This window comes from Vanacampus margaritifer, chromosome 3 (assembly GCF_051991255.1).
Source record: "Vanacampus margaritifer isolate UIUO_Vmar chromosome 3, RoL_Vmar_1.0, whole genome shotgun sequence".
In the NCBI taxonomy this organism is placed as follows: Eukaryota; Metazoa; Chordata; class Actinopteri; order Syngnathiformes; family Syngnathidae; genus Vanacampus; species Vanacampus margaritifer.
This window is the reverse complement of record NC_135434.1, coordinates 20,709,099-21,285,814: the sequence shown is the minus strand read 5'-3', so window position 1 is coordinate 21,285,814 and position 576,716 is coordinate 20,709,099. Positions and strand designations below refer to the sequence as shown.

The 576,716-nt window shown below is 39.5% G+C and overlaps 2 protein-coding genes and 3 long non-coding RNA genes across 15 annotated transcripts; 3 read left to right on the top strand and 2 right to left on the bottom strand.

Moving 5' to 3' along the window:
• Positions 1–49,197: 49,197 nt before the first annotated feature.
• Positions 49,198–121,228, bottom strand: galnt9 (polypeptide N-acetylgalactosaminyltransferase 9). 2 transcript variants are annotated; one of them, XM_077562300.1, is made up of 11 exons: positions 120,093–121,228; positions 109,071–109,251; positions 100,954–101,120; positions 94,362–94,536; positions 83,827–84,024; positions 76,367–76,484; positions 59,887–60,072; positions 58,358–58,495; positions 55,803–55,898; positions 51,390–51,557; positions 49,198–50,043 (listed from the first exon to the last, which is right to left on the bottom strand). In XM_077562300.1, the coding sequence occupies exons 1-11, from the start codon at positions 120,331–120,333 to the stop codon at positions 49,897–49,899; spliced, it is 1,815 nt and encodes a 604-aa protein (XP_077418426.1). In that variant the 5' UTR covers positions 120,334–121,228; the 3' UTR covers positions 49,198–49,896. The 2 variants fall into 2 exon arrangements, with proteins under 2 accessions (XP_077418426.1, XP_077418427.1); XM_077562301.1 differs by lacking the exons at positions 94,362–94,536; positions 100,954–101,120; positions 109,071–109,251; positions 120,093–121,228 and adding an exon at positions 88,155–88,235.
• LOC144049398 (uncharacterized) lies at positions 120,907–121,909 on the top strand. Its single transcript, XR_013293550.1, has 3 exons — positions 120,907–121,179; positions 121,702–121,764; positions 121,834–121,909. It is a non-coding gene; the product is annotated as an uncharacterized LOC144049398 (long non-coding RNA).
• Positions 121,910–127,039: 5,130 nt separating this feature from the next.
• Positions 127,040–132,683, top strand: LOC144049397 (uncharacterized). 2 transcript variants are annotated; one of them, XR_013293549.1, is made up of 4 exons: positions 127,040–127,125; positions 129,747–129,844; positions 129,929–130,390; positions 132,395–132,683. It is a non-coding gene; the product is annotated as an uncharacterized LOC144049397 (long non-coding RNA). The 2 variants fall into 2 exon arrangements; XR_013293548.1 differs by lacking the exon at positions 132,395–132,683 and having other exon boundaries at positions 129,929–131,437.
• A 101,208-nt stretch (positions 132,684–233,891) lies between these two features.
• Positions 233,892–564,822, top strand: fbrsl1 (fibrosin-like 1). Of its 9 annotated transcripts, none has more exons than XM_077560536.1 (20): positions 233,892–235,098; positions 325,154–325,369; positions 373,450–373,551; positions 380,240–380,275; positions 443,318–443,347; positions 466,365–466,394; positions 521,408–521,456; positions 544,404–544,815; positions 545,416–545,672; positions 548,536–548,765; positions 551,875–551,928; positions 552,061–552,156; positions 555,751–555,822; positions 556,108–556,137; positions 556,425–556,496; positions 556,850–556,982; positions 557,898–557,981; positions 559,659–559,742; positions 560,425–560,653; positions 561,998–564,822. In XM_077560536.1, the coding sequence occupies exons 1-20, from the start codon at positions 234,811–234,813 to the stop codon at positions 563,298–563,300; spliced, it is 3,807 nt and encodes a 1,268-aa protein (XP_077416662.1). In that variant the 5' UTR covers positions 233,892–234,810; the 3' UTR covers positions 563,301–564,822. The 9 variants fall into 9 exon arrangements, with proteins under 9 accessions (XP_077416662.1, XP_077416661.1, XP_077416660.1 ...); XM_077560535.1 differs by having other exon boundaries at positions 233,893–235,098; positions 548,536–548,786; positions 557,898–557,975; XM_077560534.1 differs by having other exon boundaries at positions 233,893–235,098; positions 548,536–548,786.
• On the bottom strand, positions 266,723–272,140 carry LOC144048495 (uncharacterized). Its single transcript, XR_013293360.1, has 2 exons — positions 271,884–272,140; positions 266,723–267,605 (listed from the first exon to the last, which is right to left on the bottom strand). It is a non-coding gene; the product is annotated as an uncharacterized LOC144048495 (long non-coding RNA).
• Positions 564,823–576,716: the final 11,894 nt, after the last annotated feature.

Here is a 576,716-nt window from a genome sequence, read left to right as displayed (position 1 = left end):
TTAAATTTTCTACAGTCCTTTGTGTCTTGACTACTTCCAAGACCTAAATAAAAGGACAGGCTAAATTTTCTTGATCCTTCACATCTTGGTCACCGCCTCTTCGAGTCTCTCGTTACTGATGTGTTACGTCCTGAAAGTACAGGACCTAAATGTTGTTTTTTTTTTTTAAATGCAGCTGCTTGTTGCTGTAATACTTGAGTGACTTAAACTACCAGAGACACATTCCTTGTGTGTTTACATACTTGGCCCATAAAGATAAATCTGGGTCTGATAAACATGCTTTGACTTGACACGTTTCTCCTTCTTTCTCACCAGTACACTGTATCACAGCCTATCCAGCAACATTTCTTTCCTCCATGATGTGATAGCTTTCAAAAGCCCCGAACTTGAGTGTTTGATCCAGAGGCTCAATAGTTTAACAGGAATGGTGCTGCCCAGCCCGAGGGAGCCCATATCATCTAGTGCTTACTGATGAAAGCCAAACATTTTCTGCTTCCAACACTGGCCAAACCAATGCTCCAGCACACTGACAAACACATTGCATATGCAATGTCGAGAAAAACAAAGGAATTTCAATGAGACTGAGAATGCAACCTGGATTAGTCAATCAAATTAATGTTTTCTTTTTATGAAAAATACATTTACTACTTTGGCATTCACAGTTACATGTGGCGTTGTCTTTAAACATTTACTTACTTATGATTTGATTAGGCAAGGCAAAGCAGTTTTATTTGTATAGCACATTTCATACATAAGGCAACTCAATGTGCTTCACACAAGCAAAGACACAACACCAACTCACATCAACAAACACATGACATTCAGAAACAAAGCGGAGAAAACAAAAATAGCTTACAAAAATTACTAAGAGAACATACATTGACAACTTTTAAAAACATTTAAAAGTATTGCAAAGCAATAAGAGTAGTTTTCTAAAAAATAATTAAAAGGAAAAAAACATTACTATATTTAAAAATGTTTAAAAAGAGTTAAATCAAAGGTATGGGGAAAAAGCTTTTAGTTTTTAACCTGGATTTAAAAGCATTTACACTCAGGGCTGACTTCACTTCTGTTATTTCATTTGTGTGCAGCATAACAGCTAAATGCAGCTTCGCCGTGTTTACTTTGAACTCTGGGCTCTACTAATTGACCCAAGTCTGCAGATCTCAGAGCCCTATTAGGTTTATATTCATTCAGCATTTCTTTAATGTATTCAGGACCCATTCAGTTATTATACACCAGTAGCATAATTTAGAAATCGATTCTGCAGCTTTCTGGGAGCCTCTTTGTTTTTGTCAGAACCCGAGCTGCAGCGTTCTGAATGAGCTTCAATTGTCTAATGCTCTTTTGAGAGAGTCCAGTCAGAAGACCGTTACAATAATTGAGTCTACTGGAAATAAAAGCATGGATAAGCTTCCCCTTCAGTCTTTCTTTCAGCCTGGATATGTTCAGCTGGTAAAAATCTATTTTAATGATTGATTTGATATCATTGCTGAAAGTCAGGTCTGGCCTTTGGTTTCTAAAGACAGTGACTAGAGGTGTTTTCTAACAGCAATCCTCTTCTCTTTATTGATGAAAACAATTACTTCAATCTTATATAATTTAGTACTTTAATAAGAGCTGTTTCTGTACTGTGATGAGGTCGGAAACCTGACTGGAGTTTATCAAAAAGTCAATTTGAGTTCAATAATTTGCGGAGTTCATTAAAAAACACTTTTTCGGACAATCTTTGTGAAGAAGGGAAGATTTGAGAAGGGTCTATAATTTGAGACATCCAGCAATTTCTTTTTTTAGGTTTAGGCTTCCCAAAAAGTACCACTGTAGTACTATTTGATGATGGTGAAATGCAAACAATGTTACAGATGCGAGGTGCCGCTTATATTTAGTCTCCCAAAATTTGCTTTATGAAAAGGCCAAAATCGTATCATGAGGTACAATGGACCCCTGTAATTGCAAGGGATAGAGATTGGGCTGTCTTGCAGATAAGGAGAATCCATGGATAATTGACAGAAATTATAACTGCTTTAACAGCCCCCACCCCCCACCCCCCATTGTGTAAATTTAGTGTAATTTCCCCTGATTGTGGACACCTGCGGCTTATAGTCAAGTGCGGCCTATATATGTACAAATTTTTCTTTTCTTTTCTTTTTTAAATATAGTCGGTGTGGCTTAATTTCTCAGGAAATACAGTTATTCTACCCCAGTAAAAACTTCACAAACAATAATGTTGTTAAGTGCAGTGTTAATTAAAACTGAGCCTCTGAGCATTATTTTCTTTGTTAAGGCAGTAGTTTGATAATGCTTTTTTTTGGTGGATCTTATTACATTGAGCATGTGTACAATGCTGGGTACATTCAGAAGTGACCTTTACCATTCCATATATTACTCAAATCTTTGTAATTCAATTTGTCAAAGTTATGGATTGATGATGATTCACAGACACCATGCAATTGAATTAACATACCAGTACTTTTCACGAACACCAGTGGTATAAATAATGAATATAAGTATCTAAAGAAGACACTTAGACATTCATTCATGGCAAAATCTGTGCATGATGGTACTCAATCTGTGCATGAGTATACTCATTATCATTAATAGAGTGTACTGAAATGAACTGAAACTTTCTGCTATACTTGTCATACATTTGATTTATATGACAAAATACGCAATAAAATAAACCGCAAATAACCATTAAACCTAATAAGCAACGCTTAAAAAAAGAATCATCTGTCACTATATATAACTGAAGATTCATGAAGCGTGTCCATAGCAAGCATACACTGGAGTAAGGAGTGACTTAGAGTACAGAGTACGCATGGAGCAGTTACCCACAATGGCAAATCCTGTTCGTACCACCACTCATCTACAGCTTTGAAGAAATGATTTAATGGTGTGAGCGGAGTCAGTATTTCTGATATATTTGGGAGTACGCAGGGGAAGCAGAGCTGCTGAAAGATTCAAAGGTGAACAGAGGGAGCAGCAAGTTGAATGACAAAGTCGAAGAGCATCCAAGTGTGCTGCTGGGTGAGTTGATGTGAATCACTTCCAAGATGTATGAAAGAGGAAGATTGTAGATGGCTTTGAAAATGATGAGTCGACTCTTTAAAGCAAAGCAAAAGTGGCTCTGGTTCCAAAGTGGATATTGAAGACAATGTGAGTGAGGGGACGATTGTCTATAGGTGATGCAAGCAACTGCATTTTTTACTGCCTAAGGTTTAGAGAGGGAGTTTTCTGGAAGACCAATGTAAAAGGTGTTAAAAGAATTTATAGGCACGGTGACAAGAAAGTGATTGAAAATAATGGAGGTGTTAGGAGCAAAGGTTAGGCTGAGTCAAGTAATTTGGGAAACATAATAAGGATTATCTTTATTGGCCAAGTATGTAAAAACAGATCAGGAATTTGCCTCCAGTAATTTGAGCTACTCTAATATTAGAGTAACCCTAACCCTAACCCAGCAACAAGCAACTACTGTATACCAAAAAGAACATTTAGGATTTAACACGAGTGTCTTTACGTAATGTAAGGATATCATTAGTGTGAACAATGACAGGAGTGCAAATATTTGGAGAGTCATCAAGCAAAATAAAATGACCAGTGGTTTAGTAGTTATGATACTATGACAATTCACTTGACGAATGGGCCACATGAAAAACGGGAAGTAAACTAGTCAAGGGCCAACATGTTAACCACATCTTTGTCTATATTATTATTTAATGTACCATAATTTCTGGACTACTGTATAAGCCTGTACCTTTTCCCCTCAAGAAGTGGCTAATTATGGCTTTTTACTAATGAGCTTCTTGTCATCAATACATTTACCGATAGTCTCGTCATACCAATGAAATTGCCAAACACGTCCCAGTGGACCAATGAAACTGCCTCGAGTTTTCATACTGAATCATCATATCAGCCATTTTGCGCCTATATCCCATCCATCCATCAATCAATCAATCCATCCATTGTCCGAACTGCTTACTCATCATGGAAAACTCAAAAAGAAAAGCATAGAGGCTGCTTTACATTTAAAGCAATTGATATTGCTGTTGAGGAATACAATGGAGTTGTTGCCCATAAATTAGGTGAAAACGAGTCAATGGTGAGAACCAACAGTGTGGAAAAACTCACTAAATGCCAAAAGACTACAAAAGCTTTCAGGGGTAAGAAAAAGAGATGGCCAAAACTTGAAAACGTTGTGATCTACTGAGCAGACCAGACTAAAAGCCAAAACAATTGCTACAGAAAAGAACATTTTGGAGGCGGACCATTGTGGTGTTTCAGATTTATGAGATGAAAAAGGGTTATCAATCAGGGCACGCGCAACTCTGTCAGCAACTAACTTCAGCCTATGAGGAAAAGTTGCAAACCTCTGCCACTAAACTGAAACAAACATATTTGATGGGACCAGATGACATCATAAACATGGATGCAGTACCTGTGACATTTGACCTGCCTCTCACAGGAAAACACAAGAAAGGGGAATCACAAGGAAACAACTGGCCATGAGAGAACATATTCACTTGTGTGTTGAGCTGCACAGCATCCAGACGAAAGCTTCCGCCTATGTGATTTTTAAACAGATAACGATGTCAAAAGAAACACAACTAAAAGGCATTGCTGTGAAAGTCAAGAAAAAAGGGTGGATGATAGAAAGCCTAATGAAGGTTTTGGCTGACAGTGCCGCGGGACTATTTAACACACAAAAAAAGCATTGCTTGTTTTGGACAGCATGAAGGCCCATTTAAGAGAATCTGTGAAAGAAGCCATCAAGAGAACAAACTCAGTTCCTGCTGTGATTGTTTGGAGCACAACAAATTATTTGACATCAGTGTGGATCATGCATTTAAAGTGGAACCCTGAGGTCAGCGTAAGGACTGGATGACTAGCGGCGAGAAATCCATTACCAAAACTGGTCACATTCAAAGTGCAACTTATGCTGAAATTTGCCAGTCGATTCTTACAGCGTATAAAACAAATCACAATTACCAACGGGTTTAAAAAAGCTGGACTGCTGAGTGATTGCACAAGTTCATCGGCGAACCAATCTCGTGACATTGACAGCGAGGACAAGAGATAGACGGAAGTCAAATATTATCAACAGTAATAATGGATACAATGATGACTTATTCACCTAATATGTACAGTATATGAAACTGTAGATTTACATTTTCAGGACAAATCCTCTTGGCCCTTAAGAATGTTGCTGATGTTTCAGTTTTTGTCCTTCTTTTCTTTGTTTAACATGTCTTACATTCTGAACCATAATATACAGTATTTGTGCTAAAGGAGGCCGATTAAAGAAGAACATCAGGAAGGTCATGTTTCATGTTCAGACTGTTGGAATTGAGTATGACCTTTATAACCTATGTTCTTTTGATATTAAAGCGCAAATGCATGGAAATGTAGAGAGAAGGCTTGAAAGCAAGCTGTGGCTTTGAGAATTCTCTTGTAAAGATTACACAAGTGTCCCTGAGGACCTCTCATTAAAAGGCAGAGCATTACCTCTCACCCTGACAGAATTTATCTAGTTCAAAGCTATACTTACAGTGGAACTCATAAAGTCGATCACAAGCTGTTCTGTGACACTGGTAGACTTCCACTTTGTTGTTTTGCCAAAACAAGTTTTTCCATTGATTTCACTCACATACACTGATATAATTCAATTGATTCATCCTACCTTCAAACAGTCTCCACCATAAAAGACTTATTAATTGGGTTGGCAATCTTCTCCTATCATACAAGTGAGCAAAAATGAAGAAAAAATAAATAAAAAAGGGGCGGGGGGGTTATATACCGGTCTAGATTTTTTCCCCCTTTTTTTCTTGGATGCAGACTCACTACGACGGCGTATTATATTATATTTTATTTAGGGGGCGGGGGCAACATTCATAGAAAAAAACTCATAAATTTGCAACTTTATAAAGTGGCAGATTTGCGGGAAAAAAAACGAGAACTACACATAGCGTACTACTCGACTGTTTTTGCCAATACTTTTCGGTCGGGTTTCCAAATAAGGAGATAGTAATTGGTTTAACCATATGATGTTAAGCATTCGATCTTTGAAGCGTTGTGTACGGCCACTGGCAAAGACAAAGACGCCTCACTTTGCAAAGGTCCACACTCGGACGATCAAACATTTAAGTTAATTTGTTAAAATGTATATTTATTTGGGGGCGCTCCTGTGTTTGCTCTCCACCCGGGGATTGTGCCTTGGCGCTGCCGTGGGCTGGGGGGGCCTGGGGGGTTGTGCTTGCTCTGTTCTGGCCGGGGTCGACGGCTCCCCTCTTTGGTGGAGGTTTTCATGCATGCCAGATCCACCACACCAGCATCTATCAAAATTCAAACACAATCTGCTTCTTCCTCTGGTCGCTGAATCGGTGGAAGCTGATGTCTGTGGATCTCACTCTGCTTAATCTATCCTTCCTTCCTTTCCTCAGTCTCTCCTTTGGTCTCTTGAGGTCTCCCTAATTTGTTGGAATTTAGATGTTTCTGTGGTTTGTTGAAAGACTCTGGTTGGTAACCCGGTGGGTAGTAGATGATGTCTAGTCTGTGCTGGATTTCACTTTCCTTTCTTTTCTTTGATCCTTCCTCGGGTCTCCTGACAACCTCACGTCTCTAGCTGGATTCTGAAGTATTCGGTTTAGGTGAACGGTATGGGATTTTTAATAGGTTTTAGGTGAATTAATGAGTACACACTCACACACATGCACACACACACACACATGCACATACTCACGCACATACAAAATAAAAATGTTTAAAAAAAAGAGAGAAAGAGCAATGATGATGACATGTCGAATCGGTAAAATTACTGAGTTAAAAATACTGAGCTCTCTCCAAAATAAAAAATAAAATAAAATTATATTCACTTGTACATTTATGTTACTTGTACATTTATGTTTCTAGAATTATTATTTACACGTTCATACATTATGGTATTTTTTTTGTACAATTATCTAAGTTGATGTGTCGAATCTGCTGCTCTCCATCATTCACTAGCATTTACCTTAATTATGCTAGTATCTGATTGGTTAGTGTTAGTCAGCTGATAGGGGATCAGGAAGTGATGTCACTGTAGCTGCGATGAATGACCAGTAAAGTTTAAATTTAAGAATTAATTAATCTCCATTCTGCCTTTTCATTTTATTAGCAGTGTCCCATTAACCACCAAGGAATCCTCACATGATTAGACTATAGCTATAGCTACACTACGTGTATTTCTCGTAAGTTTCTGAGTTTTTTTTCTTGCAAACCTGCCACTTTATAAAGTGGCAAATTCATATGTTTTTTTCTCATAATATTGTCCCCGCCCTCTAAACAAATAATATATATATATATATATATATATATATATATATATATATATATATATATATATATATATATATATATATATATATATGTGGCCCTAATACGCCATCGTAGACTCACAACCTAGGACATATTGATGTATTCATTCAAAGCAGTCCAAGTACAGGAGGTGGTCAGAAGATGAATAAGGTAGTTGATAATGGAGGAAGGCTTGAGGACAAAAGGTCTTGAAAGGTTGCTGGCTTTGTTGAAGTCAGTGGATGTGATCATTCTGAAATAAAATGCAGGAAATGGAGCATATTTGTTTCTCAATCTGGGAATGAGACCAGTTGTGTGGACTGCAGTGGAGATGTGGATGGCAATTAGGAATGTCTGCAGCAGGGAAGGAAGTGCATGGAGATGTCTTCAGCCCCGTCCAACACAGACACAAAACACAAAGGGGAGAAAACAAAAGTCTTACCGGTACTTTACTTTACAAATTTTACTGTAAAATGTGGCCAATTGCCCATTCAAATATTCACACTATTGGTTTAATTGCTGTAACTCTAGCTTGAGTAGTATCCCATAGCTAAATCTATTGTACTTATAGTTTAACAAGCCAATAATAATTAATATACATTTTACAACATGACTATTACAATAAAATTTACCAAAATATTATAGGCTATATAAATCTGCCTGTAGGGGTGAACATAATGGCGAACAGACTAACAATTCAGTAAAGAAACCAAGCTACTACGTAACAAGCTTAATGTTAAAAAAAAATAAAAACCCTAATGAATTTATTAATGAACTAAAATCAAACTTTACCACAGCAAAATAGAGAGGCACTAAAATAATTGAGAAATAATAGAAATTTAATAAACAACAATGCTTTAGAAATGTCTAAAAAATATATAAATGTGATTCATTATTATTATTATCTATATATCTTTATTTTGACTTTACAGGCCATTTCTGTAGCTGTAGTCCATTTACTTTTTAAGTAAAAAAAAAAAAATATGTCACCGGCTTTCCTACTAGGATTGGATTCCTTGTTTCTAAATACTGCAAAAGTTTTAAAGGCTTCCGTGGTTAGCCCAGAAAAGCCAAAGAAATGCATCAGTCTCTCTCCACTGCTTTTTGCAAGCTCCGTTAAAGCCCCAGGTGTAGTGTGGGTTGAATGGCTTGACTTCCCTATTCTCTGTTTATTTATGCAGAACTGTGACCAGGAAATAGACAGCTAACTTGCAGCATGAACAGGCTACATATAGTACTTTAGATCAGGGGTGTTAAACATAAAGCGAGACATTTTTGTAAAGTAAAAATAAATTTGTAATGTCGGACCAATTAATCAGCCGGCCACAATCAAAACATATAAATTCATAATTTCACAAGCAGTCCTCAGATGAGCAATACAACAGAATCATATATGTCATTATTTTACACACAACCTAAAGTTATGGTTTGTTTAAAAAACTTAAATCATAGAGCGACACGTAAACGTGTTAAATATGACTGGTTACACAATTACTGGTAACACAAATACATATGACAAGGATTAACATCCTTATAACTTTATTAACTGCACCACACAATGCATTCTTTGCACAATATATATACATTTAACACTTCCGAAACTCATACAGGCAAAGTGTTGCCGCGTTCCATTTGCATTTGTGTTATTTTTTGGAACAAAATTATTACAGTTGAGCTTAGTAATTTAGGGCTGGCCCACAAATAGCGAAAATCTGCGTATAATTGACGGTAATTGTTTTTAACATGCGGCCCCTGCGCTAATTTGAGTTTGACACCTCTGCTTTCGACTAAGCAGAATTCTGATGAGATTTGCATCTTTTGCATGACATGTCTTGCAATTGGAGATTCGCCGTTTTCTTAACATTCTTGGTTTTAACTTTGGCGGTTCCACTATTGAAACACTGTTCTTTTCACATAAAATACTATCCACTTCACTCAATACATTTGCACTGGCTTTCCTCACTGGTGATGTGCCGCGAGGTCAAACGAGCAGAACTTCATCCACAACACTGCTGACTCAGTCCTACTTCAAAAATATTTTTAAGAACACCTAAAGGGTAGGAGGAAAAAAGAGCAACAAGGAAAATACTCTATACTTTCTGTGAGTCATGGGGCCTTTTGGGACAGCACAGCATCTTTACAGCTGAATAAATTATGAAGTGTCTCTCACCAGAGAACGCGCTTTCAAAAAGAATGACTGGAGTGTGCTTGTCTCAGTTCTCCATCAATCAAGCGTGTACTCCCTCTTTACAGGATGCTTGGGGTTATTTGGTGTACAGGGCTCAGCTCAGACAGGCACATTGCCAAGACAGGATGAAGATGATGCTGGACACAATCCTAAATCTTGCCTCACTTGGCAAGAAGGAGAAAGTAGGTTTGCCATGAAAAAACATGACACCATCCTTGTGGGTGTGCCCCCCCTTTGTTGATATTGCTCTTTTCTTTTGGCTTTGAAGCCCTCCCTAAGTTCTCAAGTGTAGTTTTATTTCCAAATCCAAAAATGAAATATAAACGTTGAACCGATGAACACACAAAGTCTAATCATTTTGGTACATGGCATTCATTTAGAACAGTACCACTTTCAAAGTGGTCACAATGGCAACAAAAGCCACTATGCACTGCTCAATATACAGTGCTGCTCAAAAGTTTGTGAACCCTGCAGGCATGGTCAGGCTATTTGTATAAAACATTAAAATAACCGTATTAAATGTTTAGTCATACCCAAATCTACAATGCTGACATTGAAAATAATGGACTTGAACAAAAAGAATATTAATATTGTCATTCATTCTTGAACAAAAGTTGTTGATTTAAGAAAAACTTTTCATGAGTGCAACACCTCTCACTTAATCGGACATTGCTCCTCCTTTTGGAATAAGAACTTGACCCAAACACTTTCTTCAGTGATTTATCAGTCTTTCACATCTACTTTGGGGGATTTTTGCCACTCTTCCTTGCAAAATGCAGCCAGTTGAGAGAGGTTGGACAGGTGTCTAGCATAAACTGCTCGCTTCAGGTCCCGCCACAGTATTTTGAAATAATTTAAATCAGGATTTTGACTGGGCATATCCAGAACATGAATCTTATTGTTCTTCAAACATTCCTCGGTTGTATTGCTGGAATGCTTTGGATTATTGTCCTGTTGCATGATCCATCTTCTACCAGGCTGTAACTTCACAAACAACGGCTTCAGGTTATGATCCAGGATTTCGCAATATTCCTCTGAATTCATGATGCCCTGGATTATGTGGAGTTGTCCAGGTCCTGAGGATGAAAAATTTAGAAGAATTTAAAATAATTTAAGATTCTCACCCCCATGCTTCACTCTAGGGTGAAGGTTCTTTTGCTGGTATGCAGTGTTGACTTTTCACCAAACATAACTGTGACCAAACCACTGTTTCACTGTCCACAGTAGGAACTTCCAAAAAGCTTCAGTGTTGTCCAGGTACTCTCTGGCAAAGTTGAGATGGGCAGCTTTGATCTTTTTTTGCGAGCAGAGACTTCTACCTAGCAAGCCTTCCATGAAAGCCTTGTCGATTGACTTTTCTTCTGATTGTTGAAACATGCACAGGTTGGCTTTCACCTAAATTATAATTTGTCTTGCGGGTCTTGCTGATATTTTTAGAAAGTCGTCCACTTTTAGGCAGGATTGTAGTAATGTTTAGTGTTCTCTAGTTGCAGATCTGCCTCACAGTGGAATGATGAAGCAATTTTTTTTTTTAGATGACTCTAGCTTTCCCCAGACAGATGTGCTGTCACTACCCACTTCCTGAGATCCTCTTCCTCTGAGCATGACTGACCTGTATGGGTTCACCTGGGTAAGACTAAAGTGATGTGGTTTTGTCTCTGTTTCAGTCAGTGATGCACAATTTCTTTGCTAAACCTCTCATTTCATTGGTCCATTTCAGTGGTTAGTTTAGCTACCAATTTGTCCTACCTGATCCTACTTGACTGCTTGTTTTAAGCAATGCAGCTCAGGGTTCACGTACTTTTGCACCTACATGAATTGACCAAAAACTCTTTGTAATTAAGTTTTGACGACAAAATTTATATTATTATTATTATTATTATTATGATATTATATATATTGATTGAATGATATTACAATGTTTTGAAGATATTGCAACATATCATCATAGTGCCTGTACCAAAAGCTGTTGCAATCTTCCTGTCATTTCCAAACTGTGACCCATTGACTCAGCTTCTTCCACATATTCACACTCTACAACAGCTCAAACAGGCATGATTGGGAACACAAGTCATGGCAAGTCCAGTGGCAGTATTTGTGCCCAGAGATTGGCTGTATCATATTCTCCTGCAAATCTGTGGAGGACAGCACATAGGGTTCATAAGTCCTAAAATGATTTTGCCTTTTTGGCCTGTTTCAAGATGTTACTCCAAATGTTTGCTCCAAATAATGGCAGGGCTTGCTTTTGTCTAATACCTTCTTGATGTTTGGCATGCCAAATTTTTTATATGTTGGATCCACCTTATCTAATTGACAAGTTTGAAATCCTTCTTTTTTTTTTTTAATCTCTATAACAAATGTGTTAATGTAGTTTTATACTGAATCATCAGTCTAACTAGGGTAATCTATGTCTGAAATAATGATTAATGGGAACAACAAGTCACTGTTAACTTGTTTTTTTTAAGATGAGCTGTGATTGGTCCTTACCTGAGCCCTGAGCAACTGTGATGTTATTTTCAGTCAATGTTTCAGTCAAAATTTGCCCCCAGTGGTCCTGGCAGTACCCTGCGTGGCAGCAGTCGACCATTGGCGTGTGTGTGAATGGGTGAATGTGATGCATTAGGGGCTTTCAAACCGTAGGATCCAATGATGGAACTTCTTTATGTACCCTGAGAGTTTATCCAAAGTTTGCGTTCACACACGAAGCTGGTTCTGGGTCTGGGGGGGGGGGGGGGGGCAGAACGGTACTACCTAAGCTCCTAAGCCTGAGGAGGGTATTTTGACTTGACTTGGTGTGTACCCTGAATTGCACAGGGGAGCGTGCTGTGCAGTCAAACGATGATTGGTTGTTTGAATTTGGGAGTGTGTTGCACAGCCGCCATTACCATTAGCCTAACTGCGAGCATACCGTTGTTTTTTTTCCTGCGAGCAGTACTACAGTATTTACTATATTTACTAGTTATGATGTCCTCATTTGTCGCAATATTTTAAAATGGAGGAAAAGCGAATGGAAAGGTGGACAGAGGTACAGGCTCTTCTAAGCATTTGGGAGACGAAGGCATGCAGCACAACTTTGAATCGGCATCATCAAAGCCACCACGTTATTACTGCCAAGCTTGGTGAGGTAAACAACTAAAATGCTCACACGACCCCCACAAAGTCTTTAGAAGCTGCAAAGTTACACCAAAGACTATTAATGCTCATGGATTACTACAGCAGCAGCTGGAGAGGAAATGACTGCCAAGTGAATGGGACGGCCAATTCGACGCCACGGCTCACGGACACCAGAGTCAGCTCGCCACGACGAAGGCGAAGGTAAATAGGACAACAATCTTACAGGAATACTTGTAATATTGTCATTTAGTTCGTTACCTTGTGTGGCGCTTGCCAGCATCTTACAAGTGTGAGCTCGTCATCATGCTACCAAGCAGCAGCCCTCATTCAGTGTTAACCTGTATCGGTAAGACATTTTACTTACAGTAGTACTTGTCTTGCCAACTGTTATTAATTTTGCGTTTCTTTGTCAACAGGAAAGCGCACAAGAGTCTAGGACTGAAAGTAGAGACTTTGAATGTTGGAACTATGACGGGAAAAGGTAGAGAGCTGGTTGACATGATGCAGAGGAGGAAGGTGGACATATTGTGTGTTCAGGAGACCAGGTGTAAAGAGAGCAAAGCTAGAAGTTTAGGAGCAGGGTTCAAGGTATTCTATCATGGTGTAGATAGGAAGAGAACTGGAGTAGGAGTTATTGTGAAGGAGGAGTTTGTTAGGAATGTCCCGGAGGTAAAAAGAGTGTCAGATAGAGTGATGAGCCTGAAGCTAGGAATCGAAGGTGTGATGATCAATGTTGTTAGTGGGTATGCGCCAGAGGTAGGATGTGAGCTGGAGGAGAAGGAGAACTTTTGGTTGGACCTTGATGAAATGACGCAGAGCATCCCTAGAAGTGAGAGAGTTGTCATTGGTGCAGACTTCAATGGACACGTTGGTGCAGGAAACAGAAGTGATGCGGAGGTGATGGGCAAGTTTGGTATGCAGGAGAGGAACGCAGAAGGACAGATGGTGGTTGACTTTGCAAAAAGAATGGAAATGGCTGTCGTGAATACTTTATTCCAGAAGAGGCAGGAACATAGGGTGACCTACAAGGGTGGAACAAGGAGTACACAGGTAGACTACATCTTGTGTCGACGGTGTAATCTGAAGGAGATCAGCGACTGCAAAGTAGTAGTAGGTGAGAGTGTAGCCAGACAGCAAAGAATGGTAGTGTGTAGGATGACTCTGGTGGTGAGGAAGACAAAGACGGCAAAGGCAGCGCAGAGGACGAAATGGTAGAAGCTGAAAAAGGAAGAGTGTTGTAGGACTTTCAGGAAGGAGTTGAGACAGGTTCTGGATGGTCAGGAGGTGCTTCCAAATGACTGGACAACTACAGCAAATGTGATCAAGGAAACAGGTAGGACAGTGCTTGGTGTGTCATCTGGAAGGAAAGGGGATAAGGAGACTTGGTGGTGGAATGAGGAGGTGCAGAAGTGGATCCAGAGAAAGAGGTTAGCTAAGAAGAAATGAGACGCTGAGAGGACTGAAGAAAGTAGACAGGAGTACAGGGAAATGCAGTGAAGGGTGGAAATATAAGTGGCAAAGGCCAAATAAGGGGCTTACGGTTACTTCTATGCTAGGTTACATAGTAAGGAGGGAGAGATTGATCTATATAGGTTGGTAAGGCAAGTAGACAGAGATGAAAAGGATATGCAACAGGTTAGGGTAATAAAAGGAATGGGATGGAAGTGTGTTGACAGATGCCAGTAGTGTGATGGGAAGATAAGAAGAGTACTTTGAAGAGTTGATGAATGAGGAAAATGAGAGCGAACGAAGAGTAGAAGAGGTGACTGTTGTGGACCAGGAAGTAGCATGTGTGTGGAAAGGCACTTGGTACTGATGATATACCTGTGGAGGTATGGAAGTGTGTAGGAGAGGTAGCAGTAGAATTTCTGACTGGGTTGTTCAACAGGATCTTAGACAGTGAGAAGATGCCTGAGGAATGGAGGAGAAATGTGCTGGTACCCATTTTTAAGAACAAGGGAGACGTGCAGAGTTGTGGCAAATACAGAGGAATAAAGCTGATGAGCCACACAACGAAGTTATGGGAAAGAGTAGTTGAAGCTAGACTGAGGGCATAGGTGAACATTTGTGAGCAGCAGTATGGTTTCATGCCCCAACGTTTTTTATTTAATCTTTATTTATTGAGTTTAGGTAGGGTATTTGCAATGCCAGTCAGGTTGCAGACAGCAGAGTAATATAGCACATGGTGAATTAAAGCTCCATGGCAGGCTACAAACAGGTGTATTATGTGTATAATGTAAAAACTTTTTTTTAATTGACATTAGTATACAGTATATCACTGCCTCAAAATACTGTCTGCAGCATGAACGGCATTGCACATTAAAATCAGTTTTCAACTGCCTTACCAAGACCGATTATACTATACATTAAACTTTTGCCAGGTGGCAAATACATGCTCAACTGTACGTGATTCTGCAACTGAATACATTTAACATTTTCAATTTATATTTTTACTGTTTATGAATTTACTTATAAATATAACTTGCCATATAACTGTGTATTGGAATGAATAGAACTGTGATAATGTGTTGTGAAGTATATTGGAACTTTTCACTCCCTTCCAGCTGGTGAGATAGGAATGTACATGGGAGTCAAGTTCTCAAGTTCTCATGGAGATAAGAACGTATGTCTTAAAAGGGAGTCAAGGTCTCATGGCATTACCTGTCTAATCATATATTTCCGGTCTGGACGGGGAGTTGTAGTAAACATGTCGGTATATCACTTGTCTGCCAATTATAATTACTAACCCTTTGTCCAGCCTCAGAGGAGGAGTATGCTTTTTCATCTATAAAGCGACTGTGTGTTTTCATATTGGGACACACTCGGGGCTTAACATTACCTTTTGAATGTAAGCAAATTCTCCTGTGTCTTTTAACTCTTTTACTGCCAAAGACGTTAAATGACATTCTGCAAAAACCTACGGAGGAGCGCCAAAGACGTTAAAAGACGTCCTCCCATATTAATTTTTTTGAAACGGGTGCTGGGAAGGCTTGCGGAGCTGTCCTGAAAGTTTCAAGCAGGTCTCGTGAGCCTAATGACTATTTTTGGCCCCTAGAGGGCAGCGATGACTCTCTTTTGACAAGATCGGGTGGGCGTCAGTAGAGGCGGAGCTAGAGCGTCGAGCAGGAGATCAGAATGGAAAACAAAGGAAAAATGGCGGCCGGTCGCGAGGAGCTCACGCCCGAGCCGTTTTTTTCAAAGACCAAAAGCATCGCTAAAAGAGCACATTGTTGACGACGATGATCATCATCGATGATGAAGATGAGGGTGGTGACTCCGTGGTTGGGAAGCATTGACGCGGCAGTAGAAGACGTTCGATGGAGCTAGATGGAGGAGGGAACGGGCAATGGCGAGCGTTTGCAAGCAGCTCTACACTTACAAGACAAAAGGCATCGACCAACGCTAAAAGAGTACATTGATGACGACGATGGTCATCATCGATGATGATGAAGGTGAATCCGAGCTTGGCGGCGAAATTGGAACCGCTGACGCGGCGGCTATGACAATGTCGTAACGCGGAGCACAATCGAGCACGCACAGGCGGACGTTCGATCGGACGACGGAGAGTGCCCTGAGTCCAATGCATATTCATCGGAGGAAGTGTGTACAGTCTGCTACTTGCTATTTATTCCCCGGAAAAAAAGGCCGTCAAGAAAGTGTAACGTTTGCACGCAAAACGGACCAATGCGAAAGTGAAAGTAAACTGTGTGCGAGCACGCAGGAGAGCGTTACAAAAAGAAAAACTGTATTTGAAACATCCACATAATTGTAAATAGTACCACAGTTGCACACATTTGTAAATAGTTTGCGAAATTGTTTTGTCAAATTGTTACACTGTTGAATGGAAATAAACGTATTTTGCAATCAAAAAACACTTTTTCATTGTTGGTGATAGCGTTTTACAGAAGTAAAGCACTATTTAGGTGTTTGTGGCATCATTCATGAACAAAAAGAAGTGTACAATTCACTAGAGTGCATGAAATAACATCATTTCACAAAAAGCTCTTTTTCTCCGTTTTTTGTTTCAAAACAGAGAATTTCGGTGAAAGTAACCATTTTCTATTGTTGATTACTGAAGAACGGAATAAGGTAGAAACAAACTTTTTTTTCTGATGAAAGATGAGAGTCCAATCTTTCATTTGGTAGTATGTGTGTTTCCATTGTCCAAACACAACATTTTCTGTGGACCTTGAAAGATCACTCAAAATGCTTAAATCGGCTGGCACTGGCGACAACCCGTTTTTGAAAACGTCTGGCAGTCAAAGAGTTAAGAGCTCTTAAAATAAATTCTTTGCAAAGAAAACTTCTTCATCAGATCTCATTTGCAATTATTTTGAACACGCAAAGATTACACTTAATATAGTAATCAACTAATACCTTCACAACCTAGCTTCATTTGTTGGAACTACCTGTTAGACAGAAGGGGTAGTGTAGCTTGTTTCTTCACTACATCATGCTGGGCAATCTAGTTCATTCAAATGATGGGTCATCAGTCTCATTTGAATGAACTACCTTGCCCACTGTTGCCGTGTATGAACGCAAACAAGTGGGCCAAACACAACCTCTTAACTCTTTCACTGCCAGACGTTTTCAGAAACGGGTTGTCCCCACTGCCAGCCGATTTAAGCATTTTGAGTGATATTTCAAGGTCCACAGAAAATGTTGTGTTTGGACTATGGAAACACACATACTACCAAATGAAAGATTGGACTCTCAGCTTTCATCAGAAAAAAAAGTTTGTTTCTACCTTATTCTGTTCTTCAGTAATCAACAATAGAAAATGGTTACTTTCACCGAAATTCTCTCTTTTGAAACAAAAAACGGAGAAAAAGAGCTTTTTGTGAAACGATGTTATTTCATGCACTCTAGTGAATTGTACACTTCTTTTTGTCCATGAATGATGCCACAAACACCTAAATAGTGCTTTACTTATGTAAAATGCTTTCACCAACAATGAAAAAGTGGTTTTTGATTGCAAAATACGTTTATTTCCATTCAACAGTGTAACAATTTGACAAAACAATTTCGCAAACTATTTACAAATGTGTGCAACTGTGGTACTACTTACAATTATGTGGATGTTTCAAATACAGTTTTTCCTTTTGAAACGCTCTCCTGCGTGACTCGCACAACAGTTTACTTTCACTTTCACATTGGTCCGTTTTGCGTGCAAACGTTACACTTTCTTGACGGCCTTTTTTTCCGGGGAATAAAAAGCAAGTAGCAGACTGTACACACTCCTCCGATGAATATGCATTGGACTCGGGGCACTCTCCGTCGTCCGATCGAACGTCCGCCTGTGCGTGCTCGGTTGCGCTCCGCGTTACGACACCGTAATAGCCGCCGCGTCAGCGGTTCCAATTTCGCCGTCAAGCTCGGATTCACCTTCATCATCATCGAGGATAATCACCGTCGTCATCAATGCACTATTTTAGCGTTGGTCGATGCCTTTCGTCTTGTAAGTGTAGAGCTGCTTGCAAACGCTCGCCATTGCCCGTTCCCTTCTCCATCTACCTCCATCTAACGTCTTCTACTGCCGCGTCAATGCTTTCCAACCACGGAGTCACCCTCATCTTCATCATCTATGATGATCATCGTCAACAATGTGCTTTTTCAGTGATGCTTTTGGTCTTTGAAAAAAACGTCTCGGGTGTGAGCTCCTCGCGACCGGCCGCCATTTTTCCTTTGTCTTCCATTCTCATCTCCTGCTCGACGCTCTAGCTCCGCCTCTACTGACGCCCACCCGATCTTGTCAAAAGAGAGTCATCGCTGCCCTCTAGGGGCCAAAAATAGTCATTAGGCACAACAGACAGACTTGAAACTTTCATCAGACATGCGGAAGGGTTTCCTCTACCCGTTTCAAAAAAAAATAAATAAATCATTGGATGACGTCTTTTGACGTCATTGGCAGTGAAGCGTAGGTTTTTACTTGACGTCTTTAAACGTCAGTGGCAGTGAAAGAGTTAAGACCAGGAACTGTCTGTACCAGGAATTCTAAGTTCTTTTTGGTGTGAATGCGCCAACTGTAAAGAGCTTTGGGCACCATCTAATGTAGTTAAAGCGCTATATAAAAAGCAGTCTATTTACCATTTAAGTCTCATTAGAGTTATTCTATGACATCACAAACAATGTCTTTCTGGATTAAATTTTCAAATATGGTGGTCTGTGTCAAATTATGTGACAACTAAGTGAATCAAGACAATAATGAAATGATTGTTAAATTCAAAAGCATTTGCTTTTAATTTACATAATATTGGAATATTTGGAAGTTCATTTTTTCCTCCATTTTTCCTCATCAAGGTCATCGGTGAGCTGGAGCCTACTCAGCTGACTTTGGGTGGGAGGCAGGGTACTGAACTGGTAACCAGACTGTTCCAACATAAGGACAGCCATTCACACTCATATTCACCAATGGGCAATTTATCTTCCACTTCGGTAAAGTGCATATATTTGGAATATGAGAGGACACCGGAATACTGCCCTTGTTTGGAAATTGACAAACAATATTAGCAATGTAGAATCCTTACTCTGTTGCTGCTGTGATTCAAATTTAAATTGAACTCTAAGGTTGAGCAAGTGCGTTTCCCCGACTAGACAAATAAGAGAATCAATTTGAGTCAAGAGCACCTGGCGCCACAATTGTTTGAGCGTATCAAAGGCTAACCTTCTCGCTCTCGCACAAACAAACAAACCATAAATCACTACTGATGCAGTGAGGCCACCACAGGCTTCATCACAAAGCTCCTATGAGTCAATGCCTTTCATGAAGCCCTTTACCTTTGAATACAAGATTCAATGTTCTATCTATCTATCTATCTATCTATCTATCTATCTATCTATCTATCTATCTATCTATCTATCTATCTATCTATCTATCTATCTATCTATCTATCCGTCCGTCCGTCCGTCCGTCCGTCCGTCTGTTTGTTCGTCTGTCCGTCCATCCATCACAGTGCGTTTCAGATTTCCCATGCTTAAAAACCATTCTGGATGTCACAGTGGCACATGCATCTAATGTTCACTGTCCTTAGGTTTGAATGTGTGAATCGCTCTATATATAGTATGTACCATACGATTGGCTGGTGAGTACTCCAGGCTTGGGCTGGGTTTCAAAACAATTGTGGTATTGTGAGGATGAAAGCAGATGTAGAAGGGCCCCACTTAGAGTGATTTGCTTTGATAGTCCTTAACTCATTTACTGCCATTGAAAACTATAGACGTCAAAGATTTTTCTCGGCTAACTCGGTGGTGAATGAGTTAATATTTCATTACTTTGCAGTATAAGCCTTTCTTGCTATAGTTTGTCCTTGGCATATTTGTAATATATATTAGTGCTTGGTTGCTTTTTGGGTGGCAATGTACAGCAAATGATGATAATAATCAGAAGCAAAATGTGTTTTACCCATCAGAGAACCAAACAATAAAATAGTTTACCACTGTGGTTGCAAAAACAATTCACCAGCTGACAGTTAAGCTTGTCTTGAAAGGAAATGAAAACATATGGCCGCAATCTTGGACAAATTAAATCCCAATTTGCCAGACACTTCCTGAAAATTTATGCGAGAGGCTTGAAACTGCTTTTTCCTCCTTGGAGGAGATTAGGACGAGCAGTGTCAGTCACGCATGTTTGTTGTCCCTCCCCAACACACAATGACATCAAGGGCATCAGCTGCTGCATGCTTTTGAGCAGACGCCTGATTATTTGATGGATAAAAGAAGACTCATTTGTATTCAGGCCTGCGTGAAGAGGCCCAAGTGAGTCTATCACTCTCAAGCAGGACTGATAATTGCAAATGAGAACAACCCGGAGGTCAAATCAATGCCCTGTCTACAATATTACAGTAAAGTAGTGAAGCAAAAGCATTTATATTCTTAATAACACTTTCCTCTTCAACAGTTCAATGAACGACAACAGTGTCAAGGCTCCAAATATTGAAGAAAAGCAAATGTAATTGCTTAAAGTATTTCCATGACAATTCTGAGATGAGAAATCTGCTCAGTTTTCATTTTTACCAGCATACAATTGCTGTTTAAATACAGAAAATAAGATAACTGACATTTGGATTGATAACCATATAACCCCTCGCCCAATTCACACTGACTGCGGAACCGACGCGGTGTATTTTCCGTACGGCATCCGCACGGACTGCAATTCGCACCGCGTGCATTGCGTGAGCTGTCCGTGTCCGGAAATCTGCATCCGCCAGACCACAAGATCACAGGGGTTCACGCTGGAGAGTTGAGTTCTCGCGATAACAACCGTGTTTACTGTATATAGTCCTATTGCTAAACAATAGCCACACTTGCCTGTTGTCACATTGATATGCTTTAGAAAATTATTTCTGGGACTTATACCATGGCTGTACTACCATGGTAAGTATGTTTTGTGTTTAAATAGTGTTATTTTGTCATGTTTAATTTATTCTGAGCTTGTTTTTTGCGTTAAATGTCCGAGTTTTGTCATGCTATGTAGTTAGCTAGCTTCCCTCCCCCAAAAAATGAATTTACAAACTATTTTATTTTGAAATATACCGGATTTACCTTGATGCCAATGCTTGAAATCCTGTCCGGTGCGTGCAATTTCTTCAGCTCCATAAAAATCTGCATGCGGCGTACGGAAAAATTAGAACCCTTGCGAAAACCCTTCCGCACCTTATTCGCACCGCACTGCAGCTGGTGTGAATTGACACGCAGACTCGTATGCTTCCTATTCTTTGCGGCAGCCGTACGGAAAACGCAACGTGTCTGTTCCGCAGTCAGTGTAAATTGGACGTTATGTGCATATTTGCAAAGTTGGCAATTAAAGAATTACAGCATTCGCTCAGCTTTTTGCCTTTTTTTGCATCTCTGTTTGGAGAAATGTATGTCAAATGCTTTTACCTTCCATTTACTTTTGTTTTTCTTTAATATGCTCTCGAGCCGTGTCTAAATTTTAAACTGACATTAGCTGTTTAATAAATTTAATCAAAGTGGAAGTCAAGTCAAACATGTTTTAGTTTTTTTACACTGATATGTTGTGTTATTCCCCCAATAGTTGAAAGACGGCATTCTGATTAATATTGTGTTTGTACACCTGTTTTTATCCATCTTGGGGGCGGCCATTTTGCCATTTGCTGTCGACTGAAAATGACATCACAGTGCCTATGGCATGGGTGTCCAAGCTCGGTTCTGGAGGGCCTGTGCCCTGCAGATTTGGAATGTTTCCCTGCTCCATGCAAATGTTCCAATCAAAAGGATCGTTATCAGGCTTATGCAGAGCTGTGTTGGAGAAGAGAAACATATAAAAACCTGCATGATTACTGACCCTCGAGGACTGAGTATGGACACTACTGGCCTAAGGGCTAAGGGCTCAGTCAACGTCCAATCACGACTTACCTGTTTTACGAGTTTTGTCATTTGACATTCCTAAACTGAGCCCTTATGCACTGTGATGTCATTTTGAGTCTTCAGCAAGTGGCAAAATGGCCACCCCCTGAGATGGATAAATGTGTGTGGATTTGGCTGTTAATTCATATTCTACAAATGCAATATTAATCAGAATGCCATAGACTAGTGAGGTTGCATAGATCATCCATCCACCCATCCATCCTCCCATCCATCATCCATCCATCCATTATCTGAACCGCTTGTCCTCACGAGGGTCGCAGGCATGCTGGAGCCTGTCCCAGCTGTCTTCAGGCTGTGGTCAAATTATTGTAAAGAATTTGTTTTGACTTAACTTTCCTTTAATAGACACATTTTTAACAAAGTGTTACTTTACTTTTTGTTTGCTGGAATGTGAATCGTGGACCTGTGTGTCTGTATGTATGAATGTAGAGATTCCCTCTAAATACAGTATGATTCTAACCAAGAATCTGAATTTCATCTAACATGTGAAAACGGATAAGTACATAAAAGCTCACAACTCCTTGTTATATAAACTAAAAGCGAAAGTGACTTGGCTTGTCTTTGCTAAAACATGCCTGTTAAACAACTAACTGCAATTCCAATTTGTTAACATTAGCTGCTAAATGGCATTTAGTACTGAGCAAGCCGCATTGATTAAATTACTAATCTTAGCAGTTGAAGTCTGTGACTCCTCATTGAGTATACTACGCCTCTTTCACTTGCCTCATGAAAATGATACATGATGACTATCGTTGATGTAAAACATCCAACAAAGATTTACTGTATGTAGAACCAGTCAGATTATTTGTTCTGTCGATACCAAAAGCCTGCAACAAAATGGTGTAAAGAACAAAGAATGGAAAAGGAAATAAATCCAAAGCATACCACACCATGTGTAAAACATGGGGTAGGTAGTGTAACGACGGCTCACTGGTTTTAATTGATGATGTTGCAAATGACAGCAGTAACAAGATGAATTCTGAGGTGAACAGGATGATACTCTGAGTTCACTTTCAGCCAAATGTTACTGAAAAGACAGCGGGGATGGATAAGCACCTCGAGAGAGGAAAATCTCCAGAATTCCACCAAGTACAAACATATCATATTGTAGGTACAATAATTGTGTTTACCCACACAAGCGTAAACAAAATAAACATAAGGTAAAAAAAAAAAAAACATATACAAAGCTAAATCTTGCTGACAATGTGTGCGATTAGTAGAGACAATGAGCTGCCCAGACTGATTGCTCACATTCAAAAGCAGGTAGCACTTTTTTTGTTTTGTTTTTATTATTCTGCACTTGGGTGAAAAATGGGTGCAGGTGATTGGTTGAGAGGGTTCCTTGCATCATCAACCGCTCAGCACAGATTGGTGGGTCAATTCAAAGAATTGAGCCATCATCGACGAAAAGCTGTAAGTGGCATCCAACCCGAGATGAGTACCAGAACATACACATTTGCATGCATATACCCAGACAGTGTATAAATGCAAAGTTGAACATTTTACTGGATGTTAAATCAAAATCTAAGTATAAATCAAATGTCTACTTATAGATTCCAGACCAGGCAAAGTTTTGGATCAATCGACTGCCCTTCTTTTCTTTTTACTTGCTTGTTCGGCCCACAAGATGAGAGTCATCAGAACATTTGTGACGGTGCTTTGACCTTGAGATGAGTCAATGTTCTGTGAGCCTTCTCCGCAGAGACTGGAAGGACTGAAGGAAACACAGTCACTACCTCAGATCGAAAGAGTGTTCCCTGTTGGCAGGTGATGCATGTGATGGTATAACTCTGCCTGAGTGGGCACATACACTCACTGGCCACATTAAGTATACTCTACCTGTACAATTAATTCCAATACAACAGATGACATGATCATACCACTACAATGATAACAATTCTCAATTTTGATTCACTGTTTTCATCAGAAATGTAATAATGGAAGTTTGCAGTGGTGTAGAACTGTTGTACAATAGTATGTGTTTATTGTAGTGTGTGTGCAATCTTGACTACTGCAGCTAACAAGCAACACAAAACACATATTGCTTAAACCAGAGGTGCCTTTGAAGGTCACATACAGACAAATTGAAGAATGCAAGAGCCACTTTGATTTCTTTTTAACTTTAATTTATCACAAACACTAAAATCAATGAAGCAATTGTGTATTGTTTACGTAATGTTTTTTTTTTTAATGCTACTTGAGTTTTCTCAAGGCAAATTTTCAAGGCAAAGTAATATAACTAAGGCAAAATATTTTTCCCACAATCGAGTGGTGAGCCCCTGCACTGAACAGCGGCAGAATCCCAACTCAGGAGCAATCTGTCATAAGTATTATACAATCATTCATGTGATATTTACACAGAGCAGAAGTCTCATAAAAAATATATTAAAGGTATCTTTATTCACCACAGCATATAAAATAAATTGATTAGTAGCAGATGTCATTTTTAGGAAATGCCGCAGCTCGCTTAAAAATGGATGTGGCCACAAATGGCCCCTGGGCCACAGTTAAGTCTAATAATGTAAACATGATGACCACAATAATTTTCCCCGCCTTACTGTATTCATGCTTTAAACTTGTTGTTCTGCTGTCTGCTCACATAATTGGCCCACAAGGATAAATATAGTTGCATTTTCGGAATTTAAATTTAATTTGGTGCAGGTGCACCTAATTTTGTGCCTGGTAAGTATCTTTCAAGTTAGTCCAGGAGGGCCATCCATTTTGTATAACACTTGTTTTAAATATATTTTGGGCTGAGGGAACTGTGGTGTATGGCTTTAAGCCAAAGTTTATGGTCGCAGGGTTGTGACGTCACGGCGACCGGGACCAACATACACTCTCATACACAGTGTGTATGAGAGTGTATGAGACACTTAACTTTCATTGTGTATGAGACACAATAAAAGTTAAGCGAGCACAAGCCGTTGTCCGCTCGTTATTGGGGCATAACATTGGCGACGAGGATGGAGCCTCCGCTTGCACCCCTGCCTCCCTTTCTTTCTTTCTTCTTTTCTTCGGTTCCGTGGCCCCGCTGGTACGAGTCATTTATGACGTTTATCGAGGCCATAGGCTTAGCCGACGCTAGCAATGCTTGGCTAAGGTCTATGCTAATCCAAAGCCTGGGCAGCAATGGACAACAGATTTTCCAAACTCTTGGTCCCGCACCGAAGTTTGATGACTGTGATGACTTGCTGTCCGGACATTTTGCTGCTCCACAGAGCGTTATATTACGCCGCACAGCGGCCAGGTGAGTCTGTCCACCACTACGTTGCCAACCTCCGGGGCCTGGCTAGCCTGTGCAAATTTGTATTTTTGTAGGAGGGAATCATTCGGGATCAACTGGCAGAACACACGACCAGCCTCTGGCTGCGGGAAAAACTGTTTAGTGAACCGGACGACACGACACTGTCGAAGGCAGTGGATTTAGCTTTCCAGCTCAAGTCGGCTGCTCAATTGACATCGCAGCTAGCTCCCCGCTGTGCTGGCACAGACAGCAGCTCCGACTGCCCCACTCTCCGAGTCGGAGCTGGTCCTCATGCTGCACGAACACCTCCCGACTGCTGTATCCATGCAGGTTCTCCAGACGGCGTCTGCGCAGGACCCAATGTTCTCCCATCTTTGTACCTTCATCCAGGAGGGATGGCCACCTAAGGTGCCGGAGGAGCTGACAGCCTACCACTGTGTCAGAAACGACCTTTCCTGCTGGAATGACATCTGCGTAGCAAGGGGTCTGTGTGCAGTGATTTCCAGTGCCCTGTGTGGGCGCATCCTTGCCATGCGTCACCTGGGAGTCGCAAAACAGCGCTGCAGGCGCTTGGTTTGGTTTTCTAGGTATCGACAGGGACATCGAGACCATGGTGAGAGACTGTGCAGCCTGCCTCACCAGCGGCAAGACGGGCCCGACACCAGGCCAGCTGCTCCGTGGTCCCACATCCATATGGACATCTGTGGGGACCTTCATGACATTCATGGCAGCACCAACGATTCCTTCTGGTGGCCTACGACCTGCACTCCAAATGGCCTGAAGTGCGTCCTGTTGGGTCTGTAATCACCCAGGTGGTCACTGACTTCCTCTCCTCCCTCTTCGCCCGCTGGTGTGTGCCTGACACCATCACTACCAACAATGGCCACCAGTTCATCTGGATTTCACCTCCTTCATGGAAAGGAGGGGGATCAGGACTGCCCTGTACCACCGACAAGCCAACGGGAGCGTAGAAAGGTTTAACCACACCCTTAAGAATGGCCTGAGAGCACACCTCGCTGAAAATTTCCAGTTTTTAGTAGCACTGCAGAACACCCTGCTGCACTACAGAGCGATGCCTCATGCCACCACCGGCTGCTCCCCAGCTCTCCCCATGCTGGGATGTGAACTCCAACTTCCTTTGGATCGTCTATGGTCTCCTCTACAACACACTCCAGGGGTTGCAACACCACCAAGCAACAGAGTGGCAGAGCAGCAGCGTCTCATGGAGCAGCGCTACGACAGGGTGCGTTGGGTGAGATGTCCCGCATTCGCAGTGTCAGACTGGGTCCAAACCCGTAGACCCAGCCGACCTCACAAACTGCTTTAGTTTTGGTCTGCACCACAGCAGATTAAATAGCAGCTGGGACCGACCACGTTCCGTCTAGCTGATAGCTCACGATAGCACGCAGCCGCCTTAGACGAGTCTCTTCACCACCGGCCTCTGACTGGAAGGCTGCAGCTGAACCGGATCAAATGGATGTGGACTAGGACTTTTCCCCTGCACAACCAGGGGCCCTGGCAGCAGACCCACCAGAGCTGAATGCACCAGCTGCACCTGCGCGTTTTGAGCCGCGCCCGGGTAGACTGGTAGTAGGGGGTAAATGTGGTGTATGGCTTTAAGCCACAGTTTAGGGTCGCAGGGTTGTGAGAGTGTATGAGACACAATAAAAGTTAAGCGAGCACAGGCCGTTGTCCGCTCGTTATTGGGGCATAACAGGAACCTATCGTAGATTCGTAGCTGACTGTGGGCAAGAGATATGGAATGGAATGGACTGGTCACAAACCAATCACAGGCCACATAAAAACAAACAACCATTCTCCCTCACATTTATACTGTAGCTAAGGACAGTTTACAGTATAGATTCTTCAACTAACCTAATGTGCACTTTTTTTTAAGGGCTCATTAAACTAGCGGAGGACCCAAACACGCAGTTCAGAAAGCTCTTCTTTCAAAGAGTATTTCTGGATCAAGTGTACCTTTTAATTTGGCTTGTTCACTAAAATACACAAATGTCTGTCTATCCTATTACAACCTCACTATATGGTTTGATAGATCCCATTCATCCGTGTTATTAAAGGCCTGGAGGGCAGCCAATGAACACATTGTATTGTATGGCAAAGCAGAGCTCGTCTGACAATTCAATTAGCCTCCTCCACTTTCTCACCACCTTCACATGACCTGCATCAGCACTTTTTTGCTGATGGAACACCAATGCAAAGAGATGATGATATCTTTGAGTTAGGCTGCAACTGCAACCTGCAGCATCCTGATTGTTACAAAGAATTCAGCTTCATAAGATACAGGATGTGGAGGTTGTTACTTTCAGCTCTGCTCAGAGATGGACTTCTGTGTAATGTCTGCACAAAATTAGGTTCAATCTCAAGATACATGAAAACTGTCACATCTGATCACTCTTTTTCCAAGCATGTGATGGGTATAGCTAAAATTACACTATTTCAATTGCATATGCATTAATGCACTGTAATGCAGGTGGTGCGTCAAAGGTGCTATTATTGCAAGTAGCAAATTTCAAATGAACATTACCATGATTTTATCTCCTCATTGAAAAATACAATACACTGTATAAAGATAACCATCCAGATTCCCTACAATGCTCAACCTATAGGGAAACTGGGGCTAGTTGTATCACGGGTAAGTTGTCACACTGAGATTTTCTTCTCCACCAGAGGGCGCCACGAAAAAGTGGAATGCTAGTTTTCTTCACATAAATAGTCAGGGGTTGTGTACTGTCTGAGAAGATAATAGCACATCTGTTTTGCATAACCCAAAGTAAAATTTTTAAACTTCATATATTTTAAAACAGGCGTCGTACAGAGACAAATTCTAGCAGAAAAATCATGTAGACTCGTTTGAGGAACAATTCAGGTATCGTCATGCCTCAGTCATTCCTCTGTTCTAAGATAACTAAGTGGTGGCCATGGCTCAGGGTGTAGAGACGGTCGTTCAGTAACCAGAAGGTCGGCTGATCGATCCCCGCACTCCCCAAGTTTGGATTGTTGTCACATATGCAAAAAATGGGCTAATAAAAAATGCACCTCTGGCAACTCAGTTTAGTATGCCAGAATTGTTTTTCAGATGATGATTATTAAGAGTGAGGAAATTAGTTTGCCAGGTTTTGTTTAATTTAAAAAATATATATTTTCAAGTTGTTGGAGCTACAGTAGCCAATGTCCACATGTCGGGACTGGTTTAAGTTTCATGATGAACAATTAGGGGGTAGGCCGAGTGCCGATTTTGTGCATTTGAACGATCCCCAACGAGGGAGGACTTCATTTTTTTGTTAACATCAGCTTAATTTATCAACAAATGAAACAAAAATTGTTGGCACTCTTATCTCTTGCACATTTTGTATTGATCGGTAACCTTTTGTGGGTTACCGGCTCCGGCGAACTGAGCGGGCAGCTATGCTCGGGGTTCGTCATACATGACGTAGTTGTGGTTATTGTCTGATGGCACGCTTCAAAATGCGCCCTCTTGGTTTGTTTTTCCGGGTTTAGATAGCGCCTTAACAATCTGTAATGTTTAAGCGCTGTCGTAGTTTATACCTTATGTCTAAACATTTCTACCACACATTGACACATTTATTGTTAAAATAACACTTTTGTACATCAGTCACTTTCAGAAAGGTAAAATGCGTCAACGTCGTTGACGTTCGTCTTTAAACTTGACTGGGAATAGTCCTTATTGTCACTTCTTTTGAAAAGTCATGCCTTCTTAAAATTTAAGGCTTCTCTAACATTAATGTCTCAATGTCATTGCGAACTTTGTTCATAATAAATATGACAGACTTCCCACATTTGATCTCCAAAGTGTTGTTTTTTCCGCTTGAACAAACAAGAAAAAAAAATATTCCTAATAGTCTGCATAATATCACAAAAATCAGTTACACAATTACACGCCCACATTTGTTGAAACGGTTTTCTAGCTAATGAAGGCTTAATTTATAAATTATAAACTTTCGCGTGTTCAAATAAATCAAAGATGAGATTCTTGTGAAGAGGGTCCTTGCAAGGATTGATTTATTACAGAGATCTCTGGTCACACAATTGAATATCACCAAAGCAGTGTCATCCAAGAATGTGTGTGTTCCTCCCCCCAGGAGACACAGCCCTTTATTACAATCAGAGTTTGTACAGAAAAACGCCTCTTCTCCTCCCATCAAATACGAAAATCAGATTACATTCTCACAGTATGCTACGTTGATCTTTCACATTTAGACAAAATAGGTTTTCAGTATGCCAGCTTGCACTTTCTTCCCAAAACAGAATCTTAATATGTCAGATTGAACTTTCTTCCCAAAACAGAATCTCAATATGCCAGCTTGCACTTTCTCAAGCAGGACAAGGGAAAGGGAATTTAGACGAAACAAGATAACAGATAGGTTAAGGTCGAGTTATATTAAGTTTAACATTATTTCACCTGCTCTACACATCTATAACTAAATTCAACATGGTTAAAATATAAAATAAAGAATTAAAAATGTTAACAATGTTAACACTAACAACACAGAAATGGACTGCTGTATAAAGTCGGTGTTTCTGTGGTCAGACCAATTGGTACAAGTAGCATAACCTTAAAAACAAAGTTTGTTACATGTTATGTGGATAGCTTATGTTTGCCTAGAGACTGAAAATGAAAATAAGCTTTGACTAATATGTACTGTATGTTCAAGCATTGTCCCATTATAAGTTATATTTAGAAGTGAAATTTCAGAAAATCTGCTGCATTTCCAGCCAACAGCAGCTATCACAGAGACTGCTGCATGCACTTTGCCAGCATCCAAACATAAAAAGAGCTCAGAGAAGAAGGAAAAAAAGCACTTATTTCAGATAGACTGCTTGCATACGCACATTTAGTTTACCAACTATCAGGCTGCAGTCCACAGAAGCACCTTTGAATGTAAGCCTGTTCCTGCCCAAGAAGTTGGACACACAGTATGGAATAAATAATAGTATATACAGATTAAAAGGGTAGATTAAAAAAATTACACATTGTGATAATAAAGTACCCAGTAGTGTAAAGTGCATAATAAAAATGTGTCATTTAAATGATCAGGATGAGTTGAACAGCTCTTTGATAAAAACTGTTTCTGAATCTGTTTGTTCTTGATTTTAATGACCTGTAACCCCTGCCCGAGGGTAACAGGTCAAAGAGATGGTGACCTGGGTGAAAAGAGTCCTTAATAATGTTCTGAGCTCTACTGGGGCAGTGGGAGTGGCAGATGTTCAGAAGAAAGGGCAGAGAGCAGCCGATGATCTTCTCTGCTGTCCATTTATCTTTTTTGCAACATCTTCCTCTCCGCCTCAGTACAGCTGGGGTACCACATTGTGATGGCGTAGGTCACGCAAGAGCGGTAGAAGAGATGTTGAGGTGCTCCCTCCTGAGAACCCTCAGGAAGTGGAGCCGCTGCTGGGCCTTCTTCACCATTGCCACAGTGTTCGTAGTCCGGTACAGGTCTGCTGCTATGTGGAATGAATGGATTGGATGATCACTCCTTCCAGCTCCAGAGCCAATATTTGCTGGTGCATTGCGTTTGTTATAAAACAAACTATGTTAAGGGGAGATGCACCTGCAAACTGAATCAGCTGCCATGTACAAACTTGTGCCAATGCACCATCTGTGGCAGTAGGTCATTTGAAGATGACGAAGTCAAGTTGTTGTTGTTCATTTAATATAATTAATAGTTAGTTCATTGATATGCTACTAAGATGGATAAAATACAAACCCTAGAGTGTGTAATTGCAATGGACAATTATTTATGTCCAATAAAGTTCCATGGTAGTTTTTTTTTCCTTCATTTTGCTGAGCAACCACAAAGCATCAAATTTTTAGATCATATACGTTCCTCCTGAAGGATGAATATTCTTACCATTTGCGTGTTCATGCCGTTGATTAATAAAACATACAATGAGATTAGTGAATTCAGGCATTTTCTGTGGATTTATTCACGAACTCGTGGACAGGAGAATATGAGCCTACTCGCTCCCATTGTCTCTCAAACTGTGAAGCCCCCACCCCCATCTGTGGGTAATATTCCTTTGTTCCTCCCAGAGTCACATGACTACGCCCCCATTTGTCATAATGATGTCTCAATACAGTTGGCCAACCATGCCCCTCCTCTCTTTGTCCCAGGAATGGAAAAACACAGGTAGTCAGCCTTTAAGAGCCACAGGCAGACTTAGTATAAACAAAGGGTCTAATTAACACAGTCGCCTTCCCCCATCTCATGCTAATAGGAATGTAATGTGAAAAGAGTATTATCACACAAAACTATACTGAGTAAATCAAAGCAATTTTGTCCAATTCTAAATAGTTATAACTAAATCAAAACAGTTATAATTAAATTGAAACAGAATATTTCCTTCACTCCCTTGATATCTCCCTCTATGGCCATTGACATTTTTGTAAGATCAATAAAATACCCTTAATAAACTAAACCGTAACGTCAACTTGTCACCATGGGTGCGCGGCTTATCAAGCCCTTCACTGTCTGCCACTTAAACCCACATAACTTCCACCAACTTTTGTTTTCCCTCCCACACCAGGTGTGATGAATAACGTAATAGTAATTCGAGATGAATATTCAGCGACAGAGAAATATAGCTTCACAAGTGCTTGAGCAAGACTTGTAAAAAACACATATGCTAGGATATATGCTAACAGTTGATGCATTTACTCGTCCTTTACATCGCCAAACTTTATACAACATATAAATAGCATCACTCGTGGTTTCCAAAAATATGTATACTGTTAGATATTATTAACATTTAAATTCTTTATTTTCATATATTAACAATTGTTATACATTATTAACATCTTAATTCTTTATATTAACCATGTTGAAAGGTTTTATAGACGTGTAAAGCAAGTAGTGTTGAACTCAGTATAATTTGACCTTAAGCTGGGACATATTATTTGGTCTAGAAGTTCCTTCTCTGTGGGAAAACACATTTGGTCCTTGAGAACAGAATCTGTTTCAAACACCCTGACTCTGTTTTCGCCATCGCTCATGGAAAAGTACCCAGAGAGTATGTTTTGTCTACAAATGAAAGAGAGGCGGTCGGTTTTAACTATAAGAAGCCATTTTACACGTGGAAGAGACACATTCGGCGCTCTGAATTCCACCTGTTAAGTGATGAATTGGAGTCTGTTACGATGTCCAGAGATCTCTGTTAGATTAAAATCATTTTTGCAAAGGTGTTTTTTCTTACATTAAATCTGTCTTCAAGTTTTGGAACACGCAAAGAGGACAAATAATTTTATTCCTCTTCAATACTCACCTGCAAACGTAGAAACTGCGCCTTTCGCACATATTTTGTGTAATGTTTCGTCGTGTAGCGTGACCACGCACATCTCAGCTGTTGTTGGGACCAACAGCTGTTGCATATCGACATCTGAGATTGGCTGAATAACATCACGTGATTTGTAGCGTTGCGTGCTATTGGTTAAACTGACATAGTAGTCTGCAGCGTTGCCTGCACGTTTAATGAAATTTAAAGGTTAAAGTTTGCTCAATGGCTATGGCAAATTTTCAATATCAATGATAAAAAAATTATCTGGCTGTAAAAACTGAAGAAGGTTGTGTTAAAAATACAAACTTTTGCGTGTCCAATAAATCAAATGATGAGATTTCCGTGAACAGGGTTCCTTGCAAGGACATTTATTCCGGAGGCCTCCAGTCACATCATTGAATAGAACTTAAAGCAGTTTCAGTCAATAATGCCCCCCCTCCTTCGAAGAGCGAGCTTTTTATTACAATCAAGTTTGAAAGAACAATGCCTCTTTCTCCTCCCCTCATGAATAAGTAAATATGTTATATAACAGAAAAAACTGATTGAAAAACAGAATTCTCAGTACACAGTTGCAGCTGTATTCATCTCTAGACAAAATATACTTTCAGGGTACTTTTTGTACTTTTTCCCAAAACAAGATCTCACAAACAAGTTGAACTGGACAGCTCCTAATGTAGTATAGCTGTGCGAGCTGTGTGTGCGTTCTCTCTCACGAACAGAATATGTTTTCACGCAGGACACTGAGAAGGAATTTTAGACAAAACAAGGTACCAGTTAGGTTAAGGTCAAGTTATACTGAGTTAAACACTATTTTACCTACTGACACATCCATAAAACATTTCAACATGGTTAATATATGAAATAAAGAATTAAAAATGTTAATAACGTATAACAAAACAAACAAACATAAAAACAGAAGAACAAGGATAATTTTGTCCTTGTTTTATTAGTTGCAAAATCCAGTGTGACATCTTACCCCATACAGTGTGACAACTTACCCATTGACGGGGCAACATGTCACATGTTCACTCCCTATATTTGATGGCTTATAACTTTGCACTGACACAAGTATGAAAATGACATGAATACAAAAAACATACCTAAAACTTTGGTCTTTCATCTGGTATACATTTTGTTTATATATGATGCATTGATTCCAACACATATATAAAAGTATAAAAAGTGATACAACTAGCCCCGTTCTCCCCTATTATATGTATTTTATATGTAGTTGAACACTACATCCAACTATAATATACTGGCCATAGCATTATGTGCAGCCTTCTCGGACAATATCACTCGCAATTATTTGTACAGATTTGGGTGGAGTTGTACAGCTTTGTTACTTTGCTATTAGAGGTAATAGTTTTACCCACAAACACCTCTTACCATCTTTACAACCAAGGTAATTGCTGATGGTTTGTCCACTATGTTGGTTTGACATTTGTAGCTTTGAGTCAATTGTCTGGACAAATATTGGCTCTACTGTAATGTAATATGTTTGAATATTGAATTCTAATCCCTGTGGTGACCTTCTTGCCCTTTTGTGGCAAAAAAAGGTCAAAATGTAAGAAGTCCCAATTTTGTATGCATAATTCACATCTGCCTCTGATCTGCTTTTGTTGTCAACAGTTATTAGCTGTATTTAATGTATTTAATACCATAAAAGAGTAGTACAAATGTTGAATCTCTCTGACAGTCACACCCAGGTTAGTTACTTTGAAAGTAATATGATTGCCGTACTTGTTTTTTCACCTGAGATGATCTCAAAGCCATTCGGCATTAATCGTCTTCTACACAGTTTACTTGTTAAAAGCACAACATATCACTCTGACTCACACAAGGGGCCTTTGACAGTGACACAAACGGCAATGCGAATAATCCTTGACACTAAAATTGGACTGCATTTCATTACCGACTCTTGCAGTGCTTCTCCTCCCTCATGTGGGAGCACTTCACAGCAACTAGTCTGCTCTCAACATGTATTTATGGGCCTGTGTGAAACATTCCTTAGTGAGCTTGTCTCTGGTTTGCTTTTAGGCTTAAAAACTAGTCTCTTTTTTTTTTTTGTAAGTTCAAAGCTTTTATCCATTGCTATGTATATTTCAGGCTATTTTGTAGTGGCAGTGTTGTTGATAAAGTATATAGTGGGATGAAGAAGAGGAGTGCACTGGTTGAAGGAACATGGCTGGAGCAAATAATCTGAAGCATTGCAATGAGTAATGCGTTTCCATTAATGGTGTCAGTGAAGTCAGGGAACACTAAGAGAATAAAGGAAAGAAATTGACCTTTACGCAACAAATTACCATATGACAGCCCTTTGGGACTGCACATGCATCTATGAGCGATGATGCGAACATGAAATTATAGTAGAACCTCAAAGATTGAACACAATTTGACTGTATTTCAAAACGTATTTTCTTGTGGGATATAATGTATATTATTGATGTACAGTTGTACTTTGACAAGAACCCCAACTTGGAGTTGCTCAATTCTTTGCTTTATTTTGCGAGCAATGTTACTTTAAAAAGTAATTAGTTATAGTAATAAATTATTTCTTCCAAAAAGTAATTAGTTACTCAGCAAAGTCAATGGTAAAATGTTTATATTATGTTCTATAGTGTTGAATATCTCTATAATAGCTGAATGAAGGATAAACACAATGTATTATAGAATGTTTTGTATTATTTGATCTCAACAGATTGCTACTTACCTCACATGGATAAAAATAAAAATGGAATAAAAAATATCGAAAATAAATAATATTCACACACTTTATACAAAACTGAAACTAAGACACACAAATGTAAACTTAAATGTAGAAAGAAGCAAAAGATAACATAGTCGTTACATAGTGCAATTCTCTGTATTTGTACATTATTGCACAGTAAACTGAATTGTTTTTCAACTCTAAAACATTCCGTAAAAACAAACATATTAATCTATACTCATAAACCGGGGCGAACGGCTGTTTATCATGCAACCAGGACTGGACTGGCACTAGAAAGAAGCACTGGCATTTTTGCCAGCCCACACAAATGAAACATGTTGATGGAAGCAATCGTGCTTAAATATGTGCTGAGTCATTTCACATGCACCTGTCAGCGCGCACGCTGTTGGGAAGTAATTGTTCACCACGCCATGAAGAGTCATGGTTCCATAAAACAAAATTCACACATAGCCAGGATGGATTTTGCCATTGCTGAACTTGTACCTCATGCACTGATTTGCATTTGCTGACTGATTGTTGGTTCATCCATTCAAATCATATCTAAAAAAATCACCAAGACACAAAAATCTCTTATCTTATCTTCACAATTCTAGACTTTTTACTTTTTACATCAGCTTTGTTCCCGCCTGCACCAGCATGAATATGCTGAGCAAGATTCTGTACACGTGTGCATTGCATTTGATGAAACCATGGCTGTGGACCACACAACAAACAATGACTCACCAAATCAAATTTCATAACCGGTATCGTTAGGAATAAAAATATCCCCTAAAAATAATGAAATTAATAATAATAATAATAATTAAAGAAATATCACTTCAATTTGCTAGGTTTCTGGGGTCATACCAGGATAGTTTGATGACATTAAAACACTCCCAAAATGTCAAGCACACAAATATCAACAATAGCAGTCATTTGTATTATTATTAGAGCTGTCAAACGATAACATTTCCAATCAGATTAATCACATCTTAGAATTTTGATTAATCACGATTAATCACTTAATAAAAAAGTATTTTTTATCAATATTTTTTCCCCGCCAAAATTGAAGAGCACCGGTTATGTGTTAATTCTTTTGACATTTAATGTTATGAGGACATCTTCAACATTTTTTGATCCACTGCACACGCTCATCCTCCTCTTTTTCTAATCAATGAATTATTGCATAATTTAAAATGGGAAAAAAATTATCCCAATATTTTGACATGAACAAATATTTTAAATGTCATACGCAAACATTTATTAAATGCTTTACTTTAATGCATTTAATTATGTTTATTACTCAAACAACCTGTGCTACCTTAAATGTAGCCATTCGCTGTCACGCTAAAGGATAATCTATGGTCAAAATTAACAGTGTGATTAATCTGCGTTGGTTCATGATTAATGCGATATTTTTTGTGATTAATTCATCAGTTAATGCTTTAACTTTGACAGCACTAATTATTAGTAGTAATAGAATGTTTCTTTGTGTGGTAACTTAAATAAACACTACTGCATGGGGGGGAAAAAGTGTAATGAAAAAGATAAATCAAAGAAGCACACTCAATATTTGACACAAACACCACTGTGTATCGTTCCGGTTTAATTTACAGAAAACAGTATCACTTTTGGTTAATTTGTTTTATATCTGTGATTCTTTGGATACTTTAAAGCGCATGTGGCTTAGCTATGAATAGAAATCGAAACAGACTTCATGTGCGAGAATATGAGCTATTAAACAGACAAGTACTATTAACACTTTAAATCTCTTGGCCTACGCGCTTCTCTGTGCATGTTGCTGTTTCCGGATAAACAATACATGCTTTATTCTGTCAATAATGCTCGGTGATGGGAAAAGGAGAGTACTGACAGTTGTACAAGACGATGCGATGCGAGAGATAGTAGAGCTGCGATGTGCCTGAACAGCTTGTGGATCTTATAATGAGATCTCCAGAGATGCGAGCACACTAGCTCCAAGACACAATTAGGCACAGTGTTGCTTTTACTCCCGATCATACTGTACAGTCAGCAACAAGGTGATAATATATGTGCGCATTTGCTATTGTTGTGCTGCATATTTGAGGAACGCAATCAACAGTTTATACTAAACAATGCACTGATTGACATTTATCATGTTTTATTTCAAGCTTGACTATTTATATCCATGCCAAAATATTGAAGCCAGTCACAACTTGTGCAGCTCTGCCCCCGACTCTGTGCACGGTAGCTCATCAGATCACCTTCTTCTTCCGCACGGAGCTTCAGGCTGATTTGGAAACTCAGAGGAACTGGCCTCTCAGCAAGGTCTCTGCACCATTTGTTTGGACTGCAGCTGTCCCACACACGCAAAGTAGCCCAAATGAGGAAAAGACAGCTCCAGTGTAGGAAAAAAACCCTGCTGTAAAGCAGTGAGGTGTGAACATGGCTTGAGGCTAGGATGAATACAGAATCAGCATCCGTCTGCTTGCTAGGCTTGCATCTAAAAAGATAAGAGCAAAGGCTTGTCAGTGGAAACAGTGAGCTGTCAACATGATGAATGCCTTCTAATAACTTACTGTATGTATGGCAACGCCAAGATGGTCTGATGAAAATTTGAACGGAAAAAGTGCTGACAGAAGAAAATGTGCATGTGACCTGTCAGATGTTCAAATGTGCCGGGACAAGCTGTCTCCACAATGCGGCATTTAAATGAATGAGCTGGTTTATCTCCAAATATCAATAGAATTTGCATTTATGACATAGAGGGTACATTTACATGCAGTCAACAACTTTTTTAATTAAAACTCCAATATTGGCAATATTTGGGTTTTAAAAGGCCATGTAAACAATGCGCAATAACCCAAATATGCTCTTATTTGCGTTTTTAAAAACCCGAATAAGACCCTGTGTTACCACTTTTCTAAGGCCATGTGCACACATAGCAGGGTATTTTTTTTTAACGGATATTTCCCTCCTCTGGGTGTAGAAAAAAATAGTGTCCACACTACCACGTTTGTAGAAAAGAAAACATCCACAGCTAACCGCATTAATGCGTTTTTAAGTAAGTTCATAACAATACCAGACTTTAAGGTGGCAACAGTTCTCCAAATCCTATCCAATCAGAGTACGCCTACGTCTGGTGACGTCACTTCCACAAATTGGGCCTACAATGAGATGCATGCCAAGCCTCTAGGTGGCAGTGGTTAACCAAATACTGCTCATCTCTTGACGTCACTTCACCATACGTCACACAAGCACTGACTGTTAGCCGCTGATCTGTATATATGCGGATTAGTGCTGTCAGCGCACACACACGACTTTTTTATTTATTTATTTATTGTTAATTAAAAATAAATACTTGTAAACAGTCAATGAGTACATCATAAACAGTGCATAGAGGACCACAAAGAGGATAAATACAAAATCTTAAAAAGCTCTACTTCTTTTTTTAATAGCTTTTTTCCCACTCACTCACCACACACACATACAAACATGGGTCTCCCCCGGAGGGGAAGCGAATCCACGTCGCCTTTTTTTTTTCAACAACTTGAGGTATGTAATTGAGTGACGTGTGTAGAGAACAACGTAAAACTTCGTTTACTGACGGACACACGCGACCGCGGAGCCGGAGAAATACGCAAATCTTCACTTTGGCCGGAGTTTTTAGAAAACTTCGTTTGTAAGGAAAAAAAATCCCCGCGGACGTGTGGATGACAGGTCAAGCCACAGAAAAATATCTCCCATTTGCAAAAAACCCGACTACGTGTATACATGGCCTTAAGATGAATTTTTGATCAGAATATTCAGAATACTTTGATTGAACGGGGCATTGTTTTGTGTTGTGCGCATGCTGTATTTCCGAGGCATCTTGGCCTTTGGGGTACATGAACAACAGCCCACTCGCTAATTTATGTTGTTTAAAAGCAATTATTGAAGTACCTCACAGCTCTTGTGTTATAACTGGTTTAAAGTATCAAAATGCCAAGCAGGTTTTCAATTAGTCAAGTCAGGTTATATCATCTTTATTTCTATAGTTACTGCTAATAGTAATTCTTCATCAGAACTGGTTATCAATTATTGATTTTAGACAAAATGTTGAAAACAGAGGTTTTGTTGTTTATTTTGCAAATTGTAGTATTTCTAACAAATCTTGTGATGAGAATCCCTCAAAAAGCCTTTTTTTTTTTACCAACGACTTGCACAAAAAGCAGTACAGAAAATGTTAGTGGACAAAAACTCGCATACAAGGTAGACAATTCAAAAACAAGAAACAATCAGCAGACTGGTACATCAGAGAGAGAAGAACACAGTCTGCTTTGTTATGCCAAAACAAAAAATCACATAAGCTGAAATGACAGTGAATACATTTTAAAAGCGCAAAGGTGTTTTTTTTTAAAACATACTCACAGATTGACTGTCTATTACAAACCCATATTTATGAGTTATATTCCTCCCATCTTTCCACAAAGCTCACTGTTGTCAAACTAATTTGCATTGAAAAAGTGTATTTCATACTCTAATCATGAATTGAGCCTGCAATTTTGACTTTCAATCAGAGTTGAAAATACAGTACACTTTTCATCGTCTAACAGCTGCTCATTAGAAGTCCAAAGTTGTTGGCAACTGATTTATTCAAATACAGCGATGGAAAACAGCATCTTCTTTAGCATTTTGTGGACGTTTGTTTGTGCGGAAGGGCGTGCAAAGGCCCATTCTGGAAGCGAATGGAGACATGTGCTATCAACTTAAAGCCATCAAGCACGTTTTCAATTAGTCTTTAGCTACTTATTGTTAACAGGGCTTTCAGGAGAATGTATTTAAAAATCATTATACAAGTGGATACAGTCTTTAAATCGATCACTGATGAGATGAAGAATTTCTTCAATATTGATTGTATTTACTTTATTTTTACAAAAGAATCCCTTTATAAACAACCTTTTTTTAAACCACAAACTATAAACATGGTTTTTGTTCCATGGATGTGGTGGATATCATAGACTTATAAACATACTTTGCACACATTGACCTGATGCAGGGACTCCAGCATGTCAGTTTCTTCTTCCACGATGTCAAGGACTGTGTCCCTCGCACGGCAATTTTAAAGGGAATGAGGGGAGCAACTTTTATTGGCCACAAAGCAAGTCAGCTAGTTCACGCCCAAAATGGCGCAGTATACCGTTTTTTAACTGTTTTTTAACCGGGCACAAAAACAGAGCCCTGATTTGTATTTCTTGGCCTTTGCCCTGTTACAGCAACCAGTTTGAAACTGAAAGCTATTTCTTGGGTTCTGATCATGAAGGGCTACCAGTAGTTCTAAAATAATAAATTATCTCAAATCACCTTTAAATATATTGTATTCATTAGAGATGGGCGAGTACTGATATCAGTTATCGGTATCGGACCGATACCAGCGTATATTTCACGGTATCGGTACTCGCGACATCGATACTGGTATCGGCCCCAGCTCTTGTGGCCATTTTATCGGTCAGAAACTAAAGGCTGAAATGGCTATTTTGCATTTATTGACCGCCACAGCGCCTCCTGTAAGAGAGCACATACGTCTTCAGTTGTACTCAACAATTTAATTAGCTCTGAAGTGCAGACAGATCTTTGTATATTATATAGTATATCGTCATTGTCATTGACTACTGCAATGTTATGAGATGAATGATGAATGGAGAATGTGAAACAGGAAATGGATATACAGAGCAGCCTTCCAAAATAAAAGCATGGATTTCAAAACAAGATATAATTAAACATCATACACTAAACAGCTTGGAGAATTCTTAACATGGTGATCTTACTAAATCATTTCATACACTATTGTATTCAATTTAATTATTTGCACTTCACTGTATTCCTTAAAGGGAAGTTGTGAAAAACACATATTTTGATTGGGACTTCTTTTTTATTTATTTTTTATTTTACCCCTGGCCAATGTATTATTTGTTTAATTTTATTTATTTATTTTTTGAAATTCATTTTATTGCAAAATGACTTTAATGAGCAAATTGAAAAAAATATAATTGCCATTAATTTTATAAAATTTTAGAAAGAAATTTGCTATAATTGGGATACATAGGTCTTTAAAAAAAAGTATCTGTCATTGTTTTTTGGGAAATTTTATGTATCATGAGTTAATGGTATCGGCACTTGGTATGGGTATTGGTGAGTACTGAAAATTTGGGTATCATAACGGTCTAAAAAAAGTGGTATCAAACATCCCTAGTATTAATTATTATTAATAATTTAAATACATCTACATTCAGATCTTTTGTAAGTTAATGTTTTGTGTATTAATAAGGTATACATATTTTTTTCACATGCACAATTGATATTATGTATTCAATATGCAACATCATGCATACATACAAAGCAAATAAACAATTTCCCTGCATGCTAAATACAAAGCAGGTGTATTTAATTCATCAACATGTCATAATTATATTCATTGTCACAACAATATGTGCCCTTCTCACTGTTACTTCCCACAGCCAAACAGACAACATTTTATAATCTGTTTTTTTTCTTCCTGTTTGAATTACATGTTATCCTAGGTGTCCCTCAGAGCTATTGTTTTGTATTTTTTATTTTTACTTTGTTGCTTGCCCCTATTTTTTTCTGCTCTGACAATCTAATTTCCCTGGTTGGATGAATCGGTAAAAGACAAATATCAATATGCAACTAATCTTTATATTTTCAAATAATGGCTAGTATATCATGTGCAGGAATTCATAATGTCCGGTCACTGTTGAACTATTTTCAGAACAGGCCACAGGCTACTCAGACAGCTTGGACACAGGCACAACATTGGTGGCCCCTGCTGTACAGCATACTGAGGTAGTAATCAATCAGTCACCTACTTTTCAAATGTTCTGATGGTGTCATACAATATGTACAATATATTTTCAGTGTGGTGCCGCGAATTAGATTTAGTGTGGTCTCACGCTAGATTCTGTCCCTTTTGAAACACTTCTACCAGATGCTACCCAGCCAGTCACCCCCAGCAGCCTTCTGAATAATGAAGTCACCTCTAACTCTTGGCAGTGGCCCAGGCGTAAAAAGAGTATTGTCAGCATCACAATGAGCGCTAACGTGGCTCCGCTGCTCATGAGACGGATGCGTTGTCCTTGTCCACGCGACCCCTTCTCCAACCTCAACAATATTCCCCACCCCCAGTCGCTCATTTTTGTCCCGGCCCATCACTCACTGTCACTTTGTCATCCACTCAGAGGGAAATAAAAGCGCGGACCACTTGTCTTTTGGGCTCTCAGAAGAACAGTGTGCTCCTCAAGCTTACGACTGCATATGTGCACGCATTCAGTATGAGACATGAGCATGATGCTTCAATTTCCTTTTTGTATAACGAGCACACTCTGTGGGAATGGAATTATGGTGGTTGCCCTCACTGCGTCACCTGTGCCCACCTTGGAATAGTAAATGGATAACGGATGTCAGCAGTTAAAAAAAAGACCAGCAGAGGAGAACAGCTGATGCTGTTGGCATAGCCTCTGGACAGCAAGCTGTTGAATTGTGGGCAATAAACCTTCTAATAAGCATCAGTGTATCAGTGCAAACAGATGCTAGATTTAAATAGTATGATTGAAATAATACTTTTTTGGGATTTGGCTGCGTGGATTAGATAATGGATTATTTTCTCTGTGCATATTATTGCTGGGACTTGAGTGAGGCACGGTCATATCCAGTCACTTACTGAAAGGTTCTCCTAAATTTCTACACCTAGACAATGAAATGAGAAACATCTGGTCCTCGTTGTGGGGGCATTATTTTTTAAGTGCTGCAAAAACGTAGTTGTTATTATGGAAGTGTCAAGGTTTTGCATGGATGGGACCAAAGTGCAGTCAAGCAGGAAGGCAGGGCAGCAGGCTCTCAAAGTGCTTTTCCAAAAAAGGAAAACAATGTAAGTGGATTTATCAATAATACTCAATTTGAAAAAGGAAATATTAGGAATAAAGTGAATACAACTGGAGACATGACTAGGGTACATAATAACGGACAGGAAAGGATGCAATAACAACAAACTGAATCAATAAACCAACAGAAAGAAACCAGAGAACTAAATAGAAGCAAACTGACAAGACAACGAAGGAGCTGATTGGAAGACACAAGGGACGAGAACAGGTGGACAAAAAAAAAAGAAAAAAGAGCCAACCGGTTTCAATCTGTTTGGGCTAAAAATAGAATTTGGCTGGCAGTCTGAACAAGGCCAAAACGCATACTAAAATATTGCACCAAAATATTTCCTGCAGCTGTTTTTTCTATGTTGTTTTTTTTCACTCTGCCAAGTGAGTTAGTACTAATGCTGTATTTGTTTAGAACTTTCTAAATGAACTTGAGAGGCTTGTCTTACTAAGGTCATTAAATGACCAAGTAGGCCAAACAAACAAAACACAGGCAATATAATTGTGTTGTAGGTCACAGCTTGTTCAAAGAGTTTTGTCAGTAAGTAATGTAAACGCTTCTATAGCCTTTGCATGCACTCTGCACTACACTTCCTGTGACTCAGTGGCACAGATACACTCAATCTGTTCAGCATGGAGTAAATGTCTTTGGGGGTTAAGTCAGGAGAAACCAATGGAAGAAGAACACTATAGATTTCTGGTTCAGGGTACATCTTGACACAGGTGTTAGAACTCACCACACTCACAGTGTTTGTAAACCAGACATCTCTGGGAAGGCTGGAGCGGTCTTCACCTAAAGGATACCAAGATGATGGATTGCTTAGATGACATGATTCGAGGCAATAAGACAAAGAAGCTGCAAATTAAAAAAGGTCCATTCAAATTGGATGTCCTGACAATCGGCATTGGAGAAGACAGCCATCTCATTGCTTCCTAGAATGAAGAGCATTCCTGTGATTGGAGTGGACTGGGGAAATTGATTGAACGGAACAAACATGATAGACAAGATAGAGAAACACTGAGGAGAGGGGTTGCTTCTGTTTTATAAACATGGAAGAGATAAATGTTGCATGCCTCAAACGCGGGTTTGTCATGTTTTCATGTCTTTGAATTCCGGTGATTATTTTGAAATGTGTCGTTAAGAAGATAACAATAACCACATCTTTTAATTTGAAGTAATGAGCCATAACTTAAATAAACAAGGTTGAGCATTTTCACATATGTTGCTTCTCCTGTCTTTTTAGATCACTGATTTTCACCGATCACTGAAGTTTCACAAAGGCTTGATCATTAGTTTCCCATTTCAATCATATTAAGGGCAATTTCTTGTGTTTATATTGTTTTATATACACTTAAAAAAACTTTTAAAAAAAAATGCTGCAAAAACATGCATATGGTATTTAAATAGGGTATTTTTATATATTGCAGATTTTCACTTATTATATCTGTGTGGGTGGAGGGGGGGAACAAACAGCCTCTAACAATGACTTCTCCAGCACTGTCTATGTTTCATCTGTAAAAGGCCATCTGATCACAACGTGACGGACGGGAGGGAACTGGCATCCGTGGTAAACTGCACTCAAAATTTATTGCACCGATGACTCAGCAGCCTTGTCCCAACAAGGCCCATCATGGACACAGTGATAGACTGTGAGAAAACTCTGCAAGACTTGAGTGCAGAGAAAAGATAGGCCAAATTCACACAATGCACTAGATTTTGGGCATACGGGGATGCCGTGGCCGTTGGGAACATAAACGGACTCAGTGAAATTGTTGTACTTTTTAAATATTTGTGTCATTCATTGAGCAAAAGAGTTTCTTCCGATCAAGGTGACCTTTTTTTGTGAGGCAAATGCTGTACTTAGATTGTACTCACTCAGAGAGCTGCTGTTAAAAAGCCATTGATGAAACAGCAAAGTGGTCGGTGTCTCTGGAGACCCTTTCATTGCAAAACATTGAATTGCCGCCACATTTAACCAATCAAACAGGAAGAGACGTTTGCATTGGACTCAGAAATGCAGGCAAAAAAAATGTTCCTCAATTTCCAAAACAAATGGGTGGTCTGAATGTATCCATTTGCTTATCCTTAGCTTATCCGTTGCTGACATTTGGCGAGAGGTGGGGTACACAACCAATTTGTGGTCTTCAATTATCCTGCATTTTTGGGATGTGAGAGGAATCCGATGTATCTAAAGAAAACCGATGCAAACCCCAATCAGTAAGGACAGATCTGAGATTGGAACCCCAGAAAGTATATGTATGTGTGAACATTGACTTGAAAAAACAACAACTTTGAGACAACAGTATTGTCTATTTATTGAAAAAAGTTGACCATACGGAATCACACTGTATTATAGTCTGAGTTGAATTGTCTGAGCTATAGTACACATTTACAAGGGCTTAGGAGCATATTGTAAGCCAACACCATTTAAGCAAATATATTACCTGTGGAGTAAAGAAACATTAATCATTATTTTGAATGCAGACCCATTTTGATGTGAGCTGCGCTAAGATTTCAAACAGACTAGCAGACCCATTGCAGTACCGTGGAATTCCCGTCATTCATTTGTTGTCTATCACTCAAATGCAGCAGACGGAGAGCAAATGTACACACTGTAACTGTTTCGGAAAATATTTTGTAAATAAAGTTAGTGGCTTACTGAAGTACTATCTTGGCAGGGCACTCCATCCCAGACATGATGCGTCTCACATTTTGATAAAGTGTCCAAGAAAACACATCACTCTTCCCCATCAGTGCATTCTGAGACTTTAAGCCAACACAGATAGTTCAAGTCAAGTCCAAATTGGGACTACTGGCTGAAGTAGTGCCACTTCTCAGATGAGCTTTCCGAGGTTGTCATTGCCAACCTTTTGAAAATAGGATAAAGATTCAGAAATATCTGAATGTTTTGAGGACAACTCTCACGACTTTAAGCCTCAGTGCATTGGCTGAGAAGCCGACAAACGGATGCCCTTATAAAGGGAAACAGGGGTGGGGCTTATTAAAGAAAATGGGCCGATAGCCATGTGTCAGAAATCCTAGTATGATTGTGGGTATACGCTCAACTCTACTCACCTGACCTGGCTCTGTGTGGTTCCCCCCTCTTTCCTAAGCTCAAGAGGAGGGGGGCAGTTTTAAAGACGTGGTTGACATCAAAGTCGCTGTGACGACAGAGCTGCAGAGGATCCTGGAAAATTATTCCAGGAGGCAGGCATGGCAGAGAACGCTGGAAAAGTGTGTTACACTCCAGGATGACTAAAAAGTACAAAAATAAATTTACATGAAGCCCCTTTGTCAATAATTATTACTTCCCTGAAAAACAAGAGACATGACCACGCCATTCTCACCCATGCCATTCGCACCCATGGCATTAACTGACTAGGACCCCTGAGCTGTCTACACCCGCTTGCACGGATTCCCAAGTGTTTAATGACCAAACTGTTTATATCAATTTAGGTCCAACATAGGTTTGAGAACATGTACTAATTACTAAAATAAACCACCGCTACCAGAGTGTGAGTGCAGGAAAAATGAAGCGTCTTTCTTTGAGTGTCCAGAAAAGTGCTATATAAATCTGATGCCTTATTATTATTACTATTATCATTATTATACCTTGAAAAGACTGAACTAATTTGCAATAGCGAAGAGCCAAATCCAACCCACATCAGGTCCAAAACTGATCAGGATATAATTTTGGGGCTAACGAATGTGGGCCAGATCTGGGTCGTTTATCAAGTTGTCTTGTGTTTCTATGGAACAGTTCTGGCCTGGAGCCGTAGCAGATCTAGGAAACTAATCTACACCACATCAGGTCCACTGCTTAAAAAGACACTGGACCAGATCGGTTTTGAGACTGTGGGCCGGACGTTGTGGCACATCTGGTCTGTGTCCGGCCCAGGTAGAGTTTGCTATCTGGGTAAGGTAGGATGCCGTTGTTATGACGTGTGTCTTCTGTCCACTTCGTGCTCGAGGGTCACATTGTGGTGTATTTCGACTTTTATTGGTTGCTTTGACCATTTATATGAATCATTTGAGGCCAGTACCGCTGCTACCCCTTTGGGTGCCCTAAGCTTAAAAGTGTGATGGTGCCCCCAAATTTTATTATTATTATTTGTGCAGGGTGGGGGCATTTCTCATGCAACGATAATAGTTTACATGGCTTAAAGAACCAACCCCAAAACCTTTTGTTGCGCCACTGACTGGATCAAACAAGTTTTCGCAGACCAGCAACCATTCGCAATTCACACGTGTTGGGGTGATTAAAAGATGACACGATTGATTGCTGCTTTGGTCTGGTGGCTGCACGGCTACTTAGTAGCGGCTAAACTGCTAATGGTACGTCGGCAGCCTGTGCATGCTTTCCACATGTTGCTTCACTAGCTTGTCTTAATGAGTCAACAAGATTGTTGTCTTAACTGTTTTTGAGTACTTACCTCGCACGGCGCCTTCATTTACTCCACGAGATATCAAAAGCGACAGGGAAGAACAATCTTGTCGAAACTGTTTCACCTTGGGAAGATGACGCCAAGTCATGGCTTGTTTAGCTGCGCATTCGGACATTGTTTATTTCTTGTTTCTTTTTCTTTCTGTTTACGTCTTCAACTTGCAAACCGCAGAAGAGAAGGAAAACCTGCATTCTGATTGGCTGATTGTCACGTACATTCCCATCGCATCTGATCACTCGCTGCTCCCAGCTCCATGTCATTGTGATATCGCAATTCTTAATCATGTAGCACGGAGCCCTATTTATATTGCCCTTTGGAAAGTAATCGATAGAGTGTGGGATATTTTTAGGCTGATGTGTATACTTAGAAAAAAAAATCTGAGCTTTATGAGAGATTTATTTTGCCATGCGGCTGTTCTGATATTGTTGCGTCTATGACAGAATTTTTTGATCTGTGAATGATCATGACATAAGTTTAAGTTTGAATTAGCTCCGCTCTGCCGTCCGTCAGCAATGAATGTCCGTGCGGAAACACCAAATATTGGTTCCGTCTCTTCCCGGTCATGCAAATATGTTTTTGAAAATTACTGTACAAATTATTTGATGTAAATATCGACTTTAACGGGGAAATTCGATTTAAGTCGAAATTCGGGTTGCATCGCCAGCGTAGGAACGGAACTCCGCCGTAACTTGAGGACTCCCTGTACTCGAAAGTGGGCTCATCATGTCTTTAAATGAAAACAAACGTAGTAATGTTGCATCCAATGCATGAGCGACGAGTGATGCCCCCAACTACCCGCCCCACCTTCCCCTTGCCCGGCATGGGTGCTCACGGATGTTTCAGTAACGTGTCAAGTGCATGTCAGAAGCTCACCAATGTGACGTGTGCACTCGATATCACAATGCTCCAATGCATATGGGGCCCCACACGCACGATGGTGCCCTATGCACTACTGTATGCCTACTCTGCATATAGAGCGCAGAGGCCCTGTTTGAGGCGAGAAACTTCGGTTTATTTTGAGGCAGGTTTCGGAGATGCGCTGCTAGCTAAAGTCGGCTAAACACGTTGGCTAAAGATGCACTTGTTCTAAATAGTGTAATTGCTTATTTGCTTACACTTCTATTACAGTTTTAACTTTTGTGTTGCTGGGGAATGAAAATGTAGAGCTCAAGGAGGCTATTATTTGAGAAATCTCAAAATCGCCATTTTTGTCCGAAGGATCTATTTTTGTCACTAACACAAAACTAATTCGCTGACATTCGGACTCTGTTGTCGAAGTGGGTCACACACACACACGCACACACACACACACACGCACACACGCACACGCACACACACACACACACACACACACACGCACACACACACACGCACACACACACACACACACACACACACACACACACACACACACACTCTCAAAGTCATATTTGTGGCACCGTTGTCTTTTTGGGTAGGAGTCTACAGTATTTACATTTTTCATAGATAAATATAATGAAAGAAAAGAAAAAAAGCTGTAACAAAAAGTAACTCAGCTTGAGTAAAGTGAAAGTGAGACACATGATCATAAAAGTGATTTTAATATCCTATCAGTTTAAATCTTTCACTCTTACAGTATATTACTATATTTTTTATTGTTTTATACAATGCTTCAGATATTAACTTACAAATAGTTTGTACATGCTTTAGGGACTCACATTCCCTGGTCAGTTAAAGAAAATAATGATAAAAAGGCACACAATTGCTCTTTCCCACAGTGAGCAATACTGCTGAAACAAAACAAGGTATTGTTGAGGTTTGTGTCACTGCAGATGTCCCCTGATGAGACAATAACAACCTCCTTTGAAGCCTACTATATAGTAACCAGGGTAGCGCAATGTCAGAAGCAATTTTCAGAACGTCAGAATAATCATTTCATGTGGTAAATTACAATTTACAACTGTGATATGATTTGAATTACTCAGATGCTCTCATCAAAACAATATGCACTTGCACACACTCACATTCCTCTACAAAAATTAAATGGATAGCTTTACAATAGAAATAAAATAATTTTAAGTCGTGTCATTTTACACCTCTTTATACAGGTCAGAAAAGTGGGCTTTCTCAAAGTGCAGTCAGAGCAAAGTGTCGGAGTTGGAAAGCTCTGTGGCTTGAGGAAAGCCCAAACAGCGTAGTGGCGTCACACCGCATCTTCCGATTCTCAACTGTGACTTGAAAAACGAACCCCCCAAAAAGTCTTAGAGGTTTTCCCATGGCTTTAGTGTCTGGGATGCTTAATCCAGTTTCGTATGATCCACTTCTGACCTGAGCATCTCTGCACCACTAGACGAAGGCCAAAGTTAGCATCTTTAGACATTTCCACTTCTAAGCAGCGGCCCGTGTCCCTGCTGATGATTGGACCGTTCTGTGGGGGGGATAGTAAAATGAGACATCTGGTGGACTCAAAAACACATTAAAAGACTGGCAAGTCGTTATGTCTTACAGAGAAGATCATTGTATGAAAAGCCAGCATTTGCTTGTCATTTGGTATTTTCCATAGGAATTGTAGAACAAAACAATGACGGCTCAAACAATTCCCTTTATTCTGTAATGATGTCACCTAGTTAGCAAATCTAGATATCAGAAATCAATTGTGTAAGATCATAACAAATACATTTTACTGTTGTAGTGAAATTTATGGGTCCATACCTGCATAACAGGATAGTTGCTTATCACATTGACACAAGTTTTATTTATTATTATTTATTTTTTTGCATGACTGCACAGAGAGAGTTAAGGCATCCAAACTATCCTTCCTCAGACCACAGCTTGTAAAATGTGGGCAAATTCTTTCCACAGTTATGTAGAAAACACATTCAAAAGCATTTTTTAAATTCTTCAGTAAAACTAACATTGCAAATTCAAATGTTTGTGTAGAAACGTCTGAGGTTGTTATGTTTACACTTGTCAGGCATGGTTTTGTAAAACGCTGGTGCACATGCGCTGATGTTGTGTTTCGTTTAGTTGACTGAACACTGATGTCTAGTGAACAAGCGGAATGAGACCACCTGTTCATACAGTTGCAAATGAAATCTCCAGATTCCTTCAGCTCAAATATAAACTCTGCATGGACCAATGACATGGAACAATGGTAAAACTACAGCAGAGAGTATAGGGAATCAACATCGGCAGTTTTTTTTTTTTTGATAGCTCAGCAGATAAAAATAAAGCCATATAAAATAACAAGCCTAGACTTCAGCATTTTTATTTTGAAAGTTTGAGATTCATGAAATGAGACCATATGTACATGATTTTACTGGCCAACTTGATGATATGCTGACTCAAGACCTAATGTGGTTCAAAATAGCCCAAGTGCGTTTGGTCCAAAATATAGTACTACAAGTGTTAACACACTTTAATGTTTATTTATAGTTTTATTTGTATATTTTTAGGTCATGTTTATCCTGCTCATGGTTATAGTAAGAGAAGAGCAGGATCCTATCTCAGCTGAAATGGATGAGGTGAATCCTGGCCAGGGTTCACCCTGAAAGGAAGACCAATCAATAAATCACTGTGCAATTGTGGTTAGGACACTGATAGGGAACACTACCAATACCTTTTAATTGTATTTGATTTGAACTGATTTTTTTTTTTTTAGAAAACCAAAGTTTACTTAAGACAGCCAACTTATCTTCAAAGTCTTTTTCAGACGCCACCAGCAACACATTCACTAATCACACAACATAGCTTTTTTTTCTTTTTCTTTTTTACCTGTGTGAAATCCCAAAGCCGCTGGGAAATCCTGGCAACAGCTTCACATTTTTTCAAACTGGCAACGCGTCCTCTGCCGTCATCAACAAGGCATTTAGTGTCAGGCAGGAAGGTGGTCGACCCCAGGGGTCCGAGCTGTAGAACTCCATCAGTAGAGTAGCGGGCAAGCTGCAACCAAAAGATAAGAAGTGTGTTTCATTTCAAGTTCAAGGATGGTTTTAGCAGACACTGCTGTGGCAAAAAACAATTGTGAGTAGTAAAACGTTGGTTGGAAAAGAGGGTTGAAGAGATGCAAGAGACATTGACAAACTGTAGGAAATTAAATCAGTTGCTGGCGGGTTCAAACATCCATTTTCTTTGTTTATGGTGTGTTGGTGGTCATAATATACACTGCATGATTATAGCGCTGAGTCGTTCATCTTAGTTCATGATTATCATCGTACAACACAATAGTGAAGAAGGAAGATTCTAAATCACTTTATTTACTTCAACATGCTAAACCTAATACATGTTTATGTACAGTGGTTAAATTCAATGCTGTAACGAACAATATTTAACATTACTCTCTCAAACAGGGACACACAGTACTTTGGTTACAAGGAATCTGTAAAACACGTACTGTATCGTCTTCACCTAACTAACTTGCACTCATTTGAACTCCTTCAACTTTATTGCATTGAATAGTAGTGATACCAGTGGTCTCTGACTATTGTGAAACATTGAGGGGGTGTTGGTCCTCACTTGAATGCTACTTTAGATAAGATCAACCGGTGATACAATAATCTGCAACACGGCCAAACTGCTCTAAAATACTGGGCTGTATGATCTAAAACAAGGATGGGGCACTTAAATGCTGGAGGGGGCCACCATTTTTTATTTTTTCTATCAGCACTACTCAGGGGACACATACAACCACGCACTTCCTAACCAGATGAGATGTATGACAAAAATGTAGGTATGGACAAAATATTGGTGCATGTGGAAAATACATGCTTTTAATATTTTTCATTCTTCATAATACATTTCTCAATGCATGTGTAAAACATTCACTATCCTAACCTGACAACGAAGAGTCTGAAGCAAATAACAAAATAACTACATACTGTGATCTTTTTTTCTCAGAGTGCAAAAGGCTCTCTTGCATTGAAAAAACAAAACAAACAAAACAAACACAATGAAGGACATTACAAAACAGCTGAACAGCAAGAAAACATATAGTGCAAGAATACATGTTGTACATTTTTTCACAAAGATCAACTCAGTCAAAATGTTTACATTATAATATTCTTATGGTACTATGGTTTGGTTTGGTGTAAGCACAACTAAGCAATGTCTGCCATCTAATGATGCCATCTAATGATGAGTGGTGATATATATATATATTATATTACATTTCATATATATATATCATTCGGTGGGCCACCAGTTGCCCATCCTTATTATTATTATTATCCTTGATCTGCAACATGTTGGCTACATCACTGGAAAAACATGATCCCTCAGTAATTAGTACATCCTATAACAGGCTCATTGATAATGCAAGGTTTCTATTATGCAAGGATGCAGTAGACATTGTGTTTATTATTTAGAGGAGCGATCCTTCATGAAAAATGATATGCCAACAATACAAAAGCAGGCATCTCTCTCTCCAATTTGAAAGTTAATGCAGCTGTAGTAGAAGATTCACAGGGCTGTTATTTGGAGTCTCCTTGGAAAAAGGAGAGATGCAGTCCTGAATGGCCTGTGTGGGTGTTGCAGCATGTAAGGACGAGATATTTACTGCTATTTAATCCAATCAAATGTTCTTCCCTGAAGGGCCAAACAGAACATTTAGGGCATTTGTAAAGTACAACTTTAATGTCACTCCAGGTTCATTGTAGGCGGTTATGGGCTATTCACAAGGATGATGATGATGAGTCAATCATCTTGGGACACGTAACGCTATGAACCAGTGTCAATTTGTCTGTGGGTGGTAGCCTAAAGGTCTGTATTACAGATGGCTTGCTTCTATACAAATTCCTGTTGGAATGGTAAATTGTTAGTGTATAAATAACGCCATATAATTCCCTGAATACCGCTTTACATTTCAATCTGGTAAACATTTATACACTAATGAATTCAAAATGAGACGATAATAAATAATTAATGTGAGCCAATTAACCTGTGTCTCTGCAATGTGCAATGCTTTGTTGCCTTTCTGAGATCATGAAAGGTTTCAAGCTGTTTGGGGGGTCAACCTAATCCATTTCTTAGTTAGCTCATTAACAGCACAACTGTTGTTGTTGTAAGATGAAGTGTAGGTCCATACCTGTACTGTACATGTATGCTATCTTGATGCACCAAGCTGTTGCAAACATTTTAACAGGGTTTGACATTCAACAAGAGCCGTGAATCGGGAATTTGGCTTGTCCAAGTGGAACTTTAAGGTCTCTGAGCATGAACAATCTATTTAAGAGGATGTCATTAGGAGGGCCAAAGGAAGAAAAAGCCTTTTTTATTTGAACTGACTATTGCTTTGGGTGAAAATAAATGTTCTACAGTGTATATTACTGAAAAAAAATCTTTCAAAGGGATGTTGGAAATTTATGCAGGACAATTATTGTTTCATAAGTAAAAGTAGTAAAGTTAAGAGAAATACAATAGAAAACTAAAAAATAAAGGTCACTATGCTCCACTAAATTGAATTGTCCCACACTGCTCATCATTGTAATCTAATGACACTAAGACAAGGTCTCCTTTCTATTTCTCCAGGGGTTTGGGATTAAGACATGAATAACATTTGCATGGTTTGCAAGGGTTGGGCTTTTGTTTGCCTGCACTAAAGGCAGAAACGCAACAAGCACTCAAGTGATATCAACATTTTACAAATAGGTTGCATGTTCATGAAAATGTTTTTGTTCCACTTAAACATGCATGTTCGTCACATTCATGATTGTATTCGTTTCATGGAAGTATCATCTCAAATCTGAGAATGAGAATGCAATGTATGTTTGTGAAAATATGAGAAGAAAAAACACACACACACACAATGTAGAATGTCTCCAAAATATCGCTTTTTGTCAGTACCAATGGTTGGGAGTGAGTCATTGTAGAGCTTTGCACACTGTTGTTGCTGGAATATTTTTGAAATATTGTGCACCACGGCTGCATGCCAGCCTCAGGCATGACTATAAGAAGTGATGTGTCAATGTTGAGTCTGGCGGTTGAAAGAGATTCTACCCAATGCTCCTGCACTGGACAAACGGTCTATGCATATGCTACCATTAAAATTCATTCTGCATATTTGAATTGCAATTTGTGTATTTTGGATATTCTACTCACCTATGATTCTGCTGGAGTTGATGTGTTTGCACACAATAGCTCAGTGAATTACATGTTTATTTACAACTAAATGATGAACTTTGGGATTTACATTAAACATTTAAATTCAGTTAGTTTAAATGGAATCAGAGACATGCTAAGACTATTTTATAGAAACTAAAGCCTGTGTCTCATCGAGGGGCGAACATTTGCGACGCATGCGAATGTTGATTTCATGTCGGGGTTTGTTCAAGTTCACAAACGTTCGCCTAGAGTTTAATTGGACATTTTTGAAGATCGTTTGCGAACCTTGAACGAATCCTGATGAAGACTGAGAGGAACATGCATTTACTACCTTTGCCAACACTCGCGAATGTTTGCCCCTCAGCGGAAAGACTGGGTGGAGGGTGAACACTAAACTCAATCAATTAAACAATTTTTTTTTTTCAAGACATTAAATAAAGCGCAATGCATCAGCATGTTGGTTTTGCAGGATGGACACTATCACCGCATTGTAATGGGGGTGCACTGATGTGCCAATAATTACTTTTTGCTTTAAGAAAACAGTTACGTCTACAGGACCAAAATGCAAAACAATAAACTGTATTTTTGCTTGTTAAAGAGGAATATATAAATAAATAAACCTGTCAAAAGTAAATTAAAACAACACTACATTACATATAATAATGCAAAATGAAATAACTATCAAATACCATATATAACAGCTTAAAGATTTTCTTTTGAGTAAAGTGCAACATTATCACAAACAACTGTATTACAAAAAAATGTTGTTCTTTACATTGCGGCCACAGCAGGATACTGTAAGTAACTCTAATCTGTTATTGTTGTAAATCTTCGTTAGCTGTGCTTCAGTATGTCCGTCTACTGTAGCAAATGTGCCGCATCGAAAAATGCAAATACCCAAACCACTTATTTCTATTCATTGAACATCAGTCACTGACAATTTAAAATTAAAGATCAACTGGTTCCCAAAATTAAACAGAAGACTTATAATATACAAATGCATACACCGGTAATGTTGAGCAGTGTAACTGTTATAGCATCATGACAAAACATGGCAATGAATACACCATTGTTAGATGTGGAACTGACCTGTGAGGACATGCCATGGCACGGATAGAGGATTGCTTTGTCATCGTCCTCAGAGCCCTGGTCCAGACAGTAGCCACTTGCTTTGCTGTTCCTCACCTGACAGACACAACACGAGGTAATACGCTTCATTCATTTGAAAGATAAACTGAAAAAAAAGCATGAATATATAATTCAATCTCCTTTGAATGCCTGTAGAAAAACTGGCAAAACATGAATAACATTCTGAAATTTAGCTTGCCCTGATGAAGGCCCACCGAGGCCGAAACGCGTTGGCAATTTTTTAATCAACTGGCCATGTGGCAATAAAGGCCTTTTACTTCGAACACCTTTGAGTGCCTCAGTGTTTTCTCTCTTTTTTGGAAATTCCGAAATTCTTGTATGGCAACTTCTCAGTGGGCTTTGAATGTTTTACCAATTTCAACAGGAATTAAGAATCCATATGAACTCATCCTTTTATACAAAACTGAGCTCACTTAGTGGGCTCTGTGAAGTCAGAAATTAATGAAGCATAGCATTCAATTACCAAACAGTTTTTTTGATCCAGGAAAACAAGTAGCCCAATGACTCTAATTAGACATAGAAATGTGCTTTACTTTTTATTATTATTATTATTATTATTATTATTATTATTATTATTTTAAAGAGATGAATATGTGAAATGAAACCAATACATCAACTTTTATTTCCAGGTACATTACTTATAGAAATGATAAATAATAAACACCATATTTTTGGGTGAGCAGAAGTAGCGGAACAGATGGACTTAATACATTAAGTGAACAAGTCTTAATATTCTGTTGCCAATAATTTATAATAAATGCATCTAGCCTGTGACTCATTTTGTGATTCTTTCGCCTCAGCCTCTTTCAGTTGTTGTTTGAGTTTCCTCTTTAGTAGGGAAAGTCTGTGAAGACTTTAAATTGGCAGACAAATGATTTTGTAGATGTTTGAGTCCATTTTATTATTTGTGGTGCACCTTTCTATTTCCTGTCCGTGTCTGATTGCAATATTCATACCACTAAAAAAATAAAGCAAATTAATTGCCTGTGATTATCAGCATGTCCTGCCAACAAAACCCATTGTGTAGTTTTCATCCCAAAGCAATAATTCATTCTCCACCATGATGGGATATTATCATGCAGTGACCACTCCCTGTCTCTGCCTGTTAGTCATGATCCCAGATGGTGCCGTGTATCCAGCATGAGCTTTTGTTGCGTGTGATGTGAATGAATATGGCTTAATTTCCTGGTTGTGACATGCCTATCATGCGCAGTAGTCGGGAAGGTTCCAGCCCGATGGTTTGGTTAGCATCGCAGAACACGGCACTGACAGATGAGACTTAATTCTACTGCGGCAGCTTTGTGAGAACACAAGGTAACTCAGAATGTCAACAAATGTGAAATAGACATATTTGGCTGATTTTTGAGTCCAGCAGCTAAAACCATTGACAAGAATGACAATGAACTCATTTGCTCCCAAAAATGTATGAATACGTTCTATTTTAAATATTACCATGGTCCCAAAAACATATTTATACGTTTTTGTTTGGTAGTTTTTTTTAATACTAGAGCATACATAAGGCTTTGATGCAGCCTCTTCACTGAAGAGGGACACTTGAAAAATGGTACTTATTACAAAAACTGCCAGAAGGTGGCAGCAGAGTATAAGAGATCAACCAGGGCCATGTTGCAACAAGGGGTCCATTTCACAAACCATGTTCAACAAACACAGAGAGTAACCCTGAACAGCGAGTTGACATGCCCTGTGATAGGAAACTCTGCGTTTTTGGTTCCAGGATAGCTGATTTGAGCTAGTTATATCAACGCAGAGTAGTTTAATCTGGCTGTTTTATAGCAATAGAACACAATATTCTGTGGGCCTTGACAAATCGTTAAAAATCCGGTAAAACAGCCAGGAGCGAAGGGGGTTGCTTCAGTGAAAATGGCTGGAGTGAATGAGTTATGTATTTTATTTTTAATTGTCTTGGGACATGCACATTTGTAGAAATATTTTGTTTTATTATTATACACTCAATTATGTACTGTGGGTTTGCTTTAGCAAATAGCATCAGATGAAAGGGTTACATTTTCCAACCAGTCAGTGCAACTGACGCCATGACAATCTAATTGCAATAGAAGATTAATACGAGTTTGATTACAATTCATTGGGAAAATATTACATATAATCCTGCTAGGTACGTGTACTTTAAATTGTATGGTGCATTACACAAGCTTTAATCCATGTACTGTCAGAGTCTTCCATATGTAGTTTTTAATGAGTGGGGAAAGCCTTGAACTGCAATGGTGTCTGCTTATCTGTACTCGTCAGAATGTGTTTCAACACTTTCTAAAGACTGCGATATTAATTATGTCCGTGGAGGTTTGCTGTGGACAAATGTTTATCAGTAATGAGCGCTCCGCACATAGTTTTCCACCAATTAATTTGCTGCCGTGTTAGCCAAAGGTCTTTCTGTCTGTTGAAAGCACGCTAGTTAGAATTACGGATGATAAAAGTTGTATTATTTGATTATCTGAGTTTAACACTTATCTTCTCACCTCGCCATATGTGATGGTATTGTTGTAGATCCGCATCTCAGGGTAGACGTGTTCAAGGTACCAGCGAAAACTTCGACACTGCAATCTTTTCCTCAGGGCCAAGCGCTCGGAGACGTCTCCAAAATCAACCCCTGGGTTCTGTCAACAGATGTTATTCGCGTTTGCATTCAGATCAATTTATTCTTTAAATATACAGTTAACAAAAAAAGCTTGTGGCAAAGTATCAAGGGGCTAAGAATACTTTGTCCATGTGAAAATGGCAGCAACATCACAGATATCAAACTTCTCCCCTCGGTGTGGGGGTGGCCAGAGAGTGACAAGGCCACCACATATCTCTACCCCTGTGACTACTGCCAAAATGCACTTGAGCAAGGTGCCAAATCCTCCTGAAAATCAGCTCAGGGTTACGATTGACATGACTGTGGCATCTCTCCTTGCATGGTAAATGGTACTTCATTTTATATAGCGCTTTTCCACCTTACAAGGCCCTGAAAGCGCTTTACATTCAACTACTCATGACGCAGCATCAGGAGAAACTGGGGATTGAACCTACAACCTTTGGGTTGGGTGACGACACCTATACCAGTGAGCCACGCCGCCCCCTGCATGGCTATACAGTCTGTGCGTGGTCTGCTTCTCATTGTAGTGTGCAAAATACTGTACATGCTCTAGTTGTTCACGATGCATCTTTAAGCCACAGCCACAGTATTGCTGTGTTGTCTGCCTTGGTTTGTTATTAAAATCAGTGGACAAATCTCCGTGTTGAGTAAAATCATCTGTCGGAAGCAACTGCAATCACATAGTAGAGCTTTTTTTTTTGTAGCCATGCAGCGACTATAACAAATGCATTCCATTTCAGGCAAGCCATAGTTGTGATTCATAAAGCCCTCCTTCACCAGCGCAGTCGTGCTCACAGCGGGTAACTTAGTCGATAACGGCAATGTAAGATTGTGTGTGTGGAGGTTTTGAGGAGAATGGAAGATGGGGTAGTCACAGTACTATTAAGTCTTTGTAGTGCACATACAATGAGTAGTAACATTTAATGTCACCGTGTTTGTAATGCCATCACAGAAGAGAAGTTGCATATAGCCCCATTCTCCTTTGTCTTGCTTTATTATAATTGGTCTGTTCTGAACAGCTGTTTAGGCCAGTGCTCAGAGGTGTTTGCTGATGTCCTTCACTGACTATCATCCCATTGTGCACGGTTGAATGGCGCCAATTAGGTTTCAATATAAACCTTTTTAATTGATGGTAGCAGTTTGTTTTTCCGCAACCAATCTCAAAAGACTATTGAAAGCAATTGAGCTAATTGATGTGTTTGAAAATAGACTGATTAGACTTGAGGCCTCCCTCATTTGTCTGTTTGGGAAGACAGTCTTTGCACTGCCTTCATCCTGCCACCATTGTGAAGGTCAACTTGAATGAATACATAACTTTGGAATTGTATTGCTTTGCCTGCAGGAACCAGCACTGCGTGTGTGGATGTGACAAGGGAAATGGAGCCAAGATATGGAGACACTAACGCTTACATTCATGGGAATGCTCCAAGCCATGTAGACGTGAGATTTGTATTCGTCCATCCACACCTCAGCTGCTCGCAGGGCATTGCGTTTGGCGTAGTAATCAATGTCATTGTTGTAGGGCTTTTTGGTGCGCTCGATGTGGGCCACTCTTGCACACGGCAGGACTTCCATACTGCCACCACATTGCCACACCTAAAAAATAACAAAATGACAGTTGAAATAATATACATAACAAGAATGTATTGCATACTGGATGCTTTACCGTCAGGACAGTTCTAATCAAGTCATTTATAACTTCCATTTGTTTCATGTGAATCCTGGATGTCTAAACTAAGGCCCGGGGGCCATTTGCGGCCCGCCGCCCATTTTTGTAGCGGACCTCAGCACATACTAAAAATAACTTTTGACACGGAGCGCAATGCTATTTTTATTTATTTTTTGTTAGAAGTGTGGCTGTCAAAAAAAAGAAAGGGGATGTGAGTAATTTGAGAAAGGCAAAGACACAAATACTTTTACAGCTAAAACAATAACAGAATGTCTCTTTATAGTAAAGATAATTCAGTTTGACAAACAAAAATGTTATCCGCCACTTTCTGCTTAGTGTCAAGGTCCAATTTGTAAAAAAAAAATATATATATATATATATATATATATTTTTTTTAAATAACTACAATATATAAACAATGCATAATTGTTTGTTTGGTTTTACTATTTAATAAGTTAAAGTAAAAATAAATAAAGAAATCAAAGCGGCCCTTGCATTTTTTAATTTTTCTGTACGTGGCCCTCGGAGGAAAAAGTTTGGACACCCCTGCTGTAATGGATGTATTGTATGTGAAAAATCAGCAAAACATAATAACAATTTAAATGATGGTTGTAAAACATTAGTCAGAAGTTATTGAACCATAAATCAACTATCACAGGTCTAAAGTAAACTTGTTTTCATACAGTCTTTTTGGGGCCTTTTAGCCTTAGCAATAATGTTTCTAAGACTGACAGTAAAATAGTAGTGTATCTTCAATTTGCAGCATTGATGTAGAAACAAGTGCTGCTCCACATGGGACGTTGCCCTTCCTCCTGTTCTTGCCCCCATTCCCCCCAAAAGCCTATTTAACAATCGTCCATGTTATATCAGGGCTAAGAACGCAAAATGATTCCATCAACAAATGAACTGAAATGTGTATCTTCTCCTGTTAAATAGATGCTAAAATTATTACTTTATGCAGAACTGAGTCAACAATTACACTCGGGGCTTTCATATGATAGAAAACCTCTAATCTCCTCCAGAACAGAATTTACTAATATCAGAATACTGTTTGCTTGGCACGGGAGCTGATAAAGTGCATAAATCTTGGCAATAATATGTCATCTTGGAAAGTATCTATCACACAGAGAGCACTGATGGATAGGAAAATGAAGGATGTTGTGACACCCGGGTCAAAACACTCAAGGTGACAATACTGAGGCAGGCGGCCATGAGGATATAAAACAATCTCTTCTCAGGAGTGCAGCATGAGATAAGAATTGTAAAAGTGCAAAAGCAAATCGTCCATTCATGAACATGATGGAAATGTGTCTCATTTCGATCCATTCCTGCAGTGGTATCAGAATTGAATACCATACAGTACATTTGAAACTTTTCCTCATACAAACTGCATATTCTCCACCACCCAGAGTCACTACATAATGATCGTCACATTGTGCACCAGATGCTATGAGCCATTAATTTCTCACTGAACTCAAAATGAAACCCCCTGCATGACAGAATATATGAATTCTGCTGCAAGACTCTTTTTGGAGTTGCACAGCAAGACTGCAGCTTGTGCTCAGTTAACCATCATAAGCTTAAATTTGTCACAAATGTGATTTTAGGAGCTTTACCGCACATTCATGCCTGATGGTTTATTCATACTCAGTAGCTCTTTTTAGTCATTAGTTGAAATGTGAAATAGAGTTTGGATAGTAGTCACTGATGGTGTATTGGTACATTAACATGACTTCTGAGCAAGTCGAGTGGGTTTAGTTCCTGCTCCGTGAATGTTGGTGTGAATGGTTGTCTATCTCAATGTTCTCTGTGATTGGTGACCAATCCTTCTGAATGCTCTAGCACAAATAAAACATAAATAATAATACATCTTTGGGACACTTGAAACATTTAAAATAGAATGTATTTAGACATATTGGGGAGCGAATGAGTTAACAATTTTACAATAAATGGCAACGTTTTCCCTCACGGTTCACCGCTGCCCCCCTCTGGAGGCAAGCCTGGAGGTAGGGCTCGAAGGCGAGTATTTTGTGGCCGGGCCTGCACCCATGGGCTCACCACCTGTGAGAGGGACCAAAGAGGTCAGGTGCGCCAAAAACTGGGCGGCGGCCAAGGGTGGGGACCGTAGTGGACCGATCTCTGGCTACAGAAACTAGTTCTTGCTCTCCCTTAGAGATACGGTGAGAAACTCTGTCATCTGGAAGGGACTCAGAGTGGAGATGCTGCTCCTCCACATGCAAAGCCACTTGAGGTGGCTCGGACCACATGGTTCGGATGCCGACTGGACGCCTCCCTGGACAGGTGTTCTGGGCATGTCCCACTGGTAGGAGGCCCCGGGGACGACCCAGAACACGCTGGAGAGACTGTCTCTCGGCTGGCCTGGGAACGCCTTAGGTTCCACTGGAGGTGCTAGATGAAGTGGCTGGGGAGAGGAAAGTCTGTTCTTTCTTGCTAAAGCTGCTGCCCCCGCGACCCAACCTTGGATAAGCGGCAGAAAATGGATGGATGTTAAGTCACTGTGGATAGTTTGACTGCTGACACTGCTGAAATAGAAGATCAATAGTTCTTAATTGCCCATGGACTGGTTGCCCCAGCCAAGTAAATAAAATCATTTTCTATGGTCAGTTCTCCGTTTTGGCATTTTATAGTGTGGAATACCATAAGTGATTGTTATGGCCAAAGAGTTAACAAAATATGTCTCACTGCAGTGTGTAATTGTTTGCTTCTGGTTCTAGCGAGCAGTGGTAATAAAACCCTGAAAGTCAAGGTAGCATATCATTTTATCCAAAGGGCTATTAAATGAACCAAACACTGCAAAGCTTTTCATAATACTACAATAACTGAGTTAACTCAGTGCCCTGTTGGACACTATATTATTCGCTTGCCGCCAAAGATGGAAGGGAATAAAATCATCTTTCAACAGTATTTGGAATCAAGTCAAAAGTACTTGTATTCGAAGGGTAGCAAGAAGTTTAGCAAACCAAATATTAATTTCATGATATACTTAACAGTTTTTATTGGCTATACACATCTCAGATGTTTGGTTTAACATCATAACAAGATATGTGTATAGTGAGTATAAAGAAATATCTTCTACATGGCACATGCGCTTGGTGTAAAAAATGTTGCATCTTCATTTCCGAACCGGAGCAAGTCTGGTTTAGCATGTTTGACGACTCGCTGGGCATTCTGGCGAACCGAGGGCATTTTCTATTACACACCCCAGGCCAACCTGACAATTTGGGACAGAAAGTAGAATACAGTAGACTTAGAACAGGTGAAACCAGGTCAAAGTTGTGGCGCAGGTGGTGAAACACAATTTGGGTGGAATTGATTGAGGCACAGGCAGACAGATTCTGCACTCAGGTTAAATGTATTCATGTGTATCTACTGTATTTACATATTTTGTTTACCTAATGTACTCCAACAACAGTCCTGACAAAGTATGAATGAATTGTTGAAATTCCAGAAGTAGTAGAAAGAGGAAAAAATCATAAGTCCACATCAATCAATAAGTCATCTTTGGGGGATATGTGTAAAACATGACTTTGTTCTGGATTTCTGTAGGTGAAAAAAAGTAAGAAATTTCCCCGCCTGTTGACATCCCACACACAGGTTCTCCGTTGGAGTCCATTCAGCTTTGACCCCTCATAAAATTGCAGACTGTGTCATTAAAACTAAGCGCCTAACACATGGGATTTTTATCTTGTGTAATGTAATTGCTAATTTAATTTGATCGTCACTATACTTGTGGTTGGTTGATTGCATCTAGGCCATTTGAGTGATCAGCTCCTTGGGGCTGCCGAACGCACAAGCTATAAAAAGCATCAACGGCATTCACAACAGTAAACATATGAGATTTCCACCAGCAACAGCCGTAGGACAGGAAACAGGAGTGCGGCACATTTGATCTTCTGTGACACCTACTTTTTTTTGTTTTATTCATTAAGACCCACCCTAGTGTAATATGTGATATTCAGTCAAATGCTGTACATAAGCATATGTCAACAAAAATAAGTTGCCTGAACAAGTGATAGAAATAATAATTTTCTGACCTGACAGTAATCAAGTCATGCTCTCTCAAACATTGGTTATTTTATATGTAGAGTCCACCTCTCAAACCCACTGGTGTCCTGAAACTGCAAGAGTGGGACTTTCAAATACTGCTCCAAGATGAAACGAGGGCAGAAGAGTCTTTCAGGAGCTTCAAACCCAGATTTAAATGATGAAAGAGTGGGCTGAGGTCATGCAAAGTTAATATTTTACATCATCCCACCAGACAAACACATCCAACAGATATGCATAAGAAATCTTCCCTGCAGCAACAAATAGAGGCCTCAGGCTTGCTGGAAGTTTAATACAGTAGTTGCATAGGTCAAGCAGAGTTCACTGTCACTTTCATCAACTACTCGATGGGCTTAATTCTCCTGTTTGTGTGTAAGCCCTTTTTTTATGCTTGCGCACTTTTTATCTTCACATATTCTCTCATCCAGACTTCTGACACACCCACTATATGTAACCGGGGTATGAGCGAGGGCCGTGTGAGTCAATGAATTCTCAAACTGTCTTTAAGACATGGAGCATGGCCTTTTCCTGAGATCACTGAAGGAAATCCATAATGAGAACAATAACGGACCCTTTAAATATGAAAACACATTACAGTTTTTTTCTTTCTGCTTGTTGCCATGTCATCTGGCTAGGGCCTTAAGTTGTGCTGGCCGATTTAAATTGAACACAACATTAAATGGAAGACGTTTGTTTTTGCTCCCATTTTTCATGAGGTGAGCTCAAACATCCAAGACTTTTTCCATGTACACAAAAAGCCTATTTCTCTCACATACTACAAATACAAATACTGTATGTCTAAATCTGCATTAGTGAGCACTTCTTCTTTGTGAGATAATTCATCCACCTCACAGGTGTGGAAAATCAACATGCTGCACTGTCAGCATGATTATTGCACAGGTGTACAGTCCATAATAAAATGTCACTCTAATCCCAGATGTGGCAAGTTTTAAGAGAGCGTGCCATTGGCATGCTGACTCTATAATGTTCACCACAGCTCTTGCCCATGAATTAAATGTAAATTTCTCTACTCGGCTCAAATGTATTTATAATAGCATTTTAACAACAACCGCTGAAAAGTGCTGTACATAAAACATAAAAGACAATAATTAAAATAATAATTCAGGGGCCTGAAGCAATAATTTTATAAAATAAAAAATACAACAATATAATGGGCAAGTTGAAAACAGGGCTGCAGCTAAGAAATAATGTTGTATTGGAGTATCTTACTAAAAATTCTATTGAATAATTGAGTACTGTATTATGCATAATTTTGCTTGGTTAATGAACTTTTACAAATACAAAAGGGGAAATAAGACATTTAACTTAATGAATTTCCATATTTCTATCAATTTCACATCTAAATACTTCCAGCCTCTCAAAAGTAAAAAAGTGTTCCTCCATGAAGGCAGTCTGATTATCATTTGCTTAATTTATTTGGTTTTAAATGCAAACATCTGCTTTAACTTTGGAAAACGATCAACATTTCTCAGTTTCAATAATAATAATAATAATAATAATAATGCATCAGATTTATATAGCGCTTTCCTAGACACTCAAAGACGCTTTACAATGGAACGAATACATTATTCATGCACTCACACATTCCCACTGTGGTGGCGGTAAACTACTTGAGTAGCCACAGCTGCCCTGGGGCAGGCTGACGGAAGCGTGGCTGCCAGTGTGCGCCCACGGCACCGCCTACCACCACCAAACATTCACACTTTGCATACACCAGTGTGAGTAGCACTGGAGGCAATGTGTGTTAAGTGCCTTGCCCAAGGGCACAACACACATGACAACCGACCTTCTGGTTACTGAACGACCGTCTCTACACCCTGAGCCACGGCCGCCACAGTTTTGTTTAATCATTAAACGTTCCCAAAATAAACAACAATAATTGATCTAAAAACAACAACAAACTTGCTTCCCTTTCATAGTCGAGTATGTTGAATTTAAAATTGTTTCAGCAGATTTTGTGCTAACATTCATTCATAACATTTATAACAGCAGTAGTACTAGTCCCTCTACTGTTCTCTTCATCTTGTGACATTATGAATGAAAGCAACAACATAACACAAGCTGTTTTAAATCACATCATCATTAAATCATTGCTTTAATATTTAACTTTCTACAATCAGTGTGATTCATAATTTAATGAGTAAGCTGTATCCTTTGGATTCATGGGAACCTTTACTGTCAGTCGTTAGTTTAAAAATTGTGTTTGAGATCCAGTGGATAAGTACTGAAAACACTATAACAAAGTAATATGGATGTTCTTTTTATCATATGATGTTGTTATTATTTCTATACTTGATTGCAAACAAATGGAGACGAGGTGATGACATCTGGGATAAAAGTATGCATTTAAAGGACTCTTCTGCGGGCCAATTACATCATTTAGTCATGTAATAGTAAGGAGTCCAAATTGTCATCAAGTGGACTTAGCCAGGTTGTCGAAGGACAAGATGATAAAATGAGGCTGAATTTGACTGACTTGTCCCTGGTTGAATGTCCATTAATAGATATTTTGGCTTATGTTTGTGTTCCTCCTTTTCTCATTTTAACATTCGCTATACATGACGTCCTCTTATATCCCATCCAATCCAACTTTATATAAGAACTTTAAAAGCAAGTACAGTGCACCAAGGTGCTCGACAAAGTGATAGTCGATTCGGGGTGGGGGGTGGGGGGTGGGGGTCGGTGAGAGGGGGGTCTTAGTCCTGTTACTTGCGTCTCCTCTAACCTTATAATCCACAAGTGAGTGACGGTGAACTAATGTTAAAATGCTTGATGCTTAAAGTGTGAACCCTAAGTAGGACATTTTGTTGAATATTTCCATCAAGAATTGATGTTTAAACATCGATTCGGTTGCATATTGAATCGATTCGAGAATTGCGCACTGTAATATCGCAATATATTGCCGAATAGATTTTTTTAAACATTCCTATCGTACAAGGAAAACCCTCTTTAAATAAACACAGTAGGAGTGCATTATTGGCAGAACCAGAGGGCTTCTAATGACCCACAATCTCCTGTAAACGGGATAGCACCACAGACTCAAACTACTCCATCCTTTTCGGTTCATTTGCACTAAAAAACGTATAAATGCGTTCTATTTTAAATATTACCATGGTCCTAAAAACGTGTTTATCTGTTTGTTTGTTTTTTATGTTTTTTTATGCTAGAGCATACAGAAAGCTTTGATGCAGCCTCTGAACCGAAGAGAACATTTGAAGCAATGGTAGCAGATGGCAGCAGAGTATAAGAGATCAACCAGGGCCAACAACGTTGCAAAAAACTGATTTGTGAATAATAATGAAACTTATATTCTAATCCTAATTGCTGTAAAACGGAAAAAGACAAAAACATACTATTTTTTCCTGATGAAAGAGGAGACTCTAATCTTTCTTTTGGTAGGTGTCATGCTTATAGAGCAATCAAACACAATATTCTATGGGCCTTGGAAAATCAGTCAAAATCCAGTAAAACAGTCAGGAGCAAAGGGGGTTGCTTCAGTGAAAATGCCTGGGAGTGAATGAGTTATGTATTCCCATAAGAAATAGCTTATTATATCATGAATTCAGATGATGTATGAGGCATGTTGATGAAAATATACTGAGAGGCTCTGTGCTTGTCCGAAGATAATTCCGTTCACTTGCTGCCCTTGACTTTCATATGATTGTTAATTTGCTGCAGGAGCAAAATCAGTATCTACAAGTACCCTTCACATACCTTCTTCCTGGTGAGGTCGTTCTACATTTTCAGCCCGAGTCACAGACATCTGACAGAGGTAATTATATGATCTAATTAAGCGATGCTTGGAGGGAATACATCGAGTAATAAGAAGACAGTATAGGGTGTACCAATCTAGCTTCTTAAAAGTAAATCTATTGATGGTGACGATAATGCCTGCAGAGAGGACGTCCCCTTGCACAGCACATTTAAGTGGGGGGATCTTGGCAGAAGTTATAATGAGGTGGGTAATAAAAGGGGAGCTGACGCGGTCGCTCTAATTACCTCTGGCCTTGAACCTTAATCAGTAACAGTGATGTAGAGTATGGGGACATCAAAATACTTTTCAAAAACTATGTCAAACGCCTCATCATTATTTTATTGTTTACATAAAATATAGATATAAAAGCAATATATGGGCACAGGATATCTGCAATTGGGTGCTTGAGTTTGAGCCTAGCTCAAACACGACTAGCTCTTTGTCATTGATGATGGAAAAAAACGGGTGCATCTTCACTTTCGTGCCAGGGCAAGTCTGGTTTAGTGTTTGTTTTTAGGCAATGGTGCTGCCGGCCCAGCACATTTGGCAATTTGGTTACAAAAAGTAGACTAGATTTCAGAATCTGTAAAATCAGGGTTGACTTGTAGTGCAGATGGTGTAAAGTGATATTGGTGGATTAGATATAGATTTTTTCCCACTGTATAAATGTCCTAATATGACATTTTGGCTACTAAAATCTGGGAATATTTACATTCATCTGGAGCCATACCTACATCATGCATACATCACACAAAAAAAAATTGTGTAAGAAAATTAAATACTGTATCGAAAGAAAGAAAAAGAGAAATTGACCAGCTATATTACTATGTACAGCTGCACAATGTTACAATTTACAGGACAAGACATGAAAAGAAACTCTTACTTCACAAACTAGGTATTCATTTAAAGGTCCTATGCCAGAGTTCACCAAATCCAGTCCTCGAGGTCCAGAGTCCTGCAAGTTTTAGATGTTTCCGCCCACAAGCACACCTGATTCATATTATCAGCTAATCAGCATGCCTGAAAATGCTCCTGATCTTTAGTATTAGATGTGTTGGTAGGCGGAAACATCTAAAACCTGCAGGACTCCAGACCTCGAGGACCAGAATTGGTGAACCCTGTCCTATGCTATAATTTAAATGTTGTTTTTTTTTTTTAATCATCTTTCATATTCTTTTATTGGGTTTACAAAATAATTTGGGTTGGTATGCCCTTATTCAAGCTATTTTCATTGGTCAGAAAAGGATGTGATTTTGAATTGTCTGTTGTTGTTTTTTAAGCCATTAATATTAAACAAATATTCATGTAAATAAGCTTTTCTCTGATTGCATCTCTGTTCTCCTTAATTTGATAAAAACAAAAAACCCAGAATTCCTCTGATTGCTTGTTTCCCAAATTGTTGGCATAAGTGAGTGTCTTGTGGCCACCATCTCTTCATTGTTGGCTCCCTTGAAATTCCACAGGCCGCTGATGGAAATTGTGGCAGGCCACAACATATTATGCGGCAGTCATGACAAGGAGATGGCCTGGTTCCCCTGGTGATGCCCAGCAACCTCGCGGCTGTCCACCAAGCACTCTGAGTGGGACTGAGCAGTGAGAACGAAGCCACGTTCCCCGCCTGATTCCCACTGTACACTGATTTTTCTTTTTAATTATTATTATTTAAATCCACCCTATAGTGATGCTGCTTACAGCTGCCAGAGGGGACTGACCATTGTTTATGTGTGTGTAGTCATGTTGCCAGAGGCGGATTTACAATTAAGGCAGTTTCCTAGGGCCTCACGTTACTAGGGGGCCCCATAAAATTCCTCATACACTAATACACTATATAGTTTTTATTTATTTACGCACAATTATGTTTTTAATCCAAATAATTTTGCTAAAATGCCAGTAGAAGGCTTATTGTATCGTATGTCTCTTGGGCCCCCCCGACAGTTTCCATTAATGGATCAATCCATCTTACTGCGCATGTGCATGCAAAAACAGAGCGGAAGAGACAAAAGGAGAACATAAAAAATGTAACGGAGTTAACCCAGTGGGGCGAAAAGGAGGAAAGCAAAAAGTTTATTGCCAAGTTACCAAAAATGACAAGTATTTTCACTGCGTCTATGGCGACTCACGGCCTGCAGCAACAACACAATCTACGCCTATCGGGGACGCAAAAGTAGTGCTGTATTGATAAGTATTTCATCATCTCATTGAACTTGGGAGGGCCCGTTATCTTTGCAGCTTACCACCTGCATGACGGTAGCTATTTTTTAGAACATTTAGGACTTGTACGTCACTACGCTAGCTACGTGACATTTTTAAGCTCATTTTAAATGAATTAATGTGCTGTTGGACAGTTTAAACAATGTTCATATACATCACTTGTTTCTGCTGTGAGTTGCAGCCAGTTTTTAAGCTTGTCATGATGCATTTTTCAAACTGGCCCAGAGTGATTTCTTTTTTTTCTTTTTCTTTTTTTTTTAATGATCCTTCTTTTTTGGGAGGGCGTTTTTAGTGGTATCTCTATTGGGTATTAGTATCTGTGACTACTGAACAGTTGAGTATCAGTATCGGTCTGGAAAAAAAGTGGTATTGAACCTCCTTATTTAAAATATATGTATCTGTCTTCTCATTCGAAAGGGCCCCATGCCTAGCTTTGCCTGGGGCCTCAAATTTCTTTCATCCGCCCCTGCATGTTGCTTAAAACCTGGAAATGTATTTATGGCGTTTGTGAAATAATACCGTGATTAAGCCAACCTCCACAAAATGTGCCAAACAGCTCAAATCTGAAATGCTTGTGGGCAAAAAATACATCTCTGTACAGTGTAGAGCCGTTTGTTAGGACTGGGTATTACAATATGAACATATTGTAAAATTAAAACTCTACAGCGTTGATCTGACCATTGACTTCTTCATAATCTTTGCATTGAATTTTATGTAGTTCTCACACAACAATCACATTGTCTCGGCGTACCTAATTAAGTGCCCAATGATTGTTGGAATGAAGCTGTTCAAACAGCTTCATTAAACACTGAGGAAACAATATCTTGTGATTCTTGCATGGGCAACTTTTACAAGTATATCTATTATCACTGGCATGACTTCCCCGATACAGATGTGAGCTCAAACATACAATAATGAACATTGGTGTAACTAAAACTGAGTCCATTACGCTTGAAAAGATTGATCTGGCCTCTAAATAATGCAGGCTTTGAAAAAGACAAAGGCCCGATCAATATCTAACGCTACTGCCTCTGCCTCAGTGGAGGGAGGACGGTTCCAACCATGTTGCTGCTCAAACTGCATGGTAAGAAAAAGAATCAATTGAGGATAATGAATAAGATACTTGAAAGAAGATCCGAGACCTCAACTGGATATAATTAAGGCCTCTGTCCAGATAAAGCCTGAAATAATAAAACCATTAACGGGTCTTTTAATTCTCAATGTCTTGGGACCATATTCAATAAGAGACTTGACAATATGCGAGTACAGTACTGCAGCAGAGGAATTTCCCATGAAAATGTCCATTAACGATACAATATACTCAAGATTTCTCCCACAAACAATTTCAGGATAAATATACAACATGCATCCAATAATTGCTTGTGTCTCTGAGTCTCATGCCTCTTAATTAAATGTAATGGAAGAATTTGTCCATAGCCACAGATTTGTTATCGTCTTTTTTAATTCGCCCCTTGTTGGAAGTGACTCGCATATGGTCAGTGCCCACTATCATTTGCTTCTTGATGTGCTCAGGCATGCTGGTGATTTAGAAGCTGCCAGAAAGGCTGGTGTCCACAGATGGCCGGGGTTTATTGCCGCCTCAGAGCAACATTCTTGTCCTTCACAAGGTCGCCGCTCTTGCTGCAGGAAGCCATGCAGACTGTACGAGTTCAAAGCCAGAGCTTTAACATGGATTGAGCACAACTAAATTATTGAATTGCATTATTCAAATGTTCTTGACTTAACCTAATATCGTCCCTTCGGTCATAAATCTAACTGCAACAAAAATAACATCAAATATATTTTAATTAAAACTAGTGTATTTTTTGGAGTCCTAATTTGGCAAAAATCAACAGAACTATAAAACACCTGAATTGTCCACTACACAAGACTTCCCAATTGTACAATTGAAATGCAAATGGTGAAAACTCAAATAATACAGTACATAATATATACAAATATAGATGATCACCTATTATGTGATGTCAATAACTGTAAGATATCAACACTGAAAAAATTGATGAGTTGAATTTACTCAATTTTATTTCATCAAGGATCCACAAACATATTTGTAGAGTGTATTAAAAAATAAAAAAAAAATAAAAAGAATCTGGAGCCAGATGATTTTATTTCATGCAACCACTTGAAATAAAACTGAGTGCGATATTTTTTCAGTGAATTATTGTTTGCAGGGTTAATCAAAGGGACTGAATGAGTTTCATATGCTTATCAGTGGTGCAAATGTTCTCAGTTGGAACTACTATAAAGACACACTTGACTAACAACTGCTTCAAAGCAGCACCTATTGTGTATTACCTGAAGAAATGTTCACCGACTCATAGCGAACAGATATTTATTTTTAACCATCTGGTGAAAAAAAAAAAAAAATAGAATAAAATAACATAGCAACTGAGCGCAGAGGAAGACGCAGAATACAGCAATGCGATATCTTATACAATAGTTTCCACCCCAAAGGAAAACAATTAACATTATGTTAACATTCATTATTAATAAATATGAAACGTAATGAATATAGTCCAAACTCTTCTGAAATTGCACGGTGAGCAGAGATTATAATTTGAAGATAAAAAAGATAAATGATCAAAGAGATTGGTAAATCCTCCATCACTAGGGTGATAATCATGATAGTAGAATGTTATTTTTTGTAATATTTAAAAACCACTAAATAGTTAACTGTACACCCAACAAACAAGTTAATCATCTCATTGGCTCTCAAAATAGAAAATTAAATATGATGTGGACACTCAACGTTCCAAACTGCACTCATTCGTTCCAAATGTAAAAGCGGTGCCAAGGATGCAGGGGATCAAAGTGAAGTGTACGGTAGTTATGCCTCTCTTCTCTCTTGCTGGTAGAACTGTTAGACTTTAATTATATCCATTCGCCACACTAACCACATAGACCGACCAGACATCTCAAGGCCAGTCCAGGTAGTTGAAAAGGGGGCATTGTGAATAATAATTGGGTTCATTGCTTATGATGAATCTGCATGGTTACTGAGGCAAGCAGACCACCTCATATCACAATGCTGTTCATTTGTAGGACTTGGAAGTGCCATATATATATATCGGGCTTTTATGAAAATAAAACAGATTTCACAGCACAGCTTGAATTGTTTCCCGATGACTCCTGTGTGAAGCAAACCCAAAAAGATTAAAATTAGCCTTTGTTTTGGCAGCGGAGGTTTGGCTGGCAGACACATTCAGACACTGACTTACTTCACATCAAAGAGAAAAAAAACCCAAAGCTGTAAAATATCACTTTTAGAGGTATTGTTAAAATAATCTCATGGGAGTCTTTATATTAGGTTCACAAACAGTCTATCATAGTCAATGCTATTGTGATATATATATATATATATATTTATATATTATATATAATGTAATGAATGCATTATAATACATACCATTTCTTGACAATAAAACGGAAATCTGTCTGTGTCTAAGACAACCGCTAGTTAAGATACAATTGACCGTTCGCAAAAGCTACGTCTGAGATAAACAACAACGGCATCTGTCTCTCACCATGGAAATTATAATCCCATAAAATAATCCCCATTTTGACTATACCTGTAAATTGATTACATGTTATTTTCTGTACTGTTTGTAACAGAGCAGTTATGTACTCTTAGGTAACAAAATGCTACGTGAAAGATGAAGACAAAATAAATTCAGCGTGCCTGTTACGATGCTATGTTCACTTTGTGTAAATCAATGAAACATCACAGAGCTCATAGTATGAGACCCAGCGTAAGATATTTAGAACGTCATGTTACACAGGTAACATTAATAACAATGATCAAGTTAAACTTAGCGAGTTATTTTTGGTGCAAAATACACAAAATCTACAGGTAGCCTGGAGTACTACACCAATAATGCAATGGGAAATTATGGATACAAAAGGTGTTGATCTTGTGAGATGCTACAGCAGCCAGATTCATTAACAGGTAAAATCACATTAAACTGTTTGTAAATTGGGCCTTGCCTTTAGAAAAGTGTTCCTGCTGCGCTAGAATAGAAGAGAAGAGAATCCAGTAATGTTTAAAATCTAATTGATGGTTTTTTTTCTGCTGTTGTACACTCCACTACAGTATATATGATTCCATGTCTGATTAATTTGTGCAGTGCTTCCATTTTTTTTTTAAAGTGCATTTATTTATAGTCTAGGTTTTTGCTATTATTGTATATGAATTAGCTTGTGCTTACTATTTAAGTAATTAAGTTTATTACTAGAAACACTGCATTTTACACATCAGTGCTAAACATTGGACAATTCTATTTACTCGCAAAGAGGCCAGTGGCTTAATTTCTGGAGCCATTAAAAAAAAAAGCAACAGAGGCAGCGTCTCGCAATGAATTACGAATACCTTGCGACCTTTCTGTACAAACCCCATCTTTCATCATCCCTTTGTAGTCACATAGTGTTTGTGCAGACTTGGTTACTGTGAGCTACTCAGGCTAATTGCTTAACTTGTTCTTGTCAATCAAACTTATCCTAAATGCCAAGTCATGACTCACTAGAAGCCCATGCATGTATACTCCATTAGCTGCCATACAAACAGCTAAATAAAAAAGTGATGCCTGTACAGCTGCTCAACATTGTACATGCGCTTACATGCACAATTTCAGCAGCGTGTTTCATTTTCTCAGGACACACAAGAGGAAAAATAAATTGTATGTTGTTGGCTACATGAATCAAATGTAGCCAACAAATGTGCATATTCATATGTAATAAATTGCAGAATTGCTTGTGTTCACACACACACAAAAACAGTAGCACATAACACAGTTTAATAAGGTTAGTCTATCTAATGTAGCAGGTGTAGCTGAATTGATCACCCACCTAATTTATATGCATAGTTAGTCAGGTACATAAAAGTGTTTTTACTGAATGAGAAAATATGGTAACCTTGGGGGTAATCAACCACCATCACTGGTTTCACCCAAGCTGACTTAAGACACGACTATAATCAGCAAAGCATAAACTAGCCCTCATTCAAGTGATTTTTAAAAGGCATCTGGTGCTTCAGAGGACATATTGATGGCATTTTAAGATTTAGATTTAGATTGAAGAGATGGTAAAGGTGAGTATTATCTTTGCCACATATGACAAGCTTAGGTGAGTGTTTAGAGACAAAATGGTTCCACTTGGCTTGAGAGATTTTTTATGATTTTAATCAGCAAAGCAGCAAATGGATTCTTGTGGTCTCTGGCTCACATGAAGCGTTAAATTCAACTCAAAGCAGCAGCAAAAGAGCCTTTGGGTTGGCTGTAAATTTGCATAAAAGGGATTTTCCACGTACACTTCAATTTCAGAAAAATCTAGCTCTGCATATTTTAATCTGGTTTCTGTTGATGCCTTTGGGTTTTTGTATCTTATGCTGTTGCCCAAAGCTCAGAAACATGGAAAATGTCTTTAGAAAGCTGTGGCAAATATGTGCTGCATATGTCAAAAACTATACTTTAAATATTATATTCATAGTTATGGATTTAAAAAACGTATTTGACACAGTAAAAACCTTTCACCAAATGGGTTTTAATTGATTTAGGTTTAACCAATGTCCTTGCTACTGTTTATTTTTTATTTTTGGGATAAATTATTAACATCTATTTTAAAGATGCATTGTGCAGTTCAAATAAGTAATATTAAAGCCTTTTTTACATCATGCATGCTCCAGCAATGCCCACATGAGTACAAAGAGCCCACAAAGAGTTTATTCGAGCGCATGTACTCACACTCGCAAGATGCACAAGCTTGACATAGAGGTTGCAGTTACGCTTTAGGCCAGAAGTGGCAGTCGTGAGTAAAAAAGTGACAAACTCCACAAAATCTCTTTAAATGATGGTTCAGTAAGAAGACATCCTTCTTAAAATTTTAGGGTAATTCACATATTATTGTCATCATGAAAAAAGGAGAGAACAGATAAAATTGGAAGTAAATGTCCTGGATGTTTAAAAAAAACAACAACTAAATGTCTATACAGCAGCTGTGCTTTTTAAAAGTACAATTTGTGTTGACTGAGATTCTTTTACAAACTCGGGACGTTGTACAAAACGTTATAAATCCTTTTCAACCTATAAGTGGATATTCTTCAAAACATCCAAAAGTGAATTCATTTAAAGTAAACTTTGGTGCGAAGCAGACCTTACCCTCATGCCTAGTTCGATGTTCTCCCCTCCATAGACTTCCATACCAGGATCCAGCAGACCAATCTCTCCAAAGTATTCACGATCTACCACAAAAGAGCAGCCAATCATTGCTGGGGTTCTGGAAGAGAGAGATGACAGAATAATTTTAGTAAAATGATCAGATACATACTTTTGGGACAGTATTGGAACAATGAGGTTGATTCCTTTTGATTTTGCTGTAGACTTTAAAAGAGATTAAAAAATAAAACTTTTGTTTGAATCCACCCATTTTTTATTTGAACAACGCCATTAGAACATGTCCCATTACACAGATTATTCAATCAATGAATAGCACTTTGCATTCTCAGTTCTAGTTTCAGTTTCAAAAGAATGACCATAATAGCATGGATTATTCAATCAATACAATTTTCAGTTTCAAAAAAGAGAGTTTACTGTATGTAAAAACAAGCAATTGTGAAGCTAAAATAAGATTTGAAGATGATTTGAGAAAAACCCTGACAAGATGGTAAATTAGCCAGAGCTCGAACCAAATATTGGCCGTAACCAATACTGTACAACCATTTAGAACGGTGACTCCAACCTTTTTGAATCTGAATCTTTAGTAGCCTACTGATTATGCGATTAGTCTATCAGTTTGTTAAACACTTCTGAAAAACAAATGAGCTCAAATTAGCATAAAGTTATTATTACAAGCTATTATTAAAGGATAACTCAACAGGAAGTCAGACTCTTGCTCTACCCGTCACTAAGATTTGAAATTGGCGCTCACGGTCAACGGCTCAACGGTGTTGCCTGGAGGACCGTTGGGCTGCGAATGGGGAGAGGGTTGGGCGTGGTCTGGCTGTGATTGACAAAAGCAACTTGCTAAGAAGTCATTTAAGGAGGCGCGTACGAGAATGAGCCGTTGGGTGGCGGGGGCGACTACGTCGTGTGGAACAAGTGACGTAGTATGTATTGTCACGTGTAATGAGAGGACAAACAGCCAAATTGAGTTGATCCAAGTGCTACCTGAAGATGGCGCCAAATACACGATTTTTGCCGCAAATTCAAGCTTTCAACAAGCATGCACTAAAATGTCAAAGTAATGACAGCATTTGGAGACACCAGTTTATACAGCTAATCAGCAAAAAAAAAAAGTTGATTTGGTGTTGAGTTATCCTTTAATAATAAAGGATATTCATTTGTCAGACACTGATTATTTTTATGATTTTTCACAGTAAGTAGGAAACATCATACAAATATGCATATATTATAAATCTCTACCAGTGTTCACATTTTCAAATGATTACTTCAACATTCCTAGAAAATCACAATGTCTCATCAATGGTAAGCTATTTTTAGAACAGAACAGAACTTATGTGGTTCATGGGGGCTGCATGGGCACCATATTGGTGACCCCTGGAAGAAAGACACCAGCAATGTACAAGAGGTAGAACAGGTCTTTCTTCCAAATAGGGTTCTCTGTATTGAAACAGATTTTTTTTTCCCACAGGAAGCTTTAGTTTTACAGTTCTAGAGGGGTTTTCAGAGTTTTTCAGAGGCATATGGTTCTGGTTAGAACTTCAAAAAGAACCCTTTTGGACTCTTACTTCTAAGAACGTATGCCTACTATATTCTTGAACAAACGGAGATGGGCAAGCATATAGGTCAAGGAACTTTTTTTTATTTTTTATTTCACTTCAGAAGGAGTATTTAATCAGTGGAGCCAACTGAAAAAACATCTTGTGACATCTCTGTCCCATTCTGGTGTTCACGTGCATGATTGCACTTTTAAATGTAGCTCAATCTGAAAACGACCTCAGGTCGGCATGCACAACAAATATTGGAGAGTATTCTTCGCAAAAGTGGGGTAACCCACTCCAGCAACAGTCCCTAGGCTTCTTTTATACCACTATTATCTGCCAGGTCCCATCTCAAGTGCTTTGGGACAAAGACCCATAAAAAGCACTCTATTCATCCAGGGTACTCAACAGTTTTTTTTTTCTTTTCTAAAGTGGCTTGCTGTATTTTTCTTTCTGGAAAGATGCCCTGAAGTTTGTCATATAGAGTAGCACATACCCACACACGCACACGCGCACACACTAATTTTAGAGGACTAACTTGACTGCTAATTCAGTCATGAACCAGAAGAAGCCCCATTGGTCATGCTTTATGATTAATTGACTGCACATTAAGCAGGTTCAGTGAAGCATGTGCTGTGAATCACAAAGAGAAAGGTGCTTGTACTTTTGAATATTCATTAAGATTCTGGCAGCACAAGGTTTGGGCATCGGGAATCGAGTGGAACATTCCAGTTCTCTCGAAATAAATCAGATTTTAAAATGTGGGTGCAAAATTTTGATGTTGAGTTTGCCGTGCGGAAGAAACCGCCAAACACGAACAAAGAACGGCCAATAGGATACTACTCAGCGGTGATCAAGAGTCTGACTGAATTTTATGAAATAAATAAAATAAATACATGTATCAGAAAGGCCGGTTTTCTGCTTGGTACAGCAGGTTATTAAATAATATCAAAGGAGGTTGTACTTCAATAATGATGAAACATCTCCCCATACACAGCATATAGTTAATAGTGTGCTCTCGCTCTTTCTGTGCTACCTCGAACATTCACTGTTAGAGTTTTAAGTACAATTGCTCTCAGATGGCTGACAAGTCTTCCTTTACTTGATTTGTTCAACAGTTGGCTATAGTTTGAAATGCCCAAGACAGCCATCTACCAATCTCAAGTCAAACAACATGGACACAAACTTGGTAGTCAAGTTGAGGCTTCCAATTAATCTATGCAATGTGAGAACTTGATCCTAAACTTTAAATTTACGCAGATGTAGCGGGGTGCAGAATGCAGTTTGGCGCTACACATTTAATTTTTATGGGTTTTTATTTTATTCTCAGCAACAGGGTTAGCTTTCACTAGGTACGCTGGCATGACGACCGGGACCTTTCCCCGCTGGGCCTGGGGTTTGGGGGTGCCGTCCGTCTCCCAGTGCTCCCCTTCCGCCCCCAGTGTTCCGCCCCACCATGCGGCTGGAGGTGGGGAGGACGCGGGTGCCCTTGCCGCTCTGCTGTCTGGTCCCCGGGGTTTGGGGGGCTGGCGGGGGTGGGGGGATCTGGGTGGCTTTGGGGGTCTGGGGGTTTAGGAGCCTGGGGGCGGGTGCGGGATTGGGGACCAGGGGCTGTGGGCCGGTGAGGTGCCTGGTGGGCCTGCCGTGCCCCGTTCTGCTGCGTTGGGCTTGGGGCGTGGGCCGTGTTGGGGTGGGGGACGCTCCTGGCTCCTGGGTTTGCTCTTCGGCCGGTGGCCCCTGCCGGGCCCGCGGGTTTCCACAGCACGGCTCAACCCAATGGCTGTTTGCGCCAACCATTCTTGCCTCCAAAAGATTCAACCGGAAAAAGTGAGTATGGATTTGTAAACCTCCTCCACGCTGCTCTTGATGTGGCTGTCCCTGCTAGAGGTTTGTGTCCATCAGCTAGAGAAGAATAGTTTGATAAGCGTAAATGTGACAGCCACACCTAATAGCATAAGTTATAGTCAAGCGGCCTGCTAGCAACAAAGCCTGTTTAGATGAATAACAGATTCACCACTTCAGCTAGTTCCATGAAAGCTCAGTCTTAAGGCTCCCCACACCTTAGCCATAGGTGACTCCAAAACTTTCAACTATTGTACTGCGTATGCATGGGCCAAACCACATTATTTCTCACACACATACAGGGTTTATGGGTGGGCTGCATGTTTGTGGCGGATTGGAATTTACTCATCTGCGCTGATTCCAGGCCCAGATAGATCACCAAATGATCCCCGAGCACAAGCTCCTGCTGCTGCTCACCGCTCCGTCAGTGGATGGGTCAAATGCGGACAAGGAATTTAACCCCACTTAATTAAGGTTTTAATGCATCACACCCTTACTTCATTTAATTTACTTAATGCATACATTGACGTTCTGGTAAGTTGGAAGCTATGTGGACCAGATCGCGGGGTTGAAGAAGACAAAATAACATGCTCTCATGCTAGCCAAAACTAATTATTCATTTGTAATGAAAGTAAGACTAAATAGTTAGTTGACAGAGTAGTGATGCTCACCAATAGCAGCTTACTTCCAGCAGCTCCCCATTTTCAGCTAATGATGTTAGGCAATTTTTCACTTCAAAAATATAACTTATTAAGGAAGAGATTTAAGGCGCTTTGCCTCAGGTCTGGTTAAACCCTTCCAATAGTGGGACTAATACAGGCACTGAGTGATATCCCCAAGTGTGTTACACTCTCACACCTTGAGGACGTATCCCTTAACCCTTGAAGACTCACACAATTTGTAAGTATGGCAAAATAGATAACATTCTTGCTCGACCCAAGAGCTGTTTTATTTGAATGTTACAGTTGACGTGCATATGGCTCGCAAAATGTTACCACAACATTCACTTATTTCATCCACTGGCACCAATGAAATCTTAAATACTGTTAAATATTGCTGTAAAACACAAATATTGTGTGCTTTATATACTGTATTTTTATTACTTGGCACCGGCCAGCTTTCTTTCCCTCACCAAAACCAGAAAACGGGCATGTGCAGTGGAGTATATTCACGTCATAGACGCTTATGGCGAACATCTGTGTATTGATTAAGATACAAAAACAATTCAAACACTTTCTATCCATTCACATGGACATTTATCTTAGTTTGCTCCAGGTTGTTGTTGACCAAAGGATATGTCTTAGACATAATCATCAGAATAATTCTGAGCATGCAGTTTTATACTTCTTTGTAATCTCTTTCTGTCTTTGGTGTGAAAACGGCCAGAAAGGGCGCTGATAACGATCTTAGACTGGCCACCCAGCTTCTAGTGTTGATGGGAAGAAACCTTGTGGAACAAGTGGGTGAATGATTTCCAATAGAAATCCACACAGCTGAAACACTTTCCCCTTGAGGCAATCTGGCCATGAGCGCAAACTGCCAATTGAGAAACATGGACCAGCCTTGCTATGCCCCCAGCTCTTGTCTTATCTGACTCAGGTACAAATGTTGAAGTAAAATAGCATTGCCATAAACAACCCCCACGCTTCCATGCAATAGGTCAGGTATGGAACAACCAATGAATTATATAACAATAACCATGAATCGATTATTTTAATATCTCCTTTTCCCATAAATTCGTAAGAAAATAGAATTTTAAAGACATTTTATATTTATTTATAATCTTATTTACTGATACACATGAATTTAAAAGTATTTTTCATACATTTATGAAAGACCTGACTTTAAGTCAATTCAGAATTGTTTTAATTTATATTTATAATTATCTAATTTGAATTATGAAAATATTTTCATCTCATCCTTGCTGATGTCAATGTTTGTGTAACACTTAAGTGATTATAACACAATTATAACACATGATATTTTCATTAATAAACTTTTAAACAGTTACTGCCTCTGCAAAATTTAATTTGGAATTTAATATTTGTGGAGTTTTTATCATGTCCTTGACATTAAGAAGAATTGATGTTCCATTATTAATCGATATCAGATTGAAGTAAAGTGAATCGAAAAAACTATTGAATCGAATTGAACTCTAGTAAATTGAAATCTAATCGATTGAAGAAATTAGAATTGATACCCAGCCCTAGTATTGACAGGTTTCTTTTGGTCACTTTATTTAGCTGCATGAGCGTGGGAGTGCACAAAAGTCATAAACACAATAATTGAAAACACTTCTTCGGTGCCAAGTAAAGGTGTTGATCAAACCAGATGATTACCTTATTTTTTGCACAGACATTAATCTTAACAGTTTGTAGTGCATATCATTAGATCTTGCAGGTTTGTATTTAATCTCCTCATGAGCAGCACTATTAGAGGACACCGTGGCATTAAGCATCAGCCTTTTTGCATGTTTATACCTAAGCAAGAGAGCCTCAGCCAACAATAGAAGGAATACAATCAAAATGACCTTATTTCTACGCCCCCTGTACCAATGAGTTCAGAATTAACTCTGAACCTAAAAAGAAATTAGAACCTAACAGCTTTGACCTTCTATTCTGCAGAACATTGAGCACCAAATTGTGACTGACAGATTCATTGTACTGTATAAACTTAACAATCAACCGTTGACTGTAACTCCACAGCATACACACAACATATGGTTCATATTTTTTCCAAGTAAATGTGTCTATCAATAAAGTTTTGAACTTCTAATGTAGTCTTGTAAGATTTATTTGTACTGTATTTGCTCCAACTGTCCCAAAACGGTGATGCTGTTATCAAAATTCCAAGTAATCCTTAAATAAAGGATATCAGTAATTAAGTTAAACAGGACTTTACAAACTAGGTCTCTGCGTTTGTCAGGAAAGGTTCACCCAGGTTCGTGTGGTCAGGGGAGGTATGGGAGGTACCTTTACCGCGCTTGTTTCATTTGTACACGGTGACATTTAATGATTGAAAGCATCATGTGTATTCTAGTTGTGCATCTCTGGGTTCGAGGATACTTATACCTCTGCTGGGCCTCCACGTCGATAATGGTTCTGCCATGCTGCCATGGTAACCAAGGCATGTCATATTGTTATGGGAGTGAGTGGCGGGGCGCATGTGCATAAATCACAAGATTGACCTAGATTATCTTGATACTGTTCATAAAATGTCGATCTTCACCTCTATCTTTTATCTTGACAAAATTATGGCACCAATGTTTTGTTTTTTTAAGGAAATTGTACTTAAAAAGAATAGATATTAACTTCTGTGAGGGAGGTTTTAATCTAATTATGAGCAAGATTAAACAAAAGCTACTTTATTGATTTCCAGAAGACATTGTGCCAAGGAGAAAAAACACACACGCACACACTGTGGTGCAAATTCAGACATTGTGAATCCCCCACCCCCCCCCCCCCCCCCGATTGCTCAATAAATAATGAATGAATCGTTACAACAAACTACAGACATATTCTTCAATTATAGAAAAAAATATACATAATAAAATACTTGATACTCTGAATGCAGCTGACTTTTTATATAACTTTACAAATTAGTTTTATTTCCATTCATCTCTTTACACTCAGAAAGTCATGAGAGCTTTTTTATGTAATGTGTTTGACTATTATTGCAGATTCAATTTTATTGCAATTAAAAGCATAGGTGCTGTTTTTGAGTCTATCAAATTCAATCAATTATTTTTTTTTTTTACAAAGAAGACATGAGCAATTAAAAGATTATACCTCAATGTGATCCCAACTGGCTCTTGGATGCCACCTAAGTGCATGAATGATGCAGCATCGCTGCGACCGTGTGATTTTGCATACAAAAATATTTATCATGGTAATGAGACAGCTTTCAATGATGTTATTTATTTGTGCGTTTGGGTGGCACATCATTCCAAAGAGGACCTTAGTTTGATGACATGAAAAAGTCCCCAACTGCAGTTATCCATATTTCATCAAACATCCTCATGCATTATGGATGCTGTTCACTTGCGGAAGTGCTCACCTGATAGGGGCCGTTTCATCGCCCTTGTCCAGCCACTCCTGTGGAGGGATGATGTACATACACCACAGACCCCAATTGTAGCCGTGGGCGGCGTTGGCATACTGCTGCACCTCAAAGGTGTTGTATTTGATGTTGTCTATAGCAGGCAGAATGATGCGGGTGTGATCCTCTTTCATTCGGGTTAGAATAGGTTCAGCCCTTTGGAGAAAGAAAAGGAAAGACAAGAATCACAGATTAATTCATAAATCAATGCTGCTTTTGTCAACAATAATGAGACTTCTCAATTACATTTTTTTTTTTTTAAAGATGTTCATTGTGTCAAGGCTGTGGCCTTCACACGTCATTCCTATACTTTAAACGTATTAATATTCCGTCCATTTTTTGGCATCTCTCTACTTCCACATAATTCATCCCATTCTTGTCATTCAAATTTTAACATATTCCAAGTATTAATGCCATACTAGGTTCCATTTTTTGTATTCCAAATATCCACGCCTTACCCACAATTCCCAGTTTTGTACCCTAATTTCCCCTATTCATTCCTTATGGCAGATTCAACATTTCACATTTTTATCATTTCAAAGTGACATTCAAAACATTCAACTGTTTCATTTCACTTAAGGGATGATTATTAGTCCATTCCTTACTTGACACTTCACACTTCACACTCTACCTCTTTTTGTTTTTTCTGCTATAAATAATTTCTTCATTTATTCACCGATTCAAACTGTTTCAACTTTCAACTGTTCAGATCTTGCCAGGCCATCCTGCAGCATTCCATGCTATTCAATATCATTCCAAATCATTACAGTTTTTATTCAGCCTCACAGCCTTCACACGCAATTTCTACAGAAATGGCATTTTCTACAGAAATGGCATTTTCTAGTTCACTGTAAAGTACTAGGCAAAACACAGAATGTTTCTTGCTTCAGTTGAATGAGAACATTTATCTAAACATTTGCTATTTACACATCCGATCAGAAATTATATGTAACTAACTAGCGATTAGCTACATAACATTTCTGATTGGATGCGTATTTAGCACTCCCAAACAAACTCTTCACTCAAAACTAGGGAGGGACAAGTACCGATATCAGGTATCAGCATCGGTGCCGATACCAGCCTTATTTTAAGGTATCGGTACTCATGACGGTGGCCGATATCAGTATCAGCCGCCCTCTAGTGGTTGTTTTACAATCAGGAACTAGAAAATTAGAGGAATAGAATATTGCCATTAATTTCATGCAATTTTAAGGAAAAATACTATATTGACATTTATAGGTCTTTCTTTAAAATTTTTTTTTTTTTTTTTTTTTTTACTGGTATCACTATCGATGTCTTCTCAAGAGTTGAGTATCGGTATCAATATCAGTCAGTGGTATCCAACGTCCCTACTCAAAACCATATATTTTGCCATTTATGTTATACTTTGCCATTATCTTAAAGCTTTAGTAAGATGGTAGAATTATTATTTTTTCTTCAATAGCATTTATTATACATCTTTTATATTACCCAAAACAATGTCAAACTTTTGTATTTTCTCACACATTTCACTTTATTATGTAAGAAGAGGTGGGCCCATTTTATTCTTGTACATCTGTGAATGAAATAACTGATATGCGTGATAAATTAAAGTTTATATCAAGAAGGGATCAGCAGTGATGCTGAATCCACAAAATGATGCTGAGAGCATTTCCACACAGATGTCATCTCGTATTTCATTCTTTGCTGGCATTAATTCTGCTCAGTTCACCGCCGTGATACAGACTGTCAACCTGGTGTCATTTAACATCCAAAACAACTGCCAGATTCATTTCTCTTGACTGTTGATAATGCGAAGGTCTTGCAAAATGGATTTTCCGCAGTTCAACAAATAAAATCAGGCTTTGAATGGCTTGCACATGAAAATAAATGCCAAGATTATCCCAGCTTGAGACCTGATGAGAGGCAAGAGCAAGTTCTCCTCAAGAAAAACGAGAAGCTTACTTTGCTTCCAGGAAAACAAGTTGCACTTTTTCTTTTCCTAGAAAAGACCTTCTTCAAATCTCATCACACTATTCACCTGAATGGTTTTGCTCCTACTTGACGCAATTATTGTTAAAGAAATAAAGATATGGTGATCGTTTTAAAACAGGTTTGAAGAACTGCAAAAATGTAGAAAATGAACGAAGGATGTTTTCACCTGCTAACTTCTGAGGCATTTCAAATGTCAATAGATTTTGTTAAAGTTTGTCACTGAGTCATACGTCACAAATAGCGGCCCTATAAGTTACAAAGAAGGCTGAAATGTGGCCCGATGAATGAACATTTAAGTGAATCAATCTGTTTGCTTCCGCAAAACTTAAATGAGATGATGACTGTCCGTCCGTCCATATACTGGATGTTGCCCTCATTTACGCATGTTTTGCAGCAATTAAGCTAATGAAAAAAAAATCATTGATTGTTGACGGATTTCTATTGATGAGGCAAAGGGCTCATCTTCCTCGGTATTTGTGCTAAATACCAAATCAGAGCCTTGGCTGAAAAAGAATCACAGTGAAATCACTGCCAATGTTACATTTAGGACACTCTTTCTCATGTTCAGAGATAATATCCAGCATATCTTCAAAGCCAGTCCTAATACACTCAGCTTGTCATGTGATATACTTCTAAATTTATAAAAGGAGGCTGCAATTATACCGTGATAAATGTGTCTCTGAAGGATACTCCCACACTTCTAGTTTCTCTGGATCTTTCCGCCCACTGCCTCTGTTCACCCTGATTCTTGTGCGCTCTCGCCTCATCTGCTTCTCTTCAGTGGGACCCATTTGTCTACCCCACTACTTTTATCTTGAGGCTAGTGCTCTTAGAGTATCAATGGAGCAGACAGTAGAACACAATCACATATGCTATGATGCTATGAAAAAGCTATTCCAAATAGACAGTTTAATTGAAATGGTAAAAAAACGATATTGTTATCAAAACTGCCTCATCTCCCCTTCGACAAACGATAGCAATCATTTTTCAACCAATAGGTTCCACTGTGACATTAATACAATTTATTTTATGATTTGAAATTGTACACATTGTAAAATGTAAAAATGACTATGAAGACAACAGGCTAGACACAAAGTGTCCTTTTACAAGTTGCTGAAGATACAAGAAGACCCTGTGCCAAATGAAGAATACCTTTCAAACTTTAATCCATCTCACATTGCTGACGGGTCAGATGTGTACACTTGTATTCATCTTCCACCCTGCTTGAGAACCTAAAACAGTCCCTGAGCCAAGAAGCAACTTCCCGACCACTAGAAGAACCCATGAGGATGTAACGTAAGATGCGCTGTGGAAATGAGGACAGGCATGCTTTGAATAGAGGAGTCTGCATGTGTCATTCCACTCCTTTATCTGCTGTCTCATCTGTACAGCAATGAGAGGCTTATTCATCCACGTCAGGCAAAATCACACTGAGAGCCATATTACAAAAGAATTGAATCCCTTTCAGCAATGAATAATCAGACATTGTGAAAACACGCCAACACCTGTGGTTGCTTCTCCTCTCACCATTCAATTCCATTTCATGTGCCGCTTCAAACTAATGGACAAGTCCTACTGTACATATTGTCTCCTCAAGGAAAATAGATATAGGTCTATTTGTAGTGGTAGAATGATAATATCTTGTCAGCAAAGATCTCCGACCTACATATAAAACACAGATTATGCAAACTCCACACAGGAAGTGCCAAAATCCAAACCCAGAACCTCTTGACTGTGACGCAGATGTTTTATAACCACATACATCACATAGTACAACATATTGGCTCACTCTGAAATCAAGAATTAGCAGATAGCTACAGTAGACAAACGAAGACATGAATTTAAATGAGGTCACAAATACTCCGCTCTTTCCCTCCCCAAAGAAATTGTGGAGTGTGAGGTTCCGCACATTCTACTATAAAGGGAAAATAGGTGCAGTCAGAGTAAAAGAGTCAGGGCTCTTCGTACTCATCTGGGCATTCATTTTTTAAACAGCACAATGCACATTTAAAAGCAAAAAAATGTAATAAAAACAAAACAAAACAAAACACATTTAAAGTGCAATGTAGGGAGAATTTTATCTTATTTTTGTATTGTAGTTTCGGAACAGTACCTGTGAAAAAAAAAAGTGTGTATTCAAGGAGAGGAAAAATCCAGACATAACAATGTATGGGCAAAAAATGTTTTGTTATTTAAGTATTTTCTATCTACCGATGAAGTCCAATGTCCTGGATTTTAACTATTGAATAATAAATAAAAAAGGAAACATAAAAGCACTAAGTTATAGATCATGAAAATTAATTGAGAATTACCATTTTGATGATGTCAATGCAGGGAACCAGGCATGTAGGCCTAAATGAAAAATGTAATTTAATTAAGAACAAAAAAGCAAGGTACTTCATTCAAAACTGATAATCCAAAAGTTCCATACAAATAAGGGGATATATGACTTGACTTGAGACAGCAAAAAAACACTGCTGACAAGGACATGACATGTATAATGAACCAATATAGTCTGAAAGAAAGCAGAGCATTTATGCTGCATTCGAGTATGGTCGTTTTTTTCCCAGTTCCGACCTAAAAGCATTCAGGGCAAAAGTAAACAACCAAAATGGCGGATAGTAAACGGACTGCTTTTTTATAGTGATAAATTATTTTTTATTTTGGTCCTCGAAACACATTTTGACCTCCAGAAAACTTGCCTTCTCACAATTTTGCTTCATGTATTGTTTTAATGTTACTTCATAAGCATTCCATACAGTTCAGTCGTTCACTGTATGATTTCATGCAGAGAGATAGCGGCATACTGTCACGTACATTGTGCTACATGAAGTCATGTTGAATATTTATGAATGAAGAAAGCTATCTATTTTTATATTCGAGTAAGTTGTGTTTTACCATTCACGGTCTGTGTTTCCAAAGGGGTCGCCATTGTAGAGTAATGTCACATTTTAGTCTGTCTTTCGACTTCGCAAGTGGATTTTCCAAGTTTCCCGTACACACTTCCTGGTTTGAACTCGGAAAAGTCCGACCGTCCTCGAATGCAACATAAATACAGACAAACAGACGAGACGAGAGACACCTGGACAGACACTTGTGGCTGAGGGAGCTGAATGGATGACACAAGGAACCGAGTTGACAAGCACTGGTGGAAACAATAAAACTTGACGACAGACACCAAGGACACAAGGAAAACATTTCAACTAAGGCCCCGTCCACACGAAAGCCAGTTTCAATGTATCCTCACAAGTTTCTTACCGTTTAGGCCGTTCGTCCACACGATGGTGCGGTTTTGGAGCTTGAAACCGAGCTCCAGAGTGGAAAGATTTCAAAACGAGCCCCACACGCGTCCGTCTGGACACCATATGCAGGATTCTCCTCCAGTGATGATGTAATGGTCGCAGCTCGATGACGACGCATTGTCGCAGATTTTTGACGTATGCAACAATTCTCGCATGACTGCGCGCGAACTGTCAGTCTGTTAACAACAATGGTTGGATAGCCGTGTCGTAGTCGTTTTGCACAGCATCCTTAGCTTGCTTATGCTTTTGCAGCAAAATATTTTGCTTCTTTATTCCCACGTTCAACAAGCGGTGTTGTACTTGAATCATTGTCACGTCTCCTGTGTTTGTCTTTTTCATGTTGTTGTGATACATGCAAAGCCATTTTTGTTCTGTAGATTGCAATGAATTTAGAAAAAAAAGTGTTCGCCCGTCTTCTTCAATGATTCTTCTTCTACGCTTTCCGTTAACTCCCTGTGACTGCGCTACAGCGCCACTCCAGACTTGGCATATACATTACAGCCGTTAAACGTCCTCAGCGTCTTCTTTTGGACACACACAAGTCTTGAAATGCTTCTGTGTGTATGAGATTTGTTTGAGGAACGAAGCCGGCTTTGCTTCCGTCTGGACGGGGCCAAACCCAAATCAACAAAACAGATCATGACACCAAAATATGAGGTTTTGCACATCATTAATCCTTATAATTTTCTTCTGCCTGGCAGGTTCATCAGTATCAGACTGCATATTCACTGTGGCTCTCCTGGCAACACAAAGACCATGATTCAAAGAACTTTAAAGTATGAAAGCAGAATATTAATGAAGTGTCCGTTTTTTTTCTATTGTAGGTTGGTGACACATGAAAGACTCTTTCAGCAGTGTTACGTTCCATTCCATTAGGTTTCTATATTCGCTGAAGATGTGGCTGATAAAATCAAGAATCTCAATGTTTTTGTTTTACATCTTCGCAAAATGTATAAACACTGATATAGTGTGTGTGCTTGGCAATTTTATAGGATACTACAGCACTACATGTGCTTGCCTTTTGCACAGACAGTGCAGGTTCAATTCCATGCCAGTGCCACAATACCCAGCCACTGCCCAGTTCAAAGCATGGATTATTTCATTTCTTTGTTTTTAATGGGTGGGTTGCATCAGGAAAGCTGTTCGGTGCAAAGACAAAGAAATCAACGGGGTGACGCTTTGTGGCATCCCCCTGATCTGACGAGCAGAAATTGCAACAACTACAACACTACACGGGATATAAGTACAGTCGAGAGTTTCGTACGTGTACAAGAGACATACTGTAATAATTCAAGTATGCATTTGCTAAATATATATCTATAACATAGTGGAGGCATGTTTACTTTTTACAATAAAGATTTCCACCAATACCAGAGCACACAATGCAGTATTGAAGATTTATAGGTAAATGTAGGGAAAAAAGAAAAGAAAGATAGATAGAAAATAAACTATTGCATCCACAGCACAACAACATTCACCCAGCAGGGAATGGATGCCACGTTGCTAATGATTAATCATTAATAACCTGAAATTGCAACTGTGCAGAGGTTTGAATAAACGATAAATAACAATTTCCCGGGGTCTCTTCTGCAGTAATGGGGTTCAGGAGTGACAGACACAAGGTCCAAATCACAACACACTCCTATTTCCTCCCATTAATGTGGTTTATTTGACAAATAAAGCAAATAAGGAAGTTCACTTCTGTCAAGAGGGGCAGATTGATACAATTTCAGTGTTTACTTTAACTAATACACAACTGAATCATGGCAGACTGTGGTAAACTATACCCACATATTTACAATATACTCACCCAAGAACACATTTTAAATATTTATTGTGAAGAAAAAAAATAAAATTAGAACCTCACATATATACAGTACAGTGAACTGCAAATGCAATGCAATGGTTTTTCCTTCCATTTTTCATGAGCTGTACTCAAAGATTGAACACTTTTCTTTTGGTGGAAGGTCATTTCTTTTAAAATATGGATAAAAGTCAGATGTGGTCCTTTTTCTTTTCTTTTTTATTCCCATTGGAAGCCTATTAAGAGTTTAAACTCATGACTCCATGTATATTTTAGTTATATTTCATTTGCGTTGAAATGACTACTGACGTCCAGTCTACTGGTGTTTCAATGTTTGTCTCTTTCTCCTTTGCAAATGTCAAAAGAGTCATAAAGAGTCCTCATGTTACAGTTATACGCTAACAGTATCAAATAATATTCATTTCAATTCATGATGTTATAAATAAACATTCCCGGATGCACGTTTAGCCACTAACTGTATTCACAGCAAGTAAAAACAACTTTTCTTATTTCTGAAATGTGTGCAGTGGAAAATAAGCCATATTTAGTAACCTGGTGAAACCTGTCACTTCTCATAGACCAAGAAGGCAAAAGGGTCTTTAAAAACAAACAGGTGCCCAAATGTATTACATACCCAATGCAGTTATGTCATCTCAACCAGTAATGTAAACAACAGGCAGCATTTCAACTGCAAATACACAGCAAATCACAGGGAACACCATACCAATGAATCAAAACAGTGCAGCTGCAAGTTGGCAGCATTTTTGCTGGCTCAATATGCACAGACAACGTGCACAAGGTCATTGATGGAGACTCACAACATAGAGGAACCATCCATCTTACTAATCACTGGATGTGTCATGGTGAATAATCATATTATGATAAATAGTTGACGCCTTCCAATGTAACAAATAGGTTGTGGAGATAGAGGGTGAAATAAAGGAGATGCAAAAAATGCTTGCGCTTAGATGGCAGATTATGTAAATTCAGACATTTACATGAGCACACAAAGCGGCACAAGTTCATGTCTTGAAAAAACATCTCCTGCTTTGGTGTATCCTCTCACCCTTTACCCATTTACTTAAGCTAAAATAACAAGAATTTTGCATAGACTTCAACAAATATTACATTTTAAAGAGCTACCTTGTAAAAAAAAAAAAAAAAAAAGCCTACGCAGCCTGGCGTGTAAAACAAAAGCTGCGCGAGGGCCCAGCACGAGATGACAAGTAGGGAACATGTACAAGGTGAATGGCACATCTATTTTAGAAACAACAGCAGATGGTGAACAGATGAAGGCCACAGGGGAATCAATTCATTTAGGTAATACTCTCATGTACTGATACAAATTTTATACTGAGTCCTGTTTGATTGATGGGCAACTGGCTGGATCCCTCTCAATGACCTTCATGCATTGCGTTATGTTCAAGCTATGAAAATATAGAGACTTCCAAAGTCTGAGAGGCCCGACACATGATGAGGGGGAAAAAAACTATCACAGGAATAACAGTTGTGAACGTACCGTGCATAGTGTGCAGTCACACAGTACATTCAACACGTCACACATGAACCGATTTCAGTCATGAAAATTTCCAGGCTAGATGGGAAGTCTCGCTAGACCTCTCAAGATTAAACGTGACTTCAGTGTAAACAAACGTGGCGGACCAGTGGCGATAGTTTGTGCTTTGTTTTCAGTAGGAAGAAAACAACATAAAAACAAAAGCCGTTGGTCAAAGGAGTGGGGACAGCGCAAACCATGACTGTTTTGACTTTGTAATTCCCACCATTTTTTCTTGCCGCCTCTCTTTCTGATTGGCTGCGCTTCACTTTCAATTCGCTGCGTGCTTATTTGATGTGAGCTAATGGTGCTTACGGGATTAGCTTTTGATAACATTCATTCCTCCGTGTTATAATAGTTGGATAATAATACACCAACTACTTGACTGCTCCATCATTATAGCTGGAACAGGCTGGATGGTGTTTCTCAGCACCCAGAGATGAACAAAATACCAAATATGACACTTAATGCATAGTATAAAGATTTAACCCTTAAATACAATGTATCTGACATCAAGATCCCAAGCTCTACAAGGCCATTTCCATCATCTGTTAAAACAAAATTGCATCTCATGAACTTTTCAACTGTAGGGCACGAGATGTCTACACTGATTGGAAAATCAATACTCACTTTTTCAGGGCTCAAGTTTGAACTAATTCTTGTCATCTTGGTTGGCTTTGAACTGAAATGAAATACAGTATATTCATCCTCATTTTGAGGATGATGCATGCAGTTGTTATTAAAAACTAAACTCCCCATGATAATGATCATTTCAATATTTATAATTTTATATTGTTGTGTAACATATTGTTTAGGAGCTATGCAGACTATATGAAGATTAAAATTCATTTAATTTGATGTCAATTCAAAATACAGTTTTTCCAGTACAGGCGAGAAGCCAGCACTGCTGAAAATATCATATTGTGACTCTACAAAATGATATGCACGAACCGCAATGAATACTTTATGAGTCATTCAATGGAGAAGAAAGGATATAAATTCAGAGGCAAATTGTGTCTGTCGGGTTATAAGAGGTTAGCATTGGGGGGGATTGCAGGTAATGAGAGGACTTCTGAACAAAAAGAGTGCATCAACTTACAAATACCTGTTTCAAATTGAGGTTGTACATTCAATAAATAAAGGTTTCCAGGTTCATGTAGACTATCTACAATATGTCAAGTAAGCTTGAAAAGCCACCACACACACCACTGAGACTTACCTTTACATTATTCTAGTCTGTCAAGCAAAATGCTTCAGTTCACGTTCAGATATTTCAGTGAAACTTACACCTGTATGACAAAAGCTTCATCTTCCTAAAATAAATATATATTGAAAAGTTTGACTTTGTCAAAATGTCTGATCTTGAAACAATCCATAAACAAGTGCTGTCTATTTTATACACACTATTGCTTGGACAAATGTTTTGCTGGTTAACGTATGCAGCAGTTCGACATTGGACTGAGAGTCCCATATGCAATTTCACAGCTCAAAAATATCCCCACAGCTTTGAGCAAAATAATGTAAAAAGGATACATGTGAGTGCCATCCTTAATTACATCCGCTGCCACCTTTCAGTATTTGGCCCTCTTCCTTCTCCTGTGCATTCCTTGGTGAGTTTCATTTAATGTGCCTTTTCAGCCTATATTCTAACTAAACTTGCTGCAGAAAGGAAACATGTATTTGATAGCATTGAATCATTACTGATAAGGTCAGGCAGTCGACTAAAGTGCATATTTCCGTGATACTACTAATTTTAGATGACATATTTCTCTACGGAAAAGATAAAAAAGGAGACACAGGTCAGAGAAGACACAGGTCGACCTTTGCCCGGTTTGTGTTAAACATGACCTTCTCTTACCAGCCAATGTTGAACTCGACGTGGGCATCAAAGAAGCCAACAACAGGAGCTGTGGCTGCGTTCCAGCCGTGTATCCTCGCTCGGATCAGACCCTCCCGTTTGCTGTTCCTCACTATCTTGACCAGGCCAGGGTAACGTTTGTTCACATACTGATCCAAGTTGAATTTCAGCTCCACTGTAAAAGGGCACATTAGACAGTTCATTAAAGTGACATGCAAAGACAGTTGTAAGCAATCGAGTGCATCCGACATACAAAGGTTAGGTTGTCAAGCATTTAAAATATCCTAATAATCCTATTTATTGCTGAGCCTGAGTACAGTAAATGATTTTATTGTTGAACGCTTTCCTTTTTTACCTTCATGAAAAAATGGAAGTTAGGTCTCACACTGCATGTTTCGTTAAAGGTAGTCAAATAACCAAAGAAAACACGTTTACTGCGGTAGTCTGGAAGTAAAGGCGTGTTTGCGTGAGTTCTTTATTCTGTCACAATCTGACGTTAAAGAGGAGTGTTCAAATATTTTCACGCGCAGTTCATGAAAGACTTACAAGGAAATTAAAACAATGCAGCAATGTAATTATACTGTATACTGGTAGCTGCATAAAATCTGTATTTACTGCTTTGCTCTCTGTACAGAAATGTCGATTCAAGTCCCCAGTTAGTATGACTCAGAAATGTGTTTCAATCAGTGAAACTTTTGAGTGAAAATACTTATCGGAATCAAATTCATGAGGTGATTTGTTGCCTTCACTTGTTGTCCGGGTGCTGCATTGCAAGTATGTGAGGGTCCACTGTATAAAATACATTATGTAATAATTACTGCAAGAAAAGGTACCGTGTGTAACGCAAGCAAATATAGCACTGGCCTTCTTCCACAAAGGGAGAATTATGGAGCTTAGAATATGATTTGGAAACATAGTGAATATAAAAAATAAAAATAAACATTCATCAACACATGAATACATAGTACAAATGTTCATGGAGCATTATCTTTTTTTTTGTTTATGACAAGAGAATTATGGTAGAACTTGTAGCAAGAATCGATGGTGATTATTTGGTATACTATGTTTTGGACTATTTATAATCTCACTTGCACACCACCCACCGTAAAGAACATCAGATTGCATTCAGTTTTTTAACATGTTTACATCCCTCATATTTCTGCAGATTTTTAATATATATATTAATATATATATATATAATATTTTTTCATGGTACAAAGCCGAAGAAGTGACATTTTAACAGAATGAAAGGTAGTCATTGTGCATCTTAAATAACAGTATAAATGTACTGTTCCCTCAAAATATAGCCATTAATAGCTACTTGACCCCTGTCAACAAAAGTGAGTACACCCCTAAGTGAAAATGCCCAAAGTGTTAATATTTCATGGCCACCATTATTTCCCAGCATTTATAGGTAGTAATTGATATAATGATTTTGTGCAGAACATTTGGATAAGATTGTCATAGTATGTTTTAGACATTAAACTTTTTGTCACAATGTAAAAAAAAAAAAAAACTTTAAAAAAAACTCTTCTCGTCATAAAAGCTTCAGTTTTTTGCTGCATTCTAGTGTGTTTTTCAGATTGAAGGAGACATAACTTTAACTATTCCAATTCACTGTGTAAAGAAGTGTGCACTTTTTGAAACTGTTCAATTTAAATGGTTGACAGAAGCAGAAAAAATACTTTTGACTGACGCAATGCAAATTTTTAGAAGGACTGGAATGATTCCGACATTTAACAGCACATGCTAATCAGATTTTCACTTTATGAATAGCCTTTAATTTGTTAGTTTGTTAAGGAATGTAAGTTTGCGGGCCTCATTAAGTTTTTGCTGTAATGGTGAGTCACATTAATTGGAGTCATTCTACCGCACACACTCACACACAAGCGCGCACACACGCACACGTTCAGCCAAAGTGCAACTCATCAATAGATGAGGATAATGTCACATGCTGTCCAAACTAACTAATGTGTTGTGTAGACATGCTAGGAAAACATGTCTTGTGTGTGATTTATTATACACTTTTCAATTCAATATGAGGAGAGGAATATGTCATTCAGAAATGGTGACGAGGCCGAGCTTGCTTATTTGTCTTGCTTCAGGTCAGACAGTCACTGAAAAATATCAATAACTGCGAGTCAAACATGACAACAGCAATAAACTTTACATACATGAGAAGATCGAAAGGCTTGTTTGATTTATAAATTCCTTATTTTATTATTTTTTTTTAACTAAGGGACAGTGTGTGTTAAAATATGACTACAGTTTCAGCATTTGAGTGCTTTCCGTGTGGTTCAAACAACTGCATATGCTGATCACATCCTAAAGAAGCTGTTTTCCTTTGATCATTTCATATACACTTTAGATTAATGCTGTGGTTTAAAATACGGTAATAAAATAAATAAATAAAAATTATGTGTGATTGTTTAATTAATTCTGGACAAGCAAATTGTTAACTTCATTAAATACTTTAAAAATTTTAAAGTCCTATTTTTTTTTCTTGTTCCTCATTTATGAGTAACAATAATTGTGATTGTTTTAGTAAATAAACATCATCCTCTAAAATGGGTTGTTAAGAGGTTTGTCTCATTTCACAAATGTCATTGAATGAGTGTTAAATACATTTGCAGTTTTATTGACATCTTCAATCGCATATTCAAGTAGATTTTCTGTCAGGGAAGGACTGTACCTAAGGACTTTGACTATGACTATGCCTAACCGACTTCCACAGTGGGCAAACAAGATGAATAATCTTCCTTCTGGCACAGTTAAATGTATTAACTTTTTGTCCAAAGACACCAGTCAGAAAGAAAACAAAATTTGACACTTGGCTTCAAACCATCACGTCATCAATTCGTTGTTTTACTAGTTATTGTGGCATAACCAGGAAGCTCGCTTAACCTGTTTTTCAGAATTGGTCACATGATATTCTGCATGTGGATAACGGATAAAAAAAATAAGTGGTTTCTTGTGAAATTTGGCTTAGTTGAAAAAGGCAGCTTCAAAACGTGAAATAGTAGTAAACAATACTTTAATTATAGACTTCACAGTAGAATGAAAAGAATGAGTCTAGTTTGGACTATTTAAAATTGTAAAGTGTAAACAAAAGCAAAGATTACATTAAAGTATTGTGAGGATTTAATGAGGACATGTGTGTACTTCTGTTGCTTATATATATTTTTGAGACCCACAGATTGGAGGATGTTCTACGTGTGCCTTTTAGTTGAACTTATATTTTTAGGTTTCTCTTTACTCTGCCAACCTGAAAGAGGTTGACCGTGTTGAGTGAAGAGTGCCCTGGTGCCGTGTTCCTCCCACTCTCAACACTAAAGCCTTTGTGATGTGGAGTTGAGCATCATGACCTGATGTATCACACAACATAAGACTTTGTTCTCATCACCATGGAAACAGTAGAAAATAGATTGCAAAGGGATGAGACTTGTCCGATCATTTTTACATTCTGTTTTCGTACCCGTAGACTGAATTCAGTCCCAGGGGTTCACACACAGGATAATGGTCAGAGCTCATAATTCTATTTACAGGTATACATACACGGTCTGTAAGTGTTACATGTTAATGTATTACTGGTCAAAGGGTAAAGGATTTTTTTTTTTTTTTTATGTCACATGTGGTTCATTTTTGGAAATCTGGTATTCTGAGGTCTGAATCTGGCCTCGATGACATGCTTATTGTTTATTTGTATCCCCAATAGCTGCCACATTGACAACAGCTGCTCTTGCTGTGTCACAGGTTGGTGAGTGGTGGAGTGGGGGGAAAGCCAGGGGGTCCCAAGGGCAGGGAAGGCTTCAAACAATAACAGAGAAACCACATGGCAAAAACTCCAAAACTCAAAAATACTATGGAGACTTGTAGGGGCAAGAGCACAAGAGCATGGGGATTGATGCAATACAATAGTTGATGACCAGAGAAAGACTGAACGGACCGCGGGGAACTAAATACTCACAGACTAACAATAGAGATTTAATGAGTAACAAGACAAGTGAGCAGATAAGAGGAAGTAACTCACAAACACAGGTGAACCAAAAGGGAACCGAAACAACCTATGAATAAAAATTGGATATCTTGAGTGTAAGCAAGCAGATCAGGGGTCCAACACCGAGGGTCCAACATCGAGACTAACACTGAACAGTGAGTTGACATACACTGAGAGGGGAAACTCTGTGTTTTCGGTCCCAGGATTTGAGGTAGTTATATCAATGCAGAGTAGTTTTCACCTGGCGTTGCCACTACACTAAAAAGACCACATCGATGGAGCCCTGATTCGTCGAGTCACGATGGCAACGGGGAAGCGCAGAGCGTGGCGCCGCCCTCTGCTTACGTGTTTTTTTTTTTTCCCCTCTCAACAGAAAATCTTAATGCGATCATATGGCGACATAACATGTTTTAGAAAAAAAGTGCAACAGCGCAGAGGCTCCCCATAGAGGAAGGCAGAGTAGGAGAACGTTGCTGCTTGGGTCAATGCGTAAATTTAAATGTAGTCCTTTGCAATCACAATAATATTACAGGGGAAACCTGTGGAATGGTAACTCATTAATTCATTTTGTTTAGGTGCAATCCTACGGGGGAGAAGCACACTTGACTTAAGATGAAATATCCATCCATCCATTTTCTTATGAATTCATTTTCCATAGTCAACCTCATCCTGTTTTTATTTAGTCAGCTTTTAGTCGACTGTAAATCTAGCATTTTAGTCGTAATTTTAGTCCAAGAAAACAATTGTATTCATCTAGTTTTAGTCAACAAAAACTGCCAACATTTTAGTCTCGTTTTAGTCAGGACAATCATTTTACCCCTGTATTTTTTGTTGTTGTCAGCAGATAATGTTGAACATTTCGGATCTAAAACTATTCCACGTAAAATTTTCTCCGATTTTTAATGAAAAACAACTTCACACACAATTACAGTCGCTTCTATGGCTCAATGCTACGAGCTATAACTATAATTTACTTCTCACGTGAATTCACCTCCTGTCTGTCCAATTTTTTTGTGCATGTTGCACTCTCTAGCTGCAGATTTCAAAGGGGGCTTGTCACTGTGTGTCACATGACAGTATCATTGTGACAGATTAGCAGGATTTTACTAAATACAATTTTGTCTCGTCTTTGTTCATGAACTAAAATGTCCATATATTTTAGTCCATTTTTTATTATTTGAAGTACATTTTTGTCTCGCCAAAAATGAATACTGATTTTGTCCCAGTTATTTACTCTAGTCTAGTCTAGTTTTCTTTCCGGTGAAAAATGTGTGTAGATGAAAATATTTTGTTTAGTTTTCGTTAATGAAATTAACACTACAGATCTGTTACAGTCTTTCATTACAAACTGGGTGTCATTGAATGCTGCAATTACGAGGCCAGAAGTATTTGATCGAAACAAAAGTGTAGATGCATTTATGGCACAATATGGCATTCATCACTCATCAGGTAGAGATTACTGGCATTTTGTATAGACTCTGAAGGCCTCTATTTGGAAGGCGGGCCCACCCTCTGATTGGCTGTGGTCCAGATATTTGCTTGCGTGCGCTGTGGTCAGATAAGGCTCAGACCAGAAATACTATTGGAGATTGACACAGGAGCAAAGCGGGAGGAGCTAGAGCAGCGGTTGTTAACCTGGGTTTGATGCAACCTCAGAGGTTCGGTGAGTCAGGCCCCGTCCAGACGGAAGCAAAGCCGGCTTCGTTCCTCAAACAAATCTCGTACACACAGAAGCATGTCATGACTTGCCTGTGTCCAAAAGAAGACGCTGAGGACTTTTAACGGCTGTAATGTATATGCCAAGTCTGGATTGGCGCTGTAGCGCAGCCACAGGGAGTTAACGGAAAGCGTAGAAGAAGAATCAGCAAAGAAGACGAACCCTTTTTTTTTTTTACTTTATTACAATCTACAGAACAAACATGGCTTTGCATGTATCACAACAACATGAAAAAGACGAACAGAAGAAGTGACAATGGCGGGTGATTCAAGTACAACAACACTTGTTGAACGTGGGAATAAAGAAGCAAAATATTTTGCTGTAAAAGCATAAGCAAGCTAAAGAGGCTGCGCAAAACGACTACGGCACGGCTATCCGCCATTGTTGTTGACAGACTGACGGTTCGCGCACAGACACGCGAGAATTGCCGCACACGTCATCACTGGAGGAGTATCCTGCATATGGTGTCCAGACGGACGCGTACAGGGCACGTATTGAAATCGTCCCACTCTGGAGCCCGGTTTCAAAAGTGATCGGTTTCAAGCTCCGAAACTGCGCCGTCATGTGGACGAACAGCTTAAATGGTAAGAAACTTGCGAGGATACATTGAAACTGGCTTTCGTGTGGACGGGCCTCAGTCTCAGTGTTTCAGTGGAGGTCAAGACACACACCCGAGTGGCCATCATTGGCTGCAGGTGATCACCAAGATTCAATCCCACATTACAACCTGGACTTGCTGTTGTGAGACCTCCAAAATTATTATATTCATTTATTCTATTAATTTCTTTAAAAAGTCTTAGTTTACATTCAAACTTGAAAAATAAATAAATGAAACTGAGTTTGCCCAGCATTAAGGGTGTTGCTGTGCTGTTACTTACCGCTGTCGCTGTTGTCATCCACCAGGATGATCTCCTTGAGCAGGTGAGCTGGCGTGTGGTTGACCACACTGTGGACGGAGCGCAGGATCACTGACAGAGCTTCGTTCACAAAGATAAAGACCACAGAGATCTGAGGCAGGTCCTCTGGATATGTCAGCTGCTTGCATCTGGAAAGATAATTTCAACATTATTACAATTTCATAATAATGATATAATTGTTGAAACAGATCTGGTATTTGATATAATTTGACCTAAAGTGCCTAATTTAGATGCAGCCTCAGTTTTTATGTAAGCCCTGACGATTATCACATTTAGTTCTGTGCAGGCAATTAACCCTGCTGTTATAGTTGCCTGGAGTTTGACCCATGCTGGGCCAATTACTAAAATTAACAGCATTCACATGTATTGAATTTTTTCCTTCAAACAACAAAGTCTTGCATCCTTGCTCATTTAAGTCAAAGCCCCCTTTCACTTCCAGCTGAGTACAATGTTTTCTTCACACATACACTTTGAAGTCAGAAATACGACCGTTGACAGGCAAGAAGCCTTTCGGTGAGTTTCATACATACTGTGAACACACACAACTTTACTACAAAGCTGCACTGCTCCAATTAGGTTTCTCACATAACAGCTGACAAATCCATTTTACTGCTTCAGACTCCTTTTCCCGTGTTTTCAGCAATACTGAGTGTTTACTGAGATAATGAAGTTGCAGTGTTGAGACACAGTTATATATTTAAAAAATGGAACACTTGTACTCTATATTAGAACATCAAATTTAGATGAGGAAACTAGTGTAAACAAACCCATAGTTGAATGTGACCCTAAGATCTCTAGAAGTACAGTATTTATCAACTTCCAGGCAGATTACTGGTATAAGATGAAGTGACGTTTTGCATTTAGCAATTGGAACCATTGATGCAAGAGCAGTTAACATATTGATTTGTCAGAATGAATCAATCTCACTCCTCAGTCTCTGTCTCATAGCATATCTGATATGACAGAGACGTTGAACCTTAAGAATCATCACTTGGCAGGTGAATCGTAAATTAGAAACGTTACACGCAAGAACATTTTAAATTTTATCGCATGAAAACAAAGTTGACACTGAATTAAATTGCTTGTGAAGGATATTTGTGTGATCACAGTTCAGCATATAAAAGTTGGCTGTTTTGATCAAAATCGAAATTTACTTCAACACTGGTGTGATTGTGTTCTTTTCAAAGACAGCATGTTTGCCATTTCAACTCTGCAGGTGCTCTGTTGAACGGGGACATCAAACAACTGATGGACGGGGGAGGAAAGGCGACCCAGTAGGTGGATCCCAGCATGATGCTAAGGTTACATCCATCTCTTCTTTGCCAGTGTGTCTGTTGTCAACATATAATGATGCAAACATTCATATTTCATACATGACACCAAACCAGTGATTTGAGGTTATGGGGATTCACAATAGCTTATTTACTTTCCCTCGCCAGCGGCTTAAGCAGCGTACACACCAGCCACTTCTTTAACTACAAGTCAGCGAAGCCCAATTCTCAGATATCTCTGAAAGATTATCCTGACACAGTATCCTGTTCCTGTACTCGCAAAACGGTCATGGCCGGCAACTGTGAATATTATACCTGTTCAATATTTCCTTGTCAATCCCTATTTGTAACACTGAGTTAGTTCTTTGTAGTTTCTGTCACTCTGGATGCTTCCTCTCACAAGTCAGTAACTACATCGTCAGTACAGACGCATTATTTGTGTGGTGTGCTGTGTGAGTTGATCATTTTGAGTACATCGCAGACTATAAGAGCAGCAAGAAAACATGGTGGTTTCTTCCATGTGTAGGGTCACTTGCATTCCAAAATGCGAATTCCAAAATTCCCAGATCCCACTGAGGGGTGAATGTTTGTGAAGGTAGCGAATGTTGATTTCTTGTCAGCGTTTGCCAGGGCCTGTTCAAGGTCACAAACGTTCGCCAAATGTTTGCCAGACATTCCTCAACAGTTTAAAGTTTTTTCTTGTTGCAAAGAAATTTTATGTTCTTAATTTCTTTGCAACACAAAAATCTGTCGGCAACCCTAAAAACTGTTGGCGAAAGTCAGGTCAACAGCATTGCAACCTTGACGAAAAATCAGTATGTGCTACCCTCGCAAGCACTCACACATGGCATTCCCCACTCAATGGGATACGGGCTGATTGGAATGTGCGCTTTCATGATTTGGATTCAGAACCCAATGTTGCCATTTATATGACAAACAAAGTATTTCTCAGAGATTTGGTTTATAAGGTCAAACGTCTATCCAAGCAATAATTGTTTTGCTAAAATAATTCATCCACCCGACAGCTGAGAGATGAATCTGATTACTGTATATGATTATAGCAATACTACGTGCCTTGGACGAGTCATTTTATCTTAATCCTGAAGCATATGTGTCAATTTGTTGCAAAAAAAAAAAAGACCCCAGAAGCAGGGTTATTATAGTTTGGGAATTTTTATTTTTGTTTTTATTTCATTGATTTTATTTTTTAATCAGTGCAGCTCTTAGTTTTTAATTAGTAGTTTTAGTTATTTCAAGAATGTTTAGTGTTAGTTAGTTTTAGTATTAGTTTTCTTTTCTTTTTACCTAGCATTGCGTTTCGTCTGAACTAAATTAAAAAGCTGGCAAGGCGATCCATTGGAGCCAAAAGTCAAACACGCAAAATTGTCACCTCGGAGTGGTGTCATCTGAAGGTGCTTTTCTATTGTTTGCTGCTTGAAAGATGAAAACTAAGGACATTTTCACTATAATTATAGTGAGTTTTAATTAGTTTTGTAAACGTAAAATGTAGTTTCAGCATTTCCATTTTTAGTTTATTCAATTAACAAAAATGTTTTTTTGAATTTTTGTTTTAGTCATTTCGTTATCTAAAATAACCTTGCCCAGAATCATTTAAATTGGCATTTACCTGTATTTGCCTGTTCACACCATCGTTACATTCACGTTACCTTTGCCCACAAAAAAGACCGGCCTTTTTTTATAAGCAGGCCAGGAATTTTATTTTAATACATTCATAAAATTGGTACAAAACATTCATTGACTTTACATGTCTTATATTAATCAGTCCACATCTACAGTAGCTAGCAAAATAAGCATGGTGAGTTTGATGCAGCATGTCTCCACTTTAAAACATGGCTTCAACCTCTCATCTTAAGAATAAACATGATTGATGCTCCAACCAATGTATTATTTCAGTCATATTTTTATGCACGTATGCTCTCCCACTGCAACTTTATTTGTTCCTTCTCACAGCTTTCTCTTTTGTCGCCACTCTTTCACTATGGCCTCCCTCAATCAGCCCTGCCAAGTGTATAAATACAATGACAAATCTGCCAGTGAGTTTGTCTTGGGATCGTTTTGCATCACAGTTTGACTTTACAGCGTCAGGCACCACATTGCAGAAGCGCAAGCCAAAAATACACTGTAGACATATTTGGTCTCTTTAACATTACTTAGGTAGAGGTATTAGTTAAGGAATTTATTAAAATGTCACACTGGCCACATATAAAGCTCTTCTGGTTGAAGTGAGGAAGTGAGGCTAGATTTCACTTGTGAACCCATATTTTGACAATGTTCCATTTCCCTAGTCATTGGATCCAAATGTAGGACATCGGTCAACCTTTTCATTTGTACCTGTCTGCACTGGTGGGGAAGTCTTGTAAAGCTTTATCAGAGTGAGTGATTGACTCATCTGCTTGAAATGGGCCTGAACTCAATGGCCAGCACTCACAATTTGACCAAGAACAAGCTTTGACAGAAACAGAACGCCAAATTAAGATGAATTTTCAAGACACAGCCCCCATCTCCACCTGCGCTCTCTTGCAGTCCCAGCTGCTGGCTTTGGCTATTTTCCCCACAGCCAGTGATTGTCCATGCTGTGATTTCAATATTCAACTAAACCAGTGCATTACCATGGTTACATTCCAATCCATAAATATGTCCTGAGAGAAAGACACTTCAGCCTCTATAAAATCCACTCAGGAGATACCTACTATCACTGAAAAGTGCAGCCTTGGAGAGTATGGAATAAATGTACTGGCATTACAAACAGTATATAGAATTTTTTTTTTTTAACTGTAGTCAGTTACAGTCACAGAAAAACACGATGAGATTACAGGGTTTAAAAAAAAATTTGACAATTTTGCAGGATTGTAATTTCCACGTGGACAATGACACAATGTTGTTTATTTGAACCCTCGGCAGAACAAGTGAAAAAATGGTCAAAACTCTCATGTAGCGCCATGGGCTGGCTGACATCCACACTCCCACTCTGCCTGTGAGCAAACGGGTCTGATATCCAAGGGGAGGCGGAAGAACCAGTTGTGTCCTACAAACGCGCCAGTTTAAAAGCTTCATGGAGGAAAGGAAGAAGTAGTGACCGGCATTTAGACTAATTGGAACATACATAGAAAAGTTGGAGATGTCTAGAGTCCTACGCTGTCCTGCTACGGCGGAGTTAACTGCTAACACCGCTACACCGCTAATCTGAATATATAAAAAAAATTATTAAAGCGTTATTTATTTGTTATCGATGTCTCCTGCCTCCAACCCAGGTGTTTCAAATCATCAGCTCATAATTACGTTCTGCAGGAGACTGTCAGCTTTGTTCGAGGAGGGAGACATCAGAAATATGCAGGACTACGGCTCTCTAGGACCAAACTTGCCTACCCCTGGGTTAGCCTGTTTCCTTACTATCCTCTATTGCCTTGACTGGTGGTCAGCCTCCTCCTACACAAAGACAACTTCATGTCCAAGAACCTTGGGGGCGGCAGACCAGCTGTGTATTGCATTTATTGAATGTTTTCACAAACTGGATAGTAAATCAAGTCACAAATGTGTAAATGTGTAACAGTATCTTGGAAGGGGAGAACTTCAAAATTAATGAAAATGATCAAATTATAGAAATGTATTTTCCAATTTGTGAGTTATTTTTGTTCCATGAACAGTAGTGTTACCGACATTTCAGCCATTATTGTTTTTTCCTCCCATTGCCCCAAAATCCATTATCATACCAAGGCCACGGGCCCAAGGACAGCAAATACAGCCTACTTAAGTCCCTGTTGGTGTCTGGCACGGACGTGAAGGGCAAAAGAGAAAAACAGGCATGCGGGCAGCGATTTGGGGATTATATGCTTTCCTGAAAAGGGCTCCATCAACTCCTCTATTAAAAGACTAAGACAGAAGACGCTTTGTGATCACCTGTCTTCGATGAGGCACAATCACAGATCAGAACTGAAAATAGAATATTCAGCTCTGTAGACAATTTACAGTCTTTATTGAACACATCATGTATGTTTTTGAAATGTGGTAGGAAGCTGGAGTACCCACAGATGAACACATGGTAAAAAAAAAAAAAAAAAACGATTTTGGAGAGAGGTAAATATAATCCACAAAAATCATCTAAAATTTACCTGATTACTTTAGACAGCAAAGGAATTATCAAATACGGGGTAAATTTAACTTACACGATCTATTATGTAACAGTAAAAAGTGTTACCAATAAAAACTGAATAAAACCAACATTTAGTAAAATATAACTAACTGGCACCGGTCTGCACCGCAATATGCGCATGCGTCATCATTTCCGTAGCGTGACGTCATCAGCCAGTGGAGGAATGATTTGCATTTTCTAGCTAAACAGCCAACCAGAGTGATCCCCATTTTGTACACTGCAATTAATGGCACAAACCATGTCTAAAAAGTACAATGGCTCTTACTTATCTACAATTATAAACACTGCTTTTTATTTTGATTTGTTCCTGCTTGTATTTTTAACCCTGACATTTTATTTTAGGAAACCATGACAGTAGTTGGTCTCACCAACAATGACTTACGATACAACACGTAGTAGTTGTAGGGAGGTTCTTCCTGTAACATACTGTCAGATCAGCGGGCACGTTACGTAGTGTACGTTATACGCACACACGTGAAAAATTTGAGTAGGTAAGTTTATAATACTAATGTACTAAGTATTTTAGTGCGGATTTAACGCGCTGCAAACTTACTGCGCGTACACACGCTGTAGGGTTTCTCACTGTCTCACTCATGAAAACTCTATAAACTAAATTTGTATATGACTAAATCATTTCATTCTCCTTTGTTAATGTGATAATTTAATTTAATTCATACTCGTTACGTCCAACATGGTAATTAATTTGGAGTAGTAGTATGCTAAGAAATTGTGAGTAGATTTGACCCAATTTAGTATTTCATAACTACAGAATTAATGTAATATGAAATCACGCTGTATGATTTATATTTATCCAAATATAGTGGCTGCAAATTGTTACTCTACATTTATTGGGTCCATTCTATAGATTGTTTTGTTCAGTGAACACGCAACCTTCACAAAGAGAATCAAACCCTGAACCTCAGAACAGTGAGACAGATGTTCTAAACCCTGGTACATTGTTGTTAGATCAGAATTAGATCAGGTTAAACACACTTGACTGGACTGACTGACTTACTGTGACTGACTTCTAGACAGCCAGTACAGACAAAGAAAATCATCATTTGTAGACATCCAGAAAATGTCTGTGAAGGAAATAAAGTTTCATATCCACCATTATTGGTTTTGTTTTTCCTCTTGATTACCTATACAGAATTGCGTGTTTTGTTTGGACCTGCTTTGAGTCTCATTGTTTCTGAATTAGTACAATTACAAATTTCTGCATAACAGCTTGAAAGGAAAGAAGTACACTATATGAGGAAGAGTAGCTTGCAGAATGTAATCCCAGCAGTACAACTACCATTAAACAGAACAAAGTAGACGCCATTTAATAGTGGAAGCAGCCACTTCAACAAATCCCAAACCCTTACTTCCCTTGTGTCGGAACCCCTTTTTTTTTGTAAAGTCAATTAAAAAGAATTTCCTAAAACCCCTTCTACTCCAGAGGTACTCCCTGCTGAGTTTATTAATTAACAAGCTTTTTTTTTTTAAATTGCCCTTCTCCTGCCTCCAGCCTTGACTCGTTTCCCGTTAAAAATAATAATAATAATAATAAAAATAAATAATAAAGCAGTATGAATGAAATTGTTGCCCCTCGTATTACAGCCCTCATAAGTCCCTGTTGGCTGTTCGATTCCTTACCATTCTCACATCCCACACTCACATAGTGATAATGCCAAGCTCTCACCCAAAGCATCTCAAGCAGGACACATTGTTCATTTAAAAATGACCTGTTGCCAAGAGACCATTGAGTCTCGTATATGAGTAATACCATTGTCTGGTCGTTTCATTTATGATGGGCTTACGTGCGCTTAAAGTAATTTTCTTTTTTGCTCTGTCACTGGGTTGCTAACCTTGCCAACTAAGCTATTCAAATCACAAACTAGGGCTAGTGCTGTCCCCCTAGAAAGAAATAGGCTGTGTGTGTATATAATACATACTTTACTTTGCTGACTGTAGGGCTACAAATGGCTAGGTCGGTGTCCACCTGCTTTTCATTGTCAGCATGACCTTTTACTTTAATTTGTCTTCTTAAAGGACAAACTAATCTTTCCACAGAGCCTACTCATGATTGTTTCCAATCATTACCCGTGCTTGACACTTAACTTAACAAAAATGCTGACCAATGTAGAACTAAACTATTTTTGTGGTAAACAAGTGACTTCCAGCATAATTTGCAATTCAGGCAGATTTGTAATACACACAATTCCACTGAGAAGCTGAGGGCAGCCTGCACGTAATTATCGCCATAAACCACCCGCTGTGCAAGAATGTCCCAAGGGAGCCATTTTACATTTTACATTTACAAGGGTCAATTTGAATTTTGTGTTTTATTCATGCAACATTCCATCCGCAACTCTCCCGCAGCATGAGGGGACATCTTGTTTTTGGCAATAAGATAAATGAGATGGATATATAGATAGAGTTGCAGAACTCATTAAGCAAAGTATTATAAAGAATAGAGAAAGAGAACTGTACTTTGTAGTAACTTTTTTTCAATGTGTTTTCACAAAAATGAAGCCCATTAACTGCTGCTAGAGTCATGCTGGTCTCCAATTATAATCCTATCGGATCAGCAGTTGTTGATGGAGGGACAACGTACATTCCAGAAAACGGCAACAGACTGACAATGTGCATACTTTTTCGGCCGGTAGTCTGGGATGCTCCTGTCCAAGGAGATCCTGTCACTGAGCTGAGCGTTGTAGCCGTACTCTTCGTACTTCCCCTCGGCATCACGGCTGTCCTCCCCAAGTGAGGCGGCAGCTCCCCCCTGACCGAGTCCTCCTGGACCCTCCACCAACCCCATGGGTTTTGCTAAGCCTGCCAAAAAAAGGAACGGAGTATCAGAGGTGGATGCAAACAGAGTGGGCAGATTTCGGTGAGCAGAGCGGGCATGTAGAATGGCGGCTGATTGACATTTGATGGCAGCATGCAGCTCCGATACAGCAAGGCCCCATCCGGAGGGCATCATTATGCTGTCTGTCAATGACAGAGCTGTAAAACACTCACTTGGACAAGGACATGACTGAGCCCTACAGCAGGGGAGAAGCTGAGAGAGACAGTGGTATAAACGCCAACAGGGATACTGGAAAGAAAAACTGACGAATGAATGATGACTGACAGACAAAAACTTTTAACTATGTGGCAGCTGGATTATTCAGATTATCACTGATTGCCTGGGATATTTACACAGTGCGGATGACACAAAAATAATGATGCATAGTATTGGAATGTCATATAGAAAAGAGCTTTTTCTGATGTCATCATCATCAGTAAACCATATATAGCAGTGCTATAAGGAGGCGAGGGGGCTGGGGGGAGTAAATGGTGCAATGCCAGGGGGAGCGTTTGTGAGCATTTTCAAATTGTTCCTCAGGCAGTAACAAGTTTGAACAGGTAGATACTTGCTGAAGTTCAAAATTCACTACAAAAGTTGAAAACCTCAAAAATGTAGACGTATCTGATGATGTCAGCATATCACAATTGCATATACATGGCACATTCAGAGTCAAAATAAGTCATTATTATGGATGTTTATCCTATGCATCTACTAGAGCGTTAGTGAAAAATGAAATTCTCATAATTTGTCTTATTTTGTTAGTATTATATATAAATACATAAACTAATAAATAAATAAATAAGGTGGAGGGATATCATCAATCCACAAAAATGTTTTTAAGCCTAAACTATCATGTAGTGATTTAAAATAATAATAATAATAATAAAAACTTTAAATCAGGCGCCAGATGTTACATTATGTTTTCGGAATGTACTGTAGAGGCATTGTGCAGCGTAGTGAATGGGAAATTCTGTAAGTCTGGACTTGATCCATGCAGGTTCTCTAAAATCACTATGAGTCCGCAGGTCTTTTTCTCTATAATTCAGAGTCCTTGGTCATCCACCGCCCCCAACACAATACTGTATGCTTCTTCAGTCTGGCAGAATTAATTGTGGGATTTCATGTCAGACTTAAAATACAGCTTTACACCGATTAAGGTGACTCATCATGACATTAACTTTCAAAGGGGATAGGTAAGAATAGATTTTGTCCCACCGTCCAGCAAGCCTATCATCAACAAGGATCTCTTACTTCTTAATGTTTTTGTTTTTAAATCTTCATTTAAACTTTATGTGCAAATACACAAGCCAGTAACAACATTCTAATTACTTGCAAAGTATGATGTGAATACAAGAGCCATACAAGACTCTCCATAAACAGGGATAATAATGTGATTTTGCTGACACTGAGAAGTATTGCTTTGGTTGATCCTAATATTTTTGACTGAGGGTTATTGTAACTAAAAGACACAGCTACCGTTATAATGGCGTGCAGTCCTAGGCCATGTGTTGCACAATACCCTACTGACTTATTTCTCCATAAAAACTACATGGACAAACAGTTAAGTAAATTGGTTGATCACACTTTTGCTGGCATTTTGCTGGTGAATGATGAATGACAGGAGTTTCTGGCAGCTACTGACAGACTAAGCACTGACGGAAGAGGGTTCTCGACTTCCACCGGAATCATCACTAGCGGGGTCAGTACCGATGGACTGACGGACTCTCGTTTTGCTGACAACTGACGAAAACACACACCGAGTGTTGTCCCATTCTGCGGAAGCGTGGTTAAAATAATGATGGACTCGTGAGCCGGCTGCTGGCCAATAACAGACCGGTGAAATTTACCGATGCCCACCACTGCTGTTACCCTTGTAAACAGTTCTTTACTGCCGGTCCTAAAATACTGGTTACGAACTGTAATTTAGAGGTGACGGAAGCACGGTTAAAATAACACTGACAGACAGACTAAAGATGACAGTTTTGGTTTGGCTTGAAATAATGATGGACTGACTATGATGAACGTGTGACCCGGCTGCTAGAAAATGATGGACCGGAAAAATTTACCCATGTCTGGTACAGCACATAGCCTACCAGTTCCCCACTCACTGCAGTGCAACCGCCATATTTGGATGGGCTTGAAACACTGAGTTCCACTGAAGATTTCTAATTGAGTTGAATGGAAAACAGGCTTCTCCCGTGAGAGGTGCCCTGCTCCAGTCACAGTGGTGGCATTTTGACAATTATGGGCGGGACTCACGTCACAGTGCAGCCATCTGGCTTCACTGCCACGTCACTAAACAACACAGATATCCTCCAGAGCCGGAGACATGAGAAGGGAGGGCCTCTCTTTCTCTGCATGAGACTTGGAAGCTGAGCAATGCATGCCAGCTTTGTTTTTCATTCGCTCTGTTATTTGGCTTAACCCCTGCCCTCCACTTCTGCTATATGACTGAAAGAAATTCCATTGTGGGATGAGAGCCACAATAAAAGGTTGAAAAGTCACTTACAGTGTTCTAGAAAGGCAAGGCAATGAAACAATCAGGACTGTGTCCAGAAACAACCTGACAGCAAATGAATTCTGTTTGCAGGACATGGCATGGAGCATCTCTAGGGAAAAAAAAGAAGACTTGTGTAAAGCATATAGAGCTTCATCCCCTCGCCTTTCTGCTTCAGTTTAAAATGTATCAGCTGAGACTGAGAGGCACATGCTATGAAAATGTTAAGATGTGTTGTTGTCTCCTCATATTAAACACTTTTCGTTTGGACCGAATATTGCATATTCGACAGTGATGCCTGTAACATATTACGCAAAAAACAAAATCTGTTTTTCTGAATAACGACTAATGTCATGTGGTACTTTTCCCATTTGAGTAATCTGACTACTCCTCTAACAGCATTAAAAGTTGCTTTGGAGACCATATTCGCTCAAACATGCAGATAACAGCTGAGAGAGATCGTAAGAGGAAAAGAGAAACTAATGTAAGTATGTTGAGTACAAAAGATTGCCTTTTTTATTTATATATATGTCCATCCATCCATCCATTTTCTTGACCGCTTTTCCTCACAAGGGTCGCGGTATATATATTTTTTAAATTATTTTTAAGTGAAGTCTAAAGACTGTATTTTATTTCTTTCTTTCTTTCTTTATTTATTTATTTTAAATAAATACCACATTTACCTTATGTGAAATCCTGAAAAGACTAAGATTTTTTAATTAAAATAATTGTGGTAAGTCAAAAAGGTTGCCTTTATTTTATTTTTAATAAAAATACTACTTTGTGGATATCACTCTCAAAAACACATGATCAATTTGGTGGAATGAAAAGGCGGCATTTTTTTATATTGAGCAGGGTTGTTGTTATCTGCTGAATGTAACAATTCAAGTAACTTTTAATCAAACTTAGTTCCTCTTCAAAACATGTAATCAGCAAATTAACTATTTTACTTTTTAAAACAAGTAGTCAGTATAATAACTGAGTTATTTTTTCAAGATAGCTGCGGCAACAGAGCTCAGGACGTCACATTACCATTCCAAAATAAGCTGCCACATTGGCAGAATAGTAGCGGCACTACACCAAGGACTAACAATGGAGAGCAGCGATAAAACTAGCATTTGTCCGTTAACATTGCGTGCAAGTGAATTCACATCTCAATTTGATGAAAAAGACGCAATGGGATGGGCAAGATAATCAGAGAAGAGAGAAGGATCTCACTTCTCTGATTTGTTGTTGGCATTGTTTATGGATGCTATCATCCATTGGCTACACCTTGGTATCCTTTTTTGGTATCCTGTAGAATGTTCCCCCCTTCTTTTGCCTTCTCTTGTTGCGGTACCCTGGTGCGCGATTGTTTTTTACAATTGCAAAAGTGTGGCATTTGTGTTTAAGTAGCGACACATTCTCAATCTTGCCAAAGTGATGTTGGTTACGTTTGGCCCACTGCATTGTGTGATGCATGACGTCAATGCCCAGCGCTGTATTGGCACACCTTATATATCATTTATTGTACCATGTGCAATTAACACCTCACTACTATTGTTTTACCACCTAAGCTCAACACCAACTTTTGCTACACAATCTTCATGTACTGTTCCAAGTTCTAAACACGCTATGTATTAGGCCCTTGTAAGATCGAGACTCAAATTCAACAATGACCTTAGCATAATTAATGACAGGAGTGATTTGTGTGTTTGTGCACGTGTAGCTAAACACACATAATCCGCTTTGTCAAACATGTCATTCTGCACAGGCTGTCATGATGAAACATTTGACACGACTTCGGGCAAACAGTGCCACTAAGGGCAACTCTCTCCCCTTCTGAATATATTCCATTACTGTGAGTGGCTGACTGCTGATTTTCAGGTGAGCCACTGAATTCATTATCCCCATTCCTCAAGGCTGAGGAGAATTGATTCTTATCTGCTTGGGACACTGGTTTGTCAAGCAGAGCCTCATCTACATATCTTTATTGGAATATATATGATTCCATCTAGCTTCCGCCAGCCTTCTTTGTGCTATAATGTGATGCCCTGCTGTCGCGATTTATACATACTGCACTGCTACACACAGTGATTTCGATCATTAAGTTACAGTCAGAGCATTGAGTGTGCATCGATGTGCAGGAGAAGCAAGTGTGACATTTCACATCATGCAATGGCCTTCTTGGAATAGTAATACTGCAGCATGGGTTTCTTTGCTATAATTGGGCATTATAGATAAGAAGCGTATCGGGTTCTGCAGCTGGGCCCATCCTATCCGCACCTTCAGACTGGAAGAAGGCCGTAGAGTGACTTGCATGGCTGATGAAAACAAAACGGTTGACAAAATGTTTGGAGTATTGTAGTTGAGGTCGTAGTTTAGTTTGCACATTGCCCACATGTTCATCTGGGTTTTGATTCCAAATTCCAATCCACATTCCAAAGACTTCAAATTGTCCATAGATATGAATGGTTGTTGTTTGTTTGTTATGTGCTCTGTGATTGGCTGGCGACCAGTTCAGGTTGCACACCACCTCTCACCATTCGTCAATGGGATAGGCTCCAATTTACAAGCTACCCAAGTGAGAAAAAGCCCTACAGAAAATGAAAAAATGGATTGTTTTATTCACTTTGTTTTCTTGTGTTGAACAAACTACATAGTGTACAATTCTGTGGAACTACTTGGCATACAAATATTAAGTAATGTCAAGTTTGTGATGTATTTGTTTTTTTTCTGAGTTTTCTCGTGTTCCGGTTCTGCCTTGGAAATAAGGTGAGAAGCTCGGTCACCCGGGAGGAGCTCAAAGAGCCGCTGCTCCTCTGCATCGAGATGAGGTGGCTCGGGCATTTTAATAGGATGCCTCCCTGCTTCAGCTTCTGCCCCCTCGACCCGATCCAAGATAAGCGGAAAAGAATGGATGAATTGATGTTTTTTTACTTTTTTTTGTCTGTGTGTAATATCATACGCTCAGCAGTGCCAAGGCCATTGAAGTAAAACAAATATATCAAGTTGGTATTTGAATTCATTCACTATTTTTATTTCAGGCGCTTCTATTTTTACTCATTTGAAACATGCTAACTTTGGCTAAACATTTTCCCCAGCAGGTTTAATTTGTTGTCTTTCTTATTATTCTAATCACATAGACATAATAGTTTGTAGCTTGTGGGAGGCATGTGGGACAGTGGGCAAAGGTGGTTGTTGGCTGGGAGAGGCCTCCTGGTGGCCGGTTCTTGGGCGATTAATTACGAGCACGCCCGATTACTTTGATTAAATTAAATTAAATTAGAATTATTAAACAGTGAATGCAAAAACACATGTTACTTCAAAGTAATCACACATCAGTGCCGAGGACATGGTTGTGCACTTATTTACAAGTGGTGGGTGTGGCAGAACAAAGCCTGGGTGGGAGAATAGCTACACCTTGAAAGTACCCAAGAAAGGCAAGTACGAACTCGACTTAAACATTGTTATGGCCAACTGCAATTTTCAATAAATTTCCATCATAATAAAAATGGCCACATGGCAGTATATGAACCTCCATGGTGCACAGAAAAACTGTTCTGACATAAAAGGAATTCATATTTTCCTATGGGCAGCACGGTGGCTGACTGGTTAGCATGTCCGCCTCCCAGTGCAGAGGACGTGAGATCGAGTCTGGGCTTCGGCCTTCCTGGGTGGAGTTTGCATGTTCTCCCCGTGCTTGCGTGGGTTTCACCGGGTACTCCGGTTTCCTCCCACATTCCAAAGACATGCATGGCAGGTTAATTGAACACTCCAAATTGTCCATAGGTGTGATTGTGAGTATGGTTGTTCGTCTCTGTGTGCCCTGCGATTGGCTGGCAACCAGTTCAGGGTGTACCCCGCCTACTGCCCGAAGCCAGCTGGGATAGGCTCCAGCACCCCCGCGACCCTAGTGAGGAAATGCGGTCAAGAAAATGGATGGATGGATGGATATTCTCCTATCTCCATTCAGCATTACCTAGCAGCCGAACGGTACAGATTAAAAAAAGAAGAAGCCATCTTCTTTTTCTCTTTTATTTGTTTTATTTACAGCTCAGCACATGACAGAGCTAACATGGCAACCGTATAGCTACTTTGATAACCACACAACATTGTTTTCTTCTTCCTCTCTCCCCACTTAATGCAATTACATGTCTGTTTTTTATTTATTTATTTATTTTACATATTTGTAAATATTGAGAGCCGAAAGAAGACGCTGGGTAGACTGGCACCAACACAGCGAGCAGGGACATAAACATTTATCATTCATCTAAACTGAAGATTGTTTCTATTTGTTTCTTATTTATGCTGAAGAAGCCACCTGTCCGCCATATTGGATGTGGTCACCATACTAGCCAAAAAAATCTGCAAATTATACTCGTAGAATTGTATTACAATCAAAAGTAATCGTTCAGTTTTAATCCCCTGAGTTCTGGCTTGATAATACGTACATCTGCGTGGAGCAAATAAATATTGAATCTTCACAGTTCACTTCCCTTTGCCACATCCATTACAGCTGTAACATCGACATACGATTCAGTGCTCAAGGCAAGAACTATGTATATGTACTGTAAATGTTGTCTATGGTAATGCTTGCCACAGGGTGTCGCCAAGGGCTTGAATAGCCAATCTGAGTCAAACCTATTGACTATAGGAGGCAGCGCTCTATGAATACAGTATAAGTATAAGTATACATTTATTAACACTTTTACTCGTTAAATGATATGCATATTACATAAAGAACTAGCATTTATGTGATTCTTTGCACTTTATTTTATTCCTTGAAAACTGTTTGTACTTCCAGATATTTTGAATGGTATATATTTTGACAGTGAATAATTGTATTTTCATTTATTTCTACTATTTTCCTATTTATTTTTATTGGAGTCTTTTTTCAGATATACATTATTGGTAAAAAAAAAAAAAAAAAAAAGGAAAATGCTATTTATTTCAGCAACAATCTGTAAGGTGATATATTATCAGTAAAAAATTACCTATATTGGAGTATAAGATTTTGCTGTGTCTATGTGATATTTTGAATGGTATATATTGTGGCAGTGAATAATTGTATTTTCATTTATTTCTACTATTATCATATTTGTTTTTATTGGAATCTTTTTTCAGATATACATTAATGGTTAAAAAAAGAAAGAAAGGAAAATGCTATTCATTTCAGCAATAATCTTTAAGGGGATAGATATATTATCAGTAAAAAAAAATTACCTATATTATATATAGTATAAGATTTTGTTGCGTCATTGCATCAAAGAAGTAGAAGTAACATATATTTTGGTTCTGAACATTTCCAGTATGGCTTGGAGGCAGAAGCACTCCATAGTTTGCTTATATTTCACACAAAATGATCATACTTGCAAACATTTACAAATCAAATGGGGGAAATACTTGCAATAGCCAATGCAGCCATATATTTTGTATTATCATATCATAATGACATCAGTGAAAGAAGGTTGCAATATCTTTCTTGTATTGAACTAAGAATTTCGATATCAACAATACCATCACCAGTCAAATTACAACATTAAACAACAATAGTATGGTACCTAATCAAGGTCAAACAATTCTAATTTAGATCCAGCCCAAATTGTACATCTTCATAAATGTCCACCAGGATATTTTAATATAGAGCTGAATTTTATCATTAAGGGGTATGCATTATTCACTGAGAATGTGTAATAGCCGACCAAGTAAATGGCAGAAGCAGGCAGAATCAGGACGCAAGAACTAGATCAGAACAAGCACAAATTGACTCCATACAAACACAAGACAAGCATTACCCAAAAACGAAACTAAAGTTAAGAGTCAAATATGCTCAACCTTAAAATAAAGTAACAAGGAATTAGAGAATGTCAGAATGATAGGGAAAAAAATAATCTTTGTATCATTAATAGTTAATCATATGTGCGTACGGTCACAATAAGCTTGAGCAAGTACCAGTGAGGAGCTATCATATCTGTTGAGCTTAATGCACTACTTAGGTCAAAACACAGTTTTGTAAGCTGGTTAGCAAGCTTAAAGCATTTTCATCTGATTAGCGAAAGTCGGCAGCATTTGCAGCTGAGCTTGGCAGCCAATAACCCTCACAATCGATGCTTTGCGAGTTTGTGCAGCAAAAGGAGCAGCTAGCAAATGTTGATTGTTGTTTTCTTGTTGTGGAGTTGGGTTTGTCCACCATCAGGAAACTATCAAAAGTACAATTCTAAGACATGTTTATGTCCTTCAAATCTAATTTAACCTCAGTGTAACTACTGTGACATGACGTTGGAAGGCAATAAACAACAGAGTGAATGGCTTATTACTTCATATCGCTGCTGGACATGGTAATAGTCCCTGGCACTCCGAGTCCCTCTCTCGCCATGGCTATTCCACCAATATGAGAAGTAATCACAATTTAGAAACGGGGGTGACCTCCGGATACTGAATATTATGTTTGTTATTAATAAGCTGAAGAAAAATCATGCAGTGATTGTGGCAGTAAGTGAATGCTTCCAGGCAGAGATTGTCCATCCACTCATCCATCCATTTTCTCCACCGTTTACCCTCGTAGGGAGAAGTGGTAATCGCAAATCACATACGGACAAACGAGCATTCACAATACTGTAATACATTTGGATGATTCAGACTCTTCAATTAAAATGATGTTTTTCTTGGAATGTGGGAGGAATACCCAAACAAAACCGTCACAAGCACGGGAGAACATGCATATTCTACACAGGAAGGCCAGGGCACGTCTTAAATGCAGATCATTTTGAGTTAAATCAAATTCCGCTTCTAGACTTGAAAAGATGGCAGCATTGCAATTGTTTGTTGTTACTGTATTACATTTTGACAGTTCAGTCCCCTTCTATTTATTTTCTATACAAGGTAGAAAACTGCCCACTATAACTCCATACATGTGTGTTGGCCTCTTGCTCTCTTCAGCCAATCATAAACTCCACTACAACCAATTATTCACAAGGTTAATCACTTATTTCAGTGCTCCTTAACCTTGACCCAGGGGCAGCATAAAGAAATCAGCAGAGGACCCAGAATTAAACCCTGTGGAACAACGTATGTTCTGTTATACATGTGAATTTCTATTGCACATATTTATCAGACCACTTTTTTTTTCTTGCTCGACATAGTATGAAGGGATTACAATAATAAAGAAATCACATAACGTACCATCACAACAGTCACAGCTTGACTCAATATGACCGTATAGGCCAAGCAATGTAGCGTAGTTACCCGCATCTAATGATGGCCGTATCATCACGAGTCGTATGAGTCGGGTGTGTGTCTTGACTTCCACCGAACCCCCGAGACTGACTCACCATTCCCAGGTTAAGAACTACTGGTTTATTTATAATGCCATTGCCATGGTCAGTTTAAAAAAAGTTTTTATTGGATTTTATTTTTTCTCCGGCTTTTTTTGTTCTTGATCACTTGGGAGCTGAGGTTATCCAAGATGACTGTGGGCGAGAGGCAGGTTACACCCTAAACTGGTCACCAGTTAATCCCAGATGAGTGTTTTTTGAAAGGTGGGAGGAATTGTGATTACCTGGAAAAATCCCACACAATCTTGGGGTGAACATGCCAAGACCTGACAAAAAGACCTGAGTTGAGATTCAAAGCCTGCAGACAGCAACATGCACTATTGCACTGCCCTATTTGTATTTCAGGTTCAGGGGGAGCGACATTAATTAACGATCTTTTGAGATATTTGTGCTCTCTACTGGTGGCCAGTATGAACTACATCAACACTACAGCATTCGAGCTTTAACATGACAGGGATTGACATCAATGATTGATTATGACATTACATGATGAATTGAGAATGTATGAAAATCATATCTCACTAACTGTGTGATCTTTATGAACATCACTGACTTGACAATTCGCTCAACTATTCCACAATATACAGTATTTAGATCTTGTGTTTAATTTCTAAAGTTACTAAACAACCCAGTGTAATTTACATATAGGCTAGTGCAAAAGAAAGCAATTTGGATGATGCATATGATGAAAAAATGGAGTTTGATGATATATAAATGATTTAGAATGATAAATCATCAGAAGATCATGTCAAATGAAAGCATCAAGCTAAATCAGATATATCTCTGCAACATGACGTGCATGAATAAACTGTATATTGTACTTGAATGCATTATTCTATATCTTACTAAAATAATGTGCTCCAAATGCTTTAATGAGGAACGCAATTGCACGTTGTCCCACATCCAAAGCTTTACAAGGGGATGCATTATTTTCAGATAAAAAAGATGACTTGGGTAAAGGTTGATATGATTGTGATTATTATTCTTATTATTACATAAATTTCCCTACCATTTAGCTGATTGTAGACGACATCCTCCAGCCTCTCCAGCCGCTGGAGAATTGACTGCCTGTCCACCAAATTGGTAACTTTCCCATGTCTGGCGCGTAGCCTCTGGTCAGAAGCGCGTCCGATCTGGACGAACTCTTCGGATCGGTCCTGGATCCTGCAGTAAACCGAGAACAGGATGATTCCCACAAACACGAGAATGTTGACGGTCAGCAAAGTTTTGATTTTGCGTGCCACGGCCATGAAAGTGACTAGCGTGTGGCCGCCGAGTCCCAACTGTTCATGTGTGTCTTCAGTCTTTCTGGAGGGTGACTCCACTTTGGGGGCAAAAATAAACAAATCAAGAAAAAAGGTCAGCACGTGTGCCGCTCGGGGGGGCAGCTGAATGCTGAATGTTCAGTTCAGTACCACGGTCAGCTCACTTGGGACATCGTGAAAGCAACGTTATGTGGACTTGAAGGTGCGGTGCTCAGTTCCGAGGGCTCGGCGATGCTTCGTCTTGTTGCCGGCACTTTGCGGTTTATAGCACAGATATGATTCCACGGGACGCGTTTATCATCTCAAACAGCCCACGGTGGTTCCGATACCGAAGCATCTCCTCCCGTAACGTGGATCGTCGCCGCTCTGTTAGCCCCAATATGTCTCGTCCATCTTCCGGGAGAAACACAATAACATCCTCCTGCTATTACTCGATCTGTCCGTTTGTGAAAATATACAATCGAGCAGCTTAACTCCGCTATGTGCATGCATGCTTCATAATAAAAAATAATAACATATATACATCGGCCTATCTTCCTTTGCCATATGCAATCCTTTGTGGTCCTTGTCCTCCGACCGGAGGCTGAATCCAGAGCCGATTCGCCCTACAAAAGCGGCGATGTTTCGTGTCGGTGAGAGAGATGCGGTCCGCCAGTGTGGCATGCTGTCTCTCCTCCACGCAGCAGCTCACAGCTCGATGCGCTGCGTCCTGACGTCCACAGGCTCCAGCATGAATAGTCATGAGATGGATTGGGCTTAAAGCACGGAATAAGCGTCACAAAATAGTTCCACTTGACAGTGCAGCCGTCTTCTCCTGTTAGCTGCTCACGTGTGAGTAGAATTCAGTTATTTCATCCGCCATGTGTAGATTGCTTGCATCATCTCACTTTATGAGCCTACCTATCTTTGTATCTGGCACGTGTGCCGATATGTTGGGGGGCAGGTGCGAAAGCCCCCAAAAGTGCACGCATCTCTAAAATTAGTCATAGCAAAGGAAGAAAGAAAAAAAGCAGTATGTATGTATTTACAGTTTTTCTCCATAGGTTTGGCACATTTCTTGAAACTGAGATGACATTTTCAAAACTGCAAGCTGATTTGGCCAAACAGTTCATTAGCAAAAGCACATATCTATCCCAAAACCGCTCACACAAGCTTCACTCCAAGTTCCTTTCCCAAACAAAGAGTCGTTCCAGTCACAACTGCAAAGATCCTTCTCAATTGCTTTGGCTCATCTGCATTCACTTAGTTCTTTTGCCAAAAAGAATGATAATTTTGCACAACTCTTTGGATCATCTCATATCTTTCCCAAAACAGTTCACCTATGTGTCAAAATCAAATTGCTATGTCATACAGGTGCACTACTCGCAATTGCATATCATGAAAACAGGGAAATGTGGCAAAGAGGAACATTTTAAGGTAATGTTGGTATGTTTACAAAGTTAATAATATGACATAACATATTAATAGAAGGTCAATTGTGCTCAGGTTTCAGGCTGTGAATGCCCCCCCAAAAAAAATGTTCTGGCCACAAAAATCCAATATGAGGAGGAGGAGAGCAGAACAGGTAAATGATTATGAACACTACCTAATTTTGATGATGCTGTATTGCTGTATTTTAAAGTATGTTTGAAACTTACATGATGTGTTGTTGATATTGTTTAGGTGCACAACTCCCTTTTCCAAAACCACAAACACAGTTACAGCTCAACAACAGAGATTCTCAAATTTGTCTCACGAGACATAGGCAAGCTTTGGGCAATAAAGTTTTCCTCTGGGTGGGGCTGTGCAGATCTATCCAAGTATTGATAGAATCGGTACTGAAGTGAGGATCAGTATCAATACCAAAGAGCTAGTATTTACATCATTTACATTTATTTACCAATGGCAATGACAGCGGTAGGACGCACTGGCGATAACAAATGATTTTCTTTTTTTTTTTTACAGTGAATGACATTAAACACTAAGAGTCATATTATGCTTTGTTTGAACTTTTCCAAATACTTGTTGAGTTCGGTATTAGTGTAGCACCACATGTAAGTATTGTAAGTATACTAGAGGAACTTTCTTTGAGTGCAAAGAGCGACAGAGACTAAGAATATGAAGATTATTAACGACATTGCAACTTTAAACAACAGTCCATGTATGTTTCCGTTGAGGATATTATGGCATGTTTAAGAACCCAACAAAAAAGTTTAATTTGCACCAAAAAAATGTTATAGGAAAAATGACTTAAAATACCACAATATTTTATGAGCCTAAAAGTACTTGGTACGGTAAGGTAGAAGCGAGGCAAGGTGGGAGCATATCACTGGAATCAGGATGAAACCTCATAAGGCACATTTGGCAAATTTGATATTTTTCAAAAATGTGGGTGTCATTTTTAAAAATGATTGTGAAATCTAAAGCGTTGAAAAATGGCTTGCTCTCTTTGATGATTTTGAGGACTCATGTAAATATCTGTCAGATATTGCAACACTTTGGGTGGGACACATGACAGAGAGGGTATTTATTTATGTATCTATATATTTTTTAGATATTGATGTATGAAGCAAAAAAAGGGCTGCGCAAAAAAAGGGCTGCAGGCAGAGCAAAAAGGTAATTTTTTCATCCACTTTTTTCCATCCAGGGCAAAAGGCAGGTGCTTGCACCACCTAGAGTTGCATCTATCCTGCGCTTGATTCTTCACCCCTTTTTTTGGAAAACAAATGTTTCTGGAGAACTTTGGAAAAAAAGGAAAAGCACATTCAGTGTCTTTCGAAATGTAAATATTTAAGGAAAATACCAAGATCTTCTGCTTTGTTCAAGTGCGACCGGCTTTGGGTGCCATGTTTGTCACCACCGTGGGACAATCATGCAGGTTTTGTAAATTGACAAATGTCAAAGTGTGTGTTATGAAAAAACATGTGGGTGAACATGTACAGTAGACAGTATGTTATGTTAAAAAATAAAATCAGAAAGTACAGATTGTGCAGAATTTCATACTATTTAATTCTGGTTATCAAATAATAATGCATTGGATTTATATAGCGCCTTTCTAGACACTCAAAGACGCTTTACAATAGAATGGATACATTATTCATGCACTCACACATTCACAGTGTGGTGGCGGCAAGCTACTAAAGTAGCCACAGCTGCTCTGGGGCAGGCTGAGGGAAGCGTGGCTGCCAATGTGCGCCTACAGCCCCTCTGGCCACCACCAGACATTCACAACTTCCATACACCAGAGTGAGTAGCACTGGAGGCAATGTGTGTGATGTGCCTTGCTTAAGGACACAACGGCACATGACTTGGGTAGAGGGGGGATCGAACAACCTACTTTCTGGTTACTGAATGACCGTCTCTACACCCTGAGCCACGGCCGCCAACATTTGACATGTATTATGCTTTATCATGCATGAGTTTACACACACACACACACACGCACACACACACACAGTAGCACACTCTCACACACAAACATACACAATGTTACTGGTTTGCAGAAAGGTTGGCTGCTCTAAACAGAATTATTGAAGAAAAAGTTGCAGTATGTATTATGCAATCCTGATGGGAACTGCCGGCATACAATTCAAATTTCTTTCTCGTCGCAAATCTCCCGCTTGCCTTTGCAATCTTCCCATCCACATTTCCTCATGAATTATGGCTCTCGAAAATCATGTATTCATGTATAAATATTCGCAAAGTCTTTGTTTTTTCTATTTTTTTATTCCATCATACACGAGCAGACTTGCAGGCTGCCCAAAATGCACTTTGATCTTCTTTCACACCCACGCCAGGATCCCAAATTGAACACCTTTGATTTGTTTGCTGCATTCATCTAATCAGAAGGAAACAGTGACCTGAAAGCTTTCAGAGAGCGCACATGCCTCTTCAGGGTGAAACAATGCGTACATTTACACTTCAGTAAAGTAATACTACTACGAAGAACATTCTGTTGTTGTTATTAGCATTCACTGCCATTGACGGTTATAGACGTCAAATATTCATTTGAACTATTTCTATTAGTTTAACTTTTTTTCCCACTTTCGTTTACAGGAGTATGAAAACCTAGAATTTTTTTTAATTGTACATTTAGAACAGATATAAAAATGTGTGATTAATCGTGAGTTATTTAATGAAGTCATGCAATTAATTCCGATTAAACATTTTAATCGCCTGACGCGCCTAATTTTTAACTCTTTCACTGCCACTGACGTTTAAAGACGTCAAGTAAAAACCTACGGAGGGCTGCCAATGACGTCAAAAGACGTCATCCAATTTTTATTATTATTTTTTTTGAAACGGGTGGGGGGAAGCCTTCCGCATCTGTGGTGAAAGTTTCAATTAGGTCTGTTGTGCCTAAGGACTATTTTTGGCCCCTAGAGGGCAGCGATGACTGTCTTTTGGCAAGATCGGGTGGGCATCAGTAGAGGCGGAGCTAGAGCGTCGAGCAGGAGATCAGAATGGAAAACAAAGGAAAAATGGCGACCGGTTGCGAGGAGCTCACGCCCGAGCCATTTTTTTCAAAGACCAAAAGCATCGACCAACGCTAAAAGAGGACATTGATGACGACGATGATGATGGTGAATCCGAGCTTGATGGCGAAATTGGAACCGCTGACGCGGCAGCTATGACGGCGTCATAAACGCGCAGCACAACCGAGCACGCACAGGCGGACGTTCGATCGGACGACGGAGAGTGCCCCGAGTCCAATGCATATTCATCGGAGGAGTGTGTACAGTCTGCTACTTGCTATTTATTCCCCGGAAAAAAAGGCGATCAAGAAAGTGTAACGTTTGCACGCGAAACGGACAAAGTGAAAGTAAACTGTGTGCGAGTCCTGGCGTCTCCTTGCACGCAGGAGAGCGTTACAAAAAGAAAAACTGTAATTGAAACATCCACATAATTGTAAGTAGTACCACAGTTGCACACATTTGTAAATAGTTTGCGAAATTGTTTTGTCAAATTGTTACACTGTTGAATTGAAATAAACGTATTTTGCAATCAAAAAACACTTTTTCATTGTTGGTGAAAGCGTTTTACAGAAGTAAAGCACTATTTAGGTGTTTGTGGCATCATTTATGGACAAAAAGAAGTGTAGAATTCACTAGAGTGCATGAAATAACATAGTTTCACAAAAAGCTCTTTTTCTCCGTTCTTTGTTTCAAAACAGAGCATTTCGGTGAAAGTAACCATTTTCTATTGTTGATTACTGAAGAACGGAATAAGGTAGAAACAAACTTTCTTTTTTTTGATGAAAGATGAGAGTTTTGGTAGTATGTGTGTTTCCATAGCCCAAACACAACATTTTCTGTGGACCTTGAAAGATCAGTCAAAATGCTTAAATCGGCTGGCACTGGGAACAACCCGTTTCTGAAAACATCTGGCAGTAAAAGAGTTAATAATCTTTTCTTTTTTTTAAATCGCGTCGAGCGATTTAATTTTTTTTATTGTAATTAATCGCATGACTTCAATAGTTACCTCACGATTAATCATACATTTTATATATGTTCTAGATGTACAAAAAAAAATCTAGGTTTTCATATTCTTGTTAACAAAAGTGGAAAAAAAATTTAACTATTAGAAATAGTTCAAATTAATTTTTGACAACAATAGCCGTTAATGGCAGTGAATGAGTTAATATTTTTTTAAATATTCGTTACATTTTATTTTTGAGCTTGAGAGCTGCATGGAATGCGAGCGAGCGCTTACTCAATTAAAAGTACGGCAAATTAAACATACTCATCAGTACTGAGATGCTCAGCGGTCCTTATATTTCACAAAGTCTCAGTAATTGTCGTGGCCAATGTGGAAAAGTGTGTGAACCAAAGTCACTGTCAGTCTTCTGATGAAACGCTTTCTTTGCCATTATGCACCCTTTGTCTTTTAATGATGTAGCCTGTGCATTTCCTTTCTAGCCTCACAGCTCATGTGTCTTTCTATCTACATTCAGATAACTTTTGCCTCAGTGGAGTGTTTAATTGGGATTCCAGCAGCGTGTGAGTTCCACTACAAAAGCTGCAGATTTGATTTGAGGTCTGAATGCGAAGGGAAATGACTGTTACAACCACATCAGCTGCAGGGCCTCAGCTTAGCAGCTTAGGCAGCAGCCACATACTCACTGATCCCTGTGGAAGACTCTCTGAAGATGTCAGCCTTCTGCATTCAGCACCCCGCTTGCTTGCACACAAAAAACTAAATGCCGGCACTGGCACTCAAGTATTTTAGCCATATTAACCTGGGTCACTGCCAGACAGTGAGGTGCGGTCAGGGCTGGCAAGGTAGGCACTGCCTACCCCAGGTTGAAATGAAAGTTGCAACCGTTTGACCTTTTCTATTTATTTTTAATTATTTCTTTCATTTCAGAAATGGTTTAAAAGTGACAACATTTGGTGATATTCATACCTCAATTAAAAATGACTCATTACTTCGTCTGGCCTGCAGGCAAAAATGCTGCAAAAATGTTCCTTCTGAAGGCACACCGCTACTGTGCTTTTGCCAGCCCTGTCCACGTAGCGATGTGTGTTCGCGGATGCGTAGTCAGTTTCCCAGTAGAAAAGTCCTTTATGCAAAAAGGCAGATCCCTACGCAGCCTTTTTACGTCGCTGTATTATTCCTATTCGAACGTACGTTCGCACAGTTCATTTGTGAATTCAAAACACACTTAGTGCACAGCAAAGCGGTAAAATGATGCCACTTTGGAGAATATAAAATTATTTTCACGTCTTTTTTTTTAGGGAAAACGCCACCTTTTGAAGGATGGGAGACCAACGCCTTGGCTACCGGATCGTCAGCAAAGTAAGGGACAAAGAATTATTCCTACTTTTTGCAACTCGCTGTCGACTGAAGATGACATCAATGTTGCTCAGGTCTCAAGTAGCAACCAATCACAGCTCAGCTTCAGAAAACAGATGGCACTTACCTTTAAATGTCATTGCAGCTAGTAAACAAATTATTTCAAGCTAGACAACCTATGTCTTATGGCTTAGAAATGTCCCAATAATTTGCATACAGTAATTTAACTGACAATGTTTTAACCACTGTTCAATCTTAGTTTTTTTATCTGAGCAGTCAGAGGTCAAATCTCATGAAGATCTTTTGCCACGTCTTGCAATATTGTGAGCCTGGAGAGTACATAATGATGGAAGCAGTGGTGCATGTTTCAAATAGCAGCAGTGGCTTTGCAAATATGGCATGCTGCCATAAAGCACGGAAAGTTGGTCCTCAGTTCATTGCAGGCCTGAATACAACATGACCAAGTTACAAACAGTCTGCAACAAACTCATCGTAAGATTACATCATCATTTGGCACAGCCATACAAGAAGGTGCACTCAGACACCACAGACCCACTGATTTAGATTCATGGTCCAGAACTGTTTTTCAAACATTTACTGTCATTATAATATTTCAAAGTTACAAACTGCACGCAATAAATTACTTTTCACAGTGCCATAAGAATACATCATCCGACTGCATAAGGCAGCATGATCACTTTCCACTGTACTTACTACAATTTTTTTTACATTATAATACTTCAGATTTATTCCCTATAAGTATTTTTCATAAAACTATTAATGTGTGCAATTATGACATTTCAAGGTTTATGAATGGCACGCAATTAACTAGTTTGCACAGCGGTGTAAGAATATGCTGACATGCAGCACAAGAAGTTAAGTTGCTCATAAATTACTTCAGTTACTTCAGAACTTAATGGTTTTCATTGGATTGTTTTGTATTTATGAACCTAGAAGTGCTTTTCATACAATATTTATTTTAATTATGATTTTACGGCTACGATTCCAAAGTACAAAATCAGGTTAAATTGCCACACGTTGTAAACCAAGGACACCCTGCACACTGGCAGCACAACTAGCTTAATTACTCAAAGTGTCACCCCACCCCCACCCCCCACCCCCACCCTCATTCAGCTCCAACCACCAATGACACATTTTGCATGAAAACCGCAAACTCAACATTTTTTTCCACGCATCACTAGCGAACAGGGGCAAAATTAGAGCTCATAACAGAAAGATCTGTTCTTGAACTCACCCCAGCGTCTTAAAACAGTTTGTAATTACTGCAGTGACATCCTTGCATATTAAACAGTGACACTTTTTCTTGCAGGTCATGTTTAATTTTACTTCTAGAATACGCTGCAGGCCAATAAAACAAAATGAGCTGCAGGCCATAAACGGCCCATGAGCCACACTTTGGAAGGCTTGGCCATTTTCATAAAGAAAAAAAAAAATTAATTTTAGTGTTATGTCCGCACAATATACAAATGATAAACAGCAATTTACCTTGCACTAGCTCAAGGTCAACATGACCACTTCAAGTACTGCAGACTGCACTCGACAATATTGTCACCAGGACGAGTGGTACACATGTAGCTAAGCAACTAATTTGTTTGTTCCTTGTGACCTGACGTGCAGATTTGCTGTGTCACCGGCAGAATCCGAACACTCGTTGGTCACTAATGCAGTACTGTCTGCTCGCCCGCCAGCGTTAAGTTCATACATTATCACTTTGACCCTGAGGCTTTTTTTTTCCTTCTTTTTTCTGGAGAGCTCAGTATTGTTCATTCGGTAATTTTGCCGATTTGACATGTCATCATCATTGCTCTCTCTCTTTTTTTTTTCATATATATATTTTTATTTAATACATTTTTATTTTGCATGTGGGTGAGTGTGTATGTGCATGTGCGTGTGAGTATGTATTCATTAGTTCACCTAAAACCTATTAAAAAATCCCATACCGTTCACCTAACCCGAACACCCAGAAACATCCAAATTGAGGCTGAGACTGAGGCTAACAGCTAAGTCCCAGTTCTGTCTGCCTCAACTTAACTAATTCACATTGCACCTCTGGCCGCTTTGATTTGCTTAATGCCTTCACTAAATTAGAATAATAACCCTGCGGACTTGTATATTTAATGTGCAGCTCTGGGAAAATGATGAAATGTATTATTTTTCTTTTCATTATTTTTAATTTTATTTTTTGGGGGTATATCACATTGACATTTTTCAAGCTCAACACTGGTTCATGCATACAGTCTCGGGTTTGACAATTTAGCGTGTGTAAATAATGTCTTTCCACTTTGTCTAGTGGGATGGCAGGGTCTATTCTGCAGTAGAATGTGTGGGTTGACTACAACAATTTAATTGAAGGAAATAATAATTGCTTTTAAAGGTGCATTGTGCCAATTAAAAATGTAATATTAAAGCTTTTTCTACATCATGCATGCTCCACCAATGCCCAGATGAGTACGACGAGCCCTGACTTTTTTACTCTGACTGCATCTATCAGCTTTAATCTTCCCTTTAAAGTAGAGTGTGCGGACCCTGCACACTCCACAGAACGCAGAAGAAGAAGTTTTTCTTACCTCATTTGAAGTCATGTCTTTGTTTGTCAACTGCAGCTGTCGCTTTAAGATCGTGCACGTACTCGCACGTGCACCATGAACGAGCCTGACACAGATGCTGCAGTTACGCTTTGGGCCAGAGGTGTCAGTCGCGAGTAAGAAAAAGTAACAAACTGCACAAAGATCCTTTAAAGCAATCATTTGCCATCCATTCATCCATCATCTACTGCTTATCCGAGGTCGGGTTGCGGGGGCAGCAGCTTCAGCGTCCATGAGGCCTCCTCTTAGTGTGTGACATGCCTGCAAAACTTCACCAGGAGACATCCTAATCAGATGCCCGAGCCACCTCAACTGGCTCCTCTCAACGTGGAAGATGACCGAGCTTCTCTTCCTATCTCTAAGAGAAAGCCCGGACACCATGCGGAGGAAATGTGAGGGTAGAAACGTTGATCGACTGGTAAGTCAAGAGCTTCGCCTTTGGCTTAGCTTCTTCTTTATCACAACGGCGCGACACAGAGTCTTCTTCAAAGCAGATGCTGCACCGATTCACCTGTCGATCTCCCGCTTCATCCTGCTCTCACTCGTGAACAAGATTCTTGAACTCCTCCACTTGGGGCAGGATCTCATCCCCGACCTGGATGATTTTGCACAGCAGAGAAGCTAAGCGTGAAGCTAACCTTACTATCTCTTATCTGTACCAGGTAACAGGAAGCGACAAACTTCTTCATTCTTGAATGTACACCACTAAACAAGCGTGGAGGAACATCATTGCGGCCTAGCGTGGTGGAGGTAGTTAAAGTGTGGCCAAAGTTTGAATTTCTCCCAGCGAATATGAAGTGGAAAGGGTTAAAATATATAAAAGTAGAACACAAACTATTTCAGTGACCTGATTAATTTTTGTATGGAAACACAGACGCAGTTCAGTGTTTCATGCTGGCATCAATGGACTAAAATTAATGGAATAAAAATGTTTATTTGTATTTTAAAAATAATTGTGCCATACCAGACTGAACTGTATTACCTTCTTTGGAGCAATGACAAAAGCAGACTGAGGTGTAGGACTTACTAAAACACAACGGGGTCCTTGACCTTGGCAGAAAACTGTGATTGTCTGCATAATGAATCACCCAGTGGCAGTCAACAGACTAGACAAATGAATCTGAAATTAGCAAGCTAAATGTAGACCAAACAAATTAAATATCAACAAGTCAGAATGAACGATTTTCCAAATCAATATGAACGTAAGCGCTGCTTCTTGTGTTATTACAATTGAGCATGGGCACTTCATGTTTTTGATTTATGACAGAAGAAATTAAATATTGCCAGTGCACCCATGCTTGATGAGTGAGCCTGTGCAGGTAATTAGACAGAATAGTGAAAGAGGGAACCAAGGGAATGTATCCCGGCATGAAAGAATCTAATCAAAGATAGCAAACTATCCATTTTACTTATAGTCGGGATGCCTGGTAGATTATTTAAAACAATGCTGTGTACCGGGCCAGCTATGGACTCTCTTACAAAAGCCATTACTCTGCTGCCACCCCTGACTTGTTTACAGACTGATTGATATTCCATGGCTTGTGAGGCGTCTTTCAAATTGTGTTTTCCATTTCTGCATGTGACAAAGGATGCACGGTGTTCTTAAAGAAAGAAAAAAAACTACTGGTCCATTTGCAAAAAGGAATCAAAATGAAAAGTACATTAAATTAAATTAAAAAACTGCACATAGAGCTAAGACAGACACAGTCGTACCCACACACTCACAAAAAAAGAAAAGCGTTTTTATTGGCAAAACATAACGTCTTCATAGCCTAATGTAGCCTAACAAATGCATAAAGAAGCATGTGCTGCTCTATTCAACAAATCTCATTACAATTCAGCATTATAACTTCTGAGAGGATTTCTATACTGGGACACCAAAAGCATTTAAAGTGGAAACAGCTCCAATTACAAACAAATCCCGTGCTTAATGTTAACCCCATGTTTTCTTTTAAACATTTCCAAATAATGCTGCTACTGGAATAAAAATACTTCAATGCTCAACTAATGCATAAGCAGTATAACAGCGTAATGTACAACATGCACATTTGTACAGTTGAAAATGTCTGTAATGATGTGGAAGTTTGTAGAAAGGAGATTAGTATAGTAAAAATAAAGAACACATCAGATATTTAGCATGACTTTTAGTTTACAATAAATACAAATGTGGATTAAAAAAGTATGATTGTCATTATTTTAAATTGTTCTATTATCAGGATCCATTAGAAAGGTGCAAAAGATTGTGGCTCCTTTTAAATTCATTAAAAAAAAAAGAAGTAATAAATATTATCAGGCAGAACATCTGGTCAGGAGGCCTGCCTCACTACTGATTATTTTTTAATTGCAATCAATATTCGGGCTAAGGTTAGAATTCCGGTTTCTGAAACATGTTATGTTATGTTATGCTATGTTATGTTATGTTATGTTATGTTATGTTATGTTATGTTTTGGGGTGTCAAGCAATAAAAAAATAATAATCGTAATTAATAGCATGACTTCAATAGTTAACTCAATTGCAAATTTTATATATTTTTTAAATGTAAAATAAAATATATTTTTTCTAAGTTTCATACTCTTGTTAACATAAAAAAAAAAAACTAACAGAAATTTGGCTGCATCTTTTACTTATCCATCCATCCATTTTCTTAACCGCTTTTCCTCACAAGGGTTGCAGGGGGCGCTGGAGCCTATCCCATCTGGCTTCAGGCAGTAGGCAGGGTACACCCTGAACTGGTTGCCAGCCAATCGCAGGGCACACAGAGACGAACAACCATCCACACTCACAATCACACCTATGGACAACTTGGAGAGTTCAATTAACCTGACATGCATGTCTTTGGAATGTGGGAGGAAAACGGAGTTCCCGGAGAAGACCCACGCAAGCACAGGGAACCCCGGACTCGATCTCACGTCCTCTACACTGGGAGGCGGACGTGCTAACCAGTCAGCCACCACGCCACCCTCTTTTACTTATTGATACAGTAATTTCATAATAATTCAGAAAGTTGAATTCAAATTAAAAAGATGTTTTTTTTTGTACCGTAAAAAAAAGAGTGTGATATTGATTTGTGTTGAGGTCATTTTTCTGCCACTAGATGGTATAATTGCATTTGTAAGACGGTTACAGCTCAGTGCATTTTTCTTTTCATATTAAGATCTATCTAATATTTAACATGAAGTACCTAATGAAATTCTGCACATTTTAAACATTGTAAAATACAACTTGACCCAAGTCTCCACAAATATTGTATTTTTATTAAATTTAGTACTGCTAAATTTTGACGTGGATGTGTCTGCTGCGTTGCAACTGGAATTCCCCAAGTACAGGCTTTACAAGTATGAGGCGGTCATTAATTGCACATTAAAGAAATTAGTGGTGTTAAAGAACTTTAAATTAACTCAAAATTAATGCACTAATTTTGACACCCCTAGTTATGTTATATATGATATTATATGATATTATATGATATTATATTATACTTTGCATTAACTTTCTACAGTGTTTTCTCCAAATGAACAATTGATGTTGGCCATTGTCAGTTGAATGTCACTGCTCCCAAACAGGCCCCAAATCTAAGCATTCTTAATCTTTGGGCAAAGATATAATAATCACATCCCATAACAGAGATTATTATGATGTGTGGTTAACATTATATTGGCATTTTTCCATTTGCTGGGAAAAAAAAAAGAGGGAAAAAATGCTGGGCCAAGAGCAGACAACATCAAAGCAGTGTGTCTGCTCCCTGGAGTCAGAAACCCCCTTTTGCACGATTGTAATTAAAGATAGAGGGCCACGTGAATATGTCTTGCAGAGGAAATGATTATATAGGTCTGCCAAGAAGGAGGGAATGTGAGTGGGAGCAGAAAAAGAGGAAGGTGGATGGGAGGGGGGAGTGCGGGGCTGTGTGGAGGATAAGGTGTGCACAGAGGGAGGCTGAATGGTTCGAGAATTGCGACAGCCGAGGTCAAAGCGGGTGCAGAGAACTGTGGGTCATTTGCACTGCTTCACATTCATAATCCTACAATACACACATACACACATGACACAGGTTGATTAGAGGGCAGTGAGGGGCTCGATGTAGAACTGCAGGGTGTGCAGTAGTAAAGGAGCTTTATTTCGGTGGCAAGCTGTTACCCAGAGCTGTGAGGCAGAATTCCACGTGCTTTATTTCCCTATACTTGGTGAGTAGGAGAGAGCATTGAATTAAAATGATCAATAAAAATTCATGTGAAAGTTAATTCGATACATTTGTGGTTTCTGGTTTTCATTGATTTTCAAATATTTAAAGACATTTAAAGCAAAAGAAAGAAGACCCAACTAGTGATTTTCTGTTTAAAAATACTAAGAACTTAGTCGAACCGGTATTTGGGGGGGGTCATAATTTTCAATGTGGATTTAAAAGCATTTATAGTTGGGGCTATCTTCACTTGAGTTGGCAATTTTCCCACTTGCGTACAGCATAACAGCTAAAAGCGGCTTCCCCATGTTTGCTTTGAAACCTGGGCTCTGCTAATTCACCCTAATCTGCAGACTTCCAAGCCCTACTGGGTTAATATTCAATCAGCCTTTCTTGAATGTATTCAGGAACCAAACCATACAGTGATTTATAGACTAGTAGCAGAATTTTAAAAATCTATTCTACAGTTGACCTGGTGCCAATCCAAAGTCTTAGGGACTGAAGTGATATGTTCTGATCTCTTTGTTTTGGGCAGCTACAGCTGTTTGATGCTCTTTTGAGGAGGTCCAGCCAGAAGACCATTACAATAATCAAGTCTACTGGAGATAAAAAGCTTCTCCTGGGCTGCTTGGAGTATGTAACCATTCAGTCTTTATATGCTTTTCAGATGGTAAAAGGCTGTTCTAGTGATTGAGTCTATATGACTGCTGAAAGTCAGGTCAGGGTCTATTAGCACACCAAGGTTTCAGACTTGATCTTTGACGACAGTGATTCCAATGGCCCTATTTTCATAGACAGGTGCCCATGCGCTCAACGTACAAACTTATGCATCTTCATTTTCGTGCTGGGTCAAGTACATTTTATCATAATAAGGAATTTGGCAGGGAGCTTTGGGCGCCACTGAGCATTCTGGCGGATGGACTTGGCAAATTCCCAATGCACTTGACAATATGGTGACAGACAGATTCTGAGCTTGACTCCACAATTCAGGTGTCTTCCATCTTCCGCCATGTCAAAGCGTTCCATGCGAGATGAGTGTGCCACATTTATGGGTTTGAAAAAAAGCTGATTTAATTGGACACAATTGGTGTCGATTGTGTTGTCACCCAAATGATGCACACCAACCCTATCTGACTGTGTCAAGCTACGTCAGACTATAGAATTACCAAAACTTTGTCTGGCCCCGCCCCTTGCACATTTGCACCACACATGAAATTAGGGCCCCAAGTGTTTATTATTATTATTTTATTATTTATGTATTATTTTATATTTTTGTTTATTATTATATCTTAAGTTGGTTGTTACTAACGTAACTATGGGTTCATTTTTCAGAAATCACTTCCAGTTTAATACATTGACGTAGAATGGCGACTTGCTTTCTGCGGATCGTGAAACGTCAATAAAGAAAGCAAGGTAAGTCTCCGTAGCGTTCCTAACGAAACAACGTGCGATCGGGAGAGTCATCCTCCCCCACGCCGTGCTCACGTCATTCACCAGAAGTATTTATGAGTTTCGGAGACTTACCTTGCTATTTCACAAAAGAAGAACAGATGGAAACAGGCATAAATCGTATGTCTGTTTTGCGCATTTTCAGTGAATTCGCTTGAAACATTCGAAACAATTGGATGGAAACCTTACTACTGACAGCATTTCTTTAAATTACTCCATAAATTTGCTTTTTTTTGTCTTGGATGTCTATTAATTATTACATTGGTAATGTTTGGATCACCTTTTACCAAAAAAACAACAACAAACAAGCTATTCAAATTAATCACAGTCACCCAAAATAATTTTCTTTACACTGAAACAATGACATTAAAATGGCAACAACTTCCCTGCCTGTTTTGCAACTGCGACATTTGTTCATGAAACAAAAATGTGTTGGTGCTTTCTTATTTAGAACGTGTTACAGAAACCTTTCACTGAGGAGTAAGATCATAGCCATGATGATGTCATTATTCAACAGTGATTTGTTGACTAGTGATCTAATATTGAATAGAGCTAGCCTTACAGAGATAGTCGGAGACACTAAGAGAACAGCAAGATGTGCAAAAAAACCAACAATGTAACACTTTCAATTTGGATATTTAATATAAATCCTTCTACTGATGGGGTATAAACAATAAACCCTTTTTCATCACAATTATAACAATAATTTGCACATTTGTGTGAAAATAATGCAAAAGCCTCAAACGTGTCACAGCATCAAAAATCTAATATGTTCCTGGCCCTTGAATCATTTGTTAAGCAGACCACTGTGAAGAATCTGTGAAATGAAAGGACTACTGGTGCTTAAAATTGCCTCTTATTGCTTTTAAAGCAGGAATGGGAATGGAAGTATTTATTTTTTAAACTATTGTGACAAACTCTGTTAGAGCCACAGATTGCTTGCTCTCTCCATTTTTCAGCTGTGGCATCAGTTTTAATGCGGAAGAGTACGAAAGTCAATTGAAAGTTAATTCCAATGTGCTTGATTAATGGGCACTGGAGGATGCTCTGTAATCTCTGCGCTGTTCAACTGTTTCCCATCAAGACACACAGAGGTAATTATTCCTGCTGCTCTCCTGGAGTAAATGTTTATGCTGCATTAGCTTCCACTAGCACTGCTCGTATGGCGTCTTAACACCCTCATAAGAATATTTGTTGTTCATTTGTTAATACGTGGAGCAAATTTGAATTGATGAAATAGAAGACTAACCCACAATTATCAATTACATTTTCATATTTATGCAGCATTTTATAGTGATTTTTGTTGGCAGCAGCAGCAGTTCCACCTTGATGCTATTGGTGTGATCAGGATTCAACACAGTCATTCAAGTGTGGAGATGATTCTTGGCTATATATTTCATAATTATTGTATTATGTGAAATGAAACAGAAATATAGAAAATATCATGATCCATGTCACTGTCTAGAGGTCCATACTTGAGATTCTGTTTCACTCCTCGTAAGCAAAGCTGCAGTTTTGTCAAAGCGGCAACTTAGCTAGTGTGTCACTACTCACTACTTACAGCTTGAGTGACACTCCAGGTGGTCCCAGTGCTGACCAGGCAGACTTTAGTTTTGACACTATGTTGCCCTTCAGTGCCATGCAGTTAACAAGCAAGCCGGCTCGACAATCTGTAAAAAGGGGGAAACTATTGTGGAAACGTAACACATTATTTATTTAAACCTCTAAGAAATCCCCTGTTAGAAAACAAGCTACAAAAACAGGGATAATTATTTCATGGTGTTTCACCCTTAATTATTACAAGGTAGTGGTATTAGTATAGAAAGTTTTACTGGTCCGGTAGTTACATGTTGTTGGATCAATATCAAATCTTGGAAAAATCACACACCACTAATGGACGGATGTTTTGAAAAGACACCCACCTGCAAAATAAAGTTATGACAAAATGCAGAACAGAGGTCATGCCCCAAAAACATCAACTTCACTAAATCATTCTCCATAGTCCAGGAATTTTTGCTATCCTTTGCCCCAAATTGTAGAGAGAGAAAAATGCACAATAATGAATGATTAACATACTCTTTAAGTTATTTTAATTACAGAGTTCTTTTCTCTTCCACCGGTGGGGTCTCAAGAAGCTGAAGTGCATCACAGTTGACATTGGGTGAAAAGCACCAGACCAGACACATCACAAGTTAATAACATAACGTGATGTGCTTTCAACACACCACATATTATTAAGTCAACACAAATGGGAGGATTGATGTTAATGATTGTAGGCAAACAGGACAACATTAAACCAGCAGTGTTTTCATCATGGAAACTTGGGGCAGGCGGCATTTTACCACTTGACAGATAACCAGCAGGAACAAGAACTAAGACAAACTGAAATTACTTCAAAAAAGCAATGTTACGATTTGTGCTGTATTTCACGCACTTACAGGATATTTAAAGTAGTTTATTTGAATGTTGTATGCTATTGTGTTCCACCATGCCAGATAACACGCACACACATAGACCTACACACAATGACGTTACCAATCAATAAAGAGATACAAACAGCATGGGAAAAACAACAAACATGGCAATAACAATATTCCTTTGCTGCTACAAGCCTTTTTTTTCAGTGTGCTTTTTTAATTTTTTTTATTGGAGTATTAATTTTATACTGGGTGTGCTAAACTGTACTCAATCTCTGCCAGGGAAAGCTAACAATGTCAAAATTATTTGTTGCTAAGATAAAATAAAGAATACAATAATTATACTTTAAAAAATATATTTTCTTTAAAGAAAGACTGACATCTTAATATTGCATTTTTCCCTAAATTGCAAGAAATGAATGGCAAATTTCACATTTTTAGTTTGATACTGGTATCAACCGCTAAAATGAGACCTAGTATTGCCCTAATATCGATACCTGGCATCGGTACTCGCCCATCCCTAGTATGTTTGTAAACATGCAACCGCCAATAAAACAAAAATCAAGTAGATGTTGCATGAGCTGTAATAATTTCTCCTTTGTGTATTATCAGGGTACCTGGAAGCTATTTTACATCAAATGTCTTGTTAAAGGTCTGATTGATATTTTTTGTTACAAAGAATAATGTAAAATAGCCAGATTTATTTTAGGACTTTGAATAGAAGACACCAGACTAGTCATTCATATGATTTTTTACTTAGGTTGTCTAGAAATACTGTGTTGCAAAATGCAATTAAGTTACAGTCACTTGGTTCCATACTGAATGTAAATTGGTATTTCTTTTATTTTACTTTTTTTTTTTAAATAATAAATTTAGCAGTTGTTGTCTCTACAATTCAAAACACAAGCAAAATTTGGCACAGAAAAAAATTTATGGAGCTCGATTAATCAAATTACAGTATCTTTTTACTGTATTTCTTAATATGTAAATTAACCACCAAAAAAGCATCTAAATTACTATGGAAAAGTATTTTGTTTTTATAAGCCTTATTCACAGCATGACTTGTAAAACAGGAACAAATAGGACACAGCAGGTTTCCACAAATGAATGCACACAATTTTGTAGGGGAATAGTGCGTGAAGGAACAACAGTTACACTTCCACAATCAATTTGATTACATTTCATCCTTGTTGATTTTGTAATGGTGCCCTAAGACTTTTACACAATAATGAATACTGAAAAAATATATATATGTAGATCAATGTAAAATTGTATGATCAGATTGAAAGGAAATTGATCACTTGATTATGAAATTGACATATTTTGACTCAACTATTAATTAATAATGAATGTGATATACAAAGCAATGAAGTGTACACAATCTCACAAAAGTGAGTACACACTTCTGTATCTTTTCATGGGATAACACTGAAGAAATGACACTTTGACGCTTTGAAAAGTAGCCATTATACAGTTTGTACAACTGTGAAAAATTTGCTGTTCCCTCAAAATACAGCCAATAATAGCTAAACACCTGGCAACAAAAGTGAGCACACCCCTATGTGAAAATGTCATTTTCCCTGCCCTAAGGCTATAAACATAATTTCATGCATTAAAGTAAAGCATTTAATAAATGTTTGTGTATCACATTCAGAATGTTTGTTCATGTCAAAATATCGGGGTAATTTTTTTTCCATTTTAAATTATGCAAGTAATTAACTGATTAGAAAAAGAGGAGGATAAGCGTGTGCAGTGGATCAAAAAACGTTGAAGACGTCCTTATAACATTAAATGTCAAAAGAATTAACACATAACCAGTACTCTTCAAATTTGGCGGGGAAAAAAAACTTTTTTATTAAGCGATTATTCGTGATTAATCAAAATTCTAAAATGTGATTGATCTGATTTAAAAATGTTATCTTTTGACAGGTCGAATTTGAGTTTTATTCAACAATGGGTTAATTCCACGTACCGGGCACCATTTTGCAAACTTTCTATGCTTTGCGAAGCATTAGTGATGGGAAATGAAGCTTCATGAATCTTCATGGAGCACTTGTGATATACATTTTTTTCTCCTCTAGATGGCATTCTTGGTTTTAATATAAAGGCTCGTGCAATGGAATGTGATTACATTTCCACTGCATCTTTAAACCACGAGTGCCATTTAGATGAGTAAAATACATCACAAGGGCATCATGAAGGTTTCATAAAGCTTTATTTGTCGATCACTAGGAGGCATTGAAGACTCTCCTCATGGCCTTCAATACTATACACCAGACAATACATTCAATTTACAACATCCACGATATTGTTTCAATAATTCCAACAATTTACACAGCACTAATAACTATCATAATTTATGAAGAAAGTTACGGTTTTATTGCCAGGTGTCTCCACTCTGTTGAGTGTCATTCAAGGTCATTAATTATGCATGTTTCATTTATGAAGTGCAACGGGTTCATATCCATTCCCATTTGCGATCTACGTAAAAATAAACTTGTTCAATTAATCAGTGTGATGTTTTAGTTTTTCTTTAATTCATGCTTTAAACATGGTTTCTAATTAACATTTGGTGTGGTAATTAACAGCACTGATTAAGTAATACTGGTGATCCTGGCCTTTTTGGCACCTTTTAAACACTTTGCAGCAGCATATCTCAGGTAAGAAGAAAATGTTTCTTTCCTTTGGGGTCTTCAGGGTAGCTTTACTAGTTTTCTCGACGTCTTTCAATTAGCAATTAATGAAGACAGAGCAGAAATGGTTCGGCTGATCAATTGTGCGCATAATTAGATCAGGGATTTTCTAATGAGAAGAGGAAGGGATGCTGCGATGAGGGAGAGCAGCACTACACAAACACTGCTAACATGCAGCCTTGAAATGCTTCCCACATCAATTCCAACATTCAACTGAAGCTCGTCAAGTGTTTTAATGGGAGAAATTAAATCGAATCTGAATTAAACCTGGAAAAAAGTACCCAAATAAGGATTAAAGGTTGGATAGAAAGAAAAATACTGCCCTCTGCTGCATCTACTTGGTCTTCTGTAATATAGCATTTTATTCAGTTACGTCATTATTAATTATTACCAATATTTATTATTCTTATTATCATGTTAAGTATTTTTGCACTGATTAATGCATACTAATTGTAACAGCACAGTATATTTAATCTAATCTTGTACTAGCATCAATGCTGTATGTAAGGTTGATTATGAATTTTTATCTTTTTAGATTTTTTATTATTATTATTTTCTTGAATCCAATGTGCACCAATGCACAATTGCATTGCAGTGGGAAATAAATAACAATAAAATTAAAAGCCAAACATAATCATGCACATTCTAATTATTAACTTTGTTGCCCAAGTATAGAACAGACTTGCGCATGTCATCCTTGTATGGATGTGTTTAGTCTAATGGTACCGACCAAATTTAAAGGATTAAAAACGAGGTCAAAAGATGTTTGCAAAATAATAGTTTACCAGCAATCAATTGCTGCTGCCACAGCTGAATTGGACAACCACTAGAGGGCAGTGTTGTCTTTGTAATGGCCAACACATTGGCAATGACATAATGTTTAATTGCTAACAAATAAGACATCCCATCAGATTTACATTTGGTATTTGATGTGAACTTATTATTATTATTATTATTTTTATTTTACTTTATGCTTTTAGAAATTTGTAAATGAATTTTAGATTTTAGATTTTATTCGATTTTATTAATATATTTAATAAGCTAAATATAATATAATAACAGCAACTATTTGTTATTTAAAATTCCTAGATGATTACAGAATATAACAATACAATATATGACATATAATTGTCTAATCAGTAATATATGCAGAAAGTGACTTTTTGTTCATGTGCAAGCTTGTCCAAAACATGATGCTGCTGATGATGGTGGTGGTGGTGGTGGTGGTGATGATGATGATGATGATGATGATGATGATGATGATGATGATGAAGATGATGATGATGATGATGATGATGATAATGATGATGATGAGTCTGCCTATGAATGTTTTGAATGTGTTGCACTTCAAAATAATATTAGATCTTTAAACAATGTCGTCAGATTTGAGGAATGTGAATGGCTTTGGTGTCACCACTATTAAACAAAACCCTTTTTTATCATTTGAACAAGGCAGAGCAATTTTGAATGACTTTAACTAACGTTTTTCTTCATTTATTATATTTTGGAAGAAAATTGGTGGGAGAAACAGTTACCATAAACCTTTTTGGGTAAATCTGGCGGCACATTCCCATTCTCAGAAAGCTATTGTTTTGAAAAAACAGAAAATAGATACTCGCACCAATAAACACACACTATGCTTTTTGTACACCGCATAACCCTATATTACTGGGAGGAAGCAGCAATAAAATGTAAAAGCAAAACATAATCATTTAGCACATTCAACTAAATATCTGTATAATTTTCCCACAAAACATTGGATTAGAATCAGCAGATGAACTTGAAGGAAGAATTATTTTACATACATCCACTATACGAGTGTCCTTATTCAAATTCTTCTGGTACAACTTGGCTCCTTTACAAGCAAGCATCACACAGCAGAAATGTTTTATTCAGTGTCAAGTGCAAAGGGAGAATGATGTAGAATGTGAATACATTTGACACTTCAATCTGTGTAAGGTATTTTTAAATGATATCAAGTGTGATGGTGTACGCAGCGCTTTTCTCCGTTACCTTTAATAGATATTTGTCGAGTGTAAAAGTGTAAAGAAGTATTACTTCACAAGTAATACACATTCCAGTGTTGTATGAGGATGTCTTGGCAGAGATGTTGCTTTCTTGCAATTTATTAATTTTGCTCTCATCCTCAAACATAGTTGATCCAGACTTGCTATTTTTTGGTCAGATTTCATCATCTTTTTCTTGTGGTAAAAAAGAACAGCACAAACATTTTGGGGAATTGTGTATGCACTTTAAGTGGATGATTTGCTGAGAAAAATACTTGCCAGAATAATCAATTGGCCTTCATAGGAATGCAAGATGAGTTTCTTCTTAATCTTATCCAAATTAGTGTGCTTCTTTTTTTTTCAGACTCAAACTAAAATATGAACGCAACATTCTGCCATTCAACATCTGTAGATCGATAGGCGTACCAATAATAATCTGTGCCATGGCTCGAGATGTTAAAGAAATAGCATATTTATGATACAGGTGTGATTTGTACCGCTACCATAAAAAAATCTCACACCATAGCCATGTCAAGATGTCAACCCAATATATTGTAATCTGTGATTTGGCTGTGGAGAGAACATTTCTCCAAAGTCCAACAAGCCACCAAAGGTCAAGCCAGTTCAACCGATGTTCTGCAGTCAGGTGGGTGACAAGCACTCAGATGCCCCCGAAATGTGCAAACGCTCTGTTTCATCAGATGCTGACATCTGATGAGGGCAATTATTGTGGCGATTTTAACAGAACACTAGCTATAGTTGACAGTTCCTGTTCTGCACAAAATACAGATTGTACAGTTCAATATATGTTCACAATGAATGACAGCCATCCATTTATAAAACACTGCGCCTCATTGGGGCCTCATGTAACCACAGCCTATTCCAGCTGACATCTGGTGACAGGTAACATACTATACACCTTGAGCCAGCAAGCAAACTTGTTTTGCCCCATTGTGAGCCGTTGTTGGATGGAATGCAGCCGACTCCCAGACAATTGAAGCGGATCCCTCATTCCCATAAATATATATTTATATATATATGCATTTGCATGGAAATATGGGCAAATATTTACTGAAAAGAGATTACCATTGATATAGAACACTACTCTCTTGTGGCTGGTGACTGCGGCTTTTCTTCACCTTCAATTTTAATGTGCGGTTGGCCCCAATAAACATAGACTGCATGTGACTCACTCAAGGCCACATAGTGATGCCATTACTGACCAACAATGGTTTTCAAAGACCCATCATTGAATCATTTTCTGCCTGGTTAAACACCGACATCTGAGAGACATACAGTTTGTTTAAGAGGAACTATTTTTCTGTTGTTCAAGTGTGACGTAAATGCAAATAAATGACTGAAATTTTCCCAGATTAGCAGCAACTCTGAAGATGAGGTCAGCCATTAATTGGATAATAAGGAATGACGACGATAATTATTGCTACAGCTCTGGCTGTTTTAAAATGAAAGATTCAGCATGAAATCATAAACTATTCTTGTTTTTTTAGCAGATTTACACTCCCTGTCAGATGAATTGGAACAGTAATGCCAAGAAGATGGTGGTACTGTATTTGTAAGCAAACACCAAATTTTTGAGTAAAATATTTTGTGGCCAACATTTTCCTCAGCCTCTCCCGGTGGAACCGTGACATTTCTCACTTGTATATGTTTGGGATCATGAACAGCTGCTTTCTCATACTGTAGTTTTGTCTTTTCTAGGACGCAAGATTAATCTCTTCCTCGATAATCCACCTAGTTGGGAGTCACTTGTATTTGTTTGTTTGTTTTTGCAAAAGCCCTGCTTTAGGTTCCTTTTTTTTTTTTTTTTACTTTTATTTCTACAAACAGTAGACTGCAATGTTGTTGCTGATGTCACTAAAAAATGTTTTTTAACCAACTTCACAACTCTCATAATGTTTTTGTTGTCAACTGCTGCTGTAGTTCTTGAGCTACCCATTCGGTGTCTGTTTCTTAGTGCACATTGCGCAGAACAATGGATTCTTCCCTTCCAAGTGGCTGTATTGGCTAATGCCAGTGTTTGTGCAATGGATTTGATTGCTTTCACAAATGCTTGTTTTATTGTATTTTCTTTCATGTTGGTAATATCTCTGGCTAATCAAAAACAGAGGCTCGGCAGTCAAGCATGTATTGCTGGAATAATCTATGTAATCAAACACTCATGAGCAACAAAACACGCCAACATTTTGTTCACTTGAAAAATTGTCTTATTCAAATAAATGTTTATATATAAGTTGTCTATCAGATCCAGATGGGAATAAAAGCTGAAATGTTGATCTTCAGTCAATCTTTTAACTCATTCACTGCCATTGACGGCTATAGATGTCAAAAATTAATTTGAACTATTTCTTTTAGTTTGATATTTTTTCCACTTTTGTTAACAAGAGTATAAAAACCTAGAATGTTTTTATTGTACATTTAAAACAGATATAAAATTTGTGATTAATCATGAGTTAACTAGTGAAGTAATGCGATTAATTACAATGAACAATTTTGACGCCCCTAATTTTTAATAACCTTTCCTCTTTTTTTTTTATCTTTTTTTTAAGAATTTTTTTTTTTTTAATGATGGGCGTCAGGTAAGTTACAATTTTTAATTGTAATTTATCACATGACTTCACTTTTTTTTTAAGAAAAGATTTTAAAAAAATAAAAGATTATTAAAAATTAGGGGCGTTTAGATTTTTTTTTAAACTAATAGAAATAGCTAAAATGAATTTATGGCAGTGAATGAGTTAACATCAAATCTAAAGGTTTTCAGCCAACAGAAAAATAATCCAATTGGCCTCATTGTTCCAATACTTTCACAGAAGTATTTATATAAACATAATGATACAGACCATTATGTGTATATGAAGCTGCTCTAATACCAAGAGATAACAATATCACACTTCACAGAAGACTTTCTAGAGGACCGTAGTCTATATTATAATGCTCTCTATCCAATCCTATCTCCCTCCACTCATCTCAAAGGTCTTTGATTTGTTGGGCTCACATTTCTTCCACACCAAATTCATCCAATACACCTTTATGGACCTTCATTTATGCACTGGGCATCATCATGTTGCAACGGATAATTGCCTTCCCTAATATGTTGATTTATGTATGTGCATGTATGAGCATTGCTCTTAAAATAGACTGTGTGTCTATGAACTAATACAGGAAACCACATGCTTGAAGTGTAAATAGCCCCAAGCCTCTGCTTCTATCTCAAAGAGGAAGCGGTTCAGACATAAAGTACAATTCAATGTGCCCACAAACTGTTTGCAACATTTGCATCATGTATGCACAAATTGTTCATTTCTATTGTTGTCATTTCTCTATATGCACAGAGTGTGCAAAATTGAAAGCCTGTTTCTCACTCATCGTGTTTTTAGTATTCAAATCAAACAGAACTACAACTTAAAATCTGAATAGCAAAGTAAATGTAAATTTAATTCATACCAATCAAGGTTTCTGTTGTAAATGAGTCAATCGAACGTTACCTTTCGGGGGGGGGGGGCGGGCGGGAGTAGCTTTATTGGACAACTGTTTGTGAGTCATGGCTACTGATTATGAGCTAGTCATAATGATCCATCCACCAAAGGATATACACTACCTTTATAGCAACTGTTATCTTGACATGCCTTGAGTGCTTCTTGCTGAAGCAGCAGTAAAAGACCGAAAACATCATGCGCTTGTCTCCTTAGACGGATGCTTTTTGGACAAATTATTTCTGAGATGCTTGTCAGGATTAATGTGATTAATGTCATTTCACCATTCTTCCAAAATCATCTACCTCAACAATAGGATAATTCTACATGAAATTCCAATGAACTCATTAATCATAGACTATTGCAGATGTTCTTTTTTTAAACACATCTACTAATTTGCCATCCTCTATAATGTTAAAGTAGGAATGATGCATAATTAAAATGTGTACTTAATATGATTGAGTACTAGATAGTTAGCAGGCGTAGTGTCATAGTTTTGCCTAGTTGGGACCCAAATGCAAGGAAGCAGGAAGGCACGGCAGGAGGTTCTTAAAGAACAAAATTTATTATCAAAAAACAAAAAGGAAAACAAGGATTGTTGAAACTATCAAGAATGCTTAATAATTGACAAAAGTCCCAAAAACATGGTTAAAATGCAACAAAACAAGAGGAATAGACATGACGTGAACCACAAGAAAACAAGAACCAACATGAGATTAAAAAAAAATAAAAAATACAATTCTAAACAACAAAAGCACAGATCATGACAATTAGTCTGCCTTTGAATCTTAATTTATCTTATCTCAACTCTGACAATGGTCAAATCAGGCTGATTTTTTTTTTTTGCCAACTGAACAACTGAAAGTATTTCAGCTGCCCTCCTTGCTTTTGACTATCTATTATATTTATGTAAAAGTTTAAGAAGTGTAAAACCCTTTTTATCGGAAAACGTTTTTTTTTATGTACTTACTTTACATGCATTAAGCATTTTTAGGTGAAATGGTCAGCTGGCATGACAGTTTCCCTCAACATGTTACAAGCTATTGTGACACAATTTGACTGAAAAATAAGATCTGTCATTAAATGTGTGGTAACCTGTATATATTCAATAGTTCAGTAGCAGTTCTTTGCCAGTTCAAAATAGCTTTTAACGTTTTCACCTTCCTAAGGCGAGGATATAACTCCTAACACTTACACCCGGGGAGATGAAGAGCACCGGTTTAAGCGTCTCTGGAAGGTGAAACATCATAGTTCAAGTTTTGAATAATTTCACAACCTCAGACGGTGGGTGATGGTGTCTGATTGCTGCTGATGGGGGCCTGTTGGGAGTCAATTTTTACTTGCTTTGTACCATCTCCTAAGAATTCAGGCGTGAGCACGGTAGTCTGATACATTGCAGGTATTGGCTTTGTTAGATTGTGAATGAGAAAACGTGCTCCTTCAAAGTAGCTTGACACATGTCAATAGCGAGGACCAGTATAACTTCCAGATTCAATAATTAATTAGAATTTCACTTTTATAGTGTGTCACACACTTTTCAAATTCACGTCTCATGAAAACTCCACCATCCAGAAATTACGGCCATCCTCAAACTTTACCAAATCACTCCTCTTTGATGGTTGCACACAAATTTACACGTTACGCATGGTGGGTGTGTCTGAATTGAGACCCTGAGAGTGCGCAAGGAGTTTTTATTTATTTATTTTTTTGGTCATACAGTATGATTTATTCTTGTATCTTCAAAATTGCATTGCTAGATTCATGTGTGCTATTATAGCTCCTACTATGCTAAAAAAAAAAATGGTTGGTAGATGCAATTCTGGGTGCACCCAGTTAGTAGCAGTAGTCTTTTTGCACTCGTAAAATCTTTCAAATCAAGCCCACATAGTCTTATTGTTCTGTGGCCAATGAGTCTGTGCTGCACTTGCAGGACGTGACAGAGTCAAAAGTACAACCTTTTGTTCTTTGCAGTGACTGGAATAAAACTCTGCATAGTGATAAAAGATTGGATGTCCTCCCCAATCCACTGCAGCACCATCGCTTTACTGAACAAAACATCCTCACAGTGTGGAGCAGTGATTGCCAAACAGGGTGTCAATAGCACTCTAGAAGAAAAAAGAAGAAGTATTTATTAATTATAAATATATTTATGCTCATCTATCTATGCCAGCGATGTATAATGACAGGCAGAACAATGGAATGCTGTTCCATTGGCTGGCAGACGGGTGCATTGACTCAGTAAAGGTTGGGAAAGGCTGGTGGAGAGTAGCAGGGAAAGAGTCATCAACACAAAGCGATTTATTCTGGTTTCATTCACTGCCCTCGGAATTTATAGATCCCTTTACCTTTCAAGAGCAATTTCACCACCAATAGGATTAAACCTAATGATGTTTGACACCGCCAGGTCGAGTAGATTTAATCTATTGGTGTTTATGGTGCTGACATTTCAAAAGGTTGACCTGTGTGTCTACATGCCGGCCACCAGGAGATGCAGAGCTGCGTGACATGTAGCGCAACCAGGTGACCCAGACTTTGCTTTAAAGATGCTGCCCCTTCCTCTTTGCCTACCACCCATCCCATGCCATTACAACAAATACTATAGACATGGCAAATGGCAAAGACTAAAATGTATAGTCATTAGTCACAAGAGTGCATGTTTTTTTTTTTCTTTTTTTTTTTCTACAGGAGAGCTCAGTATTGTTCATTCGATTTGACATCATCATTGCTCTCCTTTTTTTTTTTTTTTTTTTTAAAAATCCAACAAATCAATTAAAAAAATGTAATATGCATGTTTTCTGCAAGGTTGCAGATGTGAGCTGATATTATTCTTCCTCATTTGACAAGTCAATTTGTAATCGGTGAAGGAGTGTTGTAGTCACAAACAAACACTTCCATGTGGAAGATGTTTACTTCATGAAGGTAAATTAAAACAGAAAATTTGAATCTTCCTATTTGCCATTTATTTTTAATTTGTACAAACAAGACTCTTCAAGGTCAGTAAATGAATGTAATGAGTTTGGAATATAAATGGAGTTGGCTGCCTCTGGGATTCTACACTATTAAAATGGGCTCATCTTCACCAGAGCACTCTACTTGACCTGAATAACAATTCAAAAATGGCCTGACTTCTTGTTACACATCAGCCTATTAATATTTGACAATGTTATCTCTTCATTCTGGTTCGTTAACACGATCTGTTCAAACAAAATTGTTGGCTATTGCATTCCTGTGAACTGGAACTTTTATAACAATATTGTTTTTTTTGTGTTTACTTAACTGTAACAATGTGTTTTTTCACATTTAGAAGCAAACTGTGAACCCCCCTCCCTCCACCAAAAAAAACATTCAAATTCACCTGAAAATCAATTTAGATGACATACATTTACGTGTGCTTTGTCTCTTGTTAGCGAGTCATCCAGACTGGAAAAAGGGCAGATGTCACCAGATGAGATTGAAAAATAAATTACATTAACACACCGCATCAATACCTCTCCTAAATCATTACGTTGGAGCGCTTTTCCACCTGGGAACAGTGTGTCAGAAAAATGGAAATACATTAGCTACAGAAATGAGATCAAAAGCTTTATTTGTGAGGTGTCTGTGAAATATCGCTGCCTGTGGAGTGTTTTGAGTTGGCAGAAAGCTTGTATGAGGAATAGAACTAATATTTGAAGTAATTACTTCTGCTACATGTACAGTTGGAACGAGTGTTGTGGCAGGTTCAGCATATTCTGAAATGCTCCTGGGATTGTTCGGTCAGAATGTCGGTTAGATGCAGTTTAAACAAACCCTGGGACAATTTCTTTGTTAGACAGTTGTTATTTTTTGTCAATTCTGAATGCAATCATTTGAACCCCAAACAATCAGAGCAGTACTGCAGAAGAGGTGATATTATCTGTCTGTGTTTTTAAAGAAGCTCTGGTGGAGTAGAAAGGTGAACTATATATAGATTGACCAATGTCCATTTCATAGTCTTTGTGGAAATAATTAGTGGCACTTATATTTTTAGAAGATTGAGTGATTTCAGTTGAACAATAAAAACGTGAAGCCACATTTTTATGTAACTATAAGCGGTTTGGAAAATGAATGGATGGTTGGATATTAGCAGCGCTCTCCTACAATGTACCAACAAGGCACCACACAACAAAAACAAAGTCCATCAATAACTCACCATAAAGCAAAATCAAGAGCTGCTCACTGCGTATTGTGATGAGCGGACCTCAAGCGTGTGAATCACTGATCGCCGTAAATCCATCATTATTTATTTAGTAGGCCTCCTACAAATACACCGTTCTTTTTCTTCTTGGTTGTAGGCTCTTCTGTTGCCTCACTGGGCCATTTTCCTGTTGCAAAGAAATTTTCCAAATACTGTGCGTCTATTTTCTTTTACTCATTGAGCTTGTAGATTTAATATTAGCATTAGCAACCAATAATTAGCATCTTGACATGTGTCAAGAGTCCGTCATAGATGTTTGAAACAGAAGGAATCCAGTCACTTTTCAAATAAAATGTTTTTAGACTCAGATAAACTGGAAGAACTGGAAGTTATTTATTTATTTTTACTCTTTCAACTGTGCGGCCCGCTGTGGCCTGGCTAAAAGGGGTTGGGAACCACTGCTCTAATTGAACTTAGAGATTTTGACAAACAGTACCAAAAAGCAAACAAAGAAAAACACTGAGACGAATCTATTCAAGCTATGCATATCTGATAAAGACAGTTCTTTCCATGTTTAGCATGGGAAATTTTAAGTGAAACAAGTGGTTGGGTTTTTCAGATTGGTAATACAGCCACTACATTTCAATAAGAATGTAAATTATAATACAATATTGAATTGATCCAGTATTTCTGCAATTGTTTTTAGGTTAGTTCGAGAGAAGACCACTTTTAATTCATTACACTGTTAGTACCATCAAGAGGCTCTTGTGCAATTTGCTCTTGCCTTTTGTGTTTGACTCCTACCAATATCTAACATGTTGCATCTCATTGCATAGCATAACAAGGCTCGCCGACAGCTTCACACTTCAAGCTCTTCGGAGATGCGTTGACTTAAGAGAAGTGTCATAATACTCAAGTAAGAACAAAAAAAGACCTAAAAGGCAGCTTCTTTAAGACTGTGGCTCTACAGATAAAAACACAAAACAGCTGTCAAATGGTATCTTGACAAAGACAGTGCAGATGCATGCTTGTCCTACTTAACACGAACACATATGAAAGAATGTGGTTCCCATTTCTATGTAGGCAAAACTTGTATGCTTGTAATGCAGTAGCAAAACTTGTATGCTTGTAATGCAGCAGCAACCGCATAGAGATTTGTTTCAACATTGTGGTTTCACGTCAGTGGGTAAGTGTACTTATAAATATGCACACTAGGTGGCAGGCCAAGTCTTTATCTGAAACTCCCCCACCTTTTACACAAACAATGATGTAATCCTTCTCAGAACATTATACCACATGGAACTGGCAGCCTTTTTTTCCTCCTCTGTGTAAGGGCACGAGTCATCGCTTTTAGCTTTGGTATTCTCTCTTGCGCTTACACGGGTATCATATTCATAAGGAGCCTTGCTGTGTCTAATGAAATCAAAGTCATTGCTTATTTTGCGGCGCAGCCCCGAGACAAATTCTCCCATCTGGCCACATATCCACAGTCCTCCTCTCTTATGGGTTTTAAATATGGCAGTGACCTTAACAGTAATAAAAAGCAATTCTCACCGCACTAATCCTCTGCACTGGTTTCACTGGCTCTTAACCTTTTCTGCCACCACATAAGTGTACTGAGCTGTAACGCCTCGCCCAACAACAATCAACAACCCCCACAAAATCAACGCCTAATAACATTGGCTCAGTGGTAGACAGATTATGGCAGGAGAGCATCTGCTGGAGGGAGAAACAATATGACGGCTTTTTTCCCTTGGGGGCAGTGGCTGTAAAAGACAATCAGAGCAAGTGAGATGGGGATAGAAAGAAGCAGGCGTCCTCAGAAAAACATGAACGCATCTTAAACACACCAGTGAGGGAGGGACGAAGCCTTATTTGTTCCTTAATTGGTCGTCTGTTAGACAAAGTGTTACAATTAAATTACAAGACTAGAAAAAAATCTCACAGGGCACAGACCAAGCCTGAAACATTTGCCATATATACACTTTGTGAAAGACTACAATAAAAGCTCTAAAGTTAAACATAAAAATGTTTAGGGTGCTATTCAATTTGGGATTTGTTCAGACAAAACATAATAGATAAAAAGCAATGTTTAGCTATGGTGAGAGATGTTTTTAATCCCGTTTTTATTTTTGCCTTTGAAAATGTCTTGAAAAAGGTCAGTAGGGCTAAAATGTTTGTGTAAAAATATGTGTGCACGCTTATGTGTGCAATGTGCAATGTTGAAATCAGGGATGTTTAATACCACTTTTTTTCAGACTGATATATTGAGTAGTCACAGATACCGATATCAAATACCGATACCACTAGTAGATCAAATTCGTCCGAAAAAACAATGAAAGATCATTTTAAAGAAAGATCTTTATATCGTAATGTAGCATTTCACCCTTAAAACGGCATGAAATTAATGGCAATTTTCTATTCTTCTAATTTCTCATTTCTAAACCCTGATCATAAAATGTCCACAAGCCGGTGACGGTATAGGCCACCATCATGAGTGCCGATCCCTTGGAAGAGGGTTCCCCAATCCAGGTCTTTGTTGGCCGGAGTCCTGCAAGGTTGACCGTCCTCTAACACACCTGATACAAATAATCAGCTCATCAGCTAGCTCTGCAGAAACCTGATAATGATCCTGATCTTGAGAATCATGCGTGTTGGTGGACGGAAACATCTAAAACCTGCAGGACTTAGGCTGTTGGGGATCAGGATTGGGAAGGCACCAATACTGGTACCTGCTATTGGTAGATGCCTGGAGCAATCATCCATCACTATAAAGATTTAATTACCTGTAACATTTTATCTCTGTTAATGATCATACATTTGTAAGTTATCCACCGTTATTTGTAAGCAGGAAGGGTGCAATGCAGTGAGTTATCTGGCATTTTTTCCCCTAAAACTTTTGGTCCGATTCCAAACTGGATGTCCTCAGGCGCCTTTGCTTTGAGAGATTTCACTCTATCATGTGAGCAAAAAAGTCAAAGACGTATCCTCCACAAGACAGATGAATTACAACATAATCAATAATAAAAAATGAAATTCGACTGAGCTCCATATATGACAGTTCTTCAATCAATAGATGCACACTCATGAAAACATAACTTCCTTGACACCACTTGAATAAAAATCAACAGCACTTTCAAAATGCCTCATCCATGCTTGGATTGGTAAAAACATTTTTCTAATAATATAAAATACTCCTGATTGAGACAATTTCAGTTTTCTCATTGCTGGATTCAAATGATCTGGTCGACTCATGAGATACATCTCATGCAAAACAATTAGTTAATGCTTGAGATGTTTATTTTATACTGAACATGAGCACAATCACAGTAGCAGTTGTATCCAGTCGGCTTTCATGTTCCAAACATGTTCTGCCTAAATGCTGCAATCCTCACTTTGCATTTAATACATTAGTCAAAACATGTAAATAGAAATCCCATCTTAGGTATGACACATTCCGTCAGATCTAAGTCTCACAAGTCAGTTGATTTTCAGTTGTGAGCATTTAAATGACATCAACTGGATCCAATATATTATTTACATTTTTCTCTGAGGTGAAGCAGGGAATATCTAGGCAGAGTGGTAAGAAGATTAAAACTGTACATGTCACTTTTGTAGTTAGAGCTGTATTCAATGCAGTTAACACCCAGAGATTTGTGTTTGGAAGTGTCAGTATGAAAGCGGTGTGTTTGTCAGGATGACTTAATTAAGTGCGAGGGGTAAAAAAACACGTTTTTGTTTGTTTTTGCTATTGTGCTGGGTACGGAAGCGTATTGCATTCACTTAAAAAAAAAACTCTTGTTTTTCTGACATATTTTTTGGGGGAGCTTTGTTTTTGTTGAGGTATTTTTTTTTTCCTTTTCTGTTTTTCTGAATATTTTACTCAAAAAAAAACAGGGGGGGGGGGGTTATTAAAAAAAACAGGGAAAAAAATATTTTAAAAAACAGGAACAAAAAATATTCCTAAAAACAGAGCTGGTGTTCTGTTTTTTGAAGTACATTTTTTTTAACCTCTGAACTTTAAGAGACTTGTTGCAGACTCGCTATTAGCGGAAGGAGACACTTTTCCGCATACCTCCATATGCAATAAGATGGTCATGTTTACTTACTGGCTCTCAATAAAGGAATGATTGTGTATACTGTATTGCGGTTTGTTCTCTAATCTCTGAGGAAAAATCCTTTAAAAAAAATATTCAGAAAAACAATTATTTTATAAAAACAGGGGAAAATTACTCAGAAAAACAAAGGAAAATATATATATTTTTAATGGAAAATTTTTTTACAAAAAAAATAGGAAAAATAAATAAATAAAACAAAGCTCCCCCCAAAAATTTGTCAGAAAAACGGGACTTTTTTTTCCCAAATGAATAAAATCCGCTTCCGTAGCTGAGGGATGCAAATATGTTTTTAATTTGGATACATTTCCACATATTTTGTTAAAAATACAGTGCGCTGAGGTTTGATGAGGACTACATGTGAATACAGAGAAATTATATCAATTTGCAATCTCTTCTTCAGCTGAAATAAATCTGAAATTTGTTTGAATCGATATCAGAGCACCCAACCTGTAGATTGTCCTGTAGGTGCAGGTAAATACAGGGCCAGCATTGCCAATATCAACACTGATAATCATCAATATGCACATTTCAAAGAAAATTAAAACATTTTAAGATTCACATTATCAAATGATTTGGGATTTTTTTATTTCATTTGCAGCACACTAATGCAGTGTTTGTGTCCATATTATTTGTTTTTGTTTTTTTTGTGTGTTGCTCGGATTCTTGGGTAAATTCAGTTGACTCCCTGCCATTGTTTTTTAGATGATTTTCACCGGACAATGGCAGATTTTGGCATGTGCAATACATGCAGCCACACCGAACGGCATTGTAGAGAGAGTGGCAATGCAATGTAAAATTGTTATGGCATTATTATTAATTATATTGTGTAAAGATATGTGCTGTTAATCATTGGCAATTCCTTGTTGAGCCGTCATCTGTAGGAGAGTTGCATAGTGATATACAGTCTATCAATCGGTGCACTTGTAGTGAAATAAATGTAAATCTCGGCAATGGCTGTTTAGCACAAATAAGTGCAAATTATTAAGGCCAGAACAAGAGTCAAAATCAAATCAATAGGCTAAATCTTATTCACTCAATGTAAACATTTCACATGCGTACCGTTAAGATAAGTAGCACCGTATCACACTCTCTCGCCACGGCTACTGTAACTGAATCATTCTATTTAACAACAAAGTTATTGTTTAAACCATTAACATCATTATAACCAGTAATCATTTCAATACAGTGGTTTCCCAGTTGCTCACAGGGAATATAGAGACCTAAAGTTTGCATATTTTAAGACGGAGTTTCTTCTCTAGATGTAGTTACTATGTATACCATTAGCTTTTAAATAAAACATTGTACAAGCATGTGTGTGGCTGTTAAAAAGATAGAAAAATACAAGAATTCTCAGAATAATTTATGTTGAGACTTAGTTTTCTAACATTGTATTTTAATAGGCCGGGCTATGAAAAATTCCACACTTTGAATTTAGGAATTTGTATCTGTCTATGTATCAATTACTTTCTCACTTAGTGAGACTCACAGCTCGCAAAGGTTAATGAGCTTAAACGCAGCTCACCGTGAACTCATTAAAGCGATCACAGAGAGAGAGAGGACGAAGAAACATACTGTAAGGGCGTAAGGTGAGCCACTGGACTTGAAATAAAATACATTATTTTGTTGCGGTGGCTTATAAAGATCTACTGTATGTTTTATGGAACTTGCCATGTCTGTCTCTTCTTGCGGATGGTGTCAGTGTTATCTGACCACTAGTCCAGTTTATTACTTTCTGAGGTCATTACCTTTAGGGCCACCATAGTTCTTGTTCGTACCGTCTGTAAGAAGGCACATGAAAAGGAGGACCAATAATGGACAGAGTAAGTAAGTATTTAAGTAGTGGAGGTGCGCATGAAGGCAATGCATTACATTGAGTCAAATTAAGGCGACAAACATGTTTGTGCTGTAACTGTTTATATAGCTTTCACAATTGACATCAAAATGTCCTTTGATTTGTTCAGACTACCGTAATCAAATAAAAGAAATAGAAATAATGGGATAGGCTCCGGCATGCCTGTGACCCTCGTGAGGATGAGCAGTTCAGATAACGGCTAAATGGATGTTCCAGAACTCATTATCTGTAGATTCAGGCAATGTTTTAGGTAAACTTTTTATTGTAAAACTAAGTTTATCCACAAGTTTAGGTACAATTATCCCAACCTATCCCCCCTTTCACCATTATTCCCCAACACCTTTTCCACTCCCTCTGGATTGGTCAAATTGAACAACATACAGACAGATTTTATGTCGTCTTAATGTTTTTATCCCACGTGTGTGCAGATATGCATGACCGAAACATGATGAGCACATTTATTGTTTATGTTGTCATAAATATTGAGTCTAACTTTTGAGTCAGATCACAGCATCCATTCTGTTTAACAGCCATTCAGACGATTGAAAGCAATTTGCAGGAAAACACTTGTTTTACAACGCACTATTAATTCCCTTAGAAATACTTGCAGTGTTGAAAGAAAAGGAGACTTGGGATCTAATTATTGTAAATAAAATGACGGAATAGATACAACAACAGGCGTTGACCATCCAGATAAGAAAGAAGGCAGAAACATTGTTGGCACAGTTTGCAGGATATTTGCCAGCAGTCAAAAGGCCATTGTGCTCACTAATGTGGGACATAGTTAATGTGATGTGATGGCAACAGGGTATGACATTTCTGACTCGGTCAGTGTTAAATTCCCGGTGTTTGATCAAATATGGAGTAAGCAGTGTTATTTTAACACTGTTCGGATAAAAAGTTACACTGTCAGAGTAACTTTCCTTGAGTGTTGGGGGTGGATGTTGGTTGTAACCTGAAAACATGAATAGCACTACCTTGAGTATTAAATTGACCACACCCTCATTTCCGATGAAGGAGAAACTTTCCAATTTTCCTGCACGCTGTTGACCCCCAATTGCTCCTGATGCTGTCTCATCAGTAGCCAAAATGTAAAGCGCATTGAGGGCCATGTAAGGAGGAAAAAATGCTATATAAATGGAGTAAAATTTTCCAGAGTAAAGTGTAGTTTGAGTTAAATTTTGGACACTAGTGCAATACATTCGTAAGTGTTTAAGCAAGTGTAGTTTGGCAGAATTAAATGTTTAACACTGACACTGGTATATAGCAGTGGCGAGCAGACGGATGGAATTATTCCCCGTTTTCGTGATGATTACTTCAGTAGGACGACTACTTGAAATTATATTTTTCTTTTCCTCAAAAGTTCTCCAGGAAAACGGCACTCATTGTGACTCTGCGATGAACTGAACCGCTGACTGTTTACCGCAGAACATTTCAAATAAGCCTATTATGCGCATGCGTGCTGGGCATTGACAGATAAGCTGCGTCACTGAGAGCTTTTTTGCCATTCACAACGCGCACGTACAGTCAACAGCTTCTCGGAACTGACGACTTGATATCTCATTGCGCATAGGCGAAACAAGCTGTCGGCTTTTCAGCTTTCCGTGACGAAAACAGGACAAATTATACAGGGATTTAAGACCAAAACAGTAGAACTAAAATATTGTATAATAGAGGACGCTGACAGATAAATATTTTCAATGATTTTATTAAAGGGTTTGGTAGCTTATATTGACCGCTAGCCACTGGTATATAGTACTTTCAACACTACACCGTGTTTACCAGTGTAGATATTTAACACTATGCAGTAGTGGAGTAACAAAGTAACACTTTGAAAAGAGTCGGCTTTACAATCATTGGTGTGGACACAAACACTTTTCTAGTGTTAGATTTACCACTCAGTGTTAACCTAACACTGGCGATTTTGCTGTGTACTTTAAATCCGCAACAACAACAACAACAACAAAAAAAAACTGCCATTGTAGTTGAACAAAAAAAAGTTTCACTTCAATTCTACTTGAGTTCTTTAGATCACAAAAATTATAAAGGCATTACACAAACAAAACAAAAAAGATGATCTGAGAGTGTAACAATCACCACTATGTGGCACACGATGAAAATGAGCTTGACATCCCAAAAGATAAGATTTTATCGCAACATTTGCATTGTATCAGCAGCAATAGTGGATACAGGAAATTCAAAAATAGCATGCAAGAGACTCCATTCATTCATGAAGCACATTGCTGAAAATAGAAACCTAAACTTATTGTCCGTGCGTCACTATCCATTCTAACAATCTAATCTATCCAACTATCCACTGTTCCGGTTGTCAATTCTGATAGCTGCAGGGAGGAAGGAGCAGCAAAATGAAAGAATGACAAACAGGCTTTGCATTTCTCTAAAATGATTCGCAAGAAGCATTTCTGAACTTTTTAATTTTCAACACTTTTGCTCATTATGATTGCATAGGGAGAAAAGGATGAGAACCCAACTTGTTTGAAATCACCTTACAACATCTACAACAGTATATGTGGGTCATTGTAGGTTATTTACTACACTCTTTATGGATTTGTCAGAAGCTGCAGACACTGTCCTTTGTTATACACATTTCTATAGCATGATAAAAAAATAGGGAGAACAATCAGGTACACAAAAGGGAAAAGAGTCGTAAGAGGGAGGGTTTAAGAGCTGAGAGACAAAAAGATGAAACTGTTGCTATAAGCGAGGTCTCAAGAGAAACACATCCAGAACAAGCACACGCCTTTGGTCCATAAGACAGCTAACAGAAATGCGATGCTGACAACACAAATGCATTTGTTACAAACGGAGGTTGGATGTTATTGTTGCCACCGAAAACTCATGACATGATGAGTTGCTCCACTCATCTTGGATATTTTTTGAGATGATTGAATCCCCCGTAAAGAGCCCCGCAAAGAAGAAGAGTGTGTGCATGTTAGGAATTCTCAGTTCCTATGTAAAGCATGCCTTTGGCATATATTTTAATATATTCATAGGTCTATTTTATGCTCATGCATAACACAGTTTAGTTTCTTAGGACCGCCATTAATTAAGAATTGCTGAACACACATTTACACGCACACCTTCACACACACACAAAGTGACAATGGAGCCCAGAAGGGCCAAGTAAGTAAAAGCCTTTTTTTCATGTTAGTAAAAGGTAGTCAGAAAAGCACCAATAGCACATTTTCCTTCATAAAAGCTGATTAAATCACCAAGTCTAAATTGTTTGTATGGAAGCTTCAACTTGCTGCAAACTTTGATGCTACGGCTTAGGGTTGACACAGCGAGTCGCTGCCATGATTTGTTTGGCACAGTTTTGACACCAAATGCCCTTCCTGAAACAAACAAGCCATTTGATCTTTTTTCTTTTCTTTTTTTTTTTAAATCCGGTTTGAGATCTACAGGGTCTAGGCCAGGGATAGGCAAGTACGGTCCTAGAGAGCGTCAGTCCGGCATGTTTTCGGTGTCTCCTGGCTCCAAACCTAGGTGTTTCAAATCATCAGCTCATCATTACGTTCTGCAGGAGCCTCTCAGCTGTGTTCGAGGAGGGAGACATCAAAAACATGCAGGACTGCGGCTCTATAGGACCGAACTTGCCTACCCCTGGTCTCGGCATTGGTGCACTAGATGGGAATTAAACTCACGACTTTTACCCAAAAGACAACAAAATCTTCTTCCACTACACTACTTAGTAAAAATATTATCCAGAATTCTGACCCTAGCCAAATAATTTGAATTGCTTCAGACACTGAAAATAAAGGCCAAAAGGCCAATTTTACAAATCAACATGTTCTGTGGTGCTGCTGTGTTAAACTGGCATTGGATACTTCCTGGTTTTGTGAAGACTGCTTTGTGTAGAGGAACAAAAGTAAATGAGAACACTTTGTTCAATCGTCAGTGTAAATGACCCTGCTATTATTTTTGTTATTGCATTTTTGTATTGCAGAATTGCTTTGTTTTATTGCGCTATTATAATATAGTTGATACTTTCATTTTGAAGGATACAGGAAAAGGTCTCAGGAAATGACGTAAGTAACTGACGTAATGCCATTAGTAGCGCCATCTTCCAAGTGCAGAGAGAATGTGTGCGCACCACAGAAAAACAGAAAACTGAAGTTAAGTAATTTAGTGAACGATTGTTTAGCACCTGGTTGAGAACGAGCTCTTATGGTGTGTTCACACAAAGCAAGGTTAAATAAAAGTTGTGAACCATCAGTTGGAGAGACCACCTTTATTTCAACCGAGGATGCTACAGTCAGGGATCACTTTATTATTGTTAGTTTAGGACTGCGACATACAAAGTAGCAGAGACAGAGAGGGGCTGTAACTTAGTCATGAATAAAATAAATTTAACCTCAAGTTCCTCAATTGCTAAATATGCACCGACAGAAAGTTCATACTGCTTCTTTGAGGTGTTATGTTTACGCTCCTGTGTTTGTAGGAATTGCTGTAAAATTGAATTGTGCTTATTTTTCCAGGGCCTCTACTGATGCGCAAGGAAACAATTCATAGGCTGATGCTATGATGACATCATCACAATTCCCGTCAGAGAAATTTGTCAGGATTTTCAGTGACTCATGCTCAGATTGCTTCATTGTGTACACCGGAGGAGAGGGGCGTCGCTTAGTGTACATTTTTTCAGCTGGTCAAAAAAAAAGAGAGCGCTGCCCAGAACTGCACTACAGGTGAGCCACACTTTTTCCTTCCCCTTTTTCTTTGATTAGAGCCCTTCGAACACTTCCACTTTTTCACCGGCATCCCAGTGGCCATGCCAAATACTTTAGCTAATGCTAGCACTATTGCTATCAACAGTTTTAAACACGGAAACACTTACCGCTATCTCCGGGTGACCTGTACAGAACGCTGTGTGTGACTTTGCGGTTCATTCCCGAAGCCGATTGGCTGGTGCGAAGAAATTTATTTATTTATTTTTAAACGTATGTGAATGTGCGAATTTTAAGTAGGGTGGCCAGACGTCCGGATTTAGGGCGGACAGTCCTAATTTTCAGTTATGTGTCCGACGACATGCGCAACCAACACAGCCAACATCTACTAGATGAGCTACTTTGCAAGCAAATACGAGAGTGGCATGAATGAATGGGAAACACCGTCAAAACGCGCCGCACTACAGAAATGGACTACCTCCGTGAAAATGGACCATCCAGAAAGAGGAGCAGGTGGTAGAGCCCTGTTCACAATAGCGCAACCTCTCTATTCTATCACAATTGAGTGAATGCTTACATACTTAAAATTTCGCTATTACTGATGTTTAACAATGATATCCCTCGTCTTTTTTGCTCAGCGATTTAAGCGGAGCGATCCCATGCTGATTATGCGTCATCATAGCATGGGATTGATTCTCCGCTAAAACAATCACAACTATTTATTTAAATGCTGATATAATGTTTTCTCATCCATCCATTTACTACCGCCTATCCGGGGGCAGCAGCTTTAGGAGGGAAACCCAGACTTCCCTCTCCCCAGCCACTTCAACCAGCTCCTACGGGATCCCAAGGCGCTCCAAGGCGCCAGACATAGTCTCTCCAGCGTGACCTGGGTCGTCCCCGGGGCCTCCCGCCGGAGGGACATGCCCGTAACATCTCTCCAGGGAGGCGTCCAGAAGGCATCCGAATCAGATGCCTGAGCCACCTCAATCCTCTATAATGTTTTAAATGTTGTTTATAATGTTTTTATACAATATAATAGTTATGTATATATTTTATTTTATAATTTGAGCCATGCCTGAATTTTCACCATAGGCAGCTGTAGCAAACGTCTCGCTTCTATATTTTATAGATTTCTACCAAGAGCATGATGGGGAAAATTGCACTATGGGTAAAATAAATGCCTGAAGAATCTAGTTGTGGTCTTTAATTAGTGACCCTATAAAAATCACAGTCTTTATAAAATCTCAGTTGGATACTAGACTAAAATGTTATGTTTTGATTTTCTGCTGTTTCTGATTTCTCCCTTGCAGTTGCTGGGGAAACAGCTGGAGGGCGGATCCTGCCAACACACCTGCTGCCCATTAGGTCATCAGGCCAAAATAAAAGCCTGGCAGCAACAGAGAGGATTGTCGGGTTATTGCTCCGTGACGCTACTCACCATACCTGACGTTTTGATACTGCTACCTTTCTAGCGGCAATCTTTCTTGGTGTTGTGGACACCACTACTAATTAGACTAGTAGTGTTTTTCTTTAATCTACTTTGTATACTACACTCCTCTCTGTTTTATCCGCCCTCCGGCGTGATTTTGTGTTTTCTTGTTTTTGCCCACGACGTACACCTTTTTGTTGTCGACGCTTTTTGTTGGTCGATTAAAATTGAGTGACTTTCAACGGCTGGATCTGCTCTTTTCTTTTGGGGTCCAACAAACACTACCCAACCGTGACATAAAAACTCTATGGCTAGTCTTCAGATGTGAGCTAGTGTGAGATGGTAGTCTTCCAAGAGTATTTTCTGAATCTTCTCAAAGTCTTCTGATGTAAGCCCAGCATCTCACACAAGATAATTCGTAGTAGCCTTTTGGAGGTTTGACAGCTAACTTTGTTTGATTGGTGTGAGCGATCTGATTCAGCTTAAGCCAATTATTATTGGACACAGAAGAGTTGAAAAGATGTACCTAAGCACACTACTTCTCATGAGCACCCAACCTAGTTGTGCCCTAATCAATGCACCACTCCGCCCACCAGTTATTGATAACTAGATCCTTGCACAAAAGAACAACTCCAAATATTCCACAAAATATACATTAATTCAGTGTTGTACTATTTGTATTTTGAGGGCAGCAGACTGTGAGTGGAATATGGAGGACCCGACCGAATACAGAAGAACTGCATAATGAAATGCACTATTGAGCCGAGAAAGTTTAGAACTAAACACACTCAAAGATGACACACAGTTGTGCTGAACATGAAGGCAGGGAGTGAAATGAGCGAATGACAAATGAGAGCCGGTGAAATAACATACAAAACTGGCCAGCCACACTCAAAAACAAACATTACAGTCACACAAATTCAAGATGTGAAAAACAAAACAAAACTGAACAACCGTCAATCAAATACCCCGCCAAAAAACATTACAATGACGAACCTCGAGCTCCAACTTCTGACATCCGGTGTTACTAATAATTCTCGATTAGAGGTGGACATTTGTCCCCAAACGTCTCAGATTTAACTTCCTGCTCTGGAAAACAGGCTATCAAACTATTTTCAGCATTTCAGGCCGTTCAGTGTAGCTTGACTTGTCACAATATGCGTGCCACCATCTGCCCGTTTTATTTCAGACACGCTGTTGTCCCTTGGAATCTCCCAAATTTTGGTTGCATATCTGTAGTGATGATGTTCCTACATTTGTACAAATATACAGAATGCGTTCGTGTGTGTAATCTATTACAGTTTAATCGTTGTATGATGCATTTGGCTCATTTAAATGTGAATGTCATCCTTTCCTGAAAATGGAGTCAAACAATATAGCTTCTCAGCACTAATTTGCTGCAAAGTAATCGCTTACTGCCCGAAGAGATTTTTTCACATTTTACAGCTGCTAGGGAGGACGTGAAAGCAGTGATTAAATGGATAGAGAACATTTACTGTATCTGGTCTCCACTACTGTAATTATATATTTTCATCCTTATCAGTTCAATTTAAATGAATTAGTCCATGTGTTTGGCTTGTGTAAATAAACCTCCTGTGTTCTATTGTGACTGGGGATTTTTGTCATGAGATGGGTTTTTGTACATAATGCACTGTACAGTAATTAATAGCATTTCTTATGTATTTAAACTAAACTGCTAACCTTAATGACTTGCACATTGTCTTGGCAATATAGGAGTTTTCATGGTAGATGATAATTTTATTATGACAGATTAATGGAGTTTAGGAAAAATGTGTTAAATTTTTTTTATAACATCAAATTCTGCAGCACTGTGTCTTTTGTCTACAAAAATATCCTTACAATATTCTGGTATACTTGACATTACAGTTTCACTATATTGTAGTCTAAATTATATTTGTCATCTATTCATACATATTTCCATTAGTGAATGTTAAGTTTTCTTGTTTCAGTAGCAACACACCACCGACAATCTTACTGATGACATGCTGTGGTCACAGTCAGACTAGTGTCTTGTGTAATTTGTATTTAGTAAGCATCTGGAGGCTACATTGCTGCTGCTTTGTAATGAGCCTCCAGCACGGAGCTGCTGTCAATCTAGTGGACACACAGGCCTTCGCCCTGATCACTGCTGCCTCATGCCATCTGGGGCTCTGCACCTCGTGAGGCGGAAGGGTCATGCCAAAAGCAGTATAAGAAGGTCATGCACAGAGTGGTCAATTGGCTGCCTTTGTTTTGGATGAAGAGTTTAAAGACAATTGTGTGTTGGGGTGGTTTGTCTTCTCATCCGTGACACTAATGAGTACAAGCGCTAATAGATCAATGGAGGGTCTTAACATTTCATCAGATCATTTTAGTTCAATCCATCCAAATTTTATATCCGCACATTTCTTGTTGGGTGTGTGCTGTACTGTAAAGGGAGGCTAAAACATGAAACCAAAAAATGAAAACAGTACAGCGAACTCTGTTTAACGAATGCTGATCTAAACAACTCCATTTGTGGTAATGTATTAGTAACGGTCCGCTAATGCAAAACATATGGAGCCACAAATCTCACTCACCCTCATTGTGACTGCATATTTGTTTCTAATATAACAGAGCGTTGAAAAGAAACTTCTTTGTCATACAGTCCCACATTCAAACATCTAACGTATTTTCCGGACTATAAATCGCTTTGGAGTATAAGCCACACTAGGCCAAAAATGCATAATTAGGTTAAAAAAAACCATACATAAATCGCACTAGAATATAAGTCGCATTGAGTATCTATACTATATTATAGTATAGGTCTAAAGTGCCCTCTTGTGGTTGTCTGTGAAATTATATAGCCCCTGTAGCCTATATTTTTCCCCCATGTATAAGTCACTCCGGAGTATAAGTCGCCGGAACAGCCAACCTATCAAAAAAAGTGTGACTTACAGTCAGGAAAATACTTAATGTAAATGTCAACAGTTAAAAAACAATCTCCGTACAGACAACTCATTATCATTTTTAAAGATTTGAAACAACTTCAATGTTATTACTATGCCAGTCCACTAAGTGGCATGTCTTTCTTGCAGGATAGCTTCAGCACACACAACAGCAGGCTAAATCAGACTCCAATGATGTTGCTAACATATATGTTTTTCACATTTCCTTTTTCACAAATCAGTAAAACACCGAAGATTAATTACGAACAAATTATTTTAACATGTTATCAGATTAATGTGGAAGGATTACAAGAAAATGTCAGGCGAATAAAACAAGACAACTTCATGCTTCTGGCTGTCCTTTAGCCTGGTACACTTAACTCTCAATTTGCATCCACGTTCTTGTCGTGTGCAGTTTACTCGACATGCTCAACATACCACACATAATGAAATCTCCATCAATAATAATGAATCTTTTGTACCATATCAGATGTTTGGTGTAGTACCAAGCCTAACCTGAGAGCAGCCTGCTGCCACAGAGAAAGTAGTCAAAGAAACATAAGCAGTATAACAATTATCGGCCGGTTGTAACTTTTGCAACCTCATCACAAACAAAGGAATTTCATTCCTGTGCCCTGGACATGCCACTGTGGGGGGTTGAGGGGAACAAGAGTCCCCCCCCTCCCAACACACACACACTTCTAGCCCCACCGAGCCTGGAGTGAGAAGGCTGACTCACACACAAACAAAGAATACCTCACAAACCTGACTGAGTTTCTTATTTTGCAACAGAACAATGAATTATGAAATGTTATGTTTGCCATTTTTTTAAATGTTGACTCCATGAAGTGTCACGAAAATATTCCATTGCAGTGGCAGATTCTCCACTTAACTTTCATTCATTCAGTTGTCGGCTAGGTAACATTTCTTTTAATGTGTTCAACTGTGTGTGTGCATTAGAATCTTTTGACCTTAGAATTTAACATGTGATCTAAATTTAATCTGATCATTATTCACCAAAATTCACCCCAAGGCTGGTAAATTTCCCTCCCTGGGCTCTGTGTAACTCGATAGCGGACCGAGCCCCCTTTGACAAAAGCCAAGTTTCCTGCTTGTCTCATTCTCTTTGCTTCTTCCCCCTTGGCTCTTTCACACCGCTGTTTCCTGGCTGCTGGCTCCCCTGCTTCGTGGGGGGTCCACTCTTCTTCTTCAGGCGCGGCTGAAAGAAAAAGGGCTAGCCCACTGCTAGCATGACTACCAGCACACGGCTCGCGTAGACCAACACATGCGACAAATTCACGGAAGCCATTGCTTTTGCGACACGCGCAGTGAAACCGACTGCTTTGGGTCCCTGCAAAGGCTAAACGGGTCGCTAACAGCGGCACACTGAGGCCCCAACCGAAAAGGTCCCTCCGCAGCCAACCGATCCAGATTTTTTCCATAACAAGCAGCATACAACTTCAGTGTTCCAGTTTTGTTTTAGTGGAAAACATTGAACGATAGCTGTGAAATAATACAAACAGGTTATTTTAACTGCACATGAAGTAGTTCTCCAAAATAAAAATTAAAAGCCAATTAGTCATCTCAGCAGAACAGGACAGTGGCTGACTCTTTCATAGCGCTGAGGACGGAGATGAAATCGGTGGAAATGATCGGCTTATTTTTATTTTTCTGCCGATCACCGATCCCCCAAAATTAAGGGAATTGGGGCCGATAAATCGGCTGGCCGATCAATATCTCTTTGACTGTCAGACGTTTTCAGAAACGGGATGTCGTCAGTGCCAGCCGATTTTAAGCATTTTGACTGATCTTTCAAGGTCCATAGAAAATTATGTGTTTGGACTATGGAAACACACATACTACCAAATTAAAGATTGAACTCTCATCTTTCATCAGAAAAAAAAAGTTTGTTTCTACCTTATTCCGTTCTTCAGTAATCAACAATAGAAAATGGTTAGTTTCACCTCTGTTTTGAAACAAACGTCTTTTAACGTCTTTGGCACTCCTCCATATGATTTTACTAAACGTTATTTAACGTTTTTGGCAGTCAAAGAGTTAAATCAAAAATAGATGTGGTGCTCCGAGGTTCTGATTCAAAATTAATGTAAATATTAAATTTGAGTCTCCTTCAATTAATGAGTCAATTGATTCTTAATTTCATAATTAACAATTATTGATTAAATAATTAATTGGACCGATTTCCCTTACAGCAGCTAACCTAACTGTTAGCTTTTTTGGTAATTACGATGTGATGCAAACTCTTCTCCCTGCCATTTTGTATTGTGATGAATGTCATAAAGGACACAATGCAATCAGGTATTCCTCCATTTCTGAAATCTTGTAACAGAGTGTGCTTTTTAATTGACTATCGTTGTATACCATGAAACAATCGCAGTGTGAAACATTACCTTTGGTGTTGAATACTGATACGGTTTAACAATCAGAATTGTCCGGCCCGATTAATCACACTTGACACAACCTACAATATGAGGAAATCTTTTAGAGACATCTGATATATGGACCTTTGCTGATATGTGTAAAGAATGTCAGTCCAAATGTTTCAAGTGAATGAAGTGAGCCAGCTTCTGATTGGGAGCCGATATGCTATTTCTGTATGTCCACACTAAGAAGAAGGGGGAAGGGGGAGGCGCAGCACAGTGAGCACACAATCTGGAGTAAGGGAGAGAGGTGTGTGGTGTGCGAAAGCATTTACTAATACAGTCAATACTACATTGTTTCAACACTGCTGTTGCATTTAGTATGGGTACGTTTTTGCAACATATTGTAAATTGTAAGGTATGACAGAGAATGACATAATAAATCAGAGTTGCCAACTTTTAATGTGTGTGGCCTTCATCGCAGCCTTTGGTAAAGACACTTTACCACACAGATACCCATAAACGTGAGGTAGGCAACATAGACATGCTGAATAATCAACATGAACTCATATCTGCCTTTTAAGAAGGCCACCCACCTAAAGCCAACCCACCCCCTTTGCTTAATTATACATGTGGACTAAGCAGTCAGTCTTTCTCCATGCTGCTAAAACACTACAGAGCTGCTTGCTTGAGCTTACACGATGATTATGTTGCTTTGGGAGTCCAGCACTTTGAATAATTTAAATCTCTGTTAAGATAACGCTACATACACCACTGGAGGAAATGTATAAGTACATGTTTTTTTTTCCATCTGGTTTATCGCCCCACTAGCCACTTCCTCAGACAACCAACAAGCATGCAATGGAAATCACAACACGAGCCTTTTGGAGGAAATGGGTATTTAATTCCTTCCTGAAGCACAATGCCTTATGGATGTTTAGTTTAGCTTCAGAGGGGATGAGATTATGCTGTTGGATTATGGATTGTTAGTGCCTAAAAAGGTCCAAGTAGCACGCTGTTGTGCATCCAGAATAGCCCACCCTGGAGAAGAGGGCTTGTCTGCGGCAAAGTGGTTTCCCTGTTCATACACACCCCTGGAAGAAAACACAATCGATGTCCTGCTGCATGCCTCCCGTGCCGATAAATATAAAGACTGTAACAGTGTAAAGAGCTGGACTGAAAATAATGTTACTGCGGTGCAGACCAAGATAAACATGTGTTGCATCTAAACAACTGTAATAGTCTCTCAGTGGGGTGCTTTCTGCAAATGTATGTTTGCAACTGACACTTTGTAAGGGAAAACAACTAGTGTTTATGCAGGACTGTGTAAGCTTGCACGGAGTTTAGCAATTCCTTTTTTGTGCAGGCTTGTTTCATGTTGCACTTTAATGTCAAGCCGGGGAGTAAAATTAGGTGTTCTTCCTGTCAGCTCATGCTGAATTACAGTTAGGGGGTAATACAACAGAGGAACTGTCTGTCAGATGAGGACGAGAGTGAGAATGAGAGGCCAAAAGAGTGACATGCTCATCAAAGTGAGTGAGAGACGATAAGAAAAGCTCTTCAATTCACTCTCGGCTTGCAACTGGAATACATTCATGCAGCCTCAATTGCTCCATTACTGGATAGAGAGCAAAGAAGGATTTTAGTGCTTTTTAAGCCACCAAGGGAAAGCACAAGTGGGTTCGACGGCGTTTTACTTATCCTTAAGTGTTTTGTAATGATGATAATGCTGAATGTCTACCCTGTTGTATGACTATACTAATCCTATAAGCGAGATGTGCCCTGTATCTTGTCTGCATGGGAAGGATGTGGTGCAATCATTGCACTCACATTCAGATGTGATTGCAAACAAAGCGACTCAACTGTTTCTGCTGTGTTAGAACTATTGCTTCATCGCTGATGTGGTTTGAAACCACTTTAATCAAGTGATAATCAGATCACACGCAAAGAGTGAGACATTCTGCAAAAGGCTTCCAGAGTTTTGCCTCTCAAATCACTAACACTGAGAACATTCAGCATTCTGTCATCTCCATACATCCAAATTCCAACACACAAACTTAAGTTATTTCTCTCTCGTTGGCTGACTGCCTCAAGCCTCTGACAGCTTACTGTCCTTGTCTGCCACCAGCTCTGCAGAGTGACAGGTGATCTATGGCTGCTTGAAGTCAGGGATCCAAATCTGAAATGAGCTTAGCCACAGCAATGAGAATTGATAATCAAATGATGCTGAATGAGGAGGCCTGTCAGTACATTGTAAAGCAGCTGACAGATTTAGTTAAGGGAGAAGGAAAGCGTGGCAGATGAATTTTGGCAGGATAAAGAATTGCTCGGTGCTGAGAGAGAAGATGATCCCCGTGCAGCTATTTCTTATATTTTGCTGGGTTGTTAGTGTACAAGATGAATAGCTGAAAGAGAAGGGAGCTTCATATAATCACAGATTTCAACACATTTTTCTAACCCTAACCTCAAACATTATCCATGAAAAAAATATACAGTAGAGCAGTGGTCTCCAAAATATGGCCCGGGGGCCCATTTGTGGCCCACCATCCAATTTTAACTCGAAAACGGGAATTATTGTTTTCTGAAATTCCACTGTGGATTTCTGTGGAATTCCACCAACATCGTTGATTGACGTAAACTGTGTTGTTTTTGTTGTTTTCTCAATGGGCAGCACGTCTTGAGCAGCTCTGGTTTCATGAATGAGCCGAAAAAATAAAAACACCCACTAATTATGGCCAGCAGATGGCAGCATTGTATCTTTTTTCAATGGAATGCCGTGGATCATGTTAGATATAACATTTTTAATACTTCATTTTATTTTATTAACCATTATTAACATTCCAATTCTTTATATTAACCTTGTCGAAATGTTTTGTGTCCTGTGCAGAGCAGATGGTGTTGATTTCGGTATAATCTGACCTTAAACTGGGTCATACTATTTAGTCTAAAAAAGTTCCTTCTCAGCGCTTTGTACACGCACATTTCGGTCTTGAAAACAAAATTTGCTTTGAAATAACACACACACACACTCTTTACTTTCTTCATCAGTCACGGCCACCGTAAATTTGGTTCAACTTGTTTGTGAGATTTTGTTATGGGGAAAAATAGAACCTTCAACTATATAACATATTCAGTCCCGAACACACACCCAAATCTGACCTTGTTTACTCCATCGGCTCTGGAAAAGTACTCAGAGATATGTTTTGTCTACAAATAAAAGAGAGGAGGTCCTTAAACAATAAAAGTCGTCCGCCACCCGGAAGAGACACATTTGACGCTCTGAAATCCCACGTTTTTTAAGTGATGAAATTGGAAGCTGTTATCTGTCCAGAGATCTCTGATTGATTAAAAATCATTTTTGCAAAGGTGTATTTTTCTTACATTAAATCTATCTTCATTTTTGGAACACGCAAAGAGGACAAAATTCCGTTATTCCTCTTCAATCAAGGCAATTGAAATGACATGACAACATGGCGGATCTTAGGAAATACTGTACAACGTTTTCAAGGATGTCGTGAATGATCAAATGATCATATATATATATAAATTAGGGATGCACGATAATGCTATTTTCAACCGATACCGATAAACCAATAATTTTATTTAATTTAGCCGCAAGAGGGCACAAGCCAGTGTCTTCTTGTGAGTTGGCAGGGTTGAGTCAGAAAGGGCATCCGACTTAAAAACTTTGGCCAAATCAAACATGCAAATCAAATATATGACTTCCATACCGGATCGGTAGAGGCCTGGGTTAACAACGACCGCCATCGGTGCTGTTGACCTACAGGGTATCGGCAGATTTCTTTATTATCTGGTTTATCTAAATGACATCAAATTGGTCGATAATTGCTGATAATTATCGTGCATCCCTAATATATATATATATATATATATATATATATATATATATATATATATATATATATATATATATATATATATGTTTTCAAGGTCTCGCTGTATCGCGGATTTGTTTAGGACAATTTTGCATTATTTATTTATTTTTACAGTAATGTACCTAGTTTATAAAATGAATGAAGGTTTGAACATTGAGAATGTTTAAACAAGAGAGAAATGTGAGAAAATGTAAATGCCCCGATGAGAAAAGTGTATAAACTGTGTGGTGAGTGGGTTTTGAGCCCTAAAACATTTATAATATATGTAAAAGATAAAGCTAGCTACTTTGCGGATTTTATTTATTGCGGGTATTTTTTGGAACTTAACCACAGCGGAAACTGAGGGAACACTGTATATGTATAATTTCTATTAAAAAAAGAGAAATATAAGAAAATAATGACTAGAAATGAAGATTATTTGTTAACCCCTTTTTAGACTACACTTGCAATATTGGCTGACAAAATCTTTGTACCAACTGTTATCAATGACTGTTCACTGTTCATCACAGTGCATTTCAGTGCCATTATCCGCCTCATCTTTTGCCACCCTGAAGTGCCTGCCCTTATCAGGAGACAGAACGCAGTCCTTCCATCCTCAGTGTGTGTTAACAGCATCACTGAGGACACCCAATCAATCCACAGGGGCCAGGAGGCTATCCCTCCTTAGCAGGTTAATAAATGGTGTAATTACACCAGGTCAGTGGAGACGTTCACAGGAAAAAGACACTGATTGCGCTTTTAGATCATTCGATTTGATATGTGTCTGCCTTGTTAGACGGTTAAATACGCACATATTTCTAACAAGCTTTCAGTGTCCTTTCAACTGAATGGGTGGCATTATGTTAGATAGCCCATGAGATTGTGGTATTAATAGTGGAGATATGTGTTTTTAATTTAATTAAGGTAAATCTCAAGTGGAATATAATGGATTATAAGATTATTCTGATTCAATTAAAGCACCAAATCACAACAAAAGTTGTCACTGGGTACTTTACACAGAGGGCAGGCCTTTAACCTCTAATAATTCTACCCTTTACAAGAGGCATCTTTCTAGTTGTCACCTCTTTAACATCACATGGCATTCAAACGTTCACATAACTGTTCTATCCAACAATGTCAAATGCAACTAACAGTAGTAACACCTTGCCCTAAGGGCCCCTGAAATAAACCTGCAGCTGTATTTTTAGACAGCTATTAATACCCCCAGCTAATTCATTTCATCTCTCCAGGCACCTCACGTGGCCTCTCAATAATGGATGAGGGGAAAGTCATTTGATTCTCTATACTGTGAGGATGCTGACAGTGTCAGTGCACTCAACAGAGAGATGGGAGAAAGCTTAAAGATGGCAGAGACAAGACGGTAACACTTTATAATGAGTACACACTATTAAGCATCACTTAAGCATTAGTTAATAGTGAGTTCATCATTAATAAAGCATGAATAATCATTCATATGTACTTAATAAACACAGTCAGAAATGTTTTACCCGTCGTTAATAAGCTCATCTACAATGTACTCAATGATTGCTTTTTCATACTTTATAAACAACGGATTCAGCATTTCTAGAAATCATCAATAGTTTTTCAAGATCATTTAGACGGTGTGTGTAAATGATTAACAAACTATTTGGATATACATGTATGCATGCACGTACACATAACTATTCAGGCATGGTTAGTGTGTTAGTAGATGTTTTACATATTTATTTTCTAATAGATGGCCTATAAACACTTATTAACACATTAATTAATCAATTAAAGTAGTTAGAAAGTACTTACTATTCATTAATTAGGTGTTCTTTGTAAGCTCATCTAAAGTGAGCACTATCTATGCCTTGTAAAACATTTATAAATGAGCTTTAACAAGGCAATACTAACTATCTCCTTAAACGCCCACGCTCACACACACAACTATGTTAAACATAAGACATAGTGGTACATAGAGATACCTTGTGGGGAAAATCACCCATGGATAAATTCACACTGAGAGGGATGATCAGGGAGCACCACCATCCCAGAGACCCAGATTGACCGAGGAAGGCCCTACACATGGTGCAGAGCCCCTAAGTCCCTGGACGTAGAGGATCTTCCAAGACAACCCACCCTCCCTAGCGCGGCAGCTCGGTATGCTGTAATGCTAGGCTAACAAATTTGCAAATACGCTTGAATAACATTTGCCCCTGTGCGAAAATTGAGATGCACCTGTTACCAAATTGCTTGATACGCCCAGAAAGGTGCAACCCGTTCCCTTGTATCGCAGATTTGTGTTGCGGCGCCACCAGGGTTTGTGAATCCAGGTCCAGAAAGTAAAAACCCTGCCACAGATTGGCTTTAGCTACAGATGCTTCAACTCAACTGGCAAGTAAACAAGCTCGTCTCCACCTATTGAGTAGAAGCACTTGACTTCCTGCCTCTGGATTCGCCAACCCTTGTGACCACGAAAATTAAGATGTCAATGAGTATGAAGCCCTTGATCTCATCCTATGAAAGATGAACTGTTTGGTCACAATTAACTTTCTTTTCCAGTCAATTACATTGACCAAGAGATTATTGCAAGATCTGAATTTGATCCCTGCTTCCCACTCTTCACTGCTTTTTTTTTTTTTTCCCTGGAGAGCTCAGTATTGTTCATTCGGTAATTTTACCGATTTGACATGTCATCATCATTGCTCTCCTTTTTTTTTTAAACAATTAAAAATAATAATAATAATTAAAATTTATTTTGTATTTATTTTTTATTTTTTTATGTGGGTGAGAATGTGCGTGCGTGTGTGCGAGTGTGTGTGTTTACCTATTAAAAAATCCCATACCGTTCACCTAAACCGAACACTTGTAGCCAGAGTCGTGAGGCCGTCAGGAGACCCGAGGAAGGACCAAAGAAAAGAAAGGAAAGTGAAATCCAGCACCAACCAGACACTCTTCACTCCTAAAAGAAGGGTGGAAAGGCAGACAAAAATTTGCTGTAGACATAACTTCTCAATACACCAATCCGAAGTCGGGAAGTGTCCAGGCGTAATGTAGTAAAATCAAGGTTGTAACTTTGTAGCCGTTGGAAAGTGTACAGACGCTCCCCACCTTACGAACGAGTTACGTTCCGGACGATCGTTCGTAAGGTGAATTTGTTCGTAAGTTGCTTCAGTGCTATATTTTGTATTATAATTTATGTTTAAAGCCTATATAAGTATATTGAAGGTTTATATAAGTATGTTTAAGGCTTGTACAAGTAACCTGCATTGGTTTGTACTGAAAAAAACTTTTAATAAAATGGAGAGAATACGTACAGTACTGTACTGTACTACGTATGTTAGAGAGAGAGAGCGAAAGACACACACACAGTATGTACATGTACGTAATAAGATAAATAAAATGAAGTTTAACTTACTTTTGGAAGATGTACTCGATGCTTAAGGAGATGATGGAGGAGGAGGAAGAGGAGGATTTTATATCATGAGAGATTCTTCGTCGTCGCTGGAATCGGCTTCAAAAGTTATTTCCTGCTTCATGGGGACCGGCGTTTCTTCCTCCTCCTCCTCGCCACGTTGCTCAGCCTCCAATGAGCTCTCACAGCGCCAATCGTCGGTATTAGCGGCGGAAAGAAGCACTACGCGCAATACAAAATCTAACTTACAGCATTTCTTTCCGAACATTTTTAGACATACTTTACGCGCAGAAATGTTCGTATGTACCGTTGTTCGTGAATGTTCGTAAGTAGGGGAGCGTCTGTATAGGGGATGTTTTTGGTGGATTCAACATGTCAAATCATCGTTGGAATGTCCTGACGTTTGATCACTCAAATTGGCTGTTAGCTAACAAATCAGCACACGGAGCAAAAACAGGATGTGACAAATGTGAATACACAGTAAGCAATGGAAAGCTTTTGCAGTGTTGTTTATTTTGCATACTATCACCCTTCGTATTTGCACGTAATTATAATGTCTGCCTGGACAAAAGATCGAGAAGATGAATTCATCACCATAGTTCAAGAGAGACCTGTATTGTACTGTATTGCATCAGTGACCAATAAAGGGTATGTTGATTGAGTGATGAAAGACGAACTATGGAAAGACGCAAGAGGATATACCCGATAGGGTTGACTTGTTTTTATTACACAACACTATGTAAAGAGCCTGAGGGTGTGTTTTGTGTTGGAGTATATCATGAATTGCGAATAAGATAGCCGTTATGCATTGTACTTTATAGTTGCCGTCAGCGTCTGTCGCGGGGTGTTTCTGTCATTTTTCTGGCGTGACACCGCAGGCGGTTGGCATCGGTCACATGTGGCTGACGTCGGATTGGTGTATCAAGGCTTTTATACCTGTACCTTTAATTGTACTATACACTGTTCCAATAAGACTATGTGGCATAATAAGCTAAGAAAACATACAAACTCATTTGCTTGTAACATGTAACAACAAAGCACGGATGTTGTCGCATTTAGCTTTTGATGAATATTTGTGCCTCTAGACAGAGCAGATTTGTTTTCTCAGACTTCAAACCAGATCAGATGAGAGGGCTGTGTTTGCTTTACATTCACTTTCATGTCTTCTTCTTCATGTGGGATACGAATCCTAAAGCAAAGAGAAGCGCTAACTACAAAACAAAGCCACTGACTTCCATGGAAATGAATCAGTCCGAGGAGCACTGTTACATTTATCAGAAAGAAGAAAACCCTGTGAACTGCTTCTCAGCTAGGGCTCTCCTGTCTGCCACCAACGTGTTCATTACTCTTCAGAGCAACAAGGAGAGCATGTGGGTGAATTGGGTTTAGCTCCTGACCTTTTGGGTTTGATTAATGGGCACAGCACACGGTAGCTCCAGCAAAGGTCCGGGGAGCTGCTGCGTGCTGAGAGGATGAAGCCGAAGGAACACTACACAAAGCCATACACCCTCAATTCAGTTATTCGTCTCAAAGTGAAAGGACTGGTACGACTGGTACTATTCAGGAGCTGATCTGAGGGTTTGGTTCTGTCTGTAGAAGTCTTTAAACCATCCAAGAGGGCTATATTCCTATCTCATCTTGCAATCTACAGTATGACTAGCTGCTTGTCGATGATTATTTCTACGTTTATGCCACTTCTGACAAATTGAATAGCGGACCTCACTGCTTATTATTTTTGAAATGCATATTGTTAGTGCAGCTCCATTAAAAATGTGTATTTTATGCTTTGCTTGTAGTTTTTAATGTAGGGGTGTTCAGGGACACAAACACATGAGAGCCTAACTGGCGTAAAACTGATTAGCAACGGTCCAAATTCCAAATCGAATCCATCTGACAGCATAAAACAGAAGAAGGCAGCGGGCCTCCTTAAGTAACCTTGCATGGCTGAAAATTGTATCTGTCACACAAGAAGAATCAGAGACCGAAAGCAAGATAATTAAGTTTGCTTCCCCTGCCTTCCTATTATGACAAATTAAAGACGTCTGGAAGGCACTTTTTTTCCGAAGCACTGACTCCATTGCTTTTTATCAGTTAACTGACTGACAAATTGATTTGTATTGATCTTAACCAAAGCCATGGTGTTGGCTGTCTTGCCTGCGGTATTCTATAACGGAAAGGTCACACACTATTGAGAGCTGGCAGACAGAATTTGTGTGGCTTTAGGCCAAATGTTGGACAGACGCAGTTTTTGTTCAATAGTGTGCAGAGCGGTGTGAGAAATAGTTGTATTGATGTAAAAATGCTGTCAACAAATATACTGACTTTGGATCACTGACAGGATCAAACTGATTGAACTCATGCAAAGTTAGACACGTGGGGCTCTATATTCATAGACGCAGGTGTTCTGGAGCGTAAAAACTGATGCATCCTGGTTTTCATGCCGGTGCAAGCCTCATTTATTGTGTTTAGTTCAAGGCGTTTCCTTTGACATGCCCCTGGCGCGCCTGACAAGTTGGTGGATGAAAGTAGACTAACCTTAAAGGGGTGGAAGTCGGTTTCCAAGTGTCCACTTGAGCAGTGATAATTTTGTCAATGACAAATTTACTTCAAAGATGTTTACATTCATTGTGCAACTGTAAGATAAATTTCAGGCAATTATGCACTTTTTTTTTTTAGGTGAAAACTAAGTTTTAAGACTGCATATTATTGTCAGTTCAACATGTTTCATCGAAACAAAGTTTCAAACACCATTGTGTTAAATGTGTGTTATAATTTTCTGTATCAAAGTTGAAATGTATACTGAAGGAAAACATTGACTAAATTATCACTGTAGTCGACTAAAATTGCTCTTTATTTCGTGGACTAAAATTGCTCTTCATTTTTGTCGACTAAAATTGGATTAAAACTAAATAACAATCAGATGACTAAATTATGACTAAAACTTTAATGATTTTTTTGTCAAAAGACTATTATTAAAACTAAATTAAAATTTCTTGGCAAAATTAACACTGCACTTCAGAGCGGTGATCTGGGTTCTCCCTGGGCACTTCCCACTAGTTCAGTGGACTAGTGGTAGAGTGTCTACCCTGAGACTTTGAGGTTGTGGGTTCAATTCCTGCCCATGTCGTACCAAAAACTATAAAAATGGGACCCATTGCTGTCCTGCTTGGCATTAAGAGTTGGAATTGGGGGTTAGATGACCATATGATTCCTGAGTGCTGCTGCTGTCTGCTCCCTTAGGGAATGGGTCAAATGTGGAAAATGAATTTTGCCTCATTTAGATGGGTGTGACAATCAGTGAATCTTAATCTTGATCATCCGTCCGTGAAAAGCTGCCGTAGCCGTACTTTGGGCTTTTTGACCTTCTTCATAGACTCCAGCAAATCAGTTCCTGCTTCTGCCATATCAGGGACTGTGTGCCTCTAGCGTGCCAATTTTAGAAGGACTGAAAGGCACCACTTTGATTGACTGTGAAGCTAGTTGGCACGCCTACAATTGCGCAAACTGACTGTTTCCAACTGCAGCAAGCTGCGTGCATCTGTGAAAATATCATATCATCTCTTGGTGTAGTCTGGCCCTTTGTACAGTTATAGCTACTGCTAACATAAAGCATATCCCAAGCAGTTATGCTAGGATGTTCTGAAACAATTATAGTAATTTAGCCTCTGAAAGTGCTATATATATATATATATATATATATATATATATATATATATATATATATATATATATATATTCAGGTGGATTCCTTTGTTGTTGAACAATCAATACCGCAAAGTTGCTCAACGGAAAACATCATCACTGCTTGGTCTCTGCAGGTGCAGCTGATAATTATGTTCACGAGACAAGTTCGGTAAAAACGGAGAAGGGTAATTTTGGATCAGACATTCCTCAGGTTGTCATGGGAACAGCAGCAACAGCAGCAGGCCATTTTAGGACACGGTGTGCAACCAGCAAAATATCTCAGTGATTCAATAAGCCACAACAAATTTATTTAGGTACATGACTGACAAAGAGAAGCAGATTGAAACCGAGCTGTGTACGGATAAACTGGTTTGGTGTGACCATTCTACATATTACAATTTATGCATAGCGATTACAATGTTTTAAAACTGTCCCTTTCAGAAATATGTTTAGACTTGTGTCTCAACCAATTTGGGCCTTCTTTCTCCCTGTGTCCTTTACTATAGTTATTTTTTAATAGTTATTAGTAAATTCATTAGTAGCTACTAGTCATTTAGTAGTTTCCTGTTTTTTGTTCAGTTCTTATATATTCATCACAATACGTCATTGTGCTACAATTTCATTGAGATTTTTCTCCTTTACATTGCTTGTAACTCTTGATTTATTTCTGGCTGCTTTTATATTTCTATTTAAGACCAATTTAAATTTCTGGCTCCTGTCAGCATTTAACACACCATGATGCATTACTGTTTGTTTGTTTTTTAAACTTGCTTGTATATGTGTTGAACTCGAGTTATTGAAGCACAAACGGCCAGGGTCGGAAAGGAATCATTATTATAGTTGACTTTATTTGCCATTGTCACATACAAAGTACAATTCAATCCAATAAAATAAAATGTGTTGTGCCCTGGCACTCTCTCACCCTCCATGTTGGCTGCTGACTAATAAATGAATAAAATAAATTGCCCTGGCTGTCTTGACAGCTAAATAAAATAAAACAGCGCACATTTAACATAATACTGTAAACACATATTATACACATAATCACATACCATACACATAATTGTATTAAGTTAGGTCTAATATTTCAAATTCTAACTACATGAAGAAGCAGGCCGTGGTGCTTTGCAGGAACCATCCAGATGGTAAGTACGGGTAACTACTGTATTACCACCAATACTAATAACAGTAACAAATACTATAGCACATCTATGTGTCCAAGATTGTAATACAGCCTAAGCAAATAAAAAATGTATTTTTTGAACTTATAGGTGTCTACCTTTTTTACCGGATGAGTGAAATGGATTTCCCTTCAAAAATATGTAGTCACCTGAACAACTTCTTCTATGGTTTTCTAAATAACGGGTGGAACTACTTGCCTCTTGGCACAAATTACCCCACTATGATGTGGTTTTTTTTGGCAGTAATTTGAACACACTCAATTGACATCTGTAGTTTATTTTTATCACAGATATTTGTGCCATTACACATAGTGTTTTTGAAGTAGAAAGTAGTCGTGCCACAAGAAATAAGTAAATGTATAGAAAAAATAAGTGTTGATTCAAGATGGATGGAGAAATATAGATATTTAGTAATCCAATTGCATCCCCACCCTCTGAATTGTAATCAACTTGAATGATGAGGTGGTGACAGACTTCCAGCCGTCCTCAGAATATTGTGAAAAACAGCTCAAAAGTAGCAGCTCCTGTACACTGCAGCTGTGCTTCTTTCGGCTCCAGTGAGGCACAGAAAGAGAGAGCGAGAAAGAGAGAAGTTGCTGACACAGCTGGAGCAGAGAGTGCATGCTGGGTTCCTGTCAATGTTATCTTTTTATGACGGACAGCCGCATTGCCTGCTCACACGGTTACATTTTCTTTATCAGGTATAAAACATTGAAGTGTTTACAAGCAATACCAACTCATACTGTAGAAATGTTGCAAGAAGTATTAATCATTTGACACATTTTAGTCATTAAAAAAGAGTTTTACAGAGGTTAAAAGAAACTGAAAATAGCTCAATCTAAGATATTTCTATTGCTTTTCCCCCTAGATTATTTGAATGTAATATTGAAATGTTTCCAGTCAGGTATTCACATTCTGTAGTTTGCAAACTACTTTATCTGGAAATGATGATATATAACCAACCCGTAATTGACAGCTGGTTTAGAAATATGGGAGAGTTAAAGAGATTGTAAACAACACAAAAGAAAAAAAAGAGATTGTAATCATTTTGAGCTGCTTTAAGATGTTGTCTTTGTGTCCCATTAATATATTTAGCACTTTGTCACACTCCATTGAAATAAAAAACACAAATTTAATAACTGTGAATGTGTTTTGTTACTTCCTTTATGGTGGATTTTTTACACAAATTTTAATTCCCTCAATTGAAAATGGGACGCTATTTTATTGTGATTTTGGTTATATTAACAGACTAGGAGTGCATCATTTTCCATTTCCCCTTTTGCTCAGTGAAAATAATAGAAGCAGAGAGAAATGTTCATCACATTTGAAGAGTAGCTGACTGCAGGTAACGTTTTTGAATGGAAGTACGGGTAGTAAGAGCAGTGACAGTTTGTTCAAAGATTGTAGTTTATAATGAGTCACAGCAGGCTCCATTTGACCTATTTTAGAAATTTTACATGAGGTGTTGGAGTAAATAAGCTTTACTTCTTATTATTAATTTTTGAGTATTTTTAGTTGTATTTTTATGTTCGTTTAACTATGACCAAGGTCCAAAAATGTGTACTATTCCAAATTGAACCCAATAATGTTTAAAATTAACCATACTCTAACGTGAGTACAATTCGTGTCTACTCTACCCACCTCTGGTCTACACTAGTAGTAAGGCAATCAGAGAGTGTGATGACTTGGCTCGTGCGCTTGCCAACACTGCTGACAAGAATAGCCCAATGCGCATGAATAAATAAGTAAATATCCACTGAGGCTTCTCAAGGTCACAAGCTTTCATATAAGATGAATTAGAACCTCTGACTTTGAAAACAATCCATCTTGGGATGCTGGTTGAAGTCCAATTTATTCCTTTTTGAAAATATGTTTTCCCTTAAAAACTGAAGTTAATCCCACCATAAAACACATTTAGACATACTTACCTGACATGCAATTGTCAAAATAAGTGAATCCCTGTAAATATCTCTTCATACTATTAATCTATCCATTCACCCCTTCCCCATATCTGGGGTCGGGTCGCGAGGGCAGCAGTCTGAGCAGGGAAGCACAGACCTTCTTTTTTCTAGACATTTGGTCCAGCTTCTCCGGAGGGAATCCCAAAGAATCCCTCGGCTAACCAAGAGACATTGTTCCTCCAATTTGTCCTGTGGTTGAGAACACCTCACCAGGGAGGCATTCAGACCTGATGCCTGAGCAATCTCACCTGTTTCTACTGTGTCTCTACTCATAGACTCTTCCGGATGATGGAGCATCTTACCCTGTCTCTAAGGGAGAGCCAAGGCACACTGTGGAGGAAATGTATCTTGGCTAGTTGATGGTACTCTTTCGTCACAACCCACATCTTGTGACTATAGGTGAGGGTGGTAAAGTAGACTGGTAAATCGAGTGCTTCCGTTTTTTCCTACAAGTCCCCCAAGATAGTAGCATCGTATAGATCAGGGATAGGCAACGCAGGTCCTCGAGAGTGTTTTAGATGTCTCCCTCCTCCAACACAAGTGATTCAAACGATCAGTTCATCAGCCAGCTCTAGAGAAGCCTGAGAACGATCCTCACCTGAGTTGGAGGAGGGAGAAACCTAAAACATGCAGGACTATGGCTTTTGAGGATCAGGGTTGCCTACCACTGGTATAGATAGTAACAATACGTATTCTTATTAGTACTAGGTATTTTTTAATTGGAAAAACACTAAAATAATTATCAGGATTAACACTACTTTATTTCATCTGTCAACTTCTCTTGCAAATAATTAGGTCTCATACTTGTGAATAATGTTAATTGGCCGCAGTGGGGTGGGAAATTGGAGACCGCCTTCTGCCACCGATCTTGCATCCAGTGGTGAGAATCCCCTTCACCACCACCCTTAGTTGTGCTGTGTTCAGGCGACTGCGTTCAAAAATATTTTAAAGATAATAATAATAATAATAATAATAACAATAATAATAATTTCTAGTGATTGAACGAATGAATCGTCATGAAAGCTTCATGAAACTGATATTTTATGATTCTTCTAGATGGGGCATTTCTGAATTGAAAGATGCAGTGGAAATATAATCACTCTGCATTGCACTAACTAGCATTCACATTTAAACCAAGATGAGCACCATCTAGAAGAGTACAACAATATCGCAAATGCTTCATGAAGCTTCATTTGCCATCATTAATTACTTGTTCAATGAACTGATTTCTACAATGATTCGGACAGATTGTCCCACGCTGTCATGAAACACGATGACATCCACACAGCTCAGAATCGGTGTGCCTGCGCCTCGTTCAAATTCACCAAAATCACGTTCCACCACCTGCACCGCAATTTAGACCTGCTTTCAGCTGGTCTAAATTGCCCTCTACTTCCCGTCATCAAATTGCTATGTGCACCAGGGACGTGTGATCAAAAAATGTCCTCGGTGCGCCGGAACGCCCAGCGAGGCGCAACGTGGTCTGTCAAATTCTCAGACACGGTAAACTAGACTTGCACCGGCACGAAAATGAAGATGAGACGGTTTTTACGCCAAGCGCATGTGTGCCTGCCTACCAAAATAGGACAGTCACGTTTAGTTTTAATATTACAAAGTGATATTCCCAAACACTGGCATGGCACAGCTTTTCAGTCAGTTTTGCAGTTTGAGATCACTTTTGACAATGTTGTCATCACAATAAAACATTTTAAAGCTTAAAGGAAAAGTACTGACAACTATTAGTATCATAGGGGGATTGTGATTGTAACTGATGTAATTAAAATGGCATCTACAGTATTAGTTCTCTCTTCTCACTGATCTGTAGCACTGATCTACACCGCCTCACCACCTGTGCAATGGAGCAGGTAAAATGTGTGTGTTAGCACACAAACCCCCCTCATCAAACAAGCCTCTCTATCTCGCTACTTCACTATGCTAAGCTCCGTGAAACACTAACACATACTGTGTCTAGTTTAATCCAAAACGGCACATCGACCCAAATGGCCATGTTTTTGTTTCCCTGCGGCCCTCTTTGATGTTAACGTCCCTGTGAATTATTTATCTGTGAATTCTCTTTGCCTTCTCCTCAAGTTCTCTGAAGGAATAAATCACAAGAGCGAGGCACACAGAAGTGAATAGACAGAGGGGATTTATCATGGGAGTATTGTTTACCATGGTGACCTCCAGGCCCTGCTATATACACACACATACACGCAGACATGAGACAACCATCTTTCCTCACTGGGCTTCAGGAAAAACACACCATTACACACATACTGTATATCGTCCCAATTCAAATGGTGGCCCGCGGGCTACATGTGGACCAGAACCAACCCCTGAGTGGCCCAGTGTCTCTGGTCCAGCTCGCCTGAATTGAATTGCAGTCAAAAGATGCAGAGAGTATCTCGAATCGTAAGATTTCAGAAATTCCTACAGTGTTTCACACTGTGAATACAACACTCCTTGTGGCCTAGCAACAGTCTACCCACATTGCAGAGCGTTGTTTTGAAGCGTGGCTAGCGCCGAGATAATTGGGAAAAATAACATGTCCCTTCTTTCAACTTCGAAACGTTAAATTGACAATTAAAACAGTCAATTTTACCCTCAAACAAGTGAAACGCTGCTGAATGAACTCGATGTCATGCCCATAGCAGTAGGTAAGTTCACGGACAATTGTGCTTTTGTGTCCGTTTTCTTGACGGTAGGCTAAATGCTTGCTTGGCTTACTGCTGTTAGAAGGACACAACTGGCAAGGTGGTCTTTGAAAATATTTATGGTAATGCAGCATGTGTGTATGTTTGTGACATTCTTGGGAATCCATCCATAGCAGGTCAAGTAAGTGGACTGGCAGCACTTTGCCCTCTGTCTACATCCCGCAGAATTCCTTGCAGTTCGTGATCGCTGTTTTCTTTATGATTTTTTTTTCTACCGAACATTGTATCAGACATATTTTATATTTATGTTGATCATATTTTTGTTGCAGTGCACACTGTTACTGTTTTATCGCTCAGCCCTAGATTACGTTGTTGTTTAAAAAAAGAAAAATGTTACAGCCTTGACAATATTGATCAGATGTCTTGTCCCCCCGGCAGGTACTTCACATTCTGTAAACTAACTATTGCATTACAAGGGGCCTTTTAGGCACTGCACATTATTTAATGACATATCTAGAGCAGGACTCTGTGGGGTGGTGAAAATTCCAGGTCTGACGTTATGATGTTACAGATCTGCCAGGCAGGCTTTGCCAGCAGAGTGGAAGAGAATAGCTGCTCATCATCGCATGCACTGGCCTCTTTTCCCCCACTCGAGCTCAGACCAGCCAATCCCAAAAGTCTGATTGGCCTACTTTAACACTTACCTTTCTGTGGTAGCCACTCTATTGCAGTGTGCACAGTTCAGCTCCCATACAACATCTTAAAAGAGGGGGGCAAACCTAGGCTACCAATTTCAACAACATACTCGGAAATATGAGAGACACCAGACGTTGGGGAAAATAAATTGTGTGCTTACTACACTTATAATGTGTAGTTTACTTAAGATGCATCACACACATAATGACACTGACAATCGTGATTCTCTGCCACCAAACCAGATGGCTGAAGCAACAAAGAAAGTTACTGAAAGCTTCAATAAGACATTACACTGCATTGCTTGCATCGTACCAGTATACTATACTGTACATGCCTGGAAGGGCAGTTAGATTGCAGTGAAACTGAAGGCTGAACTCTACACAGGCTATTTTTTCTATTACAAACCATATTTACACCATTGGTGTACAAGAAAACATCCAGGGTTTTTTTTTTAGCCTTGCTCTTTTGTGTCGACCAGCCAATTATATTCCATTCTCGAATCAGAGTTGGCAAGACAACTGGTTGAGCTTTTTCCAACTTGCTGTTAACAATAGCTCAACTTTTTACCACATTATAAAGATGTGTTAACACAACTAATCAATGTGGCTTAGTAGGATTTCAGTTCGCCTAATGTGTTGACATGATTGTTAATGCAGTTTTTGGACTCACCATAATCATTACTTTCACAAACACCATGAAAGCATAATGGATGATAGTGGAAGATCACATCAGTCTCCCTCCTTTGCTCACTTGAACACTTGCCTTTTTTTACTTCCTTTTTTTTAAATCTACATGCACATTCTCCTGACTTTTTAATTTTTTAATTTTTTTGCTGCTAAAGGCCAAAGTTTTAGCCCTGCTCTGGCCAACGATAATGATATACAATTTCAAAGAGAAAATTAAGTAATCCCCAAATCACATGAGTTGGATATAAGACACAAGAGAACTTAGCCTGTATGTCAACTAAACAAAAATGAAGATCAATTTGAACAAAAAATTAGAATTTCTGATGTCAGTGTCAAACTTTTGTCATGCTGTGACATATTCTGTCGACATCTTGCAAGGCCAAACTGAACTACAATGATTGCCATGCCTTTTTTTTATCATCAGGAAGATGCTTTGGTGTAGCTCATACCCCGACCCCAAAATTAAAATTGTTTTTCTGTAATTCACAGGACTGTTATGGACAGTGTTATCCTGGGAATTCACGCCATGTAGGTGTTTCTTTAAAAATATCTGCCATTGTTGGGGGTTTTTGCAGAAAATGTTATGTATCAAAACAAAAGTACTGGTGGTGGTAGTACTTGGTTGTCATGATTGGGGACAGCTGGAGGGCGGAGCCCGCCAAACACACCTGCTGCTCATCAGCCCATCAGGCCAGGATAAAGGCCTGGCAGAAGCAGCAAGGAGTGTCGGGTTATTACTCCATGACGCTACTCACCTGACCCGACTTGTAGCGCTTCTACAGGAATCTACTCCTGATCCCTATGACTTGCTTTTTGTCCGCCCTCGAGCGTGATTTTGTGTTTGCTTTTTGTCCATCCTCGAGCGCGATTTTTGTGTTTGCTTGTTTTGGTGGATTAAAACTGTTATCCACATCCCTGCCGTGGCTCTCCTACTTTCCTGCATTTGGGTCCTCCACTCACACACCGTGACATTGGTGTTGTATCAGTAGCTACTAAATAGTTGAGTTCTCACACTGAAAAAAAAAAAAAAGTGGAATTAAACATCTCTAGTCACAACAAATATAACCGGTAGTCAAACAAGTGGAAGTTATGGATTAAATTGTTCAAAAGTAAAATGTAACATTAGTATTTCAATTTTACTGCTGACTGAGGAATAACAATTTGTTATATATACACCGCAACGATTATTAGTGAGTTTTATGAGCTACTTGTAAAGTCTGGGGGGTTCTAAAGCTTTAAAGGAGCTGTTAGTCCAGTGAAGTCTTCCAATATTTATTCTTAGAGTGACTCAGAGGCTCAGAACGTATATTCATGAAATATTACTGAGCTTACATCTTCACACAGGAACAGATAAGCTAATGAAAAACTCCTACGGCAGTCAAGATTAACTTCTAGGGTTTGGTGGGAGTTAAGTCTTCAATTGCTTTTTTTCCCTCCAGTTTCTTTCCTGCACTGTACTTACTTCTATTCTCCTCTCTTGCTTGCTGTCTCCTCGTGTATTGATTTAACTGAAGTAAGGAGGAAATTAACGACTGCTGCTAGCTCGTTTTATTGGTTTGGTTGAAGACAAATATATTCTTGGCGCGGAAGGAGGTAATGCTTCCTGTTGACTTTACGTTTCACTTTGAGTTTCTTAATGTTGAATGCTATCCTTGTTCATGTTATTGCTTGTTCTTCCTCCAATCCACAGGTGCTTGTTCCTGAGAGACAAAAGCTCTCTATGATGCATTTTGGAGATGTGCTTTAATTTTCCACACGCCATGCAGAAGGTCAAAGCAAGGGAAAGATGTTATGAAATATATTTTATAACAATATCTTTTCAGAGCAAGACATTTGTTTTATTTACATGTCTTCTGAGATACTTTTAAAGAGAATATCGAAGTTTGCTGCACTGATTATAAAATGGAAGCCAATGACTTTTGCCCATTTCCCCCCACTAAAGAATAATGTAAACAAAAAACAAAAAAAGAGAATCCGCATATAGTTTTTTCACTCATTAGTACTGTAAATAAAGGACTTTCCGGGTCTACAAGTTTAAATGCTTGTCCCTTGGAGAGTTATTTCTCATATCAAGTCAATTATGGTAACTCCAGTTAAATGTTCCACAATTCATGCTGCAAGGGACATTACAACACACACAGAAACATTAACAATTCTGGAAGCAGCCTACAGGAAATCTTAAAAGAAGCGAGATATGGAACACACAAAAGAGAAATCAACGGAGAAACTGGCACTGGACCATCCAATTCAGCACTGTAATACTCTGGAGTAAATACTCCTTCCGTGAGGAATTTGGTGGGTGTGCCAAGGGTGATTAATCCTCGTTAGACTTTGCCAGATCCTGTTAGAAATACTAACAAGTAGGCCCATCGCAAAATGTATTCAACTCTAATAGCACAGAGAGTAGCACTCTAACAAAATGGAAAAATCCAGAATATGGTTGTCTCTTGTCTACTTCAAGTCAGGAGGAGCAGATGTTCCTTGTATGGGTAAAGGTTAGTTCAGGTGGGTGAAAAAACACTGCACCATCTGCTCCAGATCCCCTTGATCATTTAGACCCATCGCCATTGACATATTGATTTCATTCACGGGTTTAATTTAAAGTTATCCCATAGAGAAACTAGATACAGTACTATTTTTGTAATTGGCTGAAAAGCTCAATTCAGCATAACTCAGAGAGCAAGAAAGCTAATTTATGGTTTACAGAGAATTGTGTCAGACAAAAGAGTTTTCAGACCTATTGCTGACATTTTAATATGGTTTTAATTGATATCTCTTATCCAGTATCCCTTGTCATAAAAACTGTCTTATCAAGAAGAATCATCAGCCACAGGAATGCTAATTGATTACAGCCAGTTGTGATAGTTTGAAGCAAACCACACTTTCTGTGAATGAGGTTTTGATGAGCAAAGATCAATGTTGAGTGTTGCATGTAATGCTCATTCATTTAATCTTCATACATCCCGGATGCTTGACTAGAAATAAGAGGAAAAGGAAGTATATTGATCCTTGGCCTGAAAGCACACTGAGTGCACTCATATTACCAGAAAGCAAAACAAAAGCACACAATGACCCTTCTGAAATGTTCTTTGAAAGCATGAGAAAAACATTTCTAGTATTTGCAGGCTTGCTCTAACTACTCCAAATGATGCAATGGAATACATTACATACTTGATGGAAAAAGGAATTTGCCTCACTGTGCAAGGAGTCTTAAAAATCAATATGGATGTCTTCTTCATCTTGGTTGTTCTTTCCAATTAGCATGCCAATGACATTACAGAGCTAAATCCAAAAGGCCCCAAAATGTGTCTTAAACCACAGGTTTCCCATTTGTTGCGCTGGACTTGCATTATATTAGATAAAGAGTGACCTTGTTTTTGTCATATTAAAAAGCATATGTGAAGGAGGTGTTATTATATAATAATAACAATATTATTATTATTAACAGTAACTTTGTTTATTATGTCCTTGCCTTAACATACTGATAGACCCCATGGCTCTATTTGGAGCTGTCACAAGGGGAATGATGTGCACATAAGGATTAAGAGTCAGCAACCATCCGCCCACTCCCCATTTTCAAAGAGGATATGTTACCGGGTGTATTGAGGCACATCAAAGCATGATTCTGCTTTGAATGAAGTGATACAGAAAGTGGATGGATATTCTGAGCAAGGGGATGTGACAGCATAGGTAAAGACTATTGCTGACATGCCTTCCATCATTAGTGAGTCAAGCTGTGAGGAGTTAGTTTTATGGCCACGACTCTGGAAATGAGCCAAGGTAAAATAACTTCATCAGCCCAGACGCACACTTCTCCTACCCTGAATGTAGAGACTCATAATGTGAAGGAGCCAGGCCCAGACTGGGCCATCTGCAGGACTGGGAATTGTCCCGGTGGGCCGTCCTATTTTCTGGGCCGTGAATTGGCAGGCAGCAGCCCACACATTATATCAAAATCGCGCAGGCAGCAGCCCACACATAATCAGCAAGTAAATAAAGAGTAACCACATCATCTTATGTTGACTATCTCATTGTCAATGAACTGTAACTCCTATCGCTCCTCCAGGCCATTATATATAGCACTGGCTGCCTGCCTCTTTTACTAAGAGTGTCACCGAGTTACAATCATTTAATATCAAAAGTAGCAAAACTTTAATCCACAAATATAAACAATAAACAATACATATTAAATCTTGTCTGTCCAAAAATAACACATAAAAGAGGCAAAACACAATCACAAGTGTTACTAGTAACAGCAACAGAGCATGATGGGAAAGCATCCTTCGATTATCGTTGCTCTCTTCAAGTCAGCTCAGCAATGTGCACCAGAAGTTAGCTGTTAGCTGCCTTAATCTTGCTGGTTTAACTTCATTTTAACTTCATTTGGTAAGTATGTAAGTATTTATTTGTGCATATATGTATTTTTTGTTATTTTTATTTCTATTTCTATTTATTTTTTTGATTAAATTTTTTTAAATAATTTTTTGTATCTGTTTTTATTTTCACTTTTAGTCTTAGATTATTTATTTAGTCATATTTGAAATTTTGGCAGTTTTGGTCCTCCATAAGTGCAGCCCGTCCCCTCAAAGTTCCAGCTTGGCTCAGCAAGACCCTGCTGCTGAGATAGTACTCGGATGTCCCCTGGGGAATTTAATTACCCCGGAAATTTTTGGTGGTGGAAAAACGCACAAATTAAATTTTACCAAGGTAAATAGAAAAGTTCTCCAAAAGTTCCGGTGGTGGAAAAGCCCCTATAGAGGTCGGATATATGTGACCTGGCCCGTCAGACTGAGGTCACATTGCAAAAAATCTAATACATATTTGATCTAGGACCACATATGAAGGTCGGATATGAAAAAAAAAAAAATCTGATCTGGGTCGCATTTGCCGGCAGTGTGAATGTAGCCTTTGATACAAGTAGCCTTTATCTGACAAGAAATCTAAAACAGAGCCGGTGACAATTTTTGCAACCCAGAGTCAGCTCGCAAGCCTGTATCTCACTGAGTGACGAAGGCTTGCAAGGGTGTGCACACTTAGCAAATGTTTTTTTTTTTGTTATCAGGGTTCTTTCAAGGTTGCTGTAACGTTTGTTGTACATTCTCGACCTGTTTTTAAGTTCAGAAACAGTTTTTCTTGTCATCATCAAATTTTTAATATGCTCAAGCTTTCTTAGCGACAAGAAAGACTATTTGAGACCGTTAAAACTGTTAGCAAACGTCTTTTCAACCTTTTGTGAACCCTTATGAAAAAATAATATTCACTATGTGTACGCACACTCACTAGCCTTCGCCGCTCAGTGAGATACGGAGTCTCTATAAGCCTATTATGTATATTTTTTTCTCTCATTTGGTGTTGATGCTTTATGATCCTTTCTGTTTTAAGTGTTCCACCACTTTGTGGCATCTATACACAGTTAAAAACCTCTACTGGGTGCATCAATTACTCACAGCATTTTATTTTCTCTATTCGCCATTAGCGGGCGTTCATTTAGTTGTGAGATAAAATGTCTATATACAGCTAGCACATATCTGTAATTTCAGTATTTTCATTTCTTGACAGTGAATCATGAGTGGGGTGGGTGTCAGTTGGCAAGAGGGTTCTCAGATGCTCCATTTGTAAGGCTTTAAATTGAGAGCCGATAACACAGCTTTTATCCTCTGCCACTGCAAGAGTTATTTATCAGTGCAGAATAATGGAGGTGAAAGGGGAAATGTGAGGCGGTGAGCCTATCACGCTTCAGTATAAAAGGTTTTTGTAATCTTATTGTCTTGAGATAACTTATCGCCACCTTTGTGACAACTGGTATTTTGGCAATTACAGTAAATGACAATAATTTGTTATAAAAACGTAATGGCTTCATCAGTTTTCTCTGTGATTTCCATCAAGAGCCACTATGAGACGCTAGACAGATCACCAGTCCCTCACAGAGACACTTCACACCTGCAGCAAATCCAAAGCCCTTAAAAAAAGAAAAAATATATATATATATATTTACTGTATATATCACAGCCTTTTTTTTTTTTTGGACATTCAGACTTTGAATCATCAGATAGACAACAAGCTACTGCCATATTTTTACACAGCAACAATCTAGGAAACTGTTATTCCATAGCTGTCTTTCATGCTGTTTTTTCCCCGTGTATCCTGAGTCCCATTCGTCTGTTCCGTTTTCTGTCAATCATCCATCGCGGTGGTATTGGGTACACACTAGACCACCGGTCAACCATCTTCCACGCCATAGTATCCGGTATCCACCTTCCATTCATACAAGCCTCCACTGTCAAACCTTGCGCCGTTGTAACTTCCAGGTTTTGATGCGCCAAGCACAGGACGCCTGCATGTGATGTCGTCATGACATCGCAGCAAAGTAGCAGGTTTTTCAGTAAAATAATGATCTTATTGTTCCTGAGCAATTTTAGGCCCCGTCCAGACGGAAGCAAAGCCGGCTTCGTTCCTCAAACAAATCTAGTACACACAGAAGCATTTCAAGACTTGCGTGTGTCCAAAAGAAGACGCTGAGGACGTTTAACGGCTGTAATGTATATGCCAAATCTGGAGTGGCGCTGTAGCGCAGCCACAGGGAGTTAACGGAAAGCGTAGAAGAGGAATCAGCAAAGAAGACGAACACTTTTTTTTTCTAACTTTATTGCAATCTACAAAACAAACATGGCTTTGCATGTATCAAAACAACATAAAAAAAGACAAACACGGGACAAGTGACAATGGCGGGAGATTCTAGTAGAACACCGCTTGTTGAACATGGGAATAAAGAAGCAAAATATTTTGATGCATTAGTAAGCTAAGGAGGCTGCGCAAAACGACACGGCTATCCGCCATTGTTGACAGACTGATGGTTCACAGGCAGTCACGCAAGAATTAGCGCATACGTCATCAATCTGCGACAATACGTCGTCATCGCGCTGCGACCATTACGTCGTCACTGAAGGAGTATCCTGCATATGGTGTCCAGACGGACGCATACGGGGCACGTTTTGAAATCTTTCCACTCTGGAGCCCGGTTTCAAAAGTGATCGGTTTCAAGCTCTAAAACCGCGACATTGTGTGGACGAACGGCCTAAACGGTAAGAAACTTGTGAGGATACATTGAAACTGGCTTTCGTGTGGACGGGGGGCCTTAGTGCACAGGATTATGACTTTGTTTCTTCAACAACCTGCTCATGTTCATCTGGTGGTGCCTATGCCTGCACAGCCTGAACCGTCAATGATGAGGGCCGATGCAGCAGAGCTGTACATTCCACACTAGATCGGTCAGGATATTAAAACTTAGCTTTTGCGCTTTGAGCGAATTGCAGAGACTTGGAATGTGGCCAAGTGTGAGTGGGCCTGCCATGAAACCAAGTGGCTTGACTGTCAGCTAGGAAGAGGTGAGGTGGATATGGATATGGTTGAAGTTATCCGGAGGTGTCCTCGTCCTCAGACCAAGAAGGAGGTGTAGTTCTTCCTGGGCCTTGCTGGATGGGGTCAGAGACCTGGCTTCAGCCGATGCTGCCTTGTGTTAGTGGATGCGTCCGATGTCGGCCTTGGGGCGGTCCTTGATCAGATGGTAGTAGACTACCTGGTTACGTTGCCAAGACTTTGTCAATCATTGGGAACAGGGGGATGATGTGATAGAATGGCCTCGTCAGGTGCTGCAAGGAAGCCGCTGCCACCATCCTAGACCCACACGCACATTCATACTCATCTCGGACCAGGGACCTGTTTTTTTTCCCCATGTGTCCTGTTCTCTGTCTGTCTGCACCGACTACCACACTGTCCAATGTCCAAAAAAATTATAATAATGCGGTATTAAAGAATGGATGTCAATAGACCCAATAATATATTTAATTTATATACACACGTAAACTAAGTTTAATAGGAAAATATATATATTCATTATACTCCATCCATCCATCCATTTTCTTAACCACTTTTCCTCACAAGGGTGGCGGGCGCTGGAGCCTATCCCCGCTGGCTTCGGGCAGTAGGCGGGGTACACCCTGAACTGGTTGCCAGCCAATCGCAGGGCACACAGAGACAAACAATCATCCACACTCACATTCACACCTATGGACAACTTGGAGAGTTCCATTATCCTGACATGCATGTCTTTGGAATGTGGTAGGAAACCGGAGCACCCGGAGAAAACCCACGCAAGCACGGAGAGAACATGCAAACTCCACCCAGGAAGGCCGAAGCCCGGACTCGATCTCACGTCCTCTGCACTAGGAGGCGGACATGCTAATCAGTCATCCACCGTGCCGTCCTCGTTATGTGTAACCACGTCCGCCTGTGTGTTCCCTTCCCCTGTGTGGCAACCTTTCAGTACGCTCTGCCGCTTGTCTCTTGTCCAGGTGTGTCTTGTCAAGTAATTATTGTTGATGTATTTAGTCTGTTGTGTCTGTCAGTGTGGGAGCATTGTCTACGTTATGTGTGGAAGTTCGTGTGTCAAGTTCATCACAGCCAAGCCGTCCTCATCACAGCTACGTTGTCCTTGTCATAGCCAAGTCGTCTTCCTCACACCCAAGTCGTCTTCCTCACAACCAAGACGTCTTCGTCACAGCCACAGCCAAGTCGTCTTCGTCACAGCCACAGCCAAGTGAAGCCAAGGTAAATAAGGTCCTGTCACGTCACGTCCTGTCCAGTCATGGCGACCAGTCTAGTCACGTCCTGTCCAGTCATGGCGACCAGTCTAGTCATATCCTGTCCAGTCATGACGACCAGACTAGTCATGTCCTGTCCAGTCATGGCGACCAGACTAGTTACGTCCTGTCCAGTCATAGCGACCAGTCTAGTCACTTCCTGTCCTGTCATGGTGACCAGTCCAGTCACGTCCCATCAAGTAATGTTTGTCTGCTCACCTTTCTCATCCTTCCTTCATTAAAGTACCACACATTGCATTTGATTCCTGTTTCACTGCCTTATTTTCCTGCATTTGGGTCCACCATCCCTCACGCACGTCCCTGACACTTACCTGTCCGTTAACTGGGTGCATGGAGGTTTGTCTGGTGTGGGATCCTTGTCAGGGATGCCCACCGCCTCCGCCCTGATAGACATGGCCGCCAGGCTGTCCACGCCTTCTTATTCAGGATAAAACCTTATTTGCAGGTACCCTACTTACGTAGGGCGTCCCCCCCCATCTGCAACCCGGGGTGACGCACTTGATAGAGGATGGTCGCCCCCTCAAGAACGACCGGCTTGGATACCATTGAATTTATCCATTCGTTTGTCTACTTGGGCTCCACTGTCACCAGTGATGGCGAAATCAAGTCTGAGATCGGCCAACGCCGCTGTGATTAAGTCCCTTTGGAAATCCCTCTGGAGTCAGCACTCGATCTCTCTCGCAACGAAACTCTGAATCTATAACACATCAGTCCTGTCCGTACTCCTTTATGGCGCTAAAAAGTGGCCTCTGTCGACAACTTTGGCCAGCAGCATTGACGGGTTTGACAGCAGAGCCCTCCGAACCATCCTAAATATCAGATGGTGCCATCATACCAGCAATAAGGAACTGCGAGCCCCGACGTAACAACCACCCGTGTCCCGCCTCGTCACCCAGCGCTGTCTCGTTGACTCGGCCATGTCCTCCACATGCCCCAGAACCGCCCTACAAGGCCACTCTTGTTGTTCAACCCCGCTTCGGCGGGATTGTTATGCGCCGGGTGGCATGTAATTGATGTTGTGGCGCGGATAACACACATGGAGGAGGGGAGGGATGGAAAAGTGGGCACATTGACCAAACAGGTGGACAAACTGGCCATACGGAGAACACTCAACACAACATGAACACGCAGACACTACACCTCACGAAAAAAATGGAGCCACCGCTCCCGAATCCCCGACTGTCAAAGTGGACCTGAATGAAGGATGACTGCTCAAAAAAGGTGATGACGGTTATGGCAAAGTTCCTAAGTCAAAGGAATGGAAGGTGGCAATTAGTGAATGGTCAAATTTATGGCAAATGGTGCACCCCACAAAAGACAGCGGACACTAAATAAAAAACAAAAGACGAAAGAGGTGCAGGGACTGCGTAGGACTGGGTACTGGAACAAAACAAAAAAAAAAAACAAGTCAACGCAAGAGGACAAGCAAACAATCACCCTGCTCCCCGACTGGAGGCAACAAAAGGCTTTTATTGAGCTGGCACACCTGAAGCCAATGCGGTAATTAGTGCTCCTCCCTTGCACTGATTGGTGGCCTGAGCCAGGGACGAGGACCACCAATCAGAGAGGAGCACCAACTCACGCCCATAATCCACCACTCAACAAAAAAGAAAACGTGGGCCGTAACAGGGATGGACTAGACTGCGAGGCAGGCCGCGTATCCGCTGGAAGGACGTTGTGCGGGATGACCTGCAGGCTGTAGGACTGACGTGGTGGGGGGAAGCCGTGTGGACGGTCTCGGACCGCCCCCGTTGAAAAGCCCTGGTGAACCTGCTTGGCTCTACGCCTCAGATGCAAGAGCTCTAACTAAATTGTGATAGGACCGACACATTCACTCATAGTCTCTCAGTGGTACTGCATCATAAATGTAGTGCACACACAGTTACTGTCACATACTGATACTGTACATTTATCTACCTTGTAACACACACATTTAAGTGATTCTGTACTATTGATATAACATGCAATTTTCAATCTTAGTGCCTTCATGGCTCAGTTTGCGAACGTCACATGACCAAACTCAGGAAAGAGCTGAGGCATGATTGGTCATTACCTAAGCCCTGAGTAAGTGTGATGTCATTTTCACCTAGTGGCAAAATGGCTGCCCCCTGAGATGGATACAATTGGGTGGAATTTGCTGCTTAATTCATATTCCACAAATGCAATGTTAATCAGGATACTGTGTTTAGACTAGTGGGGGCTCATAAAACATAATGTAATCAAGAACATTTTGTGGTTGATTTCCCCTTTAAGCATTAAAAATTAGGAAGTATTAAAAACATGTTACAAACACCCAGGCAAGAACACAGGAAATCGTTGTTACTTTTGCAAATACGACATGGTCACTAAGTGTCAGAATTTCCTGTAGCTCCTTGAATGTAGGCTGTTGTTTTTCAGCCTTCCTGACTAGTTTTTTGTTCTCTTTGTCATCACACAAGCAGTGTCCAGTTCTCATTATTGTTACTACCATTTTATTCCTGACTTGATAATGACTGTCTTCTTGACTGTGTTCCATGTTACCTAATGAATTGAAAGTTCAAACCAGGTGATACATTTTAGATTGAAAAAGGATGCAGGGGTGCAAGTGAAATAGTGATCTCTCTTGATTCTGTAGAACAAGTGGAATCTCAAAGTGACCCGTTTTCCCCTGCAGGCCCGGCCGGCATGGTTCTGTGAGGAGCTGTGAATATACAGCAGTGTATGAATAAGGAAGTGGAAGATAAGGCGGGTGAGATCTTTTTTCACACACTCCGAGGGCTTATCTAAAAACTACAAGTGGGCCCACTCTTATGCCTTTTCTTTTTTTTAACTTTAAGAAAAATGTCTTTGACATATGGTATTTTAAGAAGAAATGATGTCTTCATTGCTCATGGAACCAAATTTGGTTTCAAGGATGATTTCTTTTTCATGTTTCTTTTCTCCATAATGTGCTTTAGAACTCTATATTCAAGGCAATGTAGCTGCGCCTTCTCACGTGTAAACATTTTTGTGCCGACACAAGCCTCAATGCGCTTGTTTGGTTAATCTCTCTCTACGCCATAATGGGTGTTCTGTTATACCCCAAGGCATTTCCTTCGACATTCACCCGGTGCATTAGACTATTTCTGAAAGTAGACAAAACTTTTTGCTTGCTTTCACCACGTCTAACTATTGGCGGAGGTAGTGCAATGTGATTATTGTGAATTGTCGTAGTGCAAGCAGACAGCTCCACAGACGTGTGGCGGACGTTGTAATTCAGTATGCATTGAATCCACTGTTGTCATTATTATGGTGGGGGTTGGTCACACATGGATATGTACAAGATCCGAATGGAAGGCGGTCCCAAATGCCTACAGATCTGTCAAGTAGTACTTCCCACACCCACGCTATCTACAGCTATCAATTATAAGGAATGACAAGTAAGACGTACATTTTGATCGTTGTTGTTGAAAAGCCAATATAATTGCAAAGTAGATGTATTACATTAGCAAGCTTCTATCAAATGTTGGAATACCTGATTAATCCGTCTACACCCACTGACCTGAGACATGATTTGACCTCATACAAACTCACACATGCTGCCCTAGTAGTCATAGTCATTACATGAAGCCCGCATGTACTGTGTGCTTCACTTAATCCATCATTTAGTGTGATTAGCTCCTGCTGTTCGCTTTCTGATTCGAAATGGAATATTTAGTGACCACATTTTTTGAGCGCTGAGTGCCATTGGTAGTTAAGTGGAGCTCCTGCAACTACTAAATTTTGTTCAGGCGTCATAGCAGCAATTTTAGACATCATCAAGGCAAAGGCAAATCAATGCATGAATCCGAAAGGACTGGTGACTTTTCTTAACTCTTTTACCACCCAAAACGTTTAATGACATTTACTAAAATCCAAATGAATGCCGCTAAAAATGTTAATTCATGTTTATTAAGTTTTTTTCCCTAAATGGGCAGTAAAAGTTGTTGCACAGCACTGCCTACTCAATGGACTTGTGAAATCACAAACACCCACTAGGTACGGCCAGCAGATGACAGCATTGTATCTCTTTTCAATGGGCTCCCGGTAGTATGAAATTACAATGAAACATGACAAATCTGATGAAATAGAACGCTTTCAAGGATGACGTGAATGATCAAGGCCTTTGTCACATTAAATCTAATTCACAGAGAGTCACTAAAAAAAAAAATTGTGTCAAAGTCACTGTTGTGCAGAAAATGAATCTTTTCACAAAAAGATTATTATTATACGAAGACAAGCATGTCTCTGTGCTATGACTGTGCCCCATTGTACAAATAATGGTCTTTAGAGGTGAATTGATTTTGGTGTGGGCAAACTTCAAACCACTCAGAGCACTAATCTAAGCCTGAGAATTGAAAATGTTTTGAGGTTCACTACAGTAGAACATCTCATTGAACATCGGTGACCTCTGACCTCACAAATGCTCTGTTGGATGATTGGTCCATTATAATTAATAATAAATATTGTGGAAAGTATATTTTAAGAATGAGTTATGGTCATGTTTTTTTCCCAACATCAAATTGGTCAGTGTACAGGATTAAATGTATTGACACAAACTGAAACTGACCTATTGCTCATTCACTCTCATCACAGAATAAAAAGACAGTATGAACTTCAGCCACCGCAAGCTACCTTAAGCGTACTTCAGCACTGCACAGATAAATCCATTAATCAATCATAATGGCTTAATAGAGGTGTAAAAAAAATAGAATTTTCTACTTCACAGAAATGTTACAATTCGGGGTTCATAGAACGTATCGCATACGAAGTGAGGGAACACTTTATCCCTTTCAAAATGTCATCATCAGTTACAAAGCAACTATTTCTCCTATTTAAGTTAAAAAGCTAAGCAGTTACAGGAATCCACAAAACATCTCTGTGTTGTATTAGAAAGCATGCTGGATGGAATCTGTCCATGCTTTCATACGTGTTTTGGCACTAGCATCAGCAGAGCAGCTGCCAAGGGATCTGCACTGGCCTCATTGAAAATATAAGATTTAAAAGGCAGCTGTAAACCATCTGCACAACTGTTAATCAGTGAAGTTGCCGAATATCCTCTTGCCTGATTCAAATAGCAGCAAATGAGCCTCCAATATTCCGTTTGCGAGCATATTCGCATGCATACACAATATCTTTTCCATTGCACGCACGCCTTCACAATGCGCTAGTAAAGTACACAATTATTAGCCCATCACCTCTTGTATGGCTTATGGAAAAGCTGCCCTAAATTACCAGCCTTCGTAATTTGATACGTTTCTGTTAAGGTGACTATACCAGTGGATAGAACCAAAATGATAATTATTTTCTATCCACGATTGATGAATGATTGGTTAAGATGCCAAATTATAGTTATTTACAAAATTACAGCACTTAAAATCCTAAACTTACAGTGCTTGAAAGTTTACATACAGTTGGGGTATATCTAAAGATTAATTCATTGTAAATTCTTCAAGAACTTAATAACGCTGAATGGTCCATGTCATGGATTAGACAACATACTATTTTTATCATGGACTCCATGATAAAAAATTGTATGTTGTCTAATACATTACTTAAGGACAGTAAACAATTTTATTTGAATATGCATAACATTGAAATTCATACTTGTTACATCAATAAATACTCCCGCCAGAATGCTGGAGAAAAAAAGAGAGGTGTACAGAGAAACTCAGAGGGGTAAAAGTCTATCATGTCAGCATTTTAGCCCAGCCGAGGAGTTGGAGGTTCAAAGGTCAAACCCATTGCGCGCTGCGACAATCATAGTAGTGACAGAGCTATCTAAAGCAACATTCTCTGCATCAGCCAACATAGACACTCTTTAATGGCTAATGGAACTGCCAGAGCCGATGGCAATACAAACTGATGGATTTATTGAGCATCCCGTTTATAGCACTGTCAGCGATACAAACATATACAAGTACAGTAGAAAGGGCTTCATTTCACTGTATGCCTGTCCGTGCTGTGGAATATATCAACAAATGTTCTCTTGTAGTAATTTATATTTTTTTTAATGAGAAGTGAAAAAAGGCAAACATAGCTATTTTGAGTTTAAGTAGTATATAAACGATGCTGGTCATTTATAGGGATAGAGCAATATAATTTGTAAATAATATTTTTTTCTAATGCATACACCCCAATAATCTCAAGTTTTTTTTTTTTTGTCTGCTGCATGTTTATGCAATCTTGTAGTCCAGATACAGTATTAAAATTGTAATTTTTCTTCAGAAATGAAAGACTTCTCTCATGGCATCCTGTCATTGTGTAAGGCAGTTGACAATTTTATGTACCAGCATTGTTGGGGAACCATTATCTTTCTTATTGATGACATCATTAACAGATTTTCCACTAAACATTCAATATCAAACAGACACACGTGTCTGTTTTTGAAGTTAATATAAAGTTTGATTAAAGTAATTTAGAACAGTAATACTTGAAATTACAGATAAGATTATCATACAGGAAATCATATATTGTTAACAACACACTTTGTAGTCTACAGTGAAATTTGACTCAGTGTTTGTTTAAACAAAAGTGAACCTCTGCAGTGCTGTACAAATAACATTTGGTGCCTCTAACTCGATGTAACGTGGAAAAATTGCACAATGTTATTTCCATTATGGCCGCAGTCCCGAAATGCATGAATTGCCTTTCTCTCTGATTGAAGTGCCTGTGTTGTCCTTTACTAAAGAGGAGGTCCTCTGAAAGTGCCTGCAGTGTCATGATCATGCGTAAGGGAGCCCTCAGGGCTGTCGCAACACATTCGCTCCATAGAGAGAAACATACTCATGAAATGACTTCTATTTAGATTACTCACAAATGAGGGCACTTTTGTCTTCAAAATCATTCACTGCCATTGAGGGATATAAATGCCAAATATGCTTTGTAACTGGGAGAGTTGTCAGTAGTTGTGACTGCAAATTGCTGCCGGCCGGATGTAGCAAACAACAAGCTTCCTCTGTGTGTGTAAACACAAAGATGAGGTGAACGTTCCAATTTTGTCTCATCTGTCTAAAGCACATTCTCCTAGAGGCTTGTCAATGGGCATTTTGCCAAATTCTAGTGTCATCGGTTGCAAGTTATTTCAGTGACCCTTGTGGGTTTTATCTTTCTTTACCAGAGGGTACCCACTATTTTGCCCACCTGTAAATTGGACTCCCCATAACAAACAGCCCCGTCCCCAGAATCAAGGGATTTTGGTTTAAAATTTATTTGCACAATAGAGAATGAATATTCAAAGTAAAAACAGTAACATGTCATTTTTCCCATTAAAAATAGTCACTTAGAAGTAGGAAAAGCACATTCTTGTTTTAATCGAATGCCAGTAATTGATTGTCCTTTTTTCCCCACATTTTAAATGTTCTTCCACTGGACCTGCATATACAGACGCTCCCCAACTTACGTTCCGAGCGATCGTTCGTAAGGTGAATTTGTTCGTAAGTTGCTTCAGTGCTATATTTTGTATTATAATTTATGTTTAAAGAGAATACGTACAGTACTGTACTACGTATGTTAGAGAGAGAGAGAGCGAGAGACACACACAGTATGTACATGTACGTAATAAGATAAATAAAATGAAGTTTAACTTACTTTTGGAAGATGTACTCGATGCTTAAGGATTTGATGGAGGAGGAGGAGGAGGAGGAGGAAGAGGAGGATTTTATATCATGAGAGGTTCTTCGTCGTCGCTGGAATGGGCTTCAAAAGTTACTTCCTCCTCCGTAACTTCAATGTAGGAAGAAGTTGAGGGTCGAGGAGAAGAAGATGAGGGTTGATGAGTATCTTCCTTGGAGGATTTACTAGAAACTGTCCGAAAGAAGCGATCTAACGACGATTGCACAGTTTTCTTCTTTTTTCATCATAAATGATGCGGTAGCACTGTATGGCATCATTCAATTGATTTGCAACCTTTGTGCAACGTTCAATATTTGGGTCTTGCTGCTCGAAGAGTGCGATGGCTTTATCTATGAGCGACAGGCGTTTCTTCTTCTTCCTCCTCCTCGACACGTTGCTGAGCCTCCAATGCTGGGTGAGCTCTCACAGCGCCAAGCGTCGGTATTAGCGGCGGAAAGAAGCACTACAGTACTTGGAAAAAGGTGCGCAATACAAAATCTAACTTACAGCATCTCTTTACGAACATTTTTTGACATGCGCGCATGCGCGCAGACATGTTCGTATGTACCGTTGTTTGTAACTCGAATGTTCGTAAGTAGGGGAGCGTCTGTATACTTTTTGTGACTTTGTTTTTGTTGTTGTAGGCCGTGACATTTTTCAAATGTAAAATATGACTCAATTAAGGTTGGGAAACACTGCCTTGTGAGCTTCATTATGTAAGGTCATAGTATACAAAGACGCTCACTTGCACAGTCTTCAATTATGTACCAACTGTTTGTCCAATGCATGTCTCCATCTCTTTCATTTGATTCCTCCACTTCTGTGGTAGTCAGAGCAAAACCAGATCTCAATCATCCTTCTCCTCTGCAGCTTTAGTTTCTAGAGAATCTTCTGTGATATGTTTCCTTAAATGAATTCATCCATGTATGTTAACTTATCATGTTTATTAAACATAAATAAACATGTATTCTAATATAACATTTATTAGCATTTAATTATTAAGTTTAACATGTATTAATATGTATTTTTAAGACTCAACTCACAAAGCACGAGTTAATCATCTTCAATGTAAAGTTAAATCTAATGATTGAAGAACTCACATGACATTGTAAGTAGGCCTACGGGTCAGTAGTAGGCTACGTATTTGTGTTGCAATCAAGTAAGCTATGAATTTGGATTGTCAGTGCTTAAAACTAAAATAAGTGGTTATTTTATCATTTGTGTAATGGTCTGTTCTACAAATTTCTTAAAAACATATAGCGGCATGGTTTGTGCTGTGATTTGTGCATTTTATTTTTGTCCACATTGTATTTCCAAGGAAAATGTGGAGGAAATGCTCAGGGTTTGGAAAATGTATAGCTACTATAGTTCATATCATTGTCATCTGACCTCCTGTTGTTCCTTTCCCCAGGTCCATCGCACAATAAATGATTCAGTTCAACCTTTATTTTAATCTTGAGTGATCACTGCGGGCAAGACCGCATTTAAAATTATTGTATGTTGAGAGCACAGGATAGGAACAAAATGACAGCAGAACAATATTGTGAAAAAACAGTTACATTTTAAATGAAAATCGTTCTTGATCATAAAATGGTGCATTGTAACACATACGTTTGCATGTTCCAAAAAGATGCAGCACAAAAACTGAAAGCATTTATTTTTACCAAATTGAGTCTTAGTCTGGGTGACATTGAGCAATAAATAGTCATTTGAACGTATTGAGTTGTCATATTGAGACTAGGTTAATAAAGTGCTGATTTATGATTGCATGTTACCTTTCAAGACTTGGTTAAATGAAAATGAGCTAGTGTATATTTTGTTGGACAGATAAGGGTGCCCATCCCACCATCTGATATAAATTGCAATGATGGATGGAGTAGCTATCACAATCATGAATCTAAGTGCAGTGTGAAATGAAATAGAAATAGATATCAGTACTTACAGTTTAACAATATGCAATCAAAACACATGAAGATTACTCGTGGAGTCCCCCAAGGGTCTGTGCTAGGCCCCAAATTATTTATATTGTATATAAATGATATCTGTTGTGTCTCAAAACTATTCAAAAGTGTCTTATTCGCCGATGACACAACTCTCTACTGTTCAGGAGAGAACCTGAAGCAGCTTCTGACTACTGTGGAGTATGAACTAAACATATAAAAAAATGTTTTGATATGAGCAAATTATCACAAAATTTAAATAAAACAAAGTTTATAATTTTTGGTACTAGAAAAAACACACAACAGGTCAAAATTATGGTAAATTCAATTGAAATAGAAAGAGTGCATGAAAATAAATTTATTGGAGTAGTTATTGACGATAAATTATGTTGGAAGTCACACATAGAAAATGTCAAAAGGAAAATGTCAAAAATTATAGGGATACTCTCTAAAACAAAGGATGTCCTGAATAAGAAATCATTATACACATTAGACTGTTTATTATTATTACCATATCTGACTTATTGTGTGGAAATCTGGGGAAACGCATGTAAAACAAATACCGATCCTGTTTTCAAACGGCAAAAAAGAGCCCTAAGAATTATAAATCGATCAAAATATACAGAACCAATTCATTCTCTATTTATTAAATCAAATACAATGAAATTCTATGACTTAGTTGAGTTTAAAATAGCACAAATAATGTATAAAGTACACAACAATCTACTCTGCCACAGTACTCAGAAGCTGCTTGAAATTAGAGGGAGTCTTTTTAACATAAGGGGTACAAGTGTCTACAAAAAAATTAAAACAAAAACAAATATTAAACATGTTTTTAAGGTATGTTTCTGTAAAAGGTGTTAATTTGTGGAATGATTTTGGAACTGACCTGAAAAGATGGCAGTCACTTGCTGAATTAAAAAAATTGTATAAAAGCAAAGTAAAAAAAAAAAGAAGACTTGCATCAGTCATAAGCTGTTAAAAATGTATATATGCTGTAATTTCTTTGGGATGTATCGGTATGAGTGTAGTGAAAATTGTATATGTGAGTATGAGGATATGATTTATAAATGTATTGTGGTATATGTCTATTATTTTCATGTACATATGTCGCTGGCAAATGTGCGTATGTTAAAGTGCATTTGTATATATGACTGGGTTTATACATTTCCTTTTGTTGAAATACATTACCTTATTATTGTATTAACATAAAATGAATAAGGGGTAAGACTAGATAAGTTTTTAACCTGTTTTTTTCTTAGTTTAAACATCCTATTTTTAGCTTTAGTACCTTTAAGTGTTTTAAATGCAAGCTTTATGTCTACCTGCATGCCCAGATATTTGTATCATGTCACTCTTTCAAAACTCTGTCCTATTAGTGTGGCGATGGGTAGATCGTTTTTTTGGTTATCATTCTTGCTCTTGAGAAAGCCATGGATTCTTTTCTTATCTCCATTAAGAACCAATTTCAGGTCAGCAGTGATTTTTATAGCGTGTCAAAGGCTTGTTGGAGGATCGTAATAACAGAGTTTATGGTGTTGGAGGAGAAATATGGAACGTATAGAAGATATCTTTTGAGTAGAGATGAGTGTTACAGTCTGTTATGTAGGACGTAATATACTGTATTTGTAGGCTAATTTGGAAGTTTACCGTAATTATTTCTGTTTCGGTGTAGTAGTACTCCAGAGAGCTTGAACATGAATGGAGCATAGAGTTTTAATAAATAAGGGTGTATTTTACTCTCACCAGTTGATTTCCTTCTGTGTGTGCTTTGTAGAGTCTTTTCGGCACTAGATGACAAGTCTGGAGAGTAAATGGAGATAGAAGACAGGTGATGGAGTGGTTGACAGTGATTTAACGCAAGACCGGACGAAAGGAGGCAGTCATCCCACTTTCTGAACGGAACGTTGATAAAGTATAACATGAAAATTCACCTCCTCTGAGAATAGTAAAATAGAGTGAATTAGTGTGTATTTTCTCATCTAATTTATTATGTCAATTCCACTCACAGTACATTAGGAGTAGAAAGACAGACTTGTGTTATTGTACCAAACCCTGAAATGAAGCAACCACAACAATGGTGAATGTCAACACACTCCTCAAACACGAAAAAAATGAAAACACTTTGGACCTGATTTAGTAAAATCTCAAATAGCAAGCGCTCAGGGGTATGCAGAGGGTGGAGCCAACGGGACACATGCCCCCCTGTCGACAATATGTGGCCAATCAATAATAGCTGAATCTGCATGTTGAAGGGGCATCCTGCGGAGGCAGAGGGGACAAACATTTATTTACACAGTGTGGCTGACTGGCGACCAGTTCAGGGTGTTGTCCGCCTTTCGCCCAAAGTCAGCTCCCGCGACCCTGAATAGGATAAGCTGTGCTGAAAATGGATGGATGGATTTTATTCACTTCCTTTTCCCCTTCACATATACAATACACCCACATTATATTTCTCCTGTCATACCCTGACTGTTTCCCCCCCAGGATCTTTGTTACACGCCTCTGTTTTCCTGTTCGATCCCTAACAGGCCATCCTGTCTGGCCATTTAAACAATTGTGGCAGATCAAGTTGGCATGATTTGTACATTTGTCATTTCACCCTGTTTCAGTCAAACTGCTGTTTGGGGCTCAACTTTCTCACCCAGTTCTGATCTGTGTCAATTAGTTGAAGATTCTGCACATCTTGCTCATCATTTTGATCAGTATGTGTTGTTAGGCTTTTCTTTTTATTTTAATACCTTTAAATAAATGGTCTGAAACATACAGTGAAAGTTGAATGGCTGACATCATGGAACATGCATTAGTCATAAAGGCAGAACTGATTGACAAGGCGTGGCACATTTAGGATTTAGGCGCAGAGATAGGAGTTTGCCGCCAAGGCAGATATTTATTAAACATAAAACTCCTCGTTTAGAGGGAAAAACAAAGGCTATAAAATGTCAAACTAAAGGCGCTCCAAGAGGGAGGAACAAAACAAAATCACTCCTAAACTAAAACTATACTGTGGCTATACAAAGTTACAAACAAAAGTTCACACAGAAGACAGGACAACAAGGCTGAGGACTACGACTGAAATTTTCATGGCACACTACCAACAAAAATGTCACAAAAAGTATGAATACTGTACTTAACATTTACATTTTTTACATTTTACATTTTTTACATTTTACATTTTACTCACAGACTGACTTATCTGTGAAATAAAGATGTATTTATAATTAAGGCTATATTTTCTGACAAATGAAGTGGAATTGGATAATTAGTAGGGATGCACGATAACGCTATTTTCAACTGATACGATAAACCAATAATTTAGAAAGTGCCGATGTCGATAACCCTTAATAAGTAAGACGATAATTGTTTGCAAAATTAACTTCAATACAAATATACTTTTGAATCCTACTATAAGTCTAACATGTACAAATGCATTGAAACATTGTGTAAAGCACCATGAAGCTGAATTTTATTTATATCTTTGCTTCAAAGACAACTCATTTTGAGTTTACCAAAACGAAACAGTCACATTTTTTAAATGCAACAAAAAACTGCAAGGTAGGGATGTTCCATATCATAACTTCTACGATATAACCGCTGTATTTTTTTGGATGATAAAAATTTGAAATATCGCGAAATTGATGTGATGAGATAATCCGTAACATCATACGTCTTCATGTCCATTTGGACATACACGCGTCGTTCGCTGTTGCATAAAAACAATGTCGGAGTGTGTGAGGCTGTGAGCATCCAGTTCGTCGTGTGGAGGCTACAAGAGGTCAGATATGATGCAAAAAATACAATCGTTTGCAAATGGTGCAGGAAAGCTGTTACCGTTACAGATAAGAGGATGCGCAGGCTGAAGGCGAGGACGAGACGCGAGGAGGACATGGACACAGCTCGTGTTGTTAGGCGTAAAAGGGAACAAAAATCATTGCTGGAGCTCTCGATTAGACGCACTCCTCATGAAAAAAAAAAAAAAGCAGACGGTGGCTGGATAATACTGAAGCGTTTGCGTATTGTTTGGCCATGATAGACAATCCACGGGGGTTATTTTACCATGACCGGTAACTCGCCACCTAGTTGACGTGACTTTGTGATGCTAACTGGCCGCGAAGCTAGCATGCTCTCGACGAGACGTTGCTATTGCTCAGTGGCCTAAACTTGCACATTTGCGTTATTCATACCCGCTAGTCATGTCAACAAGCAATCACTGCATTTTCTCGCACCTCTGATTGAGCAATCATAGACATTCACGGCAAAATAACGCTTGCAGGAGGGTTGTCGGTTACCGCAAAATAACCACTGCTTAAAAAATCACAGGCGAAAAACAATTTTCAACAATACACTTCACTGTGATGTACAAAGCATGACGCCACAAATTGGCCATTACTGTATCATTGGTAAAAAAAACAAAAAAAATTGCCTCGTGAGGATCAACCACACAGGAGAAAATAATGGACTTTCTTGACTCATGAAATTTGCCACTGACTTCTGAAGGTTTGTGTTTTCTTTGTATTTGCTAACTAAATGTGCTTTAATTGCTTTAAACATAAATTAGGCGGTTTTAAAGTCCACCAGATCGTTAAATTTAAGTATATGTGATTTTATAAATAAATTAGTAGGTGCACGATAATGAGCAAGGTTAATTATTCGAATTGCTCTCTTTGGTAAAATCAAGACCGCGTTTGTTATAGATTTATATGTATGTCACCAAACCTCCACACAATAACTCATGTATGGAACTAAGAAAGAGCTAAACAACAAAGTGGAGAATATCTCGGTTAAAGATATACTTTACTTTATGTAGTATTCCTATAGCTTTGGATAATTTGGTTTGAATATATTGAACATACGACTTCCAGCACAGTTTATGATCAACAGCAACACCTAAAAAAATATTCTCATATACTCTGTTTAAGTCAATATTGTTGATCGTAATTTGTACCGGATTATTGGTCTGATGAGATCCAAATAATATAAATGTTGTTTTATTTATAGAATGTTAATCTATTAGGAAATGTTCACAAGTCATTTTTATTCCTTGTCAGGATCTTGTTATTTTTTAAATCTCCTATTTGGTTCCTGGATTTTGTGTGATCATGTTTAATGTTGCGCCTTGATAGATACCCTTGGTCCACCTGGGGGCATAACATTATTCACTTTTCATGCAATTCACTTTAGATAGTATAGTACTACATAACTCGTGTTTCAAATATTGTTTAAGATGTTATTTAGATCCAGAAATCTATCTTAATCCCATTTGGAATGTTAATTCTGGAAGTTTTCCTTTTTTTCCCCCAATTTAGGGTACAGTGGAGTATTTTGGTTTTAGCTCCTCTAATACTTCAGATAGAAAGCTCATCTTGGACTTAAATTGAAGGTTACAAATGTAGGATGTTTTTAAAATACATTTGAGGCAGTCAGATGTATAATAAATAGTTTGAAATGAATCACTTTTGATGGTGATTTGTCTGGCGGAGAGAAAAAAAAATCAAAAATCTTTTAGGATATGTTGAGGGTGATATTGAGAATTGAAATACAGGAAGCGCATGATTTCCTGGTAGTTCCCCCATGTGTCAGGATACACCATGCAACATTTTAGAGTTTTCTGACCATTTATGCAGTTGCTGTACCTTGACATTTGCAATTACACAATTTTGCCAGAAGCTTTTCCCAAAAGGGGTGTTTTTTGGCCCCTGTGACCAAACGGCCCCGAGTTGGGGTGGTCCCTATCAACTTGTGATGGCCCAAGGTATGAGATAACAAAAAATCATAGTAAAAAATAAATAAAAAAGTAACAAAAAACATTCCGAGAAGTGGACCTGGCTCCCGGCCTAATATACACAAGTCTTGCAGAGCAGCCTACAAGAAGTGATCTGTGAGATGCAGTAAATTATCATGGGAAGATTTTTATGCAGCCTTGTTCGGTTTTGGAAGGAGAAAGGGAGGGTCAGCTAGACAGGAAAGCAAGCAGCCTGTTCCGAGTGGTCTTGTCAATCAAGGTCAATTTGATATTGCTTCATGTACAAGAAGTGAAAAGCCCATTGTTAAAGAAAATACAGATGTCCACAATACACTATAAACTTATGTTGATACGTGTTAAATAGTTTTTTCCATAACAGGACAGTAAAGAAAGCCCTCACTGGCGACTGCCATGTCGCCATGATGCATTTTCTGTGAACACGAGGTTGCACGCATTATGACATCACAAAAATACGACACTACCATAGGAGAGGGGAGGGTTTGGCACAACCACAACAGACAGACCAATGCGGCAAGTCTATTATTATCGGCGGATTTCTTTATTATCTGGTTTATCTGTATGATGTCAAATTGGTTGATAATTGCTGATAATTATCGGCCACCGATATTATCGTGCAATGACGTGCATCCCTAATAATTTGTCACAACACCCTTGATGATCTGTCACAGGGTCTTGCTGGGGAATCACGGCTTCACACACCATTAGTGAAAGTTCATTGATTAATGGATAGCAGACCTGTTAGGTAAATTCAATGTATTTTTACAAGTAGTGGCGGCTGCTGGTCATTCAAGGAGAGGAAGCTCATTTTCCCCCCGCCAACATCAGAAATGTGTTTATTTATTTATATGTAAATTTCTTCACTAAATAGAAAATCGAGGATGGGAAAATGCAAATGAATAATGATGAAAATATATTATAATAAAATGATTCAGAAATGTCAACAATTGAAAACTAAGAGTGTTGCATGTTTCACACACTGCTTCAAGGAAATTACAATGTTAGTGTTCACTAATATGATTGTTGCTCCTTATGTGGATGCTGTTCTAGCCTGAAGCAGAGGCATTACTCCTGCCTCACTCACTGGTGCAGCGTGCTTTAAGCTGACCTGGTATATCTCCTTCAGGGATGGGCAACTTAAACGATGGAGGGGGCTGCATAGGACCATGTACTTCCTAATCAGATCTTTGACAAAAACTGCCATTTTGAATCAAGACAAAATATGTGTATATGTCCACCCATTTTCCAAACCGCTCTGCTTTCTAATTGACCAATGTAGAGAAGGTATATATATATATATATATATTTATTAGTGATGCACCGAATATTCAGCCACCGAAAATGGATATTTTTGCCATTTTCGGCATTCAGCCGAAATAAAATTTAAGCCGAAAGAATATGGCCGAAAAAGGATGTTGTGGTGACGCAAGCAAACAACGCTGCAAGCAAGCTGTTTGAATTAAACAGCGAACGCGGGGGTGAGTGTCCGCCTGTCGGTCGCAGCAGCTCCCGGGGTCATTACGCACATCGGAGGAGAGGGGGAGTCATTATATATATATATATATATATATATATATATATATATATATAAATAAAAGTGACTTTAAAACACACACATTTAAACATTGAACTGTAATTTTCTTGAGCTACTTTACAAACGGCACCCTATAGGAGGAGACTCTGATATAACCTAGATCTAAAGCATACCTATAGCCAGATGGATGTGTGATTAATGAGTAGCATGTTTAATATGTTGACCCATAGAAGCAGAGATGAAGCCAAACTGTCCATGTATGATCCCTTCACCGGCAGCATTTAGTGGATTTGTTGACATATATAGAAATATTCCCCTTAAGTAGCCAGTGCCATGTGAGATTTGTTAGCAAGCTGTACATTCAAATTTATTGTTTGTTGCCGTATTACATAATCTTGTTACACATGTGGCAGACGTGTTTGTTGTTCACCACATGTATTTGCTTTTGAATTACTGTTCACCATAATTTCTTTGTGCTCGCATGAGTGAAAGAGAAACCCTCACACGTCTGTTAGCTGACTCAGACTAAGATGTCACTCATGCAGTGTAAATAAACATAATGTGCCTACTCTCACTTACTCTCGCTCTCTCAAATCAAGCAGCGATGGACACATTACCCCTGCTGATGGATCTATAATTAATTACCTTTAGCGCCAAACACATTTCAGTGTATAAACTCCTCTTAGAGCACTACAGTAGAGGATCAATAGCACAGCAAAGGCTACAGAAAGAGCCTCATGTAGCTCTTTGTAAATTCAGCATGCAGAAAAGCTGACCCTGAGTCCAAGTGTGAATCATCAAGGGCAATAAAAACTCATTCTGCCAATAACAACCTCGTTTCGATGGGTCATTACTCTCATTGTTATGGCATTGCTAATCTTAATATGAGATATGGGTACACTCATGAGCTTATGCTTTGTGGAATTGGTCTCATACAAGCTCTGGTTTATTTCCTATGCAGGATCCCATTCTTACGGCTTTCAGTCGCAGAAGTCTGCAGCTATGTTCAATTCACACCCTTGAACCGACCAGCATGAGCAGTCAAAGAAAGACAGCCTTTTAACTGTGTCATTTTTGGCCGTAGCATTTGTGTGTTTAGTATAGAGGTCTATCTTTTCCCCTGGCGGCCAATGTTGCGATTTTTACGACCGAAAACACAACTCTGCTGGTGATGCTTTGTGGCGAATGTCCACAGCAGACAATGTAAACGTTACATAAATGATCTGATGGTTCCGACGCAAGGGATTTCAGTTCAAAACCGCTGACCTGTATCAACTGTGGAAGAGGCCCAAATAAAATCTATAAAAGGATTCCTTAAAAAGTAGTCCGTGCTGTGCCAAGAAAATGTCACAAAAAAACATTACCTGGGACATTCTGTTTTTCTTCCTCATTTTGTGGTGTGGTCAAGTAGTACTTTAAAACCAGCAACAAGTTCTGACCAAGCAGTATGTATCCTCTCGAATTGCACACAAGAAGAACCAGAGTTTGACTTGTCGTATTCGTGGTGAGGTTTTTGTACACAAAAGGTCCTGACAGCTCAATCTCAAATTAAATAGACGGTTTTATACATTAGGTAGCTCTTATGGCTTTCACCATGGAAAATTTGTGAGAGCACGGCAAACGCAAAATGGAGTTTCAAGTGATTGATTTGAAAGAGTTCATATAAGAAGTAAACACATGTACTACTTTGTAAAGGACATGAAACCAATCGTTTCAATATTTTGAGGAAGCCAGTAACCACATAAAATCCATGTTTTGTTTGATTTAATTCACTCCAAGTGGATATCAGTTGAATCTACAAGTATTCCATCCCGCAAAACATTGCATGTAAAAGGTAGGACAGTACACAAGTGTAGTCTTAGTCTAGTGTGCAGTGTGTTAATTGATCTATGCTAAGAACGTATTGTTATGTACGCTTATACTAATCACACTATGCTAATCACGCCCCCTAACAGGCAGAACAATCAAATGCTCTTCCACTAGATGACAGAAGGTACATAATTAACCTGCGTATCCACTTTTTGTGAATGGTTTTTCTAAGTGGTGTGCTGTGAGATTTCTTTTGATGTGAGAAATGTGCCTTGACGCAGTAAATGTTGGGACACACTGCACTAGACCACTGACAGACAAGATTTGTCAACATATTGTACTGCACAACAGCACAAATGATCACACACACCGTCTTCTATTTGTTTCAAGCATGAGCTGGTTAAAAAGAGAATTGAACAAAATGAGTGCGTTCACTTCCCCATTTGTGGTTGAATTGACATCAAGTAACTGAAAACCAATCTTACCTTTTGCCTGCAGGGCTGCCAGTAATTAGAATGACAAATGCATTGTTCACCTTCAGCCATGAAGTGTAAAACAGAAAGGGCTTTACTGGAATGAAATCCCCAGTGAATGAGGAATGAATCAAGTTTGAGTGAGCTGATGTTGTGGGAGGACCAAAGCAAAAGATTAATTTACTTGCTAGTATATAAAACAGACACAAGCAGAGGCTGATAGTGACTGAAATATCAAAGCCAGTTGTCTGCTGGGTAGGCTGGGAAGTGGCTCTGGCTGCTGTTTGATCCATCGCACTAAAAGCTTTGGAAGAAGCCTCTAGGTGCTAGGCAGAAGCGAAGTGAGGTGGAGAATACATCCTATCTTTCTCCCTCACTGTCAGTTTATCTCCTTCTCTACTTTTCAACATGTACAAATTGTGAGAACTGCTTTAGGCACAGCGGCAAAGTAAGCATCTCTGAGGCAGCACACGCAAGTGTATTCTGAACAGAACGCTCCTCTCGAACTCTATTTTGGCTTACGTTAATAAAAGTTTGAAAGCAGCAGTGTGCTGAAGAAAGTGGATAGAAAGATTAACCATCCTTGGAGGTGAAGGGGATCACAAAAAACAGGCAAATCAGTGTGCGGAACCTGCACCAGAATCACCAAATGAAGAAATAAATTGAGTTGTCTGCTGCTCTCTATTTTGCACATTTTCTGTATCCGAGTAGCTAGAAATCTTCCAGTCTTTCAAGAAAGCTGACTCATTGTGGATTTTTGTGTCCATTTTAGCTGCTAGTCTTGAGTAGGGACAGGTATTGTTTTATCGATACTACAACTCTTAACTGCTTATCGATCCGGCACCTTAACGGTATTCTTATCGGTATGTCAATAAATTAGCATGTCTTGCAACTGCAACAGCAATAATGTAAAATAAATATAAACAAAGGTTTACAGAAAAATAGACGTTTTGAACAAATTATGATGTTAAATGTATAAACAATTTGGTGCAAAAGGAACATGGTTACCGTGCAGGGCGTGCGGTCAGAACTGCAAGAGTCACGCGCCTGAGCTACTTGTTATTTCTGTCGTCCAATGAAAAGCCTTGGAGGGTGGGGATGATGGAACTCCTGCATTCTTCTTCAGACATGACTAATCAACCCACGACAAACTACTTAGGCCTGGACAGTGAGACTCTGGTTGTGTCCGAATGTGCACACTACTGCCTATATAGGGCGCTTCTCAGGGCTCATACCATTTTGTAGGGATGTCCGAATGCTTTTTTTTTAATGCTTTATTGAACAAACTGTTGCACACTACCATCAAACATCATCAAATCAATCAAAACTAATGAACAAACAAACAAGTATGGAATGAGACGTCTTGTCTCCAATCATGATCTATATTTTATTGAAGTTAAAAACAATGATACAGATGTAAAAAAAAATAACATTCATATAATAAATTAAAAATAAATGTGATTAATTTTTCCAAGACCGTTAAGAGAACTGTTAAGGGTGGAGCTTATCGATGCACCCATTTTTTATCAATTCAGCCCTGGGGTCAGTTTAATACCGGGGCTCGGTACCCATCCCTAATCTTGAGGCAAGGACTACATGGATTTTACATTTACATAAATTTTGTTGACTTTTCTTTGCTTTTAATTAGTCAGATTTAATGAAACCTATTAATACCCTGTAGCTTTGTGGTAAAGGAACGTTAAAAAACCCTCAAGAGCTTTACAGTCCCTGAGTATAGACTGAACATGAACACACAAAAACACACACTATATCCATAATCGCTTGAATCAAGGAAGTCCTGTGAAAGGTTTTGGACATATAAAGCCTCCCCGGAGAGCCTTAGCTCTGAAAACCTCATCAGGCTGCAACAGAGAGTAACTCTGTTTCTGTTTCTCTCCTCGTCATTTCCTCCCACAAGGGACCTCCATGAGATTACATACAGATCAGATGAGAAGCAGCAAACTCACTGTACATAAACAGAGACATTGTACACAGTAAATTCTGTAGAGTAAATTTGACTCTATTTAGAGTAAATTTGACTCTATTTAGAGGGACCAAATACTGTAGACTCAGTTTTAGAGTACCAGTAGGCTAAGATTTACACTAGGAAGAGAGTAAAATAAAAAATTTAAACTCACGACATTCAGCCTGAGCAAAAGAGACTAAGACATTGTTTTCTTGGAGAGGAAGATTCCATGGAATCATGGAATCAGCTGCAGCTGGCATGAGCAATATACTAACATCCAGCAGGAGCTGCGTGGCTCAGAGAGTAGATTGTCTGTCTCCCAAGCTGAAGGTTGAGTTCATTCCTCCACCCTTGAGTCACTTTATTTGTTATTTTTTTTCCCAATTCTTTATTTTACTCTCTTCCCAGTGTAAATATTACTCAAAAACTGAGTCTATTTGGCCCCACTCTAAATAGAGTCAAATTTACTCTACAGAATTTACTGTGTTAGGAGTGTGTGCCACCACCTTGGTTTCATGCTTGAAGAAGTGCAACTGGCATCTATTTTTGCTTATATTATTACATCACCAAAGAGATTATGTTTTTCATTGGTATGGTTTTGTTATTTACTTGTATAGTTTGTACAGTAAGTGTGCAGTTTTTGGGCAAGGTCTGGGGTTTTATTTATTTGTATGTCTGTATAATTTTTACGCCATCCTTATTCATTAACATTAAATTTATTTTAGTACTTAAGTGGGTTTTATTTGTATGTTTTACTGTAGATTTAAACCCCTAAGTAAAGCAATAAATTAAAGTACGGGGTGCATATTTTGTCCTTATTTAAAAATGGCATTTTGGTCATACATCTGGTTAAGAAGTTTGCAGTCCTATGTGAGCCCCCCCAGTAGCGCTAAGTAAAAGTTGTGGCCTCCTCCATTGTTTAAATTGCCCATCCCTTGTATAGTGTACGAGGATTGTGGTTCTTGACCTTGCTCGATGTGTTAAGTGCCTTGGGGATAACTTTTGTTGTGAATTGGCGCTGTATAAATAAAATGGACTTGACTCACATAAAGAAGCCCATTGCCACTGAGTAGCTTACTGATAGTCATCAATTTAAAGAAGGGAGGAAACGAGAAGAGGTGAATAAGGAAACTGGCAATTCCAAAGTAGCAAGGTGTCAATAATTGAAGACATAGGGTTGTAAATCTAAGTGCCTTCAGATATTCCTAACCGCTTGGGTGCAAAGTTTAATCAAACAAATTGGCTCCAGAGCTGCGAGGACGAGGGAGCTGAATTTATTGGCAGCCATCGCACAAGCTGTGGGCTTTTTATTGCAGGCATCATTCAGAGCGAAATTAGCAGTGTGACCAGCTATTTTAACGAAATAACTTGAGCACAGAAATTGATGTGGCTAAATGTCATGTTAAATGTCACGATAATAAAGCGGTTGTTTCTTAGAATTACTGTTCGCCACTCGGTTACCTCCTCTAGACTCTTTTCATCCTTCTCCTTCACTGTCATTGCTGAGCAGTTTAAGTGAAATTTACAGTTGAACCTTGGACTTTGAACGTCTCGGAACTCGTACAATTCGGACATCAACCAAAAAATCTGAGTAAAAAAATGTCTCGGAGTTTGAACTCATTTTCGGAGTTCAAACACCCAAGCAAAGCAAGCTAAGCCGAACATACCTTGAAAAGGGGTAGCCGAGTAAAGCCGAGCGAAGCCGAGTAATGCCGAATGCTCACGTTGCGGTAGTCTGATCGTGAATACTCCCGAAGGTGCCCAATGTAAAATACACAAACTCAGCACTGAACTAAAGCTAGCAAGAAATTGCAAGTTAATGGGCAAAAACATTTTATAAAATAAATTAAGACAGAGTTCTATCTATCTGATTCAATTTTTTATTTTTTTGGAAAAACAATCAGATTTGGGACTTTTGTGATCTGTTGCACCACTAGTTGTTTGGGTACAAAAACTATGAGGTCGTCAACAAAAAAATAATTGCAGTATGTCCAAAATCCAGATCACAGTCCAGATCACTGACAGAGAGGCAACAACTTCAAACTTCGTTCAACATCTGAAGTTGCACAAAGAACAGTAAGGTAAGCTAAAGTCAGTTGTTTATCGGCTAATTATCGTTGCTAGATGCGTAGTTAATGAGACTGTAAGCTCACTGGTAACACAATCTGTTGCACCACTCTGGGTTCACTCTCTGAGTCCCTGACTCCTATTTTGATAGTCACTCGAAATAGTATAATCTACAATGTTGTTAATAATGACTCGAAAGGACCTGAATCTCAAAGTGTAGGACTTGTGAATCGCTTGAGACTTGTCAGTCTTGACTCGGGACTTGACTCGGGACTTGAGGGCAAAGACTTGAGAATTACTTGTGACTTGCAAAACAATGACTTACTCCCACCTCTCACCATGAGGGTCCTTTGAGTTGTGCTTTGCCTAGTTCTTCACTAGGACCTTTTTGCTAGGGGCATAAAGTCCCAGGCAGCTCATTGGGAACACACACAAACCCCTGCACGATGATAAGGTGACAGCTCAGGAAGGAGTAACTAAGTAATTTGCAAAATAACATTAAAAAAAATAAATAATAATTAATGAAAAAATTTCATTAAAAACAAAATTAATTAAAATAAAAATTTTAAAAATTACATTTGCAATAGCAAGGATTCAAACCCCCAACCTCAGAACTGTAAGGCAGATGCACACATCTCAGCTGCCATGTCACCTTCTCTTTAGTCTTGTTCACTAATTAGACATGCTGAAAGGGCTCTAGACTAACTTCTGCAACATGTCAAATGCGCTTTAAAATTCATTTTGGCGGGTGGTCATAAATATTTACTAGCCAATTTGGCTGGTAGTGCGAGAGGCATAGATGTTTTTCGCAAAACCCGGAAGTTAAGTGATCGTTGTGTCGTTTACAGCGACTGAACAATGCCGTGGGCGAAAAATAAATGCCCCTGTATCGTACTGAAATGCTTTTCCTGCGTTTTAAACTGAACTGTATTAAAGCAGCCTTACATGTCATTTCATTTGTTTCCCTGCGACACGTAATTAAAACAGAAGTGGATTCGAGCGATTCTGTGGGATTAAAGACCACATTATATTATCAGGAAAGGGCAGCATGCAAGTCTACAGTAGCATTTCACCTCAGAGGATTTCATGTTGGGGCTAAAATGTCAGATGCCCGAAACCCAAGGCTGTTCCAAGACTTTTCCCTTGTATTAACTTTATGCCGCCTCGTACAAGGGAATCTATTTTTGTTTTTGATGGATGCTGATACAAGCAAACAAGCCCTCACCGGAAACTTGGTCAGTCTGGGATTATGACAAACGTACAAAAACACAAACACAAACACACATCACATGCTGCCATCATCATCATCATCAATGAAAACAGACTATACCTAAATAAGGTCCTCTATACTAAGGTTCTCTAACTTTAATTATAAAGCACCTTTCATACATTAAAATGCAACTCAAGGTGCTGAACAATTAAAACATCCATAGTACAATAAAAAGATAACTCATCCTTCCCCCAACATCACCATGATCATACCCAAAAACACACACACACACACGCACACACAAACCACAACATGGCAGGGCACAGAAAAACCCTGTGAGGAAAGGCACCCAGGAGGAGCTGATCCACACTAAGAGATATGACGGCCAACCACCACGAGAGCAATGTCATCCCAGAGACCGCCGGCCCAGATTGACCGCGGCTCGCCCCACACAAAGTGAAGCGCGCCACAGTCAGCCCGGGCCAAGAGGCCCCTCGGGACGACCGCCCACCTGCAGGAGAATACCAGCCATCCCCCCCAGTGCGGAGGCTCCCCCATGAGGAAACACTGGAGCTAAAAACATAGTAACAACTAAATAAAACAGTTAAACACTAGAAGAAAACAGAATAAAAAGCTAAAAGACAATATAATTAAAAAGAAAGAAAGAAAGAAATGGGGTAAAAAAAAAATCATTTAAATGCTAAACTAGAAAAGTGTGTCTTGAGCCTCCTCTTAAAAACATCAATAGTCTCTGCGGACCTGATGCCCTTTGGCAGGCTATTCCATAGGTGAGAACCATAGTGGCTGAATGCAGCTTCACCGTGTGTTTTGGTCCTCACCCTAGGAACAATTAAAATGCCGTTGCCAGAGGACCTCAGGAGCCACGAGGGGTGATACGGCAAAAGCATAAACAAGATGGCCCAAGCCCGTTAAGACATGTAAAAACTAATAAAAGCACCTTAAAATCAATCCTGAAGCACACGGGGAGCCAATGCAGCGATTTTAAAACTGGTGCAATGTGCTCCCGCCCTCTAGTCCGCGTCCCCACACGTGCAGTTGAATTCTGAAGTAGCTGTAGACTTGAAATATTCTTTTTGGGAAGACTAGAGAGCAGGGCATTACAGCAATCTAAGTGACAGGAAATAAAAGCATGCATCAGCACGTCCGTGTTGGCCTGCGAGAGAAACGGGTGGACTTTGGCAATATTCATTAGATGGTAAAAAAACAATCTTGGCTACATTTTTAATAAGAGGAATAAAACTAAGTAAGCTCAGAGTCAAAAATGACGGCCAAGTTCTTCACACATTGTGAGGGTTTAAAATCATGTAGTTTTGGTAAAAGTTTATCTCTCTGACCTTCAGGACCAATGACTAAAACCTCTGTTTTGTTCTGGTTGAGCTGAAGGAAATTTTCTGCCATCCGTGACTGAATATCTAAAATACAATTTAAAAGGGTATCAACAGGCCCCAAATAGGCCAACAGAGTTAGCGGTTACCTTCGTACCTTTTGACAGACTGTGGGGGAGCTCATACGTGGCTTGATTAAAAAATAATAAAACACGACCAATCGTAAACAACAACAAAAACGATCTTATTGCTATTTTAAGAGATTGAGGTAAGCCTAAATTAGAGTCGTATGTCCATTTCAACCTCTGAAATATAAAAACAATTGCTACAGTATTTTCGATTATATTGGCATTCAGCCTTTCTACCCATAGACGCTCACTATAAAAATCTTAACTCTTTGATTGCCAAAAACGTTAAATAACGTTTAGTAAAATCCTACGGAGGAGCGCCAAAGACGTTAAAAGACGTTCACCAAGTTTTTTTGTTTTTTTGGGGGGGGGAACGGGTGGAGGAAAGCCTTGGCCAGCTGTGCTGAAAGTATCAAGCAGATCTAGTTAGTATAATGACTATTTTTGGCCCCTAGATGGCAGCGATGACTCTCTTTGGACAAGGTCGGGTAGGCGTCAGTAGTAGAAGACGTGAGGCGGAGCTAGAGTGTTGACTCAACACTGTTGAGGGGACAATGGCTGAGAAAGTGAAAATGGTGACCGGTGGCAAGCAGCTCACGCTTGATCGGTTTTTTCAAAGAAGAGAAGCATCAACCAGTGCTAAAGAGCACATTGATGACGACGATGATGATGATGGTGACTCCGAGGTTGACACCGAAGTTGGAAGCGTTGACGCGGCGGCTATGATCACGTCATAAAGCCTCACCGGCTAGCGATGCTAACGCCGGAAAACGCGGAGCACAACCGAGCACTTCTGCTCAAGCGGACGTTCAAGCGGACGTTCAAGCGGACGTTCAATCGGACGACGAAGAGTGCCCCGAGTACAATGCATATTCATCGGAGGAGTGGGTACAGTCTGATCACGGAGAAGACAGTGGTTATGGACTACGATGCCACCATGAATGGAGCGGATAAGATGGATCAGAACATCTCTTACCACCCGGTATAGGAACTGAAGGACACGAGGAAGCCAGACGTAACACCACCGTAACGTCACCGTATCATGATCCTGAGAGTAGACTTGATGGCAACATGGCCAAACACACACTGCAGTATATACTTGCTATTCCCCGGAAAAAAAATCCAGCAAAAAAGTGTAGCGTCTGCAATCGCAGTGAAACTAATCTGTTGTGCAAATCCTTTTGTGTCTCCTTGCACGCAGGGGAGTGTTACAAAAAGAAAAACTGTATTTGAAACATCCACACAATTATAAATAGTACCACGGTTGCACACATTTGTAAATAGTTTGCCAAATTGTTTTGTCAAATTGTTACACTGTTGAATGTAAATAAACATATTTTGCTATCAAAAACACTTTTTCATTGTTGGTGGTAGTGTTTTACAGAAGTAAAGCACTGTTTAGGTGTTTGTGGCATCATTCATGGAAAAAAAAAAGGTGTCAAATTCACTAGAGTGCATGAAATAATATTGTTTCACAAAAAGCTTGATTTCTCCGTATTTTGTTTCAAAACAGAGCATTTGGGTGAAACTAACCATTTTCTATTGTTGATTACTGAAAGATTTCTGATGAAAGATGACAGTCCAATCTTTCATTTGGTAGTATGTGCGTTTCCATAGTCCAAACACAAAATTTTCTGTGGACCTTGAAAGATCAGTCAAAATGCTTAAATAAGCTGGCACCCACGGCATCCCTTTTCTGAAAACGTCTGGCAGTCAAAGAGTTAACATGTTAACTATGACCAATCGCCACCAAAATTGACATTCACGTCTCCAACTTAGGCCCACATCAATTATAGCAATTCTGCCATAGACATATTGTTGTTCAATTCAATTCAATTAATTTCATTCATTTGTAAAATTAAAAAAAAACTATATAAAGCAATATTGAAATTCAAAGTAAAGTAAAATAAATGAAAGGAGACAGAAAGAAGTAAAGTTTGTTTTGTCTGCCTCTGATCAAGACAAAAAAACAAAAAACAAACAAAATGAATGACAGCGAGCGGTCAAGACGCTTTCAGTATAACGATTCTACAAAATATTCAATTATTCAAAAATTCAAAACAATTCAACTTTGTGTCCTTGTGCTATATATATTTTTGCAATAATTGTGCTTTTTTAAAAAAAAAAAAATACAAATAGATTAAAAAGATTTTGTTTTTCAATCCAAATTATTCCGCAGACTGACACCTTGAGTTGAAATACATCTTTCTTTTTGTTTTTTTCTATGTTTAGGTTTAGGGAAAAAATGTCTGTTCCTCTTAATTTGTACTCACTTTCCCTTTTTATATATTTGGTTTGTATATTAACTAGTACATTTCATGATGGGCTTTATACAATATTTTAAGGCAGTTAAACTCCATCAATTCATTACATTTTTAGTTGTATAAATAATGGGTTAGTGTGGTCTCTGTATCCACAACCGCAAACAACACAAATAGCATGTTTCTGTAAAAGAAAGATGGATTCAGTGTAGGTTTTGGCTGCACACCCCCACACTTCAATGCAATAGATCAGGTATGGAACAACCAATTAATTATATAACAATAACAAAGCATTCTTGTTCAATGATTCTTTGACCTTGTGTAGCACGGCTACGGTTTGTGACACCTTAGATTTGACATAGTTTACATGCGCTTTCCATATTAAATGTTTATGAATAACGATACCTAGAAACTTTCATTAGTCCTTTCTATTTCTATGTCTTGTTGTTACTTTATGCTTAAGGGCTCTTTTCTTCAAAAAGAAAAAAATCAGGGAAAATTTTCACTGGGGGGAAAAAAAATGACTGGTGGAAATTGTGTTTGGCTAGTAACTTTAGAGAGTCACCAGCCACGTTAGCTGGTCATCAAAAACGTAAATTCAGAGCCCTGCATGTTGATGTGTCAGTTTTTAACAAAGTGCTCAGTTGTTTTACAAAGACCAAAATGCAATGCACCACACTCCATAATGCTCTTTGCCATTGTACATACACAGTTGGCACACTTTATCTCAGTGTGAATGTAGCCAAACAACTGAAAGACGCTTTGAGAATAACAAACAAAGTGACTACCAAATCAACAATGGGCAGATTGAAAGTTAAACCGCCATAAAAATGAGTGTGTATTGAAAAAGAGCGAGAGGCTATGAGGATCGTTATACAGAGCTTCTTGTAAAGCTCCCCTGGCTTTCACAAGGCTCTTGATTAGCAAACAGCAGCCCAGAGATAAAACACACTCATAGGCGCGGGCTGAATTTGCATGTTAAGAGACTCAGAGCTTTCTTTTCCAGACAAATAAAAGGAACATGATACTTTCTATGCCACTTTTTCAATGCTACTTTATTGTTTATTGGCCCTTTTGAGTCAACTTATTAATACAAGATATTTATATTGAAGAAGAAGATGATGACTTCATTGATCAAACAGCCGGGAAATTCAATGGTAACAAATTATGACGAGAACAAGTATGAGTGAAATAACCTAAGTGATAGGGGAAACTATTTCATTTACAAATAGCATCAAGCTGGAAAAAAAGACAATCAGCATTGTGTAAGATGTATTTCACATTATGATTTTGATGTACAGAGAATATTGCACATAAGTGGCATTTGCAAGTGTTTTGTGTGTGTGTGTGTGTGTGTGTTTATTCCCTATTTCTTTGTTACTTTGAATCATGCTTTTTTTACTTTGTTAATTTTGTGTAATATAGTGCTCTAACACAGTGATTCTCAATTGGTGGGTTGGGACCCAAAAGTGGGTCGCAGAGCTATTGTGGGTTGTTCATGGACAGTTTGTAAAAAAAATTCATGTATCTGTATGCTGGTTTATCGCCCCCCAGGTACAATACAAAGATGTACCAACTTCCCACATGGAACATATTAGGCAAGAGAGAGGAAATGTTACTAATTTGTGCTGCTAACTCTGTAAACAAACATAGTGCAGCTCAGCCTTTAGCAATAGGGCAATGGGTTTGGCAAGTCAAATTCATTTGAAATGGTGTTTAAAAATATACCATATTGTACTTGCATTTTTACATGATATTTTCAAACAATTTTCTAAAAATGGTTCTTAACTTCCGTAGAAGTGGATTGCAAATCTGCATCAACAGGAAGATGTGGGTTCCAGGGTGACAACATTTGAGAACCAATGATGGAAAAGGTTAAGTACAGAAACAAGATCCTGACTAAAAGTCTTTACATGAATCATTTGCTTTGTTATGTAATTAGCCAAGATATCTGACTTAAAATGAGCTTTTTTTTAATATATTGTAGCCACTTGACTGTGGTAGCCCTACATAGCCTTTATCATGTTGCGTACCACTGAACCAACCACTGTTTTTTATTTTTATGATTATGTTTATATTTATCTAAGTGGGTATGGATCGGCTCAAATATATTACACGTAAATACATATACAGACGCTCCCCACCTTACGAACGAGTTACGTTCCGGACGATCGTTCGGAAGGTGAATTTGTTCGTAAGTTGCTTCAGTGCTATATTTTGTATTATAATTTATGTTTAAAGCCTATATAAGTATATTGAAGGTTTATATAAGTATGTTTAAGGCTTGTACAAGTAACCTGCATTGGTTTGTACTGAAAAAAACTTAATAAAATGGAGAGAATACGTACAGTACTGTACTGTACTACGTATGTTAGAGAGAGAGAGCGAGACACACACACACAGTACAGTATGTACATGTACGTAATAAGATAAATAAAATGAAGTTGAACTTACTTTTGGAAGATGTACTCGATGCTTAAGGAGATGATGGAGGAGGAGGAAGAGGAGGATTTTATATCATGAGAGATTCTTCGTCGTCGCTGCAATCGGCTTCAAAAGTTAATTCCTGCTTCATGGGGACCGGCGTTTCTTCCTCCTCTTCCTCGCCACGTTGCTCAGCCTCCAATGAGCTCTCACAGCGTCAATCGTCGGTATTAGCGGCGGAAAGAAGCACTACGCGCAATACAAAATCTAACTTACAGCATTTCTTTCCGAACATTTTTCGACATACTGTATGCGCAGAAATGTTCGTATGTACCGTTGTTCGTAACTCGAATGTTCGTAAGTAGGGGAGCGTCTGTACAGTAATAATAATAAATATATGATAAGCACATCCTAAATCAGCCCATCTGTAAATGATTGTCAGCATTCCACATTTAACAAACAGCTGTTGGCTTTGAAGCAAGGATCTGCACACGGATGCTTCAACTAATCAACATAACACAGGGCCAGCTGATAGCGTGTAGAGTCAGAGCACAAGATTGAAAAAGGAAGAAAGCCTGATCAAATGAGGCAGCAACAGAGAATCAGGGAGGAAGAGGAGAGTGTTTGGTTGTCAGGTAGGGAAGATATGTAAGGCAGCTCTGTGGAGTGAGCAGGTTAATTTTTCATGCCGTGGTTTGCAGTGCCCAGACCAGGCAAAGCTTATATGGCTGGCTGCAGCTTCCCGAGAGAGCACTTGTTGTTTGAGGCCCCTGGGCAGGTTTCTTGTCGAGTCTCTCCATAAATTGCTACCATACAAGTGAATTACTCCATGATGTGTCAAGGAGACAGCCAACAGCCCTATAGGCATCAAGCCACACACTTATTTTCTTTTCCCCTCATAGTAATTCTTCAATGACAACAAGTGCACCAACTGAGATATTCAAGTCCAACAGTATGTTTAGCTAAACTAGAGTTGTTTGGTGCTTAAATCTAGTTTCTTACCTTTTGGAGATACGAGCTGCAGTGTGACTGATATTTTGCTTTGACCTGCAGGTGCAGACTTTTCCTTTTTCTTGAATGTTTTTCAAGTTGTAAGTGGAGTTTGTTTTAGGCTGAAATGCAGACATTTTTTGGCAGTACATGGCAAAGCTTTTTTTTCTTTATCTTTTTTTAATCACTCTATCTATATCCTCACTCAGATCGTGTGTAAGCTGTAACGTAACGATTTCTGTCATGTTGGAAAATTTTAAAAACTTAAAATAGAAAAAATTTAGAATTATAATAATTTCTTTGTGGCAGCAGAGAATTGTACTTAGACAATCTGATACACCGTTAAGAGAATCCAGTTCTCACTGAGCATACATGGGTTCTCTCCATGTACTCCATCTTCCTCCGACATTACAAAAACATGAATGTTACCTTAAAGATTCTACATCAGTGGCCTTAAATTGGCGGCCCCCCCTTGCCCTATCTGGCTAGCCGGCCACCTACTTGTGGCCCTAAACTCTTAGAGCCTTTTCCCGGATCACCTGATCGGGCATTTGTAGAGTAGCATTATGGCCGTAAGCCACACTACACTTTGTACCGCGTATGAAAGTTTTCCTTCACTATGTGTTTTGATTGGGTCAGCACATGTTGTCTGGGACTTGTTTCCATGCCAACGATACACAGACACCCGCTCGCTGACTGTTGTTTTTGTCAATGATCACGTTGATAAAATGATTTTGTTGACGCCCCCTTTTTTTCCCGTGACAACATGACATCAACGAGCAAAACATGGCATTTTGATGAGTAAATCATGATGAGACGGTTGGGAGTTTACTTTGACAAGAGTAAACGAAAATGTTAGTGGGTGTACCGTCAGACATTGAAAAGGCTTGCTCACCCCGCCAATGTTAAAAATAGAGCTGGAATGTCTGTTAACTGGAATTGAGAGGCTGTGTTGGGCGGAGTTACAGTTTATTCCAAACCTGTGTGTGCATACTTATGTGTTGTTGTTCACAGTAGCGCTGTACTGTTCTGGTAATGTAGTACTGTATTCTAAGGGTGGGAATCTTTGAATGTCTCACGATTCGATTTGATTCCGATTTTTGGGCCTGCGATTCCATTCAGAATCGATTTTCGATTAAGAAAGATTTTTGATTCAAAATGATTTGATTGACAATGATTTTTACTTCAATCTATAGATGTGCAAGGAATTGTAATGATCTACTCCTAATGCTAATTAGCGCGCTACTCGCGGCACTTTTATCACTCAAAAGAACGGCTACACACTGCAAAAAAACAACTTTCATTGGAATAACTTGATTTTGACTTTTTCCTTCTATTCGCTAATGTGGCTACAACTTAACAGTGTATTAGACCACGTGGAACCACACTGCCCCTAAGTGGCCAAATTGGGTACAACATGAACAGCACTCCAAATAAAGGCACACACAGACAAAGGCAAGACAGTATAAAATAACTTAAATAAAATAGATTTTGGGACATTTAAAATTGATTCTGAATTGTACTTATGAGAATCGATTTTTTGGCACACCCCTACTGTATTCTATTAACAAACGTCAATTCCATCACTCATTTTGAATTAAATGCCTACAACACGTTCCAAAAAAGCTGCGACAGGGGCTTGTTTACTAATGTGTTATATCACATTTCTTCCTCTTGATTTTATTTTCCAGATGCTTCAGAGGAGAAAGGGAGGCGGAGGTGATTTATTTATTAATTTTATTGGTCTATGTGGTTCAGTGGTAGAGTGGTCATCTCGCAACCGTGAGGTAGTGGGTTCGATCCCAGGCCATTGAGATCATGTCGAAGTATCCTTGAGCAACATACTGAAGCCCCAGTTGCTTCTGATGCTGCGTCATCAGTAGTTAAATGAGTAGTCAAAATGTAAAGCGCTTTAAGGGCTTTGTACGGTGGAAAAGCGCTGTATAAATGAAGTACATTTATCATATCAGTTTTCCTTAACAACATTAAAACGTTAAACTCCAGAAATTCCCGACGGCCAGTCCCCCTCGGTGCAGATTTCTCCCGAGTCTCTGAATCTTTTGATTATATTGTAGACCAGGGGTGAACAAACTCGGTCCTCAAGGGCCGGAGTCCTGCAGGTTTTGGACGTTTCCCTTCTCTAACACCTGACATATGATCAGCTCATCAGCAAACTCTGCATAAGCCTGATAATGATCCTGTTGATTGGAATCAGCTTGTGTTGGAAAAGGGAAACCTCCAAAACCTGCAGGACTCTGGCCCTCGAGGACCGAGATTGCTCAGCCCTGTTGTAGACCATGGGTGACAAAATCACTAAATTCCTTGCAATTGTATGTATCTTTTTGTGCTTATTTGATAGTTAAGGCCATTTGATTTGTTTAACTAATATGGTAGTCACTTCAATTTAAAGTAATGTGGACCAAAAACTTCTCTCTCCAAACTAGACTGTCACTATAGTTGTATTGAAGATTTCCCATTTGGAACGGCATAATGAGACGAAATAGGATTTGAAGAGACATTTCTTCAAAATTTAGAGGTGAGAACAAGAAAAATATATGCTCTGAAATTGTCATAGCAAGCTTCAAGCAGGATTTGCCACATCTACAACACAACAACAAGAAGCACCAGAGAGCTTACTTTGTGGCGGGGATTTTGGGTAAGCACAAGAAGCCGTTCTCAGATGTGGAAAAAAAGAATGCATGACTGAAGAGATGGACACAATGTTTGAAGGCAAATGAAAAGAGAAAATTCAAGCAAATCCCCTTCTCAGATTAAACAGCAACCAGACCACACTTAAGTTCTCTCTGGTGATATATTTAAGTAGCTGTGTGATGGAATGAAAAATGCAGAACGGATTTTCCTATGTGTGGATAAGTCCACTCACACAACTGATAATGCACAGCTGATGGTGTTTGTGAGGTATTAGGTGAAAATCAGGTGAGTTTGTTGGTCACATCAAAATGTAGCAAAATTGCATTTTATTTTGACATGTATTTTTGTTGTATCCATTGAAAAGGGATATTTTTTAATGACTTTGGTTGGTTTTCATCTCAACTTTTATCCATCCATTTTCTTAACCGCTTGTCCTCACAAGGGTCGCTGGAGCCTATCCCAGCTGACTAAAGGCGGGACACACCCTGGACTGGTTGCCAGCCAATCACAGGGCACACAGATGCGAACAACCATTCACACTCACGATCACACCTATGGAGAATTTGGAGTGTTCAATTAACCTGCCATGCATGTCTTTGGATTGTGGGAGGAAACTGGAGTACCCGGAGAAAACCCACGCAAGCACGGGGAAGCCCGGACTTGATCTCACGTCCTCTGCACTGGGAGGCGGACGTGCTAACCAGTCATCCACCGTGCCGCCCCTCAATTTTACAATTGACGTTTTTTTTTCAGCTATTTGGCTCTTTGCTTTTCATGCTGGTTGCATCTTTAACTCTAATTATAGCCTGCATAAATGATGGTAAATGACAATTCCAAAACTGAGTGCAGACATTCAGCACTGCCTGTGAGCTGAATAATCAATGTAATATGACACACCTGGGCAACAAACACACCTGTCAGTCTCAGTGTTTACTCAAATGATAAATTTGTGTGTTCTAACAAAAAGAGCTTCCAAATAAAAAGCTGAAATACTTGTCACTTGTCTCATATTCATCTTATGATGTCGAAGCCAAGTGTTTTCAGTCTGCAGTAAAAAAAAAAAAAAGAGAACGAAAAAGGAATCAGCTTCACTAAACATAAGAACATTTACTAAACATAAGAACATTTAGGCCTCACAAGTTTCTTACCGTTTAGGCCGTTTGGAGCTTGAAACCGATCACTTTTAAAACCGGGCTCCAGAGTGGAAAGATTTCAAAACGCGCCCCGTACGCGTCCGTTTGGACACCATATGCAGGATTCTTCTCCAGTGATGACGTAATGGTCGCAGCGTGATGACGACGCATTGTCGCAGATTGATGACGTATGCGTCAATTCTCGCGTGACTGCCCGCGAACCGACAGTCTGTCAACAACAATGGCGAATAGCCGTGTCGTAGTCATTTTGCGCAGCCTCCTTCGCTTGCTTATGCTTTTGCAGCAAAATATTTTGCTTCTTTATTCCCACGTTGAACAAGCGGTGTTGTACTTGAATCACCCGCCATTGTCATTTCTCCTGTGTCCGTCTTTTTCATGTTGTTATGATACATGCAAACCCATGTTTGTTCTGTAGACTGCAATAAAGTTAGAAAAAAAAAGTGTTTGTCTTCTTCGCCGATTCTTCTTCTACGCTTTCCGTTAACTCCCTGTGACTGCGCTACAGCGCCACTCCAGACTTGGCATATACATTACAGCCGTCCTCAGCGTCTTCTTTTGGACACACACAAGTCTTGAAATGCTTCTGTGTGTACGAGATTTGCTAGAGGAACGAAGCCGGCTTTGCTTCGGTCTGGAAAACAGGAAACAGTGTTTGTTTATTGAAAAATCAGCGTTAGACGGTAGATTATTGGCACATGCAAAATGTTTCCACCATCCCCTACTAGAGTGGCTCCAACTACCCGAGACAAATTCCTTGTGTGTTTTAAGATTCTGGTAATAATGATGATCTCATCTCAATTTACTCACAGATTTATTTACTGTGTGTGAAATCTGGGACTTTTTTCAACACAAAGCAGATGAATTTGCCAGGAGCCATGTCGTCATCTGTTGTGTGAATGGCAACAGGTAGTTAAATAGTTTATTGTACCTTCTGCCGATACACAGCATGTGCTCTTCTGTCACAGCACTCATTCACTTGCAGATTTGCCTGACTCATAATTGATGTGACAGAACATTGCTGCACTTTTTCATTCAATGTTTATTGGCTATTTTCCAAATGAATATGTGATCCATCTGGTATGTCGATTAGAGGCCAAAGCATTTTTTTTTTGACTTAACCACAATAGGTGGTTCGACAGTGAGAAATTGTGGGTGTGTAATACGGTGTGGAACATTTGACTTTAATGGAGCCTAGCGGAGTTCATGTCAGGTCATGTTTTTCTAAACTGCAATTTTTCATAGTCTTGTGGAAGATTTTTGGTTACTGAACCTCATAATTTATTTGCCGTAGCCATGTTGCAGTTGGCAGACGATACTTTAGTTATTGCCTCACTCAGTTGACCAAAAATCCACAAGTTTACACTACACTTGAAGTGAATTGTGGATTTTTGGCCTTGGTCTGTTACATTCCTGGTGTGGACAAATTGCTGTATACGGCATCCAACTGAATGACTTGTCTTAACAATGTTTTAGTTTAACGTATGTGTTTTGCTGCTGAATTGTCTGTAATGTGAAAGGCTTGTTTGTATATTTTGGTGTGAAATTGAAATAATTTTCTCATCCGTTTCAGATCTCTTGCCTCTCAGTCCCAAGGCAGCACATTATAATTTTGCAACAATTTTTCGTATCTTAACTGTTTCAGCAAAAAGTACATTGACCATGCTGACACAATGAACCCTTACCATGATGGGAGAAGCAACGACAAACTATTTTAGTGTTTGAATATCATACAGTACAAGCATGACAGGCTTCCTCCCCTCAGTTTGCAGCACATTCGAGGCTAAGCGTTTCAAAGCGACTAGAGTTTGAATGGCTGCAATCTGGGAGCTCAGAGTCTCTAGCTATGGATTAAGCTCAAAGCAAATAGTAGCATTGAAAAAAACAGAGGTAATCTCTTCCCTCTCCTCCATGGCCCACTCACTCTACCTGTTCCCCTATTTTTTAATCCCCTTACTGAATTAGTTTTTACAAAGCTGTTCCAAGCAGGGTTTGATTCACAGTGTTTACAGAGGTTAGCGTAACATGAGAATGATCCTGTCTCTGTTTCCCTGAAAGTGCATTTGCTAAAAGATTGATACACAAGTCATGTGGCTATTGTTCTCCAAAGTAACATCATGGGAGATTACAGTACATGTGGGTATTTTGATAAACGTGGCAGATCTTGAACAGGAGCCAGCAGGCAGCAACATCAAAGTATGGACAAGTAGCATTTGGAGATGTGCACTCTGCGACCTGACTCAGCGGTGTATCAGAACCTCTTCATCATACTCATTCACTAACTGTCAAATCCAGTTTAATCACCTACAGTGCTCGAGATAATTTACCCCTCAGCGCTCTGTATTAGCATAAAAGTACTTTCGTTTTGCATCTTGATGTATTTCTCTCCTGTTTCACGGAAGATTCAAACCAGAGAGAAATTTCCCTCCCAGGAACCAGCGCATTAACTGCCTCAACGTGTCATTGCCTTTCTCATTACTTTGTTTCCCCACCTTTCAGTACTGTGATGATCAAATAATAATTAACTTGACTGAAAACAGTCAGTTTCCTGTTGCTTGCAACTCTTTCTATGAGATTATTGTACTGTAACAGTAAAAGCTTTTGATCTGAACTCCTCATGATTCACAACTCATTCTAGCCTGACTCTAAGTATGTTTACATGCAGTCAATAAACCCAAATACCATATTTGCAATATTCAGGTTTTGAAAGGCCATGTAAACATGCACAAAAACCTAAATATGCTCTTATTCGGGGTTTTGATAGATGTCGTAATAAGAGGGACTGACATGGTTAGTTAACGACCCACTGTAAACTCTTAGGTTGACAGCAGATTTGTCAACACCACTTTTATCTTCCACGTTCCTACAAAGTAAATCACAAGCATCAAACAATTGCACAAATCCAGCTACTAGATCCTGCTCTGTTTGATTATCCCCCAGATTAATTAGTTAGGCTAGTGGCTTTACTGCAAAATGTTTGATATGCAAATGGAAGTATCACACTTAAATCTGGTGCTCTTTTTAAAATATTTTAAGTCTGCACATCATCAGTTATATTTTCATAGGCAGACGCATGCGCGCTCGCCGTAAAAATGGGTATATCTTCCTTTTGGTGCAGTCTACCGTTTTTGGGACCTTGTTGCGCCTGGCTGGGCATTCTACACATAGATGCTCAGTCGCCGGTGCAAGGTACACGGCCGACATCCGCAAGGGGAGATCTTGTAGTTTACCTGTATATTTTGCATGCACCAATCTTATTTCTCAGAACTCAGCTTGTCAATTTGGTTTTGCAATGACAAGCATGGCATGTGCTTCCACCGCCCTGATTTTAATTAGAATGAAGGCATTGCCGTTTCAGTTGGCTAGGAGTTGGCTATGTTCCATCCCTCAACGGCGCAAACGCCCCTTTACGCCCAATTCTTCCGGTGCAAAGGCTATAGGAAAATACCAAAAGAAAGAAAACTTCACCCATGCACAGTGTTAGATTGCAGTTTGCGCTAGACTTGTGGTGGGCATGAAAATCGGGCTCTAATTTCTCTGTGTATAGGTTAAAGTTGCATTGGAGTAAAATTAAACAGAAGTGAACTTCAATTGTGGTGACACAAGATGTGTGCATTATATCACACTGTATTTGCGTAAATGTCCATATAACTAATAAATTCAGTTTTACATGTTGCACAAGTCAGTGAAATGTTTCATGGAATTAATTTAGACGTAACAAAAAAAGTTGTGACTTCACATTGCAGAACTCTGCCCTGACACTGCCCCTCCCCCAATAGCTAAAGAAATCTCATTCACAAGGGAGGGGAGCGTGTCATGTTGACATTATTTTTTCGCCCCCAGGAAATCTGACAATGAGATGATGCCACTTTTCATTTTCAGTGTTCTGCTAGGGAACCGGCTCTGAGAATAGGATAATAGCTAGTATGCCAACCATTACAAAAAGAGCTTGTCAAAACCTGATAGGTGTGTGTTTGTGTTTGTGTTTGTGTTGTGTGTGTATGGAGCACAAGAAGTGTGTGTGTGTGTGTACGTAGAGCACAGGGGAAAATACAAGACGTGCCATCACTTCTGACTGACAGCCTAAAATAGTGACATGTGTGAGAACCTGGAGCAACACTTCTAGATTTTGTTTTCATTGATTTTGTTTCTAACAGCAGCTCCCTTTTGGTGAACTGTGATTCAGAAGTAGCGCAAATACGTCAGTTATGAAGCTTCAGTTTAGCGCGACCGTCTCTTCATTTCGGATGAAAGGATGCGACGGAGAGAGAGAAGAGATTTTAATCACTCCTGTCGCTTTAAGGACTCTTATCAAACGCTTATTATGCGAATGGAGAGCACGGTGAGCCGCTGAGCAACCAAGGGACGGACTGGAGTGGATTTGTGGGGGAAGCCAACATTATCCGAGCTGGAATGGACCGCTTCTCTCCCGTATGGAGTTTGATTTCACACTGGACCGCTGTCTGACTCGGACGCTTCGGATCGTTTCGGATATATTGCGCACAAGTAGCACGCAACACTTGAAGCACAGCGAGGAATAATATCTTCAAAGTCAACGCACGCGGGATTACTGAAGGACCACATCACTCCTCGGTTGACCACCGGGCGTTCGGTCTCGACTGGATAGTATCCCGAGCTCTTTTTGACATTGGATCATGGATCGGGGAGGTGGGGAAACAACAACGACCAGCGACATGATTTCTCTGCACTGTTTGCGCCCCGCAGCGAGGTTCGGCGTTGGCGCTCTGTCAATGTTCCGATGCAACAAAAGTTACAAAGCGAGTCTGATGCGTGGATTTTGAACTGTATCTGCCATTTTGCACCTGCTTTAGCAGACAGCGCCTCGACACGGTGCCGATTCGTGACCAAAAACGTGTGGCTTTTTCCTTCCCCTCTCCTGCCTGTGTTGATACTTGCACGTTCGCTTGTCGTAATGGAGATTGGCGAGGTTTTTTACTCAAGGTCATTGAGTGTTTAAGGCTTGATTTGTACACACGGTCATTTGTAGTCGTTGCTACACAGCCTAGAATTGCTCACTGTGTCTTGTTTGTGATTCCACGGCGCAGACAGACAGCGTCTCCCGTGGAGTTCTGTTTGCATTGGTTTTGACACTCCAAGACACCCCCCACCCCCCTCCTCTCTTTCCCTCTCTCCCTCCTCCTCTTCCTCCTCCCTCTAACATGGATGGGAAATTGAAGAAGGGTCGGAGATGTCGGGCCAAGCGGGAAAGGGTGCGAAGGTTGAGAGAGACGGGGAGCAAGGACCCCCGTAGTCCCGACCCCAACTCCGCTTACTCCGACAGAGAGGGACACAGTCCAAAGAGGGACGCTAAAGGGGCGCCGCACGCCCCAGCGGCCGCCAGAACCCCGCGCACCCCCCGGCGGAAAAGACGGGAGTCCAGCTCACAGGAAGAGGATATCATTGATGGATTTGCTATCGCCAGTTTCATCAGTCTGGACTGTCTGGAGGTAAGCAGGAAGCGCATCATTACCTCCTGTCTGTTGATGTGTGCACTCACAAAAAAGTACATCATTGCCCGATTGGGGGTACAGTGGGGCTCTCCACTGGGATGCTATCTTGTTAGACCAGGGATGTCTAAACTTTTTCTACTCAGGGCCTCAGGAATGGAAGGGGAAGGGGATGGTCATTTCATGTTGTGTTTGTGGAACATTCTAAAACCAATCCAATATAGTGGATGTCACCTTATGCAAAGCAGTCCAATTTATTGAAATGGATTGAAAGGGGGAAATATTAGTCACCACCTGAGCTTTTTGTCATCAGTGACAATCTTGTCACATTTAACTTGAGTAAATGTTAAAAAGTAGTGTAGGGCAGCACAGTTGTGAGTAATGTTTTTCTTGTGCTTTGGTGTCAAACTCATATTAGCTCAGGGGCCACATGGAGGAAAATATATTACCAAGTGGGCCGGATCGGTAAAATCATGGTATATAGTTTAAAAACAATTGCCATCAATTATACGCAGAATTCTCGATATTTGCGGGCCAGTCCTAAATTGCAGGGTGCAACTGTAAATATACTGTCCCAAAATATTAACACAAATGCAAATGGAACGTCTTTGCCCATATAAGTTCAGGGCATGTTACATCTATCTATTTTGCCTGTATATTGTTCACAGAATGCAGTGTGGTGCAGTTAATGAAGTTATGAGTATGTTAATCCTTGTCATACTGTATGTGTAGTTGAATGTGTGCCGTATTTCGTTTGATTTATGTTGGTCTATGTTTGATTTATGTTGGTCTATGTTTTTATTAATTTTTTAAACAAACTAATTTTAAGTTGCGTGTAAGATGCATTATTATTTATTATTATTATTATTATTATTATTATTATTAATGACATCCAGAGCAATTCCGTGTACACGTTGCATTGTTCATCTGAGGATTGCTTGTGAAATTACGAATTTATATGCTTTGATTGTGGCTGGCTGATTGATTGGTCCGACATTACAAAAAAAACTTATTTTTTGAGACCCCTGCTTTAAGTTGTCCTTAGGTGTGAACATGAGTGTGAATCTATATGTGCCCTGTGATTGGTTGGCGACTAGTGCCCAAAATTAGCTGACAAGGGCAAGCACTATAGAAAATTGATGTTTTTTTTCTACTACTGTAACTGTCTGATGTAAATCCATATTTGCAGTTTATTATTAGAATACGCAGCCGGCCAGTAAAAAAATGTGCAACAGGCCACACATGGCCCCGAGGCCAGACTTTTGGACACCCCTGATCTTCCACTTCACAGTCATGATTGGATAGAAATTGTATTACCCATATCTGTCCTTATGTTGGACCCATCACACTGGGCTCCGGTTTTGTTCAAACTGCAGGGTATTCAGAAAGACATTGCACATTTATACCATATTTTTTATTAACAGGCATGTTTCACTTGAAAGTACAGTTGTGCTTGTAAGTTGTGTAAATTTATGAGCACAACTGTAAATGCACAAAAGCTAAACATCAACTAATGATGCAAAAATTCACATGCACATATATACTCATGTCCACTTAAAACTCTGAATATATCAAAATAATTGCCACAGTGTTTTAGATTTTATGGGCATTAGGCTTTTTTCTCACCATAACAGTTGCACTCAAGTTTACACTTAAACTTACAAGCACAACTGTACCTACAGTATGTACCCTCTGTTGTACTGAAACATGTCTGTTGCGAAAAATATAAGCACAAAGTGACTTTCAGTACACCCTGTAGTTCACTTTTTAATGTGCCAGTGGGGATGGCAGTTGTTTTTGGCTGCCACTGCGCCAAATGCATTTTAAAACTTTGCTGCCTTGTGAATGAGACGTTTCCTGCTGGCAGCATATGGGCCATTAAGGAAAACAAACAGGTGCTGTCATGTCTCAAATGGCTTGGATAGTATTGTATTGACATTCACACGGAGTTGTAAATGCACTTCTGACATTTTGCTTGCTGACGAGCATCCTTTTGCAACAGTTATCTGTTACAGGCTGATGGACAGGTTGGCGATAACTGTTTCTGCCATTACTCCTTAGTGTTTCTAATGTTGGCAAAAATACTTTCAGGAACGAAATACGTTCTCCTGTGACACTCTGTTATTATCTCATTAAGTGGCAAATGAAAAATAAATCTTTATTCCCAGTGGGACGTCAGTCTGACTGACAAGGCAGATGTGTGACTGTTTTGATTTTCCATGGCATTAAGGGTTGCTTCATTTAAGCTGAAAAAAAAGAGAGAAAAAATTCTGAATCTTTAATAAAGACAGCTAGCATGTCCTTGGAGGTCTATATTTCAAGATGATGACCTAATTTACAAGCCCAATGATGATACCACAAGGCAACTAATTTCAGCAACTGCCACCCATGAAGGCTCAGCAAAGGAATTAATCAGTCATGTCTCTTTACTCCTACACAGTACTTGGTTTGATTTGGTTAAATGCAGGTTTGCAGCAGAATAGCATATCAGACACGAGTGCACCTCCAGACAAAAGCAGAGCAGTAGAATTGCCTCATAATGATCATCAGCTGGCCATCTGTTAACAAGTTTAACCTGTCCGGGTCATGGGCAATTCTATTGCTTGTGCATTTAGTTGAACCTTTCACTATGCTTGGAGTGGATTAAAGTGTGGTGGGGGGGGGGGGGGGGGGGGGGGCAAGATGTTGGTGAAGAGAAGGTGCTTGAACTTTAACCACCAACAACTATTGAAGCGCTTTTGAAGTCCCAGAAGGAAGCAGCTACTTTCGATCAAATATATTATACCTCATTAAATCTGAGTGTAAGATTACCATTAAGAAGGATGATCTTGCTATTTAATGCCATGGATGTCACAGCAGTGCTTACATTGTGACATGTTTATGAAGCATATGTGTGAAGGAAGATCCCCTCGCGTGCTATGATCTTGTATCTGTGATTATTTCTGCCATCTTGAGCTGCTCACAGCTGCCTCTACTTTGAGGATGTCATAGCAGCTAAGTGTTTTTTTTTTTTACTGGCTTCTCCTCTGCGAGCATGCTGGTGTTGGTCCACATTCTGCTTTGAGCAATTTACTGTACTTGTTGGTAGATTATCTTGCGCGGTGAAGTTATATATTCACATTTGCCATTCTAGTCGAGTTTGTCTTAAATCGAACTGTTTGTTATTTTGGCTGGACTATAATTATTATTCTAAGATATGTGGGAAGTATTCTTACTGGACTGCCTAATACATATTGAATGAGAACAATAATCTGTAAACCCAATCTTATATTTCAAGGCTTAGTAAATGAAGCCATTACATAGCTGGCTCTCATGCCATCTTCTTGTTTATAATTGTTTAGATTTTCATATGGAGGGGTCTAGTTTATTATATTATGTCAGTGGATCCTGAGTTATGATTTCTGCTTTGTGTTAATTTCGTCTGAAATAACTAAGGATAGACTGATTATCAGACGGGCAGATTATCAGATTTTGACAAATGTCGGAATCGGCCTTTTTTTACGAATCTGAAGGCCAATAAAGCTGGAATCTTACTGAGCGGTGAATGCTTGCAAATGTAGCAAATTTGGGGTTTTCATCAGGATTTGTACGAAGGTCATGGACAGTTTTCACTTGTTGCAAAGAAATGTTGAACATGTTCAGGCAATTTTTCACTACAAAGATCATTTGAAACCTGTTACGAACCCTGAAGGAAACACAAAATTCGCTACGTTTGCATGCATTTGTCGCCCAGTGAGATACAGGTAACTTTTTATTTACGTATTTATTTAAATTTTCACTTTATAAAAGATGATGCTGAAACTGGGAACTCCCTACACTTTATATTTTTAAAAATTATAATTTTTTGGGTTAAAATTCATAAATTATGTTGAAATTTTGGAAAGCTTTATTTGCAGTAGAAAACTTTCGGAAGTTATTTACTTGCTTAGTTTTTGATTTAGTTTAATACATGGTGATGACCTGGGAAGTCCCGTGCATTTAAAAAAGAAAAAAAAATTAAACAATGCTGTATATTCTTTATTAAAAGAAAAATCTTCAAAGTGTTGAAAGTTGTTTTAACAAACTTGTTTAAAGACATTTCAAGAAAGTTAATTTTTAAAATTTGGACGCAAATATTTTCTCTTTTACTGCAAATAAATATAGGCTTGAAATATCGGTTCTCGGCCTCCTTGACTACTAATAATTGGTATCAGCTCTGAAAAAAACACTATCTATCACCAGAAATAACCACGTTGACTATCTATCTGTATCTATGTTATCTCTATCTGTGCTTAGAGGGCAATAATCATTTATTTTCTGCTACAAATTGCAGAAGTGTTAGTGGATGCAAGGTTAACCCCTGGGCGTTATTTTATTTTGAAATGGCTTGGTCAGAACCAACAAAAAGCCCAAAAATGGTCAAATAACGCCCAGGGGTTAAATGTATACATAGTACATGTCAGATGATCAGGCCATGACTCATTTGTTCACCTTCATACTGGATGCTTGAGTTAAAGGCGTGACCTCCACTACCTGTGCTAATTGCTCATCGTTTATGAGGAAGCTGGCACTCGCATTTTTTTGCCAGGGAATAATGCTGACCTATTACATCACATGCCGATAAGCTTGCACCTCATCGGTGGTAGGAGTGTATGTTCCTTTTGACCCCGTCAAGGTGATTGATGGCCAGCATGATTGTGTTAGTGTTAGGCTATTGTCCCATTAGTATTCTGAAGCACAGCGGTTACTTGCTTCTGTGGTTTAATTGATGCATGATGGTGCAAATATTTCCTCTGCATTTTTTATGGTGTCCCATGACATCCCTGGGTGCTGTGTAAAACACATTAGTTTAAACCAATTTCCCCTTTTGGTTAACTCCACCATCACTTCATTGTCCTATTTGAGAATGCAAACCGCTCACAGTTGCTACTGAATGTTCATAAGACCTCATGTTTTTTCTCTCTCTCTGATTGCACTTTTTGCTTTGAAATTTTAGTTCCAAACTGATAGGATCAAGCTCCCTAAATGCTGGCTTAGACTCTCGCCTGATCTCGTAACCCATTTCATTACAGCTGAAAGCCATTTGCCACCATGGCTACATATGATAATGCCAGATATATTTTCTCTGAATCTCCCGTCTCTGTACTTGGGAGCAATGATTATACTGTACAAACACAGCTGTCATGCTTTGACATTTGTACTGGTTAGTAACAGAAAAAAAAATGCCGTCCTGAATTTAATTTGCTGTGCTCGAGACTGAGATGTTTCAGTCCGTGAAAGATTTATATTAGATAGTTCTTTCTTAGCAATTTCAAATAAATGTGCCATTGCATGCGCTGAAGTCGTTTTCCAAATATGGATCAGCTGATTCCCCGGGATAGACGACTTGCACCTGACAGCAGTGTTCTAAAACAATTACTCTCTGCTGCTTTGCTGTGTGGATTGAATGTGAGTGAGTAGATAATAACCTGACACAATTATCTGTCTGTCACACCATTAATGATGTTTGATTTGCTCCGTTTGCTCTCTGAGTGAAGTTGGATTCAGCAATCCCCTCTCGTTAATCCAAAATCCTTCTGTTTATCTGCTTGTAAAATGAATTTTCAGATCTGCTTGTGTGTTTTGTTTTGCCGAATGAGTTTTTGAAATCACTCCAATAAGGATATAAGTTTTGTTAATTCTATTTTAGTAGTGGTGCCAATGTCAGGATGCTGAAAGTGAGGCAGAACATTTTGTTTATATAGACTAGAGTGTCATTTTTCTTATTTTTATAGATCTTTCTTTTTATTAATCCTGAGAAGAGTAGTTAAATAGAATTGCTCTCTTTTCCTTAACGTTCTGTTTTACACAGATCATCATCTGTTGATGGAACAGCTCTATAGAGTATCGTGGGGAAATTAAGTTTTCTGCCCACAGGGATCCTGACAGTAATGGTTAGAAAAGCTGTGAATTGCTGCTTCTCTTTCTCCACCCATATTTTCCCATCTGGTCCTCGGATTTAAGCCAGCAGCATTCCAGTTACAATTGTTTGTCTTTGAATGTAATCAAGTGCTAAAATATGAGCTCCCGTCTGAATTTTCGAGGAAAAACAAAACAAAACCTTTCCCCTTACAAAACATCGGTGCTTTCTCATGTCATATATTTAACTACAGTGTAATGGATGGCGTTTTCTCGGAGCCACAGAAAGCTGCAACAAATAAAAAAACTGGTCGAAAGCTTTCAGTGTACACTTTACATTCACATTTGGAGAACTTTTCATTATCTGCTGAACTGCGCAGCACATTCAAAATGTTTTTCTGAAAAATCAGACATTGTTGGTTACAAAACAAACAATATTTACCTGTTTTATATCCCACACAGTTTTTGTAGTTCTGATGTTGGTGTTTATTTGCGGTGCTTTTCTTCTTCCTCAACGGTTTTAAGAGTGAATTCTAAATGTTTCATTCTGATGAAGTGGTACTTATTCGGTGAAGCAAAATACTTCATTTGCAGCTACAAATATTGTCATATTGTCAGAGTTTCTCGGGGCAGGGGTGGCCTGTTATTTGCCAGAGGTGGCTGCGTCCCAAATTTTCTACGCAAGAAAAACACTGCATACTGTATAATGTGTTAACAAACATACTTTGGCCTTTACCTTTTTATAATATTGCAGCAGCTAGATTTGTTTAAAAGTTATCGAAGAAAGAAATGTATTCATTTTAACAATAGTTTTCTATGGCCTACATTACAAATGTGGTGTTCCCCAGGGGTGTTACCTTGGCACTCTCCTATTTTATGTTTTTATTTAAGACTTGCAAGTTGGCGTCCTAATCATAAATGCCGATGAAACAATCAGTTCCGATACTGTATGGCAGTGTACAATAACAGTGCTGAGCAGCATTCTGCAGAGAACTGGATAGTTGGTATCACATACTGTATATTAACAACCAAATACAGTACATGCATTGGCACGGAACTAGAAAAAATCTGTAAAACTAAACGACAGGGTCTGACTTTAGAGGACAAACTGTCATAGACCACTCACACTGACAATAAAGTACAGTGATTAAAATGGACTGTGTAGCATATTTGGAAGTACCGTATGTATTGTTTTGAAGCTGTATAACATTAAACAATTTTTTTAAACTTACACTACATTGACTTAAAATCAGTGACTGCTGAAACTATAAGTGGAGTTTAAAATATTTGTGGTATGTCTCCTGGTATATAACTGGCCCATGAAAGCAACTCAATATTTAGAATTATAACTATTTTAAGGTAATTTGCCCAACACTGCATCGCAGTGCTTGTGTAATGTGAACTACCATTGCTGCCATAATAACTAACATTGTAGAGATAGGATTGCTGGAAACACCCTGAGTAAATAAATGAAGTCCATCAGTGTACCAACTGGATGTACTGCATGCTCCCTCAGGCTTGAATGGTTAAACAGGAACTTAGTTCATTTTTATACATGCCATCATCTTACAGTATGTGGTCTTCTATGCACTTCAGTGCAGAAAAATAGTGTACTGTACTGGCACTTGAAGCTATGTGAGTAACTGTTGACATTGACGTTTAGGCATCGTTTGCGCCACCAACCCTTTTTGATGTTGACTCTTTTCCCAGTGGTGATTGCATTGATAAACAACTGGGCTTTAAAATGAAGGGTAACAAACCTCCCACCCCCGCAGATTAGCTCTTTCTCATTGGTATGGAGTATGGAGAGTGCTTTCTTAATGCTAGTGGGATGTCCCCCAACTGTCGCGTACTGTTGTCGACAATGCTGCTGATAAATGTGTGGTCACATACACAGGATTTCTTGTGTAACAGGCTCAGCCATTCAACAATGACCTAAATACACCCCACAAAGATTCCAGTGCACTGTAGATTCACAACAGGAGTTGAATCACATGCTCGACCTCTTGCACTGCATTTGGTGTGTACCATCAGTTCCAATAATTACATCCATTCATATTGTTTACAAAAGGCTGACTGACGAGTCATTACACAGTATTTAAGAGTGCCCTCAAACTGATTTTGGTTACGGCTTGATAAAAAAATCCAAACCACAAAGTATTTTTGGTACTTAATGTGTTTTTTACCATCAATTTTTCAATAAATACAGAGCCTGGAATGTCTCTGGAAATTAACCAGGAAATACAAGTTGAAATCTTGCATAAAAAAAAAATAAACAAAAAAACAACAACTCCAAAATGTTTAAAATCAATAAGGTGAGCGCACATGATATGAGTGATGATAATGATAATAATAATACTAATAATAATGAGCAAAGATATTAATGCGGTATACAATACATCAGAGGCTGATACGAACAGTATATCATAAACATTTTTAATTGTTGTGGTTTTAATTTTCAGTAAAGAAAGATGGCACATACACATGAAACTGCATTTAAAAAAATATATATATTAATGCTCTACATAAATAGTATTATATTTGTGTTTATGAGTACAAGTTAGGACTTGAAAAGTGGCAAACTTCTACCTACTCGTTTTCTAACAAAATACACAATTTATGAAACTTGTTTTATTTTTCTAAAATTTGAAATAAATATTTATCCCCCCTCCAAAAAAAAACAAAAAAACGTTGGTAACCCTTTCCTTAGGACTGAATAGTGTGGTATATTATATTATATATTATAGGGGTGTTAGAAAAAAATGGAATCGATTCAATATGTGGCCGAATCGATTTTTAAATATACATTTTTTTATGGGAACATTCAACAAAACGTCTTACTTAGGTTAGGATTTACACATTAAGCATGGAAGAATGTTATATTAATGGAACATTAAGCCTTAATATTTGATTTCAGTGCTGTTCAAACATGAAACAGACTGCAACCTGAATTTTCAGATAAATACATTTTCATACAAATCTTACAGTGTACATGTACAAGTATTTTCAAAATTTGAGTTAAAAAAATAAATCGCAATAATCAATTTATAGTTTCGCATCGGGTTTAATCGGTATCGAATCGAATTGTGACCTATAAATCGTAATACGAATCAAATCGCCAGGTACTAGGCAATTCACACCCCTAATATATTATATTATAAAGATATTGCTAAAGAAAAAATATAAACACAAATAAATCACAAATCAAATCACAATGTAAATATCAGCCACCGGAATTAATGTTCATTCTTGTAAGACAGTCAACATTGCTTATATATAACTGTAGCAATTATTTGTGTTGTCGTAATGGCGAACGAGTAATTTTGACGGTACTGACGGGAGTTGTAATTTCCTCAGCAACCTCTGGGGGCACCACGTTGACTTTGCTTGTTTTAGGAGCAAAATAAACGATGACAGTCCTATTATTAAGTGTTCATAATCTGAAGTCGCTACTATAGTTAACTATCGAGTTCTTTGCTTTAGTAAGAGAATTACTTAGTAAACACTCAGTAAACACAAATGATTCGGCGGAAATGTAATTTCTAGACAACAAATTTATTTAGTAATCACACACATATCAGTCACAGTCACAGCCTACCCTATTAATGAAACAGAATTAAAATGCGAATAAAAGATGAAAAGAAAACATGGAACCTAACAAACTAAGATAAAAAAGTATTGTAAAAAGGGAATAGGGAAAAGAAATGGAAGCGTTTTGACCTGTCAATCCTTTTATATTTGGATCAAAGTGTTGCGCCAGTGGTATGATTGATTGCAATAACAGCGCACTTACGGACTGGTTCAGATGCACGGGGGCAGAGAGACTCGGCACATACTCAGTTGAAGAAAACTCAGTAGGAGGCGTGCGCGGCTGTGATGCTGCAGCGAAGTCTCCGGCTGATGCTGATGTGCACATGACTGGGAAGTCCTCGGATGGCAAAGTCCCCGGTTGATGGTGAAATGCTCGCACGCTTAGGAGGCCGCAGCAAAATCTGAGGCGGGTGGAGCCAAGTTCAGTTGGTTTGGGTGCTGCCGGGCGTCGCTGGCGCACGGCTGAAATGGATAGGTTCATGCGTCGCTGGCGCACAGCAGCTCGGTGTGGGACCGGGTCGGCTGGACGCGTGATTCATAGAGCGAACGGTGGGTGGGTCTGCTCTGCAGGAACAGGGAGTCATTGCGTGACGCGTGTTTCGTGCACACGGTGCGGTTGCAAGTCCGGGCTCAAAGAAAGAAGCCATGCCTCGGTGATGTTCAGCAGAAGTCCGTGGGGAAGAGAGCGGGAGGTTTTAGGTGCGCTGGCTGTTAAACTTGCGGGACAGGTAGTCAGGAGTCCTGCCCCTTCCGTGCACAAGAAGCAGGCTTGGTCGACTGAGGCCAAGCTTTTGGGATAGCATTTGAAGATTTTAATCAGAATTGACAAGCCAGATGCTTCATTTCTCATTCTCAGCACATTTCAAACACTACCACGATCCTAAAGTTATTTAATCCGCTAAACTCCCTAATTAGCTAAACTTAGATGGTTGCAGAAGTTACACACGTCATTCATTTGAGATAGACATACAGGTTGTATAAACAACAGGAGTCACTTGATGTCGGTCAAGTACACACAGTTCGTTTATGTCCCGAATTATGTCGACTTTAGATTGATTACGAGCGTCAGGATTCTTGAGGATAATACCGATAGTGACCGCTGGGGTCACTGTTGTCACATGTAACTTCCGAGTGGTGTTTTCCACCGTATCTCTTCTAAGGGTTGGATCAGAACCCAGATAAGACTGGTCTGTACACTTGATAAGCATTTATAAAACGGGCTAAAAAGGCTTTCAGATCTCAGCATGCGTTTAGGTATGTGTTTCCTGTGGGTTGTAAACGTGAAATTTATTCCCTTGCTGGAGTGGAGTTCAAAGTGTTTTTGTTCTCTTGCACTGTCTGGTTTGTTTGAGAAAACACAGGACCAATCCACATGGATGAACGCAGACACATTTCCAAGAGGGAAATGCTTCAAAAGGGAAGCAAAAAAAAAGAGAAAAAAAGATGAGTGTGACGGGGCAATAATTGCTAGATAACTAACAGCAAACATTGTTACATTTTGGTAATCACGGAGACGATTGAAAATATCTGACTTGTTACCAACTGATGTTAGTACATTAACTTAATTTTCCATCCGCCGTCTTATAAAAACTATAATTAGCCTACACTGCTGCCCTTGTCTTCTTTTTAGAATAAAAACTACTAGTCTTAGACGATAAATACACACATAATGCAATTTTAAAACAGTAGTATTAACCTGTAGTGTAAAATGTTTAATACCCAGAGTTTATTTTCCCACATTGACAGTTAAATCCAGGCTGCTTGGGTAAAAGTGAAACCCTGGACTGTTGACTGCTTGGTCTTATAGAACATATACATTTTGTTTTATAGTATTTTCACGATCAAAAAGCGCACCGTATTATAAGGCGCAGTCACAGTTACGGGTGCTATTTCTGTGTTTAACACGCAAATAAGGCGCCCCGCACTATTGGGCATAGGCACGGTTAAATACACGCTAGCTCAAAACATATGGTAGCATGCTATTATGCTAAAACATATGCTTGTGCTAGCGCATGTTTTTAAAAAGGCAGCGAGCGGAACAAAACTGAGTTCGGTTGAAGTAACAATGTAAACAGTGAATTCAGTTGTACTTGAAGTATATAACGATGCACTCACGTTGCTTTTGATTAATCCTAATCCACAAATCCCTCATAGTCCTCATGATCTTCTGTATTCGAAACAAACACCTGGGCAAGTTCACCATCAAACACGCCAGGCTCTGTCTCATTGTCAGAGTCAGTCTTGTTGTCGTGTCCTCGGAAATGATGCCGGCTTTTGCGTTCGCCCAAGCATTCACGATCCATTGACAAATTGTGGCGTAATTCGCATGGCGCTGCCTCCCTGTCTTAGTAAAGCTGTGTTCGCCAGCCTCTCGGAATGATACCAAGCTCCGCGTTCATTTGCCGAACTTTATTTTTCACAGCGGCTGAGAGATGTGTGCGCATTTGAGTAACAAAACCATTGGCAAAACCATTCTGGTGTCTTTAGTATGTGGTGTGATCTGTTTAGCTACAATGTGTAGACTTGCACTACTTCAAAGTTACTTTTGCGATGTCTGTTGCTGTAAGTGCACGTTCAATAAAACATTTAAAAAAGAAAGGAAAAAAATGAAACGATACAAGCTGTATGTAGTAGTTTATCCCGGACACTCCTCTACATTTGGTATGTTCCATCTCCCTCTCTCAGGGGGAGAGTTAGAGGCAGGGCTGGAGAACTCGCCACCAAGTTGACTCTTCCGTGCTCTCATGTTTGTCCTCAGCCAGGTCCGCCTTTCTTGTATAAAAACAATGTGTTGCGGGAAGTCCTCCCACACAGTCAATCAGATTTTGGACCTTGGTCCACACACAAGGCGCATCTCACTATTAGGTGCACCGTCAATTTTTTTGAAAATTTAAGACTTTAAAGTACGCCTTATAGTCCGGGAAAATACGGTAATCTATTTGTTTATGTATTTCTTGACAAAATATGGATTTTTTCCTACGTGTAGGTATACTTTTTGCGTTTGGAAGGCTTTCAACTAGTGGCAGATATTTAGGAGGCAGTGGAACAAATATATCCTATCTATTCAACAGTTCTATTTTAAGACGTTCTATTTGCCTATTTTGAGGTTTATTTACATGGGACTACGAGCCCTGAAAAGAAGACCCTTCAGCCAGCACAGCTTGTGAGGAATTTCTAAAGAGTACAAAGTCGACAACATAGCTGACACATATTAAGTGGCACATAAAAGCATGTGGGCAGCTTGTTGCGAGCACATACTGTATATTTATATCCATTTCCTTCTTGTCGTTCCGGGCTGCCTTACATCTTCCTGCCTCTGTGTTTTCATTGCGGTGAATGGCAGGATGTAATTACGCTGTGATTAAGATGCTGTCTCCGAGCCGAGCTTTGGAGCTGCACCGGTTGAGGGTTGACTGGTAATTGTTCACTGCTGATATGTCACCCTTTTTTGCACTTCATAACTTCTCAACCGCTTGGCTATTGCATCTTGTTAAAGAATATTGACAATAGACATTTCATCTGCTCAGTTGTAGAGCTACGTATTGATTGCATATTGCTCTTTTTTGGGGGTGGGGGGGTCACATTGGTCGCTTAGCTGCTGTAATTTACAGCGGTCTGATTTACTGGCTTACTATTGCTCAAACTCCTTAGGAAGACCTAACAGAGTAGCTTGTAGTAAAATAATGATTCTTTAACTGAAAGGCCATTCTTTATGCTGTTCATGAAGTGATGTCTGTTTTCCTGTTCAGTGAAGGCTTTCATTGACATAGAAGAGAGATGTGGCTTGCTTCAGCCTTCACCATCACTTAAATTCCTTTTCGGCATTTACTGTACTTAAAAGTGTGGGTGACTCTTTCCAGCCTTGGAGACTGAATGTTGAGTGTACCAAGACTTGTTAACAGGCCGTGGTCTGCGCTTTTGAAGTAGGTGTTGATGTGAGATTTTTGAAAACATGCCACACAAAAATATATTTTCCTTTACGTCTGTCACAATGGTGATAGTGAATGTGTTAGCTTTTCTGAAGTGCTGTCAGGTAGAACATAACAAGGCACCAAGGGTGCAAACCTGCATAAAATGTAGCCCACATTTCCCCCCCTCCAACTTGATAACAAGCTGCAAATGAGCCTCCATTACATGTAATCATATGTCAGTTTCAATAGTGTGACTCACACAGTTATGACGGTCTTGTTGAATGGATTGGTTGAAAACCTCTTTTGTGTTGAAACAATTAGTGCTAACAGTGTTGACTTGTTTCTAATGTGTTTGTCTGTTGAGGCCTAACGTGCATTTGGATCTGGAAGCTGCAAACGAATTCCCTGCATGGGGATCAATAAAGCTGCCTGAATCGTAATCTTTATCTCATGTTCGGAAATAGCACAGTGGTGCCAATTTGTCAGTCAGTAGCTTATTACAGCTCGTAGTTAATAGGTGTTGTGATTACATTTAAAGAGATTTCTGTCATTCTTTCTGAGTGTATACGCCAGCTTAGCCAAGTAAGGAGTGTTGCTTCAGTGTTTTGTGTGACAGCTTTGGCAGCTATATAATACACCATAGCCAAGATAATAGAACTCCAAGAAGGTAGTTATGCAATGTGGAATTTCTTCCTTTTCCATTGCTACTTCCTTTCGTCTCAATGACATTTGCTTGACAACTCAAAGAGACACTGACATTTTCAGTTTCTTGCTGAAGTTATTTGTCACCTATCCATGCTTTACTCGTCAAAACTAAATGGATCTTTGCTAGAAAGGGGCTTTAAGTCAAAATAAGATATCAATAGCATCAGTCTGACATCCCACTCTGTCATGACACTTGCTTTCAACTATTATAACATTATAACTGCTCTGCCAGAGTTCTAAAGGTCTACTGATCAATGTTGGTGGACTTCTTGAATCTGTCCCTCTTTCACTCACCACTCTCACACAGACACCCCCCAACCTGTCTGAATGTACTGTATACTGCTCCATTGCACTCATCTCAGTCGTGATGAATTGCTTTGAGAAAGTAGTCATGAAACACATAAACAAGGCCGTCCATCCCAGACACACTCTGGTCCCCCTTCATTTACTTTATCATCAGATTTGCTCCACTGATAATTCCGTCAACAAAGTTATCTATAAAGCCTTTAAAAAAGGACACATGTTTGTTTTGTTGTTTGGTGACTACAGCTCAGCATTCATCATGGTCATCCCACGCAGACTGGGTGAGAAGCTGCTTACCCTGGGGATAAGACTCCCCTTCTGCAACTGGGTGCTGAATTTCCTCACAGACAGATCAGAAAAAACTCAGGAGTTGGCACCCGGCCATCAGGCACAAGGACAGTGAGCCGGGGTCCACCTCCCCCAGAATTGTCTGTTGCCCATCCTCCATAAATTAGCCTGTAAGCTAACACGTAGATGGACAAACAAGCCCGAACACAAAGCTCTATTGTTTGTTTATTGATTGTTTTCACAAGTTTAGCCTTGGCAGAGGTCTATGAAAAACATAGTAGTGTTATATTTATATGTGACCATGATAAAATACATAAACCAACTAATCGTTAGGTGGCCTGAAGCATTTGTACTGTAATGAATGCGTCTAAAATTTTCACTAATGTTAACGTTAAATGTGTTGTGTTCGGTTGTTCTAAACTGTTTAAAAATGTTGAAAACGTATTTCTAATTGATCAAATGTGTTCTAATTTGTAAACATCGCTACAAATAAAACTAATTTGACGTTTTAAGCGTTTAGCTATTATTCCACTGCGTTTCACTTACTTTTAAGTATTTGCCATAGGATTGTTTCAGTATCAAGGTACTTCATGTCGGTATTGTGTCGAAGGCAACATTTTAGTATTGTGACAACACTATTTGAGGAAATCATAAATAAATCTGTACAGTTAATTCAGCCCTTTAAAATCTTCGGTTGGTACACAAATTTGCAATTAGGAGGATAATGTCATTTTGGATAAACTACACTGGTGGTCTGTACCACAGCCCTTATGTTGTGTGTGTCTAATGTGTAGTCCCTTCAGCTAACATTAGCTGCGTTTCCATTACAGTTTTTCGCCAAACTAAAAGCAATATTGTACTATTTTGATAAAGTACAATTAGTTGTACAAATAGTTGGTGTTTCCATTGAAAAGCGTTTCACTTCTGAGGCGCAATTGTCGTAATGTCCCGTCTCGCGTGATCTCACACTTCGGTAGGAGGTTTTCATGATGTTTACGGAAGACGGATGCCCGGACTTGTTAAGGCTACTTTAAAAACATCTCTCTCCCCTCATTGGGCGGGTTCGGGCATTTGGTTTAGGTGTTGTGTGTGTGTGTGTGTGTGTGTGTGCGCTTATAACTTGTGTTATGGTGCGGACGGATGGATTTCAACAAGGACGTGCGCCGTATGTTGCTCGATTGCTCGTTGCCCGGGGTAACGGCCATTTTTCATGTAACATGCATTAAACGGCGGCATTATAGCTAAATCGTTTTGTGCTTAACCCCTAGGCGTTATTGTGACCATTTTTTGGCTTTTTGTTAATTCTGACCAAGCCATTTCAAAATAAAATACTGCCCACGGGTTAAAAATATTTGTTACCCCCTCGGGAGGCAGTTCCGACACAAAGTGAGTGGCCCCGTATACTTCCTAGTTCCTTTCCTCCGTGACCGGGTGGAGGTCACATTACTACAGGAAATGCCCAAAAAGTGTTTCCATTACACTTTTACGGAATACTTCTATTTCGACACGTCTCAAAAACCACCTCATGAGAGCGTAAAAACCTTTTTGTGATATTTGAGTTTTTTTCCAAAATCACGTGTTTCCATTACCAGCTTGCCTTTTGCGCAAAACTGAGGTTAATGTAAACACACCTAGTGTTCATAAGTTGATTAGCTTAAAAACTTTGTCAAATCTTCTTTCTCTTGCTGGACATGCCATACCATAACTTAACAGCTATTGCAATACAAGATGTTAAACAAAAGTGATCCATAAACCAGGAAGATAATTCTTTCAGGCCAGTTACTTTATTAAGAAAATATCAAAAGAAAATTCAAAGTAACACATGAATTCTTCATTTTTCCTTTGACATTGGCATCATACAGAAACCTTTTCATTTAATTTAGGTATTTTATCAGATGGACATAGAGGAGAGTAGTCAGAATATATGTTAGATATGACCTTTTCTAATGTGCTTGAAAGTTGGAACGAGGCAAGCGCTGCTTTAGTAACGTCACGATTTGACACCTCTGTCTAAACTCTAAAGGCCGTATATACCAATATCTTGTTGCTAGACAGCACCCAGAGGGGTAGTTCAGTTGCGGGTGAGGGAACACCAAATTTAGAGCAAAGTTATTACATGTTTATACAATGAAACAATGTTTCATGGTACATATAATTGACATGTCTGTATTATTATCCACCTACATACTTCAGTGTAATTATTCTGAAAGTCCTTTACAAAGATATTCAGGTTTGCATATTAATGAAACTCGAGGGAATTCAAGCTTTAGGTATTTACGCGATATGTTTTTAACAGACTTGAACTCTTGCCAGCTCTAATAGTGCTCACTTCATGAATCATTTAATCATTTGTGAAAGTCAGTGTTGCATCTGCGTGCTCAACAGAAGGAGGATGTGCTAGAAATATAATGCACTATAAATCATGATGCGACATATGTAAGATAGCCTCTGCAATAAAATCTGCAATGACATGACAAGCTCTGTCACCCATAGTTAAATCTAGTATATAAAATCATGCATTCTTTGGGAATGTCAATCCTTTTACTCACTGCATTGCTTATCCTCTCCAGCCAGCAATGACTGTGTTTTTAATCTGCTGGTTGCTCATGCATATATCAAAGAGAGTAAACTGCATCTGCTTCCCTCCTGCAAACAGGCTGCAGCTTATTTCAGAGCGGCCACTTTGTCAGTGTGTCTGAAATGAGGGCACACACCCCAGCGCCAGCAGGACTTGAACCAAGCTGTGGGATGAGATCAAAATTACACACACACACACATGCACAATTGCGCGCGCACACGCATTCACACAAACACACCACACACACACACACACACACACACACACACACACTTCCCCAAGCACAAGGCCAGTTGCTGAGTCAATAAAGAAAAGAGTCAGTGAATGAGAGAACATAAACAGCATTCCGTGCCAAGCTACTGTTTGTCAAGGCCTGCAAACTAATCATCTACATTACCGGCATGTAGTTAAAAAAGAAAACATGCTATTTGTAGCATGACTTATATTGTAGATATTCGTTAATGTGACAAGTGACAAGGAAGACCTTCAACAAAGCTTACTCTGAAAAGAAATTGGAAGATTTTATTTTATTCCTTGGTGGAGCAAAGACTATTAAAATAATTCTATGGTTGAGCAGTTGTTTTTAGCTGTAAGAGTAGCATAGTATTTCACATCCATTTAACATAAAGTTAAATTAAATGCTCTAATATATTGTACATTATGGTGTTGAACTGCTCAATGTTTCATCAGCATAGCAAAGACTTACCAATACTGGGCCTGAAGCCAAACCTAGATTCTACAGAGGTTCAGGTGGAGGACATCCACTGGATGTCAAGCTGTCCTTAAATATTTACATTTGGACATTCAAAAGCCCTTACTACCTACTTTGGATTCAAGCCACAGCATAGTAAGAGACTTACAGTTATTTTCTGAAGCATCCATTACAAGCCAATCAGGTAATCAAGCAGAAATGTAAGCAGCAGAGCTACCAGTGTCTCTTTCTGAGGCCGGTCGAGAGAAAACATATTTTCCATCAACAGTAGCAGCCCCTTTTACTCTTCTTCACCCTTCTCCTTGCTCAGTTCTGATAAAGCTGCTATGCGTTTGCATCGACTCTCTCCGCTGAATTAGCAGCCCGGGCTTTTAACCCAGCGGGGAGTACACTAGACTCTCAACCCGGTGGATGGTAACTCATTATATTTCTAGGAATCCGTATTGATCCATCGATCAATTTAAAAAAAGTGAGTTGGTTAAAAAAATTATTGAAACTTGTAGGACAATTTCTCAAACTAAGACAGTTTCTCCCATTAGAGGTTTCCTTGTATCACTATTTAAGACTCACCTGAATTATTGTAATATCTGCATTCTTCCAAATTACTCATTGCAAAAAAAAAAAAAAAAGCCATAATATCCATGTCTAAATATAATTGTCCTACAAATGCTCTCTTCCATAGATATGGCCACGTAAAGCTTTCCCAATGTAATCTTTTTCACAATCTATGTACAATGTACAATGTGATTCACAGGGACATACTCAATTGGTGTGAACCCGTTCCACTATACTCCTCCTCTCAACTACAAAATACTAGTATACAGACGCTCCCCACCTTACGAACGAGTTACGTTCCGGACGATCGTTCGTAAGGTGAATTTGTTCGTAAGTTGCTTCAGTGCAATATTTTGTATTATAATTTATGTTTAAAGCCTATATAAGTATATTGAAGGTTTATATACTGTAAGTATGTTTAAGGCTTGTACAAGTAACCTGCATTGGTTTGTACTGAAAAAAACTTTTAATAAAATGGAGAGAATACGTACAGTACTGTACTGTACTATGTATGTTAGAGAGAGAGAGCGAAAGACACACACAGTATGTACATGTACGTAATAAGATAAATAAAATGAAGTTTAACTTACTTTTGGAAGATGTACTCGATGCTTAAGGAGAGGAGGAGGAGGAGGAAGAGGAGGATTTTATATCATGAGAGATTCTTCGTCGTCGCTGGAATCGGCTTCAAAAGTTATTACCTGCGTTTCTTCCTCCTCCTCCTCGCCACGTTGCTCAGCCTCCAATGAGCTCTCACAGCGCCAATTGTCGGTATTAGCGGCGGAAAGAAGCACTACGCGCAATACAAAATCTAACTTACAGCATTTCTTTTCGAACATTTTTCGACATACTGTACGCGCAGAAATGTTCGTATGTACCGCTGTTCGTAACTCGAATGTTCGTAAGTAGGGGAGTGTCTGTATATACAATATAGGAAATTAAGATGTACTCGATCCACAAATATGAAATGAGAAGGATAATAATATGAAATGATATGCCTCATTTTTCATATTTAAAAGAAATCTGAAGTTACTGGAGAGTTATAGAGAGTTACGTCTGATAGTTTTGCATACTAGTTACTCTTAGGGTTGAAACTGTTCTATTATACATGGATCACTGTTGATAGGAAGATTGTAATAGAAAATTTTGTTTTGGGATCACACCGGAAAATTATGGTATGCATGTGTCTTCCTTGTAAACTGTGAAGTGATTATCTTGTACTGCAACCTTTTTGTAAATGAACCTGAATGTTATGTCAGTGCAATGTTAAAATCTTGTTAGATGTATGGACCCATGTTTATAAGCTTAGAGCTTCAAAGAGAGTCAATTTTTCACACTGTTGAATGGCTGGCTGAGCGATTTCGTTTTTGTTTCTGGATGCAACATTGTGGAAAGAAACAAAATTATTATTATTATTATTATTATTATAAATTGAATTACAATGTACCACTGTAATCTTCCAGGTCTCACTGAATGTGTATTCTCAAATGCCACCTTATGACTCAAACACTTCTCTTGAGCACATAGAGAACAACAAGGATATGATTTTCAATCAAAGAGGGTAGTATCCCATCTTGCTTCTTAATTGCTTCCTGGCAGCGGAGGAAAGCTTGCGCTCAGTACATAAATCCTCCTGTTTTCATTCATCTGCTTCAGGTGTTGATAAAACAATTCCCCTCCTGGATAATCATATTTCCCCTCTCCGACTGCCAAGACACCCCAGAGGAAGAGGGAAGAACTCCCCCAACCCCCTGCTCATCATAGACAACACTGGCTTGTGTGCATGTGTTGTAAGCGGCTTTCCCTGGCGTTGCAATTTGCACAATAATGCAATGGTGTCAAACTGCTGCGCATCATTGACCAATCTGCATAAAGACTGACAAAATCTTGCTGAATTTAATGATATCATTTGAGTTTTTCTCTAAATAAAAAATGTATTGGTATAAATATTAAATGCATTTTTTGGGTCTCTACTCAATACAGTTAAAAGGGCAAATATGTTCACAAAAGAAGAAAAAGCGTCAAGGGAAGAAACCTTGAACATAGCCAAGACTTAGCCATGTAGTGTAGCCGTCAGTTTCCTTTCTTGTGCTGACTGATGAAATGAAATGTTTTATGACTGTTGGAACAAGCTTTTTTAGTAGCTGACAGTCATTGTATAGCCTTTGGCATTGTCTTTATTGGCTGTAGAGCCCATAAATGTAACTCAGGGTCATATACCTCTGAAGGCCTTCCTAAGCCTCTATATCTGTAGGAAGGTTTGTTGGACCGTGTTGTAGTTTAGGGGTACCGAATGTGTCAATCATGAGTGACTGCTTGACTGTGAAGGTAGTGTTGCTAGTTTGCACAGCAATAAAACAAATTTGATCATCCATTCTGAAATATAGACATTACTACCTGATTGATGTAGGGCAGGGTTCCAGACTTTAACTTGTTTTAATTTTTTTACTAGGAGTACTGGAGCCCCTAATTTAAAGTTTAAGGAGTGCTGGAAGATAATTTAGTGGTGCACATGATAGATTATTGACATTGTGTTACTGATAAAAATCTTTTACTGCCAAACGTTATCCAAAAAACAACCCCTACAGTGCCAGCCGATTTTGAGCATTTTCACTCATCTTTCTAGGCAACCAGAATATTGTGTGCTATGACTACATAAACATGGTGGATACCATATAAAAGATTGGATTACATTCTCTCATTCTGCTTTATTCCGTTCTTTACTAATCACCATTTGAAAATAGGTAATTTGAGTGACATCAAGCAAAAAAAGGAAAAAAAACATCTGTGAATTTGTACAACACTGCAGTACAGGTGAGCCACTCTTTCTCCCACAGCGTCTTCCCTTTTTTTTTTTATATAAGAGCCCCTCGAACACGTCCACTTTTTCACTGGCATCCCGGTGGCCGTGCTAATTACTTTAGCTAATGCTAGCACTATTGCTATCAACAGTTTTAATCACGGAAACACTTACAACATCGCTATCTCCAGGTGGCGACAGACCTGTACAGGACGCTGTGTGTGACTTTGCAGTCCGTTCCCGAAGCTGATTAGCTGGTGCGAACAAATGCATTTATTTATTTTTAAACGTTGGTGAATATGTGAATGTGCGGACTTTAAGTGCGCCGCACCTTGTCCCGCCGCACGCATCCGTGCCTGTCTGTGCGAACTACATTAAATTATTATATACATTATAAAGTGCAATCGCACCACCAGAAAATGCTCATCTCTCGTTTGGTGTTTAATGTACCACTAGCCAACATGTCTGCGGCATGGGCACATTTAAATTTATATTGTGCTTGGTCAAAGCCAGTTAATGCCAGTGCTAAATAAATATTTTATAATAATATTATAATATGAATTAATTATAATAAATGCAATGATAGTAAAAATTGGCATAATTTTAGCATTTTTCATTTTTGGTATCGGCCAAACATTTTCATTTCGGTTCATCCCTAGTTCTTAACCTTATTGGAGGTATAGTGTTTACTGGTGACCAATATGAAAAGGGAGAGTAGCCTTTTCTTCAAACCTGGCTCTCTTCTCCTCAAATTGAGAAAGGCTTGCGAGGGTAAGCGGACGTAGCAGGTGTTGCTTTTTCGGCAGGCTTCGTTCAGTGTTGTTCAATATTCACTCATTTTCAATTTAATGCCTGCAACACGTTCCAAAAAAGCTGAATTGCAAATTGCAGAATTGATCATTACAAGCCTGTAATTGCTTTGAACAAATTGTTTTACAAGTTCTGTCATTTTTCGATTGTCTTGGTGGTCATGAATGTAACCGAGTAGGATTCATGATATGATGAGGGAGTCGAGGGATGGATGAAAAGAAGGAGAGACTAGAGTGTGCGTTACGTTGGAGACATGTTGGCTGATGGTCACAGGGAATCCAGTACTAATTTAATGTTTTGGCGTGATTATGAGGGCAAGAGCAAGTCAAGCAGGTGCTGACAGTAGACACTGTGGGATGTTTTCAACTATATAAAATTGTTTTCATTGGGAGCGGAAAAGAAGAAGAGCTCTGTGCGGTTTATGTGTGTTCATTTTTTTTTTTTTATGAACACTTTAGGCTACTATGCTATTGTGTTTTAATGTTGGGGATGATGGTGGTACTTGTAGAGCTCAGTATTTTCTGGGTGGTAAACAAACAACATTCACATTCATTCCTATGGACAATTTCGAGTTTTCAAATAACTCACAATACCAACACAGGTCTACCATGGTGCTCTGATGATTTGCATGTCCTGACTTTATGCATGGTGATGTTAGGACTGCGGCATACGGACATTTTTTCACCAAAATGTAAAGTTGTACAACTTTGAACTTCAATGCACAATATTACTGTAACTTCTCTTCCAGGTCTCAATCTCCAAATTAAAGTATATGAATCAAACACTCCCCTTATACACATATTGTAGATATATATTAACAGAATGTGAATGTTTGTTTGAGGTTGTAGCATGACAGTTAAACTTGTCCAATGTTGGTAGGAACTTTAGGTCTGCTTCAAGAGAACTTAAAAAGTTCCAAAGTCAGGGACTTACTTTGGACATGAAGCTAGATCCCAACGTTATCCACAGTAGTCTTAGGCTGTATTTACACTGCAGGACGTGATGCTGAATTTGGATTTTTTGTCAAATCCGATCCTTTTATGGACTGTTCATATTACAAAAACAAATGCGACTTCAATGTGAACGCAACGCGCCCGTGATGTGACTCGCATGCGCAAAGAGCACACGTCGAGTAATGTGCACCCAAAACAAATGACGTCACATTGCAGAGTTTACGGAAATAAATATGGCCCTGACTCAACGCAACGTTTTCCCTCCAGCCAAGCCGCCGAGGCAAACGGACTTTATCAGTGCCATATGCAAATTTGGCTGTGCCAACGTGCGCTACTGATTGGTGGGCTGGTGGACTCCTTTCGCGGACGGGTTATGAGTTGGATTCATGTGTTTCTCCTGCATAAATTATGCTAATTAAGCTGTGCGAACTTCCGCTCCCGATTGGTGGACTGTTTTCGCGTTTGCTCATGTTTGGCTGCTGTCCTCGCATTCGCCGAGCGTCGGTGTTTACAATCAGAGCAGAAACCCATCAAACTCAGTTTTTCCATCTCATAACGCCAGAGTTTGGAAGGATATTTTGGGGAAACGAAGGGAGACTCCTCGATATCTTCACTTCATTGAAGATGAGTTTGCCTCATAGACGTGTGTGATGAACCGTCTGTCGCCACAAATGTCAACTTTATGCTTCATGTTTCAAGTGTGATTAAATTAAAGACAAATAAAAAGTTGACACTGTTACTCAAAGCAGCTTTTTATAATCACAGACGTGTCAGTAGTCTCCCTTCCAAGCACTCTCTGCCGCCCGCGCAGAGCGCATATCAGGCTTTTTGATGACGTATGAATCGGATGCGTGCGAATGAGCGTTCACAGTGCGCATCGCATACATATCCAATTCATATCCACATACGAAAGAGGCCCAGGTCTGGTGTGAAAAAATCGGAATTGTACCGTTCACATTGCATGATAAAAATCCGATACTTGTGAAAAAAATTGCAATTGAGCTGCAAAGTGTTTTGGGTCCTTTGGCAAAACGGCAGGCATTGTTTGGAGCTGAGGGTACAATAGTGTTTCTGTACGGATCCAGCACAAGTGAAAGCTTGTCAGAGTTGAGCCTCGGTTGGGTGTTGCCCATTTACTTTGTTTTTTTTTAATAGTTGTTTTTTTTTGTTTAGAATTTATTTTGCATATATTGCTTTTGTTTACCAACATTTTTAAATCTGCAAATTGCAAGCAGAGTGTTTTCTTTCTGATAAACATGACAAACAGCCCCGACTGCTATGTTTCTGTATACAGTGTATCATTGTTTTTCTCCAACAAAGTACTCATACTGTCCTTGTTTAACACTATGCTCATATGGGCTTTATTTTCCTAATGGTGTAAATACTGTGTGGTGCGTGGTGTAACTGTGTAGAGTCGGGTTCGACCCATTGTTTGTAATTTCGCAGACGAGCGCAGGTCAGTGGATCTGCGAGTGTCGAGGCTGCACCACTGTGGGGAGTGGTCACAGTAGACTTAAAAAAAGCCAAACAAGTCTAGTTGCACATCTGTGCCATAGCCGCCACCCCTCATCGTTCCTGCGTACCTCCATAGCTAGCAATGCCGCCAATTATAATGGTTTTTAGAATACAAAGAGTAATCCAATGACTTGGAGGGCTTAATGCCCACTGTTTACAAATTTAAATTAGAATGGAATATGTCATACTTTAGATCAGCTGTCTATCCTGCGCCAATTGACATGGTCTGATCAGGCATAAGGTTTAGGTCTACTTTCTGCCACGAAGTTGTCAATGCGTCAGGTGCATTGCCAAAACACTTCCAATGGGCCAACCCACCCAGCTTGGCAGGCACCGGTCTGCCAAATTGGCAAACACACACAACGAGCCTTGTGCTGATCCAAATATCAGAATCCGCCAGCATTTGCCCAACTACGCAGATGTGCAGTCTATGGAAATAGAGCCCTATGTCTCATTACTGCAACAAAGGCATTGACGTGAAATTTAACTTCCAATTTAATTGACTTAGGAGGCTACAATGCATCTATTAAAATGTCACTGTATATGGGAATTAATCCTTTTCATTTTTGGGAAATTTTTTCCTAATATCGGTCTGATAATTATCGGCCCGAAAATGATCGTGCATCCCTAATATTTAGTGAAAAAAATACTCAAGTACTGAGTAACTGATGAGTAACTACTGATTATTATTATTATTTTTATACAGAGCATGATTGTGGAATAGACAAAAATATAAAATAAGAATGTCTAATTTTCAGGTATTCCCCAACAATATTACTTTGAATAGAATCTTCGTAAAATTGAATTAGACAAATACAGCTATAATAAAAGGGTCTTAATTATCTTTAATTGTTTACACTCGTGAAACAGCACAATAGGCTCACTGGCAGAGATTACATTAAAAACATAGGCAGCTCAGCGTATGACATTGCAGCTGTTTTCCGTAATCTGTAATGCAATCATTGATTGAATGTGAGGCCTTGGGAGTTCTGCCCTGAGTCAGACTCCATTGTTTCAGCCATGATTCAGATAAAATTTGTGACTTTGAAATTGTTGTCTTTCTGTGTGATCATGTGATGGCTTGGCTACATTTGAATGGTGGAATGGAGCCAACCGTCACTAATGGTTGTGTTGGATTGATAAAACAGAGTTACGATATAGGTGATAAGTGCCCACAGTGGAAGTCTCTCAGAAACCAAAACAAATATATCAAGCAAAAATGTGTTTTTCTTGGTACTATCTTTCTGTCACGTGGCTTTCTGGACAAGTTATCAGTTTAGTTGGCGCATTTAAACACCAGTCGTTGTTATAGGTGTGTGCCAAAAAATAAATAAATTTGTACACTTCAGAATGGATTTTAAATGTCCCAAAATCGATTTCATTTAAATTATTTTACACTGTCTTTCCTTTGTTTGTGTGTGCCTTTATTGGGAGCGCTGTTCATGTTATACCCGATTTGGCCACTTAGGGGCATTGTGGTTCCATGCGGTCTGGTACACTGTTAAGATGTAGCCACATTAGCGAATAGAAGGAAAAAGTCACAATCAAGTTATTCCAATAAAAGTTATTTTTTTGCAGCGTGGAGCCGTTCTTTTGAGTGATAAAAGTGCCGCGAGTAGATCACTAATTAGCATTAGCGAGTCAGACTGGAGTAGATCATTACGATTTCTTTTTGAACGTCTATAAATTGAAGCAAAAATCATTGTCAAGCAAATCATTATGAATCAAAAATCACTCTTAATCGGAAATCGATTCTGAATCAAATTGCAGACCCAAAAATCGGAATAGAATCGAATCGTGCGACATTCAAAGATTCCCACCCCTAACATGTAATATGTATCACTATCAGCAAGTTGTCTGTCCTGCTGGATATCAGCATCTCTGTCACCTGCATAACAAGTGTGGATGTTTTACTTGAGTGCTATGAACAAAATCTTGCAGTAGCTCTCAAAATTGAGCGCCGAACAAAGTGCTTATGTATTATTCATTTATGTATATTGTGTATACTTTATTCAGACAATTATGGTTGAAAACGTGTCTCCACAAGTTCACTTACCTTTAGAACAATGAAAATATGAAAACATATAGTCCGTCCATTTGATGCTGAATGAAACAAAATGCATTGCGCCAGAAATGCTGTGGTAATTGTAGTATTTAATATCGTAATGTTATTGTAGTGAACGGCCCTGGAAGGAAGCCTGCATGGGCAGCCTGTCCTGCGGTTGAAATACTGGTTTTCCTGCTGCTTGTGTTGTGGTGGGTCTGAGAGGCAGCCTGTCAAAGTTAATCAGCCCACCACTGTTGGCTAAAAGCAGACATCCTGACTGCATTGCAGTTCTTTCTCATGCATGCATGCACGCACATGCACAGGCAAACACACACGGACACACACACTGGAAAGCTTCCACATGCTCATACGCGGCACGCACAAAGTTGGGGAAAAAGGGCTGTGTGAACAGATTAATACTCTGCCGGCTAGTCATTAGTGGATGGTTGGTTGATTGCACTGACTGAACCTGCAAAGATACAGTGATGCGCAATAGTCCTCAAGCTAGACATTAGATGCTCTGAATGGCTTTCAGGCACTCATTCAAATAAGATTAGTAACCCTCACATCCTCTTTGTTGTGTTTCATTTAGCAGAGCAACGTAAGGAAATGAGTGTTGAATGTTGAGAGATATTACATTATTTTAAATCAATGTATGTGTAAATTAAAAGAATCTAAGCTATATATATATATATATATATATATATATATATCTCATTAGATATAACATGTCAGTACCACTCATACATAGAGTGAACAGCTAGCGAAGCTAATTAATTTAGAATGTAAGTTTAATTCAATATAAACGATGATGAATTTGGCAGTGAGTGCAGCACAGTGCCAGCCATGACAACTATCAATCAAGCATGCACCTTGTATTGGTTAAGCAGCATCCCCTATGGCTGGATTTACATTGTGGTTCAATTGACACAATTCCAATTGAAAGATTTCAAAATTTTAGACACAACAGTGAGTTGTCAGTGCCAGATCCACCACACCAGCATCTATCGAAATTCAAACACAATCTGCTTCTTCCTCTGGTCGTTGAATCGGTGGAAGCTGATGTTTGTGGATCTCACTCTGCTTCATCTATCCTTCCTTCCTTTCTTCAGTCTTTCCTTTGGTCTCTTGAGGTCTCCCTAATTTGTTGGAATTTAGATGTTTCTGTGGTTTGTTGAAAGACTCTGGTTGGTAACCCGGTGGGTAGTAGGTGATGTCTGGTCGGTGCTGGATTTCACTTTCCTTTCTTTTCTTTGATCCTTCCTCAGGTCTCCTGACAACCTCACGACTCTAGCTGGATTCTGAAGTATTCGGTTTAGGGAATTTTTATGGGATTTTTAATAGGTTTTAGGTGAATTAATGAGTACACACTCACGCACGTACACATGCACACACACACACACACGCACATAAAAAGAAAAGAAAAAGAGAGAGCAATGATGATTTGAGCTCTCTCCCTCCCAAAAAAATTGATACAACAGTGAGGAGAAAACAATCAAACTAGCGTTTGTTATGTAGTTACACTTTGATTGGATTCAGACCTCTTTAAAATGTGGAGCAAATCTGATATGAATTGTGTATCTCTAATGCATTTGCAGTGTAAACAGACATATTGAATCTACATCTTCAATGTGAGCCTGATGATGTTGTCCAAATATGACAGTGCTATATTCAACTGTTATAAATCAATAGAATAACAAAGGCACAGGCCAAGTAGGAAAATAGTAAAAGTACAGTCAAGTAAAATCACAGATGCCCCAACATTTATGTTTTCAAGGCACAAGCCATTTCTTGGTTGTTGTTTTTGCTTTACGTTGCAAACATAAATTTGAGGTATGACCAAGCTTCTGAGATGCTGCCACTGAAATGAATTAGACAAAAAAGATAAGAGAAAGTAGAGTAATAGCAACAGATACTTTCAGACTTTTTTGTTAAGGGACAAAAAGTCAAAATCGCACATTTGCTCGTAGGAATGAGCGAGTACCGTTAAAGGTATCGAATCGGGCCATTAATTTTATTTTTTTGATTTGAAAGAAAATGCTATATTGGGATATATAGTTCTTTCTTTAAAATGATCTTGGAATTTTATGAATCAAAAGTACTTGTGGTATCAGTACTTGGGGACTATTCAAGAGTTGAGTACTCTTCTCTACAATACTGATTTTGGTCTGAAATAAAGTGTTATTGAAAATTCCTACTTGCTAGGGTATACAGTAGGCCAAAATTCATATCCAGATGCTTGCATGACAAATAACATCATGTTCCTGACAACACTTACTAAGCCACGCCCCTTAACTCATTCACCGCCATTGACGGCAAGAGACATCAAAAATTCATTTGAACTATTTCTATTAGTTTAACATTTTTTTCCACTTTTGGTAACAAGGGTATGAAAACCTAGATTTTTTTTCAATTATACATTTAGAACAGATATGACATTTGTGATTAATCGTGAGTTAACTAGTGAAGTCATGTGAATCTTTTCTTTAAAAAAAGAAAGAAAAAAGAAAAGATAAAAATATTATTAAAAATTAGGGGTGTCAGGCCATCAAAATTTTTAATTGTAATTAATCACATGATTTCACTAGTTATCTCACAATTATTCACACATTTTATATCTGTTCTAAGTGTACAATAAAAAAAATTCTAGGTTTTCATACTCTTGTTAACAAAAGTGGGAAAAAATGTTAAACTAATAGAAATAGTTAAATGAATTTATGGCAGTGAATGAATTAAAGGCACACACAACACCATAGTTGTTTTTGTGTAATTACACTTTATGAAACCAGTTTATTTCTTTTATTGCGTCTTATGCTTTTTTTTTTTACATGCAACAAAATATGGATTAATATTCTAATGTAGAATGTCTGATTTGATTTTACAGCTGTAGATAGTAAACAAATGTAAGCACTGCAACTCCACTTTAGGTGGTTTCACATCAGCTGTGACCTATGAGGGAGACGGATGGACACATTAAGGAGCGCATCAACTTGAGAGTGAAAATTGTGCTGTTGCATGATGAGCAGTGAGAGAACGGCCCGGTTCTCTCGCTTGTACATGCATTCTGCGTGAAATGGAACAAGCGACTTTAACCTGAGGCTGAGTGTGAACGTGTATCTGTATGTAGTGCACGCACACCATCAGGTCACCCTCCGCTCCAGAGGAAAAGAAAAAAAAAACATCCCCCAGTGTCCTTCCAAAACATCTTGTTGTGTTGCTGTTCGTCAGCTTCTAATTAGAATGCAAGTCAGGCAACACAGGCATCAGGGGAGATTACTCCTCTATCTAAATATCACCAGAGGAAGTAGCCAGTGTATGCACATCTACTGACAGTAATTATGAAAGCGAAATTAAGTAGCATATGAACAATGTTATTAATTACATTATCCATTACCAAACATCTGCCAATTCGGGATGATTATTCTTTCAAAAGTAGCTTTGCTTGTCAGAGTGAATGGTTTATGCATGTCTCTGTTTGTCAGAAGATTACACCTTCTCAATTGCTTGAAGGATTTCATAATAATAACAAGAACAACATAGGGGGAAGACGGAATCCAAATCCAAATCAAATGAACTCAGATCACTTTAGTTAGATTTTTAATTTTTTTGTAATTAGAACAAATGTGACCAGCAAGTTAGTTGTCATTGTTGACACTGAAAATTGGCTCCTGTTTCAGTTGAATTCTCTCTGCGTACATCATATTTCTCAATAGCAAGGTGACATGTTTTAAAGACTCACTTCATCGCTAAGAAAATAATGTGAGTAAAAAATGTGATTTAATGTTAAATGGGATCACATATAAATTGTAGGAAGAAGGAATTTGCGACGCTACGCGCTGATCTCGGGCCGCCGGGTGATGACGTCATTCCTTTTGTAACTAAAATGCGGTATTTGGGACGAAGCTCTACGTTCAGGGATGGAATTGCCGCTATTTTGCTTAATTTATGCATTTGAAGATCTCACCCTTTTGTCTGGTTCGATTTTGTTCAAAAATAATTATTTTCAGAAGATTCCAAGTTCAAGCCGTTCACACGCAAATGTCATACCTATGCATGTTTTAGAACTCATAAATAATCTTCTGATGAAGTTTCATCTCTGTCCGTCAATGCCCACTCCATTTTATCGCTCCACCAACACATTAGGTTAATCAGTGCCAGAACGGGGGTGGGGTGGGAGGGAATCATAGGTCACATGGTCCGAGTTCGGCTTCTGATTGACCTCATTCCCTAATTCATGGTCCTGATTGGCTGTTGCTTGGGTTGTTTGTAAAGCCTTTTGGCATCGTCATTTTTCTCCCGGCGATTTCAATATAAATGACATTACCCAAAAGGAGTGATAATAATTATCACTTTGACACTTTTGAATTTGAATATCTCCGTCTGCAAGATTTTCGGAGCTCTTTCTTCAGGAAGTAAGAACAATATTAATTAAAAAAGGTTGAAAAAATATACATGTGCCTAATATAGAGGTGGGCATTGTCTGAATTTGGATGATTGTGGTTCTGATTACAGTTCTTTGATTTGATTATGGTGCCTAACAATTCTAAATCACAAATCTTAAAGTGAAAAAAAGAGTGCTTCCCAAAGTTATTATTATTATTTTTTAAATTGTATACATTTCTCCGTTTTTTTTTCATTTCAGGACCTTATTACTTTTTGTTAAGTTTACTATGATTTACTCAAAGGACTAGTCAATATCATCTGTATAATATTTTTTTAACCACACCCATAACCCATTGTGACTGGGAATTTGTTACCTCTAGCCTCTAATTGATTTGATACGCCATTGATTTCAAATTCAGAATACACATTTCTAACATAATGTGTTAGCAGTCAGTGTCAGCATTAAATGAAATGAAGACTTATCTATTGAACGTGATTACAACATATTGTCAAACAGTATGTTAACAATATTGTCTCACATATTACACTGTCACATTGTGATGCACAGGGAATTAAATGAAGAAAATAAAAATCCATTAGACTAAATGCATTTTTAATGATCCTTGTGGTGAAACTGGGTCATCACGGCAGCAGGAAAGAGGATAATGTTGTAGACAAGAACAAGACAAGTATTTATTTAACAAAACATGAAAGGTAAATGCACACATTGAAGAGTGAACCGCATTCTCCTCCAAAGAATTTAAATGTCGAGGGAGATAAGCGCAAATCTAGTAAAAAAGAAAAAGGAAAAAAAGAGACACAGGGAGTAGCAGTGTAATAAACTGTCTTCTATTGCTTTATGCTGTTACTGTGATTGCCTTCTCAGATATTTGAAAGATAAAGCGCAGTGCTGATAGTGCAGAACAGCTTGCAGTAAATCCTTACTATCCCTGAAGGGACATTTGCTTTATAGCAACCAGTCTGTACACACAGCTGAAAAAAGTAACAGGTACAAAAGTTGCATGAAATGTGCGCATGAAGAGTTTCCTACTGCTTCATTAGGTGGACCTCAATTCATTCATCAATTAATTCATTTACATACTCAACTAATGCTATATTGTACTTTTGATTGGCTTTTTTTTTTCTTCAATTTACACTTTGTTTTACATGTTCAGTTAGTACAATTAAAAGTACATTGGTTAGGACCAATGTATAGTATTGGCATTATACAGTGCTTTTAGGCATTCTTTTTTCTTTTGCGTCAGTTATTCACGTTACACTTCTAGTGGCACCAGACATTAAAATTAACAAGAAATTGAAGAAAACATTGCTGTAATGTTTTCCATGGCCACCTATCAAGGTTTGTCTTGTCCTTTGCACATGTTAAATCAATGTACGCATGCACCCAACCCCCCTTCTCTCGGTCCCATCTTGTATTCCATCCTTGAGCGTCCTTGTCAGTGTCAGAGCCAGCTGGTACTATGGAGAAATGAAGCAAGGTCAACAGTTTATCTCCCCTCTTTGTAAATAATGTGACTCACAGGCTGACAGAATGGTTTGCGCTCATCCTTAGCTTTGTTTCTATTAATTCAGTCTTGTATAGTGTTATTCCTGTATTTATTTTGTGTTACAATTAGTGTTTCATCTGAGCAAAAATATATATCATTTTAAACAAAGACAAGGATGCTAAAAAGGACCCAAATGCACAATTCACATGTTTAAATCTTTTTTTGACAGATTTTTTGAGTAATCACCAGGGATCTGAATGTTAGTGATGGCAAAATCGAAACTGTGTATGGTACATACCGGAACCCAGGCGGAACTTGTGATTGGAATTGCGTTCCTAAATCTGTCTCAGAGTCAGGATGTCACATGACCTTTCACGTATTCCAAACGTCACATTATTTCAGCAAGTGCCTTTTCTAAAATTAAATAAAATCCGACCATTGCACTATATTAAAATGTCTTAAATATGAAATAAATCCTACCGAAGTAGACTTTGTATGTAAAATTGCCCTGCTGATTCATCGCCCTACATGATAAAATGTCAACATCCTCTTGAACGCTTTGAACGCGGCGGTTGGTTTAGTGGTAGCGCATCCGCACAATGGGCTAAGAAAAAGGTCAGTTATTCAGGTAACCCAGGTTCAAATCACGCTACGGGTGTCATGTTTTTGCAGGTCATTCTTTTTCCTCTCTAATACTTTCTGTCAAAACTTGATGCCCTGTCGCAAAAAAATGTAGCCTGTTGAAATGTAGTTTTTGCACTTTTTTTCCTTTTCTCACCATTAAGACTTTATTTGGGTAAAATTACAATTTTATTCTTTATTCTTGTAACATTCCAATTTAATTTTTTGTCATACGTTCTTTATTGTTTTTTTTCATGTCAATAGTCAAAAGCAAAAGTTTCACACAAAATAGTGAACATTTTCTTGTTAAACAAACAAACAAAGAAAAGAAAAGAAAACCTTAACAACAAACAAAGTCCCCTACCCTATCCCTCCCCAGGCACATTTTTCATTGACAATGGAAGAGATATACCGCATTAATCATGGCAAAAAGACGAAGAAGAAAACAAAATAGAATTAAAAATAAATAAATAGAAAAATAAACCAAAATCAAAGCAACAGACAGCTCTTAAAGACAGCCAATGCGGGACCAACTGGTCCTCATTTCAGTCCAGATTAGGTGTCCAAATTAGGACTTTTTGCTCCTTTAATATATAACAAAAATGGGTTCTCTCATTTGTACTTCTATACTTATTTTGACAGGGTGGGGGTTATTTAGTTTTTGTTTCCCACGATATTATTTCTCTCTCTTATGGCATCCATTACAATTATAGCCCGATTGCCAGTTGTGTAATTTATGTGATGACAGACAGTCAATGGTTAGTTTCCTTACTGGAGAGCTGGCAACACTGATCTACTGTTTGATTGTAATATTTTACACTTGGTCCCCACGTCGCTGTGGGGAGATGTTTCGAACGTTCCAAAAGATCGATTATTTTTGTGAATTAATTGTTTCAAATAATTTGATCCTTTCAATGTTCCATTTCTGCCATTCCTACTGAATGTATCAACAAAAATTCACAGCAAAGCTAGACAAAAAACAATGCAAGAAAAATAACAATTTAGGAACTCAGCAAAGCTGGTAAAAAGTAGCTAGTAAAATTCATAGCAATAGCTGGAGGAAAAAACTAACTTAAGCAACCAAATAAAGAAAAGGTATGGATGCTGACATGAAGCAAGGTCACGCTTACAACGAAGCTCTGGCTCAGGACTTGGCAGGAAGCAAGACAAAGTGATAACAGACAAGGCTTGACGCAGACTATATATACACACACAGGGAATGGGTCACAGGTGGTGAGAATCAGCATGATGAGGAAACACGAGGGCAGCAAGTAAAGCTGAAACAAGCTGAAAGCATTACTACAAAAATAAAAGCAGAAATGACCACAAGACAGGTCTAAAGAGTGAACACTTGTGTAGAGACAGGTAGTCCAGGAGACTCTAACTGTGGTGCTGAGCAGTTCATGTGAGTGGTGTGGTGTGGGTGGGGGAAGGTGATTTCCTGTGGAGGCCAGTCTTGGGGTGAACACCGGTTTCTAGTGTTGTGTTACAACGCAATGCAGCAGCATTTGGTCAATGCAGACCTGCACTTTTTTCAGTAGTACAAACACAAACATTGAAATACTAATGGTGTTTATGATGTGTACATGCGCACAGTAGAGTAGGACTGAAATATTGTCGAAAAGCTCCTCCAGCTCCCTCACACACTTTTGTGGACAGTACAGAAAAAAATAAAAATACATCTTCATATTTGAAAATATTTGAATCTTGGTAGCACCTATATAGGTCAAAACTTTCCAACATCATACTAAATACAGTGACTAAATTGCAAAGTTCGCATCACTGCCTGTACTTTTGTAAACTAGCTTCTCCCTGTTCACAGTCATGTTGTTACTGGAAGCGCGACACACTTGAAACTATGGAGGCTGCTCAAAGGAAAAAAAAACAAAAAAACATCATTCTGCCAACCTTAAATTAATCAATACAATCAATTAACACCCGTATTTACATTTGCTTAATGGCAGCAGCACTCTCTGGATGTCATAATTGGACAAAAAGATTCATTCATTCATTTATTAATGGTTTATCAGCATTTCCAAGAATTTATCACAATTTGATAAAACACACTTTGCTAATCACCAAGTATGTGATTTGACCTGTCATCGGGCGTACTTAAAGCCTGTCGCGCCAGGTGTGTGTAATTTTTGGTGATTTTTCCGCCTCGTGAGATCTTGAGGCCAGCATCTTCAAACATTTTGATCTTATTCACCTCACAAAGATAAAACAAACAGAAACAAAACAAACAAAACTTGTGTGTTGTGTATTTTTTGTTCATTTGCTGTCGTATGTAGGAGTGTGTAGATGAGAGTGTGCGTGATAGACCACCAGCCATTTGAGCCACTACAGCTGTCTGTGTGCTGCCCATAAAATAAGTGAATGCTATTTCACCAATGAAAATGCATCCTGCGGTTAAATGATTTGAAAATGGCAGCACCCTGAAAAGTTGTCAGCCATCACATATTAACATTATAAATACATCTGTGTGTGGTCAGACGTTGCGTCATCCAATTTCCTGAATGAAACTTAAGAGCAACAAAATGATGTTGGCCCTCATTGATTCAGGTTCAACCGCCACCGTTTGTTGTCCCAAATTGAAAGGTGTTATAATGTAATCTTACTTCTCCTAATCTTTAGCATGTATGATGTTACTGACAGGAGATTGACAAGCTTTTGTTTTTTCCTGTATGTAGTTTATTTATTTATCAATGTAGATGATAAGTTCAGTGTTTAAGAAGTGCAGTCTACATTTTTATGCTTAATCATGTTTCTTGAAACATGAAGTTGGATGCATTGAAGTGGTAAAGCCACAGATTTTTTGCATGTTGTAATGTTGTAATGCACGTCAAATTATTTAATAAGTTTGCACCTATAATTGCAGTAGATAAATACATTTTCATTAGAATTAATGCTTCATTTGCCTTTATCTTATCTTATATCCTATAATGTATAATAGATCTGATATTGTTTATTTTAATAAAGATAAATTAATTGCTTGTTTAGTCCTTCTGTGTCAGTTCACACACCCTCCCCAGTGCCACCTCTTCAATTTGCCTGATTTTTCATTCCATCAGTGTCTTATGATGTCAAAAGAAAGAATCAGAAGTTTGAGCCTCCTAGCTCAAAAGGTTTTCAAGTTATGGCCCTTCAAAGTTAGGATGACACGCCCACTTTTGGGATCCGGGAGTGGCACACTAAATTTTGTTCCATATTTGGAGGTTTGTATCTTTTGTTTTGAGGTAGGTACAGACCTGTAAATTGCTATATCCATGTGTTCTGGCACTGTCTGAATGGTCTTAAAAATCGCATAGATATACAATTTTTTCTTGGCAATATGAACTCTTTAAAGGTACAGTCAGTGATCCCTAGCACCATCTAGTGGTGAACTAATAATTCATTCATTTGATAAAAAAGAAGACTATTTAGGTCAATAGTCGGCAAAAAAATATGTTGTATCATGTAAACGTGATTAAAAAAATAATAATCATAGGTCTAGTAATCACTAATTACTGTATATTACATGGCTGTAGTCTCATCTTACTAGAGGCTGTCATGTTTCGCCGCCATCTTTCTGCTACGGATGCCCAAAGGACAACTTAACGAACATAGTTAGGACCCAATGGCCGCTTACCTTCCACAGCTGTGGCCTGCAGTTGGTTGTTGCCGAGTCCCGTGATTCCTTCTCCTGTCACTTGTCCTTATTTTCTTTGCTCTCACAAGCTTTTACTATTTTTTTTTTATAACTAGCTTCTCCAGCTCACGGCTCTTGTTATCCACTCCAGCCTATGTCTCCGCCTAACTCCCGCTAGCCGCTCTTGTTAGCTCTCCTGGGCTAAATCCAGCTTGCTCGGTCTTTTGGTGTCGCTCGCCGGGCTTCACACCGGCTGCCAAATACAAATTGGTGGTAGGCTTACGAAGTGTGGTCTCTCTGAGCCACCGTATTATGCGTGCTTCTATGTGCTTCTAAATGCATAAATTTTGGCTGCATTCTATGCTTTATCGACATCTAGTGGTCACTTATTACACACTGCACATCTAAAAGTGGATTTTTGACACAATATATTTAGTTTACATGTTGGGGGTCTATTTCTTGGAAATGTTTTCTATTGGTTTATTGTTCAAAATTTGATTTCGACAAGAAAAAGGGTTTGAGAGGAAAAAGAGGGTTATGCAACACTGAAGGAAGCCTGCCGAAAAATCAACACTCGACAACACACTAGAATAGGATCTTGAAAAACTAAGCGCATATTAAATTTCAATTTTGAGGGAACAAAATCACAAATCACATTGTTTTTCAAAAGTCATTCGGGCCCCAAAAATTTTTTCAGACAGGATAATTAAATGCAATTTGTTTGCTTTCTTTTTTTCTGTTGCACCACTGATAGGCTATGAAAAGATTTTCTCATTGGGTGTCAAAAATGTGGTCAGGACATCCCAATTTATATTGTAAATATATTCCTGAACATTTCATAATTCCTGGACAACATTGGAAAACATTGTACAGCTTCCTTTGATGAACGTGATTAGGCATCATCTTTTGCTTGACTGAATCTGAAATACATCACCTGTCCGGGACCATTAAATGTTGTGTAAATCAGCAGTTGGGTGGAAAACCCAACCTACTGTACTTTGCATAATATATGCATTCATAGATGTAACATTACAACGCATAGTGCCTTTATACATTATTATTGCAAAGATAAGTGCCTGCACATACAGTAAGTACATAAGCATGACCTGTGAGCATAACACAAGGATCCTTTCACAGATATGAATAAATTAAGGCATATGCTAATGCCACATTTGCACACAGACTTTTAGTATTTTGAAAAAATATGCAGCACTTCTACAACTCTGACCATTTTCATTTCTTCAACACCATTCCAAAGAGGAAATAACATATGATAGAACAGCAGGTATAAAATCATACTCCAAATTGACTCTGACAGGTTGTCATTTAAATTCTGAGTTTTTTATTATGTGCTAATTATTTCCATTCATATGGTACTTAAATTAATTGCTTTGCCTTAAAACTAAACAAGCAGTCGGTTGCATTTTTACAATTTTAGTCTGTAGTAGTGTGTGAAAATCATGTTCAGTAAAATCATCCTCACTTTAATCATGATACTCAAACATATGAATAATGTTTTTTTTTTTTTTGTATCTTTAACTGATTACTGCTGTTCTTGTTGTATACAGAATATTGTGCACCCTGATTTAGGCTGTTTGGTCCCTGTAAGACAAATGTCATAATTTTGGTCTACATTACCGGCAGTAAGTCAAGATTTGATTCCAGTGATTGGTCTGAAAAAAGTGCTATCAAACATCCCTAATGTATACACGTGCATACACCCCTAAACATTTACACTTAAAATAACCGCCCATGTCATTTTTTTCCAGATTTTTCATAAAAACATTTTTTTTTAACCATTTAGATCCCAATTTAAGAAAAAAAAAGCAAAATAAATGACTATGGCAATTATTTTAAGAGGGTGACGACATGCAAGACAAAACCGATGTCAAATTCAAGTGTCTTTATGTTTCACTGTCTGCAGACAGTATGACTTGACAGGCAGCTGTATTGCAATGAAATAGCGGTTGTATCAGATTTCAGTCGCCGCATTGCATGGCTTTGCTTTTTTTCATTTTTACTTTTCATAGCACAACCTGTTTTTTTTACTCCCTAATACTCCCCAAAAGTGGCCCCTCAGACATTCGACATGCTGTCTACTTTGTGTGTTCAACTGAGACTTTGAGTGCTGTGCTTTTTACTCCTTGCCAGTGTTGCATGCTACATTTGAAGTTACTGCACTCGAGGTGATGTTTGCTCGCAGATTTATCCAAACCCAGTGGCTTTTGAGATGCTTTTAGATGGTTAGCGTCAACTGTGTCATGTATTCACAGCAGGATTGCTGTAACACATCCCTCAATTTGTCATTGTGAGTTTGTAGTGGCTCAGTCAAAGCTGCATTCAGCATTAGATCCAGTTTGAAGAGATTCTCAAGCTCAATTAATTATAACTGTTACTAGGAAAACATTGCTGCTTTTGTGTTATTCGCCTGAAAAATTCCGATAGCAATTTCTGCTCTTTCCTCATTTTAAAAACCATCAGAAACTGCAATGTCTAATTAGGACTGTATGATTTAGGGTCTTCCAATAGAAGGGCAAACGTGAGAGAATACCTTTTCACAATGGTAACAGAGCAATATGAACCATCTCAACAGTTTTAGTAAATAAGACTAACCTGATGTTGTAGCTTTATTGCTCTCCAACAATAATAAACAGTGATCTTGCTTGAGGTCTTTATTTTCTGCTTTTAAGATTTATCACCCAAATGGTAGATTTTTTACCAATGATCTTGACAGCGAGCAAAATGTATTTTCTTAACTGTCTGGAGATGTTTTTCCTGTGGATGAAAATACATTGCATGTATGCAGAGAACACATCATTAACAGGCGGTGATCAGAATGGCTTTATTTGTCAGACTATTAGTTGACTTATCTGAATCTGCACTAATCTTCTTTAAATTTGATACAACTCGGCATGAGATGGTTTACAGCAAAAGCATAGTAAAATGTCAAATGGTTCATATTGCTGTTTCAAATTTGAGGTATCAAAAATTCAGCTCTATGGAATGTCATAACAATAAGCATCTTGCGATTTGCTAGTTGTAATAGTCACGACCATAAGGCGTACCATATTACGGGTGCTATTTCTGTATTTAACACACACATAAAGCGCACCGCACTGTTGAGCGCAGGCACGGTTAAACATATGCTAGCTCAAAACATATGGTAGCATGCTATCACGTTAAAACATATGCTAGCTTGCATGCTAGTGTATGTTTTTAAGAAGGCAGCAAAACAAAACTGGATTCGGTTGTACTTTATTGAAATATTTAACAATGTAAACAGTGAGTTTGGTTGTACATGAAGTATTTAACAATATACTCATGTTACTATTGAACAATCCTCATCCACAAATCCCTCAAAGTCCTCATCTTCTGTATCTGAAACGAACAACCTGGGCTAGTTCTCCATCAAACACGCCAGGTTCCCTCTCATCATTATAGTATTGTCAGTCAGTCTCGTCCCCGTGCGGCTCCTCAGAAATACGGATAGGAATTGATAAGATTTTTACGATTCTGATTCCATTTAAAAAAAATATTAATTTAATTTCTATTTCTGTAAAATAGAAAATAAAATAGAAAACAAAATGTTAATGCTTGCTTGAGTTCAGTGCTGAGTTTGTGTATTTTACATTGGGCATATTGCTAGACTACTAAGAGGTCTTTGCGTGCTGTTGGCGGAGTCATCGCACCAGTATTTACGGAAGTAGTCACGGTAGCTACAATGGCGCGATGATTTTCTTCCTTAAATCCATTGTAGTTCCTTCTGTTTTTTTTGCTTCCACTGGCACTGTTGTCTTTCTTTGGGCCATGGTGAAGAAACTTGTCATGGAAAAAACAAAATGAACTCGCGAACGTTGGAGCTCTTCCATACTTCCTCTGGGAGTGTTCAAGCTCTGGCTCGAAATGAGCAGCACCTCGTCTCTAACGTGTGCATTCGGCATCGCTCGGCTTGACTCGTCTATCTGTTCAAGGTACGTTCGGCTTTGCTTGGGTGTTTTGGACTCAGAAAATGAGGTCAAACTCCGAGGGATTTTTTATCAGATTTTTTGGAAAAGGATGCTATGGTAAGGTTGCTCAAATAAGGATCGGAAGAAGAACACAAAACGAAAATGACCCTACATGACCCTGTTGACTGGGTTTGACCCAAGCTCACCATACTCTGCAAACACAAATTAGTTATCTTACATTTTGAAAGCTAGAGCTCACTCACAGCTAAGAGGGTGTCCTGGATTATAATTGTTGACTACACATTTAATGGTTGCAATAAATCAGTGTAAATAATCTTTTTTGCTGAATACATTATTCATGAATGGCATTAATCTTTAAATATAGAGTCTACCACCCATGCAGAGGAACAGGTCAGTCAACAGCCAAGTCCTGATCTGTGTGTATAGTGTTAGGGATCCCTGCTGCTCGGTTGCTTGCCCGCAGCCCAACATCTGCTGAGCGCAGGAAGCATTTGAAGGATAATTAAAAGGACTAGCTTCAAACTCATTTCCAGACTCCCATGGCTAAACAACAACATGCTGCTTAACAACAAGAACTGCAATTGTTGGGAGAGCGCATGAATACCAATTTTAAACATGAACAAGCTGACGGCTAGTCCACACTAAAAGGGCTCTGATCGTTTTGTTTGTAATGGGGCTTCATTTGTCAGGAAACTGATGAATATGCCAACCATGTTAACATATATGATAGGTTAACATTATTTAGGAGGAGGGTGTATGTTATGACGGAATATATATAAGTTCACTGTGAGTGGGCTTTGCCTCACATTGAGAAGCTAATAGAGTCTAGTCAGCAAAGTAAATTTTCTTTCCTCCCAACATTTGCGGTAAAAGAAAGTATACAACTCGATTTCATTTTTAGTCGATATCACTTCTTCTTCACCTGAAAGCTGACACCATTTATTGGCTTTATGATTTTCCTGTAGAAATTCCCTGAATTGAGGAAGTGGTTATTCTGTATTGGTCTTTGCATAGCTGCAGAAATTGTACTTGTTCATCATTAGTTGTACTAAAATTACCCAATTGCACTATAATCTGCAGTGCTTGTGTGTGAATAAAGTCCAGCCATTCTGCAGCTCTTCAGCCTGCCTCCTTTGTGAGACACCAATCATGTGGATAGTAGCTACCCAGAATGGGAAGGCAAGCTGTCCTTTTCCTGCCAAGTCATGTGCAAGTTACAAAGCGGCAGCAGCAGCAGCTCTTGAAAGAGAAAGCAATAATCAATTTTATAGAGTTTCCCCTCTGAAAGCATTGTTTTGTTTTCCAGGTCTGACAATTTAGGACTGAGGGGCCGGCAGTTGTGTTTGCCATTTTAATGGAATACACTGTGCTTTATTGTCCACAACCCCATGCTGTCGAGCATAAAAGTCAATTGTGGGATTTCTGTATAATCCAACTCGTTTTAAGAGCCCTAAATTTGGAGTCACATTATGTTTCCTGCTGTTTTGGCAAGTCAATGAAGTGTTATTTAACAGCTGTTATTCAAGGTTAAGTCTCAATAGAAGGGACTGTCCGGAACTGGAATTTAACACAATTCAGTGATTTCCAGTGTGGTAGTAAATAATTCAAATGCATTTTCTGAAGGTGATATCTGTAAGTGTTTATGGCATCCACAACTGGTTTTGGGTTTTTTGGAGACCACAGTGGTTGATTTGCTCTCAGGCGTCAAAGTCTTTTGTTCAAGCCAGGAAGCATTACTAAAGCACTGCTACAGCTGTAAGTAAAACTGGCTTTAGCTTGTCTACTTCCCAGGGAAATGCTCGCCCTCTACATACCAAAAAGAAGCCTTTGCTTATTTAACCTCCTTCATATCTGTAGTTTGTCATTCAGAAAATTGTTTTGGGGTGATGGCGGCATACCATGACTTTTCCTGAGGTGATTGCAAACCAGTCTCTACTTAACTTGTACTCATCTCTCCCTTGTAGCCTTTAAATATATATATATATTATTTAAATGCTTTTTAAATTAGTATTTTACTAAGAAACAAATTCAACAAAACATGCAAAATTGAATGTGTCTTTTGAAGGCTACAACCACAACACACAACACTAAGTGGGAGCTTTAAAACATCTTTGTGTCTGCACGTGCCCATGATCTGTTCAGTGACCTTTGACCTATTGCTCTCATTTAATTACAGGGCAATCGCCCATGCAGTGTCTGGGGTGTGATGACACAGTGTTCCCCAGGGAGCTGGTTCAGGATCATGTAGGTCACAGTCTCAATGATGCGCCTCCTCTATGCTTCCTCTATACGGGTTGCACTCATCTGGCGACCCTGGGCTGCATCTGGCCCACCGGCGACCTATTTGTGTAACCATTAAGGCCTTTTCACACTGCACTCAGCATAGCTCAGTGCGGCGTTGACCAACCCATTAATTGTGTATGTGCTGCCTTGATACAAAAGTTCGACTGAGTCCACATATCACACAAACCAAGTGCAGTGTGTTCCTACTCTGTTTTGGTTGGGTCAACACATACCGGGACTTGTGTCCATACCACTCATACGCAGAAATCCTGTGCGTGTCACTTATAGTTTTACTGCTCTAAGCACAGTTTTTTTTTTTACTTCCACCATCCACGTTCGTTTTTGGAGCAGTTGGCATATTGTTGATACTAGGAGCCAAGATTGTACAAAAATGGCATTTTCCGATCCCAGTTCACCGCATAAAAATTGGTATTAATTATCTCTTCATCTTGTAACTTCTTTTGTGAATGACTATGGTCTGTTAATAAGTGGATTTCAATTGTATGTTTATTTGAGTAATACAGATGTGTTAATATTTACTTATGTTAATGTGTAGTCATTTATAGACATGTAAAATGGTAGATTGCCTATGTAAATTTGGTTATTACATGAGGTCGTTCGAGTACAGAAACAGGAAGTTGTTTGGCCCGATGTGAAGCCAACACCCGTTGTTAGTCTTTACCTGTGTGGTGTTTTCATGGCAGAACCGCTCATTTGAAGTGTTGGTGTTGAACCTCCTTTCTGGAATATGCCCATCATACAGTGTTGGTTCTAGTCAGTTTCACTGAGGCTGGAAGTGGAAGTTTTGTCAGAGATGCACATTCAACCTGCATTTAGCTAATGCTAGTTTACCTTAACGCAACGGAAAATCAGCCAAGCCTTACAACAATATAGCATTAAATGTTAGTTATAGACTGGCTTGCTAAAAATATTGTGTATTCCTCTTCATTGCGTTTTGTCTATGGTTTAAAATAGAGACAAAAAGGACATTATACCCTAGTTCTGCACCATAAAGATGAATAACAATGAGGCAGACATTGAGAAAGAGCCAGGAAGATAAAGAGAGGAAAGTTGAGAGCGCCACAGAGAGAGCACCAGCGGATTTGGAAGACACGGTTTTATTTATTGGGGGGGTAGGGTGAGAGAGGACACAGAGCAGAAAAGAGAGTGAGATACAAGTAATATGTGACAGAATAAGAAAACACACACACAAAACACTCACTAAATCTCAGGTCAGGGTTAGAATAAAATTCAAAAAATACACTAAATTCAATTAAAAAAATACCAAAAAACAATAAGTATAATTAATGAATACAATGAAACGAGTTAGACAATAGTGTATGTGTCTTTTCATTTTGATATATGCACTAGACAAAAAGCAATGGAGCTTCTAGCATATGGCATTCATTTATTTAATTTAGGGAAATGTATATACTGTACAGTATATGTTGTCTTAGAAATGAGGTTTTGCCTCATCAGAGTCAGAGGCTCAGTTAGTTCATCTAATTATCAACCTGCTGAGGTGACCTTTTTATCAACAAATTGCAGCCTCACTGAGTGTGCATCTGCTAGTGGGGGAAATAATCAATTCAATACAGTATGCAATGCAGACATTAAATATTCCCAATAAAATTTGTACATTTTGACCGTAATAACAATAACAACAGTTTAGAGTATTACATAATGAAATAATAATCTCTCTCTGCGCCATGCTGGTGTTCCGGTGTACCAAGGGTGTTTCCTTTGACATGTGCCTGGCACATAAACTTTAGGCCTGCTGGATCCATCTCTAACTATTGGTACTGGTAGTGTAAAGCAGTTTTGGGGCATTTGATCGAGGTGCAGACAAACATATGATGTGGCGGATGTAATCGTATTTCATTCACGAATACGAAATGTGTATAGAACACTGAATCATTCCAGAAATGTATTATTTATATATATATATATATATTATTATTTATTATTATTTATTCATTTTATGTCTTTTTTTATTATTTTTATTATCATCTTTATTACATATTTTTAAGATGATCCCATTGGCCGTGGCATATTTATGGAGGGTGGGTGTAGGGTTCACACAGGACACGTAAAATACAGAAGGCGAATTTGTGAAGATGGGGGTTCACGGGACTTGGTATGAAAGGTTAACTACAAAGAAGTTTGATGCATTTGTGAGCTACAATCTATACTTTCCCAATAATTCTGCAGTACAACAGTTTCAAAGTTGTATCTCACATTTTAGCCACAGTTTTTTTCTTTTGCATAACAGACTCGATCATGAGGCACATTGTTTTCTTAATTACATCAGACAAGTAGGGATGGGGAAAGATGCAGCTGTCTGCAGCACAAAAATGTCAACAACCAACAGCAAATGGGTTGACTTGGCAACAGTTGGCAGTTAATGTAATTTCAACCTATTATCTTAAGTACTGGGTTGTCATGCATGACATGTTGTAGATGTGTGTTTAGCCTTCAAACATACAATATCTCACAGTACTTGTTTGAAACCGTATTGAAAGTGAGTAATACATGACCCCATGACACGGCTGTAAGAAATGCACTAACATTGTTATCTGGTTCAGTTTTAGTCTCGTTCCAGATGATAAGCATCAGGACTGACAGTTTACTGCCACCATGCAGCTGTGCAAGTACCAAAATAGCATCAGAGGGGCTGGTTCAACAAGTTTAAGGGGAACATTTGTTGTTGTCGCTAAAAACTGAATTTTGTTGTTGTTGTTTTGCATTTGACAACATTTAGCAGGCAGAAAAATGGAAACTTATGAAAACCGGACTCAGGGTGGAGTATTTAAAATTTTTTGCCATTTAAAAATTCACCCTTTTTAAAGCTATGTACAGGCCTGAGGACATCACTGTAAAAATATGTTAAAAAAATCACAAGAGTTGTTTGAAAAATGTTACAGTGTAAAAGTTAGACCCAATCAACTATGAGGCTTGGCTTCATATCGGTTTTTGATGTGCCGTCAGAGATGATTTCCTCACTGTTCACTATATCTTTTAAACCACCACATTAAATTTTATCCTTGACTGCCTACATCTTGAAGACTTTCATCTCCTATAGTAAAGATGAATTAGCTAGACTGTTATGTGGTTCAGTGTGAAGAGGATATGATTTTGTAATGGCTTGTAGAAATGAAGGCAGGGGATGTGGATTATATGGTTGGGTTCAGTTCAGTTAATAATAAAGCTATCACATTGTAAAATGTAATTTGATGATCTGATGATATAATTTAAACTAGCGAGGATGATATGGATGCTGTGGGTGTATTCTGTACATGCTTACAACCACAGACATTCATTTGCTGTTTAGCTATAAGAGTACATGAGTTGCTGCAAGCGTCCTATTCCTAATATGTATGGTCTAGTGAGTATTCATTTATTTATTTATTTATTTATTAGGGGGTGGACTTAAAAACCCAATTCGCTAATCGTGCCAACACCAGCAAACGAATTCCGGTTGGATTCATTACTTTTTATACGACGTATTTCGAGGGTAAAAAAAACAACAACAAAAAACATATATATATATATATATATATATATATATATATATACCAGTCTAGATGGCATATTGGGTGTTTGCTATGGTAAAAACGTAATCATTTGCAGTGACTGTAAGAATCAAATGTTCTTTGCTAAAGACAGATTCTTAACTTTATTCTTGAAACATGCACTTAAAAGAAATTGTGGCAGGGCATTACGTGATCTAAGAATACTGCATACATGTGAAAATGGCAGCAAAGTAAGGTATCAAAATCTTCTCCTAGGTGTGGGGATGGCCAGAGAGTGGACATGGCCCCTCCTGGCCACTAAGTAGATCCACCCCTGTCCATGTTTGTCTTTTTGGCTGCACACAGAAGCAGAGGTTATAGGCCGCCACTGGAAGTAAATACAACGATGTTAACTGGCATTAAATAATTGAAATTAATCTCCAAAGTCTCCTGAAATAAACCGGAGCCGCAGAAAGTTTGCTGAGATTGATCAGTGGGTACTTTTGAAATCTCTTCATCACACTTTTTTTTAAGCATATAAATAGTGTTTGTAGATAACATTACCCTTATCTGACTGGTCTTGAAGTAGACTTGATAACCTACCCAGCAACAACATCTCTCTCACAGTTGGTGGCTTTCCCAGTGGCTCAGAGGAACATACTTCTGTGCTCCAGTGAGTGATTCTGGAAGTGACCAGTAATCCATCATTTCCTCTGCTCTGTTTGCTGGCTCTTGATTTTGAATGTTACTCTTCCCAAACTACAGGCAATGCCCTAATGATAGGAATTAGCATGGAACCAATGTAAATGGCCATTTGGAAGATCAACAAGACGTGTGCTCGTTTATTTAATGGCGCATGGCGGCATGTTGCTATGACAGAAGCTTCCCTCTGCATAGATTAGGACCAGATTGAATTAGTTGATGGCGGAATAGAGAGAAGCCTTCAGTGGTTTGTTAGGCACAAGTATGCATGTGGTAAGGGGATGGACTTTTCAACGTTGAATGAAATGGAACAGCTTACAGTGAGTTGAAGAACCCTCAGTATGTTCTGCAAAGCACATTTTTGCATCATCACTTGGTTGTCCTCTATACAACAAAGACAGGAAATGCTAGACAATGTCTGGCATTTGGATACTGGTGAGAGTGATCTTTGTCCCTTGAGTTAAAAACACTCAACAGCGGAATTGGTTCTTATTAATGATTAAATATGGACATGAGAGAAAAAAACTATTTATACTTTATTTTATTTTTAGTTTCTACACTTTTTGTACACTTTTAGGGACTTTATATTTGGACTTGGTGAAATGATTTTCATGATCAATCACCAAGAAGATTGCAGATAACTTCAAATAATCAAAATACTATATTTTTGTAGACTCTACAATATAGTGAGTCCAGTAGTGTGAGGTGTGCTGGGACTGTTGCCATATTGTACCGTCCGGAATAATACATGTTTCTCCTTTTATAATATGAAAAATATTTTTATTACAACTTGAACTTGCACCCAAAGACCCAATTTGCTATTTGTATTGTTGACGTCGGAAAAACAAGTTCTTAATTACAAATCTTAGAAAAAAAAAACAATAATCTAACAGACAAAAAATCCAGTTTGATAAAAATGGTAAATGGAGTGAAGAGTGTGTAGCGCTTATTATGGAAAATGTATCAGCATGATATGTTACTACTTTATTGTGGACATCTGTCTACACCAATGCGGTTTACAAAGCATCACTCTCACTTATTTGAAACCTTAACTTTTTTTAATTTGGAAGTAAACCACCAACGGTACTGCGCGCTGGTGGCTTCCACTTTTAACTTAGTTTAAAATGGATTACTTTAACCAAGATCTCACTCCGCATTGGGACTTAAGGTAACCTCAGTTGTTGCGCTTATCGGTTCATAATAAAGAGAGGCTGGCAGCAAACTAATGCCAGATACATTGTGCCAATATGGGCTTCATTGACGGTACTACTGAACATGTAATTTGATGCTGATTTCACATACACACACATTCCTTTCTGTCTTTATGACTTGAAGAAAAACGCTTGCTTCCACACGACACATATGGTCTTCCACACATATTGAGCTCTCCATTTAAGTTAAAACAAGTTTCAATATTAAAAGATTCATTCTGATCTACGTGCCAAATTTATGATTTGATGTTGCAATTTCCACGCCCACTCAAATGCCTATTCGAATCACCACTGATTTGTGCACAGCACATAGTTTTTATATTAATAAATAAATAAATAGATAAATAAATAAATAAATAGATAAATAAGGAGATCTGTAGCTTGTCTAACCACTGTATACTACAGTACTTATGGAAACCACTGCACTGACATAGCAAGCCATGTGAAGAACTGTAACTTATATGTGGGAGAATAAAAGAAAATGTTATAATTGTAATCTTTCACCTCATGTTTTGCATTCTGCCACTTCTTGTAGCTCCTCAAGCTAACTCAATAAATGCATAATTTTAATCAGTCAAATTGCATCAAGTGTTGCAAAACCTAAACAAACTAAACACGAAATTTATGCCATTTATCTGAAGTTGGATCAGTGTGGCTCTGACGTGTCACAGCATGAAGCCAGTACATCATCTTTCCCCATCATGAACACGGACATGCGTTCCTAATGAATTTTGAACATGACCTTTAAAAATATCAAATTGTTTTACAGGTAATCTGAAAAAGTAAATGCCATGTATTGAAAAATGATACAGACAGAAGAGTAGATGGACATGATTTTTTTCAAGATCATGTCAAGTCCACAGAAATGGTCTTTCTAATAAATACTTTTTGTGATCAAGTCAGTTGTGTTCAGTAGGTATGATGTAGACTACTTTTCTCGTGAAGCAAAAGAGAACCCTTGTGAACAAATGTGCTGGTGTTTTGTTTAGTATCATTTTCTCAAGAATAGAAGTGAGAGTAGGAGACAGATTGCCTCAAGGCAAGGAGAAGAGTCCCTGAATGTAATAGAGAGAAAAGAAAACCTGTTTGACTTGGTGGGAACTTGGTTTATGTAATTTCAGGGTGGATGGTATACACAGTAGAAAGAAAACACTGGTATGATGTTGGCCTTCCAATTTGGATTTGGTCTGTACTATGCAAACTGGTAGCCAGTGAGTGTTAAACTGCTCTCTCTGTACAATGGTGGAGGAAGCTGCTTTAGAACAGAAGCAACACTGGCAGCTGTGGCTCTGAAAACAGACAGTCATAGACATACAGTATATTTATGTTTTGTATGAACTGTCACAATGTGTGACTAGTGTACGAGCATATTGCTTGATGGATTAGCCATACTGAATGTAATGTTTGTCAAGTTTTACTTTATTGTATATAACAAAAAAGCTTAATTTTTCCAATTAATAAATTCATTTATCATTTGAAATACATAAGAAGAGGACGTTGAAAAAATAATTGCACATTAAATCGTTTAGCCCTAATACTGGGCACAACATTTTCTTTCCCAAATGTGCTCTTCACTAATCTTTTTATTTTTTATTACTGCCTCCAAATAGTTCAAAGGTTGACGAGGAACTTGTAGCAGCTGGAATTGATTTCTCCTTCATTATCCATGTTCTCTACTCCAGTATGTTCTCATACTTGGAAGTTGCCGTCTTGCTGGCACCAAATGACTATGGCTCCCTCCTGTAATAAATATTGCAGTCTCTCGCCAGCTTAGGCCAGACGTAGTCAGGATATTGCACTGCTTTTAGCACAAGAAGGGCTTCCACTTCCCGACTCTTTGGTGGTGTAGTAGACAAGAAACAAGGGTGTAATTGCTAGGGAAAAATCTGTCAATTAATGGAAGATTCCTAGGACAGACGTGTATTGTTTGGGTGGAGATAACTTTTGGCAACCGTTTTTGGCTCCTGACTGAGGCCTCTTTTTGTTTTTTTGTTTTAGAAAAGGAAGAGAAGTATTTGGGTTTTGAAGGGCCATGTAAACATACACAAAAACACAAATATAATTATTTAAGTTTTTAAAAACCCGACTAAGACCCCTGATTTTACCCCTTTTCTAACCTGAATATTTGTTCTTATAAATGTGGTCAGGGAGCGGTTTGCAAGGTATCTTGTTCTTTAGAGGACAGGTAGTATTTGTATGCACGGTGGCAGTCTTACGTTGCCACTCGTTAAGCCTAACTTCAATTCATTGATTTCTTCGCTGTGTTTTCACGTTATTTTCTGAATTTACGGAGAAAATGCCATGAAAAGTCTGTGCTTGTAAACAAGCAGAGGTAAACAAAATGCTGAAACATGGGGACAAAAGACAGCACTTGATGTTCGAAATTGTAGTCGTGCCATCGGATTTGCAGCCGCATGTTTTGGACATTAGGGTGAAGAGAGGGGCGGAGCTGTCAACTGATCACCACCTGGTGGTGTGTTGGCTCCGATGTCGAGGGAAGATGCCGGTTAGAACTGGTAAACCCAAACGTATTGTGAAGGTTTGCTGGGAACGTCTGACAGAATCCCCTGTCAGAAAGAGTTTCAACGCTCACCTCCGGCAGAACTTCTCCCTTGTCCCAGTTGAGGTGGGGTACATTGAGTCAGAGTGGACCATGTTCTGTGCCTCCATTGTTGAGGCTGCCGATCGGAGCTGTGGCCGTAACGTGGTCGGTGCCTGTCGTGGCGGCAATCCTCGAACCAGGGATGCGGTCAAGCTGAAGGAGTCCTATTGGGCCTTTTTGACCTGTGGGACTCCGGAGGCAGCTGACAGGTACCGGCTGGCCAAGCAGAATGCAGATTTGGCAGTCGCTGAGGCGAAAACTCGGACATGGGAGGAGTTCGATGAGGCCATGGTAAACAACTTCCGGACGGCTTCGAGGAAATTCTGGTCCACCATCCGCCGTCTCGGGAGAGGAAAGCAGTGCACCATTAACACTGTGTATAGTGAAGAATGGGTGCTTCTGACCTCGACTCGAGATGTTGTGAATCGATGGGGAGAATACTTTGAAGACCACCTCAATTCCACCGACACGACTTCCTTTATGGAAGCAGAGTCCGGGGACTCTAAGGTAGGCTCTCCTATCTCTGGGGTCGAAGTCACTAAGGTAGTTGGAACGCTCCTCGTGGCAAGGCTCCGGGGGTGGATGAGATCCACCCGGAGTTCCTAAAGGCTCTGGATGCTTTGGGGCTGTCGTGATTGACACGCCTCTACAACATCGCGTGGACATCGGGGACAATGTCCCTGGATTGGCAGACCAGGGTGGTGGTCTCCCTTTTTAAGAAGGGGGACCGGAGGGTGTGCTCCAACTATAGAGGGATTACACTCCTCAGCCTCCCTGGTAAGGTCTAATCAGGGGTGCTGGAGAGGAGGGTCAGTCGGGAAGTCGAATCTCGGATTCAGGAGGAGCAGTGTGGTTTTCGTCTCAACCGTGGAACAGTGGACCAGTGGACCAGCTCTACACCCTCGGCAGGGTCCTCAAGGGTGCATGGGAGTTTGCCAAACCAGTTTATATGTGTTTTGTGGATTTGGAGAAGGCCTTCAACCGTGTCCCTTGGGGGTCCTGTGGGGGGCCCTTCGGGAGTACGGGGTACCGAGCCCCCTGATACAGGCTGTTCGGTCCCTGTATGACCGGTGTCAGAGTTTGGTCAGTATTGCCGGCAGTAAGTCAGATTTGTTCCCAGTGAGTGTTGGACTCTGCCAAGGCTGCCCTTTGTCACCGATCCTCTTCATAACTTTTATGGACAGAATTTCTAGGCACAGCCGAAGCGTTGAGGGGGTCCGGTTTGGTGGCCTCAGTATTGCATCTCTGCTTTTTGCAGATGATGTGGTGCTGTTGGCTTCATCAAGCCGTGATCTCCAACTCTCACTGGATCGGTTCACAGCCGAGTGTGAAGCGGTTGGGATGAGGATCAGCACCTCCAAATCCGAGACCATGGTCCCCAGTCGGAAAAGGGTGGTGTGCTCTCTCCGGGTCAGGGAAGAGATCCTGCCCCAAGTGGACGAGTTCAAGTATCTTGTTCTGTGTTATTTCTTTTTTACGACAAAAAAAGGTTGTGCTTTACCTTGACTAGTTTTGGCGACGACTGCCGTCTTCCTGAGAGGCTGTCATAACTGTCAGTTTGAGCTTCCTGAGAAGCTGTCATAACTGTCAGTTTGACAGCTTCTGAGGAAGGCGGCAGTCGTCGCCAAAACTAGTCAAGGTAAAGCACAATCTTTTTTAGTCTTTAAAAAGAAAAATCACAGGATGATATAGATTTGTAGATCTGCAGTGATGCGGCCTCTGTATCGGTCTGTTGTGGTGATGAAGGAGCTGAGCCAAAAGGTGAAGCTCTCGTTTTATCGGTTCACCTATGGTCACGACCTGTGGGTCGTGACCGAAAGAACAAGACCTTGGATACAAGCGGCCGAAATGAGTTTCCTCCTCAGGGTGTCCGGGCTCTCCCTGAGAGATAGGGTGAGAAGCTTGGTCATCCGGGAGGGACTCAGAGTAGAGCCGCTGCTCCTCCGCGTTGAGAAGAACCAATTTAAGAGGCTCGGGCATCTGGTTCGGATGCCTCCTGGACACCTCCCTGGAGAGGTGTTCCGGGCATCTCCCACCGGCGGGAGGCCCCGGGGACGACCCATGACACGCTGGAGAGACTATGTCTCCTGGCTGGCCTGGGAACGCCTTGGGATCTCGTCGGAGGAGCTGGTCGAGCTGGAGAGAGGGAAGTCTCTCCTAAGCTTTTCTCCTAAAGCTGCTGCCCCCGCAACCCGACCCCGAATAAGCGGTAGTAAATGGATGGATGGATGGATGGATCGATGGATATAATATAGTGATTCAAAATGGAAATGTGTGACTAGATATATCACTCGGCGTGACCAGCTCAGTAGCCTAGTGGTAGAGTGTCTGCCCTGAGACTGAGAGGTTGTGGGTTCAATCCTTGGCCAGGTTATTCCAAAAACTATAAAAATGGGACCCATTTGCCTCCCTGCTTGACACTCAGCATAATGGGTTGGAAATGGGGGCTTAGATCACCAAATGATTCCCGAGCGTGGCCCCTACTGCTGCTCACTGCTCCCCCAGGGGATGGGTCAAATGCAGAGAATGAATTTTGCCCCACTTAGGTGGGTGTGGCAATCAGTGGTAGTCTTTTTGTCAGCCTCCAACTCAGATTAATTATTATCTTTGTTATTATTATTTGTATCCGTCGGCCCAATCACCAATATGTATTGGTTGAAAAAACCTACCATTCTAGAGTAGTTGTTTTAACGGACACATAACTACTAGCTCGATTGGTCAAATTTAACCTTTTTCTTTGGTCAATTTAACCAATCTGTTTTTAGGGTGTACTGTGGTGAGTGACATGAATATAATGTCTTTTATTGACCGTAGAAAGTTAAAAGTGGAAATGACGTCTATTTGACTGCATGTAAACGTTGTTAATCTGAAACTCCCCTTTAAATGCAGTTTAATGATATGCATCAAACATATTCTAGGACGCGATATCTGTCTGTGATTCCATGTTAAACCCCTCTTTTATAAACAGGTGACGCCTCAACTCAGACCCAGATGTAACTTTTCTTTGTGCTGCTAGAGCTCTTTCTCTCAACACAAATGCGGACCAGGGAAATAGCAGCACTTTTCATTGAAGCTTCCAGTCTTTCAGCTCAAAACCCAACTTTTCTCTCAAAAAAAAGTGGCTACTGAGAGTGCAGAACTGACATAAAATGTCCTGTACAGATCAAACTAACACTGATTTTTAGTGTGTGGAAAGAACGGCGGTGGAATGTATAAACCCAACCTCTAGCTTACTGTGGCCTCTCATTGCCCTGCTAGCTGAGGGAATGGGGAATTGAAAGGTCTGTTCAAAAAACTGAACCAACAGGCAGACTGCATTACAAGTGAGCAGAAGCTTTTATGAAATGCCCTTCTCTTATAGTTCTAGTTTTAGATTTGTATTTATAATACAGTGCTATATAAAATATCAAAATAAGTTTCCGTCACTTATTAATCTATTATATTGCTCTCATCACAGTTGTTAAACAGTTGTCAAATTCACCCAGCTGCTTCTGCAGTACTTGTCTACGTCTTGTGAACATTGAGCTCCACTTCACATCAACAGCACGTCAGCACTCAGCACCCTCAAACATTTTGGACAATTCAATATGTAGATAAAGAAACATTTTCTTTCCCGTTTCATCATGACTGTGTCCACTTTACAGTAGAAAGTCTACGAGGCATGACTTGATCTGTTTGTTGTGGAAGAGATTGAGGTTCCCAAACAAAGTTTTTGGATAAATGAAAACATTGGGAGCATGGTCCTCTTATCTTCATATTACATTAGTGACCTTTCACCTGCATGATGTACATTGTATAGCTAAAATAGCGTACACAATGTACAGTATTTTCATCTATTTGCTCTCCTTGTAGGTGCACTTATCATTTCATCAATCTCTTCTTAGCCAAGAATGTATTTTTCAGTAGTCTACAAATGCTGTTGTCACAAAATTCAAAAGTCTCAATAGGCTTGTGGGATCTCAGTAAAAGTGTGCTTTTATTTCTTGTGAAGAGCTGTTGTACTTTTGCAATTCTATGAGAGACTGTTCTATTCTCTTGTCTAGCTTTTGTTCACTGTCACTCTTGAGTAGTTACTTAAGTCCTTTTGTACTATGCTTTGGTTCATTTATACTGCATCAATGCCGTCTGTTTGGTAAGCAAGGGTAAAGCGCTGGTTATGTCACTACAAAGACACACATTTTGCTGAAAAGAGAAAACGATTAAATACTGTCTGCTGTACAAGCTTGTCACCTCGGTGCAAAATGTGAGCCCATATCAGTCCACATATGGGACCCGCTACTGCAATTATGGACCTGATGTAAAGTGTGCTGTTAGCTGTTAAAACATATAAGCAGTTGACTGAATGAGAAGAGCAACAGACTGCATTATTGGATACACAGCTGGAAGCGCTGAGAGTCTCTCATTTGTAGTGCGATGATGGCCACATAAACAACATTGTAATCTCTCCGACTGCAGTGATGCAATCAGCGGTAAAAACTCTGATTAAGCCTGCATTGCTGATGCAATATGGCTTGTTTCAACGATAGCACTGATGATGTCAAGCTCCCTTGCAGTATTTGGCTTTGCAGGATTTCTCTGTCATCATCTGTGTCACAAAGGATGTCCAAAGTTTTCCTTCAAGGACTTCATACCGATTTATTTTTATTTTTATTAAGGATCTGGGTTTCGCTTATGCTCTTCTTAATATTTAGATTATTATTCTATAACTAAATCTGTGTTAATAAATTATTATTATTATTATTGTATATATAAACTGAGCAGCCACAACAATATCTAATAATACGTAATCCAAATGTTGTATGGACTAAGTATGCTATTGCAAAGATAATGTTCAGTTCTGATTGAAAGAGTCGCAGGGTGACAATGTGTATTTATTATTGTGGTTGTAGTTTTCAATGGGGTTGAATTTTACCACATAATACAGCTTTGGAGTCTTTCACATCGCTGAATGAGACAACCACATTATTATAAACAAAGAGATCAGAACATATCATTCCAGTCCTTAAGGCTTTACATTGGCTCCCAGTCAGCTGTAGAATATATTTCAAAATTCTGCTACTGGTCTATAAATCATTGAATGGTTTAGGTCCTGAATAGATTCAAGAAATGCTGATTGTAGTGCTGGGCGATATGGAAAAATTATTCTATCACGATATAGGCTATTTTATATCACGATAACGATATGCCACGATATCTCTTCAGTTATTCTTTAAAACAATTCTACAACACACTATGACTGTTTACATTTTCTCATTTCATGTTTAAGTGACATTAAACAGATGTGTGTCAAATGAGAAATCCATTAGTAGTGCTGCTATATAAAATTATTAAATGCAAACAGAAGAGGCACAGTGACATATTTTTCACAAATTGTATTCATCTAAATAAGAGGGATAAAAAATGAGCAGACAGAAATTTAATGAAAAATTATTTTAAAAAAATGATGAGCTCTAATGTGCAATGTAATTTTAAAAACATTTATTATGTAGATTTCAAAAGTCAAAATCAAAACTCAGGACTGAATTGTGAAAACAAATAACATTAAGTGATGCTAAATGTATTCACTTTAGTATATCCATCCATTTTCTGACCAGCGTATCAATATTAATAAACGTTTAATCCTCCTTCCGGCTGACGTATTGACGCTGTAACACCGTAACAACACCATCACTTCCTGTTTACTAAGTGTGTAGCATGAATTTGCTAAGCGTTTATCATTAGTTTCTCTCTCCAGATACTCATTAAATTGCCTGCTATTTTGCTGTTCAAAGTTGGACACGCTCCACTTTAACGTGATTCCAAAGAGACTTTTGTGAAAAATGTAATCGATCACTCAAGCACATCAATGCCACGTCCCCAATAACATTAACCGGTTAGCATAGCAAAGACAGCTTCTCCATCTTTCTAGCTTTTTAATCAATCCTCGTAATCGTTTTGTGAGAATGTCAGTACTTGCAACTTTTATACGCCGTCATGGAGGCTGTCATTACTAATTTTAGGAGCAAAAGCTCAACGTGTTTATGTGCAATATTAGCCAGCCGAAGCTCGTTGCTATGCTAGTAGAACCGATTTTGTCTCAACTTGAGTACACGCTTGTAAGCTTTTGGGGCGGCCCCCGCCAATCAATTTTTGGAAAAACTTAAAAATCATTGTTTTAATGAGGCTAAAAATGCTCATGTGATGTAGACACGCAAACTGCTATGCGAAACATATTATTTCAAGCCTTGTGTTGGCCAAAAAGTGCGAAGGAGTAACCAGCATTCTTGGAGGTGGCATTTTATTTTTTAAACACTTATCAATAATTAAGGGTTTGTTGTTTTAGTTTTTCAAAGTAGTCAGATTTGTTATTTGCATTTACCCACCTTGTTTTCTATTAATTTTTATTGACTATAAGTGGTTCAAATACTGTAATGGATGGATGGGTGGATGATAGTTGTCACCGTAAGCTTGTAATGTATGACGACTACAGTATGTATCATAATTCACTGTTAAGTGTTGTTCAGGCTGCCACCTAGGGACAGCTGTGTGAAATAAGTATGAAAATGAATGCTTTTTTCCGTCAAACAAGCGTTCTGTCACCAATTTTGTTTGCTGTAATTGACAAATGACGATAGACACGATAGGAAAAAAAATAACACGATAAGAATTTTATTATCGTCTTCACGATAATATCGTCATATTGCCCAGCACTAGCTGATTGATTACAAACCCACTAGGGCTTTGAGATCTACAGACTTGGGTCAATTAGTGGAGCCCTGAGTTTGAAGTAAACATGGTGAAGCTGCATTTAGCTGTTATGCTGCACTCAAATGGAATAACAGAAGTGAAGTCAGCCCCGAGTGTAAATGCTTTTAAATCCAAGTTAAAAACTTTGATTAAGGTCTTTTTAACATTTTAAACATCTTTTAAACGTTTTTAAATAATGTTTTTTTCCTTTTAATTGTTTAAAAAAAAACTCCTTACGCTAAATGTTTTTACAATTTGCTGTCTAATGTTTTAACATTGTCAATGTATGTTATTTTAGTAAATGTTGTAACCTACTTTTGTTTTCTCTTCTTTGCTTCTGAATGTTGTTAACTGCTGTGTTTGTTGATGCCTATAAATGTTGTCTTTCCTTGTGTAAAGCACATTAAGTTGCTTTGTGTATAAAATGTGCTATACAAATAAACTTGCATTATTATTATTATTATTATTATTATTATTATTACTACTACTACTATTATTATTATTATTATTATCATTATTATTGTTATTATTTATTATTATTATCATCAAACATATTGTTATTGTCAAATCAGTGTTCTTAACATTGTCCACCAAAATGATCAAAATTAAGCATATTTAACTTTGGTTAAGGTATAATCTTTGATCAAACTCTTGTGCATGTATGTGGTCATGTTGTGGCAAAAAATATATATTTCTGCCAGTGACTAAGTAAATGATTTTGGATATTTTAGGATCAGGGAGTAAGTTGGAGATGTCCTCAGTTCTACACCAAAGTATCCTACATACACTGATCTATTATTGTAAGAATGTGGCCTGGAGAGGTTTGCTGTATGGCCGCGTTTGCACAACTTGTGATTGGCTGTTCACTTAGCAATGGGGGCAGATGGCCGAGTTTCTAATCAACAAGGTGCCCCTAGACCATGATAAAAAGACTATGAAAATATAACATACAGTAAGACAATAGAATGTTCAATTAAAATGCATCTTACCCTGTCCATGCTGAACTTTGTGAAGCAAATCTTGTGCATTACAGCTCAAATGCACCAACCCTTACCTCTCTTACATTTCTATTATGGTGGATTGCAAAGGTTGGGAAGATTTGCGGAAGAGATAAGTGCTACTTACCAGTCATTTGAACAAGGTAATTAAATTCACTCAGAGACGTTTCTCCTCCCCATTCCCCATAAATCATCTCTTCCTATTTCTTCACGGCTGGTTTAAGCGCTGGTGTTGAGCCTTAACAAGGCCGCTTTTGCCCTAGATAAAGCTTTCAGACAGTAACCATCAGTGCAATGTAAGATCCCTGCCTGCCTGAGCACAGAATGCTGCCCCGGAGGCAATCACAAATACCCACAGAGATAGATGGGATTCTCAGTGCTCTCTGTGGGATGTCCCTCACCCGAGATAGATTGACTGACTGGCAACTTGGCAGACAAACAAAAGAAACAATAAGCAACAGACACTGACAGACACTTGCCTGCATCACACGCAAACATCTACATCTTGAAACCTGCCTTTCAAAGTCTTATCAAAGATTGACAGGATAGAGGAAACGACTGACAGAATGCTGGAATAAACACAAAGCACATATGAATTCAGTTTTACACAAGTGTGTACACATGTGTAATTGTTATTTTAGTAAGTCAAGTGGCTCTCAAAACCAAAAGTATTTTATGTGTTATGACCTCAACATTGGAGTTGGATTACAAGTCAGGGTGACTTTTTAGCACAATATCATGTTGCCTCTAAACAGTGTGTGAATTAAATGTGTTTTAAGATGGTGGGAATAACTGATTCACTATCTGGTTACAATCCAAACCCTTTCCTTAAACCTGTGCATAATATATGTTTTCCATTTCAGATAGTAAGAGTGATCCTTTAGTTGATTAAACATGACATTTGTGTAGCGATAGTTATAATGGATTTTGGGAATTGGTCCAATAAGTTGTCATTTCATCAGGTTTGAGCATACAACTTAACATAACAGATTGTGGTTGAAGTTGAAATAATTGGGTTTTTGAAATGCACTCTTCACTTCAGTGTTGGGAAAGTCAAACATGTCATTACGTATCTGTAACAACCATCCACATCTGTCAAAACACTATCATAACTGGAAACATGTACAGTATGTAATGGGAAGTCCTTCCTTAAAGTTAAATGCTCAGTTCAATGATGCCTTACTGTAATTTCTTCACCTGAACGTTAGAACACATTACATTTTACTGGCTCATTGGTTAAGGATGCTACCTACATGTTGCCCTAATTAAGTGTTGCTTGCTGCTGTCACATGCTAGTTTCCCTGAAATGTGCAAACTGATTTGTTTCTAATGGCCCTACAAGTGCAAAGCTTGCTTTCTGTCATTGTTTTCACAAAGAGACTAATAGATTTCCTCTAATAGAAACAAAATATTTTATTGCCTTTATTTATTAGCACATACACACTGTCTCACACACTGGATTCATGTTTATTATGCTATTATCAATGATTCTGGCACAATAGACAAGCCATTTGTCATCAAATTGTCAGGACTTAATGTTTTGAAAGACAAACCAAATGCCAAATATATCCCAAAATAGATTTTTCCTTAAAATTGCATGAAATGAATGGCAATTTTTTATTCTTCTATTTTTAATTTGAAATGTTTAAAGTGTCCCAATGACGTATTGATATGTTTATTTATTTATTTTTTTTGCAAGAGCATACAGAAGGATTTTAGGCAGCCTCTCAACTGCAAAGAACAGTTGAGGAAATGGTAGTTATCACACAAACGGCAAGCAGGTGGCAGCAGAGCAAAATAGATCAACCAGGGCCATTTTGAAAAAAGCTAATTTACTCACAGTTCTAATAATGATGTGAACTTAGCTATATTCTAATGCTAATTGCTACAAAACGGAAACTGAGAGAAATATAGTTTTTTTTTCCCTGATGAAAGAAGAGACTCTAATCTTTCTTTTGGTAGTTTCCATGTAGCAATAGTACACAGTATTCTGTGGGCCTTGCAAAATCAGTCTAAATCTAGTAAAACAGTCGGGAGAGAAGGGGATTGCTTCAGTGAAAATGGCTGGGAGTGAATGAGTTAAAATAAGGCTGGTATCGGCTCCTCTATCAGTACTTGCTCATCCCACACAGCTGTATTGAAGGTTTAAGCATATTAGCAAACCCTCTCATCACTGTTTTGCTATTCTACAAATTGCAACAACTATAATTGTTGATCTTTCCAATTAAAAACTTTTTACATCTGAAGTTAACTAATGAAGTGCCCTGTGAGGCTGCAATTAATTCTGCTATTGTCAGATTTTTTTTCTTTTGTTATAATTCATTTGGAATGTTAATTGTGACTGGCTGTAAAGTCAAGATTTTTGTCTTCAATTTTAGTTGTGATCTTGTCAGTCAATGTGCGTCTGTTACCTTCTATAAGGTAAGAGAATGACTCTCTCACAAACCCAGTGAAGCTTGTTGGCATCTAACTGGCTTTATCATATTTTTTGTATGACCTATGCTCAGCCCACTGCAATCAAGTCAGACACTCCAGCTTCCAGTGTTGCAGGCTTTTTTGTTAATCAACTCTCGGAGGAAAAGATGAAAAGCAATATGTGTATATAACTTCCTCAGTAGAAATAAGATAACATTTAAAGGGAATGCGTCTGGAGGATAGAGGGGTGTTTGCTTAAAGGACAGTCAAGACGCTGAAGTGTTATGACCAGAGGTAAATGCCACACTAATGTCAACTGTTTCTGAAGTGCTTCTAAAAGAGCAGACATTATTACAGTGCTCTCAAAGCTGACAAGGCTATCCGTTTTGATTTGTTAGCACCATTAATCATGGTAGGTAACAAATATTATTTATAGTCCTCATTTTCTCGTATATTACTGAAATACTCATGTGAATTTTACATCTATACAATCGCTGGCCATAACAATAGGTACATCCACACAATCTAATAAAATTCAATAATACAACAATTATACAATAAACTATGTCTAAATGAAGCTAATAATGTCATTTTGGTATCACAATGTTTGGAAGGAACTGGAGTGCTCGCATTTAGGCTATGTTTACACTGCAGGGCATAATGGCCAATTGTGGTTTGTGTGTGTGTGTGTGCGTAAAATTACTTTTTATGTACTCGTTCACATTACAAAAACAAATGTGACTTCTAATGTGAACGTAATGCATCCGTGAAGTGGCGCACATTCACACAAAACACATTAAGTGTTGCAGTTTACAGAAGTAAATATGGTCCCATGCGCAGGGGTTCACTTCATTTCTCTATTTGCAAATTATAAGTCCTCACGCCTCACTCCCCTGCTTACATTAGTGCCTCTCATCGCAGCACAGCAAGGCGGGAGGAGAGATTAATGTTTGCAGAAATGAGACGATAGTCCCTAGTTAGTGTCATTTGCCGGAGACGGCAATAAAAGACAACGCTACGCCATTGACTCGTATCACAAATCAACCATCTCTGTGGCTCAATTATTACTATTTCTACATATGTCCACTTTATGCTTCAAGTGGGACTAAATTAAAGGTGCATTGTGCCATTTAAAAAGGTAATATTAAAGCTTTTTCTACATCATGCATGCTTCATCAATGCCCAAATGAGTACAAAGAGCCCTGTCTTTTTTACTCTGACTGCACCTATCAGTGTGCGGACTCTGCACACGCTACAGTTTCTTTGGGGAGGGGAGGGGCGGAGTTTTTCTTACCTCATTTGAAGTCATGTCTTCGTTTGTCAACTGTGGCTGTCGCTTTAAGATCGTGCACGTACTCGCACGCGCACCATGAACACAGATGCTGCAGTTAAGCTTTGGGCCAGAGGTGGCAGTCGCGAGTAAAAAAAAAGTGACATACTGCTCGAAGATCCTTTAACTCTTTCACTGCCATTAGCAGAAGCATTGACGCGGCAGTAGAAGACGTTAGATGGAGCTAGATGGAGGAGGGAACGGGCAATGGCGAGCGTTTGCAAGCAGCTCTACACTTACAAGACGAAAGGCATCGACCAACGCTAAAATAGTGCATTGATGACGACGGTGATTATCCTCGATGATGATGAAGGTGAATCCGAGCTTGACGGCGAAATTGGAACCGCTGACGCGGCGGCTATGACGTGTCGTAACACGGAGCATAACCGAGCACGCACAGGCGGACGTTCGATCGGACGACGAAGAGTGCCCCGAGTCCAATGCATATTCATCGGAGGAGTGTGTACAGTCTGCTACTTGCTTTTTATTCCCCGGAAAAAAAGCCCGTCAAGAAAGTGTAACGTTTGCACGCAAAACGGACCAATGTGAAAGTGAAAGTAAACTGTTGTGCGAGTCCTGGCGTCTCCTTGCACGCAGGAGAGCGTTACAAAAGGAAAAACTGTATTTGAAACATCCACATAATTGTAAAAGTAGTACCACAGTTGCACACATTTGTAAATAGTTTGCGAAATTGTTTTGTCAAATTGTTACACTGTTGAATGGAAATAAACGTATTTTGCAATCAAAAAACTCTTTTTCATTGTTGGTGAAAGCGTTTTACAGAAGTAAAGCACTATTTAGGTGTTTGTGGCATCATTCATGGACAAAAAGAAGTGTACAATTCACTAGAGTGCATGAAATAACATCGTTTCACAAAAAGCTCTTTTTCTCCGTTTTTTGTTTCAAAACAGAATTTCGGTGAAAGTAACCATTTTCTATTGTTGATTACTGAAGAACGGAATAAGGTAGAAACAACCTTTTTTTTTCTGATGAAAGCTGAGAGTCCAATCTTTCATGTAGTATGTGTGTTTCCATAGTCCAAACACAACATTTTCTGTGGACCTTGAAAGATCAGTCAAAATGCTTAAATCGGCTGGCACTGGCGACAACCCGTTTTTGAAAACGTCTGGCAGTCAAAGAGTTAACACTGTGTATAGTGAAGATTGGGTGCTTCTGACCCCGACTCGGGATGTTGTGAATCGATGGGGAGAATACTTTGAAGACCACCTCAAGTCCACCGACACGACTTCCTTTATGGAAGCAGAGTCCGGGGACTCTAAGGTAGGCTCTCCTATCTCTGGGGTCGAAGTCACTAAGGTAGTTGGAACGCTCCTCGGTGGCAAGGCTCCGGGGGTGGATGAGATCCACCCGGAGTTCCTAAAGGCTCTGGATGTTTTGGGGCTGTCGTGATTGACACGCCTCTACAACATCGCATGGACATCGGGGACAATGTCCCTGGATTGGCAGACCAGGGTGGTGGTCTCCCTTTTTAAGAAGGGGGACCGGAGGGTGTGCTCCAACTATAGAGGGATTACACTCCTGAGCTTCCCTGGTAAGGTCTAATCAGGGGTGCTGGAGAGGAGGGTCAGTCGGGAAGTCGAATCTCGGATTCAGGAGGAGCAGTGTGGTTTTCGTCTCAACCGTGGAACAGTGGACCAGCTCTACACCCTCGGCAGGGTCCTCAAGGGTGCATGGGAGTTTGCCAAACCAGTTTATATGTGTTTTGTGGATTTGGAGAAGGCCTTCAACCGTGTCCCTTGGGGGTCCTGTGGAGAGTCCAATCTTTCATTTGGTAGTATGTGTGTTTCCATAGTCCAAACACAACATTTTCTGTGGACTTTGAAAGATCACTCAAAATGCTTAAATCGGCTGGCAGTGGGGACAACCCGTTTTTGAAAACGTCTGTCAGTGAAAGAGTTAAAGGTAAGAACACACCACTTAAAACAAATTTTTCAGTATTCAATTAGGCATTGTGTATAAATAATAAAAGTGTAAATATCTCTTCATGTCATCTTATTCCTTGAATATTTTAAAACAGATTTAAGGAGCAAAATATGAACATACCGATGGCAATGCCATTACCCAGGTCACGTGATCGTGATGACTTATTTGGTGCGTAAACGACAGCCGCCTTAGTTCATGTGAATGGGAGTTTGCTGACGTAATGGGCAAGAAGTAGGGCTGCACGATATTGGAAAAACATGCGATATGCGATATGGGTGTTGAATATCGCGATAGCGATATTATTGCGATATTTAACATGTCTCTAAAGAAATTATATTTTCTTTAACTAATTAAATAAATAAGCTTTAAATGTGGAATATGAGCAGACTATGTACAGTGATTTGATCTAAACATTGTAATTGAAGCTAAATTTATACAAACACTTAGCAAGTGTTACCATAAACATGCGAGGACTCCCCCCCCCCCCCAAAAAAAAAACATCAACGAAAAAACAAAAACAAAACAACAACATTACAGTGTTCCCCCGCTATAACGCCAATCTCATTTTGTAGCCTCACTATTTCGCAGATTTTTTAAAGCGCAATTTTGTCTATAGCACCGGAATCTGACTTTTGGATTCAAGTTTGTGAAAACGCATTTAAAATGACAAAACACACAAATTTACAATTTATCCAACATAAAATTATTCACAGAACATACATTACTTAATATATGATGAAGAAAATGGGACTCTCAGACTCCGACATTTGTCTCCAATGTTTACAAAACACTACAGACACTTATGTTCATGCTTTACGGTTATGTACTCCGGTTATGTATTTCTGGACTAAAGTCTTAGAAACACTTTCCGCTATTTTGGACTGTAGGATACCTTTATCTCCAAACTTGTGTTTGCTAGGTGACCTAACAACAACTGACTTACCCCAATAAACAATTTCAATCTACACTTGTAGCCCTTACTATCGCTAAAAAAACAATTCTTGTTAACTGGAAAAATAAACAAACTCTGAATATCGACTAATGGTCTAACCTCCTCATGAATCACATTTTAATGGAAAAAATATCTGCCTCAAATAAAAACCAAATATCAAAATTTATAGAAACATGGTCTACGTATATAGACATTTTTAACCTAATTCTGGTTACTTAATTCTGTCTGTTAGCGAGAGCCACTACATTGTGATAACTTACATTGATGTTTCTGCATTTGGCAATTTATTATTATATTATTAGTATGGGATTTTTTTAATGGGCTTTAGGTGAACTGATGAATACACACACACACGCACGCACGCACGCACACACGCACATACACATACAAAAAAAAATTTATATATATATATATATATATATGTGTGTGTGTATATGTATATATATATGTATATATATTTAAAAAAAAAGAGAAAGAAAAAAAAGAAAAAAAAAACATTTTTTATTTATTTTATTTTTTTAAAAAAAAAGGAGAGCAATGATGATGTCAAATCGAATGAACAATACTGAGCTCTCCTGAAAAAAAAAAAAAAAAGCACAATTTTACATGCATTATTTTTTTTTACACATAATGTACCTATTTTATAAAATTGATGAAGGTTTGAATATTGAGAATTTTTAAACAAGAGACAAATGTGAGAAAATGTAAATGCCTCAATTAGAAAACTGTATAAACTGAGGGGTTTTAGAGTCTTAAAACATTAAAAATAAATGTAATGATTTTATTTATTGCGGGTATTTTTTGGAACCTAACCCCAGCGGAAAATGAGGGAACACTGTAGTCCTAATCAGTTATTTCATTGAAGCATAACCATGGGTAAGTGACAACCATGACATTCTCAAGAGCTTTAGCATGACTGGTAAATTAAATAATATATACAAAAATATATATAATAATAATTCTTGAAAACAAAGTGCTTAAGATGTAAGTCTTCCCGTTTCAATTTTACAGTAACCATAAAAAACAACACTGCTTGGCAAAATTATTCAAGGTTTTTTGCCAGGAAGACCAGCATGTTCACTTTGGTCGGTTTTAAACAAGTACGCTGGCATGTAACTACATTGCCCGAGGCACGTTAAAAAGTCTCTCTGAGGGTGAGCTGCTTGCAGGTATACAGACTGAGGTACTTTCTGGCAAGCTGCGGTAATAGCTTTGTGCCGCTTGGAAGTTCTCTCAGAAGGTGCGACGCTCGCAAAACTGTCATTAATGGTTATCGATTTGCTATTTTACAACTGGCCTTCACGTTAATAGTATTGCAAACGTGCTATTCTTTTTAGGCACAAATATTTCATTGCTTTCATCCTCGTTCATTTCTTCCTCTCCTGCGTCTGCTATTCATCTTATCTCCGTCCACGACTGCGGAGTTGCTAACAGCTCCAGCCAATAGGAGAGCAGTATTTAGGGAGGTGAGTGGCGATGCATATTTAAGATCGCATCTGACTGGTCGAACTTGGATAAACGCCATTGCATGCAACAAAGCATACAGTACCATAACAAACGTTTGAATTTATCACACGTCTTTGCAATGAGCATATTGCACGTGCCATCAGCGCGATGACGGTATTTTTTTTCCGATATATCGTGCAGCCCTAGCAAGAAGAATGCCGTCTTCTATCGCCAAATACTGTGCCAATTCTGATCTGATGGATTAGGGAATCAATTGTTTACAGAAATCTAATCTTGTCAAAAATGTATTTTAGATTTACATTTAAAGCACTTTTCATACAAGAAATGCCCCTCAAAGTGCTCCACATGGTTAAAATGACCTGTGCAAATATAACTGGGTACAGAAGATCCAGATGAGGAAACACCACCTCAAGGAGCCATCTAAACAAGGAGCAGATCACAGACCGTGACCACAAGACACGGACACAGAGCCCCTTACGACCACTGAGGCAGCGCCGTGGTCACGGCCCATTACAGCTCCCAGGGTAGAGAGCTCCCTCTGAGGAAACATTGAAAGATAATTCAACAATGCGCAAAAAAACTCAAAATAAAACAGACTAAAACTATAAAAGCAACATGAAGATAATAATACAACAATATAAACAAATGTAAACATTTCTAAACAACATTATATAAACAAAATAAAAGTTGTAAACAAAATTAAAGTTGAAATTAGTACTGGTAAATAAAATAATTAAGTTAAATTAAAGATGTGGGTCTTGACATGTGCCTCCAGCTAGCAGTGACTCTGGAGCCGGACCAGGCAGGAGCATTATCTGACTCCTCTAGGATAACAAATGTGCTTCATGTTTCATCCAAAGAAAGCAAGATGGACAATTCAAATTATTTTTGAAGTCAAATAAAATAGGAGAAAAATATATTGTGGTTATAATTAATTACACATGCTAATTCAGGGACGGCACGGTGGCTGACTGGTTAGCACGTCAGCCTCCCAGTGCACAGGACATGAGATGGAGTCCGGGCTTTGGCCTTCCTGGGTGGAGTTTGCATGTTCTCCCCGTGGTTGCGTGGGTTTTCTCCGGGTACTCCGGTTTCCTCCCATATTTCCAACGACATGCGTGGTAGGTTAATTGTACACTCCAAATTGTTGTGAGTGTAGATGATTGTCCGTCTCTGTGTGCTTTGCGATTGGCTGGCATCCAATTCAGGGTGTACCCTGTCTACTGCCCGGAGCCAGCTGTGATAGGCTCCAGCGCCCCCCGTGACCCTTGTGAGGACAAGCGGTTAAGTAAATGGATGAATGGATGCTAATTCAGTTAAAAGTGAATAAATAAGATTGGTTCCGATTCAATTTAATAGTTTGCTTCAGTAACTCAAAGTAAAAAATGTAACGGTTCAGGTGAAGCATTATTTACGTCAATATGAACTAATCAGTTAAAAATAAGTCAATACATTTAATTTCTGTGAAGTGAAATACTTAAAGGTGTATTCAATCAATCTGCCATAACGTCATCGTGTGTGCTTGTTCCTAGCTGCACATGCACACTACGAGTGCTGAGCTTCACATTCAGCCATTCATCATTGTAGCTCCACCTAGCTCACCGCATACTTTGAAAATAGCTGAGACCCGCTAGAAGAAATCCATCTATGAAGTGAGGCCAGCTGCAGAGTTTGAAGAAGATGATGATGAAGATGAGTTTGCACGTTAGCGACATTTGAGAGGCGTTTCCCCCGGATGAGCAGGAAAAGCTGGTAGGATGGTCTTCCGCATGCGCATTTTAAAAAAACTTGCCAAACAGACGTTTGGCTTCTACTTTTCGCCACTACCACTTTTCACCCCTCAAAAAACTGTGGCATGTTCGGAAGATACAAGCTGATAGAAAGTCAGGGCTCTTTGTACTTATCCGAGCATTAGTGGAGCATGCATGATGTAGAAAAAGGTTTAACATTAACATTTTCAACATCACAATGCAACTTTAATTAAGCGGGGTTATACTTTTTCGGTCAGAATGTTCATCAGAACCCAACGAGGACCTCACCAGAGGAGGGAATGTACTGGCATCCGTGATAAACCGTGGGCCAAATTTTAGGGCACCTTTGAGCCTCAGGGACTCAACAGTACCGTCCCCCCCACAGCCTGACATCGGATACTGTGACAGAGCATGAGAAAACTAATGCCACACTGTTTTGTTCAAACGGGTCTGCTTTGGCTGCTGAAAACATTGTGTGAACGTAACATTAACAATACTTTTACGGTATCAAGAAAGTATCTACTGTACGTACCTGCCTACCTATCTAAGATAAAATTCAGATTTTTTTTAAACCTGCTCTTTCTCCTTGTGTGGCGAATACCACACATGCTGCGCTTGAAATATTGCAAAGGAAAGTATCATATGGAAAATGGAGTTCTCTTTCCAATGGTGCTCAGTTTGATTTATTTCCAGCTGTTTTCCATTGATTTGTGGGTTGACTCTTCTGTAGTCTTTTGACTGTCAGTTATATAGATATTAATAATGTAAGAACTAGATTTCCATGAATGGGATTGACTTAACTCGCTGTGATCAGGACTTTGGGTAGGGAAGGCGATGTTAAATTGCTCTAGTGTAAAAAAAAAAAAAAGGTAATACAATGAGGTGTTACTTGGCTGAAAAATGGGAGCAGAATTGTCCAAGCCAGGTTTATGTGGTGGTTTGAAGAGGAGTGTACACAATGGATGAGGTTCAGTGCAATCCTCCAGAGAGCCAGTCAAGATATGTGCTTCATTTTATGGTCTTCAAACTTGAATGTTTGTGTGTGTGTGTTTTTATACAGGGCTGTAAAAAATGTATTGAGTCAAGAGACACAAACCCAGTTCAGCTGAGACCTGGGCTTGTTTTGGCTGACCGTGACACATGGCAGCTTCAAACTTTTACTGTGCATATGTAAACACTCGGTCCAACTATGACTCAGCGTGCTGATTTATTGCTCTGTACAATATTTTGGAGTGTATCTGTGGAAATGTGTGCACCTTGTTCCAGAAGAACATTTGTTGGGTCTGAAGTCATTGATGTTTGATCTGAAATTCTTCCACACCAAACTCATCCAGCCATTTATGGACGTCTGATCATGATGGAACAGAAAATGACCTTCCCCAAAGTATTCCCACAAAATTGGAAGCAACGAATAATTCCATCCATCAACCCGACATCTGTTTCTTAGTTAAATGATTACTTGATGTATATAGTACCTGCCTTTTTTCTATTCTTCTGTCCATTCGGATTCATCCAAACGATAATGAGTTTTTCTCTGTCAATTGACTCAGATATTATTTTGCACTTGCTCCCTTGGAGCTGCAGCAAAGAGTCAGCTGTCAATTTCAGATTACAACATCCTGTTGCCGAGGAGAGAAGCCATTGTGTTTATCTGCAGTGACAGCTGGCTGCAGGCAGCAGGGGAAATAGATCTGTCACTGTGCCTAGTTTGTCCGTGATCTGGCATCTGATCACACCAGCTAGAGTTGGGCTGACTCCTGCAAACCTTCACAATGCCATGCTTCTTTTGTCCCCATATCTCTCTTTCTTTCCCTCCTTAGATGTCAGCAGATTCCCCAGAAACATTAGATGTGGCATGTATTGACTGAAGTAGTATTTGTCTGTATCAACAATGATCCCTTTGCAATCGCAAACCATATCAATTCCACATACTCTATATTGCAATGTGTACACCTACATACAAGAGCAACAGCAGTTTGGCTTTGATATTCTCCTTTGCAAATTGTAGCTGATGCTGAAACATTATGAGCCACTTACATCAAAGCTTGTGATGATAGAGTTGGCATAAAAATTCTGTGTGAACAAGCGGGTGTTCGACATCCTAAGCCTGTCTCCTCAAGAAAGCATCAGCATTTAATCCCTGAAGATCCAACTACTGTGTAACTTCTCCATCTATGCAGGACTGAGTATTGTAAAAAAATGCCATGAGCACAAACGGGAAATAGGTAATGTTCATTTAATTCATTGTTATGTTTCTGTGCACACTAGAGCTGCATGTGATAAATGGCCCAGTGTCCCTAAATATTATTTAATTTGTGATGGGGAAAAAACATCACAGAAAGAGTAATTCACTTTCTTGACGGCCTTTTTTTCCGGGGAATAAAAAGCAGGTAGCAGACTGTACACACTTCCTCCGATGAATATGCATTGGACTCGGGGCACTCTCCGTCGTCCGATCGAACGTCTGCCTGTGCGTGCTCGGTTGCGCTCCGCGTTACGACACCGTCATAGCCGCCGCGTCAGCGGTTCCAATTTCGCCGTCAAGCTCGGATTCACCTTCATCATCATCGAGGATGATCATCGTCGTCATCAATGCACTATTTTAGCGTTGGTCGATGCCTTTCGTCTTGTAAGTGTAGAGCTGCTTGCAAACGCTCGCCATTGCCCGTTCCCTCCTCCATCTAGCTCCATCTAACGTCTTCTACTGCCGCGTCAATGCTTCTCAACCACGGAGTCACCACCCTCATCTTCATCATCGATGATGATCATCGTCGTCAACAATGTGCTTTTTCAGCGATGCTTTTGGTCTTTGAAAAAAACGTCTCGGGCGTGAGCTCCTCGCGACCGGCCGCCATTTTTCCTTTGTCTTCCATTCTCATTTCCTGCTCGATGCTCTAGCTCCGCCTCTACTGACGCCCACCCGATCTTGTCAAAAGAGAGTCATCGCTGCCCTCTAGGGGCCAAAAATAGTCATTAGGCACAACAGACAGACTGGAAACTTTCACCAGACATGCGGAAGGGTTTCCTCTACCCGTTTCAAAAAAAAAAAAAAATCATTGGATGACGTCTTTTGACGTCATTGGCAGTGAAGCGTAGGTTTTTACTTGACGTCTTTAAACGTCAGTGGCAGTGAAAGAGTTAAGTACATCTCAAGACTTTTGTTCATATATTACTTAACATAAGGCTAAGCAGTGAGTCACACTGAATCCAGTTCACAGCAGGTGGTCTAAATCTCCAGCGTGCCTCAAGCAAGAAGTGTTGATTAGCTGCTATTATTATTATGATCACTCTGAAGTGACTGGATTTATTAGAATTTAGCCTCTATCTAATGCTGTTCCACAGGTTTTTGTTTATTGTATTGCTCTATTGAAGCAAACTATTTACAGAACTCTCTTAGTTAGGCCACGTTTACACAAGTACAAAGTATTAAATGTGGGTGCTTATTTATTTATTTTAGATGTTTGAATTCCTGCATACACATATTAAAATAATCCCTGTTTACTTAGCGCTACACAAGTGACTGTCATTAGCATACCGTACACACCGGATGTTTTTTCTCCCAGTCTTATTTGAAGTCACATTTTTATTACTACACACTATATTTGGGTTGAAAATGTAATAGTAATGCGTCTATGCTGATCAAAGTAAATGTGCACTTGACTGTTATTATCAACCTCATTATTTTGAGAGGCACACAAAAAAAACTGCGCTGTGTTCCACCATTCCTAAATGAAAGTGTTGTTTCGCATGCATCTTTTTAGTAACTACACGTGTTTTACAGATATTTTTTTTGCATAAATGGCAATTTTTATTAGTATTTTCCTTGTCATTTCTTTTTTGTATAGATTTTTTTTTTCAGTCCAAGATGTTTGCTGAAGCTGTTGTGTCAAAAATAATTTACAGTAGTTTTTGTTGGGCACAGTTTGCAATTTTCAAAGAGTCCTCTTCACTGCTTCTCAGTTATGGCTTCACAGGGACTGCACATTGCTGTCTGTGCTGCTTTTCTGTCTGTTCAGCAAGATGAATCACAGTTAGCCCCCTGCTCTTAATTTTCTCAGTTGGGGGGGGGGCTCTTGTAATGAATTGCTGTTCCTGCAACAAACCGGCTGCCCTCTAGTTCAAGGCTTCATCAGTCGGCCACATGGTGATTTGGCACATGGTCCATTTTCGGTGCTTTGTCGTGATGTAAGTTAATTTAGCTCAGCCCATGTACCACAGTGAAACTCACTCGATCCCCTCGGGGCTTTGCAAGGTCCACAACAGAGGAAATTCCTCTATTTGTAAACTCAAAGGTTTGTTTGCTTTTAGCTGTTTCACTAAGCGCTAGCCGTCTGCTCGCACTCTTGCTGCAGCGTTTGATGTGTGTCTCTACTTGTGCAGCGTTGTGTTGACATTTGACCAGAGTGCCTTTGTAATCAGTTTTTCTCCTCTTGCTGCCTCCGAGCAGGAGCTGTATAAACATGTCTTTTCTCCACGGGAGAGGAATGGATCACTCCTCATTACGGGGAAGGCTAGGAGAAGGGAGGCGCACAGCTGTATGATCATGAGTGGAAGCAGGCACACATGAAGCATATGAAACGTAGCAAGAAGCAGTATTATTCTGTGCTGCAAATTGTTGTCAGAAAAAACACACCTCATAATAACTATTTGAAATTCTTAGATTGATTATGATAATAGCAAGCAGAAGTGCTACATTAAAGGCTATAATCGGATACAAACATTTAGGGCTGGGTATCGATTCTAGTTTCCTCAATCGATTTCGATTCACAAGAGTTCAGTTCGATTCGATTTTTTTTACCCCCCAGGTTCGATTCGATTCACTTCGATTCAATCCAATATCAATTCATTATGGCACATCTATTCTTGATCATGATAAAAACTCCACAAATATTCAATTCCAAAGTAATTTTTGCGGAGGCAGTAACTGGTCAAATGATTTAGTTTATTAATGAAAGTAACACGTGTTATAATCACTTAAGTGTCAAACAAACATTGACATCAGCAAGGATGAGATGAAAATATTTTTATAATCTAATTAAATAATTGTAAATATAAATGAAAAAGATCCTGAATTGTCTTTAAGTGCAATAAGTCAGGTCTTTCATAAATGTAAAAAAATACTTCTAAATTAATGTGAACCATAAATTTTAAGAAAACAGTAAGATACAAATAAAATGGCCTTTAAAATTCTATTTTCTTAAGAATTTATGGGAAAAAAGACATATAACATAATCGAGTCATGGTTTTATGAATCTATCAGGCTTGTAAAGAAAAATCGATTCAATATAAAATATTAGATTTTTTTTTTTTAAACGCAGCCCTACAGACATTATACCGAACTACTGGGTTTCTGAGACAGGGATGTTAGTGGCAGTGCAGTGATTGAACGTGAACCTGAAATGCACATCTATTCACTTTTTTATGATCTGACACTAAATGGCGCAGAATGGCACCAAAGCCCTGGTGGATAGGAAAGTAGTAATTGGTGTCAAGGAAAGTATGTTGACTGAAAGACTAACATCTTTGTATGTGAGGTTGGTAACAATCTTATCCTGGGTTGTTATTGGAAGGTACAGTCTGTTTATTGTGCAGCTTAAAAAAATAAAAATAAAAGACTCAGTAGTGTCCCCTACAAGAACGTCGCAGCCCCAGTTGTATATTTCACCAAGATCTATGAGAAGTTTGAGGCATATGTAACAGCTCAAAACCTACAAAGAAAAGTCTCTTGGAGTTATAGCTTTATATATTTTCAAACATTGTTGCCGTGGCGATGCGCTGTTTGCCATGAAAATTGATGATGATTTTGGTTTTCCAAACATGCTTGAAAACTCATGAAATTTTGACCACATCATGCCTGGCAATTTGTTTTAAAAAAAAAGTAAAAATTATTGTGCCATTTTCTAAAAATTCCCATTTTCAATGTGGCAGTACCCCAATGTTGCCCGGGTTGCGAGGGCATGTCATAGCTGCTCGCAGCTCTAGTTAAACTTGAAATCAACCACGGAACATTTTACCAACAAATGTATTTTTTTTTTCAGTACGAGGTTTCGACTTGCCTCTTTTCCCAAAGACTATAATCTGTTTTAAATCCAGTTGCTGAAACATATTCAGCTATCCAAATGGCCCAGGAGCACACTGGTTTAATTTTTTATGAATTTCTCAAATCACAAATTAAGAAAATTTCATTAATCGTCTGGTATATACAAATGTGATTTCTGTACATTGGATTAACTGTCCATGTGTGCATGCTATCCTGTTAGTGTTTTGAATGTTTATTTATGAATTCACTTGTAAATGTGGAGAATATGCAGTCGTGTGCCTTGCCAGCTGTTCATTTAATATAGATGAGTATGAAAATGTGGCAATGTGCAGTGTACATTGGTCATGCAAATGACGCTTTTCTTGCAGGGACTTCTAAATGACTTTGTTTGGACGTAAAGAATCACAATGTAACGTCACACTCCTAGTTGTGATTGCTTTAACTAATTTCAAGTGTTAGGCCATTGGATGTGTATGCCATCCTGTGTAATACTACTTTTAAAATTTCAGATCTCCTTCCATGTATGTTTGCAATCTAATTCAATAAATCTTAATTTACAGTTAGTTGGCCAAAGTGTTTAACACAGCACAATATAAAGACTGATATGCAACCAATATAAAACATAGGTAAAAGTACAACAATTTTAAAATAGTAGAAAACATAATATAACAAAAATAATCTGGTGGAAAAATAAATAAATCAACATCTCAAACTGTGGTAAAAACCAGAGAAAAAAAGTGAAAGAAAAAATAATCGGAATGCTTAAGATCAAGTTTTGCGACTGTTTTTGCTCATGCAGACCATGAATAAATCCGGCTCTTAGTCTGAGCCTGTCCTCTCCAGTAATTATTTACATCCCTCTGGAATGAGTTTTTTTTTCTGAGAGATTTCAGTATCGTTAATTCGGTAATCTTACTAATTCGACATGTCATCATTATTGCTCTCTCTCTTTTTTTTTTGTATATGAGTGAGAATGTGCGGGGGGGGGGGGGGGTGCATACGTGCGTGTGAGTGTGTGCTCATTAATTCACCTAAAACCTATTAAAAATCCCATACCGTTCACCTAAACCGAATACTTCAGAATCCAGTTGTGAAGTTGTCAGGAGACCCGAGGAAGGATCAAAGAAAAGAAAGAAAAGTGAAATCCAGCACCGACCAAACATCAACTACCCACCGGGTTACCAACCAGAATCTTTCACCAACCCCAGAAACATCTAAATTCCAACAAATTAGGGAGACCTCAAGAGACCTCTGGAATGAGTTATCAGATGGTTGTATTGCCAGCCTTGACTGCAGGGAGATCACTTTCCTCTTGACACCCTTCACATATTTCTCTCTATCTTCTGCCTGGTGAAATGGCTCCATTCCAAGGTCTTTGGCAATACCTTTTTATTCTCTCTCTCTCTCTCTCTCTCTCTCTCTCTCTCTCTCTCTCTCTCTCTCTCTCTCTCTCTCTCTTCTACTGTACCTGTTAAACACAGGATTAGAGTGCACTTGGCAGGGTGCAATTATACTGCGAGCATTGTTACATCCCGAGCTAAACACAACACACTGCTCACTTGTCTGTTGCTACCTGGAGGTAATTGCACTGCTCTCGGCCTCTGCTTGATGAGTTGCCAGAGTAATCGTTTTACTGTTTGACCTCTAGTTTTTCAAAAAGCACTCAGGTCAAGGATCTTCTCCGGCGAGATGACATTTGAGAGGATGTCAACTTTATTGTTCTTCCTGTTTGTGTTTTGTGAATACTGGCTACATGTGACAGCCTCTGTCGGCCAAACGTTTAAATCATATAAGAGATCTGAAATGAACACAATTTGAAACCCGACAACTGGAAATAGCTTTGCCAAGGACAGAGCAGTATTAAAAAACTTATTTTTGCTTGAATGATCTCGGCTTTTAGAAAGTAGGCCAGTATTATTTGTAATAAAAACTATCATTTAAATGTATGTTTCTTTCAAATGCTATTTTTTTCCCAACATAGTCATTGCAGCATTGGGTATAATCAAATACTGTATTTACATCCATTTATCCATTTTCTTACCATTTTCTTATCCGCTTAATCCTTATAAGGGTCGCAGGGGTGCTGAAGCCTATCCCAGCCAGCTTCGGGCTGTAGGCGGGGTACTGTATATACATTAAATAAATAAAAAACATGTAAAAAAAACAACAACTCATGACTGTTTTATTTATGGCCATGCTTTCTGTCTAGTTGACCTCTACATGGTAGACAGAGTCACTTTGCTGCATTCTAGCTCTTCTACCAACATACCAAACTACCAACATAAGACTCATTAACTCAGCACAGGTTAACTTTTGTAATGTATTTATATGTAATGTAGGTACTAAGGAGATGGAGAGAATTCCCTCACTGTCCAGGAAGGGACATAAGATGTGTATCAGACAAGTTCCAGGACTGGTGTCACAAAATATATTTCAAACCCAAACTATAATTTATGAATTTCAATATAATCACCCACGAGAATGAAAATGACCTCAGCATTCAGCTCTGAACTGTTTAACTTTTTTCATCATGAGACACTTGCTAGGTAAAGTCATCATCAGGGAAGAGTCACGTATCTCTCAAGTATGTCCTGGAGAGCAAATGCTAGAGCTTTCCGTGTAGGAGTCGGACATCGATAAGGCCGAAAAAAGCAAGTACAAGCACAAAGTCCAACTCGTGTTGATTGCATTCTTCGATGTGAGTGCATCGTCCACTGCGAGTTCTTGCCACAGGGCCAGACGGTCAATCAGCAGGTCTGCAAAGAAATCCTGCTGTGTTTGGTTCTATCATTGTTATGGTATTGCAACTCACGCTGCTTCCTCATGACAATGCGACTGTCCGAGATGAACATCACTGTGCCCTACTCACCCTATTTTTCATATTTCCCAATTTAAAGGGGATTGGGTGTAGGATTCAGTGCTATCTGGTGGTTAACTAGTAGAATGCAATACTTTAGAAGCACACACACTACGGTGCCTCAGAAAGACCACATTTCACAAGCATACCACCAATTACTACCAATTTTTATTTGGAGTGAGCGAGCGTGCGAGTAGCCTGTTGAAAAGGAGATAGCCGGAGCAGCGTGCAAAAAGGGCTAGCAAGAACGCGATGGAGCGGCTTACAAGAGTGGCTAACAAGAACTAGCTTGAATGTCTAACATGAACGGCTAGCAGGAGAAGCTAGAAAAAGCTAGTAAGAGCAAAACAAGACGAGACAAGCGGCGGGAGCCTGAATAACGAGACTCAGCGGCGGCCACATGAAGGCCCGAGCTGTGAGGTAAGTTGTCGACCCTTCGGGTCCGAAAATAGCTGCAAGCACCACCAGAGGCTAACTACATCCGCAAGCTTGTGACATTCTTCTCCTCCGCGTAGTGCTGGGCGATATGGAAAACATCTTCTATCACAATATAGGCCAGGGGTGTCAAACTCATATTAGCTCAAGGGCCACATGGAGGAAAATATATTACCAAGCGGGCCAGATCGATAAAATCATGGTATATAACTTAAAAATAATTGCCGTCAATTATACGTAGATTATCACTATTTTTGGGCCAACCCGATATTACGAGGCTCAACTCTAATTATATTGTTCCATAAAATAACATGAATGCAAATGGCCACTTTGCCTGTATGAGTTCCGGACGTGTTGTAGCTACCTGTTTTGCATATACAGTATATTGTTTCCAGAATGCATTGTGTGGCGCAGTTAATGACGTTATGAGGACATTCATCCTTGTCATATGTGTTTGTGTTACCAGTAATTGAATTTGTGTCATATTTAACACGCTTATGTTGGTCTATGATTTTTTATTTTATTTTATTATAATGACATCCAGTGGAATTCCCTGTACAAGTTGCAATGCTCATCTGAGGATTGCTTATAAAATTACGAATTTAGATGTTTTGATTGTGGCTATCTGATTAATTGGTCCAACTAATATTTTTTTTACTTACTAAATTATCTTGTAGGCCGGATTAAACCCCTTTGTGGGCCTGATCCAGCCCGTGAGCCATATGTTTGACACCCCTGATATAGGCCATTTGAAATTGAAATTATTATTTAAATAATTATTGAAATTATTTTCAATAACATGCAAAATAATGTTAAAATAAATAATGTTTTTTTAATATGAATAAAGTATTAGTTCACCACTAGATGGTTTTAAATCCTACACACTGTCCCTTTAAGGGGGTCATTAAGCGGACTGTTTGGAAACATGGAGGACATCAAGATGGCCATGACAACTGTGCAAGAGTCCTTTTAAGAATGCATAAAGGCTTAGCAGACAAGGCAGTGAAAGTGTGTTATATTCCAATTGGATTACATACTGTAGATGGGGAAAAGTTGAAGTTTTGATTTGAAATATAGCTTTTGTGACACCAGTCCTGGAACCTTTCTGATGTTCTTTGTACTAATGTGTGTATTAGAGTGGATCTTGTGACACAGCAGTAGAAGTGGCCTTGCATTTAGTTCTGTCACTCTCACTGGAAGAAGACACTGTTCAGTGTGTGCCCGTGAGGGAGCATTTTTTAGCGTGCATTTATGGGAAGGAACAAAGGTTTTGGTTGTTGTAGCTCAAGCAGTTGCTTTTTTTCAGCAAAAGGAAAGAAGAAATCGGTTGGGATACAATCATAAAATCACTTCAAAGTTGTATGTGTGGTCATTCAAATACAGTTGCCTAATATACTGTACAGTATTTGCAAAATATTGACACCAAACATATTCATTATCGACTCATTCCAATCCAATATTAGATTTCATTAGATTCACAGTGTGCCATTTTTCTCATTTTTGCCACATGTGACCTACTGTTTCATGTTGGGTGTTTTAGGTGTCATGACTTGCTGTAGCTGTTTCCTTTTGATCTGCATTTTCTTTTGCTGGTTTGTTAGATACTCTGTGCTTCAGCGTAGTTCCTAGGGTGAACTGCTCGACTTTTGTAATGCTGCATGTTCTTGCCTGTCAGTTCTAGTTCTCTAACCTCTCTATCCCCACTCTTGTACACGTCTCCGACTACCGTTGGTGCTGCCATACTCTCTCTCTTCTTTCTCTTCCCATTTTTCTCTTGTCTCTCTACCTCTCTCTTTGTCTCACCTCAATCACCTATAGAATTTTTCCTTGCCCCAGTCACCCATTGCTTTCTCATGTGCTTCAGTTGGTCTGTTTATAAGTGAGATGCTTGATTCTAGATCTGCTCCATCTATTCCGTGCCATGAGACAAGTTGTGTTGTAATTTGGCGCTATAGAGCTCCGTACGTCATGTACTTATTATTATTATTATTCCCAAATACGCCGTCACATTGGCAGGATAGGACTAAACAATGGAGAGCAGCAATAAAACTAACGTTTATCCGTCAACATTTTGTCCAAAATAATTCACATATCACTTTGATGAAAAGGACAGAATGAGTTAAAAAAAAAGATGGGCAGGTTGGATATTGCCGAACCCAATAAAGTGTCAGGAGTGCTTTTTTTCTGTCGGCGACGCTAGATAGGGAGAGTGTTCCAGATCTGCAATGAATTTCTATCTCACTGGTGACTGCTTGTGATCAGTCAAAGGCTTGAAAAGTTACAAGTGTATATGACCTATATTTGTTATTCCCTTTTCTGTGTGGTCAATATGCCATCCAAGCAAGCAGCTTTACGCAAGTTATGCACTTTTGTTATTAGGTATGTTAGCATCTACTGATTTGGCCACCGCCTGTTGTTGAAAAAAAAAAAAGGTTATGCTGCTATTGTTGATCAGTTATTAAGTTCAACTGTGTAATATTTATAAAACCGTAGCACCACAAACAAAAGTTTTTACAACATTAACAACGTCTATTTTCCCCAAATCTTACGTGAGCATCGGCTAGTTAGCATCTGTTAGCATCCGGTTACCATCTGCTGGTTCAGCTACCGTGCGCCAAGTGCCGGATTACGTTTTTCACCAACATATAGTAATAAATAATACAATCAAGCCACAGCTACATAAACAACCGATTCTCTAATTGACTCGCCTGATATGAAGTGATCGCTATGCAGGCGATAACTGCCACTATGAGAAGGCTCTCACTTGTTCATCTTGTTCTTGGGTAGGGGGTTAAAAGAAGAATAAAAATCTAAACAATGGGGATTAGTACTGCAATCATTATAAAGATTATTTCAGTGAAGGTGGTGGCTGTCATTTCCTCAAACAGGATCAGAGAGTAGATCTTTAAGGAGAAAAGTTCTTTGCGCTGCCTGTAGTAATGTGCAGATGTAGACAGATTTCCAGTACTCTCGCCTGTCACTTGTCTGCGGCTGACATTCCTCAGCTCTGTCAGTCTGTGTGAATTAAGACCTTTTTACATAGGTTCAGATCACAGCATGACACATTGAGAAATGCAGCCGAAACTCAGAACACGTCTGTCATCCTTTGTAAACGTTAAGAAGAGAGCTTATTCTTCCATTTCCGTTGCCGAGAAAAGACATTAGAATGTCTGTCAAACTTGGATAGGGAGTTGAATAATACAGAAAAAAATCTAAATTGCACACTGGAGATGTGTGCAATGCATGTCTGCTGTCTCAATCACAAAATTTAACGGTCAGCTTGGAATTATTTGGGACTGATTGTTTTTATTGGAATGTACGTTATTCTCCATCAGTACGGATAAGTGTTGCCAAGGCAACACTTCCTCTCCCTGGCGAGCTTGTGCATGTGGAGAAAGCGGTGGAAATGACACCAGACTGTATTTTGGGCTGCAGTGTGTGGGCTGAGCGGCAAGCAGGGGGGCCTTTCGTGACAGTCGGTGGCAGGTTCACAGGACATATTGGTCACATCGTTTTTCCACTCACAACAGCCTGTGTCTAAGAGTGTCTGCATAAAGGGCCTTGTTCAGACTGCAGGCAAATCAGGTTATTTATTTGGATTAAATTGGAACTTGAAAATCTACTACTCTACTTTTCTGCACTGTCATTTGTAAGTGACCAGATCAGATTTGTTGGGCCCACACATCAGAGTGCTGTAATAACTTGTCTGTATAGGTTCTTGTGGGAATGATATAAGCAACCGTTTTTATGCTGGCAATGCTATGTACAAACATTAAAGTATGAGCAGTATAAAAAAAAACAAAAAAAAAAAACACATGTACAGTAACTGTAAAAAGATGCAGCTCTAACTTGTCTTTACTGTGTAATGGATATAACATGGACTCTAATCCGTGTTTGCATATTAATTTACCATTTAACCACCAAATCCCGAATCCATTTGATTCCATCGTACCTTTGCCAAAAAAAAACGTGACAGTCAAAAAAGAAAAGAAAAAGAAAAATCCAATTTGATTATACAGCACTTTATCAACACTACAGTATATGTTGTCCAAAGTGCTTTACCAAGCATCATATTCACTTTGACTGTATGCGGCCGCCACACTAATACCACCACATAAACATACGGAAAGGTTTGCCTTTTTAGTTTAAAATAACTTACTTTAACCTTCAGGATGTCTGGCCAATGGCATAACCCAGGGTGTTTATTCCCTTTTAGTAAAGTTTCAAATCCATCCATGTCGTGTCTGTCATACGACTACCAGGTAGTTAGTTTGCGCTAAGCTAGGACGGTTCGTCTCTCCTGTCCAGCGTCCACGTTTGCAAAATCTCTTTGTGCCAGGACAACGTCAAAGACCAACACAAAGTTAACGACAAAGGTGCCAATAGATTGTCTAGATGGAATTTATTGGCTGATTGCTTAACAGTTTAATAAAAAGTGCCCATTTGCCGTCTAAACATTGCCTGTACATGCAGAAACACTTCTGTAGTGCTGTCACTATTGAATATATTTAGAATAGATTAATCTATCAATTATTCAATCGATTAATCTACTAATCTGAAAGCATTTCCCCCCCCTGATTACGGTTTATTAATAAGTGGATGGTAATTATTTCGTACTTTGTACTCGTATAGTGATTTAAAAAAGAGGGAATTGATGTTGTACTATGTTACCGGTCATTTTTTTCCAAAGTAAAAACAGATGTTATTTTGTTTAAACACAGGAAGATAATCAGTTTTATTTTATGAAGGAGTACAGAAGTTAAAACAACAAACAAATTAAGCCTAGTAATTATTTCTGAATGGCAACAACCAGAAAATGTGTCATTGAAAAAAGTTTGAAATAAATTTGTACATAATAGTTTTGATCAGCAGTATCGTTATTATTATTATTATTTTTTAAGCCAGTCTTGTATGACATAAATCAGTGCTGTGCATTACTTTATCCCATCCTACCGTACTACAAAAAACAACAAAGGAAAAAACAAAAAAACATGACAGCAAGCAACAAAGCTGACCGCAGAGTAAAATGGTGACCACGAATAAGTGAGACAAAAAGCTCATGACCACTATTAACTGTTTAAGTATAGCAACACACTGTGGTGCTATGATTAATACCAGGCATTTGCTTCTTTTCCCTGTTCTTCCATAATGCACTGCACATAAATACATAGAACCACACAAAGGCCCTGAACTGTAAAGTTAAACGAACAGGAAAATACAATACATCGAAGAAGAGAAGGTGAAAAGGATGTACTTCATTTAATCTGCTTGCAAGCCAATTATGCAACATTGATCACAGTAAAAATGTGTGCATTCTCTTGTTCACACACTGATAAGCCTTTTGACACACAATGTGGTCTTTTTTCTCTCTCACCGGTGTAACCCACTGATTACGCGCTTTGAGTGATACGTGGAGGAGGGGTAATGAGCGTCTTAATCAAAGGGTTGTTTGATGCACCTGACAGCAGCATCCGCTGGTAGCAGTATGCTTATCTCTCTACGTGCTCGGGACTTCATGATAAAATCAATCCTGTCTAAATCATGACAAGTCCCCGAGCTGCTGTAATGTGTACACAGTCAGTCTGACAAGCGAGCAATACATCTATGTACTTAATCCTCAGATATCAAAAGTGTCAGCACCGATGGAATGCTAAAGTCAGTTGCTTTTTCTTTGGTATTAAATCGTCAAAAACTCTGATGTGCTGAAGTGTATCCCTTGAGATACTGCTACTGTGTTTGACACCGTGTCGTGTCACAGTGGGGATTTCTCTGAAAATAAAAGCCCTCTCATATGACTAGAAACAACGTGTGCCTTGTGTCGTCATTGAGTTACACAGCAATGATGCCTAGGCTGCTAGCACCACATTTGATCATTTCTGTTGGCATTTAAACCACTTTTTAATAGTTAATTTTCATTGCAGATCTAATACTATCATTTTGTTGGCTATTTAGAAATTGAAAAAAAAAAACACAATCATGTCAAAGCCAAAATCTAATCAGAACTTCAGTGTTGTTGGATGCACAGATTAACATTGGTTAACAGTGGTATCAGTGTTAGTGTCAGGTTTTGACATTGGGTTGTGGTAGGAATGAGGACCCAAGGGTAGGAAGCAGGTGTAGCCATTAAGGGATGCAAGAGGTGACATGACGCAGGTCCGACATCGCTCGACAATGGCGAGCCTCATGGAGAGACAGACCGTGAATGGCAAAACGTAATTGACAATTTTTTAAACAGATATTTCATAGGTTCACATCAAACAACGGGATTTGGAGTGACTGTTAACCAGAACAACCAACAATTAATCAGAACCAGCCATCTTTGTTGTTTACAATATACTGAGACAATTCAAGTGGGATAAATCCGACTTCCCACCTTCCTCGAATGCAGCATAAAAACACACAACCTGATGAGATAATAAGAAACACCTGTAGAAGACACATGGTGGAGGGAGCGAAATGGTTGACACAAGGGACCAAAATGACAAGCGCAGGTAGATATGATAAAACTTGATGAGAGAATGACATGGTCACAAGGAACACATTACAATTAAAATCTAGCCAAACCAAACAAAACACAGATCAGTGGTAGCCGGCATTTTTCCAGCAGCTCTGTTCATCTCAGGATTTAGGCTCAGTAGTCATCAAGGTAACACAAAGCCAAACTCACACTTGTGGGGTTTCTATCCAATTGTTTAAGAATTGTAAGCATGCTTAGTGAAAATGCGCAAAACGGACGTACGACGTATGCCCGTTTCCATCTGTTCATCTTTTGCTAATATTGAGAGGTAACTCCGCCTCTCTAGGTGGCGGTATACACCACAGAAATGTGATCCACAAAGAATTTAAAAGAAGCGACTGTGCCGTGCGATGACATTGTATGATTTGCTTTTGTAATACTTGATAAACCGTAGCATTTCTTTGCGGTTTTCCATCTAAAATTCCATTCATATTCGCTTCTTTAATTAATTCCAAAAAGATTTCTGTTTCGTCGTCCCCTCAAACACACCTTACTTTATCTTCTGCCATTGCTTTGTGACTACAAACGTGCATGTGACGTAGTATCCAGTCAAAACGTGCGACGTGTATCCGGTCTTGTCAATGTTTATTCTTATAACCTGTTTCCATAGCCAAAATTCTCATTTTTCTTTTTTTGATACACTTCAAAATCCTCCCCCTCAAAGCGTTAAAAACCTTTTAGCGAATTTTTTTTTGAAAATTTGAATAAAAATGGGTGGATGGAAACACCACTACTGGTACAATAGAAAGGTTAAGTGGAGTGGTGAGCAGTGGTTCCCCTCCAAAAAATGACTGCGTTTAGAATGATAATTGCGATCGAATCCTCGATTTGTGGGGTATTCATCTACATTTTCTATGACATCAGGGAACTGTTTCAAGTTGTGGAAAAATGGCTTAATATGTCTCATTTAATGTCAGCGAGATGTGCTGATCTCAGCATGCGAACTGAATAATGGCTGACCTCAGAAAATGTGTTACATGCTGAAAGTGCATTGCTCTTTTTTTCTGACATATCTACGGGCAGTATTATGTGCCAGTAGGAAGCTTAATTTAAATAAATATTTTAACCATCTTAATTTGAATTGTGAAAAATGGATGTGAAATCAAACACATTTTCTCCCAAAACAGACATTTGTATTTGCTTTTGTTTTCCTTACTCTAGGCAACTTTTTTAGATTCTTGTGGCTGCTTTATTTTTTAATGCCCCATGAACAATCCTTGCAAGTAACTTTAGTGTTGTTGACATTCCTCTTAGCAGAACGCTCAAAGCTTTTTCTTCTGCACTGTTGACATGATGTTGCCAGCAACATTTAAACCTCACATAGCCATACATCCTTTAGTTGCCTTTATGAACATTTGTGGATTTTTTTTTTTAACACTCTGCCTTTCTTCAGCCAGAGTGATCTCATGTACTGTTGCCGGGGCAACATGATTAGGTCAAAGCAGTTGAGAGGTATTTTGTACATCCTCCTTATCTTCTCTTTACCATGTCTCCCTCATCTGTTTTTTAAGCTATGTTCTCTATATTTTGGTTTCTGCTACAATTTTGTCCAAGCTTACCCTTTCGTATTATATTAAATGGGCTGTTTGAGTGAAGTATTTTTCAGTTGTAACAATATGTTTTAGATAGAATATTGTAGTTTCACCAATAGAAACAATTAAATAGGCATATTTATCTATTGAATGGAAGAGAAATAATTTCATTAGTAAGTCATTGTTTGAAATAACAGTTTCATGGCGGCATGGTTCAGTGGTAGAGTGGCCATCTCCCATCTGTGAGGTTGTGGGTTCAATCCTCACCACTGGTGAGTTGTGACCATGTCAAAGTGTCCTTGAGCAAGACACTAAACCATGATTTACTCCCAATGGCCCTGGCAGCGCCCTGCGTGGCAGCAGCCCACCATTGGTGTATGAATGAGTGAATGTGAGGCATCGTAACGCTCTTTGGGCACCATATGGTGTAGTTAAAGTACTATATACAAAGCTGTCCATATTCTAACTTTTTAGGTCATTTGTAAAAGATGGATGCATGGATAGATGATACACACAAAGAAGTGGCACCATGTAGAGTATAAACTTAATTTTCCATTGAATTTCAAATTCATTTAATTCTGATTAATATATTCTTTGGTTGCACACCACAAATTTGCAGATGAGGCGTTTAAATGGTGGTTGGACGCTTGAGTTGCATTTCCAGAGGTGTTCTGTTCAGTACTTGCTCAAGGGCAGTTAAACATAGTTAAGATGCAGTCGAGCGTCCCTCCAACAATGAATTTTGCCCACAGCAGTTCTAAAACTGTGACTCTCTGTTTCCAAAGCCCAAGGCTTTCCAGATGAGCACCTGTTGGCCTAATGTTTGTAAAGGTCACAATCTCAATCCAAGTTTTTACTCCCAAAGTTTCTGACGTCAACTCATATTTATGTATACTTTTGCAATCATGCTGTGTATCATGTGTACGTCACGAGAGAGAATGAGTGGACAAGAAAAGTCAAACATCTATGTACTCTGGTCTTGTACTGTCAGTCTGTGTAGTTTATGTTCTGTTTGTTTATGTTGTGCTTGTGTGTTTTTGTCAATCATTCCAGCATTGCCCCACAGTCATAAAAAAAAAAAATACAATATATGAGGTTTGTTGACAACTCAAACTTTCCCATTGGTGTGAATTTGAGTGTAAATGGTTGTCTGTCTCTATGTGTCAGTATGATTGACAGTAAGTCCAGGATGCACCTTGCCAGCTGGAATAGACTCCAGTGGTACAAAATCAGCGGTGCATACTAGAGACAATGATGTCTGTAGAATAATACTTTTCCTTAACCGCATTCTGGCACCCCTTCGTCCACATAAGGTACAGTCATGTTCATTTCGAACACATCAGACAGGAGATGACTCTTGGTGCTTTTCCTACATTATAGCTTCTGTATGGTCTTATGCAAGATGTTAAGTGCACTGGAATTTGGTGTATGGGGTGAGATGTAGACATGAATAATTCAGAATATGTATGTGGCAGTGTTGGGTACTTAAATTTATAGATGAGGTAAATCTGGAACCATTAGTGCACGGCCAATTATAATTAATGTAGGTATGTATTGCACGTCAATCTTTTCTTGGAAAAACAATAATTGCTTGTGGTAGAGCTTCGTTTCTATGCTCCCAACATTTCTGAATGAATAATGTGGCCATTACATGCTGAGCCAAGGTATGTCCTTTGAGGGTTACAAGTTGGGTCCATTTTGCTCTCTACTCAATTTGCAGAGGACTCAGTAAGAGCCAGATTACATTAATAGCATTCAGAGCGATTTTTGAACTGCTGGTCTGACATTGAGGAGGGACGTTACCAGTGTGCATAAGACCTACAGTGAATAAATATTTGTGCAGAACTAGTTATTGACCTACCTGCTAAATGTTGACACACTTAATTCAAATTTTTTTGGGACCGGCATAGAAACAAACAAAAACAAATGATTGAAAATATAACTTACCATTAGCATTGCTTCAACAAACCGGGACATATTCCGATATATTCCGTATGGCATCAACAACACATGCCTTAAAGTGTCATGGTATTGGTGTGTGGTGTTCAACTTTTAAAATGAAATAAAGTTCAGGTTAGCACATAGCATACATATTGTTATTGGATATAAGAATCTGGTGATGAAGCTTCACTTTGCATCGCCACCCTTGTTCCTTACCGCCATTCCATGGTCCCGCTGCCACTGGTATGAATCTATTAAGGCTGTGTTCAGACTGCGGGCATATCTGATTCCGCAGGTGAAACCAGAAGGCAGCCATCTTACATATAGTAGCCAGTCTAATTTTATGCATGATTTTCTCTATTGTTTTTAAGGGGTCAGCACCAAAAAAAGACAGAGGGTGTAAATAAGTAGTAACATTTAATTTCCTTGTTTATCGTAGTGTATTGCTATCTTTTATCAATGGTAATGAGAGGGGGCTTAAATAGGATTAAGTGGATGAGAGTTTATGTTTATTGTCATATGGATATTTAATATATGCTTGCATTTTTAAAATACATTTTATACATAAAGACACCATAACCATTTCGGCTCATTTTTGTGCTTTCGTTGTTGTTATAGTTACTGTTACTGACAACTTCAATGTGGTTTTCATTGAAAACACTTTTATCAGTGCGTGATTTATGCCAAGATCTCCAATATTATATCTACTTTATATTTACAGATTACCGAGTCAAAATTTACAGGATATGACTAGATAACTGTATCACTTCTTCCTATTCCCATTTGAACATGCAAACTGTGCTTATGTGGTGAGAAGTCTTAAGGTCAGAAAATCAGGCACTTAAAAAAATGTACTGGCCAAGCAATGAAAACATCCCACAAAATGTGTATTGTACTAAAAAAACAATTGCATACTGTTATTCTTATTGGAAATTGGGCCTTACTGTTCTGTGTGTCAAGCTAGTGTGAGTGCTTCATAATACATGATACACATTCACCGGCCATTATAGTAGATACACATGCCCAATCGTAATAAGTTGCTGTATCAAAAACATCTGCCTTTACAACGATAATAATTTGCTGATTTGTGTTGGAATTGTATAAATTGAATAATATGCAGTATGGATTACTGTCGTCATATTTTTATGTACCCTATTTGGCAAAATAAGAGTGGCAAACTCTCAGTATTGCAATTTTACACCACGGAAAACACAGCAATAACAGCTTGACACATCACAGCCTCTTAGATGAAGCTATTAGATCAATCAGTGCTGACAGTACATTCAGGGGGTGAGTTTGAGGGAATGGGTGAAGGAAAACTATTGTGTAAGACACCCGACTGTTACAAATAGTGTTTGAATTCCAGTAAACAAACAGCAGTTCCAAACAGGCCGTGACTGAAGCGTGAAAGGAATGATTAGTTAGGGGAAATGGCTTGGTCACAGTGTAAGTGTAGAGTGAGTGTTTTTTTCAGCAGTGTGTAAAAGCAGCCGTTCAGTTCATATCATAAGCTCATTATGTCAGAGCCATAAAGTGATTATGGCTCCAGTAAAGCATTGTTCTGCTGTTGACAGGATTAAAAATGACTTTAGAGAGATGCTGATTATGGTTGCTCTCCGCTCAAGTGTTTGCATGCTTTGTAGAAGCACATACTATATTCGGACTGTTTGCAGTTTCAGTTGTCAAAATACCGATTGCTGTTTGCATTTGCGTTGTGTTTGTTGAAAGTGCCAAAATGTGCATTTTCTTACAAATTGAAGCACCCTGATCTACAAAGTGTGATTGGAATTATTCCGGTTTGTGTTTCCGTCTGACACATTGAATGTGAATACGGTAATCGCTGACTGAAGTAAATTAATTGTATCAACACATGGTTATGGGCAACACATTTTTAGGTACGAATGTGCAATATTCGACCTTTGCCAACATCATGAATCATCAACAATGATATTCAATGGAACAAAGGTCTCTCTCCAGTTTGAACCATCAAAAGCATGTCTATCTGACTGATATGTTTGAATTCATGACCTAGCACATGACATTGTTATTGTATCAAAACTACAAATGTGCTCTCTGTCTTTTTGTAGAAGAAAACAGGGCTTCTGAAAACACAGGAGAAGGAGCGGTGGAAGGAGAAAAGGGTTGTGAAACGGCCAAAGGCGGAAGATGAGGAGGAGGAAGAGGAGAATGTTCAGCCTGTTGTAGATCCACTGGAGAATGGATTCTTTCATCATGCGCAGCGAGAGCAGGAAAGGATGAACGAGAGGCTGCTGAAAAAAACATACTCCAAGAAGAACAAAATGGTCAGTGTCCCCTTCTTCATTTCTTTAAGTGGCCAAATGCATCGGCTTGACAGTTCTACAGTACTTTAGTTGCAACAGGGAATGTATTTTTCATTTGAACTGTTAACCAGCCACTCTCTGGTCCCCAAAAGCATGTCGTTTCAGACTCAGTTAATGTTACTAATAAGTCTCTTCAGCTAAAGTCCAATCCCACTACACAGCTTTGTCCTTTTGAGGCCAGCCTTTACCAAATTTAGTGACTTTTAATCAGGTCATTGATTGTCAGAATAAGATGCTGTATGCTGTTTTGCTGACATTTTATGAGCATACATTTACTTGGCAGGTCTTGTCAATTCCCGTGACCAGTTAGTTTTGTTCTGTGCTTCACAATTTTCATGCGTTCACATTTATGTTGCAGAAATCTGAGGCGCTCGTATTGAGGCGGTCACATTCCTTAGCCCTAGCCACGGTTCATACATGAGAATTATTTTTTTCATAGTTCTAGTTTGGATGGGTTTGGTTTTGAATCGCGATTGGTTGACGGACTTTAATATGTATTCATTTTGCGTGCCGATGTATGAGGAGCTCTTGCCTGCACATTTTTAGTCACCCAGTTAACTGAGCTATTAATTCACTCAGATGGCTGGTTGTTAGCATTGCAGTTAGTTAAACACTTTTCATAATGCTTCACTGTAGCTAATAAATTGCTCCCTTTTTCAGTACAAAAATATGGTCAGAAATTAATTATGCTGACAGGGTGCTGTTCTGCGCTCAGAAATGTTGTTGTGGGTGTGTGCACTTGTCAATCCTTATACATCAAATTTCATTATTGTCCGTCCTTTCATCCTCTTCCGCTTATCCGAGGTCGGGTCGCGGGGGCAGCAACTTAAACAACAGAAGCCCAGACCTCCCTTTCCCCAGCCACTTTGTCCAGCTCTTCTTGGGGAACCCCGAGAGGTTCCTAGGCCAGCCAGAAGACATAGTCTCTCCATTATGTCCTGGGTTGTCCCATGGTCTCCTACCAGGTGGTCATCAGTTGGTCCTGGTACCAAGTGCACCCTTATGTCTAAACATGTTGTTTAGTATGGACGAGCCATTATGAGCACTGAAGTCCAATAGCAGATCAAGGCTCCGGTTCTGATCCAGGGTATGGGGGGAAGCATTCCTCCCAATCATACCCTTCCAGGTCACAAGCATGAGTATTAAAGACCCCCAGCAGAATAAGGGAGTCTCCTGTGGGAGGACTCTCAAGTACCCCTTCTAGGTACTCCAAGAAGCATGGGTACTCTGAGCTGCTGTTTGGGCAGAAACAACAGTCAGGACCCGTCACCCTACCCATAGGTGGAGGCAGGCTACCTTCTTTTTTCCACCGGGGTGAACACCGGTGTACAGGCACAGAGTCTGGGGTCAATAAGTATGCCCACACCTGCTTGGTACCTCCCTCCTGTATCAGGGAATTAGAGCACCAAGGTCCCTGCCTCTGCTGCCACACAGCTCACTTGGCACCCAACCCCACTTGGCCCTTCCCACAGATGGTGATCCCATGGCAAGGGACCCACATTTCCTCTTGGGGTTGTGTCCGGCCTGTCTCATCAACAAGCCCCACCTCTGGGCATGGCTCCAGAGGGGGTCACTGGTGACCTGCATGCGGGTTAGGGAAAACGTTTATCAATGTTTGTGTACATCATAAAGGGTCTTTGAGCCATGCTTCATCTGGTCCTCATGTAGGATCTGATTGCCATGGGTGACCCTGCAACTTAGCTTCTCGGCTCACTGGGACAGACAAACCCCTCACCCATGGTAATGTGATGGCTCAGGGAAGGGATTTCATTATTGTATTGAATAAAACTATATATAGTTTTAAAAACTACTGATATTAAAGGATCTTTGTGCAGTTTGTCCCTTTTTACATCTGTGTCAGGCTCGTTCATGGTGCGCGTGCGAGTACGTGCACAATCATAAAGCGACAGCCAGAGTTGACAAAGAAACTATGGAGTGTGAGGGTCCGCACACTCTACTATAAAAGGAATAAAAAAGCTGTTAAGTGCAGTCAGAGTAAAACAGTCAGGGCTCTTCGTACTCATCATAACATGAACCGTATGTGTCACACTGTGCTCTGTGATTCTGATTCAGGTTTTGCACGTCTACACTCTACGCATTCCATTTTTTTCTCTCTACCAGTATGACATTATTTAATAATCAATTATTGAAAGTCTTGTTAGTTCTCATAATATTAAAATCAATTCAGAGTCTGCATCACAATGCATATAAAGAGGAATTGTTCCGCCCACCACTACTGACTGCTGAAGTGTGTTTGTTTATGCAGAAAGGGCCTGCCACTGTCTTCAGTTTTAAGCACGTCATTGGGCCCACCGCCTCTGTTTCTGTGAGATAGCCTGTCAATGTGTTAACAACTTGTTTAAATAGACGGATGTTTTTGAGTTCCTCTCTGAGGCCAATATCCACCATGGTGCTATTGAGGAGGGGAAATATAGCAGAAAAAGCTAACTAAATTAGTCTTATGTAGCCTCTGGGCATCTTCCTCAGATAAAAATATCTCATATATTTCCTGAGGAAGTTAACATGACTGCAAATTAGTTTGGCTGTGATATTTAATTTGTACTAAGCAATTATATTTCTAGCTAATAGAACTGTAGATCTCTGGAAGTTCAAATATTCTGCAGTGACTAAAGCACATCTGCATTTCAAATCACATAACTTCATGATACAGTATACAGCGGTTGCCGTCAATGAGACGTGTATTTGAGGAATACAAAGCAAGTGTATTAAATTGCTGAACAAGTTGCAGCTCTTATTCTTATCACAGTTACATTGGTGTTACAAGGTGGAATAAGATGGAAATGTTACATTGATCTTACTTGACTGACATGGAAACCTCATGCATTGCCTTAATATACCTACACTATACACAGTACAGTTGGCGCATTTGCACCGCATTGGTTCCACACCGAAGTGGCATTTTTTGTCCCCAGATATTCGCGTCTCCGTGAGACTTTTTCGGGGCAGAGCGGTTACAACAGAACCGCTTTTTAGAACCATCTCGTAGGTGGTTCTGCAGCACCGTGTCGTCACTGTGATCTGATTGGCCGACAGCAACGCAGCAAGCAACGCCATGGAGCACGCCCATTTCTTTATTTTTTGCAAGTGAGGCAAGAGGCACACGCCGCTTTTTGCCAAAGTCATAAAAATACAGTTAATACAATAAATATAATAATGTTTTACAACAACGCTGAACTATATTTACAATTTAAAAGGTACTTGTGGATGGATTTGTAATGGTTGTGGTTTAAAAAAATCGCGAGTGCACACCGCTCGCCTGGTCGTATGTTCCCATTCACTTCAATGAGAGCTCCAGCGGCAGTAAAATGAATGGGGCTGAGCTCTCCATTCAGAAATAGCTTCGCGAGCCGGTCGTTAAATCAAGATCACAATATTTCATCCATGGTGGTCCATATGAAATTGTAAATATGGTTTCAATGTTGGCGCAACTTGCCACTTGTGAAATGTCCCGCCCCCTTCCCGCTGCGTGCCTGCTGTAATGGAAATGCAATGGAGGCCGTGTAGTGTCGTTCCGTGCAGTGTGGTGTGGTAGCGAGTCACGCGGGGCTAATGGAAAAGTGGCATTAGATATTACTTTGTTTGGAATCTCTGTTGTACATAGGTGTCTAAAAAACACTTTCCACCTGCCTACTTTCCACACCTTTATTGTTAGCAATTGCAGTATTTTGTTCAAGAATATAGAACTGGCAGCTCAGTGCGCCAGAACACCCAGGGAGGCGTAGTGTGTCTTCCAAATTGACAAACATCCTGAACTAGAATTGCTCTAGAATTAAGATGTGCCCGTTTTTACTCCAAACGCACATGCACCCGTCTATCAAAATAGAACCCAATAAGTTAGTTAGTACATTAGTTAGTTAGACTATGACACAGACCAACTATATTGTGCAAATGTCACCGCTGTAGGAATGGAACTGTCCCGACAAATCAGTGTCCTATACGGTGATCGGTGCGTATCAGACAGATAACATTTGCCCCATTTTTTATTTAAATTTTTTGTCACACCGTAACACGAATGTAAAAGGTACTTATTTATTTATTTATTTTTCTAAGTCAAACAAGTCTAAATTGAGTATTGTCATTCGTAACGATAAAATAAGCTTTATTTAGCAATAATACACTTTGAATGTAAGTTATTCTTATAATAGTTCTATGATGTAACAAAAGTTTGATTTGTATCCTTCTTCCCTGGCACAGTTTCTAAGAAGAATAGATGTAGTGGTAATGTTTTATCGCCGCTGTGGTAAGATGCTTGCAGGATACTCAGCATCATGCCTTTGACCTTCAATGCGCTTCAAGGGCGCTATGAATAACACATAACGCTGACCCGCATAAGCGACAACCACTCACTCACTCGGACACAGCACTGTTGTCCATTAGTGCTATGCTACACACACGCTGCCCCCCACTTACAATGCCACGTATGAAAACCCTCCAGACACTACACTCTATTATTCCGACCCTTCCTCGGGCAAATCTCTCACTCCAAGTTCAGCCTGTGGACAAGAAGGGAGAGCTAGGATGAATGGATGCGAGAACACTACTGACCATTGGCAGTTGGGGAGGGTGATCAGGATGACTGATTCTGCGAGGCCTGCTGTTGTTTGGCATGGCCCCTGAGTGGTTGCAGCTCAGATCGTGATACTCAGAGCAGATTTCTAGCCACACATTAACCTGCTTGCTTGTTCATTTCACCGGTAGATCAAGTGAAGCTGCACCACAAATGTTGATAACTGTATTTCACCGCTGTATAGAAATTTCTGTTAAATCATAGGGTATATAATGTAGAAAAATAAGCAATGCATTGCTGTACTGTATGGAAAAACAGCAGTGGGAATGCTTTCTTCATGAAGATGTTTAGTGGTTATTGATTTTCTGTGCTTTTTTCTCTGAGTATGCATTTGAACCAATTATTCAGTATACTGAACCTTTACAAAGTTAATATTTCTCTGCTTTTATTGATATTTTCCGAACAATAATTAATATAACAATGTTCATTTATTTGATTGTGGGCGTATTGCATGCACATAACAATAACCATAGTTCAATTAAAAAAAAATCCACCACAAATTTCTAATCTTGTAGATTTGGACATTCACGTGTATCAAATGAAACACCCAGTAAAATGTCCTCTAGAAAGTAGTTCAGAAAAAAATTGTTTATCAGCAGCACACCAAATTACTGCCAAATTCCTTGAAATGGTCTCTGAAGAAAGGGAAATGGAATACTAGAGCTGAGTTTTCCGCAAAGTTATACACATTTTTGTATGCCACCTGTTAACATTAGATTTGATTCCCTGAATTCCCTCTCATTCGGAATATTAGTATGTTGATGATGTTTTGTGTTTTAGTACCAAATTTTGGGGATTATAAATCACACTTTTTTTCATAGTTTGGCTGGTGCCGTGGTTTATACTCAGGTAAGACTATTATAATTAGAGCTTGGACTCTCACCAAAAATTTGCATTTGCAAATATAAAAATAAATAGTAGTTATGGCAACTAAAGTGCTACGTATGTTAGTTTTCTGCAAAGTGTCAATATACATGTGGGTTGTGCTAGGAATTAAGACCCAAGAGCAGGGAAGTAGGTGAAGTCATGAAGGGATGCAAGAGGTGATGCAGGTTTCCACTCAAAAACTATTTTATTTCAAAATAACAAAAAAAAAAAACGGTACTTAAAATAGTACTTAATATTATTAATAATATTGAAACAGCAAACAAACAGAAGAGACAAAAGAGACACCTGGACAAGACATGTGGCTGAGGGAGGTCTTTTTGTATTATATGACCAACATGAGTGTTTTGACAAAGGCGCAAGCAGATGCACCTGATTTTCAAATAAAAAATTCTTTCTGACTCTGATAAGCAATGAAATAGTTTTTATTCAGTCTCTCTATGTCACGTGGTACCAAACGGCTTGAGGCCCTCATAAAGGAACTAAAACGATATCTAGTGATGCACCTGTTATTAGATCACCTGCAAATATTACCTCCTTGATTTAATTATGGGCTTGAAAGGCTTGTAAGTGGTAACCTCATAAAGGAGGCCTGAACTCCTGGAGCACAAGTAGTGAACTGCAATTTAACTAAGAGCATTATTAGATGACACGATAATAGAGAGCACTGCAGTGCTGTCTGCAGGCACATTACATGTGTGTGCATGTCAGTAGTTGTAGCGGAGGCTGTGCTGAAGAGAAAGTGCGACTTACAATTGAGTTGCTGATTATATGAAATCATTTTTATCAGGATCAACGTGAATCCCGCTTGGAACCAGAACGGTTAAAATCCCGCTGCAATTGTAAAAATGGTAGTGTTTCTTTGTTGCTTGAAGATTTCAGTTCTTATGACGTACAATGAGGTCTCACACGTTACGTTAACGATGTTATTAGAGCTGCGGAGTCAGGACCCAAACGCAGACAAGACACTTACGTTGGGAAACACAGTCAACATAGCCTATAATGTATACAAAAATAGAAATGCGCGCACATCCATGTAAACGAGCGCAAAATTTCACATGCAGGAATGTTGCCTGTTGCCCTGTGGGAAGAGGGCAGGCGACTTTCGCCTTGCCACCTTGCTTCCATAGGAAATTAATTGATAGCGAGCGACGTTGCCTCCCGTGTATAGCACCCATAAAAGTGGCTAATGCATCATCATCATCATCATTATCATACATTACAATCATAAGAGACATAGTAACTGCAAAGGCAACTGACAAGATCAATATCATAACACAATGACCCTAACCCAAAACACAGTCATAACAAGTGAATAGGTAATGATGGAGAAAAATTCTGTCCAATTTCATAGGATGTTTTCATTGCTTTAGAATTGTACAGCTTTTGTGATGCTCATCTTTAGAAGATCATTGCAGTTCCCACATTTCTTAATTCTTAATCTATTTTAGAAAATGTTATGCTTCCATTGCCCTACACTGCCACCCCCATTATGTTCAAACCGAGGTCTGTAAAGACAGTTGAGTGAGTTCAATGTAGATAATATCAATCCTTTAGGACAGGTTCATCAAGAAAATAGAATGCTCACTGTCAGGCTCTCTCATCCAATGTCATTGACTGTCTTCACAGAAAAGAGGAAACTTTTATAGCTGCAGAGGAAGGGAGGCAAAATTGTCCTGTTTTAAGTTTCACCTTTCTTTTTACCCTGGAAATATAATGTGACAGCAAATTCTACCAAATGCTACTAAAATAACACACTCATACGCTTGAAACAATGTCTATGAATTTTATTACAGTATTGTCCTTCAGGCTCACTCACACGAGATTATGAGAGACGGGAAGAGGGACAAAGATACATAAATTAAGCATGAAGAAAATGCCAGGAAAAAAAAACTTAAGATAGACCATGTCTATGCCTTCTGTGCTTCTTCAGGTATATATACAGTACTGCATGGGACCGTGAGCAGTGATTAATGACAAGCTGTGCAAGGCTCTTTGTCCACACACACATATAGAGTCACAAATAAGTCATAATCATTGAGATATAGCAAAGTTACCTCAGAGCAAAAGCTCAAGGGATGAATAGGCCCGGGAACATTAAATGAGCAGAAATCCATGGTCATGCTCGGTAGAGAGCACTCTATGCTGTGAGACAGAATCCTCCAGGATACTTAAACAGATTATCAATATTATATTTATTGTAATTTTCAACCCTACATTAGGTGCATATTTTTCTGTGTGGTTATAAAACTTTGCCCTCAGGGGGGTGGTGTTATTATTTCATTCAAAGAGACATTATTTCTTTGTGCTTGGCTGGCTGGCAGACTCCGTGTGATTACTTTCTTTATTTACTTAATTTATTAAAAGTGAAACCTCCCAGGCAACATTATATCCCAGTTTTGTATCTGCTGCAAAATATGTGGCTATAGCAACCGATATATTACCCCTGGTAGACATTTAATAAGAGCAGACAGCGGGGAGAGACACTTCATTAAAAGCAAGCTTCATGATTTACATGATCATTGCGGTGCAACACAGAATTGTGTGCTTTTTGTAATGTTAAGTATCACAGGTGCCTACAAGAACAGGTTATCACGGCTCAAGCTACAGTTCAAATGAGGTTAGGTTTTTTTTTTTAATCAAACACATTCATAACTATAAGTGCACTACAGATAAAGACAATAGATTACAAACATTGAGATTTACACTGAGTGGACAACAGCATCAATTTCAGAGAGAATGTCTTCAAACACAAACATTCAAATAATAGTTTTCGAAATGTCACTTTATACTCAACATATTTCAGAGCCCACCAAAGCAGTCCGCTCAGATTTACTTGGAAAATGTGGTAATAGACAAACAAATGAGGTCAGCTAGACAATGTCGTGGGACAAGAGGGAGTGTTCAAATTATTCTCAAAGGAGTTTGATGGCGTAACTTGAAGTCAAGACTTTTTTATTTTTCCACAGCAAATTCTTACAACCATGTATTCCTTTTGGGCATTAAGTCTTCTGGGTCAGTCATACTGGAAAATACAGACTTTGTTGTGACTGCCGACTTGCCTAGGGCTGTCACTAGCAAATCTTTTTTATTTTATTTTATTTTAATTTTTTTTTTAATAATTGATTATCATATTGACTTGTCTATTGAGGAAGCAGATGGATTTGGGCCCCATAATAGGAAATGTATTGCACACAAAGTACTTCAACAACATACCTTTTCAAATTAGATTAATTTAAAGTCGTTTAAGTTGTTTTAAAGTGACATTATTGCCATTTAATATTAAACATTGCCATATAAACTGAGTTTGATGAGTGAAAAAAAAAGTCTAGCAAGCTCTAGTGAGCAACGTGTTGTTTGCATGGATAGTTTATTAATTAGTGACCTGATGGTCCACTGCTGGAACCAGCGACCATTGTGGTCTTCTATTTATTTATTTATTGTACACATTTTCCCACAATTGTCACTGCACTAGTGATGGGCATGACAGTTCTTTTTTAAGTGAACTGAATCTTTAGAATCAGTTCATTAAAAAGAACCGTTCAAAAGATTCATTCATCGAATAGAAAGGCATTGACATAGCATTTGGAATGACAGCAGACATTAGAGACATTTGTTGATATTAGATAATGTTACGTATGGTGCAGTGTCACAGTAAATGAGGTTGGAGTCTGGTGTTTTTACAGTAGAAATTAAATATGTGGAAATCTTCTTTTTTAGTGACAAGAAAGCCCCCCTCTAACTGTGAGATGTATTGTATGTTTTAGAGGCTCGTGTGTTTTGACAATGAAGGGAGCAGATGTATGCTGACGTGCTGTTTCACACTTCCCGTGTTGATCTGATTTGGTGGCGGCTGATTCTCTCCTTGTTAGAACCGTAGCAATTTGTTTAAGGTAATTAGCACTTCAATTATCAGCTTTAAATTTCTTTCCACTTGGCTAGACAAATGTGCTTTTGCATGTGTGTGTGTCTATGCAACATGTTTGCACATTTGTGTCACATGCTCCTCAGTAGTGTTTATTAAAACATATTCAGTTCTTATGTGCCTGTGCCTTTCTGTCTGTGATGCAGTAATCACATAATAGGCAATGTAAGTGTCATCTTTGTCACTTCAGCCCATTTGACTCTCACAGTAATGGGATCTGCTGTGGCCCCTGCCCTTGTTTTCATAGCCATGTGCCTTGAGGGGCGTTGCGACCAGCAAAACTGGACATGAACTCAGATGGATTAAATGGGATTAGTGGTGTCACACAGACAGATGTGACTATTCTTTGTGCAAATCAAATTTGCTGTGGTACAATACTGACCCCTAGTGCTTGTAAACTGCACACCACACATACAGTGTGTTGGCTGAATTGTGCCGCTTAGCCTGTTGCCATGTTGCCTGATATCATCCATTGGGGGTCACTGTTCCCATTCGGAAAACATGGTGGATACATTATCAGCCACTATTTTTCCCACCTCCTCTGCCATTTTAGCTTTCTCACTACAGCCTGCCTGCTTGGATTTTCAATATTGAGCCCAGGAGGGGTGGGTCTTTTGCAGGTTCCATCAACATGTTTCCTGCAGCGTCTTGTAATGGAGGCTTAATGTGGCCATAGCCAACATATTGCCATGAAAATATCAGCTTCAGAGATAATGAAATCCCGCCGGAATATGTAACTCTTGTGCGGGTGGTAGATGCTGTTGCCATCACTTACCAGCACATTTAAATATGAAGCAGTACTTCTACACAAGGTCAAATATTCCCATGTATTAAGCACAGTAATTAATAATAAGCTATCAGGGAGATGGGTTTATAGAGGGGAAGTCATCCCCCCCCGCACACACACACACACACACAATTTTTTTGACAACAATATGTTCTAGGCAGCCCAACTAGTCTAAATATGTAAGTATTCTGGTTAATATTGTGTTAATGGAATATGAGTTAGGCAGCAAAATCCAACCGTTTTTATCCATCTCAGGGGGCGGCCATTTTGTCACTTGCTGTCGACTGAAGAAGACATCAGTGTTGATCAGGTCTCAGGTTAACAACCAATCACAGCTCAGCTTCAGAAAACAGGTGAGCTGTGATTGGTCGTTGCCTGAGCCCTGAGCAACTGTGATGTCATCTTCAGTTGACAGCAAGTGGCAAAATGGCCGCCCCCTGAGGTGGAGAAAAATGGCTGGATTTTGCTTTATAACTCTTATTCCACAAATGTAATATTAATCAAAATGTCAAGTTAAGACTAGTGAAGTCACATATAACATTTTAAGGTCACTTTTATTCTTTATGATTTGGGGAATGTTTTTGGTACTTTCAACCACTTTTTAATGGCAATTCACACAGTAGCAATTGCAGCAATAGCTATAATTGTGTTTTCATGTAGTATGGATCCTGCCATTAGGCCCCTGGGTCTATCTGTAGGCAGTTATTCGATGACAGCTGACAAGGGGGTGTGGCTCCTTTAAGGGCGAAGTGGCGTGTATATACGGAGTGGGGGGACCACACGCACAAAAGCCACAATTACTTCCTGGAAGGTCCCTAGAGCTCAGTTGGAGTGTGTATGTAAAATGATGTGGGAGAGGCCATTTGTAAAACAAAGAAAGAGGAGGTGTACGTGTGAAAGGGGGATAAGAATGATTGCTTTTGCACAATAGCGCATGTATAGCCTGAGGCGGAGGGGTCGGGCTGTGGAGCTGGCTTGACGTGGCAGACGTGGTTTTGACATACCCCCTGGCAATCCCTGAAGTGCCGGACCAGATGGAGGTGTGGTTCTTGCGGTTGACCCTGTTGAGGGAAGCGGGTTAGAGTTTGTCCTTTGAGCCCTGAAGGGAAGCGATTCCCAAAGGGGTTGCCCTCTCAACACATATGAGCCAGAAACTCACAGTGGGTTCCAGATGAAGTCATGCGGTTAAAAGTGTTGCTATCAGCATGTCCATGTGTGTATGTGTGTGTGTGTTATTTAGAGGTGAACTCATGCACCTACTCTATGAAACCTACATTGGATGTACACTTCATCATCATCCCCAAAGCATTTTTAATAGAAAATAGAAAATAGCCCCATGTCCCTTCCATCAGAACGTAATTTTATATTAACCAGGTGATTAGAGTCACAGGTCAAGAATAGCATAATAAGCTGTTCTACTTGATAGATAGTTTAGTAGAGGTCCAATGAACAATAAGAATATTCGGTGAGGTCAAAAATAAACTAACCAGTTACTTCCCAGTTTCATTCATGAGTCTGCAGTGGTGTATGATGTAATGCAGTGCTGGACAATTTACCTTAAATGCCTGTGATGATCTCTGCAGAAGAATCTTTGCCAGCAGACACTAAACCTTTGACCTTAGAGGAATACTGCCATGTACAAATTATTCAATAAAAACAAAATATTTATTGTTATTTGGAAATGTTAATGTGCTGTTTCCATGCTGTCTGTGATTGCACTGCACATGTTTTGGGGCTCTTAAACGTGACAAATTCCCATGGCTACACTCAAGGTTAACAGTGGTACTGGACAGTATATGTAGTATGTACACTCTTAGTCTTTGGGTATATTTACACAATGCTGACCCTTTTTTCTTCTTTGCAATTTTTATACCTTTCTTGTACATCCAAAACCGAAAAATACCATCAACAATGAAATAGAAGAATGGGAAAATTATTTTGTCTTTGTCTGTGTTTATGTAAACTCAAAACGTTGGTAATTATGTCAATCTACTGGACATATGCATTAAATGCTCTTTGATGCAAAAGTGTTATAAACAAAAACTCCACTACACTACTGTGTTCCTTTACTGTTTTTCTTGTGATGCACACATAGACTGAACCTTTATTATGCATGAACTTGTCTCTTTTTCCATACCAATTTAGTTGTTGATATGGAAACGGTGACCCTGTGGTTTTCAAAAATGATCTACATCTTTAGGCTTTAATGTATACAGCCCCTTGTATTTTCAATACTGGTGTAAACTGAAATTTGTAAGTCTACATCTATTAAATTTTAATAGCGAAAGGAGTGACATTTAACACAACAAAAACATGACCATATACTGCCCAGTATATAACACTAGCTTATTTCAACTAAGGATGCCATTCCAATGTATCAGTTCCACTTACATAATAATGTGATTGGTAAAAACAAAACAAAATCGACAGTCTGGTATTGTGACAAAAATAGGGGTGAGACGAGTCCTCAAGTAATTCAAGTATCTTGTCTTGAAAAAAAATATGCTTGAGGCATTTTTTTCTGCCCAGGAAATCCGCTGTTTTTCGTGTACACTGTCAGGAAAAAGTAGTCATGCTAAATGCAGCAATAATTGTTCATACTATGCAATGCATAGTAGTTTGCATGACAAACTACTAGTATGCATGACAGTAAAACTGTGCCAATGTGGTGAGAAGGCCAACTTCTAAATACACCTCACCTTATCAAATAATATCGATGCCTGGCTATGCTTTTATTTTGAAGTTATTCCCAGCAGTGTGTTGCGGCGTAACGGCTGATTTTGTGTTTGGGACATTTCTATTGTCATCACAAAGTGTTGCTACCGACACGCTCATGTTCAATCACAAATTAAGGGCAATCAAATAAATAAAATAAAAAAACGTAATGCTTACGTTGTGTATTTGGCGAGTGCTCCATTGCTAGTGGAAGCAGTGCTGTTGGCTAGCAGTGCTTTTAGCGCCTAGCAGCGCTTGGCTGGTGAGAGCCATCGGATTACTTTACAAAGGCTTTTTTAAAAAAAAATATATCCAAATATGACATTATTCAATCTAATTTTCAGTAGGCAGCCCTAGATAAAAAAGAAAGCCAATAGATGCCTAATTTAACATTCGACAGTACACAGAGATGATTTTGTAGGTGTCTGCTATTGAAGGATTGCACGAGCTGAGGGTTTCTTCTGACAGTCCATGATCTGAAATTTGCTGCCATTAGCCCGACCTTACAAGCTTGAAGCCTCTTCAACCTGATCCACACAAGTGTTATCAGATGACACCTCATACACTTGATGCACCTTATTAAAGGGCTTTCCACCCACTGGTCAATGTTGAAAAAGTATCGTGGTGTGTTTGCTTAAGCTGACACCACTTGAGCATGTTAATGCAATGAACCAAAATGAATTCACATGTAGCAGGCTTCTCACAAGTCCTTCTTTTATATTTGTCAGCTACAATCATACACATAACACATAGTACAGGCACGTTGTTCATATTTCCTTTCCACTCACTCTCAGATGCAGTGAGCCTTGCAGAGGAGCGTACACTTGGTTGCACTGTTCATCTGTGTGTCTGTGCCCTTCAGACCTGACAGCAGGGCATTAAATATTAGTGACGTTTTACAGTGGGGTTTGTAACACGGTTATTCCAGTCAGTGGGCTTGTCTTCCCAGTGTCTGCACCCATGTGGGGCTTTGGTTTCACAGTAGTGGAGCCAATGGCGCTTCAGGGGGTCTGCTTACAGTCATGTAGTAAACACACAAACACGTACAATGTTGAATTGGAAGCATGAGTGGGCACATAAACACATAGAAGACCTGCTGCAAGATCGGAGAGTATACTCATTTTTTACATTTTTAACTCCAGGCGCTTCTTATGTATTAATCAACAATATTGGTACTCAATAGTGAGCAGACATTCATTGACTTGTCTCAGTGTGATAGTTCAGCTGGGCTCATGTAACTTGGTTCAATAGAGTTACGTACAATAATATGTCTGTATGCAAAAAAAGTTTAGCCGCTTAATAAAATATTTGACAAAACTAAAGCATCAAACCAAGCACTCAACTCAAGATTTGTGAATTGTAGGCGGTTAACCAGCACTTGCGTGTGATCATTTTTATTTAGTATGATGTGAGTTTATCTTTCACAATTTTTTTAACTTCTTTGGGTTATTTGATATTTAGCATAATTTAAAGATCCCGTAAAGCAAAAATAAATGTGTTGTAAATTTGACACACCCCAGACAAGAGTGTTGGGATACCGGTCCCAACAAGTAAGAGCTAGAGCTTACTGCACACAAAAAACATTCAATATTAAGAGTGAGGATATTATACATTGGCTTAGAGAGAATAACAAAGTCGAAAATTAAAAATTCATCACATTATATAGACGTTTACCTGTACGGTTGTGGAAAAAGGTTCACATTAATTCCAATATAATATTTAATGGCTAATATTACAAATTCATACAGCATGTATTAACATGGTTATTATATACTGTACTGTATAAATTTGATAACATCATTTCCTCACAGAACTACTTATTAGTAGTGTGTTCCGACGTGCTGGACTTCCGTGTTTCTCAAAAGGGCCTCCCCAGTGTTACCCCGGCCACTCTTGACAGAATTGATCAGGCGTAATTGGAGGGAGTCAGAGCTCAGGCATGTGGCAGTAAATAAATGTGCCAAGTGTTAATTGCAGATTTTACTATGTCAGTGTGTGGCAGTCTGAGTAGCAGCAAAACACTTAGCCACCGGCTGACAATAGAGGATTAATTAGATGCCTCCAATGAGCATAATTATGCTGATTGTTGTGCGAGATAAAGGAATGGTTTTATGTGCGCTGTAGCAGTGCTGAGAATGTTCCTCTTCCTGCCTTACAGTGATGGTTAGTCTCTGTGAGGCATCGCCCCCTGTATACAGTTAATGCTCCTTATTCCTCTCTAACTGTAAGAGAGTTGAAACCTCTGCTCGCAAGTAAGAAGTTGATTGCAGATTTGTGATTACTGAGCCTGGTAGATAAGATCCCTTCACATGAAAACGCTCCAACCTTCTGTTCTAGCGACAATGCAACTGTGTATCCGTGATGTGTGGTCATAGTGAACCGCCCGAGTTTTTTGCCTGACCTGGAAACTACCATACATCTGCTTTTTGCAATATTTTTTATACATTGTCCATTCTGTGTGAACGGCATGTGCTAGTCTGAGGTAATTCATTTAACAGGTACAAATCATTTGGTTGAGCCACGTGATTGTCCATCTTTGCCAGAACCATCATCAGACACAGCAGTCAAAAGTGTTGGAGCTATTTCGCCATTCTACAAACTTTCTGGCGATCTGACAGAAATATCTTGGAAAGTATCCAACCAGTGAACAGGCCTTCAGAGATTACTTCAAAAGAGGAGGGGAGAGAAACAACTGTAGGATTCATGAGCATTGGTTAACCACAAATGGCTGTGAGGTAGTTGCTAAAATATGAAGAGGAAATGATAAAACATCAAATAAAGGAATCTAATAACATGTCAGCTATTTTCTTCCACTCTCATTTAGACCACAATTCGACAATTTTGAATTTCCTTCGAAAATAGGTGATGAAAGAAGTTGTTTGCAGTCAAGGACTACCACTCATTCAAAGTTTTCATTGATTGGCAAGTGCTCAAATTGTTTACAATAAGGTAAAATGGTAAATGGTAAACCACATATACATTACCCATAAGCCTAGAGGGCCAGACTGGCAACAGTCACCCCTAACGTCCATGATTGGCTTAGAGAGAGAAAGAAAAGCTGCGGTTCTATGAGTAAAATAATAAAAATACTGCATGAATAATTAGTAGGGGTGTAAATCTCTCCAATCAAGACAGTTCGATACGCATCTCGATACACGCAGTGTGATCCAATGCAAGGACGGTTACATTTTAAAATGGAACGATTCGGTTCGATTCAGTAGGATTACGATCCAATTCGGTTCGATTCGGTGCAGCGATTTTTTGATTACTTGACAACTAGTTAACTGCCAAATTCATTTATAATTATTTTGATACTCCATTAATCGTTTAATTATCTTGTTTAATTTAAAATGATCTTAATCTCATAATTTGCACATTTACAAATTAGTAAGTATCAGTCTTTTAAAATGCTATTTTAACATGCATCTGCCTAATAAAATGCAACACTTGTAAGTATTGATGGGCGAGTACCCGGCATCTGTGCCAATGCCAGCCTTATTTTAAGGTTCTTTAATGTTCAGGCAATGTTATTTTTTGAACATTTATTTGAGTATGATTTTTATTCAATATTTTTCAATACATTTGAATGTAATTATCACACATAACACTTTTATTTTCCAACATTCAAGCACAGTGTTCATGTTTGTTGCAGTGGCCTACAATAATAAATACTAGTTTATTTTAGGAATAAATACTCTACCTCATTTTTAAGAACACTCATCTCCACTATGTTATTGTATTATGATGCTGGTCCAAATGGTGGTACAGTGACATTTTTATTCATTTATTTTTGTGTATGTATACAGGCAGTTACCCCTATATTTTCCTCATGCAATTTTATTATGATACGTATAATAACAATAACGTTTTGTCATGATTACTGCTTTACAACTGCAGTTGCAACTGTAATACCATTAATATGACAATCAATGACAATTATGTTGCGTAATTCAGTGCTAAGTTTATATGGTGAACTATGTGTACTTAACTTCTTCTTCTCAACGACACAAGAAAATAAAATTAAACGGGTTCCAAAACAGTTCATGACCACGTACCCATTGATGTTCTACCTTCGTGCTCATCATCCTCTTGCGATCTTGGCTGACATACCGCTTGTGAAAGCGTTTGATTATCCTTCTTTTACACACTTTAGTTAAAAAAAAGTCTGTGTATTCCTCGTCGTGTCAAAGCCAGGGGACGCTGCCAAGCCATTAAGATCTGACAAGGGTTCATGTCCCGGACATCCTATCTTTCGTTCCCCCCCACAACTTTCAAGCGAGCCCAGGGGGGTAATTCAAAGTTGTTTTATGCGACAGAATAGTTACGTTTTGGAGCAGAAACCTACACCATATTCCCGTTTTCATCCCCCCTCAGGTCGCGACAGAACGGTTTGTTTGCTAGTACTCGCTAGCAGTAGCATGCGGCAGATATAAGTAATGCGTCTTTGGCTTGGAGCGAAGTTATGAATGAACTGTAACCAATCACGTGAGTCACTGGCCGCATCGAGGATTGTGGGATTACTGTATGCAAATTGCATATGGCCATGTTTTTTTTCTCCTCCTCGTCATTGGGTTAGGGTTAGGGTTAGGGTTAGTGGCGAACGGGGAGCTCACACCCTATAATTGTACGAGCAACATAAAATCGATTTATAACGTTTTGACCGGGCCATCGGCCGGTTCAAGCTATTCTTAGACCGATTAATTAGTCCGTGTGCCGGCGCACTTGCATCGTTCAAATAAAAAACGGTTTTCCGGTTCAAATCGTTTTTTGTTACACCCCTAATAATTAGTTATTAAAATATATGCTTTCCTAATGAAGTATGCCAATTTCCATGCATTGTATTTATTTAGTTTAGTTAGATTGCATAGTGTTTTTATTTTAATCATGAATTTATTTGAATGACCAAACAACCCATATTTCAACATTGAGTGATGACACCAATTTCAATAACACATTCTAACACTTCAAATGAACGGGCTATACTACTACTACTACTACTACTAATAATAATAATAATAATAATACGCATGCCTTCAATTAAACAACTGCATCTCTGGTCGGACAGGCCTCGCGTTGTAGTTGCAGTCTTTTCAGTCACAGGTAAAGTACTAGAATGTGAAGAAAATACAAAATAATACCTGCACCTCACATGCCTTTGTGTTGGTGTTATTTATAAGGATTTGAAATATACAGGAGGCCTTCGAGCTACAAACATTTGTAGATACGAACAAACACAGACTGATGTCCATAAATTTCATAAATATTCGTAAAACGCTGTGTTGCATTTGCAAATTCATATTTTTAACCGCGTGCCACATCATAATGCACAGTACTGTAGTTCCCCTTTCTTCCGCAAACCACGCTATACCCACATTTCCAGCACTCATTTATGATGAGAAGAAGAGGAAGACCACTCAGTCAGCTTGACAGCCGCACCTGAACTTGCCCACAGAAGATAAGAAAACTCTGGCGACAATCTCTCTGTTGACAATCATCTGACATCTTTGTTGACATAATTCCCACATGGAACCAGTAGTTGAGGAGTGTGTTTGGGACGGGTTGTTTTTTGTTTGGCGGATTTCCTGTTGACTTCTTGTTTTTGATTAAGTGAAAAGTACAGTACAGTACAGTATTTTGCGACACACCTCCTGTGTCTCGTTTTCTTCGGCACCACACTACAGTACTTTTTAATGGCCTCAAATGGCAAGTATATTTTGGAGATTTAAATTTAATTTGTAACGACTTACAAACTATTCAGGTAACAAACAGCCTTTAGGAAACCCAATGTGATTATGGCTCCATTTCACAAAGCATGTTCAACAAACACTGAGACTAACCCTGAACAGCGAGTTGACGTGCCCTGAGATAGGAAACTCTGAGTTTTCGATTCCAGGACAGCTGATTTGAGGTAGTTATATCAACGCAGAGTTGTTTCACCTGGTGTTGCCACTACACTAAATGGTCCACATCAATGGAGCCCCGATTAGTTAAATCACCATGGCAACGGGGAAGCACTGTGCGCGGCACCGCCCTCTGCTTCCGCGTTTTTTTTTTTCCCCTTTCAACTGAAAATATTAATGCGATCATATAGCGAATTTGAACATGTCTTTAGAAAAAAAGTGCAGGTCAATGCGTACATTTAAATGTAGTCCTTGCAATCACAATAATATTACAGTGGAAACCTGTTGAATGGTAACTCATTAATTCATTTCATTTAGGTGCAATCCTGGGGGGGAGAAGCACACTTGACTTAAGATAAAGTATAAAAACATTATTCAAACGGTTATAAGAAAAAAACGGAGCGCAACACACAATATATGCTGTGATGTGAGCGCATGACTACAGTGCCGGTAATGTTGCAAATGTAAGGACGGATTAAGTTGTGTATGTAGGTGATGGACTGTGATGTGAAACGGTACCGTTCAAAAAGATAACTGTCCGTAAATGCCAGCATATCTATGCACAGTCTGATAACAATCTCACGACAAATATTTAATTTCCGGCGCAATAATCAGCACCTTCATCAATAGGGTTGTTGTCAAAAGGACATGCCATGTTCGTGACAAATGTGGACTATAGACTATAGGCGTATTTACGCAAAAACTCGCCGCAGCGGACTTTATGAATGAGAAAATGAAATGTCGTGTGTGGCTGAAAAGAGGCGGGGACAGAGAAAATCTCGAGGTTCATTGTGAAAAACCTTCAACCGACCAGGTTTGATTAAAGGAACATGTTACTACGGTAACTGACCGAGAGCTTAAATGACCTCTTTTTATGAAACAGGCTCGCGTTACCTCTTTTTCTCTGGTTTCAATCACCTCCCTTTCTGAAACGCAAAACACAGTGTTTCCCACATTTCAGGGTTTCTTGACCCAGAGTTTTCACTAAACCTGCTTTGTGAAATAGACCCCATATCTTGGGGACCTGCTATATAATGATAAATACGTTCACTAAATCACAGATTTCATCTATCGCAGGGGTGGTCTGGAAATGGATTTCTGTTTTATTTGGCCATTGCAAAAAAAAAAGACTACAATTATTGCAGCCTGTTTGTCTTCTTTCTTTCTTTCCTTTTTTCTAGCTTCTAGATGTAGTATCTTGTTGCCCAGGCCTGATTATAGGCATTCTTCAGTGTTTCCATTTCCAAACATGTCTTAAAAATAAACATTAAATAAGTGGATAAACATATTCCTAGCAATATCCATTTTGACCTCCCTGTTTAAGTGAACACTGTGCTTGTCCTCATTTAAAAAAAAAAAAAGTCTGACATCTTCAAAAAACCTTTTGCTCGTTCGCTGTTACCATGGACACCTGTCATGTCTCTGCCTATCTCAGAGTATGAAAACAATGTTGGGTTTCTGACCTGAACCAAGAGACTTAAAAAGTCAGCAACCCTTCCCGCCTGATAAGCAGGCAGCCTGGGGGAGGTTGGCTGAGCCGAGCAGGGCTGCTGAGTGCCGAGGGTGCCGAGGGTTGAAGACCTTGACTCCTGCACCTGTGACGTGATGGAGAGATTTGGCCTTGCAGCAAAAGGAGACAGAGCCCTTTGCTCAAAGCCAAAAGTACCTCAGGGAGACGTTTTGATGCATGATGGATGGAATGAAATACAATAAAATAGGATCAACCGGAGCAGCAGTTATTGGTGAAGAGGAGGTGGTTGCTATAGCCCTCTGGCAATAGTCCACCAAAGGCTGCCTTCTGTCTTCCGCGTTTTACTATATGGAACTCCCTGTGGTGCCTTGAGAGAAAACTGCCTGTTTTAAGCCGTTCCGAAATATAAGCTCATCGACATATCTGTTTTAACTCAGTCGGGGATGAAATGGGGAAGTGACTCCCTTTTGAGGAGAGCTTACTGACCTTGGCAAAACATCTGAAATCAGAGGGCTACATTCATGGCTCTAGTGTTTTGTTTTTTTGTTTGTTTTTTAATTGTCTTTGACTATATTTACATATAGTGAACATCTACGATATACTCGAACTTTTTTGTTGTTGTGCATTTACCAACAGTTAGGTGCAGAAGTTTTGGACAATGGCAGATTTTGCATTATACACATACAGCACAATTGATTGGGGGAAGAAAAAAAAAAGTTCAGAAATGGCAGACATTTTATACAGAGTAACACCATTTCGGGTGCTCAATAACTACTGACATAATTGTAATGAAAAAACAAAACATCACCAATTTATTAATTAAATTTCCTGAAATGCTTATTGCAGCTTCCGGAGGAGCAAACTATTCCCTTCTGAATTTCAGCAGTCATAGACCATTAGTGTGAACAGGAATTGGCGCAGCACAGAGCCCTGTGTTCACCCAATGCTAAGGTTGATGGAGGAGGAGATGGTGTTGTGGATCCTGGCAGTCTGTGGTATGTTGGTCAGGAAGTCCAGGACCCAGTTCCCCAGTGATGGACTCAGTCCAAGACTTGTAAGAGTTGTTAATGTTGCAGAGATGTTATAGAGTTTAATAATGGAGGATAATAGTTTGTATCACGTCAGTTGATATTATCATTCAGTACGCCCATAATGTTCTCAAATTTTACACCATGTTCTGTGGGATGATGGTGTTGAAGACAGAGGAGAAATTCAGAAAGAACAGGCGGATGTAGGAGTTTTTGCTTTCCAGGTGAGTGAGGGTTGTGTAGACCAGTGATCAGATGGCATCATCAGTGGAGCAGTTCTTCCTGTAAGCGTACTGGTGATGGTCCATAGTGGCGTCAATTGAGTTTTTGATCTGCACCATGATGATCTTCTCAAAGCACTTGATGATATCAGAGTAATAATCGGAGTCTACTGACAGATAAGTGGTAGAAGAAGAAAAACAAACTGTCCAATACCTTAATCAAAGTTGTTCAGCTCATCGTTTTGTCTCAAAGGTTTTACTTTGGCCAGCGGGCGGACTCCTTCTGGTCCCACTGGGCTTTTAACTACTAAGGGTTGGCCAAGAAGTCACGGCCACAGATTAACTCTGCTATTTATGGCCCAAGCTCGGCTAACTGCAGATCCAGAGATGGGAAATATTGCTCACTTAGCAGGATTACTGGGTGCTGTAATGCCCCAAAGGCCTGCTTTATAGCAAGCCATAAATGTTCCCAGGGAGAGGCAGCGAGAGTCGGATTGATTAGTGCGAGGAAGAAAAGTCGATCCGTTACCCACACCCCACTAGGGAGCGTTGTGATGGATGCATCTGGGATGTGGTGAGAGGCACTGAAAGCAAGGGGAGGGTACTTTGCTCAGCACCATGCCACTTCTGGACACCCCCACAGTGACACAAGATGGAGTGCCATCATTGCTTGCAGGGCCGCAGGAGCTTGTCAGACAGTCACAGAGCTATAGCCCTGCTATGCAACGACCCTTCGCTATTCCACTGGCAGACAAATGGAGAGACGACCTTGCTACATGCTTCCATTTACGAAGGTCCCCCTTGATACCTTGCATCCCCGGATATGAGTCATTTCAAAGCTAGAATCCAACAATATACCCACTCACTTCAGCGCGACAATGTTCTGCAGTTGTACAACTTAAATTATTTTCTCTTACACAAATGCCCTTTTTTCAGTCCTTATTGGCTTTCTGGATATAATAAAACGTGGACTTTTCCCAAGACTTGTGAATGTCATTACAATCTTTGAAAAATAAGCACACTTTAAATTAATTGAAAATGCCCTATCCTTTGAAGGAGAGAATGTTTTTCTTCTTCTTTATGAAATAAATCAAATCTAATCGAGAATCTAGTTAATTGAAATCAGTAAGTAAATTAACACAAATGAATGTGCCCACACATACACTAGATGTAATTAAACTGATTAAGAACTTTGTAATGCTTTGCTATTGGCCAACGTATTGTTCAATTCAAGTATAAAAGCTTTCAAATGTATCAAAGGAATTCAAGATTACAGTTTGTCATGTTCACAATAACACAACATAGTACTGAGCAATGACATTCTTACTGACAGTCTCATTCTACTTGTACCAAAAATATAAAGGATGAAAAAAAATATATATAATTTTAAATGATGAAGTTCTCTAGATTTTTTGGAACTGGGCTCGGTTAGGATGTCTGGCATCTATCTCAGTTAGAGCACTACATAAATGCTGAGTTATGTCAATCCATCAGTGGTTGTCCAGCACATTTGCCATTTCTTGAAAAATGCTTCGTCCCTAGACTGATCAGTTCAGTGTTGGAAATTAAAATCCCGAGTGTTACGCCCTTTGAATGACAGCCTTCCTGTCCTGTATGGTACAGTTCCCCTACCAGACTCTGATGGAGTTGGTCAGAATGTGCATCTGTAAAAGTTGCTGAGCAGTCTGGGTTGAATTTTAAATTTTCTCAGTTTCCCTGAGAAATAGTTTCTCATGAGCCTTTCTGAAATGTGCTCCTGTTGGCCCATATAGGATGGTTGCAATTACGTGATTCCGGCGGCGCGCGAAATTAAACTGGGGGTCAAGAAGTAGGGAACACCGATTGAAAATGATGGAAAGTGACTGCAAAAACGTTGGGTGAGCCTGGATGTAGCCGGTACGCTCTAAAAATAGTAAAATATGTCGGACATGATCCTTACACTATGAGGAAAACAGATTTTTCCAAACTCGTGTCGGATTTGCCTGGTGTGGAGGCCATCAGCATCACGAACGACCACGTCCTTCAGACAACGTACTACACTGCTAGCCAAATGAAGACATATAAAAGCCTGAAAGATTACAACTATTTCGTGTGTGGTTGGGTCAGTGAACTCAAATCAAAAGAAGCACTAAATGACTGCCGTCTTGTTTTTACTCAGGTGAGTAAATGTGATTCAGAATCATTCTCTTTTCAACTCAAATGTACACAAACGTACCACTGGCGTCAGGCTACAGGCTAGCTGGCTAACTGTTACGACTGGTCTTAAATGACTTAAACGGTCAAACAGAGACTCATCAGTCATGTATCTACGTTCTGTAATTATGTAGACGTCTTGTGAAGGAACCAATGCTTAAGTATAAGTATATATTTCCATCAGTATGCTGTGGCCTTCCAGGAAGAAAAACCTCAATTTAAGAACCACTTGTCGTGATAACTAACAAAGAAGATGCCCTTGTGCCTGATGTCCAGATGCCAACTCTGTCTTTTTGGGGTCTGTCTATGATGAAATCCAGCACCCAGTTGGAGAGGGCAAGGTGTTATCTTATCTCTTACTGTTGAATGCTGAGCTGTAGCCAAACAGTATTTGAACATAACTGTCCATTTTTTAGATGTCTGTGATGGCTGTATGGATAACTGTGTTGACATCATCATCAATGGAGCGGTTCTGACGATGAGCAAACTGGATCTGGTCCTGTGTGTCTGGGACTGCCTTCTTTATTTGTGTCATGACTACTTTCTCAAAGCAGTGCAATGGGGCGGTAGCCATTTAGACTGGTCACTGGGTTTTTCTTGGACAGGGGCTCTATGGTGGTGGTTTTGAAGCAGTTGGGCACAGATTAGTGAAGCGGGACAGGTTAAAGATAAAAAAAAAAAAAAGGAAAGTAATCACAACTAAAGGTGCTGCTGATGAAGTGTGTCAAAAGGCACCACACTGGTGTGGTCAGGGAGAGCTAAAGGCAGACACGAGCTGTATAGAATATTACTGGATGGATGAATGGATGGAGGCCTGTATCTAGTTCATGCAAAGCGTTCATTTAATGTAACCTATTATCTGATGAAAGTTGTTGTTGAATTCAGATGCTGTACTGGTAGTTTGGACATAAGCATCAAAGGATTTCCTGTCACTGTTGATTTGTTCATTTCGTGTTATAACGGGAAAAAAAGCATATAAGTGTTAAAGGATTTCCTGTGCCTATTTGTTTTTTTATTTGTGTAAAGAAGAAGCAGATTTACGGTTTAACATCATCAATAAATTAACTTTAGTGCTAAAGCTCAACCAGCTCAGTTAACACAGCTTCCGTAAGACCTGAGGGCCAGAAGCAATAAATACTACCAAAATAACAGCATGAAAGCTAAGTGGCAGGACATAATATAGCAGCTCTTTCCGGGATGTAGTGATTTCTTTTAACATGACGCTTGCTAGACCTCTCACCTTATCCATCTGGCTCCCTGCTGTTGTCCAGATCCTAATACAGTGGCCCCCTTTAATAGCTTAAATGCTTTACAGCTGTGCTGGCGACACATTTGTATAGCTTTCTTCTGTGGGAAGAATTTAGTTGGATGAAAAGTTTAACACTACATCACAAACAAGTGGGTTATTTATTCACATATTTGCACCCCTGCAGCATGTTTCTTACAAACATCACAAACAAGGAAAATAGAGAGGCATGCTGTACAGAAATGCGTATGATTTGGGTCATTGTGAACCACATTTTGGTTCAATTTGTGGGAAAACATAAAGAGAGGACCTTGAACATATGCTGTTCTCTTACATTTATTTGTGCCCTTACATGTGCTGTTTCAAAGCTAATGTGCTTTATATTTTTATTGAGAGGTGTGGGGAGCCACACATATTTGTCGTGATTGTTATTCTTCAGCTACTGATTCCATAAGATGTGGTCCTCATTTTATCTGTAACTGACAAGCAAACATATTTTCTTTTTTTTTTTTTTCATGCTACGTCCTGTTTCTTGTTTAACATGGTAAATCATAGGCCTGCCTCCCAGCTAAAGCTGATTACAATGCTTATCTGATACATGCAGATAAGTATAGCAGTCATGCAAATAGGGCTGGAGTCAAGATAATATGGAGCCCATCCACAATCAAAAAAGCCTTGCAGGGGATAAGAGATAGCAAGCAGGGGATAAGAGATAGCATATGATCAGAGCAACTAATACGACAACCCATTATGGCAAGCTTATTGCTTTATTTCTCTTATGCGCCTAAAGCAAGACGTTAGACGCACATTAAAAATGTGGGAGCAGCTATGTTAGGTTTTAGGGACTCAAATTGAAAGCAGGAACTTTACCGACGTTCTTGGAGGACCATTGTGTGTATGGACCACATGAACTTTTGTCTTAATTTAGCTCTGAGGTAATTGAGCAGCCAGAAGTCAGAAGAAAACCCTGCTCAGCAGGTAGGGTTTTTGAGACATCCACATATCTTTAGGGTTAGGATTTGTAGGGCTAGACCAGACATTGGCCAGTTACGGGTTTCAATGTATACGACGGCCTTAAAAAGTTTTGAATCGGGTGAATCTTTCCCACCGTGGTATAAACTGTTTGTTGATGTTGTGGGGCATCAGTGCAGGCAAAGTGGCATGGGCGTTTCCTCTCCCATTGATGGTGTGAGCATTCAGGGAGGGTACATGGGCCTGGCAGATAGATAACACACATACAAGAACACCACCTATCACACTTTGACAAATTCAAGGTAATGGTTATATAGTACTCTAATGCTGTTTTGAAGTGAATGTTTTCAACCACTGCTTTATAATATCTGCCCGTTGAAGTCGGCTCGTGGTTCCTTATAAATGTACTTTGCATGCCTTGACCTGCCACAGGACACAAGAAAATCACTTTCTTCTTCCACCATGTCAAGGAATTTCCGTACGCCTCTCGTGCACCACATCTAAAAGGAATGAGAGGAGCCGCTTCGACTGGTGGCTCCAGACGCTAAGCTTGTTTGCACAGGTCTGTGATAATACTAAAACTTAGTTTAGCCCACTCCTGCGCAGATTTAGGCCACGCCTCACACCAGATGTATTGAACACTACAGAAATAGACCGCTATATCTCAAACCTGTGCCAGCAATTTGGTCAGTTAGTGCAATTTGCAGTAGATTTTTAACATTCAATGTAAATGGTTCTGATTGCTTAAGCTGCAGAAAAGTGGATTTTTTTTTTAAAGTTAAATTCAAATGAAGGTACAAACTTTATGACCTTCTGCCGCTTCTCACAAAACATGGCATTTTTCATGTGCTAGATCTTCACAAAGACAGATATTTCTCTTTGCTCTACTGATCTTGAACACACAAATAAGATTCAACAGGCCTCACAGTAGAATGAAGTTCACACATTTCGCTTTGCAGATGAGAGAACTACACAAGAAAATTCTAGCTAACTTTGACGGCAAGTCTATCATGTCTTTGCAAATGCTACTAGCAAACTTGTATGGATATGGACTGTATGGTTTGTGTGGGGATAAGTGTCTAACATCATAGATCTGTGATTTTGGAAATAATTAAAAAATCTTTATCTTAACTTTTCATTGATGCATTTATTCAACTTCTTTGCATTATTCCATTAGAATGCTAGCATAATTGCAAACTTTTGAAGAAAACCAGGCGGGGGGGGTCTTGTGCAGCACAAACAACAAGAGTGCAGTTCCCTTGATTCAACCTTTTTTTGGATTACCATGAGCTGAATGACTGAAAATCTACACAGACATAAAGAAAAACAATGCAACTTTTAGCAAGCATATTGGTATTTCTATTAATTAATATGTCAGCAAGTTATAACTGACTTGAGCATACAGTATATGCTATGAGGTTAACAATTTACTGTGACTAATATGAAGTCAATTATAGAGCAGCGGTGAGGATTTGGAGGTGTCTGATCGAGGCTTGGCTTGATTGTTGACACAGCACAGCCCAAGTAAATGTCAAGCAGAATCAGACTTCCTCGTCTGCTGCTCCCGAGCTCGCTCCACTGGTTCATTTCTCCATTGCTTTGTTATTGATTTCGGGCCAAATGTGGTTTCTGTAGATAGAGCCTCGCATGGCAGGTGTGGAGAGCTGTGATTTGAATAAAAGACAACCCCCAGTTCAAACAGCAAGAGAAAAGCCCTGGAGCAGATCAATCATAATCCTGCATCCAAAACACAAATGACCAAACATATCGGACTACAAAGATATTTACGTGCCTGCTGCGATATTATAATGTCAGCAGAATAGACTCAATTTTGAAAGGCATTTACATTATGCTCCAGAATCATCTTTGTTCTACACTTCTCACATCCTTTAGCTATTATGGGCAAAGCTCAACGACAGGAAATGTGTTCTCATATAATATATGTTGGTAAACTGAAACCAACTTAATTTTTCTATAGAGTGCATTATTTTACTAGCCGCATAGCTAGGAGGGAGGAATATTATCTCACCACTTTATTTGTAATGCTACCCATTTCCCATAAAGCCAATTGAATCAAGACCATGCTTTAAGTGTGCAGTGCAGAGCTCAAATGAAATAACAGGTGGAAAAACTTAACAACTATGTGGCCTTCTTGTGGGTGTAGGTAACAATTGCTGCGCTGGTTGTTGTGTTGTCTCACGGTCAGAGCTTCCCGCTCAATCCTTCAGGGCTATCTCCAGCTTCAGCGCCTGGCTCAGGCTTTGATGGCTTGCTGTTGAGATTCAGCAGACAGGCACTTCCTCGAGGGGGCTGACATCATTAGAGCAGAGAGCAGCTCCCAGCTCCTCATCAGTGTCAGTAGGGGAGAAGAGATAGGAAAGAGTAGAGGAAGTAAGAGTGAACGGTGTTTTTAAAGAAGCCAAGGTCAAGATCGTGCCACAATTACCTTGGCAGAGCTTTGGAGGCCATATAGCTCCTGACTTTTTATCCTGCCAAGGTCGCCCTTTAAGGCAATTAACTTTACAGTATCCTGTCATTCCCAATATGAAGCCTGCACAGATATTTTAGGGGAATATACATCTGTTTGTTACAATAACGTACATAGAAAAAGCAAAAAGTCAATCAAACACATCAGCACACATTTGAAATGGATAGTGTCACGCGAGGTGTGGACTGTGGAGTTAGCACCCAAGATATGGAAGTTGGGAAACAGGAGTTCTTTATATACAAAAATACAAAGTAACAACATTGAGAGCAGGGCTGACAGAAAAACCTAGATCGTGAGAGCAGGACTGGATGCAAACACATGGAAGACAGCTTGCATGGAACAGATGGGATAGGAAACCTCAACGTACTGAGAGAAAACCTAAGGAACCCCGACGTACTGACAAAAAAGTCATTCAATAACTCTTGGTAGGGCACAATGACGGAATAAAGGCGTATAAAGGGAGTCCTCGAGTTACGTCGTACGCGGCCTACGTCATTTCGACTTTACGGCGCCAGTGCCTCGTCCGTGGCGCCTTCTTTCTTATTAATTTCCCACAGTAATCCCGCCATTTAAAGTTGTTTAAAGTTGTGTTGTTAACTCCAGCAACAGACGTCCATCAGCAGGTCGGCTCGCCATCAGGCACGTCACATTTCCGTGTTCAAGCTTGAATTAGCTCCACTCTGCTGTCCGTCAGCAATGAATGTCCTTGTGGAAACACAAAATTATAGTTCCGGCTCTTCCGGTTCATGCAAATATGTTTTTTAAAGTTACTGTACAAAGTGTTTTGATGTAAATATCGACTTGAGTCGAAATTTGGGTTCCATCGCCAGCGTAGGAACGGAACTCCGCCGTAACTTGAGGATTCCCTGTACATAACAATTCAATGACCCAATGGCCCAACACAAAACACATTCATAACATAGCAATTAGCATAGCAGTGAGTTTAGTTGGCTTATCAAAATCTATGTACCACATTAGCCACCATCCCATCCAGACCAGTCGTAAAAAAACTTTTAAAAAACTGTCTTGCTTTCTCCTGACCTTCGCGTTGTATTATGACATACATATTTGCCATCTGTATGAGATACAGCAGACTTTCAGGTGCAGCTCCTATGTAATCTCAACCATGCAAATTGTTACCTCGCTGCAAGAAACTCAATTTGCATGGATTATCCATCGAAGGAGGGGTTTGTGCTGTTTGAATTTGAATTGGGGCTAAAATGTAGTTGGTTCAAATGTAAATACATATATATATATATTTTCTCAGATAGTGAGAGATTTATGGAAAGGACACTAAATGTGATAGAGGCTACAATGTGAAATTGTTTGGAACACTTTATTTGTCTTTATGTTTCAGTTTTTTCACACATTTACAGCTTTTACTCTATAATTTACATATACATTTTATTGTTACAGTCAGTTACTGACATTAAGCAGCACCCAAAAAGTGCATCATGGTCCAGTATACAGTATACTCTCATCACCGCACATAACTAGACCAAGGCGACGCGTTGAGTTTTATTGGGCAATGGTTGTGGCAATGTGTCACCATGCATTCATACTGAGTGTTCACTGCTTCAAGGAAATAAAGAAAAACAGACCAGTGAGACAGCTTGTGGTGAATGAGTGTCATCTTCATTTTCTTCAGTCCCTTCATGTTGGACCTCATGTGGGCAGCAACATTTTAAGGTACTGAAAGTGGGTTGTTATTGTAAAAGATTGTCCAAAGCCATTAACTGGACCCCATGCATTTCTCAAAATGTTTAGTTTCTGGGGAGGAGGTAGATTACATAAAACCTCAGGGAAACTGAAAGATAAAAGCAAATAAATAAAAAAGAAATAGTTAAAATGCTTTGCTAATTATATAGCTTTTCATTTTCTTAATAAGAGATCAACATAAATTATTTTAGAATTCTTTCTGCTTCTTGAGTGTGATCTTATTAAATGTATTATACATCCTAACACAATGAATTTTCTCACAACTACCTTTGTTTAAACTTTGTGAATAAATCCATCCCAAAAAGAGTTAAACAGATCGTGAGGCTCAAATTGTAACGCATGTCTATGTTTTCAGGCATCACCTCGATGCAAATGCAGTCATGTCATTTAACAGGTAGCAAATCTGCGCTGTCTAGGCAGGAAGCTGCCATGTCAACGGCAGATTGCATCGGCTTTTCATCTTATTTTTTATTTTATTTTTTGACTATACCTGATTTCCATATAAACCTTAAGGTTCCTCTTCTTCCTCTCACTCCTCTTCTCCAACCTGTCACCTCTGATCGGAGGAGGAGTGATGAAAGTAACAGTCGAGAGGCAGCACATGATACCTTCATGACAGGGAGGAGAGACCTCCAGCAAAAGGTTTTCCTCTCCTCCCTAGAAATTTGCTGCCAGATAATTCCACTCTTAATCACTACCAAATCTCAGCTAAACTAGAGAACTTAAAAAATAAATAAATACATTTAGATATTGATATATTTTAATTCTACACTTAATTCCCTTTAAAATTATATACAATACATTGACGTACCTCAAAAATTGACAAAGTTACAACAATTTTAATGTTGCCAGGTTGAAATCCCTAGCTTTGAGAAAAGTTATGGTCATTGCATCTTTCAAATGTCCATAGCAACCAGTATGTATAAAATATATTGACCGCAACCTTTCAGTAACTGGAAAGTGAATTCCAATAGCAGTTAAGGACATTATCCTAGATTTTCACTTTGCGCTGGAGGGTCACATTATGGTGTATCTCGACTTTTATTAGTTGTGATGTCTATTTGTATAAATCATATGTGAAGATACGCTGCTAGCTAAAGTTGGCTAATAATACCTTGGAGAAAGATGGTCTTGTATTAATAATTGCTTATTTTCACACACTTTTATGACAATTTCAACGTTTGTGCTTCTGGGAAATAAAAATATAGACCTGGCTATTTTTGGAGAAAATCTCCAAATAGACATTTTTGTCCAAACAATCTATTTTTGTCACTAACTCAAAACAAATGTCGCTGACATGTGGACCCTTTTGTCGGAGTGGGTCACATATGATATTCCGTGTTTTAGGAATCTTTTTAAAATCAAGACAAATATGTGTTATTGTAAGGTACTGGTAATGTAATTATTTTTGGGCGTTTTTCAAATTATACATAAATGTATATTGAAGTATTCCATTAAATAAATGGAACATGCACACACACACACATTTGCACACATTTCTCTTTCTTCTTCCACATTCCTTCTTTCCTCCATCACATCACTTCTTCCAAAATCCATTGGCAGTACGTGCTGTGCAGGCATACGATAAGTTCTGAGACGTTTTCCAAGGGCAGGACGGGTGCTCAGACATCAGAAGGAAGGCGCGTCAAGCCGAAGCTGATTCATTACACGTGTTGCATCTGCCTCCTGTTAAAAAGCCCAAAGCGCTCTGGCTGTCTTAGCCGGTCTCCCTCTGTCACTTTCTGACTGCTTACCACCTTCTGAGTCTGAGCCCAGACCATCATCATTCCTTAAAATAGATTAAAAATTAAAAAATAAAAATACTCCATCTGTCTTCTCTCCCTGACATCCATAATGCCTTCACAAAGTCTTAAATATTAGCACATGCATGCAACGTTACATTGGGTTAGGGTTTTTCTTTTTGTTTAAGTTTGTTTAGCAACAGTATTAGTGGTATCGAGAGCGTACTTTTTTTGGTATCAGGGCTGGGCAAAATTCTGAATTCGATTCATCCCTTCAGATCCGCATTTTTCTGCTGGGCAAAATTTCTTTTTTCTTTTTTTGTGTGCTGATTTTGACTCTTTTCCCACATAAGAACATGTTTTTGTTTTTTTTTTGGGGGGGGGGGGTATCTCATGTTTTTAGTTGTTATAGTGGACCCTAGGGTAATAGCTTATATGCAACATTTTTAACATAAACAGCATGTAAATCAACAATTGTGATTGGTTAGTTAAGATCCAATCATGAACCAGAAGTGTTGACATCATCCAAATTATGCGTTTTATGGGTTTAGACACACAAATAAGTCATGTCCACTAGGACCATCTATGGGTCTGAAGGGGTTTTAAATTGACTATCAAACAGTCCCTAGTAATATTAATTTGATCATCTGGAAAACATGTAATTAAAATGTGTACATGTGTGGTTAATGTGACCGTAGGTTTCAGAGGTAAATATCCTGTGGAAATGAATATTGTAGTGGAGGATCATGGGAAATATCCTTTTAGAACAGTGATCGTTTGTATTTGTGTGCTGTTAGAGTAGCATCCAATATTACATCTAAGACGAGTACAGTTTGAAAAATATGTCTCCTAAAATTTTTTAATAATAATAGAGGGAATATAATAGAACCACAGCAAATCACCCAATTACCCAATTGTACGTATGTTTTTTTTCTGCCTTGAGTTGCCCTTTGGTGAACAATAAAGCACTACTAATGTAGACAATTTTCCTAATATGTACTCTTAAAGAGCCATTTCCTGTGCAGACTGAAGAGCACAGTATAAAGTTAGACTGATTAAAGTTTCAGACAGTTCTTCATCTGGCCCTTGCTCATTTCCTTTTCGCCACAATCTCATCTTCAGTGTTAAATGGTGTTTGGGTGAATGATTGCAAGCTTCTAGATGTGTGTATGTGCGAGGTTGTGTTCGTGGACTTGTTAGAAGTACCTTTTTTGCCACGTGTGTGTCATTCTCAGCCGATAATTATTGCAGATTACATATGAGGATATTAAAAATATCTAAGAATGTGTGAAGTTGACAAAGTTCTCAGGTGAAAGTGCAGTAGCAGGTATGAGTGTGAATGTTTCACTCCCAAAAATCACTTTTTTTTCTCCTGGCTGTTAATAAGGCCATCTTCAAGTGTTAAAATCATTAATGGTGTGAGAGATTGAATGCCGCGTGGTGAAATGCTTAACGGACTTCACGAGTGTAGTGCTATTCTTTCATAATGGTATTGAAAGTGCTCAACAGTTGCAGCTGAGTGACTGGCCTGAACATCAAGAGCAATTTGCTGCTCAATGTCCTGATGTCTCTACACTTTTAGTGTTGTCTGTAGTATTTGATATATTAACTGCAATTGTTTCTGTGATCCAAACAATGAAAACATCATCAAAATTTGTTCGTAATGCTTCTTAATTTCTTTGAACACGGTTCACTATGTGTATGCGGGGTGAGGTGAGAAGTGGCAAACCAAGTTTCAACGGGATCAGATTCAGAAGTTGCATTTGACTGAAGTTTGCATTTTACTCAGAAAACCAAATTTACCATGTTCTGATGCAAATTTCAAATATGGTCATGTTCCAATTATTATAATCACATTTTCCTATCATATACTTTATGTATCTATAAAAATAAAAATAAAAAAAATTAACTATTTAGAGCCTTTTGGGTAGATTTTTCGTAGCTGAGAACTTGACTGCTTATGTGCAGTGTGTTTTAGGAAAAATTCACAACAATCATTGCACATTTTATGATCTGTACCACAGACAATTCTTATGAGCTTATACGGGATTTGTCGCTGTCCTTATCTGTCTTTTTGAGTGTCATGGAGTTGAGTTATAAATGATTAACACATCAGAAAGCGGTTGTTCAATGTGTGGTTTGTGCACTTTGACCTTTCATAAAGAGACATTTTATAGGTTTTATCTGTAATTTAATTACAAATTATGAATGTCGTATAAACATTGCCGGATCCATAATTATCAGGACTGAATGAACCAGAACAGCATCTAACGTTAAATGAGTTTTTACATGGAAACCGTCTTTTATGTTCCAGGGACTCAAAGCATTCAAAGCACAATCACCTCATCAAACTGGGGGTGTAATATCTTGCTGGTGGCTCTTCTATCGGTCTGCAGGAGAACTTGGAATTAAGCCCTCAACCTTTGGGTTGACGCAATCACACCAACTGAACCAAGCCATACCAGAAGCCTGACCAGACCCACTTTTTTTTCTTTCAAGAAAGTGGGTGTGGCTTGCCAGGCTATGTCCAATTTTCTTGGAAATGTAAATTCCAATTAAAATGCTGTTGCCCATTATGTTTCAATGTGTTTCCAGTGTCATGTAAAACCAACGGAAACTTTTTTTTTTTTTTTAACTTATTCATTCCCAACCATTTTCACTGAAGCAATCCCCTTTGCTCCCGGCTGTTTTACTGGATTTTGACTGATTTTGCAACACTCACAGAATATTGTGTTCTATTGCTATAAAGATATGGAACCTACTAAAAGAAAGATTAGAGCCTCTTCTTTCATCAGGGAAAAAAGTATATTTGTATCTGTTTCCATTTTGCAGCAATTAGCATGAGAATATAGCGAAGTTTCTTGATTATTCACATTCCTGGTGAAAGCACTGTCAAAAAAGAGCTTGTTGCAACATGGCCCTGGCTGATCTCTTATACTCTGCTGTCACTTGCTGGCCGTTTTTCATAATAACTACCATTAATTTAAGCCTCCTCTTCATGTCAGAAGCTGCATCAAAGCCTTATGTATGCTTTTGCATAAAATAAAATAAAAAAACACAAAAAAAACATATGAATACATTCTTGGGACTTGAAGGACAAAGCATTAAAAAACATATTTACACATTTTTGGATTTGAATGAGTTAAAGACGTTGCCCTCGTTATATTCACCAAAACACAATATTGAGTCAAACAGTATCCACATTTTGAGCATACCCGTTTCTGATTATGCAACATTTGTTTACAAATATTGAACAACACACAATGATTGTATTGTAATAAAAAAAAAGCAATGCGTAATCTAAAGCTTTATTTGAAACAACAATACTTAGTATTTTGACTTCATTGTCGTGCAGTCAGGTGCATTATGTGGCTAGCATAACTGCCTTACAGGAAATGGTTTTGGGTTTAAATCTTGGCTCTGACTACTCTGTGGGGAGTTTTAATGTTCTCCCCATTCTTGCTTGGGGTCTCTCCGAATACTAAGTTTTCCTCCCACATTCAAAAAACATACATGTGAGGTTAATTTTTGTGCAGGTGTTGAATTCATACTTAGTAACACCATTTCCTTACCACCTTCCTTGTCTTGCTTTACAAGAGACATATGGTGGGGGTTGATAGAGTGACCTGGGGTCCGCAGGGAATGCTCCTTTGCCGCAGTCCGTCTGTTCTAAATGGCATCCCGTGGGACTTAAGGCTCTCATGGGGTCGTTGCTGGCTGGGAATAAGGCGGTGGAGGTGGATTCATTTTACAGGTTGACTGCTTTGTTACAATAATGGTCACCAGTCACCCTGTTAAGCCTTTCAATGTGCATTACTGTATACGACTGGCCTATTCACCACCTCTTCTGTTGTGTACTCACTTTAATGTTGTTGCTTGATAGCAATGTCAACTTATGACTGTTTCTCATGTCTCATATTTGTGAATCATCTTACAAATGCATTGTAGCTCTGGGTGCATAAGGGAAGAGAGTTATAGGAGGATTTTAGACGTATAATATGTGTACCATTTTTTATGTGGACATTTATTATAAGGCAAGCCCCATGAATAATGCATGGTTAAAAGGGCATAATGGATGCAGTGGGACTCGTCAAAATAAAAGCAAAAATCCATTTGCTCTCCCTGTAGTAAATCCACTAGCTTGTCCTTGGGCTAATTTCCAACTTGGGACTTGCGGGGGGAGCAAGTGCACGCCTTGATAGCGATTTCAAGCGATGGAGGTGTTAGTGGTGCTGTAAAGTGAAAAGGGGAGGGAGGTGGAAAGTGAAATGAGACATGGATGAGGAACAAAGCCAGGGATACCGCCTTCTCTTGATGCCACCCCTCCTTCATCTCACTCGGTTTCTGACTATCTGCTTCCCACTCTCCCGTCTGTCTCTCGCCATAACTCCTTCCCCCTGCCTCTGAGCAGCTGCCACTTCTGAGCCTGAAGAAAATGAAGGCAGATGAATCAATTTGGCCTGTGGCCCTAAAGTGCACTTGTCTGCACCCCGGCCGAGTCGGCAGGGGGGGGGGGATAATGAGCCAATAGATTGAGCCCAGCATTGAGGTGCCTCAGCCAGCCACACCGCCGGGAGACCCTTCGCACACACAAATCGGATGCCTCCCTGAGTAGCGGTAGCAGGCTGTCACTGGGTTAATGGGGGTGAGGGTCCTTTGCGCAGGACACTTTTCAGAACAAATTAGAGGAAGTATCCGTATCGCTTCGCCCCCTATCCTTACTTGCCTCTTGAATGTACAGTGGCAGTACGTTCAAGGCCCAAACACCTGACTAAAAGCATGCTAGAGTTGATCTTGTAGGTGGGGGGGGGGGGGGGGGTCCAAGATTTAAGGGTAATAAAGACTGACACAGACACAAGGGTGAAGCACAACCTCCCTTATAACTGCTGACAGCTGATGGCTGACTAGGGAGAGACGATCGAGAGTAAGAGGAGATGGAACTAGTGGGAAAAGCGAGGTTGCGGTAACAGAGTCTTTCATCCCAGGAGAGGCAGATAGTGGAAGACTGTGTAGTCTTCCAGTGTCCCCTCAAACCTCCTGCAAGGTGAATGAGGGAGTATAAGGAAAGGGATAGGACAACAAAGCATCCCCCAGCAGCCTTGAGCCGACTTCTAAGGCTTCAGAGTGATTTGCACTGCCAAGACACGGTGAAAAGGAACAGAACGTTTGCCAAGACTAACGTGAACTGACGTGGGCCTCCAGTGTCTCTGTCATTGCCTTGACAAGACCTTTCTAATCAGAGGGGAATTGTGACTTCACCCAGGGTTAAAGTATAAATGAGCAGACAAAGTCAGCACCACTCAACTTGGGGGGTGGTGGAGGGATTAAGATGCTGGAGGGCCCTTTGAAGATAATTAAAGAGCACAGAGCAGCGGCCTCTAGAGAAAGACTGGAGGCATGTTCAATACCGAGACTAATGGTACTAATTTCTTGTACATTATTCATGTAAAACACAGGTTCTCACTTAGCTAGGTGGGCTTTTTTGTCCATAAACTACACTCCAAATAAATAATTATCTTACCATCAACACAACCTCAAATGCAAATCAACCATAAAAAGCCCATTACTATCTTATTAAAATTAGTCCGTTTTTCTTCTACTACATTTTATACATTTTACAAAGTACAAACCCACAATTCCAGTGAAGTTGGGACATTGTGAGGAAAAAAAAAGTTCAATGATTTGTAAATTTTCTCAATACTATATTCAATTAATTAATTAAAATATACAAAAAAAAAGATATTTAATGTTCAAATTGCTAAGCATTTTTTCAAATCCATCCATCCATTTCCTAAACCGTTTATTCCTCGCAAGGGTCGTGGGGGTGCTGGAGCCTATCCCAGCTGGCCTCAGGCAGTAGGCGGGTCCACCCTGAACTGGTTGCCAGCCAACCCAGACATTTTTGCAAATATTCACTCATTTTGAATTTGAAAAAAAGCTAGGATAAGTTTATGTTTACTACATTGTTACATCACCTTTCTGTTGCTCAACTGCCGGGATCTACGTTGTCCTACTATACACTTAACGTGCCACGAATATTCAGCGGGAAACAGGTCTGGACTGTTGGCAGTCCATTATGGTAATAGCACTCTTTTACTATGTGTCATGTTTTGTAGGGGTTGGGTTTTTGTTTATTATGGGTGTGTTCCTGGTTTCTTCCCATGTCTCGTTATGTCTAACCACGTCCACCTGTGTATGTCTGCCCTTCCCTGTGTGTGACCAATCAGTGCCCTCAGCCACTTGTGTTCCCCCAGGTGCGTCTCATTAGTGTTGGTGTACTTAGTTCTGTTGTCTTTGTCCTGTCAGTGTGGGCGCATTTCCTATGTTACATTTGGAGGTGCGTGCAGCTAGTCTTTGTATCAGCCAAGTCGCCTTCGTCTTAACCAAGTCTTTTTCTTTTCTTTTTTTTCCTGAGAGAGCTCAGTATTGTTCATTCGGTAATCTTACCAATTCGACATGTCCTCATCATTGCTCTCTCTATATTTTTATTTTATTTTTTAAAATTATTTTTGTATGTGCGTGCACAGTCAAGTCGTCCTCATCACAGTCAAGTCGACCTCGTTCTGCTAGTCTACTCTCGTCCCGTCCAGTCATGGCGACCAGTCTACTCTCGTCCAGTCATGGCGACCAGTCTACTCTCGTCCTGTCCAGGCCACATACCTAGACAGATGCTGGCTTTTAATCCGGATGGTCCTTTTCCTCTTTGGTGGCAAGGGGGACAGCGTCCATGATTCCCAAAAACAATATCAGTTGTGGACTCATCATACCACAGCACGTTTCTTCTTTATGTCACTCCATCTCAGATGAGCTCTTAAACAGGGAAGCATACAGCGTTGTACAGCTGTACAGTTGTAAAGCGTACAGCTTTGTGTTGTTGATATATAACTGTGCTCTGTATGGTAGAGTTTTAACTTGCAATTGTAGATGTAGAGAAAAACCATTAACTGGCAATGGTTTCAGAACCAAAGTCTTTGGTTGCTCCTTCTATACACAATAATGACACTCTCCTCTTCTGAACAGGTTTTTTTTTTTTTAACCAGTCTCAGCTTTTTGGCAAACTTTTTTTTTTTTGTTATTGTGAGAATATTTGAAAAATAAATAAATAACTACAAAGAAATTTACAGTTTTTGCAAATTGTCAAACAAGAATAAACATGCCATTATAGTAGCAGAGATAAGCAAGGCTGCACCTAACAATGAATGCAATCACAGATGCAATGCTAAATATCAGAGGATAACTAATCTTTAGGCAACAAGCAAGCAAAAAAAAAAAAAAGAAGCCTAATAGTGTCATTCACACTAGTAATATATGCATACAACTTTGGATAAGCCCTTGAGACTGTAGGAAAAGGTACACAAACAATCATGTATGCACTGATAATTTTTTTGACAAGTATGACAAACAGTAGTGTTCTAAGAACAAAATAGATCATTGGGCTTTTATGCATTATCGCAAGTCTGAAGTAAAGGCATGGTGACTTTAACAATGTCACTTTTGCAACAAATCCCCTGCCCCCTTTCAACTCACAATTGTGCCCTTTTAAATGGTAAATGCACTGCATTTATATAGCGCTTTAACTACACCATATGGTGCCCTAAGCGCTTTACAATTAAGCCTCACATTCACCCATTCACACAAACACACTCATACACCAGTGGTCGACTGCTGCCATGCAAGGCGCTGCCAGGTCCACTGGGACACTTTAGTGTCTTGCTCAAGGGCACTTCGACATGGTCACCAGGGGTGAAGATCGAACCCACAACCTTATGGATTGGAGACGACCACTCAACCACTGAGCCACACCACTCCTATACATGAAACATTACAATAAGGCACATACCAACATGTCACAATATCTCATTTCGGACATTATAGGGCATATTAAACACCTTTTGAGACAGAGAATTTGTCCTAGACTTAATTGCAGGCAATCAGAAGTGCCCATCCTTTGTCAGAGTTGTGAATTCCTGCAAAGATCAATTGCCCTCCTGTGTTCCATTAACAATGGTTCAGGGAATTGTCCATGCAAGCCGCATGATTAACTTTGATAGCTAATTAGATGCTTTGCTCTGATCAATAGTCAGGTTGGTTGCTGACTGGATGCTGTTACTACTGGCCATAGTACAGATGGAAACTGATAGTGGATCAACAAAATAATCCACTGTTGTATGTAATGCTATTGTGATACACACTTTACCTTGACACTCACTCTGGGCTCTATTTTCCTTACTAGCGCATATCCAGTGCTGTAAATGCGTGAATCTACATGGAGGCAGGTTAGACCGGTGTTTGTAAGATGGTATATTTAGAAAAGTGTGGTTTGTGCTGTTGTGGGCATGAACATAGCCAACTTCCTTTGCCGCCAATCAAAGTGGCTCCTCTTATTATCCTTAAAAGTAGCGCAATGACAGTCTCACAGATGTGGTGTGGCAACAAAGTGGGTATCTTCATTAAATATAGAATGAGCTGGTGACTTCAATGTCTTCAGACTTTGTGTATCTATCCCCACCACCTATCGTCCGTGTGCCAGCCAGTGAGATGCTTTCAAAATTGTAATGATCACAATGTGTTCAATTTTGAACAGAATTCTACAATGACCTCATTTACATGCAGTCAATATTTCGGTTAAGGTCCGAATTTCGATTTCTGAAACATTCGAGATAACCCGTGTACAGGCATGGCGGACAGAGTTTCTCCCGTATACATGTTCATTGTGCTTGATTGTAATACTCCGTTTGTAAGCGTGATGCATGGACGTCATTTCGCAAATACGGCGTCATTTCCACTTTTTGCTTTCTACACTCAACAGAAAAGATTAGATTTATGTCACTCACCGCGGTGAATAAAGCATTGGTTTCCTCCTTGCTCCAAAAGTGTGGTTCTTTGCAGTGTCGTCATGTTTGTTAACCTCTGATTGAGAAATTTCCAGTAGTTTGGGCGCCAGAAGCACAGACTTATATACATGTATACATGTGTGTATTGTGGCATTAAATTAAATAAAATGAAAATGCTGCGGAGAAAACGATGTATTCAAGCAAGGCTCGTTTAGTGAGTGGTACGGTGCTGAGCATAAAAGTTGTCCCTGTACTACAAAGACCAAGATTACTTTTGAATAGAAATAAGTGAAGAAGACGAAGAAGAAGAATAGAGCATGCACACAATGCAAACCAATGCCCCGTACAAATGAGGTATTCCGAATACCGCTTATGAACAAAAAAAATTGTTATGAATGGTAACCCAGGCATCTTACTCTGGTTTTTAGAAACCAGAATAAGAGCATATTCTGGATTTTGTACATTTGCATGGCCTTTCAAAACCCAAATTTTACCAATACAGTGTTCAGATTTTAAAAGGGTTGTTGCCTGCATGTAAATGTAGTCAATGATTCCGAGGCTTTAAATACCAGCTGTTGTCATAAGTATAAATATGTTGACATCCACGCACATTTGCGGCAGAATCTGCTTCTGCCCTGATCAAATCCATCAAAATTGTGTTAGACTAGCTGCCTACCTACTGACTTAGACGTGGTCCAAGAAGGCAGCTAATTAAGATGACTTTCTGCCACCAAAGTGTCAGATGTGCAAGTCAAAGGAAACACCTTCGCTATGCCAGACTGCCCAGCTTGGTGTGTCAAATTCCTGAACAGCCGCAGCCTGCACAAAAATCCGGATACACCAGCATCTCCCCATGCGCCATCTATATAAATAGAGCTTTCAGTCTCTGCCTCGTTGCTCACCAAACTAGATAGCTATTTTATTTGCTGGTTGTCTGACAAAGAAAAATCAAAACTACCACCATCCATTGTAAGTTTAGAGTAGTGATGAGCCTGACAGCAAGTCGAGAGAGAGCAAGGATGAGAGGCAGAATTCCAATTTGATTAGACCTACATGCCAGGATTCTCTTTCACCATTTTCAAACTTCAGTCCTGGTAAACTGGGGTATCGAAAATGTACTTGCCTGCCCCCTTAAAAATACATTAGCCGTGTATTCCACCACAGGACGTTCGGGTATGGGGAGGGGGACGGGACTAACACAGGAACCGTCCTCTCAATCGTCCCTCTTGTGGCCGTGTCTCCACTGCGGAGTACGGCCCTTTCGCGACCTCACGTGTTTTGATCGACACGTAATCGCTGTGCGACGGTTTCTCCCGTGACGCCACATGAACGCAATCGTGCGATGGTTTCTCCCGCAACGTCACCCAAGCGCGTCGGAAAACTCGGAACAAGAAAAAAAAAAGTTACTGGCAAGTATCACAAGTTAAATGAGTGTCTTCAAATCTGCCGAATAAATATCCAATATCCAATTCAACTGTTTGTATACTCACTGTTGCGTTTGGATTCCCCCAAATGGCGAGGAGTGCTGCAGGAGGGTGATTCCACAAACGAGACCTGCGTTGTCTCCGAGAGTTGTTCTAAAACACAGAAAACATGGACAAACATGAGAAACGTGCCATATCTTCAGCACAAAGAAGTAAACAAGCCAGTCTTTGTCCCACAAATTAAATGAGCTGCTGGCCTTCGAGCTAGGCTGCATGCTAGCCACTTAATAGGCCAACGTTAGCCTCTTTAGCAACAATGCTGAGCTGAAAACAACATGAAATAAAAGGTAGAATGCTGTTATTACCTGTAGACAAAAGCTCGCCGGGACTTGAATCTCTGCTTTCCTCCACAATTTCATTCATGGATGTCTGGCCAGATTGTGGAGTTGATTCTTTTGTTGCCGCGGGGTTAGTTGTGTTGCACGGTCCGTGTCCGAGGATGGCAACTAGTTGGCTGTACCACTTATCCGGCTGTTGTGATCTTTGAGCTTTCGATAGTTTTGTTTCAGTTTCTTTATCTTTTCACGGCATTGCTTTGCCGTGTGGTGTATTCCAAATGAATCGAGGTGGGCTGATATTTGCTGGTATATTTTCTCATTCCGCCGACTCAAACCCCCTCTGTAGTTCCTCCATATCGTAGTAGGCAAGCAAGGCCTACACCTCCTCGTCTGTCCACTTATCGTGTATTTTTATTTTTTTTAAAGAAAAATGTGTTCCTTTCACTGCTGACTAACACGCGCCTCTTCAGCTAGGATTTAAAAACTCACTTTTTTGGTGAGTTTGGATGGCGTCACATCCTGCCCTAGGTTTAGCCAATCAGCGCCGGAGTCCGGATCGGGACTTGTTTATCAGTCACACAGAGTACGTATCCTCGAGTAGGACCTCCGCTCCGATCCTTAAGTTCCCGTAAATGTGGCCCGGTCGAGAAGGCTACAGCAGTGGAGACACACACATACAGGACTGGCCCCGTAAATTTACCCCGAAGTTCCTGCGGTGGAAACACGGCTATTGTGTGATGGCACAGCCGATGTGGCTTGACTCAGTGAAGATATAGAGGTGAGGCGACGTTAAAATGACAGCTAAAATTGCTTTTTTGTTTGTTTGATTTATTTCAAACATGTTTAAAATTAAATAAAAAACTGTTACTATAAGTAATTACACATGTAAGGGAAAACAATACAAACCAAACAGCAACTCAAGAGAAATTTGCATAATACACAGAAAATTCGCAGAGTGCATTTTACACTAAAAATACTCTTATTTGGTCCAAGTCTAAATTTCCACTGTAAATTTTACTCTGTTTAGACTGGGACCAAATTTGTTGTTTTCAGAGTAAAATATACCGTATTTACTGTGTACCTAAACAGTCATTAGCAATGAATTACGCGCATGCACGTTTGAAAAGGAGTAGAAAGACGTGTAAACGTATCCATTCGTAATGCTTTAATTCCCTTTATATGATCAATACCTCAATTATTATTTGTCAATCTTATATATTATTTCTATAACATACAATATGTGATGAAACAGTCCACAAAACGCCACACACTTTCCAATTCACTAATACGTATTTATGCATAGTATACTATCAAATTACATTCTATACTTTCAACTAGTGGTGTCAGTCAATTAAAATTTTAATTAATCGCATGGCAATAATAATTAACTCACGATTAATCGCAAATTGATTGCACATTTTATATATGTTCTAAATGTACAATAAAAGAAAATGGACAATAAAATATTTTTTACAGTTTTTCATACTATTGTTAACATAAAAGTGGAAAAATGTTATTCTAATGCAAATATAGTTGTACCTTTTAGTTCATTGACACCGTAATTTCATGGTAATTATTAAAGTTATTTGAAGTTAAAATTAAAAAGATGTATTGTAATGTAAATATAATAGAATATAACATCTAAATATCAGGTGGCTTGGAGTCACTTGGAGTCACTCCAAGTGACAAGATGGGCAAACACTCGGCTCTCAAAGGGATTTGAGAGTGCGTATACAGACCTCTTTGATAAGTGTAGCAACCTAGCTCGGTGCTAACCGCTAACTAGCACTTCCGAGTGTGTTCTTTCAAAGCAGAGAAGCAGTGATGGTGCTACACAGTCCAAATGGCTCCTCCACTCCAACTTTTTGCTCTTTAAACATTGTGTATTTTAGCTGCAGTGCATTTCTAGAGGGTGATTTATACATGGATGTGTCTGCTGCATCACACCTGGAATTCTCCCAGTACACGCTCTCCAAATAAAAGGGGCGAGCGTTAAGAGTGTAAAAATTAGTGGCATTAGAGGAACTTTAAATTAACTCGATATTAACACTGTCATTTTGACACCCCTACTTTCAACACAAGGCGTCGGTGTGTCGCGGGTGTTACACACTCTGGTCCTGGCAGGTAGTGTTCTGCCTCTTACACCGCCAATGCTATGTTAGAAGCTGGAACACCCCACATCCCTTACATACAGGACAACGAGCCGGGAAAATTCTGGCTTCGATAGCCAGTATGAAAGAGGCTGGTTTTACCTAAGCATGTTCCTTTTCTCTGGCATTCTCACTTCAAAGCCATCATGTCATTCCTGACCTCAGAGCACTGTTCACGCCCTATGGCCAATCGTCATACTTGCCCTGCAGCAGCAGTGTAATTAAAAGGAAATCACATCTACTTGGCATGTGAGCTAGTGGGCACAAGGGTAGACAAACACTCTCTTTCAGCTGCCTTCCCCCACCTGCCAGGTGGTTGCGTTCAGGACCTGTCAGATTAGCTGATGACCCTTTTAATTCTAGCCCAGCCGGGGGCCATAATTGATATTTACTGGGAAAGGTTAATTGTAGCAGTGATCTGCTTAAATTACAGTGGAGATCAGGAGACCAAGGCCAGCCGGAGAGCATGTCACCGGGGGAGGTGCTACATGTAAATAGCTAGTTGAATGGAATACACCCCACAGCCATCACCACTTTAACTCCAAGGTGGGGAGGTAGCACGGGACACCGTGATTGGCTGGTACCACAGTGGCCCAGACACTTCTGTGCTTAGCTTGCCAACCTTCCATCTGCTTACGAATTTGGATGCACGCCATCTATGGGTCTGAATGGTCTGTAATAAAACAAGCCATCCATAATAGCAATTTGGTTTGCATCATGTGGGTGGATAAACTCTGCTATTTCCATTTGTCCATTAAACCTAGAAAGTGAAATTGTATACCAACAGTTTTTTGTTTTTTTGCTGTGGTCTCAGCAAAGACAGATTGTGTCACTGAAATAACTTGAAACTGATGACTCTAGACTATACCAACAGTGCATAGTGACAAGTTACAGAGTTTCAGGGAGAATGCCCTTCGTAGAGATAGGTCAGATTTTTTGCAGTTGTAGATATTTTTAGATGTACAAATGAAACATACAATAACATTTACATGATCAGAATTTTGGGGGCTGATCAGCGAGTTAACCCCCCACCCCCCAAAAAAACAAAAAACATCACAGATCCGATCACAATATGGAGCAGTATGTCTTTATAAACTACTTATTTATTTACTGTATATATATATATTTTTTAATGTGTTTTTATTTAAAGCGGAACAGTGTACTCTGTATTAATGAACATCTAGATTATAGCCACTAGTTTCCAGATGTAATCCCTTGGCAGGTTGTAACATTTTAGGTATACTTGCGTACTGTTCACTGAGCATCAACAGAAGTATTCTCAAATATTGTAATGTCAGTGACATCATTAATTCACCGATCAATCAAAGACTTTAGAGTCGTGCAAAAATGTGCATAAAATGCAAAATATCAGGTAATCCGATCCAGCTGATTAGCCATCTGTGTGACATATTGTAATATTGTAAAAGGGTCATGTGACTTCTGTATGTCATATATGGTAAAGTTAGAATACAGCCCAGGTAAACAACTTTTAGTTGCAGATACACTATCCCGTGCATATGTACATAATCTAACACCAGGTATTAGCAAAGTGAAACAGTGCATGAGAATCTGGTAAGAAAAAAAAGAAGAAGAAAAAATGAACTGCCCAGTGTCAGAGAAGTTATGGGAAAATTTGGCTCAAGCTGCTTCTGATGATGAAGTACTTAAAAAAAATAATAAGAGGCATAAAATGGAGTTGGTCACCAAACACCTTTCCAGCTCCATATGTCAAAAATACAGAAATAAACAACAAAAGGGGCCAATGTGGATTGAGGAAAACGAAAGACTTACACCATGGAGTAAAGTGGGAATTGATCTTTTTACTCTGTATGGCAAGGACTATGTTCTACTAATGGACTATTATTCTCATTACGCATAAAGTGCAATATTGAAGGACACAACCGCCAGTACAGTGATGACCCACATCAAGTCATCCTTCACACGTCACGGGATTCCATAGTATGAACAGACAATGGACCTCAATTTCACTGCCAATCTTTCAGAGTTTGTCATATGGGTTTAAACATGTCACGTCTAGTCCACTGTACCACCAGTCCAACAGGTTAGTAGAAAATGGTGTCAAAATAGTAAAACAAATGATTTAAATAAATAAATAAAAAAAGCTGTGGAGTCAAACTCAGATCCGTATCTGGCTCTGTTAAATTACAGGGACGCTCCACTGAAACATGGGAAGTCACCCGCAGAACTGTTGTTCAGCAGAAAACTGCAGACCTGAGTAACGAAGGTTTGCTACATGCGAGAAAGAAACACAAGGGAGTTCAAATACAGCAGTATGATAAAAGATTTAGAGCACTGAGATAGCTCGAGATAGTGTTAGAATACACTACGGGAAAGGTTGGAATGTTGAGGTGCAAGTAGTGAAAAGTGTAGCATCTCATATGATGCCAAGACTGTAAGAAAGGGTTACATACAGGAGAAATAGGAGACACTTACTGTATGTACCTCAGACATAACCAGTGAAACCACAGGAGAGTGAAGACATTCCACTAGAAAATACAGTTTCTGCTCAAACTGTGCTAGAAACAGCGGCACCATCTGTACAAACTACAGAACAGAGGGAATTAAGGAGGTCTAACAGAAATATAAAAGTCCCACAGAGGTTAAACAAATGTAGTGTCCACAAATTTGAACATGTACTTGCTGAGAAATTGACATACTTTCTAGGATGCATATGTTCCAGTTGACACACGTGCAATTTTTCTTGTGTTATCAGATTTTTTGGGTTTGTTGTTAAAAAAAAAATCTTGTTGAGGGAGATGTGACATATCGCAATATTTTACAAGGGTCATGTGACTTCTGTATGTTGTTGACAACTGGGGTCAGCGCGCATGCGCATCGGGACTCGACGGGTTGCTGCTGGACGTGGTGGCCCGCTGTAATTTCTGTAAGCGGCTGAAATAAAAGCTGATTGTTAAACGCAGCACAGTGCAACCTTTCGTCATTGCATCAGAAATAATACAATCTGTGTAAAGTCTTGCATACAAAGACTTCTTTATATTCTGGGGCTGCTTTGCTCTATCCATCACATTGTGTCTTGAATCTGTGCAGAGTATATTACAATCTTAAAACTAAGACATTCTGATGGGAAATGTGCTGCCCAGTGTCTAAAATCTTGGTCTAAGATACCGACAGTGGGTCCTCCAACAGGATACTAAAATAACTACAGTGCACAGCGGAACATGCAAACTCCCCACAGAAAGGCACTTTCACAAAGAAAAATATTCCACCATTCCAACAAGCTTGTGTAATTTTAATGATAGCCCATAAATAGTAATTTGAAGCCATTATTGTTAGTCCACATTATAATGCATTGCTGCCTACTGTACACAGAGAGCTTCACCGTGTTGGGAAAATACAATTTAATCAAATTGTGGTTTTCTCTTGTGTCGTCCAGATCAAACCATTACTGCTTTGTCCAGTCAAATTTTGTAAGGATGAGACGGTGCCAGACTTCAGCCTACCTCAGAGGAGCAACACCAAGGAGCAGCTGAATGAGGTGAGACATTGCCAAAGCTTTTCCATTGTTTTACTAATTTTCCTCTGACAGAGGGTAAGAGCCACTTTACAGGAAAAGGCCTAAAGAGGCAAACAAAGCAAGGAAACGCTAAAATCAGACGGCAGATATTCTAAATAGTCCATCACTTTTTCAACTCTTAGCTCATAAAAATATATATTTGAAAAAGCCTTATTTGACTGGATGTACACAGTAAATTATTAATAAGTTATCAATAATTAGCATAATTTGAACCATGATACAGCTTAATGTTTTGCAGATATGACCTAACAGTGTTTAGCCAAGTGTGGCCTGACCCTGGCATGGAATGAGTTAAAAGAAACTGTTCCAATTATCACTGTGGCAGAATTCATATGCCAGCTCATTTAGAGGATGAGTAGGTGGCAAAGGAAAATTGAGGCCATGCATTGGTTCAACGTCAGGCTTGAAATAATGCAATTTAGATACTGGGAAAGTAATGAGAATTTATGCTAAATCGGAAGCAGCATTTTAAATGAATGTAGAAATATGCATCCCAACAAACGCCTGTCAAGCAGCACCTCAATTCCCCCAAACTAAACTCAATCAGAGTGTTCATTTATCTGTCAAAAGCAGGAAGCCAGAAAGCAAATGCAGGCTTCCTTTTCCAGCACTGCTGAATTGTTGGAAGCAAAAAGGTTTAATGAACTTGTTAAATGCGCTGTTTTAAGCTATTCAATTTTCTAATTGAAAATCCAGCTCAATTAAAAATCGCTAATCTGTCACTTCCTCGTACACATTGTTTCTACGTCTTGCAGCGTGTGTTTCTCTCATACACTCTCATTTCTCTCTCTCTCGTCTCGTTTGGTACAAAAGGATGTCTCTTAATGAAAAAGTCAAAAGGAAGAGCAGGGCTTGTCAGATAAAAACACGACGTCAGTTGACAGCTCTGACAGGAATCTATGACACGTTGTGAAAAGGAGGGGCCACGAATGAGTGACGGTGGAAGCAATCGCGGTGGGGGCGGTGAGAGATGGAAAGACTGGAAATTGCACGCTGCAGTTGTTGACAGTGTTAGATGTGGAATATCTCTCTAATACTCTGCCAAAGAAATGGCGCACAGACGCCGGCGGTTGTCACCATGCCATCCGCATCTCCATGTCCAACCATCTGGCTGTCTTGCTATTTCTCATGTCTGAGCTGGAGTTTGTATTCCATTTAACCCAGGCCCATGAATTACAAACCTTGTCATTGCATTCCTTACATTTTTTTTTTCTTCAGCTGCTTAAAATCACTGGTACTAAACCAAGAACACCACAAATTTGCATAACACGTGCTCAAGCAGATCAAAGTCTCGACAGCTTTAAGAGCTTCTAGCTAATGATGTCGACCACAACTGAAATGGATTTCTCTTGTCACGTCGCCAAAAGAAACACAGACAAATGTGACGTGGATGTTGTCGCCTGTCTGCCTTTAAAAACAGTCATGCATCAATTTGGGAGCAGATGCTAAAAAATGGCCGGGATGCTGTTTGTTCATTGCCATGCTTGGCTCTTTATCTGTTTATTTTGACTAGGTAATTGTGCTTGCGGTGCAGCACTAAGCCGCACATGGATTAGGCAAATATGGGAGGGGAGGGTCTGAGGGTTGTTCTGCTGTTGGTGTCTCAAATAAACTCCTGTTTACAAATAAACCAACCAACCTGACTTGATAAACTTCCACAGATGACATCGAGCCTTGCATCACTTTCCTTGTCATTTTGTCTTGTACTGATAGGGTTGAGGACTCAAATCTCAGAGAAGCAAGGCGGTAAGGCTGGTCTGACCCCAAAAAATTAATTTAACGCAACATTAAAAAAGTAATTCATCTTCATTCAACAAGGTCCAAAAACAAGATTCAAAGTAACAAACAAATATTTAAGACATCAACACGTCGTGGCACAGACATGATGTAGACAATGAATCCACGAAGACTGAAAGAAAGCACGGAACTTAATACAAACAAAATGACGAGACAACCAGAGACACCTGGACAATATTAGGGATGTTCCAATCCGCCTTTTTCACTTCCGATATGATACCTTGGGTTCAGTATCTGCCAATCTTATGAATTGTTTATTAACATAACAGAGCAACAATGGAACAGTTGTAAATTAACCCTAACTTTGTTAGACAAAATATAAAAACAATCAGGAACAAAACCTCTTTATAATGGATTTGTCAGTGCAAATAGGATCGTTTTTGGATCACATATTGTCACATATACCCGATCAAATTCCAGAGCCGATACCTGATACAAGTATGGCTGAGGGAGCTAATTGCACAGCTGGACATGATAAAACTTGACGAGACAGACACAAGGAAAACATGACAACAGCAAATTTTACGGAAATCCCTGAACGCTAACTTGTTACGCCCTTTACACATCATGATTAATCTGAATATTTTAAACAAATATTCAGAGTGGCCGCCGCTACCGAGGGCTTTAGTTTTCACTCCACTCCCTCCCTGCAGGGCTTGGGAGGCGGAGAGCATGGCAGGCGGCAGCCGCGGTGTGCCCTTCATAACCAGGGAAGACATCTTGTCTTGTCTGTGAGCCTGTATTTGTGCATAACTGAAGCAAATTACCGCAACATATATATGAAATGTCAATGTGTTCGGCAATTCACATTAATTCTCATCTACGCTAATTACTTTACACTTTGGATATTGTGTAGCTAGTGATTTGTGGCCCAGGTTAAACACAATGAACATCATTCTCCCTAGACTAAATTTGAGTTATGTAATTCAGACCACTTCTTTTTAAATCAGTTGAATTGTCTGACAGCTTAAGGTAGCTTAATAATGCAGAACACAAAACATTTTTAAGATGAAGGTTTTTCACCAACTAAAACGTTGAGAACATTCTCTTATTTTCTGAGCTAGAGAAAGTCCTTAAAATCCTTCTTGAGGATTACTACCTAACAAGTGAATCATCTAAACACTTTTAAGGTCTTTGATAAGAACATTAATCAACATTTAATATAGTTTACCTTCTCAACTGTTTCCTATGTCTTCATTTTTGTTTGAACACTTCCAAAACTTCGAGTAGTATAACTGCTCAAGATATATATATTTTTTATTTAATGCCTAAGGTTTTTAATACTAGGAATATTAAATTTAAGCTTGAATTTATTTATTAAAATTGTTGCAATGAAAACATTTCTGGACAATAAAATACAGTTTGTTGCTACGAACAGTGTAAATTTAAAAAAGGAAACCAATTGGTTTTCCGTTTCCGAAATGTATTAAGTAAAAATATAGTTTGTCCAAATCCACAACTATTCTATCGAATTTTCAATTTCCAACCTCTCGTGTCCTGTCTGCGTTTCGGTCCAAATTGTGTACTTCAGGTGACAACCTCCCCATTATACTGTCAAAAATTTTTTGTCTTATAAAATCCTTGCTTAATGTCTGTGTTATTAACCTGCAAAATATTGCTCATCAAAATGACCATTTTGCTCCTCATATAGTCATTGATTAGCAAAATTGGTCCTGAAGGAGAAAAAAAAAGAATTCCAGCCTTGCTCCTCAATGATAGAAACAATGATATAGGATGGGAAAATGTTAACAACACCCCCTCTTCTCTCCACTATTAAATTTTTTATGCATTGTGTTTTTTTTTGTGTGTGTGTGTGTGTGTGGGGGGGGGGGGGGGGTAGGTGATGGAGGAGGGGGCATGGAAATGTGGAGAGGATTAGGGGGCGGATTTAGCAACATTTTTCTTCTCCCGAGCTGTGAGTTAACCCTTCCATGCCGCTAGCATCCGCCCTGTCTCGCTTTCTATCAACGAACACCGATGCACACACACACACACACACACACACACACACACGCACACACACACACACTTCACCCTCCCCCAAATACTCGCTCTCTGGGGCGAGTTCTTAAATCCTTTTGAAGTCCTAAGCACTGCAGAAATCCATTGAGAGCCATGTATAATGGCTTTTAAGAGAGAGTGTTTAGCTATATGCCGACCCTATGGCTTATGAACCGCTGGCGTTTTAATGGATCCCCCTGCTGCCACCCCTCTTTTTCTCCCTTCACCAGTACTAAATCCAATGGATTGTCCCTCATTATCATTTAAATAAGCCTCTCTTTCTACCCAGAATGCGCCATGTTGAATGAACTCTACATAGTTCAGCTAATTCCAAATGGCCTTGGCCTCCTATCACCGAAGGCTTATGTCCTAAGCACACATGCGCAACACACAACCCTTGTACATGCAGGCGTATTTATACAGATGTACACAGCCTGTTTAAACTTGCTGTATGAACACAGATCTCATTTTCACCAGAAAATACTTTTGTCTTTGTGCACATAATTGAGCTCATGTCTAGCTCTTCATCCCATCCTCTCCTCCCCCTTCCCGGTCTGACAGTGAAGGGATCAGAGAGTTTGAGATGGACATGGAATAGCCTTTTTGATTCCCGCAGAGCCAGCTTTCCGGTTCACGGCGGGACTTCTGCCTAATCATCACCACGGGGGCTGTCCTACAAATCAGGGGGGCACACAGGCGTTGATGAGCGCTGAAGCCTAAGAACAGGTGTGGAAGAATGGATGAGGGGCACCAGGAAAGAAACAGTTGTGGTGAAGGGATGGGGGAGGTTGTTTGGATTGAAGGTAGACCCATGGATGAAATTGCTCTAGCAGAAAAGTTCCCTCCAGAGGCCAGGGGGAGAAATTGCCTACCTAAACAGAAGAATAAAGCAGTGAAAAGTGAAAGTAGAGGGAGGGATTTTGAGATTGGTGCTCCTGCTGGGTGAAGACAGACTATGCCAGAGAACAGGAGAAAATCCGGGCTTTTCTGTGTCCATCCTATTCTTGTTTGGCATTTACTGGGCTGCATAGGAAATCACAGGGGGGACTAAATGTCTCCTTGCAATATTTAGCTCTAGATATAGATATTTAGATTTCCTACTTTGTTCCCCTTCCAGCAGGATCTTTGTGGGGACTCCAATGAATTCTCAAAAGAATTCCCTTTGGAACCTGAATCTTTTTTATTATTATTTTGTTATGTGTAGGTATGCCTTCTCAAATAACTTGCATTGTCATTGTTAGTGGCATTGTAATGCTAGGAGAAGATGCACCATGGTGCTCCTAACTGCTTGCATAGGGCTGTAAGTAACGATTATTTAAAAAAAATCATTAATCTGTTGATTATGTTGTCGATTAAACAAGGAATCAGATTAAAATCACAATTAAATTTCCATCCCTTTATTCAAACACAGGTCATCATTTTAAATTGACAGTGTGGGAATTGCACACAAACATACATTAATTATGATTCAGGCATTGATTTGTCCCTTAACTTGTCGCAAATTAGGCAGCAATGTTGATCGTTTTCCAAAGTACAAGCATTTGTTTTTGTTTTTTATTCAATCAGTCTGTTTTTCTGGAGGACTATGGATTATTATTTGTTTACTGTTGAGAAGCTGACATTCTGAGCATTTGGACAACTTAAATAAAAAAATATCAAAACGATTAATTGATTACTAAAAATTAGGGATGTCCAATACCACTTTTATTCAGACTGATATTAGCACAAGTACTCAATTTTTGAGTAGTCACCAGTACCAATACCACTGGTACTTTTGATACAATGATAAATTTCCCAAAAAACAATGACAGATCATTTTAAAGAAAGACCTATCTATCCCAAATATTGCATGAATTGAATGGCAATTCTATATTCGTCTAATTCCTAATTTGTAGTACCTGATTGTTAAACGGCCACAAGCGGCGGGTACCAATGCCTTGATATAAGGGTGGGTATCGGCCCAATACCGATTTCTGGTATCAGTACTCGTCCATCCATATAAAAATAATTATTGATTAGTTTGATAACTGACTCTAACTGGTAATGTTTGAGGTTTACCTCTGGGTAAATCTGGATGATATGTCCTTAAAATAAAATATCAGATTTTTTTCCCCCTGCTGTTTTACAATTTTAATGGGTTCCACCTCCTGGCCCTCACTTGCTTGTATGGCTTATAGAAAAAGCAAAGGACGATGACATTATTCAAAAAAGGCCCTTTTTTTTTTTTTTTTTTTTCTTCCTTTGGAGATTTTATTTATGTATCCTGGTACCAGTAAAGCTTTGAAAAATTTTCCACTTGCACAGAAATTATATAAATGCATTTTTTTTCTTTGCAGATAATTAAAAAAAAAAGATCTTGTACTTTGTCAAAACATATGGAAACTTGATCCTAAATATTTGTACATTTAAAATGTTGAACAGTTTAGTCATACACTGAGAAGACCAACAGCAGGGACTCGATTTGAACAACTGGAGCAGCAAAAAAATTATTATGGGGGGGTCCTCATAACATATTGCTCAGCCCTATACTAGAGGTTTTGAATGTTGTTGTTTTTTTACATGATTCCGTTACCACATTTTAACACAACTTTGTATTTGTAATTTTACAAAATATTTCAAGTTTTACACATTTCCTCTGTAAAAAATATAAACAGCTGTATATGGCTGCTCGCTTAGTGCCATTGTGGAGGCCCGAACATAAGGTAGTGGTCTGCAGCTGCAGCATACATGGCGGGCTGGGTAAAAGGTTAACGTGAATATTGATATTAAAGCGGCACTGCTTCATCATGTCTGTGTCAGGGAGTGAAATGCTCCTTAAAGGTCATTCTTGTTCTCCTCTCTCTCCCTACAGAGTTCCACTCACTCGCTGTCACGCCGCGACTACTCGGTAAGTGACATTTTCATGCTTCATAGCTTTATGGCCAAATTACAATCTTCAACGACCTGCTTTATGGCCCCGGCGCTCTACATTTTAATTATGTTAAATAGTGTAATGGAGAAATCATATTAGAAGCATTAATTTTGTTGGACTGATTAAATCGTAGCAAGGTGTCCTGTACTACTTTGGCAAAAAGTGTGATGTTTTATTAGCATCCATCTTGGCTCCTTCCACTTTTGCGTCTTGTATTCAGTTGTATTTTCTCTTACGTCCTACCCCTTAGTGGAACAAAACAATGTAACAAAAATTTTGTTAAACCAGTGGTTCTTCACCGAGGTTCGATGGAACCCCGGGGTTCGGTGAGTCAGTCTCAGCGGCTTGGTGGAGGTTAAGACACACCCGACTCATATGATTGATTTGGCCATCATTGGCTGCAGATGATCCTTTGGCCTATCTGGAGCTGTAGGGTATTTGGTGCGCTCAGTAGTCAACTTGTGAATGTTGTGATGGTACGTCGTGCAATTTCTTTATTATTGAAATCCCTTCATACTATGTTGAGCAAAAAAAGAAAGTGGTCGGACGAATATGTGCAATATAATTCACATGTATAACGGAACATATGGTTTTCCACAGGGTTCGATTCTGGGGCCTCTGCTGTTTTCATTGTGTCTAGTGCCCCTGGGTTCATCTTAAGAAAACATTGGTGGCTGTTTTAAAGAGTTGAGTGATGTGAGTCAAGTCAGCGTCCGAAGTGCATGATTTGCAATGCCAATTTGAGCAATTGTAGTTGAGCACAATTCTCAAGGAACACTTTATTAAGCTGTATGGAGGTGGGGAACACAAAAACACAGCGCTTTCGGAATTCAAGGTGACGAGAGCCAGACTGGATGAAAAGCTACTCTCCCTGTGCATTTTGTTCACCAGTTAACCCCATTTTTGTGTGTGTGCAGTGAGAGGATATTCATGTTTTTCATGGTGCAACAAGACAAAACATACACCCACAAAATCTTCAGCTAATTCTTTCACAGTAGACACACTAACAATTTGTCAGCAAGCTATTTTTATCCGGTTAAAGCATCCTTTGTCTCGCCCCTCTGAGTTTTAAAACCGCACATTTGTGCTCTCATTTCAGTGATGTGTGTAGTCTCTTGGTAATAGAGACAGCAGTCGTCCTTTTTGTCCTTTGCGTAAAGATGAGCTCATAATAGGAACATTCTTTAAAGTGTTCTACTTTTAGCTGATGAGTGGCATATGGCAATTCATATTGCAAACTGGAAGCAGCCATCTAAACAAACAAAACAACTACAATGGTTGACATGGTTTGTCATTGCTAATCGGCCTCAAAGGACTGTATTAAAGCCCCTAACAAAATGTAACTTCAAAAGACATTGATCTGCATGCATCTTTTTTTAAAACGTTGTTTTAATAGAACATGTCACATTCCGTTCCCCAGCGGCTGAATATTCACAGATGAAAACAAGTATGTCCTTCCAAAAAAGCATGTGGAGGCCTTTGGCTCAAGCTGTCAGTTTGAGTCGGCATAGAGCGAGGCTGTTAACGGGGGTCGGATATGGATGTGGCGAAGGCTCGGTGGGTGGTGATTTGCAGGCGGCATTGTGCAAGCAAAAGATAGACCGGTAAGGAGGGCAGGAAGTCTCATGTTGTCTGTCTCCACTTTCTGGCTTTTCGACATTGCTATCTGCAGTGTTTGTAGCCTCCAGGCATCTCCTGGGTACTGAGCTCTGACTCTCAATCTGCTCAGCTGCCGAGCCCACTTGATTTCTGCAGGCATCTCATCTGTAAGTGCTCCGGGCCTTACAGAATGATGGTTTCGAAGAGGGGGGCAGAGGTTGCGGGGTCGGGGGGGCTCCAGGGAGCTTCCAGGCAAAGGCTGAGTGGGTAAGGGAGGAGGAGTTGGTCTTGAAGAAGGCCAGGGGCTGGACTGAGTGTTATGACTGGAGGAAAAGGGAGAGAGAGGCTACGCATGTGGGTGGAGGGCTATGTTGGAGGTGGAAGGGTGGTGTAGGAGGGTCAGCCAGGCTAGTACAGAGGAGGGCACCAACAAATGCGACAGAAAAGACAGTTGAGCTCTGCTGCATTGACATCTACTGCTCGGAATTGCTACAAAATGTCATGCTTGTTTATCAAGATTCTTGTTTGTCACATTTTGAAATAATTACACAGTAATAGGAGCTAGGGGACCTTAATGTTAATGTGACTCCTTTATCGGGATGCTTGCTGAGTTGAGATTCTTTGTAAAGTAAACCTGTTTGGAACATTCCACAGGCAAACAGGTTAATTGGAAGCAAGTTCTCGAGAGTGAGATTAAGAATAAAAGGAGTGTCCCTAAAAGGCTCAGTTGTTCACAATTAAGCATGGAGTGAGCATCACCATTTTGTGAACATCTGCGTAAGCAAAAAGTCCAAAGGCTTCTCGACATACTGTGCAACTGCAAGGACTGTGGGGATTCCATCATAAGTGGTACAAATTATCATCAAAAGATTTAGTGAATCTGGTGAAATCTTTGCATGTAAGGCCAAAAACCTCAGATCTCTCAGGGGCACCGTATTGAAAACCAGCCTCTATGAAGTTTATCAGTTTGACCAAAAAAATTATTGTTGTGGTCTGAACTCCCTCGCTATAACGCAGTTCACTTGCTGTTTCGCTGATTTTTTGTGGGTGCAATTTTGCATGCAATTTTTTTTACAGCTATGTGCCTATTTTATAAAATTTATGAAGGTTAGAACATTGAGAATGTTTAAACAAAAGAGAAATGTGAGAAAATGTAAATGCATCGATCAGAAAAGTCTATAAACTGTGTGGTGAGGGGTTTTAGAGCCTTAAAACATTTATAATAAATGTTAAAAAGAAGCTATAACTACTTAGCGGGTTTCATTTATTGCGAGTATTTTTGGAACCTAACCCCAGCAGAAAACAAGGGAACATATCAGACTCACAGTGTATTATCATCAACAATAAAGTTTTGCATGGTTTATAGATCATGTTTGTGCACTAAATGGTAAAAAATACTTATTTTCAACAATTTATTTCATTTACATTACCATGTTTTAATCCATTAAGGCGAGCGCGTGACCGTGCTTCTACCGTTAAAGCCGGAGCACTCCAGCGCTCTTCTCCCTTTAAAGTCGCGAGAGCGGATAAGTCATTTGGTTTTGTATTGACCAATTCTTGGTCTCTTAGCCGATTAAATTCATCAGAATATGCACGAGAGGTTGACGTTGGCCTCTTAGCGAGACTAAAACGATACATATACGTACAGATTAGACATGTACAGCCCGTAGGCTAGTATATATACAATATATTTATGTTTATATATATCTATATATTTCTATACTGTAAATGTATAGCATCGTATGCTGAGAAACGTTTCTTGAGAGGAGTAATATGGTGGCCTCGCGGCTTCAAAAGTTTTGGCCTATCGGCTATTCAGATGGTTCGTCTTCTTTGCTGATTCTTCTCATACGCTTTCTCCCTGTGGCTGCACTACAGCGCCACTCCAGACTTGGCATATACATTACAGCCGTTAAGCGTCCTCAACGTCCTCTTTTGGACACACACGTCTTGAATCGTTTCTATGTGTACCAGATTCTTTTGAGGAACGAAGCCGGCGTTTATTCCGTGTGAACACGGCCTTAGTGCTTCTTTTCCTTAAGCATAATTCTCTTTGACAAGAACAAGTTGCGATAAGGAACTAGAAGCTAAATTGAGTGCACACCTCCTATGTTTATTTTTATTGTGAATGATGAAATTGCTCGACCCAAAAACACTTCCCGAGATATCCTCATCCCGACCTTTCATCTCTTTTTTCAGCTGTGACTACTAATAGAGAGTCTGTTCAGTCTAGCAGGGATATGTCACAGCAGGACTGACCCCCTATCTTGCACAGTGTGAGGGGCTGGATATGGAATTGTTTATCAGGGTGACTTTATCCTGTCTGCTTTGTGCAGCCTTCATTACAGCCTGGCCCATGTTTGGGAGACAATATATGTGCCTTGTTTCCTGTTCTGCTACGTGCTTGTTGTTTCAGTGCGGATGGGCCTGGACTCAAGCGATTTATCACTCTCTCAGGGGCTTTTTGATAAAGAAACCAGCACCCTCCTCTGTGTCTGCAAGATAGGAGTTACAAGAAGCAGGGAAATTGTCAGAAAATCTCACTGCAACTATCTGCCCATTCTGTCACTACCCTTGGGCTGGATATATAGTACAGAGGAGGAGACCGTTAAGCTCGGCATAAAAGACAACACACCACCGTTTCCTTGAGTTAATTGAGTTAGTTTCCCACCCCCTATATTTTTTACCACCCAAGGCCAAACTATGGCTTATGTTTTCATGCACAATGAAAGCATCAATCTTTGTCTATGCAATATAATCTCACTTGACTGTTTTGGCAGGGTTTATCTTTGTGCAGTCATGGATTTAAACCTTAGCCATGCAGTTTAGTTGAGCAAAGCTTGCCTGGAGCTGCCACACACCCATTCTTCACTTCCACTGCTTGGGGTGTCATAATCACATTTAATGCTCAATGACTCCAACATTTTTGGAGGTGTGTGTGAGTCTTTTTAAACAGATTTGTAGAGCTCAAAATTCACTTTGCTGTTCCAGTGATGATGCATTTTTCAAAGTAGTCAAGAAATAATGCTATAAGTTACATTTAGCTTTTATTAGTCTGTATTCAATTCATATTCACTAGAATAGTTGTTAAATACAGCAAGTGATAGATAAAAGACAAGATTTAAGTCAGTAGTGTCCAAATTATGGACCTGGGGCTATTTGCCTTCCACATTTTAGCGCCCCGCGGCATCTTTCGACATGGCCTGCAATTATAACAATAATTGTTTTGTTTTTCTTTAAGTGTTGGAGATAAGGTGGGTGTCGAAAAAGGATTACCACTAGTACTACTACTAATGAACTTAAAAATGTCACTGCAGTGAATAAAGAAAATTTAGTTTCAGAAACAAAAATGGTTTTCTCCACTTTCTTTTTAGTGTCAAGGTCTGATTTGTGAACATATCATGTCCGCAAGTTTGGTCAACCTACTACAGATTGCTCTTGTTTTGATTCTGAAGAGGAAGATGAGATTCAGCTGCTGCTCAGTGGTGGGGCAGATTTACCCACTTACTGTAAATACTTGTAGCTCGCGGAATTCTGGACAGATTTACAAATGGAATTGTTTATTAAAAACCTTAAACAACGTGGCAATGATTCAGGTTGAATTTTCGTATATATATTTTTTTTAAATGCAGCATAGTTTTTGTGTCAAAGCAAACAAAAATGAAAATCAATTGACAATTTGGGAGACTTGAGTAATCTAAAGCTATTTCAAAGTCTGTGCTCCAATGTCTGTAATGTTATGAGTGATTGAATAGCCCTTTCCCAAGATGGCCGTCCTGTGACAACGTTACTTCTCATTGGCTCACAGCATGCACAAACCATTTGGTGTTCTTCTTTATGTAGCTATTTTTCAAAATAACTTCATCATTTAAATAAAGTATAATCGCTTGATTGACTGGTTGGTTTTACGGTGTTTAATAACTACAAGTAAACATTGTATGGCCCTCTAAGGGAAAAGTTTGGACATTATTCAAGTAAAAGATGTATTCCTGTATATGAAGTCTCTTAAGAATACTCTCTGTCTCTCTTTGTCTATAAATTTCTATCTCTGCCACTGATTCCTTGTCAGTGGGGCATGCAGGTGTCTCCACAGCAGCGGTTCATCACATGGTGAAAATTAGTGCAGGAAACCAAGAGCACAGCAGGAGTGGGTCAGGGCCCTGACATCGTGCTGTTCTTGGGGTGGGGCGCTGCCTGTCAGTGGCCTCTCCATGAGGGCTGTCTGCCATGAAAACCTATTTGTTTATCCCTGTGTGTGGTCCGGCTTCAGATCCCGGGCCCTGCTGCTCTCTACACATCAGGAACCTGGGCTGTTGCCGTTAGCAACAGATAAAAATTGCTGTTAACCGCAACAGGGCCCACAACACATCAATCAAAGGGTCTGCAGATAAAGGCTTCAGTCTTCTGGGGCCCTGGCTGAATGGCTTGGCTGAAAATCCTTTTCCAGTGGCTGAGCACATACAGCTCTGGTCATAGCGCTCTGCAGCCATTCAGAGGTGTGGAGACAAGTGCGATTTTTAGCTACGCTGCTCGGGATTTGTTTTAATGGAGATGCATTAGAAAGCCACAAATACAATGGGCACTCTGGACAGGTCATTTAAATAAAATGGGACACTTTAAATTTATGTTGAGTAGTCCTCTGGAAAATACCCGCCGTTGCTTAAAATGAACTGTTAATGCCTTTGCCAATCGGTGTTTCTCTTAAGGCTGCTCATGATCTGGTACATTCCACTTTGTCGGGTTCTGTCTGTCCTATTTCTCAGCACTGAATTGAAATCAACAACTGAAAATGGCTAGCAGCCATACTTTTGAAGGAAGTATTGACATTTGTGTAAAATATATTTTTGCTAAAGGTGCCTTTGGTAGTTCATCTAAACATTTACCAATCGAGTTTCATTACCCGTAAAGTAAATGTATGGTGATGGCTTTGGACCGAGCTAATGGAAAAGAACAATACTAATCTTTTATTCTATTAAATCCAGTTCATTTATTTCCAGGATATACCCATGTTGAAGTTGGTCCAAATGAAGCACAGACTCTCGCGGGTAAACGCATTAGCTATACCCCCTAAACTAAGCCTTGAATATCATCACTCTCAGTTTGTCCTGGATGCACTGTCCCCTAACTCACATTTGGCCCACTTATCCAAAACACTGTAGTCCAACAACGCTCTAAGGATTTGTTTCCTTTAGGCTTTCTGCCCATTAACTTTCACCGACACTGTAGACAAATAAAGTGGTAATTCCACTTTATCATATGTTACATATACCACAATCAAGCAGCAATTACATGCTTCTTCCATTTGTAAGAGGTCCCAATGCCGATGCGGATGTTTTAATGAGGGCTGTAATGAACGCTCAGGGTGTTTGGCAAGTCTCCGAGATTGCGGAGGCTTTTATGGCTCCCCATTATACGTACAATTTGCATCAGCAAATTACAATGCTCCATATCATTATCCAGCACCAAGGTTTGAACATAAATTAGAGCTCCAATTACAAACATCTATCTTGGAAATTGGAAGACTATCGTAGCAACTCACCAGAGGTAAGTAGAAGGGAGAGAAAGCCTCCTGTGGATTGTGAATGAGGGTTCTATAGAGATAAGATTGTCTTATATATCGCTCTGATGGGAACGTTTGGCTTCCAAAAGGAAGAGACTTTTGAGGAAAAAGAACATCTGCTTGTTGTGTTTTGGCTGTCCTTGCATGCCTTACCCACTTACTGCTCGAAAAGTGTCTACAGCAAAAATGTATACAGTATATTTCTATGCCTCAAGATACTCTAATTTCTCTTACGGTAAAATATTATCTTAAGCGGTAAAATTGCTTTTCATTGGGGCAATACAAACTTTAACCATGCCAAAGTAATTGAGGGGCTGACATTTCTGGGAAAAAGGATCTATTCACTATCCCAAACATACAAATTCATCCTTGAAACGCTCAAAGAAATGAGAAAGTGCGCCTTTCACCTAACCTAAGAACCCTCAACAAAAATGAATATAGTGAATTGAAATGATATGTTAGGAGTGCCATGTTAGCGAAGAAGTAGCTTACATTAAGATATTGATAGTATTGGAACACCTCTCACCACACTGTCTCAATTGTGACTGCACAAAAAGTTGCCACGTAATACGCAATACGTGGAACTTTATTGAAACATAGGACAAAAGGTGAACAGACAACCATGACTTGATGGGCGTGGACAGGACGCAACTGGACTGGGCCTGACATAGCGTAGCTCGACCGGACTGGTTGTCGTGACTGGACAGGACGTGACCTGGCAAGACATGACTGGACTGGTCGCCATTACTGGACAGGACACGATTGGACTGGTCACCATGACTGGACAGGACGTAACTAGACGTCGCCGTGACTAGACAGGGTGACTGGACAGGATGCCATGACTAGACAGGACATGACTAGACTGGTCGCCGTGACTGGACAGGACGTGACTAGACGAATGAGCGTGACGTGACAGGGCCTGACTTGTCTTGACTTGACTAGCTGTGGAGTGGCTATGACGATGGGGCTGTGACGATGGCTTGGCTGTGACGATGGCGTGGCTGTGACGAAGGCTTGGCTGTGACAAGAAAAGACACACAAACTTCCACACATAACGTTGACAATGCACCCACACTGACTGAACAAACCCCACAAACTAAATGCACCTCTGCTTATTACTTGACAAGACACACCTGGGGAAGCCACAACCGGCTGAGGGCACTGATAGGTTGACACACAAGGGAAGGGAAGACACACTGGAGGGTGTGGTTGCATTTAACGAGAAGAGGGGATGGACACGGAACACAAAACAAAACACTGAACACAGACAACAAAGAACATCCATCCATTTTAATAACCGCTTGTCCTCACAAGGGTCGCGGGAGACGCTGCAGCCAGCTGGCTTTGGGCAGTAGGCGGGGTACACCTTGAACTGGTTGCCAGCCAATCGCAGGGCACAAAGAGACGAAAAACCATCCTCACTCACAATAACAACTATGGACAATTTGGAGTGTCCAATTAACCTGACATGCATGTCTTTGGAATGTGGGAGGATACCGGAGTACCCAGAGAAAACCCACGCAAGCACAGGGAGAACATGCAAACTCCACCCAGGAAGGCCGAAGGCTGGACTCGATCTCACGCCCTTTACACTGGGAGGCGGACGTGCTAACCAGTCAGCCACAACAACAAAGAACATGAAACAGACAAAAAAAACAACCCCACAGAACCAAAACATGACACATTTAGGGTTTAAAGTAAGCTATTAATGTAAGCAATGTTATATTATTTGTGAAATTCTGCTATTGGGGGTGGGTCTTGGTTCCTAACAGGAAGGACTGAGTAGAGTCAAGTTCTTCAATGACCTTTGGGGGTTAAGTGTTTCACTGTATTGATTTCTGAATCTGGCACAGAAACTTCAGGACACTTTGACAACCTCCATCTTTGTGCTTGTCTTTGCTCCCTCACAAAAGTCACAACCACATTCTCCCATCTAATTTAAAGACACTAAAAACATCATTGACTCGTTGGTTTTGGATGGTGTTGGATTGTGTTTGGTTAATTTCTTTGGAATTGAAATTTTTCACCTAAAATAGTGAGCATTGTCTTTTGAATACAAAGCATTGCTCATGACTGAAGGAGTGTGTTTGCGTGGGAACATTCAAAAGAAATCCCATATTCAACACCCCCAACAATTATTCGCTACAAAACTTATCCAACTTTTCACGACATCCATTAGTTAAGATGGCATCACTCTCTAACTCCTGTGGCATTGTTACCTTTCGTTGAATCCGCACAAACAAATTGCACTAAGTAGGTCATGTTCTGGCACTTGTCTTCTAATCACTCACAGAACATCATTCTCCTTCACGGCAGCCCCTGAGCTTTGCTCCTGGGATTTCACGAACAACACATACTTATTTGATTTGCTGTCAGTGTATATCCTTTTTCTTTTACTTCTCTCAATGTATTCCTCCTCTTCCCTTGCCAACTTTGCATCTGACTATACAAAAGAAAATTTTCAATGTCTCCAAAGGCAACACACACACAGCCCTCATCCCCTCTGGTGCAAGTGTCTGACAGGAGCAGCAAGTAAAGTATAAGATTACAGAAGAAGCTGGAGCAATTATACCTCCAACTGATGCCGGTGTGTTTATAAAGAGAGTAACTGTTAATGACAGTGTTTTGGTTTCTCCTGAGTCAGGTACACAGTGGATGGAGGTCTGCTGTTTTTGTCATCCTATAGCCTTTTGCTACATAGTTCTACATGAGCTTTTGTTTGTTTTTGTTGTACGCTGCTGTGATTATACCTTTACAGCAAACCAAGACACTAATAACAGAAGCCACACATTTTATTTTGTGTACATGAGATTTCAGCTAAAAATGTCGGCTAAAAATCTTAATTGACAACTTTCCTTCTCAGTAGAGCAGGAATGTCCAAACACCGGCCTACATTCCCATGTTTCTTTGCAATCAGCAGTATGCTCTAAAAATCCCATTTTACTCAGCTCATTTCAAGCTTATGTTTCCCTGTATTCGGCTTCATGCTTTTGACACAAGCTGGGCACTGCTCTTAAAAAGCAAGACAAGAGTAAAAGAAGAAGAGTAGCATATGTTATGTCTATAGATATCTATGGTTGTGTCACCGATGTGAAATTGAACTGTGAGTACATAAAATGTGGTGTAAAAAAGGGTTCTGGATAGCACAAACTTAATGTGAGCTACATAAAATGTTATTCTTAGATAGTGCAGTGGACCGGTAAAATCTAGGCAGACTTCGGCCTTGTCTAAGCTAGTCCAGGTATACAGCAAATCGGTCAGTGTTAAATTTCCAATATTTGCTCAAATTTGCAGTAACACTGTTAGGATAAAAAGTTACACTGTCAGAGTACCGGCAAATTTCCTTGAGTGTTGCGGTCGATGTTGGGTGTAACCTGAATAGCACTACCTTGAGTGTTAAATTGACCAAACCCTAATTTCCGGTGAAGTCAAAACTTTCCAAATTTTCTAGTGTGCTGTCGACATTTCAATAGCGATACATCCAGTTGTTGTTGAGGTGGCGTGATACAATGATCGCCTCCCGACCCTGAGATTGTAGGTTCGATGCCAGGCCAGTGTGACAATTTCAAAGTATCCTTGAGTCAGATACTGAACCCTCAGTTGCTCTTGATGCCGTGTCATCAGTAGTCAAAGTGATTTGAGGGCCTTGTAAGGAGGAAAAACGTTATATAAAGTACCATTTAGTAAAGTGTAGTTTTAGTTAAATGTTTTAACACTGACACAAATGCAATACATTCATGTTTAAACACCAGTTAAGTGTAGTTTGGCAAAATTAAATTAAATGTTTTACACAGACACCAGTGTAGAGTACTTTCAACGTTACTCAGTGTTTACCAGTGTAACACTGATTAAGTGTGAATAAAGTAATACTTTGAAAAGTGTCAGATTTACACTCATTAGTGTGGACACATATAAGCACTTTTCTAGTGTTAGATTTAACACTCTCAGTGTTAATCTAACACAGGCATTTTGCTGTTATATATTTTTTTCTGTTGAGTAGAAAAGAGATGAAATGCGACAAATTCCTATTTTCCTTTCCACATGTGCGCTTTACACAGTCTGTTTAAAATGTCTTTGATATGCCATTACCCTCCGACTGCCTCATTTGACTGATGATAAGAAAACTAACAAATTAATTTAACCTTTCATTTACCACAAGATGCCAGCTGGATGCATTCAATATAAATGACTACCAGACTCACCCTCCTGTCGGACATCATCCGCACGTTACACCGCTGCCACTGTGCCCTCGGTGTGTGGTTGGCCTTGGCCCTCATCACACTGGGGCACATGGGAGATTAACCGGGCCGGCTTACTCACTCAGCAGGTTCCCCGACTCCCTTCCACTCATCCTAACCCAATCTGCCAGCTAGCCTCCTGCTCCACCGAGCCATGGCAGCAGGGCACCACAAGCCCGGGCCGCCTTCATTACGCCTGCCAGATGGGCTGAGAATTTGATTTGAACTCCCACCATGGGAGGAGGGATGGTGAGAGATAGAAGAGGGAGGAGAGGAGGGCATTGGTAGGGCTGAGGAAACTTGTATGGATTAGAAAGTAATGTTTTTTTTTGTTTTCATTTATGCTGCAAGTTATTACACTTTAATGCGACACCCCTGGGATCTTGCAGCATTAAAAGCCTGTCATTGAATAATCGACACTAACTACAAGCAAATGCTTGGGAGAAATGAAATTAGCGAGTGCAGCAATTTGGCACGGTGATTATCGTCTCCTTGGAGGCACTTCCTGATGATTTAAGAATGCTAACATTTAAGCAAGTCAGATCTGATTACTCTTCAAGGTTAAATCGAGCTGTGTCGGAGGCAAAGCTTGATTAGGAAGGTCTGTGTCTCCCTTCATCTGCCTCTCTTCATGCCCATGTTTCTCGTTTTTGCAACAGCTCTCTGCAGGCAGAAAAAGGGCTAGGGGATGAAATTTGTTAGATCCTGATGGCATCTTTTGCCAGCTCTTAATTAGATCAGCAAGTCTTGCTTTCCAAGGTGTAATTTCTCCTCTACTAAGTACCATCCTCATAAACGATTTGACCAGTGCTTTGCTAACTACCTCAGTCATGCTAAAATTTGCGTATGCCACACTTAGTGTCGTACTTTGAAACTACCAAAAAGTGTTTATTACTTTTTAGGCAGAAATGTTTTTGTTGATCTTATTTGCTTTATTTGGAATAGATAGAATTATTGTTATTGTACAGTAGTGCAGCGAAACTGGAATGCTATTGTTATGCCATTCATTGTTATGATTCAGAAAGAGAGAATGGAATGGAACCACGAACAAGGATAATGACAAAGACAAAAAATGAAATGTGCAATGCTTACCATATTTATTTTCTGCCTTGGTTATGCATTCTGTATGAGGCACTTTTAGTACTGGTATGTTCTGGTCCAGTATTATCTAAAATAGGGTGACCAGATTTTCAAAATAAAAAATCAGGTCACATTTTTCATTTTTTTTGCTGAAAATTAAATATACAATACATTTTCACCAGGACTTATTCATAACAAATTTAGTTACTATAGCCAATCCGGTGACCGGTGGTTATATTATTACTTTAGCTAATGCTAAAGCTTGGTTGACAGTCCAACAGTGCTACACAAGACACTGCATTCACCATTATCAAACCTTTTTTTTTCTGTCCCAGCAATTATGGGCTGTATGCCAGGTACTTCCGGTGAAAGTGACAAGCGTGCCTATGTAACATCCGGTCCTATTTACTTTTATTAAGATTGATATGTTTTCCACTCTATCCCTACGCGATTTATCTCCCTTTTCTTTAGGTAAGTCCTGTACAACATTACACTATTACAATAGGAGGAGGAGCTGTTGTTCCAGTTATATGCCTGCTACACATGGCTGGATATTTTTCTGCTGTTGGCGGCGATCCACCGATGTCAAGTCTCCTCATGCGAGATTAAAACAAAAAACAAAAAATCACGACACTACAGTGCTCGTTGTAGGTTGCTACTTAAATGTCTTAACATTTTTCATTTGCGTTGACTATCTGATCTGATCTTTTGTCTTGTATGTAACGCTCTTGCCTATGTCGCAACAGTAATCGGAAACCGAGTAAGCGCATTATAGTTTCCGCCAGAAGTCCCGCCTCCTCTGTGGCATAAACCACATTGAAAGCTGGCTGTGCCGTTTACCTTGCACCAGTCTCGCATTGTAACATTGCAAATATGCTGACAGAAAAGCTCAGCCTTTGTTGAGTCTGACCTGCGACCAGAGCATTAAGCTAGTTGGACTACATATCCCATGATTCTTAGACATGGAAACAGGAAGTAGTACTAGATCTGGTATGACAAAAACATACCTGCTCACAATTTGATGCGAATAAGAATGGCAATGCTAATTTGAATGTGAAAGTAAATATGACGGAATTTAACTGTTAAATGTTTTTTAATAGAATTAATGAATCGTTATGACAACTGTGTAATTGACATATACAGTACATGGCCCAAAAAAATTGGCTCACTGACTAAACTAAAATTAAAACAAAAAAAAATGGGACGCCGGGACAGGACCTGCGTAAAATTAGAACAAAACAATGTGGCTAATCACCCTAAGGCTGCAGGCAGACATATGCACATCAACTTAGTCCTCTCTATCTCAAATCTTACTAAAGCATTGGCAGAGCTTTCATCCACTGAATGCATGTTCCAGTGAGTCCTAGGTTGTAGAAGTGATAGGTGATGAGGATAATGATGAGTTGGACCAAGAAGGTGGTGGATGCAGATACATTTTGTTGGGCCACATGTGCTAAATCCTTCTTTGAACAGTAATGCGTTCGGCAAAGTTGAGGAAAGAAGTGTTCTACTTTTATCTCTGCATACTAAAATGTTCCATAAATAAAAACACTTTTCACAGCAGTGTTGAACTGCGTTTAAAGTAAGACAGGAGCAACAAATTGACTTAGGGGAATGTCTATTAGTTTTTCCAAGCTGTTTTCTCCTGCAGGGGTGGGAGGAAATCATTGCAAGTCAAATGTAATCATGCTGCCGTTGGGTTATACACTGTCTGGAATAATAATATTAGCTTGCTCGTATACCAGCCTTGCAATTTGAATTTCTGAGGTACACGTAAGGAGGCTGATGCTAATCACAACCAATCACTGATGTTATCAGACTTATTTTTCCTTATTTATGATGAAATTTGGCAAGCTTGAATTCATTAGCTGTTGTGCTTGCTTCATGTAGTCAACAAGGGTGTCTGGAATGTGGGATTTTAATTTTGCCTATTTGCATGCTCTTAATACAGTGCAATATCTTGTGTCTGCATCACAGCCAAAAGGTTCTCTGTATTGTGAGGTTATCACAGGAATGGAAGGAAAACAAAATTGTAAGCAAGCGTTTGCACATGAAGCATACATGCTTAAGTATGATTAGAAGAGATTAAGGTGGGGTTGATTTGCCTCTGCGAGGACCCTGTGACAATTTTGGAATAGATTGTGAACAGCTTTTGTGAACACACTTTTCTTAATCCCTTGCCAAGTGTTTGTGCTCACCTTAGCTAAATTGTTTACATTAAACTACTGTATGTTTCCATCAGTTGCAGAGCCGGTGCCCCAGAGGTTAGACACCAAGGCCCTGGAAGCATTAAATATGACTTTTAGACTTAGGCTTTCTTTCTGTTCAATGATGTGTTTGATAGTGCCAATCAATAAACTATTATGTGAGTAAGAATAAAGCTTTGCATTGACTGTAGTGACACTGCGACATTCATGAAGAGAACAATCACATTTTATTTTCAGAGTAGACCAAAGCTTCAGGAGGGGTCCCCAACCAAGGTTGTGAATCCAACCCCTCAGTCAAGCTATTTTGTGATCATGTATCCTATTTCCATATCATCTACCTATCATGTATATAAGATGGAGTCATCCAATGTTCTCCTGGGTGATGTGATCCACAGAGAGATTCATTCATACGTAATGATAATAGATGGGCTTGGACAGGGCTACTTATTTGACAATGATTGAAGTGCTACTGTGATAGACGGTGAAGAGGACCTCCTCCCATTCCCCTCCCACACCTTAACCGTTGCTCCCTCTTCTGATCACACCTTATTTATTTTCCCCGACCCAACTCAAGGTCTTACCTTATTTTAAAATAGAAATATCAAACAGAATTAAAATTGCTCGCTCACCCAAAACGGAAGCCCGTGTGCTTTAAAAATCACACATTTGTCCCCACAACTCATAGTTGCAAAGCCAATCCCCCTCTGTCTCCCGCTGGCTATGAGGTAATGTGAATTATTCATGCCAGCAGGGTCGTGGTGTGCTTCATCATGTTAAAGTGCCCATGACATTACCGATGGTGCCACCGATGCCCTCGCACTGCCAGCTCTGCTAATGCATTAGAAAGTGAGAGATAAAAAAAAGACAGTGAGGACAGCAAATTATGACTTCATGTTAGTGTTTTTTATTGCATTTAGTATTTGATTAGTTTTGATGATTTTATCTATCGTCTGTACATATTTACTCTTTCTGTCTTTTGTATGTCTGGCTATCTATCTATCTATGACTTTGATGAACATCCCAATTTGAGTTAAAGCTACAGCATAAATGTAATATCAAAATGATTTTTTTACAATCTGTAACTTTCTTCTCACTGTCTAGTATTAAAGTCAGTAGGGATTTATAAAAGGTTATCTGTTTTGTGTTAAAGAATTTATTCAGCAAGTTTTTAGTGCCGGCCGTGGCTCAGGGTGTAGAGACGGCCGTTCAGTAACCAGAAAGTCGGCTCTTCGATCCCTGCTCTCCCCAAGTCATGTGTGTTGTGCTCTTGGGCAAGGCACTTCACAAACATTGCCTCCAGTGCTACTCACACTGGTGTATGGAAGGTTTGAATGTTTGTGAGTGCATGAATAATGTAAAGCGTCTTTGAGTGTCTAGAAATATAAATCCGATACATTATTGTTATTAGTGAGAGAATATTGTTTTTATGACGGATACCACGTTTTTCCAAAACAATAGCATATATATTTTTTTAAAGACCTACCCAATATGGCATGTTCCTTAAAATTGCATGACATTAATTGCAAATTTCTATTTTTTACAAGAGGCGGCTGACACCACTATCGGCATTTGCGCTGACCATTGCTAGTTTTTTTTGCTAGCTCTTTTTATCTGCGACTGAATACATTTTCTCTCCCACCCACTTTTTTACTATATTCTAAGTTTTAAATCACCATCCATCTTCTCATCCATATAACCTGAGAGAGAGCCCGTTTCACTAGAACCCAAGGGTTTTCTTTATCATAGTGTGCATCTATGCTGGGAGCGCTGATGACGTGTCATGTTCATCAGAACTCTGGAATTCAAAAAGCACACTTGAAAGTGTCAAGTGAAGCCCCATGATCATGATATTAGAACTACGGTAGTTGCAAAAGAATAAACTTCCACAAAATGGAGCTGTAGTGGACATATTGTAGTTCCATTGGGAACGACGATCATTCAACTCCACTTTCTGTCCTCAGGGTGTTGGTTATCAAGACTGATTGATAGAAATTTCCAGGCCAGCAAACTCTCCTAGCATACCTCGTCTCTTTACTCGTGCCCAACCCATCTTTACAAACAGACCCTCTCAGAAAATATTGTCTGGCCGCTGGAAATCTTAAAATGAGCAAAACGAGTCCGGTTCCACCCGAAAAACAAGATGAAAAAGTTGCACAAAAGTCTTTCCACTGTCAGTTAGTGTTGCGCCAACCTCCGACATTCACTTTGTCAATCTTGTCTGACTTTTTTAGAAACCACCCACTCTCCTGTAAAAGAGCTGAGAGAGATGAGCACAACTGATACTGTGGTTCCCATACGCGTAGCGTTCTGAAATTTCGCAACAGCGAAAGCGGGTACCGACAGAGGAAGCCGGATAAAATCTCACCTTATTGGAAAACACAGTGAGACAGATCTAATATGAGTAAAAACAAAAAAGTATTGGCTTCATAATGACTCTGAGGTTTGCCTAGATTTCAGACAAATCTTTGGCTAGCCCCAGCCAAACCAAACATTCCACAAGTGTTACAACAAAGATGCTCACATTTGTATGCATTGTTTTATTGTGTGATGACAAATGAGATGAATGTGGTCGATTTAAATGAACACAATACGATACAATATTTTGTAACCATTCATCTAAACCATTTGTATTTACATTGTTCATAAACACTACTCACATTTTATATGGGTGTGTAGTGGTGGCGGATAAAAACATGTTCCTCCATGTACTGGAGGATGAGCCAGGCACCACGTAGGCAGACTGTTTGGCCTGGAAATAGCAAGTGTCTGGCTCCAGGGAGCTCGCATTCTCGTAGCCAAGAGATGCTATCAAAGTGGACCAGCCGTTGTTTGCAGACAAGAGGAGAGAGGAAGGAAGATGGTAGATGGCATCAGCCTGTTTGTTCTTTTTCCAACTTCCCTAATTATCCCCTAACTATAGGTTTTGTAAGTTTTTTTTTTCCTTGTCTGTTATTCAATGTGAGTGGATGAGGGATTTTTTTTTTTACATTGTAGCAATCTAACAATATTATGTAGAGATTTTTTCTTAAAAATAGTTTTGAAATCGAGAAATGTTAACAACAAAGTCACAGATAAATGCATCAATCGCATTGAGACACTTTTTTTTAAGACAAAAACTGTCAAATCAGCAGCCCTGTCTAATTTTCGACATTCAAACTTGAAAACAGTAACACCCGGAGTGAATGTTTAATGCATGGAAGACTCCAAGGAAACTACTTAAAATGTCAAAGATGAAAGTAATACTACATTCAATATAGGTGGGGACTACTGTATTACATTAATCTAATCAATGAGGAACTTTGTGATAACTTCATTTAATTCATTCTGGATTTTCAATCTAATAAAAACATTTGATACAAGTGAATGTTTTGACATTCAAATAGATTTTGGTTTATAAATAGACATGTACAGTATATGAACATAGCCAACCCATGATTTAAAAAAAAAAGAAGAAGCTTTTTTTTTCATTTTTTAATAAAATGCAATTATAGGAATAAGCTGCAAGTTGGCTACACTCTAGCTTTTAAAGTACTTTGTGTCAACTTGAGCATTTTTTTATCCAAGGCTCATTATTCACTTGCAATCTGGAAGCATGGGGTCCAAGATGGTCAGTATTCAGATCTGTATCTCACTGAGGGGCGAACATTGACAATGCTAGCAAATATTGATTTCACGTCAGGGTTCGCTAAAGGTCACAACTGTTCCCTAAACATTCTCTAAATATGTTTAATTGTTCTTTAAAGTTTTAATGTTTTTCTTAACCAGAAACAACATTAAAACAGTTTAGGACCTCGAACGACCCCAACACTCACAAACATTCGCTCCTCAGTGGGCTTCTTTCTTCAGGCCTCTGCAAATGCTAAATATAGCAACTAAATCTCTAAAGTGACAACACTGTATCACTCACTTAAATGAGCTGCACACAGTACAATGCAATAGGAATAAATGCAAAACCACACAAGCAAAAAAGGTAATAGTTAGTGGTAATAATCATTGCAATTCCAAACTGCCATGTTATTTTGAAACTTCAACACAGAAAAGGCTACCAGGGCTGTGACCATGTTGATTGACAACCCAGAAGCTTTGAATCAGTATCAGGTTTAAGCACTGCATGCAGCTCGGAAATCTTCACATTTTCCAATCAAGATAATTGGGATTTTTGTTAAGCTTGTCAAACATCAGGAAATTGACACGCCATGAATGGCTGCCCCCAACTGCCCCTTTTCTCCACCCATTAAAGATGCTTGTTAGCTGACCTGCCATAGGCTCTCATTTCTGTGACGGCTCAGCAACAATCTATTACACTGACTATGAGCCCACGCATCTCATAACTGGCACCAAATATTGGTTTTGCTGATAAATTCAAAAAATAAAAAGTCACATTAACGAGGAAAATACACCGGCAGGCATGTTGGCAGGATGTGGGTGGCTGTCCTATGGGAGATAAATCTCTGGGATGTATAAATAGTTACAGCTTCACCCAACGGGGGTCCTACCACCTCCCCTTCTCAATATTTCCTGTGTTCACGGTGCCTCGCAGCTGGCTAGACACGAAGCGAACTGAAAGACAGTAAAGTTTACCATCTCCACAGCCCCCACTCCAAAAGCAAACCTTCAGGGTAATGTTAGATCTTTTCATAAGTTACAAAGATGTAATTAGACAAATTAGCTTAGCAGACACGAAGGATTGTGTCTTTAATTGTGTGTTGCCTAAATTTGTAATTAGCAAGCAGTCACTGCTTTAAACTCCCATATTGCACCCGAGGCCTTACATCCATAACCTGACAGGCCTGTAATGAAGGCTTATATATCCCACAGGCTCTGCGTGTCTCTCGCCAACCGAGTTTGTTGTTATGATTCATGCTGGGTTGCTGTAAAAACATATTGTTTATGCCCAAGTATCGTTTCTTGTGGGGTTTTCATGCATTCCTTTTAGCATAGTGATACAGTCAAATCAAATGAATGTTTTTTGTTTCCTTGGAGGCAGAGGGATTCATTTTGGCCAATCACCTTTGTGGCTCAATTCATCAGAGCATCTGTCCAGGTCTCTAGCTGTGAGTAGCACCTGGGGAGCTGGTGAACCCTTCCGACATTGTAAGCTCCGCTTTTAATGACTCGCCGATGATTATGTTCACCAAGCGCTTATTATTTATCAGGTAGGATAAAATTCCATTTGTATCGCCCCAGGTCCTCTCTACTTCCATTACAAATTAGATGCATGCTTTTCATTTTGGTAAGTACTTGAATCCAGATGACGTTGCCGTATTATGCTTCAACATAGTCTTCCTTCACCCGACTCCTTTTAGACTGAACTTTCAGTTCCAAGATTGAGGGAGAAATGCCGAATGTAAAAGTCTTCTTTGTCCAAACCATCCAAACCTCTTATCTCATTATCCAGGTTTGTGAGACGTTTGACTTAATCTTTTTCTTTTGTTGGATTAACATGCATAAATATGTTAAAGTCTGGATTACATTATTTATGGGTTTTATTTAAGAATGTCATTCTTCTGAATGCTAGATATACTGTACATTCTGAGTGCTTATCACTAACAGCTGCAAAAATCCCCTGCTATGACAATGATGCTCGTCCTACATATTTATTCAAATGTATTTTCTTTTTTTGGGGGGGACGTGTTTGTGTTTACAGATCTGTGAGTGTCAACTCTCATTCATCGTGGTTCAGAAAGTGCAAATTGGAGTCAATTGAAAGAGAAAGAGAGAAAACCTCACCTTAGTCTTTTTAGTCCAGGACTGTAGGTACAGTTCCATTACCTGAATGTGGCCGGCAACTGCACCGCTTGGCCCTAATCCAAACTGTCTACATACAATGTTTGTAGCGAAATAGGGAATTCACAAAATATCGAAATAGAGTTCACTGTCAGATAAAAGACAAAGACGACTTAAGACTCAAAGAAGTGTAAAAAGTCTTGTAGCTATAAATGTCCTGTAGGATGCCAAGTTACGAGTGTGTTAACTATAAAATAAAGTGTGTAAAAAGAGACACAAAACAGAATCTGTAGAACACCACAAGTTACAAAATAAAACAATGACAGAACAACTGTAGTGATTCTTTATCACTACTTACTACTCGTTACTGGAATTGCTGCAGCCACCTGCTGACGACCGGTCCCCAAAAGCTAGTGTTTGTCGGGTGTCTATTCATCTCTTCTCCGCGACAGGAGCTTGTCTGGAAACTCAGATCGGAGTTAATCATCCATTTTGCAGAGCATAATTTCCAGTTGTCGTAAAGTGTCATCTGTGTCCTTAATGCACGGGTGTCCATACTACTGGTGGCCTTTTGCAACCTGCCGTTCATTTTTCAGTGGCCCGCGCCAAATCAAAAATAAAAAGGAAGTGACCGTTGAATAGCCTATAGCTAGGGTGACCATATTCCCGTAAACAAAACAAAAAAAGAGGATAGTTGCCTCCGGCGTTGAAATTGTGGTACTTGTCGCAGTTGCACCGTGTACTTCACCTCCTATTAGTTACGCAATGCCAACCGGACATTTTCATGAATTTATAAAACCCCTGGACACCCGAACAGGATGTAAAAAAAAAAAAGGTCTGTCCTAGGGTAACCAAATGTTCTCTTTTAGGAGGACATTTAGTCACCCTACTGTAGCACACTACACCAGAGGGATACTACGCAGTGTCCAAGCGTTACATGGTACACTCTATATATCCGCGATAAATCCAGCCGTTGCGGATACCTGCCCCTTCTGTGGGCACAGGGAAACAGTATTTCACTGTTTCTATCAATGCGAGCGTTTACGATATGTTTTTGATTTTGTCGATAAGGTTTTTACTCTATGTAAAGTAGCTTTTCACAAGCACTGTTTTATTTATGGTTTTAACCACAAGGGCCAGATCAAGAGGGAAAGCCGTGTTTTAAACTTTGTTTTGAGCCAGGCCAAGATGGGTGTGTGGTTGTCCCGAAAAAGGAAAGTTGACGATGGGGCAGAAGTTGATCCCACGGTTCTGTGTAAAAAGTTGATAAAGTCCAGACTTTTTATTGATTTTAGTTTTTACAAGAGAGCAGGAGATCTGGAGAGTTTTTGTGACATGTGGACTGTTAACGGGGCACTGTGCGATGTGAATGAAGAGGTGCTGTGTTTTAGTGATGTTCTGCTGTGAAAGCATTTTTTTTTTTTGTCTATTTATTGAATTGTTCTTTGCCGACCTGTGTGTTTAGGAAAAGAATGTAAATAAGAGCGGCAAATAAATGTATTTTTTCAAAATCAAATCAAATCAAATCAATAGTGAGCAACATTGGGGAATTGGAAGAGAAGGAGGAGTCACACAGGAGCATGTGTATGAGGATTTGTTTTTCTGAACAGCCTGTTAATTTGGTTCAGGCAAAAATGAGACATTTCATTTTAAGAAATTAAGAGGATTTATTTTTACATTCATGTATGTATTTGTATGACCTATTTTGTTTCTTATTTGGGGATGTGATTGAGTTGTATTGTCAGAAGGATGAATTAAGTTTGCTGTGGAGCAGTTCTGTGTGCTGTTCTTTGCCCACAACCTTCGCTTTGAACTGTAACACTCCGTACTTCACAAAAAAAGTGTTACACATGTTTGAGACGATCAGGACATCAGTGCCAGTCAGTGACTACGACAAAGAAATTCAAAGTATGTAGTACGGCGGAGTCTGGAGACGACACAATACCGCGCAGAACGCATTGGAAATACAGACTGGTATGTTTGTGCACAACTATACTGTATTTATATATTTGGTCTAGCTACTTCGACTCTTGCTTGCACTAAAGCTTGAGAGAGATGAACAGTCAGTACTCCTTATGTGAGGGGATCATAATAATGTGTACATGCCGCACGTGAAATGTTAATGCAGTAACCGCATTGAGCGCCCTTTTCCATTCTTCAAAGTTTTAGATGTTAGTCATATGTACAGTAAAAACAATGGTAGCACTAAACAATGAAATTGTCAAATTCACGCGCAAAAGCCACGGAATGGAGTAACTAGTGTGACGTCACAGCTCCGGAAATACCCGAAGATGCAAGGGCATCATAGATGACAGTCTGAATTCTATTTAGTAATTAAAATGCTGTATACCTAGATCTAATGACTTTTTAATGAAAATTGTATTTTGTTACAGGATTCTAAAGGTCTCAAGAAAAAGTTTTCAATCTCTGATTCCTGACCTTTAACATGTTTAATGAAGTTGAAAAATGTCAAAGTGGACTTTGCATATTTTTTTGTTCCTCTGTATGCTTCCTTTAGAGGAAAAAGTTTGGACACCCCTGCCTTAAAGTATCCCCACATGGCTTAGTTCGCTCCTATACGTGTCAGGCTGGTTTGTAGTAGTGGAAATTTTTTTTACAAGTACTGAATACTGTGCAGACATACAATACTGGTACTGGTACTGTATTGTATCATACTCCTAACTGTAGTCTTGCACACATGTTTGATTAAAACTCTAGGTTTTGCATAATACTGCAAACAAACAAACACTATTTAAAATACTAACTCCATCACTTGCTTTGTTAAAATATGTACCGTTTGCTGGCAACCTTGTTTCAAGAGAGTAAATAAATAGGACACCTAAGGCTACAACTATCTTTGTTTTATTGGAAGCTATTACATTCAGTTCAGTCAGTTGTGTTACTGGGAAATAGTTCCGCTTATCAATAATATAGCACTCAAGTGGTTGATATATACAGTATATTCAAAGACTTAAGAGTAAGTGTTGTTATCAGAACCAACAATGAATGGCACTAGTAAATTGACATATTTGATTGATAGACACCATTCTTTATTAAATTCAAATATTTGAAACATGTAGCTAACTTGTAGCTAACTTGTAGGGGGGAGCTGATATACATTCTTTTGTATTACTGTACAAATGTAAATGTATTTTTAACCTTTTATAAGCCAAACTTAATGTAACATGTTTTTGCTTTATGTGATCTGCAAACACTGTTGTAGTGTTAACAATGGTATTTATGCCATATGCACTATAGTACAGTAAAAGCCCTAGTGGGAACCGGAGTTGAATATTCACAAGCAGCTATTAACTTAAACAAAACCTTAACATTGGCTTCACTTAAACTTACAAACTTAAATGCCTGCAGGAAATTAGTTTATATATTATTATACACAAGTCTTGTTTGTTTGATTGAATCAGCCACAGTATTAAAAAGAAAAGGTCATCTCACACACTCTCAACTATGAATTTTGGACCATCCATCATTTATGATGCCTGGAGATGCTTTTAATGGAACTTTGTGGCACTTCTCTCGCACGGAGCATACACACATTCATACAATTGGCCTCTCTACACTGTCTCTGCCTTTGGCATAAGGCTTGCTGGATCATTTGATTCCAGCTAATAACCAGAGTTAGCCCCAAGAAAGACATAAACGAGTTTTGTTCTCTCTGAATCCTCCTGCTGTTCATCTGAAGTGATGACCCGAGGCTCTCTGTTTGGGGGCTAATTGTGTCATCAAGGGCTTGATGTAAAGGGCATAATGCATTTATTCGGCCATTTGTCATAAAAATTAGAAAAGGAATACTTTCAACTCAACTTTAACTTTAAAATTGATTTTTATAATCAAGCCATTTCACTGTCAAGCATAATCAAATCATCAAGCTTACCACTAAACTTAAATTAGATTGTTTTTGTCCGGTTTTGTTTTGTTTTTGTTTTTAGGAATGTGAATGTCCCTTGTTAATACTGAAAGCATGAACAGGCTGTTCCAACAATCCACATGCATGTTTTGGCTAGAACCAGTCACAATACAGATCTACCAAACACATATTTATTTTACTTTATGTGGTATGTGAATTTTATCTGGCTTTATGTATGTCAACATCCCATACCCTTCCCTTAATCATTTATATATTCCCTGCTAAAATAAACTCACTTCCTTTTTGACACATTCAGATTTTGTCTCTTGATTAGCGAGAAAAGTGGTAATGAACTGTTGACATCTCTTTTCCCTCCTTATACATCAAATACTAATCAAGTTTAAGTCATGTATCAAAGGGCTTATCAACTACATCCCCTGGTCTAAGCCTCCCACTTGGGTAAGGAAAAACTCCCAGAAAACCCATTAAGGAATGAGGAAGAATCAGTTGGAGGGATTCCCTTTCCGTGATGACCGGGCTGCATTGGATTCTGAATTGGCAAAATGAATTACGTGATGTGATAAATAAATACTATACAGTGTTAGTTCAAACAGAATAGCCTACTTCAGGTCCTGTCCTGGTCAGTCGATGCAGAATCCTCCACATCATCAAGTTAGACAGGCTGAAATTCAGATGTCATAGGATGAGACACTAGTTGCAGACTAGGTGTCGTTTAATCAAATGCAAAGAATGTAGAAATAAGTTGAGATATAGAGGTAGCCTCTCTAAACTCTTTTGGTAGAGCAAGCCAGAGTAACGGATCCTGAATAGAGAATGCTCTAGAACCTGCTGTTGTCTTCTCTCAGAGTCACTAAAAGACCAGACTGGAATGCAGTCCTACAAGCCAGTGCAAAGTGTAGGCTAGTCCCAGGTCTGGATAAATGATAAACGAGAGTAGTGACAGGATACAGCTCAGTTGGTTCTGTATGATTAAACTTTGCAGTCGTAGTCAAGAGTTTCGCTGCAGCATTTGATATTAACTGCAGGTTTTTAATACTACACATGGGAAAGCCAGAAAGCAGCACATTGTAATGGTCAAAGGGAGATGTAACAATTGCATGAAGTATGGTCTCTGTATTACTCATTGGTAGCGTTGGCTGCATCTTACAAAGCAATATTGCGAAGAGGAAAATTATTGTAGCGATGTTCTTAGTGTGCAGTTGAAATGAGAGTGTTGAGTCAAACTCTTAACTAGTAACCCCGGGATTACTCCGCTCTGCTGCGTCTTGACTGCGTGCTCCGGACACGTCAATTGTATGGACAAAACTCACCGGCTGCGCACAGCTGCGGTCCGGCAGCTCCGTCGCCGACAACTTCCCGCCGTGTCTCGAGTGATCGCGTGTGATAATGTGGCAGTAAAAACGGCAACAATCACACAAAGTCTGTGCTCAACAGAGAAGCAGTCCCACAGCTTCTGCTTTGACGTTCCTTGCAGCATAGTTTTTTAGGTTGTCCAAATAAAAAATATGTGCCGTGTCAAATCTCTCCTCGTCCATGTTCGCTGCAGTGAATTAAGCATTATGACGTGTTGCTGACATGATTGCGAAATAGGATCTGGCGAGTATTTTATTTCGAAAAGTAACCAGATTTTTTTATTTTGAAACTGTGTCGGTCTTCCTGTCCCGCGCGATGTGTTCTGTGCTAGTTTGCCATTTGACGGATGCCGACGGATGTGTCGTCCGTCAAAAATAGAAAATAAATCTATCCGTGCAGCGGCCTCCGGCACGACATGGCTGGTCCGCAGTCGATCCGCAACGCATACCCAGCTGGTGTAATTTGAACAAGCTGATAGAATAGAAACAAATCAGCTTCGCCGGCGGAGCCGAGCAGAGACGCAACGCACGTGCATGCGGTGTAATCCCGGGGAAACTCTTACTGTGTCTGGCAGGTCATCACCAGCATTTCAGTTTTCTCAGAGTAGGAAAGCAAAACGTGACAGGAACTTCTATTGTCAAATCTCTACTAGACACAACTTTAGGTTACAATAATTGTGCGGTTAATTGTAAAGACATCCTCAAAGTATTATCTGAATAATAGTAAAAGCTTAAATTGTATTTACGTACCATAGCTCTCTAGTTACTGAAAATAAAGGGCGGATTACCGACCATTGCAGGACTCCACAATACTTAATACAATACTCAGAGGTCACATTGCCATGAATTACACAGTGTGTCCTCGCTGAGAGATGACATCTAAACCAGGGAAGTGCTTTTATTACCAATACACATTTCAAGGCGATCCAGCAGTACATTATTATGATCAACGGTATCAAAGGCAGCGCTGAGGTCAAGTCGTAATACTATTGATGAGATGTCGGTTTTCATAGTTTATAAAAGATCATCGTCCACTTTTGTGAGGGCCATCGCGGCAGAATAATCAAATCAAGGCGGAAATAGTTCAAATAGATTGCTACAGGATTGTAATAACCTCAGACTTCTAGATTTACTCTTTATTACAACATCGATTAAGCGACATAATTGTTTTAAAAACCCAATGATCTCCGCCACCCTGACTGCTTGGTGGAAGGCATTAGAAATTACAAAAGCCCAAGTGGAGCCCTGTGGGCTTTCTCCCCTATGGCATAACCCTGACTTTCGAATTAACAACCAAACGTTTTATTTAGGTGTGTGGGAGCAGAAAGGAATCACACATCTTCACCATCTCTTCTCAGATAATATGTTTATATCATATACATCTTTGCTCCAAAAATACAAAATAACAAACGGAAATTTTTTACATTATCTGCAAGTTAAAAATATGATAAAGAAACAAATTCCAACACTTCAGGGTACGCTCCAACCGCCTGGCTTAGCTAAAGATATTACCAAGCTCTCTCCGACAACAACAAAAAAACTTTCAAAAATATATAAGTTACTTTCATATACGGATAAAATGTCTTTACCCATCTTAAAATGGGAGACAGACTTGTCTATAGCTCCGGAATCTGACTTTTGGATTCAAGTTTGTGAAAATGCATTTAAAATGACAAAACACACAAATTTACAACTTATCCAATACAAAATAATCCATAGAACATACATTACTCAATATATGATGAAGAAAATGGGCCTCTCCGACTCCGACATTTGTCTCCAGTGTTTACAAAACACTACAGACACTTATTTTCATGCTTTATGGTTATGCACCCCGGTTATGTATTTCTGGACTAAAGTCTTAGAAAAACTTTCCGCTATCTTGGACTATAGGATACCTTTATCTCCAAACTTGTGTTTGCTAGGTGACCTAACAACAACTGACCTACCACATAAACAATTTCAATCTACACTTGTAGCCCTTACTATCGCTAAAAAAACAATTCTTGTTAACTGGAAAAATAAACAAACTCTGAATATCGACCAATGGTCTAACCTCCTCATAAATCACATTTTAATGGAAAAAATATCGGCCTCAAATAAAAAACAAATATCAAAATTCATAGAAATATGGTCTACGTATATAGAATATTTTAACCTAATTCTGGTTATTTAATTCTGCCTGTTAGCGAGAGCCACCACATTGTGATAACTTACATTGATGTCTCTGCATTTGGCAGTTTGTTACTAATGGTTGTGTTTTTATAGTCAGGAACCCAGTTGCTGCCAACAGGATCGAACAGATTCACCTCCAATGGGCACTAAAGGCTAATATTCGGATTCACTGCATGCCAGGGGACTAACGCTACAGGTGCTGTCCCCCCTGGCTGGGCGTGGGCGGGTCTGCCCCTCTGTTGGCTGCTGGGTGGCGGCTGCGTCTTGGTCGTTCCCTGGGTCTCGTGGTGGGTGCTGTGTTGCGGGGCTCTCCCTGGTGTCCGGGGCGGCGCCGCCCCGGCGCGGTCCGTCGCTCTGGGTCCGGCGACGCGGGTCGGGGCCTGTGGGCCGCCGGGGTGCCCCGTGGTTCCCTCTCCCCTCCCCCTTCCTCCCCCTTGCTTCCTCTCCCTCTTCACCTCTCCCCGCCCGTCCTCCGCCTCCCTGTCCCTTCTCCCTCGTCGCCCTTCCTCCTCCTCTCCCCCTCTCTCTGCGGCCCTGCTGCTGCCTCCTGCCCTTCCTGTCGTCTCCTTCCCCCGTCCCCTCCCCCTCCCCTGTCCGCCCTCCTCCCCCTCCCCTAGGCCGGGGGTTCCGTCCGTGGCCCGGGTCTCGGCGCTCCGGGAGCCGGGGGAGTGGGCGGGATTGGTGTTGTGCCCGCCCCGCTCCGGTGGGCCTCCGGGCACTTCGGGCGGGCCCCGGTATCCGGGGGGCAAGCCCCGCCGGGGTCCCGGTGGGGTGGGTGGGGGTTTTGGTGGGCGGGTGCGCCTCCCCCCCCCCGCCCGGTTGGGGGGGGCCCAGCTGGTCGCTCCTCTTAACTCACTGCACTAGTTTTGCACAATACATTTTAGGGCACATAACACACTTTGGGGGGGAGTGGGGTGGGGTGGAGACACCGTCTCCGCCCTGCAGCTCCCCTCCAAATTTTAATGCACCACACAACTGGGGGGGGGGGGGGGCATCGGTTGGGGCGGCCGCGGTATGAAGCAGTGCTGCGGTCGCCTGTCCGTGTGCACCCCCCCCCCCCCATTAATTTATTTTAATGCACCACATACGCTCATTGACATGCCTGGGGGGCGGATGGATCGGAGCAGGGGGGGATATCATTTCCCTCTGCTCCGGTTCACCTGCCCCCAATTTTAATGCACCACACACACACACTTATGTATATACACTGGGTGGGGTCACACACACGGTTTAGGGGTAGAGTTCGCCAGTCGGCGAGCTGGCGAACTTAGTAACAGGGTTAGTTTTTCACTTTGATCGTTGGGGTGACGACCGGGGCCTCTCCCCGCTGGGCCTGGGGTTCGGGGATGCCGCCCGTCCTCCGGTGCCCCCATCTCCCCTTCTGCCCCTGGTGTTCCGTCCCTCCGCGTGGTGGGGTGGGCGCGGGTGCCCTCTCCGCTCCGCTGCCCGGCCCCCTCTTCGGCGCGGATGCCTGGGTGCGGTGTGTCCCCGGGGTCTGGGGTCGGGGGCTGGGGGGCTGTCGGTTGGTGGGGGTGGGGGCGGGGGGCGGGGGCGGCTTGGTTGGTGGGGGGTGGTGGTGGGGGTGCCGGGGTGGGGGGTGCTGGGGTGGGGAGGGTGTCTGGGGATTTGGGGACCTGGGGGCGGTTGGGGCTGGGTTGGGGTGGGTGGCGGGGGTGGGGGGCGGGGGGGTCGCGGGGGGAGCGGGGGTTGTGGGCCGGTGGGGTGCCTGGTGGGCCTGCAGTGCCCCGTCCTGCTGCGTTGGGTTGGGGGCGCGGGCCGCGTTGGGGTGGGGGGCGCTCCTGCTCCGGGGTTTGCTCTCCGGCCGGTGGCCCCTGCGGGGCCCGGGGGTCGTCCTTTGGCGCGGCCGCGGCCTGGGGGGCCCTGAGGTGTTGCGCTTGCTCTGTCCTGGCGGAGGTCGACGGCTCCCCTCTTTGGTGGAGATTTTCATGCATGCTAGATCCACCACACCAGCATCTATCGAGACTCAGACACAATTTGTTTCTCCCTCAGGTCATTGATTCGGTGGAGGCTGGTGTCTGTGGATCTCACTCTGCTTCGTCTGTCCTTTCTACCTTTCCTCAGTTTCTCCTTTGGGCCCTTGAGGTTTCCCTGATTTGTTGGAGTTGGGATGTCTTTGGGGTTGGTGAAGGTTAGTGGCCCGGTGGGTGGTGTCTGGTCGGTGCTGGGCTTCGCTTTTCTTTCTTTTCTTTGGTCCCCCTTTGGGTCTCCTGGCGGCCCCACGACTCTGGCTGGATTTTGAAGTGTTCGGTTTAGGTGAACGGTATGGGAATTCTTATTTATTTTTATTTTTTTTCGCACGCACGCACGCACGCACACACACACGCACGCACACACGCACAAACACACATACAAAAAAAAAAAAAAAAAAAAGGGAGAACAATGATGATGACATTTCAAATGATCAATACTGAGATCTCCCAAAGAAAAAAAAAAAAAAAAAAAAAAAAAAAAAAAAAAAAAAAAAAAAAAAGATTGCTACAGGCAATGGGGTCATTAATTTGATTAATTGAATTTAAATAATCTTAGAGTTAGAGGAAAAATGCGACACATGTCTATAATTGCAAAGACTCCCAGGCTTGAGGTTGGGTCTTTTAAGTAAGGGTCTCATAATGGTCGTCTTTAAACTGCAGGAACAGTGCCAGAGGACAGATATGAGTAATTGTGTTAGGTTTTTAAATTATTGACTAATACAAAGTGTTGAAAATGTCTTTCTTTCTTTGACAATGTAATGGTGTGCCTCAATAAACATGCCGTTTTTTGTTTTTGTTTTTCCTGAAAAGTGATGGCTTTGGAGTTTTGACATACAAGGTTTCCGCCTGATGCTAGTGAAATATTACTTTTGTGTCTGCACAACACTTTTGATAGCTCTTGCATTTTTCTCATCCCATTTGCCTTTCAGTGACAGAGTGACTGTTTCTTTCATTTTCTCTGCACAGGATGATGATCATATGGATGGTTATGGAAAGCTATGACATTATGATGCTTCTGATTTGTTGTAGGTGTTGTTTTGATTGTTGTCGAGTGGCTCATTGTACTATAGAAAAACAGGCATTGTGTTGGGATATTAGATTATACTTATGTCTCTAAAGCAATAGATATGTTTTAGATCTTTAGATAATGTAACATTGCTTTATTTGTAGCAGCTTGTGGAAATACTGTCACATTTTGCCTCTTTCTCCCCTGCAGAAAATGCAATAACTCCCTTTTGCCGGAGATGTGGTGTGTAATGTGCATGACACTGTGCGTTTCCATCTTTTGTCATTTTTAATAGCGCAGTCTTATCAGGAAAAATGACAAGCTCAAATGAGCTGGCGCGGCAATTACCGCAGTGTGAATAAAATGTGCGTGTGCGAGTCAGGTGGAGGCTGGCTGCTGATGGGAAGGTGTTCACTACATCTCCTCCTTTTCATAACTTGTCTCCATTCCGACACTCCTCAGGCAGGTACAGGATGCATTTTAACTCTTTGACTGCCAGATGTTTTCAGAAACGGGATGTCGCCAGTGCCAGACGATTTAAGCATTTTGACTGATCTTTCAAGGTCCACAGAAAATGTTGTGTTTGGACTATGGAAACACACATACTACCAAATGAAAGATTGAACTCTCATCTTTCATCAGAAAAAAAAGTTTGTTTCTACCTTATTCCGTTCTTCAGTAATCAACAATAGAAAATGGTTAGTTTCACCGAAATGCTCTGTTTTGAAACAAAAAGCGGAGAAAAAGAGCTTTTATCGAAACAATGTTATTTCATGCACTCTCGTGAATTGTACACTTCTTTTTGTCCATGAATGATGCCACAAACACCTAAATAGTGCTTTACTTCTGTAATACACCACCACCAACAATGAAAAATTGTTTTTAGATTGCAAATTACGTTTATTTCCATTCAACAGTGTAACAATTTGACAGAACAATTTCGCAAACTATTTACAAATGTGTGCAACTGTGGTACTATTTACAATTAAGTGGATGTTTCAAATACAGTTTTTCTTTTTGTAACACTGCCCTGCGTGCAAGGAGACGCAGCAGGATTTGCACAACAGATACGTTTCACTTCGATTGTCCGTTTCGCGAGCAGATGTTACACTTTCTTGACGGCCTTTCTTTCCGGGGAATAGCAAGTAGCAGACTGTACCCACTACTCCGATGAATATGCATTGGACTCGGGGCACTCTTCGTCGTCCGATTGAACGTCCGCCTGAGCGTCCGCCTGAGCGTGCTCGGTTGTGCTCCGCGTTTTCTGGTGTTAGCATTGCTAGCCCGTGAACCTTTATGACGTCGTCATAGCCGCCGCGTCAGTGCTTCCAACTTCGGCGTCAACCTCGGAGTCACCATCATCATCATCGATGATGATCATCGTCGTCATCAATGTGCTCTTTAGCATTGGTCGATGCTTTTCGTCTTTGAAAAAAACTGCTCAAGCGTGAGCTGCTTGCAACCGGTCGCCATGTTCTCTTCCCTTCCTCAGCCATTGTCACCTCTAGCTCCGCCTCACGTCTTCTACTGACGCCTACCCAATCTTGTCAAAAGAGAGTCATTGCTGCCATCTAGGGGCCAAAAATAGTTATTAGGCTAACTAGTACTGCTTGAAACTTTCACCACAGCTGGCCAAGGCTTTCCTCCACCCGTTTCAAAAAAATATATAAAATAAAAATTGGATGACGTCTTTTAACGTCATTGGCGGCCCTCCGTAGGTTTTTACTTGACGTCTTTTAACGTCCATGGCATTGAAAGATTTAGCAACATAAATAATTAGAATTTATTCAGGAGTCATGGAACTATTTCCAACTTAAGCAAACTTTTATTTTATACTATATATTGTGATTTTGTTTAGACAACAATACGAGCAAGGTGTTGTTCTGGAGCTCATTATGTACATTCTATCGTGTGGGTGTGACTAACATTCTGGCTAGTGAGTTTACGGTATCAATGTTAGTTACAACAAACACTTAGAGTCAGTCAAATTTTCAGCCGTAGTGAAAATAACTTAAAATATGTTTTCATTCCAAGCATATTCACCAGCAGCTCAATAATAACACACTCACAAAAAGTCTCTGTCCTCTAAAAGGGAGTGAGGGACACATCAGCGAGAAAAGCCTGCAGAAGCCACAACAATCAGTGGATGTGGATGTGTCAAACATGCAAGTGTCAAACAGTACCCACTCACCACCCCGACTGTGTGTGTGTGTAACGGCGGAATGTGCACAGTGTGAGTCCGTGGGCGGCTGTCACCTCTAAACAGCAAAGTTTCCACATGACAGGTCCAGGCGATGACAGTTGGGCTGCTGCCACTGGGCAGGTTAGAGACGGCAGCCGCCCCCTCGCCTCTCTCATTCCTTCCCCAAAATTGCTCCAGCCTCCCACTCTGTCAGTGTTGTGACCACTCGTGACAATACTCGCAGGTTGTTGCTGTTTTTCGCTCTACTTGTTTATTATCGCTCAGCATGTTTACGTGTCAAAGCAGAGTAGATTGGAGCTATTAGAAGATTAGATATTTTTCATGCTTGGATTGTTTTGTATTTGATCAACATTTTAGGGTCATGTTGGTAGAGAATACAAATATGATATAATGATATTATGCTGTGGTAGGCTGCAGTGTTGTTTGTATGGCAAGCAAGGGGGGACAAAAGCCATTGGAAAGTTTTTTGTATTTTGTCATTTTTACTGTCGTCAAACCATACATTTTCTGTTTAAGGATTGTGTGTTTATCCGATTTCTGTATTTATTTTATTTATTTATTTATTTTATTGCTACTTTACAACAAAACAACAAAAATCACAAGTGAACGCAACATAAAGGGACCTTCTGTAGAGACATTTTTTTTTAGATTCTCTAACTCATAACAGTCCAAACTAAAAAGTCCCCTCTCTAAAAAATAAAATTTCAAAAAAATATGTATATTTATATATATAAACAAACAAACAAAAAACAATCAAAAGCAAAGGCAACATCAATGTTACACAACCATACTGAGTTAAAGGGGAAGTCAACCTTAAACTTTTCTTCACAATAATATGTTATATATGACCTCACTAGTCTAACCATGACATTCTGATTAATATTACATTTGTGGAATATGATTTATGCAGCAAAATCAAGCCCTTTTTATCCAACTAGGGGATTGGCTATTTTACCATTTGCTGTCGAGGGAAAATGACATCACAGTTGCTCAGTCTCAGGTGACAACCAATCAAAGCTTAGCTTCAGAAAACAGGTGAGCAGTGATTGGTTGTTGCCTGGGCCCTGAGCAACATTGATGTCATCTTCAGTCAACAGCAAGTGGCAAAATGGTCGCCTTCTGATATTGATAAACACTGCTGGACTTTGCTGCTTAACTCATATTCCCACTAACGCATATTAAATAAAATACCGTATTTAGACTATTGGGGCTGCATATAACACATTATTATCAACAACAAAAATTGGGGGTTGACTCACCCTTTGAGCGGGGAGAAAAAAGAGTTATAGTACAATAAATTACAACACAAATGAATTGTGTGCTTATTTTAAACAATACAAGATTTAAAAAATTAAATGGTATACAAATGCCTCAGTCTCATCCAATAATTTAGTTAAAAAGGTAATTGAGTGTTGTTTATGAATGTAATAATGTTTACATGCTCCAATACTTGTCACTGTGTAACTGACATCTAAAATATATGTATGGAGGGGTGGAGAGGCAACATCAAGGGGTCTTGCACTGAGCACGATTCAAGCTAGCACCACTATTGCATACAGTATAGGACCATGCGATTATCTGATTTGGTGCCATTCTCTAGGGCAGAGGTCCCATTCTATTTTCTACCACGGATCAGTTTCACCATTTTGACGGACTATCGTAGTAGCCAGGCATGAAAATCCCTCAGCTTTTGGCGAAATTCGCCTCCGTGAATCATGCATATCCCATGAGAAAATATTTCAGATATATATTGTTTTATATTATTTCATTGTTAAATAAATTAACATTTATTACCACAAATAACAGAACAAAAGTACCGAAAATTGTTGGTGTTGTTCAGTACCGGTATCGATACCCCAGCACCGACAATTGGAACCAAACCAGCTCAAATGCAAAAGGTACCCATCCCTACTCGAATGCAGCACATGCTGTTTTTTCAGCATCCGTCCATGGTACGATAAATGTAGCAAAGACGTTCACATTTTCACAAAAAGGTTTTTCTTGACGCCATAAAATCTTTAACATTAAAACTGTGTTGTTCTTTTCCCAGTTGTTAACGTGGGACAGGAGGCACTCACTCTTTATCTACAGACCACCTTGAAAATTTTGACAAAATATAGCTTTTCCAAATCAAAATAATGCATATTTTTTTCATTGCTGACAGGCGTAATAATAAACATGGTTTGTCAAAAATAGTCCTGTGTGATCAACATTTATTTATTTTTACAATATTTTTTTCCGGCAAAACTATTGCAAGAACAAATTATCTATGCAGTGCTTGCTGTTGCAGATTTGCATTTTATGTTATCAAACAGCAGCAATATTATTACCTGTGACGATCACACTTTTGAGCATGTATTATTTTCTCGTAGGCAAATTACCATACATTTACATTTTCCTATTCGGCATTACATTAAATGCTTGTCAAATGTATAACGCATTGTGATTACCACTTCTGCGTTATTTGTGGATCTGAAGTAATGTCTCAAGAGAGCTCTGAATAGAAAATACCATTAGCTACTGACAAAACTGACAAAATTATACAGCTAGTAGAATGAGAGTTACAATAAAGTATAAATTTGTCATTGTGGGTGACCAAATAAATGAATAAAATAAAATCTGTATTCAAGTCAGCATGATAGTGATTAATCCGGATATGCAAATGTTCTTTTGTTTTTCAAATGACTCCAATTCACAGTCTATTTACCTTGTCAGACATGTTAAAGTACGAGTCAGAACATTTTTGTGTGCTATTGCAAAAATAAACATTTGACTGTTAGGCCTACTCTATACACATACATACATCTAGCCATTTCTTATAAAGACCGCTTCTACCCCTGGCTGACTTACTGCCTGGAAAGTGATTCCAAACGTAAACAAAGCTTCCAAATAAAAAAAAAAGGGGAGGAGGGGTTGCTGGCAGCATGTGTACTTGTAGTCCTGACTCTGACCTTAGTGACACAGTAGAAGAGTTGATTTGGCTGATTGAGGAAGTGTGTGCTTTGAGTTCAGCCAGGCTCGCTCACTGCACAGGATATGATGTCCCAAACAATGACACATTGAGACCTTAAAGACGTGTCCTGTATTTTAACTGACAATGCAGCTTCTTTGATGGCCTGTGATGGATGAGGAAGCAATACGATGCACTTTTTTCTTGTTTGCGCATGTGTTCTGCATCAGAGTTCGGGCAGTTCATTGTACATTACATCATGATGTTACAAGATGAGTAAAACTCTTAAACACATGAATTGAACGTCTTTACATAAAGTTATTAAATGTTAGAGTCAATATACAGTATGTGTGAGATTATTGTATAACACATTTAAAATGTACATTACCATTTACACACCAGACTCATCAAAGACCACTGTTTTTACAATTTAGACAGAGATTATATACTCCTCCCCCCATCATTTTCCAACTAGATATTTGTCTTGCTGCTTCTGGTCCTCAAGTCTGCACAAAGCATTGTCATTGTCATTGTCTCCTGATATATGCCTTATCTCCTCCCTGTGCAATGTTTAAGGTTGTTTGTTTGTTTGTGCTCCATTCATAGTTATGTCAGGGTAATTAATTAATTATTAATTAATAACGCGATATAGCAATATTAAAATTGACACTATATCATCGTCTTCATGTCACAATATAAAAAGCAACACATCTGTTTAAAAAGCGAAGTTGTATTCCATTTATGCAGTTCTAGCACCCTCTGGTGGTTCGTTTATCAGTGCAAGTAAATTTTAATTAGGAATGTTTTGGCCATTATGTCACTCAGATAGATCAGTCACACAAACAAATATTTTTCAACATCTCCATTTAACTACTTTTAAATTACTTTTCCCCAGCTTCAGCCGAACATAGCATTGTGAACTACATAGACCATGATACTTTGCACCACTGAGCCAATAGGAGCACATGCCAATGACGTTACATGACATGACATTTCTACATCATTGCTGTTATGTACAAAAACACAAAATGGTGCTTTTTTCCAACAATATCGTGAGTTTTATACATTACTGTGAGCTTTTTTTTTAATTGCCAACTTCCTCAAAATACTTATCATGTCGTGAGGGTCTTATCGTGATATTTTCTCTGAAGTGATATTTTTGTCAAAAATTTTGAACAAAAAAGCCTGCCATGGTGCAAAATTATTGGTGTACCCCATCTATCATTGTCATTTGGGGCTAATTGCTTGCCTATAAATCGCTGCTGTCGATCACAAGCTGAGTCTGCCATGAATAGTCTTTCTATTTAAAAAAGGTGATTTTCTTATTTTCTTCAGTTGAATAGAAAAATGTTTAGTGCATACATTGTGCCATCCTGCACACGCTACTTAATTGCACTGCAAATTTAAAAGGAATAGAAAATAATGTTGTTGCTGCTACAGACAAGTGTCCTCGCCCTGACTTTTACAATGATGGGAAGGTTAAGTTAGCACTGTATTAGATTTATGCTGCCTTTCAAGCATCCTTCATTTCCACTTACTGGATATAGCAATCCCCAGCCAGTCTATAAAATCCCACAGCTTACTTTTCTTTAATTAAATGCCACTCGTAATGCTCCCGATGCACCCTGTATATCTGCAGCCATAGCCCATGTCTTTACCAGCACAGAGCTACCTTTAATACAGTGCAGTCTTGCTGAGCTGCTCCGGGGGACAGCGCAAGCAGGCATTCATCTTAACAAGGTCACACCGTTTGATTTTTAATATAACGGTCAGTGCTGAGGCCCCGCGTCTTCCTTTGAAATATTAGCACTCATTACTGATGTGGAGGCTGCCCCGCCTTGCTCCTCCATCAGCAATTCTTGGGTACGCAGGTACGTGCCCACTAATGTCTGCGCTTAGACCTGCTCCCACTCACTGCCAGAGGCAGTCCAAAAGTCTGCTTTATAGGCCCGTTTTATGGCATTCATTATGCTCACTTAACAGGCACTGTAATTCTTTCCTGTGGGTCGGAGAAATGAGGCGATTATCTATTAGGTCGAAATGTGGCTTGCCTGAGAGTTTGGTCTTTTGTTTTGGACATAAAAGACAATGTCCCCGGCATTAACACTTCAAAGTTACTGCATGCCTTCTGTGAAGCAATATAGTCAGATTTTAGGCAAAGATGGAGTTGACTTAAAAGTGCTCCAACTTGTGAGTTTGTCACGCTATAGGCCATCACTTGCCTTGCTCTCCTTTGTGTTGCAAGCCAAAAGTTGAGTTACAACTCAACTTCAGATAAGTTGCCGCTCAAGGAAAGCAACAGTCCCCAGTTCACTTTCAGCTGTTTATTGAATGGGACAAACAGTCAGTCAGACAAATACAAAATAAGAACTGCCTTAGAGTACAGCAGCTCAAAACTCACTTGCAGACACTCACACTCAGAATAACCGCCTACCATAGTCCTGATATTATTCACTAGGCCACGCCCCTTGCCCCGACATACAGTAATTGTAGAATATAAAACCAGTCTTTACATTCTCTTTTTATTTTTGACTGATTTATTCATTCATTCATTTGCTTATGCTGTTTAAGGTCACGAGTGTGCTGAACCCTATCCCAGCTCACTACCCAAACGTGGTGCCATGACTGAACCTTAAACAGGTTGCCAGTCTATAGCAGGAAAATAAAGGCTCGTTAAATAACTAGAGAAAACCAACAAGAGAGCTGGGAGAACATGCACATTTCACACAGGAAGATTAGATATCGTGCCAAATTATCAATCTAAACCTTTACCTTTTCCTTCATCTTAAGTGTTGTTCCTCTCTCATTTTCTCAAAATGTTCTGTTCAATCTCGACATTAGTCCAAATCCATCAATATCAAAGGTTTCAATTCTCTTGGCACTCCATCTCAAAGACAATAATGAGGCACAAAGGTCAAAATCACGAGCTGGTTTCCAAATGCAATAAACCAAATTTAATATAAATACAATTACAATGTAGGCCGGAGAAGAATGAGTCCTCTTGGAATGACCGCCACTGTTCCATTCCCTTTGCTACCTGGTTATGGGTCATATTGGCGCTTATGCTGTTTTTACACAACCTAAATTCAATTCCTCTAAAACAGATCCACTGGTTTTAAGATCAATAAATTCTTAGGATTATACGGTAGGAGTTATTTTTTCTCCAAAATAGCAGCTGCTGCCATCTGAAACTTTGGTTGTAAATCAGAGGGCCATGACCTTATAAAGTGTGCTTGACCTTTCAGATGAGGGGACTGAATGGGCCATGCACCATTAAATTCACACATGCTATACAGATTTAGATTTCAAACTTTATGTGGTCAGAACCGTGCTTCAAATGTGGCTTTAATAATTGCATTGAAATGAAGAACTACTGTTTGAGTAAGTAGTACATTAAGTAAGAGTTTTCTCTTTCCGCGCGCTATACTGCTATAGATAATACTATGTAAAGACTATCATCTGGAATGGAGTTTTTGTTTCCTAAAACAGAGCAAATTAGTAAGTAAGTAGCTAAGCATGTATAACATGTGAAATAGCTAAGTCTGCAATTTACCTACATTACCTGAAGCTATTGTGGTTGGAGCACGGCAAAAAGCGTTTGAAAAGGCCGTTGCCCTGTGCTGGCAGTTGTTGCTGTTTTTAAGAGGCCCACTTCAGGTCCCTTTTGTTGCTCCAGATGTTTTGTGTGGCTATTTATTTAGCTTGTAAAAAGCAGCAGGCATAATGATGATGAGGGGGAGCTATAGTGACATCGGAGCCAGGTCTTACAAAAGATATGCCATATGCTTAATGTGATTTAGAGGCTGGGACTTTGAGAGGGAGGTTACCAAATTGAAATGCAAATCTTAACATTTTGGAATTCATTACGGTTGACACAGCCCAATGGAAAAGCAACAACAAAATGAAATGACATTGTTGAAGAGGGGCGTGAGGGATGATGGTGAGCTCTCATCTCTCTCAAATTCCTTTTTCTGAAAGGAATCAGGAAGAATGATTCTGACCTTCTGACTTTGTTGGTTATAGTGCAAGGTCTTTCTATAATTTCTCCTTTAAATGTTGCAGTCAAGCCAGATATTGCCATAGCTGCAAAGAATTATCTTTTCTTTGCTGCACTAATTCGGTATGTGGAACAGATTTCTGACAGGACAATAAGGTCTTTCAGAAGCATCTAATACTGTTTTTACAAGCCTGATAGAGAATGATCTTTTCACACATCATTCATCCATAACTTTTTAAATAAGAGCCTAGATTTGGACATGGTTGAGTTTGTTTGAACAAAAGTAAAATATCTGGTAATTTGGATCACAGGAGACTTCTTATAACTAATAGGAGCTGCTGAATTTTGCAAAGTATTGTGTGACTTTGATTGGTCTAGGTCCAGTCAAGCTCAAGTAGAACACAGCAATACTCTGTAGCTTTATTTAGATAAAAAAAAACAATGTTCTTTTACAATGGGGCCTCCTCCTCTGGAGCACTTTAAAAGCAATCCCCATTTGACATGTTGTTGAATACTGTATTTGAAGAATCCTTTGACATAAGACTATATTTTTGTTGTCCAAGTACAACAAATAACACAATGTATAAATTATTCAACTGTTGACTCAGCGAAACATCATGTATTTTCATGAAGCAAAGACTGATATTTTATGACCATGCCTGACATAAACAATACAGGGATCAACCTCAGATGGTTGTAGTTAGAGGGTTCAAGCTTAGGGGATCCCAGCGCCTCAGAATCAATCGCTCACCCGTACACACATACCACATTATGAAGGCTCTAAACCTGGATTAGAGCCTAATCCCATTGTCAATTTTCCAACTATAGCTTTTATGTGTCTTTGTGGAATGTGGAAAGATGAAACTGATACTTAGTCATAGTCCTGTCCATTGGGTCCAAGAGGTTCCGCCTGTGTGAGCCAAAACTGTGCTGCTTCTTGGATAATGGAACTAAACCTTGAGTGAGATTCACCTGCATCACATTTATAGGCTCATTGACTCACTTGTAAAATGTTAAATCTGATCATCAGGTCATGGATGTTGACTTCAACATTTGTGTGTTCCCTTACAATATTTAACTTTTTGGGTGGTTTAAAGACAAAACTGGTTCAGCATTATTCACTTTGTACCTTGTCCCTGCTTGGGCCCTTTATCACCGCACTAATTTAGACTTCATCATCGTCATTCAATGAACACACGGTCAGTGCACATTTTAAAGGACATTTCTGGACTTAAGTTCAAGGAATTCGATGAATTTAACAGTTAGAATAACTCAGTGCATAGGAAAAAAAGATTAAAATAAAACAAACATACTGTAACTAAATTAAAGTGATATACTGCACCATAAACGTAATTTTAGCAGCATGAAAAGGACTAATTATCAACTTCACCCAGACTTAGTCCATTGGCAATCTCGTAGAAGAGTGGATCATGGCAGGTGGTATTTGTTAAGTATTGTTTAGCTCTAATCATTCATGCATAGTGGGGAGTGTGGTCACAATGATTTTCTATGCTGTCAACACTCTCTGCTGAGACCTCCAGTCCTATCTATCCATCCATCCATAAAGTGTTGCCTTCAGGAACAGTCTGAAAACAGCTACCCTTGTGCAACTCAAATTAACTTAAATCTATCTATCCATCCATCTAGCTAGCTAGCGATGCAGCATAGCGTACAAGTGGTTAGCTTGTCTCCCTCACAGTTCTTGTGCTTTGGATTTGAATTGTGGGTGCTCAGACTCCCTCCAGCATTACAAAACCATGCATATTAAACAACCATAAGACAGAAAAGACCAGGCAAATATATAAAAAATATATATATCATATCGATTTTTTTTCATTTGTCTGAAATGTGTTAAACATATTTTAAATTGGAGTAATTCATAATTTATTGAAAGTATTGAAGTTACATTACTTTAATATTATGGTGTTTGTAACAAGTAACTTTATCGGAATGCATTTTAGAAATAATACCCCCCCCCCAAACCCTGCAAAAGACTGAAATTATTTTGTGTCACTCAAAATAATCATCTTCATAAGGCTTCTCCAGATAAGCTTACATTTACTATTACCATCACAGACAAGCTTATTACTGAAATCCTCCATCCAAATATATGCTTAGTACAGACAGCATTAACAGTCTGAGGACCAGCAGTCTGTGTCCACAAGCGAGAAATGCTCTGCAAATTACAGGGTCTCCACTTTTTGTAGCTCCAAATAAAATAGTGATTGTTTTTATAGCTTTTTTTTTTAAATCAGCATTTTCAATAAACCTTATACAACAACTTCTGCTAATGTTGTTATGTGTTTTTACTATGTCATTCTTGTGTAAATGTCATTTTAGTGGGTAATGCTTCCAATTGTTTTCTTGCATTATTAATTGCGCAAAAATATTCCTCCAGGAGGACATAATGAGGATAGGAAATTAGTCAAAGCTAATAATGATTAAAGCTGAAAAGGCATTTTTCAATGTGTGCAGTTCTTTTCACATTAATTAGAGCAAATATATATTTCTTGTATACCAAGAAAGTGTGTCCATGTGTGTGTGCACGCGTGCACCGTCTGTATGTGCATGTGCTTTAATATTTGCTTGAATGCAATTAGCATGTATTAGAAAACTGCAACTGCCGATCATTATTTAACAAAATGCTCACATTTGTGTTCTGAGAGGAGTTATTATATTTTTGTATTCTTCTCACATATGTACTCTTGTAGTCTGCCCCATTCTCACAATTGGTAAGCCAGTCAATTGACAAGACCAAATCTGCTGCAAGCACCAAGGTGACCAAGTGGCCAAGTGTGAGAGAACCGATTAAGCCTTACATTGTTCTCCTGTGTTGTCATGTTGACCCACAATACATGTGGTGTTTGTTTCCCCGCTTGCACAACACATGGAAGAAGCGTGCATAGTTAAATAGGCAACAATTCTCTGTGTGTTCAAGGTGCATTATTTATGAACATTTCAAGGGCATTTTATTCATGGCTTGCTGATATTTCAACCGACCAGTATCTGCTTTTGGCTCGAGCCTCAACGCTCCAAGATTGCGACTATTAAACCCAGGGTACAATCTGATGGAGTTATCAAAGTAAATGTGTGGCACATTTGATAGCATTTGAAATATCCTCTTGTAATAAAGCTCTCCGGGGAGTAACATGAGATTGACTTGTTGTGCAAATAATATTCTGACATCACACAGTGTCAAAATATTTGCTTTTAATGCACTGTTATTAACGCTAATAAACCATCTGTCGATAAACCCACAGGTCTCTTCATATAGAAGTTGATGTTTGAGTTGTTGCGAAGGGAAAACAGTTACAATATATTATTAGACCAAAAAAATAGTGGTCTTTGATTTGCAAACAAAAAAATCTGCAAAAATTGCAATCTGAATTCGATATTGATAGACATGTCTGACTGATATGTATGAGCCATTCAAAGAAAACAAAAACAATGAAATGATGAAGCTTGAAATCATGTTACAATTCTGACAATAACAGAATACTTTTTGCCAAGGCGGTGAGGCAGGGGTGCTCAAGGAGTAATTTGACAAAAAAAGTCAAACAATCTACTTAAGTAATCTTAAAACGTGAAAAATCAATAATGTCCAAATACAAGATTCAAAGCGAAAAAGAAATACTCGCAACAGTGACACAGACATGACATGGACAATGAACCAACAAAGACTGAACGAAAGAAGTGCAAACAAATTAACGAAACGAGAAACAATTGCACACGACACAGGTGGCTGACGAAGCTGATTTGTAGACCCAAGAGATTGGGGTTTACAAGACCAGGTGTGCACAAAACTATAATGAGACACGTGAAACAAGCCACCACCACATGAAACAAAGCCAAATACAACCAAGACAAGAACACAAATCATAACAACTTTGATTTCATTTGGCTTGCATATGCCAAGGAATTTTCACTGCAGTTGGCTTTTGTTTTTATTTACAGCTTTTGTAATGTAATCAGACTGTGCCGTATCATACCATTTACAATACTGTATAGTTGATCCTTTTTTTACATGATACAAAAATGTATATTATTATATATTGTGATATGTTGGATTATTGTAAGCAGTGTTTTAAGTGGGCCGGAAAGTGTCCAGGTACTTCTCAATGAGCAAAGAACGTTCTGCCAGCATTCCGGTACGCGTGATAGTTGACAAAAAGCACGTTTTCTGATCCCAAAAAGATGTTCTGGTGAGCGCTGCTAATCCGCTGACGTACACATTGTATGGAAGTCCTGCGCTCATCACATCACCATGCGCACGATTAATCCAGTTACCGTATAGATCTGTGCTTGCAGAGAGAAGCGTGCATACGTCACTCAAGTTGGCCGCTGTAGACGTGATGCTAGCGGCTAGCCCAATGTGTGTGTACAACCATAACTCCTGAGTTAAGTGAAATAAAAACGCTACTATGCTGTCCTGGCTGAAAGCTTCAAAAAGACCACAGACTGTAATAATAATAATAATAAACAATTTGTGCTACTTATGCTTTTTTTTTTTTTCTTCTTTTCTCAGGAGACCTCAGTATTGTTCATTCGATTTGACATGCTACTTATGCTGAAGCGAGAAGCGAAACCAGCGGCGGCCATCTTGCGTTGTCACTTTTCACGTTATTGTCTTCCCCTCCAGCCAAAATACCACCGTGTGGCGTAAAAAATACTCACAAGCATATACTTTATCCTTTGTAGAAAATATATATATTAAAAAAAAAAAACTATTAACATTACTCCAGCTCATTGAGAGAGTGTTGTCTGCGTATTTATTTTGTACATATTATACATATTAGAAGGAGCAACAATTTGTTAATGGGAATCACACCATGAAATCATGAAGTTAAATAATATTATACCAATATATACTATGCAATTTCATTTAAATACAGGAGATTGTTATTGTTCCTTTGAGGAAAAAAAAGAGGACACAATAGCTCCTGCATTGGTTTGTGTGTACAAACTTTCATGTGCAAACTTTTAGTGAATCAGGTCCTAAGGGTTTTCGTTATTTTGTTTGTATGCAGATTGTAGGGAAAATTGGTAAAAAGAGACTGTGAACTGCTCTGCCTCACTGAGCCAGTGACTAGGGCTTTATGTTTATGGTAGAGCCCATATACTTTTTTTTTATTACAAAAAGCTAATTATTCACTGTTTATAATGGCCATAAAGTTTTGCATTATTGAAATGTGTCTGACATGTATTGATATCCCATCATTTGGTTTATTATTCATCTTATCCAATTATCATTTGGAAGAGGAAGGGCTTCTCACCAGGCGCTGAAGGAGTGGAGGATTAAAAGCCAACGAGAAACATCTGTGCCTCGACTGCGCCTCAAATCTGCATCTCATTCTTACGGCTGGCATCCAAATAGCGTCTTACAATGCAGGGAGGGGAAAAGTCAAACATCAAGGCTAGTGACTAGTGGGAGCGGTTGCCATGGAAACGCATACCTCCGATGGGTTTATGGGCTGCATCCTATCACATGCTATCAGAAATTACCATAAATCTTCTGGCAGTGGTTAAGGTGCACCTCGGCAGTGAATGACAATGTGTTGGTCTTCAAATATCTGCCGACACACAAATTGCCTTCAGATTTAGCTTGTGACAATAGAAAACAACAAAATGCCTCTAATGTGTTTTCCTTTCTTGCATGCTCACAGATATTGAAAACCGGGTGAGGCAGGCTGTCTTCGTCTGAGATGAGATGAGTGGTTGTAAAGCCAACCTTAGTGGGAAACAATACATGAAAATGTGCTACATTTATGCCAGATAATCTTTGCTCGGCTGTCATCACGCTTATTGCATTTAGCCGTCATGCAGCTGCGTGCACGTCAAAAGTCCGTCATGAGAATTATCTCCAAGCACAGCGGTACATCTCGGAAATCTCCACAAATGATGCCTTCCCCCAATCTCGCATCCTCTTCATCTCTGGCACAATGGAACGTCGCTGAGAGCATTATCAAATGTGTTTGAGCAGCAGCCGCCAGCATGACCCCTGTGGGCAGTGTAGATATCGTGTGACCTTTTTCTGCATGACTCCCAGATATTAGCGCACTCTTCCTGCCTTATTACCAAGGGAACGTTTCACAGAGTATTAGGGATTAATAAATGGTTATTTTTTTGCCACCATCACTCTTTGTCTTTGTCAGCCTTCTCCCCGTTCTCCCTTTCCTTGCTCCCCTCATTCTCCTCTCCTTGCTCCTGAGCCCATAACCCAACCTCCCCAGCGGCCCGGCCTCCATAATCGCATCAGTTCACGGCCCTCTTATTCTAGCAGAATTGCTTAATTGGTATGTGTTCTACATAACTGTTGGAGTATTAGACTCACAAATGAAGGTTAGAACCTCAGTGCTTGTAATCGACTGAAAGAAATTGATTTGTGCTCAGCTGCCCTTCTGGGACGAGACTTTATGGTTCTCTGAAGAAATGAAGCTTTTATAATTGTGTGTTCTCTCCCCACCCAGCCAGCCAGCCAGCCAGCCAAACCCCCACCCGCCCCTTCTCTCTTTTTCTCATTTCTGCCGACTGTTTTGTTGACATTCATCAAAAGGCAAGTCACTAGAAACTTGAAGGTTATGTCTAGTCTTTCATGCTACAATGCACCTATACGCTATGTGTAAATGCAGGTCTAGTGAACAGTGAATATGTATAATCCCCACCCACACCTCAATGGAAATCTAATATATGACACAGTAAGAATAAGTCAATACAAATCTGATTGCACAATCATGTGGATGAGATACGGCAGGTATCAATAAATTGTCTTGTGAGTGATCTCCTTGGACTATGCGACTCTTCCATCAATAGCTCAATGTGTGATTAACAAGAGGCGTGCCACAGCTTTGTGATTTGCAACTGAGCAATTTAGCATAGCCAGTCTCATTTTAAGGGGGACATCAGGGGGACTTTTTTCCCTATCTGACAGGTCCCTGGAGGTGAAAAGGATTAAGCTTATCAGGAAAGGAACACATTCCGTAACTTGCTAGATAATAGAAATGGAATAGTCATGCTGGCATGCCATGACTGCATGATTTTCTTACTACCTTGTAGTGAAGAATAATGACAATTAAAAAAAAAAGAACATTTCTAGACACACTAATGTAAAATTATAATACTATAAATTTATTATCCTAAAAATGAAACAACAATCTTTGTCTTGTATTCTTAAAACTGTGGAGGGTTATTTGTGTGGGTCTGCAGGTACTTTACACAGAACTTTGTGAAGGGTGTGGCATTAGTCAAGAAAGAAACCAGTCCTTTTTGTGCAAAACGACCATGGTGGATTCATAAATGTTTTATAAATTAACAGAGGTGGCCATTCCACATCTGATGGATGCCCATTTTGCTGACGAATGACTAGAAACTTTGAAAAAATTAGACTATGCACTGATGGAAGTGGGTTTTCATCCATTAGTATAATTAATCATCACTAACCAGGTCAAGTATCGACGGACCTCTCCCGTTTTATTGATGGAATGTCGACCTTTGTCTGTCGTTCCCAAAATACTGGTGATGAAGTGATGACGGAAGTGTGGCTGAAATAAAATGACGGACTGACGATTACAGTTTGGTTTGGTTAAAAAGAAATGACGGATTGACAATGACGGAAGGTGCCCAGGACACTGATGAATGACCGACTAGCAAAGTTTTGTAAATTGCCCACCTCTGTTAATTAATGTGAATACAGGGACTTCTCTAGTTACTGACGAGTTCCGTTCCTACGCTGGCGACGTAACCCGAATTTCGACTTAAGTCGGATTTCACTGTTAAAGTCGACATTTACATCAAAATACTTCGTACTGTAATTTATATATATATATATATATATATATATATATATTTGTGCCATCCTAAAGATGCCGAAACCAATGTTTCGTGTTTCTGCACGGACATTTATTGCTGACGGACGGCAAAGCGAAGCTATTGGAAACTTAAAACACGGAAATGTGATGCACCTGATGGCAAGCCAACCAGCTCGATAGATGCCCGTTGCGGGAGGGTAGACACAACTTTAAACAACTGAAATCAACAAAAAAGAAGATACGAAAAAGAAGATGCTAAAGTCGAAACGACGAAGGTTGCGTACGTCATAACTCGAGGTCTCCCCATACACTGATGATTGACATCCTCTAGTTGTTTGGCAGCTTCAAGATTCTGAATTGTAACCTGTATAACATTTAATGGGAAAAACACCCTTAAACAATCCTGGTTGAACAAATCTTAATTCTGTCCAAATCCAAAGTGAGCTTTGATGTCCTATAGGAGCAGCACAACTCAAAGTCAACCTTCTAATCAACTTGGTGATTTAACTGCATCTTCAGCATTAGTATTCGAGACCGGAATTTTTCTTGGATCCGGGCTAGGATTATCCAAGGTCTTAACGTCTTAGCTAAGCTGGTTAACACCTGTTTTTATTGACAGGGACAGCATCCTAGGGGCTTCATCTTCTTTGGTGTTAAGATCCGCTTTTGCTCACTCCTTTAGGCTTTTGCAGTCGACACAAATGACTGGTTTTCCCACCACATGTAGGTAACAGGTCAGCAGCTTCCATGTGGATATTCAGCTTCCAGTCAATATGTTTACATTGATTTTTTTTTTTTATAAACATGACTGACTTTTTTTTTTCATAAAGTCTGAGGGAAGTTGTTTTTATCCAATTTAAAGCAATGATAGAAGTAAGATGGGGTTTGTCATTCAAGAAACTTATAATGTGTGATTAGCATTTTTGTGGACCAGTTGTGCGATCATGAATTGGAATAACAATATTCTTGTTGATTTTAGACATGATATTGCCGTTGTAACCGACTTTTGCAGTAATACACTGTAAAATATGAGGATGGAACGATTTTTTTGAAAACTGTTTTGACAGTTTTAGATCTGTTTGTCTGTCTTCCGCTCTGTCTATTTGTGCAACCCATTTTATTTATTTAGTTTTACTCTTGAGCGCTAAGCTCAATTGTTGCCGTTCCACGCTGCAATATGATTGGCTGCCGCACCCTTCCTGTTAGACTTCTCTAGTTGGATTCATAATGACGCTAACGCCATCATCATGAACTACCACTATTTTGTCTTTATATCTCCAATGCAAGATCTCTGGATGGTGGATTTACAACTCACTGGGACTCGATATGTTCGTGAATGAGATGTTTTGATTAACATGGAAAATTGGCCTAATCGAGGTTATGCAGTGCTAGCATGCAGCCTAGCTAGCCGGCCCCCGTCGTTGAAAACTGGGAGGCATATGCATGAACTTTTATCATTCCTACAGTATTTACCTGATCTTGATGTAAATACCCGCAAATTTAAGATGAAAGTCTGCAGTTAAAGCACATCTTGTTTGTTTCATTTTAAATCCATTGTTGTGGTGTCAACGAGAAGACATTTACTTTATCATATCATTTACGTATAATTACCATCAGGTCACGATTGTCTATAAGTAATGGTCCATCTCTGTTTATGTGCATCATATAAGACATGTTTAATAAATTTACCTTTTATTTTGGATAGTAATGATCAGATCAAGCATGTATTTTATGTAAGAAAAACCTCAAGGTAAACCGTCAAACAGAAATGACAAAAGTGCATACTGAAATAATGATCTTGTCACAAATGTACCCTCTCAGTGTGAAAGCTAGGCTTGAAGAGGAGAACACAAAGCTGATTATATATATATATATATATATATATATATATATATATATATATATATATATATATATATATATATATACGTATATATATATATATATATATGCAGGGAGTCTGAACTTATTCTGTTGTAGGAATGCTGGCAGGTAGATACTGTGCACAAGTTGGTTGTACTTTTTGCCATCCAACTGACACATGTATTTGTTGTTTGCCACTATATGCCACTAGCATAATTACACACACAATTAGTTAACTTTTGACTTTACTATACAAGTCATAATTGTTTCTTCCAATAGTCAACTAAAAAAACGAGATACAAACCAAACCGTGGATTATGTGAACTGTTCCACTTAAAATAATACAGATTTTAAGGCCATGACCTATTCTGATGAGACTTAGTTTACACTCACAATAGGTCCAGTTGCCGTTTGATTTGATTCTTCATTGCCATTTTACTTTTCTATACAATACAATCACACAGAGGCTCCCAATGCCCTACACTCAATCGAACCCAAACACACTTAACTTCTTGATTATGTCACAATGTGTTGCAACACACAAGTCATAATAAAGCATCTACAAGGACTGAATGTCAGACTGGAGATGAATTGGAGACAATATTATAAAAAGTCTCACACTTCATGGCAAATTTTGAGTCTGCGGTGTTTCATTTAATTATGTTTAGATGGTCGTTTAATTGAGCTGCATACATAAGAAGATTACAAGACAACAGGAGGTGAGGGGTCAATTATACTGTGCACAACTACACTGTGTACACATGCTGATGCACGAGTGACCGTACCATGCCAGATTACTCCCTTTCCAACTAAACTAGTGCCTCGAAAGTATAACGTTCTTGAGTATGGTACATCACACTCAAACAAGGGCTGAGCAATTATAGAAAAAATAATAATCACAATTGTTTGATTGATATTGAAATCCTGATTAGTAAAACCAATTTTTCGTTGATTTCAAAACTTTATATTTATTCAACATTTAGAACTCAACTACACAAAAGTGCCATACCTTCCATGCTTATTCATCCCTGTACATTAAACACTTAATTCTTGAACATTATTCTTATTGTCAAGTACAAAATGACCTTGTAAATATCATGTGAAATTCACGACATGCAATTTCATTCTGCTGCATGGACACCTTTGCTCTATTGCATCTTTGCAAACATTTAAACCATGAATAAGAGTCTCCCTTGTGTGGTTATCATATTTATCTTATTTTATCTTGGGACGTATGGTGCTAGCCTTTGACCTCTGGTGTCGTGTTTCATGTCATATTATATGGAAATGTGTGTTGGCACGATAGTACAAAATTTCTTGAATCTTTGAAAACTCAACTTTAAATATAACTTGAAAGAACAACCATTGTTTAAATAATAGCAACAAAAAGCAATACATATTTTTTATATTTTAACGCGATAAATCAAACATTTGAACGTGATACGTTTCACATTTTAACATGATAAGTTATGTTAAAATGTGATGTTTGGCTTTTACATTCAGCGTTTCTTCCGGTTCAGGTCACTGGCAGAGCCCATTGTAGGTGTGCGTGTCTTCTTTTTAAATCTTACATCATTTTAAACACTTGGTCTTGTTGTTGTTGTTATTATTATTATTTTACAATTATTGTAGTTATCTTGGCTACTTTGATTTATAAGATACAAAAAGGACTTCTGCAGTAACCTGTAAGTCACTGCCGTATGTTGTTGTCCAAATTCATAAGTGAAACTCTTCATATTAAAACGTGATAACTTATGTTAAAATGTAAAACTTGTGTGGTGTTATAACAATGCAACTCCTGTCGACAAATTATGCTGGTCTTGTTGGTTTTCTTTCTTCTTTTTTTTTTAATATATGACACGCTGATTAGAAATTTGAATGAAAATTATAAATAATGCAAATAATATGATATATAAAATGGATTTAGCGAGAATATGAATCATATTACATTTACCTTAGATCAATAATAGTCACCGAGGATATCAGCATTAGGATGAAAGAAAAGAAAGAAACAAGTGTCTGCCTTCATTAGGACAAAAGGCGGCTGAGCAGGAGAGCTTCTGACAAGCTCGTAACGCCTCATTGTCCCTGATCTCAAGTTTCATAAATTTCCATGGCGCTCATTAAAAGAAGAGTTGTCGGCGTCACCAGGCGCTAACTCGTTATCTCCTCAACACTTTAAAATGCTGTAATTAATTCAACGTTTCTCCTCTCCAGCCGCTAATTGCCACACATTGCGCTTGATCATAAGTTGGCCTGTATGTGAATTTGTGCGAATATGTTTTCTGGGGTTGGGCCCATTGGCCTTTAAAACAGCCGAGAGCGCATACTGGAGCTGCAATTTAAGGTGACATGTCTGCTTCTTTGTTCGTCACGAAACAGATTTTACTCATGCATTTATTTATTTTTAGATAAAATCGTAGTTTCACCGCACAAGCCGGTCATCAACCTGTGGTACATTCTAGACTTTACACCGATCTGATAGGCGGAATTGGAATAGCTACTATTTTGCCTTTCATGCACATTTTGTGACTGTATGTTTGTGTGTTTAATGAACATAAGACTAGCAACAAAAATACTGCAATTAAAATTAAAAGATTTTAAGGAAAAGTTTTTTTTTTTTTTTTTTACATACATAATCATCATTAAGCACAGCTTACATATTCACTCTTTGACTGCCAGACGTTTTCAGAAAAGGGATGCCGTGGGTGCCAGCCGATTTTAAGCATTTTGACTGATCTTTCAAGGTCCATAGAAAATTATGTGTTTGGACTATGGAAACACACATACTACCAAAAAAAGATTGGACTCTCATCTTTCATCAGAAAAAAAAAGTTTGTTTCTACCTTATTCCGTTTTTCAGTAATCCACAATAGAAAATGGTTAGTTTCACCTCTGTTTTGAAACAAACGTCTTTTAACGTCTTTGGCACTCCTCCATAGGATTTTATTAAACGTTATTTAACGTTTTTGGCAGTCAAAGAGTTCAAAAGGGAGTAGGAAGAAGTAAAACACTTATCAAGTCCTACCCCGTTATAAAAGAAAAAAATAAACCAAACAAACACAAACGTACACACAAACAGCTGCACTTATACGTGCATAGATATGCCAACAGTGTTGTAGATTTAGTTGATAAGCAAATATTTTTACATAAATATATATAAATCAGCACAAAGGTTTACACCTACATTTTTGTGATTATTGGACAATTTTCGGCACCATAAAATAAAGACATTACAGTTGACGCGATTGCGCGTAAATATTTTGGTGCCACCTGTCAATATGTGGCCGTTGTATTAACTTCATTTTGCTGTGTGGACATGCCGCTCTGCTCTATTTGTGTCACTGAATGTGACACTCAATAACGCTCTCTCTGCCTTTAAAAGCCTATGCAAAAGTCCGATGTCCACCATCAACAAGTGTCAGCATCCAACTTGACTTCATTCTGACATGCATGAGTTACAACTCATAAGAGGATCAGCTACAAAACCATGTGAATAGTAGTTGGAGTCAACTGTTGCTGATGTCATCTCCTTCGCCGAAAGCCAAGAAGCAGTCTGCCGTTTTGGGCTACTGGATATGTTGAAAATGATTCTGCTCTTGCAATTTGACGGTAACTTGCTCGATGGATCTATATCAGGAGAATGCAACTCAGCCATGGGGGAATTCCAATATATCATAGCTTTCACAATGGTATACAGATGTTCATTTAACTACTTCTTTTTCTGCATCCTATATTTAATTCTCAAGGGATTAAAGACGAATGTCAGGTTAAGTTTTCCAAGACAAGAGCCCAGGAGTATTATGAAAGGCATATTTTTGTGTTTTCAGTTCTTCTGGTTTATGTTCAGGTCAGAGGATGTATTTTTCACGAGCCTGGGGATTTAGGCATGTGTATTCATAATTTGTTAAATATACATGTGAAGAATACAACCTGATGTCACTTACCATTTTCACTTGGCCTATAGCCAGCAAGGCTTTAATACTCACATGTGGTGGGTGGTATGGGCTTGTTATGTGAAAATGCAAAGGTGAGCGTAGCTCCACAATATGATTACTCGCTCAGGGCCAGTCAGGTAAAATTGCTGTCAAACCAATCCGTTATTGGTTCAAAACTATTGGACTTTCTGGGTTGCATATCCAGTACAACATTTTGGTCCTCTGTTCAATTATTTCTTTGTCGTTTTGTTTCATCTTTAGCGTTTGTCAGCATTCTCATGTAAAATTTGACATTTTGACTAAAGCTAAAACTGCTTACTTTAAACTTATTGTGCAGCTAAAATTGGTATAAGCGAGTTAATTAATAGAGTTTTTAAAGGCAACCATGCTCTGATGAATGTCGGTTCACACTTCCATGTCTTCCATTAATCCCATTTCCCCCTCAAAACATCGTCCTCCGCAACTGACACAGACATTCTCCAGTTTCAACAAGCTATCCTTTACCTCCATGTGCCCTGTCTGTCATATCTGGTTGTCTTATGTATTTGATAGTTGTTTGGGGTAATTTTTTATTGCTTTTGTTTTGTGTGTGTGCGTGCGTGCGTGCGTGCGTGCGTGCGGCAGTCACAATTCTACTCGGAAATTATTTTTCACAACCAACAAAACTTGCTATACCTCAATTCTTTCAATTATTATATCTTTCCCGCTTATAAACGTGCAACGCCCAACAGATATATTTTCATACATGTCACAGGTGCACGAAAGGCAAAAAAATACAAACACAGGTGGTAAGCAAGACAGGTCCGAACAACAGGGGCAACACCATTTTAGCATTTTTCCTCGGCATTCGTTATTGTCGTCCGGCAGTCGGAGTAGGGCAGGCTTGTCATCTGTAGCAGCATGCATGCATGGCCCCCAACAAAATGTTAACTACATACTGTATGAAGGTGAAAGGCTTCACTTCCCTGGCATTTATTGCTCTTTTGGACATCGACAAGTTGATCCCCGTTCACATTTATCCCTCTGAATTTTTGGCTCAGGAAAACGAATAAAGAATACATCCTTCATATGTGGACGGTCATAGTGTCTGGAGTCGTTTCTACAAGTTCCATAACAGCTGTGTCTACTTGGCATGTTTTTTTTTCCATAGATAAACGCGAGCAAAACCACCATTTCCATTTCCACAACCATATGATCATTTCTAGCATGGCTCGTCAACGAGCCGGCTTCTTTTTGACATCCTTCTGGTTCAAGCTGCTGAAGTCACGTGGCCTTGCGGTCTAAAAATAGCATTCCTGCGGTACCCCATTAATTCTGTTTTCCCAGAATTACTCACATTTCCTTTTTGAAGAAGAACAACGAGAGGCGCTTTGTGCATTTTTAGCTGGTAAAGATGCTTGTTTTGTTTTTTTCCCTACGAAGACGACGTTCAAATACTGTATGTTACTGTGATAGGTCAAAACAAAAGGTTTGGTAGACGTGTACAAGTTGGTGCATCGTCCAATCAGCTCAAAGTATTATAACGTCCAATCAGCTCGAAGTATTGTACAGCATGTCCGGCCTTTTCCGAGCAAATCACCGTATAGCAGTCCCAGATTGATATTGAGGAGAACTCCCTTGAGTGAATCACAATTATCAATTCCCAGGTTACAGTTTCACCCCTGAGCCCTCGACTGTGCGTGTTCACGAGAACAAAGTGGTGTGACAATTCTCAAAGGGCTTGATCTCACATCAGGAAGTGGCAACACGTCAGAGATATTGTCCGCAAGAGAGCAAGGTGTGGCCTTATGTGAGCCCAGACCCTTCTGCGTGATGTCACAAAAATTGAAAAAGAAATAATGTCCCGGATATGTGCCGACGTTTACCGAGGATGTCTGAGGTGAGAGTGTTGTGAAATCTTGCTAAGTCTGAAAATGACTTGCTTTCGAAAATACTTCTTGCCGTCTTTTATATGAAACACAACATTGGATAAGGCAGGGTTGTTTTTATGTATGGCCATTTCCTTGGTCCTCGGTAGCAGTAATGTTTGTTGTCCCGTTGCATAAAGCCCAGTATTTATTTAACAGAAAAACCTGGACAAAACCTGTACAAACTGCCAAACACTGAACCTAGAACTCTTTTATTACTTTCTTATCCCCAGGCTTAAAATAGCAATAATGTCAGCTGATATGAAAAAAGAAAGAAAAGAGACTAATACATGTATTTATCTTAAGTGTTAAATTGTGTGCTTGATTCATTTCCATGCTCATATTGCCTCAGATTTTAACAGTATCATTAACAAAGACTATCTGCAGTCTTCACACTCAAACCCGATTGGACACAGATATGAACAAAATTATCCCTGGACTGTGACAAATTTTATAGATGAGAAAGATACTGGCACACCATTTAAAAGGTCCTTTTTTATACAAACTCCATGAAAAACTGACCATTTATTCTTCACTGGGGTTTTGGAGTAGATGCTAGGCATAAATGAGGGAAAGTGTCATCTGCTTTTTATTAGATTGTTCAAGATAGATCTAATTTTAATTTGGGCTAATGCGAGGAACACTATCATCCATTGACCAAGGGTGTCTTATGACTGACTTGACGTGCTTTGCTCAACAGTCTTGTGCTTTTAGTCGGCTGATTCAGTTCAGACAGCAAGTCAAATACAGAGACAGATTAACCACTTTTTCATAATGCTCATGAACTTAAACAGCCAATCTTATCCTCAACATTATCTTCAAGATGGGCAGCTATCGGAGTCATCAAGAGTGCCAAACAAGTACAATATGTCACTTTTTATTTATTTAGTCTTTTACTGTCATTATTAGAACAATTAGGGTTGGAAGGCAGTTATTCTTGAATGCATTGGACCTCAAACTCCAACAATGACACGGTTTTATAACATAATGTAAATATGGAAGTGCTTACAAATCGGCTGTACTGGAAATGTGTTTGCAACCTTTTTAGCCTACTTAGTTGTGGGAATACAGCAATTATGCGTTAAAATCACACCGTATTTGTGAACGCACACGTCTAAATTACTGACCTCTAATGAGGTGACATACACTGCAAAGTGCTGGTTTTCTGCCAGATTCACTGCAAGGTGATTACAAAATGAGCTGAGCTGTGTGGGCTCTTCGCCACCTGAGGCAGCATGATTTAGCTCACACAAGACTGATGGCAGTTGTCTCGGCTGTATTTTAGCATGTGCCAAAATCTAAAATCAGAGGTCACGAGTTGGAAATACAAGAAACATCTTCCCATTTGTTAGTATTGTCCTTAAAATAAATACAAACATACAAAACTGGAGCTGATCCGTATCAGGTCTGTTCAGACGAGAGTGGCTAAACACAACAAATGACTACTACTACAATGTGGCCTTGTTTGGTATTGACTTGATTCATTATAATTGATTGTTTTAGAGGTCACAGTTCAAATTCTTAGGGTTTATTGTCTTGTAACTGGCCAAGAAAACAGTTAATTTTGAATTACATCTGAGAAAGGAGCTGAGGTCAGAGGTCAAGCCTGTCACAGTTTTGAACAGATCTTCAAAATTGCCAGGGATTATTATGCTTTGATGTCAGTTCTTTAGATGTTGTTACAATAATAATAATAATAATAAATATATATTTTTATTTATATAGCACCTTGCAAGCAATACAGCAGTGATTTACAAAAATAAATAGACTATACATACACATAAAAGCAATCAAACAGCCATAAGGAAATTAGATATAGAAAAGAAAAAATATATATAATAAAAGAAAACCTACATGCAAATGTACTAATGCAATAGAAACATTTAAACTGCAAAATCAGTAAACGGAAGCCTGTGTTAAAGCATATAGCGGGTTTAACTGTGACACTTCTCTACATTTATAAAGAGATGTGAATCTAGATGAGGCTTTTTTTTCTCAATTTACTGCTCATTGATTAAGGCTGACAATGCATAGCCTTTATAGTTTTACTAATTATTGTGTAAAACATAAATCTGTGCAACCCTACCCATGCTTGCGTAGTAAATGTCATGCTGAAGATTAAGAGTCAGCATGTTTTTAATCATATCTGTTCTGTCTTCATCTCCTCTTTGACGTCTTTTCCCTTTCTTGTATTTGTTTCCCTCACCTCTGACCTGTTTATTTACCAAATATCCCCCTTTGCATGACGAGATGTTCGTTCATCTACCGTGTTTAAACTGCATACAGGATTAAAATGGCTCAAGACTTAATACACATGCACAGTCACCCCTGTCCGCTGTTTGCTAGTTTCCAGGCTGCTTATCTGCACAGCTCTTTTCGGCTTCCTTCTCTGCTATTCTCTTTGTCCCGGAGCTCTTCATCATCCTCCTCCTTTTCCTCTCGTGTCCTCATTTTGCCCGAATTAATTGACTTCTCATATTTTGTGAGAAAACAAACAGGAGGGCTGTGAAAAGAGACAAGTGCTTTTTAAAGAATAATAGTGGCGTGACATTGCTCATGCTAATGCACGCTTATGGCGTAGTGTAGCTGTGTCAGGTGTAGGCTGTCGCCAATTCCCTTTGGGACAGAGGTCTCTGTGTACAACATTATTGTACAGTATATCCTCATTCTAAAAAATGTCATCTTCTTAAGAAAGTTATTATTTATCTGCGACTGCTGAATCCATTTTAAAAGTACATTTGGCCTCTTACATGTATAGCTGAGTAAGGCAACCGCACCATTAAGACACTGTCAAGACAGTGCAGTTCTACACCACGGTTTTTATACTAGCAAATATGAGCCTGCCAAATGGCTCAGTTTCCAAACTTTAATAATTTTTAATTGAACACACGCTCCTGCTGCTGCTACTGCTACTAGAATAAATACAAGTAATTGTCACACAGACTAAAATTGTGGGCAAGGTGTCCGCTATTTAATGCATGGCAACAAAAAGTCTGCTCTTGTTGCATATGTGCGTGCTTTCAATGAGCTGTGGTAGGGAATTTTGCCCCAAACCTCTAGTGACTGGCTTGAAGATGTAGGTGGTATTGTTTCTATGGAAACAACCAGAGAACTCTGTCTTTTGCGTCTGTGAAATGCATTTCAAAGTTGGAAGGGGCCAGGAGGATCTACTCCTGAGGTCTCAGACTTTAACCGTGGCCTGAACCCTTTCAATTATGAACCATTACAACTTCTTCCCGTGCAATATTCATGCCACAGCAGATCCCCCCTTCATACATCTTAGGTTGCTGTAAGTTGAGATAAACACTTGCTGAGGTGTTACAGCTAGACACCTACCTCTATCTATCAATGTCACTGCCTTAGCACTCAATAATTCAAAGCTGGGCGGTAATGAGCTCCCCGCAGGCCGTGTCCCAGAGGAGTGCCTCCCACCCCCGTATGTCTCTGCTGTAATGTAGTTATATCTTGTCAGCTTTCAATTCAATTACATTTCTATGTGATGGCTATGTAATTGTGTCTGATTATGTTTTTGGTAGGCCAATCAAGTGTGTGTTTCCTGAACTAAAAAAAAATAATAATAATAATAATTACTTGTCTACAGAACTAAGGTGGAGACTGTTTGGATGGTGAAGGGCAACACCCATAAAAGCATGAAATATGTTTCCATTTCATTTCTCCCTAAATGGCATTTTTTCTTGCAATGTCTAGGCAAGGCAACTTTATTTGTATAGCGCATTCATACACAAGGCTAATCCATTGTGCATGATAGAGGGGAAAAATGATTCAAAGTAAGATGAAATGAAAATATATTACGGTAAAATTGTAACAAACAAGTAGATTAAATATAAAGATGCAAAAAGAAATCATATTTTTTCATTTATGAAACGCAGCAGTGAATAATACCTTTAAATGTACAGTAGATCTCAGGTGTTCAGAAAGTGTGTTTCAAGGTTGAAGAGCAGAGAAAGACAATGCTGTTTTACTTTGTTTGGTTCTCGCTCTGGAAACATTCACTTTTTTTTTTTACATGACACAAGAATGCAGTACATTCAGTGCATATGTGTTCTCCCATTCACGTACAATAGTCAAGCCACTAAACATCTGAGAGCAGCAGGAGGAGGATGATTTGTATTATTCATGCTGAAATGGGAGCAACTGTTCTGAATAATAATTCCCAATGTATTAATAAAGGGGCATGTCATTACAAAAAAAAAAATACAAAAAAGTGCATACCTACTTAAGGTAAGTACTACAACACCATAACAAGCCACCTGCATCATGTGAGCCATCTCAGCCATCCGATTCTCACTTATATTAATGTGGGCCAATAAAAATTGATAAAATTGGGTGTGTCAGTAAATTTTGCCAGTGCATTCCATCCGGAATATGTCATCTTAAGTCGGTCATCATAAGTCGAACCAAACTGTAACCACGCTTTCGTCATTGCTAAATTACAGTTCTTCATCACTATTTTCGAACCCTAGGAACAGCCGAATAGAGAAAAATAAAAAAAAACACACACACACTGTTGTGGAGAGCAAGGACTGTGTGGGAATTTAGGGGAAATTGCTCGATAACCTCATCCATGTAAGCACTCAAGGTAAAGAGTGCGGCCGAACAATAGAGAAACAAGCTTTAATGGTGACTCAGTTCCAATTTATAGTACAAGCTTCAGTAACTCACTCTGTCCGCCTTATATTGTCTGTTATATTCCTATTCTCTTCCCTCCTCACTAATGTCGTTGTGTGGGAGTAGTACTGATCTGAATATAAGACTGGATAGCCGATAGGCCAAGACTTTTGCTCCTCCCAAGAAACGTTTCTCGGCTTACGATCCTATATTTTAACAGTATCGAAAATGGAGAATATTTGGGACGGTACTTAGTAGAAACAGCATGATTTATGGTGTTTTACATTTATTAAACATAAACAAGAGGACTTAAGACATTTTACAACTTGCCTTAAATACATGTCTACATTATATGCTTATAGGAGGAAAACTAGTATATTTTTTAATTAAAGAATTATAACTGTAATTGAACAAAAGGTACCTCTGCCAAATCTAATATTGGGGTTCTAAGGAACTGAGCGCTAAAAGAAAAAAGGGGTCTTCAGATCAGCACATATTGTCCACATACTGTCCATATGTCTCATCGGTATGTATACCGTGTAGTTTATACAGTAGTCTGCTCGCGAGATGGAAGGAGCAAGATGGCCGCCCTGTGACTTCAACGGCTCGCACGTATGGGCTATCAGCTATCCAGTCATATATGGGCTCTTTGCACAAATCCACTACTTCCTGAAATCAGCACCACTCCTTCATTTCCTGTTTTTCATGATTGGACAAACTGATTAATCCAGGTGTGTCTGGCCATTGTCGTTGTGGTTACTAAAGTCAGGCACACCTGGATTAATCAGTTTGTCCAATCATGAAAGACAGGAGTAGTGCTGAGTTCAGGAAGTAGTGGATTTGTGCAAAGAGCCCATTCAGGTCAGTGAGGAGTAGCGCTCCTCATATGACCTTTTAGCTGTCCAACAACATGCTTGACGTAAATTAGCGCACCAAAGGACCCCTTAGCTGTCCAACAATAGGCCTGACATAAAATACACGAAATGAGCACTGAACTAATGTTTGCATTATTCCGTCAGTGACGAGCTGATAGGTCCATCGGTACTGATCCGGTTTGTATCCCCATCGGTACGTAGTCAATCAGGTTTATGTTGTTGTTGTTTTTTGTATTATTTTTTTTAAGTTTCCTGTCATTAGTCAGGAAAACTGGTGTCCATCAGCACTGACGGAATGCCCACCTCTGATGATCGGGACCCCCGTCCTGTCTTGGGCATCTCCTCATACACACTTGGTATCCGTAATCCCTGTTGAGAACACCTACAGATAGATCAGAGAACTATTGTTGTTTGTCACCTCATTCATGGAAGAATTGAATTTGCTGACTTGATATTGTGATAGATGGGTGGGCAAAGGAAAACTGACAGTGGGTCCTTGTGTATACAGGCCATCCGCAGACAAATGATGGATGGAGGGATGAAGGGATGGTTGGATGGATAGAAAGACAGAGGGGATAACACAAAGGGATGTGGAGCGGAATTGTGATGTATGAGAAGGACAATGTTGTGGTTGGGTGCATCTGCAATTTAATAGTGATGCATTTTGCTTGCACTAAGTGTAACAGACAGTAAAGTCTCTTGCTTCATCTTTAATCAGCTATCTGAGTGAGTCTAGCAATCTTGTCTTCCGCACTTCATCATTTTTTTCTGGTTCTAGTTCCTTATTGGTCTCTTTTTTTCTTCATTTTTCTTTTACAAGGACTTTGGTCTGTCTCTCTCCCCCACTCTCTCTCTCTCTCTCTCTCTCTCTCTGTCTCACACTGTCTTTTGTGTTAACAGCCTTCCATTTTTGTGCAGTTGCTGAGCCACTGGGTGCACGTCTACAATCTTGCCTTTCATTTCATGCTTCTGGAAATGGATGTTTTACTGCCTTCATTAAAGCATGCGGCAGTCAGCGCCGTGTTTTCCCTCTGAAGTTTAGCTCCATGAACCTCGCCATTAGAGGACATTATGGCCCCAGATTTCAGGACACAGAGGAACACTGTATAATTTGATTAGTGTTATTAATCAAATGGAATTCCGCTTACCATCTCCCTCCCGCCTCGGGTCCTCACCCCCTCCTTTCACTTTCCAATTGCTCCTTTCCCTTCCTCTCTGTCATTCCTGATGCAACCCACGCACATTCAAAGTGACAAAATACCTTGGCCCTTTCTTTTTAAAAACAATGATTTACCACTTGTTTTTCCCCTTCCCCTTTTCCAGCCCCACCTGTCTCTAAGCCATGCACCTCCCTTTCCTAGCTGAGGACATAAATCAATTGAGATGAAAGTTCCATAATTGTGCTTGCTGGGAGGGATTTGAGCAAAATTGCGCTATGAATTTTTTAAAGGGTTTTTTTTACTAGCTCCCCAACGGGACTTGGGCAGTGAAGGAAGGTGAGGCCACAAGGATTTATGGGCCTAGATTCTTCATTACTGAAGTAATTTTCCTGCAAATGATAGTGTGTGGGACTGATGCTCCATTTGAGCCCATCTAATCCTTAGCTCTGTCTGTGATTCCTAGTAATTGATTGTTCACATTATATTTAAGGGTCAGTACACACTTCGGTGGCTTGTTATGACCGAACACCATTTCAGTAATATATGTACAGCGCTTTCATTAGTAAATAGTCGTTTTGCTTATTTCATTTCAAACTATTGTAACTGTGAGTCTTAGTCTAGAACTTGGAATTGAATAAGAATGGGAGTTTTCATCTAACGATTCTATTTACTTTTCTAGTTACTGTCACACATTTGTATTTGGTACTGTATGTGCACATGTGCTAGTTTAGATGGTGTTGGTCAACCTGTCATTTCCTGTTATCGGTAAAAGTTCCACTTGTTTTTTCTTCAACTACGAGCTTCCCTCCATCCTCATTTTTACCTTGTGTCCATTCCAAAATGGCTGATATTCTGTTTCCATCTCTTTAGGTGCCACCAGCAGCAGTGACCCTCCTCAAGGTTAGTGCGCGCACAATGCCAGGTTTCATTTTGAATCTTGCCTAGCCTCCACTCAATTTTACAGCTCAGTAGTTTGAGAAGCAGTGTGGGTAAATCTGCTGCAAGAAGAAAGATAGTGAGCCAAGAAGTGTGGGGGTGGGTGGGGGTTTTGGGGGTAGGTGGGGCCTTTCACCAGTTGAAGTGGATCTCATTCCTGGCACACAGACAACCCAGGACAATTAGTCACTTTGCACCATGTCAAACTTGGGACTCATTTAAAGCCAAAGAAAATATAGTGGACCCACAGGCTTTAGTAAGTGCTGCTGTTATAGTACCTTAGGGGGGAAATGATGCTGCGCTCAACTGGAATAATTCCTTGATGCCTTTGGAGCAAGTCAGAGACACAAAGAGAATATTTGGAATAAAAACTACAGAGTATGGAGCAATGTTATTATAGTTAATGAAAAATAAGGGAACAAATCCAATTGAAAAAAACTTTTCATAATAAAATAAAAATGAAAAGTCTTAAAAAACTACCGGTAAGTAAAATTACATCTTATGCTTATGAAACTAACTATAGCTATAATTGTAGCAAAAATGTCATTAATTTTTGTCATCAATTTATATATCCGTACAAAAAAAGAAAGGTACTACTGGTGACTTTTTTTTTTTAATCTTTCACTTGACAAATACTACATCAAAATAAATAAATAAAAGGAAGAATTTTCCACAAAAAAAGTACTAAAAACTAACAGACCTGTTCTAAAAATTAATTCAAACTAGCTAAAAATAAATAAATAAATAAATAAATAAACAAAAACAAAAAAAGTTGAAAACGAAAATAAAACCCAACTTTAATGAAAAATTTGATCCGATCATAACCCTGGTATCAAGGTACCTAACCCTAAACATCAAAACATGATCCCAACCATTTTAGGCGACTACATCAGTGACCCCTAGAAAAGTTGAAAAGAAAAATAACTTCATATCGCCTGCGTTTGTCCGAAGCCTCATAATCAGAAGTTGGTAAATTCCATATTAAAAAAAAATCTATACTATTGGTCAGTCCACACATGTGGGTGTTACCTTTACAAATTATTGACCAATCTAAATTGTTGGAAAAGGCTTGCTCTCTTTGATGATGCATTGTTAATGGTTGAACAAACAAATTTTAAGGGGGGGATCTCCTGAAAAGTGGCTATTTTGGAGGTACAAGGTTTTGGCCTGCTGCCAGTGATATATATAATACATTTGATGAAGAAAAGAAAACTTTAGATGAAAAACCTATATCTCTTTATATCTGCTTTAAAATGTCCATATTTCGTGCAAGATCTTTTATGTCATCCCGCATGTTTTGCTAAACTTTCATGGGATTTGTTTGTGTGGTGTTGGCATGTTCTCCCCATAACAATGTGTTTTTTCCTGGGTTCTCAGTTTTCCAAACAAAATATTTGTTCTCTGGGATTAGAACTGCAAGTTTGCTTTCCACGGCTCCTTGGGGGGATGGCTTAGATACATAGAACAAATTTCCCTGTACTTTGTATGTTGAAATTAAAGTACCTTCACCTCCATCCTAAAAGTGTTTGAAAATATTTAAGGCCAAGGTTTGCAAGTCAGTTTTCTCTCAACCAACTTTACCCCAAAACATTACCATAAAGTTAGAAGCAGTTAATTTTCTAAAATGTTTTACTAAGATAAAGAATTAAGTTGGACTAATAAAGAACATTTTAAAAAATGTAGTCCGATGGTATGTTGCCAAAACCACTGATCAGTAAATATCTCTTCTCCAGAACCCAACACATGCAATTTTCATGCCTGGAAAATGGTTTTATATATTAATTAGCTAATAAGAGTTTGCCACCAAAGGTCTATGCCAGACTTTCAACCAGCACATGTTCGCAAACTAAGCTGAAGCGTGACTGAGGTGGGTGGTACGTAGACGATCAGGAGATAGAATGAGAGAAAAGTTTGTCATGGGTGCTCTAAAGAGACTCGGTGTGACCAATCGAGGTGAAGCAGATGAATGAGGCCATTCACCGGGCATAATGAAAGAGCTCCTGCTGGGCTCTAAATGAGGGTGGACCCATCTGCAACACATAGGCGTGCACAAACCAGTGACCTTGAAAATTACCCAGGAAGCACTTTGGGATAGTCACCCCAGCAACAGGCTGGGGTTTGCATGGTAACCAGACCCTTCAATCAGTGCCTGGCAGTTTCTTAAACAGGGCATAGCTTTTAGTGCATTGAATGAACTCAATGTGAATTCCAGCTCGAAGGATAAAACCAAGTAGTTTTTTTCCATTGGTGGGGAGACTACCAGTTATCCCATGTGAATGTTTTTTTGCCTGTCAGGACTTTTCCTCTGTATACATGTTTAGCTTTGCTACCTTTAAAGCATGTGCTGCCTGTGTATATGCAGTGTTGTCTGAAGATTTATTCATGGGGACTCAAGTCGACTGGAGTCACTGCTTGATTCTTGACCTGGACTTTGGAAGTTAACTCATTTTTTCCTGAGAAAAGAAGAGACTAATCTTTGTTTTAGTAGGTCCCAGGTTTTATAGCAATAGAACACAAAATTCTGTGTGCCTTGCAAAATCTGTCGAAATCCAGTAAATCCGATTTCTTCGGTGAAATTGGCTGGGAGTGAATGAGTTAAGGGCTGAAGACTTGACTTGAGACATGATGACTTGAACAACAGTCTAAATCAGTGCACACAACTGAAAGTAATTCAACAGTAGCCTATATAGAGGGGGGAAAATAAATGTTTAAATGGCACATGTTCCATATCATACCTTCTACGATGTGTATTTTTTGGGGGGTGATAAAAATTTGAAATATCGCGAAATTGACGTGATGACGTAATGCGTAACATCATACATCTTCGTGTCTAGTTGGATGTACATGCGACGCTCGCTGCTGCTTAAAAACAATGTTGGAGCGTGTGAGGCTGTGGGAGTGACCTACCTTCGTCATTGGAGGCTGTTTGGTTACAAGAGGTCAGATATGTTGCAAAAAATACAATTGTTTCCAAATTGTGCAGGACAACTGTTGCCGTTAAAGTTAAGAGGATGCGCAGGCTAAAGACACGCGAGGAGGGCATGGAAACAGCTCGTGTTGTTTGGCGTGAACAAAAGTTCATTACTGGAGCACTCTTGTTTAGACGCACTCCTTATGAAAAGAAAACAGACGGTGGTTGGATAATATTGAAGCAGTGACGTATTGTTTAGCCAAGATGAACAATCCGTGGTGGTTATCTTACAGTGACCGGTAACTCTCCTCATAGTTGACGTGACTTTGTTATGCTCGGCTAACGTGCTCTCGACGAGACAGCGTGCGCGTTGCTGTTGCGCAGCGGCGTAAACATGCACATTTCCATTATTTATACCCACTAGTCATGTCTACAAGCAATCACGGCATTTTCTCCTCTTATTGACCAATCATTGACATTCACTGCAAAATAACGCTCACAGGAGGGTTGCCGGTTACGGCAAAAATAACCACTGCCTAAACAATCGCAGTGGAAAACATTTTTCAACAATACAATTGCCTGCGATGTACAGAGCATGACGCCACAAACTGGCTGCTACCGTACGGTGAATTTTGTTCTCCTCTACAACACGAGGATTAACCACACAGGAGAAAATAATGGACTTTGTTGACTCATGTAATTTGCCACTGACTTCTGAAGGTTTGTGTTTACTTTGTATTTGCTAAGTAAATGTGCCTTATGTGCTTTAAGCAGTTATGTTACAATTAGACCTTGCAGGGTAAACAAACACTACCTGGCCTGTTTTTATTTCCATTTTATCCCATTACGGTTGCTATATTTAAAACACTTGGTTTACATTTCAACTGTGGTAAAAAGGTGGCTTAAATATAGTGCTGCAATAAAAGTGCTATTATTCCAAAGCACCAATCACAAATCTATTGTTCAGTAATTATTACCAATATCGTCACCGCAAATTTCTTTGAAATATTGTGATATAATTTTTAGGCCATATTACCCGCCCCTAGTAACGTGACTTAGTTCTTGACTTAACTTCACATCGCATGACTCGACTTGACTTTGGGTATTCTGTGACTTGACCAAAGCAAAATCACTTGGGACTTCAAAGTTATGTCTTGAGACTTGCACATGTGTGACTTGATCCCATCTTTGTTAATTAGGCCCAGAAGATCTACACAGACAGGTTTAGGAGCCTATGAAATAGATCCGCTGTTTGAGTTACCAGATGATAGAAATTCCTCACTCTTGGGAACTGGGCATTAAGTTTACAAGCATTCTCAAGCATCCGGTCCATTGCATTGTATGTGTGTTATTTGGCTTAATATATTCAGTCTCAATGAGCCAGAAACATGCAGGTCATTGAAGTTCTATTCCCATCGCCGGTTCCCCTCACGGAACTTTTGACAGCATGAAATGACAATCCGCCCCTGCATGCATCTCCCACGTCAAAGAGTAATGAGATTGTGCTGCTGGAAATATTACTACAAAGCATCAGGCCCACACTCGCTTCTGACTGCACCTTCAAACAGCGCTGCCTGCCAGCTTGCCTGCCTGCTGGAAAAGAAATGAACACAAAAAAAAAAAAAACAATCAGAATCAGAGCCAGAGAAATGGCAAGGGAAGCTCCCTGTGCGGAGACAAACGTACACACTGAGGCCTTTTATCCTGAGAGTGATTAGAAATTTGAAATCGTTTTAAAACCCTGCTTTGAGTGTGTTCCTCAAACGAAAGAGTTGCTTGCTGTTTCTCGCCGCCAACTGCCAGTGATCTGGTCTCTAATTGTGGTGTCGTTGACAAGTCTGGGGTGGCTGGGAGCTTTTTAAGATGAGCTTTTTGCTAAGTTTCCTGTCAGATCCTCTACCAAAGGCACTGAGGGGAAAAACTCACTGATTCTGAATCGTATATCACCTACTGATTTCTTTGTGCATGAATGCATGCCTAATGTGTACACTAATGGGTCATGTTCTGGCCTAATAGGACCACACAAAGTAGTCATATTGCAGAGAACACATATTACTGTTTTAACTCATTCACTCCCAACCATTTTCACTGAAGCAACCCCTGTTGTATATGATTTTGACTGATTTTGCAAAGCCCACAGAATATTGTGTTTTATTACTATAAAACATGGAATTTGCCAAAGAAAGATTAGAGTCTCTTCTTTCATCAGGAAAAAAATATATTTCTATCTGTCTTCGTTTTGCAGCAATTAGCATTAGAATATAGCTAAGTTTCATCATTATTCACGAATCTGTTTAAAACAGAAGGGCAAAAAGGCCCTGGTTGATCTCTTATACTCTGCTGCCACCTGTCGGCCGTTTTCGTCATAACTAGCATTGCTTCAACCATTTTCTTCAGTTCAGAGGCTGCATCAAAGACTTCTGTATGCTCTAGCTTAAAAAATATGTTTTAAAAACAACAACGTATAAATACGTCTTTGGGAGCATGGTAATATTTAAAATAGAACATATTTATACGTTTGTGGGAGCCAATTAGTTAAATCTAGAAATCTGATCCAATCTGACAAATTGAATTTGAATTGGGTTAAATTAAAAATATTTTGCAGAGCAAAGCAGTAGAAAAGTGTGAACCTTCCTTTATCTTATAAAAGAAAGACTGGAAAGAGCGTTCAGATTTGGGCATTTTTAGGCTGTGACTGTTCATGAACCAAATTGTTGAGGGTCTAAGAAAAGGAAGAATAGCAGCTTGAATAATCTGCAGTGGTTGGAAGAAGACTCGGAGGAATATAGAAGACAGCAACACAGTGAAAGCATGGCTCATAAAAATCACTATTATAACAACATTAATTGATGCTGCTGAGCACCATATGTGGCGCCATATGGAAACGCTGCCCCCAAAGGCCTGCTTATAATAGACAGCCCGCAGTGGTGCACACAACTTGGCACATTTACAAACAAGGGACGTCCCAATAATATGAGCCACACAGACTGAGCAAGAGACAGCGGCAAAAGGAGGCTCGAGGATGGTGGAGTGAGGAAGGGGTGAGGGAGGAAAAAAAGCCTCGTTTCCTCATTGCAAATTTTCTTTAGATGGAAGCTTCATTTTGATCATGAAGCTGCTCTTCCAATATTTCCTACCAAATGGCACACTTATCTGTTTGGAAATGTGGAGAACTGAACACTCATCTCATGTCTAGTGCTAAAGTTAGTTCATTACACTAATAACTAAGCCCTCTCGTAAGAGTCGATCAAATTTCTCTCCAACCAGAGTGATTAGTGATTCAAAAGTACCTCTGCTTGTATTACTGACACACAGATGCATGTACGCACACACATAAGCGGATGACATGACATCCTGACTGGCTGCATTTACGAGCCCTGATAACATATATTGATCTCATTGAGCAGCTTTTTTTTTTTAAATGCAATGTGTGTATGTACTTGAAACAATTGTTTGTTTTTTTCATATTCATATATATGCAGTATATATTATTATTATTATTATTCATGTTGATACAAAAAAACATTATTTTTAAAATTGCGTGTTTCCAAAATTGATGGCTTTTTTAAAGTGATTATTCATTGAACCTTTATTTATCCAGGTAAAGAAATGGAGAACAGATTCACATATTCAATGCAAACCTGACTGCAGACAGCAGAGTAACGTTTTTTCTTGTCTTTGTCTTTTTACATTAGTTTGGACAAGGAGAAAATTTGTACTTAAACATAGGGCTGTGTTTAAAAAAATCAAATAATCCATATCGAATAAATTTTCCTTTTCAAGCCGAATATCGAGTCATAAAGCCATGAATTATTTACATATCTCTTTTCCCCATAAATTCTTAAGAAAATAGAATTTTAAAGGATTTTTTTTTTTACTGTGTTCTTGAATTTTACTGTTGACATGAATTAAAAAGTATTTTCTTACATTTATGGAAGACCTGCCCTATTGCACTTTAAGACAATTCAGAATCGTTATAGTTTATATTTACAATTATTGAATTAGAATTATGAAAATATTTTCATCTCATCCTTGCTGATGCCAATGTTTGTGTAACTCTAAAAAATGTTTGTGTAAAATCATTTGACCAATTACTGCATCCGTAATCCGTATTTGCTTTATTTTTTTATCATGTGCTTGATATTTAAGAAGAATTGATGTTCCATAATTAATCGATATCAGAGATGAACTTCAAGTGAATCGAATCGTAAAAAATCTAATCGAACTGAACTCTTGTGAATCGAAATTGAATCGATTGAGGAAATTTGAATCCATACCCAACATGGCTTCCTGCTTTCTGGCCATGCATGTACAGGATTTGTTTTGCGCAAAAGTTCTTCAAACTATTTTGCCATGTCCAAAGCAGGGGAAAAGAGAGTTGTCAACCATCCTGTTGAGTTTCATCGAATGTGAGACAAAACTAGAATAGCATGCAGCTGTTTCCTCGCCGCCACAAAGGAAGGCAGATGAAGAGCAACCCCAAGAAAAGGGATACACACTGAGGGAGGAAGACGGAGAAAGCTTTCCACTCTGTGATGTGCACTGATGTAGCTCCAGCTCCAGGTCAAACGCTGCCAGTGTTTTGTGTTCATCTTCATCTCGTCTCCCCAGTGCTCCTCTAAATTATTCACAGCCTGAAGATGTGCAATGTGGCTGCTTCTCTCCTCCTTCACTCGACAGAGCTCTCTGTCTTCCTCGCTCTGCTTCATATCATTTCCACTTTTTGTCATGTGGAGGCTTGTTCCAGAGGCAACAAACTCCTCACACAGCCTGTTAATCTTCCCTTCTTCTACCTTCGACCACCTTTCAACACTGCCTTTATCTCTCACAATAACCTTTTTCTTCCTTTTTTTCTATAGAACATTGAAATAAGCATATTTGAATTGCAGTTTGCTGAGTCAAAATTTGCATTTTGCACTTCAAACACATTGAAACATAAAATTGTGAATTTGCATTTGTGTGGCAAAATTCTAAACTGCCAAATGTTACGGAAATCAGTATTTTTTTTAATTATCAACGTGGTTGCTGCTACCAAGGGCTTTAGATTTTCCTTCGCCCCCTCCGTGTGGGACTTGGGAGAAGGGGAATGTCGCAGCCCCGGCCGGGTCCCTCATGGTCAATCTGGGAAGAGAGTCCTGCTCGTTGTGAGCCTGTCTTTGCACCAAATTGAAGCATATCACCGTAAACGTGTATGCAGTGTTGATGGTCAATGCAATCCTCATTAGCTCTCATGTATACTAGCTGCCTTCTTAATCCATCCACTCTGGATATGTCATTTGGGGGCCCAAGGTAAACACAACCAAGCCCCCGCCACCAACATTTTAGTTACATTTTGACAAAAGGTGAGTTATGTCATTTAGATCACTTTGCCCTGCTTTTGAAATCAGCTCAGTTACAGTATATGACACCTTCATTTAGCCGACTAATATTTACCACAAATCCTTTTTAAAAGTCTTCTTCTTAAAACGGCAAATAAGAAGAAAATGACGAAGAAGAACGGTAGTCATGGCAACCTGTTTTTACATTCAACAACAAGTATCTAAAAGGCTAATGAATTTATTCACCCGGATTGTACATTCTGGCTACCAAGCAACACAGGGTTGTACAAGGTAAGCTGTTTTTTAGATACAACTGTAAAAAGAAAAATTTCAAGTTAATAACCATTTTATCATCCTGATCCGCGTGCATGAATAACTTGCTGCGCTCATATTAACTTCAGAAAGCAACTGTGTACAGAGCATATTTCCAAATGCACCCATGATGAGGGGATTGGAATTTTGGATGCAATGAGCTGTAATGTTCACGGTCTCAGTTTCTAAAATCCCCTATCAAAAATAAATAAATTTGGGGGACTGTGCCGACTTGGAAGAAAAATAGCAAGAAAACACGCAAAATAGTGAGATAAACCTACATTAGTTAAAATTATGGTCACAATATAAAATCTGCAAAAGAGTGAATCTGCAGTAATCAAACTGCTATGTAATGAGAAACCACTATATATATATATATATATATATATATATATATATATATATATATATATATATGTGTGTGTGTGTGTGTATGCAGTAAAACAGTAAGATCATTTAATTTGAAGGATTTGGACCCACCATGATATTACTCCACAATAGTGGTTACCTGTTAACTTAAGAGATGAGCACACACAGTCTAAGCAGTCTTAGTAGAGAAGGCAGAAAGACAGAAAGGCAAGATGAGTCCACTTCCAACCATTGCCGCAGGTTATCCATTCGTAATTCCCTACCATCCCCACGATGATGTTTGATCATTGCAGAGTGCAAGCAGGAGGTACAAGGCGGGGTGCTGGTAAGTGAACCTTTCTGCTGGTTTCCTCAAACCAACTCCCCAAACTATCTACCCACCCTCACAATTGCTGTCACCCAGTATGAGGCCCCCTCTGGCCTGATGACAAGCCTAGCGTGAAACGCTTGGCTGCCCCCTTAAATTAGCAGTAGAGCCCCCCGGCGGCACAAGCTTCTCATGACCAGCACACAGTGGGCCACTGCCAGATTCTTTTCATTACGACTGTGGCCTGCCAACAGCCTGACTCCCCTTCCTTCTGCCTCCCAACACCTCCCTCTCCTCTTGCTTTCCTCCCAAGTTCTGGCCTAAGCTCTGCACACAGCATCTGTAGTGCTCATCAACTTTATGAAGAAAAAAAATGGTGGGGAGTAAAAAGAAAGCTAACAAATCCAATATTTCCCACACCATGTTAATACTTGGGAGGGCCACCCAAGTAAATTGGCCACCACCCAAGAAGTTTTCAAAAAATTAAAAATATATATATATTTAAAAAGGAAAACAAACGTGTCGCGACAAGATATACAGTGGTACCTTGGCTCACGAACTTAATTGGTTCCCACAAAGAGTATGTGAGCCGAAAAGTTCGTCTTCCAAACAAGTATTTCCCATAGGAAACCATTGAAATGAGAATAATCCGTTCCCAGGTCCCCATAAAACACAATTTTCTACTAAAAAAGCCTCAACACTACACAAAATATACCTTTTTTTTGATTACATTACAATGTGCTATTGTATTGTAATTAAAGAAATACACTGTACTGTATAATAAAGTGTTTTTATTTGCAAAACTTGCAACTTGCCTTTGTGATGGTACAGTAGTTGAAGGCTTGATGGAATGGAGTGGGAGGAGGAGGGAGGGAGGGAGTTACTGTTTGGAAGGAGAGTCCTCCGGTGTGGCTTCTCTTCTTTGCTTCTTAGGAGACTCTTTATCCTTGTTGCTGACTAAAAACCTCTTAATTGACACCTGTTGCTTTCTGAGTTATAAGGTCTTACGAAACTGAGGCATCACATTATCATTCATCATGTTGATGATTCTCATAGCCACAGTCTTTTCTGAATGGTACTGTTCGACAAAATCCTGCACATCACTCCACTTTGCTAACATGGTCTTGATGCTCTCACTTGATGCTGACAAACGCGCACCTCGTTCGTGTTTGTCGATGATCTCCTTCTTCTGCTCGACCGTAATTTTCTTCAATGTATTCTTAGGCTTAACACTAGCCTTTTGTGGGGTCTTTTTCGGTCCCATGGTAGCAAAAGTACACTCCAAAAGTACTCCAAAATGATCCAAAATGTCTACCGAACACAAACCACGTCCGCACTCAAACAAAGGGGGCGACGAAGTGGGACGCCGTAAGCGTGCGTCAGCTTCTCGTGATTTCTTGTGTCGCGAGATTTGGTTCGTCCGCCGAAAACTAGTTCGTCAGCCGAGACAAAATGCTCGCGAATTTAATGTTCAGGAGGCGAAAAGTTCGTGAGCTGAAGCGTTTGTGAGCCGAGGTACCACTGTACCACATGTAACGTTAGTTCGCCGTCATTTAGTTGTGGATCGTGAGGCTAGAGGAGATGTAGTAACAGGACTGAGACCCACTTCCCGTCCAACCCCTCTCCCATCCCCCCGCCGGAGTCCACCCACCTAAGTAGATTTCAAATCTGTGGGAAACACTGATTAATCTTTTGTGTCCGTTCAGAAGACAGTATTTACCTGTGCATGTAAAGATAGGTATGTATATTAACAGCTTTGGTTCAAGTCAAGCTAGTTTTTACTGATTTGAAGGGTACAAACAAAAACTCTTTACTAGCTAAAGCACTATATTGGCAACTGCATTGATACTGTCATATGAGGTGAGGACTTAGGACACAAACGGAGACAAGTTTTGGGAGTTGGAAAACAGAGAGTCATTCTATACAAAAATACAAAGTAATTTAAGAGAGCAGGGCTGGATTCAGATGGCCTTGAAGAACGATGAAACCATGACTGAGAAACCTAGATGGGGAGAGCAAGGCTGGATGTATGGAAGCGACCTCGAACATATGGAAGAACAGCTTGCATGGAAGAGTAAGGATAGAAAACCACGACGGGCTGACAAAACCTCAACGTACTGACAAAAGTCTCACTCAGTTACTCCCGCTAGGACAAGGTACAATTCTGTATGACAGAAAAAAAGACCTATATGACAAAATAAGAGTAAATAGTAAAAATTAAGAGTGACTAATACCGGACCATAGCATCTAAATGGCAACTTACAACTACACAGTACATTCTATAGAGTACATTTGACTCTAAACTGAGTCTATTTGGACCAACTCTAAATACAGTCAAATTTACACTTGGAAGAGAGTAAAATATTCAGAGTAAATTTTACTCTAAGTATATTTTGTGTGTGCGAGATAATTAGCCTATGCCATGAAAAAAAATATAAAAGATTTTTCACTCAGAAATTTTAAGTAAATTTTGCAAAGAGGTTTTGACAAAATTTTACTATTTCTTAAAAATAAAAAATAAAACAAGGGTTGAGAAACAAACTCACGACCTTCAACTTGGGAGACTGCCACTCTACCACCTGAGCTATGCCACTCCTACTGTTTGATTATATCCAAGAGGAGACCAAAAACATTTTTGGTCTTGGAGTTACAAAGATTCCAGCTGACACAAGCGATATACTAACACATTGCAGGAACTGCATAGCTCAGGCAGTAGATTGGCTGTCTCCCAACCTGAAGTTGTGGGTTTGTTGTTCCTCAACCCTTGAGTGGCTTTTTCTTGTCTTTTTTTACTCTCTTCCAATTGTAAAGTTTACTCTATTTAGAGTAGGGCCAAATAGACTCAGTTTAGAGTAAATTTTACTTTACAGAATGTACTGTGTACCAGTGGCGAGCGGTGACCTTTCAGAGTGGGCATGCTGTATAGTGACACATATGCGAGCGCCCGTGAGGGCACGAGCAGAAAAATGTTGGGGTATTTTTATAATAAATTTTAATATTAAATATTATTTAATTATTACTTCACACCACTGTGTAGGTATAAAATAAAAGCGGAAATATTCAAGACTGGCGCAGGTTGATGCACATACACTGTAATGTAACCAGCTCCGTGGTGAGTGAAATGACAAAATTACATGCCCACAAATTTGCCAATACGTTGCAATTGACAGTATTCAGAACTGACCCGTGCCCACGAAGCCAGTCTCCAAACCCAGGAGAGGAAAAAATTACATCGCAGCAGAGCCGCAAGAGGTTTCAACCAACAATAAAGTTTGCTAACCTGTGGACAACCATCTAGCCATTTATGTTTCTCGTACGTCCTTGCTTGAAAGGGAGGGACGAAATTCTTCCCCGTTTTCGTGATGGTTAGGCTACTTCAGTAGGACGACCACTTGAAATTATATTATCGCTAGAGCAGTCCTGGGCATGGCCGGAGGCCCGCGGAGCACGGCTGAGAACGCTGGAGCCTCCTCGTGCATAAAATCTGGCGTTTGCCGGCCCTCTATCTCTGGGACGCAAGGCCGTGGACGCCAACGAGCCATACATCGTTGGAAACGTCTCGTCGAGGCAAATCCGGGGATGCCCGTATGTCCCCGATAGGACCTAGGGTTTGGGAGATACGGCCGCCCAAAGACCTCCAGAACACCGAGGATTTTCACAAATTTACCCCGGCGGTCATGGTTCCCATCCTGGGTAAAAAGAATCTAGCGTTTGCCGGCCCTCTTCTCAACCACTGACTGTTTACCGGAGAGCAAGCCAAGGTAGCCAATTATGCACATGCGCGTTGTTAGTGCTGCTTTACTGAAAGCTTTTTTGCCATTCAAAAGGCGCACGCAAAGAAACAACCTCTTGGAACTAACACAACTTGATTTCTCATTGCGCATGCATGAAACAAGCTGTCGGCTTTCCACCTCTCCGAAAGAAAAACAGGAGAAATTACACAGTGATTTAAGACCAAAGCAGTAGAACTAATGTATTGTATAATAGAGGACACTGACAGATACATATTTTCAATGATTTTATTGAAGGGCTTGGGCATGCAACGCATTAATTGCTTATTATGACCGCTCTCTACTGCTGTGTACCCAACCCAAAACACAGTCATGAGGGCTTACAAATTTTTGGGACAGAGAATCGTCATTTTCATGTGACAAAAAAATAAAACCTTATTAAATACATATCATGCACCTTACACAGTAAATTTAGTCATTTGAATCAGTTGCCCATTTGTGGGGAAGAAGATACACAAATTGTAGTGTTCAAAGTCCAATTTTGTTTATGGTTTAAAAACTGTACTTTGTCACCCTCATCTTTACTAAAATTATTGTCAGATTACACTTTCATTTTGGTATTATGTAACACTACTACAGTACTTATGTAGCTTACAACTACTAACACCCAAATTACAGTATCCTCACCCCATGGTAGAAACGCAAACAAATATTATGTTAAACAGTTGAAAAGTTACATTAGCTTAACAAAAGTGTACTGGTTGGTGAAAATATTGTTTTAATCATGATCTTACATCTATGTCTATATTGGAATCACAGAATCAGTGAGAAAGAGAGAGACAGTTGAAGCAGCACAGAGAGTGAGAAAGAGAGCGATGAGGGCAGTCGCAGTACAGAGCGATGCCCGGAGGCTCAATATGTTTCTCGCTGGGCTACATCTGAGCCGTAGACGGCAGCTTGGGCCGCAGGGTAGCCTCGACTCACTCCATCAAACTGTCAGGCATCCAGCGAAGCTGCACAGGGACACTCTCTCAGATGCCCCCAGGGCCAGTTCAAGTCAACATCCCATTTCCTTGCCTCCTCGCCTAATTTCTCCTATGCCCGACTTAAATTTCCAATGCCCAGTGCCTGGCTGGAGCACGAGGCCTGGGGCCATGTCAAAACAGTGGGAGCTGTTAAGGCTAGTGCATTTGCATCTGTGAGAGCGTTCACCTCTGAAAGGGACAGAGCTGCTGCTATACAGCCAGAAAAGACAAGGAAAAGCTAAATGGAGTTTTTTTTGTGAAGAAACAAAACACATAAATCACAGTTTTCTTTTTCTTGCCGCTTGTATTCTTTTCCCTCGATCCACATTTTTGTTCCTCAGCTATATTCATATTACTTTTCCGAATTCCCTGTGCCTTCTAGTTTCTGTCCGGTTTCTTCTCTGTCTCCGAGCGAAAAATTTCTCCCTCTTCCCTTATACATCTGCCATTATGGTCTGTTATTCTCTCGTCAAACTCCTCCAAGGATCGCACCAGCAGCCCAGCCTGTGTTGTCATTCCACATTGCAGTGAGTGCTCAGGGATTTCATCTTGAAATGAAAAGACAGTCCTTTACTTTAGGAAGTAAGAGAAGGTAGGTAAGTAAAGGAACTCGTTTACTTCTGACACTATTCTTGTCAATCCATCTGTACACTCTCCTACCTTGTGGCCACATATTTTGCATGGATGTCGAGCAGAGTGCTGCCAGGTCTCAGAGCCGTTTACAGGGACTCTGGGTAATGTTAAAGTTTGGTTTGTTTGGCCCCAGGCCAAGACTATATCTGTCCCCAACCGGCTTCATTTACTTGGTACCCACTCATACTTCCCTTAAGTTTGTCAGCTCCAAACCAGAGGCCCACGTGCATCTGGATAATGCAAAAGGCATTTTTCTAGACATGTCCTGTCTTGAAGCCAATCACTCTTTTTGCATGCAGAGCCAAAGTCTAAGATCGATAACATTTATATGAAAAATAACTTATTTTCTATCCCTCATTGCCTCAGGAGTTTACAACTTCACTGGCATCAATATTTTCCAAATCTAGGAGCTGCTCGTCTCACTCCAGGGTAATCCCACGTCAATGAGGTCAAGGGTCAAACGGCTGCACAGATTTGATCCTGTTAACAAGTCACATTGTTTACTTTTGTTTTCACAACCAATGGAGTCAAATGCAACCACTTGATTTTAAATTCCATTTTTTATTTAAGAGACCACATCCTTTTGTGACCTGTGCACACCCCGTATTTTGAGCTATTTTCATCCGGCTCAAAGTTGCCCTACTGTTATTTTGATGTTTTAACTCGGATTACAATAATACCTTTGCCTTAAACTTCCTCTCTCACTTGGACCAAAGAGACCTTTCCTGAATTTTCAGACTTTGCCAGTGGGTGTCTTTATACCCAAATAGAGTGGCCACAGCTCTGTGGTCTGCGTCCATGTATCCACAGGTGGGAAATTGCTGCAGAAAATTGTTGTTCTCCCAAAACCGAAACCTTTCTCTAAATGGGCCATTATCAGTTTGCACTCACCATCGGAGGTCTGGGTTTGTTAGGATGCTCTCCCTTACAAACAGGAATACTGTTATTTAAGGAACTGGACATATGTCTTCTGCTGTGAACCCATTTTTTTCAATGAGTTGACATTGGGCCTAATTTACTAAGATACTAAATAGCAGGCAGTGCATTGCATGTTTGCTCTAATTTAAAAGTTGGATCCGCATGATCTACCAAGATTGTGATATTTTGCTAAAATCTCAAACAGCAGACTCTAAATTGCTTGTTCACTCACTCTTAACAGATTACACACTGTTGGCAACAGCTGTACAAGTGGTGGAGACTGCTGTATTTAAAAGAGTTTTTTTTGCATTTTTGCAGATCTGCTGGTTTTTACTATGGAACATTTGAGAGAGCACTGCAAGCACAAAATAAAGTGAATGGAGTGATGGAATTGTAAGTGATAGTGGAAAAGGTCATCAAAGGTTAAACAAAAGAGATGGATTGATTCAATTATTTTGGGAAAACCAGCACAAAACCCAAGTTTTAGTTCATTTTCGTCCCAACTGTGTAGCAATTAGATAAACAAGTTTATGTTCATTCTATGTAGCTTTGGGACAATACACCCAGAAAATGTGTCCTGGGAGAGGCCATTACCAATTTTCATTGCATTGAATTGACCCAGAGGCACAGAAATACAGAGCTGAAGAAGGTTTTACGTTTTATGACTTTCAGAAGCTCCAAATTTGCAATACTGAAGACGATATGTCACGATGATTTTTGGTTGTGTTTGTTTTTAGGTTTCAAAAATATTTATACGAGCAGAAAACAGCTACCTGTCCCCTTTCATTTTGCCTCCGTTACGCTGACAACACCTCGCACACTGGTTTGCATTTTCCTTTCAGGTACAGTCTTTAAACATGCAAAATCAGATTTTGCAGTTTGTCTCATTTTTGATTAATTACATCGTGCATATTAAATTCCTTCCAGAATGCACAAAATAAACTTCAGCCATAATAGTAATACTGGGTGCTCTCATAAGTAGATAAGCTTCCACATCTTTTGTGTGAGCAATCAAGTTTACACCTGTCTTTCCACAAGCAAATCGAAAAATCAATCTATCAGGTGTTGGCTTTTTCCCATATTCTAAATACCCCAGGGATCAGTGAGACATTTGGTGTCAGTCAGTGTTCAGTCAGAGATATCATCTTTCCCATTTGTAGCATTCACTCTCTGGCCTGAATAATTTTTTGGAGTGCTATGAATGCAACACAGCTGGAAACAAGGAAACACTTAGTTCGCATTTAAGCTCTTGTCAAGCTTTCTTCATAGGACAAATAATACACTACTTATGTCTTTATGAAAGGACTAACAGTGACAGTTCTGGTTGTTTTTGATTTTGTGTCGCAAGTTTTGCAATCAGTATTCAGGCAGACAGTTTTTAGTGCCCCTGTTAGGAAATTGTTGTTTATCCCGACTTTTCTCTCTGTCCCCTTGGCACAACTCATGCCTGACTTTCCTCAGAGTATGACAAGTGGAACAGTGCGATTAATTTGAACCGGTCGCTTTAATGTGTTCAGGGATGCGCAACGCTTATTGTCTTTGCTGTACACGTCTATCAGAATCTGGCAGAGAAAATGTTGAAGAAGATCAAGATATTCAGCCCATTACCATTACCTATTTCTCCACCGCTAATTTCAGAGATGAGATTCCAGGTCACCTTCGAGGCCCTACCTAGGTCAAGAAATTATAGTAGCCGGGGTCCTGATGTAATAAATATCTTGTCTGTGAACTGTTGAAAGTTGTGTAAATGTCAAATACATCTGTCTGATGTGCTGGCTGAGGAGACAGTGAATCAGAGTGAACAAGGAAGCATCCACTGAATCCAGCCCCAACATATACAGGATGTATATTATACTGTATATTTATGAATTTGTACACTGTGACATTGAACCCGTCACACCGATTAGTGAGCCACCTACGGTAGAGGGCCGAAGTCTACCACAACCATGACATTGTTCATGGATGTGTTTATGCATGTCTATGGTAGAAAGTACAAAATGATGCCCTTTCTTCCAATCTCTCACTCAAGCAGGGGCCAATTGAATGTGTTTGGAGCTTATTCTATTGCTCTCAGCCATAGCAAATAGCTCGACAAGGCAATTGCACAAGGCAATGAGAACACTACTCAAACACTACTTCCACCCAATCATCCCTTCATCTCTACAGCACCATCCTTGCCCATTCTTATCATTGTTGTGTTTGCCCTCTACACTTCTTCTCGAACCCCTGCTTGGATCAACCTTTACTTGTAGTTTATTTTAGGCTCTCCTGTAGTGTACAACAAGTTTTTACATTCATCACTGAGGGTTCAACTTGTCTCCAGTGGTCGAAGTTAGATGTGCAATGGAAGTTGCATCATGTCATTTCATTATATTATTAGCACTCAGTAGGAAACATAGTCAGGAACATTATTTTTGAATGTGCTGCTTAATAGACTAAGAGTAAGCACCTGGGAACTAATGGATGGTGATTTAAATTTGGGATTCCCTCTAAACAAGTTGTGTAGGAATTGCTTGCATTTGCCCACAATCTGTTTTCCGAATGGAGAATCGATTGAGGAGAGGCCTGAGGCCATTGATTTTCTTGATGCTCAATTCTCTTTGGTAAAGGTCTTTTTCGCAAATGGCAAAGCTCTGATATAAGGATTTTAAATCTTTTTTTTTTTTAAAGGTTTTTTATCACACAGGAACCTCTGCAATCAGCATACAAAACTATACTCAGAACGTGTACATCAAATAAAAAATAACCCGTTCACAACAGTATTTTTTTTTCCAACAGCATAACATTGTCTCTGACTTTCTTGGTGTACTAAAAACAACTGCACTCACCGAAGCATGTTAACAGCCTCTCCGATTAATTCCAGTCATATCCCATGTTGTAAATTACTTGCCTGCACAGTATTATAGAAGATCTTGCATTATGTGGTGACGCTTTTTTACGGCAGTTAATGTTCCTGTAGACTCTAAGATGTTGGGTCTGCAATTTTGTAATCTTGTTTATGTTCTGGGATGCTACACACTTTATTAGTTTCACCAAGATTTGCTCAGTTCATGTATATCAACAAATCATATCATAAGTAATACGTGTAATTTCTGAACTGGGCAGTCTGTCGGGATGGACGGACTGTCTGTCAGATGTCCTTTTTGCTTACAAACAACTAATGTTGAGAAATGTTTTGTTTTTTTTAAGACGGGTTTAGCACTGATGAAAATGGGTTTTTGTCCATCAGCGTAATTGACACCGACTGGGTCACGTACATATGTACCTCTCAGGCCGTCACTGACGGATGCCCGTTTTATTGACGAATGACGAGACGGAATGCCCCTGCAAGTGTGGTTAACATAACATTACTGACAGACGGACCGACAATTTGTAAAAATTCACACCTCTGGTTTTAAACAGGGTCATTTTTACATACAAGCTGCATTCATTGTCTTTGCAGAATTGAAAGCCTCACAAGGCGTAGAGGCTCCCTGCTTCGCCACTCCACTTTTGAGAGATCTTGGCCACTGAGTCCTTGCACTGATTACTCTTGTTACTTAATTATACATTTGGACTCACCACACGGGCAACAAAAGGCTGCTGTGCCTCCATTGACCCAGCTCCCTCCTCCACATCCCAACTCTTCAAGCGAGTGAAACAAAATAAAGAGGGTCCACTTAAATATGTTGCTAAAGGGACTTCATTGACTGATTTTATTTTATTTTTCACAGGAGCTCTTTTAGAGCTGAACAATTTCAGGAAATATTGAATTCTGATTTAATTAGACAGAAATTTTGATTTTGAATTCAATTTTTTTTCTTCCTCAAAATCAAGCTTCAGGGTAATATTCACTTTGTACATTAACAAAATGTCAGAAATTTACACTATACCATTAGAAATATTGAAGGCGAAGGCTATTAATCTAATTAAAGAAGGACACTCAAGAGGCTGTGGGAGCTTTTTCAAGTTGTAGACACAAATATGTACTGTATACTTTATGTAAAACATATTTGGTTGTTTTTGTCAGGAGGGTGGAGTTTGGTGGAGGACCCAAATGCAGGGAGCAAAAGTAGCCAGGCAAGGATGCAGTCAAAAAGGGGATTTAATTAAGAAAAAGGCAAACAAGGTACTTGGCGAAAATAACAAAATCAACAATATCCAAAAACACAAGTCAAAGCAACAAACCCAACAGGACCACGGCTAAGCGAAGAAATGATGACGATGGAACATGGCATGGGTGTGACAGCGACAATGACTCGACAAGGACTGAAAGAAAGCAGGGAACTAAATACACATAGTAACGAGACAACGAGAGGCACCTGGACAAGACACATGTGGCTTGGGGAGCCAATTGGGTAACACCAGGGCCCGGCATAACAAGCACAGGAGGACATGATAAAACTTGACGAGACATTGACAAAGGGAGACACGCAAGGAAAACATGACCCATAAACGAAACCAAAACACAGACCATGACAGTTTTTAAGACCAAATGTTTTGTTCATTGTACACAAATACAACATAGATCATATGTACCAGTAAATTGTTCCCCCCCCCCCCCCCCTGTTTTTCTTTCAAATGGAGACTACGGCCTGAGCGCTGCAGGTATAAACATAATCTCGTCAGAGTAATGTACCTATCATGATATGAATTGTAAAAACTATTATGGAAGTATGAAGTTATTTAAATGTGAAAAGCAAATATTTCCTGTTCTCTCTGTTTCTTTTCATTCAAATTTTTGAATTTTCATGTAAACATAATGTTCATGTCCATTTTTCTTCTATGTAATGAAATAAATTTAACAAATACATAACATATAGTCCCTTAGCAAAGTTAAATTGATTTAGCGAGTTGTTCTCCGCTTGAATGCGGTTCCAGCCAGACTTCTGTGAAAAGTGTATTGTACAGTGAAGCACTTTTTCTGGTGTTTGGCAACGCAACATTAGCTTAGCGATTAGCATTGGCCTCTTCCGTTCTCCCTTGCTCCGTGTTGCATGCTTAGGCTACACATTGTTCGCGTTTAGTAATAACGATGCTTAACTCTTTGACTGCCAGATGTTTTTAGAAACGGGATGTCGCCAGTGCCAGCCGATTGAAGCATTTTGACTGATCTTTCAAGGTCCACAGAAAACGTTGTGTTTGGACTATGGAAACACACATACTACCAAATGAAAGTTTGTTTCTACCTTATTCCGTTCTTCAGTAATCAACAATAGAAAATGGTTAGTTTCACCGAAATGCTCTGTTTTGAAACAAAAAGCGGAGAAAAAGAGCTTTTTGTGAAACGATGTTATTTCATGCACTCTAGTGAATAGTACACTTCTTTTTGTCCATGAATGATGCCACAAACACCTAAATAGTGCTTTACTTCTGTAATACACCACCACCAACAATGAAAAAGTGTTTTTGGATTGCAAAATACGTTTATTTCCATTCAACAGTGTAACAATTTGACAAAACAATTTCACAAACTATTTACAAATGTGTGCAGCTGTGGTACTATTTACAATTATGTGGATGTTTCAAATACAGTTTTTCTGCCCTGCGTGCAAGGAGAGGGAGCAGGATTTTGCACAACAGATACGTTTCACTTCGATTGTCCGTTTCGCGTGCAGACGTTACACTTTCTTGACGGCCTTTTTTTCCGGGGAATAGCAAGTAGCAGTCTGTACCCACTCCTCCGATGAATATGCATTGGACTCGGGGCACTCTTCGTCGTCCGATTGAACGTCCGCCTGAGCGTGCTTGGTTGTGCTCCGCGTTTTCCGGTGTTAGCATCGCTAGCCCGTGAACCTTTATGGCGTCGTCATAGCCGCCGCGTCAGCGCTTCCAACTTCGGCGTCAACCTCGGAGTCACCATCATCATCATCGATGATGATCATCGTCGTCATCAATGTGCTCTTTAGCGTTGGTCGATGCCTTTCGTCTTTGAAAAAAATTCCCAAGTGTGAGCTGCTTGCAACCGCCATTGATCGCTTCCTCAGCCAGATGGCTTTTTTTTTTTTTTTTTTTAGCTCCGCCCTCACGTCTTCTACTGCCGCGTCAACGCTTCCAACCTTGGAGTCACCATCATCATCATCGATGATCATAGTCATTAGACTCACTAGACCTGCTTGAAACTTTCACCACAGCTGGGCAAGGCTTTACTCCACCCGTTTCAAAAAAAAAAAAAAAAGTGGGTGGACGTCTTTTAACGTCTTTGCCGCTCCTCCGTAGGTTTTTGCAGAACGTCATTTAACGTCTTTGGCAGTAAAAGAGTTAATAGAAGTGTTGCAAATTTGCCGTCACGGAGGCGGCGAGGAGTAGTTACTTCGAGGAGTGGAAGGCTAATGTTTAGCTGATCCATGCGAGCTAGCAAGTGCAGCTTTTGGAGAGAGTGTTTATGTGTGAAATGTTTGGTTGATACAACATATTCTTACTGAGTTAGTTAGAAGCACTGCAAAAAAAAAAGTTTTGACGGTCACTTTGGCTTGGTCGCAATTTCTATCAAAAAGCAATCAATTTTTCAGCCCAAGGTCCTTTTGCTCTCTTCTATTCACTCAAATTGTGCTTTTTCTTATGTAGCCTGATGTGAGCTCCATTGTGACAGGCCTTCAGCTTAACCATTCCTCTTTGTGCAAGTTTCTTGCATATACTTGTTTTAAAGCATCTCAGAGTTACTGTCAAAAATCCATTAGAGGAAAATGTGAGAAATATTATTTAAATAGATCAAACTTGACAATGTTACTGTATTGTTAGTCTATGGCAGCCTTCACTTTATACTTTCTTTCAGATTCAGTCTAAAATGTTTTTCTTATTTCTGAATTTAACAACTTTTATTACTGTAGATAAGGATTTCTTTCTGTGGACATCTCAGGGCTGACGACCTGAAGACCTCAGTCATACCAGCCTTTCAATTCCTGGCTAAATAGAGGACAATTTGTCCTGTGAACATGCCAGACAAGGCATATTTTTGAAAGCAGCCTTGTTATTAAGTTCCTTCAGCGTTTTAGAGACGTGAATGCAACTTAAAGACTGGTATTTGTCACAAGGTGGATTGGTAAATACCACACTTAATAGGTTCTAAGGACGCAGACAGTCAAAGCCCTGTGTCCTTGAGATACTATTGTCCAATTTAAAAGCACAGTTAAAAAGCTAAATGACAAGCAGAATGTGAAGTTATTGAACTGGCTCTTTATAAAACAACACACTGTGTAGAAGGATTCGCTTTTTTTTATCTTTTGTATGTGTACAACATTGAATTTGTTGCAGAATCATCGGAATTGTTCCGTGTCTGTCTTGCTTTTGAAACACAAAAACCTCTCAGAGACTACAACACTTTTCCTTTCTCCGTTCATCCTGTGTTGTTTGTTATGAAAGCTGTCAGTGAATGAGAGGTTGTTCACAAAAATAACATCAGCATTGATTATGAGCTGCATGGGGAGCCTAATGAATAATTCCTTATATTTCCTCTGTCTGCTTCTTTTGTCTTATAGTGTGACAGTGAGAGTGACATTGACAACAAGGTAAGGCTGCTTTTCCTGTGTTTATGCACCCGGCAAAAGTAATTTGGAAGTGTAGAAAGGAAAGGTTTGTGTTTGAAAGAAACATTCTGTCAGTCTTACCATTTCTGATAAAGTTACAAGACTCAAGAAAGTAGCGTGGAAAATGCAGGGCTGTTTTTGAGATAAGCATGTGGAATTTATTGTTTTTTTAGGGTCATGCATACCTAAATAACTAAGGAAGTAAAGAATAGCTTGTATTTCTTAATAAAATATGTTGTGTTTAAATTAAATGATATAGTCTGATTTGTTCATCTGTGCAGTAATCCATATCTTCAGGTAGCTGGAGAAACTTAAGCGGGTTATGCAAATACCCAATCAAATGTTAAGTTATTACATCATCAACTCTGTTTGACAGATGTAGTCAGTCACTCAAGCCTGGATGTATTTGTTTGGCACAGAAGGGGTAACGGTTGGTTGGTGGCAGCCACCTGCTTTACAAGATACAATGCCTTTAGGGAACCTCACTACGTTCTAATTCCTTTACAATTTAGCAATTACTCCCTGGTAAATGAACGAGATAGCATGCCTAATCTCCTCTAAGCTTAGCTCCCAGTTCTGTAGAACTGTCTACAGAGTTCCCTATAAATAATACATAGATAGCATGCCCAATTTACATTAAGTGTAGCCCGGGACGTCAATATTCTTTTATCTCTTTATTGAAGCGAGAAAGGAGCAAGGCCGCAAGCAAGTAGACGCAAGTGAGTCACGTCACAAGGCTGTCAGTCATCATGCACCTCCCTGGCATCGCTGCAGGGGGTGAACGAGAAATGTAAGGCAAGGGGGAGGCTCTGAATGTTTTGTTTTTAGTATCCTTGCATATAGCATTCAAATTACCACATGCAAGCACCCAATTGTGTGCTCCATAGGTGTCAAAATAAATCGATCAATCATCAATTGATAATTGATTGTTTAAATTGTCTTAAAACTGTAAAAAAAAAATCTTCTGATTTCATCCTCTCAAAAGTAAATATTCACTGATTTCTTATAGTTCTCCATGAAAGCAGACTGATAATCTTTTGTGTTTAATTAAAACAAGACTATAAATAGACTACTGTATATGTTTTTTCAGGGATGATACTGATATTTCGCAGCCAAGAAAGCCAATAACCGATATTTGGAGCTGATATTATTTTCAGTGAAAGGAAAAAGATATTGGCGTCCACATTTATAAAAAAAAATAAAAAATAAAAATACAAATTCTAATTTTTGTTGGAATGTCTGTGAGCATATTTTCATGAAACTTGAGGACGTGGAATCGAGTCCGGGCTTTGGCCTTCCTGGGTTGAGTTTGCATGTTCTCCCCGTGCTTGCGTGGGTTTTCTCCGGGTACTCCGGTTTCCTCCCACATTTCCAAAGACATGCATGGCAGGTTAATTGAACACTTCAAATTGTCCATAGGTGTGATTGTGAGTATGGTTGTTCGTCTCTGTGTGCCCTGTGATTGGCTGGTAACCAGTTCAGGGTGTACCCCGCCTACTGCCCGATGCCAGCTGGAATAGGCTCCAGCGACCCTTGTGAGGACAAGCGGTTAAGAAAATGGATGGATGGATAAAATTATCTTACATAATAGACATCTTTGTTTTACAATTCTAACAAAAAGTTCATGGCGCTCCTAATGTCATCAGTATCAGTGTAACACATTTAAATCTATATTTTATCGGCCGTCTTATTGTTTAAATGTTGTTTATTATTATTATTTTCATTGTTATTATTGATTTATTGATTTGATGTTATTATTATTATTATTATTATTTAATCTTTATTAATTTAGTTTTGAAAATGTAACGCCATTTTATCGCCTTTTCTTCTTTTTTTTTTAAGTTGATGCCAGAGACAAGCGGGAAATATTTTTGTGCTTTTACTCGTGCTGGTGGAATATCTTAATACAGTGTAGTTGTTTTAGTAAGTGCCATATAATTAGAACAGGGATTACTTGTCTTTCATAGCCAAGTCATGAGAGTGATGTGAATACATGAATCAATAAAGCTATGACTCGTTGGCTACAGTGCTGAAAAGTAATGTGGCTGTTTGGGTTTTATAAAATAATATTAAGAGGGTACTCGAGGTTGACTCTGTAAAAGAAAATGAAACAACATCTGGGTAAAGGTTAAGGCAGTAATGTCCTTTTCATTTCAGAAACAGATATTATTACAGCACAATACAGGTATATACCATGAGAAACATGACCCATTCACAGAAAATTGCTGTGAAATGTAGGGCACGGGTGACATTACTGAGACCAGCTATCATTTCACGTGGAAAAAGGGTGATTGAAGAGTGAAACAATTGATTCCGCTCACTGTAAGACAAAGCCTCTCATCTGTAATTGGTTAGTACTCAAGCTAAACCAGTTGTGATCATTTTCTGCTGCATTTTGTCAAGACAGCTGCCAGATTCTAACCATATCATCCCATTGAAAACAAAGCCACCTGACCACACAGGTTTTCACACGTTAACTTCATGAGACTGTTGCTTCCAGGTGTGCCACTGAGTGTATTTAGTTACACTATATTTAAATAAACCATTGAAATGTTGCCATAGCAAAGTCAGCTAGAAATCTGCTAGTGGTGCTCCATTCATTCAGTCGTACGTTTTACTAAATTGTCAATGTTATAATATGGGTGATTGATCCATTTTCATTGCCAGGACTGACTGTGGTGTATAGCAAGCTAGCCGATATTTGCTAATGCTGTTACTTAACTTACTGCATCATATTTATATAGTGCATGTATACGTCATTGGTCAACCTATCCCAAAATGACCTCAGACAAGAAGAAAGAAAATTAGTGACATGAAATAATATTGGGTACTAGTGTTTTTTTCCACACATGGTTTATCTGTGCCCCAAACAGTTGAAACAGATGTTAAACTGCTACAAAAGCTCCCCTCCTTCACACTGAACCACTAAACCAGCCAATCTTAACTTCAGATAAAGCTGAGACACTCCAAACGTAGATGGACATTTTCTCTCATTGAAGAGCCAGAAACAGAAACAGCGAGATTCATCTCTTCTCAATTTGTTCATTCACTCTATTGAAGTGTCATCATATCTCAATTAGAGCCCACTTTGCCATCCTCTCTCACTCCAGCATTTATCTCTAGAATCGCCAACCATTGCCACTTTAAAGGATGCAAATCATTCTCCGAGTCTTCGACTGTACAGCAAACAGGCCCCACACCAGGCCGCTGTCAAACTCTGACAGCTTTTATACGGATGGGAAAAATGGACCGGCTTACTGTTTCGACACAAGTGATCATCCGTCCTCATCTCTTTAATGAAATTAGATTAAGTTCACCTGGGAAAGAGCTGAGAAAGCAGAATGCCTCACCACCTCCTTTAATCTAAAACCAATTTGCCAGTAATATTCCTTTCCCCGCAGCTTGGGATTTGCCGGCCCTGATTCAAAATGGAGGAGGAACGAGATGAGACCCGAGCTGCCTGGTTGCATTCAGCTCCCCGCAGGCTCTGAGAAATTAGAACTGACACCGGCAACATAAGGCCTTAATATGGAGATGTCATTTTTTTTTACTCCGCTTGATGTGGACTATGTGGCTCCCTTACCCTTCGGTCTTTTTTTCTTAGTCCATCTTTCATTCACATTGGTTGACTTAAAGGGGAAAACAAAGGAGACAAATTACTGCATGAAAGATTTAATTTAAGATTTAATTGATTTAATATTTCCCCTCCAAAGGGTCTCTGATTAAGATAATGTTAGCACCCGGGGACTTTATTCAGGAGTTTGGTTACTCTTCAACTAAAGCTTTGGTCAGGAATGAATATTTGCATCAGGTGTTGTCAAGATGTTCTTGTCATGTTTATTTTCAGTCTTGTTTACTCCCTGTCATGTTTTCCTTGTGTTTTCCCCTTGTCTTGTCATTTCCTGTTTTATTGTGAAAAGTCTGACTCCTCTCGTTTCTGGTCACTTGCCCTTCCTCATGTGGTGTCTGTGTCAACCCTGATTGTGTCCACCTTTCCCCATTACCCTCATGTGTCATCCAATCAGTGCCCTCAGCCAGGTGTGTCTTGTCATGTCATTAGTGTTGGTGTATTTAGTCGGTTGTCTCCCCCCTGTCTGTGTCGGTTCATTTTTGCTGTTGCCACGTTCGTAAGTCTTTTGCCACGTCACGCTGACCTCTTTGCCTTATCCGGATCCATGTCATGTTGTTAGTCTCGCCTTAGTTGTTTTTTCATGTTTTGCTTCAGGTTTTGTTAGTTCCATTTGTTTTGTACTTTGAAGTTAGCCTTTTTTTGATTTGATATTAAAACCTCTTTTGGACTGCACCTCTGCCTTCCCGCATCTGGGTCCTAAAGCCCCACCTTACTGACAGTTCTTCACTAAAATGTACGAAACTGGCACCAGTTCGGAAGTATGCCTGCAGTGAGGACCACTGGATTCTAATAGCCTGGTTGTGCATCTGCCGTGAGCAGTGTATGGATACAGTGAACAGAGAGATTTGTCTCTGAAATTATGATGGGAAAAAATCATTCACAACCAGAAAGTTAAAACCAGCAGCTAATCAAGCTTGTTTGAGTAGAAGCATCTGTGGCTAAAGACAAGCTGTGGCAAGGTTTTTGCTTTGTGGACCTGGAATTCCCATCGCTGTTCACAACCAGTGGTATTGTGTGTGTGCTTGCTTCCGGGGCTGTGACGGAAGCGAGTCAATCTAGATGGCATGGCAGTATGCAGTCTTCAAGTTGGATTTTTTGCTGAGAGACTGTCCCCATTCAACAGGTCGTTTTTTGCTTCCTTATTAGATGAGATGATTTGCTTGCTTGTGACCATCTTCCATTTGACCATATTTGAGAGATTGTCATCAGGGTTCAGGTTTGGAGATTGGATTTACAATGACAAAGTCAAAAATTCTCCAACAAATTTCAAAATAGAGGCTCCGTGATGATCTGGGGAGGATTCAGCGAGGCTAGAAATAGGCAGAGTCGTCTTTAGGTTGTCCTGGAAGAAAGATTGCTGCCTTCTGCTCTGGCAATGTTTGCCATATCTGAGGATTGGTTTATCCTGCAGGACAATGCTGAATGCCACATAGTTTGGCCAGTCAAGGACCACCAGATCAAGACCTTGTCATGGCCAGCACAATCTCCAGACCTGAACAAAGTAAAGTAACTGTGGCCACACTGCTGGTCATCATGGTAATGCAAAACCAAATGTGCCTAGTTGTTTGTTTTTTGTTGGTTTAAACATTTTACAAAACTCTATGAATGTAATTTAAACTCATTCAAACTTATAAACCTTCAAATGTGCTACATTTTCCATGATGCAGTTTTAACTTATTTGTGAAGTAGAAAGTTACGCAACAGTGGAATAGTGTGAGTGCAGTTAAACAAGCAGCTAAACAGACGAAACCCGTGTTGTGTCAACAGTGTCCTGATGTGACATGAGAATATGTTCTTACTTTTTAAGGAGTGTATTTGAATTACAACACTATATACATTTTTCCACTTGAGTAATACAAGTAAAACTGATTCAATATTGGGTGCAGATGTTCTGTGTCAAGTAGAAAAAGACACAAATGGTTGTGTGTGCAGAGATGTAAGATTTGAGTGTTTCTGACCGTGCATAAACATCACGCTTAAGTGGGGTTTTATTCAATAAACATGGTTGGACTGTAATGACTTGCACATTTTTTTCTGGCTGGAAATGCAAGACTGTGTGTGTTAAGAGCTGGCGCATCGTGGCTTATCCCAACTTGACTTGGCTGAACGGCGCTCTAAATACAGGAGGGCTTGATTTTCCTTCACAACAAACAGCATATGGAGTTGTGGCTAAATATAGAAGTTCCTGTCATCAGTTGGGTTCAAATTTCCTTGAGAAAACATTACATCTCATTGTGGCATTGAATGGATCCACTGCGGCCTTTAAATGAATATTCGGAGTGACTAAATTTCCTTCTTAGACAAAGAAGCCAGTGAGCAAAGAGCTCTGTAAGTCACGCTGTTGTGAGGCAAACTGACACACAATGTGCCATTGCTAGCTTTTAGGGCTTTGTCTGTATCTTCAGCCTGTAAACAAAAGGACGCAGATCCGATTCTTTTTTTTTTTTCACCTGTAACCCATCCATACTCAAGGCTGTGCTGTTGTTGAGAAGTGTACAACAGAGCCAAGTTGCAAGGCTTGAGATATTTGGTAGGAGCAAGTTATGGCAGAGCAACAACCTTGAAGAAGATAGTATGGACATTTACGTAGCTGCCGTACCTCTGCCCTAAGAGAAGTACTTGAGGCACACTCCGTCTTCTAACCATATTAGCTTCTCTAATTGGATTAACGAGTAAAAATAAACGCCAATCAAACATAGCCTTTCATTCTGCAATGCACTTTCCTCTTGAGATGCACTATATGATTGTGTATGTTTGCTTACATTCATGTTTGACGTTTAAATAAGCGAAATTAAATCACAAGAGTACAATTGTGTATTGACCAATAGATGACAGATGATTATCTTGCCGTTGTGCCGTCAACGTTGGAATGTGGTAAATAGTAAATAGATTTCTAAACTGTCAGCTGATGTTTGCATGTGCAGAGTCAATTAGTAGCAGAGCGCGTGCAGTCGCAGATTGGTTTGCTTCAGAGACGTCTGCCAGACCGAAAATCATGCAAGCCCTAGCGTCGCTTGGACTCTGGAGGGAATATTGTGTGGGTGAATGTCTATGAAAAGTGGAAATCTGAGAAACTGAGACACCATGCTGAGGAGCAGCTGCCTTCAATTAAGCCCAAATCCTCATTCACTGCACTCCCTTTTGCGTCAAACCATGCTGCTTTGATCTGTACTAGCCAGCGGATAAGGTACATGGCTTGGAAGATTAGAGGAGCCAAAATATGTCTCAAGTATGATCAAGTTACTTGGGAGCTGAGGTGGGAGTCAGTCACATATGTGCAAGTCGCAAGCGAGTCTCAAGTCGTAACCTTCAACTTTAAAGCAAGTCCAAAGTTACATTGGAGGGGGGAAAAAAATCAAGTTAGTCAAGACACCACCAAATTTCAAGCAAGCCGAATCAATTACTTGGTTCAAGTTAATCCAAGTCATGCAATCTTGCTCAGTCACAACTCACCATATGGCATACAGTGCCTAGTGAGAAAAACTTACAAGTACCCTATGTGATGCTTTTTCATCACATCATCATCACAATGTGAGTATAAAAACAACGGAAATGGTAAACTATATTAAATGTTGATAAACATTCTCATCAATTACTGTAAATGGTTTTAGATGATTCACTTGTTAGGTAAAAATCCTCATCAAGTATTTTGAGCGCCTTTTCTAGTTTAGGAAAAATAATTTTGTCAAATTGACACTTTTTAGTTGATTATACACATTATTATTCAAAATCGTTGGTGGAAGATAGTACAGTAATGTAATAGCTTGTAACACCCAATAATGTAATAATTTCCTGAAAATATAATAACATTTGCACTTAACTCGATCAAAAGTGTTATAAAACCAAATAATGTAATAATTTAACCAATAATGTAATTTAAAAAGTCCTGACTGATATTGTAATAACATTTTTTTACGGATAACGTATAACTTTGTTAAATTATTGGGGATGTATTATATTTTCAGGTTTGTCTTTTTTTTCTCAAAAGTGATATGTGAAACTTGCCAGATAGTTTAAAATATATGCTAATTTTCAGTCTGAAGTGCTTTGTGTGTTTTGTGAATCTAAGACATTCACAGCAAAAACTCTGTCAACGTTGTTGACATATTTGTGTTAAAATTTTCAGTTAATTTCAACCCCCACAGGGTATTTTTTAACACTGGCTGTTTTAAATGGAGGTCATTGTTGGCGTTATGACAGAGTTGATTTATTTAGCGTTAAGCCAACTCTCTAGTGTTAATCAAAGCAAGCTCCGCCCACTTGATTTGAATGAATGAATGATTTTTTTTTTCAAACACACACACACACACACACACACACACATATATATATATATATATATATATATATATATATATATATATATATATATATATATATATATATATATATATATATATATATAGGAAATGATTGCTGTCACTACTTAATTTTCGCTTTGCCAATTATTTTCCCTTTTGAGTCACCAGTTGCTATAATTAGAGGAAAAAAATCTGGGCTCCCCCCAAACATCACTGCCAAACTTGACCCCTTTTATTTTTTTATGGTCACTGAGGATCAAGTCAGCATCATTCAGGGGGACATCTGCGTAACCAAAATAAATACTGTATGCTTGTCAGCCCAAGCGTCTTCAACTCTTCTCTTTGAGAACTGAAGTGGCAGTCAGAACAGCAGCACTAACACAAGCAGCATCGACAACCATTACATTAATTTGACTTCATTAGTGCAGACCTGCTAAGTCTGGGAAGCCCACAGCAATGCCAGGAGGCGGGAAGTAGGATGCGGGCTTATGAGTGACATAAACCACTGTGCTGTGAGGAGAACAAACACATGGCACTGACGGACCAAATATGGCCCCAGTTGTTACGCTGGGACGTGTGCCAAAAGAAGGGAACATGCGTCACTGGCTTTAGGGGAGCTCAGTCAACACGCAGTTGGTGCTTTAATGCCATGTACGCTATGACACATTGATGGGAAGGCCTGAGGTCGATGGACAGACTGTAAGTCATGTGGCTACACATAGTGAAAATGGCAACACGATATGATACGGAGACACTGTCATCACCGTTATGTCTCCTGCCAAAAATGCTTATGTTATTAAGTTACAGGGACCGGATTTCTCTCTTGGCTGAAACTTAAAGCAGTTAATGGGACTGTGTAATATTTTATCGGCAATATTACGTATCATTTAGCACGTAAGCACGTTGATGGTGTAGTGATAATTTGCCTAACCTGGTGCAGGTAATGTGAGTTCAGTTCCCACTCAGTGATGGTGTGAATGTGTGACTGGTCTTTATGGGCTCAATATTTGTAGATAGCGTAAAAAAAAAAATAGTTTCTTGATTATTCTGGTACCCAGCACACCTGACAGTCTGGTGGTGGAGAATAGATTCAACTTTACACCTGCTGGAGCCAGGTCTAACTGTTAGCGCATGTAGTGTAATGTAATTTTTGTGGATTTGTGTGAGCTGTAGGAAGATTCATGCATCGAACTCTCTGAATCAATGAAGAAAACAATTCATTGAATGCATTGTTATTATCTTTGGTATATATTTTTAAAATCATCCCACTACCCGTCCGTCGAAGAGGGTGGTCTCCAAGTGCCATAGAGGTCTGCTTGCAGTTCCATATAAAATTCCTTTGCACGCACCGAACTGCCACAGGATACAAGAAAATCAGTTTATTATTTTGTTAAATCAACTATAGCTACTATCAGACTACCTTTCGCGACACATTTAAAGGGAATAAGCTTCGATTGACAACGAATGAAGTCGGCTATGTTCCTACGACGCTGTTCTTTTTTATGTGCCATGCCATCTGCGAAAATACCAAAACGTAGTCTAGCCTGCCCCTGCATAAAACTAGACCACACCTCACACCAGACTTTCACTGAGAAAAAAAATAGAGCCCAATATGTGCCCTTGGACTGACTGGCGATCAGTCCAGAGTGTTGTCTGCATTTTGCCTGAAGCCAGCTGGGATCCGCAGCAGCACCCCGCAACCCTAAACAGGATATGCGGTATTGCAAATAGATGACGGATAGACATCCACCATATGGACACAAGGGCTATAATTTTAACTTTGCATTACACATACAGGAAGTAAAAACGGAAAATAATATTAATTTTTAATTACTTCCACACATTTGGGAAGACTTTCCTCAACATTTCGGAATGACCTTGGAGATTTTTGATTGCATTCATCCAGACCATTTGTGGGGTCAGCGGTCACGGATGTTGGACCTTGCTTTGTCAATTAGGGAGGAAAAAGAGCCTTTCCTTTCTCACAAAATGGAAGCAGAATTGTTCAGAATGTTTTGCTTCAATGGATTAAGATTCACACTTATAATTGTTTGACATTGGAATTTCGGAAATACACTCTGCAGCTGTTAAAACTCTGCTAGTCTAACAATGTACACATTATTTACGTATATAAATGTATTAACACATACATATACAGTCTGCATACATGTCCGATCTTGACATGCACTCATAACAGCTATTGGAAGCATCCCAATGTAAATTTTTAGAGATAAATGACTAACAGCTGGCATCAAGAATATCCTCCAATTAAATGTGGTTGTGATCCTGTCCACATATGGTTGGCATCATGCCTGCAGTCTTCGCTTTATTTCTAATGGCTACACTTAAATAACCTTAATCAGGCTGCAGGAGTCACATGCCAAATTTATCCAACCATATTCAAAACTAACAGATAAGGACCTTGATGTGCTTTGATGTTGTGTTTTTTAAACGAGGGGAAACTGCTAAGGTTAGGCAATAAAAAAAACTGGGTCAGTCTTGGCTTGGCCCTTTTCTTGCCACTTTCTTCCACTTTCCCTTAAAAAAGTACTTTATAAATCAAAATTAACACTATCATTATTCACAATTTTCAGAACTATTAGCTAACAAAAACAAAAAAAGCTGATGATTTTCTTACTTGGCAATGCTTCCAGCCCACAACCTCTTTGTGCACGGAATTAAGTTTCCTAACTTGGAGTTGACCTGAGTTTTGAAGCAAGAGGTGCACTTGGTAAATACACGTGTGTGTAAATAAATAATGGAAGTATTCAGTCCGGGTAGGACTGGAAGGTAGCCTGAGGGTGGTAAGTGTTGTGTCTGACAGGAGTGAGGACTTTGATCAGAGGGCCCCCGTCTGAAGATCGTTTCCACATCTGCACAGGGGGAATGAGCTGTAAACTGCCAAGAAGCATTTTAATGACAGTTGGATTATAAAATGAAATCAGGCTCCAGATGGCAGGCAGTGCAGCGGCTGCGGTTCTGGGGGAGGCTGTTTAAACTGTTTTTTTATTGCTAAAATACAGGGTGAAAAATTGCACAGGGCTTATTAGGCGTCCCACTGTGATGTTGCTCTGCTTGCCAAGCTGTTCACTATGGCCACCTTCCAAGCATGCCTCTATAAATTTTTATCTGCACCTTTAAATCTCAAAGATTCCTGTCTGTTAAGTTCACCCAGGCTTCATCAAAACTCCGCATAAGGGTTGTCCTTAGAAAGCTTCCTTCTCTATTTTTTTTCTTTTTTGGGTTAAGACCAGCTGGATGAGAGTGGTACCAACTCAAACTAACATTTAGTCTTCAAATTACTTAATACATGTATGATGAGGTGGTCTAAAAATAAAAAAAGACGCTAGGAGAGAAGAGCTAAAGAAGGTAGTTTTCCGTCTAGGGGCTGTACAAGCAGTAAAGACAAAGACACTGTGGGTATATACATGCATAGCTTGCTCCAATAATGATCAGAAAGGAGACTGACTTGTACTTAGTTTGAACTTACTACCAAGTTAAAGCCTTAATTCATTAATGTGAATCTGGAGTTAAGAGTAGAGGCCCCACAGGAAAATGTCTGCAACGACTGGAGTAATGAGTGTCATTTTAGGATATTATCTCAGGGCTTTATAAACAGGGTTGTACGTAAGCGGTGCGCAAGTGTGCATGCATACTAATAATAATCATGCGCTCCAGATTCGATTGCTCCAGTGCACTTTTGCATTTCAACAATATTGCAACTCGATAACTCTGGGGCGGCCACCCAGTCAGTTAGTCTGCAGCTACAACAATTGTTTCCTTGGACTAACTATTAAGGCATTGATACCTATGTAACAAAGTTATTGATGCCTATTTAACAGTATTATTTGTTTGGGTTTTATTTTGAAGTTTGCATCATGAAGCGTTGCATAGTGTGAACATCCGTTATGGCAGCTAGCGTGACTTTGCTGTCTCTAGCCTCTCACGCTAACGTAACAACATGGCGGTGGCGGAACGCGGGGACATTACTGATGAGACGGTCATCGGTCTCGTAGGGTAGCGGCTTCAGCAAGGTTATAGTTTGTATAATAGTTGGAAAAGTCACGAAATACAGCAATAATATATTTAAGTTGGCAACACTGAAGACAAGTCATTGCTCTTGTTTGTGACACGCATGCACATCAAAATAATAGCAACGCATAGTTGACGTTTTCTGTTGACTTCTGAAGGCTGTAGAGACTGTGGACGGTCCAGATGTGGCCCACGGGCCCTACTTTTCAGATGTCCTATAAGTCTTTATGTTCATTCATGAGGTTGATGAGTCGGGGGGGGAAATGAGCACCAAACAACAATCTTTGCTAATCATTTGAGAACCACACACTGTGCACACTGTATATATATGTTATATGTGACCCTTACTAAAATACATAAACTACAAAAACTATTTTTATGAAGATAGCTGGAATTGTCCTAACGTCTAATTGGCTCCATGTGCACATGTCAGTTTCCTATATTTCGTGAAACTCAGAGCTACTGTTTATATCCAAAAAGTCATGGATCATTGAGTTTTCACGCCATAATTGAACATAGAAACTTGTGATTGTGGCATGATTGAATATGTTATTTTTACCTTTGGCTAGATTCTCTCTAATACACAAATTCAATTTGCTTGGGATGTGACTAGTTGCAATTGAAAAGCAAAGAGTACATCATATCAATAATAAGGACCAGTGAAAGCTATCTTGACTCCATCAAAATGCACATGTCACATGTCTTCTGATTGTGCTTTTCCCAGCTGAGAAGTGCTGTTAGGCCTGGTCTCATTGCTAATTTAAAATCCATTTCAACTGATAGGGTGTTGCCTTAAACACCATTGTGATGGCCTAACCCAAAGCGGACAGTGTTATTTTCTTCTTTCAGAAAACAGGCAAGGCCAATTTAGATTCCATAACTATCACTTCCAAGCTGAGCCGCCGCAGCCCAATTCCACCTTCACGCCTCCCCGCGGCATCAAACGCAATTACTGTCGACGTCACATCAAATTACAAGTGTTGGTTTGTTTGTTTGGCTCATTATGTGACGTGAAAACTGCCATCTCCCACCTCAGAAACATCCCCTTCCATTTGCTCTCATAGTGCACTCCGAGGCAGACGGCAGCCTAATGGACTCATTTGTAATTGCGATTGAGAAAATTTAAAGTTCTTGGACGAGTTATAATTTGACAGACAGGTTGCCACTTTGCTTGGGACCTTGACTCCTCCGCAACAAATTTCTCCCTCCAACCATCCCTCCCCCCTGCTACCTCTCAGTCGTAATTTGATTCCTTTCTTCCCTCCATGGAGAATATTCAAAAAGAAAGGTGACGGGAGACATGCTTTTGGCACATTGTGCCACTCAAAGCTACTGCCGCTGTCATTTCTTTTCTCTCGCACAGCCCCCATACCCGGCTCACGTCCCTCCCCTCCCTCCCTCTCTGCCTTCACATGGATCCCATAGGATGGAATACGGAAAGTATCTCAGAGCATTCAGATGCGTTTGAAGTGCAGGACAGATGGGGGGGGGGACTCTAGGGACTGTAAAAAATGAATCAAGACGAGTAATAGGAGAGATGTTTTGAATCCTCTCTCCCATAAGTTATTTATCAGTGGCCCTTAGTGGTGAAGGAAGACTTCAGAGTGCTGCCTTAATGTAGCATCTGATGACTGGTAGGGGGCTGTTCCAGGAAACACTGCTGTAAAACAGGAGGGGAACATTAGCAGGAAAGTCTCCTAGGGCCTAAGCAAAGGAAGGGAACAACACACAGGGCGTCTCTTTCCCAGCATGCAACACAGGACACAAAAGAGAGGTGTACAACACAATGTCCCTAAGCCCCCCCCCCCCCCCCACCCCCGGCCGCAAGGCATGTTGCACAATGTACAGAGCCAAGACATTGTATTCTACAATTCCTTAGGGGGACACATTTACGTAAACTCGTCTCTTCAAATATGTTTTATGATAAATAATAGAAAGCAGAAACAAATTAGAAAGGGAACAATTCTCATTTAGTTGTTAATTAGTGGAAACATGAAAAGTGGTTGTAATGTATTTGCAATTACCTCAGGCAAGGTCACTTGTTTCTTTGTCTGCTGGTAAATTCAAACAAAAACATACTGGGACTCTTTTTTTTGTTTTTCTTTTTTAGCAGCTGGTGTTTTTGTAACATGGTTTAAGACACTACCTTTTGTTTATCCCTAACACATTCTTTATATTCGTTTACAATTGTGCTATTGTGTATTGATTTATTGTAGGGCTGGAAAAAAAAGTTGGCTAACTCAGTTAAGTAAATCACAAAAATTGGTGGACACGAGAAATTATGCCTCAAAACTATAATTAATCATTTTAAAACCACATTTGTGATGCCCAGGACCAAGGTTTTGCCTTTGCCTGCTTCCATTGACTATGTTTACATACAGTCAATAAAACTTCCAAAATCCGAAAATTGGCAATATTCCGTTTTTGAAAGGCCATGAAAACACATGCAAAAACTCAAATGTGCTCTTAGTTGTGTTTTTAAAAACCAAATAAGACCCCTGAGTTTCTAACCCAAATAGTTGGTCTAATAAAAGCGTTCGGAATACCTCGTTGGAAAGGATCATTGGTTTGTGTTCTGTGCATGCTCTATCCGCAAAGAAAGAGCATCTTACGTGCTACCCAGTGGAAATACACAAGCAGAGATAAATAAACATGCTAATTTTGCACAGCATGGCAACACACTTTTTGAGCAAGAAAAAAAACGACTACTTTATTAGTGCGGTGAATGACAAAAATATTATTTTACTGGCATTTTAAGATTCAGTGATTGTCACACCCACCTAAGTGGGGCAAAATTCATTCTCCGCATTTGACCCATCCCCTGAGAGAACGGTGAGCAGCAGCCACGCTCGGAAATCATTTGGTGATCTAATTTGAAAATCAGAAGCTGAAATGACGTCTATTTTTGTCATGACCCTGCCCGTGCTTCGCGGTTTAGATGGGGATCAATCAGATTACAATGTTAACGGGAGTAATTCTGTCCACTCACACATGTAAATGGGTTAAACTTATTCTGCTTTCAGAAAACAACATTTTGACCTTAACCGAATACAGATGGTAAATTGACTGCTTTTTGTATAGTGCTTTATCACATCATATGGTGCCCAAAGCGCCTCATTCACCCATTCACACACACTCATACACCAGTGGTCGGCTGCTGCCATGCAGGGCACTGCCAGGTCCACTGGGAGCAAATCGGGCTTCAGTATCATAGTTAAGGACACCTCGACATGGTCATCAGGGGTGAGGATCGAACCCACAACCTCACGGATGGCAGACAACCACTCTACCACTGAGCCATGCCACCGCAATGGCATGGAAACATAGTAAGTAGGAGAGATGATGATGCTAATGCACAGGGTTTGGGGTCACTTAAAACAATGAAAAGTTTCATGTCATCGCTGCAAAGCGGAGCAATTACAAGAGTAATCAATGAAATAATTGATCGGATAATCTGTTCCGAAAAGATTCATTTGTGATAGCCCTTATTTATTGTATGGCATTGAAATAAAATAAATACTGCAATAATAAGTTTTTCACTCTCGCAACAATATGCAAGGTTTGTCATTCCAAAATGGCACCACTTTATTGCATTAAATAGTAATATTAGAATAGAACATTTTTGTGATATTCATAAATGATGGAGCATCGAATTTGACGAGCTAGACATCCGCCATCATGAACTGCAGTAATGGCTCGAGTCGACCAGGGACATGTCTGATCACAGGAGACTAATGGCCTCTGAACTGATCATTGGGGCTAATAAAGACTAGCTAATGACACGGCCGCTTCGTTTGTGTTAATTGCTCTCCCTGGACCTCCGTAGTGGTCTGACTCTCGTGAGCACCTCGTACATTTCACAGAGCTGGGTTTTAGCCTCAAAAGGGTGTGCATGTTGTTTCTTGATTGTGATTCGGGACTGCAGTTACACAAAAGAACCATATGATGATAAAATGAAAGCAAACTAAATAAATAATTGTATGTTATAATAACACTTTAAAAAAGAAACAGGGAGATTCATATACAATGCAAAGGGACAAATGAAAAGACATTCCTATTGTATTATTTTAGAACGAATGTCATCCCTTTTTGGGATTTGATTTCAATCAATCATCTCAATGCCAACATTTTCTCTCTCCCTTAACTAAAATTCAATGTTCTTGTTGATATGCATCGTCGTTTCAAACCTCTAATTCCTTTATTTAATTCCCAAAACTGTTTCGGTCCAAGACAGTAGTATATGTATGGCAATTGGAAGAAAGCACACAACTTCAGTTGAGTTAATGTGAATGATTGATAGCTTGTAGTCCAGTCTAATACTGTGTCATTGTTCTATTTCTGTTTCTCTATTTAGAAACATTATTGTACATACACTCCCATGCTCAGTTTGATTGTAAGATATCACTTTGACATTGAATTGGTGAGTTGGGGAATCACCATCATTCAAGCACCATCGGTGCTCATTCGCCATCCAAGCTCGGTGTTTTGCCATCTGCACCTCGTGTGCAGAGGCATTTTTTTGGCGCGGATGGTGCCGTGCCATTGGCGCAGAGCATCAAACATGTTTGATCATTTCTGCGCCATCGGCTCTAGGTTTGCGGGGCACAGGAGCCAACGGCACACTGCTATTATCCACGGTGCATGCGTTCTTCATACATCAATTATTGGCGGCACCCTGTGAGTACATTTCAGAGGCTCTCCTGGAGGATATTCACCAGGAGCAGCCCTCAGTCAACTTCTTTATTGGTGTAGTAGCAAAACATACAACAATAGCTCTTCGGCATCGCCATCTTGAATGGTCACATGATTCCAAACACGTGATCATTTCAACTTTAAGCAGTATGCCAACGTCATCTAATCCAATGGTGCCTTGTGTGCGCTGGGCTTAACATCACATTAAATTCCATGTAAGGCCATTTTTCATGGATATGTGCCTCCATTTTTTCTACGGTTCAGGCTTGAAGATACATTTTGAAGCAGTGGCCATTTTGAAGCACTGAGGCATGATGTGGCATTACAATGGCAGCAATTTGCATATCATTTCATGTTGGCGATATTAGATTAATGGCTTGTGACTGCTGTGATGAATACTAATTTAGCCTTAAATCATAGCTCCGTGCAGACATCAACAGCTTGGCCAACAGGCAGCAGAGAAGCCAGACATTTTATAAGGTCAGCTCACTTCTAGCTCCTCCTGTTTGTCATTTGTTCTGACGATCATGGTGCTTGTTATAAATGCTTGTATCCCTGGGACTGTTGGTTTCATTGTAAAAAGTACGTATATGGACCCACCCATAGACCATTTGCCCTATTACACAATAAAATCTGTGGCAGGTCAGCAGATCTTTTTCCCCACCGAGCACATACCTTCGGTATATGACTGTATTTATTGTTTTGTTGAAAAGAAAAAAAAGGATCCACACATACAGTACTTGTTATTGAACTCCAAAGGCGCTGTATAGATTTATGTTGTATAAGTCTCCACGGTGCTGTAAAGCTTGCTATGTTTGCGTTTATATCACTGCAGTTGTTCTCATATTATTATTGCATGAGTTTATAAATGCTATGCAAAACAACTTAATTTATTGTATCGAGCTTGTGTGTCTATGTCTGTGTGTGCGCTATAATAATTCTCCTGAGAATCGATGGCTAGCCATGAGGATGGAGGGAGGAGGTGGGAGGTTGTCCAGAGGGAGCTGTTTGATTGATGTGTTTTGGGGGTAGAGGAAAATAGAGGAGGGAGGGTCGAGGATGAGGAGGGGACAAGAGCTTGATGGGACACCGCAACGGGAGAGGAGGTAGGGGCACTTAAGTGGGGGAGGAGGGGGAAGGGCGCTTTAACAAGCCCTAGATTGTTAGTGACAGGCAGATACTTCAACACTTAAAGGAGAAGGTTTGATTTAATCACAGAGCTGTCATTTGTTATTTGTCTAGCTTGCTCCACCGGGGCCACGGCTGATCAACTGCCTAGTCCCAAGAGAGCCCTTTTTCCTCTGTAATGTCTAAATCCCCTGCACAAATTACAAACCTGCACCACCTCCCATCATCAAGCCTCCATTCCCCGCCCTGTTGCAATCCTGCCAAGAGAAAATGGCGACAAAAGTGAAGCACAGAGACTTTTACTGTTTTACTATGAGAGGAGATACAATGATTTGAGGTCGGTAATAGGACTGCAAGTTGTTGAGCTTCACATAAATAAGAAATTAGCTCCTCCCAAGTTCATTAATAATGTTCGCCGTGGTTATTCTGTTATATCTTTCCTCAAAAAACATGCACTTGGTGCAGGGGGCTAGTGCACCTTATCTCCGTAATCATGCAAGTAGTCTGAGAGAACTTCCATATTAGCAGTGAGCCACAACACAACACAGTGACTACATTTACATTCAGGTTAAGGTCAAAATTCCGTTTTCTGAACCATTCGGGATAACCAATTTACATGTATGAGCAGAGAAAGTTACTCCCTTATACATGGTCATGGTGCTCAATTGTAAAGCCCGATCAAACCCGCGACACACAACATCATTTCCGCTTTTAACTCTCTACTGTCAATAAAAGACATGATATTCGTGTCACTCACCACACTAAATGAAGTAATCGGCTCCTCGCGCCAAAATTTTAGTTCTTTCCTGCATCATCATGTTCGTTTACCTCCTATATTTCTGGTGGTTTGCACGCCAGAAGCATGGACCTATATACACGTATATATGTGTGTGTATATAGATACACACTGTAGCATTTTCACCGAAGAGACAGATAACGTGAAAACGCCGCGGAGAAGTCAATGTATTCAAGTGAGGCCCGTTTAGAATGCTTGCAAATAGAGCATGCACAAAAGGCAAACCAATGCCCCGTTCAATCAAGGTATTCCTAATGTGTTTATATAAACAAACATTCGGGTTAGAAAAGCGGGTTTATTCAGGTTTTAAAAAACCCGAATAAGGGCATGCTCAGGTTTGTGTGCGTATTTGAGACAGTCCTCCAACAATAAACGACCACAGAGGTCGTTTTGAAATGTGCCAAATTCCAACCAAGTGTTATGTATTGTAGTATAGCGACCTCTATCAGCCATATTAAATATAGAAAAAAATAGTGAACGGGAACCATAATCTAAATTAATGGGACTCAAACCCAGTCCGTCTGAGAGCCTGTTAGCTCAATAAGTTAACGTTTGCCTTCTGACCAGACAAGTTGGAGTCCCATTACTATTTTTTCGTTATTTAACATGGCTGATAGAGGTCGCTAAACTACAATACGTAACTACAGTATTGGTCGTATTTTGGTGTATGGTAAATATGGTCATTTTATGTTGGAATACTTGTTGGCGTTTTTACATGGCCTTTCAATATTGACAATACAGTATTCAGGTTTTAAGAGGGTTATTGACTGCATGTAACACAGTGAAAATATATAGAGCGGAGCGATAAGAAAACTAAAAAAGGATGTGACTAGTTGGCCTTGCTTCTTTCTAACTACAGAATATCTCCTGAACATCTCCTAAATTATGTTGGGCACATGTATTTAAGAAGCTTCTGCCCAATATTTCTTGGGATCTCAAGTGATCGTAAAGAAGTCATCTGAGGGGCAGAATGTGAATTGATGAGAATAGTGGCTTGATTGTTAGAAGGAGATGGGAATCAGGTTCAGAAGGGTCAAGCGCCAGGTAAGAGCATTGCCTTTTAATTAGGATGAAAGGATATAATTCTTTTATAAAGGCCAGGGACCTTGGCACTGTTGGGAATGATAGCAGTCACTGGCGCTCATTACCCTACCTTCTCACGACATGACTCCAACTGAGAGGGCACATAATAAAAAGTTTAGCCCAGCCACAAATGACATAAGAGTGCTTTGCTTTCTGGCTTTGGTTTTCAGGACAACTCAATACGTTAACCCCCTCTTTTCTAAGGCATGTACGATACACTGTCTCTTCAAGGTTGTTTTTCTCAGATCTAGGTCGTAATGTGCTATTCTTGGATTAGGATTTTCTGTAAAGCAGCAGCTAAACCTGTTTGTTTTTTATATTCTATATTAGAGTTTCGACTCGTTGGCCCAAAGATGACCCACAAAGATTCTTCTGGTGCGTTTTAATGAAACCTAATACTATGAGTGAGAGGGTAAAAGCAGAATAAGAGAGACAAACTTGCAGGCCTGTAGCCAAAGAGCAGTTATGTGAGGATTTTATTCCTTCTTACGCTCTGGTCCTGATTAGGGGCCTTTAAACGGCCATTGATTGTCCTGAAGACCAGTGCCCAATCAAAGCCAGGTACTCTATGGGTGAGTGAAAAGGGAATTTGTGAAGGTATTGACAGCATGTGGCTCTCTAGTGCACAGCAAGAGGTTGATTCTCTAGCTTGACATCTAGGAAATATGAAAATGGGGAAAGGATGTCACGGGACCATTAAAGGCTGTGGTGCAAAGGATTATGCTGTTAATTAATGTATGCATTTGTCATGCCTGGGTGTTCCCCACTGGTCCAAGATTTAAAAAAAATAAATTAAAAAAAATAGAGCAGGTCATGCCTTCAAACAGGAAGCATCTACCCAACCACCAACCCCAGATGTGTTAACGCCCTTTTCCACACATCAACACATCTTCATAGTCACACTGTTTTGATACACCCCTCTCCCATAATCACAGCCTCCATACACTTGACATTACCCCAAGTCGTCAAGAGATGAACACACTGCAAACAATTTATGATGCCTTGGATCTAGACTCCATACTTTGGGGATCTTTTTTCTTTTGGGGTCCTGCCAAAAGCACATTCTGATATGTAATCTCTGGCAGGAGCAATGGCAGACAAACACATGTGCTCAGCACACATTTGTTCTCCTACTCTTGACCTAGGATTGACTGTAGAGATGTGGTCAGAGAGAACAGATGTTTCTTCTTAAGGAGCATAGATGAAACTCTTTGTGTTACAAGTGCTCATTTAACTTTTTGAGACTGATCGGTTTAGGCTTCCCTTGCTGGGCTTCATTCCTATGTGCATGAGGCCAAAAAAAGGATGTATGGACAGAACACAAATGTATATATCTGATGCATGCTTCTACCTGTCTTAATGCTTGAAGTTTATAATGTTCCAGGTCAAGCTAACAAATTGTTCTTGTTGAAGTGTTTTTGCCATTTGACATATTAGATTGTTGCATTAGGACCATAAAATTCAACCTAATAACTTTAAAGGTGATGCAGCCTGAAATAGACTTACAGTGTAACCTCATAACTGAAGTACAATTCCTTATGGGAGGCTGTTAGAACTTCAATTTCCTCTCCTTTACAGTTCTTCATACTGCACTTTAATGTTTCCAAAAAACATTCATTCATTCATCCATTCTCTGAACCATTTATACTCACTAGGGTCACAGGTAGGCTGGACTCCATCCCAGCTGAGCTAGTTGTTAGCTAATCAGAAAGCACAAATAGACAATTAGTGCAAAAATAAGTTATAGTTTTTTTTTTAAATCATTTTATTACTATTATCTTCTTCTTCTTCAAGAAAGCCAAACACTTAAATAAATATAGACAGGGAAGTAAGAAGAGTGGAGTATCATCTAGTGCAGACCTGTTTTATGGTCTTGAATTTGCAAGTTTTAATATTTATTTGAGTTTTGAGTTATTGCAGTAAACCACAGAACTGTTTGTGTTCTATTCTATCCTTGTATAGTTTGTTTGGCTCATTGTCTATGCTGTGTATATGCACAGATGAGCATTCCATTAGTCCTTCAATGCACGTTTTTCTAAAGAATGATGAGGAAAAATGACAGACTAAGCAGTGACATCGGCTTCTGTGGGTTTTTGTCTGTCAGTGTATTCATCACTAACCGGGTCAAGTACCGACAGACCTCTCTGTCCGTCACTGATGGACACCCGTTTCGCTGACGACTGACAGTCATGAAACGGTCATGTGTTTGTTTGAGGGGGTTGAATACAGCAGGAAAATGCTTTGCGCTTTGTTTACAGTTAGGTACATCTTGAAATAGTGACAGACTTATGATGATGGAAGGGTGCTCAGGGCGCCGACGAATGACGGACCGGAAAAATGTACTGACACGCTCCACTGTCTATATGTATCCATGTTGTCCACCGTACTACCAGTAAACTTCGCTACTTAAGATCAGATACAGTATTTGTTTAATGGTAGGATGAGACTGAGTAATCTACCATTATTATTATGGTGACTTTAATGAGCAACTCTCACTGAGCAGTCTATTAGGACAGATATTTGAAGTCTTTACTTTCACTGAAAAGTGCCCCCCCCCCCCCCCAGCCTCCCATAGAAAGACAGAGGAGGTGAAGAAGAGCAATTGAGTCCCAGCAGAGTGATGGCATCACTTCTCAAAGCACACTTGTTCCAGACAAGTAAACTGAAATCATCATTGATGTTATTTATTTTCAAATGTTCTCCGCTTGACAGGCAACATCTTGTTCCGCACACGTCCCATGGGAGGCTGTGGTGCTCAGTGAATCTTGGCTCCATCACATGTAGACAGCCGCTCAGTGTTGACACCAAAGCAGTGCCACTCGTGAGACACTTGCTCTGGAATTTGTCACAATCCCGCATCGCGTGAAAAAAAAACAACATAAATGCACTCAGCTCCCTGTTTACACTCACAGATTTGTTGCAAAGCTTGTCTCTTACCTTAGTATTTGCCACCTTACTAGATTAAGGGGTTTTGTGTTCCTTCAGAAAAGAAAGATTTGATACTTTTCAGTTTTAAAAAAATATGCCAAAAATGTAAACACGTGCTTCCTGTTTTTAGTATCTTATCTTATCTTTTAGTATCTTATTTTGGTGTGTTGAATGAAATTCACCCACATGAATTTAAATACTGCCTAATGATCGATTTTAATATATTATAGGAAACCTATGGTATGTGTAAAACCTATTTTTATTTGAATTTTCAAGAATTGCTGGGGGGAAAATTTATATAAACGCCAGAAATTCGAAAAAAAGGCCCAAAATTCGCTAAAAAGTTTTTACGCTTAGAGGTGGTGGTTTTTGACGCTTATCGAAAAAAGGAAAATGCGCATTTTGGTGATGGAAACAGGTTTTGCGACCGGATATACGTCGCACGTTTTGGCGGATACTACGTCACACGCACGTTTGTAGTCACAATAAATGGCGAATGATAAAGTAAGATATATTTGGAGAGATGAAGAAACACAATTCTTTTTTTTTTATTAATTAAAGAAAAACAGGGAAGCCAACAAGACAAACTACTTCCGTTAAGTCCGTCAAAACCAACATTCCCACCTGGAACTCCCCATTGTCCAAAAGTTCCGTCACTACGTCAAATTGCGACGTATATTCGCAAAAGAAGAGCGGATAGAAACGGGCATAAATTGCCTGTCCGTTTTGCTCATTTTCACAAAATTTGCATACAAATTTTGAAACATTTGGATAGAAACCAGACTACTGTTTACAGTGAAAAAGATTGTGAAAGGTGAAACTTGCCAGTTTTGCGTTTTAATCGATCACAGTAGTGATTCCAGTGGCACACATCCATCTACCATCTACCTCAGCCTGCCAGCATCACCTGTCGTAGCACAGTCAGGCATCGTGCCCGTGTATGTGCTTGCTTCATTTGTGTGTCTTTGGGTGCTTGGCCCATCAATTCATCTGTACAGGGCCTCATTATCAGTAGCTGTCAGTGTGCAGAGGAGGCAGTGTAGATGAATAAGTGAGCAGGTAAACCATCCATGAGCCAACACGTGAGCCCAGATCCCAAGGCACAGCCTTGCTAAAGGAGTCCATTTGTCAAATATGCCTCCACCGCAGCCCACCGGGGAGTACAGCACTGACTGCGGTCCCAGCAGGAATGACTCCCAGCCCCATTCACTCACCAGGCTTGCCGCCCAAGGTGCTCCCTAGCAGCCCAAGCCTGCACTCATTCGATTGGCTCATTAATAAAACAGCCCCAACCCCAGAGCAAAGGACATGCTCCAATGCTCTGGACATCGCTCTCCTCAGCTAATGGGTCATCCGGGAGAGGCCTTTGTCTGCACCCGACTTCCTCACATCCTTCAACATGTCAGACAAGACAATGCCAGAATGGATGGAATGTATTGACTGTGTTAAGCCCAGATCATGTTGTATGTGAGCCTGGGCTGGAGCTCAGTATTCACCATGGAGCGCCATGTGTCTTCAGCCTGGACAAGTGCCTAAGCTTTGCACTATCAATTCCTCTTAGCCTCCTTTGGCCTTACCCCCTCAGTTGTGTTTCTTTTCCAGAAGATTATGGACACTCTTGCATGTGTCACTGCCAAAACACTCACTACGAATTCTGCTGTTGCTCACAAACCATGCACCTATGCACCTCAATTATATTTTGTTTGGCCACAAAGTGTGATTTTGCTTGTTTTATTTTTTTTCCTCCCAGTTTCACATCTTGGACTTAGACAGAATCTGCTACAATTCACGGCCAGGATCCTGTGGGATAAACATGAGTTTCGTATCCGTTGTTGTACAACATAAATCTAGTCTTAGAGGTGTAGAGGGAGAAGCAAGGCATATAGATCCCTCTGGGGTCTTGCGGACCTCCTCACTAAATAAATTCTGAATCGAAAATACATATGGACTTGTAAACCATCCGTATAAAGGGATGTTTGTTCTTTTCGAGGAACTTTTCGGATTTACTGTCTCCACGGTCTGTCGACTGGATTCTACCCTCAGCACATAAAAACAGACAACACACATGGGAGAAATTGACTTAATGTACGTAAAGTTGGACGACTGGTATGTTTATGTTGTCCATCAAGTCAAGCGCAACAAAAGACGGAGCTCTGTTTTGACACTCACCATTGAACCTCTGCATGTGGTGGTGATCGACCTTTTCTGGAACTCAGTAGCAGCGTTTCCCTCAATGAAATCTCCCTGGGACCAAAACCAGGGGCTGTTTAGAAAGCAATTTTGTTACCACTATTATCAAGGATATCTACTTCCCGTTAGGTAGGGAGAGGGAGACAGAGTAAATTGGTGTCACTAGTGTCAGACACAACATAGGATGAGAGATGGTTCTCCCCAATCATTAGCTTAAGGAAACAGCCAAGAGATTTATGATGCTCCCCTGGTGATTTAGAACAGGTCTAGTCACTTCCATATGTGACCCTAAAACTCAGTGGTTGACAGTGGCCTTCTAGGCCGATTAGCCTTGCAGGCATTAGCCAAGAGGCTTGCCTTGTTGGCAGCTCGAGGCCAGGGGAGCATAGCCTCTTGAGCTCAATTGGTAAAGATCACAGATGGAGAGGCTGAGTGAGTGCAGCCAGTTGCTGGGTCACCACAGCCAGTGAGGCCCCGCTCCTTGACAGTGGGTTTACTGTTTCTAGCAGCCCCTTGAAGGGGAAATGGCAGTGGTGCCTATGAAAATCATTTTTTTTTAAATAGCACAGTGTTGCTGGTTTTAGAATATCCAAGTTGATGTTTGTAATGATTTTCATCTGCCACCTCTCTCTTCTCTATTGAGGATCCGTTAATGTTGCTTACAGAAGTTTGTCATTTTTTCATTACCCCTGCTTCCCTTTCTGTGTCTTGATGTTGCTGCAGAGTTGTAATCGTTGAGGTGGTGAGGAATTGAGCAAACTAACTTGTATCTTTGCAAACCAAGGTCCAGCCAAATCTCACCATGAATGACGAGAAACCCAAACCAAAATTCAAACCCAAAAACGTGTAAATACGTCTTTTAATATGTTGTCCTTCACTCTCAAAAACGTATATAAAAACGTTTTTATGTGTTCTTATGCAAGAGCATACAGAAGGCTTTGATGCAGCTTCTACATGAAGAGGTGGCTTAAAGCAAAGGCATTTACTACAAAAAACGGCCAACGGGTGGCAGGAGAGTACAAGAGGCCAGGGCCATGTAGCAACAAGCTCTGTTTTCACCAAGAATGTTTGTTCTTTTTTGGACCAAATATTTTCCCCTTTATTAATAGTAAATAAGTTTGTTTCTGTATTTTTCCCTCCTTTTCTGTTCCACTTTACTCTAATGCAATGCTGCATGCACTAAGTTTGGGCATTTCTGTGTTATTTAATTTAGATAATTTTCAAGAAAGAAATGTCAAATGGAAAGTGCTCATTGTGGTATTTTAACTTTAAAGATTGGAAAACAAGTAATAAACTCAACTGGATTACAATCATTTCACGTTTAACCACACAATATGTCATCTTTGTGAATGTAGGGCTGTTTGCATCACAATCTTTTTAGTGGATCAACTCAAACCTGAGAACCTACTCCATGCCACAGTAAGTGTACCAGGTCTAAACAGGTTGAAGTGAAATGGGATGATGGAAGACATTACCAAAATATAGCTAATGTTTAAGATAGACAGCTTCTGTCTCAGGTGATGTACAGTATTGTTGTCATTTGCATGGAGGATACACAAATCTTTCCTGCCTGTGAATATGGAGGGTCGGGGCAGTCCACTTTGGGAAATGGGAGGAGTGATTGTGATATCCCATGAGAGGATGGGGTCAGAAGTCATGGCAGGCTTGTGGCCAGATAAATGTGATGAAAGGGAGCTTTTCTGGCATCATGGATGAGCTGCCTGAACTTAAGTATCTAATCCATATTACATGTACAAAGAATCCAAAGATAAGCAGATGTCACCATGAAAATTAATTCAAATTTGTGAAAATTTAAGAGTCTATACAAAAAGTGGAGTTTTGGAAGAAAATGCTGTGAGACCATTTTCTTTTCAGGTTCTTTGTAGGTTAAGCTATTCCGGGTGAGAACCGTAACCCCTTATGTGGAAGCCATTAGTTTGGAGGCCAAGGTTCCTCTGGCTAAGAATATTGGATTTAAGGAACCGTCACACACTATTATGGGCTAAAATGGAAACCATCTGACTGGTGTTAATGTCTTAACTCATTTTAGGTGACTCTTTGCAGATTGGCTGTTTTTAATAACTAGGCTGAAAGTCAAATGTGCTCCTCCTCCTTCCTTGTTGTTGTTTGTCAAAGTTATCAACAAGAAGCTAAATATTAATATATGTAAAAATGTGTACTATGGTCTTTTGTCACATATTTTGTTTAATTTTGTATTTATATATGAAGGCTACATATTTACTGTCCAAGAATATGGACTAAATATCAGCAATTGTATGTTGACGTGTGAATATTGTCTTTTTTATTTTGGTCTCTTAATTTATAAAATTGCGGATTTGAAGCAATTTGGATGAATGGAGTTGCTTTTAGCAAGGTACCAAACATGAGTTCTTCTAAAATGACGGGATGAAAAGAGTGATTCACAAAATTATTTAAAGGTTGACTTCAGTGAATAACTTCATTTGGGTGGTTTTGGACTCTCATTGCTTATTTAATGGCCATGAAATTCCAGCCGGCCAACTCTGTAGTTTGTATATTTGTTTTATCTTCGGCACTTGGCTTGGCAGGATTCTCACTTCACCTGACTGTAGCCGCAGTTACAGACGAGTAGGTTGTTTTCCTCCAGTTTTCCTAGTAGACAGTGTGACTGCAGTGCAGGGCTGGCGTCTCTCGCTTAATTACATTTTATTTTTTTATCTAACTGCTGAGAATTTTATTTGGAGATGATATTGCATTCCTAATTCAGTTTCAACTAATTTATTTTCTGATTTTTGTTTTGCAAAAGATTTTTTTTCCAACTCAGACTAAGTGATGGCTTGTTTCCACTCCTGACTTAAGACACTATTAGATTACCCAACTTCACTGTGTTTTGTGTGCCACATTTAGCAACTGGGAAATGCCCTGGACCTTAAGTGCATAATTATTCACTCTCATAGCGACAGTCTTTGGAAATTTAGGGTTACAAATCCTTGCTTGATCCATAAATCTTGGCTTTGTGTAATTTATTTGAAGTTTGGAAATGGGCAAAAGTCAAACCGGATCTAGGGGACAGCTGCAGCATATCAGTGACAAATGAAATGTCATATACACACGTATAAAAAAAGAGCACAATATTCCTTTTCCAAATCCCTTGAGACGAACATGAATCAATAAAATTGCATAGGGCATCGTTATTCTATCCACCACCATTTTGTGTGTATTTTAACCCTGATGATAGACAGCAGCCATTTTGTTTTTCTTCTACTCCTGAATGGCTTCTGTGAAAAGCCACTGCTGGTGCATGGAGTTAATTAAGCTATAGTTTTTAGAGGCATAATTGATTGAATCATAAAGTCATAATGGAAATCCCAGCAGCTGTGTCTGACTGAATTGGAACCAGTGGCATCCTCTGCTGGTGAAAGGATATGTTAATAAGGCATCGAGTGCAATCAGATGTAGTTGTTTTTGTCATTTTTTAAGCCTGGCTGGTTCTTTTTCCCCTCCCAACAGTTTTTCTCAAGGGGTCTTATTATACTCTCCCCTAACACTATAGAGAGTAGTGTGCAATGCATTGGAGAAAAAAGAAACCCTCCCCCAGCTACCATACATCTATCAAAGCATCTGCCTGTCACATTCTTGCAAATCCTTTGACATCTGAGGCTAAATGTACTATACAGGGGCTAACCTTGTAGCATTCATGAATGCAGGTGCATTTCCATATCTGAATCTAATCTGACGCACTGCTGTGAGTGCATGTGTCCACATTCAGACCCTCAGCGTAGCTTTTAAGGTGCTTTTTTCACGTGATATGTACAACTGTTTCTCATTGTATTGAAATCCCTTTCAGTGTCCACAACAAAACAAAAATGGTATTTGCAGGAAATTCTTGTGGACTGCATGTTGGGCTACGGTTTTAGTCGTCACTCTTCCTTTCAGCACTACCCTCCCAAGATGACCCCTTTCTCAGCAACGATGTCATACTGTGGAGTAATGATGAGATATGGAGTTATAATGTCAGTTGTTAAACCTCAGGCCGTGCAACAAATGCACTTTAGAGACCCTGCGTGGGTCTCTTAGTGGATTAAGTCTTTGTGGTGGTAACCCTCAGATCACTCTGCTGGCGACACTGGCTTTTCTCATGGCAGGAAATATTAAGACCATGGTTCAACCTTTGCCACTTAAGTGCATTTGTTTTCTCTGTCATACAAGAAGAATCGAGATATTACCTTCTTGATTTTGAAGACTCATAAGATGTTAGCAGTTGTTAGCTCCAGCTATCTCTTGGTTAACGTTGCTCATCTTGTGGTGACTTACTGCAGGCTCAGCCATTTAACGTTTTACCACGAGCCCAGTTTATCTTTATTTTCATCAGAATTTTGCCGTATCCTATTAGGCTGTTTCTCTACGGTCGTTATGAACTTAAACACCCTGACAGTTACAGCGATTTCTTCCAAAGAGCCTCAGATTATAGAGTTATTATTCTCAGAGAGCAAGTCATAGAATGTTAATAAACCGGTGCCAGTCTGTACTGAATTATCAATGTGCATGAAAAATTCATCTCCAAACGTCTTTCACACTCTCTGAGTAGGAGCACAATTCACTTTTATCTTGTTAAAGGAATGGAAATTTTATTACAGGGGGAAAATATCACTTGTTTTTCATTTTATGTTTCACATCTCAAGCAGAGAGTGAGATGTGAGATGGCTCAGATTATTGCTTTGAGTGTTCACTTATTATTCGCCATGCTTTGTTTGTCCTGCATGCCTCTAGAACTTTGGTGCAAGGGACAAGTCCGTCCCTTATGAAAGTAACCCTACAGTAAGGCATATCAGCACTTGTGCTTACAGGCACCTTTCTAACTGCCCATAAATTACTTTGTTAATTTCCTCTTTATATATATATATATATATATATATATATATGTATAAATTATACCCTTATGGATACAAATCAGACACTGTACCGCACAAGGCTTTGGCATCTGTTTGTATGTTTACTCTACAAGAACACCAAACAGTAGCTTTTGCTTCTGCCAATCTTCCAAACGGAGGAGAAATGAAAGCCGTAGGTCCATAAACAATGGTGTATCAAATGCAAGATCTCGTTTGCACATTTTCTCTCGCCTTTGCTGCGAGGAAGATAAAGAATGTCAAGGTGACACATCCATGCTTTTGGTGGAAGAATAAAGACAGCAATGTCCTTGCTGATTCTATCAGTGGAAGCCATTCTTTAGCTTGTTCACTGAATGTAAGAGATGGGTGAGGGGAGGCCAGGAGCAGGTGGGGGTGCCGGAGAATAAAAGCCAGAGGGAGCAAAACATCCCTCCTACAAACGCTGGTCAATTTATACACTGTTATCAGCTCCCAACTGCTTTTCCTCCCTGATCGATCAGTGGCGTTGGGCGATGCAAATGGTTGCAGCTAGCCCAGGGTAGCATAGCATCAATGGAGAGTAATTATCTTCGGCAACAACCAATATTGGATTGTTGAGCCTCTGGATAAAGTAGCCAGGAGAGCCTTCAAACAGTCACTCACCTCTGCAAGCTTGAAGGCTGATGGATGGATCAGCTGGGACGTGATGCTGGAGGCGCTCCTGAGGCAAACTAGCATGTTAGCAGCTCTCATCTCCCCGTGCCCCAGCAGCGCAGCCCTTTGAATCGCTGAGAAAATTCATTTTTAATGTGCCTGGTGGAGGGCGCTTTTTGTTCTACATAGCCTCGATCAATCAGTACCGCTTTTCATGTCGAACAGGAATCTTCAGAAACATTTGTTGAGAGGGCTTTGATGAGCACTATTTCCACAAAGGTTCTGAACAACCTGCCTGGATACCTTTTATATGCAATGTGTTTGGAAATATGCCTACAGAATAAAAGAAAACCAACTTTTTCACCCTCTTAATGGCATTCAGCCACTGTTTTTTTTTTTGAGAAAGCATCTAAACTTCAGCTTAACATCTCATGAGTCTGTCTGTCGCAGTGTCTGAAATCCTCCGTCTTTGTTCGCACTAGCGCTACTTGTATTCTTAAGTACGCCAGCGCAGCAAATGGATGACCTTAAAATACAGTATTTTCTATATTGAACGATGGTAGTCATTGAAAAAGGTGCTCATTCCCACATCATTGGACTGCGCTACTTGAGCCCCTCTAATGAATAAATCATGGATTCTGGAAGGCCCTCTCCAGATAGAATTTACAACATACAGCTGCAGAAATAAAATGGAATAAAACATGACTGTGTTCAGTTCCCGTAGTGATGTCTATGTTGTGCCTCTCCACCCTCATTACTTAGAATATTCAGGGTTCAAAGTGGATATAGCTGGGGTCCAAATTAACAGCGCTTAAATGTCCCTGTTGGAATGATTGATAAAATATGTATATCGTCTGGCCTTAAAAGTTATATTTTGTAAACTTTTGTGTGCTTTTTGTTTCAGCCATTGTAAGGTCTCCATGGTCATGCTAGTCCGTCATTACAAGCTCGGACTTGCAGCAATCTCCCTTCGAAATGTGTCTTAACGTAATCAAATGACATTTGAATCAATTCGCATCTTGCATTTTTCCGGTAAAACACCTCATTGTCCCAACAAATGAAAAATCCATTGTCATCAAAATGGCAAATGGTAAATTGAGTAGACTTATAAAGTGATTTATCTTCATCATATGTTTAGAAAGCCACGTTTACTTAACTCATTTAAAGGTGTAAGGGTGAAGCAGCTCTATACTTGCATGTTGAAGGTTTTCCTTTTTATTGGTTTCAAGTAATTGATGTTAATCTACAAGATCCCGCACCGTACCGTGGCCAATGGCAGATTCCAGGATGTTTTTGTTTTTTTTTGCTTACTACCATTTTAAAACCATTCCCATTGTACTGTACTAGCTTCGTCCTAGCTAGTGCTCACATAGTTTGTCTCTCAGGTCTCTTTTGTTTGTTTGTTGTCTTTTCAGTTGAATTTAATTCTCATCAGAGGGCCAAATGTTCTCATACAAACCCAACTACTTAGAGGCGTCCACTCGAATGTAGCACGTACGTAGCTTTCACGCATGTGCTCTCGCCTTGTAGATACATCACACGTACGGAGATGTTTGTGCCATTTCATGTCATGACCTCATCGTGACATGTCTTTTGCCCAAAGTCAGCTGGGACAAATTTAAATTGTATGCGACCTTGAACAGGATAAGCAATGAATGATGATTAATGGCTACATCTCAAAAAAAATTCATTTGATCTATAATGGAGTGACTTAGTACATCTTTGTACTTTTAAGTACAATCAAGTTGTTATAATATTCACTTCAATGCTCTTCGTAAAGACATTTCATTGACAGTTTAATAATTGGCGAAGAAGCAAAAAACTATACATGCTCAAGAATATTGACAAAATTATAGTACATTTCCTATTGTCATTCCGGTTGAGATAGTTCTAGGTCCACTTGGTAGTGTCCACGCTTCTATTTTCGGATGCTGCTGAGGAAGGACGTATACTATGCCAGATGCTATTTCCACAAGGCTCATATTTGGATCAGGCTTCAAGATCAACTCAGTAAGCACAGTCTTACGTGAGATTAAGTGTTCTCCTGACTGAGTACGGTAGCATTAGTGTCACCACTGAATGGACATGAAGCTGAAATCTGGAATCTGGGACACAAAATACACCCAACCCTTCTCCTAGGGTTTATATACTGCAGTGGTTCTCAACCGCGGTCCTTGAGTACCCCTATCCAGGCTGTTTTCCTTGTTTCTCATAAGCAACACAGGTGTTTCAAATGACCAGCTAATCAGAAAGCTATGCATGAAGCCTGATAACGATCCTCAGATGTGTTGGCTAGGGAGTCATGGAAAACAGGCTGGATATAGGTACCGGGTTAGAGAACCAGTGATACACTGGATTGGTCTCTACCATGGGAGCAACATATTGCAGAGCGACATATTGCAGTAGCGCACACTCAGGACCTTCTCTGCTGGCCCAAACACAATCAGAAGTATGGACCCATTTACAATTTACATGAAAACAGATTAGGATTAGGGTTTAAAAATATGTCAGATGTGATTAAAAATTCATTTCAAGGCTCCCTTTTCAAGACAAAACTGACTTTACAAAGAAAAAACAACTAACACTGATGCTGACAGGCTAGTTTCAACCTGGAATTGTTGTTGTTTTTTAATCTAGTATGTGTATTTACTTGTTTATAGCTGTTAAACAGTGAACCAATAATAACAATAGTATTTAGCATTAGACAAGGTATTTAGCAAAACCACCGGCTAAGAATTAAGCAGCTACATTTGAATCCCACGATCAAACTCATGTGAGAAACGTGGGCAAGAGTGACATTTCGTTTTCGGTCCAAAAGTTGCTTAAGATAGGCTTTTTCCATGTGAGCTTATCTCAAATATCTTCAATACTGTATATTGAAGGAAAAAAATTGTGATTGTTGTGCAGAACTCCGACTAACTGAAATCTTTCATCTAGTGATGCACCGAATATTCGGCCACCAAAAATTTAAATTAAAGCCCAAAAAATATATGGCCGAAATAGGATGTTGTAGTGACGCAAGCAAAAAAAACGCTGCAAGCAAGCGTCTGTTTGAATTAAAAAGCGAACGCGGGGGTGAGTGTCCGCCTCTCTACTCGCTGGCTTTTCCCCATGTGAGTTTGCACTGGTCGGTCGCAGCAGCTCCTGGGGTCATTACGCACATCGGAGGAGAGGGGCGTCGCTTGGTGTACAAAATTTAAGTGGGTCGAAAAAAGACAGAACTGCCGTCGTACTGCAGCGCAGGTGAACCCCTCTTTCTCCTGCAGCGCCTTCCCTTTTTCTTTTTTATAAGAGCCCCTCAAACTCTCCCACTTTTTCACCGTCATTCCGGTAGCCTTGCTAAATACTTTAACTCTTTGACTGCCAAAGACGTTAAATGACGTTCTGCAAAAAACATTTTTTTTGAAACGGGTGGAGTAAAGCCTTGCCCAGCTGTGGTGAAAGTTTCAAGCAGATCTAGTTAGCCTAATGACTATTTTTGGCCCCTAGATGGCAGCAATGACTCTCTTTTGACAAGATTGGGTAGGTGTCAGTAGAAGACGTGAGGCAGAGCTAGAGGACACAATGGCTGGGGAAGGGAAGAGAACATGGCGACCGGTTGCAAGCAGCTCGAGCATTTTTTTTCAAAGACGAAAAGCATCGACCAACGCTAAAGAGCACATTGAGCGAAACGGACAATCGAAGTGAAACGTATCTGTTTTGCAAATCCTGCTCCCTCTCCTTGTACGCAGGGCAGTGTTACAAAAAGAAAAATTGTATTTGAAACATCCACATAATTGTAAATAGTACCACAGTTGCACACATTTGTAAATAGTTTGCGAAAATTGTTTTGTCAAATTGTTACACTGTTGAATGGAAATAAACGTATTTTGCAATCCAAAAACACTTTTTCATTGTTGGTGGTGGTGTATTACAGAAGTAAAGCACTATTTAGGTGTTTGTGGCATCATTCATGGACAAAAAGAAGTGTAGAATTCACTAGAGTGCATGAAATAACATTGTTTCACAAAAAGCTCTTTTTCTCCGCTTTTTGTTTCAAAACAGAGCATTTCGGTGAAACTAACCATTTTCTATTGTTGATTACTGAAGAACGGAATAAGGTAGAAACAAACTTTTTTTCTGATGAAAGATGAGAGTTCAATCTTTCATTTGGTAGTATGTGTGTTTCCATAGTCCAAACACAACATTTTCTGTGGACCTTGAAAGATCAGTCAAAATGCTTAAATCGGCTGGCACTGGCGACATCCCGTTTCTGAAAACGTGTGGCAGTCAGAGAGTTAACTAATGCTAGCACTATTGCTATCAACAGTTTTTTTTCTTTTTAAATATATATATATTTTTAATTAGTTTTTATTTTGTATGTGCGTGTGAGTGTGTATTCATTAGTTCACCTAAAATCTATTAAAAAATCCCATACCGTTCACCGAAACCGAACCCTTCAGAACCCAGCCAGAGCCGTGAGGCCGTCAGGAGACCTGAGGAAGGACCAAACAAAAGAAAGGAAAGTGAAATCCAGCACCGACCAGACGCCACCAACCAGAGTCCTTCACCAACCCCAGAAACATCCAAATTCCAACAAATCAGGGAGACCTCAAGAGACCAAAGGAGAGACTGATGAAAAGAAGGAAGGACAGACGAAGCAGAGTGAGATCCACAGACATCAGCCTCCACCGATTCAACGACCAGAGGAAGAAGCAGATTGTGTCTGAGTTTCGATAGATGCTGGTGTGGTGGATCTGGCATGCATGAAAATCTCCACCAAAGAGGGGAGCCGTCGACCCCTGCCAGGATAGAGCAAGCGCAACACCTCAGGGACCCCCAGGCCACGGCAGCGCCAAGGGACAACCAACCGGGCCCCGCAGGGGCCACCGGCCGGAGAGCAAACCCAGAAGCAGGAGCGCCCCCCAACCCAACACGGCCCGCGCCCCCAACCCAACGCAGCAGGACGGGGCACTGAAGGCCCGCCAGGCACCCCACCGGTCCACAGCCCCTGCTCCCCCCACGAGCCCCCGCCCCCCATCAAACCAAAACGTATCATCTTATTCTGTGCCCCCTTTTTGCTACCATTTTCTTTTCAAGTCTGAAGACTTTGGATGACCCTTAATCATAATCAGCAGGAAGATAAAGGTTAAAGGCTTGCATTCTTGTCACAAACTAGCAGAGCAGGCCACACAACTTAATGGTGTTGCATGCAGAAGTGGTCAGCCAATTCAATTTCACTTCATTGGATTTCATTTAGGATTCAGATAAGAGTGTCATGAGAACATAATAACGATGCTTACGTTGCTGGAAATGCTCTCATAACCAAGGACATTATAGGTGGACTGACATTGTCAACGTGAAGGAGCAGGTCGTAACCCTTACATACTGCTCATTTTTCATTAACACACAGTCTGTTCCAGGTTTATTTTGACCCAGGTCAAAAATGTTCTCATAATATTTCCTAAAAAGAATATAAAATTGTGAACTATAGATCTTTTCCAAATGTATTATTAGTCCGACATTAATTAATAGACAATTTAGCAATGTTTCAGATAGAAGTGGAAGTGTGTTTTTTGTTCAACAACTCCAATTTTTGGATCGAAATTGCTACTTTAAAACAGTGGGGCGTCACATCTTTGCAAAAGAATGAAATGTTTGCATATTTTCATTTTCAGATATTATGGGTCAGTCATCAGTCATCATCAGGTTGACAGAATTAATTCTTTTTTTCCCAGTCACATGTCAAAATGGCTCCAATTTGACCCCAACAAATGTCAAGATTCAGACATCTTAAAGTGATTAAGAAAAACCTTAAAAAGCCAAAAACTGATTTTGTTTGATTGTTATTGTAAATAAGACACATGGTATTTCATTGTGAACAAAATAATACAGCAAATAGTTCAGTCCAGTATGACTAAAGACCCAGGCATATATCTAGAAAGGAAAAAGAAATCCACATTTATGATCAGATCAAGCGATCAGGCATTGATTGCTCTAGTCTTGTCTTGTCCTCGTTTGCTACAGATTTTCTCTCTCTCAGCTTCTCTCTCTCGCAAGCGCGCGCGCTCTCTCTCTCTCTCTCTCTCTCTCTCTCTCTCAATTGCGCGCGCACGTTCGTTTACACGCACACAGTTGTGACGCGGAGCTGAGTCTAGTCAGTCTCTCTCGCCGACGTTGAGTTCAAGCCGGTGGGAGAGCGCGGTGTGCATTTTTCGGGACTTCGTGTGTCATCCATGGCGCCTGGACCTTGTGGATACCGGTCCAGTGACACCCACTATGAACATGACGGCATTTATTTTGCCATTGGATGTACACTGCGTTATTTTGTCTGATTGAGACCGACTTGGGGAGTCTATTTGTGGACTATCTGTCATCGGCGTGTTTGCCTATCCCGACTGGATAGTTCTGCACAGGAGATCTTGAGGCTGGGCCAGATCCACGGTGTATTTTCGGGACTAGTGTCTATTTCTAGCACAACTTTGTAGAAGTTAAAAAAAGAGAAGAGAAGAAAGGAAAAGAAAGAGAAGGAAAAAGGGGATGAAGGAATCGTAATTTTTGATTTTCGTCAGTTTCTTTCACCTTTTCATGTTCGAGAGACGGACGAAAGATCACAACTTTATTCGGTTGATAGTTTTCTGCATCGTCCGACCTTCGACGACCATCTGATTTATTAATTTTTTTTTACCCAAATTGGATTAATCCCTCGCTGTTTTCCTGAATATCTTCATGACTGCGCGTTGGTATTCCCTCCCGTCTGGGCGGTTTGGATATCCTTCACTACCACTCTCAGCGCACAGGAGTCGGTAAGGTTTCATAATATTGTACTCGTATGGTTTTGAGATTTTTAAAACAACCTGTCCGACATCTTTAATATTTAAAATAGACTGCCGCTGTAGTTTTTCACCCCCAATCTTCATGATTTGGGCATTGTGGTGATTGTTCTCCTTTCTACGCCGACTCTGGTGGTGGCGGCGCAGATTTTTGTTAACACCGCAAAGCGTAAAAAAAAAATGTGTTCTAATGGTAAGTAATCGCAAAATTCATTCACTGGAGTTTTACGTTTGTTTTTATTATGGTTAATTCATCCACAAGATTGCAAATTTGCTCATCAGACATACAAGGTGTGTAAATATGAGATACAACATAAGTATTAAAAAAAGAAAGAAAGAAAGAACTGCTTTTGTTAAAGCATATTTTACCTTCACATCACAATGGTGATGATATATACTGTATATTTATTATTTTATTTTAGCATTTTGATTATTTATTGTGTAATATTTTAATTGGTCACCAGGGTTAATCAAAAATACATAAAATGCAGATCACTAGACACTGTGGCCTATTTGTGACTCTCACAACCTGTCTCAATTAGGTTTACTTCTTTATTACTGCTCCGAATATTTGCCTTCAATGTCAGGTATCATGCAGGTTTTTATATTATGCTATATTTACTTATCCATTCATATAACATTATATTAATATTTAGTATATTTATCACTTGGTTCAAAACCTCCTAACCACAATATGTTATTTTATTTTATTTATTTATTTTATTTTGAAAATAATATTCCCATTAGAATCCTATAGGCTTTATCTCACATCCTAATTGCAGGTTTAGACTTTGTCCTACTTTGTTTTCTAAGGACATTGTTGTGATATTGCAATTGAGACTTTTAAGTGTTAACTGTGTCACTGCCCTCTTCTCTGTTCTTTTCTGTCTATGTAGTAGGCCTATAGCAGATGGGGTTTATATTTGGCCATGTAAGCACAGACAGAAGAGTCTAGAATGAATAATTTTAGTAATTTAAGCATATTTCATTTGACTTACCATCACAGTGTAAATAGTTTTGGTGGATAGTTTTGTCCTGTAAAATATTATATTGTTACAAAATGTCTGGAGTATGTGAGATCTGAATATAGATTTGTAATATTATTAGAAGATTATGGTTTTGCTGCACTGGCAAAATTACTTGTTTTAACACCCCAAAAATATAAAGCAAAATGCTCCACATAAAAAAAGGAATGGAAATACAGTTGATAAACACGTTTCATTGATCACCATCTATTTTGTAGTTGAAAAAAAAGTACTTGGCAAGTTTTTTTTTTTTTTGTTAAAAAGCATTTCTAAAAAAAATAGATTTTATTGAATTCTGAATTTTTCTTACCAGACATAATTTTTTCCGTACATGCACAATAACTTTGAGCATTGCACAAGGTAGATGCTGTGGATGTAATTTTCTCTCACCAGAACCTGTGTAAAAGAGACACAGCGTAAGTGATGAGGTCAAGAACAAAGTCGCCATATATCTAATGTTCTCAGTCCATTATTGCTTCTCATTACCTACATGTCTTATGCATATAGAGCAAATTATGTTGTTGTACCAGTCACTCGTTAACCTGACACTCCCAGCACCTAGTTATTAAAATATGTATATTTCTCTGCCTCCCAGCACCTATCTGTAATCTTTCGCAGATGGGACTCTGGAATTAGTTTGCAAAAATCTCTCTTATTCCCGTCTTCAAAAACCCATTTATCTCTAGCGGAAAGCTGATAAGAAACAGGCCTGCTTGGCAAATGTGATAAGAGGGTGAAAAATCCTCTAGCTATTTGTAAGGGAAGAGTTGGGGCAGATCACAGCTGGGGAAGACATGACAAACTCGGCATCATGAGACTAATACTTTGTGCCACCTGAAGTCTGGTTGCAGATTTATTTTGTGTGTGATTTTGCAAGTCAGGAATAATAAAGAGAGGTTCAAAAAACAGAACATTTAGGAGCCACTAGAACATAAAATAAAATATATTTCATATAAAATGCTGATGCATTTTGTGTTAAAACAATGCTAAGGTTGTGACATCCCAAATATATTGTAAGTCCCAACTGGACCTGTTTAAAATGTGGAGCTTATCCAAATTGGCTTATACGCTGAGACTTAAGCTGCCCTGTGAGAGAGGCTTCAAGAATTATGGAGGGGGTTGGGGGGATGTACTTGCGGACTCAAAAACAACACTCCTAACATTCTGCAGGTCTTTTGGGGCCAGCAGTAGGCTACTGGAAAATCATTCACATTGTTTCGCATACTTACTTGGTTCATTCACATTTTCATTTTGACGCCAACCTTTCACAATGCACTTAACATTCAACGCTATTTTGTTGGTTTAAGCACTTTGTTCCTAAAACTAAAATAAACCATTAATTCTATATCTTGTAATGTATATGTTTTTGTACACAGTCATCTGACAGGGAAGTCGGTCGTTCTCATTCAGAAAGACTTTTATGAGCCACAAGAGACGTGGATTCTTCAGAGGACATGTCATTACTATATAACAGATGACACCAAGCAAGTGATGTGATACTTCAAGGACACTCCCTGAGCTTCACCACTTTGTGGTCCACAGCGGGAGATGGAGAATTTATGCTAGTCCCTGCGGCACTTGGATCTACATCTCAGTCCTGACAAGGGACTTGCCATAAAACACTCCCCCTACACCCAAAAGCAGAGGAGGAAGTATTTGGCAGGCTTTCTTTTAACGCACACTGCTGAGACGTCTCTGTTTTTAACATTTAAGGTTATAAATAACGCAAAGATGCTCAAGGCAAGCAGCTGTAAAGGGAAATGGAGGTGTTGGCAAAACAAAATACTTTTTTACACTCACTTTTTATATTGCGCGACAGTTCCTTCAGACCTCGCTGTTATTAACCATACCGGACAGAAGGGCATTTATATGATGGTCCAAATTGGAGCAATATTTTCTGCGGCGTTTGCCAGCTCACAAACTGCCAGACCGCGGGTCATACTGTGACAATGAGCCACAGCTCTTTGTCTGTCATCTGTGCCCATGCGTTTTCATTTCCTTAAACATGCGCATCTGCTCCCTTCGAAAACTCGAGGCTTTTGGTTTAAAAAAAATAATAATAAAAAATTCAACTCAAAATCTCAACCAACCAAGGTCTTTTGAATACCTCCAGGTGCAACTGATGTCATAGGTCAGCCGCTCACTCAGTCGGTGGGTAAATGTGCGTTTCATGCTCTTGGCTTAGTGTGATGAGCTCGCTGCATTGGCTGCTTTGAGGCGCAGAAGAAGTGGAGCAAGTCGCACCGCCAGGCAGCTTTACAATCATTTTCCTGTGCTGCTGTTATTGTTGTTGGTGCTGCAAAAATCCCTTCTCACTTCAAACAGCTGATAAATCTGGTAAAACAGCTATGCCTTTTATCCTTTCAGCTCTTCTGCTTTTGACCATTAACAGCAGTACGGATGGCCTTTCGTGATATAATAGAAGACAACGAGAGGTTCTTTGATTCTCAGGTACAGAGCTGCCCCTTGCTCATTGGGCCCAATCTCAAGGACATGTGGAGATACTCAAGCGTGTTTGGCCTCCTTTGAAGCTGCTTGCAGAGGTCAACCTGTAAACCTGGCAGCTGTCCAGCTCCTTGCCTTTGTCTTGATGCTCCTGATTTCCAAACAGTGCTTCCCCAGGAGCAGTCTATGTCTTTTGTTACCTTTATGAGGCGTAATTAAATGTGCACGGCATGGCACAGTGTTTGAGCAGGAACCCCAGACGTGCCATTAGCCAGATGTGGCTGCTCAGACCTTAATGATAGAGGAACATAGGCGGAGGAGACAAGCCCAGGAGTCCTTCATCACGCCATCCCGAGGTGTCGTGTGGGCCTAATTGCCCCATCGTTTTGTGCGCCATACAAGCCCCAGTGACACCTAGCTTCATGCATTCATTATATAATCTCCCAGAGCTACTTCAGGCTGTGTTGTTCATGTATAACCGGAGGTGGGTGGTGCACAGCAGCGAGGCTTTTAGCCATCAAGTATGATTCATGAGGGGAGTTCTTAACATCTTTGTTTTCAGCATTGCATGCAAGAAGTGGGGTGATGTACTGTGTAATGGAGTGCATTAACAGTTTACAGTGTCTCACTGGAGAGGGTTCATTGCCGTTATGTTGCACTGTTAGAGGAGTAAAAGGCACTCTTATCTGGAGCTGCTGCAAATCATTAAGCAAAGTTATTCATCGTGGTTTGTTTTCAATTTAGGTTGAATTGGATTTGGATAGAATCATGTCCAGCAGTAGTGGAAAACTGATGCACTACAAGCCAGAGCGCTAAGAAGACACTTTTCCAGAAACTTGCCTTGTCTGTCAACTGCCTGGAGGCTTTGGAAGTCCTGAAGGATCACACTGACAAACGCTGACTGATCGTCTCAAGTTCAGCATTTCTTTCCAGCCTTGCCTTGGATCTTACTATTGAGAGGTCTCATATTTCCTTCTAAGCTCTTTCACTTGCGGCACATTAAAGCCCTCCATCCTACCCTACCTCCTTCATCGTCTTTTAATCCGGCTCTCGTGTTATTTTCCCCCTTAGTAAGCAGATTTGAGTCAGGGGCTTTAATTAGATGCATCTTTTCCAGGATGCGGATGTGTGTGATGGTCCGTGTGCTGCCTGGGGAGCGTTAGGTGGAAATGGGCCTACATACCAAACATACGGCACTCTCGCTGGAAAGCAGTCCCCTTCGTTAGTGAGGAACTCAAGAGCTGCTGCTCGCATTTGGGTAATTAACACCGCCACAGATTGTGGAACAGCTGTGCAATTTAGCACCGTGGCAACAGCGGCAAGTCAAAAGAGACTCTGCAAGTGGCGCACGACTATGAAGTTGATTCATAGAGAACCTTATTCAATTTCTCTCCAGTGGCCAAACATAACCTCAATTACTTGGCAGAATAGCATGACAAAATAATGCCATGACAATGATAATATCTAACGAAAATAATTGGTAAAAGTGAAAATTATACAATGTGGTCTTTCAACACTTTAGAACTATAACATTGTGGCTATGCTTAAATATCAAAGCACTACTATAAACTACATAAACAGTGTGTCGGTCTACTCATGCACCATTTACGGTAATTCTGGATGAATCAACCAGGTCGTATCGTATGAAATCACTGCCTTTTCTCCATGTAATTTAAGCAGCTTTTCATCTTTATGTCTAGGCAGCATTTGACTTTCCATATTAAATGTGAGACGTACCATTTCATTCTCCACATTTATTTTGCCCTGTTTTTATCCATCTGGTTTTGGCTATATCTTTTAGGGACTGGTGTTTTCATGTGCATGTGTGTATGCCACATTATTGGATAAGGTGGTCTGGAGAAAAGTATACAGTATGGGGCAGTGTCATTCCTTGGATCTTGGAGGTTTGAACCTTGTTTGCTACTCTCTCTGTGGCCTACCAAGTGTCAGTGACAGTGACATGCCCAGAGGTATCTGCAGGCCATGTCTTCCTCCATCTGTGAGGAGAGCCCAGGGAACTTGTTAAATTTCTGCTAACTTAGGATGTGCTGACTTTGACAAGACGTTTTTTTCTCAAATCATATTCGGGAGCTTGGCTGCCATTGTCAACCACAATTCATTGACTGTACAGGGAAATTTAAGATGATGTGATGGTAATAATGTGAAAAATGTCTGCAGTTTTGCCAAGTGAATTCAAATGCATAGGTGGCTAGCCAAGCTTTGCAATATATTCCAGAGAATTGGACTAAGGCTCCACAGAGCTGTCATCTGCAGTGTGATAAGAGGTAAAGTAAGGACAGATGGCAAAGGTCTTCCTCTATGGGTGGGGGCTGAATGCTTCTTGAGGCACAGGGAATATAATTGGGCTGCTCTCACTCTTGACTATGGCACAAATCAAGACACAAACTCCTTTCACCCAGCCATGTTGCTGAAAAACATAATTCAGAAGATGCATCAGTTTTAGCCTCTCAAGCCCCGAGCAGCGATGACCCTAAACAACACTTGTCATTTGTGCTTACAAGGGCATTTTCATGGAATGAGTCTTCTGTTTCTTCCCTCAGCTTCCCTTCTTTCCTACAAAATAATCTCCTTTTGGGCTGAGCCGTACGTAATGCAGGGAAACTTGAATCAGTTCGCAACCATAACTACTGTTCCTAACAAGTTGCATGCTTGTGGCAAGTTCATCTCATGGAGATATTTCTATTATATTTGGAGATATTTATAATTATTAATTGAATCCTGTATTAATCATTTTGGTACATTACATTAAAGTGTTATGGCATTAGTGTCATTTCTAGGGTCTTATTATCGAGACAAACTAAGGATTAAAGGACAGTAAGAAGGACAATAAGGTTCATGACTTGCCTTCCAGTGGACGGCAGTTTTTGTACAGTATGTACTTGTGCTTGTTTGTTTCTATGGAACTTACAATAGTCGATAGTGGTGTTTGTTTAAGCCAGTGTAATTGTATATCTGAAGAGATTAATATGTGGTATGTATGAGACTACCTGTTTTGTACTTTAAAGCCTTTGCCCCCTGATACTGGCATCCCACCAGGCTCCTGTCATCACGGCTGACAGCATGGGCAGAGATCTGAATACTCCAAAAGACATTTTAGGGCTTGGGCAAAGCATACTACGCTTCCAGTTACATGCAAGTGGGGGCTTGTGGTGGGATGCCACACAGGTTCACAATGTCAGCATTACAGTCCATGCTGGGATGCACCCAAGCATGTGTATAAAACATTTATAGCTAAACCCTAAATGGGTCTGGTAAAATCATCTTGCAAGTTGAGTCGCACATTGACTACGTTGACCATGTCACCCTTGCATTAAAAAAAAGAACATTGTACTTGATGTCTTCTTGATAGGTGTGGAAAGACAAGTTGATTATCCAGTGGAAAATAAGTCTTCATGGTCCTGCTGGCTGAAACGGTCACCCTTTTTATGTGGAACTACAGAATGTTTATGTAGACTTCATCCTTCCACATGCTTCTTTAACAGTGGCAGACATAAAATGCAAACACATTTCTTCTGTTCTGTTCGGAGTGAGTCACATGCTCTACAGAGGCCCTGGAGACTAAACCAACTAATCCAAGGATTCTCTTAAATATGAGAATAGACTACTTGAGCACACAAGCTGCTGCCTTGACTCCTGTTTGCACAACTCTTATTCAAATATAGACAGGAACTACCTCAGCTATGACGACTATTTCTAGATGTGCAGAGATTAAAATTAAGTTGCCGCCTGCCATAGAATCACTATAGAAAAACAATTATTTTTCCTTATAGAACTTAATTAAATCCGTTTACCTTTGTGTCTTAAACACACAAAAGTGAGAATAGCTGGACTTGTAATTGTCATTTTTGAAGATGTTTTATTAACAGAAGACTGGTTTGATTAGGTGAACTGTGGCAATTACAAGTTTATATGTGCTTTCTCCCAACTCTTTTAAAAGCCCATGCAATGCATTATGTATACACACTCCGGAAACTTAACTAGAAACCCACAAACCAAAAAATAAAACGACAGTCCTGTACTGTATTTCTTCACATCCTTTTTGCTCGCTCGTATGTGTATACTCCAAAGAATAACAAAGCTTTTAACAAGTGCTAAGATATTCATTCATACCAACACAAACAAGCCCTAGAAAAGTGTATTATTACTCCAGGGAACATTCTTTGCTTGTTATTTTTTTCTTTTCGCTTGCATAATTTAATGAGTTGTATGTAAGACAAAGTTGCATTCACTGGCTTCATTATATTTTAATCTAAATATAATAAGCAATTGATGCGCCGCATACTTTTGACAAGGCCAACAACATTTCCTTATTGTCTCTGCCGTGATTGCTCAGAAATCTGCAAATATGTCCGGCCCTTCTCTCCTAAGTCTATAGAAATTCCTTCACAGGTGTCACATGGTTGTGATCGCACAACCGGTATATTTACACAGTATTGATAAGGTAAAAGTACATTTCAGTAAGGGTACAACATACTACAATTGTATTTTATCCACAGTTTGAATGTATCTTCATATCACTACCAGAGTGCCACAGAGACAAGTGTGTCTGCGCTTGCTCACTTGGAATATTTTCGGTTCATATGAAGTAAAAATTGATGATTGTAATTGAAAACCATTAGTAGTCTTCCTGTAGTCTACGTTTTGTTGTGCAGTATTTCACAAGACACAAGCTCTCACAAATGTCTCCACGGTTGTTGTGTTGGTGGTAATCAAGCTTGTCCTGGATTTACCTTTTTCCTGAAAAATTGATTTAAGGTTGAGTTTGACTTTAAGTAACATGTTGGACTTTCGGTGGCAGAGGAGCGCAAGAGCTGTGGCATGTTACAAAAGAGCATGTGTGTATTTGTTTGTCAGTCGATGATAAATGTAGAACCGACCCAATCATGTTTAAATATGGAATTTGCGGTTCATTTCCGGGACCTTTGTTTAAAATCTGTTACATGGATGTAATGTCATGGCAATACTGACACATACTTAAGGTTGTTGGTGACCCATTGAAAACTGAAGTGTTGCTTCCAACCTCAAGTTTGGGGAAAGCTGATGTGCAGTAGAAGAATAAAGGATGCATTGTTGGATGAAGCTGCTGTGCTTCATATGGTGTACTATAATTTGGGAATTGGGTAACTTCAAAAACCCATTAAACCACTCAATAAAAGCAACAAATATTAGTTCACTCAAACAAATTCTAGATGTGAAATCATGACTATTATCACTGGCTTCTAAATGTAAAGGAATACCATTCAATGTAAAAGAGGCGCTTAAACTGAAAATAAACACCTCACAACCGCCGGTCCACCCTTGGAAAGTCAACCGAGCAGTGAAGGTATTTCTAAAGGTGACTGGCTCTGCAATGGAAGTCCTGTTCAACCCTGCAGGGAGCAGCTTGGATTACACTCACCAGAAACCTGAAGCCTGATGTCTGCATCAAAAGTACATTCCACTTAACGTGCCACATCCCTTTCAAACATGACCCAAGGCTTTGGAGGTCTGAGACTCCTTTATATAGTACATACCCTGTTTGTTTGTGCTAGTAGGGTGCATAATGTGCCTTTGGGGGTTTTGGGGGGGTTAAATGAAGAGGACATTTGGCTTTAGATGCCAGTCTTATCCTACCCCATTTCCAGTTTTCCACTCCCCCACTTGCACTCCCTGCCCTCCCTTCATTCCTCCACAGGACAAGTGGCTGTATTGATCCTTCTGCCTGGCGGACGTTGATGCTTGCAACTGACATATGAGCAGGAGAATTCCTAAATCCCCATAGATTCATTCCAGCTGCTCTTGTGGTTAAAGAGAGACGACGGTTCTAAACCAGCATCAACAGCTTCACGCTGCACTAGTAAACTGTAACCTCACTCGTGGGCCAAATTGAAAGATCAGGTGTCGTGTGTGTGCACAGGGTTGGGATGGAGTGGCTAGGACATCCTTGGTATCGTTTTTTTTTTTTAAATAGTACTTTGTTATCAAGGAGCTGAGTCACTCATATTGCTGAAATTGTCGGCATGGTACTGGAAGGAACTGCTTCCTCCTAACTATTTTCCTCTGATTAAAGGTGTCCATCCCTGCCGAGAAAACACTATTTACAATACAGGACACATTTCTATGTAACACCAGCTTTCCTTTCTTTCTGTGCTGCCTTGTACTGTAGGCAGTTTGTGTGTGGGTTGAGGTAAGGAAAAGGGTCACCGCTTTTTATCTCTGCATTATTTAACATCCCGCTGAGTTTGTTTTCTTTGCCCTCATGGCAAATTCATCCAAGTCAAAAGCGCAGTGTGATCTTAAAAAAGAGAGGAGGAAAGGGAAAATGTAACTTACATCGCTCAAGGTGGTCTATGACTCACCTAGACATTGCTCACTTGGAGTGGGAGAAAAAGAATTTAGAGTTTCTATTGAGCACTGCTTAAAGACACCTTTCTCTTAACAAGCTGCAGTAAGAGGTGGTTTGCCTACCAAGCTTGCCTGCAGCTCTCCGCAGGGTGATTATGTCACAGTGGGCGAGTCAGTATGATGTGTATCTCTCTGTTAAAAGGCAACTCGACTGTGGCTATGGCATCAACTAGAAATATTATCTCCTCCACAATCCTCTCCAGAGCAACAACACTGTTCCACTGTGAGTGCACCAAAGAAAGCTGCGTTTCAAATAATTTGCTTGTTGTGCTGCTTCTCAGACAATAATCATCCAAAAATGCTTGTGGCTGTCTCTAACCCACACTGACAGCAGGGAATAATGGCTTTCCAACAAGTGGATGATGTGGATATTGGGACAGTGTGACCTGTCTGTGCAATCCGAGCTCTATGTAGCTGCCCCAAGAAAGCTGCAATTTGGTTCTGTAGCAATCAGGACCAGTGATGCGCTATCTACCTGCTGAGAAATCTGGACTGGCAAGCTATCGCTGCTTCATTTTTATTTATTTTTTTATCAGAGCCAGAGAATAATGCCGGGCGGCTCCTTGATTCTGCTGGGAGATTATTTGTTCTTATCAGTGCTGCTGGCCCATATTTACGATATTAAAAAGGAAAGAAACACACATTCCACAGGCATCTTCGGAATGCAGAGCAGTGCAAGCCCTATAAAAATATGTAAGTACTGTGGACTCTGATAACCTTTATTTGTGGTTAATGTCTTTTTTTGCCATTTCTGGAAAGGAATTCCAATTGGCTGAAGCTGCCTGATGGTTAGAGGTCAAAATGACACTTTGTTTTTGTGTGTACATATCCCTTTTGAGCTGAGTTTTTTTTTTTGTATGCCATTCTTTGCATAGGGATTTATCCACTCCAAGCAAAAATAATAAAAAAAAAAAGAAAGAAAGAAAGAAAAATAAAATATATATATATATATATATACATATATATATGTCTTTGAATAGAAACTCGAGCGATGTAACTGATTCACTCTCCTGCTGACCACACCTCTTCCCTAAACCTAAGTTCAAGATGAACAAAGGCTTTTAAGCCTCTGCGCTTACATCTGGTGTTGGATTAATTGACTTAAATGGATTTTATTGCCGCATTATATACAGTCCGTGCCTCATCGCAATATACCACTAAATTAGAGTCCTTTGCAGCTATTTGGGCTCTGCTGGTATTATTAACATGATCAGGTCCACTTAACAAGACAGTAGTAAGACATGCTGGCTTTAAAATCTTCTGAATGTTAGTTCATAACAGAGAGCAGGGTTCAGGTTGTGAGAGCCTGTGCTGCTGATTAACAGATACACTCCATCAAGAATGTTGGAGGAACGTTCTACTGACATAATCCAATAGATGAATAAAATGGTTCTTCAATTATGTTAATGAAATGTTACAAATTGTTGTCCTGCTGCTTGAGATGTACAGTTATATAGTAAAAAGTAAAACTCTAATAGAGCTGTCATGCGCGCTTGCAGGTAGGGTCAGGATCCTCTTCAGTTAAATAGACCTTGTCCTATTTCCTTCATTTCTTATCTGGTTAGTGCTGGCTGTGGACTTTCTGCAGTGCTGATTTGTGACCCCCTCTGTCCAGCGCAGCGAGATGAAACAGACCTCTGTGCTCCCCTGATAGACCGCTAATTTGTATACAAAACTGACAGGCAGCCTTGATAAGCGCTAGCAACTAGCGCTGGGCTTGGGGAGAGAGTAAGGTAAGCAAGACACTGTGTAGTATTTTACAAAATAGTCTCAATCCCCTGCCCCCCTCACCAGCAACTCCTTTCACACAATTCATTTTACTCTGTCTGTTGCTAGGGCGATTTGTCTCTTCTGGCCCTCTGCTGTTCTTTACACACGACGTAATATGTAGCCATAAAAATGCCACCCTTAGCTAAGTATAAAGAGGTCTGTGTGTGCAGAGGGAAACCAATCTATTCTCCATGATCACTATGGAATTCATTATCATCTAAATGATGCTGCACTTGAGGCGAGTATCCGTTAGCCGACTGTTGCGTGGGAGATTTCTTGTTTTTTTGCTCTTTATGTTGTACATCCTATGCTACTTGCTGGGGGGTTGCCATCTTTCTGGCCCACACCTACTCTGACACACACGCAACTGTGATGGAATTGTCAGTGCTGGCTTGAAATTGGATGTAAGGTCGATGCTTGTGGCTCCCTTCGCTGAGAACGCAAAGAACTGCTGCAATATAAGTATAATAAACAACCGCTTGGGAGGTCATCCAGTTTTCTGGAACAGTGGAGAGGACAAATGCAAGGGAGATACTTAATTTGGTGTCTTCCGTTGCTGCCCGGGAGCTGTAGGCCTTTTTTGCATTGCTAATGGGGCGTTTATTGCCAAAGAAGCATTAGTGGGGATGTCTGGGGTTAAAGGGTGACAGTAGTTGAGGGGTCTGAGTGGGTGCTGATAAAAGTGTTTATTAAAGCACTGAGCTATACCCACAAGAACGCAGAAAATCAGGCATTTGCTAGTTTTAGCCTGATATGTACTTTTTGGATATAAGTGGTTAGAACAGTGACTAACAGACATACTGTATATATTTGAATGTAAACACACTAAATTCAGAATAACATCGCTTTGATGGCCGAACTTTTGGAGCCCCAGCGCATTGCTCTGTGCAATTTACGGCAATTGGGTCGTGACGGTCAATCTCTTCTAGCCCTAACCATATTAATAGTGTTAAGTGGAGGAAAATCAACTTCAGGATTCCCTCAGTAGTGGCGAAGGGAATCTAAATTTAATCGATACGAAATAAACGATCAAGGTTTGTACGTATATTAGAAGTTTTTTATTACTATAATAGTAAAAAATAATAGTACTACAATATACGACGTATATTATGTTACACATCATTACTTATTTGTGAATCCATGGTTGGGCCCCGTGTGTGCATGTACAGCTCAGTCTCATCATAATGAAGATTGAGTATTTTTTTTGTATTTACTATATAGTGTGCCAGAAACATAATGCACACATTTTTAAGGGATGTAATTTATGACATAAGGTGCCAGAAAAAGTCCACCTAAAAGAGGGCGTTTAAGGAGAAAGTGGATTGCAATGAAATTCCATGCAGAAGAGTGTTTATGAATGAGTGTCTGTGTATGTGTATATACCTGAGAGTGCAAGTGCACGTGAGTGTACATGTGGCTGATTTCCCCTGCCTCTTTTCCTTAAATTGAAGTGAAAGGTCTAAAGTTGAATAACCTTACGGTCTTAGCCATTTGAAATTTGACCAAAACTTCAAATGCATGCCTCACCTCACAAAACCAAGAATGAGATTATTATGTTGTTTTGGTGGCTATTTTGTGAGATGAATTTCAAAAGCAGGACCAGCCATAGATTCCAGTTTATATACTTTTTTGTTCTTGTCATTTTTGACAATAAGCAGTTAATTAGTGTACATGACCTTATTTTATTGACGTGTTAATTAGTCGCTTTACCACTTTCCCTACAGCTGTCGATCAAATACAAGAGCATGTGTCAAATAAGTTCAAACTAAATTGTAAAATGTTACTGGAGGCCAGTGTTGAGAAAGCTCAGTTCACAAATTTTAAAATGAACTAATTCAGTTCATAACTCAAAATCCTGAACTAAGTTGACTGTTCAAAAAATCCGCTTGTTTTTATTTATTTATTTACAATATGAGCCATTACTTTCAAAATACTGTCATTTCACAATTGTTGCCACCCATTCAGTCCACATTATTGCACAGCGGCAACTTTCACTTTACAATCTCGTAAGAAAAATTGTTTCTTAAATTATGTTTTTTCTAAATGAAAAATTAAAACCCCTAGCCATGTTTTATAAACGAAGGATGTTTTGTATTTAAATATATGATGTGTGTATTTCTTGTTGTTGTGTGTTACTCTTAGGGACGGCAAAATCGCATATGTTCCACGTTTGCTATGTAAGCAACACACAGTGTTACATCAGGCAAGCTAGCGTCACATTTTGATGACATGTGACCTGCGACCGTTTGTCGTCGTTGGTTTGCCAGATAATGGCATTTCCCACCTAATTAAGGCCCGTTTATGGTGTCTTTACTGTGGTTTTCTAACAAGATAAAACCTGGCAACCTGGAGAAAAAATAAACTGCATTCATAGCCGTTCATTTACCCCAGAATGAGAAATGTTCACGAAGCAAAAATGCACTACGTTCAGTTCACGATCGCCCAAAATATGAACGAGTTCATTAACTTTCATTCAGGAACAATACTGGTCCCCGACATATGCTATTTGTTGCCAACCAATGCAGATTTTCCAAGTGAGGTAACCGCCACGTACGGCATTCTTTTATTCCTCCAATCTGCCATCATGCTTGATTACGCATGTGACCACATGAGACTCAATGGCTTGCCTTGCCAAATATAGGTATTTATGGCTCGACATATGAAGGCTCGTTTACCATGTGTTAACCGGGTTTTTTCCTGGAAGTCTAAGAAAACCTGGTACCTGACGGAACAATAATGAATTGTTGTACAAAAACCGCAGATGTCAGAATGATCACTTTCACAAAAACATACATCAGGCAGAAAGAAAAACACTACATTATGTTTACATTCACCCAAAATATGAACGAGTTCATGAACTTTTGTTTATTGAACTTGTTAAAGAACAACATTGCTGTAGGCATTAGCACATGACAAAACTTTCTAACAGGTTTCTTTATTTTCACACGCCAGCTGCAGCTCTAACTATGCCAGCTTGTGTATAAAAAATCATGTCCTGACTACAGGGAAGACAAAAGATGTACAAGCTTTGTTATATTTAGTCTACCTTTGCCTGAACTCTGGCTGCAGGATGTCTTCCATTTTGGAGGTGATTTTCTCAGCTCTAAGAAATGCAGTGCAGGCATAAGGTGGATGGAAATCCACAGTGTCATGCAATATAAAGCAATATGGGGGTTGGGTGGGTGTAGAGAAATTAGTCTCTCAGCAGTCTTTAGGAAATGGGGTTAATTGAATCTGGGTAATTGCTGACCTTCCCGTCTTGAAAAAAATCAGAGGCTTAAGTGATCAATGCATTTCATAAATTCATGCCTTGAAGGTCATTCAAGTGATTATACCGCCCTCCCTCAATGTCTGCATGTGTCGGATCTCCGTGCAATAATTCTGCATGGAAGTGCTTGAATACTTCCAAAAAGCAATTAGGCACGTGTCAGATCCGTCTAAATTGATTACCTTGCAACGTTATTCAATACAAGTTATCCAGTCCCCCCCCCCCCCCCCCCCCACACACACACACACAGACACTTGCATCTTGTCAGCATATACACTCACGGGTAGTAAAACTTAACCTCTGCATCTTTGCTATAATCAAGACATTTATGCTATCAATAAGTCATTTGGGAAATTGGGGGATTTTTAGAACCGAGTAGCAGTGTAATTTGGCAATCCCTAAATCTTGGAATTATAGTTCATCATATGGCACTTTGACGAGTTAGCACTCTGATGCTAGGTTTTCTGGCCCAGTTCCCTTGCTACGCCCCCCCCCCCCTTTTTTTTTTTCCTTTCACGCCTGCTAAGGAAACAGGAGGCTTTCACAGCTGCTGAGAGCTGGGCCCCGGCTGGGCCCTATGACCTCCTTCTTGCTATTTTGCTCCCCTCCCTCAGTTTCATCCCTTTTTCCCCCTCTCCAGCAGTCTCTTTCCTCAGGGAGCTCTTGTGTGGCTCAGAGGAAGCTGAATCATAAAGCACGGCTAATGAATAGAATGTGGAAGGAAAGCTGAAGCCTGCTGACGGCCCTCTAGAGAGGAGGCCAGACCCCTGAAGCCCCAGGCTTAAATAGCAGACGGCCCACAAAAAGGTCAGGCTGCCCGCAGCCAACTCCAAAGACTTTTGGCTCCTGGGCAATGTGGCTTAAATATTCCCCATTAGTGTTTTTAAATGGTTAAATTACCAAGTTTCCTAACAAAAAACCTCGGTTATTTTCTGTCTTTTTTTTTTTAAGTATTTGAAGCCATCAACATCAACATCCTGTGTTTTTATGGCAACAATTGCAGTGAAAAGAATTTGTTATACATTAACCTTGCTCACCACAACCGCAAGCCTCTCCAATTATCAGCTTGGTGAAAAAGTCAACTTGACACGCACGTACAAGAAAGTTTTCCAAAAGCAGCAGTGGGCCAAATGAAGTCTGTGTTTTGACATGCCTTTTTAGAAACGCTTTTGTAAGCCGACCTTGTAATTGTGAATTATACAACTGACTCATACAGTCTTGGCAGGTTCAAAGCAAAGTAATAAAGCCAAAGTGGTGGTTGACAATGTTGTTTAAAATCCATTTAGAATTAAAAACAAGTAAGTGGAAGCTCATGCACAGATAGGTTAACTTGTCACAAGTATTTGTCATGTCTGCAGTGCTCTCAAGGTAGCCGCTGCAGTCAAAACACTTGTTTTAACTGTTCTTGTCAATTCTGGTGTTCTCTTCCCTGTGTTTTTTTTCCCCCCTAACCTCGCGCCACACTTGGCCTGTCTCTTAGCCAGCGCCTTTGTTCGTTTGACAAGCCTCATTCCAATCTGAGCCCATATTTTTCCTTCCGGGGCCCTCCGGGGCCATGATTCAGGGCTGAGGTTGTGCTGCTTTAGTGCTGATGCTCAGTACTGGAGCGTTAAATGTCGTCCAAAGCTAACAAAGTGCTTGTGTTGTAACCTGGCACCCTGGTTCTGGAAAAATGAAAGCGGGCAATGCCTAACAATAGTTTTTCCTCTCTAGTCTCCTCAAATCATTACATTCTCATTCTAATTGATGCCATCTTGCTGCTCTAACACGACACTGGAAAAAAAAAAAACTTTTGTTTTCCTTTTATTCAAGTTTGAATTATTAAAATTTGGCTTTGTGATGTGACTAAGTATGGCAGAAATTTACTCTAAAGTGTGTTGTCGCCCTCTGTTAATGTTTCCTGTCAAATGGAGCAAAACAAAGTGTTGCTTTCCCACAGCTTTTATTTTGGGTAGTTGTGGTTAGCACTGAGACAAAACACATACAGAGACAAACATTGTGGAGAACAACAACACAAGTGGCCGTGTAGGAGAAATTGGGAGTTGTTGGAGAGAAGAGGACGCCCTCAAAACATTTGTGAAAAACTAACAGGGATGCCAAGGACAGCCATCTGTGTTTACAAAATTATTTGCTTCCCCTGTCTGTGTCTGTCCCTCTAGTACTCTGATTCACTGTTCATTTGTTACATATGTTCCCTTTGTGCTATGTAAAATACAAGCACAGCAGTGGAGGACACTTGCAACCGATGAGTGGAACATATGCTCTTGCAGCCTTTTACATTTCTGCAGCCCACATGAGAGGAGCTGAAGTGTGTAGAAATGTGGATTTAAAACAAAGCTGGATAATATGCTGACTTTTTTTTTCTATTATTATTTTGTTGAATTGCTGTGGTGGCTATTGTGTGGGATTAATTTGTGCAGTCAATGCGTTTGAAGAATTGGAGCTTTTTATGAAACACTGGGTCGCAATGTTAACAGAAGGAAAATTCTCTTCATCGTTTCACCATTAAGTCATAGTCAGATGCTATTTTTGATACATAATGCATTTGACTAATGTGAAGTTATGTTAACAGATTGTGTGATAACATGCAGTCTGGGATGTTGTAATTTATATTGGATTGTATGATCTGCATTTAATTATATAATACTGGATATATCAAATAATTTGCAGAAAGAAATATTTTGAGCAGCTTCCTGCCTTTTAGCAATGATGCAGCAGCAGCAGTCTCTGACTCTGGTGTTACTTCTTTTTCAGGTGGCTCAACAGTGCCACCTAATGTTACCCCACTAAAAGCAAGTCAGGGTCCATCAGGTACACAGGGAGCATAGTTTTGCAAATTCTGAGCACTTAAACCATATTTGTAAGTGAATACGCCTCAAGATTAGGGTTTTGACGAATAACCCAATTATCTAAGAGGGGGTTTACCGAAGTTTGCCTCTGATTCAGCTGAATAAACTTCTAAAGCACTGCCTCTTCTTTTTGCAGGTGTCTGACGTAGGATCAGAGAAGCTCTTTTCTCCCACCACACCCAAAGGTAAGAGCCCACGTCTTTGTCTGTTCTCCCTCCAGGGTTTACGCCACCGTCTAAATCATGTAAATCCTCCTCTCCTATGAAATCCCACAGCTAACATTCACATTTAAATATGAGCAGACATAAACAGAGCTGAGCAAATGCATATGCGTACGTCTTTTGTTTTTACCACAGTGAGGAGTGGTGTTTCCTTGCTGACACTGCCAGAGGCTTAGACCTCTTACATATTGGTTCATTAGAGGGGATTTAGAGCCTCTCTGCCACATGCTCCCTCAAATGGGAACTTCCCCTCAGGCAATACAAGCTCTCCGACAGCAGGCCTGAGCCATAATGGACGCCAGAGGAATATGAGAGAAAGGGCTTTGTCAGACGCATTGTCTGTGTGTAATTGCCAATATGTGATTTTCCGTTGAAATGCAATAAATACAAAATTCAATCATACATATCAAGTTTGAGTGAGTAGTTAAATTGTTAAGTTGTTGATGATGGGAGGTCAAGGAAGGAGAGGTATGATCAGACGTGCGGTGACAAATCACAGCGTGCAGACCACATGCCCCTGAGGGGCTAGAACCTGTGAGCAGTTCCATTAACACAAGTTAAGTGAGTGCAGGATGGAAGTAGAGCGCAGCCCAGTGAAATTCCTTATTAGGAATAGTAAAACATGTTGTGATTTCTATTTGGACGACTTGTGGTAGGTTTTTTCGGTGTGACGCTAGCTTTCACCTAGAGGAGAGAAGGTTTAAGGAACTATTTGTATGCATGTAGCTCAGTCAGAGTGGCTTAATTGTGATTGTATTTCAGATCAACATGATCTTATTTGGCTAATGTAGAAGTAGGGTGAATGATTAGAATAGGCTGTTTGAGTACATTTGATGACAATGAGTAACATACAGTAGAGTTAGAGTATGCCTCATTTTCATAGTCAATCAACATCTGCTGTTATGTCTCTAGCTGTGAATGACCATGTATTTGTTTTTGGCCTCCAGTAGTTTGTGTGTGTTACACAGAGCAGCCCACAGACCTTTTTCTTCTGGTTTTGAATGTCGCATATGTGTCCCATTACTCGTTTTGCACACAGTCCTGTGGGCCCAATGAAACACACACATTTCCTCTGATCACTAGGCACGTCAAACTGGTTGGTAGACACTCCGACAGATGCACACAAACATGGCATACAGTACATGCATATTTAATGATGTGATGTTTGTCTTACAGTTTCTTACTGATTTACCCTACTTTGCTTGCTTCTCAGAAGTGTGCTCCTTTGTGAACTTTATTTGGGTTCCCAGCAATGCGTGCAAACACTTGGGGGTTTAACCCAAAATGTTCACCAGTCTGTTTGGTTAATGATAGTAATAAAGTTCAAGTTAAATAGAAGATAGCAAGACCAACATGTAATCATTGGTCGTAAAGTACTGTATTTATGCTCACAGAACCTTGTTTGGGGGAAAACCCAGACATCATTGCCTTCTGACTCTCATCGCTGTCTTGTCTGTCATCTTTGATTTTTATCATTTCTGCTATGTTAGTCTTTTGACAACCTGCTCTAGAAACAAGCTAAAAGAACAAACTGTGTGCCATTCTCTGAGGGTGTTGGTACACCCAAGAGCATGTACATTCTTTTCTGGATGCTTTCTGTGTTCATTATGGGGCCGCAGAGGCCAAATATTAACTAGTGTTGTTTTGGGTTCCATTCTTTCGCAAACTTACTGTAAAATATTGATTTCATATTAAGTAAAAGAACATAGGGGTATTCTTATTGCATTGCATGTCAGAGTTTACTGATTTGACTTGCTTGGAGGCAAATGAGAAGCTAAATGTACTTGGGAGCAAGTGCAGAGCCCTGCAGCAGAAACATACGCATTTCACTTTTAGGCCTAACATTTCACAAGGGTGCGCCTTTGAAAGTGATGGGAAGTTATCACCTACCTTACAGTGGCTAAAAATGTGAAAGGAACACTTGGAATTTTTTGTGACCATGTTGAATGCTGTATGGGCTTTGGCGCTAGAACATAAGAGGAGCATCTCAACAGCAGCTTTGCGGTTTAGCCACACCCAATATTTTGCTAACAATGAGGTGAAGCGTCTTCTTTGTGTGAGTCGTGGAATCTTGTGGTGGTTGTTTTGTAAAAGTTAATGCATTTATTTTTATGAGGCAACGTTGGGGGTTAGTATCAGTGATAGTGTCGCTGTTAGCATGAAACCATTATTGCACATGCTACATAGGTATACTGCATGGTCACAACAACAGTAAAACCTAGGGCATCTTGGGATAGTGTAGGAGAAAGATTGGTAGAAAACTTATCTCTGAAGTGGATTTGTGCCCTTGTAATCCTGATTAATTTTGACCCGTTGTGCTCATTTTAAACAGAGCATTACAGTAAGCGTGAACACAGCAAGCTCTGGGGTGAAACCAGGAGCTTAGCGGCTTTGGGAGGCTTAACTGCAGATGGCATTTTAAGCCGGACTTAATAAATTGTTTCCATTAAACTTACCGGCCCACACATACTGGATTAGAAGAATGGAACAAAGGAGAGAGAGGCGAGGGAGATGCACACAAATGCCATCATGCACATCTGACTCTCTGCTGACATCTTCCAGAGGCCAAATGAGAGTTGAAAGCTGGGTAAATGTAACTGCTGTGTACAAGGACTCATTTTAGATTTCAGGGTTGTCAATGTTGACAGATGCCCATTTGCTTAACAGACTTCAAAACAAACAAACAAAATATCGTATAACCCTCTATGTCCAAATATGGTCAAATTATTATTATTTTTTTTTTTTTTTGCACAAATCAATACTAATGGTGTCTATACTAACTAATACTAATACTAACTATGTCTGTTATTTTTACGCAATATTAAACCATTTAAAGCTGTGAAAATAGATTGACAACAAATACATGATCCCTCTTGAACGCAACTCATGTCTATTTCTTCGTTCTGCGGAAATTGTATGGCGTAGTTGTCCCCTGTATTCAATGTCTGGATGTTTTTAGACAATAACAAGTGAAATAAGGTTAGATAGATTTAAGTTGGCTTGTTTTCTTAAAATTGATCGCTGTGATCCTTCGTTGCAGAAGGACCCTCATGAGATTAAAGCTTTGTTGCATATTAACATCTGCTAAATACATGGGGTTAGTTGGCTGGTTGTTTATTTTTTGCATCATTTATCATAGCTAAAGATCTTTAAGAATGAGCTTGTGTAGATGATTCGGGACAGGTGTTTGCTTTTGTGACGTATTTAAAACACTTTTGGCAAAGTGTGCGGCTCAGCAGTTTTAGAAATGCACAGCTGCTGCCTGCTCCATGTTTAGACTATTTTAATATCTATTAAAATCAGATGAACATGTGTCTTTGGTGGTGTTGTGTTGGTTGTGTATGAGATAGCAATATGAGGTAGAATACAGCCTGAGCAAAGTGGTGTCAATCAACTCAAGTAAAATGGCATTTTTGATTTCCGAAAAGTTGTCATTTTGACAATACAAGGAATTCGCCGGACAGTAACGATATTCTACGGCTCCTACTCAGCCTAACCCTACCATACCTCCTTTCCCCATCGTCACATGGCAGAGATTATTTGCTGCAAAATCCATGGACTCTGTGTAGAATTACTAATCAACCACCCGAGCTCCAGGTATATGGCCTTTGTTCGAACATTGCCATTTGCGACATGTCAATAAAAACGTTATAGTCTCCCCCACTCCTCAACCATCCCTTGCCTCCTTTCCTTGCAGCTCAAGCTTTCAGGAAAATGAAATTGCATGTTCACTGTCTGGATTGTGAATGCCAGAGAAGGGAGAGCGGATAGTGGAAAGAGAGCAGCAAGGTCAGGTGCAGGAGGATTGAGGGCAACTCAGGCATATTGAAGTAGATGAGAGAGCATGTTTGTATTCGTAGGGGCAGCTCTCCCCTGGCCAGGTCAATGTAATGTATCACTAACCTCAGCGGTCATGGTTCACCTTTGCAGCCTCTCATCTACTAAAGACTGAATGGAAGCTGACCTTCTGACCAACTAATCAGGTTTTATTTTGCCAGCATCCAGTTAGAATAGAGCAGACTTGTAGATGGAAAATGTGGCTGATGTTCAAGATTACTTCAGGGGCAGACGTGTTGGAGGGAAAAACAAACCCAGTAGAGTGGTTAACATACAAAGACAGACAAACTCTGCATATTAAAAAATGCCAATAATTTATCAGGAAGAGGTCTTCAGTAATTCCTTCTCCAAATGATAGACTCTGTAGTTGTTTGGCTGACTTTTGCCAGCTCATAACTACATGGCGTCATACTGCAGGCCTCTGGAATTTCACCTTCCAGCATGAAGTGGTGTAGAAGAGGCTCACAAGCTGTCCAAAGTAAAACTCAGTTTGTGCTTAAAGTGCTTAAAGCTAATCGATGGGCTCACCCTCCTCTATGGATTCCCCACCAGAGTGGCTTTGGAAAGCTGCTGGACTTGAAGTCAACCCACAACAGCATAGAGATTTACGAGTGTCCTTCAAAAACAACAAACAAAAAAAATTCAGAAACGGACTGATAGTTTTACATCATATTATCCTTGAACAGGTTTTATTTGGCACATTAACAATGTTTTCTAACCCATCTCCTCAAGTAGTTCTAGTTTCTTGAACAAAGACTGTAATAGTTTTCCTCTTTTGTTTTCAGTGAAGTGTCTGTCTATAAGACCTATTAAAGATCATACTGTCCTCTACCCCCATACGCCCCCATAAAGTTAATTAGTCTGACCCCTTTCAATTTATCGTCCTGCAAGACCCAATGGATGAAACTCCCCTCCTTAGGCATAATTCCAGCATGCTGATTGTTTTTATGCGAGAGCATACAGAAGGCTTTGATGCAGCCACTGAACTGCAGAGAACTAGTGAAGCAATGGTAGTAATTACAAAAACGGCCAGCGGGTGGCAGCAGAGTATAAGAGATCAACCAGTGCCATGTTGCAAACAAGCTGATTTCCCCACAGTTCTAAAGAGATTTGTGAATAATAATGAAACTTAGCTATATTCTAATGCCAATTGCTGCAAAATGGAAACAGATAGAAATATGCTTTTTTCATCCTGATGAAAGAAGAGACTCTGATTTTTATTTTGTTTTTAAAGCAATAAAGCACAATATTCTGTGGGCCTTGCAAAATCAGCCAAAATCAAGTAAACCAGCAGGGAGCGAAGGGGGTTGCTTCTGTGAAAATGGCTGGGAGTGAATGAGTTAAGGAAGACAGGTTCTTCTGGATTAATGTTTGGGTTTTTACAGGCTGGTTAACGTGTTTTTGGCTCCAGGATAATTATGCTTGTCTTATTTATAGAGCTACTATATGCACATTGTGCAGCCATCCCTGTCAAGGAAATGAAAACAGAGGGATTAATGGCACAGGTCAGACTTTTTTTCTTACTTTTTTCTTTTTAAATTATTAAATAAATGAATTTGCATTTAAAGCAGTGTGTAAGTATTTGTCTCAAATTGGGAAAACTTGAGTGTCAGAAGGTCAACCAATAATATGTGTCCCATCTCCACATAAGCGGACAGGCTATTCAACGACAAACCATATTTTTTTCCATACACAGCAATTTTATATTTGCATCAGAAGTCACGGGAAGTCATGCTTTACCCGCGTGCAATGTGTTGGCCCATTTTCAAAGGGTCTGCTTTGTGCACAGTGGGCATGAATTATTAACTTAACCCCTGCGCAGTCTTCTGGGTCATAATGGGTGGAGCCATGACTTCAGTCAGGTCAGTCTATTTCAGTGGCTGTTGGGTATTACATGTCAGGATACTTGACACCTGTCAGTTACTCCTATCAGTCTCTGTCAACCATCTCAGCAAGCCTGTGGACTGTGATCAGCTATTGTGACGGAGAGGGTGACAAAACGAGAAACGATTAGGCCTCTTTGTGTGGCGGTGTGTTTATCGACTGAAAATGGATCCACATTTAGCTGTGGAGAAGGCGCAATTACACAGTCACAATTAGGCCATGAACATTTTCAGGCTGATGATGCTAACTTGTAGATGTTGCATTTGGAATTATATATTCAGCTATTGCAGATTTTATTTAGACGATAGCATTTTTATTACTTATTATAATTGTGTTATTATTTTAATGGTTTTCATTTATCATTTAAAATTTGTACAGCACTTTCTTACAGCTCTGATTGTTGTGTAGTACTGTGTAAATAACATTGAGATTAGGTTTAACTAAAATGATGAGCTTCAAATTGAGGAAGGCATTTCAGTGTTTGTTAAAAATCCAAATGTAAACACAGTTACTCGAGCTGGGAATCAAACTCGCGCCAGAAAAAAAAAACATCATTCACTGATAAAGCAACGTTCTAACCAGTCGGCCATCCCCAGAAATAACGAATCAATTGTATTCATCAATAACTGTATGCTATTTATCCTGCTCATTTAAAAACAGATATGCATATATTATAAAGTATTTATTATAATATTTAAACTTCATTATTTAATTTAGTGTCCCTAATGTGACTCAGCTGGGTGGGAGGGCGTTGCTCTTGCGCCCTCTCTTGACAAACAGCCACTATACACAGCAGTTAATGGATCTATGCAGGCATCACTTCCAAAAATGACAGCATCAAACTCTTCAACATATACTCGCTGTCAGCTGGAATTTCATTGAGTTAACATTAATGATGTATAACCTTTCTAAATGCTCCAGTGATTCAGATATTGACGAAGTGATCAAAATATCCATACCTTATACTGTATAATGAGCCATTTGCATGTTCAAACTTCATGCGCAGGTTTTTATGTTCACGGACCTAAACGGCTTCTCTGTATGGTGCAATGAAGACTCAACTTTCCACCGGAAATGTTTTTTGTTGCTATGCAAATGCTCTTATATTTAGTTTGACAGTAAACTTATGGTAATCTTGGAGTGGCAATAAACAGCTTAAAGCCTCTTTTTTGAAGAACTGTAATTACTAGACACCATGCTGCTTGTTGTTAGGTGAGTTGAGGTCACAGCCACTATATAATGCTCATTCGTATCTCTAATTTTTGCGTGCAAGTAAAAGCAAAAAATCATTGATGGAGGGTATTATGTATTTTTTTCCACAATTAAAAACCGTTTCCAGGTGTTGTACCCATAGATGAAGGACATCATCTGCTTGCACCATTTTTTTTTTGATACTTTTTACATCATTACAGTAAAATACATTTGGTATTTTTTACATCATGCCCAACTTTGTACTCATCATTCCATTGCTACTTAATCATCAATCCATTCAGAGCGTTAAGCTTGTGCATGGAGTTGATGCCTCACCACTGCGACTGAGGAAACAAAGGACTTAATGTAAACAAGGAAGTGCCATCTGGTAAAATGGACTGAACACTCCTTCTTTTAGTGATTGTACGCAAAGATAAAGAGGAGAATTGAGAAAGGGTAGCTGCCGAGAGCACAAGCTCTCTTGCACGTCATCTAATCTTAATCCTCCTTCTCCTGCTTCTCTTCAATTGAGGCTGAGCCAACTGCAGCGGAGAAAGCATTTTCATTGTTTACTTGGAAGAATTCATGACCAGTGTCTTATCACTGCTGTCTTGCCTGAAATGTAACGTGTCGCCGCTCATACACTCTGCCTGAGACGCTTTTTTTCTAGCTCCACACGTTTGTTTGAAACAAAAGCCATGTTTTCTGCTGCGTGCATATTAAGATTATTTGTGTTAAGTGGTACAGAGCCAATGTTATTTGCAGATGAAGCTGTAACACCCATTTATATAGACAGATGGTAGGCGATTGTGGCCAAACACAGCACTTGGATAATGTTCAGTCATTGGCAAGGGGACAGCCATCAGCCAAGACATTCTTGTGATGATATGAACATGTTGGGAAGCTATTCCCAAAGCTGAAGATTAGACAAGCATTGCCTTGAACAGACAGGAGATTTTGTAGATTTCTAGTTTAGATTTGATGAAACACCCATACACTAAAAGCCTTTGACAAAGAGGATACTGGTGACAGGAAAGGAGTGGAACCCGGCAAATCAGATCCCAAATCAGACGGACCACCAGCTTGTCCATAACATATTTTCCGAGTACCTCCAGATGGGTGGCTGTTGTCTACTGTTTGTTTAGTAATCCCTAGCTCCATACCTTTCCAGTTGTAACATATTAACATTCATGTTTCTGTCAGTGGCCTATCAGAGCCACTCAGTCTGGAAGCAATACCGCAGGCTTGAGCTAGAACTGTATGCTTGTTGGGGGAGGCAGTTGCGTCTTAGGGAAGGTTTATTGCCGAGCTCAGCTAGAGGCCTGAACTCAACTCATAGAGAAAGTAGTCAGCCCACATGCTCCGCAGAAAAAGAGCTTATGTTTAGTCCAGTATTTCACTTGGCAAATTAATCATCCTTGTGTTTGTTAAGTATGTTAGGTGGTAATTCGCTCAGACACAGGGGCCTCCATTTTGGCCATTCCAAGGAAAGGTTTAAAAAAACATGCACCGTGTGGTCTCCTACAATAATCAAACAGTCATCTGTTTTACTGTTGTTTTTGGCTACCGTTAAATTCCCTTCTCTGGGCCTTGGTGGAGGGGCCCCTTATGGCCTCTGACTGACTGTAATACTCCATTCAACAGAGCATTGGGTCCAACCTCCATGGGTGTTGGATTTGTGCTGCAAGAGTGTGATTACAAGGCTGTTTGCTTTGGGAAGCAAAGAGGAATCATGGAAATCAGAAGCACGGGATTATATCTGAAATGGCTCTCTCGTTCTCTCATGCGTTGTGTGTGTGGTTTTGCCAGTCCCTCGTGAATCAGTCAAGATGACTAGAAGAAATAGACTAATATGTTTTGTTTACCGATGCCAATTATTAGTAGTAAAGGAGGCCGATAACCGATATTTGAAGCCGATATTCATTTTCAGTAAAAAGCGGGGGGAACATTGGCGTCAAATTAAAAACATAATAATAATGCCAATCTTGACTCTTGTAATGTCTTAAAGCATGTTTACTGAACAATTTTTCACACTGTGTTTTTAATCTTAGACAATAAACTTCATTTTTAAAGTTTTCCAAGGTTATCAGTACGTCTTAAAAAGTTAAATGGAAACGTAAATACTATAACTCTTTATAGTTTTTCTACAGTAAATATATAGTTTTTTTCGAATTTAAACTTACCTGAAATCTTAAACTTTCACATTTCTTTTTTTTTTTTTTGTATGTCAAACAAAAACAAAAGGTTCAGAAGGTTCTCTGGGTCCTTGGATCTCTTACAAAGTTAATTAAAAATGTAAATAGCTCCGTGAGATTAAAATGGTTTTAGATTTACCTTTTATCAGCCGTCAGATTTTTAAAAAGGCCGATACCGATATTCCTCAAAATGCCCAACAACGGCACCGATAATCGGCCAGCCCGAGTATTGGTCTATCCCTAATGACTAGCTCTTTGAGGGAACTGTTTGGTGAAAAATGTCTAAAAAGTACTTTGGATATTTAAAGCCAGGGGCCTACAGGGGCCAACATTACTGACCCCTGACCTTACAAATGTACTTCTGGATGAATCGTCACAAATCTCGTGCAGTATTGTCCCAGAACATTGAACACAATTGTATCTGCAAAGGTGGGCCAATGCCATATTCTCTTTCATTTTTACTTATATTGCCAGGTCGTACCATGAAGTTATACCATAAATTCCTATATTTTCTAAAAGCATTTACACTATCACATATCACATGAATACGGCTGTTGACCCCTCAGCAAGCGCTGAAGAGCCATAGGTTCGTTACCAGCTGAACCACATCATTTGCTGGCGGGCCTATTGCTGACCTAATCCCGGTAGCAGGTGCCACTCGAGTCTCAGAAGTGGGTTGTTGTTTTTCACAGAGAATGGGCCATCTGGGTCTCGATACTTTATGGTGCTTAAAACAAACTCTCAAGTGTGACACTCCCAACACGTACCTTCACAATCATCTAAGAGCTGGCAGCAAAACAGAGAATAGAGGCTTTGACAAGAGTTTACAAGGTTTGATGTGGTGTGGCATCTCCGCTTCGACACAGATTCATGAAGTGAGTCACACACTCTAGGGTTTAATTTGGATCCCTCTAATGCTTTCAGTGTTGTTTTGTCTTCTGCTGTCTGAAATATGTCAAGCGTATTTGTTTTGTCTTGTTTTTTATTTTTGTTTTGGCACCGCTTCGCATAGTTTGACATTTGTCAGAGACAACGGGAGAGACAGTGTGCTTTTTTTCTTGTGGTGTCATGTTTCATCCTGCACAGAAATGTGTTCTTCTGTTTCATTTTGCACCTTTCACCATACTCGCACATATGTTCACATATTTCTTCATACTGACATGCCACCACACAAATCAAATCTTCTCTTACCATCACACTTGGACTTCACAGTAAAATATGGTGTCTTTGAAATTGTCTAGAGGGATTTGACTTGGTCTTTGGAGTAGAAAGTTAGAATGTGTGTCTTCTCTCTGTTCATTACTTGATATGACCCTCTGCCCCACCCTCATTTCCCTTTTGTTGGATTAATTAATGTCCTTGTAGCTCTTTCTTGTCTATGGTATGTCTGTCATTCCCTTTTACTAATCAAGAATGATAAATGGGGTTAAACATTTCTGCAATACTCACGCATCATGCGTCTCTCACTCTGTCTCTGGGGTTCGTTATGAATATAGCTGATTGGAAATAGAACTGAATTAATCTCCCACCTATAGAAAGCATCCATTTAGCCATCTATGATTGCATGCGTTGGCTTGTATTTAATTTGTTCCGTCTTATGCATTGATATTCCTCTGACATTTAACATGTGAGAAAGAAATAGTACATTTGTATTAAATGGCTGCTAAAGGTAGCCTTTAAGTTCCTGTGGCTCCCTGTGGATTAAAAAAAAAATTGGTAGATTTTGCTTTTCAAATTTCTTTTTATTTTTTAGATAAAATATTCTTTAAATGAACTTATTATTTAGATTTAAAAAATAAGAATAATTAAATACTCAAAAAAACGTGAGAAATCTAAAAAATTGCAATAGAAACTGCACACACAAAAAGTCAGAAATTTTATTTTCAAAATAAGGCAGAAAAGAAAATGTTTAAAAAGTATCTCTAAAATTTTCAAAAACAAAAGAAAACATCCTGAAAATTACCCAAAAATGGCTGCAAAATTGCCCCAAAATTCAGAAAATTTATTTGAGGCAGAAAAGAAAATGTTTGAAAAGTAACCATGAAATGTCCAAAAACAAAAGAAGAAATCTCGTAAATTACCCAAAAATGTCCACAAATTTGCCAAAAATGTCAGAAATTTGACAGAAAGGCAGAAAAGTATATTTAAAAAAAATTCTTAAAATAAAAATGGAAGACGAAAGATATAAAAAAAAAAGTATCTCATGTATTGGGTGCTGCATATTTTTCTGTAATGGTGCAGCTCTAATTAGCTCTTGGACCCTAGTACATGAGACTAACACACTGTCACTTCATCGCAATGTTCAAATGTTTTGTTGACCGCTGGGCTAGCATGTGCAAATGCGGCACTTGACAATGAACAAGGAAAAACTGGCAGTGGATTGTTGACCCCTATTTGTCTTTGGTGGCCGTTTTTTAGATTTATTTTTATATCTAGTAGCTATTGTCACCTTTAAAAAAAACACTTGTGAAAATGTTGGTAACGTCAACATTCTTGGCTTTCTAAGGTTATCATTAGACACCTTGACAATGGCTACTCTGAAATGAATAAACGTGAGTAGCCCAGGCACAGCTTGTGATTCTCAACACTTACATGTCAGTAAAGATGTTTGTCCTACCCCACTCTTCCTCTTCCTTTCCACTAAATTGCAATGGCTGCTTATGTCAAAACAATGAACAAGATATAGTGAATGGTTAGGAGCTGTCAGCTTCCAATTGTTGCTGTGCTTTCAGACTTGGGAGTGAAAATGGAGATGTAGGAGGAGGAAAAGAAAAACATGCTGGCTCTTTCAGCCCACTGTGATGCCACTTAGGATTTGTTGATGGATTTTCACCCAACCATTTCCCTTCCATTGATAAGTAATCAGTACGGCACTGAAAGATAATATTATATCCACTTAGTGGCATGTGGGCTTTATACATGTTCATACACGAAGGAAGGCTGCAAAGCAACACTTGTTTACATAGCTGAACACTCATCCTCTCCATCTTTGCTTGGACTTGTACAAAAACGCTGCCTTTTTTTTTTTACCCCATACGTATCATTCTTTCTTCTTCCTGTCTTTCCAACCTCCCCCCCCCCCCCCCCCCCACTGAATTGTTCATGGATTGTGAGCCAGCTGGTGGGCTAATAGTGGCTGCTTTCCTGTGGAGGACCAAAGTGATCCAGCTAAGGCGTTATGAAAGCTTAAGTAAAGCTGACACGCTGCTAAAGAACTACAGCCCACACGGAGCTCCGTAACAGCCTGTGGAGAGATTCTGGAAAGGTCTTCAAATGAATGGGAGACACAAGGAGGCTGCTACTGTCCTCCCACTGGTGTCCAATGATATAGGAGGCAGTAGTTAAGTCCTTTATTAGAAGCGGCACGCGCTGTCTCCAGTCTCCTTCATAATTGTAGCAGCATGTCCGTTGCCGTAATCAATTGAGACAGCTGTCGCTGCGGCGGTCAAGTCCATCGGGCAGGCGTGTCATCCTAATTAATGAAATGATAAGCTAGCATTTAACAAATAACTCCTGAAAACTCCCCTTCTTTTAAAATCTAATTCATCCCCAAGGTTCAGCAGGCCTCAATCTCTCCTTGGCCACTGCCGGTCTGCCCGCAGTGGCCTCTAGGTAAGAGCAGTCACCGGGGTCAGTGACAGTCAATAGGGTCAAATTCCAAGCTGGCAGGGTGGGCCGTGTTGGAGAACCATTAGACTTGGCTTTTCTGTTTGAAAGTCGGACGATGTCCCCCCTATTATTTAAGAGAGCGCATTGCTACTGACCTTAGACGACCTACCTATGTTCATAGGAAGCCGAGACTGATGGCGAAGTCCCTGGAAACACATGAGCTTTGCTAGAAACGGTTCTACGGGGGGGGGGGAAGGGAGTCGGCGATTAAGGGATGAACAGGCAAGTGAAGGGAGTGTGAAGGTTTATTGCTTGTCTGCAACACTTCATAGCAAGGGTTAATGAAGGTTTAACTTTGCTTTTAAACCCACTGGACTGTGTATGATATAAAAAGATTTGGACAGTTAACATCTACACCCCTCTTCTTGTCTGTCTCTCTCGCTCCCTCCCTTGAGCTAAATGTGTTCCCCGCCTTTCTCTTCCCTCCCACATATGCACCATGAGAGGTGGATGGCATCTGTGTTGTGCACCATATGGCCGCAGTTAGAATTGGGATCTGATATGAGCCTAAAAGTGGATCCAGCCCAGCTTGAGCTGCCAGCTCTCTAAAATGAACGAGCATTCGATTCTCAATTTATGCCTGGGCTTTGACTGTAAACGTGTTTCAGCTTAACACCCATCCCCATTCTGCTGCCATGCACTCCTTTTGTCAGTTGCTGTGGGATGTAGGGGAAATCATTTAAATGTGCCAGCTGTCCCTTCTCTTCCGCTATCTTGGCCAGATTTCTCCTTGTCCACTGTCCTAATAATGTGTACGAGTAATTTGCAATTACTTACTGCAAGTTGTTATCAGCTTGGGAACGCTTAGAAAGACTAAATAGTGTGAAGGAAAGAAGGCCATTACACCTTTCTCTAATGATATTAATGTTAGCAGTTTGGCCAGTTAACTTTGCTCAGCCCCTCTGCTTTTGTAATGTTAAATAATTTGGTTTCAATCCCCCACATCTTTCATTAGACGGAAGGTTTTTTCGCATAAGTGTTGATTAGGAAGTTTCCTGCCTTTTCATAGTCTCTGAACTCTGTGCAGGTTGCTTTCCGAGAGAGAAGCACAAACCAAATCATTAACTGGGTTTACATGGAGCCATGTGTTCCGATTTAGAATAAATCCGAATGACCCTAAGAAATGAAAACATCCCATATAAACACATCAGTCGGAATAAAATGGCCAAATCTGGGTGATGTACTGTACAGGTAATCCTCAACTTACAAACACAATGGGTTTCGAGAGGCTGATTGTAAGTCGAATTGTTTGTAAGTCAAGATGCATTAAATTTTGTTTTAAAATTATTTTTTTAATTACAAAAAACAACAACATTTAATTATACACAATATGTACTGTATAGACTTACAGTATACTGCAGGGATATCCAAGTTTGGTCTTTGAGCGCCCCTATCCAGCCTGTTTTCCATGTCTCCCTCCTCCAACACAGCTAAATCAATTGATCAGCTCCTCAGCAAGCTCTGCAGAAGCCTGATAACAATCCTTATTATGAATCAGGTGTGTTGGAGGGGGGTGACATGGAAAATATACTGTCCGATATACTATACTATACTGATATACTGTCTATACATACATTTAATAAATAATTCCAAAATGAATTTTTTATACAGTACAGTATACCATAGTAAAAAGAAAATGAAAATGCTTACATAGATGGTGGAGAAGCAAGAAGAGGTGGATGGAGGAGTTATTGAGTTGAAAGTTGTAGTGAGACTACTGAGGAGGAAGACATACAACATTAACCATCTTCTTACCATTGTTCAACTTTTTCATTCCCTTGCACTTTTTTGCTGCCCTTCTCTGCTGCTGTCATTATCCTTTGCTTGACCAGCTATGTTAAATAAAGTTTACTTGCATGGAAACGTGTGAATTATCCAAGATACTCATATGCGCTGACTACGTTTACATGCAGGCAATAACCCTTTTAAAACCCAAATATTGGCAATATTCGGGTTGTGTAAGGCCATGTAAACAGGCGCAATAACCCGAATATGCTCTTATTCGGGTTTTTAAAAACCCGAATAAGAGCCCCGGTTTTACTCCTTTCATAACTGGAATTCTTGCTCATATAAATGCGTTCCGAATATCTCGATTGATCGGGTCAATGTTTTTCGCTGTGCGCATGCTCGCTTTTTTCTTCTTCTTCGCTTATTTGATTTGCAAAGAATCTTGGTCTATGTAGTCACGACGTCCTACTTCCTAAAAGAGCCTCCCTAGAATACATTGATTTCTCCACTGCGTTTTCACATTATTTTGTGTCTCTACGGAAAAAATGCCACAGTTTGTGCTAGGGCTGGGATGATCCACTTCTGTCACAATCCAATCCAGATCCCGATACTTTGGTGGCGATCTGATACGTATTGCGATTTTTTAAGTTTTCTTTTTGGGCTAGTATTAACCTGTGTATTTTTTATGTATTTTTTAATCAGGAAAATGATATTATCATGCATTTTCAATGTCATCCATCTGTTTTGGTCTGTCACTCGCTTCGTTCTGGTGCTTTTGTGGAGAGCTCTCTCCGACAGTTAACGCTGTCGAAGCGACCACAGCAAGCGCCGGCCACACGAACGATGCTGAGCTGCAAGCCTGCACTTCTACACTTGTGGCCTTAAACATTTCTGGCAGGAAAACAGATGTTTGCCCCGCGATTGCTGCATCGGCGTCGGCGGCGTTCGTGTTTAGTTGCTGCAGCTCAATGCATATTAGCTAGTAGGCTACACTCTAGTTTGTGTCTTTTTTTTAGTTGCCTCTAAGATCGGTTTGGCAGATTAAGATATGACAGGCTCCTTGTAAGCAGCCGGTGGTGCAGACGCTGCACAGCAATATAATGTATCCAAAAGTATCGATACTCACTTAATGGATCGATACTGCGGATCGGAACGGACAGTTTCGTGATGTTTTGCCAAACGGTATTTCATCTCAGCCCTAGTTTGTGCCTATATAAATATACAGTAAGTACAAGTATTTAAGTCTGTGCTTCTGGCACGTAACCCACCGGAAATACTCAAGCCGTTGTCAACAAACAGGACGGTTGCAGCAAAGAATCACACTTCTGGAGCGAGGAGGAAACCCGACTACTTTATTTAGCGTGGTGAGTGACATAAATGTCTTTTATTGAACGTATAGTAAGTAAGTTAAAAGCGGAAATGACGTTATTTACGTAATTGTCCACGCGTCGCGGTCCGAATGAGTTATTCCAATCGAGCACAAATGAGCATGTAAACAGGAGTAGCTCTTTCCGCCCCGCACGTAAACATGTTATCTTGATTTTGGCTACGTTCACACTGCTGGTCTTGATGCTCAATTCCGATTTTTGGGTGAAATCAGATTTTTTTAAATTAAGCGTTCACGTTACCTATTAATTGCGACCTCAGTCACAACGCTGTGTTTGCGGGAGTAAATATGTATGGTCCAGCATGTCAGGGCCACGGACTTTTACAAGTCTGTCATTGGGGCTCATATTTTTACCATCTCCTATTTACAGAGGAGTGATGCAGGAGGAGGTCGAAATAATATTTTGTGAAAATGAGGCGAGCCTGTTCAAGCGCCTCATCTCACAGAGACCTCTCCTTTCGTCCCCCCTCCCTAACGATGACATCACGTCATTGCCGCGCGTCATAAATGAGCCGTCTGCGTGGATAAATTACTAATATTGTATGGTTTTCATTTTGGGTTCTCAATAAACCAAACCTTTACTTGAGGAGTAAGGTATTTTATACTTCAATTGGCTTCAACAGACGACAGGAATACAGTGCAGACGCATTTCCGCTCTCTCGTTGATCAGTTTTGTCTCACAAGCGCCCTCTGTTCTCTGGATGTTGGAATATTACACCAACCAATAATAGGCAAATAAACAGTTGCTTTTTGCTATTATCATTACAAATATCACCACCACCACAAATGTCATCTTTATACTTCATGTTTTAAGTGGGATTAAATTAAAGTCACAACTTTTACTGGAAACAACTTTGCCGATTCACGTACATCTCCCGAGCCGTGCGGACCTTGTGGCTGCGTCAAGCATAATTCAAGCTTAATGCCCTCGCCCGCGGGGGGCGTATATTGGACTTTTGATGACGTCGAGGTCGGATATATTGGACCTGGCCATTCATACTGGAGTCGCATTGCAAAATTCGAATACGTATCCGATCTAGGACCACATATTAAAGGGACCCAGGTCAGATATGACAAAATCGAAATTGAGCCGTTCAGACTGACATAAAAAAGTCAGATACAGGTTGCATTTGGGCAAAAAGATCCGATCTGGGTCGCATTTGCCTGCAGTGTGAGCCTTTGTAACGACGGTTTGGGCCGAGTACAGCCAACTAGGGAGCAAAAACGGGCTGAATGTTCACAAGTACTCAATTAAAACACAAAAATAAAGGATGTTTCTCTGCATTATCACGCATCACGAATGAGCTTACAATTCCGTACACGACCGCTCGGTCCATGGGAAAAATTCACTGAAAGGCAAAACGAAAAAGTGTCTCATTGGCAGAACAAAACAATAAGGCGCCACCATGTGGCGCGATGCCATCTACAACTTGCGCGTATGCAGTGGGCTGCTCGGCGGGTTTGTGGCAGAAAGGGGAACTACAGTACCGTAATATACTGTATGATGTGGCACGCACTTAAAAATCTCAACTTGGGAGTTGAATTTGGCATTTTACGACATGTATGCACATCAATCAGCCTTTGTTTGTGTCTGCGAACATCCGTAAGTGGAATGTTCGTAACTAGAGGACTAACTGTATTCCTTTTGCCAATCTGAAAGATGTAAATATTTCAATCGAAATAGCCAGGCTAACTGGTACAACTGTCACAACTACTGTGCTAAATATACAAATAAACTCCATCTTCATAAAACACAATGTTTACATCAGTTTCTATGTGTCAAACAGCTGTAATATAGTGGAGCATGTAAACCGCAGATCGGAGTAGATCACGTCACATGTAAACAGGTGACCAGAGATCTTCATTTGGAATGATTTCAGTCAGTTTGGCAAAAATGTCTCCATGTAAACCTGGCTGTTGAGTGCTCAAACATCAAGCAGCAGCAAAATATTCTGCCAACCAGTGCCAGCAGGGTAGAGATCAAGGCAGTGTGACTTTTCACATAGCTATTCAGCAACTTCTTTTCGGCGATATCCCACTATTTAAATATCTGTCTGCCCGTGGCCTCATTTCATCAGTACTGCCATGAATGGAGTCAAACACCATGTTTGCCTACGAAATGAGAACACCCGATGGCCTTAAGCCTCTCCTAACGCTTTCAGTGTTCTCACCCGCACTTTCAAAAGGAGTCATTTCCATACGGCCGTATCTAATCGGAGAAAAAAAGCTATTTGCATATAGGTTATGTTTCCCTGTCTTTTGTATGAAATGGCATCGTGTCAACAGTGGGCAAGTAATTTATGGAACAGGTTTTATTTGCATGCTCAGCGTTGTTTGTAAAAGTTTTTGTTCAAAGACCACGGCTTCATTCGTGAGGTCGTCGGGTCCATTTTGTAGGTAGCCTGGTGTGTGTTGGAAATAAATTAGAAATTGCTTCAAAAGGAATGGTTTTCAAAGGCAACCGTTTTGCTATTCAAAGCAGGTGAGTGTTGGTGTGCAGTTCTGGCCTTCAGGGCTTCTCCCTTTTGTTCTTGACGTGGAACGTGTCAGCAGACCTTTAAATTGATCTATTCTTGATGACGGCTTCTGACCTATCATAATCTAACTCAGGGCCAGAACTTTCTCGATTGTTCCATGTTGAAAATATGCTAAGGCAAAAACAACATTGGACAGGATTTTTGCAAGCTCTCCATCTGTATTACAGAGAAAAGAGGGGGGTCACAAGTAAAGGGTACGGAAGGCTGGAACAGCTGTGTAGCAACACTGGGTTCACGTCTCCCGCTGGACACATTAGTCATTTCTAGGGAAGCTCACTGGCCTGTTGTCCGTCTGCTCCTTTAGTTTGTCTCCCTAATCTTCTCACCCTTGCAACCCCCTTCACTATACCCCTGCAAAAAAAGGCACGTGCATATAGGGCAAAGGCCCAATTCCCAAGCGCACAGCCATGGCAAAAACTATGAAAAGATCAATACTAGGATGAGATGTCATCTGGTGAGCAGGCTTAAAACATCCCCCAAGGGACTTTCCTTGTCCCCTCTTTGCACTAACCCAACTCACAGGAGGGGTTTAGGTGACGAAAGCGGGGGGCCACTTTCCAACCTGTCCTACCCACTCCTACCAGCTGCTTATTTTTACAGAACAAGGCTTGTAGACACATTCATTCGGCATTTATATCGCCGAACTGCCGGCAACTTGTTTTTTGTTTTCTCACTACTTGAGCTCAGGGAAAGTGCATTCCCTCTACAAAGGAACAGATGAACTGAACAATGCTAAATTTGAAATGCCATGTGTTATTTTATACTTGGTTTAGCAATGAAAATGTAAAAGTTACTGTTTTCCTGTTTTTCACATTCGATAGTTGCAGAATAATAACGTAGCTTACCATTTCAGTTGATGTCCTGCATGCTATAAATAATGGTTTGAAAAGCTTCACTTGTACAGTATAAAAAGAACACATTGTACCAGTTGTTTTTTTCTGGAAACAAAACTTTGAAAATAACCCCATATCTTTTTGTCTTTTCACATATATGTATAAAACATTTAATCATGTTTGCATGTGTGGATACAGCCTAGCATTCCAAGTGGCATAATGCTACAATTGTAACCCCATTTTTGTCTGTACTATTGTGTGTCTGCCTTTCTGAGTGTCTTCACTTGCAGAGAGATTTTAATGAGGGTTATGTTGGTCAGAGTTGATACCTCCTTACCTCTATTAGACCCCATTAGAGTCACCATTAGGATATTCCAGTGCTCACTGTGGCTTCACAGAATTAGTATTAGAGATGTATTTCTTATTTTCTGGTGAGATTTACTTTTCTATTGCTTGTCTTGCATTGTGTCTGGGAGAACACATTGCCATGGCAACATCCCCCAATGAAGACATTCTGACTAAGGATGTTCGCCTTTTTTTTTTCTTATGCGAATTTATGTCTCTTTGTCCACAGGATTTTTATTTTTATTTTTTTTATTAAATTTAAATTTTATTTCAAACCCAAAAGTATACTACTAGGTCAATGTAATGATCCAGGAATTTATATTGAGATTGAGATATTGAGACATTTTAGGCAGTCCTAGTTTTTCATTAAGGCAGGCAGCGGAACAAATAATAAAATAAATAAAAGGCACTGCACTGCCTTTGTGTTTGTGACATTTTAGGATCCTTAAAAGATCAAACAGGCTGTTAATAGGAACAGGATATTCATTTAGTAGGCTGCATGTCAAACTCTGTCTTGGTTTGTACCCGCCAACAGTGCCTGTGCAATATTTTTAATTGAGGCTCTTTCTGAGAAAAGAACTGCAGCATTTCTGTGCATTTACATGACAGTAAGTCTCTAACTCTTCCCATTCCTTTTTTGACTGATATCTTGCTGTGATTTTTCTATCAATGTCATGTTCATTAGATGTTAGTCTCAAACATGCTTTCCTTTTTGACTGTCAAATGTATTTTGTTATGGTTCATAAGGGCTTAATAATTAAGTGAAAGGTGTACAGACATGGCTTTTTCTGACGTTTCCCATGCTTAAATTCTAGATAATTACAGTGTTCAATTGCAGCAATTTAAGAAAGATAATTTGCTGGAGTACTGATTAGGCTCACTTTGGCTCACTGATTGTCAAATGGGCCAATATCAAACAGCGAAGACACACTGCAGAAGTCCACAGTGTGCCTTGATGCCTTTTCTAAAATCTGAAAGATCATGTAGGGGAGACAGGAGGAACGACGACAGTGAAGCCAAGATTACGGGCCGCAATGTCTCTTCACAGCACAATTGAAACATAATTATTTCATGCCAGATTGTGTGCTCAGTAAAGCCCTGAATAGGGGCCGACATTTAACTTTAATTAGCTGTGATTTATTCATACTGACTGGATCGCAAGGAGAAATTGGATCATCTGATTATAGTCAAGCATGAAAATGACCTGATTAAACACTTAACAGAACCAAAGAGCGGGAAGTCATGAGGAATTCGGGAAAGGAGACATTCGGGTATCTGTAAAATTTGCTATGTTTTGCTCATCATTGATGTGGTTGTCTGCCTCCACAAAATAACAAACAATCCTCCCTTGAACACCTTTGGACTTGTTTCAAATTGGAATCTGAGATGACTATAGACTGTGGATGAAGTACTAAAACACACGTCTTATTAGTTGAGTGGGGTTTCATAGGGTCCACATCACCGACGTAGGCTTCTCAGGTTAATTAAACTAGGCTTCTCCCGCTCGCGGCTTAGTTTGAGTAGCTCGCAGACAGATTTTGAATCTGAAAGTTTCCGTTGCTTACGCTAAAACTAACTTCAAAATAAAGCGTTTCAACTAATACATTGACGGAAATGCAAATAGCCTTAGTAGACTTTTACTTTGAAGTGGGGCCACATCGTGGCGTGATGGCTAACATGACTTCCTTTTTCGATCTTTCTAATTTCTTTTATCGTAGCTCTTATTGACATTACGGTGTGCCGTCATAAAATATCGATACTGTTGTTAATGTATCGATATATTTATTGCAACAGAGAGCACAACAATATATTTCAAATATAGATTTTTTTTTCCCCACCCCCCACCCCTACATTACATAGTTGCATCAACACAATGCTATTCCGAACGCATATTCTATCGCTAATTTAGGACGCTAAGAAACTAATTAATTACGCCAACATTGTTTGGTATGGCTCAAATCTCCGACGTTAGTGGCTATCAACTAGCTGTTAGCATTAACGAGCACCTTGCTGATAACAGTTAATGAGTTTGACAGCTGGTACCTGACTGGCTGCCTGAGGTCTTTTTATTATTTGAAAAAATAAATAAGTCGAACATTGGCTTCATTTATTTTACAAAACACTTTTGCTAATTAAAAACAAAACAAAAACCATTGAACTCACAATGGCAAACATAACCATTTAGATTTTAGGAACACAAATTTAAGACATTAATACTTTGTTTTTTTACACATGGACCCTGTATAAAATAAGAATCTTCTTCATATTGCATTTAAAGTTGTGTTATTAAATCCTAAACGGCCATATTAGACATTTTGAGTTTTTGTTTTTTTTTAATAGGCAAAAGTATTTTACAAAATAAATTAAGTACTATTTATCCCCTTTTTTAAATCTTTTTTTTTTTTTTTTTTTTTTTTTTATGAGCCGAAAAATGATCCGATCCGTGATCCAATCCGAACCGTGACTTTTGTGATCCGTTGCACCGCTAGTAGCTTGCCTCCGTGGGACAGGAAGCAAGCAACCAGGAACGAGCATGAAACCAACCCACCGATTAAAAGCGCACGTTCGCACAGAAAAATTTGCATATGCCATTGATAGTAGCTTGCCTCATGGCTCGAAGAAGCAGCCAACAAGGAACGAGTGTTTATTAGGCAATAGTTTTGAGATGTTGCGCTTGTTGATTTGTTGTTGTGTTTGAAGTCAAGGCAATAACAAAAATTTGGCTATAAAATAAATGTTGTGAAACATAAGTAGCTCGCTGCTGTTTTGCTTTTCTAAAAGTAGCTTGCGGTGGAACAAAGAGACCCTTGAATTAATGACTCTAAATCAGTGATTCTTAACCTCAGTTAAGAACCCCAGTGGTTTGATGAGTCAGTCTCAGGGGTTCGGCTGAGGTCAAGAAACACGCCCAACTCAGATGATTCATGATGATACGCCCCGCTTGGCCATCATTGGCTGCAGGTGATCACGTTACATTGCTTGGCCTGTTTGTGCTGCAGGGATTTTGGTGCGCTCAGTAGTCAACTTGTGACTGTTGTGAAGCTACGTTGTGTGACTTCTTTATTATTGTAACCCCGTTATACTACTTATGTCGAGCAAAAAAAGTGGTTGGACGATTATGTGCAATAATCACATGTATAACAGAACATAACGTGTTCCACAGGGTTCAATTCTGGGGCCTCTACTGATTTCATTGTATCTCCTCTCCTGGGTTCTATCATAAGAGTATTTGTAGAATAGTAGAATATTTGGATACCTTTGTTTAATCAATTCTGTCCTAACAGTGTCTGTGTGTCTCTCCTCAGGTGTGCCAGCGAAAGAGCGTCTTGAGTCTAAGAGTTGTAGCGCAACCAAAGTCTCCGGTCTCCAGCGCAGCCGGGAACAGAACAACAGCGAGGTGCCATTTGCACCGCCGCTGCCCAGCCCTACACCGGCCTCAGCGCCCACGGGCTCCCCGGCCCCCGCTGCAGCCGCGGCGCCCCCGGAACCTCCTCGATCTCGCTTCCTGACCCCGTCTCCTCTCAGCGTCAAGAGGGAGCCGCAGGGTCCACCCCCTGTCCCTTCCCCTTCCCTGCTGAGGGCACCACCCCAGTTCTATCCTCCTCACCCACACTCACAGCAAGAGCCCTGCGTCCATCCACCCCCACAGCCCCACAGCCGGCCAATCATAAGCCATCAAGCGCACCACCCGCTGCAGTACAGCCTTCACGATATCAGGTAGGTGTTAATGAGTTGCAAATTGGTTACCCAGCTTTGTCAAAGACAAGAGATTCTTATCGTCCATTTAATTACAGTTAGACCAAATTTTTGACTTATCACACTATAGCGTGCAGCATATATATTAGTGGAATTTTTCAACCCTTAAGTCACTAAAACGATATTTAGACTAATTTCGTTATACTTTCTGTGCATTATAGCCAACATTTCTTTCCTTGTCATTGTAAATGGTATCAGCAATGAAATAAACTGTAACACTTTCCAGACTGGTGCCTTGTAGTCCAAGTGACAAGATACTGTAAAATCACATACGCCAGACAAAATGGACTTTTTTCACACGTAAATTGATTTTCTGCCACCCTTGCAAGATTGAGTGTTTTTCATTTAAACATTTCCTCCCTTATAATGTCTGTGCAGTCTTCCCTTACCTCTGAAAGCGCCGAAAGTGCATTACCATTCTTGTCAGCTCACTATTATCATTTGATTGAAAATGTTATTGATTTCCATCGTGCATCAGGCTACTAATTTTAATGAAATGTTAAGGTCATTTAATCAATCATTGAAACTTTAATCTTTTATTGTGTCACATTTTCTCTTCAGCCACCAGAGCAGTCCTGTTCTTCCTAAGCATCACCTCACCCCATCTCAACACCACCCACTCAGTGGGCTACCGTCCTCGGCCCCCACCTTGCCTCTGTCCATAGCCAACCTCTCTACCTCGCACTATTCCTCCCTACGGAGCCCGGCACATCGCCATTCGGCCATGTTTGCAACCCCAGCCACACTGCCTCCACCACCAACCTTACCTACCAACAGTTTAGTGGTGCCTGGGCACCCTGCGGGTACTCCCTACCCAGGTAATACTGCAAACACCTCACAACAGAGACTATCAAAACTCTTGTTTCCTTTTGTTAAGTTTAATTTGATTTAAACATAACCCAACTACTTCAAATACTGACAGAATTCGTTATGTTACAAGTTACAATGATCAGTTACAATTCATATTTTATTATTTTTGGCTTTGATGCCAACCAAATATTTATATATATTTTTTAAATTCATGTCTTGATTGCAATTGTTCATCTCTGAATGACAGACAACTGTAAAAAGAAAAAATATATATTTTACGTTTACAGTGACAACCAAGGCTTCACAAAAAATTATGCTAATTAAATGTTTCTTCTGACCAATCTCTCATCAAACAATGTTCAAATTCAACATTCAAAGACCTTCTGAGATTAGAATAATTCCTTATTCTTTAAGTTTGGGAGTAAAGATGCTTCTCATTAAATGTTCTCTACTCCTCCTTCATATAGATTCATTATTTTACTGATGATAACTTCAGCCTTCCTAAAGGTGTCAGTATCATGAGTTATGTAAATTGAAAATATGTATTCTGTGAATATCCATGGCATTAGTTGGAGGTGAGCTGCACAACAACGAATGGAATCCAAAGCAGTTACTTTATAATTCATCGAAATGCAAGCTTAGTTCCCTTCTAAATAATAAATAAACACCGTACGAACGATGTGGCGAATGATTCGATGACTGGGTATAGGATGGATATTAAAAAAAAATATTAAAAAAAAACTTATGAACGATATTCAGCCCTTAGTATTTATCACTCATCGACATGGGAAAAGAGTGCGCACGGCAGCCTGCAAATACTATTCAGCGCCGGGGGTGGGGGGGGACGCTTAGTCTGGCGGGGTGGCACAAGAACAGCATGGCAGCCCACCACGCCTATAAAGCGCTGGGAAAAATGCTCTTACAGGGCTCCAGTCTGCCTCTGAATGGTGGCATTTTGCCCCTCAAATTTGAAGCAGTGCAACTAACATTTTCATCTACTCGCCGAAGTGTTTTTTAAATATATATTTATATTAGGGGTGTCAAAATGAGTGTGTTAATTGAAAGTTCCTTTAACACCACTAATTTTTTAACGTGCAATTAATGACCGCCATTACTTGGAAAGCCTGTACTGGGGGAATTCCAGTCGCCACGCAGCAGACACGTCCACGTCAAAATTTTGCAGTAATACGCTTAATAAGAATGCATATATTTGTGGAGACTGGGGTCAAGTTGTATTCTACAATCTAAAAAAATGTGCAGAATTTCACAAATGACTTCATGTCACCAATGTCTTACAAATGCAATTATGCCATCTAGTGGCAGAAAATGACCAAAACACAAATCGTTTTACAGTACAGCACATCTTTTAATTTTTTGAATTATTATGAAATTACTGTATCAATGACTAAAAAAAACTTAAAATATAATATAATAAAATATAATACAATATATTTTATTGCACATTTTATTGTACATTTAGAACAGTTATAAACTTTGCGATTAATCACGACTTAACTATTGAAGTCATTGCGTTTAATTATGATTTAAAAAAAATTATCACCTGACACCCCTACTTAATATATAATTACTTTTTTTGTTTTGTTTTGTTTTTTTGCTCTAAACTTCTTCACACTCAGTAAAATTGTTAAAATGAGTGGGATGAATATTTACTTTGCAAGTCAATTCAACATTTCAGGTTAGGAGCCACTGTGCTCCTAGTATTACTAAAAAAGTTAGTCTGGAGCCCTTCCTTATGGATGTATGGACACAGTCACATACATACATACTCCAACATCATCTGAAGTATTCCCGGAAGCTGAAAGCTGTTAGTTTCTGTGATGATGAATATCAGGATGGGGGGGAGCCAACGCAAATTACACTGCTATAGATCACACAGTGGTCATGAAGGGATGCAGTGATTTCATCTCATGTACTACTTTAGATATGTTTTATGTAGCGGCTGTGCTCATAACCGATTCAAAAGTAGCATAGTGTCTATCACTTTACACAGATGGAAAAGAATGGGAAAAAAAAAAGTATGGTACAAAACCAATATAATTTTGGGGAGAAACAGCTTTAAATCCCATCTAGATGTTACAAATGTGCTGATTCCACTATGCATCACAAAGTTAGGATATACATATGTGTTGTAGCAAAAGTGCATTTTGCATTGGTGATAGTGTCACATTTCGAGGGTGTAGAATTGTCACTCGAACTGGACTATCGCTATCAAGCGGGCAATCATCAAAGCTGGAGAAAAGCAGCACTTAAATACGTAGATGTTTGTGTTGAAAATGCTGCACTTCATCATCAATCTAACACAACCACAATATTTCATCTTGCCAGTAATTGATGGTTGTAATTATTTGCTTAGACGTTTATAAAACATGACCAAAACGGCAATTTTGTGCTGCAAAACAAGGAAGGACACAGACAGTCGTCTCCAGCGACGATGCTTGTCCCCAAAATCTGCCTCACCGTGCATTCTATTCAACGGCAAGTGTGTGCGTGTGTTTTCTGCTGGGATGACTCTTGGTTCTCTCCTGTCTTTAGATACCAGCCTGTTGATATCATTCAACCAACCTATCATGTATTGCCAACCTCATTCGGGGATTCTGATTGGCACATTGTCACAGGCAACTCTGTTACCACCACCAATGAGTCCCCACGTAGAAAATCCTCACAGCATGAGCTGGAGAAACAGAGAATGCCAGGTGACTATTTTCTTTCTTTTCTACCCTTGTTGTGAAAACTGACTGGGCGCCCGTGCCTTTTTTTTTTTTCTTGTGTTTCCACCTTTCCCCCTCTCCATGCCCCCTTTTTTCTTTTCTTTTCTTTTTTTTTGGTTTTCCTCGCTCTCCTTTCTTGCAGAGCATGATCTCCTGCGGCAGGAGCTGAACAACCGATTCCTGGTTCACAGTTCAGAGCGGGGCCGGGGGCCACCCGCCTCGCCGCTGGCCCCCGTGTCGCTCCTGAGGGCCGAGTTTCACCAACATCAGCACATGCACCAGCACCAACACACCCACCAGCACACCTTCGCGCCCTTCCCCGCCAGTCTGCCCCCGGCCGCCATCCTCACCCCGCCCACCGCACCTCCCATGGTGCGTAACCAAGCCAGAAATGTGAGGATAAGTAAACAAAAATAAAATAGAATAAATAAATTTAAAAAATGAAATTCTAGTTACTCCCCCCCACCCCGCCACCCCTCCCAATCCTCTTCTAGATTAGCTCCCACTGTTAATTCACCCCATAATTGACCAAATATGTCACTCTTTGGCAGTTCAGATCTGAGATACCTGCTATGTGCAGATCCAGTCATAATAGATCAAATCCACTGGCTTCTACTTCCGTTTATTTGATTCACACACTCAACCATGCACAAGAATATACTGGCTGTGGAATATATGTATAATAATTGAAAATATTATTAGCAGTGTAACAAAAAAAACGTTTTGAACCGTAAAAACTTTTTTATATATATCATAATATTATTTATCATATTTTATTGGTGTAGCAGGCCCCCCGAACAAGGATGAAACTTGACTGATGATTTGTCGTTTTATTTATATCACCGTGAATCGCCATGCATCAGCGTAAGTCACCGTAACGGTTGAAAGATAGTTCAAACCCATGCAAGCAATAAAAATTAAAAAAACATGTACATGTACAAACATAAGTGCGAATAAACAAACTATTAAACAAAATGTACCTTTTGCCTCTTCGGAGAAGCTACCAATATAAAAGAAGACATTCAAGCCCAAAATTGGAAGTGACGATTCACGATGCAAATTTCAAAATAAAATACAATCAATTTTCCGGTAAGAAAATATAGTTATTGTTATTTACAATTAGAGAGTTCTATCTTGAAAGTGAATGGCACATTTACACTAAAGTTCATTCAAATTTATGTAAAATGAACCCAAAAAGTAATTGCATCATCCCAGACTCCCAAACACGAACCTCTGACCAAATGTTAATGAACTCTCAGTCCTATAATATATACTGTACAGGGGGATCACTGTAAGGTAGGCTTCTCAATTGTGTTTCCATGATTCCGTTTTGAAATTATGTATAAGTTTTCATTGCCGCCATGTGTAACACAAGGCCGGCATTGTAATGCCGTCATTCTTTGTCTTCTTTCTGCTGATTAAGTTTTGCATGGCAGTTGATGGTGGAAAGTCAACCTGTATTTCCCAGACTAGTACTCAGAAAAAAAGTATACGACTGTTCATTTATCATTTGTTACGTGCAGCAATTCAGGCGAGAATCGCAGTTTTCCTCTCATGGCACAAGTACAATAGATGTCATCCATCATCTGCTGACCTCTGATTAAGAGCTTGCTGGTCCCATTAGTAGCCCACTTCTATCCTGTTGCTTGAAAATCAAAACAGATCATTACTGAGTGATCCTCAGTCAAATCAACTGGCTATGCGACAAGACAGGAATTCCATACAGTACACAGTCTTTGCTTTCCTGATGAAATAAGAGATTTGCTTTACAGACCACTGTGCACTGATTTCTCCTGTGTTTCTCCTTAATGTGTTTTCCTCACCCCGCCATGTTCTTAACAGTGATGTTGTTCTCTTTGGATGCATGCTGAGAGACGGGATTAATGATGTAGTTGTTGTTGCTGTTTTGTCAGGTGTTTTATCACAATGCCAGCCTCTTGTCTTCTCTCCACTCCTCCTGTTCAGCCGTTGCACTCTTTGGCTAATGGCAGTAATTAATGACATTACACAGCATCGATATTTGTTTATTGTTCAGTGCCCTCAAGCAGGTGGTTTACCAAATGGCAGCATTGACCCACTCTGTCATTTCTCCCCTTCTACGTATCTGAGCAAGGAGTATCGATGAAAAATAAGATGTTTAGGATAAAACTGACAGGCGCCATTAAGTGAATTTCCCCCTTTTTCCCTTTACAAGGCCGTAAAGCGACAAGACTTCCCTCCAGTGTTAGAATTAAGCCGACCGGACCTTCAGAAATGCAGAGGAGCCATTTAATGAGCTCGAAAGCCGGCTCTTGGTTTCCTCTCAGTAGGCCGTCTGTCTTTGATTTGGGCCCATTAGAACCCATAAACCAACACTGCCGCTGTTGCTTTTTTTTTTTTTTTTTTGTGCAGATGTGAATGCCCCTGCTGCACCAGTGAGCTTCAAAGTCCAAAGCTTGTGTCCTCACAAGGAGCTTAGCCAACCTTAAACGGTCTCTCAGCTCAACCACCCGCGTTGCAGCACTCACAGCAATATATGTCCCCGCTACCCACTAAGTTTTATGTCAACTCAAATATGCCAGCACCCGCCAGGAGAGTTTTTAAAAACACTTGCGAAAGCACCTGCAAATGGTTTGCGTATTTGTGGAGGGGAATAAGTTACTGTCACTTGTAATTAGTGTGTTTAAACATTTCCAGCCTGTATTGGCTGGAGAACAGACGTACAATGCCACTATTCATGTGCGGGACGTCTTCTCTTTCTCTCCTTCTCCGCTTCATGATGAATTCCTCGTGTGTCGATGGCATTTGAAAGATACCGTTGTTAAGTGGCAAATTACCAATGTGGTTATTGTGCTAGTAGACGAGTGCTCTCCTGCTAAAAAGCTTTCACCACGTCAATTTAGCATTTACAGATTTATTTTCTTCCCAGTATCAGTTACATCTGATCTATTTCAAATCTTCAGACTGGTCACACAATAGACTCCTTATAGTCTTTCTTTTCATTTTTCTTTGGCTCGCAGAGTGGATTAAATCACTTTCAAAGTTTTGAATTTCTGACAAACTTTGCTTTTCCAACTATACCTGCAGAGCCTCTTTTAAAAAGCCATAATAAGAACTATTCGTTTCACATCAATTCTCCAATTAATAGCACCAACTGCTTTGCTATATAATGATGTAATTCCCATGATGAACACGCCCAAGCCCAACCTTGTACGCCCAGTCGGATCATGTGTGCTCTGTCTTGTTAATAATTTGACTGCCTTATCTGACGATGCAATCAAAATGAACCCATGACTGGTGGTGCAAGCCAGCTGCTTCACTTTAGGGCTTAATAGTTTGGATCAAATTTTGCTTATTGCTATTTTGCAGATGGTGATCATATGTCTTGTTTTCTTCCCTTACGTATCACAAGATGTAATGATGAAAGTCTTATATGTTGGACTGAGTTTGTAAAGTCGATCACTTCTAATCAAATTTTTGTTTTCTGTTTTTTCTCTTCCAGTTTGACAAATACACCCCTAAACTGGACAATCCGTTCATCAGACATCATTCAAATGTAAGTCATTTCAATCCCTCATTTACATTTGAAAAATCATATTTGAACGCTATCCTAGGATCATTTGTTTTTCTGTGTGCATTTGTGTTTGGCACATCTGATTTTCTTTTCTCCCTCCCCCTTGCTCCTCAGTTCTTCCCCTCCTACCCCCCTACCATGCCAGGTATGCCCCCACTGCTCCCACACTCAGGACCCTTCAGCTCACTGCAAGGAGCCTTCCAACCCAAGGTCAGCCCCGTAGCCCGAATCTCATGCATGAGCTGAAAACACAATTATTTTCACACAAGATCACCTGTTTTGCAAATATACATTACTATACACTCATCAGATATACCTGTATATACTGTATATGCAGTCTGAAGAGGTATACATTTAAATATTTACTTACTTAATGCAGTATTATATTGTATATTTGCGTACTGTTTCAGGTGTACATTTTGTAGCTAGTGTGTCTGCAGCCCTAACTAGACTCTTTATTTAAAAAAAATGGATTACTGTAAAATTCTGTGAATGACACAAAATTTCTTGCAAAAAAAAAAAAATCTCAAATAGAGGTGGGGAAACAGGGGGCTTGATAAGAAACAAAAAATGTTCGTATTATTTAGACCAAGGGTAGGGAACCCTGGTCCTCGAGAGTCGCAGTCCCGTTTGTTTTAGAGGTTTCCATCTTCCAACACAGCTGATTCGCAGCTCATCAGCAAGCACTGTAGAAGCCTGTTAACGATCCTGATAATTGAACCAGGTTTGTAAAAGGATGGAAACATCTAAAACAGGCTGAGACTGCTGCTCTCGAGGATCAGGGTCCTTGGTCTAAACAATGCAAACATTCTTTTCAAGCCCCCCTGTGTAATGGCCCGCGTCTATTTGTGTTTTTTTTTTGTAAGAAATCCTTTTTGATAGATGTTTAGACGTTTACTAGTGCCTAGGCAGTTGTTAAAACAAAATCAATAAAATCCCTCATTTATAGAACAGTTCATACACAACGTAACTCAATATGCTTCACATACTGTAATTAAAAGTACATTCAAAAGCAGTTACAAACAGAGCTAAAAAGATTTAAAGGCAAGGTAAAGAAAGAAAACAAAGCTTACAAAATTGCTAAAAGCGTACAGTGCAAGAACATAATTTTTGAAAACATGTTTTTAACATTTATTCGAAAGACCTTCATCATGGATGGGTATGGGAAAAGAGCAAAACACTTGCGTCTGGTGAATGACAAAAGCACGGTGTGGGGGAGGGTGACTCTCCCGATCGCATGTTGTTTCTTTAGGAACGCTACGGAGGCTTACCTTGCTTTCTTTATAGGCGTTTCACATTGCTCGGCAGAGAGCCAGCCGCCATTCTACATCACTACGCACTGAATGCATGGTGACGAACAACAATGGCGGCGTACGTCCAAATAAAGTTTCTACAAAATGTATTAAACTGGAAATGATTTTTGAAAAATGAATCTCATAGTTATGTTAGTAACATCCAAATGAATAATATAGAGCAAACTTGTCATAACAGTCGGGGTTCCTTTTAAAAACATGGAACCTACCAAAAGAAACATTAGAGTCTCTTCTTTCATCAGGAAAAAAAAAGAGTATATTTGTATCTATTTCCGTTTGCAGCAATTAAGATTAGAATATAATTTCATCATTATTCACAAACTTGTTCAAAACACTGAGGAAAATAGCTTGTTGCGACATGGCCCTAAGCTGATCTCTTATACTCTGCTGCCACCTGCTGGCCTTTTTTTTGTAATAACCACCATTGCTTTAAGTGACTTCTTCAACAGGGGCTGCATCAAAGCCTTCTGTATGCTCTAGCACAGGGGTGGCCAAGTTCGGTCCTCGAGAGCCACTATCCAGCCTGTTTTCCATGTTTCTCTCCACTATCACACCTGATTCATGATCGGATCGTTATCATGCTTCTGCAAAGCATCTTGATGAGCTGATCATTAGATTCAGCTGGGCTGAAGAAGGGAGACATGGAAAACAGGCTGGACAGTGGCTCTCGAGGACCGAACTTGGCCACCCCTGCTCTAGCATAAAAATAACAAAAACCATGGTAATATTTAAAATAGAATGTTTTTATACGGTCTTTGCACTTTATTGGTATGTTTTGAATTTTTATTCATTCATATTATTCGTTCTGATAAGAAAGGATACCAGCAAATTGGGTGGGTCGTATTATACACAAGCACAAATGCTTTCTAAGGGTGATTTTGGACGGGTGTTTTATACACGGGTGCGTCTTATTCACAGGGTTTTACGGTACCTAATTTTGAAAGATGTAAGTAAACACTGTGTACCACAAAAATAAATTAGCGGAAGAAAGAAAATGTCACATTTATGTCACATGAAGCTTTTATTATTCTGTATGCCAGCTGTTGTCAGCAATATGTTTCTCTATTCTATAGGCTTTCATACTCAAATGAACAAATTATCTAAATGTTTACCTCATAAACACAGCTGTAATTTAAGAGAATTTATTGTGATGTTGCTATGATCATATCACTTATTACTAGTTCTATTCCATGCAAAACTGTTGTCAGAGCATGCGGCAGCCAGAGCTGAGTACCGATGACCTAAGCCGTGACAGGCAACAGCTGAGAGTATTAGATAACATCTGTCTGTCTAGGCGAGACAAGTCTCCAAAGGCTGCGCGGGTGACAGACATGAGAATGGGAGGCATAAGAAAATGTGGGAGGAGGGTGTGGTTGTGTCTGGCAGATGCCCAAAGGCTCTGACCTGGTGTAAACACCAATCAAAGCTGGCCTAAATCCGCTGGCCTTATTCCCGGTGGGTTCTGTCATGAAGAGGCCCTTTTGTTAAAGGGCCCTCCAGATGGTTCACGGAACTCTCTTACACGTGGAAATCCTCTGAGAAGTAACCTGGGAGAGGAGCTTGTGTGTGTGTGTGTTTGGATGTGAAAGCTGATGACTCGGGTCAACCTGCAGGAATTTCCAATCCGTGATTTAAGGATGGATTAATACGGCTGATCCAGGCACTCTGATGACATGAAAAGAAGATCAGAGAGATGAGAGATGTGTTAGCCTGGTGTGGGTCAACAGCTGCACCCTCATTGCAGTTGTAGGAACCATCATCAGCTTTGGCACAGTAGTAGCCTAAGATTACCCAGTTAGAAGTCACATTGAGCAGGAAGGAAATCATTTTCCACTGGGTTGAAAATAGAATACGTTTGTGCAAGTCTACGCGTGTGAATTGTACTCTTTAAAGACATTACATAGTACAGTCAAAAATGATGCTGTACCTTAGACTTTTATTCCTTAACTCAATTACCCGCCATTTTCACAGAAGCAACCCCCTTCGCTCCCAGCTATTTTACTGGATTTCGACTGATTTTGCACAGAATATTGTGTTCTATTGCTATAAAAACATGGAACCTACCAAAAGAAAAAGGAGTCTTTTCTTTCATCAGGAAAAAAAGGATATTTGTATTTGTTTCCGTTTTGCAGCAATTAGCATTAGAATATAGATAAGTTTCATCATTATTCACATTCCTGGTGAAAACACTGGCAAAAAGATATTTTTGTAACATGGCAGACCCTTGCTGATCTCTTATACTCTTGCCACCTGCTGTCTGTTTTTTGTAATAACTACCATTACTTGACCTCTTCGTGTCAAAGCTGCATCAAAGCCTTCTGTATGCTCTTGCATTAAAAAAGAACATAAAAAGCATGTAAATACCTTTTTGGGAGTGAAGGACAAAGTATTAAAAAATGTATTTACACGTTTTTGAGTTAACCTTCAGCAGTGTGCTTTTTCAATTAGCTTTATCGGCTAGTGTGTGATCTGGCGCTCTCGTTCTTCTCAGGCATCCAATCCCATCGATGTAGGCGGACGTCCTGGAGCAGTACCTCACACACTCCTTCAGAAAGATCCACGGGTAAGCAGCAAGACATGCAACTCTGATGCCACTTCTATTTACAGGCAATAAAATCTGTGATTTGGATGGATGGATAAATGGATTGGAAATATTGAAGCAGATGGGGGCAGAAGTGTTTTACCCTTCTTATAATGGACTGTTTTAATCCTAATACTGTACTAACCCACAGGACATTTATATGAAACTACCATTTAATGCCATTAGATGTTAAAAACAGCACTGCTAATTCACACTTGAAAAAGTCTTAGAGGATACATGACAAGTATTTTTTGCTTTTCCATATAGATAACGGACCCATTCAGGACAAATGTTCGGGTAAGCAGCTTCATATTTCTCCTTTATAATTTTTCACAACTCTGGCCAGGCCACAATGTCGAGCATTCCACAATAGTCCCTGACCAATAAAATGCAAGCTGCTACATTTAAGGTTATCATTGAGGTCTCATTAAAGTCAGGGTTAGATTGGGTTACTCAATGGCTGGTTGAAAACCAAGATGACGTCTCACTTTGTAGTTTGGCCAGAAATTTTCAATAGCGGCATTCACTTTTAGCTTCCCTATAAAAGCCAGCTGGCTAACATCAGTTTCTCTCTAAATTTGTAGAAACCTGGCAAGTGGTGTGCAGTGCATGTCCAGATCGCGTGGCAGATCTACCACCACCAGCAGAAAATGAAGGTGCGTGAGATGGAAACCTATTACAAAAATTAGATGTCTACATCCCCAATAGGGACACACCATACACAATAGAGAACATACAGATTTGAAAAATCATCTGTAATCATGTTTTTGAATGTTGAAATCAAACACAGGTGCTTTAATGCTCTGAAGAGAAATTGTCAGTAGAAGTAACAAATTAGGGATGTCACTGAATTAGTGTGGCACCATTGAGAGCCGTACTGCTGGTGAAGTGTACATACTGTACATTTGTTCTAAGATAAGAGTTATTTGTTCACTTACCAGGTCATCGTTAGGCACTGTTGCCTAGCAACCTAATTTTTCTTCCCATTATTTGTGCCTTGCAAATACAGCAAATGCAGCTGGACCCCCACAAACTAGACATGAACGGCAAGCTGGACCTGTTCAGCCGACCGCCAGTCCCGGGTGTCTTCCCAGGGTTCCCGTATCCTCATGACTTGGCACGGCCACTCTTCTCCTCTACAGGTCAGTGGGGTCACTCGGTACCAAAATATGTGAAGGAATAATATCAAGACACTTAATTTGAATCATTATTACATCATATGACTGACATGGATGAGAAGATGTACAGCCAGAGCCGGCCCAAGGCATACGCTAAATAAGCACCTGCTTAGTGCCCTGCAACCACTAGAGGGACACCAAGAACATTTAAAGGGATAATTGACTCAGGAGTAAAAACATTGATAACTTCATTATTTTTCATATACAATTAATCCTTTTAAAAACATTTTTTTCCACTTGCTGTCAACTGAAGATGACATGCATCACCTGCAGTAAGTTAATAGGTAACGACCTATCACGGCTCACCCGTTTTTTGGGTTTGGGACAGCAAACTGAGCCATGATTGGTCGATTGGTCGTTACCTGCGAACTGGTGACGTCATCTTCAGTCGACAGCAAGTGGAAAATGTGTTTTTAAAGGTATGAATGGGGTATATGCCACGGAGGAGGCGGGACTTCCGGGTTTCACACATCAGCTTTGTGTCCGGTTCTGGTTTGCGACGTGTGGGCCGCATCCCAGTACTTGCGCTTCCGTCTTTGTGCCCTTCGGTTGCACGTTCCCGTCGACGGGTGCGAGTGTGTAGCGTGTCTGTCTCAGTTGTCCTAAGCATTTCAGACAGCTGACTGGGCGGGAGCGCGCGGTTGGGGGTGCGCAGGGATGGGGGTGTTGGAACACTAATGTAAATAATGACAAATACTCTATGTACTATACTTGGATTTTTATTTTTAAATGACAATTTAATGGCTTACTGTATATATACAGTAGCTGTCAAAAATCAACTGAGAAAACATAAACCTATAAACTTAAACTTCTAATTCTAGGATGTCTAAACTGTCTGATTGGAAAGCCATCATCTTAATGTCCTCTGTGCTCTGATAGGCTCAGGCCACCCAGCTCCCTCCCCATATGGTCCAGCTCCCCACCCCAGTGGTTTCCTGCCTCCTAGCCATTTGGCAGGTAAGTGTAAGTAATTCCTTGTTCAAATTCAGATCTTCTCTTCTTTTCCATCACTCTCATATGGGGCAATCTCACCTGAACTCATACAATCTATTAACCAAATACGAGAATGGCATACACATTTAAAGGCCCATCCTGCTTCCTGTGGTCCAGTTACTTCCTTCAGGATCAAGTTAACTGTGAGCATAAGCATATCATAGAAATAACTACCGGTACTTAGTGATTTATATTGCATCCTTAAATAATTTTGTGTATGCTTATTAAAAATGCATGGATGCTGTAGCCTAGTATAAATTTGTCATTCCTACAAAAGGCATTGAATCCATGAATCTAAAATTTAGCTGTCTAAAATGCCTTAATTGGCATTAAATGTATCCAATCAATCTTACAAAAGTCTCAGTGGGATTTCATGATTGAAAATGGTCTCAAATCTGAAAGTATATTATTTATTCTTTTCTTCTTTCTTTTTTTTTAAAGCTATTTACCGAATGACTCTTGTAGTGACATCGCACAATCACGATAGCGGAAAATACAAAACAGTGATGTGGTTTTTGAGAAGAGAAGATGCATGTCGTTTGTGTAGTGTAGCAACTTTGAACAAGATGGGACAGTGGAAACATTGTAAAGTGTCTTGAACTTAATTTGCCTTAAGGTACGAACCCTGATTGATTGATTGAATACTGAGAGGATGATTTAGCTTCAAATTGTATTAAATGAATGATGATAACGACGCCGACGATAAAGGTTTGTTGGATTTGTGTATTTTAATTATTTCCTTTTATAATAATCGTATGCTAAGTAATGAACTTTCTGGGTTAGAAAGTGAGAGCTGATTCCATTGAATAACCTTGAGTCAACCTACTGTATTTGGTGGCAAAAGAGCACTTTGTTCCCTGTGTATGTTGTAGTATCCTCTTCTAAACATTGAAAACACTGACACTTGTAGATAGCCATTTCGAAGTGGCTCTTGTTGAACTGGAATTTGTATAAATAAACGGTTCTTTTTGCAATGTAAGTTAGCATTACTACTATTTACTTGTAGGAAGTATGTGTAACCCAATGGACTTGTGGTCCTTTGTGTTTGTGCAGCCTATTTGAGGGTGTGTTCAAAGTGAAAACCAGGTTACTTTACAAATGCGAATGCTGTCATTTGAATCCTGGTGCACCAAACAAGCAGAGCACTGATTTTGATCTGCTATGTGGCCCAAATAAGGTCAATTTAAAATTATGATTGTTACACAGACAGCCGTCATTATGCATTTGAGTTGCAACTCCAAAATGCTTTTCTTGGGGAGGAAACTTTTGATCTGATGCTATCAAATGTGCTGTGCCAATGGCCCATCAAACATTCTCTTCTTTGGGCCAGGAAAGTGAACACACCCTTAAACACCTGCCTGTTTAACTTTCGACAGGCAGTTTCTACTCATTCCCAAGAACTCTTTTGCATAAAGTGGTGTTGTTGTCCTAATTCAAGAGTGACAACCCACTCCAGTTAGGAGTGCGGGCCACTGCAGTACCCGGAGGCATAGAGCTAGGGTGGCAGCGCGACACAAAAACAGCTCGCTTGTAAGAGAAAAGCAGAGTGGAACGGGTCAGTGTGGTGTGGTGGTGATCACCGTTCGCCAGTCCCCTCACCCCCACCCCCACCCCCCTTTTTGCTAATCCCTGTTTGGCATTTTGCAGATCCTTTCAGTCGCTCCAGTTCCTTTGGCGGCCTCGGCAACCTTTCAAGCAGTGCCTTCGGAGGATTAGGCAACCCCTCGCTTGGTAAGCGCTGGCCCCCTCCGCTCCTCCAACGCTCCCCCCTTCAATCTGGCCCCTGTGGCCAGTAGCATAACAGAGTAGGAAAAGCATTAGACCACAGGGAGAGTCAGTTGGGGAGCAGAAAATTCAAGACACTTAACTGTAGTTTCCGTGTCAAAAGCAGCCCCGGCCAGGGGAGGCTCAACAAACCGCAGCAGACCTTCTTACTGCCAGTTCATCTACCAACTGTGTCCCCAAGGTTTCATCTTGAGAGGCCACTGCCAACGGACTCTCTAAGGTCCTCTGTTGGTGGCAATTCAAATATTAATTATTTGACAAGCCCCTTCTGCACCAACATGGAGGGTTGTCTGCCTCGCTTTCCCGGCATTTCTTTTTTTTAACTGCCAATAGAGTCACCATGTTGAGCATATGGATGTGATTGGAGTCGACATGCTTTGGAATGCTAACGTGTACCCTGAATTTTCACAGCCCTCAGCTACAAGGGGGCAAATGAAGCAAATCCATAATCCAAAGGAAAATTATTATTTTAATCCTGGGGGAATGTCATTAACCTGAAATTCTTTCGAACAGCCTGAGTGAGCAAAAAGACAAAGGAAGCTTTTAACGTTGATTTGCTTCTATTTTCTTGCTCCCCACTTAGTATGCAAAATAAACTCATAGTATGTCCAATGTCTGTTCGTTCCAGGGTCCAACAGTATGTTTGGCCCCAAGGAGGGCCCCGGAGGACTGCCCCCGTTCAGCAGCCCCCAACATGACACCTGGAACAGGCTGCGACGTACGCCGCCATCTTTCCCGACCCCGCCGCAGTGGCCTAAAATTGCCGATGCTGAGAGGAGCAGCTCCGCCAACAGCCATGAGCGAGAACGAGATAAAAGAGACTCATCTCTTGGAAAAGAGGAGAAGGATAAAGACCGGTGAGCCTTTATTTCTTCTGTGCATAAAAACAGACAAGCATTCGCAATAATGCTTTGCGATTATTTACAGTATTAAACCATAAGAAATGGCCAAGGTCCAAATATAAACCAGTTTAAAAGAATGTATGAAAAATAAGATGCCCTCAAGGTACAATATGTACATAATATGTATTTTTGTGTATATCGGGAAGAAGAATTGGTTATGTGGGAGGTATATTTTTTTGTTTATACATCAATCCATCCATTCATCCACTATATGGAGCGTTTATCCTCATGAGGGTCGTGGAAGTGCTGGAGCCTAGCCGTATACAGCGCATATAAAAACTCGACACACCCCTGTTCAAAAGGTTATCGTAAAAAAAAATTAATGGAGCTCTTTTTATACTGCACTCGCTCAGTGTGAAGAAGTCACATGTAAAATAACCGGTTTCCAGCATGCTCATATCTGGAAGTGCTGATGTAGCAGCCTACCAAGAAGCAAAAATTGAGATTTTGCCGATGGCACCTTGACAAGATTATCATTTATTGTTGAAAAGAAAGCCCTGACTTTGCGCATTTTAACCCCTACATTTTTTCTGCTGAGTATTTATTTTTACTGATTTTAACTATTTTGCCACATAAGAACATGGGTGTGGGGGGTGAGGGGCGAAATTTGGATTATCGCATGTTTTTATTTGTTATGATGGTTGCCGGAATACTATGGCTGTAATGTGTTGTAAATTTACCAAGTTTATATGTAACATTTTTAACATGAATATCGTGCAAATCAACATGCGATTGTGATTGGCTAGCTAGGATCCAGTCATAAACCATAAGTGTTGACATCATCCAAATTATGTGTTTTTATTGGTTTAGACACGCAAATATATCATGTACACTGCTATCATCTTTGGAGGAAGAGTAAACGAGCAGCAGAGGAAAAACTAATGGCGTGGGAACTTGGATAGTTAAGTCGTTACTTGCAAAAAGGTCTGCCAAAATAACATTAAATCACTGCCCCAGCTCTTCTCCAATTGGAGCGCTTATCTAATGTCACGCCGTCGCTGCTCTCCGATAAAACATTTTCAAACTCAAGGCGCCTTGCCACTTCGGCCGGCACTCCGTACCGCCCAGGAACGCTCCATTCTGTGGTCCACGCTCCTCACCACATACACAATGAATGCATTTGACGACAGCACACTGTGCCCTGCTAAATGCAGTGTGAAAAGGGTTTTATGGTGAACGGGTAGGATTTAAATGAGTAACTTCTTTCTAATTGGCTAATTTGATTTGGCACCAAGCAGCTGAAAGAAAGAATGCGTGACAGCCCAAACCGAAACTAACCTGATGTTCTTATTATCGCAGAGATTCGGTGGAACGCAACCGTCACTCCAACCGGTCATCTCCGGCCTCCGCACCGGTCAGCTACCAGATCAGCAACTTGATCCGTTCCACCAGCCAGAACAGCGATCCGCTGCGGCATCACAGCGGCAGCGTGGATCGTGTGCGCGAGGCAGAGAAGGAGCTACTGGAACGCCATCGAGACTCTTCCGCCCTGGTCGACGTTAAGATAAAGGAGAGTCGCTCGCCTGGCAAGGAGATGCTAGAGAGAAGATCTTCAGAGGATTCTATCAAGCAAGCTCAGCGCTCTCCCTCGCCGTACTCCAAGGCAGTGATCAATGAGCAGAGCATGAAGATGGCGGCTGGTCCTCCACCTGCACTCAAAGACAGTGAGAGGAAAGAGCCTCCAAGTGGGGAACAATTCCACAAGGTAAAAAGTGATGACATGAAGATCAAAGAGGAGAGGAAGGAGGAGCAGGAAGTTCTGGTGGTGAGTTCTGAGCCGGCTAACCAGCCGCCTGCACAAGTGCAATCTGCTCCCATCAACCAACCCGTAAATCCGCACCACCACCACCCTCCCTTGTCTCATCATCCTCATCTTCCCTCCCCGCGCGGCAATGACATTACAGCGGCGGGTTTGCACGGCGTCCCCATGGCACACTCACTCCCCCTCTCCATGAGCGCCATGCCCCAAATGGGCAGCCTAAACGTGCTGGACCGGGCTCGCATGGCTCCCTACATGGGAGTCAGCCCGCTGGCAGGAAGAGAGCGTCTCCCCCACCCGGCGTTCCCTTGGGACCCCCTTCGAGAGGCCTACCGCAGCCTGGACCTGCAGAGGCGCATGGACTTCCAGCTCCGGGCCGAGCAGGGGCATCGCTTCCCCAACGTGTACGAACAGGAGCGGGCCTACCGCGAGCGGGAGGCCCACGACTACTCTCACCACGAGCACCTTCTGGAAGTCCGCAGGGAGCACGAGAGGATGAGGCAACAGGCGGAGGAGCGCGAGCGCCTCCACCTGCGGGAAGAGCTGGACCGAGCGCGGCTCCATCAGCTGCACCAATCCCCCATGGAAGGCCACCTGCCGCACATGCCTCCGTTTATGCCCCACCTTGGTGGGATGCCCTACCCGAGACTCAGCCCATCCACCGGCCACAACGGCCTTCTGAACAGAACACCCCCTACCGCTGCTCTCAGTGCCCCCCCGCCACTCGTGCCAGCCGGCAGTGCCAGGCCAGCCTCCCCCAGGAAGACTACACCCCTCACAACCACCCAAGACCCTCGGGACTATTCGCCATCTCGCAACCCCAAAGAGGTCGAGGCGCGGTAGCTTCACAAGCTCCACTCGCCCAATCAGAAATCGTCCTTTTGAACAAAATGCACTCCTCTTCCACACACACAGTAAATTTTGTAGAGTACATTTTACTCAAAAAAAAAAAAGCCTATTTGTTCCCACTCTAAACATAGTAAAATATTCAGAGTAAATTTTACTCAAAGTATTTTTATTGTGTACGAGAAAATTGACTATCCAATGACAAAAAACTAGTTACTTTTTTTTTTCTCGAAATTTTAATAAAATTTTAGAAGGAAATTTCATGAATACATTTCAATAGTTCATTTAAAAAAAATAATAAAAAAATTGAGGAACAAAGTACTGACCATCTTGGGAGACGGCCACTATGCCACTCCTACTGACTGAATATTTTACTTTCTTGAGTATAAATTTTACACTGTTTAGAATGGGACCAAACAGACCCTTTTTAGAGTCAAATGTACTCTACAAATTTTACTGTGCAGAAGAGCAGACTTCCCCCAAGGGAAAGGGTATGATTGTACAGTATCAGATTAAGCACATGCCATGAATATTTTTTTTGTGGACTGAAGGTTGGAGTAATGTAAAACAACACAAATGTGTATGTTTATATCCATCTTAAATATTTGATAATTATTAATATATTAATCAAATAACTTTTTTCAGCTTTAAGTGAAAAAAGAGGCTCTGAAATGGTTTGTATATTTGCTATCCTTGTTCCATGTATAGATATCATTTCTATGAATTTGATGTAACTTGTGCATTTGTCACACCTTTTACAATATTTATCCCCATTGATTGTGTGTCATATCAATTATGACTGGATTTGGATTCCCCTCGGGTAATTTCACCTCATGGTACCAGGATATCCTCAAAATGGCAATGTACAGTGTTATGTTACCAATTTGTTTTGCCTCTGAGATATGCAGACAAATATATATAATGAGGTCTTTGATCAGTCTCTGTACAGAAAACTCATGTAAATAACCTGTTGATACCCCTTTGCTGCAAAATGAACATGTGTAAATTTACTAGGCTTTTTAACCATTTATTTAAAAAAAGAAAAAATCAAAAATAAACAAAAACACACACGCAAGGTTAAGTCCAATTTGTGAAATTCATCGTGAATGAATATCAAGGCAACAGACAAGCCGTGCCGATGGATGTGAAGTGGCGGAAGGTGTTGCAAGGGAGACTAGAAGGATCATCTGCTATCTATGCAAAGCAGGAATGGCACCCTAGCTAGAACTCCTGGAGGAAGCAGACTGGTGACACTTGAGTGGCTTGGGTAAACTCATGTTGATATTTAACAATGGTATTACTAAAAGACTTCCATGTCAAAAACTGGACCAGACAGACACAAACGATGGACACTCTAAAGTGGGCAGCAAAAGGACTTTCTTTCTCTGTCAAACTTGTGGTTATGTGCAGTTGTTTTTCTTAGACTTGTATACAAAAGAAGTAGAGTTTTAGGCGTGCAAAGTAAAAATTGAACATTCATGGTTTAAAACATATGGAATAAAGTTTGGACCTAATGTCACATGTTTTCTGCCTGACCTTTTATTATATATGTTGTGAGCTGCAACAGTGCAATGTTGATGTGATTTTCATAGTTTTGCCAATAATTCATCACTTTAAAAGGGGAAGTCAACCCCCCAAAAAAAATTCTTTACAATATGTTCTATGTAGCCCCACTTGTCTAAACACTGCATACTGATTAATATTGTGTTAATGGAATATGAATAAAGCAGCAAAATGCACTTGTTTTTATCTCGAGACGACCATTTTGCCACTGGCTGCCGACTGACATCACAGTTGCTCAAGGTTCAGGTAACAACCAACCCCGGCTCAGCTTGTGAACGTCACATGACCAAACTAAAAAAAAACTGATGGTTATTAGGTCATTATTACCTGAGCAACTATGATGTAATTTTTAGTCAACAAAAATCGGCTAAATGGCCGCCCCTGATGCAGATAAAATAGTGGATTTTGCTTCTTAATTCCTATTCCACAAACAGTTTTAATCAGAATGCTGAGTTTAGACAACTCGGGGCGCTCACAAGATGTTGAAAAGAAAAGGTTTGGGTTAACGTCCCCTTTAAGGTTTTGAGAATTCAGTATTTGTTCTTCTGCAAACAGTTTATTTGAAATTACAACGGTAACTTCTTTTACAGGGAGGCCCCACCATCCGATCATTTGACCGTAATTTGTCATACATAGGATGCGGGTCTGATCGATGAGATGGAGCGTTGACAATCTGGTGGGGAGAAATAAGTCATTGATTTTGTATGAAAGCAGCTTTTGAGTGTTTGTGTTTCAGGTAACCAGTATTGACTGGCAGCCCGGCAGCATATTGACCCGCAGTCTGGGCTCATTAAAAGGAACAATGCCTTGGAGGCAGGCTATTGGTGGAAGTGAGGCTGTTCTCCTAATGCACAAGCCCTCATCTGCCTTTCTAATGAGGGCCCCAAGATGCATTGGAGTGGCTGCGAAGGGAGCCCCGAGGCGACCTGTCTTTTTATTGACAAGACCTTGGCTACACTTGCCTCCTGTCCGCAGACGGCCAATTGGTGCTGATAATGCCCTGACTACTCATCTCACTGCTGTGTGCCATGAGACCCAGCGATCCTATCTCATGGTATCAGCACATAATGACAGCGTGGGATCAAACTGGGGCCAGGTCATTAGGGGATGTTATTGAAAATCTATGGCACCTCCGTGTTCCACACACTTCAGCTGAGGGGTTTTTTTTCTGAAAGGCTTGTTGCAACGACAATGCTGGGATTGGGCAGACTTAAATTACTATTGCTTTCAATTTAGGCGCCCAGAAATCGAGCCATGTATCGCTTAGATGGGTAGCATCTGTCTGCAGACACCTTCTCTTTACTACTATGTGCTCCTGGTCCTAATCATCTAGTCAGCAACAGGCACTTAACCCCTGTACTTGCTACTGCTTACTGATTTTTCCTGTAACCATTATTTACCAAGCGAGCTGGTAGACAAAAAAGACACACCTTTCATTTGGGCTGCCTCAATCACTATCCTGCGCTCTATCCATTTTACAGTGCGGAACGGCCCCTCTGGAGATAAAAAGCTCCATCAATTTCATTCATCGTCTGGCAAGGTCAATTTATTTCAGCACACAGTCCATCATCAGATGGGAATCAATTCACACATTGCCTAGGATGTCCAAAACCAGACGGGTTATTGCGGTGTCGGCAGCTGTCAGCTCTTTTATTTCTTTTGCTGGAGATTGAAGAACCTCTACACACTGTCTTGTTATACCCCTTTCTCATTTGAAATATTTATTTTCCAGAGTATTTTACTAGGAGTGTGAAAATTAATGTATTCTTTAAATTTAAGAATTCTTTAAAGGGACGTTCAGTGATCCCTAGCGCCATCTAGTGGTGAACTAATAATTCATTCATTTAAAAAAAAAAAAAAAACCTATGTCGATAGTATGCAAAAATTGCGTAAACCTTTTTTTTTTATATATATATAATCGTAGGTCACTAATTATATTACATGGATGTAGTCTCACCTCACTTGAGCTGCCATGTTTTGACGCCATCTTCTTGCTTCGGATGCCCAAAGGACAACAGTTAGCCCTGGTGGACCTAACGGGTCAACCTTTCACAGCTGAGGGCTGCAGGTGGTGGTCACTAACGCCGGCTCGTCACTTTCTGCTTTTTTTCTTTTTTTACTTGCTCCTCCAGCTAGCCGCTCTTGTTAGCCACTCCAGCCTATGGCTCCGACCAACTCCCGCTAGCTGCTCTTGTTAGCGGCTCCGGCTAATTCCGGCTCGGTCAGTCTTTTGCGCTGCCAAATCGCTCGCCGATGATGCTCGTTTGTTTATGCAAAACAAGAATTATTGGTAGGTTTTGCGAAATGTGGTATCTCTGAGCCACCGTAGTATGTGTGCTCCTATGTGCTTCTAATGCTATTTTTTACCACTAGATGGCGCTAAAACTACATACTGGGTCTTTAAAGAATTAAAGAAAATTAACTCAGTAAACGTATCTGTTTTATTTACTTCCCGTTATGGCCTGTAACCTGCAGCCAAACTTAGCTACTGGCACAAAGACAGACAAACACGGACTGGCCTATAGATTTTTTTTTACTTTCAGTTTTACGAGACGCTTGATGGAGAATTCTCAAATAATTTGTGCACTTTACAAAGCCAAATTCAAATACTGTAGCATGTTAGTTGTACGTCTTGGTGTCTGATCTCAGAGCAAAATACCCCGATCAAGTTCCTGCTACGGGGCCTCGAAAATCTACCCTTCTTAAGTGTGCTGCTTGTGAGCACAACTAAACCTGGAAGCGAGCTGTTCGGAGAATTGTTTCTACGAGGAAAAAAAGATTTTGATCGTTTTCTTTAACAGTTGTATTTTACACAAGTATTATATTCAAGGATCAAAGAAAGCTATTAAGACACGGTTTGATGCTAAATATACTTTCTGTGTGATCATTATTACATTAATTCCAAGATTTTACTCAAGTAAATATCTGTTACAAGGTGTGAGGAAAAAGGTAGAAGCAGAAGTACAAAAATGTGATTAATTGCAAAAAAATGTGTGATTAATTAGTTTTAAAAAATGTAATCGCTTGGCAGCACTCATTTTTACATAATAAAATAACATATATTTGCTCTACGTTGTTAGGCACATGTCTGCACTATCCAGTGAGATTCAATTCAAAAGCTGTATTTTTACAAATCTGCTTTGGTCACACCCGTGAGAGCTACCTGGCGCACTACTCCACAAAAGGTTACAACTTATGCAGGTCAACTCAATTTGACTGTCTCTAAAATGTTGAATGCACGTGGCCAACTCTTCAAAGTTGTTTTGCTTTTTGAAAAATAGTGTTTCTTTAAAAGCTCTAAAGCAAAATTCACAGCAGGTGTTGAAGCCATGATTGGAACAGCCATTTTCCTAATTCAGTTATAATTAGTAATTAAACAGTCCTCCTTATTGTGCTTTTTGTATTTTGACATCTTGAGATCAAGACAACTTCAAACAGTTTGTTCTCAGACAAAAGTTTCCACTGAGATGACTTATGTCCTCAGTAGGTTCCAATGTAGATGAAGAGAGACTGGAAGGATCACTGAAAGGCAGAGAATAATTTGGAAATGTTCATGTATGTGAATTTGCCCATGTACTGAAACAATTAGTAGTTGTGACTGTAAAGGTAAAATATAATTTATAGCTTGATGATATCGTTAATCTAGATTGTGGTGTAACTATAGTTTTGGTGAAAATAAGATTGATTGTATTGTTTTTTTGTTGATTTTTTTTTTTAACACAATCGTCCACTATAAACTCAATAAATAATATCTGTGGTGTCAGTTGTAATACATTGTCTTATTGTGCCACTAATCCTCTTCATTTATCTGTCAGAAACCTCAACGCATTGGGTTTAGGATTGAATTTTCATGGTCTCAAATACCTTCAAAAAGCTCTTGGCGCAAAGCTCAGATTCAGCAAACAGCGGAACAGGCCTAAGGAGCTTTTGTGGTGCACAATGGCAGCTAATACCACAATGCCAAGCTAATAAGATGGGCAGCAAATGAATGGTTCGGTCCAAGCTCCTTTTCACTCCTGCTCACACTCTCCCAGCAGATGAAAGCTTCCTGTACTGCAATGTAGTGCGTCCCCCGCAGGCGCCATTGCATTAGTTTGCCGTTTTGAAATGGAGATTGATATTGAGATGATCACATAAGGATCGTAGCGGCCTATTCTGGGCTAGGGAGACTGTTGGCACTGCTTGAGTTGAAGTCCATGTCATTGGCGGGCTTCACAATCCCTGATAAAAGCACTAAACTCTATCTCAACTGGTAACCATGGGAATGAGTACCGTAAGTCAAGAGTCTTGGCAGCAGAACCCTGTCACAACACTCTCATTGATCGGACCACCTAAAAAGGCCAGCAGTGTGCATGCACCGATGTTGCCGCCTTTTTTTTTTAGACCTCATTGTCAACATCAAGGCGACTGACAGAAACCAGGCCAGTCAGCAGTTAAGGAGCTGACTTGGAAACAGTCAAACGGTGTGAATTTCAAACCCTAGTGAGTGGTGACAAAGTACTGTGACTGTCTAATGTCTTCTTTGCACCTCTGGATCCATGACAACATTCTTGGCAGTCTTCCGCCACCGCTGCAGTGGCTGAGTGAGGATATCTTAAAAACCCAAACAGAAGGAAAACTTCAGCGGCCTACCAGAGAACAGGAAGCTTTCCGGGTGTGGTAGGGGGATGCCTAAGTACATTCTCGATTATACACATAATTTATCTTTCTTTCTTTATCTTATAATTATACACATCATTTTTCTTTCAATTTACTTCATAAGCATTCAGCTTAGCATTCAGCTATTAGCATTCATCTTAGCATTCAGCTATTAGCATTCAGCTTTCAGCATTCCCACGCAATTTTCTGTAGAAATTGGCAGTGAATGTCGTCCCTCAACGTGGCAAGAGCAAAAAAAAAAGGGAAGAAGTGTTATTTAGCCACGTTAGTTATTTGAGTACGGGTCATGCAAAGCTCAATTATCATTACAAAGTTTTTCGGCTCTATGTCAGGAATGCCTCACCCGAGAATATTTGCAAACACAAAGCTTTTCCAAGCTTCAGAATAAAAATCATCAGTTAGTCCATGTCTCCATAGTGTGGTTACATCACGTATTATGACATCACGTTTGGCAGCAATGTGGAAAGGATTTTACAGTATTTCAAATGTGCAGTTGTCTTTCTTTGATCATAAAGAGACGGTGTGTATTATTTAGTTTGTATTATTTAGCGCCATCTAACGGTGAGTTTACAATTCGTTAATTGTATTTATTTCATTTATTTTTCACTATTAATTTCAATAATATGCAAATATTCTATCACATACATTTTTTATATAATCATAGGTTTAGTAATCACTAATTATATTATTATATTACATGGCTGGAATCTCAACTTACTGAGGCTGACATGTTTCGCCGCCATTTTCCTGCTACGGATGCCCAATGGACAACTTTGCGAACGTATATATGTATATATATATATATATATATATATACATGTGTATAATTTTATTTATTTTTTTACATAGGCACAGTACTTTTTCAGATAGGTGTATTTGAAACCTGTCATTGTTGTGCAACACATTTGAACATACAATTTTAGTGGGACATAAACAGGGTTTAGAGGGTTACTTTAAAAATGTATTTATGGTAAAGTTGCTAGTTACCTGTTAAAAGATGTAGTTAGTAATGTAATCCCAGTACCTTAATATTAAAGTTATGTAACTTCATTACTTTTAATTACCATTGGATTACTCCAATACCAATAATGTTAATCAAATATTTTGGGGCCATTCTCATTCAACACATTTACCTCAGTATCTCTGAGAAGGGGAGTGTAAAAGATCAAACGACTTACATACAGTTTGCTGACAGAGCTAACCTAAAACACAATGTATGCTATCATTCATCAAATCTCAATTATTGCCTGAGCTTGAAACCCAGAAGAGCAATAGAATTATTCCAAGAATGTCACACACATGGCGGGAGATTTTATTGCTATTTAAAATGAATGAATAAATCCTGCAGTCACTATCCATTCCTTTTGATTCACTTTTGAAACTGACCGCGCAAAGACCAACACGTAGGCTATACAATTGTAATCTGATTACTTTTTTTCCCTGGAACTCTAGAGGAATAAAGTTTTTCTCTTTTTTTTCCCCCTGAATATGTGACGCTGGTGCATTAATTTTAATTATTAAAATTTTTTGTGTGTCATTATTTAGTTAAACAGACGAATATAGTATTTGTATAACTAATTAACTATGGCACTGGAGGTTCCACTTGCTCCAGAGAGTCTGGTTTTCGATGGATCCTTATCATCACGTTTGTAAACATTATGCACCAAAATGGCAAAGGTGGCAGTAATAAAATGGGTAAAGGTCAGGAGGATCATATCCTGACCGGCTTCTCAGCATTCCATTCCAGGCTTGGACTACCTCCCAAGCTCCTTTGGAAACGTGTCTGACAGCAAACATGCTTTGAAAGGCTTATCTCCTATCGCAGCTAAGTTCCATGCTCTGAGATAACAATCCCCGTCTTATCTTGTTGTGTTCGTTAATGTCACAGCTTTAGGGGCTTGTTCTTCCACTTGCGATGGGAGCTTGCCGAGCGGATTGTTTGCAGATTAGTCAACGTCTGCCTCGGGAGATTTTCAGTTTGTTCAAAATTCTTGTCTTGACGTTTTCTTGCATACATTGCTTCAAGTGAAGTATTATCATACACTGGTTGGTTGGTATGCAACATTGTGCGCGGGACGCCGGGAAGGGCTACAGTCATTCTTTTCACATCAGACGATCCTGTTGTAGGAGCCAAAACAAAAACATGCACGATAACAACCTGAGGCTAACTATGTTTTGGTGCAGCATTGTTTATTTGTTGCTGTTCAGCCCAGAACTTTAATCAGTATTTCATTCCGGAAACATTTATTCTAACTAATCAAACCAGAGAAACATGCTGGCAAGAACGTGCAGTTAGTGCGTCCACATTCATGATCATCCCGTTGTGACACATGAGACCAGGCAGAGTTCCATAGACTTGAGCCATCTGGCTATCTAGCGCAACCCTTAGCCACACAGTGGCTCACTCCGCCATTGATTGAGGGTGTTGAAGGCCAGCTATTTAACACATCAAAACAACAAGTACCGCCATCAAGCTGGCCCTTCTCAGGGCTCGTTTCTCTGCCGCTGGAGAATGTCTCTTATCGCTTCCCTTCTGCTTGTCAGTTTAGGCCGTGAGGCATAAAAGCTATTTCCCCGTGCGTTATTCCATTGTGCTTTTTGTTTCGCCCTCGCAAGCACAGTAGATCGTAGCTAAGGGCTGTTTACGTAACGGCATTTTCAACTGAAATACATAGAAACTGTGGCCATTTGTTTACACCACAATGGCATCTCCAGCCTGAAAATGTTAACGCTTGAAAAAGTGTGCCAAAGTGAAAAATGACACGTTATTGTTTCAGCGAAAGCGCTTAAAATTGTGGTCTTTCAAAACTGGGGAATGTGCATGCAAGTCTTCAATTTACTAGCATACGTAAACAACAAAGTTGTATCATAGCGTTATTGCAACTTTCATGTCATGTTTGAGCAAACTGTGCCATTAATGCACCCAATTCAAGTCAAAATTGTTTGTTTCACAGTGTGTCTTAGACTTGTGCACATAATGACATTTTTGAGTCCATGTGAACAGGGTTCATTTAGACTTTGTTATCATTGGGGCGTCAAAATTAGTGCATTAATTTTACGTTGATTTAAAGTTCCTTTAATGCCAATAATTTTTTGAACGTGCGATTAATGACCGCTCCTTACTTGGAAACGCCTGTACTGGGAGAATTACAGTTATGTCCATGTCGAAATTTAATAATAATGCATTTATTTGTGGAGACTGGGGTCAAGCTGTATTTTACAATTTTTAAAATGTGCAGAATTTCACAAGTTATTTAATGTTAAAAAATTAGGTAGCTCTTAATATAAAAAAGAAAAATGCACTGAGCTGTCACCAATGTCTTCATCTATGCCATCTAGTGGCAGAAATATGACCTCAACACAAATCAATATCACACTTTACAGTACAGTTTTTTTTTTAATCTTAACTCGATTTTAAATTAATTATTATGAAATTACTGTATCTATGACTAAAATATGCAGCCATATTTCTATTAGTTTAACACGTTTTCCCACTTTTATGTTAAAGAGGATGAAAACTTTGGAACAAATGTATTGTACATTTTTTTGTACATTTATAACAGATATCAAATTTGCAATTAATGGTGCGTTAGCTATTCAAGTCATGCAATTAATTATGATTAAAAAATGTAATTGCCTGACAATGTTTGAAAAACCATAGGAAACCTTTTCCATTTTACAAGACGAGTTGTGTAAACGTTCACACTTACGGGAAAGAAGAGATTTAATCACTGATAAAACGTGACCCCTATATACTCCTTATTGAAGCAGTAAATTTATTCCAACACCATAAAAAAGCAATCCCTCCACCACACCATCCCCTCTGTTATATGAAATGTCTTACAGATGAAAATAAAGCCTCCGTACTCAATATCATTAAATTCTACACTCTCACCTGATTACATTCCTATTCATACCTCTATTATTCTGCCATTATTGTTACTTCTGGTGCAACAGGCCAGATTAATGCACATTCAATCAGTAGCTGCATAGCCTGCTCTTTGCCATCTCTGATTCTTTGTTGCCATCAAATGTTTTTGAAATGAAAAGTATGAGTGCGGTGTAATTATAATTCTGGGGGTATTATGAAACCAAATATCACAATGAATGTAATTTTATTTGCTTGTAATCTCGTTCACCCAGGCTAATAGGCATTTTCAAAGGGCAAGCTCAGGGGGGTTTCAACGGCCCTTGTATAAATTGAATGGCTGCTCTGCTCTCTTGCACTGCGTGTTCTTTTGTCTTTGATATGCAGGCAAAGAGCTTGACAGACTGGGAGACATGGGAGATTTGTCAGCCTCTGATCGCCATACCTCTCTGACAAATGAGCGCCTTTGGCAGGAATGCTAGTGGAACCGCTTCTCTGCCCTGCTATGGAATTCTGATGAGACTTTACTGGATCTGCTGGGAAAGAAGTCAGGGCACGCCATCAATCTGTAACCAGAAAAGAGGATAAATCTGCACATATGGAGATTGAATATTTATTTGTTTTAACTAAAAGCAAAACACCTCAACTGAGATTCAAATTACTTTACATACTTTACATACCAAAGTCTGATTACTAATATTAATTGCCTGACGCTCCTAATTTTTTATCTTTTTTTCTTTTTTTTATCTTTCTTTTTTTAAGAATACAAGATTATTAAAAATTAGGTGCGTCAGGTGATTACAATTTTTAATTGTAATTAATCACATGATTTCACTAGTTAACTCACGATTAATCACTAATTGTATATCTGTTCTAAATATACAATAAAAAAAATCTAGGTTTTCTTACTCTTGTTAACAAAAGTAGAAAAAAAAAACGTTAAACTGATAGAAATAGTTCACATGAATTTATGGCAGTGAATGAGTTAATGGTTCTCACAATATGGTCCCTGGATCAAACAGGGTTCGCTTAAATTATGCACACAGCATATCTAGATCCTTTACACGCTTTTCTCATGAAGAGTTTAAAAAATAAAATAAAATAAAAAGTATATTTCTTAAATGTCTTTCTTTGGCAATGCACTCTGTAATGGCCTTCCTATGGAGTTACATTTTCCTGCCTTGTCATACAGAAAACAATGTGAAAACAATTCTGCTCATATTGTTTCTCTGGCAACACTGACCACGCTTTTATAAAGTGGCTCCTTTCAGTTCACAGTCATGTTGTTAGTGGAAAGAGTGCACATCAGCTAACGAGGACACATTGAATTGAATTCTATTGAACAAAGTCAGGTTTAAATGTGAACAAATGAATGGCGTTTAGAGCTGGCAAGTTATGATTATGGGGGGTCCTTGAAAAAATTCTCCTCCTTAAGGAGTCACTGGATCAAAAAGTAAAACGAGAACCCCTGGTACAGAAGCTGGATAAATTGATGAATGGGAATTTCATGGGGTGAATTAGTGAAGATGAGGAAAAAAGCAGATCTGTAGTATATTTACCAGTAGGGATGTAACGATAACGGCAATATGGAGATATCCCGATATTAAAACTGCCACAATATCGTCGTCGTCATGTCACGATATTAAAAGCAACACATCTGTTAAAAAAAAAATCTGGTTGATTTCCATTTGTGCAGTTCTAGCACCCTCTGGTGGATAGTTGTTTAGTGCAGTTTATTTTCCATTAGGGATATTTTGACCCTTCTATGTTTAAAATCTACACTAATTGTTTGATGATTTTTCATCATAATTTTTCTTACAATATTGTGACCTTTTTTTTTTTTCAATATCGCCAACCTCCCCATAAGATGTTGATAATTATGGTATTGTGAGCTTCATGTTGTGATAATATCGTATCATGACGTTTGGATATCGTTACATCCCTATTTACTAGTGCTGTCAAAATTAAAGCGTTAACTCATTGATTAATCACAAAAAATTATCGCATTAATCATGTATTAACAAAGATTAATCACGCTATTAATTTTGACCACAAATGATTCTTTAGCTTGACAGTGGATGGTTATGTTTAAGGTAGTGCAGGTATTGTTTGAGCAATAAACGTAACTACATGCGTTAAAATTAAGTGTTTAATGTTTGCGTATGACATTCACTATATTTGTTCTAGTCCAAATTTTGATAAAAAGCGTAGTGATTAATCATGAAAAATCAAAATTCTAAGATGTGATTAATCTGATTAAAAATGAAAATCATTTGACAGCTATAATGTTTACTTTTGAAAACATCAGTTGAAAACACATTACTAGTGCAATGTTTTCTTCTGTTAGGTTTTTTTTGTGGTGTTTTTTATCTTTATTGTAATTGTTTCCTAATACAAAATAAGGTAACCATCCATTCATATTTTCATCTCAAAACTGCTTCTGTTTTGTTTTAATTAAGAGTGTACATTTTCCAAAGACATTGACAAATGTGACTCTTTGAAGGGCTAAGCTATGAAAGGAGCTTTCCACTGAGCAGGAAACGTGCGTATAGATTCTTGGCAGTCCAAATTCCAGTCGGAGAAAACTGAAAACCACATTGCACACAAAAGCAGCAAGATTGCCTTCCCTCCAAGCGTCGAGATTAATAGGAAGAACAAGTACGACCCCTTGTGGACCATTTGGCCCAGTGCAGCGTGGGTAGATGGCACCTCCAGCTGCTTCTGGGCCCCCCCTGATAAGTTAACCTCGTGATAACAAGCTAATGCCTGATTAATGTTGCAGTAATTAGACACAGCTTTTCACACTCAGTTAAGAGGACATCCTCCAGCAATTAGCCTGAACTAGAGAAAGATCATTTCGGAGAGCACTGCGGAATGATGTTCCTCGGCATGCCTCCATTCCCACTTGGCGGCATTAAGGTTTATTTTCTCATTATTCCATCTAATTACCTGTTTGATGTTCTATACAGCTGCCACCCCCAATCTTTGATCCAATTAGGAAATGAAGATTGACAGTTTGGGTGCGGGATTCAAGAAGCTGCATTCAATTTGCAGCGGTGACCTTATCAGAGGATGTATAATGGTGTTACTGTTCTAAACTGAATGCCAAGTGAAAATATAATAATTTCCCTTAAGAATACATTCTGCTTGAATGGCACATCTTTGTGTATGTGGCAAAGTGGGTAAGTGTGTGAAAGAGCTAAACGTGTGCATGTGTAATGTATGCCTATCAGACATATAATGAGCAAGACCATTCCACTGACCCCTCACCACACAGGACATAAATAATGCACAGAGAATCGACATGGGGTTATTGCTCTGAT

Excerpts from the sequence above, each read along its gene's own strand:
- galnt9 (XM_077562300.1), bottom strand. The coding sequence starts at position 120,333 with ATGGCCGTGGCACGCAAAATCAAAACTTTGCTGACCGTCAACATTCTC. Across the intron at positions 101,121-109,070 it reads CCAGACTACCGGCCGAAAAA|ATGCAAGCAGCTGACATATC; the intron begins GTATGCACATTG and ends TTATCTTTCCAG. Across the intron at positions 58,496-59,886 it reads CTTGGAGCATTCCCATGAAT|AACCCAGGGGTTGATTTTGG; the intron begins GTAAGCGTTAGT and ends ATCTGTTGACAG.
- fbrsl1 (XM_077560534.1), top strand. The coding sequence starts at position 234,811 with ATGGATGGGAAATTGAAGAAGGGTCGGAGATGTCGGGCCAAGCGGGAA. Across the intron at positions 380,276-443,317 it reads TGTCACGCCGCGACTACTCG|GTGCCACCAGCAGCAGTGAC; the intron begins GTAAGTGACATT and ends CCATCTCTTTAG. Across the intron at positions 544,816-545,415 it reads TACAGCCTTCACGATATCAG|CCACCAGAGCAGTCCTGTTC; the intron begins GTAGGTGTTAAT and ends TTTTCTCTTCAG.